The sequence below is a fragment of the Miniopterus schreibersii genome (genome assembly GCF_964146895.1).
Source record: "Miniopterus schreibersii genome assembly, chromosome: 5".
NCBI lineage: Eukaryota > Metazoa > Chordata > Mammalia > Chiroptera > Miniopteridae > Miniopterus > Miniopterus schreibersii.
In genome coordinates, this window is record NC_138106.1 from 36,295,257 (window position 1) to 36,795,984 (window position 500,728).

Consider the following 500,728-nt stretch of genomic DNA (forward strand, 5'->3'; position numbering starts at 1 on the left):
TCCAGCCCCTCCGCCCCGAGCTCTGACCGCGCCGGCTCCTTAGTATTCCCCCCACGGAGCCCAGTGCAGCGCTGCAGTAGCTGGCCCGGGGGAGGGGCGCCCCGCAAAGCTCTGGCCACGGCATCCCCGAGGCTGCGAGGGGGTGAGGAAGCAGCTCCTTTGGGAGGCCTTTCTTCCCTGGTTGGGGACACTGCCGAGTGTGGGGATGGGGACCGAGGGAGCCTTGGGCCTAGGCGCCAGAGCTGTCAACGGTGCGAGGTGTCGCCGGCCGCCGGGGAGGGGACGCGGTGCCGAGTGGCGTCCAGCACACCTCCAGCCGCATTCCCAGGCTGAGGGCTAAGATAAAGGCGAGGGGGCACTCCAAGCTCCTGCTCAAGTATCCACTGCCTACTTCTCAGTCTCGGGGACAGGGGAGGGTCCGTGGAGGGTCTCCTGCAGCGACCCCCCTCACCGCCCTAGCCCGCCACTCTAACCGTGTCAGCAGGAGTATGGAATGGGGGCTGTGCCGGAAGAGGTGAGACGTCGCCCCCTACTGGGTCCGCAGGTACCCAGTAGGAGAGCCAGAGGAGGAGTGGGGGCTGGGAGCCGCACAGTGACCAGCGATCCTTGGTATGTGCGCCCCAGGCCGAAGATTTCAAGGGATGTCTTGAACCCAGAAATCCAGGGTGCATAAGGTACTCTGTTGGATTTGCCTGGTGCAGTACACCGCATATACCTGCTTCCACGCGTGTCCAGATAGCCTGGGTGCCCCCTCTCCCCCCCTCATGCACACACCTCCCTCTCCCTCTCTCTCTCTCTCTCTCTCTCTCTCTCTCTCTCTCTCTCTCACACACACACACACACACACACACGGAAACAGCAGGCAGGGGCACGCCACACTTACTAAAGTCACACCCACACCATGTCCCCAAGTTACCTCACTTACTCAGGTTCACGTCTTCAGTTCCAAGACCCTCCCTGGCCTGCCCTCCCTCCCAACCCAAACACCCTAAGAGGTGTGGGGGGAAGGGATGCAAAGAAGGAAGGACAAAAGCCATCCCCTTTCTTGAAGGCGCCTCCCCCTAGTGGATTTCTACCTGGATGGCTTAACCAACCCAGCAACCTGAGTCTCATCTGAGGGGCCTGGGATGAGTCTTCAGACCCCTGAGCTGGGGTGCAAAGAGGGGCGGGCCCTGGTTACCTAAGAAGAATGAGAGTGCTCAGGAGGGGCCTGGCTTTCCCGGAGACAGATAAGGAGTGAGAGGAAGTGAGGTTTTAATCTGCCCAGTGTTGGTTAATTACACATGTGCCTGGAGGTAAATAATTAGATTTCCAAGTTAGTGCTTAAAAAGAGAAGCTAGTGGGAGGGGGATGTTGAGGTTTGGGGGGAGGGAGGCAGCTATCTTTACCCTCCTTATCCCATCTGCCCCAGAGAGGCAGATGCAGGCCCAAATGACCCATTTTGTGCCCCTCTCTATGCTTGAACTCAAGAGTAGAAACAGGTAAGGAGAGCAAGCTGCTCTAGCCCCTGACTGCTTCCCCCTCCTCCAGGATGGCCCTAGGAAGCGGGACCTGGAGAGAAGCCCTTAGATCTAAGCCTGAGTGGCCAGACCCTGGATTAGAACCTGGAAAATCTGGGACAACTGGTGTAGTGCAATGGGAAGGGCATAGATTTAGAGTACAGGCAGAACTGAGGTCAAAGCCCAACTTCCTAGTCTGTGACCTTGGGCAGGTTGACCTCCCTGTGCCTCATGCCCTCATCCAGAAAAAAAGATGTAGTAATCATTCCTACCTCATGAGATTGTTACAAACACCAATCAGTTAATATATGTACAGTACGTGCCAGGATCATAGTAAGTACTCAAAAATGTCAGCTACTATTTTTATTAATATGAAATTTAAATAAAATATAGGAACAGATAGGAAAATGCTGAATAGTGCTTGGCACATAGCAGGATTCAAAGAAACCAAAGCACTTGGGGAAATCCACCAACCCCAATCCACCCATCGGGATGCTGAACACTTTGATGCAGGCTTAGCCTAAGCCCTGGCCCACTTCCTGGGAAAAGGCTGCTGGGGTCTGGGTGGTTTGAAAACAATGAGAGTGCAGAAGCTCATTAAGGAGTAAAGAATGCAGCAAGTTGCTGAGGGAGCCTGGTTTCTTCATTTCTCCCTTTAGCCCACTGATCCTGGGTCTGGGTGGGAAGCTCCTTCCCTCCAATATTCATTCATTCTTCAAATATCTACTGGATATTTCCTATGTACTAGGCACTGCGCTAGGCACTAGGGATACTGGGATGAGCAAGAACAGAGAGAGCTGCTGCTTCAAAGACCCGAGTCTAATAAGAACATGGAGGCGATTCAAGCTATCATACAAAGAAATGTATATAATCACAAGTTGGGGTAAATGTTACCTGTGTGGGACCAAATCACAGCTCTAGGGACCTGAGCTAGTTTTGGGCAAAGCTGGAAGTCCCCTAACCAGTTATCTGATGCCCAGGAGAGGGACCTGGGGTCCCCATTACCATCCAGGTCCCTTTAACCTTTTGGTGTCAGACCCCAAATATATCTTCATTGACTTCCTCCCTCACTCATTCATTTATTCAACATACCTTAGTTGAGCCCTTCCATATACCAGTCCCAGAGTGTGGAGCTGGGGAAGTGCAGATGAAGCGGCTATAGCATCACTCCCTGGTCCCAGTTCTACAATTCTGCAGTGTTCTTTGGGCATCCTGTAGGTTGCTACTTTAGTCCTCTGCTCTACCTCTTCCCTGCTACAAGGCACATTTGCCCGCAAGCATGTCTGAGAACATGATTCATTCTATCCCTATTTCCACAGAAGAGCTCAGAGAGATTACATGACTTGTCTGAGAGGTCACAGAGTCAGTCAATAGCAAATCAAGATCAGAACCTGACCTAATCCATCCATGCTTCTGTTTTCTTCCTACTACATCAGGGTACCTTGGAAGTGGGCCTAAAGGATCTAGAAATGCTGCACCTGGATAGCCGTTCCTGGGCCACTTCAGAGTGATGCTCTACCCCCAGGAGGGAGCTCTGCACACCTGAGCAAGGGCTCCTTTCTCAGAGACGGGAGTGGGGAGAGAAGAGGAGAGGGGGGTGGGAGGGCATTTGTCAGTACAATCCAGGAATGGTATAGGGTTCCAGCTTGGGGAGGGGGGGGCACAGGTCTGACAGGCAAGCAGCTCTGTCCCTCCACTTTCCCTCCCTGCCCCTCTCTGTTTCTCATTAATTATTCCCATCTCATGGAGCAGGAATGAAAACAGACTCAGGATCTGGCTGGAGGCCTGCTGTGACATCAGCCCAGAGGTGGCTGCCCTGACCCTAACTGTTGGGGGCTGTGGAAGACTCCCTTCCCCACTTTGTCCTGGCCTGACAGGACACTTTCCCTTCTCTGGACACTGAACTTAGAGTACGTGAGAAAGGTGGCACTTGCCCAAGGGCACCAGGAAAGGGTGTGTCTGAGGAAATGTGGGGGGTACAGGAGCTGGCTTTCTCCAGACACCACTGACTCCCACACACCCTGCCACTCCTTCCCCCAGAGCCACCCCCAGCACTACTCTCAGGCATTGTTTTCCCATCATCCTCTCCACTTGCTTCTGAAGCTACCTCCTCCCTTATTGAAATCTTACCTTATACTACCTTCTTCCCATCCTGATCCTTTCTGAGTCAGGCTTCTTCTGGGACTTGGTACCTGGCCAAGGAGATTCTTCTGGGCTCCAACTTCTTGACATTTACACCCAGATGTTGACCTCTCACCTCTAGTGACCTCCTCTTTCATTCCCAATTGGCCTCCAACAGCACAGTGGGCTGCACTTTGAATCTAGTTATCACTTAGCCATCTCTTCCAAGATTGGAAGTCTGATACCACAGGCTCCCATCTCTTCCTCCTGTCTACTCAGTTTTGAAATCTCTGGTCCCCAGACCCCGTTTTCTTCCCACCTGGGGACCTTCTGCGGTATACTTCTCTTCCTGCCCAACCTGGACTATTCCTACTCCCAAACAGTCCCACCATGATCTCTCTGAGCAATCCTTTTCTTGTTTTGCTGACTTCCAGTAATATTTCCCCATAGCTGGTACAGACTTTAATATGCTACTCAAGTCCCAACTGCACCTTGTTCCAGGCACTGAGCCTCAGGCAATGGAGATAAGTGAGCTGCCCTCAAGAAGCCTACAGTTCAGTGAAGGAGAAAGATAAATAACATGATGGCATAGGAATATTATAGCTGTCACTGATGGACTTTGAGGAGGAGAGTGACATCTTGAGAACAGTGGAGTGAGGCCAGTGTGGGATAAATTGGAAGACAGCGATGGTGGCAGGAAGGGCAGGGGGAAGGTCTAGGTGAAGAGCAATAAGGTCTTGGGTGGAAATGGGGTGAGGAGGAGGGGCAGTAGAGATGTCAAAGAGGGGGCAGGTAGGAAGGATCTTACCTTGCAGAGGGAAGTAGCAACATGCTTAGTGACTGATTGGATGTGGGAGGAGAGAGACAGTAAATGTCTGAGCCTGGTGACTCTGAGGACTGGGCAGTTGGGTGTACTTTGACACCCTTTATGGGTTTAGAAGGTACAGGAAGAAGAGCAATATGTATGGAGAACAGTGGGTTCAGTTTGAAGCTTTCAATGGGAGATGCCCATAAAGCCATTGAATATGTGGATCTGGGGCTCAGGACTGAGGTCTGAGCCAGAGTGACAGGCACAGCATGGAGGCCAGGGATAAAGTTCAGAGGGTGGGCAAGACTGCCCAGGAGAGTTGTAGAGGAAGAGAAAAGGCTGAGGTATTTCAGAAATGCCCCCTCACTGCTCCTACAGGCATCCTTCATGCCCCTCTGAGAGTTCTTATCACACTGCATTGTAAATGTTTCTGTCTTCTCTGCTCCTTAAAGGAGGCACCATATTTTTATCATGCATATTTCCCAGGGAGGTGTGCCAGGGTCTGGCATAAAATAGGGACTCAGTAATGCCTGTGGGATGGATGGATAATAATAATAATGTGTTGAGGGCTTACTATGGTTCCAGGCACCATTCTAAGTGTTTTACATTTAATAATTTATTTAATCTTCAGGGCAACTCTACATTTCTGACTTCCAACGGAAATGTACTCTTACCATTTCCATTTTACAGATGGGAAAGCTTGACTAAGAGAAGGTAAGTAATTAAGTAATTTGTCCGAGGTCACAGAACTAGTATGTGGCAGAGCCAAGATCCAAATCCAGGTAGTCTAACTCCAGAGCTGATGCTTTTTACTCCCACACTATTCTGCTTCTCAAATCAAATCTTGGAATACAAACAAGTACTATTGTTACCATTATTGAATGCTTACTGTGCCAGGCACTGTGCTAAGAATTTTATTAGGTTATTTAATTCTACATAAATGAGTAAACAGATGAATACATTGATGAGTGAAATTAAGTATGTTTGTACAAGTAGATGAATGGATGGGTGAATGAATGGGTAAATGAGAAAGTAAATGGGTGGATAGATAGAGGGATAGACAGATAGATAAGTGAGCACATGCATGAATGAAGAATAGTTGAATGAATGGTTGATGAGTAGGCGAATAGATATGTGGATGGATAGGTGGATGTATAAATGGTAGGATGAATGAAAGAATAGGTAAATAGGTGTTTGGATGAGAGTATGTGTGGATGGATGGATGGATGGATGGATGGATGAAAATGTGAATATATGGAAGAGTAGGTGAATGGATGAGTGGACAGAAGGATGGATGAAAGATAAGTAGGGTAATATATTGATGGATGGATGAGTAGGTAAATGGATGGGTGGATGGAAAGATGAATGAATAGTAGGATGGATGAATGGATAGACAATGGGTATATGGATGAATGAATGGAAAATTCAATAATTAGGTAGCTGGATGATTGGATGAATGGGTGGTTGGATGGATGAGTAAATGTTTAGATGGTTGGATGGATAAAGAGGAATGAATTCCTATATTTAGGGCTGTAAAAGAGAGGAAGAAAAGGCACAAATTATAGTCTCTACCCTTTCCCCTAGATATATCTATGCCTTCTCTTGGCAATTTCTTCCACATTGGTATATAGAATCTGTTCTGTCCTTCCCCCTCCCCACCCCCACAAAAATCACGACCAGGCACCAAAACTTGGTCCTCACTTACTTACCCTCACCTCTAAGTACAGCGACATCCTGAAATGAATTCCAGTCATCCTGATTACTTTCCTGCTTTTCTGCCTTGATGTCCAGGGAAAGCACCTTCCAAATAATTGACCTGGGAAGGAAGCAAGTGGTTATTGTGGGGGTTCCTCCTTCTGCCCCTGATGTGATATCTTTAATAGGCCTAATCCTAGAGCATCAGTACCTAAGCAGATGCCAGGGTTGGAGGGTTGTGATTAGAGTAGGAAACAAATAAGCATCACAGAAAGTGTTAGGGGCACAGTGTCAAGGGTGAGGAGTGTTCTGTGGATCTGGCAGTACAACCATATCTATTCTCAGGCAGAGAAGGGGTTTTAGGAAGTACCAGTCATGCAGACTGGACAGAATGAGGCCTTGCTGAGTTAAAAGGCAGGACCCCCCTCTGAAGGCATCCAATTATAAGCCCTAGGCTCTACTACATGGAAGCTGTGTGGCCTTGAACAACTCATTAGGCGTTCTGAGTTTCCTTATCTGTAAAATGAACTCATAACATTTACTTCACACGGTCACTGAGAGAATGAAACAAGATGATGCAAAGAAAGTGTGTGGCACATAGAAAGCCTTTAACAAATGCTTTCAAGGAGTAATAAAGTATGTACATTTCCTGTGTTCTGGGGGAAAGTAATCTATGGAACCTGTACTCTGTGTCTGTTTAGGAAGAAGTGTGGGTTTGGAGGGACAATGACATTATAGGTCTAAGGTCCCCATGGCCTCTGAGTACCAGCACAGCCTCATGGAACCTCCTTGAGAAGCCTTCTGCTTCCTGTTCCCATATGCTCTTCCCAAGGCCTGAGCAGAAAGAAGTAGTATCAGGATGCAGGCGGGAATGGGAGTTAGCCATGGAACCTCTGAGGAGTCCAGACCCTTCTTGCAGCCCCTGACCCTCTCCGGCCTGGCCAGGTGCCAGCAGGCAGGGCATCCAGCACTGTGTTTAACAAAAAAGAACTGCTTGTTGTGGAAGATGAGTCATGGAGATCCTAGCCCTAGAATAGCCCTGGGTTGAAAGAGGGGGAGAAGTTTCCTCTCCTGCCCAGGATTGGGCCTTCTCGCACAGCCAGACCTCAGTGTGGAGCGTGTGGATTAATGGAAGCCAGAAACTGGAATTTCCTTTTCCTTTCCCATTACTTTCTTTCACTTCTCTTGTCTCATTTTATCTCCACCATGTTTACATGTTTTCAGATGGAAGAACAGAGGTTGAGGATCTTGCCTTAGGCTTCACAGGCATCTATAATATTAAATTGCTGGGCTTTTAACTCTGCTGGGGGCACTTTCTCTTCCTAAACTGGGCTTGTCCTGGACTTGAACACAGGATCTACGAAGGGAGGAGAAGGGAATGACTATGTCTTGTACTAGACATTTTACATAGTTTCATCCCCATAGCAACCCTATGAAGTAGTGAGGAAAGTACTATTACCCCATTTTACAGAGAAGGAAACTGAGGCACAGGGAAGTAACTTACCCAAGGTCACATGCGTGGTAAAAGTTAGAGCTTATATTTGAACCAGGGTCTCTGACACTTGACCAGAGAGGGGGCCTTGAGGAAAAGGACCACAGGGGTCTGGGAGAAGCTAGAGACTCTAGTGGCATGGGGAGGAGTGGTGTGCTGTTCTGTTTGACTCAGCCCCAGGGCTCCTAGTTCCACATGCAGCTCTGTGCCGGGAGCCCAGCTCTGCGTGCGTGAAATGAAGATGCTGAACTGGTGCCAATAGGGCCATACCCAACCCCAGCCCCCACCCGAGGGCTCAGGAAATGACACACCTGAACTGCAGAACAGATTGTTGGACCTGTCCCCAGGATCACCTCCCAAGGGAGGGGTTTGCAGATGGTTGCTCAGCAGCCCCTTGGAGGGAAGAGGATCAGGCTTCCTGGGCTGAGGAGTGCCCTACGGGGACAACGCAGACCAGCAATGTGGTATGCTGGACACATCAGCCTGTGGGTCAGGTGGCTGGGCTCAGGTTCTGCTATGTGATCTTAGACAATTTGCTAAATATCTCTGGGCCTTATACTTTTGTTTTGTAAACAAAGGGAGAGATTTTTTTCTGCCTACCTTCTGGAGGAAGAGACCTCCTACTCCATGGGGGTTTGACTCTGGGTCAGAATACAGTTTCTGCGAACGGGATCTCTGCCTGATTTTTCTAGGGGCTGCTTATAATTTTTTTTTCATGAGTCTGGCTGTTCATAAGAGCCAGCTTCCTCTTGATACCCTTGCTATGATATCTGAACCACAGTGCTTTTCCTGCTCTTAGGGCTAGAAAATGTGCTGAGGTGAGGGGGTGGTGAGGATATCTAGTGGGATGGGGATTTGCTTTAATTTGGCAGCTAAACTCTACTGTGGGCAGGGCTGGGCTCTGGGCTCAGCTCTAGAACATCATCTGCTCCTGGCACAGGTAGAGTGACTGAGGCCCCAGTGGGGACGGCCAACAGAGCCCAAGCTCTGTGTTCTAAGGCCTGAGACAGAGCTCTGAGTGGCCAGCCTTCAGGGCCTTCCTTTTGGAGTTGCAAGCTCTGTGGATGGCAAGAGTGCCCAGAGACAGAGGGGAAACAGCCACTGTCATTTCAAGTGTGTGCACGGGTCCATCCCTTCTCCTTCCACACCAGCCTTGGCCCAGGCAGCAGCTCAGGCAGAAGGGAGGCTGGGGGAGGGGAGGGCAGAGCTTTGCAAAGGAGGCGGCAGGAATTCTGGTTGGAAATCATTCAAATGAGGCTATGAAACCAGAACCCTGTCTCAGAACAAATTGGCCAGATTTGGCCTAGGGGGAGGGGGTTACAAGGGGAGTGGAGGAGGTTGGGCCCTGGCTGAGGGGGGAGGGGTTGGCTGGACTCTGAAAGTGTGTTGCTAGGAGGAACTCAGGCCTGAGCTACCATGGGTAGGAGGGGGCAGCCTTCTCCCTACAATCCCCTCTCTTCCCACCATTGCTTGCCATGATGTTGGAGGGAGAAGCCAGGTGTCCCGGCCACCAATGTGGCCTGTCCTGGAGGAAACAGGTCTAGTCCATCACTGGCACTCTTTAGAACTGCTTGGATGTAACCCTGCCCCTGACCCTAGTCCTGCTCTATGTCTGAAGCAGAGGAGCCTCTCTGACTCTATCTTACCAAGTATTCATTCAAAAGTTCTGTTTTCCTTCGAAGTCCCCTGCTCTGTGCTAAGCCTCCGGGTAATGGATGGACTCAGCTAACACTAGGTGAGGAGGTGTGACTTAAAAAATGGATTCTCATTCCTTGCTCCAACTGCGGAGGTATCTGGGGAGCCTCTCACAGGGCAGGGCTGCCCCAGGCAGCCTGGGGAATGCCTCTCCTTCCCTATCATGGGTCTGAAAGAGAGGAGGGGTGGGCAGTGGGTATTCACATGGGGTCAGGCAGGGGCCTGCAGCTGAGGAAAACCAAGGCCTTCAGAGACTCATCAAAGGAGCTGCTGTGTGAAAGAGGCAATCTTGGAGGGGTCACTGGGTTCACACTGCCTGGAGAGGGATGAAGGCCAAGTCTGATTGGGGGCTCGGGGGGGTGGCTGGGGGACAGGCTTAGAGAGGCAGCAGCCCTGCACTGGGCAGTAGACTCCTCATCCAGCTCTAGCTTCCAGTCCAGGTGGCTGGCCAGCCACAGGCAGAGCTCCAGAGAGCTATTTTCTAGGGAGAAGCTCTGTCTGTCTCCCTGTCGTGGTCTGGGTGTCTTAGCCCCTTCTCAGAGAGGAAACACGGTTCCTTGGCCACCCCACCGTCATACCTCCATGTCTCCTCAAGGGACAAAATCAAGTGTCAGAGCCAGACGGAAGCAGGACTCAGCCACCAGCCAGACCCTCCTCTGACCTCCCCACCCCTTTTTGCCCTGACCCTTCGCTACTCTGATCTTAGCCCTGGGGGCTGTCTGGTTTGCTGCTCCTTTAACACTACCTACATCCTGTAGGATTCTGCCTTTGTCTTACTTCGCTAGTGACTGGAATCCCACCCTGTGGAGAGGGGGCCAGAGAATGGTTGGGATCCCCTTTCCCACTCCTTCCGAAGCCCACTAACCATCTGAAGATCTTACTCCCCACCTATCTCCAGTGTGGAGGGCTCAGAGGCTTCTCTGCCCTTTTCCCTCCTAGAGACATTAGAGGCCCCAGAATCCTCCCTGCTTTGCCCTCACTGTGGATTCCCAGGCCTCCACTGACCTGCTTGCCCCTTCAGAGTGTGGGTCTTACCACTCTTGACACCCCTCACCCCACAGAATTCTCTCTGTTCTACCCCAACCCCAGTGTGGACTTCCAAAGTCTTCCTCTGTGCGCTCCCCAATGAGAACCCTAGAAAAAAGTCACTTCTGAGGGGATGAAGGGGGGCAGCCATGGCTCATGATGCGAAGGAGGTGGGCTTCTGGCCCCTCCTTGGGGATCAGGCTGGGCCTGGACATCTACTCTCAACCCCTGCTCTCAACTGAGGGGGCCACTGTAGTGGGTGAGTGAGCTGGAGGGGAGGGGAGGGGCAGGGGAGGTGGGGGAACCGGTCTTGTGTTGTTCTTGGCTTGGAGCCCCCAGCCCCAGGGAAATCCTGACTCTGTGGAAAACTGAGCAGGCAGTCAGGCAGGGGAGGAGGAGTTGGAAGAGGAAGAGGAGGAGAAGGGGGAGGAGGACTTGGGGTGAGGTGGGGGTAGGGCTCCTCTCATAAATCAATCCCACCAGCTCTCAGGCCTGACAAAAACCAGAGACCCTGTGTCCCTTGGGGGCCAGGGCAGGGGGAGGGGGGTGCAGATCATCCAGTGGGCTTTGGGGAGGAAAGGATGAAATGAGAGGCAACATCCTGCTCAGAGGGACCTGCCTCAAGCCCCCCAAAATAACAGGTGTGTGTGTAGCAGGGGAAGGGTCTGAGCAAACTTCACAACTACAGAAGCTGAACCAAGGTGGGTATAACAGATTGTTGGAGAGGGGAGGAAGTGCCCACTGGTCAGCAATTCAGAACACTTTTATTGCCTTGAAATCCAGCCTGGTTCACCTCTTGAGGAACTGTGTGACTTCAGACAAGTTGCTTCATGTCTCTAGGCCTCAGTCTCCCCAGATGTATGGGGGAGACTGAGTGCAGGATGAGTTGAGTCCCACTCTGGCGTCTTCTGACACTCCACTATAGCCCTTCTCAGTGCTTGGCAGAGGAAAGAATGTTGCTCTGGAGTTGGCAGGACAACAGCTAAGAGTCTAGGCTGTTTCATAACTGTTGCCTTGATGGGTCATATAACCTCTCAGATCCCCAGTTTCTGCATCTGTCCAATGGGCATGATAATGCTTCCCCCCGCACCGCTGTGATGCCAGTGAGTGAGACAATGTATGTGTGAGTGAGACGTCTGTAAAGGGCGGGGTGTGGCAGAATATCAGCCAAAGGTCATGGCTATTTTGAGGCCACCTCTCAGGTGTTTGCAAGTCTCTCATCCTTTCAAGGATCACCTCTTTCCTTTAACACGCAAGTATTAATAATAATCTAGCAGCTCCAGCTCTGAAGCCTGCAACATAGAGACCCTTACAACCCACTCCCTCAGTATTTGCAAGGGCTCTTGAGATGTTTGTGCTTCTCTTCCTCCCACTCATCCCTCCTGCCATGGCCGAGGTATTTCAACCAGCAAAAGGGGCTCACTTCTGAGGCATATTCTGTGCCTCTGAGAGAATGCTGAAGGGCAGCATTGTGTTTATTTCCTTAAAAAACAATGTTTTCTTTGCAACTATGTTATATTATGATTTCTCAGGAAAATAGCTTCGACCAACCCATCTTTTGCTTTAAGGTCGCCTCCCCACCCACAGGCTCATCTCTTTCTTTGGGTCTCAGGAAACCCCTAGAGTGGGTATGTGGGTGGTGAGGGACCGGGGCAGCATTGGCTCAGGCTGCTCCAGATCCTTATTCTTGAGTCTGAACAGACCCACTGAGCTGGGCCTCGCTGAGAACACAGCTTGGAATGACTAGGAGGGAGAGAGTGTGATCCCCCTTGAAACCTCTAGCTGGGGTTCCCTTTCCTGTAGGTCTTGAAGGACTTCATATCTTGAGGCAGAGATATAAGGATCTGTGCCCCAAGATGCAAGGGGCAAGGGAATAAGAGACCTAAGAGGGTCTGGGCTCTGCTGGGTGGCTCTTGTGGGACCAGAACCACTATTGTCTGAGGCATGGGCTCCCCATGATGAAGGAAGCACGAGGAACCCGGAGGAGAGGGATGGCTGACGGAGTCCCAGATAGTGCCTTTATAAATATGTCTCCTCCACTCGATGCTAGCCCCTCAAGGATGTGGCCAATGCATGAATGCTATGGTGGCCCTCTGAGCCCCCTGCTCTTGTGAGGCTTATCTTCATTTGGATTGCCCCAGGGCTGTAGGAGTCCAGCCAGGTCAGCTGGGAATGTCTACAGAGACCATATCTCAGACTGCAGGGTCCCCACTCTGCAACCTCCAAGACAAGTGGGCGTCCAGCCTCTGCTTGACCACTCCCAGGGATGGGGCACTCATTACCACACAAGGCAGCTGCCTCTGGGTTCAGTAGCTGAGATAATTGAAAAGTTAGAAAGCATATAGAGCTGGTCCCTCTGTGAGAGTAAAAGGGTGTGTGTGTGTCAGGGAGCAGTTGCAGGTGTCTCTATGAGGGAGGAAGGTAAGGCAAGATTGCCTGTTTAGGGTGAGGCCCAGGATCCCAGGGAAAAGGCTCAGGCCTGAAAAGCAATGGATGCAGTTTGAGTTTTTGCTCTACCATTAACTTACTTTGTGGCCTTGAGGGAATCCCTTCCTTCCTTGGGCCTCAGTTTCCATAACTGTAAGCTTTATGGGCTGGGTTTGGGGATTTCTAAGGGCCCTGCCCCTGGCAACAGATGCTCTTCCAGGAGTCTATGAATAGCTGGCGAGAGGGATCAGGTCTTGGTCCATGGGGGCTGGGCTGGCTGGAGAGTGCTCAGAGAATGGGCCCTGTGTGGGATGGGACAAGGTTTCCTTTCATTTCATGAGGACTTGGCAGCAGCCCAGGGCCCACAGACTCTCCCTTCCACCAAGGTCAACCTGACCCTGACCTGGGGGGCACAACTGCCTGGGGCAGTTGAGGTCAGGAGCTGGGAACTTGGGAGAAGGAGCCAAGTGCAGAGGTTCAGACTCCTGTCCCCTAGCTGGGGTGAGGGTCTGAGCAACTGCAATTCTGTGTGCCTCATGTTTAAGACAGTGACCCAGGGCCCCACCCCCTGCAGTCTTGGTGGTCCCTGGAAAGACCTCCACTAGCCTATGTGTCAGACAGGCCTAGTATGGAATCCAAACATGCTACCTACTAGCCCAGTCACCTTGGGCAAGTCACTGCCCCTCCTCATCTGGAAGTCAGGGACTCTAATTTCTACTTTGCATGATTACAGGATGACAGGCATGTGTGAAGCATCATGCCCACAGCACGTGCTCCATGGAGCATGGCTGTGATTATCATTATTAGAGGCCAGCTAAGCAGAGACAGTGACAAGGAACTGGAACAAAACTGGAGTCCTCCTGCTGCCTCAGCCCTCTGCTCTTGGTCTGTTTGTTCATTAGGGTACTGGAGGCATCCAATTTTCGGGCCCTAAAATCTGCACAAGTTAAAGTAGTCAAAACAAACCCTCCACTCTACTTAGACTGAGAGGGAACAAGCTCCTGGCCCGGCCTAATGGTTTCCAGGTGTGCTCTGTGCCCTGCGGTGACTGAACCAGCCTTGGTGGCTGTGGCTGTGACTGCCTGGCTGGCTGGGAAGGCTCAACTAGCCAAACCTTTTCAACCCCACCCTCCAGCCTGTGGAGACTGTAGAGCTGGGCCAGACCCTACCTAGTATGGTGGGACAGCCAGCCTTGTGCTCAGAGAGCTAGGGATTCAAAGCCAGGAGGTGCTGTGCATACCCCCAGCAGCACATGTGGGGGTCTCCCAGACCCTCCCTCCCCACCTCTCCCCAACTACCAAGTCAATGCTGAGCACCTACTGTGTGTCCTGCCTTAATCTCAAGTGGTTCTGGCATTGCTGAGACAATTTCCAGACCAATAAAAGTCCTTCTCACAAGAGGTCGACTGTGGGAGTGACCTTCCAGAGAGGCTCAGGGAACCAGGTGGGAGCCCAGAGGGCATAAGTGAGGTTTCTTTTATTATAATTATATATTAATTATCGTGTTATATAATCAGAGTGACAGCTGTCATTTATGAATGGCAGACCATAGGCCAGGTCCTATATTAGGTGCTTTCCGTATATGAGCTCATCAAATCCTCACTGCTAGACATGGGGACAGCTTCTGTTCTCTCAGAGAACAGAGAGGGGGCAGGAGGCTCAGGGATACCAAGAGCTCTGCCTGGGGTCACACAGTCAGGAAGGGACTGAAGTAGGATGTGAGCCCAAGGCTGTCTGACCTCAAGGTAGGGCCTGTCCAGCTATGCTATACTTTTCACAGGCTGGTCCAGCCCTTCCCTAAAGAGTCAGGGAGAGTGCATGTGTGTAGGTGTGAGTGTGTATAGGTGTATCTAATAGAAGGCAGAGCAAGGAGGGATTTCTCCCTGGAGTGATGCCAGAGGTTCAACACTCATTTGCTAGGCCCATTATTCCTCCACCAGATCCAGTTCACCCCTCCCCCCAGGACTTCGAGTCTCAAGCCTGAGCCCTGACCTACCCTCTCTCTCAGTCTCCTCACCACCCCTGGATTGCCATCCTCCCATTCCTGAGCTGGGTAGTGGAGGGCACTCTTTGCATTAGGGCCACCATCTAATCCCCTCACTCCCACCCATATCAGCTGGGCCCTCCAGGACAGACTGGGTGGTCACTGTTGGGGGTAGACTGGAGACCCACTCTAGAACTGCAGGTGATGTGTATGCATGATTGCAAATGAGAGGTTGCCCTCAGTCCTCCTGTTTGGGTAATTATTAGTAATAATAATTTTTAGCCTCTGTTGCCTCAATAATCATCCCATACGTACAAACTTATTGTAATAACTTCTCAAAGCACTTGGTACTTTCTTTCATAACACCAATTTGTAATTATAAATTTATTTACATTATTTATTTGTAATTATTAATTTATTTACTATTTGGTTAATTCTGCCTTTCTGCTAGGCTGCAAGCTCTAAAAGGGTAGTCTGCATTCTGCTGTATCCCCAGTGCCTGGCACAGTGTTGATGCATAGTAGGTACTTGACAAATTGTTGTGGAATGTATTTATGAGTGAATGAATGAAATGGAGTCAGTGGGAGGCTACGAAGAGGTGGGGCAGGACCAGAAGGCTGGAGAGCAGAGAGGTATGAGGATGGAGCTTTTGGAGCCTATCTAGGAGCTAGGGTGGGACAGCTTGGCTGGTGCCCCCCTGAGCAGCTCTGGGATGGGGCAGCTAAGCGGTAGGGCCTCTTCACCTGTCTGGAGCTGAACTGTAGCCTCTCTCAGGTAGGAAATCAGGGGGATCCTGTGGATCAAGGCCTCTCTTGCATCTCCAGAGGCTTATAACCCAGAAGGGCCAGCAGCTAACTTTTTTGCCCCCTCCCTCTGACACTCTCAAAAGGGAATTCAGGAAGGACCACTTCCCATATTTGGGCCACTTCAGAGAAGCCATGGAGAAAGCCTATCTACAGTTGCTCAATGGGACTTTTCCCAGCCTGTGTCCCCTTCCCCTTGTGTCTCTAGAGCTGCTGAATGCATGACACTTTCTCCATCCCTCAATCTCTACTCCTTAGCCTCAGTATTCTGGAGGTGTGGAGAGGGAAGTTGTTAGGAAGATCTGGGTTCAAAACCAGCTCTATCACTTTCTAGTTGGGAGATCTTGGGCATACTTAGCTTCTCCAAGCCTCAGTTTCTTCATCTCTAGAATGGAGGTGCTAATCTCTACCTTAAAGTGTTTGCTGAAGGGTTAAACAAGGTCATGTGCACAGAACTTTTCTAGTGTGGGGCACCTAGTAGGCACTCAGTGAAGGCCTGGGCCTTCATTTCTGCTCTTGCCACCATCTAGCTGTGTGATCTTGGGTAGGACCCCCTCACCTCTCTAGTGCTCAGCTGCATCTGTCAAACAAGAGGGTTGAACAGGATCATCTTGAAGGCCCTTTCCAGCTCCGACGTGCTTGGTTCTATTCTGAGCAGTGAGCCCCACCTCTGGGGCAGGGGCAACGTGAACATTCTTTCGGCTCAGATTCAACCCAGGCACATGCTTGCCCAACCCCATCCTTCACATTTAGCCTGTAGCTGTTGCCACATTGGCCGCACCCTTGGCACCATGTTTTCCCCCACCCCCACCCCACTTGCCAGGGCCACAGGTGGGTGGCTCATTCTTGTGGGGCTGAAGGAGCTGGGGAGGATAGAGGAAGAGGAAGGGTGGAGGGGCTGGAGGGGAGTAGCGAGTAGAAAGGGCGTTTACATGACCTTGAGCTGTGTGGAATTCTAGCTTTTGCCACTTTCTAGCGGTAGGTGTCCGTGGGGAAGTCTGTTTTCTCATTTATGAACTAATAACAACAATTAAAAAAGCCATTAGGCTGCTGTAAAGATTAAGTGAAAGTGCCTGGCACTCTAGTTTTGTTCTCTGGGGGTGGTAGGGACAGACACGCTTCCCTAAATCACCAGGGAGGGGGCAGTTCCATGAAGGCCCTGTGGGGGCGCTTGGGGGACTTCCCCGCGGGTCTGCGGTCCTCAGGCGCAGCCGAGTCGGAGCCCCGTTCCCCTGGGCGGGCAGCCTGGGGTCCTGGGAGCCCCTGCCCGCAGACCAGCCGAAAGCGGAGGCCCGAGCCAGCCGCCGCCCCCGCCCCACCCGCACAGCCGCTGCCTCCGAGCGAGCGGCTTTGATCTGTAACCTTCAGGGGGATTAGGAGCCCGAGAGCCCCTTTCCCCGGGGTCCCCAGTTCCTCGCCGCCCTCCCTGCGGGCTGACCTCCCAGCCGGCGGCCCGGGCTGGGGGCTGGCTCCGCCGCCGGTGGTCCCCGCCGCCCCTGCCCGCCGCGCCTCCGGCAGGCCTCTTGGCTTACAGGGGCACCGCCGCGGCCTCGGGGCGTCCCCAGGGCTGCGGCCCTGGGGCGGGGGGCGAGAGCGGGGGGCTGGGAGCGGGGGTGGGTGTCGGGCCCGGGGCCTCCCAGCCATTTTGGCCGGGGACTCTGTGTAAAGTGCTTAAAAAGAAAAACTCTCCGGAGGAGGACGTAACCTTTTCTTAACATCTGGGGCTCAATTAGCTAATGACAGCGGAGCCTTCTCCGGTGTCGCTGACCCCTGGGCAGCAGCCCGCTCCCCCAGCCTCGCTATTTGTACAGCTGCGGCCCCTCGCCGGGACGCGGAGCCGGGGCTTGGCTGGGTTATCTCGGCGGGGATCCGCCGCCCACCCCAAAGGGAGAAGGAAAAGGCTTAGCGCTCGGTCGCGCCGCCGGCCGCGCGGCCCCCTCGTCGCGCTCCCGAGCGCTCGCAGCCGCAGCCGCTGCCTCGCCGCCCCCGCCCGGCGCGCTCCCCTCGGCGCCCGCCCTCCCCCTTCGGCTCGCCTTCTTTCTCCTCTCCTCTTGGCTTTTCTCTTGCCTCTCCCCTCTTCCTGTGCTGTCTCCCTTTTCTCTCCACTCTCTCCTTTGTCTCTCCTGCCCATCTATCTCCCTCCGCTCTCTTTCCCCCTCTGCTCTTTCTCTTGCTCACCACCCCCTTCCTGTCTGTCTGTCTGTCTTTTCTCCCCTCTTTCTCTGTCTTTCTTCTCTCTCCCCAGCGGCCTCCCCTCTCTTTCTCACTCTGAATAGCTCCCTTGTTCCTGCTCTGGGTTCCTGTCTCTCCCTCATTCTAGCGCTTCCTCCACCTTTGTCTCTCCCGGGCTCAACCCCTGAATGCCTCTCTGTCTGTCCTCCCAGAGGTGAGTCCTGCCCTGGCTGCCGGGCAGATACTCCCGAGGGGAGCTGGCCTAGAGTCCCAAGGCAGAACTGGGCAGGCAAGGGGCTGGGCACTTGCTGACTGCCCCAATCCCCATTGTAGAAAGTGTGGGAGAGCCCTGTCTAAGGCACCAACTGTTCCTCATTAGAGCCAGAGGGGAACCCCGAGGCTTCCCTAGATGTCCTGACATCCCAGCTCCTGGAATCTCACCTTCCCTGCCACTCTGCCCATCCCAACACCCTGGCAGGTATTTTGAACCCAGATGCAAGTACAGACACACACTTTCCTCTCTGTCTTCCTTCAGCTCAGTTTAAGACAGGGTCTTTTAAAAAAACAAACACCACCAATACCAAGGGGGAAAAAAAGTGATAAGTGCAGAAACTATAAATAGCATAAAATAATCATGTCTTGAAGGCAGCATATAGTAGCAAAAAAGAGCACAGGATTTGGAATGAGAAGAGGTGGGTTCAACTCGGAACTCTGTTTTTAAAAAACAGTTCTGTAATCCTAGGGGAGTCATTTGAGCCTCAGTTTCTTCATCTATAAAATGGGGATAATAATAACTATTGCCTATAAGACCGCAGTCAGTGGAAGATGAAGTTCTTTCATTAGGGCATTTGCTGTTTGTTTTCCTAGAGAAAATCTTAGAGTCTTATTATTTTTTTAGGATAGCACCGTGTTCCAAAATTCTCCCTCTTCCCCTTATAAATTCACTAGAAAACCCTTTCACTGCCTTTCACAGAAAATCGCAGGTAGAGGCGTTTGCAAACACTGGGGGTGGGAGGGGGTCCCAGAGTTCCTGGAGTCCTTGAGTTGACGCCGGGTGGGACCCTCGGCTCACGGTGCCCCGGGCACTGCTGGCGGGTGCTTCGCATAGGGGATCGTGCACCCTGCGAGCCAAACGAATTGGTACTATTGTCCGTTTTACACCTGGGGAAACGGAGGAGCAGCCGCCCAAGTACCACAGCTGTCTCTGGGCCCCAGTGGGACTGGAACCTAAGGGTCTCGCCTCTGGAGCCTAGGAAGTTTTCTCCACGAGGAAAAAGGGTACAGGAGGGAGGGGCTGCCGGACCCCTCCCGCCGCCCGAGTGCAGCAGAGGACCGGCACAGCTGGCCCTCTTTCTGGGAGGCAGGGCAGGTGGGCTCCACCCTTCGACCCCCAGCCGGCAGACCCTCGGAGCGGGCGGGAGGGGGCGGGGATGGGCGGTGGGGTGCGAAGCCCTTGCTGCCAGCTGCGCTCGCCCCCTCGTCGCCCCCCAGGACTGGCTCCCCGCGCGCGGGGCTCGCTGCCGGCACCGGATGGAGAGTCCCGAGAAGGCTTAATTTGCAGGAAGACGTTCTCATCAGATCGCGTCTCCGGCAGCCTAGCGCTGCTGCCGGGGGTCGGATTGGGCTCCTCCCAGCACCCCTCCCCCGGGCGCTGGCGGGGCGAGAAACCGAGATGGTGGCAGTAGAAACTGGAGCCCCGGCGCCGGGCGGCCGCGCGGGGCCGAGGCCTTTGAGGGCTGTGCGCCTCTTGCCAAGGTCAATCAAAGCCTCCCACGCTGGGGAGGCGCGCGCCGCGTGCCCCGGGCAGCGGGCGGGGAAGGGCCGGCGGTGCGCGCCCCCGGCCGGCTCGCCCCAGGGTGGGCAGGGCCCGGGCCTCCTCGGAGGTTTTCCCGCCCCCTCACCGGCAGGTGCTCCCTGATTCCCGGGCAGGAGGAGGGAGGGGTGCGGGGATGACGGGCCGGGGTGCTGGGGCCCGAGGCAGGGACCCAGGAGGCGAGGTCTGACCCACCCAGGCGGAAACGGAGACTAATTAGGGACTTTTTAAATGCTAATATGCACCTGGATGAGCCTTTTTTTTAGGGAGGGAAAGGGTGCAGAGTAGGAGGAAGAAGTCCCGGAGAGCAGGAAACTTCCGGAAGCACTTGATTGCCCGATAAAAGACGACGCGGCTCCGCTGCTCACCCGCTGTGTGGCCTTGGGGAAGTTACGGGGGGACATTATTGGGCTTCAGTTTTCTCCTCTGAAAGAGAGAACATGGGTCAGGTTTCTTTCCAGGCTCAGTCACTGTGTCAGCAAGGAGATGGAAGTCAACCCTCCAGATGGATTGGAGACCGACGGCAGGAAGTGTGAGGAGGGGGTGTGTGGCAGGCAGAAGCCTTAGAGGTGGCCTGGGCCATTCGGGGAGCGCGTTTCCCTGGGCCTGTGGCTAACTTGTCTCTACTGTTGCCCAGAGGTGAAAGTGAAGGCCTGGGGAAGGAGACTGAACAAAGGTCCCTGGATTGATGGCAGGAGCCTCAGGAAGAGGCAGCTGGGTGGTAAAAGAAGACGGGAGATAGGGTGGGGAGCAGGGGAAAGAAGTGGGCGTTTTATGGGGGTACTCACCTGAGCCGAATCATAGGTTGGTGTGGAGAGGAAGGATGAGCTGAAGATGCCAAGGAGAGAAAGGGGAGACGACTGTTGGGGCCATGTCCTGAAGAAGGCAGAGGGGGTGGGAGCTGGGCGCAGGTGGGAAGGAATAGGAGACACTTTGGTGTGGTGGGTAGGGAGGGAGAGAGGATGTTTAGATGGAGAGGCACTCTTCTTTGCCTTAGACAGCTGGCATTTACTGAGGTTTTCTATACATTGCCTCATTTAATTCCCACCACACAGTTTGGTAGGTGTTATTAATCCCATTTTATAGATGGACAAATAGAGGCTCAGAGTGATGAGGAGCCTGGCCCAAGGCTACTCAGCTGGTAGCAGCTGAAGGCACAATTTGAACCCAGGTCTGCCTCAGAATGGAGGCCACTTCCACTGTGTACCACTGGGCAAGAGTCCTTACTGTAGGGCCTTAGCAATGCTTCCTTCCCCAGGTGTGGTCATCCTGGGGCACTCACCCATTTGGCTGGAAGGAAGGGTCTGGGCTTTCAACTAGTGCAGCCTGACCTAGCCAGCCTGAACTTAGCAGGAAGCCTCCACCCAGCTGAGAGGAGGGAGAAAGGGTGGGCTTCCCCCCCCCCCCCAAATGAGATCAAACCATATATGTTATTCTGCAACATGCCATTTTTCTCTTACCATTTCATGCATATGTATATATTTAATTTTTAAAAGTTGTGTAGTACCCTTTTGTATAGATATTCCATTTATTGCTAATCTATTCCCTTACCACTGGACATTATATTGTCTCCAAAGTTTTGCAGTCACAAACAGTGCTTTAGCACACACCCATCTCTGTAAGAGTATCTTTGTGCAGATACAGGTATTTCTACAGGATAGAGTCCTAGAAGTGGCATTAATGGGTCAAGGATATGCTTATTTTGAATTCTTGTAGATAGAACTAAACTTCCCCACAAAGAATATATCCATAATATACATTTATATTCCCTCCATCAAAGTGTGAGTATGTCCATTCTTTCACATCCTTGCCACTAGGTATCATATAACATATACATATTTGCCAATCTAGTGAACAAAAAAGTTTTTCACTTTTGTTTTCATTTCTATTTCCCTGAGTCTCTACAGCTCAGCCAAGGCCTGTTAGCTAAAGAAAGCATTGTTTGCGAAGACCTGAAGAAGGGTGCAAGAATGAGAAGCAGAGATTTCGGGCAGCTCTGAGGAACTGAATGTCAGTGAATGCTGTCAGGACCTAGATCAGGGAGGCAGCAGAATGCCTTTCTCTGAGCACATTCCTATGCTCCCCGGTGGATTGGATACCCACTGAGCTCAGAGTGAGGGCTGGCTGGCTAGCTAGGGTCTCATGGCCAGCCGCCAGATACCCTGTGGAAAAGCCTGGCTCCACAGGGTTACAGAAACAAGCTAAGAGGCTGCGTGGGGCAAAGGAGGGCAGGCTTTAGGGAGGGCACAGGAATGAGTTCAGCTTCCTGAAAGAGCCAGGGGATATGAGAGACCAGGCTCTGGGTGCTAAATGAAAACTGGGAGGCCATAGGCCGGGGAGGTGAATGATGGAAAGAGAATGGGACTCCAAAATCTTAGCAAAGGTGAGGGTTGAAGTAGAGGGAGAGTGATTGCAGCACTCTCCCCCCATATACATGTCTATTCCCAGCCTATTAATAATAATAATAATAATAATAATAATAATAATGATAATAATAAAGCTGGTAGTTTTGAGTGCTTATTATATAAGACATTGCTCTGTTTCCATTTATTGAATAATTTTATCCTTGCAACAGCTATATGAGATAGGTATAATTATTATCCCCATTTCACAGATGAGGATATAGAGGCATAGAGTTAAGTGGCTTTCCCAATGTCACACAGTTAGAAAGTGGCTAAGGGGGGATTCAAACTCAGGCCATGGGCTGCAGAGTCCATGCTTCCAAACACCAAACACATTGGTTTTCCTTAGCCAACATAATAATAATAACTGCCATTAATTGAGAGCAGAGCGGGCACACCATTTTTTTGATCTCTAATGCTTACAAGAAGTCTATATAATAGAAGATGTTTTCCTTAATTTAAACATGAGAAAAGTAAAGTTCAGAGAGGCTGAGTACCTTGGCTAAGATCACCCAGCTAAAAAGCATTTAAGCCAGAATTTGCACACAGATCTATATGAATCAAAAGCCTCTGTCCCTTCCACATCACCACAGGGCCTTTCACAACATAAGAAGAAATGACACAACTGCAGAATGACTGGGGCTAGGAGGGACCTCTGAAACCATCTAATCTGAAGCTTTGATTACAGACAGAGAGAGGGAGGTATAGAGAGGGTACAGGCCCAAGCTACACAGCAGGTGTCAGAACAAGGCACCTCCTGGGATCCTGGGCTTCTATGGGGATTGCTTCTTTGCCTCATCTCTGCAGAGATGAGAGATGTGAATGCAGCATGGAGGGAGAATCTATATGTGTATGCCTGTGTGTGGTAGGGGCATTGGGGCAGGGGGCTGTGTGCAGTGCTGGGGAGAGCCCACCCTCAGCAGAGTTAATTGGGAACAGAATGGCAATTTGGAAGGGAAATCTGGGGAAGCCATCCCTTTCCTGTAACTGAAACCTGGAACCCTTCCTCCACTCCCTCTCTACTCCCACTCCCCAATACACACATATCCACGGTGATCCTAAGTAAAGCATGAGCTGGTGTCTTGGATAGAGCTTCTTTTGAAGGATTCCAAGAGCCTCCCACCATCTGGGTGACCCAAGGACTGCTATTGCACATTATAGGATCACCCGATAAATGAACATTGTCCTTTCCAAGGATACATGTAAAAATGCAAATTACCCTGAGACCTAGTGGCACAATGAAAATGAGACATCAGTCATTTGCACCTTCTTGTGAATTTGTGTGTTAGCTAGGACAGTGTTTCTCAAACTAGGATATTCATCCTCAGTTCCTAAGTTCTCTGAATATTTTTAAAATTTGGATTTTATTTATATTAAAATATTTCAGCAGTTATAAAGTCAGAACTTTTTGCAGTTAAGCATTTTCATAGACTAGGACTTCAGTCCCTTAAGTTGGTGTTGCATAAACATGGGCCTGTGAACTGCTGGGAACTCTCAGAAAAGATCTGTGAGAATTGTTTCCTTTCGAGAGATCTGTTCATAGACAGTTTGGCAGACTCTAGTCAAGGAAGACAGGGAGTCCAGAGAGCTGGGCTCTAGTCTCAGCCACTTGACCACTTGGGGCCTCGATTTCTTCAGGTGTAAAATCCATTTACTCTTTCCCACTTTTGCAGCACTCTCTCTGCCAGGCCTGTGTGGGTTGCCAAGAGGAATAGGAGATGAATGAGGTTCAAGTCTATGAGCTCAGATAAGCTGGTGCAGGTGCTGAGCTTGGCACCCTTCTGTCTGACAATTCAAGGCAGAGGTCACTTCTGCCTGGTGAGTGCAGGTGGGCTTCAGGGCAGATCTGGCTTTGAGCTGGGCCTTGAGCCAGGGCCACAGTAGTAGATAGGATGGGTGAAACAAGTCAGGTAGAGTGGGCTTGTGGACAGAGCCTAGGTGTGAGGTATGAATCATTAGCTGAAGGACCTCAGAGGCCGCCTCGTCCAACTCTTTAAAGTGCAAGGGAACATCATGAAACCTAAATTAGTTTAAGCCCTCTCCCCCCAAGGTCACACAGCCAGTTAGGGCCATGCAGACAACAAAGAGGTAGGCAAGAATTGTTTTCAATCTGGAACTGAGTTCCTAGCCTCTGGAATATTTCCAGGGAGTCCAGACTAAGTTGGCCAGCTCCTCTTCCACCACACATTCCATGAAGCCCACCACGGACTCCAGCAACCCATCCTTCTCATCCATCCCCAGCTCCTAAGACACACTGGCCCACAGACCTGGGGGGCATTTTAATTTTTCTTCCATTCAACAAAACAGCCATATTCTGGTGAAAACCAAGGTAGACAGAGCTCATTAGCCCACCCTTCCCAGACTCTTGTCCTTGAGCTGCAATAATAGAACTCAGGCTGGCAAGAGGTAGGAAGGCCAGAACTCACATGAGGCCTCTTAGGACCCAACCTGCACAATGTCCTGGGTTGGGGGCTGGGGGTCTCCAATGGTCATCAGCTAACAGGGGCTGTAGATTCCAGTCTTGGGCACACACAGCCTGCCACCACTTGGCCTTGGGAACCTTTTCCTCTCAGGCTATGCCCACTCCTTTGGGCTGTAGGAACTCCTCTGTCACATAGGCCCCTTGAGATCCACAGTCATCCATCCTATCTGGGCAGAGAGGGGGCTCATTGCCCCAGAATTAACAAGCTAGTGGAGAGGCAGTTAGAATGAGGCTGGGCCCAAAATGCCTGGTGCCTTTTCTCTCGGCAAAGATATGGAAGGAACAGATTAGTGTAGGTGTCTATCATAGATTTCCCCAAACGAAGACTGTGAAGGCCAGATTTACCATGTCTAGTCTAGATTTGGTTGCTGCTACCATGACCACAACCACTGTCACTATTTTTATTTTTACCATTGTCACTGTTTGCATTTCCACCGCCACTGTTACCACCATCTTTACCACAACCACCACCTTAACCTCTACTGTTATCACTGTCTCCTTCTCTACCAATATCTACCTCCGTCTCTACCACAACCACTAGTTCCATCTCCATCACCATAACCACCTGCACCTCCACCCCCACCGTCAATATCTCCATCATGCTCATCACCATCGTCTCCACTATAACCACCACTGTTAGCCCTTCCATCTCCATTTCAACCATGATGTCCATCTCTACAGTCATTACTACATCCATTGCCACTAACACCTCTACCACAACCATCACTTCCATCTTTATCACCATCATCATCACCTCCACTAGCATTAGTACCTTCACCACCAGTATCATCTCCACCACTACCACTGCCATCTCCATCATTATCACCACCTCCATCACCACTACCACCATCCTCTCACCTTCCCTAACACTCTGTCTCTTGCCATCATCAATCAGTACAATTACCCTGCCCACCCCTACCTCTGCCCATTTTAATCTATCCACATGACATAGAACATAAAAGAACTGCTATTTGGGTTAGCCCTTCAACTTCTTTTCATTTGCTCAATCCTGGAAAGGCCAACTATAGACCCCATTTCCCCCATTTTTCTTTTGAGACTTCTTATGGAAGACGAAGTTAAATGCCTTGCTCTTTAAGTTAAGGAAGATTATGTGTCTCTTGCCATTCCTGATTTACCAGGCCCATCATTCTGTCCTGGAAGGAAATTGGATTACTCTGACAGAATGTGTTCTTTGGAAAGCAGTGCTGGTTATTACCTAATTCCTTATGACCTAGTGTTTGTAGATTGATTTTTTGACGACGTGTCCCAATAGTTTTCTATTATAGCAGCTCGGATGATGGATCCACACTTTCAGAGGCATCTGCTTTCCCCCAGATTTAAAGAGAGACAGGGACAGGCTGCCTGAATCTCCCTCTGGTCTCCAGGCCCCTCACCAGTTCTCCATAAATCCCCTTGGAGTGAGAGCTAGTGATCTGACTGCACCTTGGGCCAATTCCTTAAGTACCTAAGCATGTAAGTCATCAGGGCCTATGGACGTGAATACACAAGTTCTTTCCTCATTCCCTCTTGGCTGCCCGCCTTCTCATGATCCCATGTGGTGCCTCTTTCAGTTTTCAGATCACAGATGACCTTTTTAGGCTAAGAAAAAAATTAAAAGCCTCTGCTTTTTTAGTATCATTGCTTTATAGGCTTTCTCTCCCCAACTCAAAACGAGCCAGCAATCTCCTGATCCCCTTTCTTTGGCCTGTTAGAGTTAGAAAATGTTTTTCTCATTCTTTGCCGCCTTGTGCAAGTTATATCTCATTTCTTTTTCTAAACGACTCTCCTGATTTTATCTCCACAGCCCTTTGTTATTTTTTTGTACGTACCCCTCCTTCGTATCCTGGCCTGATTTCCACTTTCTTTGGCACAGCCATTATCATTTTAGTTCCCTGGGAAGCTTTCTGCATAACTGACAAGCAATCTCCAGGTCCTTTTGAGCTGCTTTATGCACCAGGACAGCTTCATTCTCTTCTCCTAATTTTGTTGCCTTATGTGGACATGTCCAGTTCTCCTTAGAGAATGCCTTTGTTTTTAAACTCAGTATTTGCGTTTTTCATCTTGGTTCCAACTCTTGGTGCGGACAGCTTTTAGAAAGAGCCAAGTTTTGAATCTTGTTTGAGTTCCTGCTTTACTTCCTTTCTCTCAGGTGCTGGTCACCTTTCTCAATACTCCATTCCCTTCTCCAACACCTGTAACATATGAGCATCGAACCTAGTTAGCACCTGTTGCCCAGGGCACATACCAGGGTAACCACACAGGGAGGGTCCTAGTACCTGGATCTGGTCACTGGTGCCCACACTGGAGTGTAGATGGGGACACTTACCATGAATGCTTGGTTACCATGGAGGGTTCTCTCCATTCACAAACCCATTTGTTTATTCTAGGACTCCTTCCTTCCCTTTTGAACCTCTGTTTGTCTGCCCCCTCCCCCCCCAGCCGCTCACAGGGCAGATGAGTCCTCCTGAAAGTCAGGCCGATAGTGGCTTGGAGGAGCGGCCCGGCTAGTAAGGTATACAGACCTGAAATCAGGTCAATTACATAGAAGGTGGAGATCGCAAGGCATGAAGACAGTGGTGTGCAGGGCGTGATGTGCTCTGCCTCTGTACTGAGGGAGTCTTCTCCAAGAAAACCATATTTGAGCAGGGTCTTTAAAGTTAGGAAGGTGTTTGCCAGGAAGGGGAATGTAGAAGGTCATTTCAAGCAGAACAGGATATGCAGAGGCAGAGAAGGACATCTGGGACTGGCCATGTGGGGCCAGCTGAGTTGCCTTACTCCATGCAGGCCCATGATCTTCCCAACCCTCCACTGGTCTGGATAGATCACATCCAAATGGCCCTGCCAGGACCCCTTTCTGTGCTTCCCCTAGGGATACCCATGCTCCCAGAGTCATTTGTTGTCACCTTTAAAATTGTCTCTTCCCTGAACACTTTCTCTATCCAACCTGGCCAACCTGTGTCCTTGTATCCCTGAGAGGGAGCTTGGGGACTCGTCCCTTCCCTTTCTTATGGCTGTGACAGAAGGAACTCCATGAACCCTTCTTGTACAAACATAGCTTTTTGTGAGCTGAGCCTGCTCATCTCTAACGCAGTTTGCTTAATGAACTCCTCCTCATCTGGCAGTACTCTGTTTAGACAGATTCTGTGAGGGTTTCTCTGACCTGTTCCATCCCCCAGGACAAAGAGTCTGTCAGCCCCACTATAATGGACTGTGTCCACTATTCTAGTCACCCCTGAACCCCCGCCCTCATTGGTTGAATGAATTCCTTTCTTAGTCTGACCCCTGTGTCTTGTATATTATTTTTCATTGTTCTCGTTATATACTGTGAGTGTTTATGTACTTGTGTAACCTCTTAGCTATGCTCAAAGGATGGAAAGAGTCACTGTTTTCAGAAATTCATCCTATAGAAGACATTTTTGTTATCTACTCAAGAATCATTCCCTGCAGGCTTCGTTGCCAATAGACCTTGATGTTGTTCAAGCAGCCCTGAGCCCAGAGAAGAGTGGTCTAGTCCCTGCCAGTAAGACATAAGGGACTATTCTTCAGGGGGCTTCTGGGAAAGGTTTTTTACCCTGAAAAGGAGAAATGAGAGGTAAATGCTCTCTTTTATACCTTCCCCTTGTCTCTTGTTTGGGACACTATTGTGTGAGGGTGTGATGTTTGGAGCTGTGGATTCCAGTTTTTGATGGTGAGATAAAGACCAGGAGAAGTAGAGACATGGATCTAGCACCCCGACATTATTTAAGGAACTAAACAAATCCCAGAGCCCCCTAACTTCTTGTTACATGAGGCAATCAAATTATGTTACTGCTTAAGACACAAGTAGTTGGATTTTCTGATATTTGCAGCTGAAGGCATTCTTAACTGAAAAATTTTGTGAATAAACTTTTTACTTTGAGATAATTATAGAACTTATGCATTTTTTATGAAATTATGAAGTATTTAATATCCAGAAGGTACAGAAGAAGAATCTACACTTTTCTTCTCAAGTGACCATATCACATCTACCATGAGTGGGCCTCAGGCAGACTTTCCTTTCTGTCCTTGTTTCTCAGTCTTCTAACCTCTTGAACCTCCCCTGGGAAGAAGGAAAGCACTCCTTCCTTTGGCCTCTGACCCAGGCTTCAGTCAGTCAATTCCATCTAGTTTTTTCCCATTAGAGCTGAGGAAAGTTTCAGGTCTTAGGTTATCTTTTTAGCAACACACAAAAAAAGTATTGTTACTCCATTTTAAAGAAAAATGGCAAATCAGGTTAGTAAAAAGCGTGAGTGTGAACACAGAGTTGATAAACAGAGGAGCCCCACAGTGAGGTTTGCCCAAATGTATCATCTTCACACCTCAACACTTGGTCTCCCTTGGGCTTAAATAATATCAGGATCAAGCAGGTGGTAATGCCACAGTGCTTTGAGTGGCAGCCATGAAAATATGCCACTCAGCTCTCCTACAGCAAGCTTATAATTGAGCAAGGGCCCCATCTCCAGTGCATTGGTGCCAAGCCCACACTTCCCATGACTGCTCCGCACTAAAAGTGAGGACCGTAGGGCTGCTGAGACTGGCCTATTCCTGAGAGGTGAAGGCCTCCTCTGGGACAACTTTAGCTCAAGGCTTGATCAAAACCTCCTTAGAACTATGCTGCAGTCTGAGACTCAAACCCGAACCCTCAACATAACCCTAACCCTAAGTATAATCCTAACCCCAACCATATCCCGAACGCTAAACCACAACTTAACCCTAACCCTAGGACTAATTCTAACCCTAACCATATCCCTAAACCTGACTCTCAACCGAATACTAATCCTAGGTTTAATCCTAACCTTAAATATATTGCTAATCCTAACCCTTAACCGAACCTTAACCCTAGGTCTAAACCTAAACCTAACCATAGCCCTAAGACTAAGGCTAAGCCTAAGCCTAACCCTAGCGTAACGCTAACTATCGGTCTAATCCTAAAACTAAACATATCCCTAAACCTAATACTAAATTAAACTCTAAGCCTAGGTCTAATCCTAACCATAAACATCTCCCTAAATATAACCCTCAACCAAACCCTAACCCTACGTCTAATCCTAAACCTAACAATATCCCTAAAACAAACCCTCAACCTTACCCTAACCGTAGGTCTAATTCTAACCCTAACCATATCCTTAACGCTAACCCTCAACCTAACACTAAGCCTAAGACTAATCCTAACCCTAAACATATTTCTAAACCTAACCATCCACCTAACCCTAACGCTAGTTCTATCACTAATCCTAAACATAAGCCTAAGACTAATGCTAAGCCTAACAGAAACCCTACCGTAACCCTGGCCCAAGGTCTAACCTGTACTTTAAACATATCCTTAATCCTAATTCTAAACCAAACTCTAAACCTAGGTCAAATCCTAACCCATACCATCTCCTTAAACCTAACCGGAAACCTACACCAAACACAAGGGCGAATCTAAAACCGAACAATGTACATAACTCTACCTGCAAACTAACAATAACCCTAGGTCGAAACCTAAACTTAACCATCTCTCTAACCGTAGCCCTCAACATAACCCTAACCCTAGGTCTAATCCTAACCCTAACCATGGCTCTATACCTAACGGTAAACATAACCGTAACCCTAGGTATAATCAAAACCCTAACCATCTCTCTAAACATAGGCCTCAACATAAACTTAACCCTATGTGTAAATCTTACCCTAATCATCTCTCTGACCATAGGCCTCAACATAAGCCTAATCCTAGGTCTAATCCTAACCTTAAACATCTCTGGAACCCAGCCCTCAACAGAAATCTAACCCTAGGTCTAATCCTAACCCTAACCATCCCTCTAATCCTAGCCCTCAACATAACCCTAACCCTAGGTTTATTCCTATCCCTAATCATCCCTCTAACGCTAGCCCTCCACATAAACCTAAGGATAGATAGAATCCTAACCATAACCATCCCTGTAACACTAGCAATCAACGTAGACCTAACCCGAGGTTTAATCCTACCCCGAACCATCTATCTAATCCTAACCCTCAACATAACCTTACCCTAGGTATAATCCTAACACTAACCAGCTTTCTCACCCTAAGACCTGAATATAACCCTAACCCTAGGCCTAATCCTAACGCTACCCATCTGTCTGAACCTCGTCCTCAACATAACCCTGACCCTAGGCCTAACCCTAACCCTAACAATCTCTCTATCCCTATCCCACAACATAACCCTAACCCAAGGTCTAATCCAAACACCAACCATCTCTCTAAACCTAGCCCTCAACATACCCCTAACCCTAGGTCTAATCCTAAACCTAACCATCTCTCTATCACTAGCAGTCAACATAACGCTAACCTCAGGTCTAATTCAGACCCTAACCATCTCTCTAACCCTAGCCCTGAACATAACCCTAACCCTAGATACAATCCTAACCCTAACCATATCTCTAAGCCTGGCCCTAAACATAACCCTAACCCTAGGTCCAATGCTAACCTTAACTAACTCTCTAAAAATACCCCTCAACATAACCCTAACCCAAGGTCCAATCCTAACCCGAAGCGTCTATCTAACCCTAGCCCTCCACATAACCCTAACCCTAGGTCCAATCCTAACCCTCACCGTCTCTCTAACCCTAGCACTCAACATAACCCTAACCCTAGGTCCAATCCTAACCCTAATCATCCCTCTAACCCTAGCCCTGAACATAACCATAAGCCTAGGTCCAATCCTAACCCTCACCGTCTCTAACCCTAGCTTTCAACATAACAGTAACCCTAGGTCCAATCCGAACCCGAACGGTATCTCTAACCCTAGCCCTCAACATAACCCTAACCCTACGTCCAATCCTAACCCGAACCGTCTCTCTAACCCTAGCCCTCAATAAACACTAACCGTAGGTCCAATCCTAACCCGAATCGTCTCTCTAACCCTAGCCCTCAACATAACCCTAACCCTAGGTCCAATCCTAACCCGAACCGTCTCTCTAACCCTAGCCCTCAACATAACCCAAACCCTAGGTCCAATCCTAACCCGAACCGTCTCTCTAACCCTAGCCCTCAACATAACATTAACCCTAGGACAAATCCTAACCCGAACCGTCTCTCTAAACCTAGCCCTCAACATAACCCTAACACTAGGTCCAATCCTAACACGAACCGTCTCTCTAAACCTAGCCCTCAACATAACCCAAACCCTAGGTCCAATCCTAACCCGAACCGTCTCTCTAACCCTAGCCCTCAACATAACACTAACCCTAGGACAAATCCTAACCCGAACCGTCTCTCTAACCCTAGCCCTCAACATAACCCTAACACTAGGTCCAATCCTAACTCCAACCTTCGCTCTAACCCTAGCCGTCAACATAACCCTAACCCTAGGTCCAATCGTAACGCTAAACGTCTAAATAACCCTAGCCCTGACATAACCCTAACCCTAGGTCTAATCCTAACCCTATTCATCCCTCTAACCCTAGCCCTCAACATAACCGTAACCCTCCGTCCAATCCTAAGCCTAACAGTTTCTCTAACCCTAGGCCTCAACATAACCCTAACCCTAGGTCCAATCCTAACCCGAACCGTCATTCTAAACCTAGGCCTCAACATAACCCTAATTCTAGGTCCAATCCTAACCCTCACCATCTCTCTAACCCTTGCCCTCAACATAACCCTAACCCTAGGTCCAATCCTGACCCTCACCATCTCTCTAACCCTAGACCGCAAGATAACCCTAACCCTAGGTCCAATCCTAACTCGAACCGTCTCTCTAACCCTAGCTGTCAACATAAACCTAATCCTAGGTCCAATCTTAACCCTAACCGTCTCTCTAACCCTAGCCCTCAACATAACCCTAACCCTAGGTCCAATCCTAAGCCTAATCATCGCTGTAACCCGAGCCCTCAACAGAATCGTAACCCTAGGTCCAATCCTAACCCGAACAGTCTCTCTAACCCTAGCTCTCAACATAACCCTAATCCTAGGTCCAATCCTAACCCTAACCGTATCTCTAACGCTAACTCTCAACATAACGCTAACCCTAGGTCCAATCCTAAACCTAATCATCGCTCTAACCCTAGCACTGAACATAACACTAACCCTAGGTCCAATTCTAACCCTAACCGTCTCTCTAACTCTAGTCCTCAACATAACTCTAACCCTAGGTCCAATCCTAAGCCTAATCATCCCTCTAAACCTAGCCCTCAACATAACCCTAACCCTAGGTCCAATCCTAACCCGAACCGTCTCTCTAAACCTAGCCCTCAACATAACTCTAACCCTAGGGCCAATCCTAACTCTAATCATCGCACTAACCCTAGCACTCAACTTAACCCTAACCCTAGGTCCAATCCTAACCCATACCGTCTCTGTATCCATAGCCCTCAACGTAACCCTAACCCTAGGACATATCCTGACCCTAACCGTCTCTTTAACCCGAGCCCTGAACATAACCATAACCCTAGGTCCAATCCTAACCCGAACCGTCTCTCTAACCATAGCCCTCAACATAACCCTAACCCTAGGTCCAATCCTAAGCCTAATCATCCCTATAAGCCTAGCCTTCAACATAACCCTAACCCTAGGTCCAATCCTAACCCGAACCGTCTCTCTAACCCTAGCCCTCAACATAACCCTAACCCTAGGTCCAATCCTAACCCTAATCATCGCTCTAACCCTAGCCCTCAACATAACCCTAACCCTAGGTCCAATCCTAACCCTAATAATCGCTCTAACCCTAGCCCTCAAGATAACGCTAACCCAAGGTCCAATCCTAACCCTAATCATCCCTCTAAACCTAGCGCTCAACATAACCCTAACCCTAGGTCCAATCCTAACACGAACCGTCTGTCTAACCATAGCCCTCAACATAACCCTAACCCTAGGTCATATCCTTACCCGAACCGTCTCTCTAACCCTAGCACTCAGCATAACTGTAACCCTAGGTCCAATCCTAACCCTAACCGTCTCTCTAACCCTAGCCCTCAACATAACCCTAACCCTAGTTCCAATCCTAACCCTAATCATCCCTCTAACCCAAGCCCTCAACATAACCCTAACCCTAGGTCCAATCCTAACCCGAACAGTCTCTCTAACCATAGCCCTCAACATAACCCTAACCCTAGGTCCAATCCTAACCCTCACCAACTCTCTAACCCTAGCCCTCAACATAACCCTAACCATAGGTCCAATCCTAACCCTAATCATCGTTCTAACCCTAGCACTCAACATAACACTAACCCAGGGTCCAATCCTAACCCGAACCGTGTCTCTAACCCTAGCCGTCAACATATCCCTAACCCTAGGTCCAATGGTAACCCTAACTGTCTCTCTAACCCTAGCCCTCAACATAACCCTAAACCTAGGTCTCATCCTAACCCTAATCATCCCTCTAACCCTAGCCCTCAACATAACCCTAACCCTAGGTCCAATCCTGACCCTCACCATCTCTCTAACCCTAGACCGCAAGATAACCCTAACCCTAGGTCCAATCCTAACCCGAACCGTCATTCTAAACCTAGCCCTCAACATAGCCCTAATTCTAGGTCCAATCCTAACCCTCACCATCTCTCTAACCCTTGCCCTCAACATAACCCTAACCCTAGGTCCAATCCTGACCCTCACCATCTCTCTAACCCTAGACCGCAAGATAACCCTAACCCTAGGTCCAATCCTAACTCGAACCGTCTCTCTAACCCTAGCTGTCAACATAAACCTAATCCTAGGTCCAATCTTAACCCTAACCGTCTCTCTAACCCTAGCCCTCAACATAACCCTAACCCTAGGTCCAATCCTAAGCCTAATCATCGCTGTAACCCGAGCCCTCAACAGAATCGTAACCCTAGGTCCAATCCTAACCCGAACAGTCTCTCTAACCCTAGCTCTCAACATAACCCTAATCCTAGGTCCAATCCTAACCCTAACCGTATCTCTAACGCTAACTCTCAACATAACGCTAACCCTAGGTCCAATCCTAAACCTAATCATCGCTCTAACCCTAGCACTGAACATAACACTAACCCTAGGTCCAATCCTAACCCTAACCGTCTCTCTAACTCTAGTCCTCAACATAACTCTAACCCTAGGTCCAATCCTAAGCCTAATCATCCCTCTAAACCTAGCCCTCAACATAACCCTAACCCTAGGTCCAATCCTAACCCGAACCGTCTCTCTAAACCTAGCCCTCAACATAACTCTAACCCTAGGGCCAATCCTAACTCTAATCATCGCACTAACCCTAGCACTCAACTTAACCCTAACCCTAGGTCCAATCCTAACCCATACCGTATCTGTATCCATAGCCCTCAACGTAACCCTAACCCTAGGACATATCCTGACCCTAACCGTCTCTTTAACCCGAGCCCTGAACATAACCATAACCCTAGGTCCAATCCTAACCCGAACCGTCTCTCTAACCATAGCCCTCAACATAACCCTAACCCTAGGTCCAATCCTAAGCCTAATCATCCCTATAAGCCTAGCCTTCAACATAACCCTAACCCTAAGTCCAATCCTAACCCGAACCGTCTCTCTAACCCTAGCCCTCAACATAAACCTAACCCTAGGTCCAATCCTAACCCTAATCATCGCTCTAACCCTAGCCCTCAACATAACCCTAACCCTAGGTCCAATCCTAACCCTAATAATCGCTCTAACCCTAGCCCTCAAGATAACCCTAACCCAAGGTCCAATCCTAACCCTAATCATCCCTCTAAACCTAGCGCTCAACATAACCCTAACCCTAGGTCCAATCCTAACACGAACCGTCTGTCTAACCATAGCCCTCAACGTAAACCTAACCCTAGGTGATAGCCTGACCCGAACCGTCTCTCTAAACCAAGCCCTCAGCATAACCATAACCCTAGGTCCAATCCTAACCCGAACCATCTCTCTAACCATAGCCCTCAACATAACCCTAACCCTAGGTCATATCCTTACCCGAACCGTCTCTCTAACCCTAGCACTCAGCATAACTGTAACCCTAGGTCCAATCCTAACCCTAACCGTCTCTCTAACCCTAGCCCTCAACATAACCCTAACCCTAGTTCCAATCCTAACCCTAATCATCCCTCTAACCCAAGCCCTCAACATAACCCTAACCCTAGGTCCAATCCTAACCCGAACAGTCTCTCTAACCATAGCCCTCAACATAACCCTAACCCTAGGTCCAATCCTAACCCTCACCAACTCTCTAACCCTAGCCCTCAACATAACCCTAACCATAGGTCCAATCCTAACCCTAATCATCGTTCTAACCCTAGCACTCAACATAACACTAACCCAGGGTCCAATCCTAACCCGAACCGTGTCTCTAACCCTAGCCGTCAACATAACCCTAACCCTAGGTCCAATCCTAACCCTAATCATCGCTCTAACACTAGCACTCAACATAACACTAACCCTCGGTCCAATCCTAACCCGAACCGTCTCTCTCACCCTAGCCCTCAACATAACCCTAACCCTAGGTCCAATCCTATGCCTAATCATCCCTCTAACCCTAGCCCTCAACATAACCCTAACCCTAGGTCCAATCCTAACCTGAACCATCTCTCTGACCCTAGCCCTCAACATAACCCTAACCCTAGGTCCAATCCTAAATCTAATAATCGCTCTAACCCTAGCCCTCAACATAACCCTAACCCTAGGTCCAATCCTAAACCTAATCATCGCTCTAACCCTAGCCCTCAACATAACCCTAAACCTAGGTCAAATCCTAACCCTAATCATACTTCTAAACCTAGCCCTCAACATAACCCTAACCCTAGGTCCAATCCTAACCCTCACCGTCTCTCTAACCCTAGCCCTCAACATAACCCTAACACTAGGTCCAATCCTAATCCGAACCTTCTCTCTATCCATAGCCGTCAACGTAACCCTAACCCTAGGTCATATCCTGACCCGAACCGTCTCTCTAACCCAAGCCCTCAACATAACCCTAACCCTAGGTCCAATCCTAACCCTAATCATACCTCTAAACCTAGCCCTCAACATAACCCTAACCCTTCGTCCAATCCTAACCTGAACCGTCGCTCTAACCCTAGCCCTCAACATAACCGTAACCCTAGGTCCAATCCTAACCAGAACCGTCTCTATAACCCTAGCCCTCAACATAACCCTAACCCTAGGTCCAATCCTATCCCTCACCGTCACTCTAACCCTACCCTCAACATAACCCTAACCCTAGGTCCAATCCTAACCCTCACCATCTCTCTAACCCTTGCCCTCAACATAACCCTAACCCTAGGTCCAATCCTAACTCGAACCCTCTCTCTAACCCTAGCCGTCAACATAACCCTAACCCTAGGTCCATTCGTAACCCTAACCGTCTCTCTAACCCTTGCCCTCAACATAACCCTAAACCTAGGTCTAATCCTAACCCTAATCATCCCTCTAACCCTAGCCCTCAACATAACCCTAACCCTAGCTCCAATACTAACCCTCACCATCTCTGTAACGCTAGCCCTCAACATCACCCTAACCCTAGGTCCAATCCTAACCCTCACCATCTTTCTAACCCTAGCCCTCAACATAAGCCTAACCCTAGGTCCAATCCTAACCCTCACCATCTCTCTAACCCTAGCCAGCAACATAACCCTAACCCTAGGTCCAATCCTTACTCTAACCGTCTCTCTAACCCTAGCTGTCAACATAAACTTAACCCTAGGTCCAATCTTAATCCTAACCGTCTCTCTAACCCTAGCCCTCAACATAACCGTAACCCTAGGTCCAATCCTAACCCGAACCGTCTCTATAACCCTAGCCCTCAACATAACCCTAACCCTAGGTCCGATCCTAACCCGAACAGTCTCTCTAACCCTAGCCCTCAACATAACCTTAACCCTAGGTCATATCGTGACCCGAACACTCTCTCTAAACCTAGCACTCAACATAACTGTAACCCTAGGTCCAATCCTAACCCTAACCGTCTCTCTAACCCTAGCTCTCAACATAACCCTAACCCTAGGTCCAATCCTAACCCTAATCATCCCTCTAACCCTAGCCCTCAACATAACCCTAAACCTAGGTCCAATCCTAACCTGAACCGTCTCTCTGACCCTAGCCCAAAACATAACCCTGACCCTAGGTCCAATCCTAAACCTAATCATCGCTCTAACCCTAGCCCTCAACATAACCCTAACCCTAGGTCCAATCCTAAACCTAATCATCGCTCTAACCCTAGCCCTCAACATAACCCTAAACCTAGGTCAAATCCTAACCCTAATCATACTTCTAAACCTAGCCCTCAACATAACCCGAACCCTAGGTCCAACCCTAACGCTCACCGTCTCTCTAAACCTAGTCCTCAACATAACCCTAACCGTAGGTCCGATCCTAACCCGAACCTTCTCTCTATCCATAGCCGTCAACGTAACCCTAACCCTAGGTCATATCCTGACCCGAACCGTCTCTCTAACCCAAGCCCTCAACATAACCCTAACCCTAGGTCCAATCCTAACCCTCAATGTCTCTCTAACCCTAGCCCTCAACATAACCCGTAACCCTAGGTCCAATCCTAACCCGAACCATCTCTCTAACCCAAGCCCTCAACATAACCATTACCCTAGGTCCAATCCTAACCCGAACCATCTCTCTAACCATGACCCTCAACATAACCCTAACCCTTCGTCCAATCCTAACCTGAACCGTCGCTCTAACCCTAGCCCTCAACATAACCGTAACCCTAGGTCCAATCCTAACCTGAACCGTCTCTATAACCCTAGCCCTCAACATAACCCTAACCCTAGGCCCAATCCTAACCCTCACCGTCACTCTTACCCTACCCTCAACATAACCCTAACCCTAGGTCCAATCCTAACCCTCACCATCTCTCTAACCCTTGCCCTCAACATAACCCTAACCCTAGGTCCAATCCTAACTCGAACCCTCTCTCTAACCCTAGCCGTCAACATAACCCTAACCCTAGGTCCAATCGTAACCCTAACCGTCTCTCTAACCCTTGCTCTCAACATAACCCTAAACCTACGTCTAATCCTAACCCTAATCATCCCTCTAACCCTAGCCCTCAACATAACCCTATCCCTAGGTCCAATCCTAACCCTCACCATCTTTCTAACCCTAGCCCTCAACATAAGCCTAACCCTAGGTCCAATCCTAACCCTCACCATCTCTCTAACACTAGCCCGCAACATAACCCTAACCCTAGGTCCAATCCTAACTAGAACCGTCTCTCTAACCCTAGCTGTCAACATAAACTTAACCCTAGGTCCAATCCTAGCCCGAACAGTCTCTCTAACCCTATCCCTCTACATAACCTTAACCCTAGGTCATATCCTGACCTGAACACTCTCTCTAACCCTAGCACTCAACATAACCCTAATCCTAGGTCCAATCCTAACCCTAATCATCGCTCTAACCATAGCACTCAACATAACACTAACCCTAGGTCCAATCCTAACCCGAACTGTCTCTCTAACCCTAGCCCTCAACATAACCTTAACCCTAGGTCCAATCCTAAGCCTAACCATGCCTCTAACGCTAGCCCTCAACATAACCCTAACCATAGGTACAATCCTAACCCTAATCTTCGCTCTAACACTAGCCCTCAACATAACCCTAACCCTAGGTCCAATCCAGACCCTAACCGTCTATCTAACCCTTGTCCTCAACATAACCCTAACCCTAGGTCCAATCCTAACCCTAATGATCCCTCTAAACCTAGCCCTCAACATAACCCTAACCCTAGGTCCAATCCTAACACTCACGGTGTCTCTAACCCTAGCACTCAGCATAACCCTAAACCTAGGTCCAATCCTAACGCGGACCGTCTCTCTATCCATAGCCCTCCACATAACCCTAACCCTAGGTCCAATCCTAACCCTCACCATCTCTCTAACCCTAACCCTCAACATAACCCTAACCCTAGGTCCAATCCTAACCCTCACCATCTCTCTAACCCCAGATCGCAACATAACCATAACCCTAGGTCCAATCCCAACTCGAACCGTCTCTGTAACCCTACCTGTCAACATAAACCTAACCCTAGGTCCAATCTTTACCCTAACCGTCTCTCTAAACCTAGCCCTCAACATAACCCTAACCCTAGGTCCAATCCTAACCCTCACCGTCTCTCTAACCCTAGCCCTCAACATAACCCTAACCCTATGTGCAATCCTAGCCCTATCCCGCTCTCTAACCCTAGCCCTCAACATAACCCTAACCCTAGGTCCAATCCTAACCCTAACCTTCTCTCTATCCATAGCCGTCAACGTAACCCTAACCCTAGGTCATATCCTGACCCGAACCGTCTCTCTAACCCAAGCCCTCAACATAACCCTAACCCTAGGTCCAATCCTAACCCTAATCATACCTCTAAACCTAGCCCTCAACATAACCCTAACCCTAGGTCCAATCATAACCCTCACCGTCTCTCTAACCCTAGCCCTCAACATAACCCTAACCCTAGGTCCAATCCAAACCCGATCCGTCTCTCTATCCATAGCCGTCAACGTAACCCTAACCCTGGGTCTTATCCTGACCCAAACCGTCTCTCTAACCCAAGCCCTCAACATAACCATAACCCTAGGTCCAATCCTAACCCGAACCATCTCTCTAAGCATGGCCCTCAAAATAACCCTAACCCTTCGTCCAATCCTAACCTGGACCGTCGATCTAACCCTAGCCCTCAACATAACCGTAACCCTAGGTCCAATCCTAACTCGAACCCTCTCTCTAACCCTAGCCGTCAACATAACCCTAACCCTAGGTCCAATCGTAACCCTACCGTCTCTCTAACCCTTGCCCTCAACATAACCCTAAACCTAGGTCTAATCCTAACCCTAATCATCCCTCTAACCCTAGCCCTCAACATAACCCTAACCCTAGCTCCAATACTAACCCTCACCATCTCTGTAACCCTAGCCCTCAACATAACCCGAAACCTAGGTCCAATCCTAACCCTCACCATCTCTCTAACCCTAGCCCGCAACATAACCCTAACCCTAGTTCCAATCCTAACTCGAACCGTCTCTCTAACCCTAGCTGTAAACATAAACTTAACCCTAGGTCCAATCTTAATCCTAACCGTCTCTCTAACCCTAGCCCTCAACATAACCCTAACCCTAGGTCCAATCCTAACCCTAATCATCGCTCTAACCCTAGCCCTCAACATAACCCTAACCCTAGGTCCAATCCTAACCCGAACAGTCTCTCTAACCCCAGCCCTCTACATAACCTTAACCCTAGGTCATATCCTGACCCGAACACTCTCTCTAACCCTAGCACTCAACATAACTGTAACCCTAGGTCCAATCCTAAACCTAACCGTCTCTCTAACCTTAGCTCTCAACATAACCCTAACCCTAGGTCCAATCCTAACCCTAATCATCCCTCTAACCCTAGACCTCAACATAACCCTAACCCTAGGTCCAATCCTAACCTGAACCGTCTCTCTGACCCTAGCCCAAAACATAACCCTAACCCTAGGTCCAATCCTAAACCTAATCATCGCTCTAACCCTAGCCCTCAACATAACCCTAACCCTAGGTCCAATCCTAAACCTAATCATCGCTCTAACCCTAGCCCTCAACATTACCCTAAACTTAGGTCAAATCCTAACACTAATCATACTTCTAAACCTAGCCCTCAACATAATCTTAACCCTAGGTCCAATCCTAACCCTCACCGTCTCTCTAACCCTAGCCCTCAACATAACCCTAACCCTAGGGCCAATCCTAACCCGAACCTTCTCTCTATCCATAGCCGTCAACGTAACCCTAACCCTAGGTCATATCCTGACCCGAACCGTCTCTCTAACCCAAGCCCTCAACATAACCCTAACCCTAGGTCCAATCCTAACCCTAATCATACGTCTAAACCTAGCCCTCAACATAACCCTAACCCTAGGTCTAATCCTAACCCTCAATGTCTCTCTAACCCTAGCCCTCAACATAACCCTAACCCTAGGTCCAATACTAACCCGAACTGTCTCTCTAACCCAAGCCCTCAACATAACCATAACCCTAGGTCCAATCCTAACCCGAACCATTTCTCTAACCATGGCCCTCAACATAACCATAACCCTAGGTCCAATCCTAACCCTAATCATCGCTCTAACCCTAGCCCTCAACATAACCGTAACCCTAGGTCCAATCCTAACCCGAACCATCTCTATAACCCTAGCCCTCAACATAACCCTAACCCTAGGTCCAATCCTAACCCTCACCGTCACTCTTACCCTACCCTCAACATAACCCTAACCCTAGGTCCAATCTTAACCCTCACCAACTCTCTAACCCTTGCCCTCAACATAACCCTAAACCTAGGACTAATCCTAAAGCTAATCATCCCTCTAACCCTAGCCCTCAACATAACGCTAACCCTAGGTCCAATCCTAACCCTCACCATCTTTCTAACCCTAGCCCTCAACATAAGCCTAACCCTAGGTCCAATCCTAACCCTCACCATCTCTCTAACCCTAGCCCGCAACATAACCCTAACCCTAGGTCCAATCCTAACTCGAACAGTCTCTCTAACCCTAGCTGTCAACATAAACTTAACCCTAGGTCCAATCTTAATCTAACCGTCTCTCTAACCCTAGCCCTCAACATAACCCTAACCCTAGGTCCAATCCTAACCCTAATCATCGCTCTAACCCTAGCCATCAACATAACCCTAACCCTAGGTCCAATCCTAACCCGAACAGTCTCTCTAACCCTAGCCCTCTACGTAACCTTAACCCTAGGTCATATCCTGACCCGAACACTCTCTCTAACCCTAGCAATCAACATAACTGTAACCCTAGGTCCAATCCTAACCCTAACCGTCTCTCTAACCCTAGCTCTCAACATAACCCTAACCCTAGGTCCAATCCTAACCCTAATCATCGGTCTAACCATAGCACTCAACATAACACTAACCCTAGGTCCAATCCTAACCCGAACTGTCTCTCTAACCCTAGCCCTCAACATAACCTTAACCCTAGGTCCAATCCTAAGCCTAACCATGCCTCTAACGCTAGCCCTCAACATAACCCTAACCCTAGGTCCAATCCTAACCCTAATCTTCGCTCTAACACTAGCCCTCAACATAACCCTAACCCTAGGTCCAATCCACACCCTAACCGTCTATCTAACCCTTGTCCTCAACATAATCCTAACCCTAGGTCCAATCCTAACCCTAATGATCCCTCGAAACCTAGCCCTCAACATAACCCTAACCCTAGGTCCAATCCTAACCCTCACGGTCTCTCTAACCCTAGCCCTCAGCATAACCCTAAACCTAGGTCCAATCCTAACCCGGACCGTCTCTCTATCCATAGCCCTCCACATAACCCTAACCCTAGGTACAATCCGAAACTTCACCATCTCTCTAACCCTAACCCTCAACATAACCCTAACCCTAGGTCCATTCCTAACCCTCACCATCTCTCTAACCCTAGATCGCAACATAACCATAACCCTAGGTCCAATCCTAACTGGAACCGTCTCTGTAACCCTACCTGTCAACATAAACCTAACCCTAGGTCCAATCTTTACCCTAACCGTCTCTCTAAACCTAGCCCTCAACATAACCCTAACCCTAGGTCCAATCTTAGCACTAACCGGCTCTCTAACCCTAGCCCTCAACAGAACCCTAATACTAGGTCCATTCCTAACCCGAACCGTCTCTCTAACCATAGCCCTCAACGTAACCATAACCCTAGGTCCAATCCTAAGCCTAATCATCGCTCTAACCCTAGCACTCAACTTAACAATAACCCTAGGTCCAATCCTAACCCGAACTGTCTCTCTAACCATAGCCCTCTACATAACCCTAACCCTAGGTCCAAACCTAAGCCTAATCATCCCTCTAACCCTCGCCTTCAACATAACCCTAACCCTAGGTCCAATCCTAACCCTAATCATCCCTCTAAACCTAGCCGTCAACATAACCCTAACCCTAGTTCCAATCCTAACCCTCACTGTCTCTCTAACCCTAGCCCTCACCATAACCCTAACCCTAGGTCCAATCCTAACCTGAACCGTCTCACTATCCATAGCCGTCAACGTAACCCTAACCCTGGGTCATATCCTGACCCAAACCGTCTCTCTAACCCAAGCCCTCAACATAACCATAACCCTAGGTCCAATCCTAACCCTCACCATCTCTCTAACCCTTGCCCTCAGCATAACCCTAACCCTAGGTCCAATCCTAACCCGAACCGTCTCTCTATCCATAGCCCTCAACGTAACCCTAACCCTAGGTCATATCCCTACCCAAACCGTCTCTCTAACCCTAGCCGAAAACTTAACCCTAACCCTAGGTCCAATCCTAATCCGAAACATCGCTCAAACCCTAGCCCTCAACATAAACCTAACCCTAGGTCCATTCCTAACCCTAATCATCCCTCTAAACCTAGCCCTCAACATAACCCTAACCCTAGGTCCAATCCTAACCCTCACCGTCTCTCTAACCCTAGACCTCAACATAACCCTAACCCTATGTCCAATCCTAGCCCGAACCGGCTCTCTAAACCTAGCCCTCAAAATAACCCTAATCCTAGGTCCATTCCTAACCCGAACCGTCTCTCTAACCATAGCCCTCAACATAAACCTAACCCTAGGTCCATTCCTAACCCTAATCATCCCTCTAAACCTAGCCCTCAACATAACCCTAACCCTAGGTCCAATCCTAACCCTCACCGTCTCTCTAACCCTAGACCTCAACATAACCCTAACCCTATGTCCAATCCTAGCCCGTACCGGCTCTCTAAACCTAGCCCTCAAAATAACCCTAATCCTAGGTCCATTCCTAACCCGAACCGTCTCTCTAACCATAGCCCTCAACGTAACCATAACCCTAGGTCCAATCCTAACCCTAATCATCGCTCTAACCCTAGCACTCAACATAACAATAACCCTAGGTCCAATCCTAACCCGAACTGTCTCTCTAATCCTAGCCCTCTACATAACCCTAACCCTAGGCCCAATCCTAAGCCTAATCATCCCTCTAACCCTAGCCTTCAACATAACCCTAACCCTAGGTCCAATCCTTACCCTAATCATCGCTCTAACCCTAGCCCTCAACATAATCACAACCCTAGGTCCAATCGTAACCCGAACCGTCTCTCTAACCGTAGCCGTCAACATAACCCTAAACTTTGGTCCAATCCTAACCCTAATCATCCCTCTAACCCTAGCACTCAACATAACAATAACCCTAGGTCCAATCCTAACCCGAACTGTCTCTCTAACCCTAGCCCTCTACATAACCCTAACCCTAGGTCCAATCCTTACCCTAATCATCGCTCTAACCCTAGCCCTCAACATAACCCCAACCCTAGGTCCAATCCTAAACCTCACCGTCTCTCTAACCCTAGCCCTCAACGTAACCCTAACCCTATGTCCAATCCTAGCCCGAACCGGCTCTCTAACCCTAGCCCTGAACATAACCCTAATCCTAGGTCCAATCCTAACCCGAACCGTCTCTCTAACCATAGCCCTCAACGTAACCCTAAACCTAGGTCATATCCTGACCCGAACCGTCTCTCTAACCTTAGCCCTCAACATAACCATAACCCCAGGTCCAATCCTAACCCGAACCGTCTCTCTAACCATAGCCCTCAACATAACCGTAACCCAAGGTCCAATCGTAACCCTAACCGTCTCTCTAACCCTAGCTCTCAACATAACCCTAACCCTAGGTCCAATCCTAACCCTAATCATCCCTCTAAACCTAGCCCTGAACATAACCCTAATCCTTGGTCCAATCCTAACCCTCACCGTCTCTCTAACCCTGGCCCTCAGCATAACCCTAACCCTAGGTCCAATCGAAACCCGAACTGTCTCTCTATCCATAGCCCTCAACGTAACCCTAACCCTAGTTCATATCCTGACCCGAACCGTTTCTCTAACCCAAGCCCTCAACATAACCATAACCCTAGGTCCAATCCTAACCCGAACCATCTCTCTAACCCTACCCTCAACATAACCCTAACCCTACGTCCAATCCTAACCCGAACCGTCTCTCTAATCCTAGCCCTCAACATAACCCTAACCCTAGGTCCAATCATAACCTGAACCGTCTCTCTAACCCTAGCCCTCAACATAACCCTAAACCTAGGTCTAATCCTAACTCCAATCATCCCTTTAACCCTAGCACTGAACATAACACTAACCCTAGGTCCAACCCTAACCTGTACTGTCTCTCTAACCCTAGCCCTGAACATAACCCTAACCCTAGGTCCAATGCTAAGCCTAATGATCGCTCTCACCGTAGCCCTCAACATAACCCTAACCCTAGGTCCAATCTAAACCCTAATCATCCCTTTAAACCTAGCCCTCAACATAACCCTAACCCTAGGTACAATCGTAACCCTTACCGTCTCTCTAACCCTAGCCCTCAGCATAACCCTACCCTAGGTCCAATCCTATCACGAACCGTCTCTCTATCCATAGCCCTCAACGTAACCATAAGCTTACGTCATATCCTGACCCGAACCGTCTCTCTAACCCAAGCCCTCAACATAACCATAACTCTAGGTCCAATCCTAACCCGAACCGTCTCTCTAACCATACCCCTCAACATAACCCTAATCCTAGGTCCAGTCATAACCCGAAACGTCTCTCTAACCCTAGCCGAAAACATAACCCTAACCCTAGGTCCAATCCTAACCCGAACCATCTCTCTAACCCTAGCCCCCACATAACCCTAACCCTAGGTCCAATCCTAACCCGAACCATCTCTCTAACCCTAGCCCTCAACATAACCCTAACCCTAGGTCCAATCCTAACCCTCACCATCTCTCTAACCCTAGCCCTCAACATAACCCTAACCCTAGGTCCATTCCTAACCCGAACCGTCTCTCTATCCATAGCCCTCAACGTAACCCTAACCCTAGGTCATATCCTGACCCGAACCGTCTCTCTAAGCCAAGCCCTCAACATAACCATAACCCTAGGTCCAATCCTTACCCGAACCATCTCTCTAACCATAGCCCTCAACATAACCCTAACCCTACGTCCAATCCTAACCCGAACCGTCTCTCTAACCCTAGCCCTCAACATAACCCTAACACTAGGTCCAATCCTAACCCTCACCGTCTCTCTAACCCTACGCTCAACATAACCCTAACCCTAGGTCTAATCCTAACCCTCACCATCTCTCTAACCCTACCCTCAACATAACCCTAACCCTAGGTCCAATTCTAACCCTAACCGTCTCTCTAACCCTAGCTCTCAACATAACCCTAACCCTAGGTCCAATCCTAACCCTAATCATCTCTCTAACCCTAGCACTCAACATAACACTAACCCTAGGTCCAATCCTAACACGAACCGTATCTCTAACCCTAGCCCTCAACATAACCTTAACCCTAGGTCCAATCCTAACCCTAATCATCTCTCTAACCCTAGCACTCAACATAACACTAACCCTAGGTCCAATCCTAACCCTAACCGTCTCTCTAACCCTAGCCCTCAACATAACCCTAACACTAGGTCCAATTCTACCCGAACCGCCTCTCTAAGCTTAGCCCTCAACATAACCCTAACGCTAGGTCTAATCCTAACCCTAATCATCCCTCTAACCCTAGCCCTCCAATAACCCTAACCCTAGGCCCAATACTAACCCTCACCATCTCTCTAACCCTACCCCTCCACATAACCCTAACTCTAGGTCCAATCATAACCCTCACCATCTCTCTAACCCTAGCCCTCAACATAAACCAAATCCTACGTCCAATCCTAACCCTCACCATCTCTGTAACCCTAGCTCTCAACATAACCCTAACCCTAGGTCCAGTCATAACCCTCAGCATCTCTCTAACCCTAGCCCTCAACATAACCCTAACCCTAGGTCCAATGCTAACTCTAACCGTCTCTCTAACCCTAGCTGTCAACATAAACCAAACACTATGTCCAATATTAACCCTAACCGTCTCTCTAAACCTAGCCCTCAACATAACCCTACCCCAGGTCCAATCCTAACCATAATCATCGCTCTAACCCTAGCTCTCAACATAACCCTAACCCTAGGTCCAATCCTAACCCGAACATTCTCTCTAACCCTAGCCGAAAACATAACCTTAACCCTAAGTCCAGTCCTAACCCGAACGGTCTCTCTAACCCTAGCCCTCAATGTAAACCTAACCCTTGGTCCAATCGTAACCCTAACCGTCTCTATAACCCTAGCCCTCAACATAACCCTAACCCTAGGTCCAATCCTGACTCGAACCGTCTCTCTAACCCTAGCTGTCAAGATAAACCTAACCCTAGGTCCAATCTTAACCCTAACCGTCTCTCTAACCCTAGCACTCAACATAACCCTTACCCGAGGTCCAATCCTAACCCGAACCGTCTCTCAAACCTAGCCATCAGCATAACCCTAACCCTAGGTCCAATGCTAACCCGAACCGTCTCTCTATCTATAGCCCTCAACGTAACGCTAACCCTAGTTCATATCCTGACCCGAACCGTCTCTCTAACCCAAGCCCTCAACATAACCATAACGCTAGGTCCAATTCTAACCCGAACCGTCTCTCTAACCATAGCCCTCAACATAACCCTAAACCTAGGTCCAATCCTTACCCTAACCTTCTCTCTAACCCTAGCCCGCAACAGAACCCTAACCCTAGGTCCAATCCTGACTCGAACCGTCTCTCTAACCGTAGGTGTCAACATAAACCTAACCCTAGGTCCAATCTTAACCCTAACCGTCTCTCTAACCCTAGCACTCAACATAACCCTTACCCTAGGTCCAATCCGAACCCTAATCATCCCTCTAAACCTAGCCCTCAACATAACCCTAACCCTAGGTACAATCTTAACCCTCCCTGTCTCTCTAACCCTAACCCTCAACATAACCCTAACCCTAGGTCCAATCCTAACCCGAACCGTCTCTCTAACCATAGCCCTCAACGTAACCCTAACCCTAGGTCCAATCCTATCCCGAAGCGACTCTCTAACCCTAGCCCTCAACATAACCCTAACCCTATGTACAATCCTAACCCTCACCGTCTATCTAACCCTAGCCCTCAACATAACGCTAACCCTAGGTCCAATTCTAACCCTAATCATCGCTCTAATCCTAGCACTCAACATAACACTAACCCTAGGTCCAATCCTAACCCGCACCGTCTCTCTAATCCTAGCCGTCAACATAACCCTAACCCTAGGTCCAATCGTAACCCTAACCGTCTCTCTAACCCAGCCCTCAACATAACCCTAAACCTAGGTCTAATCCTAACGCTAATCGTCGCTCTAACCGTAGCATTCAACATAAACCTAACCCGAGGTCCAATCCTAACCCGAACCATCTCCCTAACCATAGCCCTCAACATAACCCTAACCCTAGGTCATATCCTGACCCGAACAGTCTCTCTAACACTATCACTCAACATAACCCTAACCCTATGTCCAATCCTAACCCTAACCGTCTCTCTAACCCTAGCTCTCAACATAACCCTAACCCTAGGTCCAATCCTAACCCTAATCATCACTCTAACCCTAGCACTCAACATAACACTAACGCTAGGTCAAATCCTAACCTGAACCGTCTCTCTCACCCTAGCCCTCAACATAACCCTAACCCTAGGTCCAATCCTAAGCCTTATCATCCCTCTAACCCTAGCCCTCAACAGAACCCTAACCCTAGGTCCAATCCTAACCCTAATCATCCCTCTAACCCTAGCCTTCAACATAACCCCAACCCTAAGCCCAATCCTAACCCTAATCATACCTCTAAACCTAGCCCTCAACATAACCCTAACACTAGGTCCAATCCTAACCCTAATCATCGCTCTAAGCCTAGCCTTCAACATAACCCCAACCCTAGGTCCAATCCTAACGCTAATCATCGCTCTAAACCTAGCACTCAACATAACACTAACCCTAGGTCAAATCCTAACCTGAACCGTCTCTCTCACCCTAGCCCTCAACATAACCCTAACCCTAGGTCCAATCCTAAGCCTAATCATCCCTCTAACCCTAGCCCTCAACTTAACCCTAACACTAGGTCCAATCCTAACCCTAATCATCGCTCTAACCCTAGCCTTCAACATAACCCCAACCCTAGGTCCAATCCTAACCCTAATCATACCTCTAAACCTAGCCCTCAAAATAACCCTAACCCTAGGTCCAATCCTAACCTTCACTGTCGCTCTAACCCTTGCCCTCAACATAACCCTAACCCTAGGTCCAATCCTAACCCGAACCGTCTCTCTATCCATAGCCCTCAACGTAACCCTAACCCTAGGCCATATCCTGATCCGAACCGTCTCTCTAACCCAAGCCCTCAACATAACTATAACCCTAGGTCCAATCCTAACCCGAACCCTCTGTCTAACCATAGCCCTCAACATAACCCTAAGCCTAAGTCCAATCCTAACCCTACCGTCTCTCTATCCCTAGCCCTCAACATAACCCTAACCCAAGGTTTACTACTAACCCTCACCATCTCTCTAACCCTAGCCCTTAACATAACCCTAACCCTAGGTCCAATCTTAACCCTCACCATCTCTCTAACCCTAGCCCTCAACATAACCCTAACCCTAGGTCGAATCCTAACCCTCACCATCTATCTAACCCTAGCCCGTAACATAACCCTAACCCTAGGTCCAATCCTAACTCGAACCGTCTCTCTAACCCTAGCTGTCAACATAAACCTAACCCTAGGTCCAATCTTAACCCTAACCGTCTCTCTAACCCTAGCCCTCAACATAACCCTAACCCTAGGTCCAATCCTAACCCTAATCATCGCTCTAAGCCTAGCCCTCAACATAACCCTAACCCTAGTTCCAATCCTAACCCTAATCATCGCTGTAACCCTAGCCCTCAACATAACCCTAACCCTAGGTCCAATCCTAACCCTAACCGTCCCTCTAACCCTGGCCCTCAACATAACCCTAACCCTATGTCCAATCCTAACCCTAATTATCCCTCTAAACTTATCCCTCAACATAACCCTAACCCAGGTCCAATCCTAACCCGCAGATTCTCTCTAACCCTAGCCCTCAACATAACCCTAACTCTAGGTCCAATCCTAACCCGAACCGTCCTTCTATTCAAAGCCCTCCATGTAACGCAAACCCTAGGTCATACCTGACCCGAACCGTCTCTCTAACTCAAGGCCTGAACATAACCATAACCCTAGGTCCAATCTTAACCGGAACCGTCTCTCTAACGAAAGCCCTCAACATAACCCTAACCCTAGGTCCGATCCTAACCCTCAACATCTCTCTAACACTTGCCCTCAACATAACCCTAACCCTAGGTCCAATCCTAACTCGAACCGTCTCTCTAACCCTGGCCGTCAACATAATCCTTACCCTAGGTCTGATCGTAACCCTAACGGTCTCTCTAACGCTAGCCCTCAACATAACCCTAAACCTAGGTCTAATCCTAACCCTAATCATCCCTCTAACCCTAGCACTCAACATAACCCTAACCCTAGGTCCAATCCTAACCCGAACCGCCTCTCTACCCCTAGCCTTCAACATAACCCTAACCCTAGGTCTAATCCTAACCCTAATCATCCTTCTAACCCTAACCCTCAACATAACCCTAACCGTAGGTCTACTACTAACCCTCACCATCTCTCTAACCCTAGCCCTCAACATAACTCTAACCCTAGGTCCAATCGTAACACTAATCATCGCTTTAACCCTAGCCCTCAACATAACCCTAACCCTAGGTCCAATCCTAAGCCGAACAGTCTCTCTAACCCTAGCCCTCAACATAACCCTAACCCTAGGTCCAATCCTAACCCTAATCATCCCTCTAAACCTAACCCTCAACATAACCCTAACCCTAGGTCTAATCCTAACCCTAACCGTCCCTCTAACCCTAGCCCTCAACATAACCCTAACCCTAGGTCCAATCCTAACCCTAATTATCCCTCTAAACCTATCCTTCATCATAACCCTAACCCTAGGTCCAGTCCTAACCCGCAGACTCTCTCTAACCCTAGCCCTCAACATAACCCTAACTTTAGGTCCAATCCTAACCCGAACCGTCTCTCTATCCAAAGCCCTCCACATAACGCTAACCCTAGGTCATATCCTGACCCGAACCTTCTCTCTAACCCTAGCCCTCAACAAACCCTAACCCTAGGTTCAATCCTAACCCGTACCGTCTCTCTACCTCTAGCCCTCAACATAACCCTAACCCTAGGTCCAATCCTAAGCCTAATCATCCCTCTAACCCTAGCCCTCAACATAACCCTTTCCCTAGGTCCAATCCTAACCCTAATCATCCCTCTAACCCTAGCCCTCAATATAACCCGAACCCTAGGTCCAATCCTAACCCTAACCGTCTCTCTAACCTTAGCCTTCAACATAACCCTAACCCTAGGTCCAATCCTAACCCTCACCATCTCTCTAACCCTAGCCCTCAACATAACCCTAACCCTAGGTCCAATCGTAACCCTGATCATCCCTCTAAACCTGGCCCTCAACATAACCCTAACCCTAGGTCCAATCCTAACCCTAATCATCCCTCTAACCGTAGCCCTCAACATAACCCTAACCCTAGGTCCAATCCTATCCCGAACCATCTCTCTAAACCTAGCCGTCAACAGAACCTTAACCCTAGGTCCAATCGTAACCCTAACCATCTCTCTAACCCTAGCCCTCAACATAACCCTAACCCTAGGTACAATCCTAACCCTGATCATTCCTCTAACCCTAGCCCTCAACATAACCATAACCTAGGTCCAATCCTAACCCGAACCGTCTCTCTTACCATAGCCCTCAACATAACCCTAACCCTAGGTCATATCCTGACCCGAACCGTCTCTCTAACCCTATCACTCAACATAACCCTAACCCTAGGTTCAATCCTAACCCTAACCGTCTCTATAACTCTAGCTCTCAACATAACCCTAACCCTAGGTCCAATCCTAACCCTAATCATCGCTCTAACCTTGCACTCAACATAACACTAACCCTCGGTCCAATCCTAACCCGAACCGTCCCTCTAACCCTAGCCCTCAACATAACCCTAATCCTAGATCCAACCCTAAGCCTAATCATCCCTCTAAACCTAGCCCTCAATATAACCCTAACCCTAGGTCCAATCCTAATTTGAACAGTCTCTCTAACACTAGCCCTCAACATAACCCTAACCCTAGGTCCAATCCTAACCCTAATCATCGCTCTAACCCTTGCCCTCAACATAACCCTAACCCTAGGTCCAATCCTAATCCGAACCGACTCTCTAACCATAGCCCTCAACATAACCCTAACCCTAGGTGCAATCGTAACCCTAACCGTCTTTCTAACCCTAGCCCTCAACATAACCCTAACCCTAGGTCCAAACCTAACCCTAATCATCCCTCTAACCCTAGCCCTCAACATAACCCTAACCCTAGGTTTAATCCTAACCCTCACCGTCTCTCTAACCCTAGCCCTCAACATAACCCTAACCCTAGGTCCAATCCTAACCCGAACCGTCTCTCTAACCCTAGCCCTCAACATAAACCTAACCCTAGGTCCAATCCTAACCCTAATCATCGCTCTAACCCTAGCCCTCAACATAACCCTAACCCTAGGTCCAATCCTAACCCGAACCGTCTCTCTAACCCTAGCCCTCATCATAACCCTCACCCTAGGTCCAATCCTAACCTGAACCGTCAATCTAAACCTAGCCCTCCACATAACCCTAACCCTAGGTCCAATCCTAATCCGTACCGTCTTTCTAACGCTAGCCCTCAACGTAACCCTAAAGCTCCGTCCAATCCTAAACCTAACAGTTTCTCTAACCCTAGCCCTCAACATAACCCTAACCCTAGGTCTAATCCTAACCCGAACCGTCTCTCTAACCCTAGCCCTCAACATAACCCTAACCCTAGGTCCAATCGTAACCCGAACCGCCTCTTTAACCCTAGCCCTCAATATAACCCTAACCCTAGGTCCAATCCTAACCCGATCCGTCTCTCTAGCCCTAGCCGTCAACATAACCCTAAGCCTAGGTCCAATAGTAACCCTAACCGTCTCTCTAACCCTATCCCTCAACATAACCCTAACCCTAGTTCCAATCCTAAGCCTAATCGTCCCTCTAACCCTAGCACTCAACATCACCCTTACCCTAGTTCCAATCCTAACCCGAACCGTCTCTCTAACCCTAGCCCTCAACATAACCCTAACCCTAGGTCCAATCCTTACCCGAATCGTCCCTTTAACCCTAGCCCTCAACATAACCCTAACCCTAGGTCCAATCCTAACCCTAACCGTCTCTCTAACCCTAACCCTCAACATAACCCTAACCTTAGGTCTAATCCTAACCCTAATCTTCCCTCTAATCCTATCCCCCAGCATAACCCTAAACCTAGGTTCAATCCTAACCCGAACCTTATCTCTAACCCGAGCACTCAAAATAACCCTAACCCTAGATTCAATCCTAAACCTAACCGTCTCTCTAACACTAGCCCTCAACATAACCCTACCCCTATGTCCAATCCTAACGTGAACCGTCTCTCTAACCCTAGCCATCAACATAACCCTAACCCTAGGTCCAATCCTAACTCTCACCGTCTCTCTAACCCTAGCCCTCAACATAACCCTAACCCTAGGTCCAATCCTAACCCGAACCGTCTCTCTAACCCTAGCCCTCAACATAACCCTAACCCTAGGTCCAATCCTAACCCGAACCGTCTCTCTAACCCTAGCCCTCAACATAACCCTAACCCTAGGTGCAGTCCTAACCCAAAACGTCTCTCTAACCCTAGCCCTCAACATAACCCTAACCCTAGGTCAAATCCTAACTGTAACCGTCTCTCTAACCCTAGCCCTCATCATAACCCTAACCCTAGGTCCAATCCTAACCCTCACCATCTCTCTCACACTAGCCCTCAACATAACCCTAACCCTAGGTCCAATCCTAACCCGAACCGTCTCTCTAACCCTAGCCCTCAACATAACCCTAACCCTAGGTCCAATCCTAACCCTAATCATCCCTCTAACCCTAGCCCGCAAAGTAACCCTAACCCTAGGTCCAATCCTAACCTTAATCTTCCCTCTAACCGTAGCCCTCAACATAACCCTAACCCTAGGTCCAATCCTAAGCCGAACCGTCTCTCTAACCCTAGCCCTCATCATAACCCTAACCCTAGGTCCAATCCTAACCCTAATCATCCCTCTAACCCTAGCCCTCCACATAACCCTAACGCTAGGTCCAATCCTAATTCGTACCGTCTCTCTAACCATAGCCCTCCACATAATCGTAGCCCTCCGTCCAATCCTAAACCTAACAGTTTCTCTAACCCTAGCCCTCAACATAATCCTAACTCTAGGTCCAATCCTAACCCGAACCGTCTCTCTAACCCTAGCCCTCAACTTAACCCTAACCCTAGGTCCAATCCTAACCCGAACCGTCTCTTTAACCCTAGACCTCAACATAACCCTAAGAATAGGTCCAATCCTAACTAGAACCGTCTCTCTAACCCTAGCCATAACATAACCCTAACCCTTGGTCCAATCGTAACCCTAACCGTCTCTCTAACCCTAGCCGTAAACATAACCCTAACCCTGGGTCCAATCGTCACCCTAACCGTCTCTCTAACCCTAGCCCTAAACATAACCCTAACTCTAATTCCAATCCTAAGCCTAATCATCCCTCTAACCCTAGCACTCAACATCACCCTAACCCTAGGTCCAATCCTTACCCGAACCGTCTCTCTAACCCCAGCCCTCAACATAACCCTAACCCTAAGTCCAATCCTAACCCGAATCGTCCCTCTAACCCTAGCCCTCAACATAACCCTAACCCTAGGTCCAATCCTAACCCGTACCGTCTCTCTAACCCTAAACCTCAACATAACCCTAACCTTAGGTCTAATCCTAACCCTAAGCTTCCCTCTAACCCTATCCCTCAACATAACCCTAACCCTAGGTCCAATCCTAATTCGTACCTTCTCTCTAACCCGAGCCCTCAAAATAACCCTAACCCTACATCCAATCCTACCCCTAACCGTCTCTCTAACACTAGCCCTCAACATACCTAATCTTAGGTCCAATCCTAACGCTAATCATCCCTGTAACCCTAGCCCTCAACATAACCCTAACCCTAGGTCCAATACTAATCCTAACCATCTCTGTAACCATAGCCCTCAACATAACCCTAAACCTAGGTTAATCCTAAACCTAATCATCCCTCTAAGCATAGCCCTCAACATAACCCTAACCCTAGGTCCAATCCTAACCCGTACCATCTCTCTAAAGCTATCCCTCAAAATAACCCTAACTCTAGGTCCAATCATAACCCTAACCGTCTCTCTAACCCTTGCCCTCAACATAACCCTAACCCTAGGTCCAATCCTAACCCGAACCGTCTCTGTAACCCTAGACCTCAAAATAACACTAACCCTAGGTCCAATCCTAACCCTAACCGTCTCTCTAACCCTAGCTTTCAACATAACCCTAACCCTAGTTCCAATCCTAACCCTAATCATCGCTTTAACCCTAGCACTCAACATAACACTAACCCTAGGTTCAATCCTAACAGGAACAGTCTCTATAAACCTAGCCCTCAACATAACCCTAACCCTAGGTCCAATCCTAACCCTCACCATCTCTCTAACCCTAGCCCTCAAAATAACCCTAACCCTAGGTCCAATCCTAACCCTCACCATCTCTCTAACCCTAGCCCACAACATAACCCTAACCCTAGGTCCAATCCTAACTCGAACCGTCTCTCTAACCCTAGCCGTCAACATAACCCTCACCCTAGGTCCAATCGTAACCCTAACCGTCTCTCTAACCATAGCCCTCAACATAACCCTAAACCTAGGTCTAATCCTAACCCTAATCAACCCTCTAACCCTAGCCCTCAACATAACCCTAACCCTAGGTCAAATCCTAACCGGAACCGTCTCTCTAACCCTAGCCCTCAACATAACCCTAGCCCTAGGTCCAATCCTAACCCTCACCATCTCTCTAACCCTAGCCCTCAACATAACCCTAACCCTAGGTCCAATCCTAACCCTAATCATCCCTCCAACCGTAGCCCTCAAAATAACCCTAACCCTAGGTCCAATCCTAACCCTCACCATCTCTCTAACCCTAGCCCTCAAAATAACCCTAACCCTAGGTCCAATCCTAACCCTCACCATCTCTCTAACCCTAGCCCACAACATAACCCTAACCCTAGGTCCAATGCTAACTCGAACCGTCTCTCTAACCCTAGCCGTCAACATAACCCTCACCCTAGGTCCAATCGTAACCCTAACCGTCTCTCTAACCATAGCCCTCAACATAACCCTAAACCTAGGTCTAATCCTAACCCTAATCAACCCTCTAACCCTAGCCCTCAACTTAACCCTAACCCTAGGTCAAATCCTAACCGGAACCGTCTCTCTAACCCTAGCCCTCAACATAACCCTAGCCCTAGGTCCAATCCTAACCCTCACCATCTCTCTAACCCTAGCCCTCAACATAACCCTAACCCTAGGTCCAATCCTAACCCTAATCATCCCTCCAACCGTAGCCCTCAAAATAACCCTAATCCTAGGTCCAATCCTAACCCTCACCATCTCTCTAACCCTAGCCCTCAACATAACCCTAACTCTAGGTCCAATCCTAACCCTAATCATCCCTCTAACCGTAGCCCTCAACATAACCCTAACCCTAGGTCCAATCCTAACCCGAACCGTCTCTCTAACCCTAGCCGTCAACATAACCCTAACCCTAGGTACAATCCTAACCCTCACCATCTCTCTAACCCTAGCCCTCAACTTAAACTTAACCCTAGGTCCAATCCTAACCCGAACCGTCTCTCTCACCGTAGCCCTCGACATAACCCTAACCCTAGGCCCAGTCCTAACCCTCACCGTCTTTCCAACCCTAGCGCTCAACATAACCCTAACCCTAGGTCCAACCCTAACCTGAACCGTACCTCTATTCGCAGCCCTTAACTTAACCCTAACCCCAGGTCCAATCCTAACCCGAACCGTCTCTCTAACCCCAGCCCTCAACATAACCCTAACCCTACGTCCACTCAAAACCCGAACCGTCACTCTAACCCTAGCCCTGAACATAACCCTAACCCTAGTTCCAATCTTAACCCGAACCGTCTCTCTAACCCTAGCCCTCAACATAACCCTAACCCTAGTTCCAATCCTATCCCTAACCATCTCTCTAACCCTTGCCGTCAACATTACCCTAACCCTCCGTCCAATCCTAACCCTAAACACCTCGCTAAACCTAGCCGTAAACTTAACCGTAACCCTTGGTCCAATCCTAACCCTTACTATCTCTGTATCTTTCGCCCCCAACATAACCCTCACCCTAGGGCTAATCCTAATCCTTATCATTGCCTCATCATAGCCTTGAATGTAACCCTGACCCTAGATCCAATCATAACCCTAACCGTCTGTCTAACTCTATTCCTCAGCAGAATCCTAAGCCTAGGTCTCTTCCTAACCCTAACCATCCTTCTAAACCAGCCGTGAACATAACCCTAATCCTAGTTGTCATCCTAAACCTACCCATTCCCAAAACCCTAGCCCTCAACATAACCCTAACCCTAGGTCCAATCCTAACCTTAACCATTTTCCTAACCCGAGCCCTCGTAAAACCCTTCCCCTAGCTCGAGTCCTAACCCTAACTGTGTGCCTAACCCTATTCCTCAATATAACCCTAACCCTGGGTCCAATACTTACCCTAAATATCCTCCTATTCCCAGCCCTCAACATAACACTAAACCTAGGTCCAATCTTATCCCTAACCATCCTTGTAATCGTAGCGCTCAACATAACCGTTACCCTAGGTTTCATCTTAACCCTTACCATTCTCTTAACCCTAGCCCTCAACATAACCCTAATCTTAGGTGTTATCCTAACCCTAACATTTTGGCTAACCCTAGCCCTTAACTTAACCGTAACCGCAGTTCTTATCCTAAATCTAACCATCTCTGTAATCCTAGACCTCAACATAACCCTAACCCTAGGTCTCATACAAACTCTTACCATTCTCCTAAGCCTAACGTTCAATATAACCCTAACGCTAGGTCTTATCCTTACCCCAACCATCCTCCTAAACCGAATCCTCATCATAACCCCAACCTTAGCTCGAATCCTAATGCTAACAATCTGCCTAACCCTCGCCCTCAACATAACCCTAAGCCTGGGTCCAGTCCTAACCCTAACTTTTCTCCTAAACCTAGCCCTCAACATATCCGTAACCCTAGGTCCATTGCAAACCCTAACCATCCTCGTAACTGTAGCTCTCAACATAACCCTAACCCTAGGTTTAATCCTACCCTCACCATCCTCCTAATCCTAGCCCTCAATATAACCCTAACCATAGGTCTAAACCTTATCCTGTCTGCCTAACCCTCACCCTCAATGTAACCCTAACGCTAGTTCTAACCCTAATCCTAACCAACTCTTTAATGATAGCCATCAGCATAACCCTAACCCTAGGTCTAATCCTAAGCCTAGCCAACCTCCTAACCCTAGTTCTCAACATAACGCTAGAGCTAGGTGTCATCCTTACCCTAATCGTCTGCCTAACAGTAGCCCTCAACATAATACTAACCCTACGTCTAATCCTAAATTCTAACCACCCTCTAACCGTAGCCCTCAACCTACCCCTCACCGTAGGTCTAATCCTAACTCTAACCGTCTGCCTAACCCTAGCCCTGAACATAATTCTAACCCTAGGTGTAATCCTAAAGCTAACCATCCTCCTAACTCTAGCCTTCAACATAAACCTATCGCTAGTACTAATCCTAACCCTAACCGTCTGCCTTACCCTAGTGCTCAACATAACCCTAACCCTAGGTCTAAACCAAACCCTATCCATCTCCCTAATCCTAACCCTCAACCTAACCGTAACCCTAGGTCTAATTCTACCCCTAAGACTCTTCCTAACTCGAGCCTTCAACCTAAACCTTACCTTTGGTGTGATCCTATCCCTAACCCCTTTGCTAACCCTAATGTTCAAAATAACCCTACCCTAGGTTTAAATCTATCCCTAACACTCTCCCTAACCATAACCTTCAACCTTAACCTAACTCTAGTTCTCATCCTACCCTTAATCCTTGCCCTAACCCTAACCTTCCATCTTACCTTTCCCCTAGGTCTCATCCTACCTCTAACCCTTTCCCTAACCCAAACCCTCAACCTAACCCTAACTCTAGGTCTTATCCAACCCCTAATGCTCTCTGTACCTTAATCCTCAACTTAACCCTAACCCTAGGTCTAATCCTACGCCTAACCCTCTTTCTAACCTTAACCCTCATCCTAATCCTAACCCTTAGTCAAATCCTAACTATAACCATCTCCCTAACCGTAACCCTCAACCTAACCTTAACCATAGTTCAAATCCTACCCCTAACCATCTCGCTAAACCTAACTCTCACCTAACCCTACGCCTTGGTGTAATTCTACCCCTAACCATTACCCTTACCCTAACCCTCAATCTAACCCTAACCCTAGGTCTAATCCTAACCAGAACAATCTCCCTAATTCTAACTCTCAACCTAACACTTAAGCTAGGTCAAATCCTGTCCTTACAGTCTCCCAAAACCTAACTCTTTACCTAACCCTAATCCCAAATTTAATCCTACGCCTAACAATCTCCCTAACCGCAACCCTCAACCTACCTCTAACAGTAGGTCTAATCCTAACCAGAACCCTCTCCCTAATTCTAAGCCTCAACCTAGCCCTAAGCCTAGGTCTAATCCTAACCAGAACCCTCTCCCTAATTCTAAGCCTCAACCTAGCCCTAAGCCTAGGTTTAATCCTAACCAGAAGCATCTCCCTAACCCTTACTCTCAACCTAACCCTAACCCTAGGTCTAATCCAAACCAGAAACCTCTCCCTAATTCTAACCCTCAACTTAACACTAACACTAGGTCTAATCCTACCCCTAACCATCTCAATAACCCTAACCCTAAACATAACCCAAACCATAGGTCTAATCCTAACCAGAAGCATCTCCCTAAGTCTAACCCTCAAACTAACCCTAAGCCTAGGTTAATCCTAAGCAGTACCATCTCCCTAACCCCAACCCTCAACCTACCCCTAACCGTAGGTCTAATCCTACCCCTAACCATCTCCCTAACCCTAACCTTCAACCTAACCCTAACCCCTAGGTCTAATCCTTACCAGAAGCATCTCCTTAAGACTTATCCTCAACCTTAAACTAACCATAGGTCTAATCATAACCCGAACCATCTCCCTAACCCTAACCCTCAACCTAACCATAACACTAGGTCTAATCCTAACCTTAACTATCTCCCTAACCCTAACCCTCCACCTAACTCTAAACCCAGGTCTAATCCTACCCCTAACCCTAACCCTCAAAGAAACTTTATCCCTATGTCTCATCCTACTCCTAACCTTCTCCCTAACACTAACCTTCAAAATAACCCTTACCCTAGGTCTAATCCTATCTCTAACACTCTCCCTAACCCTAACCTTCAACCTCAACTTAAGCATAGGTCTCATCCTACCCCTAACCCTCTCCCTAACCCTAACCCTCAACCAAACTCTAACCTAGGTCTCATCGTACCCCTAACCCTCTCCCTAACACTAACCTTGAAAATAACCCTAACCCTGGGTCTAATCCTACCCCTAGCCCTCTCCCTAACCCTAACCCTCAGCTTAATCCTAACCCTAGGTATAATCCTATCCCTATCCCTCTCCATAACCATAACCCTCAACAAAACTCTAACCCTAGGTCTCATCCTACCCCTAACCCTCTCCGTAACACTAACCCTCAACCCAACCCTAACCCTAGGTCTAATCCTACCCCTAACCATCTCCCTAAACCTAACTCTCTACCTAACCCTAATCTCAGGTCTAATTGTACCTAACCATGTCCCTAACTCTAACTCTCAACTTGTCCCTCACCCTAGGTCTAATCCTAACCAGAACCATCTCCCTAACCCTAACCCTCAACCTAAGCCTATCCCTAGGTCTAATTCTAACCAGAATCATCTCCCTAACCCTTACTCTCAACCTAACCCTAACCCTAGGTCTAATCCTAACCAGAAACCTCTCCCTAATTCTAACCCTCAACTTAACTCTAACCCTAGGTCTAATCTTACCCCTAACCATCTCCCTAACCCTAACCCGCAATCAAACCCAAACCCTAGGTCTAATCCTAACAGGAAGCATCTCCCTAAGTCTAACTCTCAACCTAACCCTAACCCTAGGTATAATCCTAACCAGAACCATCTCCCTAACCCTAACCCTCAACCTAACCCTATCCCTAGGTCAAATCATAATCAGAACTATCTCCCTAACCCTAACCCTCAACTTAACCCTAACCGTAGGTCCAATCCTAACCCTAACCATCTCCCGAACCCTACCCCTCAACCTAACCCTAACCCTAGGTCTTATCCTAACCCTAACCATCTCCCTAACCCTATGCCTCAACCTAACCCTAAGCCTAGGTCTAATCCTAACTCTAAGCATCTCCCTAACCCTAATCCTCAACCTAACTTTAACAAGCCAATTCTAAAACTAAGGGGAGAATAACTTGTCAGATTAGTCAAGAAATATATGAAAAATAAGTACACTGAGGGAAGACTTGCTCCATCAGATAAGAAAACATCACCAAGCTGTGCTAATTAAAATGGCCTTGTGCTCGCATGGGACAAGACATGTGCATCAATGTCATGGAACAGAGAGTTTAAAAGGTTCCTATACAGAGGAGCTCTGTACAGGATGAAGTAGCATTTAAAAGCAGTAGGGAGCCCAGGCGTGGCTCAGCAGTTGAGCGTCGACCTAGGATCCAGGCGATCGGGCTTCGATTCCCAGTCAGGGCACATGCCCGGGTTGTGGGCTCGATCAATGACTCTCTCATCATTGATGTTTCTGTCTCTCTCTCCCTCTCCTTTCCTCTGTCTGAAATCAATAAAGATATATTTTAAAAAAATAAAAATAAAAAAATAAAAATAAATAAAAGCATTAGGGAAAGAATGAACTCATTAAAATATATCGTAGAGACAATTGGCTATTCGTGTGAAAAGAACATAAAGCTGATTCCTGCTTCATACTATTCACTAAATAAGTTCCAGATGGATTAGAGAGCTAAATGTAAAAAAACCAAAGCTATAAAACTATTAAAAGAAAATATAGGCGAATTTGTTTATAACCCTGGGGTAGGAAAGGCTTTCTTTAGCAAGACATAAAACATAAAAATCATAAAGAAAAAGATTACTAGATTTGATTATGTCCAAATCTAAAACTGTCGCATAACAAAAAAACGCCATGAACACTGTTAAAAGACAAATGACAGACTGGAAGAAAGTATTTGCAACATAAACAATCGAAAAGGATTAATATTCAGGATTATATAATGAATTCCTACAAATAATAAGTAAAAGACAAACCACCTAAAAGAAGAAATGAGTGACAGTTCAGAACAGACAGTTCACCCCAGTGGAACTGCACATGACCAATAAACATATGACAACAAGCTCAGCCTCACTAGTCATCAAAGAAATTCAAGCCAAACAGCACTGAGGGCAACAAACACCTTTTCACTGTTGGTAAGTATGGAATTCATCACGGAGTTTGTACAAGCGTGATCTGGCAGTGCCTATGAAAATGTAAAATGCCCAAACCCTTCACAGCCATTCCACATCTCTTCCTGGAGAAGTGCTCCAAGTGCACAGATGCCTGACCCCCGGGGGCCTGGCGGAAGTGCCAGAAAATTGAACAATCAGAAACAAACCAAATGTTCATTAATAGAGAAAGGGTTATATACATTTTTGAATATTCACATTAGTAATGGTTTTCTGAGGTCTAAACAAATGAGGTAGACCTTTGCATCCTGAAGTGAAAAGGTCTCCTTATGAGAGAGAAGCAATCTCTCTACAATCTGGCTCTATTTATGTAAACACGGGTTCACTCTTTGAAACTTTTGCATGAGGAAGAATATTCTGGAAGGATACATACTAAACTGACCATCCCTGGAGAGAGGAGTGTGATTGTGCAGGAGTCAAGGTGGGCTTTATCTAAACTATTTAAAATAATAAATTTAAAATAATGAGAAAAACCAGCTCTAACTCAATGCTCAGCAATTTATGCCCTTAGTTTTCAAGCCTTGCACCTGCTGGTGGCCCTGGACCTGTTGCTTAGATCTCATACCTGGTTTTTGATTGCACACATCCCCCACTCTTTAATACCTCCACCCCACTAGACTCCCAGCCTGGGTTCTTGACTTGGGTTCTTGTGCCACTGGTCTATCATGGGTCAGGAACAAAGGGGAATTGTTCATGGCTTTAACCACAGAAAAGCACATGTTCCAGTAAAATAAGAACTTCAGAAAAGATGTGATTCTAAAAACCACATAGGAATTTGAACCGAGGCTTGAAAGATGAATCATTTTTATTCTAACTCTTCTCTGATCCCCCAATTATGTTAAAAACTACTTAACACTATTATAGAAATGTTGAATAACAGAGAAAAAAACATCACCCATAATTCCACCAACCTAAGTCAATAACTTCTGTGAATTCCCTTCCAGGCTCTGTCCATAAGAGACACATAACATTGAAGTATTGCTATGGACTGAATTGTGTTCCACCAAAATTCACGTTGAAGCCCTAACCTGAATGTGATGGTATTTGGAAAATGGATCCTTTGGGAGATAATTAGGTATAGATAAGGTCATGAGGGTGGGGTGCTCATGGTGGGATTAGTGCCCTTATAAGAAGAGGAAGAGACACCAGAGCTTCCTCTCCTTCTTTCTGTGTGCACACACCTAGGAAGGGCCGTGTGAGAACATAGTGTAGAGCTGGCTTTCTGCAACACAAAGAGAGAGCTCCCACTTGGCACAGACCCTGCTGGCACTTTGATCTTGGACTTTTAGTCTCCTGAACTGTGAGAAATAAATTTCAGTTGTTTCAGCCACCTAGTCTATGGTATTTTGTTATGGCAGCGAGAGCAGAGTAAGACAAGTATGCAGTCCAAATGATGAATTTGATCATATGTTTTGTTTTTTAATATAACATTGCATCACAGCTCTTTTTCACATTACTAAGTGAAATTTATAACGATCACTTTTAATGGCTGTGCAATATGCCATCCAGTGAGTGTACTATGATTTAATTACCCATTCCCCTATTGTTAGATTTTTTTGGTTGTTTCTTATTTCTAAAGCTGTAATGAACATCCTTGAACATGCAGGTTTTTGTTCCTTTTGGGTTATTTCTTTGGAACAAATAAATTCTCAGAAGTGGAAATACTGGGTCAAAATTTATGAACACTTTTATGGCTTTTGAAACATGTTGCCAAATTGCTTCTAAAAGTATAGTTCCAGAATACACTGAAGGCTTTGTTAGGCAAATATGAGAGGTATAGGAATGGGATGGGGAGTCCCAATTCCAGGAAATAGCATGTATAAAAGTGTATTGACCAAGACAGACTTCTGTGATCTAACCCTGAAATGTCATCGCATGGCCAAGATGTAGAATTCTATGGCAGATTCTGTTGGTTGGCAAACTAAGTAAACTGAGTAGCCATCCCCCGCACTTTTTTGAGTTTAAATGCATTTTATTTTTAGACAACTACATGACATGTTTTTTCTTAAAAACAATGACTCTGCTCCAAATAAATCAAGGTCAAAGTAAATGAAGAGCTCCAGATACCATCAGCCCCATTTGTCTAGACTTGGTGTGTGGATGAAAAGCAGCAGCCAATTATGATGACAGGTGGTAGATCCAAATTTGTTAACATTTTTCCATTTCTAAACCATCCTTAAAGAGAGTCATAGGGGTCACACTATCCTCACGGAAGTCCAGCAGAGCCACCATGTCATATAGATTCGTGTTGTCTGCAGTAGAACTGGTAGTTTTTGAAATTAGCAAGGATGTGCTTGATTTGTTTTGCAGCCCCTGTAATAAAAGGTTTTACTCTTTGTGGTCTCTGTTCTTCAAGTTTCCCTTTGATTAATTTCATGTCATCTTTGATGTACTTCTTGTAGGCTTCTTTTGTGAAGCTGGTTTCCTGCAAATGGTGGTTCATGACAATATCAACACCAGTGAGGACTGTGCTTGCCCTCTGGGCCTTCAGTGGAGGCATTTCCACCAGTAAGGGAGTCATCATTGTTACTCTCTGTCCTACTGACCATCCTCCCCTATAACTCCAGGCACAGTCTGTCTGCAGTCTCCCAAATCTTGTAGATATCTGAGAACGTCTCCTCATGGGTTATGATGTCCCAGTAGATGATTGTGATAGCAGCTGGAAGGAGAATGCAGTGGTGCTGTCTTAGCAGGAGCCCAGAGCTCAGAGAGATGAAGGTGCAGCTGGAGCAGTGCTGGGGGGAGGGAGGAGCAGATGGAAAAGTCAGTAGCTATTCTTAATCTCTTTTTCTCTTGTCATATTTTCACCATAGAAGGTAAAAGCCAGATAATCTGCTTCTCAGCTTCTTTTGCAGCTAAAAGTGACCATGTAACACCATTTTCTTAAAAAAGATGTTAGGGAAGGCTCTGAGAAGAATTCCTCCCTTCTTTCCTACCCACCTCCTATCCTTTCACCCTCCCTCTCTCCCCCATCCTTCATTCTTTCTTTCCTCTCTCCTTTCCCCCCTCCATCCCTCCTTTCCTTCCTTCATTCCTCTACACTTTCAACCTATTTATTAAATCTTTCAAATAGCAAGTTAAAGGCTTTTGATTTCTTGATAAAAGAGGAAAATGTCATCGGCACCATCTCTCCTTCTTGCCTCCAATGCAGATGTAATATCTGGAGCTGCAGCAGCTGCATTAAGATCATAGGTTGGACAAGCATGAGGACAAAAAGCCAACATAGCAAGAATGGCAAAAAGGCCAGACAGAAAATCCTTGATAACACCATTTGAGCAGCTGAGTCAATACCACCAATAAGCTACCTCTAACTTCTTGTTTTGTGGGAGAAATAACCCCTTATTTGATTAAACCATCGTTAGTCAGATTTTCTGTTACTTGTATCCAAAGCTTCCTAACAGACATAAGACTTCACCTCCATGCCTTGTCTCCCTCAGACAGCACCTGGGATTTAGATTCTAGTCCCATTATATTAGAATTTAATCCTATCTCTTGAGACTGGTGACAGGGGTCTTTGTAGCCCAGTATATTTACTGCCTGCCCACCCACCCACAGTCTGGGTAGTATCCCCTTCCTACTTCTGGATGCTCCCAGCAGACCTCAAAGTCTGAAGCTTGCTACTATAACCTCTGAGCCCTATTTGTTATTTCAGCAGCAGCAACCCAGGACCTTGTGTTCAGGGTACGCCAATCACTGATTCCTTTTGAGGTCTCAAGAGAATCCTGAGCCAAGAGAATCCTTTTTTTTTTTTCTTCTTAAACTTTATTTCTATTGTTGACACTCTTACAGATGTCCCTCATTTCCCCCACCCTTGTCCACCTTTGCCCAACTCCACCCAGTCCCTACCCTCCACTCCTCCCTCTGGCCATCACCACTATGTTGTCTGTGTCCAAGGGTTATGCATATATGTTGTCTCCCTTCTGACATCTGTCAGCCTGTTCCATATATCCATGCCTTTGGTTCTATTTTTGTTTGTTAGTTTATTTTGTTCATTACATTCCACATATGAGTGAGATAATATGGTATTTGTCTTTCTCTAACTGGCTTATTTCACTTAGCATAATAGTCTTCAGGTCCATCCCTGCTGTTGCAAAAGGTAAGAGATCCTTCTTTTTTACAGCCACATAGTATTCCATTATGTAACGTCCCACAGCTGTTTTTTATCCACTCATCTACTGATGGGCACTTGGGCTGTTTCCAGATCTTGGCTATTGTAAGTAACACTGCTATGAACATAGGGGTGCATATATTCTTTCTGATTGGTGCTTCGGGTTTCTTAGGATATATTCTCAGAAGTGGGATTGCTGGCTCAAAAGGCAATTCCATTTTTAATTTTTTGAGGAAACTACACACTGTTTTCCACAGTGGCTGCACCAGTCTGCACTCCCACCAACAGTGCACTGAAGTTCCCTTTTCTCCACACCCTCATCAGCACTTGTTTGTTGATTTATTGATGGTAGCCATTCTGGCAAGTGTGAGGTGATATCTCATTGTGGTTTTAATTTTGAGCCTAGAATCTTAGATTCATTTCTGAATCATTCCCTTACCAGTTTTATGGTCTTGGTCAAGTTAATCTCTCTGAACAACAATCTCCTCACCAGTAAAAAAGGGGTGATTAGGGTTGCTGGCAAGATTTAGAACTGCAAATCTGGTAACATTGTAGGAGCCCAAGAAATACCTTCCATTTGAAGACATGAGGCTCAGAGAGGAGCAGCAAGGAGCCCCCAATCCTTATGGGACAGAACCAGGAATAGGCTCAGCATGCCGAGTTACATCAAGGTGGGTTCCAGTAGCTGTGTGTCTCCTCTGTGAAGACCTGGTGCAGGGGGTGTGGGTGGGGCAGGGACACATACACACATTCTTCCTTAGTCACTCAGAATGGGCACTGCAGCTGGCAACATGGCAACAGGCCCACATTCCACAACAGGCCCCCAAAAGAAAGAAAGAGACTCTGCTTCTGGGCCATGGGGCCTGCAAGGCCTGCTGAGACCTCGGAAGTTGGTGCTTGTCCTCAGGCCCTAGACTAGAGCTGGGGGGAGGCCCTGTACCCCACCAAGTGGGGTCAGCTCAGCCTACTCACCTCCCTTGCACAAAAACCAGCCCAGGTCTCTCCTGCAAGTTCCCAGCTGACAACTTGAGAGCTATGTGCCCCAAGCCAAAATTAGTACATGTGCTCTGTCAAAGGATTCTTTCCATGGCGGAATGTATTTATTTAAAAGTTCTTATCGAGGAATAAAAATGAGCTCCTCCAGAGGTTTAATGAATCACCTTAATTGGAAGGAACACAAATATGTGCAAACAGAGTTGTCCTGGACCCACGAATGATACCAAGACAGGTTTCCTTCTCAACAGCTGAGAGGTTGAAGGCTTAGGTCCAGGGGCAGAAGTGAAAAGGTGGCCAAGGGCAGAACTTACTTTCCTTGAACAAATTCTCCAAACAGTTTCTAAAGGGAATATAGAGGCATAATGATTAGTGAAACCAGAATTCAAAGATGTAACATGAAAGCAAATCCAGGGGTTGCAGAGAGCAGCTGATTGAGGGTTGGCATTGCCATTTTATTCACCCACTCCCTTGTGCCCCCCCCCCCATTTGCTAGCCTTGCAGGGCCTGTACCCAACCCCTCTGTTGCATACTTTTCTGTGTAAATACCCTCACAGGCTGGCCTCTGCACTGGGGAAGACCAGGTTCTCCCCCGCCATAGACAGAGTTTCCATCTACCTTCAAAGTCACCCATAGCTTAAGGGAGAGAGAGAGATAGAGGGGGAGGGAGAGAAGGGTGTGAGGCACAGGAGGAAGGCTGTTCTCACTGGAGCATAGCAAGACTATTCTGATGGAGTTTCCACCACCCCAGAATAAGATTGGATCCCCTGTAAGTCTGGTCTTCACCATACTTTCCATAGGGAACACACAGCTTAATCCCCTGCCCCAGTCTCCTCTACTCTCACATGGTGAGAAAACCATGTGCTTTTGAATGGCAGAGACCTGCATTCTGGTTCTAACTGGGCCCCAGTATCCCATCAAGAAAGGAGCCAATTAAGGGACAGGGGAAGCAAATCCTGGTTCTGTATCTTACTGTGTGACCTTGGTCAAAGTAGTTAATCTCACTGAGTATCAATTTACTTATGTATAATATGGACCTAATGACCTCTCCCTTATAGGTCTAATCATATGCAGAGCATCTATTTCATTGTTCAGCACATAGTAGTGACTATTTGTGTATAAAAACCATTAAGACAAGTATAAGGGATACCAACATTAATAATAATTATCCTATTTTTATTGCTCCCTCAGGCAGAGGAAGCAAGGAAGGAGGACTGTTACAGTCTTTTCAGACCCAATGCCTGACTTTTCTTGAGGCTACTTGCATGGCTCTTAGGCAGATGGGTCTGGCTACTTTCCATGGCGACTTCCCTCTTATACAATGCCATTCAGACACACAGATCTGGCATGACCCTGTTCTTAGCTGGGTAGGGTGTCACTCTCACCCACTCCATAGCAGTCAATGCCAAGACCAAGGGTATCTCTCCTTGCAGCAGCCACCCCCTTGCCACTCTTTGTGGGAGCCCCAGGAAGTTCCTTCTCCAACTCTTCTAGCTCCCACATTCTTTGTGCATGACCCTTTCTCATCCCTCCTCAGCCTGCTTGTCAGCAGTGGCAGCAATGCTGTGTGTGTCCAAAGGGGAGACTCAGAGGAAAGCCCTGCTTCCTGCTACTTGTCTGCCCTACCTCCACATGCACCAGGCTGGGCAGGTGGGACCCCTGCTAGATGTCCTCAGCCTGGTCCTCCCCCACCTCCTCCAGCCTGTGGGGGTGGGGACTGAAAGGCCACCTTAATTTCTCCCCCTTCTAATCAGCACAGCTGGGAGAACCAGCAGGCAAGGGCAGGAGGAGGTGAAAGGCCAGAGGCCTAATCTACAAGCCACTCAGCCACCAGAGCCCAGCTTCCCCCCTAACAAGCCGTGCAGCAAACAAATTATCTTTGTTGTTCCCGGGAAATCTGCAAGTACTTACCCGTGTAATTAGCATCTGTGCCTTGTGCCTGTAGTTCAGGTGAACAGGCCACCGCTACCCAGTGCCAGGCCTCCTGTAATCAAAACCAAAGCAGCCGCCAGGGTGCTCTCCAGCAAAGACAATGTCAAACTCAATCACCTGGGATGGTGTCCCCAGGAGCCTAAGCACACGGGGCCTCAGTAGCTCTGAAATGTAAGAAAGAAGTGGGTGGGAGGCCAGTGTAGCCCAGGCGTTTCCACAAACTACCCTGGTACTCTGAAGCTGGATCAGATGGCCTGACCCACTGATGTGAAGGCCCTGGGCCCAGAGATCTGCATTTTAAGCAGCTTCCCAGGTGACTGATGCACAGCCAAAGTTTGGTAAACACTGGATGTTCTCCAAGATCCCCTGGATCGGTAGAATAGTAATAGTGATAAGTATCATTTATAGGCATACCTCATTTTGTTGAGCTTTGCTTTATTGCGCTTTACAGATGTTGCTTTTTTTTTTTTTTTTTACAAATTGAAGGCAAGACTCTCTACTAGCAAAAAGATTGACTCATTTCATTGCAGTGGTCTGGAACTAAACCTGCTATATCTCCTGGACTGAATGCCTACTAGGTGCAGCAGCTTTATATATGAATCCATCATTTCATTGAAAGGTATGAATGTACCCTTTTAATAGATAGAGTAACTGACTTGACCAGAGTCTCAGAGCTGCAGGGCTGAGAGTCAAACTGAGATGTGCCTGTCTCCAAACCCTGTTCTGGGCGCTTCCCCAGTTATTTCGCACCCGAAGCTGCTTGTTCCACGCCATGTGGAGGCTAAGTGGCATCTCCTCAACATTGCACATGGAGTGGCAGCTCTTTCTCTCAGAGGGGTCATCGAAGGTGGACACAGGAAGCTCCTGGATGTCTTGTTCCTGCCTCATGGGGTAAGCTGTTCTCTGCTTGCTGCTCAGGGAATACTACACAGCTCTTTATCCCACTGGGGCAGAACATGGCCCTTACATGGAGCAGGAAGGGCAGGCCAGAATGTACAAACGGGCAAGTGAGGAACAACCTGGAGGGAGGAGGGCTCGGCGGGAGCCCAGGGGGGGGGGGCATGCCCTGTGGCAGCAGGAGGCCGGCTGAGGCAGCTCTCCTGAATTCTACAGGCAGAGATTGCACTTAAATGAACCCCAGCGTGTGTGTGCCCTTGGACACTGAGGGTCAAGTCAAACTCTGAAGCAGCCTGGTGTGGAACTGGACTAGAGGGAGTGGGGGTGAGAGGCAGAGTTTGCAAGGATGGTGGACAGTGTACGACAATGTTGATTCTAGCCTGGATAGCACAAAGACTGGGTTTTCATCAGTTTCTCGGTGAAGAGGAAATTGGAAATTAATATCAAAATCCCACTGAGCAGTGTCCATAGTTTCCATATGTAATCATGCTTGGCTTAGCTAGGTAGTAAAATGTTTATGATTTTCTTTCCAAGGTTGAGTTTAGTCATTCTCAACGAACCATTTAGTTGGCTTCATAAAGTCCCGCATTAAAGAACCCCTCTAGGTGATGCTGTAGATGGATAGATACCTGGCTGGGTGGACCCTCCTGGCTGTAAAGTAAGAAGGCCTGGGGCCCAGACGGTGCAAGTCTCAGGAAGTCATCCTCCCAGACAGCTGCTTTGACAAGGCTGGGGCACCACATGTTACACAAAGCACTGCTTCACAAAGAGTGCACCATAAGACTGTTTTGAGGACCTCTCGTGGCATTTGTGATTCATATACAGACATTCAAATAGTATTCCCCCTCCTCCGACATGTGCTTTTGGTAAACTGAGGCATCACTGCACTGCTAGCTAACAGCTGGAGCAGAGGTGGGTGGGTGCAGTTGTCATGGCCAGGCAAACTCTGGCACTTCTTCCTGCTCCATCCTGGAAAAAGCAAGAAATGCAGCAGCTTTTTGTTGCCTGCCCTGATCTTTAGCTCGCTCTACACTAGAAATGCAGAGAGAGATTTAAAGACTGATGCACACAAGCCCCTCACCATCTGCTGGGAGCTGGAAGCAATGAGGGCAGTTGGGCAGGCTGAGGGCCTGAGGATCCCATCTCATCATCCATCCACACACATGCACATACACACATCCATTCATGTGCATACATATACATGCTCACACATAGACATACACACTTATATACACACATACTCACACACAGACAAGCACACCTTCATTCACAAAGACTCATAAACAGACCATACACATACCAGAAATAGACATGTACACAAACTTATATACAAAGAGACATATATTCTAACACACACTCATACATGTATACAGACACTAACATACTTATACAAGACACACCCTTATATGCCACACACAGACTCCATACCCTCAGACACACCCACGTGCACATACACATTCCCTTCTCAGTTGCCCTCTGGACAAGAGGAGGCAGCGTCTGAACTGCCATGTGTGGGATGCCTCGTGGTCCCAGGTAGTGAGGCCCACTGCCAGGCCCTCCTCTGCCTCCCTCACCATGGCCACTGACAAATGCCCTGATGATGATCACACACTGGGACCCAGCCGCCCCCTGCCTGTCTGATCTCCTCTCCCACACATCAGCAGCCTCTCTCACAACAGCGTGCCCTGCTCCACAGTCTTAAACACACACACACACACACACACACACACACACACACACACACACACACACAGAGTGTGCTTTCTCTCTCTTTCTCACCATCTCACTGTCACACAGGGCTGCTCTGTCTCCATTCTCTCCCAGTCACATCCACGCCATTTGCCTGTCAGCTTGCCCCCCACCTTCACCTCCAGCTTTGGTCTTTGTCTCATGCACAATACACAGGGTCCCATGCAGACGCCCTGTATCTGTCTGTCTGTCTTGTGCACGCACAGAACAACTTGAGCCATGGCAAGTGGGAGAGGGTGTCAGGCCCGATGGAAGCTGTTATTCTTAGCCCTGTCACCGAACACTTCCACCCCCTCCCCACTTAGTCCCTGCCCTGCCCGTCACCCTCCCCACGAGACAGAGCCGAACCTGAGGCCAGTCTAATCTTCCATCTGTGGAGAAAGAAGGGAGGCAGTAGGGGATTGCGGCCCAGCACTGAAAAGGAGCAGAAAATTGGATTTATTTTTGCTGCCCCCCAACTCCGTCTCTGCCTCCAGCTGCTCAGAGAGCAGTTGTGTGGGGAATGATGGAAGGGAGGGAATTTGCATTCAAGAATACTTGTTGGATGGCCTGAAACATTTGTTGCCATTGCTATCCAGTCCTGTGTGTGTGTGTGTGTGTGTGTGTGTGTGTGTGTGTGTGGGGTGCAGGCAAGTAGGGGATGTGGGTGAGAAGACATTGAGGAAGCAGGACTCAGGAACGGGTACCAGGCAGTGTCTTTCCTAAGCAATTTCTTACCCCCTTTTTGCTTTGGAGCTGGAACTGGCAATGAGATCAGACCCCTGCTCAGCGTTTTGCTCAGCCCCAGGGGCTGTCAGCTCCCAGAACTCTCTGTGCCACTGAGCCTTCTCTAGGCCTTCATCTGCCAGGAGTTAAAGTGGGGGCCCAGGAGGAAGGTGTTCTATCCCCAAGAAGTTCCATAGATACTTCAAACCTTAGTTCTTGGTCTTTTCCTCTAAACATCTCCTCCTTGCCTGTGTTCCCTAAGCTGGACACTTCAGACATCCCCAACTTCCTCCCTGCTCCCCCCTTCTGGTTGGGTTTCGAATATTCTATCTGAGAAGGTGCTCTCCAAGAGTTCTCTTGTCTCCACTCCCATGTGTGCAGCCCTGGCTAGACCTTCTTTAGCTCTTGCCAGGACTATTGCAGTAGCTGTTAGCAGGTCTCCCCACCCTCAATCTCCCTTCCTGCCAGTCCATCCTCCAAACAGCTGCCAGTGATTTAAAAAGTAAAAATAAATAAAACCTGACCATGTCACTCTCCTGCTTAAAATTCTTCCCTGGTAGCCAGCAGATAGTCCCCTAGGGTGGCATGCCGAGCTCCTTGTTCCATTCCCTGTTCCTTATACCTCTCGCCCCACACCACACAGAGCCAGCACCTTCCCGAGCACAGCAGGCCCTTCTGTGACTCCTGCCTTGTACATATCGGTTTCTCAGCCTGAATTGCCTTTTCTCTCTTCTTCACCTTGGGAATTAGAAACCAACTCAGCCCAGCCGGGTGTGGCTCCGCTTTTGAGCATCGACCTAGGATCCAGGCAATCAGGGTTCGATTCCAGGTCAGGGCACATGCCCAGTTTGCGGGCTCGATCCCATCGGGGTATGCAGGAGGCAGCCGATCAATTGATCATCTCATCATTGATGTTTCTATCTCTCTCCCTCTCCCTTCCTCTCTCTGAAGTCAATAAAGATATATTTTTTAAAAAAAAAGAAAGAAACCAACTCAGCTGTCATTGTCCCTTATGAAAACTTCTGCCTACCCCCACCTACTGCCACGTGAGTAGTTTTTAATCTTCCCTCTGCTCTCAAGTGCTTACACAAACCTTAATTCTAACCCCTAAACCATTGCCCATTGAGGGTTCCTCACTTATTCGTACTTCCCTGCCTTTGCCAGTTCAGGTCCTTGCATCAGAATGCCCTCTCTTGCCTTCTCCATTTGGCCCAGTCCTGTTCAGCTTAAGCCTAACCTTTCTCTGTGACATACACTCTGGTCTCCCTTCCTTTGGAATTTTCCAATCTGTGGCTGGCACTGGGCCCCAGATTCTTTTCCCCTGTGTTGTCCACACTGCTTTCCACATAGAGTGTGTGGCCACCCCAGCTGGCCTGTGAGTTCCTGACGGGTGTTGGGGTAGAGTTCCTGCCACAGTGCCCCCGTGGAGCTCTGAGTGGTGCTGGCTCACAGCCAGGGCTCAGGTTCTTCAGGGGGTGGGGGTGGGGGCACTGAGTTTAAGTCCAGGAGAGGGAGGAGGGAAGGGGGAAAGGAGCTCTCAGCAGGTGCTGAGTGAAGACAGGTTCCAGCCCTGAGACTCCTGCACACAGAGGAGGGCTGGGGACACAAGACCTGTTCTCACTTGGCAGCTGTTGGCAAAGCTTGTCCCCAGTGGTGATGCCAGAGGTAGAGGCCACTGGGCAGGCTCTGGCTCTGACATTGGCCTGCTGAGTGTCCAGGAGAGAGAGAGGCTCAGAAGCAGATATAGAGAGGCAAAGAGACAGATGAGGAGAGAGCCAGCGATAGAAACTGAGAGGCCCAGTAGTGAGTGAGACAGAGACATGGTGACAGAGAGAGGGACAGAGGAAGAGAAGGAGATAGAGACACAATACCAAAAGAGAGACCGACAATTCAGAATCAGGCTGAGAAACTTAGACAAACACACAAAGATAGAAATGAAGTCATAAGAAGAAAGAGAAAGTCAGAGAGAGACAAGTAGGAAAGGAGACAAAAAGAAAGGTAGGCAAAAAGCACAGGAAGAGGCAGAGAGAGGAGGGAGGTAGATGTCAGGGAAGAGAGAAAGGGAAATGCAGACACAAACAGAAATGTCGGTACGGGAGATCCTGCGAGAAGCCTGATAAATGCACCATGCACATACACGGAGGAGGCCAGGAAACCACCTAAAGCGACAGGCAGGGCGTCAAAAGGACAAGAGGTTCAAGGGGGGCCAGGGCAAACCTGGGGTGGGCATGGTAGGAGGCCAGGGCCTGTAAGCTGGGCTCCTCTCCTTGGCCATAAACTGTGGGGGCAGAGTGGGGGCAGACATGAAAGTAGGGCTGGGTGAAAGGGCTCTGCAGGATCAGAGGAAAGCCTGGGTACAGCCTCCACATCTTCGGATCTGGAGCTGCCCCCACAAGAGCCCCATTAGAGGGGGCCCAAACCAGAGAATGGCAGATGTCGAGAGGCCCAAGCCCAAGCCCCGCCTGGAAACAAGGTGACCCAGCTGCTACTTGGTCCAGAGGAGCTCCCTGAACATGGAGCCTCTCGGCTCAGCAGGGAGAAGACCTGCTGGGGAACCACAGGGCTGAGCTTGTGGGACACCCTCACAGGGACAGTGCCTTGGTCTGTGCCCAAGCTCCAGGTAGAGCCCCCCCTTGGCAACCCATTCAATTGTTCTACCTCCCAACCCAGAGAGCTCATTGAAAGTCCCTCCTGTTGTCTAACTCAGGTACCTCCCACTGCAAGTGCAGCCCACTCAACTCTTTAGGAGGTTAAATTTTAAAAAAAGAGAAAGAAAAACTCCACAGAAATCCGAAATGCCACAGAGTGCTCAGACAAAGACCCCTTTCTGTACAGTTCCACTCCCTCCTACACCTCTCTCCCCCTCCCCACCCCCCTTCCTTACTGCAGGCTAAATTGGCAGTGGAGAGGTTTTGAGTCAACAAATGCAGTGGGCTGGGGAAGGGAGCCCTGAAGGGGATTCCTGTCTGGGAGACGTTTGCTGACAGCAGTTACTGTGACAACAAGGAAGGCCTACAACAGACCCACAAGCAGCCCCTGGCTCCTGCCTGCTGTCCTTCTGCCCAATTCTAGCTCTTCCTCTATCTCCTACCCTAGTCCATTCGCTCATTCATTCATTCATTCATTCATTCTTCACTTACTCAACTAAGCAATCTCTGGACACCAACCATGTCTAGCACCTGCTTGGCATTTTTGTATAGGTGTGGGCAAAAGTAGATTTATTGTTGTGAATAAGTGAAACAGAGTTTATTCTTTTGTTATTGTTTATTAATTATTGTATTACTTTTCATATGACCAACTGTAAACCTACTTTTGCCCATCCCTGAATTGACAACTTCATTCAGTCCTATGGCAACCAGTAAGTTACCCATTACTCTCCCTTTAACAAAGTAGAAAGCTGAAACCCTCTATACTGACTTGCCCAAGGTCTTACAAGATGATAGAGCTGGAATCTGAAACCAAGAGCTGGAGTTGAGATTTGAACTCAGGTCTGTCTGGCTTCCCAAATCAGTATGTGGACCTCTGGCTAGGGCTAGGAAGCCAGGCACCAGGTGCCAAGCTCCATGAGAGCCAAGACTACACCATCCTTAGCTCTACATCTCTAGAACTGTGCCCAGAGCCTGCACACAGTAGGTGCTTGGTACATGCTTGTGGCATGAATGTTAGCTTATCAAGGGGAGTGCAGGGGTCAGCAAAGTTGGGAGCCTTCAGAAGAGAAGGCCTTCCTACTTGGAAGAAGCCGTACCTGGATCCTGCAATCTAAGCACTCAAGGGCATTTATGGAGTGCCTACTCTGTGTTGGGCCCTGTGTTAGGACCTCTGAATACAACAATTTAAAAAATACATTTGTCCTTTGCCCTAAAGAAAGTCTTTGTTTAGCAGAGGAAACCAACACATAAACAGATGGAGGTAGAGGTGCTAGAGCAATAGGGACCCAGTGCTGTGGGATTCCAGGAGGAGCAGGACCTAAATGTGAAAAGCAAAACAATAAAGCTTTTAATAAAGCAATAAAGACAACATAGAAAAATATCTCCATGACCTCAAGGTAGGGAGAGATTTCTTAAACAACACACAAAAATAACACTAACCATAAAGGAAGAGATTGATAAATTTGAGTACATTAAAATAAAGATGTTCTGTCCTTCGAAAGACACCATTAAGAGAGTAAAAAGGAAAGTCAGAGTGGGAAAAGATTTTGCAACACTTACAACCAGCAAAGGGCTCAACTCCAGAATGTGTAAAGATCCTACTAATGCGGATGCATGAGTCTGACAACCCAATAGAAAAATTGGACCAAGGAATTGAATATGCAGAAATTCAAATGGCCAAAAATATGTGACAAGGTGCATGACCTGATTGGTAATCAAGGAAATGATCATTAAAATCCCAATGAAATTCTACTGTATAATCACCAAATTAGCAAAAGTGTAAAAGTCTGATAAAAACCAAGTATTGTTGAAGATGTGAAATAGGAGTTCTTAAAAACCTCTTTGGAAGCAGCCCATCATTATCCAAGTAGTCAAGTCCAAGATATGCACACCCCAAAGGTGAATTCTTGTACAAGAATGTTCATGGTAGATGTTGCTCATGAAGGCCCCAGACCAGAACCAATATTGTAGACTGGTAAACTGAGTACAGGGGAACAGAGAGGAGAGTAATTCTGCCTAAGGCGAGGGATATCTGGGAAGGTGACCTCTGAATTCGTGCTTGGAGGATGAAGTTTCCCAGGTAAGGAAGGGGGAGGGCATTCCAGACAGAAGGACTGGCAAATGCACAGGCACGGGGCTCTGGGCAGTTCCCACTTGTTTTGGAGGCAGTCAAGCTTGGGTTGTCAGAGACAGAGGCAGGAAAGGAAGACAGCAGGGGAGGGGGTAGGGGTGGGGGGTCAGACTTGTAGAATGTGAAGGCCTTTGTGGGCTATTGGCTTAAATACAAAAGTGGGAGAGAGTCAGGAGCAAGGAGAAGTTAGAAGGGAGAGCAATTAGAGGCTGTTGCAGCAGATGTGCAGCTTGAGGGAAGGGATATGGTCGGTTTGGGAACCAACCATCTCTGAGACAGAATAGATAGGATGTGGTGATTGGGTGTGGGGAGGGGTCCAGGAAGGAGCTGAGGCAACTCCCAAGTCTTTGGCTTGGGGAGCTGGGTGGATGGTGATGCTGTAAATGGACATCCAGAGACCAAAGAAGGAGGGAAGGGGAGGTCTGAGGAAGGAACTAAGAGGCCTAGTTGGAAACATGCTGCTTTGGTGCTTCCTACAGGATGGACAGGTAAACATTTAGGACATCAGGACAAGCTAGAACGTGATACCACAGATATCAGTTATTGGAACAGGAAGCCATGGGTTTAGATGAGAAAAATTGGGGAGCAGGAGCAGGGCAAGACCAGAAGAAGTCATAGATGGAGCCCTGGAAACCAAACAAAGGCGATGGGCAGAGGAGAAGTAAGTGAAAGAGACAGAGAAGGGATGATCAGAAAGTAAGAGGAGATCTGGGAGAGGGTGGTGGTGTCACAGTAGCTAAGAGAGGAAGTTTCACAAGGGCTGGGTGGTCTGTGGAGTGCAAACAGGGTGTTGGAAATAGGTGGGTTTGGGTGATAAGCAGAGAGGAGGAGTAGAGGGAAGTTGGGGGAGTTATGGTCTGAAAATCTCTGTTTTCTCTGTCAATTATATGTGATGGAGGAGGTAGGCCAGACGCCCTGAAAGGGTGGTAAAGGGTTAGAACAGGAGCTGACCACCAGGGGCCCAGTGGCCTGGAGGGTTGGGCTGATGTTAGGGACCATAAATCTGGAGTGGCACCAGTTTGCACGGTTGGGTGATTTTCCTGTGCCTTCTTGTAGCCTGTGAATCATGATGGGAAAAGCAGATGACTGGAATCCTCCAGGGCTGGGAAAGGCAGGATGAGGGGGTGTGGGAATCGAGGGTGCCAGGAGAATGAATGATGTGGCCAATCACAGGCAGGTCGATAGCGGAGGAAGTAGAGTCAGGAAGGGGCTGACAGCCTGGCAGAGTGCCTCGTCCAAAGCCAGCACTTCAGTACTGTAGTTGAATGAACAAGACAGAATAGGAGAATTGGAGAAAACTCTGTGAAAGGAGACCAGGTTTTGTGGGAGGAAAGGAAAGAAGTTATGGCCCAAGAGGGGGATACTGGTGTTCAAGATTTTACAGGAGATGTTCCAGGCAGTATGTGGGTGGCTGAGGCGAAAAGGTCACTGAAGATGGGAAGGTAGAGGAACCAAGAAGTGAGGGTGTTGGGATGTCCATGTGGATATTCAAGGTACCTAGGATGATGGCTGGAGTTGGGATACAGAAGAAGACCATGAGTCAGGTGCCCAAGTCCTCAAAAGATGTTGGATGACCCATGGGTGAATATGTGATATTGGTCAGCTTGGGTAAGGGGTATATGGTTGGCTGGTGGGAACTGGAGGTCTGATTTTGAGTAGGAGAGGAAGTATATTGGATTGAGGTGGCAGAGGGAGGCAGGAGAATGCTAACTCTCTCTCCAGCCTGGCCAAGTGCTACCTCTGCAGGCTCCCTGATCTCTTCTAGGCCTTCATTGTTCTTTGAGTCTGAAAAACTCTGCTTAACCCTTGAGTATGCACAACCACAATAAGTGCTTTTCTCCCCTCAAGATCATAGGATAAGACTTTATTCCATGAGTGAATATAGCCCCTATATACTGTGGACTCAGGATATTCTGAGAAACGGGCCGTGTGTATGGGACAAAGAGGCCCGGTCTGCAGCTTGGGATAGTGAAAGTGGGAGGCTGTTCTGGGCCAAGTGACACTGCCCACTGACCTTCTCTGTCCCTTCCCCATCTCCTAGGACACGCAGAGCTTTCTACCCTCCAACTCCCACATGGAAAATTAAGCCAATACAAAAAGATGCTGAGGGTTAGGGCATGCGCTAAGTAAGGCATGATGATATCCAGTATCATGGTGGCTCACTCTGTCTGAAATATCCATTCCCTTCACCCACTCTCAAAATCCCGCTTAGCCTTTAATGCCCAGCTAAGAAGATATCACCTCCTTTCTGATCTACCTCTCTCAATATTAATTCTTTGGTAGCAAGATTTTTGGTCCCTCCATTTGGCATTTGTTTCCACTAGTCCTAAAGTTGAGTCTTAAAGACTAAGGGTCTGTGTTTTCTATAAGACATCAATTCTTAAAGACAAGGCCTCTGAAGGGTCCCTGCAGATCACTAGTGTGAACTTGAGACAGTCTCTTAACCTCCACAGCCTCAGGATCCTTATCTGTAAAATGGGGGTAAGACAATTTACTTTATCAGGCACATGATAAATACTTAATACTGTTTAGTTCTTTATTGTAATCATCCCTTCATCCCCATTTTATAGATGAATAAACTGAAGCTCAGTTGTAAGTAGATGTAGATATTTGCACTCAAGTCTGCTGGACTGTCTAGGCTCTTTCCTCCACAGCTCCACCTCCAGGCAGCCTGGCCTTGGCTAGGAGAGTGTGTGCCATGGGGGCCCTGGCAGAGGCTGTGAATCTCCTCTGGGGGCTGGGGGGTGGGAGGAGCACCTGCGGCCATTAGGATTGGCTTTTATGAGCCTGTTCCACCAACTGGTTCCCTCCCCCAGTCTGAAGCACATTGAAGCTCTTCCTGTTTGCTCCCAAGCAGATGGTGCTGGAATCTCTCTACACCAACTCCTATTCATAAATCACTGCCTTTCCCCTGGTGCTGGAGCGACCATTTTAATTACAATGGGGGAGGTGTGTGTGCAAGTGTGTGTGTGAGTGTTTGAAGAGACGTGGAGACTGCTGGCCAGGAGCTGCCACTTCTTTCTATTGGGGATACAGCCTCTCTCCCCACCAGTCCTCCCAGCCCACCCTGCTTTACAGAGGGAAGTCAGGGGGTCCTAGGCCTGAGGAGGGAGGCCCTGGTAGTAATTTTCCTACTTCATGTAGCACTTCCCCTTCACCAGAAGGGACCAGACAGCCATTTTTAAGCCCACGTTTTCTGGCTCCAGGGTCTCTGCATGGTGGTAGGGCAAGGGGGGGGCGGCATAATATTAACACAAGCCCTAGTGTGTTCCTGGCATCCTGATGAATATTTGAGGGGTTGTAAGGGGAGAAGGGTGGTTGGAGATAGGGGTGGAGATCTGGTCCCAATCAGGTCAACTTTTATCTGCCTGGTGAGATGAGTGGAGGGATGGGGAAGAGAATGACAGGCTTGAGGGAAGCCAGGCTGGGGGATCCTTGCTGGGCACCTAAGCTAGACTCCAGAGCTCTCTGGGCCCCTTCTTGACCTTAGGCCCCTGGGCTGTATGTGTGAACATTATTTCCATACATATTCATATACCTGAGTGTGCAAGTGAGTTTGGATTTGGTTGTGGATCTGGGGGAATTTTGCTTGCTGTGTGTACAAGCAGTTTATAAACTCTAAGTCATCATGTGCATTGCTCATGCTTGTGTGTGAGTATGAACGAGCTTGTGTGGGTGGGGTGGGGCCTGGAGCCTGTATGTTTGGATATATAAGAGGGTCTTGGGGGAGGGGGGAGGTTGTGTTTAAGGTGGGAGTAGAGGGGCTGCATTTGTGTTGGAGTCTAGGTGACAGGTATGAGGCATGGCTGCTGCTTGTCTACCACTGCATATATTGGGGACAGTGTGGTGCTGCATGCTTGAATGCACTGTATGTGGTCCCTGCTCCCTCCACCTCTCCATTCTGAGCACCTCACTATGGAGGTGTGTCCAGGGGTTTGGATTCTCTCCCTAGTCACTGGGGCTTCACTTACAAATCTGAGGCTTGGACTGACCCCTTGAAGTTCACCATGGGGGATGGGGGGTGGGAGGGGACAAGCGCACCCTGTCCCACAAGCCAAAAGGAGGCATTCATTTCTGAACATCCCTACCTAGGAACAGTGCCCTCCTGGGGACTCACAGCTGACCCTCGGTGTCTCTTCTCCCCAAATCCCTTCCTTTGTTGAGACCCCTATAAATGTGATTCTGCCTAGGACCCTTCCCTAGGTGAGTCCACCTTCATAGGGTCCTCTTCCTCCTTTCTCTGCTCTCCAAGAAATCTAAGACTACCTGCCCATGTCCCCTCACCTGCCTCTAGCCCTCACCCTGGTATTAGGTGGCACACTGAATCAAGTGGGGTGGGGGTGCGGGAATGGGTGATGCAGACACCATAACAGAAGCTGCTGAGAGGACACACTTTTAAAATATATATGTTTTTGTTGATTTTAGAGATAGAGAAAGAGGGAAAGAAGTACAGAAACATCGGTAAGAGAGAAACATCGATTGGCTGCCTCCTGCAAGCCCCGTACTGGGGAACAAGTCCACAACCCAGGCATGTGCCCTGACTGGGAATTGAACCAGCGACCTCTTGGTGCATGGGTGGATACTCAACCACTGAGTCACACTGGCCAGGCAGAGAGGACTTGCTTTTATTTCCTCCTGCCTCTCCCTCCCCACTGCTCACCTTCATTTCTTAGCATTTCCCCAAGCAGCTCCAAGCTATCCCAGTGGAAACAGCCCTGGCTTTATAATACAAAATCCATGTTTGCCACTTGCTAGCTGTGTCTCCAGCCACAAGTCATTGTAATTCTCTGAGACAGTTTTTTCATTTGCAAAATGAATATTAAAATACCCACCCTGCCTACCTCACAGGATTATTGTAAGGATATAGTGAAGTCATGCTATAAAAGTGGCTAGAAATGGTGAAAGATTATAATATACATATGCTAACTATTTTTTCTTTAACTAACCATGGATAGAGGACTGAGTCCTGGGCAGATTTGAATCTGTGCTGCTCCTGTGGCTTTTTGCCAGGATCCCAGTCCCAGCTACCTAGCCCTTACTCTTGGTCATTAGCAAAGGAAAGCCTGACCTTTGCTATCCCTTCATCCACCTGCCCCATCTTGCCTTCTTTGGAAACTATTAAGTGTCCTTCAGGCAACAGCTGAAAGGGCACCTCCTCTAGGAAGACTTCTAAAATCTGAGCAGAGCTGGAGTCTCCTTGTCCAGGCTTCTTAGCTCTCTGAATACACCTCGTGACAGCTCTTATCAGGCTGCTCTGTAATTATTTGTTTTTTCAGCACAGTTTCACAATTACTGTGCAGTTTACAAACACTAACAGTGCAGTGTGATCTGGCTACTGCAGCTACTGTGAGCTGCCACCCAGGTCCTCCTTCCTGCAGGGCCAGACCTCTCAAGATCGAACCACCCTCATCTCAGCTCTTACTGTAACTTTGCCACTTAGGTCCTTAACCCAGAACCTGGAATGGATACTGACTGAAGGAGCATATGAATGAGGGAAGGAGTGGAGACTCTGGGAACGACAGAAGGGAAGAGATGCTTCTCGTTAACATCTCTTCGTAAAAGCCAGCGAGTTCCTATATCCAGCTGGTGTCTGAATTGGGGCCAATCATAAAACACGGAGGCCCCTGAGGCTGAGGGCAGCTGGCTTGCCAGTGGGCTTTATAAGGCAGTTTTATGGACTCAGCTGAGATGTGGTGATGAGAAGCCAAACTTTAAACATCCTCTTAAAGTTCGTTTTCACTCCCCTGGGCCTCCAGCTGAACAAAACTGAGGAGAAGGCCTATTGAGGAGGTGCCCATGAAGGGGTGATGAGGAGAGCATCATCTGCACGGACCAAAAGGAAGTAGGCAGAAATTGTAGCAAGAAGGATGTAAGTTAGACAGTGTGGTAGGCAGTTAGACAGGCATGAGCAGAGCAAGGAGGATGGGCCAGGTACAGAAGGTCACCAGGGTGGAGAGTCCTGGGTGCCTAGCAAAGGACAATTGTAGGGTGGGACCTCCCCCCAGGGTGACCTTGGTCATGTGGTTTGGACTCCCTGAACTTTCTTCCTTAGAGACAACATTTAGGCCTCAGTTGCATTTCAGCTCCAGGCCCAGAAAAGCAGCAAAACCAGACTAGCGACACCACTGCTGACCTCAGGGCCAGCTGTATTGGATAATGACCCCCTGCCTTGGCACCAACCCATCAATCAGTGGAGGCCTAGATCCTGAAAGACACACCTGGAACACTGCCAAATATTATAATGAGACCTTCCCCTGGGACCTCCCCTAAAATCTTCACCCCTAAAACCTTTAGGACGGAGGACCCAACACATTCTCCCTCCCTGGAGACACAGAGACACAGAGACAAGCCTGGTCTTTCCTCTCCTCCCCCTCTGTACCTTTAGCTTCCTCACTCCCAAGCTCCAAGGGCCCTTCCTTTGCCTCTATAACTTGTTTCCTAAGCCCATTTTTTCTACAAATGACTTCTTCTACCTCTGTGATTTTATAATAAATGTTCACTGGCAGTTGGCTCTAAATTCTTTCCTAGCCAGAACTCAAGTACCGAGGTTGCAGAACCCAGGTCCAGTCTGACTCAGTGGGTCTAACACTGCCTACAACAGAAGGACTTCCTTCTGGGGCTGGGGCCAGGCAGGGAGTGATGGGGAGGGGACTGACTTGCTCCCCATTACACTACAACTTAAAGGGGTCCTTTCATGTTTACTTCCTTCAGCCTCCACGGACCTGTTTCCAGAGGGTTACCACCTCTGCTCCCCATCTCACCCTGCTCACTCCTGCTTTGCCTCCCATTCTGAGCCAGGCAGAAGACTCCAGGAGGAGGGAGAAGAGAAACAGAAGCTGAAGTCAGTACCAGGATCTGCCCAGGAGCTGGGAGCTCAGGCTGAACCCAGTGCGGCCAGGCCTGTGAGCACAGGGTCCCTATCTGAGATGCGGAGCTTGTCTTCCAGCTTCCCCACCTCTGCTGTTTGACTTGTGGGAAGGAGAAAAGCAAGCAGCCTGAAGAAAGTGCTGAGAAGAGATTTAGAGCTGAAAAAAGGTCAGAGACAAGGAAAGAGAAAAATCAGAGAGGAAAAAGAAAAGAAATGCAGAAAGGGGATTAAAATGCTTGGAGTCTACAGTGCAGCTTGGGAGGATGATCTCAGCCATCTTCACAACTTTCAAGGAGTGTTAACATTTTACAGATGGGAACCCCCACTTAGAGGGGTTCCATGGCTTGCCTGGGGCTCCCAGCTGGTGAAGGTATTGAACCCAGGACTATCTGAATCAAGTCAAGGGCGGGTTCCCTGGGGACTTCAGGGCTTCCATATGCTGCCGCACAGGGCAGAGACTTCTGGCGTGGTGACTGTGAGCTCAGGTACCCAGGATGCTCTTAGGGCCAGTTGATCTTCCTGGGCCCACTGGGCCTGGGCCAGCCTGGGCCTGCTCTTTGAGGCTGGGCTTGCGGCTGGACTGTCCTTTGGGACGACTGACCACTATGCTCTTGGGAGTAGAGGAGTTGGAAACCAATGAAAGGCTTTTCAGCTGGGGCCAGAGTCCTCAGCCACAGAGTCCATGCCCTTTGCCTTGGGGGCAGCAGCTCATTCTCTGCATGGAAGCCTTTCCTCCAAGCACAATTCAACACCCACCCCTTCCCCACTGATTCACAGCTTCAGCCTGCTGAGAGTGGTCAAGGTCAGGAGGACCTTGCTCTCCAGCCCCACTCCTGCCCTGGTGGCCTGCCTGGCTCAAGGGGCTGCTGGGCCAGGGAAGCAAGAACAGTGCCCTGCTAGGCCCATCCCATCCACACTTAGCTGTGAGTGCCCCGGGGTGGGTGGGGCAGGGTGAGAGGGTGCAGAGGTTTGGGGTGGGGGCTGCTCCTCCTCCTCCCAGGGCTTGGCTTTAGGTGTAAGGTCCAGCCCCTTCTTGATTCCCTGGGGTAGAGGAAGGAGGGAAATGAAAGAAAAGGAAAGAACCTGGATGGAGCACCTATCACGTGCCAGGAGCTTTACATACATTAACACATTTAATCTTAACAGCCACCCGAAGGGAGGATTATGATCCTCATTTTACAAGTGACAAAAATGAAGTTCAGAGAGGTTAAATATCCCATCAAGCCCACCCGGCCAGGAAATGGTGGCGCTGGGATTCAAGCTCCCAGCTCTCCTGGCCTTGATCTTGCATTCTGGGAGAGGACTCCGACCACCCTTCCAGAACCCCCAGGCCCTAGGCGTTCCCAGGCACACTCCATGTGTGCACATGGCCTCTGGGGGCCCAGGCCTCCCAACTCTAACAAACACCTTTCAGACGTTTCCGGACACTTTCCACCCCTGCTCTGGGTCCTTGGGAAAACCGAGTTGCCTTTGAAGGGGCCCCCCCAGGCCCATCAGCATCTCTACTATTTCACACTTTCCCTTCAGGATCATCAGATGAGGAACAGCTGGGCCTGCAGATTTATTAGGGTTTTGCAAGTGATTCCATCCGCTCTTCCCTTCCCCAGCTAAGCCCCGCCCTCGCTCCCATTAGCAGTCTCTGGAAAGTAAAGAGAGTTCCTTTGTCACAGCCCCAAACCCACTTAGCTGGTATGATTTTTGCCTCCCCCACTCCTCACAGCAATGGGAACCAGGCCTGCATTTCCCCAGAAACGAGGGGAGGGGGAGAGGGAGAGAGAGAGGGAGAGAGTGTTTTACTTCTCTGTTTCAGAAAAACACACAGAAGGCCCAGATTTTCCTCCTATGTGACTGGAGGCAAGTCACGTAATCTCTCTAGGCCTCAGTTTCCTTGTCTATAAACAGGAATAGTATATACCCTGAGTACCTGGCAGAGAGGATGGGAGCATCAAAGTTAGTGTTCTGTGCTCTCTGAAGGCGTGTCCCAGGCCCTCCTCCTCACTGTCCCACACCCAGGAACCTTAGATGGTATGCTAACGTGTGAGTCCATCTAGATGGCCCACCCTCATACACACTGAGAATATAATGTGTCCATGGAGTTATCACACTAACAAGCTTTTTGAAACGTTGGGCATTTCTCATTCTCCCCCTTGGTTTCCCAGGGGTCACCCATTGACCTACACCTGTGTGACATGCATGTGTGAGAGCTCCAAGTGGTCATGTGACATCAGGAGAGCCAAGGGGAGGAGGCACAGGAAGCAGTGGGCACTAGGGCACAATATGAACATTCAGTACCAAACAAGAAACAAAAGGCCCCAGCCGCCCCAGGGGTCAGAACTCCATGTGTGACCAGTAGTCACAGGTGCCACTTATAAGAGCCGGGCAAAGGCCTCAGGGAGTTGAGCAGAGACCCAGACTGATGATGATATTTTAATAATAAATCATTAATCATTATTCTAATTATTAAACAAAATATATTAACATTTGGTTAACTATTAAAGTACCAGTGATAGTACTTACGAATCAATGGCTCAGAATGATTATAATGGTCATTGCAATAATGCTATGCTGAAGGAATTTTTTTGCCAATAGACAAGTCAGAAAGCAATTAACTTAGAACATTAAGAATGAAGAAAGTAGTGGAAGGGGTAAATAAATTCTCTTCAGTTTAAAAATTGTATTGAATAATACAAACAAAAATTTTTTAAAAATAAATTGACGTATATAGCTGTGATTGCAGGACTGACATGTAATGACAACAAAAATAGGTATGCATGCGTCCAAATTAGAATGCAGGTGTTAAAATGTCAACTGTCAGCCCTGATCACCAAGCTTGGTGGAAGGGCTCTGTCACAAAGAGGCTTTGTGCAGCAATGGCCTGGTCTCCAGAGCCACAACAGGCGACCTGGGCCTGAAGGAGGCTGAGTCCAGCTGGAACCTTGAGAGTGGGCACTGACAGACGCTAGATGTAAAAGCTCTGGGGAGTAAGGCCAGCATAGTGACTATGGAGAGAGCCGGAGTACAAGCCAGTAGAGGGTGATGTGATGAGAGATGGGGGGTGAGAACTGGCAGCAGAAAAGCTCTCTTGAGCTTTGTGCCAATTCTGCAGCCAAGCATTGCAATATAATCACCAGGTATTAAGAAAATAGAAATGGGGTCTGCAGACGCCAGGCAACATGGGCAGATGAAGAAGACAGAAACTGACAACATGGAGAGATGACTGCGGTCCAGGGGCTCACCTACCCCTGCCGGAGTAGCAGGGGTAAGCCTCTAAAACCAGAAAGACAGCCATGCCTTACACCTGCAATTAGGCAAAATGCTTATTTTAGTTGCTTAATAAAGTTGTAGTTGATTCTTTCTGTGATTTGGTCATTTACCAGGAATTCAGTCATTTCTTTGTTTTAAAGTCCCCAACTTAAAAACTTTGTCTGAGGTGGACCTACCTAAACTCCTGGTGTCTGGGCACAACCATCTACATTGTAGAGTCCAAAAAGGGACATCCTGACCAACTGATCCTGACTGGGGGACCTTGCTGCGTTCAGAATTCCCCCATGGGGTAAGCAACCCTATTAATAAAAACGTGGGGTTAGCCCTGCTGTGTCCCATACTGGGAAGAGAAGCAGGGTCAGGCTACCCAGACAAGAAAAAGCTCACCAGGTCTGTTGATGAGCCAAGAGATCAACATGGGAGAGGAAGGTTTGGGGCAGTGGCCTCTAATTTCCTAGCTGGAGAAGACCTTCAGGAGTTATTTGAATCTGCTTTGCATTTTTCCAAGATCCAGTTTGTGCAGGCTCTTAATCAACTAGAGATGGCAGTCACCTTGGGTGTAGGCTGGGAAGCTGAAGCTAGACTGGAACCGGGAGAAGCACATTTTCAAATACTCAAACATTTCCTTTGTGGGGAGGGGGCTGGGTTTGGGGTTCACACTCTTCTTGGCTGGAATCCCCGGAAACCTAATGAAGGGCCTCACATTGTCTTTTTGTAATCATGCTTACCATGTGGTGTTAGAAAGAAGTTTAATGCATTAAAGAGCCAGCCATTCTGCATTGTAATATAGGAAAATTCCAACCACTTAACAATTCCACAATGCCTTGAATCTGTCAGTGAGTTCCAGCGTCTCCTTCCACTGGCAGCCAGCTTGCCATGGGGATGTGCACACAGTAGGTTGCTATGAGCGTCCATACCTTCCCCTCCCCCCCTCCGGCATGGGTCTGAAACACTTAAGGTTATTATAACAGGTCAAGTCTCACTCGCAGATTTGTTTAACCTCACACTATGTTGGATATAAATTCCTTACTCTAAATAACGGTCACTCATTTTCCCCCTGCCTTGAAACAACAGTCATTTCATTCACCCCAGCTGGCAGCGCCCAGCAGACTGGCTAACTGGCTCTTATGGGCTGAAACGTGCTGCGGCTTGTTCCTGCTCCCTTTCTCCTCCTTCTCAGCTTTTCTACAAGCCACATGCAAAAATGTGCCCCATTACTCGATTATCACATTTCATATGAAATTAGGTATTGCAGGTCTCATGTTATTCAATTAGCTTGGCGTAGGCTGAGGGCATGACTCAGAGGCACTCCCAGTTTCACCTCCTTCCAGTCATGCCCTCCTCCTTTATCCTGACCCCTGTTGTGCCCGGACACCCTTCTTCCTCCTAAGACTTAGTTGAAACTATACTCTCAGGCCCCTTAGTTCCTGGACAAGGGCCTTTTCTAACCAGCTTTCTTTTTCACCCCCTTGAACCCTGGCTTCCCAGTGTTTCTTAGAAGTATCCCGATGAATTACCTCCCTTTGCCTCCCTTATGGTGTGGCTCAAAGCCCTGCGGACCAGCCCTGTGCTTACCCTGGCCTTGACAGCTTTTACATTCTTCTCCCTGTCACTACACTAATGGTTTCTCTAGAAAGCTTCAGCCCTCCAGGCTGCAGTGTCAGCAGCTCTGGGTGGCCCAGCACACACTTCCTCCAGGTACACGTGAGTGTGCTAAAAATCCTGGTCCCACCCACACATCCTGGCCTGGTAGCCTCCCCTGTTCCACTTTGCAGTCTTCATATTCTCAACTCCCACATTTACATTTCATCAGAGTCCACCCCACGCTCTCTGCAATCCCCCATCAATCCATAATGATGTTTTTGGCTATACCCTCACCCCTGGAAATGATTTCCCACCACTTCAGAGACAGACACATGTGGACCTCCTTCTCCTCCCAGCACACTTTCTCTTCTCTGCTCAACTGTCCTCAGAGGTGCCAGGAAACGCATTTGGGGTTCATTTGCTCATTCAGCAAAGTTGTCTGAGTACCTACTATGCATAAGGCCAGATTTCTTACTTTCAGGATTTATAACCTATGAGGAGAGGAAAGAAAAAATACACAACTAGTAGTAACATGAGAGAAAGTACCTCTTATGAGAGAGCTAGAGGAAGACAGGACAGAAAAGATAGAGGCTTAATCTGCGTATTCTCTTTGGGAATTCTGGGTCATCATGTCTGAATGCCAAAGGACCTCTAAGAAACAGTGAGAAGGACTTTGGATCTGATGATCAGATCTCAGGAGACTCCGTGAAGACTTTTAAAAACAAGACAAATGATGAATCAGCTGTGTCTGCCCTGTGGACCCAGAACTCACCTTCAGCTAGAAAGGAGGGAGGAACATTAAAAGATCCAGCTTCCCTTTTCTAACAGTGAGTTGAATTAGCTTCCTAAGAAAGGCATCCCTTAATTTTGAGGTTCCCTTTGGCAATAAGCCCTGTTAATTGCTCTAAAGTTCACATGACTGTTTGAAGCAAAAATTATAACATTGCCTTGTGGGTTTTATAATGTATGTAGATGAAATACATATGATAACTATAACATAAAAGATTGGGGTAGGGAGTAATGGACCTCTGTGGTTGTGAGGCTTCCACATTTTACTTGAAACAGTAAGCCTAAGTGGACTGTGAAAAGTTAAGGATATATATTGTAATCCCTGGGGCAATCATTAAAAAATTAATGCAAAGAAGAACAGCTACAAATTCAATAGATACATTTAAATGGAATTCTAAAAATCCAAAAGAAGTCAGGGAAGGAGAAATAGAGAAATAGAAAACAGAGGGGGTAAACAAAACTAAATTCAACCATATAAATAATTATGTTAAATGTTAATGGACTAGACATTTTAATTAAAAGGCAGAGATTGTTAGAATAGATTTTAAAAACCTAACTATTTGCAGCCTGTAAGAGATATACTTTAAATATATATATATATGTATATATATATATATAACATTGCCATATATATATATATATATATATATATATATGATAAGTTTAGAATAAATGGATTGAAATGATATATATTCAAAAGATGGAGAGCCTGTATTAATATCAGATAAAATAGACTTCAAGACAAAGGAATAAAGAGAGACATTTTATAATGGTAGATGGGTCAGTTCATCAGGAAGGGAGAACACTCATAACTGTGTGTGCAACTAGTAAAGTGCTTCAAACCCATGAAGCAAAAATTGACAGAATTAAAGGGAGAAGTAGACAATACCATGATCATAGATACAGATTTCATCAGCAAGGGTGGAGTTGTTTGATTGCACCTCCAGGACAAATGAGCTTGGGAGGCCATCCCCTGGGTCAGGGCTGGGCTATGGGCTTTGGGCTGCAGTGAGACACTTCAAGAGGAGGCCAGAAGTGAGTTAGCAGTTGTTCAGCAACAAAGCCCGCAGAGACTCTTTGAGGCTGGTACACTGATAGTTGTCTGGGACTTTTGTGGAGAGCCTACAGCTTAAGCCTCATCTGAGGTAAGGATGCAGTAATTGAGCATATCGAAGCTGGTTCTGAAGGCAGTGGTGATAGTGCCCAGTGATCACTTTTGTTAGATGTTCCAGAACAACATGCCAAGTAGTGGTATGGAAAGCAGCAGCAGAGAAAATAATAAATAAATAAATAAATAAATAAATAAATAAATAAATAAATAAATAAATAAAATAAAGTTCACTCAATTCATTATTAACCACTCAGGATTCATTAAATATACCTGATGAGGTGAGCTCAGGAGTTAAAGACTACAAGAACTAACCTTATCATGAATCATTGCCAAGACTGATGGGGTCTGGAGAAGCAAGAGGTAGCCCAATGGTTCTCAAGTTTGAGTGGGCATCGGAATCTCTTGGAGGGCTTGTTGAAACAAATGGTGGGCTCCTTGCCCAGAGTTCCTGATTCAGCAGGTATGAGGTGGAATCTGATGCTGATGCTGCTGGTCTAGGAAATCACTGAGATAAACAAAGTGCCAAGGGGGTCCAGGAGAGGAAAAAGTCTTTTTTGGCATATTGCGTCAGTGTAGAAGGCCATCGTTGGGGGTCAGGGTAAGGGGCCTGCCAGGTAGAGGAGACAGAAGGGACAAGATGCATTTATGCTGCTGAACTGTAATGTCCATGTAAGGAGCAGAGCAGAGAAGCCTGGTAAGGTGGACCAGAACCTGAATAAGGCATGGCCTAACTTAGAAGTGAAGAGCACAGGCTCAGAAATCAGATATGTGGGTTCAGATCCTGGCTCTGCTAATTATTAGCTGCATGACCTAAAAGAGGTTACCTAAACCCTTAGAGCCTCAGTTCCACAATCTTCAAAATGGGGCTAATGCTAAAACCTACTCTCAGGATTGCTTGTGAGGGAGTGCAGGTAAACACCTGGCGCAGAGCAAGAGCTCTGTCCGCCTATGCCGAATGCAAAACTAAGGATTTGCAGGTACGGTGCACTTGGCTGACCCATCTGTGGGCTGATGTTGAGCACATCAGGCCTGGGCTGCAACTTTGGTAACAAGCTAGTCAGACAGTATTTCTATGACCCTTCCTGAGGACACTGGGCTTTTGGTTCAAAGAGTTCCAGGCCTGCTTCTCAAGGCAATCACTTTTCTCTACCTCAGGTTGCCCCTTAGCCTTGCTCTGGTCCATCCCACGCCCCTGGGCAACTACAAGGGGTGGCTCAGGCATCGTCACCAGGGCCCAGGCTGAGGAGCTGCAAACAACCTTCAGAATTTATTCGCCCCACTTTCACTTATCACTTGGCATCCAACAGAGCAAATGGCAGCAGCGTTTCGATTTCTTTTTTTAAAGCAAGAAGCAAAGGGGATTTAGTCCATCTGCATTAAGGAAAGGGGATGAATTCCTCCCCCCTTCCCTGTGTTCTGAGATAAAATGGTTCATTTCCATGAAAATTGAAACTCAGAGAAGAATCCTTGCTGCAGTGCCTTTTGGATTGTGAGGGATGTACACAGGACAGAGAATTGTGTCTGTCCCCTCTCGTCTTCTGGTGCCACAGAGGACCCCAGGGCATGGGCACTGGCTCCTAAGTGGCCCCTGTATGGTTCTGAGGCTCTGTGCTGGAAGCTTTACAGGAATATGGCTGCTGGCTTAGATTCAACTGAGGTCCATAACCCCTTGGAAATTGTAATCAGGCTCTTACTCTCCATCTTCCTTGGATTCAGCCTGTTACCTGGGTCACTACCCCTTGCCCCACTTGCCCCAATCTCATATAATTTGAGTTTACTCTTCTTCTTGCCAACCCACCACCAAGTTCTTAGTATGTCTTGTGGCCATGTCTTTGCAGGACCTTATAGGGACAGGGCAGGCAGGCACAGGTCCCAGGGACTGGAATCGCCCCTTGGTAGTTTTCTCACCTTGGAGCTTGTCCACAGCCAATTCTGACCCCTCAGTAAAGGTGCCTGAACCCCAGTACTATCTCTGTTGATCCCACCCCACTTCTTGCATTCTGTCTTTGTGGTTTGAATGGAGCTCAGGATAAAGCGAAGCCTGGTCATCTTGGGGAAGCATTGTTCGTGGTTGGAAATCATGAGTACATTTTGAAAAATAGTCAAAGAAAATCCTGCTTAGGGAAGCAAGTTTCCCAGCAGAGGGAGAAAAAGCCAACTGGCAAAGTCCAACAGGAGTAATCAGAAATAGTCTTTAGATTATTCACCTTGGGTATTATCCACCCCCTCCCTAACCTTCCCTGCAGCACAGGTAACCGAGAGATACGCACATTAAGGTGATTGTCTAGGAAGAATCAACTTAGACATGAAGCCAAATTCCTGAGCAGTTTCCACTGCAATCCAGATTCCCTCACACTGCCTTCTCCAACTCCTCCTTCATCCAAATGCAGTTCACATTATGTATCTGCTCCCTGGGGGCTGTTGGCCCTGGCAGATGTTTGCGGCAGAACCCTGGGACTGATCCAAGGGTTAGACCTTCTGGGCCCTGCGTGGGGGAGATACAGCTTAAAGGTGTAGGTGGATTTATCTCATCAGCCAAGTATTGCCTGAGTGAGTGTCTGCATGAACAAAAGGACAGTGAACTCCCCTCACTTAGCCTTGCAAATCAGTTCCTCAACTTTCCCAGCCCATGTGGGGGTACTTACCTCCCAAGGGATGGAATAGAATAAATGAGGCAGCAGCCCAGGTGGGAGGCAGGGGATCTGGTTCCGAACTGGCTGAGTCATCCCTCCAGTCCTCCCCCTTCTCCCTCTCCTTCACCATAGCTTTAATTCAACCTCTGACTTCCCTTGTCCCAAGCAGGCATCGGCCTCCCTGCTTCCATTCGACACAGAGCAGTTTCTTAAAAAGCAGATCTGAGCATGTGAATGGCTTGAGATTTACACACAGGGACAAGCAAGTGTGGAGCTTTGTAGAGACCTGGAAGGAGATTGCAGGGGATGCTCAGTCTGTGTCAGGCCCTTTTCTTGGTCAAGTGGGGGCCAGGGGCTTTCTATCTAGTATGGGCTGGTCCGTGTGGGTCCAGGTCATGCTTTAAGGGAGACGTATCTCCCTGAGAGAGTGTTAGCACCAGAATTACTGAAAATACTTAAGCCCTGCCCTTCTTCCCCCACCCTGAGGAAGGAGACCGCTCCTCTCAGAGCCCTGTAGTGCCCACTCTGCGAGGTGGAGGTGTGGGCCCCATGGACATCTGTGGAATGACTCTGAGGCATCTGGGAATGCAGCAGGGTCCGCAGCTTTGGAGTGGGGCTGAAGATGGTTCAGGTTTCTCTCCCTAGCTCTTCCTCAACTCCTAGGGACCCAGGAGCCAGGCCTTGGAGAATTGATTGGCTTATTTTCAGTTCAGTGTCTAGCTCAAAAGCTGTATTGTTTTTTGGTTTTGTCTAATTTGAGGCAGGTCCTGGAGGTGTTTCCTAGGATCTTAGCTTGGGCTGTTGAAGGTCTGTAGGGCATGAGCAGTTGGGAACAGGGAGGTCCCATAAGCTTCCTGTCTGAAGGCATGAGCAGAATGCAGACGGCCTAGCCCGGCCGTCGTGGGGCCAGAACCAGCCGCCCCAGTTGGAGGAGGAAGGAACCTGGGCCTCCCAGTGCTGCCTCTTTGGTGATTTGGGGTGGGAGGGGTATAGACTTAACATCCTGTTTAAATTTGGCACTAGTCTCATTTTTAAACAGGGGTTATGACCCATCCTCCTCCCCCTCTCAGGCCTTCCTTACATATTCCTCTAATCAATTTTTCACTTTTGGCTCTAATTCTGTTCTTCACCTTGGAGCTTCGGGCCTGGCCAAAGGAGAGGTGTGTGATTTTTTGAATGCTGCCTCGGAGCAGGGCTGACCGTAGACAGGCTGCCGGGAAAGCCAGCAGTAGCCAGGGGAGTGACGATGTGAAAGAGAAGAGGAGGAAAGAGACGAAGGTGGACAGTGGAGAGCAGAGGAGAGACGGAGGGGGTGTGCGTGTGCATGTGCGGGTGCGGGCGTGGGTGTGCGCACGAGCATGCGTGGAGGGCATTGTGGTGTCGCATGTGAATGTGTTGGGATGAGGGGTGGTGATGCAGGAGGTCTGAGAGGAGAGGCAAGAGAGAGGGAAAATGGCCTAATTACAGCCAGGCACGACTGCCCTCGAGCCCAGGCCCTGGCCAGCTGGCCGCGCTAGCGGAGGCTCTGCCGAGCAAACACCCAGCCCCTCTGTGACTCCCAGGCGGAGGAGCCCACATTCCTGCCCAGCAAAGGCCTCTTTAATCAAGGCTCCAGATCCTTCCTGCAGCCGCCCGGGGGGGACTGTAACGCTAAACACATTAGTGTGTGAGATTGAAAGGTAACATTCTCATGGAAGCCCCCGGAACAATGGGCCTCGGGTCTGGGTTTCATTTGGAGGAACTGTGCGGTGGGAATTTCTCTAATCAAATAAAAGGAAAATGAAAAACTCTATCGTTCGCAAACTTTAATGCTCTTAATTGCATTAATTTGAAAAACATACAAGGTCTTTCTGAGTGTGGTGTTGGAGCCTGATAGGAGAGGAAGCTCGGGGCCTGCTGGGGAGAGGCAGTTGTCTAATGGCAGTGAAGGGTGCCCAGGAGAGGAGGCCAGTGTGGCTGGGGCTGAAGGATGGCCTGGCAGAGACCCAAGTGATAGGACGTCAGGCCTCTGTCTCCCCCTACCCCCACCCTGTCACCCCTCCCAGCCCTGGTATTTCCGGGGCCTCCATGGTGGCCGAAGGGGCCTGAGAGCCCTCTCAGGCCACTTGGCTTGGATCTGCTGCTGTCACTCAGTCCTCATCTGCCCAAGCCAGAGGGGGAAGGGAAGATTCTCTGTGCTCTGTCAGCACCCACAGCCCAGGGCCAGCTGCTCTTCTTGTAACACACCCCACCTTGGATGCCTTCAGAAGCCCAAATCCCAGCCTGCCCCTTCACTCCCACTTCACCCCACTGGACCTGCAAGAGTCCACAAGCCCCTTCCTGTCCAAACCTCCTTCTTCACAGAGGATGGTGCAGAAAGAAACAGCTACCTGAGGGCACTGAATCTGTCGAGATGTGATTCAAGCTCCCTGAGGCCTGCAGGAGTCCTAGGCTTCCCTCTGTGGGTCTGCTGCAGGGCTTGGAGCCAGTAGGTTCTCAGAGGAGCTGCATTTCCCACCTGGAGTTGAAGGGGCTCTTTACAGTGTCAGGGCTGAGGGACAGGGAACTGGGCCATGCAGAGGGTTGTGGAGCCTGGAGGATCCTAACCATTGTGGGGCACAGCCCTCCTTGAAAATCTGATGAGAGCTAGAGGCTACCACACACACACACACACACACACACACACACACAGAGGCTTACACATGGTTTCAGAGGTTTCACAAACACCTGTCATCCGTGTCCAAAGGCCCAGGTTAAATCCTGCTCCCGAGTCTTGGCAAGACATTGACCTGCTGGAAGTCCTTCCAGGGGAGTGGGATTCTGGGCACTGAGGTCAGTGTAAGACAGGGGTGAGGATGGCTCTCTGGAGTTGAGGAGAACCTGAAAGACTGATGTTTGGGCCTGTGACTCACAGAGAGATGTGCCGTGAACCAGGCATGTTGGGGTTTAACCCCAGCTTCTCCACTTTCAACGTGTGTGACCTTGAGCCAACTGACCTTCATCCACAGAAATAAAGCAACTCCTCCCAGGGCTGTGGTGAGGGTTAGGTAAATTATGCTAGATGTACAGCAAGCAGTAGGGGTCCCACAAGCGTTGGTTCCCCTAAGGGCAGCCCAGTTCTTAGGTGACAATGGCAGGGGTGGGGGGCAGGGAAGAGGGTAGTTGTCTGTACATAGGAGCTTCGGGCCTTCGTTTTTAGCCACAGGAAGGGCCTCTTTCTCATCCTATAGTTTCACACTGAATCATTGTTGTCTGTGGATCCCTCAACTTGGAATTCCTGTCTCATCCTTGAATTTGTAGTAAGCTCATCTCATCTCTCAAGTATCACCTCCTCTGTGAAGGCCTGTAAAATCCCTGAAGACCTGATTCCCCTGGGAGGGAGGCTGGGGGTGTGTTACTGTTCCTATTCTCCAGAGAACCAAAACTCTGAGAGGTTTGTTAACTTGCCCAAGGTCACACAGTAGAATCAGAATTAATATTCCAGAAGATGGCTTCCACTGTCTGGCACCTGCCCCGAGCCCAACCCATGTGACTATGCTGGTCACTTTGTATATGTGAGTTTTACTGCATTTTACAGAACCCGAGTGCCTTGGCTCCAGGTCCACATTCTTTCCCGACACCACACTGCCTCCCAAAGACAAGGATGGAAAACTAAGAGGGTTCCAGAGCTCGTTTAAAATCTTCCTTTGTGAAGAATTTTGTCAGCCATCAGCCAACACTACTTACTCAGAGCTCTGGGCGGGGACTAATGAGGGACACAGTCTTTGCCTGGGTGGAATGCTGGCTCCCAGGGTGGCCAGACCCACCACCTCCAGGAGAAAACAGGAGAGAGAGGACAATCTGAGTCTCCTAAGAGTCTCTCGTGCTGATTCTGCCACTAATAATGCCTCTCCCGGCCTCAGTTTCCCTATTTGCACCACAGGGAACTGTAAGTATAGGCCTCTAAGGACACTACCAGCACTAGGATTCTAGTATTCTGTGACTTGTGAGAGTGGCGTGGGCTAGCTCTGTCTGGGTGCAGGAGGCAGAGAGCAGCGGGAGTTGGCATGAAGGTACCTTGCTTGGTCTGCTGTAATGCTGCAGCTCCATCGTCTGCCTGAGTTCAGAACTCAGGAGGAGGGACTCATCTGGATAGGGGAAGCCTGGTTAAGATGATTTGCAAAAGCGGGATGTGCTCAGGTTAGCAGAGCCTAATGGTGAGCTGGGGAACAGGCAGATGTGCTCCCTAAGCTGGCAGATGTTACTTTTTAAGAAGTTCTGAAGCAGAGTCCTGGGGGGAGGGAATCTCATGAGCTAGTCTCTCCTGTGCCTCAGCAAATGCTCAGTGACTTACAAAGAAGACCTAATTTAATCCTGCCACCCGTTCTGTTGAGGAAGAATATTGTTCCCCAGCATCCCCACCCCCACCCCCATCTCTATTCCAGCTCAGAGGCAAAAGCAGCTCATAAGATGTATAAGGTTACCTGGCTGGGAAATGGCAGAGCAGAGATTCAAACCCAGTCCCAGCTGGTGCCAATGCCTAGTTACTGTCCACACTACCGTGCCACCCTGTACCTCATCTCCATTGGGAAGGAGTGCAAACGACAGTTGAATTCAAACACCAAAGATACTCAGAGAAGGAAACCTCAAATGAAAGGGTTGCAAACTGGGTACCGGTGTGCCTCAGTTTAAGCAAATCTGATATACCCAAATCTAAAAATAGCTCCTTATATTGGAAGTCCTTCCCATGTGAATTCATTCCCATATGAAAAAAAAAATCACTGATTCTTTTCTTGAAGAAGCCAACTCCATTAGTCCATTAAAAATACTCAAGTTGCCAAATGTGATTTCATATGCAATACCCTCTCCCCACCCCCAACCACAACATACTTCTCACTGCTGATCCCAAAGGAACACTCTGCCTTGCCTAAAGAGAGGTTCGCCTACAATGAGGGGGGCTGGTAATCAACATGGCAAACACATGTCCTGGATTTTCTGAGACTGGCTCACTTTCTAATATTAGGTTTCCATTGTCCCGTGAGAACACTTGGAACTATCAGGCCTTGGGGACTGATGCTCTGGTTGGTACAAAGTGGTTACCGTGGAGAGGAGTACACTATCCTATCAAACCCATTTTCTAGCCTGGCGGGGTGAGGGGTAGGCCTGGTCAGAAAAGAGGTGACATAGAGAACCCAGAGCCGAGCCTGTGAGGTGGGGTGAGGGGTGCTGGGTATGGGTGAGTCAGCTGAGAGGCAGCCCCCTCGGTTCCTGGGATCTATTAGCCAGCTTGCCATGCAAAACAGGCAGCTGCAAAGACCCAAGGCTCCTTCACGGGTGCTCCTCTGTATGGAAGCAGGCGGGTGGGCCCTGGAGGGGGGCCAGGGAAGAGCAGCTCCATGATTAAAGGGTTGGAGAGCAGGACTTTTGAAGCAAGACCAGGATGGCTGGTTATTTATGAATTAAGCTCTGGGCCCTGTCTCTACCCCATCCTACTCCACCCCATGACCCAGCAACTCTGACCTACAGCCCAGCCCTGAGCCACACATGGCTCTGGGAGAGTAGCAGAGAAGGCAAGGATTTCCAAAACCTTAACTGAGGACCTGGGGAGTATTGGCAGGGGTTTTAACACACATGCATCATGACCTCTCCCAATGTACCTATGAGGGGTGGGAATAACTGGCCCCATTTCACAGGTGGAGACACTGACTTTAAATGCTTTGCTCAAGTGTAACAAGGACCCAGGTCTTCTCTGATTCTACCTCATTATAGCAAAAATGGAAGAGACAAAGGATGAGGGTAGGGAAATGTGAATGCAGCTCTCCATTGAGAGGGTTGTTTCCCCAGGGCTGTTTATGCGTAAGATGGTAGTTCTCAAAGTAGGTTGGTGCCACATATCACTTACTGAGCAGCTGCTATATGCTCAAGATTACTATATGTAATTCTTACAACAATATCCTAAGGTAAGTATCATAATCCTCATGTTACAGATGAGGAAAGTGAGGCTCAGAGACATTACCTGGCTTACTCATGGTCAGAGAACTAGTAAAAGGCAGAACCAGGATCTTGAACTTATGTTGTTCTGTCTTCAAAGCCCACAGCACTTCCATCACCCCATGCCCCCCCCTTACAGTTGCTGAAACTGGAGTCTATGGGATGGATGGGGAATGGCCCAGGAATCATCCTGGGAGCATCCTTAGAGCATAGGAGAGTTGCCCCAGAAGGCAGCTTTTTCCAGTGCCCTATACTAGCTCACCTCCATGCTTTGGTTCATGGTGTTTCCTTCCTGCATTAAAAACAACTTTTTTTTTTAACATTTCAAATCCTACCTATTCTTTAGGACTGAGCTCAGATGTCTCTTCTCCCATAATTCTTCCTCGATCTCCTAATTACATATGCGTACTCCCTCTCTGAACTCCCTCTCTGCCATTTGTGTAGCAGGGAGGACCGTGGGCCTCCCTTATTTATCTGGCTCAAAATGGTTGAAGGAGAGAGACTGAGTTATGATTAAGGTCTTCCTGGCTGAAATTTCAGAGTGGGGGTTATGGAGTTCTAATCTGGGAAGCTTGAGTGAGTCATAGAGAACAGTTTGTCTCCGTGCATTAGAGGTTGGGCCAGCAAGGCCTGCCTCACACACAGCCTCAGGCACAAATGCAGCTCTGATCTGGCCTCTGGTTTCCCTCCCTCACCTTCCTTACCAGTCCTGTGTTGCTCCTTCACATTTGGAAGTCTGGGGTTCCCTGGCAGACACCCCATGACTCTTCCTCTCATGCTACATCATTGTGCTATAGAAAGAACTCAGGGCTCCTACAAGCCTGGGGTTTGGTGGCCTCAACCTGTGTGTACCTGTGTGACCTTGGGCAAGTCAGCTCCCCTCTCTGGGCCTCAGAACTGACCAACGGGCTTCCCACTGAATTCAGGAAATCCAAAGATCAATAATAGAGTGTCCCTGCCCTCAGGAGCTCCCAGTCTAGAGAGGAACAGGGTCGGGTGAATAGATCATTATAAGTCAAACTGACTACTTCTACAGTAGAAAGAGGGAGAGCGCACTGAGGGGAAACAGGCAAGGTCAGAGGATACAATGACCAAACCTGCCAGGGGGAGTCAGGGATGACCTTACAGAAGAGATGACATCTGAATAAGCATTTGAAGAATGATGGGGTACCCCACTTTGGAGTTTGGTGGCCTGGTTTCATTACCTGCTCTCTGTTCCTGACTTCTAATAATGATGGGCCCTGTGTTACTACTTGGTTTTCAGGGAGGGTCCTGGCACCCCTATGGAAACCTCAACTCGGCCACCATTTACACCCAGCAAGACTGAGTGAGCTCGTGAAGGAAATGGGTGGTAGGGTTGGAGCAGAAACTAGAGGAGCAGGCCAGAGGAGGGAGTTTAAAAAAGTAAATATTCAATAGCTTTAAGTGCTACAGGGGCCAGGAAAATGAGGATGGTGAAAAGTAAGACAGTTATTGGAATAAAGAAATAAGACTAGAAAGAAAACTGCCAAGGTGCTCGTGGTGCTCACCTCAGGGTGGTGTGATTACATGTGGGTTATCCTTTGTCTGCTCCTATGCACTCCTCTGCACTTGCCAATTTTCCTACAATGAAGCATTTATTTGATAATCAAGAAATAGAATAATTGAAACTTGTTTAGAAAAGAAGTCATTGGTGACCTTGGCAAGAGCAGATTCAGTAGAGCTATGCCGCCAAGCCAGATTGCAGGGCATTAAGAAAGTGGCAGGGGGTGAGGAAGCGGAAGAAGTGTGTGGGGAACACTCAGAGAGCCTTGGCAGTAAGTGGAAGGGCAGAGATGATACCTGGAGGCAGTAGGGCCAAGCAAAGATGTTTGTTCTTTATTTACTAGGGAGGGACTTTTAAAAGTAATCAAGTTTCCTGAATAAAAAAATTAAGATCTTATAAAGGACTTTTATGTCTCTTCTGGATATAAGACAGAGGAGAAAAGTTTTTGGAATTTCTGGGACTTTTCTGTGGCTTGTGGAGACAACAGAAAAATATTATATAAAACTAGGATTGTTCTGAAAAATCCAGGTTTTGCAGCTGCTTAATATCGTGTGGGTTTCCAATCAGCAGGGAAGGAACAAATAAAGGGAAAGATAAAGAGGAAGCCAAGAGGTAGGGGACACCCATGCTCACAGCAAGCATCATTCACAATAGACAAAAGCTGGAAGCAATGTCCATTGACAGATGAACGACTAAACAAGATTTTGTATATATCTACAGTGGAATATTATTCAGCCTTAAGGAGAAAGAAAATTCTGAAACATGTTACGTGGATGAATCTTGAAGACACTATGCTCAGTGAAATAAGCCAGTCACAAAAGAACACTGTATGATTCCACTTATGTGAGATATAGAGAGAGGAGTAGTCACACTCAGAAAGACAGAAAGCAGGATGGTGCTCGCTAGGGGATGGGGGTGAGGTGGGGTGAGGGTGGGCGAGAAGTAATTGTTTAAATGGCACAGAGTTTCCATTTGGGGAAATGAAGAAGCTCTAGAGATGGATGATGGTGATGATTGCACAACCATGTGAATGTACTTCATACCGCTGAACTGTACATAAAAATGGTTAAAGTGGTAAATTTTGTTATGTATATTTTACCACAGTTTTAAAAATTAAAAACAAATAAGTGAAAAGAATTCTGAAAGGAGGAGAAAGAGAGGCGGAGAAGGAGGAGGTAGAGAGAAGAGGGCAGGCCAGAGCTCCTGGGAGGCAAAACTTGGGCTTGGGGTTGGGTGTCCCAGTGGGGATGGCTTTTTTTTCCCCCCCATTGCTTTTCAGAGAGAGTGGGTGGGGGGAGAGAGAGAGAGAAACATAGATGTGAGAGGCACATTGATTGATTGATTGGTTGCCTCCCGCTGGAGAACTGACCAGGGCCGGGGATCGAACCCGCAACTAAGGCACATGCCCTTGACTGGAATTGAGCCTGGGATCCTTCAGTCCATAGGCCAATGGTCTAACCACTGAGCCAAACTGGTTAAGGCCCAATGGGAACGGTTTTGATCAAGTGGAAAGAACATTTTCTATTCAGAGCACAGAGCAAGTGGGAAGGGTAGAGAAACAGAAGTGTGATGGAGAAGGGGAAGGGGTCAGATCAGGTATCCAGGAGAGTCTGCCCCCATCTGCTACGGCTAAGATTTAGAAAGCAGGTTGGAATTATTCATTCATTGATTTGTTCTGTGAGGTAGGACTTCAGCAACAACAAGACTATCAGCATGTACACAGTCCCTTCATGTGAAGTAGAGAAAAAGTACCTCTACCCCTTCCTGGGCAGACACAGCCTCAAGGGTGCAAGGCTTAGTAAGTGTTCAGCATCTCTGTGGGAGTAAGGATTTCCACTCCTGCTCGGCCCCTCACCTGAGTGTCTCTATATTATAAAGAATGTACCCAAATGTACCCATCAGCTCTGTGTACCACATACTGTGCTAGACCCTGTAGAGTTTTCTGAGCTATAGAAGACCCTGAAGTATCCAGTGTTGCCAGGGTGGAGGGACCGGAGGGAAGAGAAGAGAGGCACTCTTGGGACAGCATGATCCTGAACCCCATGCACCTTACTTCTGCAGGGCTCTGTGGCCAGGATGCAGGGATAAAAATGATGATGGGAGTGATTGGGCTGGACATTGGCAGGACCAATGCAGGTAAAGGGGACGGGGTATAGGGTAGACCACAGTGATGTTGCTGACCTAGTGTCCAGGCCAGGGAGGGAATCTGGCTTGGCTGGGGAGGAAGAAACCTGAGGAGAGCAAATATACGTGAGGTGCTTATTCTGCTTATCACCTGCAGGAATGGCTGGCAATACTGGGTGTCCTTAGGCAGCGATCCCTCTCTTATCAACCCTGGTACACAGAGATATATGGTCAGCAGCACTGACTATTTCTGGACCATCCTTAGGGCAGAATGCTTACAATCCAATTTTAATAGAGGTTGTCTGACCTGCCCAGTGCATCTGGTATGTGCTGCCTTTTCCAAGGTCAGTGCGAGATAATGATCTTTGGCCTATTTGTGGCCTGAGGTAAAAAAATAGGGGTTGGAGAGGCCAGGGTTCAAATCCCAGCCCTTGGCTCTATAATTTACAAGCTATACAACCCTGGATAAGTGTCAAGTTTCTTCATTTAAAAATAAATTCAATTATACCATCCCCCCAGGAGTTTATAAAGATTGAATGTGCTTTATATATATATATACACACACACACATATATATATATAAAGCACCTAGCACAATGCCTGTAAAAACTAATGAGTGTTTAGTAGATGTCACTTCACACACACACGTTTGGAATGTCTACATCAGTAAGTTTTGCCCCCTGGCCCAGGCCAATAGGGCTGTTACAAGGTGGTTGGCTTGGCTGAAGTTTCTACCTGTGGGCATACAGAGACCCATTCCATTTGTTTGGTCTCAGGTCTCTCTTCTCCCCTCTGGTTCCTTCCCCATATCCAGTGGGCTTAGAGACAGGGTTGCCTCTGCTGACCATGGCAGGGTCTTAGAGCTTCAGCACTACATTTGTATGGTATTTGTGAAGAAGTATGATGTGGGGAGGTGAAGTGCACTGTGAGAGGTGGAGGACACTGTGGGGAAGTGAGATTCACTGTGAGAGGTGGAGAACACTGTGGGGAGGGGAGGTTCACTGTGAGGAGGTGGAGGACATTGTGGGGAGGTGAGGTTCACTGTGAGGAGGCAGAGGTCACTGATAAACTGACGACCCCTGTGGTGAGGGGAAACGCTCTGGTAAGGAACTCTGTTTCCCTTCACTTCAGTTCTGTCTTGCCTCCCTGCTTTTGTTTCTCACTCTTAAATTAGATCCTTCATGGACGTAAAAATATCCCTCTCCAACAGATGCTATCGTGAGAACAGCCCGGTGACCTGCTACCTGGGCTGATCATGCCAGCACCGCTTGCTGCAGGGCAAGCGTCACCTCATGCAGAGCCCACTTACCATGTGTTGCCCTGAGGACCTAGCATGACCTGGCAGGTGGATGAGAGCATTAATGAGGGGAGGCGCAGTGCACAGGGCTCAATTCTGCACAGACTTACTAAAGCCCTCCAGGTGTCATGCACTGTGGTAGTCTGGGGATTCAGACCTGAATGAAAACTGGTCCCCACTCTCAAGATGCTCAGTGTGGCAGAGGACACAGAACCCTAGATTTACCTGGGCTTACAGAGGCATGAACCACACAGTCATTCATTCAGAGCAGAAAGCTGGAAGCCAGCTCTGCCTAGGTGAGTCTCCAAGGCTTCCCACCAGTGGTGGCCTCTGAGGTGGGCTTTGAAGGGGGAGAGGGAGAGGGAGTAGAGAAGCAGGGACCAGGCTTTCCACATTAGGTCTCAGGGGCTCCAGAAGGTTCTCACCAGTGCGGGAGGTGTCCTCTGGAGATTCTCCAAGGGCCTAAAGTGGCATCCTGATGTTCTGAAACCAATGGGGACCTCAACAGGATAGGGTCTGTGATGGGGCTACTACTGTTTCTATTTAGAGGGAGAAAGGAGGGAGGTGGTCAGAATCTGCACCCATCCCTCCCAGTCAGAATCTATTCATTTCCAGTCAAAGCAGGAGGGGAACATGGAGGGAAAAGGAGGAGCTGGGTGGGCTGGGCTGGACCAGCCTGGCATGGGAGGGGACTGGCCGTTGGGCCCGAGGATGCTGTTTATTTGACTATGATGTATATTTAAAGGTCTCAGTTACAGTGGGCCCTGGGCGCTCTTTAACAAGCTGCAGCTGTCTGGTCGCTCATTAGCTTTCCTGACATCTTCTCCGGGCTGGGCCTGGGGGAGCAGTCCCTGAGCCCCTCTCTGTGGGCCAGCGCCTTGGAAGCTGACTTCTTGCCCCAGCCCCGGAGCCACAGTGATGAATGGCGCTGCTGCCCCATGCAGACACACGCCTTCCTGGAACAAGCCCTGTTACTTTAAGACAAACAATCCCAGTCGACTCTGGCAAAAGCCTTTGTATGAAAGGCCCCAGCCTCACCTGCCACCACCTTCCCCTCTCTAGGCACTGGGAAAAGACACATCAGGGTCCAGGCAGCTCCAGGCACCATCCTCAGGATGTGGATAGAGTGGGGTCTCTGAGTGGACGTCTATGAGGTGAGTTGAGAGAGAGAACTAACCCTCCAAAGAGAAGCAGAGAAGCAGGAAGGCCTGTGGGGAGCAGGGGCTTGGGCAGCTGGGCATATGTTCTCTGCCGCTCTCACATGTGTCTCTGCTCAGGTTACACCTTTCTTGGCCCCAGATTCCCTCAAACATAAAATGGGCCTGTTTGTTAGATCAATAGTTCTCAATGCTGGCTGCATATTGGAGCCACCAGAGGAGCTCTTAAGAAATACTAGTGCCCAGACCCCATTCCCAGAGTTCTGATCCAATTGGGTTTCAGAAACTGCCACTCCCCTTCCTCCCCCAACAAAGCCCTCAAGCGATTCTAATGTATAGACAGGGTTGAGAGCCATTGGTTTGGGTGGTTCCCAAGGTCTCTCTGACTCTGACTTAGGTCTTTGTTGAAAATTCCTGGTTCCTTAGCCGATACCTCCAGGAAGCCATCAAAGTGCATGCAGAGTGTGGGTCCTAGAGGTTCCTCTACCAGGACCTCAGAACTCACCTGTCCAAATTGGTTTTAGAGATGGCAAAACAGGCATTCTCTATGCAGTGAAAGGACCTCCAGGCCACATGGCAAATGCTTTGTAAATGTAAGCATCAACAATGTGGGAAATTACCCTTATTACAGATGGAATAGTTGAAGATGGAGAGCAAGATTGGAGCACTGGACTTATAACTACTCTCTGTCTTCCCAACTAGATTGCCAGCCCCTTAAGAGCAGACCCCAGGTCTCCTTTTTTCTTTTTTGGATCCTCCTTCTGGCTTAGTAATACATGTCTGTGTAGATGGATGCATGGATGGGATAAATGGATGAAGTTGTCCTCGTTTTGGGCAGACATCGCTAGATTCATCTGTGGGTCACCAAGGCTGCCATCAACACTGTCACTGCTGTGAATAAAGGAGGGGCAGGGGCTGAGGGAGGCACTGAGAGCCTGTTAGCCTTGAGACTTGGGGGAGGGCCCTGAAGCTGGTCTTGACAGACTTGCTGTGAATGGCCAGGCCAGATTACACACTCATTATACTCCACTGTGAATTCACATCTCCAAAGCCCACCACACAGCAGAGCCAGGAATTTCATGTTCTCAAAGGTCTGTCAGCCAAAAAGGTTATTTCTGCTAAGGAAGGAATGTGGTCCTGTGGGCATCAGGCAAGAAGGAGAGGGGCCCAGCGCTGGGTGTAGACAGGGGTGGATGCTCTGACTGGGTCTGACACTCTCACAAACTCTTAGTTCCTCAAAATACCACCCAAAGCTCAACCAGCCACTCTTTATTGCGCTCCCCCTTGGGCAGACACTGTGCTCCGCTGAAGGCACAGAGGTAAAAGATAAAGACCCTGCCCTCAAGGAACTTATAGTCAAGGAGTAGCTGTCAGGAAAAGGGCAAAGGGAACCACAGAGGAGGAAGTGCCTGACAGGGTCCGGAAGTTAGGGATGGCACTTAGAGGTGACATTTAAGCTAAGTGAGGGTTCTTCAGGGTGGGTCCCAGGAATCTGAATTCTTTAAAAAACTCATCAGGGATTCTGTTGTGCAGACAGGTTCAGGAATCATTTGGCTAGTGGGTGGGGGGGGAGGCACCATAGGTGGAGGGAACCACAGGTGCTGAGGAAGGAAGGTGGTCCTAGGCCACGCAGGAGATGGCCAACAGTCCAATGTGTCTGGGAGCCAGCTTATTTGGGAAAAAGAAGAGATGTGACTAGAGTGGGAGGATGGGCTCGAAATGCCTTTTTGTTAGAATAGTTTGAAATAATTCCCCCAGGAAGCAGTAATCCATTTCAGTCCTCCTTACGCGGTGCTGACTTGCCCAGGCTGCGGGGAGATCTGGTGCCGATTACCAGGTTTCGGTGCATTAAGTAATGCAACAATAAAATTTGGGTCAGTGCAGCACAAAGTCCCCTTTATTTTGACAAGTGTAGTTTTTACTCTGAAGTGTTATCATAAATAATTAAATTAAACCAGTAAATGGTGTGTAGTGTGCTTTGCTGAAGTAACAAAGTCTCTGTAACCCCAGACACTGAGCCACTCCTTTGGGGATTCTTGGCTCAGAAACATTTGGGAATTTTTCAGAGCACAACAGTATTCGAGTTAGCCAAGGGAAAGGGTAGAGTGAAAGGCTCATCTCATGCCCTTGCTGCCCCCCCCTTCCCATCGGTGTGTCCCCGTTCCTCTGTGCCCCATCCTGGCATTTGACCTGTGGTCATCTGAATTCATAAGAGGCCTCGCCCGGGGTCAAGGTGTCGGGCCTAGCGCACATACTGGGCAGTCTATTTTTTCATAAGTCCTGCCCAGGCACCAGGTCATTGATAAGTTGGTGCTTCAGATCTTAGGGTGCAGAGCTTACTGGGACTCTCAAGACCATTGGACTCCCCGCCCCACCTGCAGCTCTCGTCATTTTATAAATGGGGAAACTGAGGCCCAGGGAGGCAAGGTGCTTGGCCTAGTGCTTGTTGGCTGATGGATAGGGATGAGCAGAGTGTGAGTGCAGAAGGCTCCTAGACCCAAAAGGAGACCATGCTGGAGGGACAGGGGCTGCAGGGCAGAGAAAGGAAAAGTGGGGAGGGCAGAAGGAAAGGGAAAACAAAGAAAGAAGCAGGAGTGAGGTTTCTTGGAGGGTGGGGAGCTTTGGGCCAGCTCTCGGGGGCCATCCAGAAGGAGACCCTGCTGGGTAACCATCAGAGTCCTCAAGCGTATAGGCCTCTGCCCACTGCAGGTCTTAATCTATGCAAGAAAGGAGAAGCGAGGTCTTCCCAGTAGAGGGAAAAAAATGTGCTGGAGAGAATCCCAAGGTAGACTGAGCTGGATAAAAGCAGGGAGGGATGTTCAGACCCTCTGCAAGGTGAGTAGACAGCCTTTTACTTCCTCTCCCATCCCCTCCATCCCCCCACCCATCCTCTCCCATATCCCGCCTGCTGGACATACAAGCCTTAGCTTCCCTCATCCCCCTCTGGCCCTCAGATAAGGTGGCAGCTGGTAGCTGGATGGAGAGGGGTGCCTTGCCATCACCCCTCTTTTGGTGGTATTTCAGCCTGTAGAACTCCATGCAGGGACAGCTCCTTCCTTAGAGCCAGAACTCCCAGCAAGAGTTCCAGAAGCCGGGTTCCCTCAGAATCCCAGGCCACCTCCAGGAACTCCAGGAACTCCAGGGCCTCGGGGCTGAGCCAGCTCTGAGTGTCACAAACAGGCATCCTGGACTGAGGAGCCCATGAGAATGAGGTGCCTGACAGCACACATAGCCTTTCCACCTGCGCCCTCAGATGGGGTGTTTTTCATAGCACCTGCAGTGGAACGGAAAGCATGTTGTTCTAACTCCACGGAACACTGAGCTATGTAAATAATAGGCATGGAGCTTGGAACGAAAATCACCTACAGGGCAGACAGAGCTGCACCAGAAATCCCAAAGAGGAGGCAGCTGAGGATGTGAAAGTTCCAAGGTGGCTGTTAACAGTACACACTCAGACATTGGTGAGGTGTCTGGTGGCATGGGCTTATGCCTTGGGGCTGTTGGTCTTCCTTTGGAGTGTTAGAGAGGGCTGGTTGCCCTAGTGGCAGCCCCTTTTCTCTTCCCGCCATCCAATGCATCCATCACAGGGAGTGTGGGCAGGGGAGAGGAATTGAGCTCAGCTGACCCGAAAACCCTGACCTCACAAGGCCTGAGCCAGCTGGGAAGCAGGTAGGCGCTGCTGGCTCATTGGTCCTCTCCACCTCCCACAGACCTATGGGTCCTAGGCCACCTCTTGGGCAGTGGTGACAGGGCAGGGGTCGAGAGGGGTGATTTGCGCAGCAGGTGGGATCTGAAACTGCTCCCGGAAATCCACTGCCACTAGCCTGGGTCCTCCGGGAACTCCTTCTGAATGGACTGCCCCTCCCTGCTGGCCTCTTCCTCCTCTGAGGCACCATCTACTCCAGAAAGTTCTCTGAGATGCAAGGCTGAGCTCAGTACCCTCCTCTGTGCCTCATTGTACCTTGCCACATTCAAATCTTATCATCTCAAGTCTATCTTCTTAAGGCAAATCTGAATCCTACTTGTTTCTGTGCTGACTTCCATATACAGCAGGTGCTCAATCAATGCTTGTTGTAAAAACAGGGCATCTGTAGACAAGGCCTGATACTTAGGACTGAAAGCTTTAGTGGGAGGCCTCGTTCTCTGGCCATGGCTGCAGGTACCACTTGGCCCGGAGGTACCAGTTGGGGGAGAGGCCTAGGAGTCAAAGCTGTGCGCACTGCCCTCAACCCAGCCACTGTCCGTTCCCTGTCACAGCCAGAGCCTATCTCCTCTTTACCAAGCAGGTCTGTGGCTACTGCATTGCACTGTGGGGATGTGTGTGTGGCCAGGTTTGGGGGAGGGGACTTTAGAAAAACAGCCCATGGCCCTAGTGAATGCCAAGGCTCACTATACCCCCTCCTCAGACAGAGGCCACTGGCTGGACCATGTGACAAGGAGCCAGCAGAATTCATTTAGCGGAAAAAGGATTTGGTGCTCTGCCTCCCATTCCCCAGCCAGGCCAGATAGCGCCTGGGCGCCCCTCCTGCTCTCCCTCCCCCTTGGGCCTTTCACCCCCTAATCTACTGAGTGGGGAGCAGTCACGTGGGCCCCCAGCTCTCGACAGGAAGCTGTCGGCACCACTGGCTCCAAGGGCCGGCTCCCTCACCGCCGGGAAGGCAGGCTACCTTCCCCCAGCCTGGCTTGCTGAAACCCAACCCCTCTTTCCAGCTGCAGCGAGAAAGAGCCCCAGGCCCAGCCTTCCCCGGGGACCCTGCAGCTTGCAGATCTCACGGTCAGGGAATTTTCCCTGCACAGTGTTCCAAGCCGGCAGAGCCTCCAGAACAAAGGCCAGGGGGAGACAGCGACCATCTTCCCCCGGTCACCGTGCCCCCAGTCCAGGCAGGGGAGACCCAGTGGAAAGAGACCATCTTTCTTGGGGAGGCCTATGCTTTGGGAAGCAATCCTTGGAGGAGCAGGGCCCAGATCAGTTTGGAGCAATCTCCATTTCTTGTAGCTCTTTTCCCGCAGGGAGGAAACACATTATGCTGGCCCTGACCTGAATCAGAGTCAGACCTGCTCAAAAAGCCCTCCTATGCTCCTTGGAGAAGGGGACTGTGGTTGGGTAGTGGGAAGGCACAGGTTCCAGAGCTCACTAACCCATACCTGGGGAAAAGCCCACTTACAAAAGAAAAATTGGGCTTTTTGTTGTTGTTCCTAAGAACAGACTGCTCCTCAAACTCAGCTAATAGACTGTTGTCAGGCTGCAGGCCTGATAACAGTATAAGAGTGGAAAGATCCCGGAGAGCAAGGAATGGTTCAGAACCCGGTTTTACCAGTTACTAGCCATGTGGCTGGACCAGCTGTAGCGACACCCCAAGATGCATTATGTACAACTCTGAGAAAGGTTCATTTTCTCACCTGTAATATGGGACTAATACTATTTGCCATGCCTACCTCCATTCATTTAGCAACTATTAAGTGCCTACTGTGTGCTAGGCCTTAAGTCAGTTGCTGGAGACTGAAAAGTAACAGGATCTCCACCCAAGGGTCACATCAGATAATGTGGATGAAGGAGCTTGGAAAACTGAAATGTTGAAATAGATAAGGACCAGCTGTAATGATCTCATTAACTTTCTGTGAATGGGGCTGCTAAAGCGATTTTTAAAGTTCTTTAAAATGGTTTCAAGTAAGCCAGGCCTGTCTCTGTAATCTGCCCTGCACTATTTATTTGCTTAGCAAACCGTTTCTTCATAGATAGTGCAAAGGAAGGACTTCAGACCAGCCTGAGGCAGAATTTATCCCAAATTCAGAGTGAGGGGGGTCTGAATTAATTAGGTCTTTCTGTAGCTTAATGTATAAACCTGGGCTCAGGAAATTTGGCCTTTAAAGCAGGTGCCCTTTCAAATGAGGTGGGTTTCATGTGACTATTTTAACTTCAGCTCCATTACCCTTTATGGGCTACAGGGGTGGTGGGGGGAGTGGGTGGGGAGAGATCTGGTACAAGTCTGCTTCCGTGAGTGGGGAGCCAAAGGAACCGTAAAACAGCCTTCTCCCAACCCGGTAAATCACACTTATGGCCTGGCTGGGGTCTCCTCTAGCTGGGGTGAGGGCAGGTGCCAAGGCTCCCAGTCCTACTTTTGGGGCTGATACCCTGCTGGGGTTTCTTCTAACTCTTATTAGCCCCTCATTGTCTTTGGACTTTTTGTCCCCCAGCTTTACCAAGGTATGATTGACAAATAACATTGTGTGTATGTGTGTGTGTGCATATATCTATATCTTTATTGATTTCAGAGAGAGTAAGGGAGAGGGAGAGAGAGAGACAGAAACATCAATGGGGATCCAGCCCGCAACCCGGGCATGTGCCCTGACTGGGAATCGAACGGCAATCTTTTGGATCCTAGGTCGATGCTCAACTGCTGAGCCAGGCCTAGCTGGGCACATTGTGTATATTTTAAGTGTACATACAATGTGATGATTTGATATGCATATACATTATGAAATGATTACCAAGCTAATTAACACTTCCATCACCTTACATAGCTACCTTTTGTGTGTGTGTGTGTGTGTGTGTGTGTGTGTGTGTGTGTGTGTGTGGTGAGAATACATAATATCTACTTTCTTTGCAAATTTCAAGTATACCATACAGTGTTATTAACTACAGTCACCATGCTCTACATTAGGGCCTCAGAACTTACTCTTATAACTGAAAGTTTGTATACTTTTACCATCTTCCTATTCCCCTTACCTCTCAGCTCCTGGCAACCACCATTCTACTCTTTTTTCTGAGTTCAACTTTTTTTTTTTTAGATTCCACCTATAACTGATATTATACAGTATTTATCTTTCTCTGTCTGACTTATTTCTCTTAGCATAGTGCTCTCTAGTTTCTTTCCTGTTGTTGCAAATGACAGGGTTTCCTTCTTGTTTATGGCTGAATAATATTTAATTGTATGTTTATATACATATATGTGTATATGTGTGTGTATATATCATATCCCCTTTTTCCATTTATCTGTTGACAGACACTTAGGTTGTTTCTATATTTTGGCTATTGTGAATAGTGCTACAATAAATAGGAGAGTGCAGATACCTCTCTAGTAATTTCCTTTCCTTTGGATATATGACCAGAAGTAGGATTGCCGGATCAAATGGTAATTCCATTTTTAATTTTTTGAGAAACAGTCATACAATTTTCCATAATGGCTGTACCAATTTACATTCCTACCAACAATGTACAAGGTTCCCTTTTCTCCACATCCTCACCAACACCTGTTATCTCTTATATTTTTGATAATAGCCATCCTAACAGGTGTGAGGTGATAGCTCATTGTGGTTTTGATTTTCATTTCCTTGATGAGTAGTGATGTTGAGCACCTTGTTATGTACCTGTTGACCACTTGTATGTCAGGTCCTTTGCCCATTTTAAAAATCAGGTTATTTGTTTTTTTGCTATTGAATTGTAAGAGTTTCTTATATATTTTGAACATTAACTCATTTTTGGATATATGTTTTGCAAACATTTTCTCCCATTCTATAAATTGCCTTTTCATTTCATTCATTATTTATTTGGCTTTGCAGAAACTTTTTAGTTTGATGTAGTCTCATTTGTTTATTTTTGCTTTTGTTACCTGTGCTTTTGGTGTCAGATCCAAAAACTAATTGCCAAGACCAATGTCAAGGAGTTTTCCCTCTATATTTCCTACTAGGAGTTTTATGTATTCGGCTCTTATGTTTAAGCCTTTAATAAATTTTGAGTTGATTTTTGTTTATGGTATAAGATATGGGTTCCACTTCATTCTTTTGCATGTGGGTCTCCAGTTGGACTGCTTGTTCATGGGACTACTTGTTCTGCTCATGGGTGGCCTCCAAACTCTCCAGCCACCAGAGTGACATCTTGGGTACCAGGTCATAGGACACTCTCTCACTTTAGAATCTCTTGGTTAATCCTGAAACTCCTCACCCTCCATCCATGGATCTTTCCCACCTCCTCTTATTATCTCCCAGCAGAATTCCAGGTCAACACTACTTTAGCCAGTCCAATAGCACAGCCACTAGCCACAGGGGGCTGTTGAACACTTGTGGCCAGTTTGAACTGAGATGTGTATTAAGTGTAAAATACACACCAGATTTTAAAGACACAGTATGGAAAAAGTAATGTAAAATGTCTCATTAATAATTTTTATATTGATTACATGTTGAAATGATAATATTATGGGTCTATTGGGTTAAGTAAAAATATATTTTAAAAATTAATTTCAACTGTTACTTTTTAATTTTTTAATGTAGCTACTAGAGAATTTGAAATTAAGCCTATGAGTCCCATTTGTGGCTCACATTATGTTTCTATTGGACAGTGCCACCCTAGAGCACTTCAAGCAGTAAAATATTGCCTGGGATGGGTGGTGGACAGATTTCAGTGACTTTTCTAAATCTCTGCTTCCTTTTGTCTGAAATAGGATTAAAGCTTCAGATGACTGTTGGAGAACTTAGATGAGCTAATAGCTGTGAAGGGACTTAGCATATACACGTTAACTCAATACATGTTGAGCCCTTTTCCAAATCACTGTTCGAACACCTTCTAGAGCAGTGTTTCTCAATTTGGGATGCACCTGGATTCACCTGGGCAGCTTTTAAAAAATATGGCCCCATTCCAGGGTAACTGGTCTGAGTGGGGCCTAGGCATGAGAAGGATTTCAAAACTCCCAACCAATTCTAATGCCTGGCCAGGGTTTGAGAACCCCAGCCCTGGAGGAACTGTTCGCTCCTTCACCCCTCAGTGCTCTGACCTCCTTGCTTTACATGGTGTCCTTTTAGCATTTTACATGTGTTTTGTGCTACTTTAATTATAACCAACATTTCTGAAAGCCTACCAAATGTCTGGCGCTTTACATATATGGCCTTTAATCCTTACCACAACTCTGCAAGGTGAATTAGATTAACACCATTCTGCAGATGAGGAAGCTGGGGCTTAGAAAGGTTAAAGTAACTTACATGTTCAATAAGTGGAAGGAAGGCAGAGAGAAGCACTCAACCCAGCTAAGTCAGACTCCAGAGTGTGAGCCATTAACCACTAGGCCACACTGCCCTCACTTTAAATTCTTCAGTAACAAGAGCATAAGTTCCAGGGGCAGGGATGATTTCTTCCTGTTTACAACAGGACTCAGATGATGCCTTTGATAGCCCCCCCTGATAAATATCTTTTCAAAATAAGTGGTTTATTAAAGGCTTGACTAAATGTGATTGAAGTTTTCTACTTTTGCAAGACTTCAAATACAAATATTCTTAAATCAAGGGGTCCACGAGGGACTCATCTGCAGCCATGCAAAAGGACAGGTGAACTGTACAGTGACATGGAAAGTCGATTATGGTGTTACAAGTGGTGGGAAAATCCGGATCCACATTCTGAAAATAGTATAATTAAAATTACTTAAAAACATTTTTTAAATAAAAAAGATGTAGGAGAGCTGAGAAAGAAAGACATGAGAATGCTACCAGTGGTTGTGTTGTGGTGGTGAAATCATAGATAATTCTTCTTCTATTTGCCAAATCTTCTGTAATGTTGTCTATATGACCTTTAGACCAAATGGAAAGAAAAAATCCTTTGGGGTGATCCATCCCAACAAAAACCATAAGATTTGATGTGCACTACTTCCTCCTCAGCCTCAGTCCAGGCCACCTCGCTCCAGCCCTTTGACAAGAACAGAAAGGAGAAGCTCAGCAGGGTGCCTCGGAGAGCCAGGCAGCCCCTGCCCTGGGGTCAGGATTCGGGCCTTTTCCCCACAGCCAGCCTGGGAGTGGAAGACCAAGGGCTGCATCTTCCTCTTTAGGAGCAGGGTCCTTAGGCCTCCATAATCAGCGCCCTGCTCTTCTGCAGGGAGCAGGAAGGGATGTGGGGGGCCCTCTTTCTGGGCCTCTGGTGCCTTTCCAAGGTTTGGAGCCAAGCACTGGAGCAGGCCACCCCAACTTGTGTCCTAGCCAGGCACAGCAGCCTGTGGTCTTAGCCTGGTGCAGAGGGCTGGTGGGTGTCCAGAAGTGCAGTTACTGAGAGGAAACCGCTTTCCCTTTCCTTTTGGATTCTCTCCTCTCCCTGGTGTGGCAGGGGACCTCATCCAGAAGCTAGCCCAGCCCACCCTGCCACTGTGCGCCAGCCACTGACAAGCAGACAGTGGGTAGAGTGGTTCTGAGCTCTGGACCCAGTCAGATCCTCGTTCAAATTTTGTCCAGTTTTGCCACTAAATGAGTAACCTCAGGAAAATGCCATGCCATCCGAGCCTCATCTGAAAAATGGCATATTAACCCCTGTTGGGCAGGGCTGTGATTAGGGTCAAAGGAGAGGAGATAGGCAGAAAGCACCTAGCACAGGCTCTGCAAACAACAGCTCTTACTGGTGCTTGTTTCCCTGGCCCCGCCTGAAACCAGGCTCTTGGGGCTGGGCAAGGACCCTGGATTTAAGTTTAGGGATCAGCCCCTTTTGATGCTTTGCTCTTCTGACCCTGCCTCTGAGGCTGTCTCTAGGAAAGTCCTGTGACTTCAGGCTGGCCACCTTGCCATCCCTACTTCTCCCTTTCTTTATGCCCGCTTGGCTCTGGAAGAGTAAGGTTGCCTCTGGGGAAAGAACCTCACTCTTTGTTGGGGGATATAATCACTGTCCTTTTGCTGGAGGTTGGATGGTAATGGTGAGAGCGCTGACCTCACTGTGGCCCTCCCACCTTGGAAGTGCTCCACTGCAGGGTCCTTCACGGGACAGACACCCCAGTCTAGAAAGTTCTGGTGGTATTCCCCAGAAAACACACACAGGCTTTGGGGGCATTTCTGAGGTGCTGGCCTGTTTCATAGGACTTTCGCACTGTAATAATAATATTTCTTGTTGTCATTATTATTGTTATTAGCACTCTGCAGTTTGCAAAATGCTTTTTCATAACTCATCAATTTAGTCCTCTCAACAGACAACCTTGTGGGGTGATATTGTTACTACCTCCATTTCACAAATGAGGCCACTGAGGCTCGGAAGCATAAATAATGACCCCAGGAAAGTGACAAAGTGATGTTTCCTGACTGAGAAACCTGGAGAGTGAACATGGGTTCAGTGGCAAGACTCCTGGGGGTTCTCCCTTTGTTTTGAGCCCCTGCCACACACCCAAAGGAGGTCCTTTCTTTTCTCCCTTCAGTAGAGAAAATGGGAATCTCATAAAAATGAAGGTGGGGAAACAGATTGGGAGGGGAGGTCATTTTTCCCAGGTACTGGGTGTGAAATGAACAAGATGAGAAGGCAGATGCCTCAGTGCCATGGGTGGTGTTTCAAGTGTAGGAAGGTTATCTGGCTCCACACCTGGGGCCTTTTGGGTGCCCCTCCCCTGGATATGACCCAGCCCTTTCCACGAGGCAGCTACAGCCTTGGGGAAGAGAACTGATTCTTCCTTCCCAGTGTTCCACTGGCAATGGGGGAAGAGAAATCTCTGGAAAGGCTTTCCAGTGAGCAAGACCCCCTACAGCACTCAGAGGGGCAGGAAAGGAAGCCCTTCTCCCACGTGTCCTGTGTCTGGATCAAGTGCTCCTGTCACCTACTTGCCAGAATGGGAAGGATGGGGACAGGCTTGCTAAGACCAGGAGAGAGCAGCTGGCAACCTGCCCAGTCTCCATTTCCCGTCTGTCTGCAGAGAGAGTGTGGTGGCCCAGGATCCCACCACCTGTGCGGCCCAAACCCAGTGACAAAAACTTGTTTCAAGAACCTTTGACTTACAAATTGCTGTGGGATGCTGTGGGGGAGGAGGGAGGGAGGCAGGGAAGTCCTGGACTAAGTGTCCTGAAGCCAGCCATAGGTTTAGTTTGGCCACTGCCTGTCCCTCTGCCTCTGTGGCCAGCTGTGTGGTGGGACTATTTTCAGCATGAGCGGCAGGAGCACAAATGTCCTCATGTGCCAGCTTCCCAAAGTGAAACTCTAGCCTGGAGGTCCCAGCCCCCTCCCCCTCCTTGGGTGGGCAGGCAGGGCCTCAAACTAATTCCTGGAAACTTTATGGCCCCTCTCTCCGCTCTGCTCAGTGCCTCTCTCAGGGATAGCTCAAATAATAAAATGAGGCACGATAATAATAGTGACCATTTATTGATCACCTACCATAAGCCAGGCACTGTGCGAGGCATTTCATTTATATTACCTCATTAGTTACCAGCTTGTCCTGATCCTTCTATATCCTGCTTTAGAAAGAGGAATGCTATGCAGAAAACATGTATATGATTTCTAGTTCATAAATTTGTTGCTGATAGATTTGTCCCCCCAAAGCATCATTTTCATGGGAGAAAATAAGACCTCATTTATATTGTTTTGCTTTGCAGGAAAACTTTCAGAAACCTCAGTCTGAGCCAGTCCCATAGCTGCTGGTGTCCATGGTGGGCACGACCTCTGCAGACATGTCCTCTGTAATTCACAACATGTTTCTGGTCCCAGCTGTTCTTGTCATCAAAGAGGTAGTATTTTAGATGTCTTTCTCTCCCTTGCTCAACAACTAAGGTCCTTCCTAGCAGAACTGGAGGGACAGAGCTTCTGCGGCCAGCTACAACTGGTGGGCCATAGGGGTAGCCTTGGCAAACCCCTATCCCAGCCACTGGGCCCTGGGATGCTGCCCCTGAAGGAGCTGCCAGTGGAGTGGAAGGTTTGTGGGAAGAGCTGTTGGTGGAGGGTGGAAAAGGGGAACATTCCTCCAGCTGGTGGCAGGAGCTGGCTAGCCAGAGGCCTTTTTCACGGCCCAATGCAGTGCGGCTCTTGTGTTTATGAGCTTTGTGAGATTTAGATTGCTCTGTATTAGCCACAGGTTTTTTTGGGTCACATCAAAGGTTAGAAAGCTGTAGAAAGAGTTCTTTCCCCATGAATCACACTTCCCAAAAATCTAATTCTCTGAGAGGAGCCGGCTTGCTTTATAGAGCTGGCAGGAGAAAGGGAATAAATAGCAGGGGCTCCTGGGGAGTTTTCCTGAAGAAACCTCTGTGAGGCTGGACAAAGGAATTCTCAAACGGGAGAAGAGCCAGAGGAGGAGAAAGACCTACTGGGACCAGGCTGAAGGACTAGGGTTTGGGGATTGTGGTGAGATGGCGACAGGGCTGCAGATGTTGCTGGCCTGACAGGATTGGGCCCCTGCATTATACAGCTCCAGGGAGAGCCCTGGCTCATACAGTGCACAGCCTGCATAGCCACACAGCAACCCTGTCTTTCTTTGCTCCCTCCTGCATGGATTGGGTGTCTCTTTAACGGACTTCCATGAGTCCTCTAGGTGGCTGTAGATTAGAATTGTCTATTATAATTATCTGCACCCTGTTCCCGGCCACTTCACAGTTACACCTTTGAGGACAGGGGCCAGCCATATCTTCTTAGCTTTTATTTCCTAGCCAGGAGCATAGTATATGCTCAGTAAATGCTTGCAGAACGAATGAATAAACATTGTTGAAAGGGTTCTTCTAGCATTTGGGGACTGGTATGGCTAACCTAAGTATTAGGAGCCAAGAAGGGCTTTGATTTCTTTGAAGGAAAAGTACTATTCAAATATACCAACTTCTTTAAGGCGCAGATTGACCACTACCTGCTTTAGGAAGGCCCCTGATGAATTTTTTGTTCACGTAGTCCCTCCTTCATTTCTCAAACACTTACCAGCCTCTCTCTTGGGCACCATGATCAGCTGCCCTTGAGGTGCCCACAGTCCTGATAGGGTGACAGACGTACATGCTGGTCATTACAGGGAGTGATCAGGACTGTCAGCAAGGCATGTGTGAGGCATGTGCAGGGACCACAGGGTGCTAGGAAGAGAGAGGCTCACTCACTACCAGAATAGGGCTTGGAGGGCGGGGCTGAAGAGCAGACATGGAGGGAAAGCATTTTTTGCTGGGCTCTTTTACAGGCTTCTGCTCTCTTGAGCACAGAGAGGTCAAGTGCCCACTTCATGGTCATATGACGAATAAGTAGGTCTCAAGCTTGATTCTGCAATTCTGTATCCTGTGACACTGCTTCCTATGCTCAAACCCAGGCCTTGCTAACCTGTCCATCCAGAAGCCCCTGTGGCCTCACAGAGCGTTTGATGTAAAGGGAGGCCTCAGCAATGGCTATGGAGTTTATTTCTGACCCATCAGGTGACCTCTCAGGGCCTCCTTTGATCTGTGGTTGCCTTGTAAACGATCCAGCTTGTTCCCAGCTCCTCACTTATCTCTCTCAACAGTTTGATGCTCTGCTGACCTGCTTGGCAGCAATCATTCTCCCTAGGCCCTGTATGGCCATCTCCCTCAGGGTGGATTATAACGCCTTTTCACCCTTGGGCACCTGGACTCCAGGTTGTCATGGGGCACTGGGGGCTTCAGTTCCTCCAGGTCTGGGCACACCTCACTCCACCAAGCCTCCTGCACTGGCTGAGCCCAGAATCCCTGCCCCCTGCTGCTGGACATCCCCAGCCAGTCTCCTCTGCTAGGACTTCCTCTCTGCACTCAGCTCACCATCTAGGACACACTGCCCATCCCTGCCCACTGGGCTGCAATAGGAGAGAGGGCATGGGCCCCATAGTCAGACAGATCTGGTTCAACTCCTGTATCTGTCAGTTTTCAAAAGTTCCTTAACTTCCTTGTGCCTTATTTTCTCATCTGAAAAATGGGAATAATAATACCTGTCTCACAGAAATATATGCATAAGGTGTGCAAACGCTCAGGTGTGTACCTGGTGCCTGGCTTAGGAAGTGGAAGCTGATAGTAGCTACTGCTTATAAAAGCTTTTCAATAGCTTTTCATTATCTAGGCTTTGATTTTCTTGAGCACGGAGAAGTTAAGTGTCTTCTCCAAGGTCACATGGCTAGTAAGTATGCCTCAAACTCAATTCTTCCCCCCCATATCCCATGAAATAACATCATCTTGCTTCCTGTCTTGAGCCCAGGCCTTGACAACCTGTCTATCCTACTGCTCTTGTTTGACTTGGAGATACACAGAGGACGTTTGATTTAGCCCATTTTACAGAGAGGAGATTTGGGCTCAGTAAGAATAAATGAGTTGCCCAAGGTTGCACTGCCTATCAGGAGGGAGCGGTGAGAACTTGCTTTGATTCTGCATTCTGTGACCTCAAAATAAATCTTTACCTCTTTTCCTCCACTGTTAGAGGACCTCACCCCTATTCTAAGACCTCTATCCCCATGTGCAGAGTGCCAGTGAGTCTGGGCATACTTCTGGCTCTTTCCATGGTCTCAAGCAGACCTTTCAAATGGAGAAAGATGAGAAGGAGCCCCCAGGTAGGTCTTGGGGTGTTGAGGCTTCTGGGAACTGAAGAACACAGTACTTGGAGCCCTGGGAAAGAGGGTGCTGTTGGTTGAGATCCTCTCCTCATGTTCCTGAGTCAGCCCAGACTGTGCTCTTCCCACACCCCAGCCCCTGGCCAGAGCAGTCCTGTGGCCAGTTGGCAGCTGCTGCCCAGCCCCCAGCCCCAGGCTGCCAAGGTTGGCAGCCTCACGGCCACGCTGCACAACTCTGCGCCTCTCCTCCTCAGTTTATTTCTTCCAGATACACAGTTGCTGCTTTTTATTTGGATCACTTTTCTGTGTTATGCTATTTCAGTTGTTTTTCCAATCCCTCCCTCCACCCCCCTGCCTTTCCCTGTGGCAGAATTCCTAAGAAGACAAGTTTTTGAAGAGACTATAAGCACATCTGCTCTCTGGCTGCAGCATTCCAGGAGGGCCCTGTCAGGGGCTCAGGTCCCAGGGAGCCAGGACACGCTGGGCAGTGGGGGCTGGTGGGCAGGGTGCAGGGCCCCTGGCAGTTGAGTCCTGTAGTGGGCACGTTCATTGCAGCAGGCAGGGCTGAGCCTCAGGGCTCTTGGGTGCTGCCAAAGTCCTGAAGTTGCAGCTCGCCAACTCCCTGGCCCTGCTGGCTGTGGCTGCTGGCTCTCTCGCCTCAGATCTGTGTATGCCAGGCTTGGGGTGGGAGAAACAAGGAGCCTTCAAAAACACTCTGGCCTTCCATCTCCTCTTCTGTCAGTGGTTCTGAGGAGGTGGGGGTCCTGTGTGTGGTCAGTGTGGGAGTCAGTATGGGAGTGTGGGAGTACATGTGTGCTAGAGAGAGTGTGGTGGTTGCATGCAGGCTCAGAAGTCACAGGGCTTGGGTTTGATTCCTGACTTTACCACCAATGGCTGTGTGAAACTGGGCAAGTTCCTGTGCAGTGGGGATGGTAACATGTCTCCCTCACAGCACTGTTGACAGGGTGGACTGAGTTAATACATGAAAATACTTCCTGGCACATAGTAAGTGCTCAATAAACATTTTAGCTATTATTATTATTATATATACATGGGAGTACATATAAAGCTTAGTAGATTTAGATGAGGTGTTGCTTCTTGGACTTTGGCATGTGAGAGTCACCTGGGAAACTTGTTAAAAATGTTAGCTTCTGGACCATACCCAAAGATTCTGATTCAGCAGGTCTTGGGTGGGCTCAGGAATTTAATCTGGAAGCCCTGGTAATGCTGATGCTGGTCCAGGGGCTGATCTGAAGTCATTCAAGGTGTCTGGGAGAATAGATCCTTGAAATCCTGGACTTGGATACATCAATCAGAACTGCCTTGCAAATGTAGCCAGAGACCAGATGAAAGGGTGGAGTGGGATGAGGCTAAGAAGTGGGCAGAAGCCACCTTAGGCTGAGCCTTGAGGCTCTAAAAAGGAATTAAAGTTATGGGAGTTTTAAGCAAGGGGTTGACACAGTCCTACTGAGGGATCTGGAGGACCAGTTTGGTATACAAGCTCAAGGCAGAGCAGATAACAAAGAGGGTGTAAAAGTGCAGTTAGCTCAAGACCAGGGTGGCAGAAGGGTCTGTGCCCTGAAAGCAAAAGAAGCAGTATCTGGAGGAAAAGAGAATCTCCCAGATTGAGCAGCTGTGCCAGCTCACTCCTCCCTCGGACTGGGCATCTGAGCTGTTGGCGGAGCCTCCAGGCAGGGCCTGGGCTCCGTGAGCTGGTCCCTGCTCCAGTGAGCCAGGCTGCGGCCAGACTCCAGGGCGTGGCTGAGGATAGGAATCCAGCTCTGTCAACTCACCCTCTTAAGAGCTTGTAGTTTCTGGATTTATTTTTCTCTGCTTTTTCTCTTAGCAAAGGTCTTTTAGAAAAATTCTTTGTTTTGACTGAGTTAAGGAAAGAGGGAAGTGGGCTGTTCTGAGGCTGGGGAAAGGACTAGTTGCTTGCAGTGGCAACCAGCAGTGGGGTCCATGATGCGGTGGTCACCTCTCTAGAAGCAGGCTGGTGGGGCAGCTCTTGAGAGCTGGGTCCTCCTCACCTGGGACCTCCTTGCAGGTGGTGATTTGATGCGTTTATAAGTGTGCATGAAGGTGAGTGACTCAGTGAATGAGAGAGTGTGTGTGTGTGTAGATGTGTATGTGCACAGGTGAGTGTCATATGCATGCATATTCATTCATTTAACAACCATAAAATATTTACTGATGTGTACTATGCACCACACACTATCTTAGATCCCTGAGATACATCAATGAACAAAATAAAGATCTCTGCCCTCGAGAAGCTTACATTTGATAGGGATTTTGTGTATCTAGAGAGGATGCACTTGTGTGTATGAGTCTGTTGTGCACATGTATGTGAAGAATAAAGAACAGTAATAGGTGAGTGCAAAGGCAGACCTGGGTCAGGAACCATCTACCGTATTCCAGGAATGGCTCTGGGCAAAATACTCAACTTTTCTGAGTCTCAGTTTTCTATAAAATGGAAAAATAATCTCTTTCACTCACAATTGTTATGAGAGTAAATGTGAAGATACAAAGAAAACTCCAAGTAAAGTACCTAGTATGTGATAGTTGCCAAATGATATTATTTCTTCAAGTCTCCTGTATAGTTGGAAGAGATATTTCTACATGTATATACTGTGTGTGTCTGTGTCTGGTTGAAGTGCCCCTTGGTTGGCAAGGTGCCCCATGTGTCCAAGGTCCTCAGGATATAAGTCTGGAATCAGTTCTGGTTTTAGTGACCACAAAGACTCTTGGTCACCACCTACAATAATGTGCAGCTTCTCTTTTCCCAGTTTCAGGACTCTCTGGCCATGCTGCTCCCTTCTGAGACCATCTTCTTAACCCCCAGATCATTTGTAGAAGTAAATCTAGAAGATAGACCCAGACCAAACCCCAAAGGCAACTGTGGGAGCAGGATACCATTTCTGGGTAATCTGCTTGGAACTTCCAAGGTTCTTGCTTTCTCCTACACAGCAGGAAGAAAAATGGGCCCTGGCTGGTGTGGCTCAGTTGGTTGGATGTCATACTATGCACTGAAAGGTTGCAGGTTTGATTCCCAGTTAGGGCACATGCCTGGGTTGTGAGCTCAGTCCCCAGTAGGGACTGTGCAGGAGACAGTAGATCGATGCTGCTCTTGCATGGGTGTTTTTCTCCCTTTCTCTCTCTCTAAATAAATAAATAAAATTTAAAGAGAAGAAGAGGAGGGGGGGGGCCGGTAGATGGGTCAAGTTTCTGCTTTCCTCCTTCTAAACTCTCCCAAGGAGAAAGTCCATGGTTTGGGCTACGTCCTCTAAGAGGTTGACTCAGAGTGTCTACCTTCAGTCTCAGCATCCCTCCTCTGCTCTGTCTCTAAGAGTCCACTGGACGTCCAACTGAGCAACTGAGACTCAGTGTGCCTGAAGTCCTATCCATCTTCTTGACCCCAAACAGCTCGCCTTGGGCATCCAGTAGTCCTGATCAAGGACTCCAGCATTCCGCCAGTCACTCTAGCTTGAAATTGCTGAGTCATCCCTGACATGTCCCTCAGTTTCATTTCCCACAGCTAATCAGTTACCTAATCATTTCAACTTATTCCCCCAACCAGTCCTTTCCCATGCCCTTTCCTGCTGCCACCACTCCCCTGGTCAGGCTGTCCTTGACTCCTATTTGTACTGTTGCCAAGGTCTCCCACTTGGCCTCCCTGCCTCCAGCCTCCCCGTTCACAACCAGCTGGTCTACCTCCTAAAGCACTGCCATGCACTCATTGCTCTCCCTTAGCCACTACCTCCAACTGCTTTTTCCACCCATAGCACCTTCCCCTCCCCTCCCCTCTTCTCTTCTCTCCTCCACACACACTCTGCTCCAACCTAACTGGTCCCCTTGTGGTTCGCAGCACACTGTGCGCATTCCTGCTACCTTACCTTTGTTAGACTAGTTGCCCTGGCCCACCTGGACTCCTTTCTCCCATTCCAACCTTTTACCTAATTTCTAGCCACTGAATATAACACCATAACATTTTGAAAACATGATGAGGAGAGATGGGGAAAGTGGGAGAAAGGGAGCTATAGTTGCTAGCAGTTTGCTAGAGATAGAGAATTTAGTGTGCCTTGGGCAGACTTTTGCTTTGTTCTTTTGGGTTTTTTTTTGAAAATCAATGCCAACCTAAAATGGTGTAGTCTATGTCAGCTGAATGCAGATGTTCACTGTTCTGGTTCAGCGATGTTAATAGCCTTGGGAAATAGGGGCTGCCTTTTCATTCATTTTTTTTTTTTAAGGTTTTTAAAAAATTGATTTTTAGAGGAGAGAAAGGGAGAAGGGGAGAGAGAGAGAAACATGGAAACATGGATCAGCTGCCTCCTGCACAGCCCCTACTGGGGATAGTGCCTGCAACATGGGCATGTGCTCTGACCAGGCATGGAACCCACAAGCTTTTGGTGCACAGGACGACGCCCATCCAACTAAGCCACACGGGCTAGGGCTTGTTCCTTTTTTATCTAAATTTTGTGGAGAGGAATTGTGAAGGAAGGGAGCCTGGACTATTTTCAGCTGGTTTGGAGAGTTGCTTGCAAGAGATCACAACCTTCCTGAGGATGTTGGAGAGGGCCTGGAACTATTGCTTTGGGACCCCGGTGACATATCTTGGCACAGAGCTGGGGAGAAAAATACTCTGTCCACCTCTGTACAGTATCTCTTCAGAATCCTGGGGGCACAGAGAAGGCAGCAGCCATGGATGCTGGGGACCCCACAAGGAGCATCTCCAGCAGAGGCCTCCATGAGCCCTATACAGTGACTGCTGTGAAGAGATGAATTTGTGACATCATTCGAGATGACCCATTGGGAGTTCCTGGAAATATCACATGGAGTGAGGCTCAGTGTCATTGCAACTCATTGTTAAAGTAGAAATAAATCATTTATACCCTAGGCGGATGAAAACTAAATACACACTACACCATTAACCATGGTTGCCTCTGGATGCCAGTATTCTACACAGTCCATTTTCTTCTTTATATTTCTATGAAACTTTTCAAATTTTCCACTATAAGCATTTGTAATTAGAAAAACAAGAGCTATGAATAAAAAGATATTTTCTCTTTCCTTCCCCTTCTGGGCCCAGCAGAAGCCTCTGAACTGCCTGAGGCCACTGCAGTTTCTTCCCCTGCTGAACTCCTACAGTAACTCTTGGGTGCAGATCTGTGTTTATTCCTTGTTTTTGGTAGGCTGGCTTCATTTGTGCCAGCTCTGCGAGCTCCTTCAGGGGCTTATTTCCTACTCGAGCCCCCCCCCCCCCCAATTCTGCTTTCAGAAGCTATTTCTCAGAACCTGTCTGGCCCGCTCCCACCGGGCCTTCAGACTTGCTGTCTCATCTGCCAGCGCCCTCTCCTCCATCGCTCAGACAGCTTGTGGGCACCCTGTTTATCAACTTCAATTTAAAAATATATATATATATATATATATATATATATATCTTCATTGATTTCAGAGAGAGGAAGGGAGAGGGAGAGAGAGAGTTGAAACATCAATGATGAGTTGTCATTGATCGGCTGCCTCCTGCACGCCCCTGACTGGGGATCCTGACTGGGGATGGAGCCCCAACCCGGACATGTGTCCTGACCGGGAATTGAACCACGATCTCCTGGATCCTAGGTCGATGCTCAACTGCTGAGCCACACCTGACCAGGCTCAACTTGTTTTGACTCAAATGTCACTTCTCAGGGAGACCTTCCTTGACCAGGTTGTTTATAGTTGCACACCTTCCTAGCACTCTTTCCTGCTTCATTTCTCCCCATGGTATAGATCTCCATCTGATGTGCTATGTACTATACTTCGTAATCTATATCTTTACACTTGTATGTAAGCTCTATGAGGGCAAGGATTCTTGTCTATTTTGCTCTTTGCTGTAATCACACTACCTAGTATGTATAGAAGATGCTCAATAAATATTTGTTGAAGTACATTATATAATAATAGTTACTATGTATCAGACACTGTGGTAGGTGCTTAGTAATTCCTTCATTCAGTCTTCACAGTGTTTTGAGAAAAGCAGTATTATCTCTGTTTAAAGACCAGTAAACCTAAGCTCAGAGAGGTTAGGTAACTTTGCTGAAGCCACATGATACTGGCATGCATAGCAGAGAGTGGAATGTTTGCTTCAGGGGCCAGGAGCTGCCTTATCAGGAGGTCCCCTCTGTCCTGTGCTTGGGGCAATGAGGCTACCTCTCATTGGACTCAATGCCCAGCAGTCCTCCTGAATAAACTCAGGCTGGGACTGCCACTTCCCCTGTGCTGATTCCCCCACTGCAGGGACCACAGAGCTTCTGCTCAGAGGTATTATTCCTCAAAAATGGGTTCCTCTTCCAATTCAGGTCCCTTCTGGGACAAAAGAACCATGATCCTACAACCAGAGAAGCCAACTCGCCCTTCCCCCTTCTCAAGGCCTCTAGTCTCTGGCCTGGGTGCTCTGGGTTATGGTGTAAATGAGCTCAAGTCCTTTTTTCTTCTCTCTCACCCATTTTCCCAAAGGAAGATTGGTTGCTCCCTAAGAATCTTCTGAAGACCAACAGGGTGGAACAGCAGCAAGAACCCAGAAGACTTAGGGTGAAGTTCTGGATCTGCTGCTCACTAGCTATGTCATGAGCTTGGGCAAGTCATTTAACTTATATGCTGACAGAACAGAATTATTCTTTCCCTATAGCCGCCCTATAGCATTGCAATGTTGGCAAATGTAGAACGTGCCTCATGGGAATGTTGTGCAGATGCATAAGACAATGTGGCTGTCATACTTAGCACCATGCCTGATACATAAAACTTGCTGGCTGCTATTGTTATTGGTCATGACTGGCTTGGTAACTGGGCAGCAGGGTCTACAATCAGCTGGTAGATTGGAGTATGGGCTTGTAGCTGATCACCACTCCAATTACCTACTAAATTCTTTCCTAGAGCTTCAGTTCTCAGAGTTTGTATTCCTTGTTCGAGGTCACAGTCATGACTTTTAAAAGACCTTGATTAGGACACTTTTCAGAATACCTAACCTCTTACTCAGTACACTATGTTTCTGCTGGGAAGTAATTGTTGCCATCTCTGCTGGGCTGCACAATTTGAGGAATACTCTGCACAAGCATCAATTGCCACCATGACCAACGCATGAAGCATAATTATCTCTAGTGGAAACTGTAATTGAGCCTGTGGATTGAAGCCTGGTTTGCAGGGGCTGTAAATGAGTTGCCACCTCTGGAGCACTACGTGCCTACTGGGGTTGTAATCAACCTCAGTCTGTTTCCAAACACTCATTCTCCAAGTTCCAGTGGGTCAAAAGTCCTGACTCTGTGTCAAGATCTGCAGTCTGTGGCTCCGCTGAGACCTTCCTAATGTCCAAGACATGATTCATAGTTTTCAAGGGATTTTCTTTTACAGTCTTTGCTTTCTAGTTTTAATATAATGAATATGATTTGGAGCAGTCCATCTGCTACCACTCCCCTAAGAGCAATGCCCTACTCTCCCCACTCAGTGTTTGACCCAGGAAAATCTAGTTCTATTTATGGCTGAAAGGGAAGGAGATGGGGGATCCAGACCTTCCTTCTCCCTCATGTGAATGACTATACACAACAGGATTCACCTCTTGCCCTCACCATGACCAATGTCTGCTCTATGCATTGGCCCAGAAGCCAGAGTTTGAGTACTTCTAAGAAGCTGATGATGGCATCTGTGACATGGAAGGTCTTGCATCCTGAGGAAAGGGTATGCATTCTGCCAGCTCTTTGTACCATCTGAAAACACTCTGGGAATCGTATTTGCAGGTCCACAAATGTTATCTGATTGTTCCATGGCATGAAAGACTTAATTTGAGGCTAAGTGGAGAGAGCAGACTAAAGACTGAGGCAACATGGCCTATAAGGGCCAAACATGCTGGGTTTGAGCAAAAATACACATTCTATATGTAGTCAGCACTTTGAAAACACCGGGGAGAGAGTAGGCAGAGCTGGGATCGATGTTCTCAGATAATTCTCCAACTCTGTTTTAGCCTGCTTTTTACTCTCCTACAGGCAGTGTGTTGTCATAATTACCTTGGCTACATAATCTTTGTTTGTATCTCCAGAGAGACAGCAGTCTTTGAAGAAAGAACACGAGTCCGGAGACAGATGACCCAAGTCTGGAAGGAGTCCCAAGATGAAGGAAATGTAAAACAGTGAAAGTGCAGGCTTTTGACTCAGTCAGACTTCAGTTCCAATCCTTGTTTTTCTATACACTATCTGTGAGACCTTCATAGTTGGTTCAAGTCTCAGTTTGCTTAGTGCAAAATGGAACAGATATCTATCCTGTAAGATTGTTATAAAAATCATTAAAACATATGTAAAGCATAAAAAAGGGGCTCATCTTGGGTATTTAATAAATGACAAGTATTACCATGATTAACATCTGTAATACCTACTTTGCAATGTGGTTGTGAAAAATAGGAAAAGCCCTGGCAGGGTGGCTCAGTTTGTTAGAGCATTGTCCCGTACACCAAAAGGTTGCAAGTTTGATTTCTGGTCGGGACACGTCTAGGTTGCAAGTTCGATCCCTGGTCAGGGTGCGTTCAGGAGGCAACTGATCAATGTTTCTCTTTCACATTGATGTGTCTCTCTCTTCCTCTCTCTCTCTAAAAATCAATAAAAACATATCCTCAGGTGAGGATTTAAAAAAAAAAAGTAGGAAGAAAAATGCCTTTGGCCTGTAAATGTTTAATAAATGGTTCCTGTTGTTCTGTCTTTGCCAGGTACTATGCCTCTGACCTTCAGCAAAGTCACCTCTGCCATTAGTAAAATGGGGAGTATTTCTATTCTACCTCACTGCCATAAGGACTGCAGTGGCAATTGGAGGTAACTTACACACGGCCTTGCATGTGTTTTGGAGTTGTGACAACTAAAATAATACACAATGTATTGGAAGCCAGGAATGAGGAACAATGTGCTAGAATGAAACACACTGGATTGGAGGGCAAGGGGCTTGGGTTGAAGTCTTGGTGCTCTTTTGCTGACCATAGGAAAATCACCAAGTAATCTGACTTTTAGGTACGCACACTGCTGATCTCTCAGCAGCTGTAAGAAATACAAATGTGATAAATTATCATCCTTATCATTCCTTGAGGGTAAGGCCAGTCTCCTTTGCTTTTCAGAGTGGAAGGGGGAGAGAGAAACATCAATGTGAGAGAGACACATTGATTGGCTGCCTTCTGCACTGGCCTGACCAGGATGGGGATCGAGCCTGCAACATGCCTTTGGCCAGAATAGAACCCAGGACCCTTCAGTCCAAGGGCTGATGCTCTAACCACTTAGCCAAATGCCTAGGGCTCAGTCTGCCCCTTTTAATCTTTAGAACCCAGCTAAGTCCTTGGCATATAGTGGGCACTCTATATTTTTGTTTGTTTAATGAATTATAAACGGCCTAGAAGTTGTATTTTTAAACATTATTTAACCTTTTTACCCATTAGCTTATAGCTTTTGATCTCAGACTGATCTGTTAGATCCCTGGGCCTGTCTCAAAGTATTTTATTCTATGCTAATCTTAACATACTCAGATATGTTATTTGGACACAACTAAAAGAAAAAAACTGGCATTAAAGAGTATAAAGCAGCTCTTCTGTATATGGTAGCTGTAGCAGTTTCACAAATCACCTAACACCCATCTCTGGTTTGGTTACCATTCCTCTAGGTTCCCCATTATTCTATGTACCCATTCTATAAGAATTTATCCCAAATGAAGGTGGCAGGCATTGCAGAGGTCTGACTTGCTTACGTAGATGGCGCTTCATGAGTAGTTAAGAATGTGAGCGGTGCCTTACAAGTCTCCTCCAAATGGGAAGTAGTAGGTGGAAAGTGATAGGTAGAAACACGGATAAGGGCCCTGGGCTTTCTGGTGCCAGGGGAGAGATCTTGAAGTATAACTTCTTGGTAGTAGGGGACACCATATGTACCCTCCCCACCAAGAATTGTTACAATATTTGGTCTCTGTGGGCTTTGGTAGAAGAGGGAACCTTGGAGAGGTAAGAGAAGGGATGGAGAAGACCAAAGTGCTAATAGTCACCATTGTTGTTTGTGCACTGTGATAAAGTGCCCTGGAACAAGAGCACTGGCAAAGGTAGCGTGTTTTCCAGATCTGCCATGTATCAAGTCTTCTTCCCATGTTACTGAGGAACATCTGTGATCCTAAGTAATTTTTTTTTAATTTTAAATTTTTTAAAATTGATTATTTAGAGATGGAGGGAGAGGGAGAAACATCCATGTGAGAGGGAAACATCGATTGGCTGCCTCCTGCATGGCCCCTACTGGGGATCAAGCACACAACCTAGGCACGTGCCCTGACTGGGAATTGAACTGGCAACCTCTCAGTGCACAGGATGACACTCAACCAACTGAGCCACACTGGCCAGGGCCCCAAGTAATTTTTAATACCATTTCCCACCCCCAAAGTCTTTTCCCCTTTTCCTTCCCCTCCCTTCACCCACCCCATTTCTCCTTTTCCCAAAGCCTGACCAAAACCTTGCTCTATCACTCTTGCTGGGTTAGGTGTCCCCTTGTAGCCTTCAACTCACTGCATTGTAATTTCTAGTTTATTTACTACCTGTCCAGTTCTGAAAAGTAGGCCCTTTATCTTGTTCAACATTCTATCCCCGGATTCCCCAAATAGTGCACCACAGTAAAGATAATGTTCAACAAATGTTTAATCTATTTAGTATACCTGAGTATACTTCTAATTTATTGCATTTTAATTTTCTCTAGATACTATAATAGCTAAGCAAATGGAGGTATATGTCAATCTTTTTTTCTTTATAAAATAGACAAAAAGTGTTGGGAAGTTGGACACCAATCAGCTATTTTTTCCTAGTACCAGATCTTCATACCGCAGAGTTTCTTGGAACCACTAAAGTACAGCACTAATATGCTGCATAATTTGTTTTAACATCATGGAATAAAATACAAAGTTTTTAAAACTATTTTACAAAACCATCAAAACTCTACAACAAAACCCTACAAGAAAAAGTAGATCTCATTTATAAACATCAATTTAAGAATATATTAAACAAAACATAGCAAGATACAAAACTTAAATTCTAGTTACACAAATATATCTCCCATAGAAATAACCACCCTCCCCTCATCTGTACTACTCAAGACTCAATCAGCAGCTTCCATAACGACCCCCACCCACCCCCTCGCTGACCACTTTCCATCAGCCCTCAGCAGGGGCGGATGCCAGCCCTAGCATTGGCCCTGGCCCTAACCCTAGCCCTCATACTGGCCTCGGCTCTGGCCCTGTCGGCCTCATGGTACTGCAATGGCCAGCGCTGGGGTTTCTTTTCATGGAGCTTGGCCAAGAACCCCAAGATTTTCAATTTGCTGGTTTCCAGATTGCTTAGGGGACTCCAAGAGAATTCACAACCGGGTGGAGTGGTGTGAGGCACCCACCTGTAACTGAGCTATTGTTGCTGCACGAAATCTTCCATAATAAGCCTCTTCGGGTGCCCCAAGAGGTAGTGATGTTATCGGCATACTTTGAGGGACACACCTCCCCACCAACGCAGCATCTCCCAGACCTGTTCCTCTCTGGCACTATTACCTTTCATGTAGATAAAGCCCAAGACCATCATTAAGAGACCCAATCTGGGGCCATCTCCTCCCAGATCCTCCTCCTCCTCCTCCTCCTAAGGTTTTAGTTTGTTGACCAGGATATAAGTGTGGTGCTTGCAGCCGAGCTGTTTCAGCTCAAAACCAAAGACATACCGCCGAATCTGCGGCCCTAGCGATGATCTCAGGGAAAAGATCCTTTAAGTCTCAGATAACGTATTTCGCCCTCTCAGAGCGAGTGATGGGACTCTTCTTTTTGTCCTTCACCAGCAGGAACCGCACCAACTCCGCCACCATCCGCAGACGGCCATAGGCCCTGCGCAGAGTCGGGGCTGCGGCTGCCAAGACCCTCCTCGCGCCTCTCCGGGTGAGGGCCGGCCCGCAGCCCCTCCTCCCGCTCGGCGCCGAAGTCCTCCGTGGGGCTCTCCTGCGGGCGGGCGCCCGGGGCCTCCTGCCGCGAGCCCGTCAGGGTCTCACCGCCGTCCTTCTACCTCTAGGATCCGGAGAGCCCCCCCGCCCCCGCCCCGGGCTCTTGGGTTTCTCTAACACGTTTTCCGGCGCCCAGGTGCAGAGCGCACACGCAGGCCGAGGAGTGTGCAAGTCGCTGCACAGACCCCAGCGAGGGGTTGGACAGGGCGGGGCAGCGGGAGGAGGGCTAGGAGGGGTGACAAAGGCGGCTTTGTGGCTGCTGGACAGCACCGTAGAGAACCGCAGCGCTGAGGACTTGCGGTGCGGTTACGGCGCAGCCTCGGTCCGCGCCCGCCCCCCGGCTCTCGGGGCTGCTTCCGTGCAGCCGAGGCAAGATGGTGGCCCCGGGGGGCCGCGCGAAGCCCCGCCCCTTCCGGCCCCCCCTGGGCTGAGGGGTCTGCGCCAGCTTCCGGGGTCGCTGGGTCTGCGGAAAGTGTGCGGTCTTCGCTGCTTCTCACCCCGGGAGCTGGAGGGGCGGTTTTCACACCCAGGGCGTGCGGAGTAGGGGTTGTGTCAGTGTGCAGGGGTGAAATGGGGATGGAGTTCCTGCCGTGTCTTTCAGCAGGTGCTTATTTATAAGTGTGTGTATTTAGGATTTTGCCCGATTTACTCTGGCCCGAGTGCAGAGCGCATGGAGGTGAAAGCTGGAAGGTAGGCTGTGCCGGCCAGTTAGTGAAGGGCCATGAGGATGCCAGGAACAATGAAACTTATTCTGAACATGGGGAAATACTACAGGGGGATTTAAGCAAGGGAGTGCCTAGACCCGTCTGTATTTCACAGGCTCCCTTGTGGCAGCGTGGGGGATGGACTGGAGCAGGGCTGACCAAAAGCTGGAATCCAGTTCAGAGTGTTATTACAGTGCAGAGCAGGACCTGGGTTTGGGCCTGTCGTGTTCATTGGTGTATCCTCAGCTCCTAGAACAGTGCCAGCTACAATGAGGCACTCCATAAATATTGTAAAATAGATGATGAAGGGGTAAGGATAGCCGATTCTACAGGGATGAAAGGAAAATGATGAGATATCTTGAAGTACAGCTGGCAGAAATAGTGACTGTTTAGAGGAAAAGGGAGATTTTTTTAACCTAATCAAACTTAACTACTCCCATTTTTTCTTTTTGAATACCCTACTCTGAGTTTTCTCCCACTTTCTGCTTCTTCCTGTCCCTCTCCCCCCCCCCCTCCCCATCTATCTCCAGGATTTAGCTTAAATGTCACCATTCCAAAGCATTCCTTAGTCTCCATGCATGGAAGTTATTTATTGACATCTCTGAATCACCATAGCAATTTGTATTTATTTAAAATCCACTTATATAGACCTTATTATGTGCTAGGCTCTGTTGTAAACACTTTTCAAATATTAATTTAATTCTCATTAAGGTAAGTACTATTATCATCCTATTTTATAGGAATATTTTTTCTATGGCATTTGTTATTTACTAGCTATGTAATCTTCTTACCTAAACTCCCTGTTTCTCAGTTACCTTATCAGTAAAATGGGTATAATATTAGAAACAACACTATGGAGATTATGTGAAGTTATGCATGTAAAGTATTTAACAAGAGTGCTTAGCAAATATTGAATGTTCAATAATGTTAACTGTTATTTATTGCATTTTTTAATGTGTTGATACTGTGCTAAGTATTTACATGTATTAACTCATCTATTTCTTCTCATAACAGCCCTGGCAGGTAAGTCGTGTTATTATCCCCATTTTACAAGTGAAGTAACACACAAAAAGGTTAAGTAACTTACCCAACATCACATGACTGAGATTTGAACTGTGGTCCAGAGACCGTGTTTTAACCACTATATTAACAGATGTTAATTATTATTGACCATACTTTGTATTATAATTATTTTGTGCTTATTTTATTCCCCTCCAAAATCAAACATCCTAAAAACTAAGGCCATGTCTAACTTTTTTGGAGAGCCCCTCAGAGTTGGCACTCAGTATATAATTGCCATTGACTAAATGATGGAAGGCTTTACTTTTTTACATAGGAAATAACATTTATTTTAAGCAAATATCTGACAGTTAGACCTTTCTAGATATAATTATGAATTTCATTTTAAAAACTTCTGAAAACATATTCCCATTTATACTGTATGACTTACAAAATCTGAGAGTGTGTGAATGAAGCAGAAAGATATTTATTGTAGTCAAGCTTGAGGCTGTTATTAATTCCCATTGTGCCAAACATTTTATGTACATTATAATTTAGTCCTCACGAATCCCTATTGGGAAGGTATTATTATCCTTATTTTACAAATGGGAAAACAGTCACAGAGAGGTTAAATCACCTGTCCCAAACCACCCATCTGTTAAGTGCTAGACCGGAAATGAGAACCTATATCTGTCTATTCTGAAGACTGTACTCATGACTGCCATGCTTGATTGCCTGGTTATCTGTTTCTCTTAAGGTAGAGAGAACCACTCCTATCTAAAAGGACAGCGCTAGAGATAAAATAGTTCACTTACCATATCTTTCTCATATCAAACTTTGCCAAGGAGATATGCAGAAGATATAGGCATGGAAAGGACCATGCAGGATATACACTGAATGGAAAGAATTTTGAGGGACAAATTAGCAATAATATGACAGTTTAAAAAACTGAATGAATTATCCACCATTACTGATCAAAAAGGGAATAAACTACTGATAAAATATAGATGAGTCAGGCAGACGTTATGTTGAGGGAAAGAAGAAAGGTACAAAAGGTTACATACAATATGATTTCATTAATCTGATGCTCAATATAGGTTAAACTAATCTGTGGTGATAGACATTAGAACAATAGAGTGGGGTTGACTGGAAAAGGATATGCATGAACTTTCTGGGGATGATGAAAATATTCTGTATCTTGGTTTGGGGGTAGGTATACATTTGTCAAAACTTATCAAACTGTGCTCTTAATATATATGCATCTCACAATATATAAATATACCTTGAAAATGATAAACAGAAGTTTTTTATTGAGGTATAATTGACATAATAATCAGTTTCAGGTATATAACATTGATTCTACATTTGTAAATATTGTGAGTAATCACATTAAGCCTAATTTGACATTTGTTACAATATATAGTTACAAAATTATTTTTTCTTGTGATGAGAACTATGAGGTGTGTATTTTTGTACTCATTTTATAGAAGAAGAACCTGAGGCTCAGGGAAATTAACTTGCCTAAAGTTACCCAGTGAATAAATGAAAATGCCAAACCCAGTCCAGATATTTTTGACTGCAAATCTCATAAAACTTTCAAGACCATTGGAGTGGCTTTCAGGTTGGGATTGTCACTGAAATTCATAAGACAGAATAGACTTACCAGGCATGAAGTTTATGTCTCCTTAAGGGATACAGAATAAGGAGCAGAGCAGCATGGAGGGCTAACAGTGTCATAACGGCCTTGGACATACAGAGCCAGTGTCCAATGTCCCAATCACCATTTTGGTTCTTTTTTTTTTTTAACTTTATTTAGTTGTCTTTTAAAAAAACATATGTTTTTATTAACTTTAGAGAGAGAGGGAGAGAGAGAGAAACATCGATTGGTTGCCTACTGCTCGCCCCCTACTGGGGATCGAACCCGCAGCCCAGGCATGTGCTGTGACCGGGAATTGAACCAGTGATCTCTTGGTGCATGGAATGACACTCAGCCAACTGAGCCACACCGACCAGGGCAGGGTGAGTCTTCTTTTAAAAGCAACTTAGTTTTAAAATGAGGTTAAGAGAGAGAAGAAAGAACATGAAACCTTCTAACATTGTCAGACAGACAGATAAGAGGGAGGGTGGTCACTGGACAGGGCCTTCCATGTCAGATCTTCTCCGTCTTGGATATGAGGTCACAGATTCTGGTCAGTTCATTGTTTTCTCTAGTTTTCTGCTCAGTGGTCTTCTCCAGCAAGTGGATGTGCACCTGTTCCTTTCTCAGGCTCACCTGGAATGCCAAGGCCTCCACTTGGGCCTTGTTGGGGACCTTGGTGATCTCCTTGTTTGCCTGCTTGAGTTTCTCTTCTGTGTGGGTCTTCAGCACATGGTACCTCTGGCCTTCTTTCTCATTTCTTAGTATATAATCCTCAACGCACTTCTTCAGTGATTCTTCATTCTTGCAGTAGCCTTCAGTTACCTTCTTCTGCTTCCCAAATTGCTTGAAGAGGTCAGAGAAAGATTTTTTCATTGGGTTAGAGTCCACAGTAAGTTGGTCTTTTTCTTTCAGAACCTTCTGGATTTGGGTTTTGGCAAATTCCTTGTTTCTGAACTTTATCCATTGCTTGGGACATGACCTCCTAAAATCCATCCAGGGTCTTATCTAGCTGTAGGTTCTTTACATGGAGCACTTCACACCTGCTCTCCAGCAACAGGGTCTCCTTTTGTGTCACTTCCACTACCCTGTCTAGGTCCTTCTGGTTGTATTACAGCACGTCTACCATGGAAGCCCCATGCTAAGGACACATGGGGTTGGCCCCAGCAAAGGAACACTCAGCTCCTAGGAAGTCAGGTTCCACCAGCACCACCTCAGGGGGATTCCATACCTGCAGAGCACATCTGCACATACCAACTGGTCCCGGTAATCTCCCTTGAGGTGCTAGATCCTCAGCTGGCTCTCAGCAGGGCCCCTCACTCAGGTCCAAGGTGAGCCTGACCCAGCTGAGGGGGGCATATGGTCAGCTGGCCAGGCCATGAAAGGTGAGGCTGGGGGCCCATGCTGAAGAATTTGTGGTTCCCTCCACACTTGCTGCTCAGTGGTCCCTGACATGGTCAGCACCACAAGAGTGTCACCGCTGAGGTGAAATGAGATAGAAAATTCAATGACTAGGCCTTTAGCTATAGGAGGTGTGAGGGGTGTGAAAGGGGCATGGACTAGTTTCCCACTTGCCCGTCCCTGGATGCTACAGTGTTACCCTGGAAGGGACCTAGACAATCATTTTTCTGGTTTTGCTTGTCCCTGCATTGTACTGGACACGCAGACTGTTAAAACAATCCTGGTGGGTAAAGGGGGTCAAAAAAAAAATATGGTGAAGGAAGGAAACTAGACTTCGGTTGGTGGGTACTCATTAGAATATACAGATGACAAATTGTACACCTGGAAATGATGTGTTATTAACCAATGCCACCCCAATTTAATTTTTTATAAAAGCAGCCTTATCTAAACTATTAAAAGGGAGAACATGCATATCTCTTTGGTGGGGGGAGGGCAGTGAAACAAATACTTTGATGATTGTTAGATTGAAACCTTCTTGAGGGAAGATCCTTGTAGCCTAGACTAGAACCTTTGAAAGCCCATAGTGCTCAGCGCAGTTTAGTATGTGGAAAGGGATGAGGGACTTACACTGAAAAAGCAGAAGTACAGGATGAATTATCCTGGAAATGTCCAGCACTGTGGGAATAGGAAGGGTGTGTCCTAGACCAAAACACTGAGCTAGGTCTGGAACCCGAGTTCTGGATTCCTCTTCACACACTGTGCAGCACACTTAACCTTCCTGGGACACTGCTTCCTCAGCTTGAAGACCTGACAACCCTTGCTTTGCCCATCCCCACAGAGTTATGTTGAGAGTCAAGTAAGATTATAAATGCAAACATACTTTTAAAGTGCTTTACCATTAAGAAACAAATATAAAATGTTACAGACTTTTTTTTTTTTTAAACAGAAGTGGTAGAAAAATCTCAGTAATGAGTGTGACTAGCCTCTCACGCAGACATTTTGGAATGAGCTTACACATTCCTGGTTGAAAAAACCGTCTGGCCAAAAAAGATTAAATAAAGAAATGTCAAGTCCTGACACTCCATCTAAGGCCAGTGAATGCTTTGGTGGGAAGCCAGAGTTATCTTGTTGAATTCCTTCTAAACTTGGCAATAGAGTCCTCAAACTCTTGAGTGCCTTCTTCACACAGATGCTGAGTAATGTCTCACCCCGGGTCTGAGCCCGGACTGCATAGGTGCTTGTGTCTTTCCTGTTTCTCCTGACAGTCTTGACAGCCATGCAGCTGATCCTGCTCACAGAAGGGATCAGAGGAAGAGCTTTGTCTGAAATCCCTCCCTGGGCCAGGGGCAAAACAGAGCCTAGCTTTGTCATAACAGAATGGGCAGAGCATGAGGCCACTGGTATGTGTGGCTGGCATTGGGGCAGGATGGCTAGGCAGATGATTTGATCTGACTTGGGTAATGAAAATTGTTTGTTACTGTTTGAAGAGCAATTGTGTAAGCAACAGTACTTCTGTGTTGGGCTGCCTGTGACCCACCAGTGTCTGTAACATAATACCCAACCCAGAGGAGGAGCAGAGCCTGTCCAGTGGGGGAGGGGAGAGATGTGGGGGCACAGGGCCTCCTTTTCCCTCCTCCACTGTCCCCCACCCCTCTAAACCTCGAAGGAGAGTTGGCGAGAAGGCATTTGCCACCTGGACACAATGAGGCCCAGTGCCAGGGGCAGGCGTGGGGCTGGCCTGGAGCCAGGGCCCTGGTCTGAATGGTTGTCACCAAGGGACTGCCAACAGCCCATCTCTATCCCCGTGAGGCCGGGCCAGGGCCGGGGTGGGGGGCCTACCACCCCCATCTTGGAGGCCCAACTCACAGCATCCGCTGGCCGTGATCAGAATGCTCGGGACAGGGGCTTTGAGCAGCTGAGCAGAGCTGGTCCTTCTGTGGGCCGCCAGTTCATTTGGATTAGAGCAGGCTCTCCGGAGTTCCTTTGTAGGCTGCTTGTTATTCCGTCCGCACTGAGCACTGTGCATTCATCTTTATTAGTTCTAATTGCTTCCCTATTCTAATGGGATCTTGATATTCCCGTACAATTGAAAGGAAATGTATTCATTAAAATAATTCTTCTCCTAACTGCTGCTTCAAGCTGCTCCTCTAAGTGACATTGTCTCTCTAGCCACAGCCTGCTGAGGCCTCTTATTAAGACTAGTCAAAAGCCAACTTTGGGCAGCAAACTTTCCTCGCAGGAGTTTCCAGACACTGAAGAGAGGGCGCTTTTTAATCGGCTCACACACTGAAGTTGGAGGCCAGCTGGTGTAATTGGGGGTGCCGCTCTAGCGGGTGGGGGGAAAAGGGCCTGCCTCCAGCCCTGCCTCCCATAACAATGACCCCTTTCTGCACACCAACTGGCTGATTTAGACAGCACTGCCCCCCCTCCTCTGTGTGAAACGTTTTGTTTATGCCACAAGCAGTTACTAGGTGTGTTCTAAGTGCAGGGCGCTGAGTAAGGTGCTGTGGGAAGTGTGAAGACGGAGTTGTAGTCTCATGGTGTTTATGGTCTCCGTGGGTGGCTCCCAACTCCTAGTCCCTAAAGTTAGGCAGCAGAGAAAAGCCTGGGACTGCTCTCGGTGTTCAAAACGCCTAATAGGATAGAGAACTTAGAAAAGCAGGCTGCTATTTCATAAATGTGAGTGATTTAATAACCAAAATCTTTCAAGCCCTGGGATCATAGGGATAATACAAGAAGCTTCTTTGGGATATTGGGAACCATTGATCTATTTGGGGAAATAAGTTACTATGAAAAAGAATGACTATGTAAACGTATGGTCCTTACGTGCGTGGTATAAATAAAGTGAAATAGGAGTTTGGAGGAGTGGAAGGGAGCATGTGCTGGGCTCTATGCTGTCTCTTGAATCTCATTTAATCCCTGTAACAGACCTGTGAGAGAAGCATAATTATTCCCCATTTTACAGATAATAGCAAAGAGAAGTTAGGTAATTTGCCCAGTATCAATAATTGGAGCCAGGATTTACATGCCGGCCTTCTGATTCCAAAGGACAGGCTGATCGCACGGCATGATGCCGCCTCTCCCGTCCTATCTGTGGGGCCATCAGAGGAAGCTTAATGTAGAAGGTGATGTTTGAATCCCTCGAGGCCTTTAGGATGGTGGGTTGTCAGCAGTTAGAGAGAGGGGTCCACAGGAAGGAAGAGCATGAGCATAAACACAGAGTCTGGGAAGATCCTGGCACAGCAGGAAATGACAGGAGTCCAGGTGGCCCAGCGACTGGAGAGTGTGCAGAGGAGCAGTGGGAGGATGGCAGAAAGGTTTGTGGGGGCCACGTTGTAAAGAGCCTTGCCTGTCAGGAGTCTGGATTTTATACTGCAGGTACTGCTCCAAGGAGGATATTTAAGCCTTCGGATAAACACAATATTTCTTTCAGGAGCATCAATTTTCCTTAAGGTGAATAATTTTAAACATCTTTATATTAAAAGAAATTCAGATATATCATGGAATAGAATGCAAAGCTCTCATGAATTTTTAAGAGAAAACAGAAGACTTCAAAGAGAGCTTGGGTGTGCTGTCAGGAGCTTCAGGCTACGCAGTCCCTCAGGGGAACTGAAGGCATTTCTTTTGTCTGCTGTTAGTGTTTTCAGTGGGAAAGTTTGAGAAGTACGTACTGATTTTGAATAAAAGGTTTTGATCTCAGGTATAAAATAATTAGGTATATTTCAAGAAGAGTGTCAAGGGCTTGGAAGATGGGTTGGACAGGCAGGGACTGGGGGCAGGAGGCCAGTAAGAGACCGTTGCAATAAACTCTCAGGAGACATGAAGGGCCCAGTGGGCTGCCTGGGCCTCAGAGCCCATCGCTTTGCCCTGGCCTTTTTGGAGGGGGCCGCCTGAAGGATGCCCCATCCTGAAGTTACTCCTTTCTTTTAAGAATTAGAGTAGGATGGCCAGGAAGGCTGTAGCAGAAGCAGCCCAGGAAGGGTCCTCCCAGAGAACCTGCGTGCCCTGGGCAGCTCACCTACCGTGCTGCCTGCTGTCCACCGCCTGCCCACTACCTGCAAGCCCAGCAGGTTTGTTAGCTTACCTATCAGAAGGCAAGAGGTTGGACCAGTGATTCTGTTGTGGGGCGGGCGGCATGAGGGAGAGAGGTCCTGCCTTGCTGTGGCGTCCTGCCACCTTATGTTGGTAGGCAGTGCTGTTGTGCCCAGCAAGGTGGACAGCAGACACCGTGTGGCTGAGAGACTCAAAGGGAGGGAGGAGGGAATAGGGCAACTCAGCTTAGGAGCAAGGCCGAGCTTTACTTCTTAATCTTCAGTAGATGGAGATAGCCCACCTTCGTTAGCCAGACCCTCCTTCTGGATGGATGATTTTTTTTTAAGGTAGTTTAGAATTTGTCTCTTGAAGCATTACTTTTTTTAAAAGCATTAAAGCATTCCACAATGCTTTATTTTATTTTTTATTTCCGAAGGGATTGTTTGTTGTAGAACATTGAGAAAATTCTGACCATCAAAAAGAAAAAAACAAAAAACATCCTTAATTCTGCTACTCAGGGATAACCATAGTTAACAAATATCTTGATGTATATCCTTCCCCAGTTTTTCTAAGCAGATGCGTTTTTATTTTTTAATGAAGTTTTTTGTGTATGCTGCTTATGTATGCGTAATATATTTCTTCACATACTGTGAATCTTTTATACTTCTAATATTTTTCTATAATGTAATTATTTGTGATTGAAAATATCCCACAGACCCCCGTGTCACCTTTAATGCCTATTATATATTTAGATTTTTAGTTTTTCATTGTTAAATACAATGTGATAAACTTACTTGTGGCTAAATATTTCACAAGTCAATATTGCAGGTAATATTTCCTTTTATTTTATATTATGCAAATAACAATTTCATTACAGAAAAATAGAAGTTAAGACAAGAACAGAATTAAGCACCTGTAATCCTACCATCCAGAAATCATATCCATTTACCTTTCAGAGCCTATCCTTACAGATTTTATTCTGTGAATATATTTATGTCTATACACAAATGCATGCACCAAATAAAGTCTGCAAATTTGGTATAGATACATTTTTATTAAAATGAGACTATTTGCCAACCACTTTTCCTTCTTAATATGTATGACTGTCCTTGCCACTAAAGTGTTCAATATTATTTTATTGCTTCTCTTAATGCATTGTATGAAGTACAAACATTTATTGATCCTATTGCTGTTCATCTGAGTCTTTCTTGGATCATTTTTTTTTTTTTTGCAAGAGTTCTGTAAATATTAAGGATATTAAATTCTTTGTCATGTTGCAAATCTTTCCTGGGTGATTATTTTTCTTTAAGGCTTGTTTAAGGTAAGTTTTTCTCTTTATTTTGTAATTATAGAAATAAAACATGATAATTATACAAAAGTTAGAAAATAGAGATTAAAATTAAAATAATTAAAATAAATAACCCTAAATTCTCCCCAACTAGAGATATCCAGTATTAATATTTTAGAGTGTGTCTTTCTAGATTTTCCTATTTCTCAAAATATATAGGAATATGGCCATATAAATATGATTTTTAAAGAAAACAATTTAGATTATTCTCTCTGTATATTTCTGACCTACTTTATGCACTAAATCCATTTTGAAAACCTTTCATGTCAACACAAATGAATAAATACTATTATGTATTAAAATAATTTTGTTTTAAAAATAGACAACATTTTCACATAGTTCAAAAATCAAAACAATATTTAAAAAAGTATACATTGAGAATTCTTGCTTCCACCCATGTACCCCTTCAACTGGTTTTCTAATTTTTTCCTCCCATAGCTCACTGCTATTAATAGTTACAGTGCTTCTTTTTGAAAATACAAGCAAATGCAACTATATATGTCTTGTCATTTCTTACATAGAACTTAGCACACTATATACATTTTTATGCCTTGCACTTGAAAAGCAACTTAATTGTATATAGTGGAGGCATTTTTATATCAGTACATAGAGAACTTCCTGGTATTTTATAGTGTGGATGGACTTTAATATCTAACAACTTCCCCCAATCAAGTGTATTTTGGATATATGTAAATCTTAGGTGAAAAATGGGTATATCATTGCCACCATAATTTACATTCTTATTGTTAACCAAGTTGAACATTCATATGCTTAAAAGCCATCTGCATTTCTTTTTCCTGAAAATGGGTATTTTTATTTTTTTTTATCCTCACCCCAGGATATTTTTCCATTGCTTTTCAGAGAGAGTGGAAGGGAGAGAGAGGTCGAGAGAGAAACATCGATTTAAGAGAGACACATCGATTGGTTGCCTCCTGCACCCGCCTCAACTGGAGCTCGGGATCAAGCCTGCAACCAAGCTACGTGCTGTTGGCCGGAATCGAACCCAGAACCCAAGGGCCGACACTCTAACCACTGAGCCAAAATGGCTAGGGTGGGTATTTATTTTCTATTGGGTTATTGGTCTTGAGTTATAGACACAAATTATGTATTAGAGTGATTGACCCTTTGTGAAATGAGTTGTGATTTTTTTCTTCCAGTTCATCATTTGCTTTTTAAAAATTATTGTTTATTATTTTCTGCTTTGCTTATGGTGCTTTTGCCATGCAAGAGTTTCAAGATTTTTATAAAGATGTATTTATGTCTTCTATTTCATGACTTTGGGATTTTGAATCAATTAGAAAGGTCTTCACTACTTCAGGATTATAAAGGAATTCTATTATTTTTCTGATAATTTTATGATTTTCTTTTGTGCATTTAAATCTATGATTCAGTTCACATTTATCCTGGTGTACTATGTGAAATATTGGTTCAGCCTTTATCTGTTTTCAGTTTGTGAACACCATTTATTAAAAAGTCTGTCTTTGCCTCACTGGTTTGATATTTATCATATACCAAATTCTCATATTTATTTGGGTCTGTTTCTGGGCTTTATTCTATTCCAGTGGTCTGTTTATCTATACAGCATCATTTTTGGTAGCTGCATAATATTGCTTCTTATACATATAACATAATTTATTCGATGAATTTATTTTTGTTAAACACCTAGGTTGCTTCCAATTTTTCAATATTCCAAAGATTGCCTCAGTGAATAAAATCCTGACACATATTTTACATGCACATGCATGTGTAGTGGATCCTTTCCTTTGGATAAAAATTTTTATATACAGAATTACTGGGTCAAAAGGTATGTGCCTTCTTAGGCTTTTTTTTTTTTTTTTCATACATATTGCCAAAATGCCTTCCAGAAAGACTGTACCAATTTACACTCCCTCTAACAGCAATATGAGTGCTGATTTCCCCTCACCCATGCCAACTCTCAGTATTATCATTCTTTTTAATCATTGCCAATCTGATCAACAACAAAAAAAGTGGTCTCTCATTGCTGTTTTAATTTGCCTTTCTTTGAATGCTAGTGAGGTTGAATATTTTTTCAATTTATGGTGGTTTTTTGATGTACAGAAGTTTTTAATTTTTTATGTAGTCAAATCTATCAATCTTTTCCTCTATGGTTTCTGCTTTTGTTGACATGTTTAGAAAGTCCTCCCCCATCTTAAGATTATAAAATATTCACTTATATTTTCTTCTAGTACCTTTATGGTTTCATTTCCATGTTTATCCATCTGGTATTCATTTTGATGAGTGGTGTGAGCTGGGAAATAACTTGCTTTATTTATTTATTTATTTATTTATTTATTTATTTATTTATTTATTTTCCAAATGGATCCTTGTTTTTTCATCACTGTTAAAAAGTGTGTGTGTGTGTGTGTGTGTGTAAGTAACTATTCCTAAAATGAACAACTTATATAGCTGGATACTGAGGGATAATCCAGCTTTAGACTTTGGGTCACCATTAGAAATATCAGTTATAGTACTAAACAGGCAGATACGGCGTTTTCCAACATATGTCGGCTTTTGAGTCAAATCAAGTGACATTTGACATTCGTATCACAGCATTGCAGCTCAATGCTTGTGCAACTTTGAGCGAGCCCATGATCCTTCTTGGGTCTTGGTTTCTTCTTCTGTAAAATGGGTTAATAATATTTATCTCTTAGTGCTGTGATGAGAATTAAATGAGATAATGTTTGTAGCAACCGTCAACATATACCTAAGTATCATGGAGAGTTAATGTACATCACTTGCCCTTCACACTGCAGCCTTCTCACTCCCCACCCCATCTAGAGATCCCCTCAGGCCCTTACTATAAATAGCATGTGCTGGAGAGGGGAGGGGTTGAGTGCTGTGTCTGCTTTTTATAGGTTTTCTATCTTTACACTTGTGATCAGACTCTCATTTGTTATGTCTTGCTGTTTTTAGTGTCTTTTCATTAGTAGCCTTTCCTCCTCCTAAATATGCTGCTTTTAATGGGTACCAGCTAGGAAACCAGACAACTGGATTGTTAGAAGTATATATAAATTAAGAGTAACTGGGATCTAAGTGAGGTCCTGAGGGCCTCTCCTGTTGTATAATGTAGTGGTTCTCAGCTCTGGCTGCACATTAGAATCATCTGGGGAGTTTTTAATGCATATCCACTCCTGGGTCCTACCCCAGACCAATTAAACCAGAATCTCTGGTGGTGGGGCCCAGGCCTGGGTGTGTTTAAGCTCTGCAGGTGATTCTAACATGCGCGCAGAGCTGAGAACCATTTATTGAGTGCACCAGCTTCGTGAGATCCGTGTTTACGCTTAGCAGTTGGTGTCTCCCTCTGGTTCTCTCTCAAAATATGCCCTGAGTTGGGGAGGTCACTCTGTGGAGAGAAGGCCAGATGGTAGATATGTTGGTGATGTTCAGAAGGCTGCTGGGCTTACTAAAAAGAGCAGCTCCAAGTCTCAGGTCTCTGTCCCCTTGTAGGTCATAATCCTCTGGACATTTACAAATGTTATTGGCAGTTTCTCTTCAAAAGACAGAACTGTCCCAGTCCCCTCCCAGGCATGCCTTGTGCCTCTAGGGTTTTCCTGGGGCCAAAATGGCTTTGAGGAGAGCAGGAGGTAATGAGAAACAAATCTTGAGAAAATACTTTTACTTTTAATTTCTGTTTTGTTTATTTGTGTATTTGTTCTCTTTTTCTCTTCACCCCTTCTCTGCCCCCCAAATACATGTAGGTAATACATGTCAAGCCTGCTTGGTTCCCAACTTTGATGGATCCACTTTATCCAGGGATGGAGGCACTCCAAAAGGCAGGCTCACTGCTACCAACAATTGGTGTACCCACTTTGTTACTTGGCAAAATAGATTCCAGTGTGCTCTATATAATGACAGGATGGGTCCCAACATTAAGTCTCTGCTACAAGATCAGCCTTCATCTCATTCTCAGGTTTTGACAGACTGTGGGCTTAGTCCATGGACTTGATTCTCCTTCTAGGTGTCTCACCAGGTTTATCTAAAACTAGGGCCTCCCTGGTTCCGTGAGACCCTGTGGGGAAGAGTTACCACCTTTCCTAATGAATTAAAACCATCTCCTCTAAGCTTAGCAATGAAGGAAGAATCTCTGTGCAAAGAGGTGACTGGAATTTTCCCTTGGGATTTCTCACCATTGACATTTGTCAGTGTCCCCAACCTCCAACACACACACACACACACACACACACACACACACACACACACACACACACACAGATGGAAGCTGAAACCAGATCCTTCAGACCAAACTTTACTGCAGGTTGGAGCTAATAAAAAAGAAATAAACAGAGAGAGTAGCATGACTCCATATGATCTTGTTTACAAGATGTGACTTGATCATGAGGACTCAGGGCGTGTCTTATTCTAGTGTAGAGGCTGCCTTGTGTGGTCAGAATCATCACAGCAACTCCAGCCTCAGGGCAGAAGTCTGGGCAATTGCCCTCTTGAAAGTTCAGAAGGATCCACTAAAAGGATAAAGCCAAGAAGGAGTGAGAGTTCCCCTTCTCTCTGGTGCCACCATCTGAATTCCAGTTTCCTGCCTGAGAAGCTGCCTCTTCCTCAGATGATTGAAATGATTGTTCCTTTTTGTAGGAAGTAGGGCCTCGTATTCAAGTAAGGTTTTTTCAATCATTAAGGCTGCACTTTGGAAGGAAGGAGGTGGGCACACATCAGCTCACCTCAGTGCCTTGACTGGTCCTGGTAGAATTGCGGTACACACTCACGCAAGACAATAGTTTTTCTTTAGCTATGTTCAGTCAAGAGGAGTAATATCATAACATTGTGAAATACTCTTTGATGTTGAGTGATGATGGAGCCATAGGTGAGCCATCTGAGGGTTATTTATAGAATGCTGATGATCTACTTTTCAAAGAGATCCCAGTAGTTGTCCAGAGAGAGAAAAACACAAGGGTCTTGCAGCTTGCTGAGACATTTTCTCTACCTGGAAGTCTACATGACATAGGTCTGTTGATTTTGGTGCTGATTTCTTCCTCACTCTCCTCAAGAGAGACCTCACTCCCATGCTTCTGGGAATGGCCTTACCCTACAGCTCTAATCCTGTAAGAAAGTACAAAACACAACAAAACATTAGAGTCAGATGTGATGTTCTGATAGATTTCCCTAATGCTGTCTGTCTGGTCTGTTCCTGGAAGTTGTTTGGCTATCATCCTCTGTTTCTTATCAGTTGGATAACCTCATAAACTGGCCCACTGATCCTCAGTGGAGTCAGTGCTGCCCCTAGAGGCATTTTAGAAATATGTGGAATATTTATGTTTGTTACACTGGTAGCAAAAGCACTGCTTGGAGGCAGAGGGGATGAGATTTCTTGCTTTAGGTGGGACAGTTTTGTCCTGTGCTTCATGTGACATTCTATGCACCACCAGACATTCACAGAAGTAGAAAATCTCTATTTGTCTGAGCCTATAACCTAATTCCATTTTCTGTATAACACTTTTTGCATAGTTTTTTTGTTTGTTTGTTTTAAATCTTAGAGAAAGGGAGGGGGTGAGAGAGAGAGACATCAATGTGAGAGAGAAACATCAATCAGTTGCCTCCTGCATGCTCCCCAACGGGGATTGAACCTACAACCTGGGTATGCGCCCTGACCTAGAGTTGAACCTATCACCCTTTGGTTTACAGCTGGTTGTGGCTCCAACCAGCTGAGCCACAGCGGCCAGGGCTGCATAGTTTCAATATACACTGAAAATTTCATGAATTCTACCATTATCATATAGATCAAAAGAATACTATATTTTATCTTTACCAGGAGTTGTTCACCATTTTAGAAAACCATAATAACAACAGCAAAATGCTCATGGTATTTGATCTGCCAAAATAACACAGCTTTCTTCATCTGCATTTGTACATATCTTTATGAATATATAGTACTTATTTAGTCTTCTTTCAGAATGCCAAATATAAAGAAGTGCCCATAACGTTCCAGTCAATATTATTTTACTTCTCTTAAATTTAAACCTATTCATTATAAGTAGCTACAGTTATATCTTCTAGTGCAGTTATACTTAAACATTTATACATTAAAATGTATATTATTTTATTATAAATTATTTCCTTTTAGTTCTTTATTCTGGAGTTAGGGCAATACATTGATCCTTTAAAAAAATTATGTGTGTAAGCGAGTTATGTTATCTATAATTTTATTTCAGAATAGTAAAGGTGGCCTTACAAAATATTTGCTATAAAAAGGAAGCATTGGGGTCTGATAGGATTGGGAGCCACTTCTCTAGGCAATCTCTTGGAGGATGTTTTGTTTCATCTAATTTTCACAACAGCTCCATGAGCTAGGTCCTGTTATGACCACTATTTTGCACAGGAGGAAACTGAGTCACAGAGATATGAGATAACTTGTCCAAGGTCACATATCTAGAAAAGGCGGGAGCCAGGATTCTAGGACGCTCCTACTACATGCTGCCTTCTACCCACCGTGTCTGCCCCATCTCCCATGATTATCCAGGTGCCTGGGGCCTTTCTGCCTGGAAGCCCATCCTCTGGCCCTGCCAGGCCTCTTACAGAGATCAGCAGGGACTCAGAGTAGAAGAAACATGACTTTTCCCTTTTGGATAGCATTTCAGTTGAGTAAATCAAAGAGAAGTGCTTTGTATGGTGCAGACCCCCAATAAACTTTGTTGGTTGAATGAATAAATGAATGATTTAGTAGCGTTCCGGGGTGGGGGAGAGTGATGCTGGGTCCTTTGGAATAGCCCCTGCACTTCTAGTAATTGATTTCGGTAAACTGATGTGAGTTTCTCAGGGGTTCACACCAGGTTCACAGGGCTCCCAGCTCAAGAATGGACACTTCCATTGTCTCCCTGGGGCTGAGGGAGGCTGGCCACCCTTTTTTCCCAGGAAGCACAGCTGTTGAAACAGGAACCAGCACATCTCCCTCACTTTTCCCTCATGCTCATTGACGTGGGGCCCAAGTCCTGGAGGTGGGAGTGATCTAACTCACTGTGGCCCAGGGGACACCAGCTCCTACTGTAGGCAACTGGCAAAGGGCAACACTGTGTTTCCTATGGGTCTTTGACAGGGTCTCACTCTGAGCTACTATATCTTCTTTCATTCAGCAAACGTTTTCTGAGGTCTTGCTTTGTGCCAGATACCAGGGAGCAGGGATGAGCAACAATATGTGGGCCCCACCCTCCAGAGACTAAGATTTAGGACAGAGGACTCACTTTTGCAGTGAAGTGTGGAAAGAGCTGTGACAAAGGAAAATACAGAGGCTCTGGGAGCCCAAGGGGAGGGGTTGCTGATCCAGACTGGGGAGAGAGGGAAGCCTTCCTGGAGGAGGTGTTACCTGAGCTTAATCCCAAGGAAAGATGATTTAGCAGAGACAATGGATGACTATGTTAGTCAGGGTCCCAACAGGGAATGATATGACACACAAATTAGGATAATTTGAGGAGGGTTTATGCACAAACGGGTTTTTTGCAAAGATGTGGGTAGGGTATGGGGAGACATCACATTTTATCACAGAAACTCAGGGCTAGTAGCAGCAGAGCTCTCGCCATCCCTGGGCCAGAAGAAATGGGTAGGGGGCTTCTGTACTCTGGAAGGAGAGAAAATTTAGCCTTGACAGAAAGACTAACCTTCTCCTGGGACCAGCCAGCCTCAAACAACCTATAGGGAGTGAATAAATACCCTGGCCACATTCTCTCCTAACCTTCAATCGCTACTGCTGCTCTCCTTTGGCCAAACCCAACCAGAAGCCAGAGGGTACTGGAGTTTGTATATGTGGTCCATAGGGGGCATCCTCTGGGGTACAGAGCGGGGCAGAGAATCGATCTGGAGGGGCAAGCAGATCTACCCAGCACACTGGGTTAGGGAAGGCATTCCCAAGTGGAGAACTGCTAGTGAAGGCTGGGAGGTGTGGGAGAGCATGGTAAGCTGGGGAAGTGCATTCTTTATGGCCGGACCTCGGAGGGAGCAGGGGTGAGAGTTGTCCATCATGAAAGGCCTTACTTGCCTTTCTGAGGAATTTGAAAATTTATCCTAAAGGCAAGGGGAGTACTGAAGGATTTTAGGCTGGAGGGGACACAATCAGGTTTGTGTTTTAAAATGGCTACTCTCACCATTTAGTGGTGTCTTTTTAGACCAGAGATGGTGAGGCCTCAGTTAAGACAGTGGTAGTGGAGAGAAAAACAAGTGGGTAAATTTGAGAAAATTTTAGGAATGAGACTCAAAATGTGATGAAAGATTGGGGACCAAGGGAGAGAGAGGTGTCAAGGACCATGCCCTGGTTTTGGCTTGAAGCTCGAGCATGGAAGGAGCAGGTCCAGCTGTCACCTCCCCAGTTTTGCTTTCTGGGTTCAGGAAAAGACTTAGATTGTCCTTCATTGGCAGGACCTTAGGCTTTCAAGGGGTCTTTGGAGAGGCTTTCTAGTCATGCCGCAGGGTAGCCTCACCTTGGCTATTCCAGGAGCAAACTGAACTAGAGAGCAGAAGTCACCTTTTACTGCCACTCTGGGGTCTCCTGAGCTGGGATCTGCACCCCTCCAAACCCTGCGCCTTCCCATATGGAGAGAGGGTGTGTTTTCTTTTAACGTGCTTCGTTGCTGGGGCAAATGAGGCCCAGCTAAGGGGAGAGAGCCAGCAATGACGGCAGAGTACGGGCTCTGCAAGCTGGGGCGAGCGCTGGGGTCCTGTCATCCCCAGTTTCCTTCCCTTGCTTTTCTGAGGGCCCCTTCTGTCCCCGTAGGCTCATATTTCATCACTAGCAACTCTGAAGAACCTGCTATCCAGTAACAGGTCCCATTCCTTGGAGTTCTGTGCCCAGAAACCTGGAATAATTTTCTTTTGTTTTAGAGGGAAATGCTGAGGTAGTTCTTTCATGTTCTAAGAAGTTGGGTAGTCATGGCAACACATAAGGGTGGGGTGGGTGAGGTGGGGGGCTTCTTAGCAGCATTTCGTTTCAAATGCCAGATTAAAGGAAAAGCTGCTTTGGAGTTTGCCTCATTAAGACGTAGCTGGGTGCAGGCTTGCTGGCTGATTTTCTGGTTCATCATGTTGTACATTACATTCTGCCTACATTTTCTCACCTGATGGACAGTCTTCTGGGACTGCTCCCTGAGAATTTTGGCTCAAAGACTTCTCCGAGAATTTCTGCTTTCTTGGCAAGAGAGGTGATGGGAGTGTTTTCTTTGTTCCTAGCTGGGCCCTTGTCCTGTAAGTCCCTTTCTTACAATGGGACTGCCACTTAAAAAGGAAAAAAGGTAACGTGTTTATTGAGGTTTTGTTCTGACTACAGAAGGAAAGATGTTCACTGAGAAGCCATTTCCTTCCACACTACACTTTTGGTCCAGGATCTTTCTCCCAGAGTTTGGCCTGGCCTACGGACCAGGGGAGTCCACAGCTGGCTCTGGCTCTGAGGCTCTGGGGGACCCTTTCCAACTGCTTTCTGGAGGAATCTAGGAGAAAATAAAGGTGGAAACGTTTAACCCAGAGACTGAACTCAGCGCTGTTTTCCTAAACTGAACTATACATCCTGGTTTGAGGCGACTTCAGAATTCTCCTTCAGCTGGGCCTGGGCTCCCCACCGCACCCCAGTTCAAACCTTCTTTCCCAGCAGGGAATTCCAACTCTGACCCACAGAAGATAATCATATTGCAGTTGCCCAGGTGTCAACTAAAATATTTCCCGCACTCAGTCACCAATCTTGTCACTTACTCCTTCAAAGTATCTTCTACCTTCACCTTTTTATTAACGTTCTATGAACAGCAGCCATTTATTGAACACTAGAGCCAGAATTTCTGTGTATCACCTAATTTAGTACCCATTCAAAACCCTGTGAGGCAGCTACTATTATCCTCATCCTATAAAGAAGGGAACTGAAGACCAAGAAAGTTAATTTGCCCAGAGCAAAATAGCTGGTAAGAGGCAGAGCTGGGTCTGCCTGATGCACAGTCATGCTCGCCTGCCCTCTGCTTGCTGGGCTTGGCACTGCTGGCCACCCTGACAGCCAAGGCAGTTCCTCCACATCCCAGCCCTGCCCTCACCTGTGCGTGGAGGTCCCTGGGTGATTTTTACCACCCACCCCACCTACCAGCTTGACGGGCTATGATACCCTGCTCTTGTCCCTATGTGGCTTTCCAAGGTGACCTAAGTGAGTCTCAGCTCCTCTGCCTGCCTTCCTGGGTATCATGTAGCTCCCTTGCTTCTACCCACCAGTGACAATCTCTTCCTGTGGTTCCAGGACCCCACAATCTGGAGCCAGTCCCGATGTGTAGCCAAGCCTGGCTCTGCTTTCTGGGCACTGTGCTGATGAGCCTTGCTGGCTCCTGGCTCCTCGCTGACCTGTTGAATGCCCTGTTCTGCCACTTGATGCCTGCCCATGTCTCTGTGCATTAATCTCTGCCCCTTGTCTGCTCTTACCCCCAGTAGTCCTGCTTTGCAACCTTGCTCAGTCACCTCTCTCACCCCACTTGATGGGACATTATCCAGCCTTTCTTCCCCAGCATCTCCCAACTTAGACTCTGCTTCGCTTACAGCAGAGTCAACATAACCTGAGCTAGGAGCCCACGTACAAGACATTGTGTGGAGCCACCGAGACCCCCCCATTGCCCCCTGCTCCCCAGACCCCCTGTCACATAGCCGTTGTGCCTGGATTTTGCTGTTCTCCTTGATTCCCACTCTGCAGCAGGCCCCCCTCCCTCACCTGACCCAAGCCTTCTGTGCTCTGAAGCCTACTCTGAGGACTGTCAGCTTTGTTTTTCAACTTCTTTGCACACAAAGGTAAGGTAAATGGGGGTAAATGGACAGCTGGCGGCCCAGAAAGAGCCTGCCTGGAGGTCCAAACACTCCAGGCTTGGCCCCAGGTAAGTCTCTGCTCACCTGGAACCTATTCTGTTGAGAAGCTCCTCTAAGCTATGGCAATAGAAATAGCCCGACAGCTCCCTTTTATCCAATATATGCCTCTGGTCCTCTAAGGCAGGTAATCATTATCCCCATTTTATTGATAAGGACCAAGGCTCAGAGACATTCAGTAGCTTGCCCAAGGGCTTCTTCTCTGAACAAATGGGTATCATGTGAGTAATCTGATGGCATTCCTCATTTCCTCCATTTGTACCCACCTTGCAATGAGTGGGGCTGTTTCTCATTCCTGTCTGCATCCCCACCATGTTAGCACGTTGGGGGTGCTCTGAGCTACCTATTCTCCAGGTCCTTCTGGGAAGCCCAAGACTCCTTCAGCCCAGCTCCCATGTCAATCCCAAAGGAGTAAACCCACATGTCTTCCCTGACGAAGCCCAGACCCCTCATCTGGGGAGGGTGTTTGGGAAGTGGAGCTGAGTGGCCACCAAGAAGTCTGGTGACTGTGGCCCTGTGGGAGTAGGGTGTCTCCAAGGCAAAGGCTGTAGGAGTCCCTAACTCTTTGTTCTTCCTCAACAAGGCATCTCCACATACTAATATCCCTGGTCATGGCCTCAGGGGGTCTTTCCTACTTCAGGTATTGAGAAATCTCAAGTATCTCTATTCCTGCCTTTATACCCAGCTCCTCATGGCAACCCATGGCAGTCCTTGAGAGAGGGAGAGGGGAGAGGGTTGGCGAATTGAGAAGTGGGTCCTAGTACCACAGTCCTGCCTCCATCCTGTCTTGTATATGGACAGTGTCAGGTCAGTGGGACCCTCAGTATTGCTGAGCTGGTCCAGTTTCTCGGTTTATAGGTGGTGAAGTCAAGGCTGAAGAGAGGAAATGTTTCCTGCAAGGTCACACCAGGAGAAGAGGCAGAACCCACCGGACTCCCCATCTGGGGCTCTTCTGGCCCATTATGCTGCTTCAGCATCAACTCAGTTGCTGAGGCGTTGCCACCCAGTTCAGGTTTCTGGAGGTCACTGACTTCTCTTGGTTGCTTCCTGGTTGGAGGACTTTGTGCCTCACCTATGGGGAGTGCGTATTGGCAGGTAAGACCACTAAAGGGCACACATTTAAATGTGCCCATGTGGGCCCCTGTTGATCCTTGCAACACTTGACAAAATGGCAAGCTGGGCCACTTGTGCTCTCCATTGGCCACTCTCTATGTTCCCATTGGAAGCCTGGTGGGAGGGCAGTTGCCTCTGTCTTGAGGACTGTAGTTGCTCCTGGCCCATTAGTGGCACCGAGGTCTGCGCTCTTTGGCCAATCAAAGAGCCTGGCTATTCCTCAACCTGGCAGGACCAGTTGGGTTAACTGGGAACTGCCCTCCTCCTCCTCATCATCACTGTTTCTTCCAGAGAGAAGGAGAGAGCTCTCTGCCATCTACATATTTTCAGCTGAGTTATATTTTGCATAAAGTAAACTTAGCAAACAGAGAACACAGTGAGAATATATTTGGCTTTGAAGCGTCGGTGTTCTGACAGGCATTTCCTATTAGCTATCTCCGAGTGGACCAGCCCAGCTAGGTTTTGCTTAAGTGGCATAATTCTCCTGCAGTGGAGACAGCTCATTCATTAGTCATTCCAAAAGCCAAATACAAAATATCCTTCTCTAAGCCAACTCCCCCAACCAGCTCCGCAGCCCGCAGCCCGGGTGGAACAATGAAACTCTGGGGCTTACTGGGCCTGGCAAAGGTCAGCCTGAGAGCCACCTGTCTGCCGGCTCTGGTGGAGGCTTTGGCTCGAGCCCTCCTTCCCTTTGGAACAGGAAGGACACATCTTCCTTTCTTGGCAGAGGCTTGAGGAGCCTTTTGAAAAGTGGGCACCATCCCATTTCACTACTGAGTCACTTGCAATAACTGGAAGTCCTGATTGAACACACTTTGTTTTGTTTATTTTTTTTTTAGGTGCTACAAGCAAAAGGTAGTCATTCTAAGAGGAAGCAAAGGAATGTGTCCCTTCCTGCTTGGTTCTCTGAGCTGAACGCAGCCCTTCCTTGATTGGCATCCTGCGTGCTACCTCTTTTAATCTCTGCACAGTGAGGACTGATGTCCCCATTTTACAGATGAGGAAACTGGAGCTCAGAGAACTGAAGCAATTTGCCAAAGGTCACACAGCCAGGGTTCGAGGCTGTCAGCTCCAAAATTCATCTTCTGTCTTCTTTCAGGAAACCTCTTGAGTTTAAAAATGAAAATATACATGGAAGTGACAGTCTCCTTTATTCCACTTGAGAACAAAGAATGCCACTATGTTCCAGGCACCCAGAGCAGGGTGGGCTGAAAAGCCAGCTGGGGAGAAATCAGGAGAAAGCATGTTGTTCTAAGAGGAAGGTTGAAAACATCCTGGGGTGGAAGTTGGGGGTGGGGGTTGGATAACTTTGATGGGGGCAGAGCTTGGTTTGAGGTAGGCCAGGAGCTGGGACTAGAACAGGGACAGGGAAGGGTTTGTTGTGGTTCCATGGTCTGGCTGGGGACTCCATATGTGCCCCACTGAATGGGCCATCTGACAAAACCTGAACAAGCAGAGTGCCATGGGTAACGACTCCACTAACACCCAGTAATGAGGGGAATGCCAGAGGAGCACCAAGAATGTTCCTATGCAGAAGTGAAGAACTGAGTTTGTGGCCACAGCTGGTGGTTAGTGGCAGACTCCCAGGAGGGCCTAATTAGCACTCCAGGTGGACAAACACAGTCACAGGTGCCCAGGCCAATGGAGAGTGTGTGTATGTGGGAGATACAGGCCAAATCAGAAGTAGAGTGTATGTACAGAAACTAGGAATGAGAATCTCAGAATCCTTCCAAAGTAGACATCCAAAACTAAAACTCTTGAGTGGTGCCCTGCTTAACCTGGCATTGAGGCTTTCATCAGGTTGTCCTAACTCACCTCGGAAGTCATTTCCCACCCTCCCCTTCATCCTTCCACTTTCTGTGTCCACCTGCTTATTGTTTCCAAACACATACAGCACTTTTACTCTACAGTTCTTCCACATGCTATTTTCTCTGCATGCAATTCATTTCTCTGACCATCCATAGCCCTAACTGGCAAATTCCTATTCACCCTTTGAAACCCTACTTAAATATATCTGGAAGCCTTCTTCATTTCCCCAGGACACCGTTTTCTGTGTGCCTGACCCTTTGTCTATAACTCTAGTAAATCACTGCTTCTAGTGCACGGTCAGAAACCCTGTTCTATTTTATCTCTGGATTCCCAAGACCCAGTGGAGAGCCGGCATATAGAAAGTGGCCAATCGATTGATAAAGTAATGCAGTCTGAATGGCTCTATCATTGTGCCTCAGACCTGGAAGGAAATAAACCACCTCTCTGATGCTTGAACTCCTCATCTGTATTCCCAGCCTCATGAAATGTCATGAACCACCTAATCTACTAACTAGCATATGTTAAATACTCAATGAATGGAGCTGATGTTGTTTTTTCTCAGGGATGCAAAATGGACCTAGAACAGTCCATAGAAAGAGCACTGAATCTGAGTCAGGGCTGTGGCTCTGCCTCTAAGATCCTATATGACTTTGGAGAAGTCTTTCAGCCTCTCTAGACCTCAGTTTCCTCATGTAGAGTGAGGGATACAACTAGATGTCCTATAATTTGGTCCGTTTCAGCTCTCATTAAAACAATGCCAACAGCACCGAAGGAAGAATCACCAATAGATATTAGCTCCAGTCTTCCTGGTGTGACCTCTGATCAGAAATCGATGACCTCTAATCTTGACCTTAGTGGCCCTTCCTGGGGTTGTGCTCTTTTCCCAAGTGGGACTAATCCTCAGAGAGGCAGGAACAACTCCTTGCCAAACTTGAGGCCAGTCATACCTGCTTTGCCAACCTGAAGATGGAGGGAGACAGTCTGTCATGGAGCTTGTGGCAAAATCCATCTTCCTCCCCAAACACCAGCTATGATTAGCTGTGTCCTCATCACAAAATTGCAGGGGTGGGTGCGGGTGAGTCACAGATGTTCAGATCACATTTATAGAGTGCTTACAAGGCGGGGGGGTGGTGTTTGGTGGCAGGGAGGGGGCTGTCAGAGCACCCCAGTTCTCTTTCCGTACCCCCAGCAGTTGTTGAAATTTTAGGACCCAGGTATTTGGGTTGCAGAATTTAAGAACAATCCTCTGATGCCACTCAGCTTCTAGGCTGCTCCTTATGCCAAGCCTGTGACACTCAGAGCAGCTCCCCTGGAGGTGGGCAGGGGCTTGTCCCTCATGCCATCACCTCCATCACACCCACCACACTACACCCAGGAGGGTTGCTATGGGGACAGACCCAGGCCTGAACCCTCTCTCTGGGGCCTCTCTCTCCCTGATCCCTGCCATCCCCAGGACTACTCCAAAGGAATCAGAATATCTCTCTAGAAGTAGAAGGTCTGAACCTCACAACATTTAGGGGCCCCAGCTCCCACCCCCCCATACCCTAGGCTCACTTTGTGGGCTGCTGATGTGAGGCAGGGCTGCGACCAATGGTGCAGGAGTCCCAGCCCCTCTGAGCTGGCACTCTGTTCCCAAACGTCCTCCTCATGCCCCCTCCCCATCCAGCCATAGAGGACCCTGAGCTGCATTGAGGAGCTGGGAAGGAGGTGGAGGCCTCTTGTGTGAAAGAACTCTGGCAGGTGGGCGAGTCTCAACAGGTGGACCAGGGCTGCAGCGTGCAGACAGTGAGTCACCTGGGTCCCTGCTGCTTACTGGACAGAGCCAGAATAATGACAATAATCATAGAGAGCCAGGGTGCTGTTATTAACGCCCACCTTTCCTCCCAGATGTTATCTCCTCCATCTATCTGACAACCCTCAGGGTCAGGGAGGAGCTGAAGGCAGAGATTTTGTTACCCTGTCTTAAATACAGGGGAAACTGAGGCTAAAATTATTCTCCATTGAACAGGGTAATCCTGAGAAAAAGATTGCTCCACCTCGTAATGTCATCCTGATGTCAGGAGAGTCACACGGACCCACAATTACTGGTCCTCACTGGCAAAGCTCTAGGCTCAGAAGTGGAAAGAACCCATATTTCTGAGTTCTCACAGCCTATCCTCTAATCCTTACTTATAATAGCCCTAGGAGGTAAGAATAAATAGTTTCCCCATTTTACAGACGAGGAACCTAAAATTCAGAGAGAGTAAGTAATTTTCTCATGGGCACACAGCAAAGGAGTGGCAGAACCAGGATTTGAACCTGGTTGGCTTGACTGTGCCTTCTCAGTCTCCTGTGCATCCACAGTCAAGCACCCCAAGATCTCCAAGGCTGGCTTCCTAGGCCTTCGGGCCTGGCCTTTTTTTATTGCCTTCCCCTCCTGGACTCACTGTACCTCAAGATTAGGGCTCTTTCCAGGACTTTCTGGAGGCCAGCTTTCATTTTCATCTTTGAGCAGCCGTGGAAAAGTAAAGGCTCAACACTTTAATTTTGGGGTCTTAGTAATTATCTAGTATTCACCACCCACTCAACTCTGCCCACTAGTTATTATAATAACAACAATAATAATTTAGAGAAGCAGTGACGATGATCACAGCATTCACTGATTCCCCCATTGGAGGCTGGACATGATAGATATAGCCTTGCCATTTTAAAATTTCAAAATGATCCTGGACTTGAGAGTCAGGAATATTGGATTCCAGTCTTAGTTCTGGCAAGGATGCCACACATCATATGGCTGAGTGAGCCCCTAAATCCTCCCATATCTTCATTTTCTTCTCAGTAAAAAGGGGGTAATAATCTTGCAAGACAATGTGCTTTAAACTTCTTGAAAGAAAGTCATAATCAGACAATTCTTTCTCTCTGCATCACTGCCCCATATTTACTATTAAAAACGACCCAGCAGCCTGTGGCCTTAATGATGCATTATCTTCTTGCTCCAGTCTCCCCCTGCTCTCTCTGCCCAGCCCTGGGGAAGGGTGCTGGGTCGGGGCTGGGGGCAAGGACTGATCTCTTGGTTGCAGTGGGAGTCTCCCTTTTCCAGCCCTCACCCTCAGCAGCTGCCTCTGCCAAGGCCCTGGAGCTAGAAAAAGCAAGGCCATTGCCTGAGCTCAATAAATGCTTTTATTAGTCCTTTTATTAATGGTGGTGAGTATTTGTCGAGAAGCTGGGACAATAGTTATTCCAGTAAGAGGATATTAAGTTCCCGCTGACAGGTCCTGTATATCTAACATGCTCTGTCCCCCCTCCCCCCAGGCTGCTTTATTACAATGCGCCATACCCCTGGCCTCCTAGCAACTCCAAGAAGAGAATGGACGGGTGGGGGAGGTAGGGATAAGCTGGTGTCGTTAAACACACAGGTCTTTTCAGAGGTTACTGTAAGCCAATAGCAGGAGGCTTTTCTTCCCCGCCCTACAGAGCTTAGGAAGCCTGTGTGATTTTTCTGTTCTTTTTTTTTGGGGGGGGGGAGGGGAGGCACCTTTGGGCCCTTGACTCTTTTACAGCCAGGGCTGCAGGTGATGAATTGATAAAGGAGGAAGATGTCCTTGAACCATTTAACTTTGAGACCATTCCCATTCTTTATTTGCAGCATTTTACATTACTTTTAATTTATCAAAATTTATAATACTTATTATATGCTGGCAATGTTCTGGATGCTTTCCAAATACTAATTTATTTAATCTTCACAACATCCTTATGAGGTAGATACTATTATTATTACTATTTCATAGATGAAAAAATTAAAGCCCAGAGATGCTAAATGACTTGCTCAAGGTCACACAGCTAATAAGTAGCAGAGCCAGGTTTAAGCCCAGGCAGTTGTCTCCCAAGTTCGGGCTCTTTATCTAAAATTTTAAAACTGAGCCTAGAAAGAACTGGAAAATATTTCCAAAATTCAACAGCTTTATTTCTCTATCAAAGTGAATTAGATATTTTCATGCAGGGGATACTGTAATAAATTACTATAGCAATCCCCAGAATCAGAGAATCTGGAATCCTTAAAGGCCTGTGACGTGTACAAGAATTCTTTCTGCAGCATCCCTCATATGTGACCCTCTAGCTTGTGCCTGAACACCTCTAGTGACAGGACACTCATTACCTCACCTGGCAGACCATTCTATCTTTGCACAGTTCTCACTATTAGAAAGTTCTTCCTCGGGTTGGATTGAAATTTAGCTCCCTGTAACTCATTCTCGTGGACCTACTTTTGTCCTCTAGAGTTGGGGGTGGGAGGTGGGGAGCTTTATCCCTTTTTTATAGGACAGCCCTGAAAGTACTTGAAAACAGCTTTCATGTCCCGTTAAATCTTTTTTCCTCTTCGGGGTTAAACTTCCTTAGTTCTTTCACGACCCTCGTTTGTTATAATTTCCAGATTCTCCGTCTTCCTGTTTCCACCCCTCTGATGCAAGATAGTTTGTCAGTGTTCGTCCTGGAGTGTTGTCAGAAGGAAACACGACGCATCAGGTGTGAGCCAGCGGTGCCGTGCCGGGAAGAGCAGGGTCGTGGCCTCCTTCACCTCCTTTTGTGCTCTGCTCCCAGCAGTGCAGCCTAAACTCACCTTAGGTTTTGTGAGAGCCCCATTAGACCCTGACTCATTGAGCTCGCAATCAACGTGTAGTTCTGTGGGACTTTACATTTCCCACTTGTAAGTTTCATTTTGTTAAATTCAGTTCCTTGCTCCAACCTATGAAGGCTGACTTGGAACCTGATTCTTTTACCTTATTTAGTGATTCCCTAATTGATTTTGTATCATCTGAAATTTTGATAAGTATGCTCTCTTGTCCTCATTCAGGTTGTCATCAATTCATTTTTCTTAAGCTGGATAGGAAATTTTCCGAGGTTGGGTTTGAGGAGGAAGACAAAGTAAAGCTGGAGTGACTGCAAAGGGACATTTTCTGTTTGGATCAACATGAATAACTAGTGCCGTGCACGTCCTGGGGCTGTGAGTGGCTGGGTAACCAGGTAAAGACTCAGACAGCATCATTTCTGCGTCAGAGCCTGTGACCCATGACGAGGCAGGAAAGCAAATATTGATAGCGTGGTTCAAACATCTGATAGTTTCCTATATGCCCTCTGCGGACACGTACTGAGAATGGAAATGGAGGATGTTATGAACTAGACGCTAGGTCCACTGTGAGGACACAAGCAAGACTCCCTGACCAGAAAGAGCCAGGTGATCGCTGTAAGCATTAAGTCCTCCAGAAGTAATAAAGAAAATATTCTTGGAACAAAGACAAAATAAAAAAAAGAGCTTTAGCATGCTGCGTGGAGTTTGAATAAATTTTTCTCAGCTCAAATAACCATTCCCTTCTGTCATTCCTTAGAGGCCACACCTAAAAGCCAAAAGAATCAGACTGAAGCTGCATCATTGGAGTTCACAGCAGGGGATCTCTGTTTATGCCAAAGGGTGTTAGAAATCAATTTAATGTCCCAATCTTGCTACCATTGGTCCTTTAAACAATCCAGCCCACTCATGCCATGTACCACAGGAGGATATTTTTCACCCTCTTTCTAATATTCACCCAAATTATTCTCATCCTAGTCCATTTTGATACACTCTTTTAATTCTCTAGTTCCCACTCCTTCCCACATGCCCCCGCCCCACTGCCACCAGGAGTCTGGTAATTCTTGATGGCTAAGACTATGGGATTTCCAAGACAGTCACGAAGCAGAAATAGAACCAGGTGGCCAAGTCCAGGTAGGACAAGCCAGGAAGGCTGAAATGGGAGAGAGCCTGGGGCCAAGTGGGAGCCAATGTCTGGGGCAGACAGAACACAGCAGTGGACACTGAACTGGGGAGCAGGCAGGGGTTTTATGTGGCTCCTGTGGCCCAGGCAGAGGCATGCTTCTTGGGGTTAGGGAGAAACATCCCCAGCTCTGTGACTCCCTGCTCCACACTCCAGCCCTGACACTCGAGGAGACCCCATCTTGTTCCCATAATATAATGGGACCCTGCCTTAGTCTGTTGGTGCTGCTATAATAAAAATATCATAGACTGGGTGGCTTAAGCAACAGACACTTATTTCTCCCAGTTCTGGAGGTTGGGAAGCCCAAGATCAAAGCACCAACTGATTCAGTGTCTGGTGAGGTCCCACTTCCTAGTTCACAGACAATCATCTTCTTATGTATCCTCACATGACAGAAGGGGTGAGGGAGCTCTCTGGGGTCTCTTTGAAAAGGGCACTAATCTTATTCATGAAGGTTTCACCCTCATGATCAAATCACCTCCCAAAGACCCTATCTCTTAATAGCATCATATTAGGAATTAGATTTCAACATATGAACTTTGGGGGGTGTGGACACAAATATTCAGTTCATAACAGATTGATTAGTCAGTTTGCTGAAGCTGACGAGCACGGCTACTCTCAACTTGGTAGGTACGTTTCTTCCACTCAAAGGGCTTGCCACCTGCCTCAGCTCACTTCATTGGAGCCCCACTAGGTGGGCCAACCCACCTGGCCTCCCTGCTTGGTCAGGGTTGGGGTCAGGAGTGGAGCACTGGACCCTTACTTGGCATCAGGCACCCTGCCCGGTTAGATCTGAGCTCAGACAAATGGGGAGCCAACCACAAAAGGATGGAAACCACTTATCTTCACAGAGCCAACATTTCCATTAATTTAGTAAATTAAGACCCTTGTTCAGTGAAGTCATTAAAAAGAAGATAAAAGTAAGTGGAGTCTGATTTTTAGTCATATGCATTAAGGGAACACACAAGCCCCCCCAGTTTGCCTGGCTTAGTATTTCACTTTATAGTTTATCTTTTGGTCACGTCAATCCAGTCTTTGGCAGATTGTTGGCCTTATTTTTTATTATTATTATTTTCCGTTATAAGCCAGAGTCTTATTTGCTTATGGTCTGATTCTTTCAGGTCTAGGCTTGTGGGCCTATGCTAATTTGCGGGGTTGAGTTATTTATGCTGTGTTACAATCTAGTCTATTGAATTCCTACACATTTCCCCCCTCAGATGAGCACTAATTCAAAATGCATTACGACACAAAACCCAGGGATGGGAAAAAAGGGGGTGAGAATGGGATCTGAGAACTGAAGGATGATCTCTGTGTCTCTTAGCCCCGTGTCCTTGACCCCAAAGGCGGGAGAAGGCGGGCATTCCCACTCGCAGCTCAGCGCTCTCGGCTGGAAAGAGAGAGAAATGGGAGACATGCCGATAAAAACACCGCCTCCACCCAAATGAGTCAAATGAGGGCAGGTCTCAGAGTCTTGGTGTTTTCCTGTAACTTCAGGACCTGAATGGAAACTAGAACTGTCCAGCTGCTGGGATGGGAACTTCATAAATCTCCAGAAAGCCTCCGACCCTTTCTCTTTTCACTTTGGCTCGGTTTTCTTCTTCGCTGAGGGTCTCTATTTGTCAAAGCAGAAGGGAATTGCATCAGTTTTGAGTCAGACAAAACAAAAATAAGTGGACAGCCCTCTTAAAAAAGTAAAAAATAGCGGTGAGATTTTCTTTTTTAACCATCTCTGACTTATTAGGCAACACAAAGTATGTTAGAGTAGGATGGCCAGGATTTCAGATGCGGTGTGAAGGGGAGAGGCTTGAACATGGGGGTTGGGGAGGAGAGCAAGGGTTTGGATTCAGCCTCATGGTTCTCCCTCTCCCCCTGCAGGTGAGAAGAGACACAGGAGAGAGAGCCAAGCAGCACAGGGACATGCAGGTACGAATGTGTGTGTGTGGAGGAGTGCCCGTGTGTGCACTGATATTAGGAGCAAACAGAGAAAGGAGTCCAGGGTAAGAAAAGAAAAGGAAGTTGAAATACTCTGGGCAAGAATAATGACAGTAAAAACCATGCGCTACACACATCCATTCAATATGTATTTACTGACTGCTGCTCTAGGCAGGGCATGTTCTAGGCTCTGAAGGATACAGCAATAAATGAAACCGAGCCCCTGCCTTCAAGGAGCTTATGCTAGTGTATGTAATGCATGTCAGGCATGTAACATGTGTTATGTCATTTATCAACCCCATGAAGTGGTTTGTACTATCCCGTTGTACAAGTGCTGAAACTGAGGCAAAAAGAAGCTTTAATAACTTGGCTGAATCTCACAGTTGAGCCAAGATTTCAACTCAGGTTCGTCTGACTCAGAGCCCCTGCTTCTGACCCCTGGAATGTACCACACCACTCCCACTTGTGAGTCCCGAGCTGAAGCACCACTGGCCTTATCTTAGTTGTTAGAACTCCTTAGACAGACCATTTTCCTCCTTGAACTTCAGTCTACCTGTAAAAAAAGGGGGTGGATTAGTTGATCTCTGAAATTTCTTTCAGCTCTAGAGCTCTATTATTTGGGGGGGGGGGGGAGAATCTATATTGCTATTCTCCCCCTCCCAAGTGTTTCTTGTGGAGTTAAGCAGGAGCTCAGTAGATGCTCAAAAAGAGATGAATGCCCAGAGTCATCTTTCCCACACTGGGTTCCAAGGATTTCTTTCCAGGGATTTGGAACTTTCTATGAGAATTTAATTTTTGTGAAATAAATTCTTTGAGGGGTCTCAACTCCAGAGAGAAGCACCTCTGGGGTTACACTCTGGCCAGCAGAGGAAAGAGAGAAAGGGGGTGGGGAGGAAGGTCTGCTGGGGGTTGTCCAGGCCCAAGGCTCAAAGCCCAGGAGGGCAGGTGTGGTTCAGGCTGCACCTAGGACTGTGTGAGGATCTGGCTAGAATGTTTGAAGGGGAGGGACATGTTGGGAATGTGTGTGTGTGTGACCGAGCAAGGTGAGACGGGTCCCAGCTCTTCACCTTAACCCTGACTCACCTCACCTGACCTGTCAACTGCTCTTAATGTGAGCTTTGTCAACTGGAAAAGTGAGGTGGCAGCGGGAGCCCAGCTAGGCCAGTGGCTAAATGCAGCCCAGGCGCCCCTGATAAGGTTAGTCAACTTATTAAATTACACCGGAAAAATCGAGATGGAATATTAATTCCATACACCTCTGCACTCTGCCTGGGGAACCTGCCTTCCCGGGTTTCACTTTTCAAAGGCTGAGGCAGATACGGAGACTTCACACTTAATTAAAGGAGAAGGGTGCTCACTTCAAGTCTTTTCAAACCATTTTGGTCCTGAGCTTAGTGGAGCCAGTGGAGACCCAGTTGCCATCTGGCATGAAAGGTGTTAACTCAGAGTCGCCCTTCAACTCTAGACATCAGATTCAGAAACAAAGAGAATTAATTTCGGAGGCCCCCTTAGACAGCCCCTCCCCCCCCAGCCTGTAAGTTGAGAGCCTGTGTATTGACTTGCTAGGTATTAAAAAGTTGGGCCTGAGAGGTCACCTGTAATGCAGAACGCCAGGTGCCAGAGCTCACCCCGCAGGGCAGATTATCTTATCAGCTGGGCTGATAAAACTCGGGAAAGTCTGGCCATAAGGAACAAATATTTATAAGCCCAACACCTTTCAGTCCCTAACAGATTAGGCACAGAATGTAAGAAGGAGCAGAGGGGTGAGTTAGCAATCAACCTTAGTTGTTGGAGCCTGACTTTTTTTTAGTATGTCTTTATTGATTTCAGAGAGAGGAAGGGAGAGGGAGAGGGAGAGGGAGAGAGAGAGATAGAAACATTGTGATGAGAGAGGGTGACTGATCGGCTGCCTCCTGCACGCCCCACTGGGGATCGAGCCCACAACCCAGGCATGTGCCCTGACTGGGATTTGAACCACGATCTCCTGGATCATAGGTTGATGCTCAACCGCTGAGCCACACCAGCCAGACAGAGCCTGACTTTTGATCAGAACTTTCCTGGTCTCATTGAGAAGGAGTCATGTAAAATGCTGAACGGTTTAGGGGACACTTTCCCATCTATCGCCTCACATGACCCCTCCCACAGCCTGGTGAGGACAGAGCTATTATTACTCCCATTTTACAGTTGGAGAGACTGAGTGCAGAGGGGTTAAGTACCCTTTTACATAGCTAGCAACTGGAACTTGAACTCAACTCTCCCGATTCCAGAACCCGTGAGCTTTCCTCATGCCAGTGGTGTCCTTGGCTGGTTCTGTTAGCTCAGCCATCCTTTCAATTAGCAGCTCCCCAGGAAGCTCCCTGCTTTGCCCTCAGTTCCCCAGTCATAGGCCCTACTCCCTTGGCAGATGAGGCCGACGAGCAACAGGAAGAGGTAAAGGAGACAGTGACCCCGACGGAGGTGGCCGAAGGGTGCTCTAGGGTAGCCCTTGCCCTGAAATATACCCCCGTGATCTCTGCTAGGGCTTGGAATTCATTCCTTTGGGTCCCCGATTTTTTCTGTTTATTCATTCTTCCTGGGAGAGGTTATGAAAAGATTAAATGCAAATGCATTAGAATTAGAGGCTCTTGGTGTCAGAGGAGGGCTCACCGATTTCCTCTTGTGCTGATGTGGAGACGGCTTGGTGGAAACTGGAGAAAGCTCCCCCCCCCCCCCGGAGGGCTGGGTTTCTCTTCTGCCAAAGGTACAGTCAAACCAGACAATCTTAGACATCCCTACTTCTTGGACCTCTCAGATCAAATCTCTTGGGACAAGGAGCCCCTTAGGCCTTTCTCTTTCAATCCTCAGCCGTGAGAGTAGGAGTGTTCTGGAGGAAGCAACTTCTAAGCTCAGAGGAGAGTGGTAAGTAGCTGGGGCCAGGAAGCAGCTGGTGGTGCAGAGGCCTGAAGATGAGCGTGAAGCCCGAAGCTTAGGTTACAAAAGGCTGGAAGATGAGGCTCCAGAGATAAGCAGGAGCCAGATCACAAAAAGCCTTGTAAAGCCAAGTCTTGGAGCTTGAGCTTTATCCTAAGAGCAACTAGGAGTTAGAAAGGATTTAAAGCAAGTAAGTGGCTTGACAATATTTGTGTTTTAGAACATTCCCTCTGGTGCAAAGGTGAAGAGAAAGGTGGAGGGATGGGGACAGGAGAAGGTGATGGGAGGAGGAAGCAGTGGAAGAAAGACTCCAAGTGGATGTATTTTTGCTTCCTATCCTCCTTCCTCTGACCTAGGCTGGCGTGGTTATGAGCTACATTTGCAAGAGTAATACTAATGGCTACCATTTATAGATGCTTCCTCTGGCCAGGTGCTGTGTGGGGTTTGTGCATGCTTTGTCTTGTTTAAGCCTCATAATAACCCTATGGGGTAGGAACTATTACCACCCATATTTTACAGATGGGAAAACTAGGCTCAGAGAGGGGAAGTGTCTTGCCTTGGGTCACACAGCTAGTCAGTGGTAGGTAGCTCCAGGACACAGGCAGAGGTGTGGCTCATTCTAAAGCTCCTACTGTTAACCACTGGGTGCCCTGCCCCCTGAGCTGGTGCGCAGGACAGTGTGCTCTCTCCAGTGGTCAGATGGAGCCCTAGTGGCCAGCTTCCTGCAGCAGAGGAGGGTGAGAGCAGTCACAGTTGATATAACTGCAAGTTGTGTCTGGAGAAGGTGTGAGGTCTTTGGGAGGTTTGGGTTCCATGGCTGGTTCACCTTTGCCTGTCAGAGGAGAAATGGAGCTGCGTCTGGGGCAGCTCTGGTACTAGGGACTCTGCTCTCCATCCCTGCTCTTACTTGAAGGGGCCTATCAGAAACCTTGGGGCTTCGGGAACCATTTCCCAATCCAGAGGGGAGCCACGAAGTCACACTTCCCAGAGGCTGGAGAACAGGGAGAATGGCCACTAGGCTCTCGCATGCTGCCTTTTTCTAAAGAAGGAGCAGGGTCCCACGGCTGGGACAGGAAGGGCTGGAGGGACCCCAAGATGGTTAGAGCAGCGGCAGTGCTCCTGAAGGGGAGAAGAAGGGCACGTTGTCATCTCTGCTCCCTCAGAGTCACTAGAAACCCTCAAAGGGAACAGTGAAATTCACCCACTGGTAAGGAGTGATAATGAGCATGGAGGTTACTTTGCTGGCAGCCAAAAGTTCAGGCTTCTGATCTGGATCCTATCATAGAAAACCAGGTCACTTTAGAAAAGTCCCCCCCTGTACCTCAGTGTCCGCACGGGATGAGGTAAGCCCCAAATCCCAGCTTTCCCAGCACTGGAGGCGAGTCTCCAGGGCCTGAATGAGACTATGGTCCAGGCTGACTGGTTCACAGCCCTTTCCAGCCATCAGGGCCACTCTGGAACCAGGCTGGACAGTAGACTGTCCCTTGGGCATTCTCCAGCCGGAGGCAGGCCAGCTTCAGGCCAGCACTGTGCTCCTGCCCATTCTCCACCTCCACCCCATAAGGACGCCAGCCATCTGGGCCTGCTCCGTCCGTTGGAAGATGGGGCTGGCTTACACCTGCAGCAGAGAACACCGATTAACTTATTTTGCATCATTTTGCATCACCTGGCTCTAGGGCCTCCAGCTTGACATGCAGATTTATGTAAAAGAGACCTGACATGCAAATGAGCCAGGCCTACCACTTGTTTTAGTAACGGGAGTGTTGCGTCACTGGTTCCTCCAGCCCAGCTGCTCTTCTCACAGCCCACTGCTTCTCACCGCCGAGCTGGTCCACCACCCCTTGCTGCCCCTGCTCTGCACCGAGCCCAGGCCAAGCGAGCAGTGAACCAGACTGTGAGGTCAGAGGGAGGAGGCGGCGAGAAACAATGCCTCCCCAAGAGCTTCCGGCTGAATTACTTCTAGAAACAGACAATGGAGAGATTGACAAACACACACAACAAAACAGAGGAGGGGAGGAGAGAGAGATGAAAGACGGGAGATGGATTCAGAGGGGGCCAGGAGACAAGGCAGCACATAGAACAAGCATGGGCCCTGGGCAGAAAGGGACAGACAAATGGAGAGAGAGCAGACAGAAACAGCACAGAGTGAGAGAGGGTGACAAGCAAAGAGAAGCAGAGAGAAGAGACAGAGAGATGGGGACACAGGAGGGTGATGCTGATGGAGGGGGCGGACACCAGGAAAGGAACAGATTTCAGAGTTGCTGTGGAGGAAGAAGTGAAGATATAGCAACAGCCTGGCTGTGGGGAGGAAAAGTGAGGGAGGAACTGGTGACAATGACAGCTTGATGTTGGGGAATTGAAAAAAGGCGTGACAGGCTGAAATGACTGGAGAGGCCTGTGAGGGGAGACACAGGAGCTGCCCCCTTAAGAAGTGCTGGTAGCAGCTTGGCTGCCACAGGCAGGCAGCCCCGCTGCTACCTCATAAACCCTTGATTGTATCCATCTATCTATATTTATACAGAGGCATATCTCTAGACATACACATACATAAACCACACAGGCACACATCGGGTAGAAGAAAGCATTCTAGAGCCCTTGGGCTCTGGCAAGTGAGCTTGAGGGGTTACCTGGGACAGCAGTGCATCTGTCCTAGAACAGAAGAGGGTCATCTCTTCCTCAGGGGGCCCAGAGGAAAGTTGACACCCCACCTCCTGTCTGGCCCTGGCCCCTTCAACAGCCAACAGCCCTGGTGCCAGGATGCTCCTTCTATACCTGCCTGAGCCAGTCTCCCCAGGCTCTGTCCTTTGAGTGCACTCAGTTTGTACATGAAAGCAAGTAAGCAGACAAGTCAAAAAAGACAGGAAAACCCCTCTTGTTCCCACAGACTTCTTTGTAGAGAAATTGACTTTGTGGAAGGAGGGAGCTAAATGTAGGCCCTGGGTGGGTGGTCTTGGAGTATAGGGGGAGAAGGCTGGGAAAGCTTCCTGTGGCTTTCAGATTATCTCTTCCCCCACACAGAAGCTCCAGGGAGGAGACAGACAGGAGGGGGCATTTCTTAAACCCTAAGGTGGCAGTATGAAGGTACCCTCAGAGATCCAACAGCTCAGCCTCATCATTTCCCCAGAGAGGGAACTGTGACCCAGAAAAGTTTAATAGCTTCGTCAGCGCAGGGCTGGGATAAGGGATGGTTCACCAAGCATAATTTTTTCCAAATTGCCCCCTTGTATTGATGACCTTTCCCCTCTTCTGTGATTCCTTTGACTTGCCCACATCAGTGCTGGACACACTCAGAGCCCCTTAATGAGTCAATGCTATTTTTACTTTGAGACAGATGAACTTCAGACATATTTTGAAAGTTATGGGCACAGACCCTTCTGTGCATTTTTCACTGATGCCCCAGGAATACCTAGGGCTCAGCTTGAATCACCTTTACCATTTCACCAGCTAGTACCTGCCAGTGCCCCAGCAGATAAAGCTAACAAACAGCTCAGCCCAGTGAAGGTGTGAACCGTAGGATTTTATCTGGCAGAGATCTGCTTCCAGATGGGATCTCTAGGAATCCAGGTCATCTCTGGGAACCCCCTCCTTCATCCCACAAACACACATCTAGACCTGAAGGTCATCTCCTCAGACTCACATTACTGCCTGACCTTGACCTAGTCTTCTTGTTTCAGCCAGAGGTCATCCGGCTGCACTCTGGCCTGGTCCTTTGAGTCTATCTGGCCAGCCTCAAGTGTCACCTTCGTGTTAATCTCTAGTTCTATGGTTTTTAACCTCTTGGGGTGAGGGATCCTTTTGAGAACCTTAAGACCATAGAGGTTCTCCCTACAATATTGTCTATATCCACAAGGCTTTACATACAATGTCTGGAGATTCATGGACTCTCTGAGGCCCTCAGAACAAGGCAGATCAGAGTCCTCCTGGCATCTTCAGGCCTTAGGAAACCAGTGTCCATGTGTGGAAGCCCTGGGACCCCACCTATTTCAGAAGCAAAATGTAGCCCTGACAAGGTGGCATTTCAGGATACTTCCCACAGAATATCTTCTTTCCTTATTTCTATCTCAGATATTCCTTTCTGGTCAACCATTTCTTCCATGTTGAAAGTCTGATCTAAGCTACCACTTATCCCCTAGCTTACACATCAGGGCAAGTTCAACTGTCACAGAATGCAAGACTCATTTCTACTTTCCCTTATATTCTCTCTCCATCCCCCATTCCCTCTTCAAAAGCACCCAACCACTCAGCCCATGACCTTGACCTGTTTTTCTCTCTTTCCAGCCAGGGCTCAGCTGAGCACCAGAACCTGAGGTGGTTCTAGAAGATGAGCAGAGTAGATGATTCACTCTCAGAAAGATGAAAGTTGGTAAGTCTTGCTCCCTCGTCAGCCGGGGGAGACCATGGATGGCCACTTTCTCAGAAAAAGGGCCTGTGAGGGCAAGAGTGTATGGGAGGAGCACAGAAACTAGAGAAGGGGGATGGGGTGGGGCGAACAACCAGAGCAAGAATTGTCTCTGCAGATTCTAGACCCTGAGCACTATCCTATCCCCACCCCACCCCCACCTCTCCTTTCCCAAGAGCTGGTGAGAGAGAAGGTTGTGAACTCTAGGCTCTGGGCCTGCCTGGAGACGCAGAGAGGCCTCTGTATGAAGGAGTAATGATGGGAAGGCTGGAATCTCTGGGGGACCAGGGCAGGGTAGGGGCATGGGAAGTTCTGTGTGGAAGGCCCAGGACTCAGGGTGGGCTGGGGCTTGGAAGAATGAGAACAGGCTCCTCGCCAGGGAGGGGTCTAGCTAGCCCATGGGGTGGCCCAGGCATCTGAAGTGCCTTTAGATGGAGAAAGCTGCTTGATCTCCCCCTGGAAATCAGGAAGCTGGAACCCACACAGCTGACTATGGGGCCAGAGGAGCAATTTCAGAGAAAGATGAAAAGAATTAAAATTGGCTCAACAGGGAGCAGATGAGAGGGAGCTAGGTGCAGGTGGGAGGCTAAGGGGGTTTCTGCAAGACCTTGCACCCTGATCCCTGCTAGGGGGGCTTCTGGGGGAACCTTGCTGAGGTGGAATCTGTGGGTGAGGGTTAAGTCTGTTATCTAAGGGAGATCATGAGGTGGTGAGGGTCAAAGGTAGAATACCAAGGAGGTCTGAAGATCATAAGAGAGCTCTGAGGAGGGACAGCAAGAGGCCAGGAATAGAGCCGAAGCCCAGGTTTCCAGTCCAGGCAGGGGCCTTTGGAGGGGTGGCTCTATGAAGAGGGGGTGATTGGTTTTCTCAACTATCCCTCTCCTCCATGCCTAGAAACTGGAGCCTGAAATCTCCTGGCTAAACAAGAAAGAAAGATAAGTTAGTGTATTGTGTGTGGGTTATTGCTAGCAGAATGTGTCATCGAGGCCATCCTGGGGCAGAGGGGTAGGCACAGAGGCTATTGTCCCAGGAGACCTTAGGTTGAAGGACAAGGACAGTCTTGGATAATGGCCTTGTCCTGCTTCAGGTCTAGACAGGAGAGTCGAGGCCAGAGAACAGCTGGGGCTCAGGCAGAGACTACAGTGATTCCTCTGCTCTGCTGTCTGCTCTAGTCACACATGCATGCACATGCACACACACACACACACACACGTACACCACTCAGCCACGCTTGCTCTCATATTCTCTCTCTCTCTTTCCCTCTCTCTCTCTCTCTCTCTCTCACACACACACACACACACTTAAACATACATTTAAATAACTTGCAGACGTATATTAGCAAAAACATTCCATCTGCGCTGGGATTTCTCTCATTGCTTTGAATTCCCCTGGGTTTGAACTTGAAAAAAAATAGGAAGAGGCAAAGATTTGACTAATGTTGGGTTAAGGTTTTTTCTTACCCCTTTCTTTCTTGGTTACTGACTGCCAAGAATTTATGTTTGTAAAAGGAAAAGAATTAACTGTGTTGATTAAGAGGCAAACTCCCTGGAAGTGTTCTCTCTTAACCCTTTGGTACCCTTTCAGTGAGAGATACTGGGGTTCACCAGAGGCCCAGAACCTTCCAAAGGGGCTGATCCTCCCCAAAGGGAACTTACAGAACTTGCCCTTCTGGTGTGTGAGAGTGTATGAGTATGTCTGTGAGCAGATGCACGGGTAAGTGGTGTGAGAATCTGTGTGTGAGCATGGGTATGTAGGAGGAGTGTGTGCACATGTGTGAGTGTGCTCATGTGGGAGTGAACTTGGTGACTGCACGTGCATGTCTCTTGGCAGATACGGGGTGTTCTGGGAGTGTTTGCAGCCTGCTGGCTGCATAGTAAAACTCTAGCAAGGTGAGGGGACCTTTGTCTTGACCAAACTAGTGGGAACTGATTTGGCAGGAGCAGGGGCCTGAGTAGGGAGGCAGAGGGGCTGGCGGTAGAAAGGCTTCAGCTGAGAAACAGGTTCTTTCCTGATATCTAGCAGCTGTTACCATGGACCAACCACAACCCAAGGCTAACCCTGGCTATAGGTCAGTTTTCCTGCATGAGGAGTGGGATGGGGAGTGGGGGGAATTCTTTCCTCCTTCCAGAAATAGATCTGAAGCCCACTCTTGAAAAGGCATGGGGTAGGATTTTCAAAAGGAGCCAGTGCAGATGTAGGGCTTGTTGGGTGGCAAGCACTGTGCTGAGCACCATGTTAACACATTTAATTCTTGTTTATAAAATTATTTTTCAATTACAGTTTACATTCAATATTATTTTGTATTAGTTTCATGTCTACAGCATAGTTGTTAGACAATCATATACTTTGCAAATTGTTCCCCCAATATTTCAAGTACCCACCTGGCACTGTACATAGTTATTACAGTATTATTGACTATATTCTTTATGCTGTATTTTACATCCCGGGACTATTTTGTGACTACCAATTTGTAGTTCTTAATCCCTTCACCTTTTTTCACTTACTTCTGGTTATATATGGAAAGAAACCCCAAACACTAATTGGAAAGAATATATGCACCCCAATGTTGATTGCAGCATTATTTACAATAGCCAAGATATGGAAGCAGCCCAAGTGCCCATCAATATATGACTGGATAAAACAGTTGTGGTACATCTGTACAATGAAACATTACTCAGGCATGAAACATAATCTTACCATTTGAGACAGCATGGAAGGAGGTATCATGCTAAGTGAAGTAAGTCAGACTGAGAAAGACAGATGTATGTGTAAGCTAAAGGGCTGGATGAAAAACATTTAATTCTTACAAAAAGGCTATGCAATGGCTCTGCTATTATCCCCAAATACTGATGGGGAAGTGGAGACCCAGAAGGTTAGGTAGCTGCCAAGGTCACAAGACTGATTAATGGCCATGAGTACAGACTCTGCTTTCATACCAAGGAGGGAGAGTGTGGCTGTGGAGGGCCCTCAACATGGAGGAGTCAACGTAAGCCAGACTGGCAGGCTGAATCTGGGAGTGTGATCCGGACCTGCGTGGAGAGACAGGAGGGGTCAAGGTAAAGAAAAATCTTAAACCCAGGCCGATGAGTTAAGAAATTATTTGAGGCTGGGGAATACTTATAAATGGGGTACAGGGACAGTGCCTCTGATGGTCTAAACCTTCTCCATGCATGTGGAGAAGTTATCTTTGCTTCAGGGACTTTGGTGTTCATCAAGCCTATACCAGCCCACATGAGGGAAGCCCCAAAGGGCTTCTTCCCCTGGAGAACTCTAACTTATTTCCTCTCCCTGCCCTCCCTGCCCTGACCCCCACCTGTGAGCAGGGGATCCAAGACACAGACAGCAAGTGGCAAGCAGACCCTGCCCCTGGCCTTGTACTTGTTCCTGCTGGAAGCCCGCTGTCCTGAGTGATATGCTCAGTCCCACTGTGGTCTCCTTCCTGTCTCCATTCAGGGCAGGCCCCCTGGGAAGGGGACTTTTAGTCTCTTGGTAATTGAGCTCTGACTTTTCCCTTATTAGTGGGAGACTGCTACCTCCTAGCCATGTTCCTTTGTGATCTGGGTGGGTGCATGTCACCAGCTTAGGCCAGCCCTATGCCTCTGTCCAGACAGTCCAGAGACACTTGGGAAGGGTGCCATAGCCAAGCCGTGGGCTGATGGTTGAGGGTCACTCCCACACACTATCCTCATCTCATAGTTTTAGTGTTTTGTTTTTGAGAGGGATGCTTTGTACCAGAACACCATGTTCAAGAAGCACTTTCTACCCAGCTTTGGACAGAACTGGCCTTCTGGGATCCCCCTACAACTTTTCTCATAGCTACTGCAGAGCAGCCTCCAGCTATCATCTCCTCACCTCTCCCCTGGGCAGGAAATCATCTAGAAACAGACTTTTGAAACATCCCCTCAAACTGCCTTCTATCTTGATACAACTTTTTATAGTCACCAAGCATTCTTGTCTCCTCAGTCATGGGACCCTCCTCACATCAGTCCTGTGAGACAGGCAGCTCAGGGATTATTAGACCCATTTTACAAAAGTCATGTGGTTGGTGAGTCACATCAGCTGCACAGTTAGTGAGATTTCTCCACAGTGGGGTCAGAAGGTAGCCCAGGAGTGGGAGTGGGGGAATGGGGAGAGGGGATCTGGGTCCATGCAGCTGAAGAGATGGAGAAATTGGAGGCATGGGTGATCACAGTTTCTCTGAGCCCAGAAAGTCCCACCTTGAGTCACCCGCTTTTCAATTACCTAGACACCAACAATCTCCCCACTGAGCAGCGGTGAATCATCCCCTAGTGTCACCGTGCTCTCAGCCAGGCCTTCCTCCTGGCTTTCGTAGAATCTGACTCAAGGACTGTTTCAGGTAGACCCACATCTAAACAAGAGGAGGCATTTGAGAATTATTCATGAAAAAAGAGCCCCATGAACAGTGTTTGAGCTCTTCAGAGAAAAGAGATACACCAGGCTACAGGTGCTTTGGCAATAGTAATACCCAATTAACCCAATTACATAACAGCATTGACAATTACATCGTGCATTTATTTAGCACCCGCTTCCAAAGAACTTTAAGCACCTTCAGGTTTATTAGGCTATTTGAGCTCATAAAAGTCCCCTAAGTGGGTGGTGATAGTTATTGTTACCATTTTATAGATGAGGAAACTGAGGCCTAGAAAGGTGTTAAGTCATTTGCCCAAGGCCTTACAGCAAGGGAGTGGGGAAGCAGGGCTGAGTATGTCCTGTTTTTAGAAGTTTCTCTAGGTATTTCATGCAGGGGACTCTCTTTTGGTGTCTACATTCCTGTGGAACAAGGTGTAGCCAGAGGAGATGACTGGCAGCAGGCTTAGAGAATTTTCCTGCACAAGGTCACTCAGAAACAATGAGTCAAGCACCTTTATACTGAGGTCAGTTTCCTCTTTCACTTCCCCAAACAGTTGTTGGGGAGTGAGCTCATTTGTTACGTATTCTCAGATTAGGAGCTGAGGGTATTTGCACAGTTGCCCCTGAAAGTTGACCTGAAAAAAAGGTCAGCGCTTCTACCCTGGGACTCCTGCCCTTCTGACCCACTCATCCCCCAGCCAGATGTGGGCCCTCTCTATCCCTGTCTGTTACCACAACCTCTGCACTGGTTTCCTGACCTGTGGTTCCATTCCCATTCCATCCTCCCCATGACTGCTCTTCCTAAAGCTCTCCCCCTCTCACAGATCAGTGGACTCCCATTAATTCCAGCCTCAGCTTGGCGTTCAAGGCCCCACCCAATCAGGTCCCAAACTGTCTTTCCAGCCTTGACTCCTCTCGCTTGTCTTCCTCTACTAAACCCTGTCTTTAGCCAAGACTGTAGAACTTGACTAGACATGCTTTGTGTTTTCCCTACTGCACAGTTGACTGCCACATCATTCTACTGGCCGGGAAAGCCACTCCCACCCTCTCTGCCTGCCAGATTTCTATCCAACCTTCAAAACCTACGACAAATGTGACCTTCTTTATGAGGACCTCCTTGATTCCACCACTAAGGAGTCACCTCTCCCTCCTGGGATGTCTCACCTGGTATATAGGTCTCTATACGAGCAGTTCCCTGGTTGTGTGTTGTGGTGATGGTGTAAAGCTTTGGAGTTTGCAAAGCTACAAAGATTGCAGAACTCTGCAATACTGTGTGTGTGTGTGTGTGTGTGTTGGTATGAGAGATGAACATGGCTATGTAGAATACCTAAACACAAAGAAGAGACTGAACATTTACTATCTAGCCTATAACCACAGTTGGAGGAAGAAAGACTAAATAGAGGGAGGGAGGGTGTGTATTGCTCATTGACTCTAGTCCAGGCACTATGTCAGAGAGGAAATGTCATGTGAACATGAGCTCACTTAACCCTTAGAATAGCTCTGACAGTAGGGATTAGTGCCCCCACTCTACTGAGGGTCAGGTTCCTCAGGAAACAGACTCCAAGAGGAAGACCCATGTGGACATGGTTAATTGGGGAATGTTCATGGAGCAACCACTGTAAGAGAGTCATGGAAGCAAGATGGGCAGAGAGGTTGTATGGCAGTGGGGTAGCCACAAGGCCTTGACTGTTCCCATGGGCCATGCTGGAGCTTGGGTGGCCCTTCAAAGGTGTTCCCCCAACCAGGCAAGGAGCTGTCATTGGACTTCCCTGGGAAGGGGCATATCTTAAGGAAGTCAGCTTCCTTCAGCCGAGGGCAGTTCCTGGGGAGGGATAGCACCCACTACACATAGAACTTGGGACCTGAGAAGTGCTGCCCAGCACCCAGGTGGAAGGCTTAGGGATTAAACTCTGTCCTGACACACCGTGTGGCTTTCAGTTCATCTCAGAAGTCAGCCTGGTCATCCTGTGCTCAAGAGGCATCTTCAGGAAGACCACACCCAGAAAGTCCCCCATGGAAATCACCCCATGAAGAGAATGGTCTCCTCTTTTTTGAAAGATATCTGCAGATTTGGTGTCAAATAATAGCAGTGAGAAGGCAGGTATTGCTAATCTAGTTACTGATGTTTTCTGTTACTGTCTGGTTCTTACTTGCACTTTGGAAACTTTGATAGTGGAATCCAAGTGTGACATTCAGAATATTGAACAACCAGGAATACACTCAGGAGTTGGAGTGAGTGCTGGCATTCTGCAATCCAGCTGAACATGAATTAGATCTGATGGGCTCTAGAGGACAGGGCTGCATTTCCCCTGAGTGCCATGTGCTGGGGAAGGACCCCAGAAGGGCTTTCTTCCAAAAACAAAGCTGAGAGAGGCAAGTTTTCTGGTTAAACTTGGCATTTGGCTCAGCATCAAGGTGGAGGTAGCAGAAATGTATGCTGCAAGCTTGTCCATTTTGCAAGGACTTTGTCTTACACAGTATATTCTTCTATACCTAACACAGTAAAATTCGTTACATGAAATCCATGTGGCTCTGGGCAAGGCACCACCATTCTCTGTGCTTCAGTGTCTCTGTTTATAAGATGAGAGGTTTCTAAACCCTGTTTCTCCTTGAAACAGGAGAATCTGGTGAAGCCCCCTTAGGAGAAAGGAGGTGAGTGAGCTGGGCCCAGGGCCTCCTACCCTACTTTAACCAAAGCAACTCCCCTTGGATTTGTTTATGCTTCCATTTGGTTTCACTTAAATCAGCATTCCTCAGCTAAAAACAAAGCCTGGGAACCACCAGGCTGCATATGATATATGAGGTCCCTTCCACACAGCTCTGACATGCATGAATATGAGTGAGTGTGTGGACAAATGGGCAAATGACTGACTGACTGACTGACTGACTGACTGACTGAGTCTTTGTGCATTGAGCTAACATAGGCCAGTCCCTGGTCACTCCTATTCCTGGAGCAGATGGCCAGCTGTCCTGGTTTAGTTTGGAAACGTACACAGGGCTGGATCAGAGCTCTCCCAATGTCCTATCCATTGCAGGATTCTGTCTGTCTTCACCACAGCCACTGACATGAAGCCTCCTCCCTTCAGGCACCTCAGGTGCCACCAGTCTGAATTGTACTTGTCGTCTTTGACTCTCCCAATACGTTGACTCAGCTGAAAGAGATACTGACAACAGCAGCACGAGTCACTAGCAGGTTTGGCAAAAGAATCATTGGGTTTTTTCAGTGTGTGTCTCGGGGTGTGGCGCCAGGTCTGCCTTGCTTCTGCTCTCTTCCATCACAGGGAAAGGGTTCCCAGTTTTGGCCCTGCCCTCCCTCCCACCATCCCCTTTTTCCTGTATCTCTTCCATTCTTCTTCTCAGGCTGTGGTTCTCAATGTTGACTGCACACTGGGATCACCTAGGGAGACAGAAAAATTACTGGTGCCCAGAGATTTTGATTTCTGGGTTTGGGCTGTGGCCTTGGCAATAGGATTGAAAAAGGTCCCCAGGTAATTCTGATATGTAGCCAAGGAGTGAGGACATAGAATAGGGATTCCAACTTCAGCCTAAACCGTTTCCAGCCATGAGATTCTGATGTATCTGCTGGATTTGGGGAAGCGTGAGGCGTAGGCATCTACTGGCAGTGGGAGAAAGGCAAAGGAAGAGGTGGAGGGAAATGCACCACACCCCTGCCCACTACCCCAGCATCTGAGTCCTAAGGACAGAGAGGTCAAAAGGGGCTATTTTCATAAGGGATCCTCTGCGACTCAGAGAGGTCAGTACTATTTGGTGTCCAGGTGATAGGGTGTGACAGGGCATGGGTGGGGCACAGGACTCCATGAGGTTCCTGTGCACTGAGGATACCAGGTGGGCAGTGAGGTCCTTTTGGGAAGCTTCGAGACAACACCCTGAGCATGGCAAGCAGCATTATTTCAGGGCATGCCAGCATCAGAGAGCGAACAGGGTGGGAAAAAGGAAGCTTTTGTGAGACACAGCATCCACCCTCACTGGTGGTCTTGTTCATGAGCACAAGTGGAGCACTCCCAAGGGGTCCCCCAAATCACAGTGAGCCTATGGTAGATGGGCACAAGCAGCAGTGAAACCTGCTGATTTCATTGATGGGAACCCACCTGGGCTTATTGGATGGTGAGATCCGGGGACACTTGGGTCACAGGTATGAGCCATGATAATGAAACTGTGTGGGAGTGGCAGTGGTGTGGTGAGGCACCACAGAGCTTTACCAGAGAGGCAGACGTTTGCCAGCCTCCTCTGAAATTCACCCCGGTGGGTCAGTCCCCGCGAACGGATCTCACTCCACGAGTGAGCTTGCACAGCACCAGCAGGGTCTTCTCTACTCAAGGCTTTTCCGAGGGCATGTCCTCAATGCAAGGATTTGCTTTGTTTCCTGTGCAAGTCCTTTCACTCTCTCTCTCTTTCTTTTTCAATCACATTTTCTCCTAAATTAGAAAACCTCTTTAATTGTTCGCAGGAGCTGGGGTTCTGCTCCTTGCATGGACAATATCATTAAACACTGGAAAATAAACAAACTGGAAAAGTTTAAGACATTTTCAAACCCTTTGCTTCCCAGAGGGCGTCTGGGGCCCTGGGCAGGACAAGGTTCTGCTGGCCTGGGTTTATACTGTGTTGATGACTTGACCCCTCCAGCTGTGAGAAGCCAAACTGACAGCAGGGTTGTTTTTACTAAACTTCCCAGGGTTGCAAACTTGATTTGGGAGGCATTTGCGCTGATTTGCGCTGAGGTCTCCAGCGGCTGCGCCGAGCTTCCTCCTCGGGCAGAGAGCATGATGGGAACGGGCCAGTGGCTCTTGTAGCTGACAGCTGTTGTAAACCATCGCTGTCCTCCAGAGCTATTCCACGGGCCGGGGGAGGAGAGGGGAGACATGGGAGGGGGTGGTGTGTGAGAACATTTCTTTCCATCTTGCTGAAATGTGAGTCTAATGAAATGATAATGAGGTTGTGGCCTTTAAGCTCCATTGAGCTTCTTGCGCATTGTAATTTTACCCAGAGTGGGGCTAGTTTTTGAAATGATTAAAACTATCGATTCCTAGGCCTGTGTGGCTTGAATCAGAATTCATTAGGGGCCCAGAGGTGAGGGATAAACATTTCTCCCTCATTCAGCCAGGAAACAGACCCCATCTTGTGTGTGTATCTTGCCTGCCCACCCACTTCTCCAGGAGGGCCCCTGGCAGAGCTGGCAGACAGACGGATCCAGCAATCCAGAGAGCCACGGGTTACTAAAGTCCCATCCATGAGTCCCAGCCCATTTTCCTGGGACCTCTTCCCCATGTCAGAGGACGGAAGCTTTCAGTGTTTAGTCTTGGTCCTATTTTCTTACAGGGGTTGTAGGTGAAATGTCTTCTCTGTGAAAAGAAACACGCAGGAAAAACTCCAGAAAAATACTGGAAGGAGAAACTCCAGCAGGGAGTGGTGGCTGACAGCCTGGCCTGAGCTTGGTCCCCTGAGCACCATCTTTCTTGGGATGGGAAGAGGGGTTTCTCCCTTTGATTTTTGCTGTCACCACCGTGCTGGCTCCCAAGAGCTTAAGATTGCTCCTTTCAAGTTCTAGTTCAAGTTCTCTAGAGCTGAGCCAGGTTGGCATCTTAAAAAATAACCTTCCTTTGAAAGCAGTATGGAGGTTCCTCCAAAAAGTAAAAATAGAACTACCATATGATCCAGCAATTCCACTTCTGGGTATTTATCTGAAAGATAAACACTAACTCAAAAACACATATGCACTCCAATGTTTACTGCAGCATTATTTACAATAGCCCAGACATGGAAACAATCTAATTGTCCATTAATGGATGAACGGAGAAAGAAATTGTGGAATATTATTCAGCCATAAAAAGAAGGAAATCTTGCCATTTACTACAACTTGGAAGGACCTTGAGGGCATTATGCTAAGTGAAATAAGTCAGACAGAGAAAGACAAATACTGTATGATGTCACTTATATGTGGAATCTAAAAACAAACAAAACCCCAAAACCAAACTGGGTGAAGGGGGTCAAAAGGCACAAACTTTCAGTTATAAAATAAACAAGTCGTGGGATGTAATGTACATCATGGTGACTATAGTTAATAATACTGTATTGTATGTTTGAAAGTTGCTAAGAGAGTAGATCTGAAGCAGGCTGGGGGTAGTGTAAATGACTTAAGGAGACAGTTTGGATGCTGTCCTCCACATGGGCCAAAACAGTCTGGCAAAAGTCCTCTAGAATCCCATCTCCTTTTTTTTTTTTACAGCTCAGTGGGCAGTTGTGGTCATAAGATGCACACAGCAATAATTACATTCAGACTAGGGCATCAAGGTCTGCCTCTAAGGTCACATTACACACAACCACAATCTTGTTGACATGTTGGAAATGATGTGATATTTTCCTGCTCACCTTTCAGGCGTCTCCATCCTGAAGCCCTCTCTGTACCAGGCAAGTAGGGAGCCTTTCCTCTGACTTTCCAAAGCACATGATATTATTCCTCTCAGCTTTTTCTTTGTGTGGTCCCCACCAGACTGTGAGCTCACTGAAGGCAGGGTTTGCATTTTGTTCCTTTTTACATCCTATCAACCAGCATAATGGCTGACCCATAACACACATGGGCAGATGACTGCTGAGTGAATGAATGAAGAATCCATATACTGGATGTCATATGATTCTCAGAATGACCTTGTGAGTTGAGCAGGGTAGGAATATGAGCTCTGATTTCCTGAAAAGAAAAAAAAAAGAAAAAAGAAACAGAGCCTCTAGGAGGGTAGGGCTTTGCTTAAGGTCACCTGATCCTGGGGCTGGCGCCAGGGCTGTGGTGCAGTCTCACAGCCCTGAGAGAGGTGTGTGTTTTGCTGCCCACATTTGCTCTGAGTCTCCGAGAGTCTCTCCAGAGGTGCCTCCTACACAGGTGGTTCCCAAGTGGTTCATATCAAGGTTCCCTTTTATTTTCTCCCCCTGCCCCACCCCCAGCACCTGGGCTTTGAAAGATTTGGCCTAGCAAATGAACTGCAATTATGCAGTAATAATGACTCGTTTTTATTAATAAAAGACATATGCGACATGCCACTCAGAGCTCTCAGTGGAGAGAAAACGAGGTTTCCCACCAGGTGACTAGGATTCCACCCAGAGGCAGACAGTCAGACCGCTGACAAACCACCTTCTCTGCTCGGGCTGGGATCACAGCGCTGTACTTGACAGCCCTTTCCATGGGCCTCCGGCAGGCCAGCCGGCCAGCCGCCCTGGGTCTCTGAAGTCGGAGGAGACAGGGGCCATTTCAGCTGCTCCCTGCTTGCCTTCCCAGCCCCGCTGGAATCAGCAGACCCTGACTTCTGGAGAAGCGTTACTGCGATGTGTCAGCTGCTCCGGGAGAGCCCGGAGTGATGTATTCCAAGAGCTGTCAGGAGAAAGGGTTTACGGTCAGTTAGGAACTGTAAACTCCCTCCCACGGAATCGGCCGTGGAATTTTAATACGCTGTCTCCCTCTGTCTGGGCACTTCCTTCCACTCTTGGACTGCTCCTCAATGCATATGGAGCAGGGCTCATGTTGGAGAGTCCCAGGGGAGACGCAAACGGCTTCACTTGGTCCAAGTGTCATGACTGAAAATAGGAGGTGAAGCTCAGACAGGACGCCAGCCTTCCCGCCGTTCCCGGCCTTGTACAGTTCATTCTCCAGTGCTCCCTTCCCTTTCAGAGCCGGAGTGAGGCCCTACACAGGCCTAAAGGGAGTAAACAAAAAAAAGGAACTCTAGTCTGGCTTCTCCTTCCTTCCTTTATTCAGGCAATAAATCCTGAGGGCCCACTGTGTGCTGGTCAGGGAGCTAGAAACTGGAGAACAAGAGGGTCACTGTCCTTGTCCTCATGGCACTCCTTCCTGCTCCTGTTCAATTCCAATCAACCCACAGGAAAAAGAGAGAGAAGTAGGAGAGAGGAGGTTGTCAGAGGAAGAGTCGTAGTCAGGAATGACCTCACGGGGAAATGAAAGCGGAAACAGGCTCTGTGAGTGATTGGGAAGCTCAGATCAGCCCTTTCCTGCTTGATGGCTCTCTCTCCTCCACCCTTCTCTCCAGGTGACTTGTCCACCACGTCTGCACCGATAACTCCCAGGTCTCCGTTTCTTGCTCAAACTCCACTTCTGAGTATAAGACCCCCTATGTTCAACTGTCTCTACCTGGAGGTCCCAAAGGCAAACCATCCATGATGGAACTCGCTGCCTTCCATCAGCTGTTTAATTACAATCTCTGGCTTCCCCTTCCTCCTCCTCTGCGGGACCATGAGCCATCTGAGGCCAGTCCCCATGTCTTGGTTGTGCCTGTGTCTCTGGCCCCCGGTACAACCCCTGGTTCATGGTGGACATCCAGGAATATTTGTTGAAAATAAGCAATATCACTTCATAGAAAAGGCAGCTTTTATAGGATCAATTTCCCTAGTTTTCCCCTAAAGCGCCTCTCATCTGTTTCCCCTCAAGAAAAGGCCATGCCATGGCTATAATTCTCAAGACTGTTGTTTTCACAGAATCAAAATGGGACCAGTAAGGTTACTTTATCCCATAGGGAACTCTGACCAATTTGGGGATGGAAGGGCTGTCAGGACTTGCCTTTGTGTCCTAAGTCATCATGCACAGAACTGGATTTGCATATGTTAATATGGAGAATTGTAGCTATTTAATGAGAAGCAGTGGGCCATGTGGGTGAGCAGAATTCCTCAGAGTATTTTTTTCAGATGTCTTAATTCACTCTCTTTGTTGTATTTCGGCAGATCCAGGTGCTTGGATTGAGTTGGTCCTGGTCCCCACTCCCCTCCCCCAAATCTCTGAAACTACAGATCTCTCTAGCCACCAAACTCAGCCTTAGATCCAGAGGGTGATGGTTGGGGGGCATTCTACCCACCTGGACACAACCCCGAGGAGGTGGCCCAAGGGAGTCGGCCAAGCCCAAGGGGTGTGGGGTAGATGTTCCCGAGGGGGCTGGGGAGGAGAGACAGAATTCCAGAGACAAGAGCCCTCTATGGAGACAGCCCGCTGGGCTTCCAGCCCTCCATCTGGGTTCCACTAAAAACACATTTTGCGTGTTTCTGTTGTTCTTAAGTCTGGGTTTATTTCAAGGGGAAAATTATAAAGAAACATCTCAGCCTTTATTTCAACAGCAGCTTGTGCTTGGGTAGATTCTCATTTGTCTGGCTTGTTCCACTTGGAGGTGAAAGGAGGGGGCTAGGGTGGGGTCCCAGAGAGAAGAGGCCCCAAGTAACCAAGGCTCTAGGCCCTATTTGCTGCCCATATCCCAGACCACTGAGTCTGTCACCAGTTCTCACCTTTCCGGCTAATAGAAACATCAACAGACAGAAGAGACCCTTGGTGGTTTGAGAATGAGAGGAGGTAACTGGGGAAAGCACAGGGCAAGGAGAGATCTGCCGAGGCTGCCCCACCTGGGAAATCTTCACTGATAGAAAGGCAAGTGATAGCATCCCCACAGGTATCCAAAGCCTTCACCTCAGAGCCCAGGGCAGAATTCAGCAGATGAGTCTGGGTTTTGCCCTGACAAGAAGTCAGAGATAGCAAAGACCCCATCTTGAGGACCCACCTGATTCAGTCTAAGAATCCTTAAGGTTACCCAGAGACCTTGAACTTGAATCAGCCCACACCTTAGAAATACAAAGAATGAATGTCAGAGCTACAAAGGCCCTTAGAGAAAGGCCCACCTACCCCAATGCTTTCATTTCCCAGGTGAGGAAAGTGAGGTTCAGCGATGGGAAGTTACTTGCTTAGGCCACGGGCAGTAGATAGACTAGTCCTACATCCCAAGCTTCAGTGCTGTCTCGCACTTTTCTGCTATGCTGTTTATAAGGATAGGTGGGGAGCCAGATCTCCATGGATGGGCCAAGAGCTCTAATAAACATGACCATTCATGGACTCACACATATGTGTGCATTCAACATGTAACTGACCCTCAGACCCTGTCAGCAGAGGTTACCAGTACCTGCTACCCACCTGGTTCTCTCTTCCAGGGTCATATTGGACACTCAGGCTCCAGGCAGATACGGGGACTCGGAACACTATGGTTAATATGGTCCTGTCTTTGCACAAAGCTAGTGTCAGACACAAAGAGAGACTTTGCAGCCCAGGCCTAGGCTCTGGCCTTCTCCCACCAGAGCAGTTCTTATAGGGCTTTCTTCCCTTTAAGAAGGGCCTCTACAATGAATGACTCAAGTCGACCTGCTTAGGAAGTGCTTGATTTCCCCCTGGTGGCCATGTCTGGCATCTTCAGCCCCAGCTCCCCAATGCTTCAGTCCATTCATTCATCAAATTTATATCAAGCCCCCTGCTAAGGGCCAGGGAAAGGAGTGGTCTGTAGAGGTAGGAGATTGATATGCAAAGCAGCAATTACAATGCAGGTTGATCTGTGCTATTATAGAGGTAAGCTTAGAGCACAAGAAAGCTAAAAATGAAGGGAGTGGAGGGGGTGTCAACCCAGTTTCTAGGCAGGGGCCTAAGAAAGATTCCTCAAAGGGTGTGGGCTGACATGCTTCCCAGGTTATGCATAAGCAATCAATAATTAACATTCATTTGTCTAGGAGTTTACAGCTTATCAAAATATTGCACTGGCATTTCCTAGTTTATCCTACCAATAGTCCCATGAGTTCCATATAATTGTCTCCATTTTGCAGATGAAGACACTGAGGGTCAGAGAGGCTAAGTGATTTGCTCCAAGTCACATTCTTGTTATTGACTCTTATTTGATTACTACAGTTTCTAAACTACTCCAACTGGACCAGACATCCCACAGGGAGGTGGGCAGGGCACACCAGGCAAGCATTGCAGGTGGGGGTTGGTCACCTCTGCCACAAAAGTGTTGGTAAATTGGGGGTTTGAACAACTAAGCAACTCTCTCTCATCCCTCAGGGAGCAGAGTTATCTTCTCCCAGAGCTGTATAGTGGTACTTCATGGGCCTCAGGGACAAATGCAAACTGGAGAGGCCTGGGCCTGGTGGCTACGGCACAGTCTCGTCACAAACCTAGCAATGATGGCCATGAGAGAGGGATGTTTAACTTACTCTTTACCATTACCAGGCATGTGGTTAGATCAGAGCTCTGGAGCACAGGTTATAGTGGAAAGTCCTTGCTAGATGGGGTCCTTAGAGACACAGTAGGGTTGGCTGGCTTCTGGGTGGAGAGCACAGCTGTAGGAGGAGCCTCATCTTTCATAGCCCTGTCCACTGCCAAGCACAAGCTGCAGGTCCCAGTGGACTCCCTGTTAAAAAAGAATGAAAAATCTGGTGCAGCTATTGAAAAACAAGTGGAGCAAAAACGGTAGGGCACAGCCCAGGCAGTATCTGGGAAATCATTCACCACTGTCAGCCCTGGAGAGAGACCTTGCATTCCTGCCAAGGAGGGATGTGGATCCATCTAGGTTCACCCTCATCCTTGTGCCCCAGAACTAGCTCATCAAGGGGTCCATTTGGACCTTCCCAGAATGTCTCAACAACCCCACTGCTGCCCCAGGGTCCAAGCCCTGCTGTCACTCTTTGCTTGGAAATCCACTTTATTTCCTAACTGCTCTTCCTCTCTCTTGTCCCCACAGCCTCCCTTGACAGGGCAGGACCAGTGCCTCAGTTCCACCTGCTGGACTCCCTCAGGGTGGGTCTGGACCTCAGGATGACAGACATCTCCTAAGAATGGGGTGAGGGGCTTCCTCTGGGAAGGGGCTAGAAAACACTGAGGAAAAAGAGCTGGGATAAAGAGAGCTCCCACTGCGGTAAATCACCAAGAGGAGCTTGAGTGAGAGAGGCTATGTGCAGTGGCCTGGTGGGCCAATGGGTTGGGCTGCTGTGCTACTGTGCATGTCAACACTTAAGTGAGAGATGATGTAAAGACTCCGCTGGGGCTCAGTGTCTTGTACCTTAGGAATCTAGGTCTATGTGTTTTCTAAGGAGCTATAAAATGGAGAGCCCAGAAAACCATGTGTTCCAAGGGCAGGGCTCAATGAAGGTTTTTTTGGACCAAAGGAACTGGCAAGGGGTAGAGAGTTTAGAGTCAGTGAACCTTCACTTACAGCCAACTATGGATGCAACACGGTGATAAGTGCTTGGTCATATTTAAACCCATTTGATCGTCTCCATATTCCTACAAGGTGATGAAACTCAGGGAGGTTTTTAAGTAATTGCCCCAATGCCACAATGCCAGTAAATGACAGCACTAAGATTCAAACCCAGACCTCCTAATTCCCATGCAGGTTGTCACAAGAGCAGTTTTTGACTTTGTTAATTTCTGGACAGATGTGGAGACTTCTGAAAGAAGTCAAATATTTGGGAAACCAAACATTCAAGGAAGGGAGTGCCAGGTATTTTTATGTAAGCAGATTGCCTCTGCCATGGCATCTGATTCCCTGCCAGCTATGCTCTATCCCAGGACATATTTTCTCTGCCATGCATTTGGTTTTTTTCAGTGCTCTATGGAACTGGATTTTCAAGGACTCCATCACTCCCTACGCATACAAATGTCTCTCCTTCATTTTTCCTGTTAAGCAGATTTAAAGAATGAACTAAGTAAGAATCTTGGCGGCCATTAATTTCACCGCCTACAATTATTTGCATCTTTTTTGCTTGAGTCATTTAAAAAGGCCCTTACGATTCCTTTAATCCCCTTTGGTAGAGCGATTTCATTCTCTTCTCTCCTAACCTCCTCTCTCCTGAATGTGCTCCACCCCCACCCCCACCACAGAAAGCTTTAAGTAATGCAGCAAATGCTTGTTTCATTTTCTTTTCTCTGTTTCCAGATGGATTTTTCTCCTCAGAACATCCCTGGGAATCATTCTGTCAGATGCTTCACTGGATGTCCCTTGGTCTTTACACTCATCTATTCCCTTCTACCTCCCCCTTCCAGCTCCCCTGAAATTGCAATTTGCTGTTTTAATTATAGTTTCTCCTGCCACAGTTGAGAGGTTTTTTCCCTTTGCAGTCCTCTATCTCGCTTAGATTTTCATGCTTTCTTTCAGTGCAGAGGCTTCATTAAGATTTCTAGCTTCCTCTGAATATGCTTTCTTAGTGATGAAGAATTCTTCTTGGTTTATGTATGATTCTGATTCTTCAGATGCTGAATTAAGTTGCTGAGCAGCGAGGCCAGGGTGCCCCACGCGCAGTAGTGGCCTCATCCAAGTGCAGACTGAATCGCCACTCCTGAAATGAGGTGTCCCTGGGTCTCTCTGGTTGCTGCAGTCTTAAGGCTGACCATTTCCAAGACCCAGCCGTGGTCCTAGGGTCGCTGGCCACATGCCTCTGCCTCCCTGGCCAGCTGCTGAGAGCTCCTGGGACTGTCTTTTTGTTCCATGCAGGCTGGGCCAGCTGGCCTTGAGTGCAAACCAGCTGGGTCACCTGCAGCTGTTTCTCAAGTGCCTGCTGGGCCCATGGGTTGAGGCTGCAGCTGGAAATGAATCTGAGCAGGAAGAGAATGACCTGTGTGACTAGGAAGTTGATGAGGCCTCCCTTCAAGGGGAGGACTGGAAAGCAGGTTTTGTTTTTGGTTTTAAATTTTTTTAAATTATTTTTTTAATTCTCACCTTAGGATATTTTTTCCATTGATTTTTTTTTTTTTTTTTTTTTTTTTAAAGAGAGAGTGGAAGGGACAGAGAAGAGAAGAGAGAGAGAAAGAACATCGATGTGAGAGAAACACATCAATTAGTTGCCTCCCACACATGCCCCGAGTTGAGCCTGCCACCGAGGATGTGCCCTTGACTGGGAATCGAACCTGCAACCCTTTGGTCCTCCAGCCGATGCTCTAAGTGCTGAGCCAAACCAGTCAGGGCAGGAAAGCAGTTTTCTGCCGCATTCCAGGCATAGAGGCTGAGCTATTAACCATGGAAGAGGAACTGCTTGAAAGCTGCCACCCATCCTGTTTGGGCTCATAAACCTGTCCCTGTTTTGTCCTTCAAGCAGGTATGTAGGTCAGTACTAGTGAAGGTCATTTACTATGAGATCCCGTAAACTTCAACTTTGAGCCTGGTTCATTCCAAAACATGGGTACTCCAAGGTGACCTAAAAGTCCCTGGGAAAGGGTGATACACTTACAGCTGTGTCACCTGGGGTGGATCACATTATCCCCCAAATGCAAGGCTGATTTGATACAATGTCCACAGAAAGCCACTAATGGGCAACACTGATATTATTATACAGTGAGGACATGCAAGAGACATCATTCGCTCGTCTCTTGGTCATTCATTTCCTACCTTATTCTAAAAAGGATTTGAGGCAAGAGACCCAGCTGGAAAATGGACAAAGGAAAAATGATTTTGAGATCCTATCGTGTAAGACACGGTCTGACACTGTCTCCAGTGGGAGTAAAGGAAGTAAACAGGAGGGTGGCCCTGTAAAGCCAGGTGAGTAGGGAAGATCCAGGGGCAGAGGCCCTAGACAGCCTGGTTTTTGACACGGGCAGTTGATGTCTTCTTAATCTTACATTAAATGTGACTATAAGCCCCTTTAGAAAAGTTGCTGTTTTTAGTAATCGGTCAAGAATCAGCTGAATTTTCCCCAGAGCTTTGAGACAAGTCCCATTCCTGTTTCCAACCAGATCACTGTTTCTCAGTCTCTCCCAGGCAGGAAGCCTGGTGTCCCCACTGCAGGGGCAGGCATGCTGCGTGCGATGTACTAGTGAGGGTCAGCTGGAGAAGGAGCCACTCAGAGAGGTGTGGGGCCCTGGGGAATGACTTAATGACATAGTGGGGATTTCAGCCATGCTAGATGCAGGGAGGCAGGGACACACTTCTTCTAGGGAGGAGGGCACTGTCAAAGATGGAGGTGGGAGAGAGTCTGGCTGTTGAGGGAGATGAGGGACTATGCCTATCAGAAGGGAGGGTGTCTGGAAAGGTGAAGTAGGAGGTGAGGTTGGAGAGCCGGTGGCACCAGATCCAAGGAGGTCTTGACGCTGGCTGAAGGAGGCCAGTCTGTGCCCTTGAGCAGGACCTTCTACAGAAGGCTTCTCTGAGCCCAGGAAAGCTGCAGTGAAAAATCAGACTTGAGGAACATTTGCTGTATATAGAATAAATTGGAGGGGGGACCTGGCCAGGGAGGTTAGTAAGGGGGCTTTGGCTCTGAGTCCAGCATGAGTAGCAAGGGCCTGGATTAGTGTGTACAGCATAGAAATGAAAGAATGATAAGTGAAATGGAAAGGACCTGACAGTGAGGGGGCATAGCCCAAGATGGGAGGATTTAAACATCACAAAGAGAAAAATGTGCCAGGAGAAGGTGACCTGGGTCCTTTATGTTCCCAGACAAATTCCCAGGAGGGGGCTAGTTAGTTAGGTTACTTACTGCTGTCCAGCCCCTGCTAATCTGTGCACAAGAGCAGCAGAGAGATTTCCCACAACCTCTCCCAAGAAACAGCAGATTGAGGTAGGTAAGGGTTAATGTGGTCTGCAAATAAACTGGAGATTAATCCTCAACAGCACTTAATGCAGGGTAAAATGTGATAAATTATTCACATCGCAGTGTAATAAGCAGGTTGAATCTGTGGCACTCGGCCTCTTGAGCTGTACGTTACACTTGGGTCTCCTCTTACTCCTCTTATTTAATCATTTTCAGAACACCTGACTTAAATAGGTGTTTCAGCTCCCATTCTTTCCCCCTGCAAAAATAAATTAGATCATACATTCATTTCATGACATCCTGACATTTACCATATTCTTTCATTAAAAGAAGCATGATTAGAAAGAAAAGAGCTCAGTAATTAAACACAGGAGAAAGCTGAAACACACATTTCCTAAGGTTACCCCTTCTGGCCTTCACGCAAGAAGGTCTGTTCTACAGAGAGGCTTTAAGAAAGCTCATTTGCATATGGGATATTCCCAATTTATGGTTAACCAGAGGGAATTAAATCTGTTTTCTTTAGAGCTGACAGGGATTGTCTCTCCTGTGGAGTGGGATGTCTGGGTGGAGGTTCTCATAACCCTCTGGGGTGTCTGTAAAATGTACTATAATGAATGGGGCTTTTGTAGCCAAGAGCCTCCCACTCGTGGGCAACCTTTCAATGGCTCTAGTCCATGGCAGCTAATTGCCCGGAACAATGGTGGGTTTGCTCCACCTTCCTTAGGCAGTCATCGCCAAAGGGTGCAAACCTCTGTGAGTAGAAGGTTCTTGGGGAGGGACCATTTCTATCACAGTCTCCCTGTCTATGGAACTTAAAGTTGGTGGGGAAGTGCTAAGGAGCCACAGGGGGAGGAAGGCATGACTGGGACAGGGGAGAGAGCACAGAAAGAAGAGAGGAGAGCTGGCCAGGAGGTGGTGAACTAAAGAATCAAACAAAGGAACCCTGGCTGGTGTGGCTCAGTGGAGTGTCGTCCTGTGCACCAAAGGGTTGTGAGTTCAATCCCCAGTTGGGGCACATGTGGGAGGCAACCAATCGATGTTTCTGATGTTTCTCACATCATTGTGTGTGTGTCTCTCCCCCTCTCCCTTCTTCCCTCTCTAGAATCAATTTTAAAAAAGAGAGAGAGAAAGAAAAAGAATGAAGCAAAGGAGAGAAAGGGCCCCTAGAGAAAGTCAAGCCGAGGTGGAAGATGAGCGCAGGGAACAGCCAGGGCGTGCAATGAAGCTTTGGGAGAGAGAATTAGGGCTCTCAGAAAGAAAAAGAAGCCAGAAACGAGGCACATGGGAAGAGGTCAACAAGAGAAAGAGCGCCAAGAATAGCGCGGGAGGCAGCTTCCTTCCCTAGCCATGCTGACGCACCAAGCTAAAGGCGATTTAACTGAGGTGTCATCCTTTCTTATCCCGAATCTGCTTCTTTCTGTATAAGGCAGGACGCAGACACACAGCACTACATAGTCTCCGATTTCTTCGTTGCGTTACTCTCTAAGGTACTTGGCAAACTCAAACTATTTGCTTCCTTCCACACTCAGTGATGTCCTGGGTATGCCCCTCTTCTTCACTTCAACAGCCAGGCTGAGCAAGGCGTTTGTGATATTTAACCATAAATATGAGACAGATGAGGACTATTAGGGTGCTCAGAATGCTAACCATTAGACAAACATGAACAGAGCAAGGACGAGGGCCAGATACAGAAACTCACCAGGGCAGAAAGCCCCAGATGCCTAGCAAGGGGCAAAAGTAGGAAAACAAGAACCTTGTCCCCAGGGGAACCTATCCTTCCCTAGCTTATTGCTGGCCCCCCACAGTTTAGACCCCCTGAGCATTTCCTCCCTAAAGATAACATCTAGGCTGTAGTTGTATTTCAGCTCCAGGCCCAGAAAAGCAGCAAAACCAGACAAGTGGCGCCATGGCTGCCTCAGCATCAGCTACATTGACTAATGACCCCCTGCCCTGGCATCAATCAGTGGAGACCACAACCCTGAAAGATCACACCTGGAAAGCTGATGAATATTCTAGAAACACTCCCCTGAGACCCCCCCCTAAGATTTCTACCTGCAAGAAAGGGATAAATATGCTCAGGACTAAGGACCCACTGTGCGCTGCCCACTAAGGGAGCACGCCAGTGCCATCTCCATATCCCTTCTTCCCTCCGAGGGGACCCCATGAGGCTTGCAACCAGGGGAGCAATGGACAGCAGCAGCTCCTTCTGGGCTTGCCCCTCAACCTGTCTCCAAGGCCCCCTTTTCTCTGACTTCTTGGTGAGCCAGAGCAGCCCAGCCTAGGCTCTCCTGTTGCTTCTTCTACGCTCTTTCTTGTTTCACTGTCCTAAGTATATTTTTGCTGCCATCATGGACCCAATACCCTTTGGCTCAGTGCTGTGTAGCCCCTCCTTTTGAATATCCCCATCCTCCATGCCCTATCCCGCATCCCCTTTTCCTTAAATAAATTCAGTTTTTCTTTATTCACTGTCTGAGATGGCTCTTTAGCCTGCCCGCACACCACCGACCTTAACCTTTCACTAACAAAGTGATGGGCTCTTTGTGTCTCAAAAATGGGTTTTCAGTGCCCTGGGCAGCACGTTCAGCAGATCCAGTGAGGTGTGACCGTGGCCCTGACCAGGAGTTGTTTTTGACGGAGGGGTGGCATAGTGGGAGCAGCAGGGGCATAGTGTTGGATGGAGTCTTTTCTTGCAAAGGGGAGAATGGGCAGGAAATATTTAGAAGCAAGTTCTTACGGATACTTAGCAATGACTCTGGAAATTCCAGATTTGCTTGGGGGAGGGCCGTGGCTCACAGGAAGCCCACATTTCCCAATGAAAAGCTGGCAACACTCTGATTTTTACTACTGAGACAAAAGGCACCTTCTGTGTATCGGAAGGGTGAGAATGACTGAAGGAAGAAACCCAGCATGTCTGGGAGGTTGGCAGGCAAGCCCAGAGCTAAAGAAACATCGGGCTGCAGCCCATGCTGAAGTGAGCACGAGGAGGGTGAAGCTGTCTGTAGGCTACCGGCGTGGACCCCCCACAGCCCCGCTTCTGGCTCCCTAAGCAGATTCATCAGAGCTTTCCTATTAGTGTCTCTTAGTGTAGATGGCGAGCCCGGATGTCAGCACCAGGCTCTGGAATGTTGCCTTCCCCTCATCAGCTTGGGAGGGAGGCCCCCTGCCCAGACTCCCCTGGGCACGGCAGTGCTGAGAACAGCCAGTGGCGGTGTGGGAGCCTGCGAGGGCGCTCCCTCAGGCAGATCGGCTGCCAGGCCTCCTCAGAACACAAACAGTGCCGGGGAGCCAGAATGGAAGAAAACAGTTTGCAGCACTCCCTCTCAGTACTTTATTTCATTGGGTCAATTAAATGGAATCAATATTTACTGAGCCCACATTTAAAGACTGGCCCTCAAGGAGCTCCCAGTCCAGTGAGTTCAGTCTGAGGGCCAGACGAGTGAACCAGTCATCTCATATTGAGTTAAATGCGTGACAGATTTTTGAACAAGGGTCAGGAATGACGTAGAAGAGGGAGGAATTTTTTTGAGGAATAAATAATAAAAACCAGCAAACTTTTATTAAGTGCTTATCCTGTTCCAGACACAGTGCTAGAGCCTCCCATCAATTTACTCCCTTAGTTTATCAGAAAAGCCCAATGAGGCAGGTTCTGTTGTTATTCTCATTTTACAGGAGAGCAAACTGAGGCCCAGAGAGTTTAAGGAAAGTGACTCAAATTTACGTAGCGAGAAAGTGGGAGAGCAGAATCTAATGCCACTGCTTGCCAAGACATTAGAAGAAAAAGGAGCTCACCTTCGAAAGAAGATGGGGGAAATCGTTGCTGGCAGAGGGAAGAGCACACACACAGTGTGGAGGCATGAGGTCACATGTCGTGTGCTGGGACCGATATGTAGCTCAGTTTTGTAGGAATTCAAAGTGTAAGAAGAGGACACAGTGGACTATGAGGCCAGAGGAGCAGGCGGGGGCCAGACTAAGTGGAGTCTGACAGCTTAGACTTCCCCCTCTTGTCACCCACTTGAAGAGTTCTTGGAGGGTCACAGAGTCAGATATACTTTTCAAAAAAATCCTCACCCGAGGATATGTTTATTGATTTTGAAGAGAGAGAAAGGAAGAGAGAGAGAAACACTGATGGGAGAGAGAATCATCAATCAGTTGCCTCCCATACGTGCCACCACCCTGGACCAAACCTGCAACCTAGGTATGTGGCCTGACCAGGAATCGGAGCCACAATCTTTTGGTGTACGGGATGACACTCCAACCAACTGAGCCACCTGGCCAGGGCCAGATTTACTTTTAAGCAAGACCACTCTGGCTGAGGGATGAGTTGGGGTGATGGGCGCAGAAGAACTGTTGGAAGGTTATTGTAATAGTAAACAAATGAGACTATGAGGAACTGAGCTGAGGCAGTGAAAGGGGACATCTTTTTGGAAAAGTTTTTAGAAGTTTGACTCAACAGGCCTTGGTGGTTGACTGAATGTTGGGAGTAAAGAAGTGAGAGGTGAGGAGGATGAGCCTTAGGTTTCTGGCTTGAGAGCTGCTATGGTCACCAGTCAGGATAGAAAGAGCAGGTTTGTGGGAGGGTGAAGTTAGGGAGCCCATGAGTTCAATTTTGGCCACGCTGCTTTGGGGGTGCCTGAGGGACTCCCATGTATTCAGAGAGCAGCAGGCAATTAGATACACGGATCTGGATGGCCGCTGGCCACCGTTCCGTCTTCTCTCTCCCATCCTGCAGACAGTTCCTCACTGGGAGCACAATGACAAGAAACATTAGACGATGGAATCTGGAGCTGGCAAGGCTGAGCGTGATTAATGCAGAAGAAATGAAGTCAGTATTGGATGGCAGCAAAGCCAGACTCTGTTAGACACAGCAGAAAGCGATCAAAGAGGACGGGATAAAGGTGGTAATGGATGCTCAGAATATTCACTACACAGACAGTGGGAACTCTTAAGTGATTTAAAGAGAGAAGAATTCGATAAAGGCACTGTCTTTTATTTTTAGTGTCAACTTTTAATTCAATACAATGAAATTTGTTCAACATATTCATTGATTCAACATTTATTAAACACCTACCGTGTGCCACGTTAGATATATAGCAGTAAATAAAACAGACAAAAGTCTCTGCTTTCTGGAGCTTACTTTCTGTTGAGGGAAGGTGGGGAGACAAATGATAAACCAAAAAAGAAACAAAATATGTAATATTTGGGTATCAACTCTCTTATATGTCATCTTCACGCAAATTAGGGCAAGACCAGTTCTCTGGGCTGAGGCAACCTTGTGCCCAGGCTCACAGCTTGGCAAGCAGAGCCCGGGCTCTTGCTCCTTCAGCCAGGCATCCAACCCACACAACTTTTCATGGCAGCCCTATATAGAAGGCCAACTGCAAGTTGAAGAAAAATAAAACAAGATAAGGGAGACAGGTGGTAAAGGGGAGGGGGTGTTGCAATTTAAAAAAATGAGAAAGCCTCAAGAACATGAGAAAATGCCCTTTGAACAAAGACCTGAAGGGGATGAGCAGGCAAACCATGTGATTTTCTGGGGGAAGAGCAGAGGGGACCGACAGTGCAAAGGATTGACTGGAGAATGCTTGGCATATCTGAGGAGCAGCAAGGGGGGCTCAGTGAGCAGGGAGAGCAAAGGGGAAAAGAGCAGAACACTGGACTAGAATGGCAGCTGAGGGCAGATATTGCCCCATAGGCCATTGTAAGGACTTTGGCTTTCCCTCTGAGTGACGTAGGAAACCTTTGAAGGATTTTGAGTGGGGAGGAGGAGGGGAACATGATTTGACTTACTTTTTAATGAGCTCCATCTGGCTGCCGGGTTAAAAATACACTACAGGAGAAAAGAGTGGAAGCTGGGAACCACTGAGGAAGCTGTTGCAATGACCAAGGTGAGAGGTGATGGCAGCTCAGACTAGCGAGGCAGAAATGGAGGTGAGGAGAAGTGGTCAGATTCTGAAGATATTTGTGAAGCCAACAGAATTTGCTGATGAACTGGAGATGGGGTGTGAGAGACAAATGGCTTCAAAGTTTCTAACCTGAGCAGTAGAAGAATAGCACTGCCATTTACTGATAAAGAGAAGGTTGCAGGAAGCAACATAATCAGGCATAATGTCAAAATTTTTACTTTGAGCACTGATATGAATGTGCAGAATGGCCCTCTCCTGTAATAGGCCCTGACCCTTGCAACAGTCCCAAATTACAGAGAACAAAACTAGAAGCCAGAATACCTTGCTTGAATTTTGCCCAGCTAATAAGTGACAGAATTAGGATTCAAATAGATCCCTGTGACTCCAACACCCATGCTCTTTGTCCCAAACCACATTATCTCAGATAATTCCTTACTCACTAAGGAATCAGACAGAAACTAGATTGTGAGCCAAGGCTGTATCTCTTTCACCTCTGTAACCCCAGTGTTGGGATTTGGTTGAAGGAACCTGTAAATAACACTCCTCTCAACTTGATTTTAGGACCTATTGAGAGACAGACATGAGAGCTATGCAGATAAAAAAAAAAAAAACCAACCCAGCTTTATCTTTGATAAACGTGGGGTGGAAGATGAGGCTTGAATGCACAGTGACAATTGGTTTCTCGGTGTTCGTCCCCCAGCTGAGCTGTCAGAGCCTGGGCCCCGCAGGCCTCTTTCTGGAACTCTGCACCTGGACAAGTGACCCAGATGCAGATGTCCTGGTAGCAGACCTGCTCCAAAACTCATTGTCACTAAAGCACTTTTCTCATAGGGAGCAAAGAAATGAAGGTACCCTGTCCTCCTACCTAAAACCTGGTGCACAATACATACTCAGCAAGTATTTGTGGAATGTTTTTATGGCTAAAATACAAGCAAGCACTTACTATCTTGCAAAGACTATAGAAGGCACTTTACATACACATTCACTCTACTATAATCCTGCAAGGCAGGCACTGTGTTATTTCCATTTTACGATGAGAAAGCAGAGGCATTGAAAGGTTACCTGGCCAAGGGTGGACCAGGATTTAAACCAGGCATTTTGTCCCAGAGTCAGACCATGGAATCAGCACATGTGCTCCCCTCACATGCTGGTGAGGATCCCAGGTGATAGGGGCATTAGATATACTCTTAGACATTAGTATGAAATGTGTTGCGAACCAGATGAGTGAGCAGTTAATTTGCCTGGAGTTGGGGTGGTGATGGAGGGAGTCATGATCAGTCCCAGAAAGAAGGTGATAGTTGACATGGATCTTGAAAGACAAGAAGGGATTGGTCAGGGGGATGAGATTAGGGAAGGGAGGAAATAGCCTTGTGAGTGCAGGAAAGAACTTGAGCAAAGACCCCGAGACTTCAACAATATATGGTGTGTTTGAGGAATAGAGAGTGGACCAGACTACTCAAAACAGATTAATGAAATGGCAACCCACCCTCCAAATTCAACCTGAAGATGTGAGTACAATATATACTCATAGATTATGTGTGTGTGTGTGTATATATATATATATATATACACACACACACACACACATATACACACACACACACACATATATACATATACATATACATATACATATACATATACATATACATATACATATACATATACATATACATATATATTTGTACCAACACTTAAAAATTTGGTGATTTTGCATAAAATTCTGGACTTTGGGTTTTTCTTGAAAAACCAGCTAACCCTAGGCTTGCCCATAGGGCCACTTTTGTTCAGAGCTGAGAAGCTGACATGTGCTTCCTACCACTCCCTTTCACTCTCAGCACCTGCCAGCTTCACCCATGTATTTATCTCCCCTATGCTCCGATGGACCTTTGAGTTTGCAACCCTTGGGAGAGATGCTCAGATTAAGTTTTGAAGGGCTTGGTGTGCCATGCCAAGACTTTAAATTTTATCCTGAAAGCAATCAGGAGTCTTTGAAGGTTATAGAGGCTCACATGATCAGATGAGTACAAAAGACAGTGTTGATGGGAGAGAGATGGAGGCAATGTTGTAATTATTAGGCATGAGAGTACCAACGGATTCTCCTGGAGAATTCCTCTTCTGGCTAAAGCAGCAGTTATTCCAGGAGGGTCACTGTTGTGGGCACTGGACTCAGAGTCAGAGGGCCTGAATTAAAGAAGGTTCTCCTCCTTTTAAACATGGTTACTCCACCTCTCTAGTAAGCTCTGTCTGTTTAGTAAAGAAGAAAATAAGCACAAACCTAGGTTCAAGTCCCTGTTTTGCCATTTGCTCCCTGCATCTTTGGCAAGTCACGTACCTTCTCTGAGCCTCAGTTTCCTCAACTGTAAAGCAAGGGTAACGTTACCTAATTTGCAAGTGGTTCTGAGCATTGAATGAAGAAAGGTGTTTGAATGTGTTTGTAGATGATAGAGGTCCTAGGGAGAGTACAGGATTCCTGGGATTGATCTTATAAGAAGACACCCATATGGGGTATGGCTCTGGGAATGTCAGGCATCTAGAGGTGACACAAACCCCCAAATAGCTGGGGTTCCTGCCATCCTGGGGCTTTTCCCAATGACACAGGCCACATTAAGCTGCATGAACAAGAACATGTGCATAGGGACTTACATCCCCAGCCTGTCCCTGCTTTCACACACACACACACACACACACACACACACACACACACACACACACACACACGTTTGGTGTAACAATAAAACCCCAGCATATGGTCTGAGATGGATTTGACTTGGGGGTTGGGGCAGGCCATAGAGGATCCAAATCTCCTATGTCCTGCATGCAGTATCATGGTGACTTAGGGATGGAACTGCATAATCAGTCTGGTTTCAGCTTCTTCTCTCCTCTCTCCCTTCTCTGCCTTGCTGCTCCCTCCTTCCCCCTCCCTTTCGCTGTCTCTAGCCCTGCAATTCATCACAGCTCTGTGGCCATGACCTCTGTGACCGCGTCTCTCCGCAGCACTACTTTTGCATTTTGATGTTGACACAATATTTTACCCATTATATGACAGCACTTGGAGCCTTTGCAAAGGCCTTTCACATCTGTTATTTCATTTGATCCTTGCCAGGTTGCTGTCAGGTAGGCAAGGAAGGTATTATTAGCAAGGGTGACGGTCAAAATATTTAACAACCAATATTCTGTGGACCCAACTAATTGGAGTGGGTGCACTCCACAGGGCTGGAAGAGGGCCCTGGAAGCAGCCTCCCTTCGTTAGTAAAGGGAGGTCTGGGGGTGGGGGCAGTCCCAGAGTAGGGATCAGGCAGGTGGGAGCAGAGAGGGGGCAGATTTGAAGGACTCAGGGAAGTGGCTTTTTACCAAGCAGTCTGGAAGCATTTCTGTGTTTCAAACGTATAACTGTACCAGTTGACTATGATTGTCAGACCAATTATGCTGATGTGGGAACTGAGGTCTCGGGAGATAAGTAACACGCCCAGGGAAAAAGAGGAGCAGAAGTTAGGTCCCCTGCCTCCTGGGGCAGGGGTTTTACTACCACCGCAGAGTGCAGACGAAATGTAAGGGCTTCTGTTTGCATCTCACCCTCCAGTGACAGGACAGCGGCCTTGAACACTGGCGCTGCTGCTCTTGAAATCTGACCCCTGACCTCACACTTCTCTCACACTGCTCTCACCAAGTCTTCTTATCTGCTCACTCTCTCCTCTGTCTCACCTTCAAATGTGTCCTCACCATTCTGCCCCAGAATACCCTCACTTGACTATCCCACTGGTGATCTCCATCGATCCCCCGCTACTATCTGGCTGATAATTTTCAGGAACTCCCCTTGGCTATCTCCCCTAGGTGTCCTCCTAACTACCCCACCTCAACGTGCCCCAAAATGACCTCACCTCCTTCTCCTCCCAAATCTGCTCTCACAGTGCCTGTAATGGCAGCACCCTTCTCCTGGCCCCCTAGGGCATATAGGAGTTGTCGGGCAGACCACCCACAGGCAAGCACCCCAGAATGGCCATCCTCCTGCTGACACCTGGTGCTCCCAGGAACCCCAATGGAGAACAGCTCCGAAGTCAAGATTGAGGCTGGGGTCTGGTCTTTTCTACCCTGAGTTCATGACTCCACCTTCCTTTGCACTGGCCTGTTCATTCTTTGGTAAATATATTTTTTAATTTTTATTAAACTAATACATATAATGTTTAAAAAGCTAAGTAGTCCTACTAAGTGCATAATGAAAATGAATTGCTCCCTGCTTCATTTCTCCCCGCTTCCGATTCCTACTTCTCAGAGGTAATTGCTTTCATCATTTTTGTGTGGGTTTTTTTATTGTTGTTTTTTTTTGGGGGGGGGGCGCTAATTCTTCTGATGTATACCTCTAGTTTGCCAAGGAGGAAAATGCTTTAATTTTAGTTTTTACCATTTTAGACCTTATATATTAATTTCTATCTCAGATACTGTCAAAGCCATATCTGAACCCCTTCCCTTTCCTCACTTCCAACAGCCAGGGTCTGCATCTCTGTACCTGAAGGCTTTGAGGGCTGACATTCCAGGAAAAGAATATTCCATACCCCCAACCGCAGCAGTCCTCAACTAATGACTGCCGAGGGTTGTCTGACGGGCTGCCTCCCTCTCAGGGGGAGGAATTCTGAAGGGTGTGTTTTGCCTCATTTTCCAGTTTTCCTAGTGGGATGAAGCTCCAATCACCCCAGTGGTGTCTTGTGTAATCCTGAGTTTCTTATCCGTTGTTTCCCCTTTCCTCTGTCACGCTCCCACTTCTCTGTCACTGTCCCCAGCGCTTCTCAAATAGACTGTACTTGCCAGCAAGTCCTTGTCTCAGGGTCTGCCTCTGGGGAAATGTAAACTAAGCAACTTCCATAAGAAGATGAGGATTTATCTCTTTCACAGTCCCTTTCCCAGAATAGTCACACTAACACACACACGCACGCACACACACACACACATTCTCTCAACATTGTTGAAGCATGGTTTTAGTTAAGTCAACATTCAGCATTTTCATTATTATGACTATGCCAACATTGTTCACAGCTGAGTGACATAATAAACTATGATTACATTTCTTTTTAAAATACATATATATCTTTATTGATTTCAGAGAGAGGAAGGGAGACGGAGAGAGAGAGATAGAAACATCAATGATGAGAGAGTCATTGATTGGCTGCCTTCTGCACGCCTCCTGCTGGGGATTGAGCCCCCAACCCGGGCATGTGCCCTGACCCAGAATCAAACCCCGATCTCCTAGATCATAGGTTGATGCTCAACCACTGAGCCACGCCCAGCCGGGTCATTTCTTTTTTTTAAATAACACTTTCCCCATAAGCTAATAATTGCTTCTTTTTTTTCTTACAGGTGTGAATTTTTTCTATATAGTTAAGCACATCAGGTGATCTATACATATGTTCCATTATTTTCTTGGAAATTTCACTCCTGAAACCCGAGGTTTTCCTCCGCCAGTCTGGATTGGTTGCTTTCCTGGTTTGCTGCACAAGTGTCATCCTGGGGCTTCCTTCATCATCTTTCTGGAATGTTCTTTATTTTCTCTCCTGTACTGGAGTTTCCTGTTGTTGTTTTTTTGGTCCCATGTCTTCTTTCTTGGTTTATTACTCATTACATCCGTTAGTGACTATATGAGAATGGGTACATCAGAGACAAATTTTTTGAAACCCAGCATGTCTGCAATGTTTGTTCACATTTTATTGACAGTTTGACTGGCTAGAGAATTCCAGATATAATAAAATAATTTTCTTTCAGAATTTGGAAGAAGTTGCTCTATTATCTTTTAGCTTCCATCCAGTATTGCTTTTATTTTTTCTTTATATAGTTATTTATTTGAATGACATATTTAATATTTATACATGGATTATTTTTTATACATGTTTGTATTTGAAATTTTTATATAGTAATTCCACAGTTTTTTAATTTTATGAATTCTTTTTTCAACTTTACTGAGGTGTATTTTTGGATTTCTAAAATTCACCCATTTCAAGCGTACAGTTTAATGCTTTTTACTAAATTTACCAAGTTGTACAATCATCATCACAAGACAGTTTTAGAACATTTTCATCACTCCCAATAAAATCCCTCATGGCAATTCAGCATTGCTTTTGAGAAGTGTGATGCATTTTGAACCCTAATCCTTTGTATGTGGCCCAGTTTCCTCTCTAGAAGCTTTGAGAATCTGCTCTTTATTCCTGGTGTCTGAAATATTACAGTGGTGTGCCTTAATGTGATTTTTAAAAAACTATGCTGGAAAAATTTTAAATTATTTATTTGGCAATTATTCCTCAAACTTTTCCCAGTCTCCTCTTTCTGGAATTCCTGTTGTCCTAGTATTGCACCTTCTGGAATAATTCTTTAATGTTTTTGTTTTTCTTTCTTTTATTTGTTCTTTTTTTTTCAAAAAGTCTTTAATGTTTTACTTTTGGGAGATTTGCTCAAATTTTTTCTTTCAAACCTATGCACTTTAAAAATTTTAGCTATTTTTATTTCCAGGAGCTCTTTTCTTACCTCCGAAGGTTCTTTTTTCTATGGTACCCTGACCTTGTTTTATGGGTGCAATGGTTTCCTTTCCCTCTGAGGATATTACATATGTTGTTAAAAGTACTTTTGCTTTTCTCCTTGAATTGTCTGTTTCTCCTGAGCTCGTTGAAATCTCTATGTCTGTGAACAGGGCTGGCTGAATGGTGGACCTTGCCCAAGGATTATCTAGTAGGAAGCTGATCTTTTACTGGGGAGTCCCCCAAATGCCATTATCAGTAAGTCTCTTGAATCAGTTGGTTTACCCAGCAGACACCTCCCCAATCTCTTCCTTCCAGCATTCTGGGAGCCCAACAGGGGAAGAGGTGGGTGATCACATTGTTCAGGATGGACTTTCCCTTAATCCCCATTTTCCGTGTGGTGCCTTACCAACTCCATCTGCTTTGCCTGGTGTCTTTCCAAAGTCCAGAGTCTCTCTCCTTCGGCCTATCCAGAGAATACTTCCTATATTCTCTGATTTACAAAATTATTAACTGACTTACAAGAAAATGTATATTTTAACCACATTGGCTTCAAACACAAGAATTCTGCAAGGTTGAGTATCAGTTCCGATTTTTAAATAAGGAAGTTGATGCTCTAAATATCTCTTTTATTTTGCTGAGTTGGGTAGAGAAAAGCCATCTGGCTACAAAGGCTGGGAGAGTAGAATCGCACTTTCAGCTCACCCTCATGTTTTCGGCCCAATTCCATTCTGTCAGCTTCAGAGATACCTGGTATCTCTAATTTCTAAACTTTTCTGGTTTTGTTGTTGTTTCTGTTTTTCCTATTAAATTGGCTTCCTCCTTGAAAGCTTCTCCACCCACTGCCTGCCTTGCAAGCAGCCTTTTTTTTCTTTCTTTACTAAGTCAGTTAATGCTCATCCAACTTCTATTAATCTTCCAAAAATCTTCTGACATCTCCATAAGCTATTGTCTTTTCTCTTGTTCCTAGAGTCCTTGTGGGTTTACAGTTTATTACTTTACTGTCATTTTAGGAACAGAGTCAAATGCATATGTTTAATGTGCCAAGTTGAACCAGAAATTCCCTTCCGGCTGTGCTGCCACACTCTTAGGCTTGCCTCACATTTCCAGCTGAACAGCTTACTATTTCCCAAACAGGCTCTTTCTGGCCCCCTTACCTTTGCTGATAAAGTTATGGAATGCTCTCCTCATCTTTGTTGCATCCTTCAACACTAATCTTAATGATCACATTCATAACAACTTCTCCAGCTATCACTGCTAGAAAAAGTCTTGCCCCCCTCTAATGCATGTTTTACCTCTCCTAAGACACCTCCTACCGAATGGTGTGTACAAATTTTATTATAGAGGAGGTGTCCATCACCTCCTCTATATATATTCCTTGAGGAACGGAACGGTATCTTTACATCTTAAATCTCTTTCCACTAGCTCAATATATACTTGATGAGTAATAAGAACCATAATAATCACATATCTGCCCTACTGTGTACATTTTTAAAATGTGAATTTTTTACCTCATTGGCTTCTAACACTCACAGTGCTTCTGCAAAGTAGGATATTAGCTTAGATTTTTAGATGAGGAAACTGATGCTCCAAGATGTTAAACAACTTGCCCAAGGTCCAGCAAGAAGCAGGAACAGAATTCAAATCTTGTTCTCTCTCTCTCCAAAGTATAAAGCCCAGATGCTGTGTCTCAGTCATCTTTTTTTAAATTGTTAGTTACTGTTGTTTTATTAACCTGGGTACTTGATATTTTTCTTCCAACTCTGTGCTCCTCCCAGTACTCTGAATGTGTAGGTGCATTGTGGTTATATTGCTCATTCCAAACCCTTGTCCCTCAAGCTGGAATCTTCAGCTTACCCCTACGGATCCATATCTGTTATTTATTAGTAATAAATGTGCTCAACTGTATAGGATCTACAGACAGGTTAAAGTCTGAACTCTTCTACCTACTAGTTATGAGTGTGAGCAAGTTATAACTTTTCTATGCTTCAATTTCTTCCTCTGTGAAATGAACTTAATAATAGTAACTATCACATAGATGATGGTAAAAATTAAATGAATTAAATACATATAAACTTCTTAAACCAATGTGCACTAATTAATGCTATCTATTATTTTCACATATTTTATCTTGTTTAACTTAACTTCATACCAACCCTATCAGGTAGAAATTATTATCCTAACTTTACAGTGAGGAGCATGCTATACAGAAATAAATTAAGGCCTTTCTGACTCTGAAATCATGTTCTTAGTGACTATGCTACACAGACAGGCTTTTAAAATTTGGTAAATCTATGAACAAGAAGTCAGGATGCCTTTGGTCTCCAGTGCAAGTCTAGTGAGAATGTTAGAGCATCATTACTGTGTAGGGATCAGAGCCTCCCCAGGCTGAGAGTCCAGCCCTATCTGCTGAGTGACAGCCACATCCACAGCCTCCCTTGGTCTCATTTCCCTCATCTGTAGGATAAGGGGCTGCACTGGCCATCTCCAAGAGCCCTTCAGCTCTCTTGCAAAGGCTCCCAGCAAAGTCAGGGTGTTATCTGCTGAATGCCAGCACCATCTGGTGGCCATGGGCCATAACCCAAGCCCATTGCCTCCCACTGCCACCTGGTGGCCACTAATGCCACACAAATTTGCATGATATTTCGAATTAAAAACAAACAAACATGAAAAATTAGCACATGTTATCTTTATAGCAACCTAATAAGATAGGTGGTGCAGGTGTTGGTACTGACTTTTGCTGACAAGAAACTGCCCAAAGAGGTGAGGTGAATGGCATGGAGTCACACAGCCAGCTGGGAGGCTGTCAGAGCCTGGTTTAAAAGCTTCTGGGATGCTAAGCTACCTCTGAAACAGATTTAGCAGATATTTATTGAGAACCTACCATGTGCAAGGTGTTGCACACAGGTCACTTCATTTAGCTTGAGCATACAAATGAGACTCAAGAGGTTAAATAATTCATTCAGCATAGGGTGTGGCAGAGGCAGGATTTGAACTCAGATCCTATAACTCTACCCTGCCATATTTCTCCTCCTCCTTAATGCCTGGAGCTGGCACATGGAACAACCATGCTATCCACTCTCCAAAATTCTGTACTTCCTCTTCAGGATCAAATCCCTGATTTTTAGCTGGGCTGATAGTCACCCAGAAAAGATACATTTCCCAGCTTCCCTTGCAGCTAGATGGGCAGGACTGGTGTAGACAATTTCAGGGAAGAGTCTTTGAAGGGAGTAGGCAAGAACCTTCTTTACCAGCAGCTTCTAAAAGAATCCCAGTGATCCCACTTTGTGGAAGTCACACTCTTGTATAATCTTCTCTCCTTGAGTGTGAGCTGCAGCTAGTGCATCCAACAAATAGAATGTAGCAAAAAATGATGGAAAGTAATTTCCAACATCAGCTTACAAAAGACTGTGACTTCCATCTTGTTCACATTCTCAATGGCTCTTTTTGCTTGCTTGCTTGGATAAATCAAGCTACCATGTTGTGAACTGCCTTATGGAGAAGCCCAACTGACAAGGAACTGAGGGCACTTCTGGCCAACAACCAGTGAGGAACTGAAGCCTTCAGTCCAACAGCCTGCAGGGAAGCAAATCCTGCCAATAACCATATGAGTGATATTGGAAGCAGATCCTTCCCAATTTGAGCCTTGTGATGTCTATAGCCTGGGCCAACAACTTGGTTGTAGATTTGTGAGAGACCCTGAGCAAAAGGACCCAGCTAAGTCACACTTGGATTTCTGACCCACAGAAACTGTAAGATAATACACATTTCAGTTTTAAGCCTCTAATTTTTAGAGTAGTTACACAACAATAGATGACTAATATATCTTCTTCCTTCCTCTTTTCTTCCTTGCCAATTGGAAGGTGGATGTGATGGTTGGAGCAGAGTCTTAGACCATGAGGTAAACTTGGGAATGAGGCCCTCCATGGAGGAACAATGAGATAGAAGGAGTCTGGGTCCTGACACAGTGAAACATCACTATTATTTTGAGTTTTCTTTCATTCTCAGCTGAGTCCAACTCTTCATTTTGTGTGTGTGTGTTAAAGAGGTAGTGTGTGTCCTTTTATGTAAGCAAGGCTATCTCCAGGCAAAATGGTGAAATCGCTCAAATTTGCCTTTGATGCCCTTCTTGTTTCTACATCTTCTTTACTCTTTGCTTGCTCTTTCCCTTATCTAACGCCCCGTCCTCTTCAGTGCCTGCTTAGGGTTCCCTTTCTAGCCCAGGTCCCATCTCTGGACCTCCTTCTACACCCTCTTTTGACTATGAAGTTCCTGCAGGGCTCCCATGATGCTAGTTCCCAGTTTAAAGGGCTGGTAAATGCTGTGCTTATTTGCTTGCAGGGGTATAGGAGAGGTTGGGCTAGAAGACAAAATACTCTAAGCAGATTTCAAATGATGTTATTTCTGAAACTGTGAAATTAGCAGGAGGAAAAATGCTTTTAAATAGTGAGATCTTCCAGGTTTCTCTGAACTAAGTGCACATGGGCTACTATGTATTCTAAGGCTGAGGGGAAGAGGGATGTGGGAAGACCCTAGAATGAATGGGTGAATAAAAAGTGAAAGGTAACCTGTTGTCAAGAATACAAAATGGTAGAGAATAGATATTTTATTTCTTTTATGACTTTGGGAAACAATTTATGATTCCTGAGTCCCCTACCTATACCCTCCTACCCCCGGCTTCTTTTTGTTGTTGCTCTTCTGGTAATATTTGGGTATAAAATCAACTTCTTGCTAAAGGTCAGAAGATTTGGCCTTTTAAAAAAAAAAATTTTTTTATTGATTTGAGAGAGACAGGAAGGGAGAGGGAGAGAGAGTGAGAAACATTGATCGTTGCCTCCCACATGGAATTCGGACATGCAAACTGACTGGGAATCAAACCAGTGACCTTTTGGTGCATGGGACGACACTCAACCGGCCAGGGAAGATTTGGCCTTTTGAGCTGCCAATAATTTATTTCTATTGTAGATATCAATAAATATTGCATTTTTACTGTTTCTTCTTGGCTAAGGATCAGAGACTGTTTCTTATAACTGTTTCTGGCTCCAAGCATGGTGCCTGGCACATAGTAGGCACTCAATACATGCTTTTATGTATGCTGTAAGTGGGGTAGTCTTTATTCCTTGGGAAGCATCTCAGGTCAGTGCATGTGATACCCCTTCCACATACAGAATTCATTCATATATTGAATTAAAAAAATCATGGAGCTCCTACTATATGCTAAGTATTGTTTTAGATGTTGGGGATAAAACCATAAATGAAACAGGCAAAAATCTCAGTTCTCATGGTGCTTATGTACTAGAGGAGAAGACAGAAACTTAACAGATAAATAAGTAAAATATGCAGTATGTTAGGCAATAATAGGTACTATAGAGAAAAATAAAGCCTAAAAGGGTAGTGACAGTGTGCTGAGGGGAAAGAGGGGTGGTCATCGGGGAACCCAAGGAGCTGACTGTGGAAGAGGCAGCATGTGCTCCCCAGATATTCTGAATGTTCCCCTACACTTCCTAGCCCCTGTTGCAGTAAAGCAGGGCCAGGTGGCTGGTGCTGGCCAATGGATTGTGAGCAGAAGGAGTACATGTCACTTTTAGGCCAAGCAGTTCAGAGCTAGTGGGCCTTTTCCATCTCCCTGTCTTGGAGAACTTGGAGGCTGTGTGTTCAGCTGAGAGTGTCACCAGATGGAAAGAACTTGGGTCCCTGAGACCTGGATGGAGGAGAGTACTCCTCCCCCATCTGCCTGGTATTCATTGCCCTGACTAATGCAGTGGCATTTGAGTAAAGCTCCAAAGAAGGCAAAGGAGTGAGCCAGGTGTTTATTTCAGAGGGAAGAGCATTCCAGGCAGAGGGGACCTTAGAATGACATTAGGCCTCATTTGAGTAACTTACAGATAACCAATTTCACTTCTTTCCAACCAACTTGGTTATTTTGACTTTATTAAGAACTCTGTACACCAGGTTCTTTTATAAAAAAAGAAAAGAGACCTGGAGAGACCTGGCCGTTGTGGCTCAGTGGTTGAACGTCAACCTATGAACCAGGAGGTCATGGGTGCGATTTCTGATCAGGGCACATGCCTGGGTTGCTGGCTCCATCCTCAGTCGGGGGTGTGCAGGAGGCAACCAATCAATGACTTTCTCTCATCATTGATGGTTCTCTCTCTCTCCCTCTCCCTTCCTCTCTGAAATCAACAAAAACATATATATATATATATATATATATATATATATATATAAAAGAAAAGACAGAGGCCAATTTATTTTGTGATTGTAAGCAAAAAAAAATTTAAAAAATTACAGTTATTCATTTCCTAGTCTCTGCCCCTTGTTCCCAGGTATCACACATTTTTTTCCTTCAGAATAGATGTGTCTTACCCTGGATGAAATGTTCACAGCAGTGTCTGAACCTGCTGTCCATCCTTCCAGTCTTGGGAGAGCTGGAGGAGTAGGGTTGGATATCAGGACATCATCCAACTGCAGTAGCCCTTGGGGGATGCTCCCCTTCTAATTCCTGGCCATCATCTGGTCTTCACTGATTCCCATGCCGAAGGCGCCTACATTGCACATGTGACATTTTTCTCATGGGTTTAATTTCTCCTAAGCCCACTTCACAGAAGTTCTATTTTAATTGCTTTCTGCTCAACTGTTTTGTCTTACTTTAAAAAGACAAGTTTAATCAATGCAAACATCTTTCTGTCTAGGTCTTACAGACCTGTACAAAGTTAACTTTGATGAATGGTTTATTTTAAGCCAAAACATACTCTCTGAACTCTAAGCATAGTTTAGCTTTTGGTGCTCTTTCCAAAGGAAAGAAAATCATAACAATATTCTGTATAGAAAAATTCCAATACTATGTAAGCTGACACCACTTTTGCCTTTGTAAAAAAAATCTCAATGCCTGTATTTAGATCATTACAAATGAAACTTTAAGAAACCTCCTGTATCAATGCTTCTCAAACTTAAACAATGTTAAGATTCCTTGTAAGGGAAAAAAATTCTCACAGATCTTTAGAGTTGGCTTAAATTATTTTTATAATGTTGCATACACAAATATGCATATGTGTAAATGTGCAGGCACAAACCAAAGGAAAAGATTCCTTTATTAAAGATTTTATGCATTTATAAAACCAAAACAAATTTATAAATTAAGTACAAACCAAACAACCAAATGAGGAAACTGAAATTTACAATGTTGATTTAATATAAGTAATGATATTTTGCTGAAACTAAATCACCCTTCTCAACATGAATATTTTACTGATTGTAATGGCACAGACCTACTTAACCACATACCTTGTGATGACTCAATTCTCTCACTAAACTTTGTTTGTACGGTACACCACAATATAATTTGGCTATAACTTGGTGTGACCACATTATTTATTTTTTAAATCCTTCTGTGTTTTTTTTTCTCATAAGTGTGCAACAATTCAGTTAGTACTATTTGCCAATTACAAATGCAAACATAGGCAGTAAAATTGCATTTGCAGAATAACTAATAAAGGGTTGATAAATTTATAAAGATATTCTACCCCACTAGTAATCCAATAAGAATTAAAATGAGAGGCAATTTCCTCTATAAAACTGGCAAAGCTTTTTTAAAAGATAAAATAAACGCAGGTGTGTATGTGTGATCGGCACCCTGGAGCACTCCTGGTGAGACTGGAAACTGGCCTGACCTTTCTGGAAAGCAATTTGGCAGTTGGCATTCACAGACTTAAGAGCTTTCAAAGCCCTTGAATAAGTAATTTCACTTACATGCTTCTATCCTAAGAAAATAATTTTAAAATGTGGGCAAAAATTTTAGTAGAAGGATATTCATGGCAATGTTCTTGTTAACAATGAAGAAATAGGAAACCCCTTAAATGTCCAAAAAGAATAAAAGAAACTACATTATCAACAATTATATAGCTGTTACAAATAATATTTGAGAACAATTTTAGTAACAGTGTATAGTGTTCAAGATAAAACATTGAGTAAAAAAAAAAAAATTAGGATACTGGACTCTATATTCTATATAGTTCTATTAAGTCAAAAATGTAAATATGCAAAGTAAAAAACCCAAGCCAAAACCATGAGTGCATTTTTGGAATGTGGGTCATTTCTGTTTTACTTTTTGTATTTCCTAATTTTTCCAAGTTTTCTATAATAAGTATACAATATTTTTATTTTTAATTAATGTAAACAGCTCTGTAAAGCACAACATATCAGCGGAGACCACCCTAAAACACTTCTTATTGTGAGCTGGAATCACTTCCCAACAACATCCATCCACAGGTTCCAGATTTACTTTCTACAGTTACTATGGCTATAGTCATGTCACTCCTCTGCTTAAGAACCTCCGAAGTCTCTTACCAGGCAAGTGGGCCCCCCAGCTTCACATTCAATGTCCTCCTGGATCTAGTCTCAGCCTTTCCAGTTACATATCCCAATGTACCTCTACCTCACTCTACACAGGTGCTTTCAAACTATGGGTTGCTATGCATTAGTGAGTCATGAAATCAATTTAGTAACCAGCATTAAAAAAAACACACCCAAAAAGAAAATATCAAGTTGCCTTGCACATATATACTTAATACAGTTACTGTCTCGGATGTACACATACACACACAGTATGTATATGTATACTAGGACATGGCTGAAATGCATTTGTTACTGAGTGATGATCAAAGAAGTTTGAAAGACACTGCCGGTGCCACAGCCACATCAGGCCAGCAGGTAGTCCCCAATCTTGCTTTGTACAGTAGTCCCCCTCATAGGCAGTTTCAGTTACCTGAGGTCAACCGGGGTCCAAAAATATTACATGAAAAGTTCCAGAAATAAACAATGCATAAGTTTTAATTGTGTGCTCTTCTTAGTAGTGTGATAAGATCTCTCTCTGTTCAGCTTCATCCCCCTGGGAAATGAATCATTCTTTTTTCCAGAGTATCCACACTATATACACTACTGCCTGTTAGTCACGTGGTAGCCATCTGGGTTATCAGATTGACTGTCACGGTATTACAGTGCTTGTGTTTGTAACCCTTATTTTACTTAAAAATGGCCCCAAAACGCAAGAATAGTGACGCCGACAATTTGGACATGCCAAACAGAAGCCTTAAAGTGCTTCCTTTAAATGAAAAGGTGACCACACTACAATAAGGTATTTTGAGAGAGAGATCACACTCACATAACTTTCATTACAGCGTATTGTTATAATTGTTTTGTTGTATTATTAGTTGCTGTTGCTAATTTCCTACTGTGACTAATTTATAAATTAAACTTTAGCATACATATGTATATACAGGAAAAAACAGAGTACATATATGTAAGGTTCAATACTATCTCAGTGTCAGGCATCCACTGCGGGTCTGGGAATGCATTCCCCGAGGATAGGGAGACCTAGTGCACTGCCTTTGACACCACTGTTCCCCAGCCAGGCGCTCTCCTCACTCTCTGTCTGCTGAAATCCTTCAAGGCCCTAATAAGACACCACCTCCTCCCTAAGTGTTCCAGCTTTCCTCCTCATCTGTAATCCTAAAATGATGGTGTCATACCTTTCTTATGCCACTCAAAACAGCCTGCCTTGTATGGCTATGTCTGTACACAAAGAGTACCTGGAGGGCAGGGCTGTGTCTTACCGACCTTTGGGTCCTTCAGAGGCCCGGGTGTGTAGGGAACCTCGTTGATTCTCAATAAATGTCTGCCCAACGGAGTATTTTCTGTATCTCCTCCCAGGAGCACGTTGCGATGTTCTTCCTCCTGTTTTCTTGCCCATAGGTTCCCTAGGGCCAATGTTATCTATGGTGGTGTCTCTAAAAACCAGTTTGTCCTGAAAACTCTCATCACCAGAAGGAATGAAAGAAATCAGTATATGTTTTTACCCATTTAAAATAGATTTCCTTTATTTGAGAGCGTGCCTCTCTTATATTTTTGGTGTTAAGATGTATTTTTGTGGAGCAATGTCAACAAATTAGAAAATAATAGTTGGTTTTTAGTGTGTGTGTACTTACTGTCCTTACGTGGAAAAACACAAAGCTCTCAATTCTATGTTCGTCTTTAAAATGATAGAAAGAAAAAATTACAGGTTGCAAACTCCAAAAGCCTGGGAAATCAATTGCCCTTCTGGGACGGCTGAAGATAGAAGGTTCACTTTCTTAAAGGCTAGATAGATTCATTGGCTTAGGGCTGGAGAACTGTTTCTCTTCTCATCTCAAGGGCTGTTATTGTTCTGCGCTCCTCCCGACATTTCCATTCTCTTGTTCCCCAAGAGGTTAATCACCCCTTAGTCCCTGGGGTGGGACGGTGTATTTCTGGCCCTTTAAGTGAGGGCGTGGCGTAGAGGGGCGGACCGCCCAGGCGAGTCAAGGGCGAGTGGAGGAAAGCGGAAGCGTGGCCCGTAGTGGTAGACACTGCGCGTGCGTAAGGCTAGAGCAGGGGGCGGGGTCACGTGGGCCGGGGCCCGGGGCAGGAATGGCCACAAGCGCAGGTGAGGAATCTCGGGAGGGGGTGCGGGTGGGGGTGGGGACAGTAGTGAGGGGCTGTTCGCCGGGCGGGAAAAGAACACACCTCAGGTCCCTGAGCCGCCGCCCTTTCCTGTCGCGCGACAGCGGCGCGGCCTCTGGGTGGCTGAAGGGGCGGCCACTGACAGGCTAACTGGACCGGGGCCCACCGGCCGGGTGGGGTGACTCGGGCGGAACGGTGAGCCCTTGGTTTGGCCTGGGACTAGGTCGGGCAGTTTCCACTTGCTGATAAACGAATGGGAGGCTGAGAGACAGGTGCACTCGCTCCCCTAGATGATGAGAGTAGGAGGCCGGTGATAACACCCCTCCCCCGGGCGGAGCAGGTGTGCAGCCCGCCTTTCGGCGTGGGGCGCATGTGTAAGCTCCTCCATCCCTCGAGGACTGGGGTGAATATGCTCCCCAAGCGTGAGGCTGGGGCTTAGATGGGGTGTCCACCTTTTAGGATTGGTGCGCACTCTGTTAGGCTGGTGCCAGTTTCTCTGCCTGCAAGGTGTGCCCCAGAGTGAGGGCGGCAAGGGAACAGGTGGGTCTCTAACGTTCAGGGCTACTCCCGTGGCCTGGTTAGTTCTCTCAAGTGTGGTACCTGGGGAAGGAGGGAATCAGCAGCCTAAAGTGTTTAGGTGTGTTTCAAAGGAGATTAGGGTGAGATGAAGTAGGATTACCTCCATGGCCATAGGTAATCAAGAACACTTGGAGCCTTCTCCAAATAGATATGCATCCTCCGTACCCTACTAAATATTAGACTAATATTAGAATGGACAGGAAAGCTTGTGTCCTCTGCATTATCCACCTTCTACCGTACCCTCCTGAGCGCTGCACCCCCCACCCCCAAAACGCAAAACACACAACACACACGAAACCCAAGCCAAACAGACATGGACGTTGTTAATTTGTAGCACCAACTCTGCTACAGATGTCTGTGATGGGGAGATAATTACATGTCAGGTGTGTGTGTTTGAAGTATATTTAATACAAATGGGGATGGAGGATCTACATATGTTTGTGTAAAGATAGGGGTTTGCTCATGGTTCAAGTTAAGCAGAGAGTAGATATTGAATCCTCTGGCAGTAGCTGGCTTGTTCCACAGAATGTAGAATAAAGATAAGTGTGGGGGTGGGCAAGATTCTGGTTGAACTATGGGGCTTCATATGTTAAAGAGACATAGTTACATGTGAAAAAATTCTTTCCAGAGCTCTAAGAGTAATACGTGATTTTCTTTTATATATTTCCTTTGTGCCTGGATGTATGTTTTCCATCCCGCTACTAAGCAGATGGATGTTAGTCTGTCTCAGAATATTAGGATATCTTGATTTTTAGCTATATCTCGCTCTTTTCATAGACATTTGAACCACTGAGACACCAAAAGTCAGTTATGTGTGTAAATGAAAAGTAAGGCCCTTTGAACTTAATGAAGTATGTTTAACTTTTGATCTTTTTATAGTTTTCACAGAGGTTGGATAGTATCTTCTCTTGACCCACAGCTTCAGGTGTTATATGTGTATATTTGTAAGATTAAACTGTTCTGTTCTTAACTGAACTTTGAATTAATGTTTGAATTATCTCCATTCTGTATAATAGCCCCTGTGTTACATCTTCCAAGTTTCCAAGCACCCAGAGTAAAGAGAAAACTCCTACCTTCAATATTTACAAAACCAAGGGAAGGACACTGATTGGCCAAATTGGACTCAAGAATATTCTCTGCCTACTCTTCTGGCTAGGCAGATATGGTATTTGACTGGCAGCACCACCAATTACATGGTTGGAGTGAAGAAGGAGCAGTTTTCCAGAGGAATGGTGGTGAAGGTGCATGTTTTAACTGTAGTCGAATTTGTTTTTTCCACTGCAGTTCAGCAAGAAGCCTCCTCTTGCTCTTTCAGAAAGTAAAAAATAAAAATAAATCTCTTGTGACTGTACATCTTCCTTGACACCTAACCAAGACAAATTGAGGTGGCAATTTAATTAATTGGTAGTTAATTAAGATGGGTGGGAAGGCCACCATCTACTCAGCCTACAACTGAATGCAATCCTGTCTTTTGTGAATTTAACTTTCCACCCATACCAGTTCAGTGAAGAAGAAAAAAGAATATATTTCAGCCCACACAAGGCTCATGTGCTTCTTAGGAGGAGTTCTCTGAGGTTGGGATGAGTCTTTGACAGAGATTCTTATAATGGAATCTCTTATAACGGAGATCCTTTCTTAGAAGCTGAAAAGAAGTGATTTTTTTTCTCTTTTATTCATTTTACTTATTGCCTCAAACACATATTGATATAAAGCTGATGAATAATGTCAGGGTTCATACGTAATATAGATATTTGTAGACTTGGTTCTTGTTTTGTATTTGTTACAGGGGATTTAGGTTTTTGTTTTTTAGAATGAGGCTATCAGAGTTATGTCTGATGATTCATAATAGTAACTTAGCACCATGTGCAGGTAGGTCTCAGGTACTCTTCTTTTTTTAATGTCGTTTATTTTTAAAATTAAATTTATTGGGGTAACATTGGTTAATAATATTATATAAGTTTCAAGTGTACAATTCTGTAATACATCATCTGTATATTGCATTATGTGCTCACCACCCAAAGTCTAGTCTCTCTCCGTCACCATATATTTGACCCTCTTTATCCTTCCTCCACCACCTCCCTTCCCCTCTGGTAACCACCCTTCTGTTGTCTGTGTCTCTTAGTTTATTTTGTTCATTTGTTGCTTTCTGTTTTATATCCCACATATTATTGAAATTATATGGTTCTTGTCTTTTTCCATCTAACTTATTTTGCTTAGTGTGATACTTTCAAGATCTATCCATGTTGTCACAAATGGCAGTGTTTCATCCTTTCTTATGGCTGAGTAATAGTCCATTATATGTATGTACCACACCTTCTTTATCCAGTCATTCACTGAATAACACTTAGGTTGTTTCCATGTCTTGGCTACAGTGTGTAATGCTGCAGTGAACATAGGGTTACATATATCTTTATGGATAAATGTTTTCAAATTTTTTGGGTAGATACCCAGAAAAGGGGTTGCTGGGTCATATGGTAGCTCTATTTTTAATTTTGGGGGGAAATTTCCATACTACTTTCCATAGTGGCTGTACCAATTTACAGCAGCGAATGAGGGTTCCTTTTACTCCACATCCTCTGCAGCAGTTTCTTTCTTGTCTTATTGAAAATAGCCGTTCTAACAGGTGTGAGATGGTATCTCATTGTGGTTTTGATTTGCATTTCCCTTATAGCTATTAAAGTTGAACATCTTTTCATGTATTTGTTGACCATTTGTACGTCTTTGGAAAAATGTCTGTTCAGGCCCTCTGTTCGTATTTTAATTGGATTGTTTTTTCGTTGTTGGATTGTATGAGTTCTTTACATATTTTGGATATTAGCTCCATTTTTGTTGGTTGCCTTTTTGTTTTGTTGAAGGTTTCTTTTGCTGTCTATAAGCTTTTTTAGTCCCATCCTTTTTTCTTTTTTTTTTTTTGCTTTTACTTCCTTTGCCTTTGGGGTCAAGTTTATAAAATCCTCTCAGAGACCAAGGTCCATAAGTTTAGTACCTATGTTTTCGTCTATGTATTTTATTGTTTCAGATCTTATATTTAAGTCTTTAATCAATTTTGAGTTTATTTTTGCGTATAGTGTCAAATAGCAGTCTAATTTCATTCTTTTGCATGTGGCTTTCCAATTTTCCCAGGACCAGTTATTGAAGAAGCTTTCTTTCTTCCATTGTATGTTTTTGACTCCTTTGTCAAAAATTAGTTGCCCATGTACATACATGCTGTTTATTTCTGAGCTCTCAATACTGTTCCATTGGTCTGTGTATCTGTTTTTCTGCTCATACCATACTGTTTTGATTATTGTAGCTTCATAGTATAATTTGAAGTTAGGGAGTATGATACTTTGTTCTTTTTTTCTCAGTATTACTTTGGCTATTCAGGGCCTTTTGTGGTCCATACAAATTTAATGATTTTTGTTATATTTCTTTGAAAAATGCCATTGAGATTTTGATGGGGATTGCATTATATTTGTATATTGCTTGAGGTAATATGGCCATTCTTACAATCCATTAACATGGGATATTTTTCCATGTGTCTTCTTCAATTTCTTTCAACAATGCCTTGTAGTTTTCAGTGTATAGGTCTTTTACTCCTTTGTTAAGTTTATTCCTAGGTATTATATTCTTTTTGTTGCAATTGCAAATGGAATTGTTTTTATTTCTTTTTGATATTTCATTGCTAGTTTATAGGAATACAAGGGATTTTTTGTACATTGATTTTGTATCCTGCAACTTTATTTATTTATTGTTTCTAATAGGTTTTTGGTGGAGTCTTTAGGGTTTTTTATATATAGAATCATGTCATCTGCAAAAAGTGGCGGTTTTACTTCTTTATTTACAGCTTGGATGCCTTTTATTTCTTTCTCTTGCCTGATTGCTCTGGTTAGGACTTCAATATGATGTTGTATAACAGTGGTGAGAGTGGGCATGCTTGTCTTGTTTCTGATCTTAGAAGAAAATCTTTCAGTTTCTCACCATTGAGTATAGTAGCTGAGTGTCATAATGGCCTTTATGTTGAGGTACTTTCCTTCTATACCGTTTTTTTTTTTAGTGTTTTAATCATAAATGTATGGTGTATTTTGTCAAGTGCTTTTTCTGCATCTATTGATATGAACATAAGATTTTAGTTTTTATTTTGTTAATGTAGTGTATCCTATTGATTGATATGTGTATGTTAAAAACGTCCTTGTGCCCCTGGAAGGAATCCCACTTGATCATGGTGTATTATCTTTTAAATGTACTATTGTATTCCATTTGCTAGTATTTTGTTTAGAATTTTTGCATGTATATTCATAAGAGATATTGGCTTATCATTTTCTTTTGTGTTGTCCTTGTTGAGGTTTTGGCATTAGGGTAATGAGTTAGGAAATATTGCCTCTTTTTTGGCAGAATTTGAGAAGCATAGGTATTAAGTCTTTGACTGTTTGGTAGAATTCACTAGTGAAGCCATCCGGCCCTACACTTTTTTTTTGAGAGAGATTTTTGAAGACCGTTACTATCGAATGGTCTATTTAGATTTTCCAATTCTTCATGATTCAGTCTAGGAAGGTTATTTATTTCTAAGAACTTGTTTATTTCTTCTAATTTATTAAATTTGGTGGTGTATAGCCTTTAATAGTATCCTTGTGTAGTCCTTTGTATTTCTGTAGTGTCCTTTGTAATTTCTTTTTTATTTCTGATATTGTTTATTTGGGCCTTTTCTCTTTTTTTCCCTTGGTAAATCTAGCCAGAGATTTGTCAGTTTTATTTACCTTTTCAAAGAACCAGCTCTTTGTTGCCTTAATTTTTTTGTTGTCTTTTTGTTTTCTATTTCGTTTAATTCTGCTCTCATTTTTATTATTTCCTTCCTTCTACTGTCTTCGGGCTTTGTTTTGTTCTTTTTCTAGTTCTTTAAGGTGAAATGATAGGTTATTTGAGATTTCTTTTGTTTCTTGAGGTAGGCCTGTAATGCTGTAAACTTCCTTCTTATTACCACTTTTGCTGCATCCTAAAATTTTTTGATATGTCTTATTGTCATTCTCATTTGTCTCTATCTTTTCATCTCTTCTTTTATTACTTCTTTGACCCAGTCATTGGTCAGTAGCATGTTGTTTAATCTTCACATATCTGTGGTTTTTCCAGCTTTCTTCTTGCAGTTGATTTCAAATTTCAAAGTGTTGTGGTTAGAGAATATGCTTGGTATGATTTCAATCTTAAATTTGTTGAGGCTAGTTTTCGGCCCCAATGTATGAATTCCTTGAGAATGTTCCATATCAGGCACTCTTCTTTTCCTTCACTTTTCTTTTTAACATTTATTGTTCTGTATGTACTTCCTAAGTTTTAAATGATCACTCTTCTCTTTTAGACATTTACCAAGAGAAGAGAAAAGGAAACAATTTAGGCATTTTCATAGTGGCAGCTCTAAGCGCTGGGACCGTAGTTACCTAAATGGGCCTGTTCTTGGAAAGAAACTCAGGGGTCAGGTAAGCAGCTCATCTCAGTATATAGTAGCATTGCATCAAACACAGGGTCTGTTTCTAAAGTACATGAGTAAGGTGAAATTGAGTACCCTTGAAAATGGAGTACCCTCAAAGTACCCTGGGAAGGAGTCATGTTGGAGACTGACATAGGATCTCTCAGGAATTCCAGCACAGCCAGTTTTTGCTGCATATTGGAATGGAATGGCATGCTGTTTGTTATTTTGAGCACAGATGAAATTGCTCGTGCATGCAAAAACTGAGACTGACCAAAAGGACAGCAGATACCCATTTCCTCTCCCAGGCTCACGCTGAAGCATGTAGTTATTGAGTGGAACCGTATACAGAGTCCCTAGCTCTTTGTGAGTCTTTTTTTTTTTTTTTTAAATCTCTTTCCCTTTGTTGTAGATAATAGTTGAATTCCTGTAGATTGAATGGACATGTGATATATTTTCACTGTTTTCATCTTGACCTATAGGCTGAATTAATGAAAAAGAACATGAAACATCTGAAATTGTAGAGTTTTTGTCATGTTACACATGAGCAAAATGATCACTAAAAATAAAATCAGTGTTATGGATTTAAAAAAAATCTCACCTAGATGTAAAGAGTGGAACTTGCAAGGTGGTAGGCTTTTTGGTATAGGACTAATCACATCTTATTTTGAATGACCAGAACTGCTCTTTGAAGCTCTGGAAACCAGTGATAAAGTGTTTCTTGGCTGTTTACCTAGGGAATGAGGGAGGGGATGATGGGCTGGCTGGATTGGTGGGTTGATTAGCTACTGTGTAATTAGGCATTGGGCATACAATAGTGAACAAGACTCATCTGGTCTTTGCTCTCCTGGAACCCGAGTCCCAGTAGAGGGGAAGGAGTGGTGGTTCAGACACTGAAGAAATGATCATGATACGATTAGTGTAATAAAGAGGACAATATTGTAGGTGTGTATTAATAGGGAACCTAGTCTAGTTGACCAGGACAAAAAAGGCTTTTTTAGGAATCAAAGTTTTAGCTGGTATCTGAAGGATGAATATGATCAGCAGTAGTTGAAAAGTCTGAATAAATAAAGGTAAAACTCAGTTGTAACTTGGCTTATTATGGCGTAGATTCCTATATGCTATGAGACAATATCCTCTGGAGTTTAACAATTACAGGAAATAAAACTGATGTATTTAATTTGCAACACAGGTGTTATTCCTATCTTCCAGTTTCTGTGTTAGCAAATATTTATTGAATGTTTACATAGCTATGTAAGTCATTGGGCCCAGTGATGTGGAGTATACAAAGAAGCATGGCCCCATTTTTATTGTATAGTTGGGGAGAGAAGACATAGTCACATGGTAAGTTACCTAATGAATCAGTATGAGGAAAGTGGCATGACACTGTTCTAAAGAAGATATGCATTCTGGATTCAGAGGATGCTTGGGGGAAGGAGGGTGCCCAGAAGGAAGAAGGAAAGAAGGAACTCAGATAAATGGAGAAGAAAAGGAAAGGGAAGGTGAAGTAGAGTAAGCAGACATGGAGGGAAAGTGGAAACTGTTTTTGAAGGACTGAATACAAATAGTAGTTTAGTTGTAAAGGAAAGTAGGTTCAACTCATGTGCTGTCTGGAATCATAGGCTTAGAATTTGTAACTTTATCCTGTAGGCATTGGGGAGCTGTTAAAAATGAGTCCATTTACCTGAGAAATATAGTAGAAAACTAATAGAATTTAATCCTCTATTGTATTATTATTATTTTTTTTTACAAAACAAACCACAGGAAGATACAACAAAGCAAAGACATAAATGGAAGAGGAAAAATACTTGGATTGGGAAAGCCAGAAACAAATTGGCATGTAAAATAGTTTCCATATCATGATTTTGTGATATCTTTCTGGGACATAGTAAATTAAAAACAACAACAACAGTAACACACAGTTGATTTGATTTCACTGTAAAAAAGTTCTAAGATCCTGGAACTTGAGAACAGTTGGGAATGTTTTCCAAAGTGAAAAAACCAAAACCAAAAAACTGTTGAAAGAGTTCCACATTGACCTTGCCTAATCTAGGTCACATTCTAGAGTTATTATTCAGTTGGCCAATGTCATAATCGGGTCATTGCTGTTTATATGGTACATATATATATTTTAATGGCCCTTGAATCTATTATTCATTGGTTGGGAATAACCTTATTAGTAGGGAACAACCTTGGGAACTATCAAGATGTCAGATAATCTTAAGTCGGAATTATTAAAATATTAGTTTATCAGCACTCAGAAGAGGACAACATACTGGGTAATCATGAGTCTGTGACATACATTTCCTGTCATATTAATCTGATTTCATTCTGGGAGAGACTAAGACAATTGATGTTAACTGTTGTGTTGTCTGCAGATACTATCTGGCATGGCATTGCCTTAAGAATGATAAAAACACTAGGTTACCCAATGATTAGGTGAAGAACTAGTCGTAGAATTGTATCTCAAGAGGAAAGTATCAGTAGTTCATTGCCAACCTTTGCACTGAGATAGCACTTAAATGATATCTGAAGTCTCTGTCTGCATCAAGTGTGTAATATTAAGTGTCATATATTAAGCATTTCATCATCATTCTGCATATTGAAATGAAGAGCTTGCTCAATAAATATTTGGGCAACACCAAGTAACAAGGGCAGGGTTAGTATTTCAGAATGTTGGAGATCTTGTCAGAAACAAACTAATTGAAGTTTGTTAGTATATTTGTTCTCTATTATTAATGTGACAAATTGCCACAAATTTAGTGGCTTAAAACAGCATAGATTTATTACTGCACAGTTCTGTAGTTCACAAATCCAGCACCGGTCTTAGTAGGCTAAATTCAAGCTGTGGCAGGACTGGGGGTTTTCTGGAGGCTCTAGGAGAGAATCCATCTACTTTTGCAGCTTCTAAAAATTGAGTGAATTCCTTGGCTTGTGCCACCCATCCTTCATCTTCAAAGCTTGCAATATAGCATCTCTCTGCTTCTGTTGTCACACCTCTTTCTTTGACACACTTTTCTGCCTCCCTTTTCAACTGCTCAAGACCCTTTTGATACATTGGACCCACCAGACGTCCAGGATAATCTCCCCAACTAAAAACCCTACTTTCATCACATCTACTAAATCCCTTTTGACATGTAAGGTAGCATAGCCACAGGCTTTGGGGATTAGGATGGGCATCATTGGGCACTATTATTCTGCCTACCACAGATAGGTTCAGGTACAACTCAGTTTCTAAAAAATATACAGAAGCGGCTCTAGTGAACTCTTTCTTTCTTTTTTTTAAATGAGCATTGTGACCTTTTGATTCAGCGGATCTGTTTGGGTTGGAAAAATTTGTTGACTAACATAAAAAAAAGAAAAACTGCTGGTAAGTGACAAAAGAGAAAGTTGATGTAAAGAAAAGGCATACTTTTAGAATGAATTAGTAGTATAAGACACTTATCATAATTAAAAGTTTTTATTAAGTGTGTGTATCGCTTTGCTGGGAGCTGTGCTAGTCTTAGGCAAAACCCCACAATTCATCTCATGAAGAAACTTCTAATGTGATAGTAGAAGCTTATCCTTCTGATAAGGTATTCTTCTGATATGCTTAGCATGGGCTACATCTTTACAAAAATACTGGATCTTGTTTCAGGGCCTTAAACTTTAGAAGGATTTGGAGATTTTGAGGAAATTTTAAATGATGATAGCTAATATTTCTTGAAAACCTGTTGTGTGTCCAGGTATTATTTTAAATGCTTTACAGTCAGTGTATCATTTATTTCTACAAAATAGGTAGTTGCATTCCTGGGAGTTGGGACTATCAATTGTAAGGGACAAAAGAAAGAAAATTGGGAGAGGATGTTGGCTTATGTGTCTAAATTGCTGAAGGCGATAGCCAGAGCTAACTTCATAGAAGGTTGGAAACTTAGGGCTTGAATGATATCAAGACACTCTTCCCTCTTCTTTTCTACTTGTGTTTGTGGGTTGATTTCATTCTTGCTAAAGAATCTGTACTCAGAATGTAAATTCTGTCCTTAGAGGTGGATTCCTAGTAACAAATGCATAGTAGGTGTTTGTTTGATATGTGTTGAATAAATGATCTCCTTTTCTGCAGAACAGGGTGAGCTGGGGGCAGGTCTAGGGTGAGGGTGCTGTCCAGCCTTATTACTCATTGTTTAGAAAACAGTGGAAATGGCTGTTCCTCACCAGTTCTATTTTAATGAATCCTGGTGAAGGACTCTGGCTACTTTAGGCAATCTCTATTACTAGGGGATTTTTGATTGGCAGCCTCCACAAGAACCACATGTTTGAAGGAGCCCTTCCCAGAACAAGAGGTGCTGCTCTGTGTAAACAACACCAAGGGCCACAGGAGTTCATCTTAACAGATGTAAAAATAGAGAGACTCCGAAAGGTACAGATTGACCAAGGTTACAGGTAGGAACTGGTAAAGCCCAGATTCAAACATGATTTTAATTGACTCTTTGACTTGTGTTCTTTCCACTTTGCTACCACATCACATCAATCACAGGAGCTCAGTGAGGTGAAGGTTGGAAAGGAAATAGGGTAGCATGGCAGGAGCCAGAAAAGAATTGTTTTCCTTTATGAGTTATTTTGGAAAGACAAATGCAAAGAATGAAACATTTTAGGTTATTGATCATTTAAACAAAAGTTTTCCTTTTTTTCTGTGGTCTTTTCCACTATTTAAAAATACGTGTTTGTGTGTGTATGTGTGAATAAATCTCAGAAACTGTCCTCAGGAACCACTGAATGTAAATTAGATTGTGCATGTTTGCAAACACCCTTGACTAATTATAATCATATTTGCTAAGTGGTACAAATAAGAGCGAACTTTATTAAGAAGTAATTTTTCATGAGCCAACTCAGTTTTCTTTGAAGAAAGGCATATAAATGCTAATATTGCTACCATATTTGGCTTATTGCAAAAGAAACAGTACATTTAGTAACTGAGATTGGAAAGATACTTTCTAATGTTGCCAGATACAGAGTACCGTCTATGATGTCTTCTAGGAATATATTTAATACATGTGTTTTATAGAACAGAGCCTAGAGTCTATCTTCTGTAACATGTGAAAGACATTAATCTCTATTTAGTAATACACCAAATGTACTAGCTAGAAAAAAATGGTCTCAGCTTTTAAAAAACCAGTCTTCATGAGTCTTATACATAGTAGATATTAATTCTATTAGTCTGACAAAACTGAAACACTAAAGGAAGTGAAATTAATTTTAAGTGCAGGTATACAGGGGATAAATGGTGATAAAAAATAAATTAAAATAAAGAAAAATGAGCCTAATTAGATAAAATTTTGTGTTTTGGGCATGTTATATATTTTTTAAAAAACAACTAATTCTCCACTCCCTTTTAAAAGATTCTTTCAGTGGCTCAGTGGTTGTCAGCCTTTTTTTACCTTCACATCACTAAGGAGTAAGAGTAAGAGGAGTTTGTATGGTGGGAAGAGTTGATTTTATTATCATTACTATGACATTGTTTCTGTTTTCATATTTTTGTTTCTTTATTCTAACCAGGTTTTAAAAGTTTGGTCACTTGGAGTCTAATTATAACATAAACTAAAAACATTTAAAAGTAAATTTAATCATTGAACTTATAATTATTTTTTCGTGACTATATTTTTAGTTTTCTAGAATTTTTTTTTTTTTAATATATCTTTATTGATTTCAGAGAGAGGAAAGGAGAGGCAGAGAGAGAGATAGAAACATCAGTGATGAGAGAGTCATTGACCGGCTGCCTTCTGCATGCCCCTGACTGGGGATCGAGCCCACAACCCGGGCATGTGCCCTGACTGGGAATCAAACCCCAATTACCTGGATCCCAGGTCGATGCTCAACCACTGAGCCACGGCCGGCCGGGCAGTTTTCTAGAAATTTTGCAGACAATTCTTTGCTGGACAATTTTGCGAGTAAATGAAATTGCCTGTTTCTTTTTGATATGGTACTGTATTATTTAGAGCTGCAAAACCTACAAAAAAATTGCTTTTTTTTTTTTTTTTTTTTTTTAGTATTTCAGTTTTCCCTGAAAATGTCCTTGTTTCTCTATACTAGCTTTCTTTCTAGAAATCTCTAGTTGGTGGAATTATTTCATTTCAGCATCATTGTTACTTACCCCAATTAATCTGAACCCTTAGATTTGCTAGTGTCATATTAAGCGACTAGCTAACCATTCTGGGCCCTTTGTGTCTACATAAGGCTTCCTGAGAGATCTGTGCCCTGAATGGATACCAGTGACAAAGATGGTCTATATGCTTGTCTACAGAGGAACTGGAGATCCACTCTAAGGTTTAGGAATGTGAGGAAGGGGTTAATTGTAGCTTTTGGCACCAGTTTACCCTTATGCTCTTACATACATAAATCTAGTTAGTACCAGGTCTAGTGGCTGAGTTTATCCCAAGCCTGTCACTATCACCAGGCTTATGACTTTGGGTGGAGGGTCACTTTCTAGACTCCTGAGTTAGATGTTCCTCCTTTATGCTCCCATAGAAACCCTACCTCCATATCATATCCCCATACCGTACTGTAAATTTCCGTTTGACTATAATCAGATGATTGAGTTTCCACAAAAGTCTGACCAAGTAAGTTTCAGAATGTCTAGTTGAGGAAATCTAAACAACGTATTATTTTCTTTTTTGAAGAGAGATCATCATTCAGGTCATCATGATCTAAGGCCAAAAAACAAAACAAACAAAAACTTGCTTGGATTGACTGAATACAATTCTTAAAAGTAAATATGGAAAATGAACCAGACCATGAAAATGTAGAACAGAGTCTCTGTGCCAAGACTACTGAAGAAGAACTGAATAAATCCTTCAATCTAGAAGCTTCGCTTTCCAAATTCTCTTACATAGATCTGGATAAGGAACTGGAGTTCAAAAATGATCTGGTAAAAATTCAACTTTTGTTAAGTGATGATGTTTAGCCAAAATGTTGATTAGAGTGTACTTTATGACTCAAAGACTCTAAATCTATCATTTTTGCATGGGTTAATAAGAGTCTTCCTACAGTGTTATGAGATAATATCACTCTTCATTTGTACAGTTCAGCGATTTTCAACCCATGTGCTATAAGAATTTTTAAAACGTTCAGTACCTTACTGTTTAGTCAGGGGCACTGACTTCTTTTCCCTTAGATTGTCAAATAAAAAAATGACAACAGCCAACACAACAATAGCTGTCCAGTGTGAATGAATCAAAATTATACCTATTTTTTTTGTCAGATCAGCAAAAAGTATATTTTTTGGTGTGCTGTAGAATTTTAGTAGTTTATGTGTGCCATGAGATGAAAAAGGTTGAAAATCGCTGGTATAGTTCATTTTAGTTTATGAAACACTGTAATACATGTTCTCATTTGAGCTTCACAATACTCTGGTAATCCATTTATGAAGGAAGAAACTGAAATGCAGCTATATTAAATGACTTAAGAGCATAGAACTAGTGATAGATTTAGAATTCTTACATAGTGATTTTCCCCTCATTGATTTGTTTTTTGTGTCCATGAGAATATTTAATAAGTTGTTTAACCTAATTATTCTCAACATAATTTATGAAATAACTAAGAAATGCAATGTCAAACCTTTGTATATTGCTTATATGACTTATGTCTAAACTTAGAAAATTAGGGATTATCATAAAACATGCTGTTTTGTCATGTCTAAGAAAACAGATGCCAAAGTCCTTCAACAGAAGCTTTCTGGAAAGGGCTGTCAGGATGGTGCAGTCAGTGCATATTTGTCTTTGATAATCACTGAATATGTGTACAGGAAAGAAAACAATTCTGTAGTCTTTTGACCTGACCCTCATTACCATGGATTTTTATTGAGTTGGCTCTCTGTGTTACCAGTTTGGTGGTATGTTTGTCTCTTAATTGATAATGGTTGTAAATTAATTAAAACCGTCATGATTATAAGAGGGAAAACATTATTATGTGAGCGTTAATTTCTTTTCCCTATTTAGATTGATGACAAGGAGTTTGATATTCCTCAAGTTGATACTCCTCCAACACTGGAAAGCATACTAAATGAGGTAAGTATATATTAGTGATCATTTTATGGCATTAAATTTAATACTTCTGGGTTAGTTATAGTGTATGTATCAAAATCTGTCTGTACTGTCCAATGTGGGAGCCACTAGTCACATGTGGCAATTTAAATTTACATTAATTACAGTTAAATAAGAATTGAAATTTCAAATCCTCAGTTGTATGAGGCACATTTCAAGTGCTCAGTACTCCACATGTGGTTAGTGGCTATTATAGTGAACAGCATAGATGCAAAATATTTCTATCTTTGCAGAAGGTTCTTTTGGACAGTGCTGATTTAGACTGTGAGCTTCTCAAGGGCAGAAGCCAGGCCTTGTTCATCTCTGTGCCCAGTATAAAGACACTACAGCCCGGCCGGGCGTGGCTCAGCGGTTAAGCGTCGACCTAGGATCCAGGCGATCAGGGTTCGATTCCCAGTCAGGGCACATGCCCGGGTTCTGGGTCACAGCCGATCAATGACTCTCTCATCATTGATGTTTCTAGCTCTCTCTCTCCCTCTCCTTTCCTCTCTCTGAAATCAATAAAGATATATTTAAAAAAAAAAAAAAGACACTACAAAGAAAGAAAATTATAGGCCAATATCCCTGATGACTATAGATGCAAAAATTCTCAACAAAGTTTGAGCAAACCAGATCCAGCAATACATTAAAAAGATCATACACTACGATCAACTGGGATTTATTCCAGGGATGCAAGGTTGGTACAATATCCGCAAATCAATAAACGTGATACACATCCAAATAAACGAAATGAAGGATAAAAAAATCACATCATCATATCAATAGATGAAGAAAAAGCATTTGATAAAATCTAGCACCCATTTATAATAAAAACTCTCAGCAAAGTGGGAAAATACCTCAACATAATAAAGGCAATGTAGGAGAAACCCATAGCCAACATCATACCCAATGGGCAAAAACTAAAGTGTTTCCTTTAAGATCAGGAACAAGACAGGATGTCGGCTTTCAACACTCTTATTCAACATAGTACTGAAAGTCCTGGCCACAGCAATCAGACAAGAAGAAGAAATAAAAGGCATCCAAATTGGAAAGGAAGAATAAAACTGTCATTGTTTGAAGATGACATGATAATGTATATAGAGAACCCTAAAGATTCCACCAAAAAACTATTAGAACTGATGAATGAATTCAGTAAAGTAGCCGGATACAAAATAAATATCCAGAGATTAGTTGCATTTCTATATATCAATAACGAACTATCAGAAAGGGAAACTAAGAAAACAATCCCATTTATAATTGCATCAAAAAAAATAATCCTAGGAAATAATTTAACCAAGGATGTAAAATACCAATACTTGGAAAATTATGACACTGAAGAAGGAAACTGAAGAAGATACAAATAAATGGAAGGATATATTGTGTTCATGGATAAGAAGAATTAACATCATTAAAATGTCCATACTGCCCCAAAAAAATCTATAGATTCAACTCAATTCCTATCAAGATACCACTGGTGTATTTCAAAGAGCTAGAACAAATATTCCAAAAAATGTATGTGGAAACACAAAAGACACTGAACAGCCACAGCAATTTTGAAAAAGAAGAACAAAGTTGGGCTGGAAGAATCACATTACCTGATATCAAACTATACTACATGGCCATAGTAATCAAAACAGCATGGTACTGGCATAAAAACAGACATGTAGATTTGTGGAACAGAACAGAGCACCCAGAAATAACCCAAGCCTTTATGGTCAATTAATATTTGACAAAGGAGGCAAAAGCATACAATGAGGTAAAACAGTCTATTCAATAAATGGTGTTGGGAAAATTGGACAGATACATGCAGAAAAATGAAACTAGACCACCTTCTTACACCATACACAAGGATAAACTCAAAATGGGTTAAAGACTTAAATGTTATACTCAAAATCATAAAAATCCTAGAAGAAAACATAGGCAGTAAAATGTCGGACATTTCTTGTAGCAATATTTTTTTCGATATAGCTCCTTGGGCAAGGGAAACAAAAGAAAAAATAAACAAATGGGACTACATCAAACTAAAAGGTTTTTGCACAGCAAAGGAAACCATCAACAAAATGAAAAGACAGCCCACTGAATGGGAGAACATGTTCACCAATGATACATATGATAAAGGGTTAATATCCAAAATTTATAAAACCCAACACCAGAAAAACAAACAATTCAATTAAAAAATGGGCAAAGGACTTGAATAGACAATTCTCCAAAGAGGACATACAGATGGCCAATAGACATATGAAAAGATACTCAATGTCATTAATCCTCAGAGAAATGCAAATTAAAACCACAATGAGATGTCACCTCATCTATCAGAATGGCTATCAGCAGTAAATCAACAAACAACTGTTGGCAAAGATGTAAATAAAAGGGAATGCTCATGCACTGTTGGCAGGAATGCAGATTGGTGTAGCCACTGTGGAAAGCAGTATGGAGTTTACTCAAAAAATTAAAAATGAAACTGCTTTATGACCCAGCAATTCCATTTATGGGAATATATCTGAAGAAACCCAAAACACTAATTCAAAAGAATATATGCACCTCTGTGTTCATTGCAGAGTTGTTTACAATAGCCAAGATTTGGAAAAAGCCCGTGTCCATCAGTAGATGAGTGGATAAAAAAGCTGTGTTACATTTACACAGTGGAATACTACTTTATCGTAAAAAAGAAGGAAATGTTAACTTTCGCAATAGTATGGATGGACCTGGAGAGTATTATTTTAAGTGAAATAAGCCAGTCAGAGAAAGAGAAGTACCATGTGATTTCACTTATATGTGGAATCTAATTAACAAAATGAACTAACAAACAAACTAGAAACAGGCTCATCAATACAGAGAACAGACTGACAGTTGTCTGAGGGGGGGTATTGAGGGGCTGGGTGAAAAAGGTGAAGGGATTAAGCAAAGGAAAAAAAACCCTTATAGATACAGACAACAGTATGGTAATTACCAGAGGGAAAGGGGAATGTGGTAAGGTAGAAGAGGGTAAAGGAGGATAAGTGGTGATGGAAGGTGACTTGACTTGGGGTGGTGAACACACAATACAATATACAGATGATGTATTATAGAACCGTATACCTGAAACCTATATAATTTTATTACCCAATATCACCCCAATAAATTCATTAAAATGTAAAAAATAAATAAATAAATTGGCCAGCCTTCACACCTCAAGGGAGGTAGGTAGGTTGATAAGTGAAAGTAAAAATAATTTAAGTTGTAGGATATTATGAAGACTGTAAGGGGGAAAATGGATTAAAGGAAATGATTTTTAAAAAGAAAAAAATGAAAGTGGCAGAAGTAGAAAGTTTAAGTAAGCACTTGCTCTAGGATACGTGGATGCAAATGTTCTTCAACATGAAGAGAGGCTGGGAAGAAATAGACTTACAAGATATTTACAGAATGGAAAGATTAGAGATTACTGAGACACCCTAAATCTCAGAATTTAGGGTATGAAATAATGTTGCCAGGCCTTGTCATCCTTTGGAGCTGTGCTATCTCTGAGGTTTTTAATTTTGAAATTCCATTCTCTAACCATAACAACCTCCCCTGCCATTCCCTTCCATTAAACCTGGTCTTTGACCTCATCAAGACCAAATCTCTTGATCCTTCCTAGCCTCCCAGTCTCTGAGAGTAGTCCTGGCTTCACTTCAATCCTACTGTTGCATTGTGCTGTCAGAAATTTCTTTTGAACTTTTTATTGAAGTATAACATACATATAGACAAAGCGCAGAAACTATAAGTATACAGCTTGGTGAGTTTTCACAAACTGAACGCCCTGTGTAACCAGAATCCAGATGAAGAAATAAAACTTTACTAGCACCCCAGAAGCTCCTTCAGTACCCAAACCATCCTAACTTCTACCACCATTGACTAGCTTACCTTCTTTGAACTTCATATAAATGGAATTATACAGTATGTGGTTTTGGGTGTCTGGTTTATTTTTCTCAATATTATGTCTTTAGATTCATTCATATTTTTGCATGCAATTGTTCATTCCCATTGCTGTATAAAATTTTTATGTATGTACCATTATTTATTCATTCTGCTGTTAATGGGCATTTGTGTAATTTCCATTTTCTGGCTACTATGAAAAGTGCTGCTGTGAATATTCTTATTCATGTCTTTAGCTCTGTATACACACATACATATCGATACACACACATTTCTATGGGGTATAAACCTAGGTGTAGAATTGCTGAGTCATCAGATATGGACATGTTCAGCCTTGGTAGATACTGCCATGGTTTTTCAGAGTGGTGGTAGTAATATATACTTCCAGCACAATATATGGGACTTCTGGTTACCCTATCCTCACCAACTTCTGAATTTTTCTCTCTTTTTCACTTAGGCATTCTTTCTTATCAGTGTGTAGTGGTATCACATCATAGTTTTAATCTGAAATTCCCTGGAGATTGATTAAACTGGGTACCTTGACATATATTTGGACATTTGGATATCTATTTTGTGAATTTCCTTTTTATGTCTTTCCCCACTTTTCTATTGAACTGTTTTGTTGTTTGTTTGTTTTTTAAACTTATAGGAGTTCTTTATATGGTATGGATATAAGCTCTTTATTAAATATATATTGCAAATGTCTACTTCCATTCTCTGGGTTACTTTTTCACTCTATTAATGGTTTCTTTTGATGACCAGAAGTTCTTAATGTAATTCATTATGTTAATTTACTTCAAAAACCTTATTAGGTTTTTTCATTATGGTTTTTTTTATGTGTCCTGTTTAAGAAAATTTTGCAAATTCCAAGGTCATGATGATGCTATCTTATTTTTTAAAAATTCTTATTGTTCTTCCTTTCACAATTAGATAGATCTGCAAGTCATCTGAGATGTTTTTGTGTGTGATGGTGTGATTCTTCTCTGTGGTGTCACTTTTGTTGTAAATCAGGTGGTCATATACGTTGACTTAATTCCATTGGTCTTTCTATATTGCCCCAATATCACATTCTAATGTGTGAACCTTTATAATAGGTCTTGATACCTAATAGCTGCAATATTCCAGCTTTGTTGTTTTTCAATATTGCCTTTCTTATTCTTGTTTTTTTGCATTTCCATATAAGTTTTAGAATCACTTTATTAGTTGACACACACCAGCTTAAATTTAATAGAATTATATAGATTTTACATATTTTGGGAGAATCAATATGTACTATATAGCTAGTAATTTTAAATTCAGCCTTATTCATATCAACAATTCTCTTCTTTTTTTCACTTTTTCTTTCACTTACCCTGTAAGCTTTCCACCCTGGCTTAACTTAGCTGATCTGTTTGTTGTTTTTGTTTGTTGTTTATTTGTTTTTTAATATATCTTTATTGATTTCAGAGAGAGGAAGGGATAGGGAGAGAGATAGTTGAAACATCAATGATTAGAGAGTCGTCATTGATTGGCTGCCTCCTGCATGCCCCCGACTGGGGATTGAGCCCACAACCTCGGGCATGTGCCCTGACTGGGAATTGAACCTCAGTCTCCTGGATCCTACGTCAGTGCTCAACCACTGAGCCATGCCCAGCCAGGCAGCTGATCTGTTTTTTTTTTAATTGTACCCCCAGGTGTTTAAGAAAATCAAATAAGATTCTGATTGTCTTGTTTAAGACCTTTGTGCTATAATTCTTGTTTCTGAATTATTTATTTTCCCTTTTCCTATAGCAGTTGTTCTGCTCTTGTATAGCTCTCAAGTAAAATAATATTTCCTTGCTAACCCTAACCCTGTTCTTAGCAGACTTGTGTGTGGAGATATCTGAAAAGCAGTTGGAAATATGAGCTAAATCTCAAGAGAAAGATTGACTCTGAAGATACAGATTTTGAAGCCATTAGCATGACATGGTACTTGAAGCTGTAGGCATGGGCTAGCTTGTTTATATAGTAAGCGTATGAAGCAGGAAGAGAGCTAAGAATATAACCCTGGGGAACAGCATCATTAAAGGTTGGGCTGAGGAGAAAGCAGAACATGACTGATAGAAGAGACCACGTAAGCTGGAGGGCTACCAGCAGAGATGTACTAGAGCCCAAGGGAAGAGAGAGTTTCAGGAAGCAGGGAATGCTCAATAGCGTTGAATGATGCACAGAGGGCAAGAACTTGCTAACGTAAAATAGGCCAGTGGATTTGGCTAAGTAACTTCAGCAAGGGTAGTTGTTAGTAGCTAGTAATGCATGGAGAAAGTAGAGATAATGAGTATGAACTGCTCTCTTAAGAGCATTGATGAAATGGTAAGACAGAAGGTAGTCCAGCTGAAAGAGAAGTTATGATCAGAACATTTTTTCTTTAATGTCTTTTGCTCAGAATCCACCTGTTCAAAGCTAAACTCCTCATTCTGCTTTATCTGCTATTCTTCTGTTTTCTTACCTCAGTAATACCATCTTTTACCTAGCTGCCCAAGCTGGAAACCTTGGAATCTTCTTTGACTTCCCCTTTAACCCCATGGCTCCCTTCCCCCCATTTAAGTGGTAACCAGGGATTTAGGATTTTATCTCAGTAATATCTCTTTCATAATTCTTTCTCTTGATCTCTTCTGTTGCATTCCTAGGCTGGACTCTCCTCTCCTTCCTTGATGTTGCAATAGCCTTCTAACTGGTTCTTAGTAGTCTCCCTGCTTCAGTTTCCCCCTTCTTCCCTCATCTATCTTCACACCGCCCCATTTATTTTTTTTAAACATGGTTCCCATCATGAGTGTCCACTTAAAAGTCTCAGTTGCCTTCCCACTGCCTACTCTATATAGTACGCTAATTCATTAAACAAATGAGTACTGATTTTGTGTCAGATATTGTACTAGGCACTAGGGATACAGTGTTGGACTAGATAGACATGAACTCTGCTGTCACCTAGCTCAGTGGAATATAAGGCTCTACTATTTGGGTTCCATCTTATCTTTCAAGGACCACCTCCAACTCCTACTCCATATACTCCAGACATTTTGGACTACTCCCTTTTCCATGGGCAAAATCCATATTATGAAATCACTGTGTTTGCATGTGCTCTTTCCAACCCAGAATGCCTTTCTTTTGTCTGCCTGTCATATTTCTCATTGCATACTCTTTATAGTCAGATGGCATTTGTTTCCTTCTAATTAGCCTTTGGCTGTTAGTTAACTAATAACACATCTATGCAAATTTGCATTTTAAGAAATATTCTGCAGCTAACAATAATCTGCATAACTGCTCCTGCTTCTTCCTGCTACAAGAAAGAAATTTTTGGAGTCAACTTTTTGTAGAAAGATATCTATTTAGAGTTGAGATTTAATTCTGTGCTAGGCATCTCTGGTCAATAACAATGCATAAAAAAGAGGTGAAAAGCAGAAATAAGAATGTGACTGTTTTGGAGAAACCTGTTAATGCCTGTCTGACTTACAAATTATTTGCAATTTTGAATTTATTGATCCATATTCTCTGAATTTAGACTGATGATGAAGATGAGTCCTTTGTTCTTGAGGATCCTACATTGTTAAACATTGATACTATTGATTCTCACTCCTATGATACTTCATCTGTGGCAAGCTCAGATAGCGGTGACAGGACCAACTTAAAAAGGTAAGTATGTATTTGTTTAAGTCACACTTGCATATAAAAGAAATACTTGATCATTTAAAATGTAAATCTCTCTATAGTGCAATATGGTCTGCTGAAGCCATGCATAGAAGTAGAAGGCCCACTTGGGTGGGTGTAATACACTTACAGACCCTAAAGATTTTGGCACAAAATTGCCTAGTACAATATCTTACACAAAATCAGTACTCATTTGCTGAGGGGGAGGGTAAAGCTGGGTCCTGTGACCACCGTCTCCTGCACCTCCAGGGGGAGCTCTGCTAACAGCCAGGAACTCCCAAACTCAGGAGAGCCCCCGAGGGGAGCACAGATCAACCCTGGCACAGTGTAGAAACATGGAGCTCGGTTTACTTCGCTACCTTTCTGTTCCCTGCACTCCTCGCCCCTTTCTTCCCACTCTCTAAGGTCAGCTCTGGCATTCCTTCATTCCCTTGGAATGGGTTCAGAGGAGAGTCACAAAGATGATTAAAGATTTGGTAAAAGGACTTTTAACCCTAAATAAGTTCATTTTGGCTGCTTTTCACCTTCTAAATTCTTGGAGAGCACATGAAAAGGAAAGAGAAGTGGAGGAAGCATAATGTAAATACTTTATTGAATTCATGTGTAACTTTAATGTTGATAAAGTTGTCTGTGTATTTTTCTTCTCTTCTTAAATTTTGCCTGTATCGATGCTGTCTTCTTTAAGTTGTCAGCTTTTGTGAAATAGGGGCTGTTGCTGGGTATATTAACCTGTTCATCACTGTTTCCTATAAATAATTTTTTTTCAGCTTTATTGAGATGTAATTGAGATTTAACACTGTGTAGACTTTAAGGTATACATTGTGATTCTTTGATATACATATATTGTAAAATGATTACCATAATAGGGTTAGTTAACATCTCCATATCTCACATAATTGCCGTTTCTTTTTGTGGTGAGAACATTGTTGATCTGCTCTCTTAGCAACTTTCAAGAATATACAGTATTGTTAGCTATAGTCATCATGCTGTACATTAGATTCCCCAGAACTTATTTATCTTGTAACTGGAAGTTTGTACCCTTTAGCCAACATCTCTGCATTTCCTCTCCTCGCCAGCCCCTGGCAACTACCATTCTATAATCTTTTTCTATGAGTTTGGCTTTTTTAGATTCCACTTATGGGATCATACAGTATTTGTCTTTCTCTGTCTGACTTATTTCACATAGCATAATGCCCTCAAGGTCCATCCATGTTGTCACAAATGGCAGGATTTCTTTCTTTCCCATCACTAAGTAATATTCCATATTGTATACACACACCCCCCACATCTTTATCCATTTTTCTGTAGATGGACAATTAGGTTGTTTCCATGTCTTGACTATTGTGAAAAATGCTGCAGCAAACATGGGAATGCGGATATTTCTAGTGACTTCATTTCTTTTGGATATATACCTAGAGGTAGGATTGGCGGATCATATGATTGTTCTGTTTTTAATTTTTTGAGAAATGTTCATGATATTTTCCATAATGGCTGTACCAAGTTACATTCCCACCAACAGGATTCCTTTTTTTCTAGATCCTCACCAACACTTATCTCTTATCTTTTTGATAATAGCCATCCTAACAGGTATGAGGTGATATCTTATTGTGGTTTTGATTTGCATTCCCTGATGATGAGTGATGTTGAGCATCTTTTCATGTACTGTACCTGTTGGCCATCTGTATGTCTTTTTTAGGAAAATGTCTATACACATCCTCTCCCCCCCCCCTTTTTTTTTAACTTGGATTGTTTGATTTTTTAGTATTGAGTTGTAAGAGTTCCTTATATGTTTTGGATATTAACCCCTTATCAGATAGATGGTTTCAAATATTTTCTCCTATTTCATAGGTTGCTTTTAATTTTGTTTATCATTTCTTTTGCTGTGTAGAAGTTGATTTAGTTTGATGTAATCCCATTTATTTATATTTGCTTTTGTTGCTTGTGCTTTTAGTGTCATATCCAAAATGCTGTTGCCAAGACCAATGTTAAGGATATTCTTCCCTGTGTTTTCTTCTAGGAGTTTTATGGTTTCAGGTCTTATGTTTGTCTTTAATCCATTTATTTTTTGTGAGTGATGTAAGAAAAGGGTATAGTTTTATTCTTCTGCATGTGATTATCTAGTTTTTTCAGCACCATTTATTGGAGAGAGCATTGTTTCTCCACTGAGTGTTCTTGGCTCCCTTTCAAATTTTAGTTGACCATATTTATTTCTAGGCTTTCAATTCTGTTCCATCGGAATATGTACCTGTTTTTATGCCAGTACCATACTGTTTTGATTACTGTTACTTTGTTACCTAGTTTGAAATCAGGAAGTGTGATGCCTCCAGCTCTGTTGTTCTTTCTTAAGGTTGCTTTCGCTAATTGGGGTCATTTGCATTTCTACATACTAACAAAAAAATGTCAGAAAAACTAATAAAACAATTCCATTTACAATAGCATCAAAAACAATAAAGTACTCAGGAATAAGTTTAACCAAGGAGGTAAAGGAACTGTACTCTGATGAAAGAAATTGAGGAGGACACAAATGAATGGAAAGATATCCCATGTTAATAGATTAATATTGTTAAAATGTTCATAATACCCAAAGCCGTCTAAAGATTTAATATAATCCCTAACAAAATCCCAGTGATGTCCTTACCAGGTAGCTTAGTTGATTGGAACATTCTTCTGAGCACCAAAAGGTTGTGGGTTTGATTCCTGGTCAGGGTGCCTATGGGCAGCAACTGATTTATGTTTCTCTTGCACATCAATATTTTATTTATTTTTAAAATATGTTTTTATTAATTTGAGAGGGAAAGGGAGAGGGGGAGAGAGAGAGACATAAATGTGAGAGAAACATCCATCGGCTGCCTCCTGCACACTTCCTACTGGAGAGCAAGCCCACAACCCAGGCATGTACCCTGACCAGGAGTTGAACCCGTGACCTCTTGGTACATGGGGCAATGCTCAACCAGCGGAGCCACACCAGCCAGGGCTATCCTTGAATTTAACAGTGAACTACTTATGAGTCCCTCTAGCTAGGCTATGAGGCCTGTGAGAGCAGGAACCTGGACTTGATTATTTTTGTATCTCCAGGGCATACTTTTAGTTACACAGAGTAGGTGCTCAATGTTTGGTAAAACTTTTAAAATTATTTTTTGTATGATGATGAGTAGGATAAGTGAAAGGAGCTGTTAGTAGGAGCAGCAGAGAATGAATAATGAGTAGGGAATTTGAGGATTTTGGCTGAAGAATGAGAGGGTGGTTATAGACGGGGGGAGAAAAAAAGGTTGGCAAGGGTAGAAGGCAGGTAAAGGTGATGAAGACATGGAGGGCAGGAGCAGTGCTGGTAGGCAACATTCTGGTGAGTAGTAGAACCTCTTACTAGATTAAGGTAGGCATGGAACAGTTTGAATCAGTAAAAAAGGAATGGTGACTTTATTCATTTTCCTGCTTGACTTCTCTAAGGTTCAACGCAAGTTTAATACAACATCTTAATGTGGGATTATTAGACTCTTTATGCCTCTCCACTTTTCTTGTTTTTAATGTGTTTCTTTTTCTTTCAAAGTTTGAGACCCTGCCTTTTCAATTTTGTTTCTGTTCTAACACTTTTTTTCTTTTTTAGAAAGAAGAGATTACCTGATTGTTTTTCACTCCATGGATCAGTTATGCGACATTCACTTTTGAAGGGAATCTCTGCCCAGATAGTGTCTGCAGCTGTAAGTATTTTGTTCCTTCCCCCAGCTTTGTAACCGGCAATGGCATAATGAAGTAGGAATGAGCATAAAACAAAGCACAGCACTTCTCTTGGCTTGAGGCTTAAGAAAAATAGAATCTGGCTTTCATGGGTTTTGTGTGATTATTTTTGACTTGTAAGACATGGCTACACATCTTGACATAGAAATTAGTGCAGCCATGAAATAAAGGTCTGCTCAGAGTCTGGGGTGTGCCTAAATGAAATATGGCAGCAAGCCTAAGAGAAACACTATCTGCCTTTTCTTGAAATTCCTTTTCAGTTTAGTTGCCATCTTATGTATTTGGTTGAGGTAGACTGCTTGTTTTTTTAGTCTTTTCATATGGAGAAATGATTGTTCAGAATCTTTTACAACTGATTTCTTTCTTTCTCTCTCTCTCTCTCTTTTATAATTCACAGTCTTTTCATGTACCTTATTTTATTTACTTTTAGAACTTTGTAAGTAGGGAAAACCATGTCCTATTTTCAAATGAGAAGTCAGGTTTAGAGAGGTGATATTAACTTGTCTTACATCATTGGGTTAGGAGACAGCAGAGCAATTACTTAAAATTGGGGTTTCTGGCTCCAAGTAGAGTGCTCCTTTGTTGTGAAATAGAGGTGGTATTGGTGAATGTGTTCAGTGGATAATGGCTAGAACAGAATATCTGTGGTCTTTTTTGAAAATGATTTAGAGCACTCGGTTAATGCAAAAATATTTAATAGTTCATCAAGACAATAGACACTGATTCTGGCATGTGTTATCAAATTTTTCTTTGACCTCCCAAAGCGGATAGTTTTATGTAGTCTTTCAACTTTAGTCTCCTGAATTCAATATATAGATCGTGTATATAATGATGATGATAATGATGATGATGATGATGACAGATTCATACCCCAAGAACTTTGATGTGTTTTTATGTTCTTTTCATGAAGTTTAATTGGCATTTTGCATATTCGATGTGGACAAAGTTTTGATTTTTCAGAAGAGTAAGAGATTGATACAGAAGTGGCCGCATGACACCATAGCCACATTGCAATTTTCAGGTTTATTAAGGAAAGCTCTTACTGCAGATACCTAAATAAATAAATAAATAAATGGAAGAAAGAAAGAAAGAAAGAAAAAGTATTCTTTGTGGGCAATTGGTATACCCTGACCCAGCTCATATATCATGAAGTCAATTTAAATAGAGAGTCAAGCAATGGAGGAAACCTGGGCATTTGTCCTTCCCCTTCTAGGTGGAGAGTAACTCATATTTTCTAGAATGGGAACCACCTGTTGAGGATTACATTTCCATGACGTTTTCTGAATTTAATCCTTATGTAGGTGATGAAATTCATTCCTTTCAAAATCAAGATGAACCAGAACAGTCATTTGACCCACCTGTGCAGTTTTAAAAATATTTTGAATAATGGAGACCGAACTAAAATTCAAACACTGAACAATGATTAGATAAATCTGTTATTTAAAAGAGTTTCTCCTCTTTCTTGAAGAGGAGGGAAAAGTTCTAATAAATCCCAGAGTGTTTGCATTCTCTTCTTATTTCATTGCTATGGCTGAGCTCCTTTGGTATGTTAAAATGAAAACTGCTTTTCCTGTGACAGTCTTCATACTCTGCCTTCCTAATTCTGGATTACCAGCTCAATTTAAATTGTATGCTTTTCTGTGATGGTTGGTTTATTAACATGTAAAGCTAGTTATATTTTTTGGTATCTCTCCTGAATAGTTGTTCAATAATGCCTTCAGCCATGTGGATAGTGATGTTATTAGGGCTGCCTAGGGCCTTGATCATCATGGCTTTGTAATCCATGCCTGGAGAACACTTGGGAGAGATGAAACTTTTAAAATTGTGAACTTCATTGTTTAATTTTAGAAGCCTCCTCAAAGTAATATGACATGTGACTATATTTAAAATCAATTCAAATTAAATTTTAAAGGATATTTATCATTTTAATGACCACCTAAGATAAAAGAGATGCCTTAGCACAGTGTTTTTGCAAAATGTGTGTAATGTGTAAGAATATCCTGGAGTGCTTATTAAAATACAGATTCCTGGCACTACCCCAGACCTACTGACTTGGAATCTCTAGCAGTGAAGCATAGGGATATGCATTTTAACAGGTATCCCAGGTGATTCTAGTGCATCTGGCTTTTTAAAACCACTACCCTAAGATGTTGCAACACTAGTACTAAAATTCTGTGATCTCTAAAATGCTTTCCACATCTGTGGCTTTTAGTTTTTAAAGTCAGCTGACTTCTGATTTCATTATTCAGGTTCCATTTTGAGTATCGTTTATGTTCTTCATCTGCTGTCTCATTCTTTTTCCCTGTCTGGGACACAAATCAATCATTTAGCAAATATTTATTGCATGCTTCTTAATTGTTGAGCATTATGCCAGAGAAGCTTTCCACACACACACATCCACACAAAGTTGGGTATATTCTGTCGTCCAGGACATTATATATATCAGCCTTGGGGATTGCTCCTTCTCACATTCCCATGCACTGGAGAAAGTTTCTTAAGTTAGTTCCTGGGAAGCTCTATTAAGTCAGATAAAATAGATTCTTCCTTCTGAGAGATAACTAATTGACCACATTGATAAGGACAGACATAGAAAAGAAATGTAGAAGTGATGTAAAGAGCCTGGTTGAACCTGGAAGCCCTGAGGTTGAGACATAATTCTGTCACTTGCTGAATAATCTTGGGCAAGTCAGTTAAACTCTTTGAAACTTCTATTTTCTCGATTTGGAAAGTCAGAATACTACTACCTGTTTTATCTATCTCTCCAGGTTTAAGAATCAAATAGCATAATATATGTATGTGAAAGCTCTTTCCTGTTACAGTGCTAATCACTGTAATCCATTACTATTATTTAAAGTTATAAAAGCATCAAATCGACACCCTTACATTTATATGACACTTTACGTTTAGTTTGATTTTCACGACAACTCATTGATGTAGATAGGGCAGTATTTGCTATTTCTTGAACAGATGAAATAACTAATATTCAGAAGGATTAGGTAACTTCTCCAAGGTCATACAGTTACTGGTAAGGAGCTGGGACTAGCACTTAATTTTTGATTTTCTTATTCTTGAGAACTGATTGAATATACCTTGCTCAGGTTTTATTTAGGGGTTATTGCATAATCTGCTAGACAGGAAGCTCCTACTTAGAGGAAAAATATCTTTAGCGTATGTTTTCTTTTTCTAAAATCTTTATGTACTCTTACTATTTTGACCCATAGTCTTTATACTTTACTCACATTATTGAAACTGGAACCTCTTTCCTCTGTCTTTTCCTTTACATTGTCATTTATAATCAGTACCTTTCCTGAAGCATCTGTTATAGTAAGTAAAATAAAATGATCTTACTCTCTTGCTCTTTACATTTTGTTGGTATATAGAACTTTTGTAGTTTCTCTTGGCAAAAACAAAGGTTCTACTTCTTGTCTGAATTGATTTGGATCAAAGTGTATGTAAAGAGAAGGCCTTATACCATTTTCTGTTTTTTAATGAGAATATATTTTCAAGCACTTTTTTTTCTTTCTAAATTTCATTTAGGACAAAGTTGATGCTGGCTTGCCTACAGCAATTGTAAGTATACTTTAAATAATTCTGTAAAGATAAGCTTTCTATTCAATTGGGTTTTCTTACATTTATTCTTCTAATGTTTAAAGTTATTATATAAATTATTGTAATAATAAATTTGTAAGTCATTTATTACCAGTAATCAGGTTTAAAATTTATGCATGTTGAATGTTCTCTTTCTAGTGTATTTCTACTCTTCAGGCTTTTGTTTGAGAAGCATGTAGTGGAATAATGATTAGTTTTTCCAGGTTTATTTGTATGTGGTTCTACCCTGCCCAAGTAAATTTGCTCTTTCTGTGGTTTGCCCTCCCTTTCATTATAGGGAGTGGAAAACAGTATTTGGTAAAATCACTTTGCAGTAAATAGTACATTTAACAGCGCTGAACCCTATTGCCAGGCCTGCCAAGTAAATCTGTGGAGTTATTATAGAGAACCGGGGCATATTGAAAGCACACTAGTGCCTTCTTTTCTTGACTAGTTCCAGCTGCCTCTTGTAGCTCTCTTATTAGTTAATTGGTGAGGAAGTTGGCTGAATTTGGAACATTTCTGGTGCCTTTTGGCTCCTGGGAATAAATTGGAGAAGAGCTTTCTAAGCCCTTCTCCACACCTCATAGGAGGTTCTTGGTGCCTCTTACTTTGTCTAGACTCCTGAATTTTTTATGCTGTAGAGGAAGCTAAATGTCATGTTTTTCTCTATAATGTTGAACATATGATAGTTTGATATTGTTACCCTTAGAGTAAATTTAGAGGGATTCCCAGAAATACAATGTCCTGAGTTTAATTTCCTGTTTTGCCTCCTAGATGAAATTCTCCTTATTTGTAATAGTTGGTATGTCATTTGTTGCCTAGAGGAAGGAAGACCAACAAATTCAGCTCAGTTTATTTCAGGATTCTTGCTGTACTATGTTAAAATATAATCTTCCCTTTTGTTCTCAGGCAGTGTCCAGTCTGATAGCAGTGGGTACATCTCATGGATTGGCTTTAATATTTGGTAAATTTTCCAAGTACTTCCTTTCTTTACTTTAAATATTAAGTATCCTTTTGGTTTTTCTAATGTCTTTTAATCATAGTTTACATAGTGAACTTTATTTTCTTGGAAAAAACATAAAAACTTGAAAAGTAGCAGTATTTTTATAGTTAAAAATTACTTGACTAGCTTCATTTTGTTGCTTGTTGCCAATTAATTTTCTTTGTGAATTTATGAGCTACCATATCTACTGATTCTCTGCAAACCTAGACAAAAAGAATATAAAGTTGGAAGGGACCTTAGGTTGTCATCTTGTCTGCCTTCAATTGGTAGTGGGTGGTAGAAGTGATTTTTGATCCTAAATCATGTCTGAGTAATAGGTATTCTAGAAGATCTTCAGGAAAGAGATTCTCAGGCATTCTCAGTAATTTTCAGTAACTCTCACTGACAATAAGTTCTTTTTAATTTCCATTGTAAATCCCTCTAAACTGAGAAATATTTTAGCCCTTAATCAAATTCTTTTCTTGGTTGAGACAAGAACTTAACTAGTTTCATTTGTATGGTAGAGGTTAGTCTTACAATTATTTTCTCTTTTTTTTTTCCTCTCTGAGACTAAATAACCCCAGTTTCATTCATCTTTCTTTGCTTTTGAATTCAGTACTACTAGCAGAACATTAACATTTTCTTTTTAATTTAAAAACTGTTAGTATTTTTCTGTCATTTTTACTCTTCTTTGGATCTTAAGTCTTATTCATCTCTCTTAAATGGAATTCCTGATGATACTGAATTTCATTAGGGATTCTACAGGATATTGTATAAGGATTACAGGGGAATACTTTAATAGCAGAACCACAATTTGATCTCTGTAGGCCTTACATCTTTATTTACCATATTAGTTATTTTTCCTTGTTTTTTAACAATTTGACTTCCTATTTATAAAATTTTCCATTATACCAAAAGCCCTATTTATCACGTTATTTTCATACCTAGTCTTTTCAAAGGTAATTGATATAAATATATTTTTATTTGATATAAATGTGAGTTTTATTGTTTGGAGATGAGAAGAATGGAAACAAAAATATAATTCTCTTGAGAGAACTATAGAATTGATTCTTTAAATAATATTTTTCTTATTCCATTATGGATATGTATTCATAATAGAACATTTAGAAAACATAGATGAGCAAAAAGTTGAAGATATTAAATACCAAATTCTCCCATGCAGGAATAGTCCCTAGCATTTCTGTATACAGTCTTCTAATCTTTTTTCTGTGCATGTGTGTGTGAGTGCTCATGGGAGTGAAGATACCATGCAAATTACATGGGATCATGTAATTTGTAACCTGCTTTTTCATTATCATGAACATCTTTCTCGTACTACGTATGCATTTGTAATGTTATTTTCAATGGCTACATAGTATTCTTTTAAATGGATTCACCATAATTTACTTAATCATTTTCTACTATAAGACGTTTAGGTTGTTTCTAACAATGATGTTCATCACTATACTGTTTCTAAACAAACAGTATAGTGATGAACATCATTGTTATTGCATTTTTATACATGTGATTACTTCCCTAGGACAAATTCCTAAAAGTCCTAAGTCATATCCTGGGTCAGGGTATGAACATCTTAAACACTTATAATATGTATTGTCTAATTGCCTTCTGGAAAGCTTTACCAGCTGTCATGTGTAGGAATGCTTGTTTTCCTATGGGGGCATACTTGGTATTGGATTGATAGGATTTTGAGAAAGGATCTTAAAAGGTCTTTTAGTTCACTTTCCTTATTTTACATATGAGGTGATTGAAAACAAGAGAGATTAAGTGACATGCCCAGAGCCAAGGTTAGAATCAAAGAATATGGAATCCTAGAGCAATACATTTCCCCATTCTAAGTAGTTCTCCTGTCCTGAGAGAAAAGGAGGCCAATTCCAAGATATATGAAGAAAAGAACTGAGGTGAATGAGGGTAAAATATAATGCATATAGTCATCTGTCAGCAGAATGCATGTTGAGTTTTTGTTCCCCCTTACCATTATTTTTCCTCACCTCTATCTGCTTTAACATTCCCTCCTTACCATGAGGTTACAAGAATATGTGCCTGCGTATAATCAAACTCAGGAAGAGCTTACTGCAACAAATTAAAATGAATATACTTAAAACAAAAACTAACAGAGGAGAAGAGCTCATTATTTTTTGCTGCTGTCTCCTTAATTTCCTTGGGCCTGCTTCCTAATTTTCTTTAGATCCCAGTAGCTATCTGATGAAATAGTAATCTCATTATAGTCTCATGGAAAAGAAAGTATTCCAAAGTGAACATTTTGAGAAAAAAAATCTTAATATTCTGGTTATGCTTTGGGTTTTTAGTTATGCATTAATAAATTTTATTCATTTTTGTAGGAATCATATATTTGGACAATGAGTTTTAATGAATGGATTAAAATTTGTTTGAAAGCCAGGGACAAATGGCAGAGTAATAATACCATGAAGTGCCCGGCCGGGCATGGCTCAGTGGTTGAGCATCAACCTAGGATCCAGGCGATCGGGGTTCGATTCCCGGTTGGGGCACATGCCTGGGTTGTGGGCTTGATCAATGATTCTCTCATCATTGATGTTTCTGTCTCTCTCTCTCCCTCTCCTTTCCTCTCTCTGAAATCAATAAAGATATATTTTAAAAAATAATAATAATAATACCATGAAGTGTCTAGATTGGAGATCTAGGTTAAATCTGATTTCTTTTAAAATCTTCATTGATCATTGGAAAAAGTGTAGAAGGAAGAACCATACTTTTTTAAGTACCAATACATTCTTCTTTAGAATAGTGAGCTGGGACATTAAAATAGTAATCGTTATAAGCTTCATAAAGATTGATATATGTTGCCTATTCTTATGGAATTGTAAATATATGGCATTTGTTGTGTATCTTGGTTCTTACCTATATGAAGGATCTCAAAAATTCAAATCTTAATAAAGATGTTTCTCTATCCCAAGGTCCTTAGTTTTCTACTTTTTGGGTTGTTAGCATACTTTAGTAGATTATCTTTTTGGAAAAAAAATTTTTTTGGAGGGAGGGGAGAGAGAGAGAGAGGGAGAGAGAGAGACAGAAACAGAAACATCAGTGTGAGAGAGAACATCAATTGGTTACCTTCTGTGCATGCCCTTACCAGGGATCGAACCCACATTCTTTCAGTATATGGGACAAGGATCGAACTGAGCCACACCGGCAATTGTTTTTATTTTTATCAAACTCAATCGACTTGGATTTACTTACTGTGCTGTAATTTGAATATTATGTCTTTTCTCTTTTCCTATAACCAATACCTGAATATAATCATAAATTCTAGAGACGTAGAGACATCAATTAATCATATTTAGTATCCTTCCTATAGATAACTGCAGTTTGTCACTTAAACTCTTGAAATTTTATCTCTTTTCTCTGAACTTTTGAACTGATCTCTTGCTTTCTCTCTTTTCACCTTTTCTCCATGGATCCAAAGGAAAAGGTATAGTAATTTTGGTTTGCATGAGTGACTTTTTTTCTTTTGACCTTAATGTTGAAAGAGAATGCTATCAATTATAGTCAATGCCCTCCTATGAAATGCTCATGGAAGAAAACCAGCTAATTGAAAGATTGGTTAAAGCAGGGAATTGTTAAAAATTATAAATTTATGCATTCCATCAATGTTTTATTTTAACTGAAAATATATAAATATTCATTTTCCCCTTAATCTTTTGATATATACCAAAGCCTTTACTTTGAGTTTGTATCTGCCAGACAGAGATCTGCAGCATCTTTTTTGGTATAAACTGCATCAATAATGGGTCACGTAAAGTTTGTACTTGTAATTTTTTGAAAAAGAGGTAAGAGCTTAGGTACCTGTGAATCAGTCAAGCAGTGCAAATACTAGATTTTCATTAAACTTCTCTTCAGTCTTCTACAGTTATCTTGTACACACCCTATTTCATAACAGTTTTTAAAGCAATTTATCTTTGCCAAGTTTTTCTAAAGCATTCATTCAGTTTTCATAGAAACAATAGCTCTTTCTTTTTCACTCTGTTTCATCAGTTTCTATATTTTTAATTAACTTTTTAAAGTATAGCAACATTACAGTGGCATGAACAGTTTTGGGAATGAACACAAATGACTCTTCAGCATTCTAGAAAATAGCCAGTTAGCCATGGGGATTCAGTGTTACATGGGCTCCAGTCTGTAACCCTTACAGAGGGATTGAGAACTTTAACTCTGTGTGTTGGTTAGATGGAGGTCAGGTAAAAGTGCCTCTGCTGTTTTATAATCATGATGAAAAATGTTTACTATCTCTTTGCTTCTCCTTTGGTCTTAGATAATATTTTAATATGCTCAAAGGATAAGAAAAGAGTAATACTAAAGAATGATGAATACTGGCAATAGAAGTAGAGCTCTGTACACATAATTAAATTTGATTCCGTCTAGGATCCAGGTATTTCCTACATTGACAGTGTTTAGGAACTAGTTAAAACAAATTAGAGGTGAAGAAATAGAAGACTGGGTTAATTTTGGTACATGGAAAGAGAATCGGAATTCTGGGAATATGTTCAAATTTAGATGTTGTAGCTATTATAGGCTATTAGAGGCTTTATGCATTATCTGTGACTTTTCTTTGCTATTCAGCACATTACTCGTAAACGATGAATATGCTGAGGAGATCTACCCTAAGCAAAGTATACTTTGAAAGGAATACTAATAAAAGAAATAGTTATAATTCACTGCAGTGTCAAATAGATGTGCTCTTTGTGATATCAGGGCTTCAAGTTCTTTTAATTAATTGATAAGCTATTTATTGCTAACAATAATCTCTTGCACTTGTACCATTTTGTAGTTTTAAAATTTTTATAGCCATTTTCTTATTTAAGAAGTATGCCGATTTTGTGAAGTTTATAGGAAAAAATGATAGTCTCCTTTTTTATTTCTTGCCTAGTTATTTGCCTCATAGGGGCCCACTCCAATAAAATAAAATAAGAAAAAAGTAAGTTGACAGTGCTAACTAAGTGTGGTTTTATGTGAATTTGTAAATGAAACTAATTTAATCTTTTTTCCTCAACAATAGACAAAAGAGATTTCAGAGAGTAGGGGGAGATTAGAATTTTACATTTAAATTAATGAGATCAAGAGCCCCCTGGAGAGTAGAACTTGGAGATAACGCTGATTTTCGTCTTTCTTGCTTCTGCCCTTGCCCTGTTGTTCTTTCCATAAACCTACAGAATTTAAGTGTTTGGAAGAGGTTTTATTTTTATTGTCTTACCTTTCCCCAGAATTGTCCAGAATTATCTGGACTACAGAATGTTTAGTTACTCTAGTAAAAAAACCTCTCCAGTAAGACTCTGCTTTCTTTTTTCTACAGAAAAAATTAGGCTAAATTGTATAATAGCTAGTTGGTTAATATGGTACCATAAAAATAGACTGTATAAAGACAGCAATGAGAATTGATAAATATTTTTTGGAGTTAAAATAGATTGTATTTTATACACTGTGCATCACCTCCTAGCCATGCAAATTTATAAAGGGACATTATAAAGATAACGAACATATTGTAAAAATCAAAAAGAGAGTTGAGAGTATTTTTATTAACAAAGTCCTGTGGGATGTAATTTAATACATCTTTCAGGAATGACCTAGGTTGATAATTTGGTTCCTTGTGTTAGCTAGTTTTTAGTACATGGGACCCACAGTTAGGAAAGCAGAGTCATGTTTGGGTTTTAACCTAGAAGTCACATAAGTTTTTTTCCTTTCCTCCTTTCTTCTCTATTTCCTCTTTCTTAATGGTACTTTTATTTTCTGTTTTATCATACATCTTAATTATCTTATTCTTACTTTTCCTGAGCTATAAGAATACTCAAATAGTCTGATTTAAAGTATGAACTTTGTTAAATCAGAAAGCAGTAGTGATTCTCTCTTAAATGTTGGTGGATTAGAACTGTGTAAAGTTTGGATCTCAAAGCAGCAGTTACAACGGATGCCAGCAGGATGCTATTCAGACACTACTCTGTGCTTACAAGGCAGGCAGCCCAGACTCTAGGGGCTTTGTGAGGCTGGTATGGAATTTCTGCCTTTGGCCTCTTAGCTTTCAGTTCATCTATTGCCTACACACATGACCCAAAGTAGTGGTGTGTATAGAACACTGTTGCCCAACCATTGTATCTTGAGAATTTGCCAAGTAAGGTATATGGATTAGGCAGCCCTGACAAAATAAGGATCATGGGAGACACCATTTTTTACAGTTTCAGTAAAGCAAAATAAAATGTGATGTCATATTTAGAGAAAGGAAAATAAAGGAAATTCTAATAATTTGAATTAAATGAGGGAAGGAGGGAAAAGTATGTAAGTAAGGAAAAAATCTGTGATTGTAATAATGCTAGATATGAATAAAGATGACTTTTAAAATATACCAGCCCTTGAATATTTATAAATTTCACTGCTTTTTGAATATTCATCTTAGAAGGCTAAAATCTAACATGATTTCGGTACACGTCGAGTATTTTTTGTGTGCCAGATACTATGCAGCCATCAATTGTGTCAGAATTCCTTGGGGAGGTGGAGATTATTATTTGAGCCAGCATATGAACATAGAGAAATATTCGTACAGTATTCACTTTATATGGGCAAAAGGACTTGCATAGTATTATTCCCTAGACCTGAGAATGAATGTTTCTAGGCTTTTTCTGATAACTAGATTTACCCTTATAGAGGAAGATTTGCAAATGTGGAAGCTGTTCAGATGATTGTCAGTTGCCTCTGAGTGCAAGGCACCATGCTATGTATTATGGGAGTGTAAATTCACTCATAACCTTTGCCTTAGAGAGGTCTTAATCTCATAGTGGAAGTAAGATATATTTACCTCCGAAAAGTAGCATGTAGATAGTGTTAAAGAATAAAATTTGACCAAGTAAATTTTAAAGATCTTATTAGCTTTATTCAATGATTCATGAATCAGGCAGCAACATCTAGCACAGTGATTTTCAACCATTGTGCTGCAAGAATTTTTAAAACATGCAATACCTAACTATTTAGTCATGGGCACTGACCTCTTTTCCCTTAGATTGTCAAAAAAAAAAAAAAAAAAAATTAAAACAACCAGTGCAACAGTAGCTGTCCAGTGTGAATGAATCAAAATTATACCTATTTTTTGTCAGATAGGCAAAAAATATATTTTTTGGTGTGCTGCAGAATTTTAGTAATTAGTTTATGTGTGCCGTGAGATGAAAAAGGTTGAAAATTGCTGATATAGCAGAGAGAAAGGAGCTCCGAGAAGCTATACAAAATGAAAGACTTCTATAGGCAGAAGGGAATGGGACAAGGAAGTTACACTAGCAAAAAGCAGATCGGTTGTGGCAAGGTCACCTTCCTTTAGGGGATGACAGGCCTGTCTGGCAGATTACCTAACTAGTACTGACCAGGCAATTCCTGATTGACTGGTTTAAGATTACATTCCTGGGAGAGGCCGAAACTGTAATTAAGTATTAAATCTCAGTTTGGTGATAGGGGGCTTAGCAAAAATGACTCCATTTTGGGCCTGTTGTCTTATTTTTAATACTAGTTAAGGGAGGCACAAACTAGCTTGGGGAGTTGATAGAACTCCAGGCTGTGCAAGTATGGTAGGTTTATTGATTTTCCCCTCTAAAAAGTTAAATTTTGTAGACATGCCTTCTTATACTTAACATTTTTTATTTCATGGTTTTCAAGTGGGTACAATAATGAACACTATACAAAATAAGCATTGCCTAGGAGATTCCCTAGAAAAATTTCTTCTAATTTTTTTATATTAAAGTTTAATAAATATTTGAGTGCCTACCGGAGCTATCAGAGGTGATTAAGGCAAAATCCTTGCCCTTAAATAACTTAATCTAGTACAGATTTGAATTATTTGCTTTTAGCATATCAAGTGTTGATGCTCGAAATAATTCTTTAAGTAGTTAAACACTATAATTTTATTTGTACTATTAATTTGCTTAGTAAACCTTTTCTTCATGGATAATAGAAATGCAAATTTCAATCAAGTTTTAAATGAATAAATTTTGATTTTTGAAGTTTTAAAGCTACTTTAAAAGATGGTATTCCCTGTAACTTTTCATCCTGAAAATAGCAAGAAATACAATTCTGGATGAAAGATGGTTTAAAGAGATACAGATTTCTTATGGATTTTTTTACTTATCATTAGTAAGTTTTATGTTATGCTTCCTTATAGATGTTGTTTTTTCCTGTATTCTTAGTATCTATCAATACCCAGCCTCTAATAGATGTTTAATACATACAGGGCGTCCCAAAAAGATTTATACGCACTTTAACAGCTGATAGCTCAATTTTGGAAATGAAATGTATTTTAATAAACACTGCCTTTATAATTATTCAGTGTATGTATACATTTTTGGGGGACATCCTATATATTCAAAATGAATGTAACTTCATTTTTTGATTCTTGCTACTTCCCAAGTTTTTTAAGACAAGCCTATAATAAATATATATTTATTTACTCCATCCATTTCTTTCACTTGATTTTATAAATTGCTCTCTTTAGATCAGAATCAAGCTTTGCGACTCTGTCTGGGTAGCACTAGTGTTGGAGGTCAGTATGGAGCCATCTCTGCCCTCAGTATTAACAATGACTGCTCAAGACTTCTCTGTGGCTTTGCTAAAGGACAGGTAAATATGAACTTAATTTTCTCCATAAGACAATGTTAAAATCAGTTTTTAAAAATAGTATCTCTAGGTCAATATCTTGAAGACCAAAATATGTTATAAAGTGACATGTCTATAGCAATCGCCCGACTTTTGTCTTGTTCAAATTTTTTAATAATTGTTATTGACTGAGCTAGAGTATGTGATGTGTTAAAAATTGAGGTATAATTCACACATAACATTATTTTAGTTTCAGGTGTACAACATAATGATTCAGTATTTGTTTTCATCTGAAATATCACAATAAATCTGTTTATCATCCATCACCATACAAAGTTACATAATTATTTTTTTTGTAATGAGAACTTTTAAGATTTACTCTCTTAGCAACTTTCAGATATGCAGTACAATATTATTGACTGTGGTCATCATGCTGTACATTACATCCCCATGACTGATTTATTTTATAACTGGAAGTTTGTACCTCTTGACCCCTCTCACTCATTTCACCCAACCCCCAACATCCCTTTCCTCTGGCAACCACCAGTCTGTTTTCTGTACCTATGAGTTTTGTTTTGCTTCGTTTGTTTTTTAAATTCCACGTGTAAATGAAATCATATGGTATTTGTCTTTCTCTTAGCATAATACCCTCAGGGTTCATCTGTGTCGCAAATGCCAAAACTTCCTTCTTTTTAATCACTGAATAGTAGTCCATTTTGTGTGTGTGTGTGTGTGTGTGTGTGTGTGTGTATCCATTCATCCATGGATAGACCCTTAGATTGTTTCCATATTTTAGCTATTGTAAATAATACTGCAATGAACATGGGGTGCAGAGTTAGTATTTTCATTTTGGGGGGGATAAATTCCCCAAAGTGTAATTGCTGGGTCTATTTTTAATTTTTGAGGAATCTCCGTACTGTTTTCCACACTGGCTCCACCAGCTTACATTCCCACCAGTAGTACACAAGGCTTTTGTTTCTCCACACCCTCGTCCACACTTGTTATTTCTTGTCTTTTGATTCAAGCTATTCTGACAGGTATGAGGTGATATCTCATTGTGGTTTTGATTTGCATTTTCCTGATGATTAGTGATGCTGAACATCTCTTCATGTGCCTGTTGGCCATCTGTGTGTCTTTGGAAAAATGGCTATTCAGATCCCCTTCTCTTATTTATTTATTTATTTATTTATTTATTTATTTATTTTGCTATTAAGTTGTATGAGTTCTTTATATATTTTGAGTATTAACCCCTTATAAGGTACATGATTTGCACATATTTTCTCCCATTCAGTACATTGCCTTTTTATTTTGTTGATGATTTCCTTAGCTGTACAGATGCTTTTTAGTTTGATGTAGTCCCATTCTTTTATTTTTGCTTTGGAGTCAGATGCAAAAATTTATCACCAAGACTGATGTCAAGGAACTTATCGTCTGTTTTCTTCTAGAAGTCTTATTGATTCAATCTTACATTCAAGTCTAATCCATTTTGCATTAATTTTTTTGTATGGTATAAGATAATTCAATTTTATTCTTTTTGCATGTGCCTGTCTAGTTTTCCCAGCACCATTTATTGAAGAGACTGTCCTTTCCTTGTTGTATATTCTTGCCACCTTTGTCATGAATTAATATATGTGGGTTTATTTCTGGGTGCTTTATTCTGTTCCATTGATCTATGTATCTGTTTTTGTGCCAGTACCATATAGTTTTGATTACTACAACTTTGTAATATATCTTGAACCCAGGAGTGTGATACCTCTAGCTTTGTTGTTCTTTCTCAAGTTGCTTTGGTTATTTGGTCTTTATGGTTCCATACAAATTTTAGGATTGCTTGTTCTGTTTCAAAGAGAGGGATCTTATTCAACACCCAGATTCAGGCTAATTAGAAACAAGACCCTTCAGCAGCAGCTTTTAATGCAAATATATACAATCCTCTGGGACTGCCAACCCTGCTGGCCTCCAGTCCAGGCGATTTGCAGGTGTCCCCTGGGCAACAGTTGCAAAAGTTGGGTTCCAGACAAGTATATAAGCTCCTTTCTGGAAGGTACTAGTGAGCCGTAGTGACACGGAGAGAATGCAGAGATGAAAAGATGTTATTTCTTGGCCTACATTCCCTGAGAGCTCCTCCATGGCCTCTAGATGTGTAGAGGGAGAGCACACAAATGGCACCCATAAGCACTGGTGCTAGCAAGGTAGAGGGGGAGCACAGAAATGGTACCCAACAGTGCCCCCATCCCTGGAGAGAGTCCCATCAGGCCCCTGCCCCTTTAGCAGACACTTTAAGATTAGTAAGTGAATCTCCTTTACGTATAATTTGGGTGCTTTTCAAACTTCTGCTTTTGTGCTGGGTTCCTGGGCAAGTCTGTGTTCAAGCCCTTTAAGGGAAGAATCTCAGTTCCCTGTTTCCTGGACACAGGCCCCTTTGTTTTCAAAGCCAGGTGTTTTGGGGCTCATCTCCCTGCACAGGCCCCAAGGGTGGGGTGCCTGATGTCCTCACTCCTCAGGGAGAAGCTCTGTATTGTGAGATCCCTCTAGATTGTGGGTTGCAGTACTGGGGGTGGGTTTTTGGTGAGACTGCATCTCTGCCTCTACTACCCGTCTTGATGTGGCCCTTTTATCCTCTGTCATGGGGGAGCTGTGTAGCAGTTTTTAGGTCTTTTTCAGGGGGAATTATTCCATGTGTAGCTGTAGATGGTGTGCCCATGGAAGGAGGTGAGTTTAGGATCTTCATACACTGTCATCTTGAATCCCTGACCTTTTAAGTCTGTGATTTTTAATATCTTAAATCATGTGTCTGTATAATTCAATAGCTTTTATGAAAAACCAGGGTGTTATTTATACAACATTTACTTCCTTACAGTATTGTAGATAATTGTTGCCACTTTTTAAATACACTATATTCTGCTTTGTGTATTCTTACTACTGTGCCCTTGGATAACTTTTTTGGTATTTCTTTCTTTCTACTTCTGAAACTGGCAATAATATATGGTTTTTCTCATCTTGTGACTTATATATCACTGGTTAGTTTGCTAGTAAGCCTCTCCTATAATTATTATCAGTCCTAAAGAAATGGACTCGTTAAAGAAATGTCTTTGTGCTGTGAGTATAAAAACAACATTTAAAACCTAAAGGGAAAAGTAGATTGGGCAGGATGAGGAGTAGATGAAGATGAAATGAGGATCCGTGCTTTAATGCATCTGCAATCTTTAGTTATGTTTTAACTTTATGGTTCTTTGCCTGCAATGTTTATAGAGCAAGAATAGATTATTTCAGCCAGAAGGCAGGATACTTAAGTCCAAAAAGAGCAATAAATTTGTTTCTTAAAGCATTTAGTTGTCTTGTAGATTACTATGTGGGATTTGGCCAGTGGAAAACTTCTAAGATCAATAACAGATGCTCATCCTCCAGGAACAGCAATATTGCATATTAAGGTAATATCTTTGTTTTCTTTTTCTAATAACTTATTATTATGCCTTTGTATCTGTTTTTAAGTAAATTTTTTTATAAAGAGAATTCCTGAAAATGAACTGTCTTTTGTTTGACTAGCCCAATATGATGTTTTCCCAAGTGAAAAACCAGAGGTGGGCCAGTATGGTAACATTCAGCTGCAAGTTGTATTGATGTCTAATAGATATAGCAGAAAAAGAGTAAATTAACGTGATTCTAGATAAGAGGTTGGCAGCAAAGACAGGTGGTACCCCAATGAAAACTCATGTGATGATTTTAAGAGGTCTTTTTACCTTTTGTTTAGTCCACCGAGATTTCATTGCTGAGATAGTGTGCTTGGTCACACTTTGTTGGGAGATGCCTGAGGTTCAAGGCACCAACTGTGAATCAATGTTTGCATTATGTTTAGAAATGAATCTGTTGGTTTATTTTCTTTCAGACCTCTAAAGGAAAAGCATTACAATTTGAGTCTTGGGCTTCCTCCTTATAGGCCTGAAAAAAATAAACCAACTTAGGTAACAGATTTTATTTATAAATACAGTGTAAACCTTGGTTTTTGTATGCTGTCAAGCCCGTGTTCAGAAGCATAAAAAGTAAAGGACTATAACTAGGGAAGTCTAAAATTAGATTTTCTAGATTTTAATCAGGTACACATTTGGTTGCTTAGCTGTGCAGACCTCTCTTATCCATACATATGCTTTTTAAAGTCTGCAAGCATCTGGAGTTTATGTGTCTGTATCTAGGTTAGTTACATAAAAGTCTTTTGTAAGAAAGCAGCATTGAAGCGTTTGGCAACAGTGAAAACAACCAAGACAGGTAAAAGTAGAGAGAATTTCTTTTCTTTCTGAACATCATGGCACTTTATGTTGACCTTTTTTTCATATGGCATGTACCAACTCCTAATATGTTATAGTTATTTGTGTTTATGTTTTATCTCCTTTAATAGAATAAGATATTTGAAACCAGAATCTGTTTCTCATTTATTTTTGTGTTATGCATAGTAGCTGCTCAATAAATGTTTGGTTGAAGGAATAATTAGTTGGTGGTGTTTATGAAAGCCCAATCCATTTGCAGAAAAAAGCATACCCTTTGGGAGAAACAGTAGGAAACAAACTATAAAGGCATAGAGGAAAGAGAAGAATGCAGCTGGGGTTAAAAGCATAATAGTTATAGCCATCATGTTGCTTGGAAATGGTGATAAAAGTGGTGCATGCAGACTTGTGACATTGAAGAAAGGGATGGCAAGAGATATGTATGATTAGATACTTCTGAAGTTTTAGATTGACAATAGCCACTTGTCCCTCAATATTCTTACTCATTGTTCTCCAAACTTAAGCCAACATCCCATCGATAACAGTTTGGGCTTGCATATTTTTATTTATTTATATATTTTAAAATTATATGAACATACTATACTAATATTTAAATACATTGTAAAACACATACACAAGAAATAGATAATTAATAAATAAAAGGACGAGTCTTGTTATTTTTCCTACACTCTGGGGTATGTGCATCCCACTTTGGCAACTGCTCAGCTAGGCTTTGAGAGCAAAAGTGTGGGACTTCTTTATGCCTGTGTGTGGCGTCGAGGAGGAATAATTTCATGGTAGCCTCCTGTGCCTGAACCATCCCTGACTAAGAGCATGAAGGCATGCCATTTAGGAGGGTTCACCCACCATTGGGTTAGAGAGACTAGTCACTGTATACGATACAAGTTAAGTTATTCAATTTTGTATTGTACAAATCCACATTTGCCATACCTCATAAGCCCATAGGACAGTCTGTCACTGTGAAAGTCATTTGTTACTTTGAGTTTTCCAGGGTAAGTAATAACAACTGAGGTATACTTGGTCAAAGAAGAGCAAGGAGGCAGCACATTTTAGGAATAGTTATATAAAAAGTTAAGCGATTTTAAGTATAATGGATTCTCTCCTCAGTTATTTAGAAAGCATATTCAGACAGGTGTGTTCCCCAAAGGTACCAGATATCTTTTATTGTGTCTTTATTCTTGAGAACAAGGCAACTGCAAATGTATCCAGATTATCTTGTTCAGTTTAATAGCAAGTTAGAAAAAGTCAATGTAAAAACCCAAGTAGAGAACTTTAGGGCTTCTATGAATTATAGTTTGTATTTTTCTTTTATTGTAAGGATGGTTTTGCTTTTTTAAAGTCATGGACTTTTAAAGATATTGAGCCATTTTTATTCTGAATATGTGTAAGTTTGTGTGTTTAGAGTGATAAGCTAAGTCTAGCTAAAGTGATTTCAATGCTAAATGTGTTTGTTTTAGATTTTTAAAAATTCATAATTTCCCCCCTTACCTCCTTAACACTTGACTAGTTGTTCAAAAATCTACAAGAAAATAATTTTTTTCTCTGTTTAGTTTACAGATGATCCAACTCTTGCAATTTGCAATGACAGTGGAGGCTCTGTTTTTGAATTGACATTTAAGTAAGAGACTAATGGACATTTGTTGACAAATGAAAAGACTAGCTCTGGTTAATGACTTGAAGTTGAACATGAAGAAGTCTGGAAAACCCATGTAATTGAAAATAGGTTATGGTTCTGTATTACAATGACCTGGGGAGGCTCACAGAACATAAGAGTTCCAGGCCTGCCCCCCCAATTTCTGTGGTAGTAGGTTTGAATTGGGATTCTAAACTACTCTCCAGGGGATTCATATGCACTGTCAGGCTTGAGAACCTGGAGTATTTCACTAATTTTGGTTTGGATCTCAGGCCCAGTTGATTATAAAACCATAATAGCCAGTCGTCGGAAAGTTTTTATTGCCTTGGAATTGCCCCATTTATTCTTAAAAGAAGAGCAAAGACTGTCTAGATAACATGGAAGAACACCTATAAAGCTGAGTTTAGAAAAATAGAATATAAAATTCAATGTGTATTATGTTTTCATAAGTTCTTTAAGGACTGTATGTTTTTTGTATTTCTTATATCTTCTAACAATGCTGAGCCCAATGTAATTGCTTAAAAAATACTATTTATTTGTTCAGCTGATGTTTATTAAGCATCTCCATGTGTAGCCATCGTCCTAGGCATCAGAGTTGCAGCAGTGAACCAGATAAGGTTGCTACTCTGATAGATCTTACATTCTAGTTGGGGTGAGGGTAGGGATACAGACAATAGACCAACACACAAATGAAATAATTTAATAGTTATGAATGCTGTGAAGAAGATAAGACAGGTCAGTGTGCTGGAATGCACTTGAGGATAATTCAGGAAGCCTTTTCTCAGAAAACGACATTTGAGCAAAGACCTGAATGATAATGTGGTCAACAAATGTAAAGATCTGAAAGAAATGTTTCAGGCAGGGGGCTATTGGAGCACAAAAGCTTTGATGAGATGGGCACAGACTTGGCCTGCTGGAGCAGCAGAAAGAAGACAGGTGTGGCTGGAGCATGACTTTGTCAAGAACAACAGTAGTGGGTGATGGGTGAAGGCTGGAACCAGATCATATAGGGCCTTTTAAACCATGGTAAAAAGTTTGGACTTTATTTTATGTACAGTGGCAAGCCATTAAAGTGTTTTTAGAAGAGTAATAAATCTGACCTATACTTTAAAAAGATCATGCTGATGTCATGTGGAGTTTGAATTGTTGGGGGCAAGAGTAGGAGTTAGGAGGCTATTGTCATAGCCCAAGCTAGAGATGATAGTGCCTTGGGTCATTGCTAAATCAATTCTGAATTTTTTGGTTACATTTTCAGGAGAGTGATGGGAGTGAGAACCTGTGAATCTAGATGCCTCTTCAGTGGTTCCAAGGGTGAAGTGTGCTGTATTGAGCCTCTCCACTCTAAGCCTGACTTGAAAGATCATCCCATCACACAGTTTTCCTTACTGGCCATGGCATCCTTAACCAAGGTAGATGTATTTAGAAGATGAAACTCAAAACTTTTAGAGGCTTTGAATACCAAAATACTTGAAAATGACAGGATAAATATTAAAAAATATTTTTCTCTTAAAGATACTGGTCATTGGGTTGAAACCATCCTTGAAAGTGTGGATGACTTTTCCCTATGGACGGGTGAGTAAGCCTCTCCATCTTATTAGCAAAAAGACCATATCAGGAGGTTGGAGAAAATGACTTTTCAGTGGTGAGTTCTGTGAGATTGCCATAACTGGAAGTCAGTTCTCCAAAAATTATTGTCTGGACTTACCTTTATGTGACCAAAGCAGCTTAAGCTGTTGACTAGAGCAGTGTTCTGGGGATCTTGAGATCTGAACTTTTCTACCTTTATTGCTTTAAGTTTTTCAGCTGCTGCTTAGATATTGAACTTGTAGAAAACACCCCACTGTAATATCCAGCATATATTGCTACTGCATACTCTTTCCTAGGCTTCTGACTCTGGTACTTTACTTTGGGGGATGATACTTCCCAGAATGTGTTATGCACACCCAGTTTCCCTTTTCTTTCCTGCTTGGTTGTTTTCAGAGAGTTGTGGTCTTCCAGTGTGTATGTGAGGAGAAGTATTGATGGGATGGGATGGAGAATGATGGCACAGAACTAAGACTAGTTCAGAAATCAACCCTTATACTGAGGGAGATCACTCTTCTGTTTTCTTCTTGGTACTCTGTGTATCTCTGGGCCCCAGTGGAAGCCTGGCAAAGCTGCCTTAGATTGCTATTAGTGTTTCTTAGGTTAGCTTCATTGGCTAATTGAGGTTTATCATGGTGGTTTGTATTTGCATCTTTTTGTATGTTTTTATTGGTATTTGTTCCAACATTTTGCTATGAACATTTTTATTTATTTTATTTTTTTTAAATCTCTTTTTTTAAAAATCTATCTTTATTGATTTCAGAGAGAGAAAAGGAGAGAGAGAGATAGAAACATCAATGATGAGAGTCATTGATCGGCTGCCTCCTGCACACCCCTGATTGGGGATCGAGCTCGCAACCCGGGCATGTGCCCTGACCGGGAATCGAACCCTGTTCACCTGGATCCTAGGTCGATGCTCAACTGCTGAGCCACGCCCCGCCAGGCTGGACATTTTTAAACAAATAGAGAAGTTGAAAAAAATTTACATTGAACATCTATATACATACCATCTAAACTCTGTAATTAATATTTTACTGTATTTTTTTTTACTATATATCCATCTCTTCATCTATTCATCAAATTATTTTTTAATTTATTTTTAAGTAAATTTCAAAAATCATTCTTTTTCCTAAATATTCAGCGTATATGATGAGCTAGAGTTCAATAGTTATCTAAGTTTTTCCTTTCATATAAAATTTATATATGCACAGATCTTGAGTGTACATTTGCTGAACTTTGACAAATGTATATACTTTTGTTACTCAAACCTCTATCAAGATGTGGAACATTACCATCAACCCAGAAAGTTTCCTTGTGACACTTCCCAGTCATTCCCTGCTTCGTTGGCCTTTTAATGAGAAATTGGAAGAAGTTTTACTAAGGAACACCAGTCAGGTGGTGTTTTTAATCAGTTTTCTCAAATGTCTGTTAACTGATGACATTTTTGGCCTTCTCCTCACTTAGATGGACCCTTCTAGTGTCCCATTGCTGGCTTGGCACTTTGTGGCGGCTCATAATTATGTGAATCCCATGCTTGCTTTCTGCAGAGGGGATGTTGTTCATTTCCTTTTGGTAAGTCCTAATATGATGCTAGATCTGTTACAAAGTCCTTTATCAAAATATTTTTTTTTTCTGATTCATCAATAATTTAATTGTGTTGAAGAAATATGATATCATAATTATTTGAAGAGAGAGTGACCTACTTAATTATTATATAAGGCTTTAATGGTTAATGTGGAAAACAACCGATTGCCCTCTGCTCTGTGCCCTTTCATGGTGTGTTTCTCAGTTCCATCTCTTGACAAACAAATAATTAATGGTGTTTGTGTATGTAATGGTGTTTGTGTGTGTATGTACATATGTCTATATTAATGGCTTACTTATTTACATGTTGTGTCATTGAATACCTGCTGTGTTCTCTACACTGTGATGGACATAAGACGCAATTGAAGGAAGTATAAACCCTAAAATATTGTTTGAAAGGCAACATCACTTTGCTCATTACTACTGGGGAGAACAGTTTAAGGATGCAACTATGTGATGAGATTAAAAGTTGGTATGTTTAGAGTATGAAGAGATTTGTATGGATTAGAGAAGCCATGGAAAACGTTATGAGGGATATATTGCAAATACTGTAGGGGGTGGTGGATATGCTAATTGGGGGAAATAAGATGAACTGAAATTTATAAAGAAGAACGTGCCTGTGTAATCTCTTCCTGGGTTTCCTAGCTCAGTTAAGCAAGTGCAGCACTGTCCACCTAATTTCTCCTGCTGGAAATCTAGGAATTGCCTTTTAGTTACCCTTCTCCCTTCTTTTCTGCTCCATCACCACATCCGTTGACTCTATCTCCAGAATCTCCTTAATTTACTCTCTTTATGTCTCCCCTATTGCTTCTTCCTTAGGCTAAACCACAGACATTTTTAGCCTGGGCTCTGGAGTAGCTTTCTAACCAGTCTCTGGCTTCAGTGTCTTAACATGCTATCACCTCTACCGGGAAAACTCTGTGCTCTCTTCCCCTCTATCTACCTCCTGATTAACACTGCCCTCCCCGACCTCCTGAACTCAGTTAGTGTTCCTTGCTGCATACACCCGTGAAGCTTTCTCCTTTGATAACATTCAGTACTTTTTAAATAAGTTGTCTAATATTTTTCTTCCTCATTGGACTGAAAGCTCCATAAATCTAAAAACCAACTCTACTGCTCTGTTTCAGCCACTAGGACAGTGCCTGTGTATAGATGTTTAATAAATGTTTATAGAATTAATGACAGGGAGAAACCTATTGTGGAAAACAAAGTTGAAAATATGGCATGGATCTAGATTAGGGCTTGGCAAACTATGGCCTGTGTGCCAAATCTGGCTGGCTCCTTGTTTTTGTAAGTAAAGTTTTATTAGAACACAGTCATGCCCATTCACTTATGTATTATTTGTGGCTGCTTTTGCACTGCAGTGGCAGAGTTGAGTAGTTGTGAGTAGTTGTAAAATATTTACTGTGTGGCCTTTTACAAAAAAGTTTCCTAACCCCTGATCTGGATTATGTATAACTGACCTAGATTGGTAATGGGGAGCCATCACGGGTTCTTAGGTAATTAAAATGATAAAAGATGTGATTAAGCCCGGCCAGGCGTGGCTCAGCGGTTGAGCATCTACCTGGCATCCAGGTGATCGGGGTTCGATTCCCGGTCAGGGCACATGCCCAGTTGTGGGCTTGATCAATGACTCTCTCATCATTGATGTTTCTGTCTCTCTCTCCGTATACTTTCCTCTCCCTGAAATCAATAAAGATATATTTTAAAAAAAAGAAAAAAAGAAAAAAAGATGTGATTAAAATGATATTTTAGGAAGATCATTATAGAAATAGCAAAACAAATAGATTGTAGGAGGGAAAAGGGAGGTTTTGCTTTTGTAATAAAGCAGATGTGAGGTCTTTAGACAAGGATGGTTGGTTGTAGTGAGAGTTAGGGATGACATTTGGAAGGAAAAACAAGGCTTCTCATATTGTTGGATCTGGGAACTGAAGGACATGAACGAAGCATCTCATTTTTGAGTTTACATTTTAAAAGCATGAAATATTCAAAGAGTTAAAGTCAGGAAAATTTTAAGTGTGCTGAGTTAGAAGTGAAGGTGTTGAGAGTTAGAACTCTCAAGTGTTGTATTGGGGAATGTCCTGGGCAGATGTCAGTCTAGGTCTGGAGTACAAATAAGAATTCCAGGATAGAGAAGGTAGTTGAAACTGTGAAAATCAAAAGCTAGAGCATACATAACTTTAGTGAACACTCATACAAGGGAAAGGATAAATAAAAGGCAACAGGAAAGGAGGTTCCTATAAAGGCATGTAGAGGTAGGAGGCAAAATTGGAGAGTACTGCATCATACTGGAGACCAAAGAGGAGAGGTTTCAGGACAGTATCAATTTCAGAGTGATGCAATACCAAAGAAGGATCAAGGAAGAAGACCAAAGATAAGACCACTGGATATGCAGGAATTAGTTCATTAGAAACTTTTCAGACAACTAATTATCAAGGGAATGTAGGTAGAGCTAGATTATAGAGCCTTGTTAAAGAAATGGGCATTCAGAAGAGCAAACTGACACAATCATAGCAATAGTTACATCTCTGTAAGAAGTAAATCAAGGGAAGGGTTTTGTTTTTTATTTGAAGATAGAAAAGCCAGTAACATGTTAGACAGCAAGAGGAAAAGGGCCCTTAAAAAGGAGTGATTAAATATGATATCAAGGGAGGTGTAGTCATAAACAGTGATGGGCGTAGGATTTAGAGTGTATATAGGTGAAATGATTTTCTTTAGCAAGGACTTCAGCAAATCTTAGTCAATGTTGGCATTGATCTTTTCGATTATGAAACACTTTCAACACATGCAAGATATGGAACAATTTGGTGCTGTCTTATTTTAATTTTACAAATGAAACTGAGAAGGAATAAGTGATTTGCCCTTGGTCACACAGCTATAGTAGTGGAACCTATTCTTAAACCCATGGCTCTAGATGCCATGCTTCTGTCTTACAGGAGAAGTGATTTAGGGAAGTGACTTAGGGAAGTGAAGATGGGAGTACACGAAAGGCCCACATTAAGTGGTGTCAGTTGTTTGTTACGGTATCTGGTGAGGTGAACACTGCATTGATGGGACTAGAAGGCAAAGAGGAATTGGCACTTCAAGGGAAAGGGAGAAATCTAAAACACTATCCTGGGGGAGCGTGCAAGAAAATTCAGGCTGAACTGAATGTCATGAATTTCAGGCGGGTCAGCTGTACATTGTACTCTGTCTCTCTTCTTCAGTGCCCTATCCCCTTGGAGCAGAAGTGGAGAAAGCAAATTATAAGGATGATTGAAGATTATAGAGTATATGTGTACACACATATAAATAAAATATTGACACTGAGGTTCTTTGGAGAAACTTTGTGTTGTTTGTGCTGTAATAGTATTACATATCAGAGAAGTCTAGTTTTGTCACTGCACCAGCTTTTTTTCTTTCAATGAATTTTTGTTTGACTTTTCACACCAAGTCACCATCCTGTTTTATGCTTTAACTCTAACTAAATACAGTCAGTGGTACATTGAAGTTAGGTTGTTCTGAATTATGACAGTCTGGATATTACATTACAGAATTTGCTCATACTGACAGCTAAATCACTGACCAGATATGTCTTGGATTTTGGTACAAATCATGGTGTGATGATTTCTGTAATTTGTGTAGTAGTTTCTTTAATTATCAGTATTTTTGGCTTATCCATACTCTGAATGGAAACAATTTTCTAGGTGGAGCATAATTAAGTATCTAAAATTGTCCCTCAAAAATTAACCAGAGTACTTACACGCACATATCCATAATGCAGGAACACAGACAATAGTGTGGTGAAGGGCTGGGGTAGGGGAGGGAGCGGGGTGGAGGGCATCAATGGGGGGAGAAAAGGGGACATTTGTAATACTTTCAACGATAAAGATAAATCTTTTAAAAAGTCTCTCAAATAATAGCTGATGTTTTGGTTGTTTTTATTTCATCAGGTTAAGAGAGATGAATCTGGAGCAATACATGTTACTAAGCAAAAGCATCTTCACCTATACTATGACCTCATCAACTTTACTGTGAGTATTCAAATTAACTACCCCCATTTATTGCATGTAATTGTTTTGAGTCCATGGTATATTAAAGCTGTCAGGGTTTCTGCCATGAAACATGCCTTTAGGATATATGAAACATGGACAGAAGTGAAGTCTTGCTTATATTGAATAAAGCCTGAGTTTGGTGTGATGCCACATTATTTTTCTTGTCTTTTGGCCTTATGTCTTGCTAAACAAAAGTTTTCTTTAATGTACTAATTAGCTCAAAGGGGAGTTTAGAAGAATTTAGGTGGATTTCTTCAGGATCATTGCCTGACTTTCTTTGTAAACATATTTTTATCCTTTTGAGTTTGTCCTAATTGGTTCAGGAACTTACATAACCTACTCTTTTCTTGTGGCTAAAAACTTTGCAGAGTTCTTGCTCTACCATACATCTCAGTCCTAGGTGACTTTTTGGTGTAAAAAAAAATAGTATATTTCTTTTTGTGTCAATTTTTTTCTTTTTCTAAATAGTGTGTTAATTCTATAATAGTACAATTATAATATTTCTGGGTTTCTCTCGTTAGTGCTTTTAGCATATCAATACCCAGTGAAACATTCTTTAGATATATGAATATAGGCAACCCTAAATATAAGACAGTGCCTCATTTTTCCAATAAAAAGGCTAGAAAAAGTTTTACCTCCAATTTGATAAAATGAAACTTTTTAGGATTATAGATGAAATAGATCTTTATTATATAAGATTTATAAATTTAGTTGCACATTGCTTTTTAATCTCACATTAGATTATTGATTTAGAAATAATGATTTTTCTTATACACATTTCATGAAATAACTTTGTTCAACCTCTCGTCATGCATATAAAACATCAGTGTCTTTGTCATTGTCAGAACCCCTTGTTGAATCATCTAACACAGTTTTCTAGAATTCATCATCACTTCTGTTTAAAATCAGCATATGATTCTTTCCCTAGAAAAGTTTTCCCCAACCACAAGTAGCTGTTCTCCTTGTCCTGTGGCTTATCTATGATGTGACCACTAACTGTAAATTACCTTTAAAAGGCTGTTTACAACAGTGTCAACACTCGTAATTATGAGATTCTAACCTCAGGAATAATTGCTAAACTGCAAACTTTTTCCCTCTGTGATTCTCCCTCTGTTTTAATCAGGTAATCTTTGAAGGTATTTAAAAACTATTACTGACTGAGGTTGTATAAGGCTAATAAAAAAATGTGACTTTCCTAAATGATACTTTGTTTTTCAAAGTGATCAAGAGCACAACTTATAGGAGCTCTTTGTAAAAAATTTGAGTATCAAACTCTGTTTTCTGAGAGAGATTTTTTTGAAAGAAACATACACGCACACACAAACAGAAAAGCAAACCCTCCCCTTGTAGTAGCTACTATACAGTGATAGAGCATATCTTCAGCAAATGTCAAAAGAAAATTGATGTATTTTTAAATTGGTTGTCATTGATATGGCATGCAGATAACCTTTGATAACATGGGATAGACCACATAAATAAAGCAACATGAATACCAGGGAGATAACATGCAGGGGAATTAGTTTGCTCCCTCTAATTTAGAATTCTAATTGAGCAGATATTAAAACTTCATTTCTTGGGAGGGATTGAGATTTAAAAAAATATATTTTGAAAATCTCATACATAAACCCAAGACATTTATCAAAATCGCATCCTTCAGAAGATTTTAAAACTATTATGTAGTTATTATTTTAAAAGTTATAATAGTACTTATTAAAGAAAATTCAGAAGATATAGAGAAATAAATCAAAGAACTCTCCTAAGAATTTTAGGGAGATTTTGAAGGAAATGTATTTTTTTAATAGCTTCAGTTTTAAAATATGTATCACTTAAATGCCAACAATCATCCTTTGGCCACATAGGTTTATGAGATTTAATTTGCCTTTTTGTTTCATTGATGTCAGTTTGTCACTTTGCTTAAGTTATTTGTGCCAATGTACCTTTGAAAAAATTTTATAAAAGCCAATATATCCTGTAATATATGTATTAGAGATCTTGTGAGCCTTCTTTCAGACTGGGAGAGTGTAATTTTAGCACTGTCAAACTCAATACTGTGTTGTGTTCCTGTTGTTCTCTGGGCTGTTTACTGAGTAGTTCTTGCTGTGATTGCATTGTTATCAAGTTATTAAGTGGATAAGGTCCTCAATGTATTTAACTGAGTAGCCAACCTTTCTTCTTGTCCTGAATGATGGCATGGGATGGGCCTCACTTTTGTTTTGTTGTGTGCTTGAATTGCAGTGGATAAACTCACGCACAGTTGTACTCTTGGACAGCGCCGAGAAGTTGCATGTGATTGATCGGCAAACTCAAGAGGAACTGGAAACAGTGGAGATCTCAGAAGTTCAGTTGGTCTATAATAGCAGCCATTTCAAATCACTAGCTACCGGAGGAAATGTTAGCCAAGCACTGGTAAGGGTAACCCATTATCCTAGTATTGACTTGATAAACTTGGTATTTTGTTGCTGTTTTGTTCTAGAAATAGAAACTCTGAGGAGTTTTGTTTCTTGAGGTATTTCTTTAGAAGCCACTAGATTGAAGTGGACATGGGTGTGTTTTTAAGTATTCAGGAATGTGAACTAAAACAATAATTCCTGTTACTTTCTATCCAGAAATATGACTAATTTAATGCCAAAGAGTTTTAACTTTTATACTAAGATAATAAAATGAAACTGGAAATTTATGAGAAAGAAATTATAAAAGTAAAATATTTTAGAAAGTTTAATATGGTGACAATAAAGCTAATAGATTTAAGGGGTAAATGACTAGTGACAGGTAACCTATGAGGCTTTGAACAGGTCTGGTGGTTGTGGGAATTAAAAGGCAAAGATGGCTTTGAGAGAAAGAAAGAAGATTCTTTAGGAGTAGGAGACAGATGAAATGTTGGTGCCTGGAGAGAAGGAAGACATGAAAATTACGATCTTAGTATTAATTTTACTGTATTTTAAATAACTGTAATAATAGGCGTTAGCAATTTACAAAGGTTGTTTACAGTTAAATTACTTTGAATTGTTATCTCATGTTTCCTTAATCTTTAAGTAGGAAATTAGACTATTTTGAGGCTTCCCTGGGTAATTTCTTGAGAAAAATAGTAATGATGGTCATGTTCAGTGAGTGTTTGCTGCATGATATGAAGCCATTGCTCAAGTCTCCCTGAGATATTAGAACCTCAGAGCATAAAATATGAAAGGGTCTTCCAGCCTCAGAATTTAGAAACCAAAAAAATCCAGAGTAAGAATAATATAATGGAATGGAATTCTCTAAAGTAAGAATAATTACTGTCTCACCCTTAGATGTTTTCTGGTGTCTGAGTGGTTATTAAAAATACCTTACAGTATTTTTTTTAAGTCAGACTTTAAACTTGTGCTTTTGGCTAAGATAAAATAATGGGAACTGGATTTACTCTCCTGTCTGGGAAAAAAAGAAATCAGAAAAAGAAACAACAGTTTCAAGACACTGGATATCAGGTAATGAAGGGCAGCAATCCTTGACAAAATGGGAAACAAATGACATGAGCCCTATGAGTATCCCAGTGTCTATCCTTGAGAGAGTTTCCATGTAGCTAATGGGGGAGGAAACCGGTTGGAGCTCGGAGTGTTCCATGAGTTGAGACAGAGCTAAGGCTGCAGGAAGCCAAAGGTGGGCTGAACAGGCCAGAGTACTGGTGAGGAGAGCACTATACAAAGGTTCCCCTTGGGTATTCAGCAAACTACTAATTACTAATCAATAGATGCATGTGAGGAAACTACCCAAGACCAGGGAAAGAAATATATGTAAGATTTCAAAGAAGCTATAGCCAGTGCTCACACTGGCCGTTTACACCAGCCAGATGGAAAACCTCATGATTCACAGCGCATTGTGTAGAGTACTCAGGGCATCTTGCCTCAGTAGGGAATTATCAGAAGTAGAGTAGACACTGCTCTCATCCCCACTAAGAAATCTTAAAAACAAGACCAGAAAGGATCAAACTGTTTCCAAGTAACAACTCTTCCCAGAGCAAAGCACAATATTAATAGGAATACAGAAGTTTCCAGGACCCAACACTGTGAAATTCACAATGTCTGCCATCCAATCAGGGATTACTAGGTATGCAAAAAGGAGAAAAACACAGCTTATAATGAAGAGAAATATCCATCAAAACTGACTTAAACTTGAAACAGATGTTAGAATTAGCAGGCAACGACGTAACAGTTATAATTATAGTCTGTATGTCCAAAAAGTTAAGTAGAGACATGGAAGATATTAAAAGATGTAAATCTAATTTCTAGAGACAAAACTAAAGTGCTTGAGATGAAAAATACACTGGATATGAAGTAAAAACTAACAAAATTGAAAGGAGAAAGAGACAAATGCACAATTATAGCTTGGAAAATTTAAAACTCCTCTCTCAGTAATTAATAAAATTAGTAGACAGAAAATCATTAAGGGTATAGAAGACTTATAAAAACACTGTTGATCACCTTGACCTAACTGACAGTTATAGAATATTCCACCCAATAGAAGCAAAGCACAAGTTTTTTCCAAGTGCACATGGAGCATCCACCAATATAGATTATATGATAGGCCATAAAAGAAGCTTCAACAAATTGTTGAAGGAATCATCAGGGTCACTTTGGAAATAACTCAAATATTTGGAAATTAAATATCACTTTTATAAATAAACCATGAGTCAGAAAAAAGTCTTCAAAGGAAATTAGAATATATTTTGAACTAAATGAAAGTACAATGTATCAAAATCTGTGATCTACAATTAAATCTGTTTTTTAAAAATTTATCCTTATTGTTAATACTTACAAAGTATTAACGTATATCCCCCCTTTGACCCCCCTCCACCCCACACTTTGAGGGTAATATATAGCATTAAATACTAACATTAGAAAAGAAGAAAGATCTCAAATAAGTGATCTAAGCTTCTAACTTAATTAAGAAAATTTTAAAAAAAGAGCAAAATAAACTTAAAGTAGATTAAAGGAAGAAATAATAAAGATGAACACAAATCAATTAAATAGAAAATGGACAAACTATAGAAAATCAAAGAAACCCCCTCACTTATGGGGCGAAACCATGTTGACCTAAAATGTTGTCTCTGTAATTGACATTCTTTAAAACATAATGAGACTTCTAGTTCATGTAATCTTTACCTTTTTGGTTTATTTTTTTACAGGCTTTGGTTGGAGAGAAGGCTTGCTATCAATCCATCAGTAGCTATGGTGGACAGATCTTTTACTTGGGGACCAAAGTAAGCTCTTCCACTGTTACTTGGCATTTGTTTGTGTCAGGATGGTTGGGGCTGAAGGAGGTTGCTTGTGAGGAGGGCAGTGCATTACAGAGGGAATATTGATAAGTAGTAGTCTAAAACTTTTAGGGGTTATAGTCATGATTTTTAGCTAATTATTTTCTACACTTTTAGCCACACTTTTACTTTTGTTTAGATTCTAATAGGATGCTTATTTTCTTGATTCAGGGATATACTTTTATACTCTTCCTTCACATTTTTCATGTCCTGGAAGATACCTTATCATGTATATTTATCATATAATTAAGATGTCCTTTATTAGATCAGCTTAGGATATATTCATTAACTCCTTAGACTGTAGACTTATTAACCTTTAAATGTTTGTTTGATTTACTCCTTAATGTGGGCCCTTGAAGACCCGTTAGTAAATACTTCTAACTGTAGCATGAAATGTTTTTACTTAAAGAGATGTAAAATGAGATGTCAGACAGGGACAAATGTGTCTTCTAACAAGTTTGTTAAAGATGTTCATTTTGCCCGGCCAGGCATGGCTCAGTGGTTAAGCGTCGACCTAGGTTCCAGGCGATCAGGGTTCAATTCCCGATCAGGGCACATGCCTGGGTTGCGGGCCACAGCCGATCAATGACTCTCTCATCATTGATGTTTCTAGCTCTCTCTCTCCCTCTCCTTTCCTCTCTCTGAAATCAATAAAGATATATTTAAACAAACAAACAAAAAAAAGATGTTCATTTTAATTTCCTTCTCTTTGTTTTCCAGTCTGTTTATGTGATGATGCTGAGGAGCTGGAGAGAGGTGAGTTCAAAGTAATTTTATGTGTTGTTGAATTGATAACATCTTAATGTTTTGTTTTAACTTTGCCAAAAAAAGATTATTTGGATTTGTGCTTTTTAATTTCAGAAATGTACATCAAAACCATTGTAACTGTTAGGTACTTGATTTTATAAAACTCACTATAAATTAGAATTAGGTTTGGCTACATACATAAGAAATTTCAAAATAACAGTGGCTTCAACTGTTGCTTCAAATTTCAACAGTGGCTTCAAGCTTTCTCTCTTACGTAAAAGCATCTTGGAGGTAGGCAGTATGTGCCTAGTGTGGCAGCTCCATGGTCTTTAGTATACTATTCTGTTCCACCATCCTTGTTGTGGACTCTAGTCCCAGGGTCTTTTTATGTTTCAGTAGGGCTGCTAGAGGTCCAGCTGTTAAGTCCACATTCCAGGAAGAAGGAAAGAGAAGAGAAGGGCTGGCCCCTGCCTTTTAAGGTGACATCCCAGAAATACCAAACAACACTTCCACTTACTTATCATTGGCTAGAACTTAGTCACATAGTCCCAAGTGACTATAAGGGAGTCTTAGAAATGTCCTTTAGCTGGTTTATTGCTGTCTCAAATAAACTTGGGATTTGTTATTAAGGATGAGGGAGTGAAAGGATGTTGTGATAAGCAACTAACCATTTCTGTTACAGTGACATTCTAGTTGTTTTCTCTTTTTATATTTGGGCCTTGTGGCTGACAATATAGCATACTAGCTTATTCAGTCACTGTACTATCTAGTGCTTTGAGAAATTACTTTTCTCAGAAATGAGATATTCACATGGTTATTAGAATAATTGTAGCTACAAAGCAGCAACTTCTGGAAAGATATTAGGTAGAATAGGAATTTTGACTTGTGATTGGTCAGACAAAGGGGTCTAGCTTCTCTCATTTATTCACCTTAGAGAGTGGATCATCTCCTGAAACAAGATTGTCTTACAGAAGCCTTGGCTCTTGCATGGTCTTTCCATGAAGGAAAAGCAAAAGCGGTTGTGGGTAAGTTAGCAATACTGGTGGAGTAGACATTTTTCTGAAATAGAATGAGTAATACTGATCACTCATAGAACACTTTTTAGCTTAATGTTTAAGTATTTTATAAGCAATATATTACCAGACCTTACAGATTTCAGTGAAAAAGGTTAATGATAAATACAGGATGTAGAATTTTAATTGTCACTTTTAAAATTCTTTCATTCCATAAGGAAAATTTACTATTAGAGTAATAGGGAAGTACTTGATATGCTTGCTATCTGGTTCAGTAGATGTGAGGTGTTCCTATGATAGCATATTATCCAACATTTTGATACCTAAGGATTGTTATAAATATATGTATTTTTAGCACAACTTATGACCAGAACAGTTTCATTCCTGAAAGTGTGGTTTAACTTTCTTATCATTTGGAATTTGCTTGTAGGATTATCAGGGGATGCCAGTAAGCGAAAGGCTGTTGTTGCAGATCGAGTGAGTATTTTAATAGGGTCTTTACTAGGGTACAGCACAGATTTGCTTTGAGTATTTGCTAATAATCTTAGGGCATGATTAGGTAAATGGCTACAGTCAAGGAGGCCATGTATAAAAAATAGCAAGTCAGATTATAATTCCCTGGTGTAATCTTGAGTGTTTTTTAAATTAATTTTTATTACCTTTTTTCCCCCTTGTTCACTCTTTTAAGAAGATGATAAAGTAGTAAAATAGTCTTTTGGCTATTTTAGGAAGAAGGCTGGAATCTGGATTATTTCTGAACCTAATTATAGCCCATAAAAAGTTGACATTTAGTATTTTTTATAAACCGATTAGTAATTATGAGAAATATATATGCAAGTGTGTGTGTTACTTAAGGTAATACAGAGGGCTGATGTTTTATTATTATTACTAATTAGCATTAATCTGATTAATGCTAATATTTACTATTGGCTGTTTTCTTAGTCTAGACTTGGTTGAATTAATTTACTGTACTCATTTCTTTCCCTTTTTAATGTGCAAGTGCATTGGTAAAAATTATATTACAAATTAGTTTAAATATTTAGAAAATGAAAGTGGTCATCTTTAGACACACAAATGATTTTTCTCAGTATCTGCTAAAATATTTAGGGTTCTATATTCTATCTGTGTTCTTTAGGGAAAGACTTACAGCAGAGGATTACTGAAGAGTTTAACTTCAGTTTTTCAATTTCTGGATAACATAGATACTACTAAGGTCTCTAGCACCTGGAGATATTTTTAGAAAAGATTAGCAAATTAGTACTAGCCCTGAGGCTGAAAGAATTTATGCTAGAGTTTAAGAAATTGGAAAATAAAGCCACTCTATTTTTACATTATATTTTTAATATAATAACAAAGCCTGTTTCTGTATTATTTAGGGGAATCACATATATTAGGTATTGAAAAACTTTAGAGATATATTTTAACTTCTATACAAGGCTATTTTCCTTACAGATGGTAGAAATCCTATTCCATTATACAGATCGAGCTCTGAAAAAGTGCCCAGACCAGGGAAAAATCCAAGTGATGGAGCAGCATTTTCAGGTACACCTTTGCATGTGCTTCTAATAGCCATTGGTATGAATAGTTCTAACATTGCTCTTTCCTATTACTTGAGAATGGAACTTTCATGGTTTGTTTAAACAATTTTCAGTATTTAAAGCTTTATTTCAGAGCTTGTGGAGCATTCTATATGATTACATTTTGAAGTAACAGATCACATGGGAACAGATGAGTAAGATGTTGGGAAGTGTTGGTGGTTAGCTACTCAGTGCTGTGTGGAAGGAAAGGCTGTATGTATGAGGGTATACCTGTGAATTGACACCTTGCTAATGACTAACTTTAATTAATGTTAACAAGGCTAGTTGAAGAAAAGGTAGACTACCAAGTTTTAAATTTAGTTCTCCTAGGAGTACCTGTGACTCAATAACAGATTAGTTACCAAAAAAAATATGATCTCTACAATACATGAATGAATGGGAGGCTGATACGCAATCGAGCTAAGTACTGCTCTAATTGCCACCATAGCTCCCTAGAATAAACTGCCTTTTGATGACCGGGACGAACTGAGTGAAATCGTAACGGACAGATACGGGGCAGACAGTTTAAATATATATATGCGAATGAAAGATCTTTAGTTTTTCTTGGAATTCAGTGCAAATTGAAGTTAAGGAACAATTTAAGACCTGTACAATTTTTATTATGCAAATTTTACTGTTTGTGGTGCTTTCCAGTTATATTTTGTTGTAAATCTGTGTATCCTCCATTCCTAGAGCTCCCCCACCTCCCCTACCTCCTCTTTTAATAAATGTTGCAGGATCTAATACAAGGGGTCAGCAAACATTTTCTAAGAAGAGCCAGATGGGAAAATTTAGGGCATGTATTATCTCTCACATATTCTTCTTTTTTTAAGACAACCCTTAAATATGTAAAAACCACTTTTAGCTCTCTGGGCAGTTCAGAAACAGGCTGTGGCAGGATTTGGCCCATGGGCTAAATATGCAGCCCCTGGTCTAACATGTTCTAGACACTGGGCCATAGTGAGTAAAATATCCTTGATATCTTAAAGTTTGCAGCCTAGTCAAAATAATGTTTCTTGTATATGTTAACAGAAATATTTAGAAGAAATCTAGGGGTTTTGAAGTTCTAGAGTGGGCACAGTTCATATCTTTTCACATCTCATAACTTTGGGAGATCAGTACAGATACAGCAGTTAACATTTGGAGGGTGTCAGAAGAAGGTTTGGTTTCCTGAACCGTTCCTCTTTAATGCCACAGTAGGGATTTCTGGCAGAGGAACTTTTATTACTGTTTGTCTGGAGGTTCATTATATTTATCAGTAAAGAAGAGAAATAAGCCCAGATAAAATTATAAAAATAGATAATTTAGGAGGAAAACATAGGTAGAAGGAAAGCATTTGGGAACAAAACTGTTTGAGAACAATACCCTGTATATAAATAATTTTGTATACCAATGCAGTATACATAGTAAAGAAAACTATTTTAAAGAGAATATCTATTACTGAGAGGTGGTAGAGATGGTATTCATAAAAAATACTCTGGCCGTTGGAGGTTATACTTTATTGAAAAGAAACGTTTAACAGGGACTGCTAGAAGGGGCATGTGTGTGTGTGAATATAGAAACCACCATGCTGGAGAGAAGAGCATAGTAGAGAGCTATAAAAGAAGAAAAGGACAAAAGTGATATTTTGATGGTGAAATAGGAAAGAATCTCAGCATGACAGGGAGCGTACATGATGGTTTTTAATACAAATTACAAAATTTACAGAGAATCAAACTGTAGTAGAACATATTCTTTAACCATCTAGATCTCTGTGGAAAGTTTTATTCTGCTAAAAGAGTATCTGATAAAATTTTTGATTTATTAATAATTGAGTATCATGAAAAGTAAAGGAAACAATAATGGGAACCATTATTGGATTTACTTTGCCATTGATTGGGGAAGTAGAAGGGATCGACTCTTGAGAGAAATGATCACTTTATTTCAAAAATTGTAATAATGATGAAAAATACACTGACCGTGAATTTTGTATTTTATAAAGCAAATACATCAGAAAAGATGTGGACATAGTCTCTAATACATATTAACTCATTTAATTTTTATCATAACTCTGTAAGGTAGGTACTGATATTGTTACAGGCTCCAAAAAAACTAATGGATTTACAAAGAACAGGAAATTCTTAAATTTTGACATAGTAGCCACAAATAATCTAAAAAGAAAGGAAACAGGCAAGTTGAGAGAAGTATCTGCTGATAAAGTACAGAACAGCTACAAAAGATGGAGAGAGGCAGACAACTGAAGATATGTGCCAAAAGCATCATGAAGACTGTTAGAAAGGAGAATGGTACAATTCAGATTGTGCCTACCAAAATGCTAAGGGATTTTGACAGATTCACTGGGTATATACTATGTGCCAAGTAATATGTAGAGGATGTGACATTCATTTTATTTAATTCTCACAAGAACCCAATGAAGTAGATACTGTTTTAATCCCCATTTTAGAAATGAGGAAATTTAGGTCGAGAGCGGTAAAGTGACTTCCCAAGATAATATTGATGGTAAGTGGTGGGGCCAGGACTGAAATCCAGGTCTTTCTGACTTCAAAGCCCAGCCCTTAACTAACCACTCTGTACTATACTGTTATTTTCAGACAAGTACAAGGAAAGGATGGGTGACAAGGGGTGATGTTAATAGGTGATCAAGATTGACAATTACAGCAAACATCTAAGCCATTTAATGCTTATTGTGTGGCAGGCACTGTTATAAATCCTTTATACATATTAACTCATTTAATTTTTATCATAACTCTGTAAGGTGGGTACTGATATTATTCCCCTTTGTAAGTGAGACTGAGGCACAGAGAGGTTAAATAACCTGTTTCAGGTTACATTACTAGTAAGTGATAGAGCTGCGATTACAGTCCAGGTAGTTGGGCTTCAGGATCCACATCTGGACTGTTCACTCTGTTATAGGACACCATTTCTTACTTTGCTTTCATTTTCATGAGCACAGAGAATGGTCTTTAAAGTAGAAAAGCCCAGATAAATATATTTACAAAAATAGCTGAAGCCCAGCATATGTGACATATAGTTAGTTACATTATGATTGTTCAAATCTCAAGACCTTTTGAATTATAACCCAGGACACTGTTTGAACAATCTGAACCATAGTTAATAATTTGTAAGTAACTGGATCAATTTGCAATTCTCAATTAAGCATGGATACCTAAACCGAGGAGACACAATTTATTTCACTCAGGAGGACTATTTTCTTCTGGAAAAGGTACTCTTCAGCCCATTAGGATGTGTGAAGTACCTGCTCCGTTGGCCACAAATCTATCATTTTAAGTGTTTACTCTTAAATATTTAATCATAAAATAATTACAGTTTGACTCTAAAAGCATTTTTTTTTTGAAAGAAGAGTGAACTTCAGGAACTATCTACTGATAACCCCAATGTGGTTTGTGAACATTTTTTATGAGTTCACATAAAAACGTCCATGTTAAACTCATAAATTGCCTTTTTGAAAGGACTATGTGGAGAGTATATTCATGGAATGCCTATTCCATAACATCTTGATTTCATTAAGAGCATTTGTCTGAATTTTCTTTTATCCTCATGGCTGAAATAGATGAGTAAATAGTAAATAGATTAGTAAATAATAAATAGTTTTGCAGCTAAACATCCCTACCCAAAGAGTAGTCTTTGGTGGTTTAGTAGTAGTTACATCTTAGGAGTCTTTTATGCCCAAGTTTTTATCTTTGATTTGGATGAAGATTTAGTGAGTGGCTTGTTAAATTTAGTTGGCACCAAGAATCAGGGGCCAGAATGATCTTGACAAAGTGCAATCAAAATCATTATGAGATGAAATTTAACAGGGGTAAACATCAAGACTTCATTAGATTCAAATAATTAAATTGCATGAGTACTGGATTGGGAAAATCTAGCTGGACAGGATTTCAGTTAACACAAATTTAGTATGAGCCAATAGTGTGTTATTAAGGCCCAGATAGAGGAAAGTAATAGAACTCTTGGGCTACTTGTTAGAAATAAAACCTCTAACATATTTTATAGACTGTTGACAGACTAAGCTATATCCCACACTGGGATGGTGGGAAGTTTTAAAAACAACAGTTAAAAAAAATACTGGATTGTTTAATCTGAGGAGAAAATAAGTGGAGATATGCTGCCTTCAGATGATGAAGGGCTGTCACACGGAATTTACTGTATTGCTGCAGAGGGCAGGCTAGTGGAAATTCTGAGGTGTATTTCAGTTTAAAATGATGCTGTGCTGATATAAGTGCTCTTGGATATATGCTATTGAATGTATTGAAATAAAAGGAGGTTGTCACACTGACCAGGAGTGTTTTTAAAAGACTTTCTTTGCTGAGTGGGAAGATTTGAGATTCTGTATCAATATCAAGAAACTATCATGAGAAACAGGTAACCTCTAATCCAATTAAGACTGGTTTCTATCTTAGTCAAAATACTGAGAATTTGTATTTTACCAGCAGGTGGCACTCATGCCTGCTGCCGCAGTTTTAATCTTCACCTTTGAGAAGGGGACTCACTTTTCATTAGAGTTAGAATATATAATGCCACCCAATATTTCTGCTTTCCTCTAAAGATAAATCAATATTTTTTCCTGTCTTAATTGTAGAGAATAACTTTTGGATCTTGTGATGTTTTTGACAGGCTGTGGCTTTTACTTATCTGAGAAAGATTTGAACCCATAATTATATTTATTTATATAATAACTATTAGGATTGAAAGGAATTAAGATGTTCTTTGTCTCATACATGCTGAACCTCACTTTTTTTCTGGCCAAGTCTTTCCCATCCCAAAGCAAAGTCAAACAGGAAACAGCCCTGGCCGGGTAGTTCAGTTGGTTAGAGCATCATCCCGATAGGCCAAAGTTGCTGGTTTGATCCCCAGTCAGGGCACAAGAAACAACCAATGAATGCATAAATAAGTGGAACAACAAAGTGATGTTTTTCTCTCTAAAATCAATAATAATAATAATAATAATAATAAAAACAGTAGACATATCCCTTCTTTGTCTAATGCATATCCAATAGCCTTATGCCTCCTGTTTCCTTACAAAGCCTGGCATCTTATAAGAGTTGTCTCCATTTCCTCACCTTCCTCTAATTCCATGCCTGTAAATTCTGTGGACCCTTTCATTCCTCATCTTACCTGGTACTCAGTAGCATTCAACACAGTTAATGACTTCTTGAAACAGTCTGTCCATTGGGCTTTTCTGGTATCATACATTTAAGTTTTTTTCTCTCTCACTGCTTATTGACTTTCTCTGTTCATTCTTTCTCTTCTACTTAACCAGTAAATGTTAGAATTCTTCACAATATTCTTATTTCTTTATCAGTGTTTCTCAGGATGTTGTCTGTGGACCATTTGCTTCAAAATTACTTGAGAAGCAGTTTATGCATTTTGAATTATTTTATATTTCTACAGTCATGTTTGTTTATGAAACAAGGCAGAGGTGTAAATAAATAATCATTAGGCATTTTATTAATATGATTCAGGCTAAAGGGATTTTAAAAATATATTAAGAGTTCATGCCAAAGAGTGAATAGAGACTAAAGCTGATCACAGAGTGAGGCAGAAGGCCTTTGTCTAACTCATGCTTTCCTGAGATGAACTGAAGGGAAAACTGTGTTGGTGTCCAGCACACCACCTTATCCCTGAGGCTTGCAAGAAATGCTGGTTCTGGGAGTTAGGTTTTTCCCAGATTATTTTATCATTGTACCTAAAAAAAAAAAGGAGAAATACATGTATACATATACACATACAGAGAGCTGTCTCTATGCTGGAATACCAGCTGCCTTGTTCTGATAGCCTGTAGAGATGTATGTATGTGTGTATGTAACTATATGTATGTATTATATATGTATCTGTGTTTAGGAGTGTTTATCTGTTTTGGCATATGTATTCTAGACTTTGCTAAAATTTTGAATCATTTTTAAACAATGCAGTTTTGATTGCCTGATTGACTTTTAGACTATAAATGATGAGAATTAATGCCATTGTTCCAGAAAGCAAAGTAATGTATATCTACTATCTCATTTCTTTTCACATGATGCCTATGAAATAGGGAAAGCCAGAGATTATACCTTCAGATGGCAGATGGTAAGATAGTCACAATGCAATAAAATGGTCTATTCAGTCACTCAAACAATTGACAAGCCTAAATTTAGGTTTTCTGTTGTCAGCTTCGTGTTTTATTCACATATCCACATTGCCTTCTTTATTAAGTCTTAAATATACACTAATATCTAGTAAGAGAAATAATTGTCTTTCGCCAATTATAGGGATGTGCATTGAAGAAGAAATTAGAGAAATATTTACTTTTCTTTTTTTTTTTTAAATTCTGGAGACCAAAATTTCAGCCATTTCTCAGGAGCATCATGCAAGCTTTTGAGACTGAGAGGAATATTCTTTTATTTTTTTAATTTTTGACTTTAAAAAAATATTTATTGATTGATTGATAGAGAAAGAGAGAAAGGAAATATTGATTTGTTGTTCCACTTATTTATGCATTCATTGGTTGATTCTTGTATATGCTCTGACTGGGGATTGAACCTGCAACTTTGGTGTATTAGAACAGTGCTCTAACCAGGGCCTGAGAGGAATATTTTTAAAGCAAGCACTGCTTTATGTCTGTGTTGAAAGACTTGAGGCAAATAGCAGCAAGCAGCACACCGCACAGACTGAACTTAAGGGCAGAAGGGCTGGAAATTTGCATGCAGGCTTGATTGCTCAACATCCACGGAGAGGCATGTGTAGAGCTCTAGCTGGATGGAGTAAGGGTTTTGCTTCTCCATTCTCCTTTCTTTTAGGGCTTTTGTGGGAGCAGCCTTCGATATGGGTTAAGGGGGGGGATCATCTGAATTTGGGCACCAGCTGCTCAAGGTGATTGTGCCCTAGTCCTGGCTAGGAATGCCAGCTATCCAGCTCTGATTGCAGATACTATGGGAAGCTGAGTACAGAGTCTCCCTTGTCTCTTCATAATCAGATTCTAGAAAAGAAGGCTTAAAATATGGAAGTAGATTTGGCTTTAATATTTTGTTTATGGTTTTAAATGTTCAAAATTGATAAAGGCCTGGTTTCTTTAAGACGCCAGGTTGAAAGTGTTAATTTGGATAGTTTAGCCTTATTTAAGTGCGTGACCAACAGTTAGGGGCAGGCATGAGGACTATTGTGCATCCTTTTTTAAGTTAAAAATCTTAATTTTAGAGTAAATGTTGATTCAACTGTAAGAAAGAATACAAAGATATCCTATTGTACTCTTAACTTGATATTCCCTAATAGGAGCATCTTGCAAAACTATAGTATAACCACATAACCAGGGTATTGACCAATATAGTAAAGATCTGGAACATTTTCATCACCACATGGATCCCTCATTTTGCCCTTTTATAGCCACACCCACTTTCCCCCTGTCCCCATCCTCTCCTTAGGCCCAGGCAACCACTAATTGTTCTCTATTTCTATCATTTTGTCATTTTCAGAATGTTATGTATATGGAACTTCATATTTCCCCTCTCTTAACTTTCATCATACTTCATTGGTTCTCTTTCTTGTCTTATTACACTGGCTCCAGTATGGCCTCCAGTATGATGTTGAATAGAAATGGTGAGAGTTGACATACTTGTCTCTCCCAGTATTAGTGGGAAAGCATTCTATCTTTGATTTATAAATGTGATGCTCACTGTTGGTTTTCAAAGATGCCTTTATCAGGTTGAGGACTTTTTCTTCTATTCTTAATTTCCTAAGATTTTTTTTTCAGGAGCAAATGCTGTTGGCTTTTGTCAAATTCTTTTTTTATATCTATAGAGATGATCATATTGTTTTTCTTTCTCATTGTTAATATGATGAATTATATTGATTGACTTTTTGAATGTTAAAGCAACCCTGCATTTTGGGATAAACCCACTTGATTATGATGTATTATTTTCTTTTGTGAACATCTGTGTTCATGAGGAATGATCGTCTGTTGTCTTCTTGTAATGTCTTTGTGTGGTTTTGGTATTGGACTAATGTTAGCCTCATATCAGTAGTTATGAATTCTTACCTTCTTTTCAATTTTATGGAAGTTTATATAGAATTGGTATTGTTTCTTCCTTAAATATTTGATAAAATTCACCATTGAAAGTATAAAGGCTTGAGTTTTCTTTGTAGGAAGGTTTTTACTACAAATGCAAGTTCTTTAATATAGTACCTATTTCTTCTTGAGTGAGCTTTGGTATTTTCTATTTTTAAAAAAATTTTGACATTTCATCTAAATTTTCAAATTTATTGGCAAAAAGTTTTTCATGACTTTTTCTTTACCCTTTTTATATCTGAAGAATCTATGTTGATGTCATCTCTGTCATTACGTTGTTAATTTCTGATTTAATTCTGTTGTGTCAGAGAACATACTTTGTATGACTTGAATCTTTTTAGAATATATATTTTTAATTGATTTTAGAGAGAGAGGAAGGTAGAGGAGGGGAGAGAAACATCAATCAGTTGTCTCCCATATGCGCCCCGTCTGTGGATCAAACCCACAAGCTGAACGCACAACCCTTCGGTGCACGGGATGATGCTCAACCAACTGAACCACACCAACCAGGACTAACTTGAATCTTTTTATTTCTTTACTTTTTTATTATTTATTTATTTTTTAATCCTCACCTGAGGATATTTTTTCCAGAGAGAGTGAAGGAAGAAAGAGAGAGGAAAGGGGAGAGAAAGAGAGAGAGAGAGAAAGAAACATCAATGTGAGAGACACATCGATTGGTTGCCTCCCACACATACCCCAACAGGGCGAGGGATTGAGCCTTCAACCAAGGTATGTGCCCTTGGCCAGAATCGAACCCAGGATCTTTCAGTCTGCAGACCAACGCTCTAACCATTGAGCAAGACCGGCTAGGGCTAACTTGAATCTTTTAAAATTTAAAACGTGTTTTATGACTTAAAATATATTATCTGTTTTAGTAAGTGTTCTCTATACTTGAGAAAAATATATATTCTGTTGCTGTTGGATGGATTGTTCTAAAAAATGTCAATTTATAGACTTATTTAAGGCCGTTAATTCACTGTGTACCACTTTCATATGGTCTTTGTATATAATCTTCAATCTTGATTGGTAGTCCATCTCTGAAGAGTTTTAGAGAAAGTTATTTTTTTAAGTGGAAAGAACATCTTATGATATGTGATTACTTTCTGGTTTACTTGTATTGTGATCAAATAATGTTTTGTATACTAATTCTACTTTCTGGAGTTTATTTAGATTTTCTTTGTGGCCCAGTATATGGCCAGTTTTCATCAGTGTTCCAGGAGCACTTGAAATATAGTGCTTTGTGTGTTTTCACAGAAAATAGCTTATCAATCAGGTTTTTAAAATTAATTGTTAGATATTCTAAACCTTTACCCATTTTTATCCACCCAGTTTCTCATGGACTGTGAGAAATAAAGTGTCCTCAATAGTGTTCTGTTTTATGAATATTGGTACTATATAATTTAGTATGTACTATATAGAAATTTGACATATAGAAATAGGAAGTTCATCTTTGTTATGACCTATTTGTTCATTTAATGCCCTTTTAGCCGGAATTCTACTTTATCTGATAGAAAGATAACAATCCCTTTTATTTCTTTGCATGGTATAATTTTGCCTATCATTATATTTTTAGTTTTTCTGGATTACTTTGTATTTATTTCTTGCTTACAACATAGTACCAACACAAGAAATGTCCAAACCTGTAGAGAATTTTTATAAGAGTTTATTTGAACCAAATTGATGACATGCTGGGAAGCAAGATCTCAAGTACTCCAGAGAATGACAGTTTTACAGTTTCTTTATACATTTGTAATTAAGGAGAGAATAAAGAAGATTAAAGTGGGAGAAAGCGGGGGGGGGGGGGGGGGGGGAATATCTCTATGATTGGATTATATGATAGTTAACAAGATTGTGTGCTCCTTTGAGAGTGGTTGTTTCTAAGAGGTTAAAAAAAGAGGCACTCTAAAGTTGTATTAACCCAGTTGCACAAAAATAATGCATAGGGCTTGCTTAGATAAAAGATAAACCTTTTATCAGCTTGGGGCAAGACTATCCAGCATGACTGCCCAGTTAGGAATTTATGATAGGGTCACCCAGTAAGGTTACTTTCAGTTAGATTTATTACAGAGCCTTTTTTTTCCCACAGTAGCAATGAGGGTTTGCTTTTTGAGATTTTAGGTTTTTGCTTTTTCAAATTTCAATCTGAATATCTCAGGTGAGGTAAGCCAAATATTTATATTTATATTTATATTATTTATATTTATATTTATATTTATATTTATATTTATATTTATGTTTATATTATTTATATTTATATTTATTTAAGAACAACTTTTACCACTCGCTCTATTTTTTATTTGTTCATGTACTACTGATATTTAGAAATGTGAATTTAATTCCAATGAATACTTTTGTCATTATAGCATTTTATTGTACCCTTGATTCTCTATTTCCTTGGACATTGTTTCTTGCTTTGATAAAAATTAGCATGTCTCTTTTTCCTCTTTCCTCCTTAACCCCTCCTTTACCACCAGATTTTAACTATTATCTTAGTATATACTTTTATAATGTTAAACATGCTTCTAGTTCCAATTTTAATTGTGAGCTTTAAAGGATATCTTAACTACAGTTTATAGATGAAGCTGGTGAATCTTTCCTGCCTCTCCCATCTCCTTTTTTCTTTCTCCTTCCGGTCTGTCTTAATGTAAATCTTTTCCTCATTGTCAGAGTGTGTCTGTCTTAGGCTTACTTGTGCTATAGTTTCCCTAGTCATTTCTTCGTTGCTGAAGCAGTTTCTTCAAGAAAGAATCATGAAGAACAATATTCTTTGAGTTGTTGCATCTTCTAGCTTTTATATTGAAAAACATTTGGGCTTTCCTTAAGGATCTTGAAAATATTGCTCTATTATCTGGCATTGACTGCTGCTGTGGGGAGATACGAGGCTAGCCAGAACTTCTTTTCTCCCTTTCAAAATGGACTGATCTCTTTTCCTGGCTGTTTCTTAATTTTTGGAATCCAGTAATTTTTCTGCATTGAGTCTCCCCGTGAGTTATTCTAGGCTATTTTTTTTCTGGCATATGATGTTGCTCTTTCAGTACGAAGATTTATGTCTTTTTTTTTTTTTTTTTTTTAATTTTCTTGAAATATCTTGAAAATTCCGTTCTATTGTTTTAGTTTTCCTTCTTATTCAGGAATTCCAGTAACTCATATATTGATGTTTTCTCTTTCTCTTCTTCCCTTCTTCCACCCTCCTCTCTCTGCCTCTCTAATGTCCTCCCTTTTCCTCTCTCCCTCACCGACCCCCCCTCTGTGCACTCACACACACATACTTTACTCACCACTTAATTCTCTGCAGGCTGGATCTCACCCATCATTGTACTTACTATCTAATCAAGAAAATAAAACACTTTCTTACTAAACATACCAATGATATCTTTTTTTAAAAAAATATGTCTATTGATTTCAGAGAGAGGAAGGGAGAGGAAGAGAGAGAGAGAAAAACATCAATGATTGGCTGCCTCCTGCACACCCCCTCCTGGGGATTGAGCCCGAAACCCAGGCATGTGCCCCGAACAGAAATCTAACCTTGATCTCCTGGATCATAGGTTGATGCTCGATCGCTGAACCACAACAGCCAGGCCCTATGATATCTTAATTGCTAAATCCAATAAACACTTTTCATATCTTACTTATCCTCAGTGCTGTTTTAACAGTGATAGTCACTCCTTTTTGAAATTCTGTATCCTGTAGATATCTGTGACTGTGTGTTCTTCTGATTTTCAAACCTCTGTGACTGTTTCTGTTTTGGATTTTCTTTTCATCCTCTGATCATATCATAAATATTGGTTTTCCTTCTGGTTTACTCCATTGTCCACTGATTTTTATCTCTATTTATTGTGGACAATTTTATTTATATGCACTGTTTCCTCTCATAGCTTAGAAATCTATAATTCTAACTGAGATGTTTCAGATTACTATATCCATTCTTATTATTCAACATCTAAATAAAGATGTTCCTCAAATACCATAGCCAAACTACAACTACCTTTTTCCTTCTAACACCTCCTCCTATATTTCTTATCTCATTTTATGGTATCAGTCAACCATCACTTAAGTTAGGAATTTAGGAGTTATTATAGACTTCTCTTTATGCCTCCTAACCCACAGCCAACTTGTCACCAAGCTCTGTAGTTTTATTTTATAAATATTTCTTATTTCTGTTTGCTCTGTTTTGTGCTTGCTATCTCATGGTTTCACTCTCCATTATCCCTGTATCCTTAGTACTTAGTACCAGGCTATGTACTTAATTCCTTATTTTATGTCTTAAATCATTTTAAAATATGCTTTAATAATTTCTACCTCATAATTACATTTGAAGTTTCAGCTGTCTGCTTGTGCTATTTGTAGTTCTGCTGATATTCAGTCATGGTGCATTATTTCATGAGGTGCTTTAAGTTTTTATTTTGAGCACATTTTCAGTGGGGCTTCATCAGTAGGACTTAATTTGCCTTTGTTAAGCACTGTCTTGAGAGAGATTCTGAATTTGCTTCTTTCAGGTGTCCCAGGAGTATCCTTTTTAAGGATCACTTTGTGTTAATTTCCTGTCTTGATTGTCCTATACTAAGGAGATAGTGTAAATTCAAATCTCAAATCCCAAATCCACCTTCCGGAAGGGTCTTGATTGTGGATTCTTTCTTGGAGAGGACAGATTTACCCCCATCGAGTCCAGGCTGAGAGAGAAAACCTTTATTGTCATCTTCCTTTGTCTATAGGCAGATTTCCCCCCTCTAATTTCCTTTCACAAAGGATGCAGCTCCAAGAATCCTGGTTTTAGTCAGATCTTTTCTTTAATTTTTTATGTTGCAAGGTTCTAAGACCTCAGCTTCTTTTTGAAATTAAAACCCAAGCTCTTATGTCACCCCAAAATTTATAGAACAGTCTAAGTTGACAGCTCAGGGCTTACTGCTTGGGTTTTCAGTTCCCTTTTCACTTTTAGATCCTGGTCTTGGGAGCTCAGCTGTATTTTCAACAATATTTATTAAATTTTCCTCAACATTTCTAGGGAGGTTCACCTCCCCACCCAAGTTATCTGGCCCACTGTATTCTCATTCAGGGTTGAAACTTGATAAAGCTTTAACACTTTTCAAATGTATGATTTTAGTTCCTGTTTTTGAAGAATCTAAATAGATTTAAAATGTAGCCATGAAGAATATTGATAGGAAGCAGATAGGTAGGTCAGGAATAGTCCTATGATCCTTTCAGGGTTGTAGGTCCTTAATCAGATATTTCTCTCTCTCAGATAATAAGTGTTCCTCAGTTTTGTTCTTTTTGTCAAACAAGTACTAGCATGTAGTATTTTCTTCACATAGCACCTTCTCCCTCCTGATGGGATTTTTTTCTGCTAATAGCCCAGGCCTTCTAGGATTTTTTAAAAAGGAAATAATTTCTCTGCAGCCAGCAGAAAATGAAAGAGTACTGCTGAACCCTGATGCTCGGTTATGTGACAGTTTTTAGTCATAATAAGCTGTGTCTCCCTCAAACTGTTTCTCCTAAAAAAGGACAAAATTTTGGATGGCCAGTCGCTTGATGTGAATCTGTACATGATGAATCTAAAGCAATCAAAATATTAGGAAACTCAGAAGTTAAGTCAATAGCTGATTTGGAGGATTGTGACAAAATATGGACAACCTTCATCACCTGAGCCACCAACAGGACCAATTATATCCTATTATAATTGATGTGTTTTATTTTGGGGTTTTTTCTTTGCAATTTCCTTTTACAAAGTTGTGAGATAAATACATATTTTTTTACCTAATGTTTATCATAAGGTTATTGTAAACTCTTTATAAACTTTTATATCTATATAATATTTTATTTATAGCAAATTTACTGAACTCTTTTCCCATGTAGTATATTTAATTCTAATTTCTTCCTCCTGCCTCTCCCTTCACCTGCTTTGTACAGAAATGAATACCTTGCATTATAAAATTTTTTCCTTGAAAGTATTAGGGTGAATTTCCAGATAGAATTACTGTGTAAAAATGTTTTCACATTTTTAAGACTTTTGACACATAGTGCCATATTGTTTACCAAAAACATGGTATAAAGTTATATTCTCCCAGCAGTCTTAAACAGACCACTTTCATTTTATGTTGTGTCTAACCAGTTAGCCATTGGACAAAGATATGATGCTGATGCTTTCTTTATGGTTTCTCTACAGGATATGGTGCCTGTCATAGTTGATTACTGCCTTCTGCTACAGCGAAAGTGAGTATACATTGCCTGTCAGATTCAATTATTTTGAACTCAGGTTGCTTCTTGCTTGTATTATAATTTACTGCTATGAATTGTGTGCATTTGACTGGATAGGTTTTTTTAAAAAAAATGTATGGAAATTTGAGTCTTTTACAATTTGACGTCCATTTACCTAATAAAATTAACTTTTCCAAAATAGATGCTGTGGGTGTATCAGCAGTGTGTTTGTGTGGCGGGATAGTAGAGGTGAAGAACATAGCTAACACAAGAGCAATACTAAAAGATCTTAAAAGTAAAAGTGTATGATTCATGTACTGTATATATACTTTTTTATGAACCGTCACTAAAACAAAGAATTTCAAACCACCCAAAAAAGGGCAAGATTTGTTGTGCTTCTGCACTGTTGATTTATAGAACCTTTTTGTTTAAAAGAAATCAGTGTAAATACACTCTTGATTAGGCTTTGTTGGTTTTAGTAGTAACTATGTAAATTAACCAACCTATACTGGTTCACAAATTTTTCACACTTTCAATAACAGTTAACTCCCTACATGCCAGGTATTGTAACTAAGCCCTTTACATTAATTTATATAATTTTTATAACAACTTATATAATTTTTGGAACCAGTGAGGTAAGTATTATTATCTTCAAAGCTCACTGACCCTTCTTTTGAGGAGCAAAGGTGGAATTTTAATACAGGCAATCTAACTCATGGACTCTTGTTCTTTTGTTCTTTTTTTTAAAATCTTAACCCAAGGATATGTTTTTGTTGTTTTTTCAATTGATTTTAAAGAGAAAAAGAGAGAGAGGGAGAGAGAGGAATTGAGAGATAGAGACATCGATGTGAGAAAGAAACATCAATTGGTTGCCTCCTGCATGTGCCCCAACTGGAGATGGAACCCGAAACCTGGATATGTGCTCTGACTGGGAATTGAACTTGCAATTCTTTAGTGCACAGGACGATGCTTCAGCCAACTGAGATGGACTGGCCAGGGCTGACTCTTGTTCTTAACCATTAGCTTGTACCACTTTATGAGTGATAGAGAACAAATGTGAGGACCTAATGCAGACACTCTTGAAAGTATAATATTGGCTTGACTCACGAATTTATATATATTCAGGTATCCTGAATCATAAAAGGTCGAATCATACTTTGAAAGTATCGGTGAAGCTTATCAAGAGGGCCATTACTTGCTGTGAGATGTCTTGAGTCGCAAAGACCTATACAATCTGCTTCCTCAGGGCTAAAATTTATTCCAGTGTTTTAGCTATAGTGTTATATGTAATTATCCATTGAAATATGCTGTATTCACAGTAGGGATGTTATTGAGAACATTGTTTTATGTTACACATTATCTTCTTTATGTGGGCCTAAGGGAAAAATTTCCCTCAAGTGTTAGTACCAGAAATACTTTCACATCTTCTGAACAGCTAGTTCACTTTTACCTGATGGACAGTGAATTGCGTAGCTGATTATTGTTTCCTAGAAAGCTAAAGCCATGGTATACTAAGCTCTTCCTAGCTTTTCTTTACTTAGTTTTCTCTTTACCCCACTTTTCACACTCACTTCCTTGATATTTATCTTGTATTTTTTAAAGCAGCCTCAATAATTATGGATCAGTTTCACGTATTTCATTTCATTTAATCCTGATAATTACAATGTAAGAGAGGTAATTTTATCTTCATTTTTAAGTGAGGAAATTGATACTCATACTAATAAGTACTTTATCAACCCAAATCTTTCAATTGAGATAATTATAAATGAGATAAAAATAAAGTATCTAAAAGAATAAATTTTGTTCAGAGCAAAAAGGCGTATCTTTATAAAATAGATTATATCTACCTAGAACAGTACCTAGTACAAAGTAGCTATTAGTACCTGATGGCTGAATTAATGAAATAATTCTGCCTCCTGATTTGCCAGGTGACTTGTGATCATTATCTTGAATATATTAATATTATCTCAGTGACATAAAGTTGAAATGGCACTAGCAGTTGTAAAACGAAGGGTTATATAGGGAAAAAGAAAAAAAAAGAGTTTTCTTTTAGAATTATTTTGTGTTATTCCCAAAAATGTTCTTATAAAAATGTAGCTTCATTTCAGTGTGGTATCTTCCTCCCTAAACTGGACACTTTCTACCATCTTCTTTGACATTTCCCCCCAGTTTTATTGAGAAATAATTGACATATAACACTGTATAAGTTTAAGGCATACAGCAAGATGGGTTGATTTATATATATATTGTGAATTGATTGCCACAATAGGTGCAGCTAATATCCATCATATCAGATAGATACAGTAAAAAAAAGAAAAAATGATAAAATTTTCTCCTTGTAAAAAGAACTCTTAGGATTTACTCTATTAACAACTTTCTTTTATGTCATACAGCAGTATTAGCTACTGTCATAATGTTATACATTACATCCCTAGTACTTATTTATCTGGAAGTTTGTATCTTTTGACTACCTTCTTCTAGTTCCCCCTTCCCTCACCCTCCACCTTTGGTAACCACAAGCCTGATCTCTCTTTCTAGGAGTTTGTTTTTTTAGTTTTTCTAAGATTCCACATATAAGTGAGATCATACAGTATTTATCTTTTTCTGTCTGATTTATTTCACTTAGCACAATGCCTTCGAGGTCCACCCATGTTGTTGCAAATGGTAGAATTTCCTCATTTTTTATATACCAATATATGTACATACATATATGTGCTACAACTTTATTATCCATTCATCCATCGATGGACACTTAAGTTGTGTCCATGTCTTGGCTATTGTGAATAATGCTGCTGTGAACATGGGGGTGCAGAAGATCCTTTCAGTTTCTGTGGTATCAGTTGTAATGTCTCCTTTTTCCTTTATAATTTTGTTAATTTAGGCTCTCTTTTTTCCTTGGTTTGTCTAGCTAAGGGTTTGTCAATTTTGTGTATCTTCATAAGACCAACTCTTAGTTTGGTTAATCTTTTCTATTGTTTTCTGTTTCCTGTTTTGTTAATATTTTCTGTAAACTTGATTATTTCCTTTTTGTTCCTGCTAATTTGGGGCTCAGCTTGTTCTTTTTCTACTTCCTTAAGAAGTAGAGTTAGGTTGTTTATTTAGGAACTTTCTTCTTAATGTAGGTGTTTATTGCTGTGAACTTTGCTCTTAGAACTGCTTTTGCTGCACCCCACTGGTATTGATTGTTGTTTTTGCTTGCTTTTGTCTCAAGAAAATTTGTATTTCCCCTTTCATTTCTTTTTTGGTTGTTCAGGAGAGTGTTGTTTAATTTCCATGTGTTTATGAATTTCTTAATATTCCTTTTGTTATTGATTTCTGGTTTTGTTCAATTGTAGTCAAGGAAGATACTTGGTATGATTTCAGTTTTCTTGAATTTGCTAAAGACTTGTTTTGTGGCCTAACATATGGTCTATCCTAGAAAATATTCCATGTGCACTTGAGAAGAATCTGTTCTCTGCTATTGTTGGATAGAATGTTCTGTATATGTCTGTTAGGTACATTTGATCTATAGTGTTGCTCAAATCTGCTGTTTAATTATTGATTCTCTGTCTGGATGATCTATTCATTGTTGAGAATGGGCTATTAAAGTGACCAACTATTACTGCATTACTGCTTATTTCTCCTTTTAGCTCTATTAGTTTTTGCTTTATATATTTAGGTACTCTAATGTTGGGTACGTGAATATTTATAATTATTATATCTTCTTGGTGGATTGACCCCTTTATTATTATATAATGACTTTTTTTTTCTTTAAAGTCTATTTTGCGGAGTGGATGTCCTATTATACTGGCTATAGGGAGGCTGAGCTAGAAGTGATAAACAGCAGTTGTGAAGTTAGCCCTTCCTGTAAAGAAAGTCAGCACCCAGGAGTATAATGCCTAAATATAGAAAGAAACACAAGAGCTAAAACCCTTTTTGTATGTCCTTCCTTCTCCCTCCTTCCCTGATGCTCTAATAAATATCCTCCCAGGATGATGAGAAAATGTCTTAGAATTTTGTTTTATTTTTATTTTAAGCTAGAAATGCAGTTAGGAGTTGCTGAGTTTTCATTTTTTTGCTTCTTTATTACAGCCTCTGACTGGTTAAGAAAGAAACATAGACTTTTGCCATTAATCTCACCAGCATTGCATGCTGCTATGTGTCACAGGAGTGCCATGTTTGTCAACTTTTAGGCTTTGTTTACTGAATTTTTAGCTCTTTAATTCTCCTCCCCAGGGCTTTTGTGCTGAACTAAAATATATAATTATCTTCCCTAGCATGTTGTTTTTAACAACACGGTACAGAGTGCAAGCACTAGCAAATATGACATTTTCTTTAAATTCATTAGAGTTACTTTGTTACTCTCACTTTGTTTCTTACAGTAAAGCTTCATTAATCTCAGTTTCTTTTACTTGGCTGGCAATTGATAATCACAAAATTGTGGTGGATTATTGATTAAAATGAAACTAACATGAAAAATACTCTGATAAATATGAAGCAAAAGGGGAAAATGATCCAAAAATTACATTTGTGGATATGAGAAAAAATAAATGGATATGGATTTTCCCCCTAGGATATTGTAGATACTATTTATTGAAAAGTGACATGTGGCTCTGATGAGGTGCAGCCAGTCTGGTTATTGTCTGTCTCCTTCCAGGACTTCAAGTGAGACAAGACCCTATCCTACCCCTTTCAGAACCTTTCTTGACCTTTTGTGGAACTTGTCATGAAAGGCCACACCTGTGGATGGACTATTTACCACTTTTCACAGTTGACGTGTTACACATATAAAGAGATTACATTTAGTAAAAAATAAATAAAGAATACGAACAGGTACATAGAATTAGCACAGTTTTTGTATTAAAAAAAAGAATGAATTAGTGAATGATTCACAGCAATACAATTCATAAATAAAAACTTGGAAAACATTTAATTTTTCCAGTCATCAGAGAATGAAAAACAGTGATGTTGTTTAATGTATACTTATGAAATTATCGGGGGGGAGATAAACAATTGTCTGGTGAAACTAGTATTATTATATGTTGCTGGTGGCAGTGGAAACGGGTACTGCAGTGCTTTTTGTTTGTTTTTTGTTTTTATTTTTGTTTAAAATATTACAGATGTCCCATTTTCTCCCCAATGACCCATTCCACCCCATCCCCTCCCTCTCCCCAGCCCCTCTCCCCACCATTGTCCATGTCCTTGGGTTGTGCATATATGCCTATAAATTCTTTGGTTAATCTCTCCCCTTCCACCCTCCCACCCTCCTCCATCCCTCTGACATTCTGTCAGTCTGATCTATGTTTCCATGTCCTTGAATCTATTCTGTTCATCAGTTTATTAAGTTCTTTAGATTCCACATATAAGTGAGATCATGTGATGTCTGTCTTTCTCTGCCTGGCTTATTTCACTTAGCCTAATATTCTCCAGGTCCATCCATACTGTCCCAAATGGTATGAGATCCTTCTTCTTTACAGCTGCATAGTATTCCATAGTGTAAATGTCCCACAGCTTTTTTATCCACTCATCTACTGATGGGCACTTGGGCTGTTTCCAGATCTTAGCTATTGTAAATAGTGCTGCTATGAACATAGGGGTGCATATATTCTTTCTGATTAGTGTTTCAGGATTCTTAGGATATATTCCTAGAAGTGGGATCAAAAAGACAGCTCCATTTTTAATGTTTTGAGGAACCTCCATACTGTTTTCCATAGTGGTTGTACCAGTCTGCATGCTTTTTGAAGATAATTTACATTTCAAGTGCCACAAAATTTTTTTCATATCTTTTAACGTAAGATAAATTTCTAGAAGTAGCATGACTAAGGAATTAAGCTCCCCAAATGGGAAAGTCTGTATATGTAGATGGTCATTATGGCATCACTCATAGTATTGAAATACTGAAAGTAAGTGATAAAGCCATCGATACAGGAACAGTTAAGGAAATTCTGCTATTTCAGCATATTGAACCATTGTGATTTACACAGGATGGGCATTTCAAAAGTAGGTAGCAACTTAGAATAATGCTTATATAATGTTACATGAAAACAGAATTTAAAAAAAAAGAAAACAGGCCATGGCCTGTGTGGTTAAGTGGCTAGAGCATCGGCCCTTGTGCTGAACTGTCACAGGTTTGATTCCTGGTCAAGGGCACATTACTGGTCTTGGGTTTACTCCCTGCCCCAGTCAAGGCACATGTGGGAGGCAGCCAGTCGATGTGTCTCTCTCACGTTGATGTTTTTCTCTCTCTCTCCCTCCCTCCCTTCCTCCCTCCCTCCTTCCTTCCTTTTCATTCTCTCTGAAAAAACAATGGGAAAAAAATATATCCTTAGGTGAGGATTAACAAAAAAACAAAAAAAAACAGAATTTAGAGTTATATCTATGAAGAATATAACTAAAAGTATAAATGGACTGTGCAGAAAAAAATATGAATGAGTGGATAAAATATAATTATTGAGTATGGTGGCATTTAGGTAATTTTTAAAATGTGTTTCTGCAATAAAATTGTTTTCAGACATATTTTAAAAATATTGAACATTTTCTTCTATCAATCATCACTGCCTAAACCCTCTGGGAAGCAAATGGTAAGAACCAGATAAAGAAGCAAGATGCCTCTGAAGATCAGCTAGGAATATTTAGGTACCAGGAAAGAGGAAGAGATAACTTGGGGATAGTCTTTTTTGGGATTTTTTTCCTGCTTTATCATGTTCATCACACTATCCGCTCCCATGTGTGTTGTTTCCGAAGCAGTGTGCCATAACAGACTCAGACAGGATTTAGGCGGGAAGGCCGAATCCCAATTCTGACTCTCTCACTTGTTAGCTATGTGACTTTCAGCAAATTATTTAACTTACTCAGCTTTTCTTATTTGTAGAAGAAGTATTGGGAAAATTAAGATAGTGGATATGTATATATGTATATATATATGTATGTAAAGGTTTTTCATAATATAAAATTCTGTGCAAATAGTGTTACTGTTTTTAATAAACTTGTAAATTGAAACAGAAAAAAGATGATATACTTAGCACACTGAATTTCAGGGATGTTTGGAATGTTCCTAAAAGCTTTTTTTTGTTTCTGTTATAGAGATCTTTTATTCAGCCAGATGTATGACAAATTAAGTGAGAATTCAGTGGCCAAAGGAGTGTTTTTGGAGTGCCTTGAGCCATATATTTTAAGTGATAAATTGGTGGGGATCACACCCCAGGTAATGAAAGACTTAATTGTTCATTTCCAAGATAAAAAATTAATGGAAAATGTGGAAGCTCTCATTGTACATATGGATATCACCAGCTTAGATATTCAGCAGGTAAGTTTATAGACAGCCTACTAACTTACAGAATAATCATTCCTTTGTTGATTGTACAGGGTGAAGCAAAAGTAGGTCAAATTGTATGAACCAAGCAACTTTTCCTTTTTTACAGGTAGTTCTCATGTGTTGGGAAAATCGTCTATATGATGCTATGATCTATGTTTACAACAGAGGCATGAATGAATTTATTAGTCCAATGGAGGTAAGATACTTCCTGTCTTAGACACATATTTAATATTGTCTTTTAATGTGTGTGTTTTTTAATTCTCTGCTATGAATAGTTTCTGTTCTCAAGCATTTTTAAAATTTCTTTTAGATTTATTAGGCTTGTACCCATTTTGGAATTTATTAAGTAGTCTTTAATTTCATATTTTCTGCCATTGCTTTTTTTTTTTTTTTTAATATATCTTTATTGATTTCAGAGAGAGGACAGGAGAGGGAGAGAGAGAGATAGAAACATCAATGATGAGAGAGTCGTTGATCGAGCCCGCAACCCGGGCATGTGCCCTGACAGGGAATCGAATCCCGATCACCTGGATCCTAGGTCGACGCTCAACCGCTGAGCCACGCCCGGCCGGGCTGCCATTGCTTTTTTATAGCTGCATAAATAGGTTTTTAAATCCCAGGGAACAATATATAAAATTTAAAGTAATGCATGCCTGTTAGACTTCAAGTTTTTTTCTGAAGAATTTTTGATATTATAATAGCCTTTCCAAAAGGTATACAAAATTTATTGTAATTACTGTATGTAGTAAATGTACTATTGAGTAATACTATTTGTAAATATATTCTGCTGGGGGAAGGTCCTGAAAATGTTGGGAGGTTGATATTTGTTAATTGCTGATTTGTTGCTTTTCCAAGTTCAGAATTTTATAGTATTCATTATGTAAGAATAATTTCTTATTCTCCTTACCATTAGAAAAGAGCATCTAAAGAGCATTTTAAAAAAGAAAAAAATCCCATATCCACCTTCTTATTTGCCTTATATTTGAAGACAGAATTGTGGATAATGCAGTGTGCCCTGCCAGCCCATTGCTTTATTACAGTGACTGCTGAAGGCATCCAGTCAACTTTTTTTCATATTTATTGGCCATTCAAAACTATCTTCAGTATTAAGTCAGCAGTAATTCCATGATATTTCAGTCCTCTCTAAACACATTTAGCTTTGGTACATGAGTAACCCTCTAATTCCTAACTCCTTCAATTTTTGATACACCTCTTTTCTTGGTCAGTTTACAAAATGAGAGTCACAATTTACAAAACAGGTTCCCCTACTTTTGACCCTGATCGTCAGTGTGTCGAGTAAGTATTCTTTACGCTCGAACACCTATCAACTGCTTCCTCACCCAGGTGCTGTAGAAATGTCCTCTGTCCCACTACTAAACCACATTAGGAAGAATTAATGCAATTCCTACTTTCTCTCAAATAATTCCTTAAAGCAGATTCTAATTTGATGCATTCTGTGCTGATAAAAATGATTGCTGGTATTTTGTTATTGTTGCTTTTGAAGTTTTTGTTTTGTGTATTTTATTCTTGAAAATCTGGTTTGCATTTATACCTATACATCTCAGATGGAACACTGAGGTTGCCTTGTTTTGTGTTAAGAGCAGATTTCAAGTTTAATGATTATCAGCAGGAGCTTAGTACTTGTTATTAAATAGTCATTTGGAGATTTTAGCAGTGAGAGGTTAGATGCATTCTATGATTTCTCTTTTATAATTCTCTGCCTATAAGGAAATCTCTTTCCAGTGTTTAAAGTTTAGTTATTTTAGTACTTAAAGAGGTCTAAATGAAGGGGAGGTGTCCTGCCTTCTAAAATTTTCTAGAATGAAAGACAGAGTCATCACATTTGAGATGACTACCAAAGTCTCTGAAATCTTTTGTTCTAATTTTAGCTGCTTCTGGAGTAAAAGTAATGCCTTGTGTTGAGAGGAAAAACTTCCTCTGTCAGCTCCCCCAATGATAGGGGGAGGGCTTCGAATTTACTAACAGTAGACAGATTAATAGGAGAAAAGACAAGGTTTATTCACTTGTATACTGGGAGTTTACAACAGTGAGTAAACTCACTGAATAGCCCATAGTAAAAGTTTATATACCAGTTTAACAAAACATTCCATAGGGAGGGATTTAGGGCTTTATGGCAAAGTATGGATGGTTTTATAGGGCTTTTTAATGCTGATCTACAGCTGCATTTGCACTTTCCAGTGCTAAGAGTCAGTCTTCTCCCAAACAGAAAACTCCCTTCCAGGAAGGCCAGTTAGTTTTGCCATTTATCTTATATTTTCAGAGGCTCTGCTTAAATTTAGATAATGTTTCTTTCTGTGGCTGCTGATTGTTCAGATGATTTCAGTTTAAAGTAATTTTCATTACCATTTTGGTGGGTTATTAATCCCTTCACTTACTTACTGTTTTTTAAGAAAGCTAAGGATATCTTATATAAGAAATTATAATCTCAACAAAGACCTTCATCAAACTGATATTTATTAAATGGTTTCTTGTATGAGGAATATGACAATGATTGTTTCCCAGTGATCCTTCTAAAACAGCTCATATCCACATTAAAAGTTTTTATATTTAATCTCAATAGCATATGATTGTTCTAATTCAATCAGAGGAAGGTCATTAATAGCAAAAGATTCTTGATTATCTTTTTAAAAATATTCTTTTTGAAAAAATGATGGTGATTGTTTTCCTATTTCATTTTCATGCAGAAACTTTTCAAAGTCATTGCTCCTCCTCTGAATGCAGGAAAGACACTAACAGGTATTTTCTAAGCCTTAATTTTTTTCTTTTTTTTCTGTATTTTAAAATATTATTTAAATATTGTAAAATTCACCAATTTTATGTGTACAGCATAAATTTTGGTAATTGTATATAATCCTGTAACTACCACTATAATTAAATTATAGAAGGGACTATACACCTATACAGTTCCTTCACACCTAAAAGTTTCCTTTTGCCCCTTTGTGCTCTATCCTTTGCCAACAGTCCGACCTCCAGACAATCACTGATTTACTTTCTGTCACACATTTCATGTAAATGGATCCTACAATATGTAATCTTTGATGTTGTATTTCTTTCATTTAGCATAATGTTTGGAGATTCATCCATTTTGCACTTATTAATATTTCATCCCCTTTTACTGCTGAATAGTATATCATGAATTGGATATACCATCACTTGTTTATCTGTTTAGCAGTTGATGGACATTTGAGTTGCTTCCAGTTTGGAGCTGTTATAAGTAATGCGACAACATTTGTGATGAGTTTTGTTTTTAATTAAACTTTTTATTGTAAGGAAATTAGAGATTCACATACAGTTGTAAGAAATGACACAAGGGATCCTGTATACTCTTTACCGAGTTTCCTCAATGATATCATTTTGCAAAACTAAAGCACAGTATTACAACCAGATATTCACATAGATAAAGTCAAGATATAGAAGAGTTTCATCACCAGAGGTATCCCGTATGTTGCCCTGTCCCCCAGGGCTGATCTCTACCTATGAATAAATTTTCATGTGGGCATATGTATTCATTTTCTTGGACAACTCCCTGGGATTGGAATTGTTACTAGCGTTATTGGCAGTGCAGTTGGACCTCAGTTCTTGAGTTCGGCAAAGAAAGAATTCAGAGCCAAGAATTCACATTATAAGAGAAAGTTTATTTAGAATGTTACAGAGGTAGTAGAAGTGAGCCATCTGGGCTGCATAGGCTCAGGAAACAAGTTACAAAAGCAAAAGAAGAGCCCTTGGAGCTTAGGAGAGAGAAAGGCAAAGGTAATGTGCCTGCGGGGAAGAAGAGGGGGGGAAAGGAAAGGCCCAGGTGTGCTCCTGAGAGGGAGAGTGCGCACTGGGTCCTTTGTCTTGAGGGTTTTATGGGCTGGGAGTTTAAGGGAAGCATTAGGGGAGGGTCTCAATAGAATATTCATCATCTTTATGCTGATACACCAAAATGAGATTTATTGCCCTGACATAACAATAGAAAGTTGAAAAACTGAAAAGCAAAGAGAAAAAGATTGAGAAACAAAAGCAGATCAGAATATCTGAAACTATGGGGCAGCTACAAAAGGTGTGATGTATACATAATGGGAATATCAGAAAGAGAAAGAGGAGAAAAAGGAACAGAAGCAATATTTGAAGCAATAGTGACTGAGAATTTTCCCAAATTAATATCAGACACCAGACCGCAGATCCAGGAAGCTCAAAGGACACCAAGCAAGATAAACAGCATAAAAACAATATGTAGACATATCATATCCAAACTGAGAAAAAGAAAAAAGATCTTGAAAGAGGCCAGAGGAAAAGAGCACCTTTCCTATAGAGGAGCAAAAAGAGAATTACATCGTACTTCTCCTCAGGAACCATGCAAGCAAGAAAAGAATGGAGTAAATATTTAAGGTGTTGAGAGAAAAGGCCAATTTTTTACCCTGTGAAATTCTCCTTCAAAAGTGAAGGAGAAAGAAAGGCCTTCTCAGATAAAAACTGAGGGAACTGGTCAATAGAACTGTCTTGCAAGAAATGTTAAAAAAAGTTCTTTAGAAAGAAAGTAGTATAAGAATCTCAGATACAGGTAAGGAAGAGTATTAGAGAATGAATAAGTGAAAGTAAAATGAAAACTTTTATTATTTTTCTTATTAATTGATCTATCAGATAACAGTTTGTTCAGATTATTATCAACAATGTATTTGATTATGTGTGGCTTGTGTGTGCACATGTGTGCATGCTTATGTATAAATGAAATGAATGACAGCAAGGATACAGGTATGGGAGGGAGGAATAGGAGTATTTTGTTATTATAAGGTACTTATACTACCTGTGAACCTTATAGGAAGACTCAACAATGTCAAGATGTCATTTATTCCCAACTTGATCTATAAATTCAGTGTAATTCAATCAAAATCCCAGAATATTTTTTTTAGATATTGACAAGCTGATTCTGAAGTTTATATGGAGAGACAAAAGACCCTGAATACCTAAGTCAATACTGAGAGAGAAGAACAAAGTTGGAGAACTGACTTCAAGACTTACTATAAAGGTATAATAATCAAGACAGTGTGGTATTGGTGAATGAATAGAAAAATAGATCAGTGAAACAATAGAGAGTCCAGAAAGAGATTCTCATGAATATAGTCAACCGATCTTTGACAAAGAAGCAATAGCAAGACATTGGAACAAAGGTACTCTTTTCAACAAATAGGGCTGGAACAACTATACATCCACATGCAAAATAATGAATCTAGACACAGACCTTACAATTTTCATAAAAATTAGCTCAAAATGGATCATAGACCTAATGGTAAAATGCAAAAGTATGAAACATCTAGAAATAATAGGTAACATAGTTGACTGTGGCTACGGTGATGAATTTTTATATATAGCACCATCCAGGAAAGAAAGTTACCATCAAGGAAAGAAATAACTAATAAGTTGAACTTTGTTAAAATTAAAAACTTCTCCTCTGCAAAAGACAATGCCAAGAGACTGAGAAGACATTCCACAGATTGGAAGAAAACATTTGCAAAAGACTGTTATCCAAACTACAAAGAAATCTTAAATCTCAACAATAAGGAAATGAACAACCCAAGTAAAAAAATGAACAAAAGACCTGAACAGACACCTCACCAAAGAAGATATATAGATGGCAAGTAAGCATATGAAAAGATATTCAACATCATTTGGTAATTACAAGTTTAAACAACAGTGGGATACCAGGCCACACACTTACTAGAACAGCCAAAATCTGGGACACTGACAACACCAAATGATGACTAGGATGCAGCACAACAGGAACTCTCATTTATTGCTGGTGGGAATGCAAAATGGTATGGCCACTGTGGAAGACAGTTTGGTGATTTCTTACAAAACTAAACATATTCTTACCAGATGATCCAATAATTGCTCTCTTTGGTATTTACCCAAAGGAGTTGAAAACTTATGTCTGCACAAAATCTGCACACAGATGTTTATAGCAGCTTTGTTCATAATTACTAAAATTTGCAAGCAACCAAGATGTTCTTTAGTAGATGAATGGATGAATAAACTATAGTATATCCAGACAATGGAATATGATTCAGCACTAAAAAGAAATGAGCTATGAAGCCATGAAAAGACATGGAGGAAACGTATGCATATTACTAAGTGAAAGAAGACAATCTGAAAAGGCTACATACTGTATTATTCCAGTTATATGACATTGTGAAGAAGGCAAAACTATGGAAATAGTAAAAGGATCAGTGTTTGCTAAGGGTTAGTTGGGAGGGTGGGAGGGATGAGTAGGCAGAGCTCAGGATTTTTAGACAGTGAAGCTATTCTGTACGATACTATAATGGTGGATACATGTCATTATATATTTGTCAAAGCCTATGGAATGTAGACCACTAAGAGTGAACCCTAATATAAACTATAATTAGGTGATAATGATGCATCAGTATAGGTTCATTGATTATAAGAAACATACTACTCTGGTGTGGGATGTTGATAGTGCGGAGGGATTGTGTGTGGTGTGGGAATATGGATGGGGGCATATGGGAATCTCTATACCTTCCCCTCAATTTTGCTGTAAACCTAATTAAAACTTCTCTTAAAAATAAAGTTTATTAATATAAAAACATTTTGAACTGAAGCAGGATGTAATTATTCATTTAATTTTGAGCAATTCAAGTTTATTTACACTAATAGCAGGAGAGATTTGGAGTAATTGTAAAGGATTACTGATTAAATAAGAGATGTACACTTGTACTATGTCCAGTATTCATATATCAAAAATAGAAACTTCAGCTTGTCATTATTACCAACCACAAATTCCTATAATCTCACACCACAAGAGTTACTGATTACTTCACGCACTCTTGGTGCTCCTGCTCTATTCTGTTGCCCGTGACTCTTTGGCATAAAACTTGGCCTAATTATATTTCCATTTTCTTTTAACCAAGAAATAGGCTTATATTACCAGATGACAGAATCTTTCATTTTAGACCTAACTTAGAATACAAAGGGTCCTAAAGATCGTTTAGTCAGGTCTCTCAAACATTTGTGAACAATGGCCTTCTCAGCCCTAGAGCACTATAGGTGGTAAGAGTCCTATTACAAATGAGAAGACTTTATAGTTATACTTTAATATTAACTAATTGGTTATGATCTATGATTAGTCAACTCACTGCCTGCTCTACACCTTCACTGGTCCAAAGCTATTGGTTAAGCCAACAAAACATAGATCTCTACCCTCAGATCTATTTCTTCTACATGCACCCTTGAATGACTCATCAACTTTGAGTCTGTGAAAAGAATCTTATGGGAATTCTAAAAATAGTAAAGTGGTCTTATCTCAGTTTTCTGTTACTTGGGGATATACTTACTTTACCTTAAATGCCAAGTTTTATTTTTTGTTTCTACATAACAGTTACATTTCTGAAAAGGTTTTGAGAGAGAATTGCTGAAGATACTTTTTCTATTTTAGATGAGCAAGTCGTTATGGGCAACAAGCTCCTTGTATATATTAGGTAAGAGGTTTTTTATTTATCTCTGTTATACTCCTCCTATAATTCCTTCCTCCCCCCCCCCCCATAATCTTAGAGGTACTGTCGTCTCTTATCTATGTAGTGCTTTTTATTTTTCATTGTTCTTTCATGTATAGCAGTGCTTCTCAGCTATAGTTGAGTTTTTCACCCCATGCACTCCACCTCCACCGAGAATCATTTGGCAATGTCTAGAGACATTTTTGTTTGTCACAACTGGGGCTGGGGGAGAGATGCTACTGGCATCTAGTGGGTAGAGGCCAAGGATGCTGCTAAACGTTTTACGGTGTACAGGGTAATCCCCACAACAGGGAATTCTCTCTCTCAAAATACCAATAAGGCTGAGATTGAGAAACCACAATGTAGAATACTTTACTTTTACTAATGACAACATTGTGGGATGTGTGTTATCTATATTATATATCAGGGCAAGAGATTTAAATCATGAAAAAGTTAGTGACAGAGGTAAAACTGCTGCTGGAACAGAGTTCTTTGCAATAGGCTATGCAGACTCAGAATTGTGTCCTGACAGAACTTTTAGGTAGATAACTGGCTGCCAGGGTGGCAGGCAGGCTCCTATCTAGTGTCAGAGTCAAATTTGAGACCTATTTCATACTTTAAACTTCTTAGAATATGCTGGTACCCAGCTGTCTCTAATCTAACACTCAAAATTGATGACTAGTTTAAAGAGGTTTAAAATTCACACCCCCTCACACATCAAAAAAACAATCCAGAAAAAATGAGGGCATATGCAGAAGAAATTTTTGTAATTCAGCCTACAAGGCAAGTCATTAGCCATAGGGAAAGTCTGATTTGGAGGTAAAACTGTGCAGTTAATATCTCATAAGATTCTAACTCTCCCTGAAGGCTTATCTGATTACAGACATTTTCCAGAAATTTCTTAGCCTAGTTCATTCTCCATCTTTAATCACCATTCTCAGAGCCACTGGTTTAAAAGCTTCTGAGAAAATCAGGCTTCTAACAGGTAAATCATAGTTTAACGGCACCATTAGGTTTTTTGTAGATGCTGGGTATGTGACTTTTAGACAGTCTCTCATTCCTTCTTGACCCTTTATTGCAGCTTGGGTTTTTCTTAGAAAAATAGAAGAAATATGATTTAGTCACAGGTGTATTACTTCACCACCATCCCTGTCACCCACATTTTCTGAACTAGCTATCATCTTGATCTGGGTTTGAACTAGACCTGGGTTTGAACTTGACCTAACTGACAAAAGCTGAGCCTACTTAAAAATCAAACTAGTATCTTGCGTTTGAGAAGCAACATGTTACCTGGAAGTTAGTCCATCACAAATCACCAAATCTGTTCTCATTCTTTTCTTCTAGCTGTTGTCTAGCAGGTCGTGCCTATCCCCTTGGTGACATCCCGGAAGATCTTGTTCCTTTGGTTAAAAACCAGGTTGGTCCTATTTTCACAGTATTTTTACCATCTACACCTCTTGTTAAGGTGCACTAAAGACAGTTGTATTGAGGGTTACACGTGGGGCAGGAGCAGTCTATTAGCTCTAACAGGAGAGAGCCTGCACATCATCACTGAAGCCAATAATTATAACAGAAGTTCTAACGTAGTGGCACTTTAAAGTAAATTCAACCTGCCTTTATTTTACCCAAATGGGATTCAGTGCTTCAGCAAGATACTTTGTGAGGTGAGAAAATAATCAACTTTTTTTCCCCAACTTGGCAGGTTTTTGAATTTCTAATTCGCCTGCATTCAGCAGAAGCTTCCCCTGAGGAAGAAATCTATCCCTATGTTCGGACTTTGCTACATTTTGACACACGAGAATTTCTAAATGTATTGGCACTGGTAAGAGATAACATGATTTTAAAGTGTTTTAAAAGCCAGGGTGATATTTTTAATAGAAAGAAAGACAAATAATAATCCTTATGCAGGTACTATTTTTATGTCCTAGCAGTAAGTCAAGGTTTCAAATGTTTAATTTTGTTGTGTCACCCAATATTTTCTAGTTCTTTATCTCCCTTCCTTTCTTCCCCCTCTTCTTTCTCTCCTTTCCCCCTCCTCCTCTGCCTTTCTCTCTCTCTGTCTGTCTCATTCGCTCGTCTCTAACACATTCTTATCAAAAAGTTGAAGAAAGCAGGGTTAAATGTGGTGCATCTTTGATTTCATAAGTCATATTAGTTGGCATACTGAACATGGAAGATGGCTCTAAAGGACAGGTGGTAGTGATGATAGTTGAAATGGAGCATGGATGTTTCCTGCTGAAAAAAATATCTTTATCTTTATATATGTTTAATTAAAGATGGATCTGGGTGAGATAGGTTTTCTGTGAAAATGCCCCCCAGAGGAATAATTATATAAAATGTATCATATCTTCCCCACCCCCCAAGTAGTATTGTAGTTGTTTTTTGAAAGCTTTTGATCAAGCACAGACAGTGCTTACATTATAATGTTTAGTGAAGTATCAGGCTCACAAATGTATAAAACCCAAATATTGTATATGCACAATATTTGAAGAAAGATGGGAAGGAAGACACAAATATTGCATATGCACAATATTTGGAAATATAATACATTTAAATCTGTGAGATGGGGCAAATTTCTCTAATGAATATAAAGTATTTTTATAAAGGAATAATATAATAAACTGTTAAAATAAAAAAAGTAAGTGCCCATGAGGAGATCAACATTCCAATTATATCATACTTTGAATTAGTTTAATTTGAAAATCTTACTTCAGAAGTAGTAACTTTAATTGCATGGGAAGAAGGGAAAAGAAACTTAGGATTGGAAGTCAGACCTAGTTGGTTTAGGAAACCTTAGACATCCAGAAAGCACAAGGGAACTTGGTGTTTGGCATGTAGGGGGGAAAAAAAAGACAGGAAGTGTGGGGCAGGGGCTTCGGAAAGAATGGTAGAGAACAAAAAAGAATTTTACCTAATTTTCTTTTTTTTTTTTTTTAAATATATCTTTATTGATTTCAGAGAGAGGAAAGGAGAGGGAGAGAGAGAGAGAGAGAGAAACATCAATGATGAGAGAGTCATTGATCGGCTGCAGCCCGCAACCCGGGCATGTGCCCTGACCAGGAATCGAACCCCAATCGCCTGGATCCTAGGTCGACGCTCAACTGCTGAGCCACAGCCGACTGGGCTAATTTTCATTTTTAAATGAAAATTCCACTGACGATCCTTTGGAATTATTAGAATTATAATGTCCATGCTGAGCCTCAAAGGATAAGTAGAAGATAGTCAGGTTAGGGTTATGGGGAAATACTCTAGGCAGAAGGGTAGAATATGTGAAAGGGCCTGGAAACAAGACAGAGCAATATGTGTTTCAAAGAAGTGGGGGGAAAAAATCAGTATGGTCACATCTTTAAGTGTAAGGAAGCCTTAGAGACAGACAAATCCATAGAGATGGATAGAGACTCAATATTATTATTCATGGTAAGAAGTTTGGGCTTTGTACTAGAGTAGTAGATGGCCATCGAAGCCTTTTAAATAGAGGAATATCATGATTTGTAGTTCAGAGAAATTCCCTCTGTCCATTGTATGAAAAATGGATTAAAATAAGATAAAATTGGAAGCAAGAAGATCTGTTAGCAAATTTTTGTAGTAATCCAGATAGAATATAATGATGGCTTGACTTTGGCAGTGACAGTGGGGATACTAAGATGTGAAAGGATTTGGAAGATACTTTAGGAGGCAAATTGGCCTAACATTTAGGGCTCATTGTACACTTGGATGTGAAAAATAAGACAAATGGGGAATCATCAAAGATTCCCAGGTTTCTGACTGGGTGAACTGAAGGTATGGTGGCTTATTTGTGGATTCAGTAGGGGATCAGAAGAGAAACAAGTTTCTCAGGAGATGGGGTGGAACGAAAGGTAGATAATTAGTTCTCTTTTGACCATAAAGAATTTGAAATGCCTAAGAGACAAGTGGAGGTTTTTTCCCATGTGTGCATCCAGTGTTGGCTGCATCCCCATGTTCTAAAGCTGGAGAAATGGATAAGGCCTGGGCATTAAACCCTGGATTCATTGTCTATTATGTTTACCATAATTGATTTAATCATATGACCTTCATAATTCAGTTAATATAACTTAATAAAAAACATTTTCAGAGAGACAAAAAAGAATTTAGGTGAGATTTTCAAACCACATTTTCCCAGTTTTTTTAAATTTAAGGACATTTTTTTCAAGTAAGGTTTTTAAATTTAGCTTTCTTGAGGTATAATTTGTACAAAATATAATTCACCCATTTCCAAGAGAAGAACTTGACAAATGTATGCAGCCTCGTATCCACTATTACAGTCTAGGTATAGAACATTTCCATTACCCCCAAAAGGTCACTTACGCAGTTTGTAGTCAGTCCCAACCCCAGTCCATGACAACTACTGATCTGCTTTCTGACACTGTAGTTCTGCCTTTTCTAGAATATCATTTAAATAGAATCATACACTTTGTAGTTTTTTTGTCTAGCTTCCTTCACTTAAAATAATGCTTTTGAGATTTATTCATGTTGTTGCTTGTATCAATAGGTTTTTCCTTTTTATGGCTGTGTAATTTTCCATTTTATGGATATTCAGTCTTTTGATCCTTCACCAGTAGATCGTCCTTGGGGTTGTTTTCAGTTTTAGGGTATTATGAATAAAGCTATTATGAATATTTACATTTAGGCCTTTGTGAGGACATATATTTTTATTTCTCGTGAGTAAATACCAAAGAATGGTATTGCTAAGTCATTTATTAAGTATATTATTTTACTTCATAAGAAACTGACAGTTTTCTGAATCAGTTGTACATTCCTACCAGTAGTATATGGAAATTATTAGTTCTTTCATCTTCTCACCAACACTTGATATGCCCATCTTCAATGTCTTTTGAAGAGAAGAAGTTTTACATTTTGATCAAGTCTAATTTATCAGTTTTGTTTTATAATCATGCTTTTGGATTCATGTCAAAGAAATATTTGCCTAACTCAAGGTTGTAAAGATTTTATCTTATGTTTTCTTCTAGAAGTTTTATGATTTTAGGTTTTACGTTTAGATCTGTGATCCATTTCTAAGAAATTTTTGCATGTAGTACAAGGTTTAGATACAAGTTTTTTTTCTTTCTTTTTGCATATGGATATCGAACTCTTAGGGCATCATTTGATGAAAAGACTATTCTTTCTCTACTGAATTGTCTTTGTACTTAGAGATCTGTCATCTATGTATGTGTGGGGTCTACTTCTGAACTCTATGTCATTGATTTGTCTCTCTTAATTACAATACCACACTGTCTTAATTACTGTAGCTGTATAATGAGTACGGAAATCACGTTATGTTAGCACTCCCATGTTTTTGTTCTTTTTCAAAATTGCTTTGTCTTTTGCTTTTCAATATGAATTTTTAGAGTTATCTTGTTTTTCTATCTCTACAAACGCCTGCTGGGATTTTGATTAGGATTGTGTTCAATGTTTAGTCAATTTGAGGAGAATTGACATCTTAGCAATATTGAGTTTTCTGACCCATGAAAAGGTATATTGTTCCATTTATTTAGGTCTTTAATTTTTGTCAGCAATATTTTGTAGTTTTCAGAGTGATGAAGACGCAATGTAATGTTTCCTCTACTATTGTACAATTTAAAATTTTTGATAAATTAAAATAAAAATCACCTCCCTCTGATCTTGCTTTGCACACGGCTGTCAAGATAACTGACATCAACCAGATTTTTCTTAACTTTCCCAAGGACTTAAGTCTTTTTTCTAGAGGACCAGAATACATTTTTCCATATATTTAGAAACTAATAGTTTTACTCTAAGATATCACTTAGAATTGACTGTTCTGGTTCAGTTTTACCATACAAGGTTGGGCAAAAATAGGTTTATGGCTGTGGGTACTTGAAACCGTTTATTCTTGTATTATTATTTATTTATTATTGTATTATTTATTATTATTATTAACCTACTTTTGCCCACCCTTGTACATACTGTGGGCCCTTTTAGTATGTGAATTTGAGTCTTTATTTCAAGGAAGTTTTCTTGAATTATAGATTTAAATACTTTTTCTGCTTCATTACTCTATATTTCATCTTCAGAAACTCTATATATTTGAATAGTGTATCTTCTTTATCTTTTATAGTTATCAGCTTTTCTCTGATCTCTTTTATTTTCTTCTTTGTTTAAATTTCATTTTCATGTTTCATTTATCTTCTCTACTTCTCTTACTGTGCTTTTGATCATATCTGTTCTCTTTTGGGTAGCTTGTAATTGTCTTCATTTCTGAGATGAATTTGTCCTTTTATTGAGGTTTTTTTTTCCTTTCTTGATTTTAATTAGTTTCTATTTCATATCTTCCTACTCTTTGTTCAATTCTTTTTTGAATTCTTAAATTTCTGGTTCGTGATGTTCTTTCAGATCTGCAATTGTATGTTTAGACGTATTTAATATATGTCGGGATATTATAGTTTGCTTAATTTTATGGCCACTTTGTATTTTATTTCATTCTAGAGTGCCTTCATATGCTGTTTTTATTCCCATTTTTTGACAGTAATAGATGACCTTATTGGAGGGTGGGGGAAAATTACCTCCTGGCTTTCCTACTTCATGCATCTTCTTCATTTGCTACAGTTAAGTGTAATTTCTTAAATAGTATCTTTTGAGGGTAAGTGATCTTCTCAATATTTAACGTTATTTTGTTTTAGTGGATCCTTTATCTTGAGCCACTTCCTTCTTTACCATAAGCCTCCAAGGAATATTTCCCCCTTTCAAGGTACCTCCCTCTAGCCCAAATGCATGTCTTACTAAGACCTCTTATCCACACTTGCCAGTCCCCTTCCTTTGACCTTCCTATTAGCTTGTGGTCTGACCCACCAGGTCTTTGACCTGATCTCAGTATTTCCTCACCCAGAGTAGATTCTTTTTGCTATTATAGGTGTTCTGCTACCACCAAAACCTTGTCCCACCATCCTTTCTTCTACCCAACTTTGTCTTGACTTGTGTTTGGTCTTAAGGGCTTTAGAACCAACTCTGCTAATTTGGGATGTTTATTTTCTCAAGTCGATTTTATGTAAGTTGAAGTTTGTGGTATTGATTTTCCTTCTAGTTTTCCCATTAGGCTGGGTTGTGGGTGATTGATTGTTTTTGCTCTTTTTCTTTTTTTAAATCATCATACAGGGATCTTGTTGGAGGGTGTGTGAAGATATTAGGACAGGGTCCACAAACTTCAGCCTGTGGATCAAATCTAGCTCTGGTCTGTGAGAGCTAAGAATATATATATATATATATAAAGATATATTTATTGATTTCAGAGAGAGGAAGGGAGAGGAAGAGAGAGAGGTAGAAACATCAATGATGAGAGAGTCATTGATCTGTTGCAGCCCGCAACACGGGCGTGTGCCCTGACCGGGACTCGAACCCCGATCTCCTGGATCCTAGGTCGATGCTCAACTGCTGGGGCAAGAATATTCTTTACATTTTTAAGGGTTATAAAAACAGAAGAATATGTGATAGAGATTGTATGTAGTCTACAAAGCCTAGAGTATTTTCTCTCTGGCCCTTTACAGAAACTGTTTGTTTACCCCTTGATTAGGATTTAGCCACCTATCATTATCTTATAGAAACCCTATATATTTAAGGGACCACAAAAGAAGTTCTTATGACCAAATTCACAGATGACTTTGGACTTGAGTTTTAGGTCTTCCTTTGTGCTTCACAAACTCCGTTAGGATGTCTTTGCATATTAGTACTCTAACAAGTATTGTATAATTAGAAACATTTTTGTGGAATGATAATGTTTTAACAATGATGTGCCATTTTTGGTGGCAGCTGTTGACTACAGTCAAAATATGTCATTGTTGCCCAGCCAGGTGTGGCTCAGCGGTTAAGTATCAACCTAGGATCCAGGAGATTGCTGTTCGATTCCCGGTCAGGGCACATGCCCAGGTTGCAGGCTTGATCCCCAGTTGGGGGTGTGCAGGAGGCAGCCGATCAATGATGACTCTCTCATCATTGATGTTTCTATCTCTCTCTCCCTCTCCCTTTCTCTGAAATCAATAAAGATATATTTTAAATATATATATACACACATATATATTACATATATATGTGTGTATATATGTATATATAATGTATATATGTCATTGTGCCCTGGCCAGTATGGCTCAGTCGGTAGAGCATCGTCCCGTGTACCAAAAGGTAGCCTCTTCGAATTCCAGTCAGGTCACATGCCCAGGCTGGGGTTCAGTCCCCTCGTCCGGGTGTGTAGGAGGCAACCAATTGATGTCTCTCTCACATCGATGTTTCTCCCTCCTTCCTTCTTCCTTCCTTTCTCTCTAAAATCAATAAAAACATATAATTAAATTTTTAAAAAATATATGTTTATGTAGTATATCACCACTTAATTATATGTGCAGAAGTAAACTTTCAATATCTATTTCAAAGCAGTGAATACATTCTGCCAAAAGGAAAATGGATAAGGAAATTATTTTTTACTTCCTTTACTGCTGTAGTTTTATAATATATATATTTATTCTCCATGGTTTTGTGTTTTAGTTGAATAGCACTTATATTAGCAGACAGCAACTTCTGTTTGTATCTGCAGAGTCTCACTTTGGCAGGCAGGGGTGGGAGTATGGTATGTGAGTGTGTGCATGTTTGTTTTTCTCATAAACATAGGATAGACCCGAGAGGGTTTCTAGTCCATCTTTCTGTCTTTAGGTAGGATTTAACCCACTTGAACAGCATGATATTTTCTATTTTCTGTTTGAGCTTTACAGAATGAGAGTTCCTACAGTCTCCTTGATAACTTGATAATTTTAGCATTTCTCAAATAAGTGGCAGCAAAGTGGTCTAGCTGAGGAAATAGATTTTTTTTTTTAAGATTTTAGTTTTCTCTGTAATTAACTAGGCAAATCAGCAGTACTTTGTTTAAAGTGCTTATTGTGTGTCAGACAGGAGAAAGGAAGGAAGGGCATGCTAATAAGAGACCAGCATGAGCAAGGTACTTTGGGGAAGCTGGAGAAGTTCTGGGCCCATTTGAAGAACAGCAAGTATTCTGGTTTGAATGTAACTATGATGTAATCTTGAAAGTTCATGGCTGTGAAATTCCTTTTTTTTTTAAAAAGTCTATTGGCACAATATGGAGTCTATTTTCTTATTTCAGGAAAATAAGTAGAATATTATTGCTATGTGAATTTAAACATTTCAAGAGCCACATGTTCTAAGTGAAAACCATAGGAAAGCTCTTCAAGTCTCTCATCATTTTTATTATTCAATAAATAATTTTATTTAAACTTTTTGATATGAATACACTTAATTCCTTCATATATGTGTCCTCTAGGTACTAGGTATTTTCAGGATCAGGTGCTGTCATTTACTTTAGTGCATGTTCTCCTCAAATAACATTTGGCTCTACTTGAGCAGGGACATAAAATAAAAAGTGCTACACTTGACAGTGTTTTGAAAATATGATACCTATTCCTTGTGCATAGGCTTGAGTATTTTAACATTGCAGCAGTTTTGCCATAATAATTTTTTTCATAAATATCTACCTTTGAACATCATTTTTTCTTAGTTGTCATGACAGTTATTTTTCATGACAGTTGATAAAGTGTATTTCTAGATAGCAATAGCAGAGCAGTGGCTGAGAGTGCAGCGTTACTTCCTCCTCACAGCCTTGCTCAGGAGTTGCCTCTTGCCACAGTGTTCTTCCTTTTTCATTGCTGTAAACTTTGCCTTTCTTTCTCAGATCACTTTATCATTGTATGATGATCGCAATATTTTTATACTTTTTGTCTGCTTTAAAGTCTCAGAATACCATGAAATATTAAATGTTATATCTTTCTACTTAACTCACTACAAATACCTTCTTATTAAAGGCAGATAAGGAAAAACTTGATGAGGAATGATTACCTTATTTGAGAATTGACCTATTAATAAGAATTTAATATCCTGTTGCCTTCTAAAATTTTTAAATAATAATTATTTTTTAAAATTTCTCCCTCTTAGACTTTTGAAGATTTTAAAAATGACAAGCAAGCTGTAGAATATCAACAACGTATTGTGGATATATTGTTGAAAGTAAGTTTTTAAAGAATACTTGCCTTTCTATTCACTCTTTTATTAAGAAAATTGAATTGTTTTATAGCAAGTTCTAAAATAATCTTGTTTAATGAAGCAATATGTTGCAATCATTTAAAAATTTTATTATGATGTCTTTGCCTTCAAAGATGAACAAAATACTAATCATTCAAAAAATTTAATGTATCTTGGCTTTAGACTCTATACTAGGATACCTGGTAGTATTCTTGAGAATTGCATATTGTGATCATTGCTATGTTAGTATGATTACATGCAATAATAGAGACTGACTTCAGAGTGCTTTGAAAAAAAAATGTGAAGACTCTCCCTTTGTTTCATACCAACATCACTGTTTTGCTAAGGTAGTGCCATAGTTTTACCGTGGTACTGAGATGATAGGTAACACTTAAGAATGATTTGAGGCACACAGAGATGATCATCCCAGTCTAAATCTAACTAGATTAAGTCCAAAGCTATTTTGATATTCATGTCGTTGCTAACAAATGAATGCAGAGACAGATTGTTTTCCTTTCCATCTGTACAGCTTTAACCAGGCCAGTTTCTTCTTGTAATGGAAAGCCTAGATTTTTGTCCTGTTCATTTAGCTGTGAAATGGAGATTTATTTCTCATAGTGACTTTTAGATTATTTTGGACCAGAGAACAATATGAAAATGCTCTCTAGTTGTGCATAACATTAATACATTACATTTGTAATAGTTCTTTATAATTTCCAAAGCACGTTGATATACATTATGTCATTTGAGCTATTTATTGATCTTGTAAGATAGGCAGTGGTGAATATGAAACTAGGATTGCTAAACTCTCAATAATGCCACTTTGATCCAGGTGGCTAGTATAGAGAATTTTTACCTGGATTTCCAAAATACCTTCCTAAATGGTCTCTGTATGTAATCTTGTCTTCCTCTGATTTGTGATCTTGCCTTTCCTCTACCTAAAATTCTTCTATGGCTCCACATTGGATCAGTTGTAATTAAGTTCTGCTATGAGAGAAAAATTCAAATAACAACCATGTAATTTTGAAGGGAATTTACTTTTTCCATATAAGTGTGGAGGTAGGCAACCTGATCTAGTAGATTAGTTTTACAAACTCTCAGGGATGCAGGTTGTCTTTCTTACTGCTCTCATTTTTAGTACATGGTTTCTGCTTTTGGTCCAAAATGGCTGCTCGGGCTCCAGCCATCATCTTTGCATTCTAGCTAGCCAGAATGCAGAAGGAGATGAAGAACACAGTGTTCCCTCTCTTTAAGAAAATTTCTCAGAAGTTGTGTACTACAATTCTGCTTATATCATGTTGATCAGAACTTAGATATATGACCCCTTAGCTGCTAAGAGAAACTGAGAAATGTACTTTGTATTATGGGTGACCATGTATTTAGCTAAAAATAAGGAACTCCTTTACTAAGTTAGGAGGAAAGAACAGATGTTGGATCACAAGTACTAGTTACTGCCATAGCCATCTAAACTGTTTATGACATCCAAGACCTTTCTATGTTTTTGGTCCCTGACTACTACTCTGTAACTGCTTCCCTCTCCTACCTTTCCACACATATGTATACTCGACGTGTCTCCTCTTTCTGTCGTATCTTTTGCACCTCTTCCTCCTTCCCTTTTCATTGTCACTGCCTTAGTTCAGGACCCCTTTGTGTTTCCCCTGGACCCCCGCAGTCACTTGCAATTTGGCCTGCCTTCTATTTCTTCTGTTATTTTATCCTATACACTGCTGACAGGATAATTTTCCTAAGCACAGTACTGATCATGATCAACTCTCCTGGTTGAACACCTTTAGTAGCTCCCCAGTTTTCTATGGAATACATTCTAGATTTTTTAGAATGACATTTGAGGCCTAATCTTTTCTTTTGATCTAATTTAATTTCTCCTTGCTCCTCATGCATGCTACTACATTCTAATGGAACACAGTTTCTCCAAACAATCTCATATTTTACTGCGCTCCTGCTTTCACTCACATTGTTTTCTCTGATTGGATTGCACTCTCTCCTGACATTTTCCCCTGTCACAGATTCCACCTGGGCTTTAAAGCTTAGTTTAAAAGCTACTCTTCTCATTTCTTTTCAGTTCACTCTCTAACCACTTGAACTAAATTTCCCCCACTGTTATTCTGTAGTTATTTGTTCCTTTATAATAGTGCTGATAACACTGTGCCTTTTATTTAAGATTTATTTACCTGTCTCACCCATTTATAATTCCCTTTAAGGCATCTCCCATAGCATCTTTCACATAGGAGGTACTCAGGAGAGGAGAGCTTACTTAAAGCAGAGGAATGATTATGATTTGATAACTGTGTGTGGTTGTAAAAAGCCCATTATGTGAAACCATGTGTTCAAGAAACTGCCTATAGACAAGGAGAACCCTTTTGGGGAGATACCTTTACTCTTAAATCTTACTTTTAAACCCCAAAGCAACTCCCTTCTTCCTGTGTTGATGGGCAGATTTTTAGTAGGGTTATTTTAATTTAATTTAAATTAATTTTAGTAGGATTCTCTTTTAAGACTTCAAGTGGGAAACATGATTAATATACCTCTGAAAGTTACCTCTCTAACAATTCACTTTTCATCCGAGTTGTGCCTAGAAATATCCTGAAAATCACTAAAATGCTCTCCTTTCAGAGTATGCAAGCAGTTGTGCTCTTTCTCTAATTGGTATTGAACTCAATTGTTGCACAGTCAACAAAAGAATCTTTTTATGAGTCTTCAGTTATGAGACTCCCCCATCTCTTATAATTGTATATTTTTTGTGTCAAACCAGATGGTGTATTGAATAATGGTCTCTTTTGCTCATCAGGTTATGGTGGAGAATTCAGATTTTACTCCCTCACAAGTAGGGTGTCTCTTTACATTCCTTGCCCGGCAGCTTGCAAAGCCCGACAATACCTTGTTTGTAAACAGAACCCTTTTTGATCAGGTGAGTGTCTTCAACAGTGAGAGCTAGAATTGTTTTTATTCTATTACTGTTCATAGAAAAGTTCACTGGATTACATAGTTTCTAAATATAATAGCCAATTGGATAAGTGTCTTATCAGGGAGAACCTGTTCTGGTTTCAGTTTAGATCTTAGTTAGTTGTTGGTGGTGTTTTTTAATGATGTGTCTAGATAGTATGACTTTTTCTAGTAACCTGGTATCATGAGAGTGTGGTTTGTGGAGATTAGTTTATAGAGATTCTGTTTTCTCAATTCTGTTGCTCCAAATTGCCTAGATTTCTTTGCTCAAGACTTTGGCAATTTTGGAATCACCCATCTCACTCGTCGTAAGACTATGATGTTGATCATCTGGAAGAGAGAGTACTTTTAGAAAATTTGAATGTACATACTTACAAATGACTTTGACTCTGAAAGGTATCTCCTAATCCCAGTTAAAGAGCTTCTCCATATCCACACGTGGCAATGAAAACAGTTTTTTATCTGCAGATAGGTGCTAATAATGACTAGCATTTATAATGCCAGGCTCTGTTCCAAAGTTTTATATGTGTTTATTTATACAATGCTCCCTATGGTTCTGAAATTGATATAGTTGTTACCCCATTTTACAGATGAGGAAACTAAAGCCTGGAGAGGTTAAATTACTCATCCAAGGTCATACTTAATAGTGTTATTATTAGCAATAAATGTTATTATTAAGTGTTGATAAGGTTAGAATTCAAATTTAAGTCGCCTGACTCCAAAGTTCATGTGTTGCTTGTTCCATGATGTCAGGGATCTTAAAGTTAAGGTATATAGATGGTGCTGCCTTCCATCATATTTCTAAACAGTAAAGAAATGTGTGTAAGGTATATGTTAAATAGTAGCATACCTGAAAACCTCCTGTGCCATTTACTAGGCCAATCAATTAGGAAGATACCATATATCTGTGGTATTTTTTTATGGCCAAGTGTGATTGAATTGGTGTGATAGAGAGAGTAGTTGCTGTTTTCATTGACAGTGTGATGGCATGCATGCTGGTATCCAATAAAAAATACCTTTTCTTTGACCAGGTTCTTGAATTCCTCTGTAGTCCTGATGATGATTCCCGACACTCCGAAAGACAGCAGGTATGAACTACTGGAACTCCCTTTGCTTAAGAGTGGGAGAGAAGGCAGAGTAAGACAAAAAACTCTTCTGTGCTAGACTTCATGAGGCATAAGGGGAAAATGAGTTGTGCCAAATCCTAGTACTAAGCTAGATAGCGGCAACCAGAAAATAGTGTGGATGGTTGTTAGAAGTACCTTATATCACACTAAGTTTCTAGGAGACTGGACCTGTCTTGCATTCAACATGACATCAAAGAGAACACCTCATCCTTCTCTGGTTACGGCAGCAGTTGGCACATGTTGTAATGGGCTTTCCACCAGTGTCACTAATCTGATAGCCACTCCTAGCTGCTATGGTCCTGAACCAGAAAACCTGCAGAATACTGAGTCTTAGGACACTCAGCTTTTGGGAGTGCCCTCTAGCCCCACGGCATTAGAGCTAACCATTTCTGGAGACTAGAATTCCTCTGTCCCTCCACTAATTGCTGTGAAGGGATACAGTATTTGAGTACCACTTCATTCTACTTATGCCACTTTCTTTTGGGTCCCTTCTAAGAATAGGATTCTTTAAAAGTTTGCCTATTATAATTGTGAACACCAAGTCAACCTATTTAAAATTTATTGCCAGACTTTTGTGAGATAAAATTAAATACTTTGATAGCTATGCTGATTTTTTATGGTAATGGTGCACAGCTTGGAGGCTGAGACTCAGATAAAAAACATGGGATAGCAACAGTGACCCCTTTTTCTGCACAGCTGTGGCCCGGTGACTGCTGCAGACTATCTCAGGGAAGAGAACAGCTGCTAAAATTTTGGTTATCTTTTAAATTATATTGAATACAAATAGTAATGGGGACACCTCATTTTGCCCATTTCTCTTCTTGCAGGAAAAATGGATCATGATATGCATGGTGTTACTATATAAAATGATTAAAACTTTTTATATAAGTAACAAAATTAAATAGAAATAAAAATCAAATCTAAATGCAAAAGCCAAACCTTGAAAAGTAATTATCATATAGTAATATTCTATTTTTAGGAGTCCCCTTTGAGATTATCTAGTTTCTTTTTCTACTCACTTTAGAAATAGAGAAAACTGATAAAGTAAGTTGCTCAAGGTCACAACTAAGATTAGAACTCAATTCCTTCCCTTCTAATCCAGCACTCTTTGCCTCAAACAGTTTATTATATATCAAAATTTGTTTTTGCAATATTTGTTAGTATATTCCGGTGGAATGCTGATAAAAATTTAACAACTGGCTCCTCAAGTGTAGTTCTAATATGAATGTTGGTTGATATTTCATTTACCTAAATGAATAAGATGAAAGTGCAGCGGTGAAAGCCTGTCAGAACTTCACTCATTTGCCAGTGAAGTGACTTTTTTGCCGAATCACATAACAGTTTTTGAAAACTAAAAAAAAAATGTCTTAATTTTTTATAATATTCGCATTGTAGTGACTATGACATCCACACTTTTAAGTTTGATTACCTCTTTGATATTATCTCCATCACTTTCTTAACCAAAGATTGGCAAAGGTTTTCAGTATAGGGCCAAAGAGTAAATATTTTAGGCTTTGTGGACCACATATGGTATCTGTCACATATTCTTCTTTGATTTACAACCCTTTGAACATGTAAAAAGCCCTGATTTACAGAATTTGCCAGTTTCCATGGTGTCAGTACTCCAACCATTTCAGCCTACCAACATGATGTCACTCAGCATAGAGTTGGAAGGAGCTGCATAGTGCAACACCCTCATGTAATATTTCCCTGTACAGATTCAGTTACAGTAACTAACCTCAAGAGCAGACATAGTAAAATGTAGTAAAATAATTAGAAAGTGGTGAGTTTTGGATATTAATTACCTTTGTTTTTTATTAATTTAATTATAAGGTTATATAACTTAATTTTTAACAATGGCTGTGTTTAACAACTGACTTACAAAATTCCTGAAAATTTAACTGGCTCCAGCAATGGCATTTCTATTATGTTATTTCAAATTGAGGCTTCCAGCAGATGGAGTTGACTCTATCGTTGTTTTATATAACAGTACATTATAATACTCAAAATGGATTAAATTAGGGCTCTAACATGTAAAGTTTGGATAGCTTTTATTTATTTTCTGCATTTAAAAAAAAAAAAATCCTATGTTAGAAAAGTGCTTTATTAAATGTTTTCCTGGAGTTCTCAGTAGGGTCATGTTACTCTGGATCTTGAACTTCAATACCAGAGAGCTTTTCTCACATTGCTCTAATGACTGTGTAATGATTCTATTGTATTTTGAGGTTTATTTACATATATTGACTAATCTATCACAACATCCTAGTCACCTTTTTTATTCAGCTACTTTGTTTGATAAACTTATTTATAAGGATCCCAGTGGGATTTTGTTGTTGTTGTTTTTAATCCTTACCCGAGGATATGTTTTTATTGATTTTTTTAGAGAGAGGTGGGGGGGTTGCAGAGACCGGTTGCCTCCTGTATGCAACCTGACCAGGATCGAACTCACAGTCTAGATATGTGTCCTGACCGGAAATCGAACATGCAACCTTTTGGCACACAGACGATGCTCTAGCCAACTGAGCCACCCAGTCAGAGCATGAACCCCAGTGCTTGTTTTTTATTGTGGTAAAATATACATACCATAAAATTTGAAATTTTAAATGTACAATTTGGTAGCATTAAGTATACTGTCATTGTTGCACAACCATCGCCACCATCCATCTCCAAGGCTTTATCTTCCTAAACTGAAACTTAAACAATAAGCCCCATTACCCCCTCCCCCAAGCCCTGGCAACCACCATTCCACTTTTTTGTCTTTGCAAATTTGACTACTTTAGGTACCTCATATTAGTGGAATCATAAAGTAATTTTTGTGTGTGTGACTGACTTATTTCACTTAATATTTTTAAGGTTCATCCATATTGTAGCATGTGTCAGGATTTCATTCCTTTTTTAAGCTGAATAATTTTCCATTATATGTAAATACCACATTTTGTTTATCCATTCATCCATTTATGGACATTTAGGTTGTTTCTACCTTTTGGTTCTTGTGAATAATGCTACTATGAAAAGCACCAATGTTTCCTTAGAAAAAATAACATGTAAACATGAATACTATCTGTGGACTGTAAGACATAAAGAACCATAAGAACTGTAAGACATAAAAGCTCTAGACAAAAATTCACTTCTTGAAAGAATATATATGAACATTTTTAGCTAAGTGGACGATCAGTTAGGTATTCTAATAAGGCTTTATTTGCAACGCTGTGACATTCCTTCCATGTTTGAAAAATAGAGCCATTAATCCTTTTGTGAGACTTAAATACAAAATGATCAACATTATAATGGTAGTCTAACCTGTTATATATGTGAAAGCCAAGCCAAAACATCAGCAAGTAATAAGACAAAAGAAAAAAATTATGGTTTTTGAGGCTGAATGGACTCTTAAAGAGCTAGTAAATAAAAGTAGATTGCAAAGTTTTTTGCTCATTTATTTTAAATGTTCAGGTCCTTTTAGAATTGCTGCAGGCTGGAGGCATAGTTCAATTTGAGGAGAGTCGGCTCATCCGTATGGCAGAAAAAGCAGAGTTGTAAGTTGTTTTGAAGTTGTCATATATTAGTTAGTACAACTATTAAATTACATTCCTGTAACTTGAAGCCCAGTTTATCACTGCATTGCCATTTCTTTAAATTAAGAAAAGCTATGCAAATATCAAAAAAATGTAAGCGTGAAAGTTGTGCCTTTTAAGTCTAGAAATTAGTAAAATTTTCAGAAACTTACAAGGAGTAAATTTGAAGTACTTGTACATTTGTTTTAGTATAAAAATGAAATAACAGTCTTATGATTTATTATTTTAGTTTTTTTCACTTACAGTATCCATGGTATTTTATAGATTTTGATATTTATATATATTATAAACAGTGCAGAATTTAACATAGCAAATAGGATGGAATATGTTAGCTCTACTATTTATCCATATTTTTAATATTTCATTTGACATTTAATTCTGAACAGAGAAACTTCATATAATTAGTTGATATCTAATATATTAACTATTTTTGTGGCATATGTTGCTGGAACATATATTTTGTACTCAGTTTTGAAATTTCATATAAACATAGTATTCAGCAGCATATTAAACCTTGTTTAGAGGAATGGCATATATTCATTCCCTTAGATACTATAACTTCATTCAATAGTAGAAATAGCACTTACTATATTTATTTTTCTTAATTCTAACCTCTGCCTGAGAAAACTTTTTGAAACAATAAGCTAATAACCACATGCCTGCTTGGTACACTGAATTATTTCCTTTTTTGTTCTAGCTATCAAATTTGTGAGTTTATGTATGAACGAGAACACCAATATGACAAAATTATTGATTGTTACTTACGTGACCCACTAAGAGAGGTGAGTTAAGAGACTGCTTACCCTTTTTTCTTACTATTTCCCTCCAGTTCCCCAATGAGTAGAAATAGCTATTCAGTATGTATAACTATTCAGTAGAAATATTTGGACATGTGTTTACTAATTCAGGTTTTCATTGATTCAGTAGGTTTTCATTGATTCAGTAGGTTTTTATTGAGTGCCTGCTATTATGCAAGTAAACATTGATAATTAAAACAGATATAGTTCTTGCAATTTAAAAACTTACAGTTTAGTAATGGAGACTAACAGTGAGAAACCAAATATGCAATTACAAGTTGTCATGAGCACTAGAGAAGACAAATTGGGTGCAACTTTAGAGGATGGTGGGGGAACTGACCAACACAGCAGCCAGGGAAGGAATCTCAGATGAAGTGACTTATAAACTGGCTTAGGAATTTGAGAAGAAGCCAGTCAAGCAAAGAGCCAGCAGAAAAGTGTTCTGGGATAGGGAGCGGTATATGCAGAGGCCTTGAGGTAGGGAACATTTTTGACGTGTTCAAGGAACTGAATAGAGATCATATAAATGAAGTTAAGATCAGTGTAAGTGGAGCATAACAGACAAGGGCAAGAATGATTTGAGATGAAAGAAATTTGAATGTGGACAGGGAACACCAAAGACAAAAGTATGATATTCCCTCATTAGGTTAATGAAATTGAGACCAAAATTAATTGGAACAGATTTGCAACTTTTAAGTCTACCCTAAACTTTAAACAATTACTCTTTCTTTTAGTGTCAGTTTTCTATCAGTTAACTATCCCCAAATGGTTTTCCATCTCCAAATAACAGATATTTACCAAGACTGGTACAGGTAGTAAATAGTGAGTAAACATTCCTTGAGTGATGAATGAATGAATTATATTGTCTTGTGCTCCTCAGGAAGAAGTCTTTAACTACATTCACAATATCTTATCCATTCCTGGACACAGTGCAGAGGAGAAGCAGTCTGTATGGCAGAAAGCAATGGATCACATTGAGGTGCAAATTCAACAAAACTTTTTAAATGTCCTCATTTGTGTGGATATCTCCCAAATTAAGTTTATGCTAACTAAGCAATGGCAGGTGTCATATTATTAAGTTGATATACTTTCAAATTAGCATCTTTTTCAGATAATTTATTCCACCTCATATTTGTATTCATAAAGCCTATGTTATATACAATTTATTACATCATGATTTCTGACAAGAGCCCATGTTCAATCAGCTGGTTGACAAACGGGCATATTAGTGGTTTTTTACAACATTTTTCAAATGATTCTGAGAGTATTCCTGATCTTTTTCTCTAATATAGCCATTCCACCCAATCACCCAGTGGAATTTTAGAAACATTGCTGCAATGAGTTTTTCCCTCTGATGTATTTTCCTTCCTTATGTAGCAGGACAATTCTGAATTTGTTTATGCATGCTGTTTTACAAGAATGCAAGGGTTGACGTTGAAACAAAAAGTTCTTTTTAAAAAACATGCCTATAGATGCTTAAATGGAGAGACTAATAATGTGTGATGAACATCTGATCAGAATGCATTCTGAAAAGGGGCTCACAAATCACTCCTCACTTTAATGCCCTTAGGTTCATAACTTACAATATACCTCAGAAACCAACAGAGCTAGTAGGTTTGTTGAAATGTATTCTTTTTTATGAGTCATTGATTATTGAAAAAAAGGAGTAACAAAAAATGCTGAGGTAATACTAGTTTTGAAAATAATATTTCTATTTACAAAGTGTCTTTCTACTTGTAGCAAGGAACAGATGATGGGGTAACTTCTGGTGATAGGTTAAGAAGTGCAGTAAAAGATATGATTATTCAACATATTTTAAATTTTTTTATACATGTGAAAAATGATTTTAAAAAGATCTGAAATACTGAGAAAACATTATATGTGATGTGAATACTTTGTTCACATCCTGATGGTTGTAAAGTTTAGGAAGATCAGAAATGTGAACACATTTTATGTGAAACATCTGGTGGGAAAGAGATACAGTCAGTCATCAGATGTGTGGTCTGAAGTAATTTCCACACTTTCATCTATAGGATTGGGAACATATATATGTTATTTAATGTTATGATAGTCCTGCTAACAAGATGAATGTATCTTGATGAAAGAACTCAAGAAAACCTTCTCCTACTTTGAGTTATATCTTTTTTCCTTTAATCATTTTGTATTCTTTTTCCTTTCATCATCTCCTTTAAGTCTCCATATTTACATTACAGCTCATTCTTTATTTCACTTAATCTGCATTATGCAGTGGTTTGAGCACATGGACTCCAGACATCCAAAAATGAAGCTATGTCTCTCTGCATAATGTGAAACGTGATGAATTAATCAATGAGCAAACAAATTACTCAGCAGAAAACTCAGACTGGAGAAGCAAGAAGTATTTTTGCTGCACAACAATTATTTCTGCTGACTTTTTCCAACATCTGCACATTTTTCTCACCTTGAACTTCTTAATATCTCTTCAGACCACAGTTACAAATATATAGACTTTTTGTTGAAGGACTTCCGTGGCTTCAGTAATGTAAATAAAATCAACATTAAATATGTAGGGGTAAAAGTCCTCATAATAAAGTTTTCTGAAAGTGCATACAGTGTATAGATTAGTGGTTCTTAACACTTCTGTGATTATAGACCTCTTTTGGAAATCTAGTGAAATATTTGAACCTGTGCATGTGCACAGATGCATAAATTTGTTTATAATTTCAGGGACCCACAGACCCCCTAAAAGCCATTTTTAGATAGAGAGTTCTAAGAAAAGGATAGCCAGTAGTGTCTAGGACAGCTTAAAGAGAGGGCAAATTGGAAGTCTTTGATTTGACAGAAATAGGTTTTTATTAACAGTAGTTACTTAACAGTAGTCCCTCTTAGTCTCATTTAAGACTTATGACCTTAAGTTGATTTCTTAAGACACTTACAGTTTCAAAATCTATCAGGCATCGGAAGTAAAGTTTTAGAATTCTTAGCCAGAGAAATTGTGACTATACTCTTTTTCTCATGTCTTCAAATTATTACTTTATGCTCAAGGGTGAAATTCACAGGGAATTTGGGAAGCTTTTGTTCCTTCTTTTCATCCTGCAGATATCATGGCCTAAATCCAGAGTTTAGTGCTTTCATTTTTTAAGAATTCTGAATTACCTTTTATATCACAAGCTGATTTTTTATGTGGCGTGTTTTAAATTTTGCTCATTTACATTGTGCCTTTAAATTGAGCCCCTACATCTAGATCTCCTGAAATACAGTGTAGAAGCTCATGAAAATATTGATCATGCTTCACATCTATGGGAATTCTATTTAAATTAACATTAAAGATTTAACAAAAAGATTTTGTCTTTTTCTTTCACTCTAGGAACTTGTGTCCCTGAAGCCTTGTAAAGCTGCAGAGCTGGTTGCTACTCACTTTTCTGAACAGATTGAAACAGTCATTAAAAAACTGCAGGTAAATATTGCAGATATATTGGGAAGAAGCATCTAGTGGAGAGACAATTATTGAATGTCCACCTAAGAACTTTTGATTGTAGTAATTTCTTCAATTAATATTTGCCACGTAATAGTAGTTTCTACACTGTGTGTGTGTGTGTGTGTGTGTGTATGAGTGTGTGTTGGGGAGTAGTTCTGTGATGACTTCTGAGTCTGGAAATGAGGGAGTTCATCTTTGTGCATAGCAAATATTAATATCACAGAAGATCCTTTCCCTACCAAACCCCAGCCCCCCCGTTTCTTTTGCTATAGGAACTACAGCCTTATTCTCTTTGAGCTTCATGTTATTTATAAAGGCATTTGTCATCTTCAAATGGGGCTTATGCTGACTATATAGAATTTTTCTTGGAAAATCTTACCTAGAATACAGCTATATTAATACTAAATATTGAGGTGCTCATTTTGAAGTATTAGTTAATGGACCTCATATTCCACTTGTCACTACCATGGGAGAGCTAGTAGTGAGTTTTGCTCTCTACCCTGTGGCCACAAGTGATAGAGGTAGGGATAGGACAATGACAGGGATATGAAGCACAACCCAGAGTCCTCAAGTGGCAATGATAGTAGTAGCAGATAGGTGTGCAAGATAGAAACCAGAGAAGTGTGTGGGAGGCAGCTGGCAGAACGAAGACAAGAAATTCATTCATTCAGACATTTATTGTGGCCCAGCTGTGTACCACAGTATAGTAGGCCCTGGGAGGCACAAATATGAATACATAACCACACTATGATGTTATAAACGCTACAGCAGACACAACTAAGAAGTGCTGTAGGAACAAGAGCAGTGACAGGCTATGTGAGAAAGTCAGACAAGAGTTCTCGTACATGCCTGACCTGGCTAGGTGTTGAATGATTGGTATAAGTGTTCTAGGCAGAGACTTGGGAGAGGCTTTCTAGATAAAGGGTTCTGTGTATGTAAATACTTGAAATTATGAAGCAACATGCTTATTCAGAGAATGGTCAGGTCTGTGTGAAGCATGATGTGGTGGGGCAATGATAAAAGAAACATTAGATTAAACTATGAAAGGTTTGTTGGAGGGGAGGAGTTAGAAGTGTAGAGGCTGGAAAATAAGAGTTTGGACCCTGATATTAAACAATCTCACATGTAATGCAAAGAAATTCTACTGTATCTTAAATGTACTAAAGTATTACTAAAGTTTTTTAAAGCAAAGGAGTGACGTCATTAGATTCATTTTATAGAAAACTAATTCTATAGTGTGAAAAATGGACCAGCAAAGAGTGAAGAGAGGAGAGAGACAAGTTAGACCAGTTAGAAGGCAAAAGATCAGGAAGACCAGGACTAAGTCAGTGGCAGTGGAGAGGATCCATTCAATATATGTTTGTGAGGTAAAATGTATAGGACTTGGAAATTAGTTGAATGTGATGGGAGGAATTAAAAATGACCTCCAGATATCAGGCTAGGTTGTCCAGCAGGATGAGATCCATTAACTTAAGATAAAAACTGTTTATTAATTCAATAAATATTTATGTACCTGCAGAGGGCTGAAAACATTAAGCGCTGAGGATACAAAAATATAAATGTATCCCTGTATTCAAGGAAGAAGACAGATAAGCCAGAAGATGACTGACTGTAGAAGAGTTTCACTTAAATGATGATAGAGCACTGCCCAGGCCACTGAGGAAGTGCATGTAGGGTCATCCAGTCCATCCTAGTGAGGGGAGAACAGGAGGACATTTTTCCTAAAACTACACTAAAACCATGGAGCTTCTTATTCCCTTTAAAAGTCAACAATTCTGGTGAATCTTCTCATCTATAGTGTTGTTATTGTTTAAAATGTAAGATTATCCATCTTACATTGCAGGAGTTTCTTTTTTCTATAATCTCTAAAGATATTTGAAAGGAGAGAGGACAGATAATATGAATATATGCAGTACCATCATTCTGGCAAATATATAAAAGCTGAAGTGTCATGGATTTTTAAAAAAATGGCTATTTGTGGACTGTTTATGGAGTCTTACACATTTCTTTTAAGGAGATGAAGTATTTCTTTTATGGCAGAGCTTTATTGATTGTGCAAGAAAATCCCACACACCTTTTATAAAGTGTCTTTACTTTTGATAACAGGAAGTATGCCTCTGACCTATTGTTTCAGAATTCTTGAAATAATAAATAAGCCAGAATATTAAGTTATAACCAGAAAGAAAGTCATGTAAAGTAAAATAAAATGATAGGCCAGGGAAAAGATAAAAAAATCAAAGACTGATAAATATATTCAAAATATCATATTCTAAATTACAGTCATCCTTTTCAGTTGTGAGAATCCCCTCCTTTTTTTTTTTAGAGGGGAAGTTCGAATGTCAGAAAAGAAGAAAGAAAACGAAACTAAAATAATTTTTGCTCAGCTGTCCTCAGAACTTAGAAACATTTATGTTCATATAGTATTCTCTGGTTTATCTCATTTAATTCTCACCTCCACCCTGTGCAGAAGGCAGAGAAGGTATTGCTGCTCTTTTTAAAATTAGTAAACTGAATTGCTAAGAGAGTCAGTGACTTACACAAAGTCACACAGCTAGTAAGTGGAAGAAACAGAACCCCAAATTCATGACATATTAATTGCTAACATGTTGCAGTTTGCCATCTCTTCTGTAGGTGATTTTATTAGGGAGTCAATGAGCTTTTCTGGTGGTTCCCACTTAGATTAACTGTCTCACAGTAGGACATTGTTACAAGAAGGACCAAGTGAGGCAGTGTGAACCCATCAGTACAGCCAGAATTCAGTATCAACAGAGCAATTAAGAGCACCAGCCATTCCAAGCATCGTCATGCTAGAACTGCACTGGGATTTGTCTCACAAGAGGGCTTTTTTTGTAGGGGGTGGGGGGTTGCAATAACAAGGTGTTTATGTTTCTTCTGCACTCAAAATGGAATGTGTGCCAGTGATTAAATTAATTAGAGGAAATGAACTCCAAATGATTCTTTAGAATTTCTTAGATCTGTACAGAGGGCTTAATGGAAATAATCATAGGCATGTGTGCATTTTAAAAGGATATTCTAGAGTCATTCTTTACCATGCCATAGTTTGAAGAATTTGTTTTAATATGTTTTTTATTGTTTTTCTACTCAGAACCAGGTTTTGCTTTTCAAATTTTTGCAGAGTCTTCTTGACCCAAGGTATGTTGATAACTTCAGCTTTTCATAATACATAGATTAGAAATCAAGGAAAATAAGTTGAAGTTAAGAAACTGGCCCATAGTATCCAAATAGTGTGCTCAGCTCTTGATTTTTAATATTAGTGGGAGTAACAGTTACATAGATTATACCCAAATACATAATCTGAAAACAGATTATATCTTGAGGAAATACTTTTCATTTGAGCATGAGCATACATGGTGAGTTAATAAAATAATTCAAACAAAATAATGAAGTCATACCACGAAGACATGTTTCACAAAGGATTTGATAACCAACCAGATTCCTCTTTCTATCCTAGCTTCATGCCTTCTTGTTCCTTGTTCCATACTGAAGGTCAATGGCTTTACTTCCCAAAGTGAACCCCTAGTCCCAGGCCATCTAAATGTCTTACCTTTTAAACTCTCATTTGAAGTGTTTAGTTTTAAATAATTTCCTGGCAGTGTAAGAGGGAAAGCTTAGATGTTTTTTTAAGTGCCACTTAGTGGCACTCATCAAATAAAGACTAGCCCAAGGAAATGATGAAATTAGTAATGGATTTGTAAGCAAAGCAGCTCTGCCTGGTAGAGCTTAACATTTTGTGGTGACTAAATGGAGTACGTTGGGAGTTGAGGGTAATAACATTTAACACCCTCTAAGACAGTCACTCTTAACTAAAATCACCTAAGAAATTTAAAAATATATAGCTGCCTGGGCCCTACCCTGCAGAATCACTGAGCAGGGATGTTTTTGATGTACATCTAGAATTAAGTAGCACTGGCTTAAGTGTAATATTCCAGGATGAAACAGCTTTCACATCAGACATACAAACTTTTAAGTTACGTTATAATGTACACTAGCCATTGAAAACAGCCATTTACTTATTTAAGTGATTATAATATCAGTTTCTATTATTCTAGTATTCTGTACTATTTTTAAATATCAAAATACCAGTGATTTTGTTGATTGTAACAATTTTTTTGAAATCTCAATCATTTAAACCTTGAGCAGGCTATGCCACATTTGAATTTAGAGTCATACAGATGTGTGTATGCAGATGTTTAGAAAAGTAATCTGACTGTATTTCCGCACCCCAGTTCAATAGGGACAAAGGAACATTAAGAATAAGTAGACTGGACCCGCCTAGCAGTTTTCCCTGGCAGACAACTTCAGACTATTTTTGCCTCTTATATTTCCCTTTTTGTTTTTCTTAAGCAATAGAATTTTTTTAAACATTCAGTTTTATGTTCCATATGAAGCTCCTATAGAAGCATTCTGGAGAGTAGAGGAAATGAAAGAAACAGTTATTTTGAGGTGGGGATTTCTTATATGTCATATCAGAATATTGGGGGTTTTTTTGTTCTTGCCTCCAAAACCTGAGTGAGTAGGATCATTATTCTTGTATATATAGCTTATGTATATTTGATTGAACATTTACATGTATTCATTGAGTTGTTTTTGAGGGGGTAGCTTTTTATTTTGTCAACAGCATTTTTAAAGGAATAAACCATCTAGTTAAAATTCTTATGTATATTTCTCTGTTTTCTTTATTCAATTTTAAAGTTATCTTTGCTATGTAAATAGTGTCCTCAGTAGAATTAATTGACCTACAAAGATATTGGTGGCATCTGTATATAGAAAGATGAGATAGTTTGGAGGGGAAGAGGTGGGGGTTAATCCTCCAGAAGCAAATTATTTGCCTGAATTGAGGCCAGAGCTTGGGAGAGACGGGATTTGCATCCCCTTCAAATTCCCTCCGTGGGACAGCTGCTGCCTGAAGCCCGCCTACCCCCACTCCCGCTCCCTGCGTGCATTCCTGCTGGCCGCGAGTTCTCACAGGAATTCTGATATATTTACGCCCAGATGCAGGTCTGTCTTTTGTGCAGTGGGGATGCTTGAAGGGTAATTCGAAAGGACACTAATGGTTTTTATGAGGCTATAAGTGTCATAAGAAATAAAGAGAATGTGCAAGTATATTGATATTCACAGTATTTTCCTCAGTGTGATTTTCTTGGTAATGTCAACTTAGCCTTTGTTAACAATGTCCTGGAGGCCTCTGAAATATATGGTATGATTTTCTCATAGAAAAATACATATAGAATGTTGGATTATATTTCTAAGTCTTTAGTCAAAATAAAGTAAAAATTGAACATTGCTAAGGGTTTGAGTGTCTTTGCCAAGGAGCAAAACAGAGATTATGGAAATAGTTATACATTAGATTTAAGTTGAATTTGTCAGTGTTTCTATGTGTAATTTTGAAGGGACATTTTAAGATACTGACAGTGTTGAAACAGCATATTTCTAAGTTAAAATAAAAAATTAAAACACTGTATATGTTAATGAACTTTGACTTATAAAAACACATTTCTGCTTTAATGAATGCCTATCAACTTGGTCAGGCTGACCACCAGATACTGTATCTTTGGTTAGCATTTTGCCAGCAGCTCAAATTCAACCTTTTAAATTCTATTGCATCATTCTAATGCATGGCCGGGCATGGCTCAGCAGTTGAGCATCAACCTAGGATCCAGGAGATCGCAGTTAGATTCTGGGTCAGGACACATGCTCGGGTTGCAGGCTTGAACCCTAGTCGGGGGCATGTAGGAGGTAGCCCATCAATGACTCTCTCTCATCCTTGATATTTCTATCTCTTCCTCTCCCTCTCTCCCTTCCTCTCTCTGAAATCAATAAAGATATATTAAAAGAAAAAATTAAAAAATTTGAATGCATCATCATCATCTCCTAATCTCCAGACCTGATACATAGATAGGTAGGTAGGTAGGTAGATAAATAGATAGATACAGGTAGATAGATAGAAAATGCTCTCATGCATTTCATTTCTTTATTCAATAATTCTTTATCATGAGATTATTATCTGCTAAGTACTGTGTGAGAGTTTGAAATGGCTCAAAATTATACTTACCTTTAAATCTAAACCTATTTATTCTTTATTTTCTCTCTTAGCAAATGGCATTATCTGCCCATTTATTTCATTTAACAATTTACTGAGTGAGTACAGCACACTAAGCACTGTGACAGTGACAGGAGATAAAATGATGAATAAGATGGGGCCTGCCTTCATAAAATTTCCATTCTGATGGATGAAGTAGGCAAGTAAGCAGGCAGTTTTAGTATAAGTCTCTTACACTGAGTGATGAATTTTTCACTTACCCACTTCACTCCACCTTCCCAGCCACACCACAGAGAACCAGTCAGTCATAAAAAATCTACCTTCTGGCTATCTCTTCTGTGTGAGCCCTCCTCTTGTCTACCCACACTACCCTGGTTCGGGCACTCGGCATCTCTCTCTCCTGGTCTCTCTTGCTGGTCACCTAACCAGCCATCCTAATTCTACTTCCACTTTCAAACAGACAAATAATGATAACGTCTCCTTTCACCTTCTCACAGTTCTTTCAGTTCCCATTATTCAAGGTAAAATTCAAAGTCCTCGTGGTGTACAGGCCCTCTTGATCTGATTCAGGCATATGCAGCTTTATTTTCTCATTCTGACTTCTCTCTTTCCTCCTTTATTCTGCAGCAGTATTGAACTAATTGTTCATAGAATACACTACACATCATCATTCCTCCCTTTGAATATGTGTTCCTCCCTCTTAGTCCACTTTGTTTCTTGAAGAGCAATTTACCTATATATATTAAGAGCTCAAAAGTTACACATATGCTTTGATCCAGTGATTTCATTTTGGAAAATATATGTTTTAAGGAAATACTGTGAAAGAAAAAGTAGTTATATTCAGATACCCATATTAGCATTTATATAGTAAAAAGGCTATTTTAAAAAGTGGATGGGGAAGATGGCTAAATAAACACTAAGGTATAGGAGCACAATTGAATACCAAATTGCAAACATGGGTATATAAATGTAAAAATAATTCTAAACTGAAAAAATACATAACATTAAGTAGTATGCACTGTTGGGGAGGAAGAAATTTTCCTCTACCCTCCTAAGGTCTTTTGGCTGGTCTACTAATTAAATGTACATGAGACAGATTAACAAGAGAAAATAACCAAATTTAATTTTTTATGTGCGTATGGGAACCCTACATACATGAGAGTCAGAGATCCTACATGCATGAGAGGTTTGAGACAGATAGGTGAGATGAGGTATATATGACATCATGAGCTAAGGAATGAGGTAAGGTAACTGGGGCTTCAGACAGGAGGAAGTAATTCACAGGATGTTAAGAAGAGCAGATGTTCAATAATTTGATGTTTGCCCTGCCATATAAATTAGGTAATCGCTCCTATGTGGACAAGGCTCCACTTTAAATTCTTTAAGGCAGGGGTGGGGAACCTTTTTTCTGCCAAGGGCCATTTGGATATTTATAACATCATTCATGGGCCATACAAAATTATAAACTTAAAAATAAGCTATGGCCTGGCCAGCGTGTCTCAGTGGTTGAGTGTTGACCTATGAATCAGGAGGTCAAGGTTTGATTCCGGGTGGGACATGTGCCCAGGTTTCAAGCCCTATGCCCAGTAGGGAGCATGCAAGAGGCAGCCAAGCAATGACTCTCTCTCATCATTGATGTTTCTATCTCTCTCTCCCTCTCCCTTCCTCTCTCTGAAATTAATTTGAAAAAACACAAAGAAACCTTTTTAAAAATTAGCTATGAAAAAAGCTCCTAGATTTATTGAATTTCGAGTCCTGCCTGCGATTGCCTTGGCAGGGCCAGACCAAATGATTTTGAGGGCTGTATACGGCCCGTAGGCAGGACATTCCCCACTCCTGCTTTAGAGGAAAGGTAAAAATCAGGGTCTCGATTGCCTTCAGCTCAAAATAATCTACATGCCAAAGTAGTATGTCTTGGGGAGTCCTGTTATTAACCCCTTCAACTCCCAAGTATGTATGTGTGTGATTGAATGATAGTAAGAGAATATGGAGAGATGTAGATAGCTTAATGTTTACTATATTCAAAAATTCAACTGAGTAAATTTAAAGACCTAATTGGCTTTCCTGAATGATTTTGAGTCAGGAGCATCCCATCCAGTAAAGAGAGAGGTGCTCCATGAAGTTGTACAAAACGGAAGGTTTTTATTGGCATAAACTGGGTGGGACAAGGACAAGAAAGGAATCAGCAAAAGAAAGGAAAGGATTCGCTCAGGCCAGGGCAGCTTTCTTTAAGTGAGAACTTACTGTTTTCTGTAAAGAGAAGCCGCACTCTTTTCCTAGTAAGAGGCTTCAGTTACAGGAGGAATTATATTCAGATGCGGGAAGTCTTTCCCAAATTAAGAGCTTTGTGACACCCAGTCCTGACCAGAAGCAGGGTGATGAACTCAGTAAGTTCTGCTGCTTGGGGCTCTCTGTACTTGCTAATGGACTAATTCAGTATCTTCTCCAGTCGGCAGAAATCCCAAAAATGAAGTTTTCTTTCTTTTTTTGTATTTCACAACTGCCTTTAATGCAGGGGTTTAAGTGAATGGCTGTTCCCTGTGTAGACCACCACCTTAGTGTTCTTACCATGTAACTGGAAATTATCTGTTATGTGTCTGCGGCCAACTACGCTATAAACTTTGAGAGAAAAGACTGTTGCATTCATCGTTGTTTACCCAGCATTAGCATAACCTTGGCACATAATAAATAAATTGAACCTAACTGACTGGAAATAGTAAATTGGACTGCCTTCAAATGGAGGAAACCAAATATAGAACAGAGGAGTGAAAAATCACAAGGACTAGGGCAACAAAGCCAGATATGGCTCAGAATAAATCCTGTCAGAAAGATCTACGTGAAGAAAACAGATGCCCACGATAAACCCAGGGAAATTATGGTTCTCTAGATAGGATAAAGGTTGTGTAGCAGTGAGTACTGTTAGGTAAGAGAGAAAAGGGAATGCTAACCAACGTTTCTGGACGTGAAGGGAGCCAGTGTACTTTTCAGATGTTTACACCATATTGTAGGTGGTGGTAATATTTTATCTACATCATACTTCTGTTAATGTGTCTTATAAATGCATGACTATGAAGCAAATTAAAATTAGGCATAAGCATCTGCTGATGAATTACAGTATTTAATTATTTCCAGACATTTATTGGCAAAACCCTTTACAAGTACTGAAAATATAAATATGCGTCAAACCAAGCAAATCACCCAAGTGAGCAGATTTTGATGCATCCATTTGTGAGGGAAATAAGTGTGTCTGCCGGGAAATGATTAGGCAGCATCAACATAATCAAAACGTTAATAAGTAAACAGTAGCGTTGACTGTTGCTTATCAGTCCTGCTCATAAATACAACTTGTTTTATCCATTTCTCAAAGCTCTTTTTATTAGTCACCTGTTAGCTACCTGCTTTGCCATATACCTACTGCTAACTTTTATGGCTGTCAAAATTAGCATAGTCTTGGCACATAAGTGGATGCTCAGTAAAAATACACTGTTGTAGGCTTTGAAAATTCATTAGTGAGAAGATAACTCAATAGCTACTCTTGCAGAATTTATAGTCTTTTAGAGAAGACAGATAATTAAAGAAGTAATTACAGCCCAGCTGGCATAGCTTAGCTGTTGAGCATCACCTAGAATCCAGGAGTTCCTGGTTCGATTCTCGGTCAGGGCACACGCCCAGGTTACAGGCTTGATCCCCAGTGGGGAGCATGCAGGAGGCAGCCATTCAGTGACTCTCTCATCATTGATGTTTCTATCTCTCTTTCACTATTCCTCTCTCTGAAATCAGTAAAGATTTATTTGGGGGAAAAAGAGAGTAATTACAACATGATGTGATTGGTGCTATGAGGGAAGCATGGTAGAGAACAGGAGATGGTTTATAGTTACTCGTGAGTCAAATTGTTTAAACTGAATTGGGTCATCTGTTTCTTTTAGAGCAACAGTATAGCTTTCATTATGATTTATTAGCGCCTCCACTGAATATCATTTCCTTAATTATTCAGTGTAAACTGAGCAGTATTGTGATTTAGATGCCTCTGATGAATATACAGTTCACCCTAATAATCTAAGTAACAGTGAGATTTTTTTTTTCTTTTTCTCTTTTTAATCCTCACCTGTGGATATTTTTTTTCCATTGCTTTTCAGAGAGAGTGGAAGAGAGAGAGAGAGAGAGGGAAACATCAATGTGAGAGAGAGACACATTGATTGGTTGCTTCCAGGGATTGAGCCTGCAACCAAGGTACGGCACATATCGAACCTGGGACCCTTTAGTCCAAGGGTTGATACTCTAACCACTGAGCCAAACCCTCTAGGACAACAGTGAGATTTAAAAATATATATATGTGTGTATCAATAAAGATACATATATATATATATATATACATGTATCTTTATTGATTTCAGAGAGGAAGGGAGAGGGAGAAAGATAGAAACACCAATGATGGGACAGTTATTGATCGGCTGCCTCCTGCACACCCCTGACTGGGATCAAGCCCGCAACCCAGGCATGTGCCCTGACCAGGAATCAAACTGCGATCTCCTGGATCCTAGGTTGATGCTCAACCACTGAGCCACGCCTGGCCAAGGAGAGATTTTTAATTCGTGATTTTACCTGACCAAAAGGTAGTCTTGGTTTTAAGATACCACACTTTTTACCTGTAGCTTTAATTATAGATGTGATTAAGTGATGCTACTCTTTTGCTTTTTATGTTTTCAGGGAAGGTGTTCATGTAAATCAAGAGTTGCTGCAGCTATCTCCCTGTATTACAGAGCAGTTCATTGAGCTGTTGTGTCAGTTCAGCCCAAACCAGGTCATAGAGACATTGCAAGTCCTTGAGGGCTACCGCCTAGAAGAAACTATCCAGGTAGGACCAATAATGGAGAGAAAACAAGAGTATACTTTTCCTGATCATTCACCATTTTACAGATGAGCAAAGGGAGACTCATATATTAAATTACTTGCCTAAGGTCATACCTAGTAAGTGGTAGCACCTGAGATTGAACCTAGATCGTCTGATCCACAGTGCATGCTTTTCATTGCTGTGAACCTGGGTGTATGCCCTGACTGGGAATCAAACCCGCCACCTTGGTGTACTGGATGACACTCCAACCAACTGAGCCACACTGGCCAGGGCTATGGCACATCTTTTAACTTGGTTTTTAGTGACTTTTTAATTTATCAGTCTTTTCCTTTAACCTTTAATTTTTTGTGTACCAGTCTTATTTTCTTTTGACTTTGATGGCATAAAGAATATCGTTTTTTATGAGTTTTATAGGTTAGCTTTTTACATTTAGGCTTTTAATCCATATGGAATTTACTTTTGTAAACAGATCAAGAGAGGGATTTTTTTTTTTTTTCACATGGATGGCTAATGGTCTGTGTGGCATTTTATTGTCCTTTCCTCGCTGATTTATGATGCCATCCTGTCCTAACCAGACTTCCAAATGCACGTGGACCTGTTTGTGGACCGTCCTGTTGGTAATGCGTCCTTTTGTGTACCTTACCACGTATTTCATTAACATCAGTTTAGAATAAAGCTTCTTATTTGAGAGAAGAGTCTTCCCTCCTCATTCTGTTTCTTTAAAATTCTTCAACTGCTCTTGGCCTCTTACTGTCCCACATCAGTTTAAGAGTCAGATTGTCACGTTCCTTTAAAAAACATTCTTCTGGAATTTTGATGAAAAAAATACATTGAATTTATAGATTAATTCAGGGAAGATTGACATTTTATAGTATTGCCTTCATGTTCAGAAACATGGTTATCTTTTTAAAATGTTTATGCTCTTTGATATATATAACTTTATATATTTTTTACATAAGGTTCTTGCACATATTTTCTTAAATTTGTTCCTAGGTACTTATACTTTTATTAACATTTTAAAAGGAAATTTTTGAAATGATATTTTTTATTGATTATTGCTGCTGATTATTGATTATGTCATTAATTTTTGTACATTTTTTTTTATCTGGCAGCCAGTCTGAATTCTTTTTCTATCCAATAGTTTTTAGATTTTTTTATGACAATAATATTTTCTAGGCATAATGGCAGATGTTTTTTTTCTTTCCAATCTTATACTTTTTTCTTTCTCTTATCAGATGTCTAGGAGCCCCAGGATATTTTGAATAGAAGCAGTGATAGTATGCCCTCGTGTTCCCGATTTAAAAGGGAATGTGTCTAACATTTTACATTAAATACAGTGTTTATTGTAAGATTTTGATAGATAACTTTTAATAAGTTAAGAAAGTTCTGTTCCCAGTATAGGTAAGGGTGTTCTGTATTGTTTTGTTTTTGTCAAGAATGGTGCTGCATTTTATCAAACAATTTTTCTGCATTTATTGAGATGATCACATTGTTTTCCTTTGATCTATTAACCTGTTAATGTTATTTGTGTCTTTCTTTTTTCTTACTCCTAAGAAAGTTTTATTCTACTTTATAAGTCTTTTCAAAGAATAATTTGGGATTTGTTAAATCTCTCTTATTTCTATTGTTTCTATGGCATTATTTTCTTTTATTTAAGCTTAATTTTAAGGTTTGTTTATTTTTACTGATCAGAAACTCTTACATTATTAATTTTTATTTAGAGCACACAAGTTGATATGTAGTGTATTCATTGTCATTTTATTCTAAATATACTGTATATAATTATCCCCATCAATTTCTCATTTATATTATCACTATGTAATAATATAACATGTGTTACCTTTTCTCCAGTGGATATACTTCATTCATGTGTGTAACGATTTTTTAAATAAGTGAAAAAAAAATGAATTCACTTAGTCAGAATCTAAAATAGGGCACTGTAAGATCAAAAGTCAGTATTTGCATATTATACTGTAAAAGTAGCATACTACCAAGGTATGAATTCATCATTTATTATCACGCTGGTTCTTTTCCATCCTTAATAGGACCTTCTCAAACAAGACTCATGAACAGAAAACTTTATCTTTTCTTCTTTCCTAGATTACCCAGAAGTATCAACTTCATGAAGTCACTGCCTATCTATTAGAAAAGAAAGGAGATATTCATGGTGCCTTCTTAATAATGCTAAAGGTAACATTTTACTATGTTTGCTTTTTCATGCTTCTATCTATCCCTGCATTCATTAGTCTATCGCTCTTTTGAAACATAATTGGCATATAACATTGTATAAGTTTTCATCAACCCATCTTAATTTCTTATGTTTCAAAGTAAGTTTCAGGCAATAGTACATTTTACCTCAGCATTTTATCATGAATGTCACTGACTAGAGTTCAGTATTTCTTTGTGGTACTTTTTAAGGGTAAAATTTACATACCATGAAATGCACAAGTCTTAAAAGTACCATTTGTTGAGTTTTGACAAATGCGTACAACCGTATAACCCTAGTCCCTAACAAGATAGAGAACGTTACCTTCACCCCAGAAAGTTCCCTCATGCTTCTTTGCAGTCAGTTCCTACTCCCATTCCCCCAAATATAACCACTCTTCTGATTTTTCCGCCCACCATGGATTAGTTTTGCCTTTTTTATTTATTCATATTTATATTAATGGAATCATTCAATAGTTTTTCTTATATAATTCCTCTTGTAGTCAGCAAATGCTTTTGAGATTTATCTCTACTATTGGATGTATAAGTAGTTTGTCCATTTGATTGCTGAGTAGTACATAACTGTATGAATGTACCACAGTTTGTTCATTCTTCTATTGATTGACACCTGGGCTAGTTCTAGCCTTTTGCTATTATGAATAAAGCTGCTCTCATCACTCTTGTACACAAACGTTTTCATTTCCCTGGAGTGAGTACCAAGGAGTGTGCTGGGTCACTGGATAGGTATAGGGTTAGATTTATAAGAAATTATCAGACCTCTTTCCAAAGTGGACCATTTTTAGCATTTTATGTCCTATCAATAATGTACGAGTGTTTTGATGCTCCACATTCTCACCAACAGTTTGGTGGTCTATCAATTTTGGGGGGAAAGTTCTTTTTATTCTTTTAATTGTTGTAACATATACATAACATGATATTTACAATTTTAGCTGCAATAAGTATATTTATATTGCTGCGCAGCCATCACCACCATCCATCTCCAGAATTTTTTCATCTTCTCACAAAACCATTAGACAATTCCTCCCCATTCCTCTCTAGCCTCTGAAAACCACCATTCTACTTTTAAATTCTATGAATTTGATTACTCTAGGTACTTCTTATAAGTGGAATCATACAATATTTGTCCTTTTGGGTCTAGCTTATTGCACTTAGCATAATGTCTTCAAGTTATTTACACTTAGCACAGTGCCTCGAGGGCCTGAGCTCTGTGTAGCAGTGGTGGTGCAAAGAGAAGAGGGTGTGAATTTGAGAACCTACTGATCATTTAAATACAATATAGGGTGATTGAGAGAGAATGGTTAATGATGATTCTATGATTTTTCGCTTAACATTAAGCTATAAGGGACCTCAATAAAAGGAGCAAATTTTTGGTAGAAGGGACATATTAAAGTCAGCTTCAGTGTATATGCAGAAGCCTTTGCAATATCAGTATCTGAGGATCTAAAATTCAGTAGAATTCAGTAGAGCAGTGGATACTACAACTGCATAATCAAGGCTGTGGCCCATGCTATGGGGATAGATTTCTCATGTCCTTTTTTATTCCCACTCACCCCTTTTTCTCATAATCCAGTATGAATTTTATTCTCTTATCCAAAGCATGGATAAGTTTTAATCCTCATTGCGCTGCCTCAGGAATGTCAATGATGACTATGTGGATAGCACAACAGAAGCAGAAGTGGAGCAGAATAAATGATATTTTGGGTACCTTCCAATACTGTTAGCTATGCTTTCTATATACACCAGAATTCTTTTCTGAATGACAAGGACCATTTTTAATAACTTCATTGTTTCTTGGATTTTTCCTTTAAAAGATGTCAATTTAATTATTTGGTGGATTAGAAATTAAAGTGTTCCTTTTACCTCCTAGAGACTACAAAGCAAACTTCAAGAGTTAACTCACCAAGGTAAGTAAGTTTTTGAGTGTCATTTTCAATTTTTTATTTACTCCATATTTTTAAAGATGTTATCTAATAAACTACATTTATTAAGTAATAAATTTATTAAGTACGTTCTGCATAATCACTGTTTATGCATTTTAACATTGGTCCCAATTTTAACTTCTTTTTAAGGGCTCATAATAAGAAAGCATGTAAACCATGTGGCTTTGTGATGCTAATTGCCAGTGGAGTTCAGTGTACAGAAAAGTAGGCACTCTTCACTGGTATTGATTTTTTGCTTACATTTCTGTACTTATGATTTGGTTATTATAAATGAGGTACATAACTAATGTCTTAAAAATTACTATAATATACTGAATAACAGCAAGGCAGAGATCTTCTAACCAGTGTTTCTGTACTGAATTTATGTGATTTTGGCACCAAGCAGTAAAACCTGACAGTTTAGCATCTTGATTGGCTTTGTCACAGATGATATATAATTATCATTATATTTCTTGATATTGAAATTATTTTTTTAAATTGTGGTAAAATATGCTAACATAAAATTCACCATTTTAATCATTTTTAAGTATACAATGCAGTGACATTAAGTGCATTTACATTGTTTGCTATCATCACTACCATCCATCTCTAGAATTTTTCAACTTCTACACTGAAACTCTATACCCATTAGAAAGTTACTCCCCATTTCCCCCTCCCCACTCAGCCCCCCAGCAACCACTACTCTGCTTTTTTACTCTGAATTTGATTACTCTAGGTATCTCATATAAGTGGAGTCATATGCTATTTATCCTTTTGGGTCTAAGTTAGTACATTTAACATAATGTCTTCAAGATTTATCTATGTTGTAGCACATGTCAGAATTCCATTCCTTCTAAAGTCTGAATAATATTCCATTTTTTATATCTACTACATTTTGAATTCATTCATCGATCAGTGGACAATTGACTATTGTGAATAGTGCTGCTATGAACATGGGTGTGCTAGTATCCTTTTACATCCCTGCTTTCCTATCTTCTGGTATAAACCCAGAAGTAGGATTGCTAGATTAAATGGTAATTCTATTTTTAATTTTTTGAGGAGCCCCCATAGTGTGTTTTATAGTGACTATATTACTTTACATTTCCACCAACAATGCACAAGGGTTTCAACTTCTCCAAATCCTCACCAACAATTGTTATTTTCTGTTTACTTAATGATAGTCATCCTAATGAGTGTGAGGTAGTATCTCATTGTGGTTTCTGTTTTTTGTTTTTTTTCCAATTTATCTTTATTATTGAAAGTATTACAGGTGTCCCATTTTTCCCCCCAATTGACCTCCTCCACCTCGCTCCCACCCCCTCCCCAGGCCTTCACCCCGTTATTGACTGGGTTATGCATATGTGTATATATATATGACTTATTCGGTTAATCTCTTCCACCCTTCACCTCCCTTCCCTCTTTCCTCTGAAATATGATTGTCTGTTGCATGCGTCAATGTCTCTGGATCTATTTAGTTCATCCGATTCTTTTGTTCATTAGCTTCTTCTTAAAGAAGACCCTTCAACATTTCCTGTAGTGCTGGTCTGGTGGTGATGAACTCCCTTAGCTTTTTCTTATCTGTGAAGCTCTTTATCTGACCTTCAGTTCTAAATGATAGCTTTGCTGGGTAGAGCAATGTTGGTTGTAGTTCCATGTTTTTCATCACTTTGAATATTTCTTGCCACTCTCTTCTGGCCTGCAAGGTTTCTGTTGAGAAATCAGCTGAGAGTCGTATGGGTGCTCCCTTGTAGGTAACTAATCGCTTTTCTCTTGCTGCTTTTAAGATTCTCTCTTTGACTTTAACCTTTGGCATTTTAATATGATATGTCTTGCTGTGGGCCTCTTTGGATTCCTCTTGTTTGGGACCCTCTGTGCTTCCTGGACTTGTAAGTCTATTTCTTTCCCCAGGTAGGGGAAGTTTTCTGTCATTATTTTTTCAAATAGGTTTTCAATTTCTTGCTCTCTTTCTTCTCCTTCTGGCACCTAATAATACGAATGTTGGGCCTCTTGAAGTTGTCCCAGAGGCTCCTTATACTATCTTCATATTTCTGGATTCTTTTTTCTTTTTGCTCTTCTGGTTGGGTGTTTTTTGCTTCCTCATGTTCCAAATTGCTGATTTGATTCTCAGCATCCTCTACTCTACTGTACTTTACTGTTGATTCCCTATAAATTATTCTTCATTTCAGTTTATGTAGCTTTCATTTCAAATTGATACTTTATTATGTCATCAATTTTCTCCGTTATTTTTGTCATACTCTTACTAATATGGTTGAGCATCCTTATAAACAAAATTCTGAACTCTGCATCTGTTAGCTTGCTTGGATCTATTTCATTTAGTTCCTTTTCTAGAGATTTTTCCTGTTCTTTCCTTGTGATATGTTTCTTTGCCTCCACATTTTGGCTGCTTCCAGGTGTTTGTTTCTATGTTTAGGTAGAGTTGCTATGTCTCCTGGAATTTGTAGAGTTGCTTTGTGTAGTAGGTGCCCTGTAGAATCCAGTGGCTCAGCCTCCCCAGTCACCTGAGCTGGGCCTTCTAGGTGCTCCCCTGTGTGGACTGTGTGCACTGTCCTATTGTAGTTGAGCCTTGGTTGCTATTGGCTTCGCTGGGAGGAATGGACCCTCCGGCCAATCAGCTGTGAGGACAGCTGCAACTATAGCCAAAGAGCTGCTGTGCTGGAGACACACCTCTGGAGCAGGATTTACTTCAGTGGAGCTTTGGTGTTCACCAGGTGCACCCCTTGAGTGTGTCACTCGTGGATGTGGTAGGGTTGTAATCAACGTGGTCGAGTCTGACCACCAGGTGCACTGTCTCTGGGGCCTCCAGGGAGGTGCAAAGTCAGCCTCTGTCAGTGCCTTGCCCAAGGTCACCCAGCATGAGCTACACAGCAAACCGTAGTTGGCTGCTACTTGTGCTGGGCTTGGTGTTGTCCAGTAGAGGCCAAGCTATGAGCCAATGCAGGCTGCCACTAGGGCCAGGCCTGGGGCCACTTATCAAGCTGTATGGGGCACACTGCTCTTGGTCTCGATGCTTTTTCAGGTCCCTGGTTGTAGGGCTTCTGTTCAGCTAGATTTCAGGAGGTTCTGAGTGATGGTTGTTCTGTATTTTAGTTGTAATTTTGATGTGGTTGTGGAAGACGGCAGGTACAGCTGTTACCTACACCACCATCTTGTTTCCTCTTCTCATTGTGGTTTTGATTAGCAATTCTCTAGTGATTACTGATGTTGAGCATCTTTTCCATGTGCTTGTTGGTCATTTGTATATTTTCTCTGAATACCTAATTAAGTCTTTTGCCCACTTTTAAATTGGAATATTTGTTTTCTTCTTACTTGACATTTTCAAAATAGCCCTCCCAAAGTTCAGAGAATTACTTGATGAGTGATTTTTAGATTGTTCTGCCTCTTTAATGCACCAACACATTTCTTGGATCCCTTGGCCCACACATTCCTGTCAATCCTGGTACCCTAATTCTCTGTAGATTATTTATTTTTGGAACCTCAATAAACACTTGGTTGACTTTTCCATATTTAGTCCTACTAAACATTTAATTACTATTTTCATTTTGTCCATATGTGTGAATGTGACTACGTTAGGTTTGTTGCATTTATGACATTTTTCTTTTTCAGTTTAGTATTATGAGAATAATTTTTGCAGAGATTACATGAAAGACTGAGGGAAAAGTAAGAAGAATATTTCCCCAAATCACTACAATAATTTGCAGGTGAAATGTCTAGAAAAGCCAGTTCCTTGAATTCCCATGAAGATAAATTTCTCAGTAGTATCTCATGCTTACCATTTACTTTCAGATTCAATTTTGACAGTATGCTTAAGAATTTTGGAGGATTTGCTAATTGCAATACATTCTGCTAGTTCTTATGGGTTATACACAGATAGCTAAAACACAGTCCTCACCCAAAGAACTAGAATCTTGTAAAGGAGACAGATATGTAAATAAAAATGTCTAGTGCAGGTAGAATCAAGTATTATAAAAGAGGTACAATAAGAGTGGCAAAGGATTGTGGAAAATTAAAAAGTTGTTTATAACTGATGAATCAAAGATAACTTGTGGAAGATGTAACCTTTGAAGTAATTGAGATTGGAATGATGAATAGGAGTTTGATAGGCAAAAAGCAAGGAAAGGTCCTTCTAGGAGAGGAGAACATGAACACAAAAGTGCCTGGCCAGCAATCTCAGGGAGTGAGGATAATCAGGCCATGTAAGAGCACAGAATGTGAGATGAACCAGAGTATTTACTATGTTTACTTAGAGTCGTAGGTTTACTTTCTATTTTTAAAATTAGAAGTCTTTGATGGTTTTTGTGGATGGGTTTTTTATAGTGTTTGTATTTGTGCTTAAGAAAACTTTAGTGACAGTATAAAAGGGAATGAGGGAGGCAAGATTTAGAAGTTAAAAATTGCGCTGTTACAAGAGTGCAAATGAGGTTATGAAGAGCTCTGCCAGGGTAAAAGTAGTGGGCATATGAGAGTATGGAAGTAGAATTCACAAAATTGGAAATTTATTTGAATGGATAAACAAGAGGGAAGCACCAAAGATGATGGAAGATTTATAAACTGGTTGGCTTAAAGATGATGGTTCCATTAACTTAGTTTGGAAATGTAGGGGTAAGAGCAGACTTAAATGGAGAAAAATGGCTTCAGTTTTGCACATATAAAGTTCAAGGTAATTGCAGGACATCAGTGCAGAGATAGATGTCTTTATGTTGAAAACTCAACCTGCAGATTATGAAAGGAATAGGGTTGGAATTGTATATTTGAAAGTTATTAGCAAGAATGTGAGTTACAGCCACAAGAGTGGTTGAAATTACTGAAAAATGAGAAAGAAAGGGCCTAAAATAGTATCTTGGAGGAATACCCACATTTAAGATATAGAGGAAGAATTGATAGAGCAGGAAAGGTGGAAGAAAATTTCTCTAATCTATAGACAAATGATTGGGGATTTTCCAGAGCTAAAACCTATTAAAATGCTAAGTTTGATGAGTTTTACATGTCCTATGAATGTCAAACAATGATATGGAAAACTGTTGCACAGAATCATCTGGGTTTTTTTTATCTGCTAAATCTCAGGATCAGTTGTCATAGAGGGTTATATAATAGAAAAACTAAGGATATACAGAGAAAAAAAATTTTACAGGAGCTTTGAGATTATCATTAATCTATTCTTAAGTGATGTTAACAATTTTTTCTGAATCTAGATACCAAAGAGGATGATCCCTCATTGAAGGATGTTGAAGATACCATGGTAGAGACAATTGCCCTTTGCCAGAGAAATTCACATAATTTGAACCAGCAGCAAAGAGAGGTAGAAGAATGACTACTTAAGCATTTAAATGTCTGTTCTGGTCTGAAACTAGGAATTAATTCTATTTCTATTGCCCTTTCAGCTACCTGAGTTCAATTCAACTGATTTTAATCACTGTTTAGTGCTCCTAGGAGTATAAGACTCTCAAAGTTATTATGAGGAGTGCCTGTCCTCTTTGTTCTCACAAAAGGCTTTATATTCTTAGATTTGGCTGTGCTGCAAAACTTAAATGTGTGAATACTAGATGTCCTTGTTCTCTTTGGACTGGGATTTTGTGTATTTCGTGTAATGGTATTGTGGATGTGTCATCATTTATCATCTCTTCTATTCCCCATGGATGAAAGTGAGCATGAAGAACCAGAGGAAAACCCTCAGGGATACAGAGAACACTGGAAAAGGTCAGAGAAGGTTATGACAGTAGTTCTCAACCTTGGCTGCACCTTAGAGTCACCTGGGGAGCTCTGAAAAATCCCAGCACTCAGATTGCACCCAGATCAATTAAACTAAAGTCTCTGTGGCTCTGACCCAGTTATCACTATGTTTTGAAGCTTCCCACATGATTCCACTGTGCAGCCCAGGGTGGAAACACTGCTATGACAGATTCCAGACTGCAAAAGGGGAGAGCACAAACCAAAGGAGGAATAGTTGAGCCCCTGTGCAGGTGGGAGGTGCAGGTGGGAGTTACAGCAGTGAGCAGAAACTAAGGGGACGAGATATGACTTGACAGCTAAATTCTGCAGTAGTTTTAAGAAGTAAAATTGGTGGCATGATCTGGCATAGCTGTCTGGTGCCTGCCCCTCCAGGCTGTGGCTTCTGGCTTGACACCATCTGGCCTCTTCCCGTTGCCTGGTTTTCTGAAACAGAAAGCAGGATAAATGTTCCATGTAAAGTTAGCAATGCATGTTAAAGTGGAAATAATAAACTTTGTACATTTTCTGTTCTTATGAGATGGGTAAATTTCTCCTTTATGTTTTGTCAAGGATTTTTTAAGGTTATATATTTTGAAAACCATTTAGAATATGAATTGTGTATAACAAGCATTTTTACATAATATGTGTTTTTCTTTATTAAACAACTTTTTTGTATGTGAAAGATACATACCCATCATTTCAAAGAAATCCTGCAATACAGAAAGTTATACAGAAGGATGTTTTTAAAAATTACCTTGTGTCCATTCTGTCACCCAGAAATAACCATCATTATCATTTGGTGAAAACTACTCTAGATGTTTTTCATCTGCCTAGGTTAACATAATTTTAGAAAAATTGGATCAAATAATGCTTACTTTTAAAATAAATGTAGAATTCAATCTCATTTTGGAAGGTTATGTAAAACTGAGAAATTGCTGAATTTCAAATACTTCTTCCCCATACTACCTATTAATAAATCACACTCAAGCTTAAAAAATCTGAACTATAATAGATTGGGATTATTATTACATTTCAGTTTTTATAGTATCTATGATTCCAAGCCAGTAAGGAAATTTGCATGAACTCATACTTCCTCTAACCTCTCTTCTCCAACCATTTTAACTTTAATTAGTTATGCTATTTTATCTTATTAAGGTTAATAATACATTCTTTTCTGAATCCATAATTCCCATGGTTGTTTAATCTTTATTCAAATGGATAACAGGCTTTACACCAGCCCTTTTACCATGATCTTTCCATCTTAAGTTTTTGTTTTGTTTTGTTTTTTTCATTTATCTTGTGGTTAGCTGGCTATATTTGGACATGGTTATATTTTGATAGAAAACCACAAAAGAGTAAAATTGTTATAGCTGTGTTTATACATATTCGATACTAAGCCATTTTTATTTTTCAACCCTTCCATCTCCTTTTTAATACCTATTTGATACTCTTCTTCTTCTCATGGAAATTTTAAGGAAAAAAATGACAATTGTGTTTTATAATTAGAGCTGTTCAGGTTCACACAAACTGAAATATGTCCAGATTCTCATTTATTAATGGTAGAATTAGGTATAAAAATCTGTGCCTCCAGAACTCTAGGGATTATTCCAATTTTATTCGAACTCTGTATTTCTTAATCAGATACAGGATCAAGGTTTCCTTTGATGTGGCAAAAAGGAAATATATATAAATATATATATTTTTTTAATTTAATTTAATTTTTTTGTCAAAAAGTGAGATGGAATTTGTTTGATAAACAGATGTTAGACTTCTTTCTATTCTTTGAAATTTTCACTTTTCTAAGATTATAGTTACACCATTTTCTGGCTGTATATAAGAGAAGTCTGTCTATAAGGGAAATCTGTCTGTCTCTCCCTTTCTTAGACACACATATACCTCACATCACTCTACCCACCCATTTCCAACAACTGGTTTCTGCTTCATAATAACAAAAATACTTGAATGTTGGTTTTATATAAATAACATTTTTGTGAAATTGCTAGACTGCTTTTATAATACCAAACTTTAAGTTAGGGAGATTTTAATAGTTGCTTTGCCTTGATTCTCTCTCATTGTTTTGGAGAGAGTGAGAACAAGAGCTATTGCCACAGACCCTAAACTAACTATAAAAGCTTGATAGTGAACTATCTATAATATCTCTTTCTAAAAGTTTCTTCAGGAAATTTAATATTATGGAGTATTTTTTTAAAGTTTGACCACAGGAAGTTGGGTTGACAGTCACTTCCCAAGTAGATTTTCTACCTGTCCTGTCTTTGTATGTCTGTCTATTTATGCTGCTACCCCAGTGCCGCTGTTTAGATATAACAAAGAATATGGCTTTGTTATACATATAATTCCCTGAAAAGAAAGCTGTGTATTATATAACAGGGGTTATGTTATTAGGTATGCCATATACAATTAAAAGACCATAAAATACACAGAAATAAATGATGCAGTTGTAAAAAAAAGTTAAAATGGGCAATGTAAAGGTGAGCTAAGTAAAAAGTAACAAACAAGCACACAAAACAAAACAGACCCATAGATATAGACAACAGATTGGAGGTTACCAAAGGGAAGGCAAAATGGGTAAATGGGGTGAAATATATGGTGACAGATGGAAACTAGACTTTTGATGGTGAGCACACAATAGAGTATCCAGATATCAAATTATAGTGTTGTACACCTGAAATTTATATAGTGTTATTAACCAGTGTTACCTCAATTTAAAAAAAAGGAAAAAGAATAAAATACAAGATTAAAGTTCATGAATACTGAATAAAATAAATTAAAATTTCAATAAAATATAGAATTGCTAGTATGTAACAGAGTTAAAGCCAGTATCTTAAGAACTTGAAGAAATATGTAAAAAGTCGGCATTATAAAACCCTCGCCTTGGAGAACCTCAAATGGGGGCAGATAAGGGCTTCCTAGCAGAGTTCCTTAGTGGGAGGTCACCCAGTAGGAAAGTCACTGGACCCTTAACAGGCTCCCATATCTCCATTGCCACACAAGCTCTACAGTGTCAGATGGGGTACAGAACATGCCCTCTTCTGTAGATAACCACTCTTGTCCTTCTCTGCTGTGTGGATGTTTATAGGAATAGGTTCCTCCTAGATACTGGGTGAAGGCCTTTGTAAATCACTATCCAACTAAAAAACATGTTTGAAATTTTTAAAATGTATTAATTTGATTTCTGATGATAAAGATATTTCTTAAGGCTTAAGAAGAGCACAGAATTTGGAGCCATACTACCAATTTACTGGCAGTGTAATCTTTGGCAAGTTACTTACATTTTGTTTTCTAAGCTTCATTTTCTTATCTCAAGTGAAGATAATGTTCACTGTATAAGGTTATTATGAGACTGAAGTGAGAAAATCTATGTAGAGCATTTAATATAGTGCCCAATATAATAGGAATAAATAAATGATAGATCTATTAACTTATCTCATGATGTGGTTGGAAATGTTAATTAAAATAATGTTAACTTCCATTTCTTGGTCTGTGATGACTAAGGAAATACAAAATAATGCTTCATATAGGAAAAAATCATTGGTTGTTACTTATGTATTATATAATGCTTCATTTACCTTGCTTGACATAGCCAAAGAGAAATGGGGGAAGGGTGGCTGGGGGGGTGGTGTCTCTGTTCCCTTCTGTGGTACAGAGGGCTATTTAGACTTTGTCAGTGATGCATTTATGCCATAGTATTTAATAACCTAGCAGGAGGCTCTGCCCCGGCCCCTTTAAACCTACCCTCTCCTGAGACACCAAAGATTGCAGTTCTGAGGTATAAACTTACTTAACTTCAGCTTCCTTGTTTTCCCAGGATGCATGGTAAAGATATCTGTTTTGTGTCCCTGCTTTTTATTGTCTTTTCTTTTCCCAGTCAAGTGTTCCATCTTTTCTTTTTCTAATTTTTACCAACAAAAGTATGTGAGAAGTACATTTCAACATGTAAAACACTATACTGATGTTACTTATTCTTAAAAATAACACAGCACTTTTGTTTTCCTTTGGTTTACTCTGACGTTATAGGCACTCTGGTTTCCGTTATTGGAGGCAATGATGGCCCCTCAGAAGCTGTCCAGTTCAGCTACACCTCACCTGCACTCCGAAGGTAAGTTCATCAGAGCCATCTATACCACCACCCAATTTTTATCAGCTAAAAATTAACATTGTGAAACTTTTCCCAGTATCATATTATTATAGCTTAATGAAATTATATTGTAGTGTTGATTTCATCTTTCAGATTCAGTACTTTCCATGGCACCAGTTACATCATTTATCTTGAATATTAGTAGCTTTGCAGTAGTTAAACTCTAAAATATCAAACTGGCCTTGGTTAGCTATTTCTAGGCAGCTATAAAAATCTGTTTTCCGCTGGTGTGTAGGAAAAACCAAAAGCTCTTAGTTTAAACTAACCTTAATATCAACATTTTATTACAACAGCTTTGAAATCTTTGACCATGCAAGTTCTAAACAGCATGGCAGCATTTATTGCCCTTCCATCAATCTTGCAAAGAATCTTACAGGTGAGTTAAAAGGGGGGGGGGGGAATTCACTGTTCAAGTTCAACTGATATTTAGCTATATATAAATAACAGTAAATTGGGCTAATGTTTAAATGTGTCTCTAGCATGTTGCAATTAATTTTTGGCATGAGCTAAATATATGACTTATGACTCATCTTGACTCTTCCTAGTGCTCCGGGTTTGCTTGGCACACACTTGCAAGCTTCAGTTAGGGCATGCAACCTTCAGATGTTCAGTTACCTTGGCATTTAGATATACAACGTGTGCTAACAGAAGAGAATTACCATTATTTCCAGCTGCTTATCCTTTTTACGTCAAAAAAGATAGCCTAGGAATTATGTTAATATAGGCTTTATTTACTTATTTATTTATTTATATAGGCATTTCTTAATCATTGGTTGTTACTTATGTTTTATAACTCATCCTAAAACTTTCTTTATATCCAAAACTCATCCCCTACTCTAGATTCTAGCTGGTTTTGTGTCCAAAGCTTTTGTAGGAAACATTCCAGCCTGTTGTCTTTAACAAAAAGGCTGAACGTTTCCAACTTCATCTAAAGAAGAACACTAAAAATACATTAAGATATATTTGTAGAAAAATATGTGAACATTCATAGGGAAAGAGTAAGAATTAACCTTAGAGTCCATTATGTCTTTTTTCACTTCATGCAGTATAGACACACACATACAAAGAAAAAAAATCAAACAATATCATGCCATTGCTCTTTATAATTTTCAAATGATTTTTATCCAATCAAGAAAGTCCCTATCAGTTCTCTTTTAAGACTTTCCAAGCTCTTCTTTCTATCTGGTATTAAGCATCTGGGCCTTTGCTGATAAAGACTGCTGCATTCCGGAGTCTCTCATCATATAGTACCTTATCATTTAGAATGTCTCCTGACACATATTATCTCATTTGATCCTTGTCATGTGTTGGATAATTCTTTGATATAGACTACTTTTCTTATAGCTATTTTAAAATGCATTAGTTATAAGGTTTTTAATCACATATAAAGTATTATCTCCATAAAGCAGGACTACTTTAGTTTACCAAGTAGATGAGAAAAAAGTGAAATCCTAAAGCCAAAAGTGTCTTCTTTTTCAGTGTATGCACTTTGCTTTATGTTGAGCTTTAACCATACTTTCTGATACATAAATTATAATAAATAAAAATCAAATTTTCCTTTGCAAAAGCATGTTTTTTAATTCTATATTTTAAAATTTATATTTTTGAAGGCTTTTGATATTTGAAAATCTTCAGTTTGAGTATTACTGGCATTCATTGTAATTATATTTTCTATCTTCAGTGGTTGTTAACTCTCACTAATCAGGAGGGTATGCTAGTTCATAAATTCTTTATTTGCACATTGTGGTTACTGTAATAATAATGCTACCTTATATTTGTACACAGATTTTTTTTTTTTTTTCAGGGTGCTTTCATAGATATCTCATTTAAAGCTCACAGTCTCTTGAAGTAGGTAGGGCTACTATAAAAATTTCTGTTGAGGAAGGATGAAACTCAAGTATAGTCTCTTACCTCCTAATTCATGCTCTTTCCCATTATATTATGTAAGTTTTTTTATTTGTTTCATTCCCTGGTGTTTTGAAGAGTTTATTATTAGTTAGTTTATTAATTATATGCTACCCTGTTTAGTCATTACCTATGTGGATGAAAGGCACAGTTCTTGCCCTAAAAGGGCTCTTATAAAACAGAGAGAAAATGTTCTGTTATAACTATTCATAGGGCTATAATCAAGTAATAGTGTACACCTTCAAGGATTATGTGCTCTGATGCATGTAGGGTAGTTGCCACTTTTACATCCCTCCACTTTCAGTCCACGAGATTACAACAGGAACAGCCACGTGAAGGTGTGACCCTGCCCCTGGCTCCATTTGATGGACAAAGGGCGGATAACTGGCCTAAGCAGCGCCAGTGTGTGTCCTTTCCTGGAAATTTTAGAATTAAACTTGAGAAAGACAAGTTTCTCTTCAGGTCTCTGGAATATATAAAGTACAATGTTCAGGAGCTAACGGTGACTATTTTTCCATCATATGGACTAAACAAGTTTAAAAAAAAAGTTAATCTACAGAGAGAAGGAGAAGAATGAAGCAGATACACAGAGAGGAGAATAGACAGGATGCATGGAGAAGAGAGATGATACAGGGAGCAGACTCAAGACACTGGGAGAGGAGACAATGGAGAGAAAATCCTGATGACATTTGAGCCCCTCATTGCAGTTCTTAAGGGTTACCTGCATTCTTTTGCTTTGATCCTTGAAACACCCCAGTACCTTTTGAGTAAGTTAGAATGAGTTGGGTTTCTGAATATATATTGCCAAAAGTATATGGAACATTGACCAAGATAGACCATATTCCGGACTATAAAACAATAAATCTGGTGTTTTAGATTTTAACCATCCTAATAGGTTAGTGGTCTCATTGTTGTTTTAATTTGCAGTACCATAGTGAAAATAACATTGAGCATCTTTTCATGTTCTCATTTGCCATCTGTATATCTTCATTGGTAAGGTGTCTGTTTAGTTCTTTTGCCCACCTTTTAGTTGAGTTGTTGTTGTTGTTGTTGAGTTATAAGAGTTCTTTGTATATTTTTTATGCAAGTTCTTTATCAGATATGTGTTTGGAAATATTTTCTCCCAGCTTGTCTTTTCATTCTCTCACCCATGTTTCACAAAGCAGAAATTTAAAAATTTTTTTGCAGCCCAACTTTTCCAGTTTCTTCTTTCATGGATTGTGCATTTGGTGTTGTATCTAAAACTCCACCAAATTCATGGTCACCTAGATTTTTTCCCCATGTTATTTTCTGAAGTTTTGCATTTTACATTTTATGTCTGTGATCCACTTTGAGTTAATTTTTGTGAAAAGTGTAACGTCAATGTCTACAGTCATTTTTCTGCATGTGGATGTCCAGTTATTCCAACACATTTGGTGAAAATACTATCCTTTTCTCCATTGAATTGCCTTTGCTCAGTTAACTATATTTAAGGGGGTCTATTTCTGGGAGCTCTGTTCTTTTTCACTGCTCTTTGTCTAGTCTTTCACCAATACCACACTGTTTTCATAGTACGTTTTGAAGTCAGGTGGTGTCCTCTGACTTTGTCATTTTTTAATATTATGTTGGCTATTTTGGGTCTTTTGTCTTTTCATCTAAACTTTAGAATCATTTTGTCTATATTCATAAAGTAACTTGCTGGCATTTCAATTGAGATTGTGTTGTCTATTTTTGGTATTAGAGTAATAGTGGCCTCAAAGAATGAGTAAGAAGTGTTTCCTCTGCTTTATTTTTGGAACACATTATAGAGTATTTGTATAATTTCTTCTTGAAGTATTTGGTAGAATAAACTAGCATAACCATCTAGGTCTGGGGCCTTCTGTTTTGGAAGGTGATTATTTTTTGATGCAATTTCGTTAAAAGATACAGATTTATTCAGGTTATCTATTTCTTTTTAAAATCTATTTTTCTTTGTGTGCATTTTAATAGATTGTGTCTTTCAAGGAACTGGTCCATTGCATTTAAGTTATTGAGTGCTCCAACCAGGGTTTTCTATGTACTAGGTGGTGTGTGTTTTTAATTTTCCTCTTTTTCATGTTTTTTAATCAGTCCCAGTATTTAATTCACTTTAAATCTGCTCCACTAGAATATTTTCTATTTCAGCAGTGCCTGGAACATAGCATATACTCAATAAGTATTGGCTCAATCACCTAATATCCTTGAATAGTTCTCAGCAGTTTATAATGCACTTTATTTCCTTTGTTCTCTATATAAATTAAGCTGGGGAAATAGCAGTATCCAAAGATTAAATTACTTGCCTTAGTGGGCTTAATTATTAAATGGGCACAGCTGGAACATTAACCTAGGTATTCTAACTCCTAATATTAGATCTTTCCTTCTGTACCTTATACCAGCCATGTTTTTCATATCCACTTTATCAGGGGCCCTGGGGAGAATAGGGAGTGACAGTTATTTAGATGCACAATTGCTCAGATATGTTTTTTGTTGTTGTTGGGTTTTTTTTTCCAGAAAAAATGTTCACATGATAAGAGGTTCTCAAAGATCTTCTTAACCGCTAAATGTTTATTCAGACTGATACCTGGCACCTGACTTGTACAGATTTTTTTCATGAACATTAGATGAAAAGTTAGTGAGTTTTTTTTAAGGGACTATATTTTTGTTATATACATTCTGTTGTCACTGCTTGCTTTTATTGATCTTTACTTTGGCAAAAGTGATTCCTGGCTATGACAAGCTATTTATGGCTGTCTTACTGAGGGAGTTAAAGCAAACAAATAATTTATATGCTAACCTACTGAGGATATTACTCATATTTTAAAGTAGTGCTTGATTAGAATAAATTTTAACTTTAAAACACATACATGATACAATAGCCACTAAAAACAATAGGGAAAAAATGGTCATCACATCTTTTTCTAATCTGCCTTTAAAAAACAAGTTTATGTAAAGTACCCAAGTCTGCTCTTCTTTTATAGTTTACAGAAAAGTTAAAGAGAAACCTCAGTAGCTATTCACTGCTGAAGGATCTAGCTGACATCTTTGGAAAATAATTTGAAAAGCCAGTGGATTGTATACATGCTGTGCATTAAGCCTTGAGCTCTCTTTTGCATTCTATAATTTATATGTTGTCCCAGCATGAGGTAATTTTCATGATTTTGCCTCTAAATTATGCATATTAAAGTGAAATGTACTGATATAAATATAGGCATGACCTATAAAGATTTCTTCTTGCTGCTAGAATCTAACCTTTTAAAGATCTCTTTATTCTCTACACCACCCTTGTCATAAACAAATGGCAGAGCTTATCTATGTTAGAACTATATTAGTGTGTTAGATATACATATTACAGTAGATATTATAATAGGTTTTTTATAATAGGGTATTAAACTATTGATACTTCGAGTAATAAATATATTTATTAAGAGCTTGACCAAAAGCATAAGTTCAGAATCTTTAACATGGGTCTATTTTTTAGGCAAAGAAAATTTTGTCTGGTGGGTGTATAGCCTGACTTGTTTTTCTGGTGAAGAGTTAGTCTGGGATAGCTATAGTTTTGCCTTTTACAAATGGTCTGCACATGTTTGACAGGTTTCTCTAGCTTACTGATACAACCTCTCTAGCTGTGACACAGCAAATTTCCCCGCTGAGCTAAAGTGATCTGTCCAAGCCCAAACTCGTAAACTTGTTCATTAGCATACAAATGTATAGTTATTCTCAACCTTCCACCTCCCTTGGCATCAGGGACCAGGAACCTGTGGTAGACCATCTTGTGCTGCTCTAGGACAACTAACATACTGAAAACGGATCTTAGAAACTGCAGCTACCCAGTCTTCGAGATCCATCATCGGAGCCTAGAACAGAAAAAGAGGCAAATCCTAAGACTACGTTGTGCAAGAGCAGGAAGATAAAGTTTCTTCTCACATTTCTGAACCTTTCTTCTAAGTTTTCCTGCTTTACTGCTTTGTCTTTGTTCTTTCTGAGCACCTGAACTCACAGTTACTGTTACTGCACCAAAATTTTAAGAACCCCTCCTCCCAAAGAAGTAACCAGAAATGTTACCCATATCTTCCAGCATACGTTGGTTTATCATTTAGTTAGCCATATCAGTTACCCATGTTATCTAGCAAACACTAGTTAATTAGTTTATCCACACTTGGGAGACCAGTACTAGTACTATGTGTTAATTATAATTAAAAGCATGGTTTCTGAAGGACCTAGATTCAAATCCCAACTTATATGCTTAATAATTTTGTGATCTTAGAGAATTTCATTTAATCTCCGAGCCTGAATTTCTTCATTTATAAATGTTCTAGAAGGGATTTAGTGATGGCATATAGTAAGTACTTAGCACTGTACTTGCATATGCTAGCCACTAAATAAATAGCAACTACTTTTATCATTACTGTTTAGTTGGATTCCCCTGTTAGCATGGGAGAGTCATTTATGCCATGCATAACCTCATATTAGAGTGAAGTTATAGGTTTGATATACTCATTTATTAGCAAAACATTTTATTATAATTCCCAGCATAGCCAAGGTACAGAAAAATAAGCACACAAATATGTTGATGGAGATAAAATTGCATAATACAACATTTTGGAAGAGCAATTAGGCAATTTGTATCAGTACCCATAAAAAATGCTCTTTGAGTCAGAAATTCCCTTTCTAGAAATCTTCTCTAAAGAAGGCGATTCAGACTAAAATTTGCAGCCACTAGCATTTAGTGGGAAGGATTTGGGCATGGGTGGTGGGGAGGGAAACTTGAATGTCCAACGACAGAGAATGGTTGAATAACATAGTATTTTCATATAATTCATACTCTGTAGCTATTATGAAATATTTGACAACATGGGAAACTGCTCACAATATTACTATTTAGTAAAAATAAATAAATAAAAGTATTATGTGAAATACTCAAATTTTGTACACTAAGAAATACATTCCTTTCTCTCTCCTTTTCTCTCCTTCCCCAGAAGCAAGACTAAAAGAATATACATTAAAATATCAAATGTATTTATTTCTGAGTAGTTGGATTTCATTTTTTGGTTTTATTTTTGAACACTTGAGTGTTTTTCAAACTGGATATACTAAGCAAGTTACTTAGCAAACCTCATATGAAAAGCATTGGAGGGAAGATTGGGTGTCTGGACACCTGTGTTTATTAGTAATGAGTTTATTGGAAAAAAGTTTTGAAAAACTGAAAGCTGCTCCTTGGATCCATAAATTGATCTAAACTGAAGTCTTGCCTCCTAAACTGAAGCAATTTAGTTGGTTTGAGCTAAGAGGTGGCCAAATGTGGGTCACAGGAGGAGTTGTTAAGATAGATTCTGGGTATTTGTGAATACATTGCTTTTGATGTAGCAAATAAATAAGAGCTTAAAGAGGGAGAGGTGGATTTTAATATGGAAGAGGAGAGGAAGCTTCTTGCAGAAACAAAACCAGAGTGAAATTTAATTAGACTTGCAAAGAAGATTGTTATGCAACGGGCTCAGATTGTTTAGATTTTATTTATTTTTCCAAAATATCTGTGATGACCACAGGGAAACCGATGTACATTTCCAGTGGAAGGTTCATGGAAGAATATTTTGTGACTGTAGAAAAATACTTAAGAGTAATTGGCTTTTTCAGATAACTTATATTTTAAAGTAATTTTAAAATACCAAGAACAGAATTATCATTTTTTGCAACTTTTTTTTAATTAGGATCCAGTTTATGGAAAAGGAAAACTTGGAGAAATCCAGGGACTTATTCTGGGAATGTTGGATACCTTTAACTATGAACAAGTAAGCTATTTTCTATTTCTCAGCCTGTCCTAAGGTGGAAAGAAGCTATTTCTTTTTCTTTGCACTTATACTTTTTCTTTAAAAATTACCATCTATTTAGATTAAAATGTGTGGTTTTTAATTTTTTTAAACTTCTCTTGACCTTAATTAATTAATATATATTTTATACACACACACATATTCTAGGGTTTGGAAATGCATCAAATTTGGATTCATTTTATTGTTTTGATTTATTGGCAGAGGAACAAATATCTTTCAAAATCAGAAATGTGAAAAACTTTCTGGAAAAGCAATTGAATGCAAAGATACAACCTATGAAAAGGAAAGGTCAGCATAAGTATAGAAAATTACCAAATAAAATTAAAAGACTCTTCTTTTAAACATCCTAAAGTAGATAATTGCAACTCACCAAAAAATGGTCATTAGTTCTCCCTTAACTCAAAACTGCCTATAGCTTTAATTCTCAGTAGGAGCCAGCTTGGGGAACAGATTTTTTTCTTAATGTACTTCAAAGTAACTCGTGAAGCCACCTAGGAAAAGTGTCACTTGGGTATGGTAATTATGTTGTGTGCTTTTTTAATAATCAGAGAAGAAAAGGAAGCATTTGGGTGACAGCTTTCCTTAGGGTGTTGGAAGAACTGCAGTTCTGCTTAGTATAGCCCAGTGCAGCCGATACCCCTGCAAGCACAGAGTGCTTGTCAGCAGAAGGAGAGCTGAGTGCAAAGCAGAACATTTTTGTGAACTTTGGAAGAGAAGGAAAAGATGGGGTTGATTGGAAAGAATTACATTTAGTTCTAATGGTCTAATGGTCTAAAAATTCTGCATTACAGATGAAGTTAAAGGACTGGGCTATGTAGCAAGGAGGATGGTCAGTAAATTTACAACTATACATCTAAATCCTATGATATATATGAATGTTGAGAATTAGATGTAGTGTGAGCACAATGCTTTATAAGCACATAGGACCTTAAAAATGACTGAGTGTGATTGCTGTGAAAATGTCTTCATGTGACTCAATGACAGATGTCACAGTCTTGAGAAGATTCAGTTGACCTGTAAGTGCTGATCAGGAAAATGTAATCTCTCTGCCCAAGGGAGGTGAAAACTGAATAATGGCCATTAGCTTTTCCAGTGAAAGGTTATTTGAAATATTGCCATGGATGCAGTTTCTATTTAAACAAAAAAAATCAGGGATATTTTCATTATTTGTTACAACACTTCAAGCCATTTAGAGAGAACTTATTTTATACATGTAAGAAATAAATTGATTTGGGCTTATCTAGTCATTCTAAAGCCGTCAGTACTGAATTAAGCCACAGAATGGCCAAGCACACATTTCTCAGTAGAAACTAGTAACAGCCTTTTAATAATTATTTTGAGAATCTTAATGTCTGAACTTGTCATTAACTGCACATTAAAGTTAACCACTTAATTTGGAGTTTTTTGATGTTTGTTTAATTTTATGCCTTTATAGTGTATTTTAATTTCGGTTGTTTGTGGTTGAAAACTTAACTGATATTTTCTATTCATCCCCTTTGTTTCGTTTTATAAACCTTTTTTATTGGTTTGTTTGTTTTGGTTTTGGTCTTTTCTAGACCCTGCTGGAAACAACTACTAGCCTTCTAAACCAAGATCTCCACTGGTCACTGTGTAACCTGAGAGCTTCTGTCACCAGAGGACTGAATCCCAAGCAGGACTACTGCTCTATATGTTTGCAGCAGTATAAGAGACGCCAAGAAATGGATGATGAAATTATCGTCTTTAGGTAAGAGAGAGAAGGAAATGTTACATGTATGGGGTGTGTGTGTGTACACGTACAGTATTTCCAGGCAGGAATACATGTGTATACACAGCCCCAGTCAGTCATTCTAGCAGTGAACAAAACAAGACAACGTTCCTGCTCTTATAGACCTTACATTTTGCATAGGAGTTGGGAGAAATGGGTGGTAGGGTGGTCAGACAATAAATAAATACAGAGTAATAAGAGCTATGAGGAAAAATAAAGCACAGGTAAGGGGATGGAAGGATGACATGTTCAGGGTGAGAGTGTTATTTTAAGACACCGTAATGAGGAAAAACATCTCTAAGGACATGACATTTGAGTAGAATGAGAGGTAGGCGTGAAGGTTCAGAATATATTTTAAGGGTAGAGCTAACTTGATGTATTAGATATGTAGTGTGAGTTGCCTGAGCAACTGGATGAACAGGGTACCATTATCTAAGGTGAGAAAGAACAGGTGTGAGGAACTGGAGAAATCAAGAGTTTTGTATGGGAGGTGTTAGGTTTGAGATGACTGGTAGGCACCCAAGTAGGGATGTCAGGTAGACAGTTTTTCTAGTTAGAAACCTGGAGACATGTTCTGGAAATACAAATTTAGAGACTGACAGCATATAAATGATATTTAAAACCACAGTGCAAAGAGAAAAAATCTAGTATAAAAATGATAGATTTGATCTCAGGAGCAAAGGCAGCTCACCTGGCATATATGGATAGAGGCAATATAAGATAAACTGTAGCCAAACTCCTTGAGTTCAAATACTAACTTTCTACTTACTAGCTGAGAGACTTTGACAAGTAATTTAATCTCTTTACATCTTAGTTTTCTCATCTGTAAATTGAGATAATAATAGTACTACTTCCTAAGGTTTTGTGAAGATGAAATGAGATAATTCACATAAGACATTTGTGTCATGGTGATATATAGTAAGCACTATATAAATGTTAGTTACTATTATTGTAGATATAGGAAGATTGGTAGATTTGGTGGTAGGAAAGGGAAGTAATTCTTATCACACAGAGCCCATTCATTCAACAAATATCTGATGAGCACCTACTGTATGCCAGGTACTGCTTTAAGGGGATAGGGTGCAGTATGAATGAAACAAAGGATCTGCTCTCGTGGAGTTTACATTCCAGTGGTAAGGGCAGAAAAACAGGTAAAATGCCAGGTAGTAACTACTATGGAAAAAAACCCAAACGTGTTAACGTTTCTGTATCTCTGTAATGTGAGATACAGAGCGTTTGGGGGAAAAGATATTTTATATAGAGTGGTCATGGAAAGCCTCATTGTTAAGGTGACTTATGAACAGACAATTTAAAAATTAATAGAAATGTAATTAATAATCACTGTAAATAAAATAAAACATGGGATAAAGGAACAAGAATGTTTGGAGCTACTAACTTATAAAGAATCATTAAGGATAGTATCACTATTTTAGTGACATTTGATCAGAGACCCGAAGGAAGTAGCCATGCAACGTCAGGGGGGAATGCCTCAGGCAGAGGATGAACAAGTGCAGAAGCCAGGAGGCAGGGGTGTGAATAAGTTAGTGCTGTCTGAACAGAGTAAAGGAAAGGGAAAATGATAAAAGTTGACTTCAGAGGAAGAGCAGAGGCCAAATCATGTAGGAACTGCGTCATTATGAAGAATTAAAATTTTATTCAGAGATGAGAAGCCATTGGGTGGTTTTGAAAATAGGATTGACATTATGTGACCTATGTCTTAAGGATGACTTTGTGTCGAGAATGGACTATAAAAAGGCAGGAGTGAAAGTAGAATGACCAGTTAGGATACTGCAGTAATCGAGTTGAGAGATAGCCCAGGGTAGTAATGATGAAGTAAAATGTGGTAGGATTTGGATATGTCCTGGAGGTAGAGCTGAGATTTGTTTCTAGATTGGATGTGAAGTGTGAGAGAAAGAGAATGGTCAAGGATGACTCCAAAGTTTTTGGTCTGAGAAACTAGAAGAAGATAGTTGCCATTTATTGAGATGTGGAAGGTTAGATGAGAACGTAGAGTAGAGTGAAAATCAAGAGCTTTGGACATGTTAAAATTAAGTCCACTAACATCCAAAGTAGAATTCTTGAGGAGACAGATGTGTGGGACTTAGGGAAGAAGCCTGGGCTGAAGGTATGAATGGGGCAGTCATCAGCATGTAGGTGGTATCTGAAAGCTATGGAACTGGAAGGAATCACTAAAGGAGCAAGGGTAGCTATAGAAAAGAAAATAGAGGAGGAAGGCTATAGAAGAGAGAGGTTATACAGAGAAAGAGAAAGACTGTAAAGACTACAGAAGAGAAAAGGATTGACTTCTGAGGCTGTCCAGCATTCAGGTTGGAGAAATGAAGGGGAATCAGTGATGATCACAGAGTTACACTCAATATTATATCGGAGGCTCATTTGTGACCTTAATGTAATCAATAGGGAATTTCTTCATAGGAATCATGTAAGAATTTACTGTGGCACTGACATTTTTGTTAATGCTTAATCAAATCACAACTTTTACCTTGAATTTGATGAGGCAGATCACTTATGCTATTATCAAGCTACTTATATAATTATGATTTTCCCCAATTGACTTTTTTTTCAAACTATCTAAAAGTATTTCATAGTTTGATAAATGAACAGAAGTTTAACTCATCCCCCAGGTGGTTTGTAGTCAGAGAACTGTGATTCTTTTCTTACTAACAGCTTAAGTATACAAATATGTGAGTCTGGATTTCAAAAAGAGAGGACAGCAACAAGTTTATTCCCTGTCTTGTTTCTTAACCTATACAACCATCAGTGCATTTCAGCATGTCAGAAATCTTTATCACTTACAAACACTCCAACATAGCCCATGTTTATGAGTTTTATGATAATGAAAAGTACAAATTGGTTGCCTTCATTTTGCAGCTGTGGCCATTTGTATCACTCATTCTGTCTGCAAAACAAAGAGTGCACCATAGAAATTGAGGGGCAAACAAGATGGACATGCTACAAATGCAGCTCAAGTAACAAAGTAGGAAAATTAAGTGAAAATTCATCGGAAGTCACAAAGGGAAGGATAACTCCATCTCAGGTAAGACTTGTTTTCATGGCAAAATGGGAATGTTCCTTTCTTACAAATGTCATGTAGTCCTGGCCTCATTTTTTCAGGTCCTATAGGCTTCAACAAATTTCCCTGATGAGTATCTAGTGCATAACATCTATTCAGTCCTATTTAGAAGAAAAGAGCTTCTCCTCTTTGTCCAGCACTGAAAAACAGATTTGAGAGCAACAGAAGCCATTTTCTGTCCTTAAAAATCTTAAGATCTAGTTGAACAGAGAGATTACACCCATCAGCCTGCTTAAGATCCTTTGACAAAGTAAGAGGTCAACAAGTACAAATGCTATCTACCTATGTGCTCAAGCTTGCAAAGTTACCACTTTTTTTTTTTTTCGCTTTTTACCTTTATTCTTTTTCTTTTTTAATCCTCACCAGAGGATATTTTTTCCATTACTTTTCAGAGAGAGAGGAAGGGAGAGAAAGAGAGAAACATCAATATGAGAGAGACACATCGGTTGCCTTCCACACACACCCCAACCCGGGGCCGGGAATCGAGCCTGCAACCGAGGTATGTGCCCTTGGCCAGAATTGAACCTGGGACCCTTCAGTTCACAGGCCGATGCTCTAACCACTGAGCCAAACCGGCTAGGGCGAGTTATCGCTTTTAAGTAGGACTAATGGACAACGTACATACACAGGTGCTCTGTGCATGGTTTCCTCAACTGGGTAACTTTCTTCCAAGAACTTAATGTAATGGTGTTCATGTGAGGAATTTTCATTGCCTTTGGAGTCTAATGGCCTAGATACAGTCTTATTCATTTTACATCTTTTTTTTTTCTTCTTAAGCAGGCAGTGGAGCAGAGTTCAAATCCTACTGCTTAGTAGCTTTTCTGGGAGAACAGCACTTGGCAACATGAGGGGCTCAGTGTGGAGGAGGAGCAGTTACTAGGGCTGTGACTTGATCCCTGTGCTGTTCTCAGTTTACTTCCTTTTCAAAGTGAGAAGTGGGGTCACATTTCCTGTTTCCTGCCCTTTCCCATATGCCACCCTATCCCTGTAGTCAGCCTTAGCATCACATAGTGAAAAGTTGGACCTGTTGTTGGTTTTTTATCTTTGTTTCATCAGTTTTCAGTGTTGTATCAGACGCAGACCCAAGAAAAAAACCCTGACCTGGTTTCTCCCAGATAACAGCTCGGAATTTCTATACTCCAGTGGTAGGCATTCATTTATACATTCACCCGGTATATATGGAATAGTGTGCAAGACACTGTGCTAGGTGCTGGGGATACAATAGTAGACAAGACATTTCCCTTGTGCAGTTTATAACCAGTGACATTATAAACCAGTTTTGAGTAAGTGCTCAAGTTCTTCCTGACACCAATTCTGTCAATTCTCTGGACTGGGTATCCAACAATTCAATTCAATTTGGTCACTAACTACCAGATGTTAGCATCGCACTCCCCATGGTTAAGAGTTCATTGCCATTAGACTGCCCTCACTACAGACACCAGTCGCAAAGGGGGTATCCAGGTTACCCACACTCCAGTCTGACTTGACAAACTCAGGGATCCCTGTGACACCCTACCTCCTGCTCAGGCTCAATAATTCATTAGAATGACTCCCAGAACTTAGAAAAATACTTTACATTTACCTATTTATTATAAAGGATACAACTCAGAAATAGCCAAATGGAAGAAATGCATAGGGTGAGGTATGGAAGGAAAAGGGCACGTCTATACCCTCTCCCAGCATGCCGCCTTCTTAGTACATCAGTGTATGTACCAGCTCAGAAGCTCTTTGAACTTCATTTAGGGGTTTTTATGGAGATTTCATTATGTAGTCATAATTGAGTAAATCACTGACCATTGGTGATTAACTCAGTCCCCTCCCCGGAGGTGGTGGGGTGGTGAAGGATGGGACAGGGTAGAACTTTGATCTTTCTGGTGACTAGCTGTCACTCTGAAGCTGTGGAGGGGTCTGCAGATACCATGATCTCATTAGCATACAAAAGGCACTCTTATTCCTCAGGAGATTCCAACAGTTTTAGGAACTGTGTGACAGGAACCAGGGACAAAAATCAACTTTTTTATTATATCACAAGTACTTACAGATTAGTATGCTATAAGAGCAGATAACCAATAGACCTAACGTAGACAGAAGATCATGGAAGGCTTCCTCAAAATGCTGTGTTAGCTGCCCCTGAAGAAAAAAAAGAAGCAAACTAGACAAGTTTAAGTGCAAGCGTAGGCAGAAGGAGGAGTATTACAGGCAGAGAGAACCAATATGTGGAACAAACATATCACATTTCTACTGTGAAGCAGAAAAGAACATGGAACTAGACACTGAGTGTGATTAGATCTGGAGAGCGAAAGAGTGTGGTATGAGATTCGGCTAATGAGATAAACAGGGACCACATTAATTATTTTTATGTTTGTGCTAAAGAAATAGGGAAGATATTGAAGGGTTTTGAGGAAGGAATGATATGATCTGATCAGAATAGGTGGGTTTTTTACCCCCAAGTAGTATTTTTAAAAGAACACTGCAGAACTGAAAGGGAAGCAAGAATGGATATAGGGAGACCAAGAATATTGAAGTAATTTACAGGAGAGAAGTGAGTGGTAACTTGTTCTAGAATGGTAGAAACTGGGATGTAGAAAAGAGTACACATTTGAGATGTGTTTAAGATGAGCAAAAACATCAAAAAAGAGGGTTCATTGTTGGAGTTAGAGATGTCTGCAGGACATAAAGGTAAAGATGTTTAATATGGTTTCCAGATTGAAAAATTTGTTAACTGTACATCCAAAAAGCTTTCTTGTTCACATTTAGGGAAGGAAAGACAGGTCCTGTGATTTTCATCTTTCCAAGCTGAAACCAGATGCAGATGGGAACCTTTATTTATGCAGATACTTAAGGCATTACATCTTGGGGCACTTCAAGTTTTTTCCTCTTTCAGCTATATCCTATGCATAAACAACTTGTGATTACATGCATATTCTGGCCTAGATATTACCATTTAGATTTTTTTCCTAGATAGTCCTGAGAGGCTAAAAGACTTTTTTCCCTTTCTTAAAAAATACAATTACATATTATATATGTAATTATGTATATACATAATTTATGAAGAGTAAAATTCATCTACTGCTAGTTTTGACAACTACTTTTATAATCAAGATAAAGAGCAGTGTGATTACTCCTCCTTAGAAGACCCTATATCTCTTTGTAGTAAACATCTCCTCACACCCTCAACCCCTCACAACCACTGATCCATTTGGAGTTAATTTTTAATAGGGTGTAAGATAAGGATTGTGGTTCATTCTTTTGCATGTGGATACACATCGAATTGCCCTTGTACCTTAGTCAAAAATCAATTGACTATGAATGTGTGTGCCTGTTTCTAGACTTTCTGTTCTATTCCACTGCTCTATGCTGCTATCCTTTCTCCAGTACTGTAGCTTTATAGTAAATCTGGATATCAGGTAGTGTGAATATTCTAACTTTGTTCTTCTTTCTGACATTTGACTATCCAACTTCCTTTGGTTTTCCATATAAATTTTAAAATCAGATATTTGTCAATTTCTACAAAAAAATCATGCTGGGATTTATTAAAATTGTATTGAATATATAGATCATTTTGGGGAGAGTTGATATTTTAGTAATATTGAGTCTTCTAATTCATTAACATATTTCCCAATTTATTTAGCTCTCTGATTTATTTAATCAGTGTTTTGTACTTTTGTTATATAAATCTATATATATCTTATAAGATTTGTTTCTCAGTGTTTAATGACTTTGATGCTGTTGTATATACTACTGTTTTATATTTCAATTTTGAATTGTTCATTGCTGGAATATAGAAATGCAATATATTTTTGTATATTGACCTTGTATTCAATAACAAGTGCCTTACAAAGTTTACTTATTAGTACTAGTACTTTTTGTAATTCTTTGGTATTTTTTACATATGCAAGTAATGACTCTTATTTCTACTTTTCCAATCTTATGCCTTTTATTTCTTCTTCTTCCATTCTTGCACTGGCCTCTAGTACAATGTTGAATAGGAATGGCAAGAATAGACATCCTTGCCTTGTTTCTTATCTGGGGAAAGTGTTCAAATTTTTTATCACTAAGTATAATGTTAACTGTAGTTTTTTTGTGTGTAACCTTTATATCATGTTTAGGAAGTTCCCTTTTATTCCATGTTTTGCTGAGAATTTTTTTATGAATTGGTGTTAAATTTTGAAGTCATTTGTACTACATTGGTTGCTCTGTTCCCACATCCCCATACCTCATACAGTGAAGAAAGACTACTTCATTGTCTATTTCATTATAATCTATTTCATTGTCTTTTCTCCTGCCTTCTCTCAGAAAATCTAGAAAAGGGAAATTATTTTGAAGTTGTATCTACATGTCAAAGGCAGCTTTATTTCTGAGGCCAGCCCATTCTCCAGGGTAGGAGAGATGATTCAACCTTTTTATTCTTTAGGAAACTCCAGTAAGATTACTGATTAGATCCTCTTGAAAATATCTGTCTGATGCCTCCTAATAATGAAGCAAGCTAGAATAAGACCTATTTGGGATTTCTTAAATTTTCCTCTAGTTGGCTATCTCGCTTGTTTTTCTTACTAAGATATTGTAAAAAGACCTAGTAGGTTGGTAATACGAGAAGGAAAGAGGAAATGAAATTTACCAAATATATGCTTGAAATGTGTTTATGCTAATATTCACAACTTTTGAAGGTCATATAATCCCTATTTTACAGTGGGAGGAACTGTATGTAGCTCAGAGAGGGAGGACCAATATTTGAACTCAAGTTTGTAGGGCCATCTTTACCCCCCCTTTTCCTGCCTCTGGCCTGTTCCATTTTTAGCATTCTATTTATTGAAACAGGGTAAATTTGGTTTTTAAAATACATCCATACCATATTGGCTGTGCTAATTAAAATTTGTTACCATTGTGTGAGAGAGAGGAAGGGGAAGAAAGAGAGAGAGAAACATTAATCAGTTGCCTCCCGTACGCATGCACCCTTACCAGGGATCTAACCTGAAACCTAAGTATGTGCCCTGACCGGGAATTGAACCTGCAACCTTTTGGTGCACGGTACAGCACTGCAACCAACTGAGTCACCTGGCCAGGGCAGCCATTCACATTTTTCACTTAAAGTAATTTAAAGTGAAATGAAAATGATAGCTTTTATTAAGCTTTATTTCACAAAATTCTACTTTGCTCTCTTAATTTCCTTTGAAAAACCTGTGAGCCCTGGTTAAGTTCCTAGCCAGTGTCTGGGGGTGATAGTCCCAGTGACTCTGAAATCAAGCCGAGACCACCGGCCAGCTTTCACCTGTCGCTGTCTACTGCCAGAAGGCACCGAATGCACTTAGCCCCTCACTACCTTCATAACGTGGTCCTTCTGTCAAGCAGCATTTATCCTTTCCCAGGACTTAGGGTAATTGACTTTTCCTTCTTCAGTTTCAGACTCTGACCCAATAGGATGCAACAGTTACCCTAAAAACTGTGCTTTCGGGGGATAAAGTCTTTCTGCTGCTCCTTTTCTCACTTCTGTTTTTCACAGCTGGTAGATATATGTAACCAATGACTGACATATTAGGTGCCTTCCAACAGGTTTGCACAGACATAACGGGAGTTGTTTCCCCAGAAAACATGCTTTCCTCTGGAATAAGCACTTTTCTTCTTTACAAACAGGGAAAAAAAGACTCAGATTTCACTCTTTGCTTATCCCCTCTTCCCCCACTCAGATTTAGAGCAACTCAATCTGAAACGTAGGTCCACAGAATAGACCTTGCAAGTCTCTGTGATTCTGTTTTGCTTTCTCTACATATTACCCACAGCTGAAATACATTAGAGTAACTAATTTCAACCAACAAACTCCTCTTTTTATTTTCTCAATGAATGTTATTTAAATATAATATAACACAATATAATATAATGTACAATAATATAATTTAAATTTTATCTTTGATTATTCCTTTATTAAATTTATAGTAGCTACTAATCATCTTCAGTGGTACTGATTAGCATTAGAAGAAAATAACTTGCTATTTATTTAAAAATAATAGTTGGTCAACAGGCAACTTGATATAAATTCAAAGAAACATAATTGAAGATTTACTAGATTTTAGTTTTAACATTATATTATCAGTAGGACTTAGAGTTCTTAAGAGCTGATAATAAACTAACACATTATTATATACCAGAAACATTCTAGTAGTTATTTCTTTTAAAACTTAAAAAAACAAGAGCATTAGAGACTCATTATACAGTTTTCTATAATGTATTGCTCGATATCTTTTCACACTTGGTTAAATCATCCCTTATGAGTAGAAAGCCAAGTACATTAGTCAAATATCAGTTTTTTGTTTTTTTCAATAAGAGGTAAATATCTAAGGAAGAAGGGAGAGGAGATAAACAAGGGCTGCTCATCCTTTAATAACTACAAAAGGAGTCCAGCTGGGCATCGCTCAGTGGTTGAACATCGACCTAGGATCTAGGAGATCACAGTTCAATTCCCGGTCAGGGCACATGCTGGGATTGTGGGTTCGATCCCCAGTCCGGGGCCTGTAGGAGGCAGCTGATCAATGACTCTCTTATCATTGATGTTTCTATCTCTCTCTCTCCCTCTCCCTTCCTCTCTCTGAAATCAATAAAGATATATTTAAAATAATAATAATAATAATAATAATTACAAAAGGAGATAATTAAATGAAGTAAGTTGATATTTTCCCTGGTACTGGTGTGGTGTTTATTTCGTTGTTTTTAGAGTTGTCTAAGAAAATGTTTTGTTTTGGGGGGTAAATTTATAAATAATGCCAGAAGGAAGTATTTACAACTTCCAAGAAATTATTCAGTAAATGACATTTATTTATGCTCAGGGGTAATTTTCTATTAACCATTGTACATTGCTTATTCATTTTGGATTCCCACTATAAATTAGAGATTTGGTTTACATGCTATGTAACGAAATAGGACACTAATATTAATGCCTTGTTTTCATTTGTCCATTTTCAAAGAATATTAGCTCCCCGTTTTAAATGTTAGATTGAAATTAATGTTAAAAAATGAGATTTCAGTTTTTGGTGATAGCAGCATTTCTCAAAAGAATATCTTCTAAATTAAATTTACAGATTAAATGAAGATTAATATATCTCAGAAGTGCAGAGAGACGATGAATGATTCTAACATAAATGAATGTTTTTGAGGAGACTTTTGCCCATTTTCCAATAATATTGTTATACTTTAATATTGAGTGATATATTACTTCAGCCAATATTTTGGGCTACACACTATTCTTGTTACTAAGTATACATAGGTGAACAAAAAAACATAGTTCCCACCATCATGTAGCTTACCATCTAGTAAGAGAGCTAGACAATAATTAAACAACATATCAAATATATAATTTGAAATTGTGACACGTATATAAGTGCTGTGAGGGGAAAGAAGAGGCTGTTATGGGAAGAATAGCATGAGGGGGAACCTTTCGATTGGGTGACAGAGAATATCTATGTGCAGATTGATGTTTAAGCTAAGAAGGTATCAGCTATGGGAAGATTACAAGGAAGAGAGAACTGTCAGCACAGAGGAAATGAGGAGGGAAGTGGCTTGCTCAAGGAACTGAAAAAAGATCAGTAGCTGGAACACAGTGACTAAAAGGGGACATGGCAAGGAATGAAGTTGAAGATGTAGGCAGGGCCAGATCCTGAATAGCCTGAGACTCTGGCAAAGAGTTTAGTTTGTAATTCTTGAAGTGAAAATAGAAAGGGATTGATATGATGCATTGATTGTGATTTTGGAAAATGGATAAACAGCAACATCTCTATTACCACCCAAATCTTCACCTCTTTGCCAGAGCAAAATAATTATAAGATTCCTAAAATTCTATAAATTTGTATACTCCCCTTTGATCCAAAAAAGGCTTATGTCCAAGAGACTGAAGGATGACAATAGTACCAGGAAAGTGTTTCCAGTCTTTACGTAGAACAAAAGCTTTGATGGAAATATGCACAATGGGCATTAAAAATTTCATTATCCAATTAAATTTGAAAAAATGTTTAACTTTACCTGTAATCAAAGATATACCAGTTAAAACAGCAATATGATGCCTTTTTTTTACTTATTAAATAACTGGGAGTTTTAAAAAAATACATATTATACTGTCATACATTAAAAATACATATGCATTTATATTGATAAAGATGTGAGGAGACAAACACTTTTATGCAATACTAGTGGGGATGCATATTTGTACAGGTTCACAATCCCTTATCCAAATCCCTTTGGCCAGATATGTTTTAGAATTCAGATATTTTTATTTTAAAAAGGTAATACAGGGGTTTCAGTTTCTAAGAGAATGCATTTAGAGTTTCTTGGTGGGGTGGCAGTGTACAAAGTATATAAAACAACGGTTCTCAAGACATTGGACCCCAAGCAGCAAAGGAGAATGAACCCTGAGAGACAAGAAACAAATTATGTAAACTCTAGAACTAACCCCAAATTACTGCCCAGAGAAGGTTTCTAAGCCATGGTGTAAGGAGGGGGAACTGAGGCAGAATTTATCAGTCTCTTTGAGTTGAGATAGAGCTGGAAATCCAAGGAAGGCTAGATGGCTAGAGTTCACCAGACAGAGTATTGGACAGGAGAAAGCCATACACAGAGAGAGCTCCAGAGACATACTAAAGGCAACTTTGAGTATAAAGTTGAATACTAACCTACGTGAGTGTGAGGAAACTACTCAAGGCCAGAAAACGCAGCACCTAAAAGGATTAAAGGTAGCAGTGCCCCAAATTCACATAGAGTGAGGAATAATGCCAGCCTGGAAAGCTTCATAGTTCACAGGGGAGCATTTAGAGTACTCACTAAGGTCTTGACCTCAGTATTAGGGGAAAACTTAACCCTAGACTAACTGCTATTCTGATTCCACCTACCAAAACTTAAAAGAAAAACCTAAAAAGATCACATTTCCAAGTATTTTAACCACATCCCAGAACAAAGTTCAAGAATATGTTAAGGATTAGAAAAGTATCTAACCCAACAAGGTAAAATTCACTATGTCTGGCATTTGATAAAAAATTACAAGGAGTGGAAGAAAGCAGGAAAATGCCCTGCTGTCATGGCTCCACAGTTGAGCATCAACCTATGATCCAGGAGATTGAGGTTCTGTTCCCAGTCAGGGCACATGCCCGGGTTGCAGGCTCAGTCCCCAGCAGGGGGCAGCTGATTAATGACTCTCTCACCATTGATGTTTCTATCTCTCTCTCCCTCTCCCTTCCTCTCTCTGAAATCAATAAAGACATATTTAAAAAAAAAAAAAAAAAGAGAAAGCAGGAAAATAAAAGTCATAAAGAGGAGGAAAAAAACAACTATATTACATTCTAGAAATGGCAAAATTATGGAGACAATAAAAAGATCAGTGGGATGGGGAACGAGAAGGATGAATAAATAAAACACAGAGGACTCTTAGGACAGTGAAAATACTCTGTATGATACTATAATGGTGGGTATGTTATTACACATTTGTACAAATCCATAGAATATAGAACACCAAGAGTGAACCCTAATGTAAACTATAGACTTTGGATGATAATGATGTGTCGGTGTAATGTGTCATCAGTTGTAAGAAATGTACCACTCTGGAAGGAGATGTTATAATAGGGGAAACTGCACATATGTGCGAGCATGGGATATATACAATATCTCTATGCCTTCCTCTCAATTTTGCTGCAAACCTAAAACTGCTCTAAAAAATAGTCTTTTTTAAAAATCAGGTAATTGAAACAGACCCAGAAATAGCATATTTGATAGAATTAGTTGAGAAGAACATTAAAAGTTATTATAATTGCATTCCATATGTTCTAGAAGCTAGAGGGAAGATTTAACGTGTTAAATGGAAATACAGAAGTTATAAAGACCCAGTAAAACATCTAGAGATTAAAACTACAGTGCCTGAGATGAAGAATACAGTGAATGGGATTAACAGCATGGTGGACATTGCAGAATAAATGATTAGTGAACTTGATTATATAGCAATAGGAACTATCCAAAATCAAACACAGAGAGAAAAAACACTAAAAGGAAATGAGTAAAGCATCAGTGAACTACAAAACAACTTTAGGTAGCAAAGTAAGTATGTAATTGGAGTCCTAGAAGTAGGGGCAAGAATAATACAGAAAAAAATACTTGAAGAAATATAATACAGGGTTCAAATTCCAGTAACAGCAGGGTAGCCTGCATTGGACATCCCTTCTGTTAATAACAATTATAAGCTCTAGACAAAAAACAAAAAACAAAAAAAGTGCTGTTTAGAGAACACAAACCTTAAAAAAAGGCAAGCAAACTAGAGAAGCTCAACACCTAACCAGCTTTTTCCTTGGCGCATTTCTCAGTTTGCCTTGGAAATTACCTGGGGGAAAGAGCTTAAACAGAAAGTAGCATTCTAACTGAGATGAAGAAACAGAGGTCAGAGTTCAAGAATGCCAAAGCAGCTGTAAATTGAGGGGGCAAATCTCAGAAAGAAGGGTACCAGGGAGGAGGGATCTCCAAATCTTGTTTTAGGTTTCAAAATTGCACATATACAGTAATGCTCCAAGAAAGTAGCATCAGAAGGACTAAAGAACTGAGCAGAGATTTCATTTCAGCAGCTGCATAGTGTTTTGTGTGCAAGTCTTGCTAAATGGGATTGGTAAAACACCTCACATTTTACACTGAAACTGCAGAAGGACTGTGCTTTAGGACCTAAGGGCTGCCCCAAGACTACAGGCAAAAGCAAAATAAGTCCTAACAAAGCCAAAGCCCAAGCCCAAGCCCAAACTATCATAGGATCAATGGGAAGAAGAAGGAAAATATAACTTAAAATCAAGAGAAAAAGTATCAATAGAAGCAGACCTATGGGTGAGCCACATGTTTGAATTGGTAGTCAAGGACTTTAAAATAGAAATTAGAAATATGTTAAAGGATTTAGAAGAAAAGATCAGAATGATCAAACATGGGAAAGTCTCAGTAGATAAACAAAACTATAAAATAAAACGAAGTAAAAATTCTAGAGCTAAAAAACATCTAAAATGAAAAGTTCATTAGATATCAACAGCATTTTTAATACTGAGACAAATATTATCAGTAAATTTGAAGACAGTTCAATAAAAATAATCCTAGCTGAAGCACAGAGACTAAAAGGATTGAAAATAAGTGAAGAGAGCTCTTAGTGACCTGTGAAACAATATCAAAAAGTCTAGCATATATATTGGAGTTCCAGAAAGTGAGGAGAGGGAGAAGTGGCAATGGGGTGACCTGATAATGTCTGGAATTTTCTCACATTTGGTGAAAAAAATCAACCCATATACTCAAAAAGCTCAGCAAATCACTAACAATAAATACAAAGAAAAACCACACTCAGATGCATCATAGTCAGTCAAACTACTAAAACCAAAGACAAAGAGGAAATCTTTAAAGCCACCAAAGATAGACAATAATATGATGGATGACTTCTCATTTTAATAAAATGGGGGAAAGCCAGAGGACAATAAAATGGCATCTTTGAAGTGGTAAAAGAAAGGTGACATGGGTCATAGATTGTATATTATATAACATTCCCAGTGGGATCTAAGGTAGCATCCCATAATCAAATGCTTATGTATGTGGGATAAATAAAGACTATAAACAGCCTCACTTCAGTTCAGGTCAGATTTTACTGTCAGGTAGATGACTTTTGGTGCCAAAAGTTTTTAAGAAGAAGTTCTTTTGGTTTCAGAGCTTTTTGGATTTTAAAATTATGGGAAAGGGTTTGTGGATCCATCTTACTTATCAGGAGAAAGATTGGCAATATGTAAAATTAAATGTCTACACCCTTAGAAGCAGGTATCTGTAAAAATCTGTGCAACAGAAATAATACATGAAGAATGTGTGCCAAATGTTATATACAAGGATGTTTATGACAGCATTTTTAATAAAAAATTTGAAAACAGCCTAAGTGTTTCAATAGCCTCCCAATAGTTGGTTAAATTAGTTACAGTATATCTATACAATGAATGGACTTATATGTAGCCATGAAAAATCATGTTACTGAAGAATACTGATATAGTAAAATAAACATTCTCAAGATGTAATGTGAAAATATAACAAAACAGTGTGATTCCAAATGTTAATAGTAGTTATTGCTAATGTGGTTGAATTGTGATTTTTATTTGCTTTGTTTTGCTCTTTTGTATTTTATAAATTTGCACTAGTGAGCATGTATTCCTTTTATAATCAGAAAAATCAAGGCTTGTATTTTTAAAAAAAGCAAAGTGATAAGGTTTTACTTTTGCTCTTAAACTTCAGATCAGATTGCTTCTCTAAGATAGGAATCATTTTATTATCAAAGATCACCAAAGTTCAGCATTATTATTAAGGCCATAGCTTAATATATCAACCGTATCCCCAGATCTGGGGTCTACACACCTGGATCTAAAGTGTCTCTTTTAAGCTGCGTTGCCTGAAGCATTTCCAGGAGGAATCTTGTTAAATGAAAAATAAGACCTTTCATGAGCGATACTGAACCATTTCTGTTGCCACTTCAAACACCGGCTTCATCTCCAGAGAACAGCTTTCTCAGATAAATCGTCCAGCATCACATCTAGTTCTTGGCTTGTTTTTAAAAAGTCTGCAGATTCTTTCATGAGGTCATTTTTTTTTTTAAGCTTAAATATCTACTTTGCTTTGAAAATCTATTTTCTCCCTTTTCAAAAAGAACATACCAGGAGTTAAAACTGGATCACGTTTAGCAAGCTACATCATACATCTGGAGTAAATTCCAGAGTATTAATGTCATGGTATGTTAGAGCAAAGACTGTCAAGTCTAATTTTTGCAGACCTGCTAAATCTGAAACGACAGTCTGGACAGCCAGCAGTTTTGATCCCTGAGCTGAGGGATGTTTTCTAAAGTCATTCTGAAAGCCAGGGTGGCAAGGCAAAAAAGCCTGCAACATGGTCCTATTTGAATAGCTTGATGCCATAGTGATAGGAAAGGTCTTCATCATCTGTAGTGTAGGCTCTTAGAATTCGACTGCTAAGTTAGAAGAGGCTTAAGAACTTGAGTCCAGTTGCTTATCTCGTACTTATACGCCTTCATCATCATTCTAGACTGACAATATCTAGTATGGAACTACTTGTAGTAACTTCATTTTTCCTTGAAATTTGTAAGTTGATAGTCTGATTTCATGTATCAGTCTCTGTGTACTTCATATTTGCTAGAATTCAATGCTGAAACCTTGTGGACTCAGAGTTTTCCTTGTGGGCAGATTTGATAACAGTTTTCTTTAATAAATATAGGGCTATTCATGTTTTCTGTTTCATCTTGGGTCCATTTTTATAAGTTTTTCAAGGAATTTTTCCTCTTCATTTAATTTGCCAAATTTATTGGCATAAAATGGTTCATAACAGGGACTTACTATCATTTAAATGTCTGTAAGTAATGTTACATGTAGTAATATATTATCTTTCATTGCTGGTATTACTAACTTATATTCTCTTTTTTCTTAATCAGTATATAGCAGTTTACCAATTTTGTTGGTATTTCCATAAGAACCAACCTTGGGAACCTTGTTAATTTTCTCTGTTGTTTTTGTTTGATTTCTATTGCATTGATTTCTGCTTATTATTGCCTTTCTTTTACTTAGTTTGGTTTTACTTTGATATTCTTTTTCTAGTTTCTTAAATTGGAAACTTAGGTCCTTTATTTTAAACCTTTCTTATTTTCCAATATAGCATTTAAAAAATTATAAATTTTTAAGCACCATTTTAGCTGTATCCTACAAATTTCTTTAAATGCTTTATTGAAGTATAATAGATATGAAGTGTACAAATTTGACATATGAGTAGATCTATAAATCCATCACTACAGTTAAGATACTTGACCCTATCCATAACCAGCCAAAATTTACTGTTTCTCACTTATGTTCCCTGGAAACCACTGATTGGCTTTCTGTAGCAATAGATTAATTTGCATTTTCTACAATATAGATAAATGGAACCACAAGTATGTATGCTTTTTTGGTCTAGCTTCTTTCATTCAGCATAATTATTTGAGATTCATCGACATTGTTGTATCAAGAGTACATTCCTCCTTAATGCTGAATAATGTTTCATTTTAGGGATATAGCATAATTTATTATTTTACCTATTGATAGATATTTGGCTTTTCTAGTTTCTGGCTATTATAGATAAAGCTGTTATGAAGATTTGTGCACAAATCTTTGTATGGAGTATACTTTCCTTTCTCTTGGGTAAATACCTAGGAATGGAATGGCTGACTCATATGAAGAATTATGTTTATCATTTTAAGAAACTGCCCAACTGTTCTTCAAGTGGTTGTACCATTTTACCCTCCTACCAACAGTATATGAGGGTTCCAATTCCTCCACATCCTTGGTAGAGTCAGTCATTTTATTTTATTTTATTTTATTTTATTTATTTTATTTTATTATTTTATTTTATTTATTTTATTTTATTTTATGAGAGAAGAGAGGGGGTATGGTGGGGAGAAGGAGAGAGACATCGATTTGCTATTTCGTGTATTTATGCATTCATTTGTTGATTCCTGTATGTGCCCTGATGGGGGATTGAACCCGAAACCTTGGCGTATTGGAATGACACTTCAAGCAACTGAGCTACTTGGCCAGGGCTAATCAGTCTTTTTAGTTTTGGCTATTCTAATTGGTGTATAGTGGTATCTCATTGTGTTTTTAATTTGCATTTTGTGAATGACTAATGATGTGAAGCATCATCTCATGTTTTTATTGACCATCTATATATTTTCTTTGGAGAAATGTTCAAGTCTTTTGCTGATTTTGTTATTGGATTGTTTGTTGTTGAGTTTTAGAAGTTTTCTATATATTCTGGATATTAATTCCTTATCAAATATGTCATTTGCAATTTTTTTCCATTCTGTGAGTTGCCTTTGTACTCTATCATGCCCTTTAGTGAACATAAGTTTTTCATTTTGATGAAGTCAGATTTGTCTATTTTTTAAAATTATTGTTGCTTGTGCCTTTGGTGTCATATCCAAGAAATGATTGCTAAATCCAATGTCAAGAAATTTCCCCTCTATGTTATCATCTAAGAGTTTTATATCTTGAGCTCTTGCATTTAGGCCTTTGACCCATTGTGAGGTCATTTTTGTATGTAGTGTTAGATGTGTCCAGCTTCATTCATTCTTTTGCATGTGGATCTTCAGCTTTGCTGAAAAGACTGTCCTTTCCCTATTAAATGGTCTTGGTACCCTTGTTGAAAATCATTTGACTATATATGTAATGATGCCACTCGATCATGATGTGTGACCCTTTCAATGTGCTGTTGAATTCAGTTTGTTAGTCTCTGTTCTATTCCATTTGGGGTATATGTCTGTCTTTATGCCAGTAGCACACTGTTTTGATTACTGTAGCTTTGTAATAAGTTTAGAAATCAGGACATGTGAGGCCCTCCCCAACTTTATTCTTTTTCAAGATTGTTTCCATACAAATTTTAGGATGGTTTTTTTGTGGGGATTTTTTCCTACAAAAAAATGCCATTGGGATTTTGATAGGGATTGTATTGACCCTATAGATTGCTTTGGGTAGTGTGGACATCTTAACAATATTGTCTTATGAAACATGAACACGGTATATTTTTCTATTTATCTTTGTCTTCTTTAATTTCTTTCAGCAATATTTTGTAGTTTTCAGTGCACAAGTCAAAACCTCCTTGAATAAGCTTATTCCTAAGTGTTTTATTCTTTTTGATGGTATGGTAAATTGTTTTCTTAATTCTCTTTTCAGATTGTTCATTGTTAGTGTATAGAAACAAACTGATTTGTATGTATCGATTTTGTATCCTGCTTAATTTGTTTATTCTAATAGGTTATTTTTTGGAATCTAAATTTAGAGTTTTCTACATATAAGATCATGTTGTCTGCAAACAGAGATAATTTTACTTTTTCCTTTCTAATTTGAATGCCTTCTGTTATTACCCTTGCCTAATTGCTCTGGCTAGAACTTCCAGTACTATGTTAAATAGAGGTGACAAAAGCAGGCATTCTTGTCTTGTTTCTTAACTTAGAGAAAAAGCTTTCAGTCTTACACCATTTAGTTTGATGTTAGCTGTGATATATACACACACATACAACACACATAAACACATACATATAGCCTTTATTATGTTGAGGTAGTTTCCTTCTAATCCTAGTTTGTTGAGTGTTTTTATCATGAAAAAGTGTTAAATTTTGCCAAATGATTTTTCTGCATCATTTGAGATGATCATGTATATTTTTTCCTTTACTCTGTTAAGGTGGTGTATCACATTTATTGATTTGTGTATATTGAGCCCTCCTTTGCCTCCCAGGGATGAATCCCACTTGATCATGATGTATGACCTTTTTAATGTGCTGTTGAATTCAGTTTGCTAGTATTTTGTTGAGGACTTTTGCATCTGTGTTCATCAGAGATATTGGCCTATAGTTTTCTTTTCTTGTAGTGTCCTATCCAGCTTTGGTATCAGAGTAATGCTGGCCTCCTAAAATAGTTTGCAAATGTTTCCTCCTTTTCAGTTTTTTGGAAGAGTTGGAGAAGGATTGACATTCTTCTTTAAACATTTGGTGGAATTCACCAATGAAACTATGTGCTCCTGGACTTTTCTTTGTTGGGAGGTTTTTAATTACTGATTTAGTTTCCTTACTAGCTATTAGCCTATTCAGATTTTGTTTCTTCATGATTCAGTCTTGGTAGGTTGTGTGTTTGTAGGGTCTAATTTTCTTTTTATTTCTTCTTTGATCCATGGGTTATTTGGAAGTGTGTAACTTAGTTCCTAAATATTTGGGAATTTTTCCAGAGATCTTTCTGTTATTGATTAAATTTATTTCTGTTTTGGTCAGAGGGCATTCTTTGTATGACTTGGATTCTTTTCAGTTTATTGAGAATTGTTTTATTGCCAGAAAATGGTCTAAGTTGGTAAATGGTCCATGTGTACCTAAAAAGAATATGCATTCTGCTTTTGTTGGGGGTAGAGTATCCTGTAAATGTCCATCTTATCAAGGTAGTTGCATTTTTTAAGTCTTTTTAATTGAGATATAATTGACACGATTGTGTACTTTTAGGTGTACATACATGTAGGTTTGATACATTTATATATTTCAATGATTACTATGGTAGCATTAGCTAACAACATCATGGCACATAATTTCTTTTTTGTGTTGAGAACAGTTAAAATCTAGTTTTCTAGCCACCTTGACATTTATAATACAGTATTGTTGACTATAGTCATTATGTTGTGCCTTACATCTCCCAAACTTTTTCATTTACTAGTTGCAACTTTGTACCCGTAAGCAATATCTCCCCAATTTCCCCACCTCCCAGCCCCTGATAACCATTATTCTACTCTGTTTTCATGAGTTCATCTTTTTTAGATCCAAATATATGTGATATCATATATATTTGTCCTTCTCTGACTGATTTATCTCACTTAGCATAATGCCCTCAAGGTCCATCAATGTTGTTGAAAATAGTAGGATTTCTTTCTTTTTATGGCTGAATAATATTCCATTGTATATATGTATATCATATATTATTTATCCATTCATCCATTGATGAATACTTAGGTTGTTTGCATATCTTGGCTATTGCGAACACTTAGCTTGTTTGCATACTTGACTGAGCACTGTGTGCTTATATCTCTTCAAAATGTTGATTTCTGTTCCTTTAGGTATATACCCAGGAGTGGGATTGCTGGATCATATAGTACTTTAAATTTTAATTTTTGGAGGAACCACCATATTGTTTTCATAATGGCTATACCTAAATTTACATTCCCACCAACATATCCCTTTTCCCAACACATTTCTTTTTCTCCACATCCTTGCCAACATTTGTTATCTCTTGTCTGTTTTATAAAAACCTTCCTAACAGGTATGTGGTGATACCTTACTGTGGATTGATTTGCATTTCCCTAATTGAGCATCTTTTCGTATAGCTCTTGGTCTTTCGTATGTCTTTGGAAAATGTTTGTGTGGTTCCTTGGCTCATTTATTAATTGGGTTTATACTTTCTGGTTATCTGCCTACTTGTTTTCTCATTTATTGAGAAAGGGGTATGGAAATCTATGACTATAAAACCTACTTCTCCTTACAGTCCTATCCATTTTGTATTATGTACTTTTAAGCTATTAGATGCATAGATGTTTAGGATTGTTATGTCCTCCTGATGAATTGACACTTTATTATTATGAAATTATCTTCTTTATCCCTGGTAATAATTTTTGCCCTGAAATCTAGTGCTGTATCGTTCCAGCTTTTTGCTTTTAACCTATGTGCCTTTATATTTAAAATATGTTTCTTGCAGGGAGCATGTAGTTGGGTCTTGTTCTTTTATCTAATGTGACAATCTTTTTTAACCCTTCAAATACTTGAAGACTTTCCTCTACCATCAGTTCTCTCTTCCTTGGCTAAGCATTCCTTTGTTATGGTTTGGCTGATACTTTATCTAAATCCTTCACTTTTATTATCAAACTCTTTTGTCCATGTTTGCTTAAGAGGGATATTACATCACAAAGGATACTTGGCTTTGGCCTCTGTAAGAAATGCTGACTATTGCATGTTGTATCAATTGATTTACATTATCAACAAAAATCTATATCTATTTGGTTCCTCACCATTTGGTTAAAACCAGTTTGGATCATCTGCCTCACTTTTCTTACCCCAGTCGTATTTCAAAGGGAATTTAAAAAAAAAAAAATTATTCATTGTTATTCTGAAAATGTCTGTTTTATCTCAGTTACACCAATTCTAGTTGAACTATTTTGAGTGTGGGTCAAATAAAACTAGACTATAACTAACAGGATATTAAAAAATTTGCCTTTTTTTCCAGGTAAAAATGTCTCCATCCTGTCATCCATCCAAAGGGGATCCTGCTGTTAAGAAAGTGAGTAAGTTTTAAAGGCAAAAAACAACTTCCTCCTGTGTGTTTATTCTCCTCTGTTGAACAATTTTCTGAAAATGACCATGATTTTTAATCATCTTAATGCCGTCAAAGCTTCTTTGTGATTGTTTAACGATGTATCACCAGGACTTCTTGCCTCTTCTAGAGAAGCCAAGTGGGGGGTTGGGCCTAGCATCATTCTCCTGGCAACTAGGGACTTACCATTTTTCTAGAACTCTCATCCTGGTATCAGTGAGTGGTAGCAGATGAAATGTATTCTGAGGAGGGAAGCCATGTAGGTACTGGCCTGAGATACTAACATTTCAGCACATACCACATAAAGTCCTCAGTAAGCACTTGTGGGATAGAACTATCTATGCCACTTCAATTCCTGACTGTAAACTTTGTGGCACAGATAGGGTTTGAGTCTTTCAACAGAGCAATCCCCAGGGGATGTCAAGAGAATCTCTAAAGTCCTTTTTTTAATCTAGCTGCAGGGTACAGTTCAAACGTGGTAAACAGATGGACATTTTTGCTGTTTTCTGTTACATTTCTATTTCTCTGGTAGTTGAGGTGTCCCTGGATGTAGGTTTTCTTTCCTTGCCGTTTTTTACAGTTTCTGCCAGCATCCATGTCAGTGAAGGATTTTAGAACAAAAATAACAACTGGCTGGCTCTGGTGACTAACAGAAGGTTCTAGTTTCAAAGCAGTGTGCCAAAAATGGGTCCCTTTCTCTGCTTCAGAATCCCCTGAGACATTTCAAAAGAGGGGAAAAAAGAATAAGAATAAAATGTTGTCTGACAAGCTCTATAACAAGCTGCACATGAAATCTCAGTCTTGTCGAGACAGTCCGGGCAGGCAAGACTGAGGCCATGATTGATGCTGTTCAGAACTGTCACGTGGTAACATGAGCTGGACAGGGCTTAAGTAACTTAGGCCCACTAGGTAAACAAGTGAGGAAGTTGGGATCCAGAGGAAGTTTTTTTGCCTAAGCTCTCACATGTAAGCCATGGGACACACTTCTAAAGTAAAGGTTAAAAACTTGTGCTTTGGATTCAGCCAGACTTGGGTTCAAAGATGGACTCTTCTACTTATTTATCTAAATAATCTTGAATAAATCAGTCTCTCCTGTTCATCCTTTGTAAGATGATGGTGCTACCTCTCAGGATTGTGGTGAAGATTAAACAAGATACTATTTAAGTGCCTAATACTGTGCTTGACACATATTAAGTACTTAGTAAATTATTGACACATAGTAAGTACTGTACTCAGCTGTTGTTGAAACTAGTATTAAAATGTGTCTCCAAGCTCCTAATCAGATGTCCTTTCACTTTATTGTGCTACTATTGTCATTCAGCAAGTATTTCTTTATTCTAGACACTCACCTCAGAAACGGACTTCATAGATGAAAAGTACAATCCTTGTTCTCAAGGACCTCAGTATTTAGTGGGAAAGGTAGACAGGTCAACTGACAGTTTCCATATGACTTGACACATGCCATGGCAGATGCACAGGTGCTGCAAGAGCGTGGAGGAGAGGCCGTGTTGAAATGACTAGGCTAATTTAGTACTACACTTATGTGCTTCATGCTGAAGAGGCCAGTGAAGAAGTTTGAGAAATGGTTAGCTGCTCCCTTACAACCTTATTACTAGGTTAAAATGGAAGCAAATCCTACCACACTTGTGGGTGTTTATAAGTAAATATTCATTTAGAAATAGGTTCATACAACCTGTTTTTTAAACTTTCTGATGTTCCAGCTGTCTTGTCATTTTAGGTTTCTATCAGAAATGTAGCAATGTTACAGAGGCAGGATTCTGTTCCTCTTGTTATCAGCACCAGACAAAGAGAAACTTCCTAAGCCAATGGCTGGACACAGGTGGCCCCAGGTGGCATTACAGTGATCAGGTATAGACTTACTCCTCTCCATGCAACAGTTGGGACTATCTCTAAATTATTTTATCCAATCTATATATCTCAAATACCTTTTATTTTAGCAATGAGGTCCATTTCTAATATTTATCATTCTGATTAACAAGCCATTAATTTTACCAGTAGAAAAAACTTCTTCTATTTCTGATCTATTAAGCAGTCTTAGGTGTTGGTCAATATATGAACAACTGAAGGGCTTTCAATAGCTGCTTTTGGGAGTTCAGGGTAGCTGGCAATCTCTGAAATATGGATTCTTGGTTAGGGGAACTGATCACCGGGAATTGAATCCTAAGCTAAATAGCACATACTTAATATGACACTGTTTGTGGTGTCTAGAATAGCTTTAAATATATATTACAGCACATGCCTCTCTCAAACTAAAAGGTCAGGGAAGGCTTCCCAGAGGAGATAAGGCTTGATCTAGCCTTGAAACCCAAGGGGAAAGGTACTCCAGGCAGACATGTGTGAGTACAGCACATTTCAGAAAATGCAGGGCTTCTGAATGTCTTAAATGTAGGAGCACGCAAAAGCCTGGCAAAATAAATGGGTGCCCAAATCACGAGGAGTCCCAGTGTGTGACAGTTGCTTTTATCTTGAGGATAAGGGTTTCTGTCAAAGGTGAGATGAGAGGCAAAAGGACGGATTACAAGAATAAGGACAGGTGTCCAGGCAGGAAGAGGTCCTAACCCTATGTAAATGGAATGAAGAGGTGAGGTAATAAATTCAAGTCGTAGTTATGTTTTTCCTCAAAATCCTTTCTGACACCTTAAGTCTCAGTTTGATGCCTTTCCTTTGTAGCACCCTGAACGCGTCCCTACGAACAGACTTAGCCTCCTTTTCACTCGCATGCCCCCCATTAGACTGTGAGCCTCATGAGGGCAGGCACCACATCAGTCTTGTTTCCTTTTGTATCCCCACATGTAGAACAAAGTAGTCACTCGGTAGTTGTAGAGTGAATGAGAGAGCTACGAAAGAGATTCCACAGGACTTCATGTTGTTTATGGGAAGTGAGGGCAAAGAAGCTTCTGGCCTGGATAGAGAATGAACAAATAAAGCACCATTGCTGGCCCAGGCTGTGTTCCCAGCATGGTCAGTTCCTACTGTGTCGTCAGCAGTACTCTGAGTGAGTCACGTGCCACTCAGCACCTAATTGTCATTTCCCTAGTTGGGTATGTATTTTCGTGTCTAAGTTTGTGTATGCCTATATATGTATATCTGCATATAAATTCCGGTTATCATCCTGGAGCTGCAGTCACTCTTCCCAAAGTCTTATTGACAGATGGAGGCACCAGCAGTGTCTGTTGAACAGAGCGACTGCCAAAGTGACATGTGTAAGAAACACAAAGGAGCAGTAGTGCTCTTGATCTGAGCCAAAAATTCTCTGTTGACCAAAAACTGAAAAAAGTGTTTGGTGACTCTGCTGTCACTATTGGCCCAGCCAGGAGCTGGAGTCAGTGCTGAGGAGACAGAAGCTATGTTCTGAGGGGCTCTGCTTAGTTCTTGGGATGGTGTCTCGTAGGAGTCGCCCTTCTGCTTTGCAGCCAAAGTGAGAGTCTAGCAGATTCTGTGAGCATGGATACAGAATGTCGTTTTGCAACACAAGCATTTTGCATTTTAGATATTCTTTTACAAAGCTTTGGAGTAGAAATATTTATCATATATATCATATAAAATTTGTGTATCATACTTATCTTATGTTTGTAAAATTTCTTCTTAATGGCTCTAACTGGTAACTTCAGTAAAGCTGGAACATATACATTTCCCTAGGACTTTTTCAGCATTTGATCATGGATGGCCAGAAATTTAAAAATCAGGAAGCATTTTCCTGAGAGAAAAATTGCCATAAAAGTGCATTGCAGTAAACTCCCTAAAGTAGATTCAAAGTGGAAGTGTTGACGGTGTTTGAAGTGGATTCAAGGAGTTTAGAGAGGTAGTTGAAGGTAGCATCAAAGACTACTCGGCTATGATGCATCTCTTCTCAGCTACTAAAGAAACACCCACCAGGAATTTGTGTAGCAAAGTTGGGATTGTTACATGCATAATAACCACAGAAGGCTGTTTTGTCTTATATCTCAATCACAAAAGCATGGTTGCACTCTGTTTCAGTTGAGCTTTCTTTGCTGGGGTGTTTACAGAAGCCTGGGGGACCAGAAGCTCTGGCTGAAAATATCCTTAGGCTGGGGCAACTCCCTAGAAGAGTCCACAGTTGATGTTCTCAGAGTGACTTCTATTAGTCAGGGATGAGGTACTGGGAATGGCAGAGTAGGAAGCGTTTCTAATAGTTCTGGGTAAATTCAGTAATAAACAAGCCTCAGTGGTGCTAGGCCTTGGAAGGACAAAAAGGTCAGTGAATTATAGTTCTTGCTCCCAACATATTTACAAGTTAATGGGGAGTAAACTGGAGGACTTAATAGCCATACCTCCTAGAAATTGGCTAGCAGCTTCTCAAGTACTCGAGTATGTTATAACAGTTTGGAGCTAGGTTTTTTGGGGGTTTTTTTGGTCCAAGTGTTCTGGTGAGGTAAAATTTTTTAGCCAGTTCCCAGTCTTGCCACTCATGTTAGGAATGTAGATTACTATATTTGCTCATGATTTTTATTGACTCACAGTGGGGTTTTATTTTGTTTTTTAATTTTTATTTTTAAGGGAAGAAGCCTCACAGAGGCACTGTTTCCATAACAACAGGAAAAGCTGACTGCAGTGTGTCAGCTGACTGGCCCCAAGAATGGCTGGTTGATAGTTTTACAAAAGTCAAGGGAAACATGAAAAGGAGAAAGCACGGAGATAGATGAAGCATTTTCTAGCTATCATCTGACAGTGGCTTAAATAAAGATTCATTTGCCTTTTTTTTTTTCTCACCCTCAACTCTCTCCTGTAAAGATGCAAGTGATAGCCCCTGATGGGATGTACACTGCCTTTCTTCTTACAGTATTTGTCTTAGTAATATATACCCAAATGTGATGTATGACTTCATGTCTCTACTAATAAAATAAAAAAAAGGAAACAGAGAACATGATTTGGTCTTTGTTTTTGCATAGGCAGGATGGGAGATTTCTGCAGACCAGGTGCCTTTTTATGCTGATGCGAAGAAGCTGGGTGCAGTTGCCTTCAGACATCTGGAGGGTTGATTTGGAAGGAAGCATAGGCATTTTTTTTGTAATTCAGAGGACAGAACTGGCACCTGTGAGTGGCTGCTAGGTAGATGGAGATGCCAGCTTGGTTAGAGAATTTTCTAATCATGGAACAAGTTACCTGGTGTGAGCATTACTTGTTACCAGTGGCATCTGATCAGTGGCAGGATGCATCCCTCAAAACTACTGCAGAGGTTTTCCTGCCGTGGCTGAGAGGTTGGACTGGTTAATTTGTAAATTCCTTGGAGTGTTAAGATCTTATGAGGAAGAAAAAAAAAAAATCTTATGAGTCTGCAGTTGTTTTAAAACTCAATGATGTGTTGAACGATTTTAGCAAGACCCATACATCCATCTTAAATTAATAGGGTATGTTGTCTATTAAAGAAAAAGAAAAATTGGACTTAGGTAAGAAGAGACTTTATTCAAAGAAATTATTACAATAAGGGGCGTGGGGGCTTTTGCCACAGGGGGAATACTCTGACCATAGATCTGCAAGGGTGTCAGATAGCAAATAGAAAACTTTTTTTTTTATAGGGTTGGGGAAACAGATTTGGGGGAGCAGGTGAAAGAATTGAACAATTGATAGGAAATGTCTTTCCCAGCAGTCAGCCACTTCTCAGAAGGAGTCATCAAGGAGGGGTTGTATGCTGGCTCAGGCTGAGGGTGGGTCAAAGGCTTGGGGGAAGGAGAGAAGCTTAACTAAAGTTCGGTCATCAGTTAACAAGCATTTTGTTCCAATTGATCATTGAGGAAAAGCAGTTCAGCTAATTGTTTATGAGGCAAAGTGGGAATTTTGTTGGTCTGTGTCTGGCTGTCATAGACATAAACATGTTGGCATCGGGAATCTTCTGTCCATTGGGAGGGGTGGTTCTTTGCAATAAGCTGTTTCCCAAACAGGGTTGGGGATTTCCTTAACTGTAGCTGCTTTCCAGGAGCTCGGGGCTCAGGTGAAGTTTAGCAGGGTCATGGCTCTGACTGCGACTGCCATGTTCTTTCCTTATTCCTCTCTATGGTTATGGCCCAAAGTCCATGAACTGGGCTTTTCTGAAACCTGCTACTAGTCCCCAAGTAGAGGGAGAGATTGTCAGCTGCAGTTACTAAGAGAGACAGTGGTGACCATTTGTTTGTGGTGCACCTCTCACTGATAGTTATGCGTATCTTCTGTATCTTCTGGTCTGAAAAGTGAGACTAGCTGAGGATTTCAGAGGTTCTCAGGGTTCTTATCCAATGTACACATCTACTCCTCATCCATTTCTTTGCATTAAGTGAATATTTTCTAATGTAGCATTTTGATTTCTTTAATGGTTTTTTTCAATTAATACTTTATTTTTAGAGCTACAGAAAAATTGAGCAGAAAGTAGAGTTCCCATCTGTTTCCCCCTATTATTAACATCTTGCATTGCTGTGGTACATTTATTACAATTGATTAGAGCATTGGTACATTGTTATGAACTAACGTCCATAGCTTACATTAGAGTTGACTCTTTGAGTTGTACATTTTGTGAGTTCTGATAAATATATAATGAAATGTATCCAGCATTTATACAATGGTCTCACTATCGCTGAAGTCCCATGTTCCACGTCTTAATCATTCCTTCCCTCCTGGCAAACTCCTGGCAACTGCTCACCTTTTACTGTCTCTATTATCCCTTCCCCTCATCCGTTTCTAACAAACAGTGTCCTGCTTCCATTTGAAAACCACCTCCTAAGCAGGATATTCCATCTTTAGAAGCTCTGAGATAGTTCTTCCTTATTCTGGGAGACATTTCTCTACCCATTGATCCTGGCCCTTCCACTAGAAGCCATTGCAAATATGTCTGATCCCCCTTCCTTACAGCAGGCATTCCAGCCCTTCACGCAGTTGAAGTCATGAACCCCCAGCTCTTGGTCTTCTGTTTTCCAGGCAGAGCATTCATAGTTCCTTCCCTTGTTCACCTCTACCCTATCATATGATGTCTCTTCAACTACCAGCATTATACTTCAGGGGATGTCAATTTAGAGCAGAATGAAATCATCACTTTCCTTATTCCAGATTCCATAAGTGAACTAAAAGCACATTCACTTTTTTAAGCAGCCATTTTTCATGGTTGGCTCAATAAACATGTTGATAGCAAATTCATGATTCTGTTTATACATGCTGCCGATCCCATCCTGCATAAATGGTATTGGTTTCTAGAGCCAACTACAGGGCAGGGCATTTCTTATATTGTTTCCATTTATAACTGTTGGTAATCACATTTTTTAATCCCATTCATTGGCCTCTTATCTGTAAGTCATTGATAAAATATTTGTATAAAACAAAGCCAAGGATAGAGCCCAGCAGCTCATCACGAGACCTAGGTAGCATTATTTATTATGGCAATTGAAAGTTAATGGGTGTGATTTTTATTTATGCCTTGTAATATGGCACCCCTTCATGAACAGAATCAGATCTTATGAGTCTCTCACAATGAGGCCGTATGTAAAACCATATTGGAGCCAGTGGTGGTTCTTTATTCCATCTCTGCCCTCTCAGTATTTGGAAGTGAACTCCCTTATCAAAACAATTAATGCCATCATATCTACCATCTCCTTGGAATTTTGGACCCTACTGCAGTTTAGCATATTCATCAAGTTACAAATGGGCCTTTCCCCTCCAACAGTGTTTCCTGATGAAGCTTTTAGGCACTTACTATAGTACATGGCAGGGTTCTTTTTTCTCTTCAGTATGTGTGACAGATTAACTAACAGCCTATTATTTTGCATTAAAACAACTCAGTAGGCCATTCTTAATTACACTGTGCTGAATTATCACCTGTTTCAAAGGTCACAGAATCCAAACAGCAAAGCTTTGCAGAGTCTGAGCTGCTGTAATGTATGTGGTGGTCTTGGGTGGCTGATACACTGTTACTGCAGAGTGTAGCCTTCTTTCTGGACCACTGTCCCAAACCAATTAATGTGCCATCCCTGAAAGCTCACAATCCTTTCATATAGTATCAGAACATGTATTGAGAATGTTCAAGAAACAGTGAGAAATCTTCAGTGAAAGAGAAGATGAAGATGAAATAGGCTGTCTGTTCTGTCTGACTAAAGTCATTGCCTGGGAACTTTTATGTTTTGTTGTTTCCTACACATATCCTAGGGGTATTCTATTTGTGATTGACATTGGTTCCTCTATTATGACATGAGTAAGTTTTAGCTCCCTATTTAGTAGTGAAATATCTACTAATGGCAGATATTATTCCAGATATAGCATATCCTTAAAGGAGAGACCCCAGTCCGCATGGCTAAGTCACTTAACTTATTTTAAGTCAGTTAAGACTGCCTTTTTATGGTACTAAATGGGCAGTGCCTATCTTTCTGTGGCAACTTCACAGCAATGCATAAGAGAAAATGAAATTATACAGATATTTCTATGCAGTCTTTAGAAGGAAAAATGATCTAATTCTAATGACCTCTCTCTGCCTTTCACTTTTAGCTCAGAGAAGTCTTCATGCATGCCAGTCACCTCTTTCTCTGTACTTCCCACTTACTTCAGTAGTGTTGTCACTCCCCATTCAGTGTGTGTCTTCCATTCCAAAAGTCTCATCACTGACTACCTCCAGTCCCTCCTCCACCTCTTTGAGTGCTTAAAAACTTCAGTGGCTCCGTGCTGCTGATAAAGTCAGGTCTGAAATGGTCTGGATTCCCAGTCTAGGCTTCGGGTGCATCACCAGCTCACATATCGTCCTCACCTTCTCTTCCTTTCCTTCTTCTGTAACCAAACGAGATTTCTTATTGTTTCCTAAACACAACCAATTCCATGTCCGTATATTTTTGCCCTTCCCTTCCTTTCTATAATCTACTATGTCCTTCCTTCCCTCTCCTTATAAGTGATGCCTTGTTTTTAGCCTCCAGTTCAAATTCTGCTTCATTCATTCAAAAAAATATTTACTGGCACCTCCTGTGCATCAGGCATGATCTAAGGCAAGGGGTCCTGCAGGCAACAAACCAAGTCTCCGCCTTCACAGAGCTCACTTTCTGATGGCGGAGGGTAGATATTAAACAAATAAAGAAATGGTATATCAGATTTTGATAAAGCTATTGAGAAAAAGCATGAAGAGGGAGATAAAAAGGGAGTATGCTGTTTTATATGGAGTGCTCATGATAACATTTTTTACCTGAAACAAGTGAAAGTGCAGCCCATGTGAGCTTGAGGGAAAAGAGCAGTTCAGGCAGGACAGCAGATGCAGTGGCCTTGAAGCAGGAGAATGCCTGTTTGTCCCAGGGACAGTAAGGAGACCACAGTGCTGGCACGCAACTTGGTAGGTGTACTGGTGAACACTGCAGAGGTTCTCTTCCTCATTTTCTAGTTCACAAGAAAATAGAAGTAAATGGAATCAGTTGAAAATGTGGAGGTGAGAAGTGTTGGAGGATTGAAGAAAGAGGTGAAGGTATGAAATAAACATCTAGCACAGTGGCAGATTGATTAGATTAGGGAAATATGGGGGGCACTCGCCGTTCATAATCATGAACTTAAATGTCTTTCAACTGGTCACCTCTTCCTCTAAATTCTTGTGGCAGCTATTGCCCATACTTCATTTGGTACTTAGCATACACTACCTTCTACTATTGTTTTTTGAATCTAGCCTAACTTTCAACTTTTTATTTGTCGTTCTTTTTTACTGTATATCCCATCTGGCTTCTCAGCTGCTTTGAGACAACTTGCAATATACACACAACAGAAAAGAGCAAAAATAAAAAATTGAAGTGTCAGAAAAAAATCAAAATATACCTGAGAATCCAGTCATAGATTAAACGCATTTAGGGAGGAGGAATCTTGAGTGAGAACATTTTTTAATCTCCACTATCTAGAACAGGACAGTTTATTGAATTTGGATAATATTTAAATCATTACTTTAATAATTAGAGTGAAACCCCAGATCTGCACTGCCTCATTTTTATCCCACACATTCAACTTGATTCCCAGAGAGAAAAAGAAAAACTTCACGTACTCAGTATATTGATTCCTTACAACTTACACTATCATGTCAGAAATATTTGGTAAGGACTACTGTGATTGCCATGAAACTTACTGAGGAGCATGTAGAGGCCTGTATGCTTTGAGTACATGCCTGGCATAGTTTTCTCATTGGCACAGTAGTTCTGGACAAGCATTGCAGGGCCTGTGGAGGGCTCAAGCCAGAATCCAAGTTCTTGCCTCAAAAGGATCCATAAGGAATTCCCCTCCTGAGAAGCTTTCATTGATTGTCATATTTGTAAAATGTCCACGGGGGCTATAGTACATATTTGTATTGTTTTAGTAAATCATCACTGATAATTCTTATTGTTTTCCTGTGCCATGGATCCTTGGTGCCCTCTTATTCCATCTTTCAAGAGAATGAGAAACACTCATTCCCTCAGCTGTTGGGAGTTTTAGCAACTGACAGCTTTCAACTCCTCCTTCTCCAGGAATGGTCCTCAGCTAAACAGATCTATCTTACCAACAGTGACAGCCTGTTCCTGAGAGCAGCGTGCATCTAATGACTAGTTATTGAAGGGTTAGAACGGCCAGAACACCTTGTCTTAATGAAGGACAGTTCTTCAAGACCAATTTTAGTCCCAGAGTTCTCTTTGCGATCACCTGAGTCCTTCGTTGTTATTTCATTACAGTTTAACTTCTCCCTTTGTCTAATTCTGCTTCCTTTACTACCCCATAGTAAACACCCACCAATAACTTCTGGCACACAGATCTCCATCTCAGAGTCTTTTTTTCCAGGGAAGCCAACAGGTAACATTGGTTGTATATAATGTCTTATTTATAATATATTGCTTATACTGTATATAATGTCTTTTTGCCTTCTTGCTGCTTTCAAGTTTTTCTCTTTGGTTTTTAGCAATAATATGCCTAGGTGTGGCTTTCTGTTTATTTTTCTTGGGGTTCATTAAGCTTCTTGAATCTATATTTATGATTTGCATCAAATTGGGAAAACTTTTGTCCGTTATTTCTTGAAATATATTTTGTTCCAATCTGTCTCCTTCTGGGCCTCTAATTACATGTATGCTGGACAGTTTAATATTGTTTCACTGGTTACTGAGGTCTTTTTCATTATTTTTACCTTATTTTCTCTCTCTGCTTCAAACTGAATAGTTTCTATTGTCCTGTCTTTAAATCCATTGATCTTTTCTTTTGTAGTATTAAATAAGCTATCAAGATTATCTAGTGAATTTTTCATATCAGATATACTTGTCAATTTTACAATTTTTATTTGATTATTTTTGTCTTCCTTCTACTTAGGGTTAATTTGCTTTTCTTTCTGTCTTCTTAAGGTGGAAACTTAGATCATTAATGTTAAGCCTTTCTTCTTACCTAATATAAAATTTTAAAGCTATAAATTTCTGTCTAAGCAGTACTTTAGCTGCATCCCACAACTGTTAATAATGTTGTCATTATCATTCATCTTGAAATATTTTCTAATGTACCTTGTGATTTCTTCTTTTACTTATTGATTATGTAGAAGTATATTACTTTAGTTTCCAAATATTTGAGGCTTCTCTAGGTATCTTACTGTTTTGGATTTCTAATTTAATTCTTTTGTGGTCAGAAAGCATACCCTGTAAGATACAAATTTTTAGAAACACACATAGACATTTTGATGGGCACAGATACAGTATATCTAAATAGCCATTATTTGTGCACTTGAAAAAAGTATAATCAGAAATTGTTGGGCATATTTCCTATAAATGTCAGTTAACTGAAGGCAACAAGTGTTTAGATTTTCTATATGCTTACTGATTTTTTTTTTGTCTCACTGTCTTACTAACTACTGAGTGTTAAAAATCTCCAACTATGATTGTTGATTTGTCTCCTTTACTTCGGTTATTCCTTGGTGCATTCTGAAGTTCTACCAATAGGTGAATATACATTTATTATTATTATACAGGGATGGTCAAAAGTAGGTTTACAGTTGTGAGTACACGAAACAGTTTATTCTTGTATTATTATTAATGAAGGCTGGCAATTTGAGCACACTTACGAGACTACCTAAGTGCACTGTGCCATTGTGACATTATTAATAAAGCTATTTTGAGTTAATAAACCAAGTTAATTATCATAACGTGCATGTCTTTTTCCATAGGAACAAATGTAAACCTACTTTTGCCCACACCTGTATATTCCTGGTGTATTAATCCTTTTAATATTATGACATGTTCCTCTTAATCTCTAGTAAGACTCCTTGTCTCAAAGTCTATTATCTTTTCATATAGCCATTCAAGCTTTCTTTTTTTTTTTCTTCATTCAAGCTTTCTGATTAGTGTTTTCATTGTATATCTTTTTCCATCCTTTAGCTATTTTTGTCTTTGTATTTTTTTAAATTTATCTTTATTGTTGAAAGTTTTACAAATGTCCCTTTTCCCCCATTGATACCCTCCACCTTCTACCCCTCCCCCAGACCTTCATCCCACTATTGTCTGTATCCATGAATTTATATATGCATATAAATTCTTATGTTAATCTCTCTCCACCCACCCACCCCTGCCTTTCCTCCAAGATTTGTCAGTCTGTTCCATGCTTCTATGTCTCTGGGTCTATTTTGTTCATCACTTTATTTTGTTTATTAGATCCCACATATGAGTAAGATCATGTGACACTTGTCTTTCTCTGACTGGTTTATTTCACTTAGCATAATACTCTCCAGGTCCCACCATGCTGTCTCAAAGGGTAAGGGATCCTTCGTTTTTATAGCTGCATAGTATTCCACGGTGTAAATGTCCAAGAAGATGCTTGATATAATTTCCATCTTCTTGAACTTGTACAGACTTGTTTTGTGTCCTAACATGTGGTCTGTCTTTGAGAGTGTCCCATGTGCACTTGAGGAGAACGCCTATTCTTCAGCTTTGGAGTGAAATGTTCTATAAGTGTCAATTAAATCCATCTGACCTAGTGTGTCATTTAGAGTCACTATTTCCTTGTTGAATCCAGTAAAGTCAGTGGGGGGGTTAAAGTCCCCTACAATGACTCTATTGCTGTCAATCTCTCCTTTAAAGTCCTCCAGAAGGTTTTTGGTGTTTTTTTGTTTTTCCAGCCTGTGTGAGTCTTTTGTTCTGAGGTGGGTCTCTTGTAGACAGCATATACTTAGGTCTTCTTTTCTTATCCATTTGGCTACCCTATGTCTTTTGACTGGGTCATTTAATCCATTTATATTTAAGGTTATTATTGATAGGTACTTATCTATTGCCATTTTATTTCTTTATACCTATGTTTCTCATTCTCTCTATTTCAACTTATTATAGCAGTCCCTTTAACATTTCTTGCAATGCTGGTTTGGTAGTGACAAATTCCTTTAGCCTTTTTTTGTCTTGAAAGCTCTTTATTTCACCATCTATTTTGAATGATAGCCTTGCTGGATAGAGTAGTCTTGGTTTTAGATCCTTGTTTTTCATTACCTTGAATACTTCATGCCGTTCCCTTCTGGCCTGTAGAGTTTCTGATGAGAAATCAGCTGACAGCCTTATGGGAGCTCCTTTGTAGGTAACAAATTGTTTTTCTCTTGCTGCCTTTAAGATTCTTTGTCTTGAATTTTTGGAATTTTAATTATGATGTGTCTGAGCATGGGCCTGTTTGGATTCTTCTTGCTTGGGACTCTCTGCACCTCCTGAACTTCTGTGACTTTTTCCTTCATCAGGTGAGGGAAGTTTTCTGCCATTATTTCTTCAAACAGGTTCTCTAACCCTTGCTTACTTTTGACCTCTTCTGGCACCCCTGTGATGCGAATATTGTTATGTTTCATGTTGTCCCACAGCTCCCCTAGACTGTCCTCCTGTTCTTGAATTTTTTTTTCTTATTGGTTCTCTGATTGAGTGATTTTTTTTCTACCCTGTCTTCTAATTTGCTTATCCAATCCTCAGCTTCCCCTAATCTGCTGTTCATTCCTTCCAATGTTTTTTTTATTTATTTCTACTATGTCATTCTTAACTTCCTTCATAGTATCTATGTCTTTTCATCCTGCTGAGCATCTTTATGATCAGTATTCTAAACTCTGTATCTGATAGATTGCTTATCTCCATTTCATTTAGCTCTACTTCTGAAGAATCCTTTTGTTCTTTCATGTGTAGCTTGTTTTTTGTCTTCCCATTTTGGCCACCTGTTTGGATTTGTTTCTATGTATTAGGTAGATCTTCTAGGACTCCTGGTCTTTTGGATGGTCTCTGGTGCAGGCCATGTCAGACACTCTTTGTGACTGGCCTTGAGTACCCTGTTTGAAGTTTTCCACACTCCAGAGCTTCTGGTTTCCTCTGCAGAGGCTGGGTGTGTTTGGACAGGACCAAGATGTGCACCAGCATCTGCTTTTCCAAGCCCTGGTTCCAGAAACAAATCAGGCAAGGACTCAAAGCACCCAGAGGCTGTTGTTCAGTCTCTTAATGAGCCTCAAGCTGTAGATACTCCATAGGGTGGGGCCAGAGGTTTTCCAGCAGGGTGAGGCAATTACTCCCTCCTCCCCCCTGCAAAAGCTGCTTGGAAGGTAAATGTCGGCCTGAGAAAGATGTGCTCTGCCATATGGGGAATGACTCAGCACCGGGGTCCAGATGGGTGCCCTGTGAGATCTATTTCCCCAGATAGTCCCCCTAGATTCTCCTCACACAGCTCTAGTCCACTCTGCCTCTGCTGGAACCCAAGGTAAGTGGCTGCACACGAAACTTTGTGCTTTAGCTCTTTCAGAGGGTGCCTGCATTTACAGCTGTCTCTCCGTGGCAGATAGAAACCTGGCTGCTTTTCACAGCCAGATGTTATGTGGGTATCCTTCTTATTTCTGGTGCTCTCTTCTGGGGCGCCCAGCTTGGGGTTTAGACCCTAGAGTTCTCAGTGGGAACCCCCAACAGCTGAGCTATCCCTCCAGACCTTCAGGTGCTGCCTGTGGGTGCCCAGCCAGCCCTCTCTCGCCTCCGCACTTCCTACCAGTCTCTATGTGGTCTCCACTTTTCCTCCTTGGTTATGAGGGTGCTCCCCAGCTAGTCTTCAGTTGCAATTGATTAGTCAGGGTGGTTTTTCTGTATTTTAGTTGTAATTTCAGTTTGGTCCTGGGAGAGTCAGTGTAGCTTCCACTCAGTCTGCTGCCATCTTGGATCCTTGTCTTTGTATTTAAAGTACATCACTTGAAAACAATGTGTAATTGAGTCTTGCTCTTTTAATGCAGTCTGACAATATTTGCCTTTCAATAGAAGAGATTCTATTTATTATAATGATTAGATTTGTCTTTTACTTTTTAAAATATGTCTGTATTTTGCTCCTTTAAGGTTATTTGAATACTTTTTAATATTTATTTTGATTTTTCTACTGCTTTTAAATTTTTTCTATTTTTTTGTTGTTGTATCTCTTTGCCTTATTTTTTTAGTGATAGCTCTAGGAACTACAGAATATATCTGTACCTTACTGCAATCTGATTTAATATTTTACTACTTAACATCTTTGTAATGCTATAGGTTCAGTAACTAACCTTCCATTATTTAGTTCTTTTTGTAATTTCTATTTCTTTACTAGTGCTCCCTTGTATTCAATTGTTAGGTCCATCCTTTCCTTTAAATCTTTAAACATACAGTGGTACCTTGGTTTTCAAATGTAATCCATTTCAGAAGACCATTTGAGTTATGAAACATTAAAAAACTGAGGGATCAACAGCCAATAGCTAGGCCTCAGGATCTTGCACTCAGGGGAAGCCATGTGGCATGTTCGACCACCGAGGCATGTTCCAAAACCGAAGCATTTACTTCCAGGTTTACAGCATTCATAAACCAAAATGTTCGTCAACAGAGATGTTCAAACACCGAGGCACCACTATATTTATAAAATTAATGTTTTAAATGTCTGCTAACCTAGTATCCCTGTCACCTCTGAGTTTGTTTCTATCAGTTGCTTTTCTGGTTATGTCATATTTTCCTACTTCACATATCTAGAAACTTTTGATTGTATGCTGGCCATTATAGATGTTGTGTTGTTAAGCATTGGATTTTGTCATATTCCTTTAGAGACTTTTGAATTTTGATTCTGACAGGCTAGTAATTTACTGTTAGATCAGCTACATATTTTTGAAGCTTATTTTTAAGCCTTATTTGGGCAAGTCTAGAATATTCCTCTCCTAATACATTGCTTTTTGGTGGTCTCATTGGCTACCCAGGGTGTTTATCAAAGTCTTTTTGCTGTAGCTGGTTAGCATTCCTGTGTATTCTAGCACTCTGAAACTTCCCGAATCTTCATTCATCTCATAGCTCCCCATTAACTGTCCTTGCCAGGCCTCTGGAGTCTTGCCTTTATATGTGCAAAAACTTAAGGGGACCCCTATATAGATTTCTAAAGCTCCTTCTCAACTCAGCCTTCTCCTCTCCAAATTCTACCCACTGCTCAGCCCGAAACTCCTGCCATGCTCTACTCAGGCTTTCCTTCCCTGTACCACAGTCCAGAGAATCCTAGGGAACTCACGGGACTCGCTTTATGTGTTTCCCTTCAGTAAAGGATCACAGTTGTGCCCTGCCTTTGAAAACTACTATATATATTTTGGCTTATTTTATGTTTACTTATGATGGGAGAACTAGTCTAATCCAGTACCATTAATTTATAATGGCAAGATTTGGAAGTCTCTAGTTTGCTTTTAGGTACAATAAACAATAGCTTAATATGTTAATTTCACTCAGTTTCCATCTTCTCACTTCACTTCTCATCCTCCACCTCCCAGTAACCAAGTTCTACAAAGAGAAATGGTTCAAAAGCTTTTGTCACTTTTATATATAGAATTGTACACCTGAAACCTATATAATTTTATTAACCAATGTCACCCCAATAAATTCAATTAAAAAATAAAAAGCTTTTGCCAGTTTTAGATAGCAAATTGGTGTCTAAAATTAGAGTACAACCACAAGGCATCAGTACTGTTTTTCCTTTGGTTTGTAATTACATTGTTAACTTATATTGGTTTTTGCTAACTTCAGGGTTAAACTTGCTTTTCCAGTTGAGTCTATGTCCCTCTTGTTATCGGGTAATCATTTTTAGGTCTATCTAGTTAAGATGGGCAGGAATACTGGAACTGAAAAAGTTCCAACAGTCATGGCTCTGATAAAAAAAAATCATTAAGGACCCTGCCCTCAGAGGAGCTCTTTGTCATAATTGCTACCCCATAGCAGCATCCATCAAGATAACTGTTTGACTTTCTTAAGTAGGCAACAGTTAGATAATCATAGGGTAGCAAGCAAGACTTAATTATATATGTGAAATGAATGCTTTCCCTGTTTTGAATTTTTAAAATAAAGTTAATAGTAAGACAAAGGGGGATTTCTAACTAGCAATAGAAAACTGCCACCCCACTAAGAGGCTTTTTTTGTAACTCTACTTCCCATAAAAATAAATGTTTTGGAAATTTTTTTGAACTTCCTTTCCTGACAAAAAGCAAAAGCAAAAATGGAGTGACCACAGTATACCATATAGCAAGAGTCTGAGTTTGCATAGGACAGTGCTCTTATGAAGAAAAACATTGGGGTCACAACTTAGTTGTCATCCATCTCATTTCCTAGTACTATCCTTTTTCATTTCTGTTTATAATGGTCCTAGTCTCTGTCCTAATATCTATGGATAATGCTGACTCTAGATGATGCCTCCCTTACATTAGGGCTGGCAACAATCCAGCAATTATTTTTTAATCTGTTTGAGAGTCTGAGTGTCCCATGCCCATGAGACAGTTTAAGATGACCAATCCTTTGTAATAATAATCCCTGTCTAGATGATAGGCAGGTTGTAATTAATTTGGCCAAGGAACTACATTAGTTATTTAAGTTCAAACTACATTCTGTAGTTGCCCAATCAGTTTTTTAAAAATCCATTTTTTAGGTATAATGAGATCATCAGTTTTGCCACTGCAGATTTCCCTAGGTTGTTGCCTTTCTAAGCAGAACAGACAAGAAGTAGCCAGGCACAGACAGGTAGAGTATAAAGGTATCAGAGACTTTAAACCAATTTGGGGACATTTTTTCCACGTGTGAGGGAGCAAAGTGGGTGAACAAATCAAACAAGAAAAAAATGCTGTGTTTCTTTGTATAATAACAGCTTATGTGGTGCTAACCTTATGATGGCCCCACCAAGGATCCGGGCAGCGTGTTCAGGCAGATGCACTGTCGGTCTGCCAGCACACTGGGCAGCTCAGATTGTCCATGGGAAGCCCACACTATCTTATATACTCATAGCACCTCATGTCTGTCCCAAAGTAGTCATGGTCAAGTGAGCTTTAGGATTAGACCTGTTATCAGGAGCCACCATCTCTTACAAATTCTATTTTAACACATCTGAATCTCAGTTTTCTCACAGGTAAGTTAGAGACTATAATCTCTGCCTCTCTGGGCTAATGTATTTAACATTAAATACAAATGTAGCTAAAATAAAGCCAGAGACTGAATAGAGGGACAGGAAACGTGTTTTCCACTTGTCTCTCTTCCCCCTCACAGAGCCTTCTGAGGTAGGCTCTGCGGAGATTTTTCTGTTTTAGATGAGATATCTGAAATCAAGTCTATCAGTACAGCATAACTAGTGTTACTAATTAGTGTCAGGCCAAGGTCAGAGTTTTTTCTGGGATGGTAGACAACATTCATAAGCACCCAGTGTGTGCACACAACTGCCTTCTGATTGTGTGTGAGGTCTCTCTCTGCAGAGGTTGGCTTATTTCTTTAACATCGCTGGCTCTCACTGGGCTTCTTCAGCCCAGCATCCTAAAATTCATTGTTAAGCAGGATACTAATAGCTGTAGCTCATTTTCATCAGCTGCTCTCTCTCTCCTGGGCTTTTTATTGAGACTTCACAAATCTGATGAGATGAGTTTCTTTAACTAGAAAGTAGCATCATGAGGATCCCCAGAAGGAGGTCAGAGGCCATCCGTGTTTCAAGAGCATGGCCTTGAAACTAGAGCAAACACTTTGACCCCAGCTATGCTTAGTCTCCTCCTGACACAACCTTTTGTGTCCCTTGAAAGTGACTTTCTGTCAGGCTTCTTCCAGGCTGATACCAAGAGCATGGCAAGTGAAAAACCTCTGGAACTGGACTGCCAGATTCATCCTCACCAACCAGAGTGACCTTGGCACATCACTGAACCCAGGACCTTAGTTTCTTCCACTGTAAAATAGGATAACAGTACTGACCTAGCGTTTTTGTGATGATTAACTGAGATCACGCACGTATAGTAATTACTTGCTCTATAACTGTTAGCCGCTGCGGTGGTGGTGGTGGTGGTGGTGGTGGTGGTGGTAGTGGCAGTGGTTACTCCTCCTCACATCTTAGAAGACTTAAACCAGCATTCTCTTCCTACTGCTATGAAAAGTCACGGTTACTTCTTTTTCGTTGTGGTATTAGAGGTCTCATTTTTTATGGATATTTTCCAGTCAGCCTTTCACCATCTCCATCTCCAGCTTCAGGCATTCCCTTCCGTCAGAGCTAGTCATTCTGTAGCTATGATGACCACCCAAAGTGAAATCTCAGGGATGGTCTGCCAAGTGCTTCCCTCTTCTCTCCAGTCAGCTTAGCAATGAACTTATTATTTCATTACCTAATTCATTATTAGCTGTAACCTATTGAGAGTTTTGAAGCCTTGGGAAATGAGGGCGTGTGAGACATCAGGTTCTGTCTATGAGCAAACTGTGTGGATGGGAATTTTAGGAAAGGTGTTTTCTGTTTGCAGGAGGAAAGGGAATTTGGCTCTTCTCATCCCTGAAGCCACAGTTTCATTTTAGGCAAAAGCGTTAAATATTAAGGATCTCCCTCTAGTTTGGGTTAAGGTGGCAAAAGTCTAACTGAGGCCTGTAACAGACGTAAAGAAAAAATTGAAAGTGAGGCCAGCAGCAGGCAGGGAGAAAAGTGGGAAAGCCACTCATCCTGCTTACTCCACCTCTACCCACATCCACCAGCAAATGCCAGAAATGCCAGTAAAAGACTCTTAGGAAGCAGAAAAGACCAATAATCGTGTTGTGGAATTATGTCAGATTTCCTATGTGTCTCACAAACTAGGTTTTACCTTCTCCTGTGCTAGCATGGGAAGACAATTAGGAAAGGAAATGTTGGGATTTTGATGTCAGGACCTTATTTATTGTAGAGAATAAGAAATGAACCAGCAGAGCTCAGTATTCTGGGACTGTCCCTATCTTCGTATATGATTTGAAAGGCTTCATATCCAGAATCCCTAGTACTGTTGTTATCCCTGTTCCTAGGAACCCAGCCCTGAGGGTGACGGTGGATCATGGTTGTTTTCCTATTTCGAAGTTTGATGTGCTGGTTTAAGAGGCATGTGGATCCTGAAAGCCCTGGTTTGTTTTCTTCCTTCCAGCGGATGTAATTACAGCTCTCACTTCCACCATGTCTGTGAGTCACTGAGCTTTGAAATGTGCTGGCGTGCTGTTAGCCCAGCGTCCCTCTCCCTGGGGCTCTCCTAGATTATCAGGACCTAATTTTCCACTGGATTTACTTTAATGTTGAGCGTTGCAAGGTCATTTCCAGGGCTGTCACTGTTTCTTCCTCATAATGTGCAGCCACAGTTTAATTTTCAGCGTTTATCACTGCACTTCATTACATGGGAAGAAATACATTTGTGCTAGCAGATAGTATTAAATGTGTTTTTCTTTCTTTCCCAATTGGAAAAATCAGTCCTAATCAATTCTAGGCTGGTGGGTTAGATGGCCTGGGAATACTGGGAAGGGTATTTTCTGTTTATAGATTTGCCAATCTGAGATTGTGCTCAAATTTTGTTGTTCCCACTTTTGTTTTGTGCATGGCACTGATTTGGCCAATCAGTTTTTTCATACAGCTTCTTAGGCTAAATCTATTGTTTCTCTTCAGTTCTATCATGGGCCTTTGTGACAGTCCTTTTTGTTGCTCACCCTGGTCTGCTTCTGATTATGTAATAAAATCCATGATCAGCTGTAGTAAACGGCACCATCTTACTTGAAACTTTCATGCCCTAGATGCCTGTCATCCCAGGAAGATGGTGGAGTGTGGTCCGAGGTCGCATTGCCCTTTGATAAATCAGAACATAGGCTAAGAGGAACAATGTGAACTGCTCAGTGGTACACAGAGCTGTAACAGGACGAGGGCTAGGTTTCCTGATTCTCAGCCCATTGTTCTTTCTTCTGGGTACTTTTCTCGGGGAGTATAGATAACACAGTCACAGTACTCACTGCTATTTTATTGAACGTCAAATAGGTGCCAGGCCCATACATTATCTCTAATCCTCACAATTCTGCAAAGTAGGCTTTACAGGTAAAGACACTGAGACTGAGAGACGCTGAATGACTTGGCCAGAGCCACTCAGCCAGCTGTTGCAGATCCGGGTGGAACCCATCTGTCAGAGCCATGCCATGTCCTTCCTGCACTGCGGAGGGTTTATGAATGGTTCAGTGAAAGTGTAAGAAGGAAAAACCTGCTTGCCCTTCTCATCCCTTGATCCATTTGATCAGCAGATAATTCATGATTTCCCAATTGCTGTGTGTCACGCACATGCTGGGCACCAATGAGTAAGACAAAGGGCCTGTCCTCAGGGAGCTCTCATTTTCATGAAGCTCTACCCCCCCTCCACATTCTCTCTTCTGCAACACTACCCATCGCTTTCACTGCAAGGTTTGCCAGTTTTGTCAGCACTGTGCTCTGATGTCTCCTTTTTTTCCATTTCGGGGGCCACATTAGGGCTAGGTACACATGACCTCTGTGTGCAGTGCCTGCGAGATCCTCCTGTGCCCTCCAGTTAGTAGCACTTAGTGAGAACTCACAGCATCCTGGGCTTTACCTCCTGATCTATATGCATTACCTTCTTTTTTTGTTTCCATTGATTTTTTTTTAAATTTATCTTTATTGTTGAAAGTATTACAGGTGTCCCATTTTTCCCCCCATCGACCCCCTCCACCTCTCTCCCAACCCCTCCCCAGGCCTTTACCCTATTATTGTCTGTTTCCATGGATTATGCATATATGCATATAACTTTTTTGGTTAATCTCTTCCCACTCTCTACCCCCCTTCCCTCTTCCCTCTGAAATATGATCATCTGTTGCATGTGTCAATGGATCTATTTAGTTTGTCAGATACTTTTGTTCATTAGCTTCTTCTTAAAGAAGACCCTTCAACATTTCATGTAGTACTGGTCTGGTGGAATTTGTAGAGTGGCTTTGTGTAGCAAGTGTCCTGTAGGGTCCAGTGGCTCAGCCTCCCCAGTCACCTGAGCTGGGCCTTCTAGGTGCTCCCCTGTGTGGACTGTGTGCACTGTCCTATTGAGCCTTGGTTGCTGTTGGCGTCACTGGGAGGAACTGACCCCCAGGCCAATCAGCTGTGAGGAAGAGCTGCTATGCTGGAGACACCCCTATGGAGCAGGATTTACTTCAATGGAGCTTTGGTGTTCACCAAGTGTGCCCCTTGAGTGTGTCACTTGTGGATGTGGTAGGGTTATAATCCAGCGTGGTTGAGTCAGACCATCAGGTGCACTGTCTCTGGGACCTCCCGGGAGGTGCAAAAACAGCCTCTGCCTGTGCCTTACAGCGTGGAGACTTAGTCTCATCATGTGCAAGAGTATAATCTAGGCCCCAAAATGTTGTCATTTCAGGGACATTTTGATGGTTTATGGAGATAACGTGAGAGCATGTATCAAACAGAGCCTGCCTTGCCAAATAGATAACATGTGGTTATTATACCCCAGTAACCTATCAAGCTTTGCTTATCGACACTGAAGAGGGTGAAATCTTTCTGTGGAGTTTTAATATCCCAGAACCTGTGAGACTTTAAACTCCTCTTCAGTTATTCACCTTTGTGCCCCAGGCCTAGTACAGTAGGGACTTTAGGAATATTTGCTGAACCAGAGAACTGGATCCCAGGTTCATGATGCCTGGAGGCAACAGGACAGGAGCCTGCACAGGGAGGGCGTAAACCAGCTAAATGGGCCTTGGGTGGACGGGCTGCCTTCCCCAGGCCCTGGCCCTCCGCTCAGTCCTACCCCACTCCACTTCTCAAGCCCACAGAACCGTGGAGAAGAATATAGAAATGCTTGCCTAGGGATTGATTAGTCATTCCATGTGTGCTTCCTTTTAAAAATACTCATTCCAAGAAGGATTTTAAGACATATGAGTTTCTACTCAGTCCTAGGCTTGTGTACAAATAGCTCTCCCATTTCACCTCAGATGACTTGTCTTCAGCCACTTTACCACAGAGACAGTGTGACCTGGCCAGGAATAGGGCCTCTCCATCCTGCAGCGACTTCGTTTCCACAAGGACCCAGGGCAGCCTCAGCAGTCACAGTTGCTCCTTAGTTCAGTTTCTAGTTACCCAGGATGACGACTTATGAGAAAGGACATATCACTTCCAGGTACTTCACACACACATGGTGTAACCACATTTTTCAATTTCTGAAGGATGTCATTGTCGGAAACCCCTTCTCTTGGTATCTCCAAGGAGTTTAAGGGCCTAGAGGAGGAGTAAGATCATGGGAAGCCAGCCCTGCACACCTATCTGGGCATGTCCTGTTTGAAATTGTGTGTGAGTGTGTGTACTTGCGGGCTTACCAGCTTATTACTCCAGGTTTTCTCCCAGGATTGGGGTTTAAAAAATAGAGGCCCCAGTGTGGATGCTTAATTGGTTGTACATTTTTTACTCATATTGGGCACGTCTCCTAGCCTTCTCTTCCTCAATTTATGCAATCTTGTTTACTTATTTAGTAAAGTAGGTGTAGGGTTTACAATTCACTAAGATCCAAAAAGAACCATGTGGTAGGAACATTTTATCTTATTTAATTTTTTTATACTTGCTAAGATGCATGTGAACTCAGTGAGTGTTGAAAGCAACATACCTCATCAAGGTACCTTAGAAGAAGAGAAATGCTAACTGGTTGGTGGATTTGGTACAGTTGAATCAGGAGGCGGCAAAATACCCGTAACCTGAGTATGTCCTGTTACCTTATGCTCAATACGGACAAGGAGGCCCCGGCCACCCCACGCTGTTCTGGCAGCACAGGTTAGCACCCCCTGCTCACGGTGCAGATGACGGCCAGCATCTCAGCATCACCTGGGAGCGTGTTAGAAACACAGAATCTCAGACCTATGAACCAGAATCTTGAGTTTAACAAAATCTCTCAATGTTTCTTATGCACACTCAAGTTGAGAGGTACCACATCAGAAAACATGGATTGTATCATCCTTGAGACTTCTACACTTTCTGCCTCAGTGAGCAAACTCCCAGGGACTAGAGCCTTGTACCTATGCCTAGCATAGACTCATCTGCAACCCATATTTCGGGGGCGGGGGGGGAGGAGGATGAAAGCATGCTTGTTTTTAATAGCATTTCCTACTTATGAACTAGCATGACCTTCACTTTCCCCAATGATTTCAGTTGGCTTTCAGAATATATCCAATAAGATGAAATAAGAAAATGAGGAAATCTAGATTTTTTTTAAAAAAGTATGTCTGTGGAAAATAATATAAAACTGGATTATAATAGCACACATAAATGTTTGCCAAGTCCTGAGCCATTGCTATTTCTATGTAGCCAACCACTTAGCCCTGAGTTCCCTAGTGATAAAAGCCAAAAAGAAACACAATTAGTAACAAGTCTACAGCAATGATTCTCAACCTTTTTCATCTCATGGTGCAGATAAAATATTTACTAAAATTCTGCTGACTATACTCAGTGATGGATATGGGAAGGCAAGGCTGGATGGAGCTACATTTCTCTACATAGTAAAAGCAAAGAGGAATCAAGAAGCCCTAAAGGAAGCTAATCAGTTGGGAAATTTGGGGAAAGGGTCCACAGAGAAGTCAGCCTGGGGGCTGGCACCAAGGGACTTTAGAGGGACCTGTCCATTTCTAATTAATGTTCAGTAAACTATTTCTCACTAATTGCTGGTAGCATGGATTTTCTTCAGAGGAAGGAAGGAAGGAAGCAGCACGTCCTGTTTCACCGTTGGCTGAGTTCAGAGGATGCTTATGGATGTTACTAACCTTATTGGTTTTTATTTCTCAGGCAACCTCAGAACCTGTTCTGGATCCACAGCAAATCCAAGCATTTGATCGGCTTTGTCGTCTCTACCGAGGAAGTTCCAGGGTAATGTTTGTGTGGTTGTTTAAATTTTTATTTCCTTATTTATAATTACTATTTTGGAAATGTAGAGTCTTCAAGTCCTCACTCCAGCCTCCTCCTTAGTCTAAAAAGTGCCCTGTTATGGCCACATGGAGCCCTGGTCCCAGGGAGCAATCAGAATTTGGCAAAGGATGCAAAGGAAGTGGAAAGATACTGGGTCCCTTACTTACCATGGGCTGTGAGGACAAGGAGGGGCATCTGTGTTTCCTAATCCTTCATCTGGGATGCCTTTCTTTCTGTTGATGACTGCCAAATCTGCCCAAAGCCTCATACCCTGGTGGACATCTGCACTGGTTGAACTTGCTAAGTTATAGTGGCTTAACCAAGATAGAAGTGTAAAATCAGGCAGCCCAGAGCACCTTCCATAAACCTCTCTCCGGATTTCTTCTATCTTGTGGCTCCACCATCCTTAACGTCTGTTTTATACTCACATGGTTCAACATGATTGCTACAGCTTCATCCATTACATCTGCATTCTGGCTAGCAGGATACAGGAAAAGGAGGAAGGGCATAAGCCCTTTGATTAAGGATAGTTCTTATAAGTGGTATAGACCACTTACTCCCGTTGTCTAGAACTTAGACACATGACCATACCTAACGGCAGTAAGACTAGAGAAATTGGTCTTTATTACCAAAGGCCGTGGGCTAAAACTATTGGTATCCTATAACCAATAGTAGAAGAAGAGTACAGATTTGGAGTGCTTCCAGCAGTCATGCCGTAACATCGGTCTGGGCGTCGCACAAGCGCTTCAGGAGTGTACTCATTAACTTTCTCACCATTCCTCCTTGCCTAGTGCTTCTCCCTGGGCGGTGCCTTCTCTCATCCAGTCCCAAGACCAGAAACCTGGCAGTACCCTGGGCTTCTCTCTCCAATTCCAACCACTCACTAGGGAGATCCTGTAGGGATCTTCCCTACATCTCTTGTGTATTTCTCCCCTTTCCTTCCCAACTGTCACTACAGAAGCCACTGCACGCCTTCTGTCCCTTCTCCATGCTGCTGCCTAAGTACTCTCTCCAAACCCAAATGTCATGTTATGCCCCTTGCTTAAAACACTTTCCTGGATCTCCATCACCTGAAGGTGGAGTCCAAACTCTATCACCTTCTCCATCCCCAAGTCACACCTAATTCTAGCTGGGCCGATTTATTCCTGAGCTTCTCTTGAGCTTACGTGTACTGCTCATGTGCTCTGCTTCTATGCCTGGACTCCTCCCACTCTCCATTCTTAGGCAAACACCTGTTAGGTTGCATGGAAGCCCAGAGGAAAACTAATGTTCCCTCTTTGAGAGGTGGTCTGGACAGAGGTTTTTGTTCCAGGAGACTTCCCCAGGAGGCCCCTGAAGGTGGTCTGTCAGCGTTATTGAACCGGCATTACCTCTAGCTCTTCCTAGCCTCATCCAAACTCTGCCACAGAAGTTGAGTTTCTGGGCCTCCTAGGAAGTTCTGGTGCTTCAAACTGTTGAGCCATTACTCAGGACTCACCGATTTCCAGATCACTAAGTTACAACAGTAGAACACAAAAATATCTCTCTCCTAGGAAACAAAATTTTTTTTTTGTGGTTATATTTCTACTCCATGGTGTCTGAATGTGAAAGAACTTTGAGTTTATGTAGGATCTGTTGCCTGTTCTGTTATTAGCACTGTAGTAGTTCCTGTGGAGAACTTCACAGACTGATGGGCAGCTGAGAGGGTTATAGACGACAGAAGTCACATAACATGGAGCTCAAGCAGAGCAAGGGACATCTCTGTGTTACCTCTGTGGTGGCAGTGAAGTTCCTGGCGGGACTGCATAAGCAAGCATACCTCCTGTCTGTCCTTGGCTAGTTAAGTAGCTTGCAGTCAGATCCCGTGTTATGACTTGTGAATTGGACCATATTCATGTCTCTGAGCCAGGAGCTCGGGCTGGATTATTTTAGATAAATTGGCACTCTGAACTTATGGGCCTTCCGATGTCTCCCCAGTTGCCACAACCACTGGTAGTGAGTTATCAACAAAAGTGACAAATAGACATGCATGAGCCTCATGCCATTATTGCCAGGGTGAAGAGAGAGCCCTTACTAGAGGTCAGAGAACAGCAAGAAGAGTGTTTCTGGCAGAATGTGTGAATAGGAAACAGGTGACAGGGATTATCTCCAGGGAAGGCAGAACTGTAGGTAGCTCAGCTGTCACATGGACCTGAGTTTGAATCCCACACTACCACTAACCACAGAGTAACTCAGGGCAAGTTACTTAACTTCTCAGGACTCTGGGTTTTTCACCCAGAGGGTTATACAGGATTAGAAATAACAGACATGTGAGGCAGGCCCAAGATAGCAGCATAGGTGGATGCTGAGCAAGCCGTCTCCCAAGAACACATTGAATATACACCTGTATTTAGAGCAGTTCCTCCTGGGAGACAACTGTGAGCCAATTGAACAGCTTCTGTACAATAAGCAAGAAAGAGGGACCCCTTAAAGAAGTTTGGGAACCACAAGAGCTTCCTAGGAGCTCAGGGAACAACCCAGGACCAGAGGAACCAGTGAGGGTCATTGTTTATGTTTCCCTTGAACCTGAATAGCAGGCAGGAGCTCATCCAAGTTCTGTGACTGACCTGCAGGGCACTCTGGCATGTTTCCAGCCACTCGTCCTAGAGCTAGATCCAGCAGGAACAGGAGGACACTATAGCATGCATACAAAGGGTCCTTCCACCTGGAGGTTGATCCAGCAGGTACAGCAGTGTGCTGCTTCATGCACCCACTGGGCTGCACACACCAGGGGCTCCCCACATGAGAATGCAGAGCTAACAAAACATAGTGATACCTGCCTGAAGGGCTACCCTGTCCAGAGAAAGAGGGTCACTGCTGCACACAAACATGGGGCCACCTCAGCTGAAGAAAATGTGGAGCTAACAAAACTTTGTGGTACACACACACACAGGGCTGCCGCATGTGGAATGAACTGGGTGTGCATGCAAGGCCCTGCTGTGATCACAGACGATTAAAGCAACAGGGCATGATAAGAACACACCTTAAAGCCCTGTCTAAATCAGGCAACCCCACCCAGATTAGAAGGGCAAGGAAGTACACACACGCCAGGTGACACATCAGGTATGGCACATGCCTACCCTGACTACAACCAGTCTCCAGAACTATTCAGCACAGTCTACAGACCAGTGTTTCTAGACTGGGAGGGATAGATACTCATTGCAACTCATAAGAACAAACAAAGTCAAATAAAATGGAGAGAGAGAATATGTCCAAATGAAGAAACAAGAAGAAACTCCAGAGAAAAACCCTAAGGCAACTGAAGTAAGTGATTTGCCTGATAAAGAATTCAAAGAAACTATCATAAGGATGCTCAACAAACCTGAGAGTACAATAGAGGAATTCACAGAGCATTTCAACAAAAATAAAGAAAATGTAATAGAGAACCAATTGGAAGTGAAGCATACAATAACTGAGGCGAAGACTACATCAGAAGGAATTAACAGCAGATTAGTTAATACAGAAGAACAGGTTAGTGACCTGGAAGACAGAATAGTAGAAATCACCCAATCAGAACAGCAAAGTGAAAAAAGATTTTTTTAAAAATGAGGATACTGTAAGTGATCTCTGGGATAACATTAAGGGCCCAAACATTTGCATTATAGGGATTCCAGAAGGAGAAGAGAAAGGGGCAGAAAGAATATCTGAATAATGTCTGAAAACCTTCCTAGTCTGGGGAAGGAAACAGACATCCAAACACAGGGTTCCACACAAAATGCACCCAAAGATGCCCACACGGAGGCTGGATTAAATGGCGACAGTCAAGGATAAAGAGACAATCTTAAAGGCGGCAAGAACACGACATCAAGGCTCATACAAGGGAAACCCCGTAAGGCTATCAGCTGATTTCTCAGAAGTGACTTTACAGGCCAGAAGGGAGTGGCAGGAGATATTTAAAGTGCTCAAAGGAAGGAATCTACAACCTAGATTACTACATCCAGCAGGGTTATCATTTAGAATTGAAGGAGAGAGAGAGTTTTCTAGACATGTGAAAACTAAAGGAGCTCACCACCACTAAAATGGCCTTACAAGAAATGTTAAAGAGTCTTCTTTATGCAGAAAAGGTAATAACCAGAAATAAGAAAATACCGGGGGAAATATCCCACTGGTAAAGGCAAAAATACAATAATCACAGTGAATCAACCACTTTAAAAAGCTAATATGAAGGTTAAAAGACAATAGTAGAAAAACTAACAATAACAATAAATAATCAGGATACACAAAGCAAAGATATAAAACATGATGTCAAAAACAAAAAGTGAAGGGTGGAGAAATACTGTAGTGCTTTTAGAACACAATTGAACTCAAATGCCTATCAGCTTAAAACAGACTGCGATAGATATGGACAGATAGATATGTACCTCATGGGAACAATAAACCAAAAATATAGAAAAAATACACAAAAAAATGAAGAGAAAGGAATCCGATCAAAACACTGAAGAAAACCAACAAATCAAAAGGGAAGAATCAAGAGAAGAAGAAAGGAACAGTAAAAAACAACAAAACCACCTTGAGACAAATCAAAATAAAAACGTAACCTAACAGCAAAAGTAGTTATAGTAAGATGAAAGTTTATAGCTATACAAGCCTACCTCAAGAATCAGGGAACATCACAAATAAACAATCTAAACCTCCACCTAAAGAAACTAGAAAAAAGGAACAAACAAAACCAAAGTAAGTAGAAGGAAGGAAATAAAGATCAGAGTGAAAATAAATGAAATAGAAAATAGGAGAATGATAGAAAAGATTAATGAAATTAAGAGCTGGTTCTTTGAAAGAATACATAAAATTGACAAGCCTCTAACAAGACTCATCAAGCAAAAAAGAGAGCACACAAATATATAAAATAAAGAGAAATTAGAACTGACACCACAGAAATACAAAGGATCATTAAAGAATACTATGAACAATTATATGCCAACAAATTGGAGAATCTAGAAAAAATGAATAAATTTCTAGAAACACAAGCTTCGAAGAGTAAACCAGGAAGAAACAGAATCTGAACAGACCAGTGCTAGCCATGAATTTGAAACAATCAAAAACTCCCAACAAACAAAAGCCCAGAACCAAATTTCACAGGTAAATCTAAACATTTAAAGAATTCTTACCTATCCTTCTCAAACAAACGGAGGAGATGAAAAGACATTTCTCCAAAGAGGACATACAGATGACCAACAGACTTATGAAAAAATGCTCAGCATCATGAACCGCCAGGGAAATGCAGATCAAAACCACAATGAGATACCACCTCACACCTGTCAGAATGGCTTTCGTCAAAAAGTCGACAACATAATGTGTTGCAAAGATGTGGGGAAAAGGAAACCCTGGTGCGCTGCTGGTGGGAATGTAGCCTGGCGCAGCCACTGTGGAAAACAGTATGGAGGTTCCACAAAAATCTAAAAATACAACTATCATATGACCCAGCAATTCCACTTCTGGATATTTATCTGAAGAAAACAGTACTAATTCGAAAGATACATGCACACCTGTGTTCTTTACAGCATTATTTACAACAGTCAAGACATGGAAGCAACCTAGGTGTCTATCAATACATGACCGAGAAAAAGTAGTAATATACACAGTGGAATGTATACAATGGAATGTTAGGCAAGGAAAAAATGAAATCTTACCATTTGCGATAGCGTGGATGGACCTAGAGGGAATTATGTTAAGTGAAATAAGTTAGAGAAAGACAAATACCATATGATTTCACTTATATGTGAAATCTGAAAAAACACAGAAAACAAAAAAATAGACTCATAGAAACAGAGACTTAAAGGATGGTTGCCAGAGGGGAGCAGGTGGGGGATGGGTGATAAAAGTGAAGGGGAATATAGTCAGTGATATTATAAGTTTGCATGGTGAGAGGTGATTACTAGAGTTAGTGATCACATTGTAAGGTATAAAAATGTCAAATCACTATATTGTACACCTGAGACTAATATAATTAATATTTTAATACCAACTGTACTTAAAAAAAAAATTTTTAAGAAGTAATACACATGTAAAGGACCTAGCATAGTACTGGCACCTAGAAAGTGCTCACCAGTTACCTGGGGCTATCAGAAGTCCCCACAGACTTCCAGCTTGGATTACCCTGTGATGGCTCACTCCTCACAGCCGTCCTGTCCAGGGGAAGGATCTGGACCCTGGGTGTGGAATTCATCTGTCCTCTCACCATCAAGGGAATCTCAAGGGCCATCAAGGGAGCCAGGCCATCAGGCTCCCTACTTTTGCAGAGGCCTCTTTGAGGTAAAAATAATGACCCCTCTGAGTAGCAGGGCCTGGTTTCCCAATGGGCTGGCATTAACCATTCCTCCTGCCACTCTCTGTCCTTGGCAGCTCTTCCAGAACTGAGCCACTAACAGTGAGGTTTTCACTGGCGTCATTGGTGGAAATAGGGAAGCTGGGAGCAGGCAGGATTCTTAAAGGAGAAGGTAGAGTCTCTGAGTTTCCCCTGGAGCCCCCCTGAGTTTGAATGGCAGCTGGACATTCATTTGGAACTATCCAGGTACTGAAGAGAGCAGTCAGAGACAGTGATTGTAATGCAGGTTCATTCACCCTGAGAACAGACCAACAGAGAGCAGTGAGATGAGCAAAGGGGAGAACCTCAGCTCAGGGCGAGGCCACAGGGCCAGGCACCAGCTGGAGGAAGTGTACTCAGAGTGCTGATGGCCCAGAATCAGTTGGCTTTCCATCAGCACAGAGGATTACAGTTTGATGTGCCTGCAGGACGTACCCAGTCCACTCTTATTAAAGGAGGGAGTTTAGTGATCTTGTCCACAGTCACATTACTTGTAGATGCAGACCTGGGATCCAAACCCAGTGTGTATACTCTTCCTGCAGTGCAGCATGGTCCTCTTGTACTCGAGGGAGGGGACTCAGGATCCCCCTACCCTGTTCCACATCCAGCCTCTACACACTCTCTGTCCCCACTGCCCTGGTTGATGTGTGTCCCCTCCTTTGCAGCTGGCTCTCCTTACAGAACTGTCCCAGAGCCGAGGCAGTGAGAACTACAGGCCATTTGGTGGCTCCCAGAGTGACCCTGCTTTCAGCAGCATCTTCCAGAACGAGAACTTCCAGTTGCAGCTCATTCCCCCGCCTGTAACTGAGGACTGAGGCCTCCAAGACCAGAGACGATCCCAAGGCAACTGGGGGTGACCCCTCTCGACTGGCTTGGCCCCCACTGCCTCCCACACTTCTGAGCAGAGGGTCCAAGGTGGAGGCTTTCTCCATGCCCATCACTCCTGAGGGAGGCTCCCTCCCCGACTCTTCCATGATGTTGCCACAGCATCGATTCACCAGACTAGTTGATTCTGTTTTGCTTGTTAAGCAAAGGAATGTCACATGCCTCCATCCAGCTTTTTGAGAAAATGTGCTTTGCTGTTGGGACTTTTTTGTTTCCCTGGAAGCCTAGAGAATAGGTGGAGTTCATGCAGATGGCATCGGAGTCTGTCATATTCGTCTCCTTCAGCTGGCAGGTAACATGGAGGGACTTCAGCTTCTGCTGCTGTTGGGAACAGTGTGGGCCAGGTTGCAGCATAGCTGAAACCTGCACTGGAGGGAGCCACGGACCTGTGGGGTGGGGGCATCTCCCTTTTGATGTGTTTATGTTAAAACCCATCTGAGTGTAAGATTTTCCCTTTCTAATAAATGCCTCTGTGTTTAAGTTCTGCGGGCCTCCTGGCTGGCTGTCTCGCCTCAACCTATTAAGCCATAAAGGACATTTAGAACACTTAGTACCGCTATTCCATTTTATTAAAGTCAAGGACCTTGATTGTGACAACACTACCTTTATTCAAATAAGCAGCTTCATCACGACTCACTCAGAGCCGCTCAGCCACCCAAGTGCTCCTTTGATGGGGACTGGCTGCCAGAGCAGCAGTTTTACATTTCTTGGCCCTGGAGACTTGTACGTCACTGAACCAACAACAGGAGGTCACCACACACAGACTAGGTTTCCACCTCAGGCTGAGGTGCTCCATTTTCAGCAGTCTGCTCAGAGAGGATCAGACTCTCATGGACTGGCTTCTGCTAACCAAGCCCACAGACAATAGATGCATAAACTAGATGCAAATTTGCTGGCCTTTAATTGATAGTAGGGCCTGCTTTGGCCACATACTAGCTGTGATCCTGGACAAGTCATTTAACTTCTCTAAGCTTCAATTTCTTATAAAATAGAACTGTTTTGAAGACTAAATGAAACAATGTGTGTAAACATTTAGCAAATGCCCTGAAATATCAGCTTAGCTTTTATCATACAGGCAGACCTTATTTCCCTGCACCACCCTTTATTGCACTTCACAGGGTTTTTTTACAAATTGAAGGCAAAACCCTCCACTGGAGAAAAGATTACAACTTTCTTAACTGCAGTGCTCTATTTTAGTGCTCTGGACCCAAACCCGCGATCCCTCCGAGGTGAGCCTGTGAAACTCCGCCCGAAACCCGCTGCACCTGATGGAGGTGTACCGAGGCCACACTGGAGGAAGTGGCTGAGCATTAAGTGAACACCCACTGGATGCTGGTTGTAGCTACATGAGATAATCTCAACCCCATTTTGCGGATGAGAAAGCTGAGGCTCAGACATGATAAATAGGTTAACCGAGGTGACACAAGAAGTGAGCAGAGACCTGAACTCAAAACTGATTCTAGAGCCAAGATGCTCCCTCCCCAGATTACAGATCAGAAGGTTTATTAATGAGCTTAAAATTAAGGCCAAAGGAGTTTGCTATTCTCAAAGCACACTTGGTGATTGTTCCAGGCAGCTTACTGAGTGTCAGAACACCAGCTCCAACCAAAAGTCAACAACAAATCACTCTCCTCCAGCCTCTGTTTTATCATCCCGAGTTCCTTAGCTTGTCGTTCAAGTCAGCACCTCTGCGTACATTACAGTAGCTTCATGTGCAGGTCATGCCTGCCTAAGAAGCAACTCTGGACTGGATGTGACGAGCTGCCTTGTCTCCCCCAAGGGGAGGTGAGAAACCGACTCTAAGTGCTGGGTTCTGGAGATGTGCAGGCCTGAGCTGAGCCCCAGTCCTTGCCACCAGGCAGCCACTGTCCCTGTCCCCCGTCTTATGGCACTAAGTGCATGTCCTAGTCTGCACTGATGTCAGGTCCCACTTCAGAGCAGTTCCTTAGGGGCAAAGACTGATCTGGAAATATTTCTAGACTCAGCACCAGCAGTGGTTCAGCTGCCATCTCCATGGAGCTTACTGAGGAAGCAGGTGCTCCCAGGGTGAGGGGCAAGCTAAGAGCAGGCATCTCTGAGGGCCCCACTCCAGCTCCACTGCTTGGTCACATGCAGACCCCTAGGCTGTGATGCGTGGTAAGAGGAAAGATCTGGGGGAGGGAGGTTCCAGAAACCCTTCAGGCACCATTTGGGAAGGGTAGGTACCTGGTCTGAATGTCCCTCCCATGCTGCCCCCCGGGGTGGGGGGGGATGATCCTCTGAAAGGAAATCAGGCCCTGAGGGGAGAGGGGAGTGGATTTGGGTGGCCACACACAGCAGTGTCATCACAGCTTTGTTCCTTGAACAGCCAGTATCTGAATGGACAACCTGAAAACATGGCTACTGTCAGCTCCCAGCTTCAGGCGAATGCCCCCCCCCATCCACACCCACACCCTGCACTTGCCCCTCCCTCCTGCCACCAGGGGCAGAGTTGCACCCAGTTCTGCACCGGAGGCAGAAGGGACTGCTGGAAGGAGCCTCGGGCTCTACGCACAGCCCCGCCACTGGCGCCCCTGTGAGCTGAGGAAGGCCGTTTGCTCTTCTGAAAAGTAAGGATGAAAGCGACCTGCTCCGTCTACAGCAAGTCCCAGTGACGTGGGAAGATGCTTTACAAAGTAGCACGTACCAGCCAGAGCCTGCGGGGGAGGGGGAAGCGTGATTGTGGGAGATGAAAGCCGGCAGCGGCCCCCTCAATGTGCTTCAGTGAGTAATTCAGGGCTCTGGGGATCCTTTCAGAAGCTGCAGGCTCCTACTCGGCTGTCTGGTGGAAATGTTTTTCCAAAGGTGCCCCCAGAATCAGATGCCTGTGACGGGCCCAGGGATGCAGGAAGGCCTCCTGGTGTGTTGTCCTCTGGGCAGCCCAGGGCCACCTCCAGGACCCCAGGGAGTCTGAGCACTGCTGAGCTCCCAGAGGGCAGCCTCGGTCATTAGAGTTCACCCCACAGCCCCTCCTCTGTGGAGCCCCTGCCATCTTTCTCCGCCAGCCTCCTCCGAACCCTGACGCTCTGTGAAGCCTTCCGGGGCTACCGATGGAAAATGGCAGTTTGACTCACCTCATTTCCACAGGTGGGTGTTTTCCTGTCCGTCTCCTACACTCGAGGTCAGGATCACGTTCTGTCCACTCCATGTCCTCCACAACACAGTGCTTAAAACAGAATAGGTATCACCACATTTTCTTTAAAATAATCATCTTTTTTAAGTAAACCTTATGAACAGAATGTTCACAAACTGTATGTATACAGCTGGATTATTTCACGAAGTGAACACACCTATATAACCAGCACCTGGATCAAGCAAACAAATGACCAGCACCCCAGAGGTCCCCTTAAATTCCCTGTTCCTAATGCACCCCTCCCCAAGTCAAACACTACCCTGACTTCTACCAGCACAGATAACTTTGCTGGGGCTGGTCTGTCTGGGGTGGGCCTAGTGCAAGGGGGCCTCGGGGGCGGGGAGGAGGCCTGAGGAGCAGGGCAGGGTCTGACCACACAGCCTCAAGCTGAGGGAGTAACACCGGCTGCATCTGGAATCGGTGGCAGGTTGGGGCTCTGGCTCTGCTACTTACCTGCCGTGTATGACTGACTTACCAGCCTTTATAGTTGACTTAGCTCTTGGTTGTTTCAGCCAAACTCACAAAATTACCCCGCTCTGTCTACCAGTGTTGCTGGGAAATGCTTGGTAAGCCCCCATTCGGTGCTTCGCTGATCCATGATGCTCTTTCCGGTCATCATCTTGCAGTGACACTCAGATCTCTGTCTTGGGATAAGTCACCTGGGGTTTTGCACTAGGTGACAGGCTAGGTGTCACACAGGGCTAAAATGTCGCACCAGGGCCCTACCTTTCTCATCTCCCATCTCCAAATTCACAGCAGAGCTTCCGGCTAGGGACTGAGAAAGACAGTAAGAAACATCCTCTCCTCTCTCCCCAGCCCACTGGCCCAAGAGCTTTGCAGCCATGGTTGGAAGTCCGGAGCGGGGTCGCTCCTCGGTGGAAGCCAGGTGGCTCAGGGCACACACTCCCCAGTCCAGCCGTTAGTCTAGCCCAACAGGCTCATGAGTTGGTCAGACGCTGCCCACACTTGCAGGCTTGTCCGTTTCCACCCGCACTCACCGCCCTAGGACTCGTCACGGCCAACATAACTTGCTGGGTTTGTTTCTGACTATGAAAGTAATATCTATTTTAGAAAACTAGGAAAATTCAAAACAAAAAAAACCCACCATTAATGTCTAGGCATATTTATTTCGCCTTGCTTTTCTCATGTTTCCGCCAAATTCCCGTATCTGCCTGGCTCCGGAAGAATTCCATTTGGCCTCCAGCTGCCCCTCCTGGAACCCTACTGTGGCGAACCAGAGTCCCAAGATCCTGTCGTACCCACAGCTCTGTGTCAGCATAGAACAGGGGTGGCACACCAAGGGTTAAAGGCATTACCAGCTCCCAGTGATTGAACTGCAATGAGGATGAGGGGCTAAATTAAAGTTTATTGCAGAATAAAAGTGTGTGTAGTCAGCAATTGTAAGAGGCTACAGTGAAATGCCTCTAGAACTTGGCAATACAATTATATGAAGTTAAATTAAAAGAATGCACACACAGTCGATGAGATTAGCTGTCTGTAGAAGTCATTTTAAAAGACAAGTTATCTTTTGTGAAGGCAGAGAGAGCTACTAGCCCTGACTGCTAGTCAAGATGGGATTCAACATGGAAGAAACAGTGGCCTAATCAAAGCACTGAGGTATTTGCAGAAAGATGGTGTGTGCGCGCACGTGTGCGTGTTGCGGGAGGTCTGTGTGGAGTACAGAAGAGGAAAGGGGAAGGGAGCCTGTGGCTGTTTCTCAGCACTGCCTGGAGCGCAGCCCCCCGGGGGGCAGCGTGACCCCCAGCCTGTGGGAAGGTGTTCGCTGAGTGGGGGACAGGCTCTCCTCCCAGGCTCACTAGGCAGCCACCTCACTTGGCCTCCCAAGTACCTTGAGGGTGGGAAGGGCCACAAGAGTAGACAACACAGGCAAAGGGCCAGGACGGTGAGCTCTAGAGCCAAAGTGATGGGTTCAAATCCTGACTCCCGCTACTTACAAACGGTGCCCCATGCAGCAAAAATATTTACTTCCCGAATTCTTTTCCTGGTTTGTGAAATGGGGGTGCTGAAATCTCCTTCAGGGGTTGCTGTGAGGGTTACTCATAGAAAGCAGTAAGGTAAATATTGAGCTATAATTAATACTAACAATGATATTACTAATAAAAGGATTTACTTAGCAGTCCTAGTGAGGTTATTCAATAAAAGCCAACCCCAGAGTTGTTCTTTTCTGGGGGTGCTAAATGTAAAAATTGAGCTCCTGGGTTTGTTTGCCAGCCTGGGGTTTTGACCGTGAGCCTTGGTGACCAAGTGGCTGCACCTCAAGGGCGTGTGGTTGAACTGTCTACGTGGTGTGTGTAAAATGAATACAAAGCTTGTAGCTTTGTGTGAAAGATACACCGTTTGTGGGAGAATGTAAGTGTTATCTGTATAAGCCTAATGTAGCCAACAAAAAAGTTCTCAATACAAAGGGTTCTGGGAGTTACCAGGAGAGGTGACGATGAATGTGTATTATGGATAATGACATTTACCTGCATTTCACGAAGCGTTTATAAAGTTTAAATGGGATAATGATGTAAACCGCTTATTTCCTGGGACAATGTAAACATGCAATATAAATATTTCACATTGTACAAATGCAAGTTTTGTTTTGTTTAGCTCATTGTGTTGTTATTTAAGTCAGAACCTCTCGGAACTGCAGGGAAAGAACATTCCAAACTCCAAAATATAAAATTTGTGCTGGTACAAAAGAAAAAAAATTACGTTTATTTTACAAGGTAGTTATTTTCCTAAAGTACTTTACATAAAGGAAAGTTGAGCTGTCTGTAAGAAAACAATATAATTTTAGGAAATTACAGAATGGTCAACATTGTGCTTAAAAATTTAAAACAGACAAATTTAAAAAATAACACAGAAAGTGAATATTGTAAGGTAAGAACAGCCTAAAAAAGTGTATGAACAGAATGATATGCAAGCTCAGTATTAAACCTCTAGAGATGATCTGCTTTCAGACTTGTTCGGAATATCAGAGAGCACTGCATCCACCTTAATAGAAAAAGGAACTCAAAGCGCTATAGAAACATGGCCCTTTCCTAATACAGTCCACTCTCAATTATCCATAATGAAAGGGAGCCATGGCATATAAAATGTTTAAAATTCCAGTATTAATTTTGAGAAGCATCCTTGTACTTATGCTTGGATGTGAGAAATGCTGACATCCCTGGGATCACGGCACTGATGAAGCGAGCAGAACTCCTACTTCCCTCTCCCCTCCTCAAGGGCAAGACACTGATCACAAACTACTTTCTAAAAAGCCTCAAATACAGCTGGCCTCCTTCATTGTGGTTCACAGCTCCTCTGGGGAGGGGAGTAGGAAAGAACACAGTTAAAATTTTGTTTTCCTCATGTAGCCAAAATGTTTCAATAAAATTTTGCAAACAAGATGGAATAACCAAGAGCTGACTATATAAATATTATTTTATCGTACGCTTTTTTCCTTGGCTAGTGGTATTTATACTGCCAAACATATCTGGTATTCTGACAGCTTTTTAAATTATCTGGTTGTATCCTATCACCCAAATAGAGAAATCTGCATAAGAGGAGTAGTTATGATCAATTCCATAAAAACCGGGATACTTCAAACAGGCCAGGAAGGGAGGTTAAGAAATAAAACCCCACCCCCCAGCCAGAATCAAATCTTAGATCAAATCCAAAAGGTACTTCAGGACAACTTCATGGCTAGGTTCTGGTTTTAGTGCTTTTATTTTCTATAGTATTACCTTGAACCACAAGTTTTCCCTTTCTAGGAAAGCAACCTTTTTTTCTTCAGAGTTTTCCTCAAACTCTCTTTCCAAATCTTGAAAATTACAAGGTAAAAAAAAATCTAGATTTGATGGTAAAGCCGTATTTGTTAATGTACCAACTAACTACAACTACAAAGCATTTTAATTGCTTTGTCATTTCTCAGAGAAGTTATGAGCATATTTGAAACTTGAAAATTCTAAAATAAATTTTGGTGCGATAAGCAAGCTAAATTCCACACAGCACTTATTTTGTATCTTCTACCTAACACCTCTTACACCGACTTTCAAAAAGTAGAAATGGGGCCAGGTTTTTACAAAGCCCAAGAAAGCAGTTTCTCCATCTGCACAGCCCAACCCTCTGTTCAGGTGAGCACACCACCAGGTCCAAATCAAAAGCTTCCATATCTCTCAGTGTACAAGTATTAACCAAAAGGCTATTTAACATGACTGTTTCCAATGCCTATAATACACGTAGCATCTAAATATTTTCTAAAGTGCCTATAAATATGCTTATACAAAAGAGCAATATAATATCAGGATTACAGAGAAATTCTTTTATATAATATAGAACAGAACAGGCCTAGAATTTAAGTTGAAACCACACATTTTTATATCCTTGTCAGTTGTTTTTGGAATGCAAGCATAAAGAAACAATTCTGGTTCAATCATATATGATTTTCTAGAGAATTAGTAATATTAACAATACTAGGACAAACAAAATTCTTGCTTGTGCTTGTTTAGAAAAGGTTGAGATCCAGGAGCATCTAATATTTAGAACCGAATGGAACATCTCCAATTTCTATAAAGTATACAGTAGTAAGCTAAGCTTAGTGAGTTTTTAATTATAAAGAGATTGTGCAAATATTTAAAGTGTTATCAACCATTATTAAATCCAAAAATCCATTAAAATTGTGGCTACTCTGAATGGCAGTTCAAGAGTTTTAAAAGTTATAGATATTATTGGTAAAAGGTCCAACCCCGAACAGCCAGCTTCAGAAACAGGGCCCTGTGACCATGAATTTCCATGGCTTTAAAGACCTGGTGGTTGACTCCAATTAGTTTAATGGACTGGAATGAGGAATGTGGGCCCAGAGCAGAGAACCGGTAGGAACAGTGCAGAGAAAGAAAACCCTCTGTATGTGCACTGGGGAATTCAGTGAGATCACCCATGGGTGTGGGGGGGCGTGCGGGGAGGGTAGACAGGACACTGATGTTGCTGTTACCACCTCGAATAACAACAGTTGTCTGTACAGCTTCTGAGCTCACTTCAGCTGGCCACTCACTCATGGGAGGCACTGAGAACCTCAGGCAGCGCTCAGCAGATATCTGTCCCTAAGCCACGTGGGCTGGGAGGCCAGGCCAGTGTGGAAGCCCCTCACTGCCCCCCCCACCTGCCCTCTACTGTGCCCCGTTCCTGGAGCTCCTCACCACTTTAATGGTTTGACTTGTTGAGTCTTACATTTCAATAAGTGGGAATCCTTATGCTTTCTGTCTAGCTTAGAAAGTTTTAACTGACACTGTTCTCAAAGGAACCTGCATACTCTGCTGTCTAGACCCTATGGATGTTTAGGACCTAAACCTAATGAGTGTTCTAGCCAATCACTTGAACTACACATACAACTAGGAAAGCAGAGTCTGCTTAGTGATTTGTGAAGGAACCCAAGTGGAGGCTTCAGGGAGGAACACAATGGACCTCCTCTTATTTCTTAAAATACAAACTAACGTAGCACAGAAGAGAGGTGCCACAATGCCGACAGAGCACATTCATGGGTAGTTAGGATATAAGAAGTAGCTCTCTATCTCCAACTCTGATAGTTCTAGTTTCATTAGGCCATATGTTAAATTTCCTGGATTCTTAACTATGCCTCACAGAGAGAGGATTTGGAGAAATGGCAGATAACCAACTCACACACAAGAACACCTGGTATAAATGGAGACTGGGAGTAGAATTCTGAAGAGAGCTAAATAAGATAGAATTACTCACTATTTTGTATGTGTGAGAAAAGGGAATATGTAAAACAGACCATGAGTATTACTGTAGTAAAATGAATGACTACACAAAATATTTTCTCCTGACTTAGCAGTGAACTATTTCAACTGCTTTTGTATTTGCATAAAAACCCATGCATTGTAATGAATTCTAATCCATTTCCCACCTAAGCCATTCTAATGCTTCATACAACCAAATGAAGCAGAATTCACCAAACCTATTAGATTCATTCCTAATCCCTAAAGGACTGCTGTCTTTAGCATTTCCATGCTAACTAAAACTATTACTGATATTTTCTTAAGACGTCAGATGTGGCTGCCTCCTAAATATAATAGCTGTATAACTTCCTAAAAGTTTTTCCCAGATTTGAACGACAATTAAGAAAAGCAGGGAAATGTTGGGAAACCCACCCAAGAGACCAGCTCAAATGCTGCAACACATTCCCCAGCTACAAGCCAAGTACATCTCTCCTTTCCCTGGGTTCCCAGAGCATCCTGGGTAATGCTACCTGCATGTCTTATCTCCATTATTAACCCGTGGTTCCTTCACGTGGGGAGTCAGGTCTTATTCATTCTGTATCCCCACAGCACCCTGCAGAGTGTACGCACTCAGCAAAAGCTGGATTGAGCATGAAATTGAAGATGTCGTCTCCTTAAATGAAGGTCTAGTTCAGCCCCAGGTGACGGAGGGCTGTGCAGACACTGGCCACAGACAGGGGCTGAGCTGGCCCTCACTACCCTCCTAGAAGTCAGCCAGGCAGCTGGCCCTGGGCTGTGCAGTGTGAGGAGAAAGGGAAAGGGAGAGAACGACATCTACCAGGGCACAGTCTGTTGCCCTCGCTCATGCCATTCCCACATGGGACAAGCAGGGCAGCAGCGGTGCCCGTCAGCATGCCAAGAGGAACTGCCAAGAGTTTTCCTGTGAAGAACTGGGTGTTTAGAAAATACTGTCTCCTTCACTCTGGGTAGCTCCTCAGCCTGGTCCACGCTACTCTGTGATCAGCACTTCATCGCTCACAAAGTTCCCAGTGAAATTAAGGCTGGGTCACAATTCATGACACCAGATAGATGCTACATAGAAAGTAAGTCAAGATACAAAAGAAAACAATACCTTAGTTATAAGACTAATTTAAGAGTGAAGCTAATCAGCAGACCACTGAGCTGCTATGGTGGTTAGAGTAGGGTAGAAAACACCAACTGCGCTGGAAGAAGGCTCCATCCAACGAAAGTACAAATGCCCAGCTGGGGCCCGGGCGCGGCCTCCTGCCTGACTCACACGGTGGTCTCCATCGTTTCGATCACCTCCAGGTCCGACTGTGACGGCGAGAGGAGGGTGCACTCCTCGGGCTCCCAGCTGCTCTCTGGGCTGTAGTCTTCCTCTGAGCTCAGTTCCGCTCCTTCCGTGTCCTCATCACACGACTCCACACAGTGAGCCCCAACGGCGTTGATCCCGGAGTCCTCAGAACTTGAGGGAGAAGAGCAGTGATCTATTTTTGGCGTATTGCTCTCTTTTGAAATTAAGGCATCGTGTGCAGAGACCTCCTGAGGGCTCATTTTGTGGGAATGTGGTGCTGGCTGCTTCTGCACATAACACATCTTCCCATTAATACATTTAACCTGATAGTTGTCAATAAAGAGGTCTGAGATCATACAGTACCTTGGTGAATCAGGTGGGAGGGGAGGCTGGAAGACGGATGCGAATTTCAGAAAGTGTTCAGTGAGAGAGACTGAGATCTGAATGGTGTTTGTGGGTTCCCGAGGCTTCGCAGGAATCTCAGTGCTCGGAAGCTGTTCCACGGGAGTCATAGGCTGATACACGTATTTGCCTATGGGGAACACAGAGAAAGCAGTCGAAATCTAAGCCACAATGGTTTCTTTCCAAGAGTCAGAATGTTCTTAAAAATATTTCAATAACATCTCAAAAGAAGCTAATAATAGAATCATTCCATATTGTTATAATCAATTAAAAACAGACCATGGTATATAACATCATGGTATTTTCACCTAGAAAACTCAACATGCCTTACAAATCTTAACTATATTTGAATCTTTCTAATGACTCTGAAGTAGGTGGGTGGATACAATAATCTTTATTTTATAGACATATATTTTAAGTGACTTATTCCACATGCTAGACAGAATAAAGAATGTCCATGATACAGTATGGTGAAAGCACAAATTGTAAAACAGTATAATACACAATAAAATTATAGTTCCACTTTTATTTTTAATGATTATATGTTAATATACATTTATAAACTGGAAGAATATATACCAATTTATTGTTGGGATTACAGAAGACTGACTTTAGGTTTCTGTACTATAATCAAAATACACACACACACACACATATTCCAAAGTGACGGATGGCCTACAGGGCTGTGGCAACCCCCCATGGCTGGGGTAAGGTGTAGGGTGTGGAATGGTCTCTTTCCAGACCAGAGCTCCTCGGTGTCCTAAGTAGGAGATGTTCCCCATGACACCAACTCCACTGGCACTAAGCAGCCTAAGCCAAGCAGAAGCAAAGGAACATGCGGGCACAGAGCGGAGGTAACCTGCTGGACTGAACCCTCAGTGTCTCTCTCACCGTTTACATGAAGCAGCACCTAATGGGTCAGTTCCTGACATGCCTGTCCTTCTCTCTGATTTCATTCAACATTTAGCAAAGCCTCCCACGTACAAAGTGCTAAGGAAACAGAGAGATGAAAATTACCCAGGCTATGAATCTAAAATGATTTAGAGGACATCTGTAATATTTTCAACAATAAAGATAAACTTAAAAAATAAAATAAAAATGATTTCAAAATAGAAATATGGAAGAAAAAAAAAACAACACAGAAAAACCCAGAGGCAGTAGCGACAATTACAGGCACCATCTTGGTTTTTCCTATGGAGCTGATTTATCAGTCAGTCCACACCGTATCTGCCATACACTATTTATGACAGGGCTTTAAACCTCAGCACTGTTGGCATTTTGGACCAGTGCTCTCCTATGCACTGCAGAATATTTACCAGCATCCTCAGCCTCCACCCACTAGATACCAGTAGCACCTTCTCCCCAGTCAATATGTCCCCAGACATTGTCACATACCCCCTGGGGGGGGCAAATTCACCCTGGCTAAGAAACACTGACTTGTGACATCCTAGAGATGCAGCTAAGTCACTCACTGTGTGACTCCTGTTTTATTTCTTGGTCAGACTGAAAATTCTAGGATAGGAGTCGCATTTAGAACACGAACTACCTTAGATTGTTTAAATAAGCTAATTAAGCAGAATAGCAATTTCAGATCAGAAATGTGAGCAGCAAACTAAGCCACAAACAGCACATCAGTGATCTATTAGATCAATCAAGCCTGCTTGTGTTTTTTACTTCTGTTTCTTCTGCACACAAAAAAAGAGAAGTAGACTCAGATACCACAATTTCTTTGTAACAAAATTACCTTAAACTATATTCATCTTCATTTTGGAGGAACATATAGAAAAGGCACATTGAAAATGTGAAGCCTCTGGGTTCCCAGGTCACTCCCAAACCTGGACATGTATCATGCAAATCCTATGGGCTGATAAGAATGCAAGTGAGAAGAACCTGCCATACCTGCCCTATGTTTAAAATATGTCAGGCCTTTTCATTTGTTTCCTGTAAAACAGGGTACTACTGCTTGTCAGGCAAAGTCAGATCATGTAAGATCTAACAGTTTGGCGTGAGAGGACCTCTGCCTCCAATTGTTACAAGTGGGCTTATCAGCTGAAGGGAAAAAAGGTGGGCCCTGCAATCCGCCAGCCCCAGGATTAGAGAAAGACGTATCCAGGCAGGGGACAGAGAAGGGGCTTGGAGAACCCAGGGGACTACTCCCTTCTGTCCAGAGAGCAGTTAACAAAACACCTGGAATGGAAGTTTGGTCTTTTCTATCCTTGGCCAGTGGAACGATGGAATGGAGCTCAGGAAGCGGTGGGTGGCAGGCACTCAGGAAACACTGGTTGCAGAATGCTCATTACGTTCATTCCACCCAAGTAGCCACCGACTTAGTGACCTACTTGTCACAGCCACAGGAGGTTCCTGGCAGTTGATCCCTAGACCCAGGAGGGATCAGGGTTTTATTTAGTCCAAAGAAAGAAGAGATCATGAAAGCCTGACTGGAGTGTCTCTAACCACACTCACCTCTCCCTCACCTGCCCCGCCCACTTCCTTTGTGCTTCTTCATAGTAATTTCTTTGTTTTTCCTCTTGTTCTTGATTCATCTGCCTCTTTCTCTCTCTAATCCTCTTTCCTCCAAAGCTCTGTTTTTCTTCCTTGATGTGCAGTAAAAGAAAGAGGAGTGCAGTTGGGAGAGGGAAATGAGTCCTGCGTTCCAGAGTCCATTTCCTTCCAAGAGTTACACCTACTGAAGGTGTTTACTCAGAGCTGGGAGGCCGCCCATTTACCTGGTCGTATGGGATACAGACGCAAAGAGGAAGGCCGAGAAGAAACAAATGAGTAAAGATGGCCAGATGAAAAACAAAGCTTAGTAAACATCTTTCAAATATTGTTTGATTTGCTTATAAATACCTAAATAATAAAATAAAACAAACTCATATCAAGGATTTGGTTTTATAAAGAGCTCAGAGGGGTCAACGTTGCTCCAGTCCCCAGTAATTTCTACTCTGTACACTATGCTGTGAGTCCATGTTCACAATGACAGCCCTGAAGCACAGCAAGGTCAGGAAGTAACTGAGAGACTCAATTATGTCCACTCTACTGTACTTCCTAAGAGAATAAAAGGAACTAACACGCTTCTGCAATAGCAAGGGTTGAAACAAACGGGTTTCCTGACACTTAGCCAGGACATTCAATAACTGCTATACTCTATTCTCTAGACCATCTTCTTAACGAAGGACTTACTACATTATTTAAAGAAATAAATGTATGAGAACTTTTAAAACTTAAACCTCTAAATGGAAAAGATATCGAGTGTCAGGGCTTAGAGAAGAGCAGAGCAGAGGGAGAGTAAAAGGAGGTTCTACAGTGTGATCCATCAATTCCGCTTCTGGGTATAAATCCAAAAGAACTGAAAGCAGGATCCCGAAGAGAGATCTGTGCACCGTGCTCACAGCAGCAGTATTCACAAAAGCCAAAAGGTGGAGGCAGCCCAAGTGCCCACGATGGGTGGAGAAACGATATGGTATATATAATTTTATATATATATATATATATACACACACACACACACACACACACATACATATATATATATATAATTTAAAACAATACATACAATGAAATTTTATTATTCAGCCTTAAAGCATAAGGAGACCCAAACTACAACACTGATGAACCTTGAAGACATTGTGCTAAGTGAAAAAAGCCAGTCACAAAAACACAAATGCTGTATGATTCCACTTATAGGAGGCACGCAGTCAAATTCATAGAGACACAAAGTAGAATGGCGGCTGCCGGGCCGGTGGAGAAGCGAATGGGGAGCTGTTGATGAACAGGTACTGAGTTTCAGTTCTGCAGGATGAAGGGTTCTGGAAAGGGATGGTGGTGATGGATGCACAACAATATGAATGCAGTTAATACCACTGAACTGCACACTGAAAAATGGTAATGATAGTGAATTTTATCTTTATGTATTTACCACAATTTTTTAAATTAAAATATTAATTCATGTAATTCACTATATTAACAGACTGGAAGGAAAACTCCGTATGATCCAGAATATACAAGGTGAGGCAAAAATAGGTTTACAGTTGTGAGTACGTGAGACAGAGTTTCTTCTTGTATTATTATTTATTAATTATTGTATTATTTTCCATACAAACTATAGACCTACTTTTGCCCCAACTTGTATAAAGAATTCTTATAGCTCCATAATGAGCAAACCCAATTTTTTAAAAAGGGGTATATCTATGCAATGGCAACATGAGGGATCTTTGTAGTGAGGGGAATGTCCTGTGACTTGACTGTGTCACTGTCAGTATCTTGGTGATGATACTGCATTACTATTTTGCAACTATAGTTGCCTTTGGGGAAAAGTAGATAAAGGATACACAGGATCGCTCTGTATTTTTCTTAATGCACTTCTGATGAGAATGTAAATTGGTGCAGCCACTATGGAAAACAACATGGAGTTTCCTCAAAAAATTAAAAATAGAACTACTTTAGGACCCAGAAATTCCACTTCTGGGTATTTATCTGAAGAGAACGAAAACACTAACTCAAAAAAACATATGCACCCCCATGCTCACTGCAGCATCATTTACAACAGCCAAGACATGCAGGCAACCTAAGTGCCCACTGATGAAGAGTGGGTAAAGAAAACATGGCACATGCACACAATGGGATATTGTTCAGCCATAAAAAATGAACTACTGCCATTTGCGACACGTGTGGACCTTGAGGCATTATGCTAATTGAAATAATTCAGAGAAAGACAGATACCATATGATTCACTTATATGTGGAATCTTAAAAACAAAAACAAAAAAAACTAAGCTCATAGATAGAGAACAGATTTGTGGTTGCCAGAGGTAGAGGGTGTGGGGTGGACAGAATGGGTGAAGGAAGTCGAAAGGTACAAACTTCCAGTTGTAAAATAAATAAGTCATGGAATGGGATGTACAGCATGGCAACTATGGTTAATAATACTGTAATGCACATGTGAAAACTGCTGAGAGAGTAAATCTTAAAAGCCCTCATCATAAGTAAAAATCTGTAACTATGTATGGAGACATGTTAACTAGACTTATTATGGTCATCATTTTACAACACATACAAATATCAAATCACTATGTTGTACACCTGAAACTAATATAATGTTGTATGTCAGTTAATATCGCAATAAAAAAACTGCATGTGAATCTATTTTTTTCAAAATAATATATATAATTTAAAACAATAAGAAAAAACCCACCCTTTTCTGAGCATTTTATGAGAAGGTACATACTAAGATAGCTCATTACAGATGATGTTCACTTTGAACATTTGTTTAATGTGCTATATATGTCTAGGTATTTCCACTGTAAAGTTAGTACTTTTCTCTTTGAAATTATTAAGTATCTTGTGAGGAGATATTCTAAAACTATGCAAATATCCTGTTTCTCATCCCACTTTCGCCTGCTAATTTTAGCACGCACAGATAGATCCGGTCTGCAGCAATCACTGCTCTGGTGCCAGTGATTTTTCACCTCCACCATCCCTTCCATATTTATTAATTAGAATCCTAGGTAAGCAAGAGCTATTCTTTCTCCCTCATTTATTTATCCAAGTATATATTTAGAAAAACACTGACTCACAGATATTTATTCTATTCTATAAATTGTAATCCGTTACTATCATTATTTTTGTTGCTCCAATTGTCCCAGATTTAGCTCTTGGGAGCTCCTTCAAGTTCACATGCGTCCCTTCAGCATGCCCCCATCTTTTTTTGAAGACATCCTTACTTCTGACACCATAAGATATTACCAGCTTATCTGTACTTCTTCTTGCCCCAGTCCAGGAATCTGCCATTTCTCCAAGGATCCCTAGTTCCTTTTCTTAAGAACTTACATACATTCTGAAGCTTGTCCTCAAAATATTCCTGTGAAATAGAATCTTAGTTTGCTAATGACTCATTCAATCACTCACAAAGCTCATCCATAGGAAAATGGAGACTTGATCTCATTACAGTACTTAACATCCATTTAAAAAATGTTAACATTTAAAGTAAACTTCACAAACCCATTAATTCATCTGAAATCTTTTTCAAAGGAGCCGAAATACACTCTCTCAATAATGAAACAGATTATACAACACTAAGATCACAAAAACCAACTGTGTTCAGTAAGTGAAAAATAAATTTCATGCATCTCGCTTCTTTTCGGGGAACCTGATGCAACACTATCAGCTGTTTCTCAACTAAAGACCAATTAGAGCCATTAAATAAGTAACTCCCACTATTCTTTCAAAGTCCTGGTTCATAATTTTTCTGGTTGTTATTCCCCTTTGGTGTTTCACAACGCCTTGCGAGAGACACTAAAAAAGATCTATGTGCTTATCCTAGTTCTCTGGTTAAAAGGGGGGGGGGGATGGGACAGAAAAGTTAATTACTTTCTCCAGCTCATTTAACAAGATAGGAGTCAGTTCTAGGACCCAGACCTTGTGACGGCCTGTGTTCTCTCTTCACGAGAATACTCATTACTTAATTAATAAGGTTTAGATAATGTTCTTAATTTACACTGACATCCTCTGCCATTAAGTTCAGTTAATATTCCAATTTATAACATAGTGTAAATACACAGCAGATATATTTCTGTGAAGGATATTCTTTCTTTTGGTCTAGAGTACAAAGAGAAGAGAAAAAGAGCCCAAACAAATGTAAAAAAAATTTATATGCCCAGTTAAGTTACTGTATGCACTTTGTTAAACTATTTCTTTTTAGGATCAGTTGTGCATTTTGATTCTTTAGAAAGATCCTTTGGGGGGAAACGAGCTTTTTCCTTTTACAGATAGTTTTATGACTGTTAAATGTGTCCCCTTGACACATGAAGTACACTGCTCTCAGGGAATGCAAAGTGATTTTAAAATTAGCCTAAGCAAAATATAATTAGAAAGGTAAATCTACTGGAAATAAGACTGGCCTAAGGGAAACTGCATCCACAGTTCAGTTCTTTGATTTTATATAGTGAATCACAATTATGTTTATTTTATTCCCACAGGCATTCATTATGTTAAAAGTTATGTTAAATATTCTTACTCAGTTTTTATGCAATGTGCATTATTTACTAAGTTGAAGAGCAGATCACAAACTAAAAGCAAAAGAACATACATTTATTATAACCAGTATTTTGTGTGGCCTTATCCTCTATCCTGCCCCTCTGGCAGTCAGCAGACCAATATACTTTTGTCTATGAGAACACTAAAGTTCATATATCACCCAATACGTTCACTCCCCAATCAGCAATTTATGCAAGATCCTAGAATTCTCATTTTTCAAATTGTATAACCTCTTTAGTGCAGTGAAACATATTAATGTAAAGCAAAACCCTAATGAGACATAAAATCAGAAGCATGGTTTACTTACTCATTTACCAAATATTTATTGAATATCTACCATGTTTTTACCACTAAATCAGATGCTATGGGGAAATAAAAGAAGTGCAATAGATAGTCATGCTTCAAGGAGCTTCCAGTCAAACTGGGGGTGGAAGATAAAAAAAGAAAATATAACCAAGGGTTGAGTAAACTCTAAGAACATAAACGTGGGCATTCACCAGGCAGCGGAATGGGATTCCAGGCTTCACTGGAGGATTTCACATGACCATTAAGGGACATGGACCTGTGCAGTAGCAAGCAGAACCACACCAGGCCAGTCGCAGAGCAGGAATGTGTCAGTTTGGCATTTGGGGCTCAAAGAGTCGACCAAGAGAGCACAGTATAGAGCTGTCAGGAAGACGGTGGGTGGATGGGCCTTAGAATGCAAGGCCAACGTGTTCGTGTTTTGGTAACAATGGAGAACCACGGAAGATTTCTGAGGAGTGAGTGATTACAAAAGAAGGATTTTAGAGAATTTAGTCTGGTAAAGATGTGCAGATGGACTGGAAAGAAAAGAAATGGGGGTTAAGAGGAGGCTATTATGGACTTTTGAGCATCAGATTCTGATCTAAAGTCACATGGCTGGGTAGGGAAGGAAATACAGGAGACGCTTCCAGGAAGGTGCCAGGTCTTGGGAGTTAAGGGCAATGAGAGGGGAGGGAGTCAAATGCACCTGGATGTGAATCCCAACTCTGCTACTTATTAGCTATTTAACCTTTATCAAACTGTTAAAATTCCTATGTTTTCCATTTCCTCAGTGTAAAAGTGGTTAGTGATAGCTACCTTTTAAAGCATTAACTCAATGTCTGGTACACTGTAAATATTCTGTTGGTGCTACTTGTACAAGGCAGGAGCTGTCTGGAGGTCTCCAAGCCACCCTGGAGGCTTTCCGGATTGCTGAGCCCTGCCCAGCCCTTGACTTCTAGTCCTGAGTCTCGGAAATGCCCTGAATGCACCCAGTTCCTGATTCAGTACAGCCAATGAACTTCTCTCTGACCACAATTCTCTGCCATCCCAACTTCATCACCTACCCTCCCAAATCCTACAATTTGCTTCCATCATTTTTCAAACCAGTATTTACTGAGCCTCAATTATGTTCCAGGCACTGAGCCAGGGATATGGGGTTAAAATAACAAGCACACAGACCATATCCCTACCCTTATGGAGCTTACACTCTAGGAGGGGATATACAGGCTGGGGCAAAAGCAGGTTCACAGTGGTGAGTACATGAAACATAGAGTTTATTCTTGTATTATTATTTATTAATTATTGTATGACTTTCTACACGAACAACTGTAAACCCACTTCTGCCCCACTCTGTATATCTGAACAAATAATCACACAAAAAGATGTATAATTACAAACCACAAAGAACAATAGGCAAAAAGTGATAGGAGGAAAAAGCAAAATCACTGATTACAAATTACACGTCGAATGTGTGATTTGGATGGGGTGGAGCAGGAGAAGGAGGTGTCAGGAATGACATCCCTGAGTGGGAGTTAATCAGGCAAGGAAGGGGAACAGCCAGAGTGGCTAGGGCGAATGGTGAGGGATGAGGCGGTGGACGCTATACCTTGCAGGGCCACAGTGGCCATGTTAAGGATTAGGGCGAATGCGTGAGAGGGCGAATGGTGAGGGATGAGGCGGTGGACGCTATACCTTGCAGGGCCACAGTGGCCATGTTAAGGATTAGGGACTTAATCTCACACAACAGAAACACTGCACAGTTTTAAGGGGAGGGTGACATGACTAGCTTTGTTTTCTACTCACTTCCACTTCAGTCTGTTCCTCTCACAGTGTGGGCTCAGACAAACCTAATGTGAAACAGTAAACAGACTTCAACAAGCTAGCAGTTTCACACTCAGATCTGGATTTAAGTCAAATAGATGAGAGAGAGAATGGAGGAGGTAGACGAAAGTACCACTGAGCAAACTGCACCAGGCAGGAGCCCTTTACCAACAGACTTTTACAATCCGTTCTACTCTGGGCCACATCTGAACAACCTGAAGTATGGGCAGCTGGCACAGTGAGACCTGCCTCAAAAATAGCATTTCTATAAGTGCCATAAAACAATAATAGAGAAGGTATTCACCACATTTGCCAATTTACAGCAGCCAATCTAAAGAGAGATATGATGAAGTCTCTATGCCAAGTCTTCTAGTTCAAGAAAGATATATGCTACAACTCTCGTGTTTTAACAAGTAACTACCAGTGAACGACGAGGGGAAAATAGAAGAACTGTAAATGCATCCCTTTTACAATCCAGTCTGGGCCACACAAGCATCCACAAATACCACAAGAGGAAAGATAACATTAAGCTGTGGGGTATACACTACACATACTATAAGAGCACAGAGAAAGGAGGGCTAGAAGGGCTTACTTAGAAAAGGCTCCATAGAAAACATGGACTGTAACCTAAAAAACAGGTAGGACTTGGGCAAAAGAAAGTGAAGTGACAAGCCTTGTTCCAAAATCCAGAGGTGGAAGAAGTGTGGGGTGTTTGCGGGGTGCTGGGTGGACAGCCTGGCTGGAGCAAAGCGTTCTCCCGTGACCGAGATCAGTCTGATCACCCAGGTAATCCGGAAAGAGAGCAACACCCTTCCCTTGCCTTGGGAGACTGGATATAGTACAAACCATTCTGCTGCATATATTGGCACAGTGGAACTTCCTGAACTGGTAGACAGAGACAATTCCAGTTGGGAAAGAGCCCCCTTTTTAGGGCCAGAGAGTTCAGAGACATCTTGGTAAGTAAGTCTGACTGAAATAGGCAATAGTAAAAAATAAAGGGGGGGGGGGCAGGCAGAGGATGACAACTCTCAGGCTTGCAGTTCCTTTCAAGTGGCCACATAAGGGTTTCATGGACTGACTATACCTATCTATTTCCACTCAACCTGGAAAGTACTACTTATCCACTGGAGCTTTTCTGCAGAGATGGTTTTAATCCAGCAACTGGTTAGAAAAGGTTCAGTTGAGGGAGTCCTCACCTAAGGATAGGTCACTGAGGGTGAGATGAAGCATGAAAACTGTATGTTCAGAAAGAAAACGATGGCAGCTGAGAGAGCACAGAGACTCAACCAGTGTGTATTAGTGTGTGCACTCTGCAGCCCAGGGAAACACCAGGAGAGAAGCTGGATGGAGGGAAAGAGACATAAATGGGAAAGTGAATCATTACATGGAGAGAAAACTGTATGAGTGCCACACCTTTTTATATAAAGATGGGTGATGGTGGTGATGATGATGACAGTCATTACCTTTGATTTCTTTATAACAAGCCTTGACCTTACCTTCTGTGCATTTTATGAGATCATCTCAGCCTCCTGCCTGTCTCTGCAAAAATCAATAGTGCAAGCTGTTACCAGACTGGACAATAGATTTTAAAAACTGCAGTTAGAAAAAATTTGAGAACAAGGCAACTCCCTATGGGAGGCAGCACAAGTGGAGACTAGAACATGATAGCTCTGTTAGTTGTCTGCCATCCACCAGCACACACAGCTGCATAGTTCTACAGACCCCAAGTAAGTTGTCAGCAGCCATTAAGTCAATGGACAGGTATTTCTAACAGACTAAAGCTAAGGAAAACAGTATAAGACATCTGTCATATATATCTATTGATCTGGGGATGAAAAGTTCAGAAATTCACAAGGAAAGGATGCTAACCAGTCAACCTGATCTAAGCAAAATAAGATCTTAAAGCATCTGAAGAATCTGTGCTTAGCACAGGTATTCAGTAGGGACTCAGTCAATGTTTACTGAATTTTTTTAAATGTACCTTTGTTAAAAGTTATTTTTGCAGGCAACTGTACCCATTCACTATTCAAGATCCTCATTTTCAAATTTATACAAACCAATACGGCATTCTGGAACTTTGTTTTTATTAATCAGTCACAACAATAATAAAACACATTCTAAATATTAATGAGATGTGACTTAAAATCAAATTATTAATATTTATATATAAGAATTTATATTTCCCAATATAGTAAAAGAAAATATATTCATGTTTTTGTCTTTAATCAATTGTGATAATCGCCTCTCATTTCTCTTGGACCTGTGGGTAGGCCAGCCAATTTCAAAATCAGTGCCACTGGAGAAATCCAAAGTGTTAGGGGTAAGAAGTAACAAACATAGTATTGACAGTGAAATAGCATCTCTACTTATCTATCCATTTAGCTACTCCTGAATAGGGACAAGGGGGCTCAGATGATGGGGCTCTGCCCTTCTACTACCTCTTTGTCACAATTTTTGGGTTATAAAATATATTGAGTCACTCAGCAGCTGACACTAAACAGTAAAGAGAAAAAGAGTCCAGAATACAATGAGACTATAAATGTGCTAACTATCAATTTATTGCCTCTCAATTCCAAACTTTCCTTTCACTATGTGTTCTACCATAGCAGATAGGATTCCTTTAAGTATGTTTCCTCTACACTGAGCATGATGCTAAGTTTTCTCAGTAAATGGCAATGAAGGGACACTGCAGGAGAAAGGGGCTGTACTGCAGATTGGGGCACATGTGAGGGGCTAAAGGGCAGGAAAATCTGTCAGAGCTCTGCCCCAACCATGCACCCAGAATATGTGATTCCTTGGCAACCCTGCATCTTGGCCTGGTGTGGTGATAATTGTTCCATGGCCCTCGCAACACGGAAACCAGCCTTCTGAAGGCCTTCCACCTGCATCATGCTCTCCTGCCACCCAAGCCTCTGCCGCCCTATACACCCACACTCGTAACTGCTGATTGCCCAGGCCTCCCCTGCACTCGAGGGGCTGCTTCTTGCTTGTCAAGATACTACAGACCAGCACAGCCTTCTCTGCTATCCTGGAGTTGAACTACATTTTCTCCAATGAGATCTGCACCCCAGCCTTGGAGAGGGGACCTCCTTCCACCTTGCCCTTCCTGGCTGTTCTCCTTTAGCCCTGGGGAATGCTATAAAGCTTCCTTATCCTTTGCAATCACTTATTTCTTAGAGTGTAATAGTTCTTTATATTAAACCTGCTCTCTGGGTAATCCACTGTGTGGTCTCCATCTCCTGAATGGACTCACACTGAGTGAATGACCAAGATCAAGGGTGGGATTTCCTGTAGGTGGTACTTTCCTGATCTGTCTATTGAGAAAATATAGGCATTATATTAAGAAATTAAGCAGTTTATATATTTGAAACCTAGACTAATAGATATTAAATGTTATGTATTAAAATATTAATAACTCTTTAGATGTTTAAAATTGGATAAACTGATAAATAATTAAGTTTAATATTAATAGAGGATGAAACTCAATACCAAAAAAAGAACAACCCAATTAAAAAATGGGCAAATAGCCTGGCCGGGCATGACTTAGCAGTTGAGCATCGACCTAGGACCCAGGAGATCACAGTTCAATTCCCTGTCCGGGTACACCCTGGGCTGTGGCTCGATCCCCAGTCAGGGCATGCAGGAAGCAACTGATCAATGACTCTCTCATCACTGATGTTTCTCTCTCTCTCCCTCTCCCTTCCTCTCTCTGAAATCAATATACATTTTTTTTAAAAAGGGGGGGGGCAAAAGACCTGAAGAGACATTTCTCCAAAGAACACATGGAGATGGCCAAAAGACATGAAAAGATGCTCAATGCCACTAATCATCAGAGAAATGCAAATTAAAACCAAAATCACCTCACACCTGTCAGAATGGCTATCACCAATAAATCAATAAACAACAAGTGTTGGCAAGGATGTGTAGAAAAGGGAACCCTCATGCACTGTTGGCAGGAATGCAGACTGTGCAGCCACTGTGGAAAACAGTATGGAGTTTCCTCAAAAAATTAAAAATGGAACTGCCTTATGATCCAACAATTCTACTTCTAGGAATTTATCAGAAGAAACCTGAAACACTAATTTGAAAGAATATATGCACCCCTATGTTCATTAAAGAGTTCTTTACAATAGCCAAGATTTGGAAGCAGCCCAAGTGCCCATCAGTAGATGAGTGGATAAAAAAGCTGTGGTACATTTACACCATGGAATACTACTCAGCCATAAAAAAGAAGGAAAACTTACTTTTATGACAGCATGGATGGACCTGGAGAGTATTATGCTAAGTGAAATAAGCCAGTCAGAGACAGAGAAATACCATATAATTTCACTTATGTGTGGAATCTAATAAACAAAATAAACTAACAAAATAGAAACAGACACATAGCTGTTGCAGGGGACAAGAGAGGGGGCTGGGTGAAAACAGTGAAGGGATTAAGAAAAAGAAAAAAAACCCATAGACAACAGTATGGTGATTACCAGAGGGAAATGGGGGTAGGGAGAGGCAAGAGAGAGTAAAAGGAGGGATAAATGGTGATGGAAAGAGACATGACTTTGGGTGGTGAACACACAATACAATATACAGATGATGTGTTATAAAACTGTACACCTGAAACTCATATAATTTTATTAACCAATGTCACCCCAATAAATTCAATAAAAAGGAAAAGAATAAAATTAAAACATGAAAAAATTAATGTCAAAAAAAATAGGCAAAACAGAGAGAGCTTATTGAATACCCTTGATTAAGTCTTCTCCAAAAGACTGATAAATAAAACTCTTGAACTAAAAGTGCTTTCCCTGAAAAAACAAGCATGAAAAAAATTCAGAACCAGCCTCATAATAGACCAATCTTAATTCCAAACTGAAAAATTCAGCAAGTAGGTTGTAACATTCGGTAGCAGCTTTATGAATGAGCGCTGAGCATCGTGACTGGCCAAGTATAGCACAGCTCTTTTCCCTAGAGCCTGGGATACAACTGCCTGGGAAGAGAACAGTGGAGAGAGGTAAGGAGGAAGCATCCATGCCTGTAAAGCATGTGGAACATAAAAGGCAGGAACAATCATTCCAGGAAAGAAACTGTGATTACATGTGAAGCTCTAGAAAAAATTAGGAGCAGCATGTAGGAGCAGCAGGTAAATTAAGCCTAAGATATTCAGCACTGCGATGGGCACTGTGGGAGCTTTATACCGATTTAGCTACATTGGTAACTTATGACTACAGCAGATGCCTGTATGGTTTTAGCCCGCTGGTTCATCGATGAGATTTGGTGATATGATGATGCAGATTTTCAAATGAGATTTCTATGGGTTTGATGAGGTTTTTTTTGTTTTCATTTTAATTATCATTTGAAAATATAAAGGTACCACCAGCACAAGAATAACCCCTACAGAGAAACAAAGCCAGGGGCCTTCAGGGTATAAGCTATTCTAAAAAACACTCCCAGGGACACCAGCCCCACAGCAAGGATGAAGCACGTCCAGGTGCAGTTGTTTTGGTGTGCCTGGGCTAATCTAAGCAAATAAAACCATCCTGGGAATTGTCTGACTGTGCAGATGGCTGGCTCAGAGAGATCCCCAGCTGTTCCTGAAAGAGGCATACCAATTGTGGAATTTTTTTAAAATGTTGCTAATAAAGAGCCAAACAGGATTTCAATGAATCCTTTGCAGACTATGAACCGAAAATGTCAGGTGAGATCTTCTGATGGTTTCAAACAAAGAGATTAATGATGCTTTTATTGTTTCTTTCTGGAATACAAGCAGGCCACATTCTATTTGACATAAATATCTCCTAGAGTTCATTGATTAATGCTAATAATTCAGAAAATCTATAGTTTTCCCATAAAAACCTCAAAGGATTACAAAATGATGTGAAGGCAGAAAGCATTTTCCTTAACAGTAAACATTTTATGAACCCACAGACAAAAAAAAAAAAAAAAGATGTATTCACATATTATACTGCCTAAGGAACTAATTTCAAAACTATTCATTTTACAGCTTGGTGTATGTGATGCTTAATTTTATGTCTCAACTGGAGGGCATTTTTGGATGAAATTAACATTTACTTATTAGAAAGTAAAAAGTATTGCTGAGAAAAATTAAGACCTAAATAAATGTAAAGATATACCTTGTTTATGTGTTAGGAAACTCAGTATTGATGTCAATTCCTTCAAAATTGATGTATGAATTAAATACAATCCCAATAAAAATTTTAGCAACTGACAAGTGATTCTAAAAGTCATACGAAAATGTAAAGAACCTAAAATAGCCAAAACAACAAAGTTGGAAGGTTAACAGTACTTGATTTTCAGACTTATCTTAAAGCTAGAGTAATCGAAACAGTGCTGATAGCTGGCATCAAGATAGACAAGGAGATCAATGGAGGAGAATTGAGAGTCCAGAAATAAATTCATACACATATGTACAACTGATTTCTGACAAAACTGGAAGGGCAATTCAGAGAAGAAAGACTAGTCTTTTCAACAAATGGTACCAGAACAACTGGATATGCAAAAAAAAAAAAAAAAAAAAATCCATATTTAACACCCCATACAAACATCAACTCAAAATAGATAATAAATATAAATGTAAAACTTAAAACTATAAAATATCTGTAAGAAAGCATAGGCGAAAACCTTTATCACACTGGGTTATGAAAAGCTCTTAAATGATACCTAAAGCATGAATGAAAAAGACAAATATATAAATTGGACTTCATCGAAATTTAAAACTTCTGCTCTGCAAAAATACTGTTAGGAGAATGAAAAGACAAGCTACCAGTTGGGAGAAAGTATTTGCAAGTCATATATCTGATAAAGGACTAGTTTCCAGACTATATAAAAAAAAACTCTCAAAACTCAATACATAAGAAAACAAGCCAACAGCTGAGCCATGCTGGCCAGGCTGATGTTTCTATCTACCTCTCTCCCTCTCCCTTTCTCTCTCTGAAATCAATCTTTTTTAAAAAAAAAAAACAAAAAAAACCAAAAAACTTATCAAACTGTTCCATTTAAATATGTGTGATTTATTGCATGTCACATATATTCGATAAGGCTGTTAAAAAGAATTATGAGAGGAGTGGGTTTTGGAAGGGGGGTAGATTACGTGTACATTCTAATACATGTTAAACCCCCACAGGAAGATTTCTGGCATACTACAAGCTCACCCATTAAAACTTATTACAAAGGGTGCCTATAAATGAAAAAAATATAAGGAGGATTTTAGGAGAAGTGTACAACTATAAATCTAAGTGGTTCAAGACCCACTTTTCTTGATGCCAAGAAATCTCATGAAATCTGTATTAGTTTCCTGTGGCTGCCATAACAAACTACCAAACAACAGAAATGTATTCTTTCATGGTTCTGGAGGCCAGAAGTCCAAAATCAAGGTGTTAACAGGGCCATCCTTCCTCCAGAGGAAGCTCTAGGGGAGAATCCTTCCTTGCCTTTTCCAACTTCTAGTGGCTCCAGGCTTCCTTGGTCTATAGCTACATAACTCCAATCTCTGTCTTTACATGGCCTTTTCTTCTTCTATGTCTTCTCCTTTCTGTCTAAGGCATCTGTCATTGGGTTTAGGGCCCACCTGGATAATAATACAGGATGATCTCACCACTCTAACTGAATTACACCTTCAAAGACGCTTTTTCCAAATAAGGTCACATTCACAGGTTCCAGGGGTTAGGATGTGGACATATCTTTGGGGGACCACCACTCAACCTAATGGAGACTCCAGAAAAATAATCAATAGATTAGAAATGAGTAATATCAGATTCTCTTGTTCTCTACGATGGAAAAGGAGTGAAGAGACAAAAATGGAACTGGAAAACATAAGTAGAAACAGGGGCAAATACTGAAGGGATAAGGGAACAACATAAGTGGCTGCAGATTGAGAAGACAGCTTTAAAAGGCTTCATAATTTTGTCAGAGATCAACTTGGAGATAAGATAACTGGCAACTGTGCAAAAATATTTTATCGTGCAAGCTGCATACATCTGCTTTTTGTGACCAATGAAATGTTTTTAAGTATTTTAAACTTAAATTTCTTAGAAGGGATTCCAGTTCCCAAAAGATTTATTTAATTGGGATATCCCTGGAATCCTGCCAATAAAGTCTGGATGACTTCTCAAAAGCCCTGTAGTCCTACGTTTTGCCAGCTCAGACAGGATGCGAGATTTACAGCTTGGCTTCTGTGTCACTCTTACTCCAAAAAGATATGGAATCTCATAGGTAGTGAAAGGCATGAATTTAAGCCTTGATGCAAAGCAACATGCTTATGCAGAAGATTAAATCAGCCTTTTTAAACAATAAAATCAAAGACTTAAGTGAACGCTAAGTAGGTCTTCCTTTAGATAAGTTTAGTCTTTGGTTTCCCTTTCTCTCTAATTCCTCCCAGTTCGAAGACTTTGGCAAGTGTCACTGATGACTTTTGTATCAAGTGTACAGTAAGTGTACAGTCCCTTGTGGCTCATTTTGTGACAATATTCTGACTATAACAAGAAGCTTGTTGAGTGGTCATCTGGCACCTGACTCTCATTTCCTTGTTTCCCAGCAAGCAGCCCTTTTCTCTGTTCTTCTTTTCTTTCATCCTTTTAGACTTAAAACACTGCTTTTGATTGCCAAATAATTCCACTATTTTCATATTTCACTACAAGGCTTGTTTCTGCAAAATTTTCTACAAATAATTCATGTCAGCATCCCAACAGGCTAAAAAATTATACTTACGGTGTTTGCATATTGAACCTATTCTCACCCAGTTTGCTTTTAACATTTTAAAAATAATTACTATGAAATATTTCTTTTACAAAGGCATGAAGAAAAATAATGAGCTCCCATGTACCCACCACCCAGTTTAAAAAAAAAAGAGTAATATAACTGAAGTCTCTGTGCATTCAATCCCAATCTCATTTCCCTCTCCCTCCCCCTATTCCCCTACCACCTCACTGCAATAGGTAAACTCTGTCTTGAACCTTTACCTAATTAATTATTTTGTATTATATCCCTGAACTTTGTATGTCTAGATTAAAATATTTTCTTTTTCGTATATTACATACCAACAAACCCACTCTCACTACACAATACTCAATAATAATCATGGTACTTCAAAAATAATCCCAGAATCTGCACATTCAGAAGAATCCCATGACATTATTTCAAACTTGAGTCACTGAACATGAGTTAAATTTTTAACATTTTAATTTCAAAATGACAGTTACCATTTGACACGCACAGAAATCCTACAGAGAATTGTGGCAAAAATAAAGTAGCATATCTAATATTTGCCTTCCTATAGAAGCCTTTATATAGACTAGAAAAACAGATCTACAACATGTGGAAAGTTAAAATGAAAGACAAATGAGACTCCTAAAGAACTAACTGTACCATACTTTTTTTGATAGAATTATAAAAATAGAAGTTGAAAAAAAACACAAGATTACTTAAAGAGAGTATTCTTTTTCTTTGAACATGGCTGAAAATAGCAGTCTTGATTTCTAAGACTCAAGCAGGAAGAAGTTGGGAAAACCTTACCCAGTCATAAAATAATGACAAGCATAAAAGGGACCATAAGTAACACTAGTAGAAACATTTATTGAAATAATCCTATTATTGGTCTCAATGAGCTTCTATTATAATTCATTACCCGAAAGTGCCAAAAAGGAACATTCCAGTTATGAGATATATAGGTATATAGATATATATACATATATCTATATACCTATATATATAAAGACACAGTGGACAATTATTATCAGAGTATAAAACAGTAATTAAGCTAACAAATATTTATTAAACACTACTTAACTGCCAGGGACAAAGCTATATGGGGTCGGAAGGGGGAGGTACAAAACTTAATCCCTGGCCCTGCCGGTGTGGCTCAGTGGTTGAGTGTCGACCTCTGAACCAGAAGGTCACAGTTCGATTCCCCATGGGGTCACATGCCTGGGTTTAGCAGTCAATCACCAGTAGGGGCCGTGAAGGAGGCAGCCAATCAGTGACTCTCATCATGGATGTTTCTCTCTCTCTCTCCCTCTCCCTTCCTCTCTCTGAAGTCAATTTTTTTAAAAAAGTTAATCTCTGGAATATAATAAACTCTGCCCTTAGAGCCAGAAGCTGAAACAATTTAAATTAACAATTTAAATTTCAAATAATACTTCCTAAGTTGATTACTGTAAGAAAAAAACTAAGTGGAAACAAAAATAACTAAACATTACTGGATGAATGATTTTGTCTCCTGTTTTATTTATATATTGAGAAATATTAGGATTACATTAAAAGGACTAAAGTAATCATTCCGATATCTGAATATAGCCAGACCTGGAAATATCCAAGAAGAATCAGCAGCATTTTTCCTGGTATTCCCTACTACATAAGCATGGCCTTATAGGCTAGAGCCACAATAAATGAATGAAACAGAAACTGGAATATTCAAGGCATCATAATTATAAATGGTGGTAGTATCTAGATTTTAATGATTACTTTAAAGATTCACCATCTGAAACCAGTCCTAAAATATTTCAATTGAAGTAAGTTAATGTTTATGAAAGCACCTAGCACCATACTTGCTAGATAGTGGATTTTCAATAAAAGTTAAAACAACAGCAATTAACCCCCATTTAAGGAGTAATAAAGCTCATGCATATTTAAAACTATAGAAGCACAGAGTTTTACTGACTGAAAAAGCTTGGAAATGATCTTGTCTAACCCCTTAATTTTAAAAAGCAAGGAAACTGAGTATGGATGACTTAGCCAGCTAGCACCAGAGCCAGGATTAAAATCTAAGTCTCCTGACAAGAGACTAGTGCTTTTGAAAATTCTTTTGAGCTAAAATTATGAGGGGAAAAATAGACCCACCAAAAGCTTTGTTTTCAATAAGAAGCCCTGGGCCCTGAGGCAGAACGCCAAATTCTTACTCCTCAGCTCTCACTAATTACAGTCCTAGGCAAGTAACCAACATTCTCTGGGATTCAGTTTTTGTAGATAAAATGAGAAGGTTAGACTGGATCAGTGATTCTCAATCTTGGCTGTGCAGTAGAATCCTGAGTGGTTTTTACCAAATAGCAATGCACAGGTCCTATCCTTCATGATTCTATTTTAAAAGGTTTGGAATGGTACCCTGGCATCAGTATTTATTAAAAGTTTTTCAAGTGATTCCAATGTGAAGCCAAGATTGAAAGCAACTGGACTAAATCATTTTTAAGGCCCCCTTTATCATCTAAAATTCTAATTCATTTTTCCTTATTTTGGCTGTAGTCATTTGGCTATGGGTTAACCAATGGGTAAATTAGACACAATAAATGCACATAAATGCAGGAAAAACTGCCTCCCTTAGACTCTGCAGACATTCATAATGTTGGTAGATTCTGTACCATAATCCCTTAGCATTTATTGAGGCCTGTTATGGAAAAAGGCATCTTCTCCTTCCCTGGTGTGTCCTTCTATATAGAGGGAGCTCCATTAATATCAAACTATTGGCTCTATATTCCTTCCCTCCTTCTATCCATGGAGAGATAAATTGGCTGATTGATTGGCAAATTTGGAAGAAAAACTATACATGCTTAGCTCAGCTCCCTCTGTTTGCTTTTTGGGAATGAGCTAACAACAGAGAACACAGTTCTGACCTAGTTCTCCAAGGACAGTCTCTGCATTGGGACTCAGGACTAGGTGGATAAGCCCTCTAATTCTGAGGTCAGAATTTGGAAGCCCACCTGCCAAACAAGCTGCATCCTCTAATTTATATTTTATTAGAAAGAAGATGATGTTTTGATTCTAAGATACTTATTCTTGTCTTATTTTTCAACTGGTTCAGAACCCAGTGAAAAAAAAGAGGAAAGCTATTTATTGGGTCCCCTCAGGTATCTCAACAAAGCTTACTCTGTATTAGATAATACCACAGGCATACAAAGATGATGTGCAATGTTCTGAGTGAGTGAATGAGCAAATGAACAATTAAATATTATAGTTGTTATGGACTAGAATGTTTGCATACCCCCAAAATTCATATGTTGAAATCCTAACCCCCAATGAGATGGTATTAGGAAGTAGGGCCTTTGGGGAGTAACTAGGTCATGAGGGTGGTGCCCTAATGAATGAGGTTAGTGCCCTTATATAGAGACACAGGAGAAATGATCTCCCTCTCCACCATGTGATAATATAGCAAGAAAGCAGCCATCTATAACCCAGGAAAAGGGTTCTTGCCAGAACACAACTGTGCTGGAAACCTGATCTTGAACTTCTAACTTCCAGAACCATGAGAAATAAAATATTTGTTGTTTTAGTCACCCAGTCTATGGTATATTTTTTATAGCAGCCCAAGGTGACTAAGTCAATAGTAGAGACAGAATGTCATGTCTACTCAAGGATTCTATTTTAAACAAAGGAAGTCTTCTCAATCTTGCCTCAATTCAGTGTTTCTCAACCTTATCATTATTGACATACAAAAAGCTGCATAAATAATCTTTACGACTTAACGAGTTAGAAGATAAGTATATACCCACGAAACAATCACCACAATCTATTCCATAACATATCCGTCACCCCTAAAAATTTGGGCTGGATAATTCTTGTGGAGGGCTGTCCTTTGCATTCTAGGAAGTTTAGCAGCATTCCTGGCCTTTAGTCATTAGTTGTATCAACCCTCCAATTGTGACAACAAAAAACATCTCCAGACATTGCCACATGTTTCCTAGGTAGCAAAATCACTCACTGCTGAGAACCACTGCCTTAATTTTATGTCAGTATAGGAGATCAAAAATGTGACTACCTGTTGCAAAAGTAAACACAGAATCATAGATTACAACAGCCAGAAAGGTCTTTAGAGCTCTGCTAGTCCAACACTACATTTTTAGATGAGAAACCACACTTACGGAAATATTAATATTTATTCCAAGTCAGTTGTTATTTTTTTACCCTCACCCAAGGATATGTTTTTATTGACTTCAGAGGGAAAGGGAGGGGAAGAGGTAGAAAGGGAAGAAAGGGAGGAAAGGGAAGAAAGGGAAGAAGGGGAAGGAGGGAGGGGGACAGAGAGAGAGAGAGAAACATCAATGTGAGAGAGTAAACATCAATCGGTTGCCTCCTGTAAGCGCCCTGACCAGGGACTGAACCAGCAACCTTTTGGTGTATGGGACAAGGCTCCAACCAACTGAGTCACCTGGCCAGGGCTTATTACCAGTCATTTATTGAAGCAGAGCCTCCTACTTGTAAATCAACAACCTTATCAATAAAAATGTAAACAGAAGCATAACCTAGGAATCTCTTGTTTTTTCTTTCTGAAAACATTAGTATTATTTCTGGAACTGTGACATATCAATTTAAAATATATGAAATAGCCCTAGCTGGTTTTGCTCAATGGTTAGAGCGTTGACCTGCGGACTAAAGGGTACTGGGTTCAATTTCAGCCAGGGGCACGTACCTCGGTTGCAGGCTTGGTCCCGGCCCTGGTTGGGCACATGCGAGAGGCAACCAATTGATGTGTCTCTCTCACATTGATATTTCTGTCTGTCTCTCTTTCTCCCTTCCACTCTCTCTGAAAAGCAATGGAAAAAAGATCCTCAGGTGAGGATATATATGTATATACACACACATATAGATACATATAGATAGATAGATATAGACATACACACTCACACACACACACATATATATATAATACAGTTTCTCCAATTCCTGTTCTTATAAGACCTGTGAGAAATCTTTAGAAACTAGGTCCACTAGTAAAGGTAAAACCATGGTTCTCACCATATGTATATCACAAAAAAAGTAAATAAAGACTTAGAAGAATGGCCTCTGAGGTGGTGAAAATAAAGGAACTAAAATATTAATAAAAAGTACTGAACCTATCATGCATTACTTGGCAAAGAAACAAGTAGATATTAACATGGTCTTGCCTTCTCTAACCTATCCTCCACAGTAACCTTTCTGAAGAAGAACCTTCTAAATCACAAATTTGATTGTTTCCCTCAGCCTGGCTCAAATCCTTCTTCAATGGTTCACAACATCCATCATCTTCAAGATAAAGACCAAATTCCCTAGAATGGTATGCAAGGCCTTCCATGACTTTGCTCCTGCCCACCTCTCCAGCCTTGTCACCTTTCCTTCTCCCACACATACTCTACATTCAAATCATTCTGTACTCTGAAGACCTCTAAAGATACCCAACAAACTATGTTTTATAAGAACAGTAAAAGTGAGATCATTACAACTGTGTGAGACACTTGTTTATAAACCCATCCTTCAGTTATCAGGCCTAGTGTTATTTCTCAGGGAACGCTGCCCCAACCCCAACTCTATTACATGTTCTCCCAGCCCCTTGGACATCTCCTTCATTGCTTTTAACACAATTATAGTTTCTACAATTATTTTATTGATCTCCTTCTCCATTTAGACTGCAAACTCCAACAGATAAGGAAGTGCGTGTCTTTACTCTCCAATATGTCCCCAATGTAGGTACTATGTATGCTTGACATATAGATGCTCAATAAATATTTGTCAAATATATAAATGAATGTTATTTTATATCTACAGGTCTTTCATAGTGCTATTTCCCTCTATAATGACTCTCCTTTCCTTCTTTGTCTGGCCAATTCCTGTTTTCCTTGAAAATTCAGATCAGCATCCTTCATCTTGGAAGTCTTCCCCAATCCCTAAGTCCAAGTTAGATACTCCATTCCTGTGCTCTCCTAGCATCCTGGATATATTTTTATATATCATATACACTTGACCACAGAACTTGTCTAGTTCTCCCTGTCTCTCCTACTGGACTGTGAGCTCCTGAAGGATAAGGGCTATATATGTCTATCACCTGTATATGCTCTGCAGGTAGCACAAGTGCCTAACATAGAGGGGGTATTCAGTAAATGTTTGAATGCATATAGATGTGCTATACTGCACTTTATTACACAGGCTCACATCTGTCTGCAGAAAGCCCCATGGAGTGAAAACATTGTAAAAATAAAATAAAGCTTGAAATAAAACCCCAACATTTAAATTATATTAAAATTTTTCAGAAAGAACTGTGACCTAACAAAACAGCTTTAAAAAATTTTTTACACTACTCCCCTTGGTGTGATTTAAGAACAACAAATTTTATAACAAGTATCAGAACACTAAAAAGAATTTTTAAAATAATAAATCAGTTCTAGGGAAACAGAAAAGCTGAATGTTGTACTCTGTGCCAAGTTGAGTCATCTTAAAATAATAATATCTCAAGAACCACTCTCTACAATTTTTCCATTATTGAAAGGATACTTTAACTTGAACATTCCCCTGCAAATGACTTTACCTTTTTATAGACCGTTGTAATGACTTCTGTAGATTTCTCCTAGGTCCCTATATTGAAAGAGAAGAATTCGTTGCTAAAGCAACTTCATTTTTCTTAACACATGATCTATCCCTCCAGACTTGTGAAATATTAAATGCTCTTCCAATGATTCTTTAATGGACATAATTAAAACAATATAGGGATTGAAGCTTATGTTATTTGGCTGCTTCTATTACAGCTCATAAATTACTGTGCATTTGCCCTTGTTCAAAACTTAAGAATTTCAAGCTAATGACAGTAAATCACTAAACTGAGCACAAAACCATTCTAAGAGTGAGGCCTGTCCAACTGCACAGTCATGTGGCCACAAAACAAGCCCCAGGGAAAAGATATAGTCCACTGACAAATTCATAAACATGAAAGCGATCTCTTGTCCGTTCCCTTACTGCACTGATAATTACACCATAAAAATGGTATTTAAAATCTTCACATTCAAATCTCTAGAGATTCTATAGTTTTTTAAAAATCCATTTTACTGTCAGAGAAACAGTCTCCAGGTATTTTTTATCTATCTCTTCTATTGAAATTCCCCATCTCCCTTATCTCATGCCCAGGAATAACAGAAAATATCTTCCCATCACTTCCTGTAAGATGTCCCTTTTATGCTCCCAAAAATCATTATAGGCTGTCTATCTAGAACCACAGGAAGTAAAAGTAAAAGTAAAAAACTAATTCATTCTGACATTAGAACTAAAATGAGCTAACTCTTCTGGGAAGAAATTTAATCAGTTTAAAGAGTTGGCCTAAAAATGAGATAATAAATAAGTGCTATTGAAAAGCTAAATTTGTTGTAGAAATGTAGCCTTTTTATAATTTTTATCTCAATTTTTAATGAAAAGGCTAATTAATCTCTAGTCCTTGAGAAGATATATAAGATTAACTTATAGAAAGGAACTAAGATCTAGAAATTATTCCTTATAAAAACACTTTTTTAAAAAAGTCCAAGTAAACTGGCCCCCTCAAAAGGTCAAAGTAACTGACATATGGAAAACAAAAAGAACAGATACATACAAGCATTAAAAATTGAGAGACAGAAACAAATTTTATGAGTTAAGGTTATAGAAAGATTTGGCCCAGAAGATTTTCCCCTCAAGGTTAGCTTCAAATTTTTTATTAGTATGGTATCACACAAAAAACAAACACATAAAACTGAGGTATAAATCTCTTATGCTTATATCTCCCATACTTCTACAAAGCAGAAACTAATTTTTAGGTTAAACATACAAACAATAAAACCAATAATAACCAAAATAGCAACATTAATTTAAAGTGAAAAATAATGTTATTTTTTAGACAGTTAATTGCTGCTTGAAACCTGACCGTGCTACTCACTGCCACAGCAGATTCTCTTGAGTGTGTCAGTTCTGAAGACTGTAGTGACTGCTTTTATAAAATAATAAAACCAAGTAAAAAGTAGGAAAAAATTTTAATATGTTTTTATTGATTTGAGAGAGAGAGAGGAAAGGGAGAGGGGGAGAGAGAGAAACATTAATGAGAGAGAAAAACACTGCACACCCCCTACTGGGGATCGAGTCAGCTACGCACATGTGCCCTGACTGGGAATAAAACCGGCAACCTCTCGGTGCATGGGGCAATGCCCATCCAGCTGAGTCACACAGGCCAGGGTAAAAGTGAAATTTTTCATAAAACCAGATGTTGTACCTTTATGATCAACAAATCTATGAAACATAGTTAAGGATGTGAAATTCTTATTTCTAAAACCTAATCACAAATTAATTTTTGCATTGTAAATACATTATTCACAACACTTATACCTTTCGTTTCTAGGATAACTAGGCAGCAACTATAGTTGTAATGAAGAAAATAAACTAACAAATAAAATAGAAACAGATTCATAGAAACAGAGGACAGACTGACAGAGGGGAGAGGGGTTCAGGGACTGGGTGAAAAAGGTGAAGGGATGATTAAGAAAAAAAAAGAAAAAAAAAAAGACACTGATTGCCACAGAGAAAGGTAGGTGGAAGGAGGTAGAGAGGGTAAAGCGAGGATAAATGGTGACAGAAGGAGACTTGAGTTTGGGTGGTGAGCACACAGTGCAATATACAGATGATACATTATTGAATTGTACCCTTGAAACCTGTATAATTTTATTAACCAATGACCCCAGTAAATTCAATTTAAAAAATAAGTGGTACATATATATGGACTATTACTCGGCCATGAAAAAGAATGAAATCTTGCTATTTGCAACAACATGGATGAACCTAGAGGGTATTATGCTAAGTGAAATAAGTCAGAAAAAGATGAATACCATATAATTTCAATTATATGTAGCATTTAAAAAAGAAAGAGAAAGAAAGAAAGAAAGAAAGAAAGAAAGAAAGAAAGAAAGAAAGAAAGAAAGAAAGAAAGAAAGAAAGAAAGGGAGAGAGGGAGAGAAAGAGAGAGAGAGAGAAAGAGAGAGAGAGAGAAAGAGAGAGAGAGAGAGAGAGAGAGAGAGAGAGAGAGAGAGAGAGAAGAGAGAAAGAAAGAGAGAGAGAGAGAGAGAGAGAGAGAGAGAGAGAGAGAGAAAGAAAGAAAGAAAGAAAGAAAGAAAGAAAGAAAGAAAGAAAGAAAGAAAGAAAGAAAGAAAGAAAGAAAGGGAACGAAAGAAAGAAAACAGAAACAAATTCACGGATACACAAAACAAATGCATGGTTGCTGAATGAGAGGGGGACTGAGGGGAAGGGTGAAAAGGGAGAAGGAATTAAGAAATACAAATTGCCAGTCACAAAAATAGTTACAGGGATGTGTAGTACAGCATAAGAAATAGAGTGAATAATATTATAACTTTGTATGGTGTCAGATGAGTACTAGACTTATTGGGGGAATCACTTCTTAAGTTATATAAATCACTATGTCTGTCATACCCCTGAAATTAATATTGTATGTCAAGTGTAATTTTTAAAAATTTTAAGAAACAAATGGAAATAAGGAACTGAAAAATACAATAACTGAAATAAGCTCAGTGAATGGGCTCAACAGAAGAATGGAAGAAAAATGTTTTGGTGAACTTGAATACGGAACAATAGAAATTACCCAATTTGAACAACAGAGAGAAAAGAGACTGTAAAAAATTGACAGAGCTTCAGGGATCATAGGACTATATTCAAAAACATCTAACATTCATGTTATTGGGGTCCCAAAAGAAAAGGAGAAAAAAGGCAAGGCTACAAAAGTACTATAAGAAATAATGTCTAAAAACTTCCCAAATTTGGCTAGAGACACAACCTACAGATTCAAGAAGCTTGAGCAAATCACAAACAGGATAAAACCCAATAAATCCAGCCAGTATATGTCATATTCAAACTTCTGAAAACTAAAGGAAAGAAAAAATCTTGAAAGCAGCCAGAGAAAAACAATTCCTTATTTATAAATATTTCAAATGACAATAGATTTCTTGTCAGAAGCCATGGAGGCCAGAAGAAAAATAGCAATTTTTTTCCAAGTGATAAATGGAAAGACATCAACCCAGAATACTATATATACCCAATAAAAAATATCCCTGAGAAATGAAGAAAAAATTAAGACATTCTCAAGTAAATGAAAGCTAAGAGAATTTGTCACCAGGAGACCTACTATAAAAGAATGGCTAAAGTAAGTTTTCTAAACAGAAAGGGAACAACAAAAGAACAAACATTTGAAAATCAGGGGAGAAAAATAACACAATAGACAAAAATGTGGATAAATACTTTTCTTCTCCTCTTGAGTTTTAAAAATTATATTTGACAGTTAAAATAGCAATTATAACCCTGTCTTACATGGTTCTAAGAACATGTGAAGAAAATAGTTAAGATAGTTATATTATAAATGAGTAGAGGGTAAAGAGGTAAAAAAGGAAGTAAATTTCTATACTTCACTCAAACTGATCAAAGGACACTAAAACTGTGACAAGCCATATACATATAAATGTAATACCTATAGCAATCTTTAAAAAGCTATACAAAAAGAACACTCCAAAACATTACTGGTAATAAAAATGGAATTCTACAAAATGTCCAAGTAACTCACAGGAAGGCAAAGAAAAAAGCAGAGAATCAAAAACCAGGAAAACAGAAAACAAAAAATAAAATGGCAGACTTAATCCTTAACTTATCAATTACATTAAATATAAATGGCCTAATATATCAATTAAGAGACAGATTGGCAGAGTGACTTAAACAATTTATGCTGTTATAAGAAACTAAATTTAAATTTAACAGTATAGACACTTTGAGAACAAAAAGAAGGGGGAAATATGTCATATAAACATTAATCAAAGGAAAGTAGGTGTGGCTATATTAATATCAGGTAAGGTAGACTTCAGAGCAGAGAAAATTATTAGAGATGGACATGGGATGATGACAAAAGAGTAAATCCAATAAGATGACACAGCAATTCTAAATGTGTATGCACAAACAACAGGAGCTACAAATATATGTGAAGTAAAAACTGACAGACTTAATGAGAGAAATAAACAAATCCACAATTTAGTGGGAGACATCATCACTCCTCTTTCAACAACTGACAGAAGAAAATAAGCAAGGATGTAGAAGAACTCAACACAACCAATCAACAGAATCTAATAGACATTTACAGAACATTTCACCCAACAACAGCAGAATACCCGTTTTTTTTAAGTCTCCGTGACACCTGGACCATATCCTGGGCCAGTAAACAAATCTCAACAGGTTTAAAAGAATAAAAATCCTATGAAATGCATTCCCTGATCACATGGAATCAAACTAAAAATCAATTAACAAAACTTTAACAGGAACATCTCCAAACACTTGTAAACTAAACTACACTTCTAAATTATCCATGAATCAGAAAACTGTCTCAAGAGAAATCAAAGCATACACTGAACTGAATGAAAAATGAAAATAAACACATCAAAAACTTGTGGTACCCAGCTAAAGCAATGCTGAGAGGGATGTTTATAGCAATAAATGCATATATGAGAAAAGAGGAAAAGTCTCAAATCAAAAATCTAAGCTCCCACCCTCAAGAAGCTAAAAAAAAAAAAGCAGCACAAAATAAACCCAAAGCAAGCAGAAGTTAGGACATAATAAAGATGAGAGCAGAAATCAATGAGATCGAAAACAAAAAAAGAGAGAAAATAAATTAAACAAAGACTGGTTCTTTGAAAAGGTCGATAAAATTGACCGACTTCTCACAACACTGACATAGAATAAAAAGACATGAATTATCAGTGTCAGGAATGAAGCGGGGGATATCACTAACAACCATGCAGGCATCAAAAGTATAATCAGGGAATACTACAAACAGCTCTACATACATAAATTTAACAACTTAGCATAAAATGGACCAATTCTTCAAAAATTACAAACTACAACAACTCATCCATTGGCAATCGTTTGGAGAGCCTCTGAACTATTAAGGAAATTAAATTAGTTATTTTAAAACTCCCAAGAAAGAAATCTCCAGGCCCAGATGATTTAACTGGAGAATTCCACCAAATGCTTAAAGAAATATTAACATCAACTGTAAACAATCTCTTCTAGAAAATAATACAGGAAGGAAAGCTTGCCAACTTATTGTACAAAGCTAGTAACAACCTGATACCAAAACCAGACAAAGAGAGTACAAAAAAAAAAACTATAAGCCAACACCCCTCATAAATATGGACATAAAAATCCTTAACAAGCTATTAGGAAATAAAACTCAGCAATATTTAAGAATTATACACCATAACCCACTGGGGTTTATTCCAGGGATGAAAGGCTGGTTCAGTATTTCAAAATCAATCAATATAATCCACAATATTAACAGGTTAATGAGAAAAAAACACATGATCATATCAATTGAAACATTTGGCAAAGTTTAATACTCATTCAGAATCTTTTTCTTATTTTGAGAGTACATTTATTAAAGCTGGGGACAGTGAAACAAGGAAGGGCTTAGGACAGCAGCAGCAACAGGAGTGTGCCTAGGCGGGGCTGCTTTGGCTCACTGACAAGTCAGAGAAAAGGGGGCGTTGGAGACAGGTTCAGGGGGTTAGCCCTGTATGAGCTGCCACTGCTCATTGCTCCCCTGGTTGCAAGTCTGGTGGGGACCCTTGGAGTTTAGAAGATACACACCTGAGGGAAGAAAAGGAGGAAGGGAAAGGTGCAGGTGTGCTCCTGGGAGGGAGAGCGTGCCTCATCCATAATTTTTTTTTAAAAAAACTTTCGGAAAATGGGAATAGAGAGAAATTTCTTCAACTTGATAAAGAGCATCTAGAAAAAACCTACGGCCGAAATTATAAAGATGAAAGATGTAATGCTTTTCTCCTAAGGATAAGGGCAAGACAGATATTTGCTCTCATCACTCTTATTCAACATAGTTCTGGAAATTCTGGCCAGTGCAATAAAGCAATAAAAAGGGGGTGAGGGAAGGCATATGGACTGGAAGCAAAAAATAAAACTGTCTCTACTTGCAGATGAAATGACTGTCTATGCAGGCAATCCCAAAGAAAATATTTTTTAGACAAACTCTTAGAAGTAATAAGTCAGTTCAGCGTGGTCGCAGGATGCAAGATAAACATAAAGATGAATTGTATTTCTATATACTATCAATGAACGCAAGGACACTGAGATTAAAAACTCAATCCCTTTGCAATCGGTCAAAAATGTAAATACTTATGTGTAACTCAAACAAAACATATACAGAACTTACATGCTAAAAACTACACAGTGCTAGTAAAAGAAATCAAAGATCTAAACAAATGGAGTTCTATCCCATGTTCAACATATAGTAAAGATTCAACACAGTAAAGATTTCAATTTCCCCAAAACTGTTATTCAGGTTTATCACAATTCCTATCAAAATTGCAGTAGAAGTTTTATAGATATAGACAAGATCATCCTACAATCCATATGGAGAGGCAAAGGCAAGAGAATAGCTAAAAGCAATTTTGGAAAAGAAGAGTAAAGTGGGAAGAATCAGTCTACCCGATTTAAACTCATACTATACAGCTATACTAATCAACACTACGTGTGGTATGGCAGAGGAACAGACACATAGCTCAAAAGAACAAAACAGAGAGCCTAGAATCAGACCAACATAATATGGCTTTTGGCAAAGGTGCAAAAGCAGTTCAGTGGAGGAAAGATAGCCTTTTCAACAAATAGTGCTGAAGCAACATGGCCATTAATAGGCCAAAAAAACTAACCTTGATCAAAAATGGACACCTTATTCAAAAATTAACTCAAAATGGATCACAGATCTAAATGTAAAATTTAAGACATAAACACTTTTAAGAAAAAAATACAGGATCTTAGTTTAGGCAAAGAGATCTTAAAAGCAGCATTCATAAAAGAAAATAACTGATAAATCAGATTTCATCAAAATTTTAAATTTCTGACCTGCAAAAGATCTATAAGAGGATGAAAAGACAAGCTACAGAACTAGGAGAAAATAGTTGAAAAGTACTCTTCTGACAAAGGATAAAGTACTGGTACCTAAAACATATAAAGAACTTTCAAAACTCATCAGTAAAAAAAAGTCCAATAGAAAAGAACAAAAGTATCTTCAACAAATGGTGCTGGAACAACTTGCTATCCATGTGCAAAAAAAAAAAATCTAGACATAAACCTTACACTCTTCAGAAAAGTTAATTTGAAATGGATCACAAATCTAAATGTAAAATGCAAAACTATAAAACTCCTAGAAGAAAACATAGGAGAAAACCTGTATGACGTTGGGTATGGTGATGCCTTTTTAGATACACTACCGAAGATATGATCCATGAAATAAATAATAAGCTAGGCTTCATTAAAATTTAAAACTTTTGCTCTGTAAAAAAAAAAAATCAGGAGAATTAGAAAACAAGTCACACACTGGGAGAAAATATTTGAAAAGACACATTTGATAAAGGACTATTTTCCAAAATACACAAAGAACTCTTAAAACTCAGTGATTAAGAAGACAACCTAATACTAAAAATGGGACAAAGACCTTAACAGACATCTCACCAAAGAAGATATACAGATGGCAAATAAGCACATGAAAAAGTACTCCAAAACATATATCATCAGGGAAATGCAAATTAAAATAACAAGCTACCACTACACACCAATGAGAACGTCCAAAGTCTGGAACACTGACAACACCAAATGCTGGCCAGGGTGTGGAGCATCAGGAACTAACTCGCATACATTGCTGGCGGGAATGCAGAATGGTACAGTCAGTTTGGAAGTTTGGCAGTTTTTTACAAAACCAAATATACTCTTGCCATACGATCCAGCAAGTGCACTTCTTGATATTAACCCAAAGGAGATGAAAACTTATATCCACACAAAACCTGCACTCAGATGCTGATGGCAGTTTATTCATAATTGTGAAAACCTGGAAGCAACCAAGATGACTTTTAGAGGGTGAGTGGATAAACTGTGGTACAAAAAACCCCAAATAGCCAAAGCAATCTTGAAAAAGAAGAGCAAACCTGAGTCATCATGTACCTGATTTCAACTTTATTACAAAACTACAGTAATCAAAACAGTATGATATTGGCATAAAAAACAGACACAAAGATCAATGGACCAGAACCCACACATATATGGTCAATTAATTTACAAGGGAGTCAAGAATATACAATGGGGAAAGAAAGGACAGTTTCTTTAATAAATGTTGGGGAAACTGAACAGCCACATGCAAAAGAATGAAACTAGACCACTGTCTTAGACCATACACAAAAAATCAACTCAAAATAAAAACTTGAATGTAAGACCTGAAACCATAAAACTCTGAGAAGAAAAAGGTGGTAGGCTACCTGACATTAGTCTTGGCGATGGATTTTTTTGGATTTGACACTAAAAGTAAAGGGGAAAAAACAAAAATAAACAAGTGGGACTATATCAAACTAAAAAGTTTCTGCACAGCAAAGCAAACTGTCAACAAAATTGTTAGACAGACACAAGCAGAGCAAGGACGATGAGCCAGGTATAGAAACTCGCCAGGGCACAAAAGCCCTGGATGCCTAGCAAGGGGAAAAAGTGGGAAAACAAGAAACTTGTCCCCAGGGGAACCTATCCTCCCCTAGCATATCGCTGGTCATGCACTTTAGATGCCCTGAGCACTTCCTCCCTAAAGATATCATCTAGGCCTCAGTTGTATTTCCACTCCAGGCCCAGAAAAGCAGCAAAACCAGACAAGTGGTGCCATGGCTGCCTCAGGACCAACTATACTGACTAATGAACCCCTGCCCTGGCACGGACCAATCAGTGGGGTCCATGACCCTGAAAGAGCACTCCTGGAAAGCTGATGAATATTCTATTAAGACACTCCCCTGAGACCTCCCCTAAGATTGCACCTGCAAGAGAGAGATAAACACACTCAGGACAAAGGACCCAGTGTGTGCTCCCCACCAGTGCCATTCCCTTCCCCCTCCTTCCATCTAAGGGACCCCACAAGACTTGCAATCAGGGGAGCAATGGGAAGCAGCAGCTGTTCGGGGCTTACCCCCTGAACCTGTCTCCAAGGCCCCCTTTTCTCTGACTTCTCAGCGAGCCAAAGGAGTCCAGCCGAGGCTCTCCTGTTACTTCTTCTATGCACCTTCCTTGTTTCACCATCCTAATTATATTTTTGCTGCCATCACGGTCTTAATACCCTTTGACTCAGTGCTACATAGCCTCTCCCTTTGGATATTCCCATTCCTCATCCTCTTTTCCTTAAATAAATTCAGTTTTTCTTTATTTACTGTCTGAGATGGCTATTTAGCCTTCCTGTGCACCACCAACTTTAACCCATCAAAAATGAAAAAGCAATATATTAAATGGAAGATATATGCAAATCATATATCTGATAAAAAGTTAATATCCAAAATATATAAAGAACTCAACAACAAAAACAATCAGATTAAAAAATGGGCAGATTATCTGAACAGACATTTTTCCAAAGAAGACATGCAGATGGCCAACAGGTACATGAAAAGGTATTTAACATCACTAATCATCAGGGAAGGGCAAACCAAAACCACAATGAGGTAACACCTCTCACTTGTTAGAATGACTGTTATCAAAATGACAAGAAATAGCCCTGGCCAGTTGGCTCTGCTGGTTGGAGCATTGTCCCGTGCACCAAAAATTGTGGGTTCAATTCCTGGTCGGGGCGCATACCTAGGTTATAGGTTTGGTCCCCAGTTGGGGAGCATACAGGAGGGAACCCATCAGTGTTTCTCTCACAACAATGTCTTTCTCTCTCTCTAAAAATCAATAAAAACATACCCTTGGGTGAGGATTTTTAAAAAAAGACAAGAAAAAACAATGTTGGTCAGGATATGGAAAAAAGGGAACCCTTGTGGGAATGTATATTGGTGCAGCCACTATGGAAAACAGTATGAAGGCCTTGAAAAATTGAAAATAAACCACCATACATGATCCATCAATTCCACTTCTGGGTATTAATCTGAAGAAAATAAAAATACTAATTTGAAAGATATATATTTTGAGTTCTCTGCAGCATTATTTACAACAGATGTGATGTAGAAGCAAGCTAAGTGTTCATACATAAATGGATAAAATGTAGTATACGTATATAACAAAATATTACTCAGCCATAAAAAGGGAAATCATGCTATTTGCAACAACATGGACAGACCCTGAGGATTAAGCTAAGTGAAATAAGTCAGACACAGAAAGACAAATACCATATGATCTCACTTATATGTGAAATTTACAAAAGAAACAACACCAAAAAACTAAACTTATCAATGTAAAGAACAGATTGGTGGTTGCCAGGGGCAGGGGAGGAGTTGGAGGTGGGAGAAATAGTTGAAGGGTGGTCAAAAGGTATAAAGTTCCAGTTAAAATAAATACATCCTAGGGATGTAACGTACACCATGGTGAATGTAGTTAACAATACTAATACTATAGTGTATATTTGAAAGTTAAGAGTAAACCTTAAAAGTTCTTATCACAGGAAAAAAAATGTGTAACTATGTGTGGTGATGGAAGTTAACCAGATCATTTCACAATACATACAAATATCAAATCATGATACTATGTACTTGAAACAAATATAATGTTATATGTCAATTATACCTCAATAAAAAATAAAATTAAAATTGTGGTACATCCATACAATGGAATATTTATTATTCAGCACTACAAGGAAATGGGCTATCAAGACAAATACATAAATGCATTTTACTAAGCAAAAGAAGCCAATCTAAAAAGGCTACATATAATATAATTCTGGTTATATGACATTCTGGGAAAGGCAAAACTATGAAGACAATAAAAAGATCAGTGGTTTCCTGGGAGGAGAACCTGAGGGGGGTGGAGGGAGATGAACAGGCAGAGCATAGAGGATTTTTAGGGCAGTGAAAATACTCTCTATGATATAAGGACAGATATATGTCATTATACCTTCATCCAAATCCACAGGATGTACAATCCAAGAGTGAACTCTAAGGTAAATGTACCATTCTGGTGAGTGATGTTGATAATGTGGGGGAGGCTAAGCATGCGTAGGGGCAAAATATATCGAAATCTCTGTACCTCCTTCTCAATTTTGTTTAAACCTAAAACTGCTCTAAAATAGTCTTTAAAAAGAAGATAAAAGACATTTCAACAAAGAGGATATACAAATGGCAAGTAAGCACATGAATATTAGCCATTAGGTAAATAAAAATTAAAATTGACTAAATTTAAAATAGTAGTAACAGCAAATGCTGCCGAGAATGTGGTAAAGAAACTGGATCACTCGTACGTTGCTGGTGGGAATGTAAAATGGCACAGTCCCTATAAAAAACAGTTTAGCAGTTTCTTTCTAAAAAGTAGACATACAGCCCAGCCGGGCGTGGCTCAGTGGTTGAGTGTCGACCTTGGATCCAGGCGATCAGGGTTTGATTCCCAGTCGGGGCACATGCCCGGGTTGCGGGCTGGATCCCCAGTTGGGGGCATGCAGGAGGCAGCCGATCAATGACTCTCTCATCATTGATGTTTCTCTCTCTCTCTCTCCCCCTCTCCCTTCCTCTCTCTGAAATCAATAAAGATATGTTAAAAATTTTAAAAAGTAGACATACAACAACCATATGACCCAGCAGTTGCACTCCTGAACATTTATCCCAGAGATATGAAGACTTTTGTTCACACAGAAAACCGTACACAAATGTTTATAGTGGGTTTATTTGTAATTACTAAAACCTGAAAACAACCCAGACGTCCTTCAATGGGTAAACTGTTAAACTATGATACATTTCATGTCATGGAATACTACTCAGCAATAAAAAGGGATAAACTATTGATACACCCAACAACCTGGATGAATCTCCACAGAGTTATGCTGAGTGAAAACAGCCAATCCCAAAAGGTTACATACTGTATCATTCCATTTATATAACATTCTAGAAATGACAAAATTACAGAAATGGAGATTAGTGAATGCCAGATTAATGAGGGTTTGGGCAGGAGGGAAAGTTGAGTGTGGCTATAAAAGGGCAACATGAGTTATGCGAGCCTTGCAATGGTGGATATGTTCTTTATTTCGTCTGTATCAGTGTCAGTTTCCTGGTTGTGATACTGTACTACAGTTTTGCATGGTGCAACCACTAGGAAACTGGATAAAGAATGCACAGAATCTCTGTATTATTTCTCACAACTGCATGTAAATCTACAAATTATCTCAAAATGAAGAGTTTAATTTAAAAAGGATGAAAAAAAGTAAACCAGAGACTGATTAGAATGAGAAATAAATGAACCTAACTGATAACATAACCATACAGAAAAAAAATTAATTCAAGAAACTTTTAAACACACTGTTCTAACTATACATCCTTTCTAAGATATAGTCTAATGACCAAAATATGCAAAAAATCTTGAATTTTATTAATCAGTTTGTTGTTGGTAGTAATACTAATGTAATAACCCCTAAACTATTTTGTGGGTAGTTGAGGCTACAGAAAGTGAGTAAATATTATGATGTATCGGAAACTAGAGTTTTTACCTATGGAGAAGTGAGGTACATACAAGGGTACACATGTGCACCCACACACAAACCTCCTAGATCTGTCCGCTGAAAGGGCCTAAAATGCAGTAGCATCCAGTAGAAACAAGCACACAAACAGCCCCGATAATAGTTTCCATAACATTCTTCACTAAAAGGAACCTGGGTTCCTGGGAAAAATAGCTGATTACTGGCCTGGGACAGGGAAATTACTAGGTAAGCCTGGAACATCCAATTCTTCCAGGAAACAGGGAAGTGCTCAAAAAATGATAGGGACTTATAAAAAAAAACACACAAAAAAAACCACACACACACAAAAACCCCACAGGAGCCAGCTTGAAAACTGTCACCAAATTTAAACAATTTGAGCATCAAAAAGAATTACAATACTTAATTTCAAAATATTGGAATAAAGAGAATCAAGTTGTTTGTGGTAATAACTAAAAAAGAAGGGATGCAGGTAGAGAAGAGAAACCTCTTCTTTACAAATCAATGCCATCATATGGTAGAGGAAGGACAGAATTAGAAAACCACTACTTTGCAACCCCCAATGTAATAAATGATTTACACAAGAATATTCAGTAACTGGGTTAGTTTGTTGGGGAACAGGATAGTCACTCAGTGTCAAAGTATCAACCCACAGATTACTTGTTAAAACAAAAAGTAATTTTTAAAAAGAGAAATAACAAAGGAGTAATGGTATCTTTATAATGCACAGATTTGGCAGTTACTACCTCAGCATTAGCAACAGTGGAACAACCTGACATTATATGTGTCCTCCTGTGGTGCTATGAGAAGGATACAATGTCACCTATGTAAAACCGCAACAAAAAATGTTCAGCCTCAATCTAATCATGATGAAAGAAACAATTAGTAAAATATGGGACAATCTACAGATAGTTAACCTGGACTCTTCAAAAATATAATGTAATCCCCTCAAAATGTGTGATTATTCTAGAATAATTAAAGAAGACTAAAGCGATATAATAATGAAATGTGATGTATGAATCTTGATTGGGTCCTGGATTGAAAATAAAGTCAGCTATAAAAGTCATTTTCTGACAAATAAGGCAAGTATATATTAGATGTTCTTACTAAATTAGTGTTAATTATCTTAGTTATAATTAGTATTGTGGTTATATAGGAAAATGTCTCCATTCTTAAGACAAGCATGCTGAAATATTTAGATAGGAAGTGTAATGATGTCTGCAACTTACTTTTTAAATAGTTTAGAAAAATGTGTGTGTGTGTGTGTGTGTAGACAGAAAAAGTTAAGTAAATGAATCTAACAGAATTTTCCATGAAATATAAAACTATTACATTCTTAGTGTTTTTATTTCACCAAAAGTCTGTTAAAATCAGATACAGAGTAAGAAACATATCTGTATTACACCAAAACATCTAGTTTTATGTGGACAAATAAGACTAGGGAGGTTAAAGAGCTGTCCTGAATGAACTGTTTTGGTGCACTGTGCAACACAGCTGGATGGACTTATTATACATTGTTGGCACTCTGGGTATTGCATATTTTTGGCAGCGTGCTTGCAGAATACTGTTAAATATCAGAAAACTTAAGACCAAGCCAACAACAATGGGAGAAACACAAAACAAAAATTCTGTGAACTTCAGTAAAATAACTTGCAAAGACTACAATTCAGTCTGTGTCCTGCATTCTAGCAGCCAGAACTCCTCTATTAACTAGCACATCTGCCATTTTTCTATACAGAATCAGTATTCCAAGTGATGGCCAAGTACCACCACAAGATCCTGACAAGATTTCTTGATCATTAAAGTTAGCTATGTTCAGTTTCACTTTAACATACTGCAAGTTCTGTAATATTCTGATCCTTTAAAACCCGTTGACCCATATTTGATATATATGATAGCTCTCTATTAACTGGTATATCTGATTAACCAGAACTATCCATTTCTTAACAATGGTGGAAAACAGTAGGGGAGTGGGTGTTGGAGCACAATACAAGATTTCATGACAAAAAGTAGATACATCACAGAGATACATCACTTTTACAAAATAGACCTTCCAACAAGAGAGGCAATAAAAAAACTCAACAATTTCTAAATGTAATATTCAAAATGTATATTTTTACAATCTTTGTTATTTTTTGAGTGTTTAACTGAACAAGTGAGTTTGGTCACAAAGTGAATTCCAGAGAAACCAACGACATCTGTGGAAGGGAGAAGTTGGAGTTGGGGTCTTGGACAATCATCACACTATGAGGCTAGTACTATTATTATCACCATAATAAAAGTACAGAAACTGATGCGCTGGCCGATATGGTTCATTTGGTCGGAGTGTCGCCCAGTGCACTGGGAGGTCACAGGTTCAGTTCCGGTCAGGGCACATACCTAGGTTGCGGGTTCAATCCCTGTTTAGGGTGCATGCAGGAGGCAATCGATGGATGTATCTCACTCAAATCGATGTTTCTCTCTCTCTCCCTTCCTCCCTCAGATCAATAAAAAATAAAATAATAAAAAATTTAAAAGTGAGAAAACTGAAAGGCAGATATTAACTTCCCCCAAGCCACATAACTAGTAAGTGGGAAGAGCCAGGATTCAAACACAAAGTTCAACCCCACAGCCTGCCCTCAGGATGACTATACTATCTAGTATTACCATTGTCTGTTTTTTTGAGGAGGGACTGATGCTACCCTTTACTGAACACCTGCGCTAAGTACTTACAGCCCTGTGAAGTAGGATTTTTATTCCTATTTTTCAGAGGAGAACATCAAAGCTGAGGAAGGCTGAGTAATCTGTCTTAAGTTACGCTCCCAATAAATGGAAAAGCTAGAATCCAAAACCAGGTGTGTCTCATTCCATGGCTCTTGTCCTTTCTAGTACTACACTCTGCCTCCCACAATCTACGTATAAACCATTCCTTATTTTTCAAGAAAGCAGATCTTCTACTATACAACTTTTGGTTGTTAAACATGTGTTCCTATATTTGTTTGGAATTAATGAAACAATTTCCCTGGAAACATTATTTCTGGTAATTAATGAGATTTTACAATATGAGAGAATAAAGTGGGGATTTTATAACATAGGAAATTATACTAAAAAGGCCCTCAAAAACTAGTTCGAATCCCTAAATTCAACAGGCTTGGAAGTCAGTAATAATTAATGGTATCTATGAAAATCTAACCAAAAAAGGGCTTGTACCAGTTAGGGATCAGGTGAAGATATGACATGATTGAAGCTTCATATTATACAAATACACTACTAAATGTTTTTTAAAAGCTGAGAACTCTACAATTTTGTAGAGTTCTCAACCACTCCAAAAATGTTCATAATGCATATAATTGCCCTTCTCTTAAAATAAAAAAACATTCTCATTTTACTTACATACTTAAATCCCACTTGTTCCAAAAGGAATTTAAAACAGCTGAAATCATCCTCACTGAACCTTAAGTGGAACCAAGAAACCCAGAGTCCTGGCTGCCAATTGGTTTGTAAGATTCTGATGCACATTTACATTTTGAGGCCAGAGCTACAACATGTGAACCTTCAGCAACTCTCCTAATCTAAAAAAAAAAAAAAAAAGAGGATAATAACAGTACCTGCTTCACAAGGTTGTGGTGAGCTGTCAACGAGCTGACACACGGAAGATTAAAACTGTGTCCACATTTAAGCATTCTGTGTGTTATTTATTATTGTTGAAGTTGATGTACATCCACAGTTGAAGCACCACTTGGATGGAAAAACACCCATCAGCTTTCTCCATCTTTGGAAAAGCTTTAAGGAAACATTCAAAACTTGATCTCACACTTGTTCTCTTAACATCTGTATCTTCTTCCTTTAACCACCACACATGGTAAGAACCTTTTTTTTTTTAACTGATTTGAGAGAGAGAGAGAAACACTGATGTGAGAGGGAAACATCGAACAGTTGCCTCTTGTACATGCCCCATCCAGGGATTGAACCCGAAACCTAGGTCTGTGCCCTGACTGGGAATCAAACCTGCAACCTTTTTGGTGTACCGGAAGACGCTCCAACCAACGGAGCCACATGGCCAGGGCAAGAACCCCCATTCTTAAAAAAAAAGCTTCCACTGACTCCTCCATCCAGTCAAACTCCCACTCCATTTGTTTTTTGCTAGTTTGAGATGTCCCTTAGAAAAACCAACTGGCATTACCCTGGGGAGGTCAGAACTTGATTTTGTGATCTGTGCAGAAGCAGGAAAACAGAACATACAGACCACAAGAACCACAATACTAATACACTAACGGAAAGTATACTTGGCGTAAGGTCCCAAAGTTAAATTCTCTAATCAGCTCCTCCTCTTCCTATAGGAAATCTATAAATAGAAAGCCAAATTATAGCCAAACATTTCCTGGGATAGTGCAGTCATAGAGATCAGACATTTTAGCTTCTGGACAGTGAACCACCTTCTCTGAACAGTCCCGAAAAATCACTTCCAAATCCTGTCTCTCCAACTCCCATTTTTCTATATTTCCATGCTGCCCATCCACCTTCTGCTCCGACAGTCTTTCTTTAGATATGCTAATATCATCTATTAGACTACTCTTCCTGTTTTCAACCTCAAAGAGACAGACATCTTTTAAGGTGTCTTCTGCAGAAAACTGAGCTCATCTATTTTGTGATTTTTATTAAGTCAATTCTGAGTTCTGCTGGTGGCACCTTCATCACACCACGTTCACGCCCCCACCCCACCCACCTCCATCACCTTCTAATCACCTTATCTTTCCTTAATTCTTAACTTTAATTTCATTCTCCACCCCATAAGGAATGAGAGTTCTCATTCTTTTGTATTTCATTATCAAAACTGATACAATTTGCCACCCATTTCTTAAAAACTTTCCCCATCACTGGCTTTAACGGAGCGCCCCAAAAACTGTTGATTTGGCTCATTAATTTTAAGTTGCTCTATATTACCTATGCTGGTTAAGAGTCCAGGTCGTAGAAGCAGACAGGCCTGGATCCAAATCCAGACTCTACTCCTTACTAGATATATGCTCATGGGAAAGGTACTTAACGTTTCTAAGCCTTTTCCCTCAACTGTAAAGTGGACATAATGATGTAATTGCCTATAAGTACTTAGCATAATAAGCTTATTCTGGCACAAAGTAATCACTCAAGAAATACTATTATCTCTGTGCCCTAATTCTCAGCTCCTGGCATTCTATTCTCCTCTTCCCATCTTGAAAAATTCACTGTCTTAAATAGCTTTAACCAATACTACAATTAAGTATATTCCTAAAGTTAGTGTTGCAGCACTAAACCTTTCACTTCAGTAATAAAATCACTATTTGTGTATTTCACCAATATCTAAGAAATAAGTAACCTGCGAAAACAGATTTCATTTTTGTACTCTTTTTTAAAATATTCATTTCCCTTGGCTTCTGCAATAAGACACTTCAGATTTTTCCTCTCTGGCCATCTCTTCTTGGGCTCCACTGCCAGCTCATCCTCCCATACTCAGACTCTAAATGTTAGTGTTCTAAAGGGAAAGCTAAGTATTTTCTTCATTTCTCATAGTATAGTCGCTTCATTGGTGGATCTCATGCTTCATCATTGCTAAAACTGCAATCTGTAAATAAACAGACTTCCATGTTACCTCTGGTGCAGACCTCGCCTCTCAGTTCTAGATCACTACAGCCAACTGCCTATTGACACCACTGAGTGATGACAAGGCAGGTTAAACTCAATAGATCCAAAACTAGATGCATGGTTTTACTGGATTCATGATCCACAATCAACCAAACCTACTTTTTTCTCCAGTATTCTGCTGTTGTTAGTGCATAAATGGTACCATCATCCATCCAAGTTGCATAAGGTGGAATTCTACAAGTCAAGGTTATCCTTTATAGCTTTCTTCTTCCTCTCTCTCCAAATCTAATCTATTCCAAATTCCATTCTATGGATCTTGTTGCATGAATTTCAATCTATTTTTTTTACACTAATACCAAATAATCTCACTTGCTGGTTTCATTCCCCTACTATCCATGTTATCACTATGATACCAAAGTCTCTATCAAAAGAAATTCCAGACTTCCCTGCCTTTCCTGTTTATCCCTCAACTCACATTTCAACAATTTAATTTCTTATTCCTTCTAAATATTCTATCTACTCCAGCCACAAAAATCTACTTTACAATATCTGCATATGACTTACTCTTTCCCCTCCTCTTCACTGACCAACCCATGTCTTTTTGTCTCTCTCAAAACTCCTCTTGGAATCCTGCAGTCATTAACTCAACCCAATATCACTCCTTACTGGGGAAAAAATTAAGTTACAGATTCAGGGCCATACTTTATGCAGCCCAATCATCTATCTTTGACAGTGACACCAACAAAACATATTACATCTTTCCTCCCAGATATGATCCTTGAAAATCTGTCATTACCCAAATACACTAATTCTTTCCTTTAATAATACATCAAGCACTGAATCTATAAATACATACCTGTTTTATATGTCTTTTATGAACTCATATATTTTCAGCCTTTTCTATTTCGTAAGGTTATGAATTTCACAAGTTTAACATCAACCATGTAAAACTGAGCTTCCTTCATTTTTTCTGAATTTCCTAAGGATCAAGGTAGTCTTCGCATTATATCATTTTCTGATTTGGTGAACAAGCTGATAGTTTTCTCACCCAAAGCATTTGTGATATTAAAGGAATACATAAATAAATACAGCATGAATCATGCTCTTATATTCTGCTTAAAGGGTAAGATCCAACTGTATTCATATCTATGTTCCTAGTGTCCATAATAATGTTTCACAAAGAGAAGGTGCTCAAAACACGTTCAACAGAATTAAAGGAATTCTGCTTAGGACTGATGTAATGTTTGTGAATGCCAAAAAGAAAACAGAACTTCTCAAATAGGTTAACTCTGCTTCTTTTCAAGAAAAAATGATTATTTGAGCTAAAGAAAAAAAAAAAAAAAAGTGGGTGGGGTTAGAAAGAATTGATGCCCGGTATAGGTGAGGAGATTGTAATGTAGCATCTTTGTGCTTTAAATGAAACAAAATACACTGTGAATGTGATCACTGAATCACTGCCAGTGAAAAAGGCATGGAGACTTGGAGGGTTGCCAAAGCCTGGAAAAGAGCAAATAAGCATAGGTCTGATTTTTTTCTTTAATGGAAAGGACTGCCAACAATAATCCAGTATACCTGACATCAATCTTTTTCTAAATTCAGATTATTTACTTTAAAAATAGCTTCCAATTGCTTAGAAAAGAAAGTGGTAAGCATTTGTGGAACCAGCTTGAGTTATACTAATCTAATTTCCTTTTTTTTAAAGAGTGATTATAGATAGATCATACATCAAAACGCAGTAAAAATAGTGGGTAGGAAGGCCTGGGGGGGGGGGTTGAGTATGGGGTGAAGGGGGCCAATGGGGAAAAGAAAGGGGACATCTGTAATACTTTTTTTTTTTTTTAGACACTCAATGTTTTATTTGCATGGTTAATAATTACATTTCCAACAGTGCATCAAGCATCAAGAATAAGATTATTTTGAGTAATGTAATATTTTCAACAATAAAGATAAACTTATAAAAATGGCGTGTAGGTAGGACTTCAGCAAGATACTTGACCAAGTTCTCATTATACCCATAGGAATAAGGTAAACATAAGATGGCCAACAATACAACTATGTGGCTAGGTAACTGCTTGAGCGACCACAACAAGTGCTCATCAATGAACAGCTATCCACCTGAAGGGCAGTTCTGGCAAGCTTCAGGACTCGATCTGTGGCCTTCTCCTGTTCAACAATTTTATCAATAACTTAAATGAGTATGTAGAAGGTTACTACACTACTGTTGGCATCCAATGTGCTGTTGACATGAAACCAGGGGGCTCATAATAATAATTATGAAAAGAGCCAGAGTCTAAAAACACAATGATAAGCCAGAAAAATGGGCTCACTCTAATAAAATGAAATCTAACAGGGAAGAATGTCTAAGGGGTCAATTGATACCTGTGTCCAAACATATACATACAACTGTGAAATGGGCAAGTGCTGTGACTTAATTGCGATATATGTAAAACAAATAAGTAAACAATGGCTTTAGCTGACCTCAAGCTTTGTTCTATCTGAACAGCAGCAAGCTCAATACGATGTGGATATCAGAAAAGCTAACGCGATGTATGTTGCAGCAGCAGTAGTACCCCAAACATGGGAGACAGGAGTTCTGCTCAACTCTGGGCTGATCAGATCACAACTGGGACACTGGGGCCATGCCATTCTAGGGGTGACAGTCTTCAAAGGATCTTAACCTTATTGGCACATATTCAGAACAGATCAGGATGTTTATGAGCCTGGACACTATTTCATGAAAGGAGACACGGAAGGAAACAGATTTATAAATAGGACAAAAACGATGCCTTCAGAGGAAAATGATGGCTACCTTCATTCAGTCATTCAACAAACATAAATGTCAAACCTATTTCAGTACAGGCATTGTGATGGTGGCTGGGGATAGAGAAAACAGCCTATGTCAGTGAGAAATCCGCGTGTGTATCAAAAGAGTTGAAACAGCCATGCTCTAAAAAATGACTGAATTATTCCACATGATATCATAAGGTAGAAATAGGAGCAATGGAAAGAAGTTAGAAAGTTACCAACTTCAGCTCCATATAAGGAAGAATAGTATTCTAAGAGTCAACGCTCTCTAAGGAAGGAAGAAGCTGCCTTCGTTCTGACTGAGAAGACTGCAGGGTTCTGATTGCGAGGAGACTGCTGAAATAAGAAAGGCGCTGAACTGGACCCTCTTTAACGTTTCTCACATCCTACACTATGATTCCACACTTCCCCAGGGAAACAGACTCACCAGATTCATCCTACTCGCGTACTTCAGCGTCACAAGTTTCCTATAGTTGCTACTTTCAGCTTTGTACCCTGTCCCACACTAAAGCGATGCTTTATAACTGGGAATGGATCTGAGAGCAACAGGACTAATGAGATATAGGAAGAAACTGACCCATCAGAACACAGAACACAAAAGATCAATACTGTTCAATAAATGTAAGAATTTATTACTGTAAAATAAATATAAGAAGTATCTGTCCTGTAAGTTACAAACTCATTTAAAAATACCCCATTATGTTCAATTAACGTAAATACCGTAAGGATTTAGTATCTACAGCATCTCTTGCTGGGAGCCATTTTTTTCTGACCAACAAGGAAGAAATTTTAACTTAAGACCACTTCCAGAAGTTGTGTCCTAAACAAGCATTCCAAAGCCCTGTATTATAAGGTTATGTGGAAACTAGGTTTGCCATATATTTCTAATAAGAAATGATTCATCAGATAGAGCAGGCCAAATACCACGAACTAATCAAATTGTGAAATTCTGATTAAATGACTACTTAAGTTTAATCCATTTTCAAAATCCCATGCAGGATAAACATAGACAAAAGGCCTAGACCATTTAGTTCTGGCTGTTATAAATTGCTAAGACTATTTAAGCTTACTTCCATTTTACTTTGTAATTTTAAAAGTCTCCTACTGGCTCTATAAGCTACAGCTGGGCATTTAAGGAGTTCACCCTTCCAAACTGTTACATATTAACTTCTTGGAAGCAGTCCCTCACACTTTAGCGCTTTCTCAGCTGTATGCAGTTAAATGGGCCACAATTCGATTTCCAAAGGCTCTTTCACAAAGCTGCCCGGAAAGACAGAAGCGAGAAAGAGGGGCATCTTTCTCTAAACCACCAGTCTCTAAAAAGGAAGGCTTCCCCTCCTACTGCCATCAACCTCGACGGCTCTGCCCCGTTTCCCACCACACTGCCTGGGCTTTTCGGCTTACAAAGAAAAAGAAAACACAGCTTCCAGTTTTCCCGGGACGGGGAGGTCCCCTTCTGCAGAAGTGCTGAAGCTCGGCTCCCCACGGGGGTGGCACCCAGTTGCCAAGGCAGCGCCAACCCGAGCCACCCGGGCGAGGGCGGCCGCAGCCTGCGGCGCCGCAGCGCGGCCGAGCCCAGACCCCGCGGCCTCAGGGTCCCGGCCGAGACCCCGACGGCCCAGCGGACGCCAGGACCGCGGCGCGAGGCGGGAGGACGCGGCTCGACTTACAGTGACACCATCCGAGGTGACAGCACCAGTGCAGCTTGAAGCACTTGCCGTGGCTGTGCGTGGCACAGATGGAGAGCCCGTCGCACGGCTGGAAGTCGGGTCTGCGGGCGGCGCAACTCCGCGCCAGGGCCTGCGCCTCGTCCACTTTCTCGCTCTTCCAACCCCGTTCGGGCGCCGAAGCCGCCGCCGCGCTCATCTCCTCTCCCTCCGCGGAGCCGAGACCGAGAGCCCAGGAGAAGCGACGTCCGGGCGGACGGGGAGCCGAGCCGGCTGCAGGCGCTGGAGGGCGCGGCGCGGGCCGGGAGTCACGCCGGCGCGCAGCGGCGGGAGCGCGGCGGTCCCAGGCTCGCCGAGGAGCCGCCCCGGGCTCTGCGACCGGGGGCTGGGCCTGCCGCCGCCTCTCCCTCCCGCCCGCCGCCGCGGCGCGCGCCGCGCCCCACGCGCACGCGCACGCGCACGCGCACACGCGCGCCGGCCAGCGGGGCAGACGACGCGCGCTCCTCCGCGAGCCCGGCCTCGTCACGCACGCCCCGCGGGCGAGCGCGGGGGCGGCGCTCCCTGCAGGCTCCCCGAGTGCCTGCCACGCGCTCGCTCATTCCTCGGCGACAGGCCCCGGCCGCTGGAGGCCGTCATGAATACACACTCGCCTCGGCGGCTCTGCTTTCGCACGCCCACCAGTTTACACGCACACTTCCCACGCACACTTCCCTCCGAGCTGGGTCGTCTCGAGGACTGACGCCCACACCCCACCGAGGGTAGTGGCGCCGAGGACACGCCCACCCCCGGGCGGCTCAGTGGGCAGGTCCCCGCGCCTCTGCGAGCGAGGCTCTCTCACGCACACAGCCCCCCCCACGCGCCTCACATTCCTCTCGCCACACCTCCCAGGGGGTCTGGGCACGGAGCCCCCCGGAGGCGCGCGCTCCTTCCCGCACGCGCACACTCCCCGAGGGCCTGCGCCCCGTTCACGTCAGGGACCAAAACCGCCCCACCCTCCCCACGCGGGAAACCCCAGCCCCGCGCCCGCGCCTGGAGCCGGCCTGCAATAACCCGCGTGCACCCGCCTGGGTCGGCGGGGGCGGGGGCTGCAGTCCAGGCCTTGCTGAGCTGGGAAAGAAACCTGGCTGGGAGCGTGTGTGCGGTGCTGGGGTGGGGTGGGGTGGGGTGCGGTGGGGTGGGGTGTGTGTGTGTGTGTGTGTGTGTGTGTGTGTGTGTGTATGCATGTGACTGTTATGTGGCTGTGTGTGTGTGTGGTGATGCATGTGACTGTTATGTGGCTGTGTGTGTGTGTGTGTGTGGTGATGCATGTGACTGTTATGTGGCGTGCGTGTGATGAGGTGTGTGTATGCATGTTTGTGGCATGGGTGTATATGACCAATGCGGAGTGTGTGTGGGGGGGTGTAGTAGAGTGTACATGGTATGTATGGTATGTGTGCAGTTGCATATGTGTGTGGCCGTGTGGTGCGTGTGCCTGGCATATCGGGTGTGTGCCTGGTGTCCTGGGTGGAGTTGTGTGTGTGGTACATGCGGTGTGGGCACACAAGGAGGATTCATGTTTGCCTTGGGCCCTGTGTGTGCCTTTTTGCACGTCAAGGCCCACCCTCACCAGCCGTATGACTGGCTGGCTGGTGGCTGCAGCTCCCCCGCACAGTCAGTTTGCCTTCTTCCCTCCTGGGGACAGGTTGCTCCAAATAGATTTTCTATGCCAGTCTGGACTGTGAGAACCCACCCGGGGCTGGATTCAATGAAGAGAAAACAAACCATTTGCTCCCAGGGAACACGGTTGGGAATTCATGTTTCCCTGCAACAAGGCCAAACTCAGCCTGAACACAAAAGGAGGGGACCTCCTCTCCTTATTTTCAAAGCAGAGGAAAGTGCCTATAATTGCCAAGGTTCAGGGAACAACAACAAAGCTTTTCAGTACAAATGCTGTGCGAGAACATGTTTATGCCCAGGTTCACTCTCTCCATTACTTTATTCCTTTCCTACTTTACACTGACAAGGAGACTTGTCATGGTTTTGAAATGACCAAATTCATCTTTAAGCACTGAAATTTCTTGCTTCTATAAACAATCTTTCATAAATTTTCTCTTTTATTTAACCTTGGCTTAAGAGAAATATAATTTGCATATATCTGACTCTAAAGTCTTTATTAGGAGTTGGGGAAAGACTCAACTTGATGAAACAGGTATTTTCAAGAAAGATCTGAATCAAAATCCCAAAATAATGATTTCCCCAATAACCTAAGACTGAAACAGTTATAAACATGAAGAATCATCTCTTCAGCATCAGCCCCAGGTGCCCTCCTCCTGAAAAAAAACCTAAGGTCTTATCCCTGAGTTAAAAAATCTATCCATTCCCGCTGTTAATTTCACAGTCTGGCCCACCTCAAAATAACTTGAGTCAAAGGAAAACTTAATCAAAGAAATCCATAATACATGACTGCTGTAGCAGGCCAACCCAGAGCTTTTCAAAGGAGGGATTCCCATCTCTCCTACCTTATTTTTCTCCTCCCCCAATTTATAAACTCACTCTAATACTGTCCATATTATATAAGGCCTTATAACAGAATTCTTTCAATATTTCAGTAACTAATATTTGAACAGGATCCTTCCACTGGCTCTCATTCTAGGGTGAACCATGTTACAAGATTCCGCTATACATGGAACCATGCCATCTCAGCTAGTGAAAAATGATCATGAAAAAGAATGCAATATAGCACCTTAGCCACCAGGCAAGAGAAATTATCCAAGTACCCTATTTTATGCTAGCCACATGATTTGAAGCTGAGAGACCTTTACATTTGCTATAAAAGAAAACTCATCCCATCCCCTTGCCCCGAAGATGTCATTAACCTCTACTGTCTGCAGTGCAGCAGGAAGAGATAAATATGGTGTGACCTCAACCACACAGCCTTCAGAAGGTAGTGTCAGGATACAAGTTTTTAAATTTTTATTATGGAAAATGAAGCACATACAGAACTAGAGAAGCTAGTATAATGACCCCTCATGTACCCATCATTTGGTTTCATTACACATTAACTCATTTGGAAAATCTTAATTCCCATCTTGCCACTGGATTCTTTTGAAGCAAATTCTAGATATCATATAATTTCATCCATAAATATTTTAGTATTTATCTCTAAAGGAACTTTTAAAAACCATAACCCACAATACCATTGTCACATAATAGGATATAATTTGATCATAAATATGAACTTGTCCAATAGCTGCTGACTACCTCTCCAGCTCCCCTTTAAGAATGCCATTCCTTCTGTCTGGAATTTTCCCCTTTCCCCTGCCTTTCTCTTCTGCCTACCTCCTTGGCTTATTTACCCCTTCCTCAAAGAAGATTTCTCTGACCAACCCAGACTATTATATACACTCCCCCTTCATATCACTTACAATTTTAAATAAATAATTCAGGAAGAAATTATTGAGCTAATGTCTTTCCCCATCTCCTTTTCCCTGCCACAAACTATAAGCTCTTTGAGGACAGGAACATGGCTTCTGTCTTATTTATCACCTGTTCCCAGTACTTAGCACAGACAATAAATAATTGTTGAAGTAGTGAAAAGTATTCCATCTCAGGCTTCCAGAGTCTGGAAAAAAGTCTGCAAATATAGGTGAATAATTCCTAGAATTACCTTTCCTGTAACCAAACCCTTAGATATTTCCCTTTCACACTGACTCTGCGTTAGTTATGTGTATTAGTTGTATTGTTGTTTAACAAATCACTCCCAAATTAAAACAACACAGTTTCTCTGGGTCAGAAACCAAGGCATGACTTAGCTAGGTCCTCTGCTTCAGTCTCTTGCAAGGCTGCAATGAAGGAATGGCCAAGGCTCTGTTCTCATCTAAAGGTTCAACTGGGGAAAGATCTGCTCCCAAGCTCACTCACTGATGGGCTGTTGGCAGATTCAGTCCTCAAGGAACTGTTAGGCTGAGCGTCTCAGTTCCTCACTGGTTGTGGGCTGGAGAGCACCCTCAGTCTTCTTTCACATGGACCTCTCCGTATGGCAATTCACGCGTGGCAGCTTGCTTTACAAGAGCACGCACATGAAAAAAGTCAAAGAGAGTGTCACAGTCTTTTACAACCTAATATCAGAAGTGATATCCCGTCACTTTTGGCATATTCTATTCATTAGAAACAAGTCTCGAGGTCCAGCTTTCCCACAATGGGAGGTGATTTCACAAGGGGGCAGGAATCATTGGGGGGCTATTTCCAAAGCTGCCTACCACAGTGTGGAACTTGCTTTAGCCAATGGAAGAATAGCAAACATGGCATAGTAAGGACTTCCAAAGAATATGCTCATTGGGCTTTGCCCTTCCTTTCTATGCTTGGAACCCTGATATCACCACGTGTACAAGCCTGAGCAAGCAAGCCTGCTAGAGGTGAAGCAGAAGAATAGCCTCCTGGAGCAGAATGGAACAGCTGATGAACAGCCAATCCCTAGGAAATGGTCTATCAACCACCAGAACTAATCACAGAAGCATCAGGGGGATCTGCTGACCCAACCTTGACTGGAACAACCACCAGGACAGGCTACAGAATCATGAGCTACATAAATCGATTATTTTAAGCTACTAAGTTTTGGGCGGTTTCTTACACAGTAAAAGCTAACTGATACACCTACCAATCCTCGCATGTTATAGACCAAGTCAATGAGGATTCAAGGGCTAAATGACTTGCTCAATGTCACAGTGCAGCAGGCATAGTGGGGAAAGTTCTCTAGGACCTGGCATCAGAACAGTGCAGATGGTTCAAGTCTAAGCTCTGCTGCTTTCTGGCTGGGAGGTCTTGGCAACTCCCTGATGCTTTCTGGGCTTCTGTTGCTTTATCAGCAAAACAGAACAGAAGGTTTTCTAGAAGATCTTTTAGCACTCAGAGCTATGACTTGTCTACTGGGTTATAGGCAAAGCTAGGATTAAAATCCTTTCTGTTCAGAAGTCATCTGTGAATAGTCAGATACCCCCTTCCTATTCTACTGCACACATTTGTCTAATGCTAATGTAAGTTATGTCTCTGCACACCAACCATTCTGAACACTTTGATAAATTGAGTCATTGCAAATCAGTTATTTTTTGGTTGCTTGATTGAACCGAGCAACTAATTCCACTATGGTTATAAAGAACCTGCTAGTAATTGGTCAATTTGTCATATTAAAGCAATTAGAATGATGAAGTGGATGGAGAAGCTTCCAAATGAGGTGCAACTAAATCAGGAGTCTTCTGTGGGGAGGGAAGATGTTTTCTTAGCATTGCCACTGGCATAACAGAACTTCATCATGCCTTTTGATGGAAAGAAAAGAACATAAGCTTTGAAATCAGAATAGAGTCAAAGCTCAGCTCCACTACCACCTAGCAGGGTGATCTTGGGCAAGTTATTTAGCCTCATCTCTTAAATGAGAATTATAATTTCTACCCCATACATGTAAGTGAACATTAAATATGATAACATGTGAAAAGCCTAGTCTGTATCTGGCACATTGCAGATCCTCCATAAATATTAGTTCTCCTGTTCCAAGCACCTCTAAACACCTCCCTGTATGCAGTCTCTCTATGCTCCAATCCTTCCTTCACGATGCTTAGGAGAGAGCTCTCTAAAATCTGATCATATCATATTTGGCATTAAAAACCTTTGACACTTCTCATTGCCTACTGAAAAGAATTCAAACTTTTTTTGTAGGCTGTACAGAGCCCTCCCAACCTCTTCTCCAGCTACCCTTCCCCATGTCTCCAACTCTGTACCCTGGATTGTTTCGTTTCTTGTCATGTAATATCCTTTCCTGACTGCCTCTGTGCCTTCCTTCATCCTGATCCCTTTGTCTTGAATTGCCTGACCCCCTCTATGCACAGAGTATTTTACCTTTCCTTCAAGTTCCAGCTCAAATGCTACTTGAAGTTCACTCCCTCTTCCATACTCAAGGACATGCTGTGCCTACCACTGGAACTTCAAGTAGAGAGGTAGGTACTGTGCATTTCCAGTGCCTGGCATTGTGTTGGGTAGTAGGAGAATCTCAACAAGTATTTTTGAAGGAACACATTAAAAGATTTATGACTAAAAATTCACAAATAGTATAGAAAGGCAAAACATCTGTTCGTCAAAACTGAGGCCCCCCCAGAACTAGGAGATTTCTTTGAAGTCTTTGAAATTAAAAAGAAGGCTTACTTAATAAACTGGCTTGTAATCTCACTGAATGTTTTATTGCTATAGGTGACCCAGGCAACAACAATTGTAGGCTCAAAGAGGTATTTCAGACATTGCAAAAGTAACAGGCCCATAACAGAGAAATATTCATGGTCCCTCCCTAACCTTCTGATATTGCACCAAAAAGGCAGCTTTTCCACCCAATATCCCATTGTGCCACCATCAAAGGCAAATAGAAGACAGGCAGACCCTGAGCCCATCCAAAGTAGTATATATATTTTTTTGTATTTGGAAGTGGTGAATATTTGTGGATCACCTTAGTACAATTTTCAAAATTCGCCATTCTATCCCTCAGCTGCTCTTTGAAAGGAACATACCAGTTCTGTGCCAATTTGTTTTATCAACTAGAGAAATAGTTTTATCTCTGAAGAAAATTTAGTGGAAAAATAAACCTCCATAGTAGGTATTGAACATAAAAGGGGAGGGCAAAAAAGGCCGTTATTAAGGTTTCAAGCAATCAGCCTCCTGTGGGTATCAGTACATAGCCTCAGTGTTCAAGCTTAATAACCACCGAACTTCTCCTGAGTGATACGATATGACACTAACAGAAGTAAGATCTGGGTCAATTTTGTGCTGCACACAACACAGCTCGTTCTTTACGCTCCAACGGTCCACACTTAACTTCTGGATGCAATGGACCTAGCATAATTTTGAAACAAAAACACTCTGGCTTCTTCTAATGGTAGCAAAACACACATTCTGCCATTTCCATTAAAGAAAAAAATCTTTTTTCCTGATGATTAGCAATTAAAATAATTCAGTTTTAATTAACTCATTTCAGTAAGCAGCTAAAGGCTAAAATAACAATGAAGAGCAATCTGGAATACAATGGCTGACTCATGGATTATAAGTGGAGCAGCTGAGGTACCACATGCAACTCATGAAGATGCTGGTCTGTGCTCAACACTACATCCACACCCCGGGTCCCAAGCTCTTAGGCAGTGCTTAGGCCCATTTATCCACTCCACGAATAGTGACTGAGTGTCTTCTGTGTGCCAGGCCCTAGGCTGGGTGCTGGAGATAGCTTAGAGGGGAGACATAAACCAACCATAAGAGTATAAAGGCAATTGCTTTGATTGAGGGGTTTAAACAAAGCACAATAGAAGGCTAAGGGAGAAACAGGTAAGTCTGCCTGGAGCCACCAAAAAATATTTCACAGAAAGAATGAGTTAGCACTGGCGATGCAGACACACTGGGCTGTGGTATATGGGAGAGGGAACAACACCATGCAGGCAAGAAGGGCACGGGCCACTCTGCCAGTCATCTTACTTGAAAGTAGTGTAGGCCCAAAGGAGCAGTCAGACTAAGAGGCAGAATTGGTAGGTAGGGGCCAGATCATGAAAAGCCCTAGAAAGTTTAGATTTATTCTTCAAACCAGTTATTTTTTAACAACTTTCAGCTACAACCCTTTGTTCAATAGAAACACTTATCAGAAAGCATAAATAAAACAGACTCATGAAGCCCAGCTGCTCCCACTGAGGCTGATACAAGTTGGGGAATGCTGGAACCCCATCTGTTTATAACCCCAGGACCCAAGAGCCAAACCACTGCCTCCAGAGGGGGGAGGTTGTGGTAGGAAGCCTCTAACATAAACCCCAATGATCACTACTTTCTGGTATAATTCCCTCACTTGAGTTGTGGACTGGACTTAGCAACTCCAAAAGCAGCGATGGACTCACTTCCAAGATTAGGTTACAAAGACTGAGGCTTCTCCCCCTCCCCTCCCCTCCCCTCCCCTCCCCTCCCCTCCCCTCCCCTCCCCTCCCCTCCCCTCCCCTCCCCTCCCCCCCCATCTCTTTCTGAGAGAAGCCAACTGCCATGCTGTGAGTGCCCTATGGAAAAGTCCACATGGCACATGGGAAGGAGCTGACCTCTCCAGCCTAGAGCCAATAAGAACCTAAAGCCTGTCAACAACCACCTGAGTGAATTTGGAAGCAAATTCCCCCAACCGAATCCTGAGAGGAAACCACAGCTCTAGCCAACACCTTGATTGCAGCCTTGTAAGAGACCCTGAGCCAGTAAGCTGCACTCAGATTCCCGAGCCACAGGAACCGAGATAGTTAATGTTTGTTGTGTGCAGGTACTTGAAGTAATGAGGGCGTTATGCTAGGTGAAGTAAGCCAGAGAAAGACAGATACTGTACAATCTCATTTATATATGGACTGTTAAAAACAAACAAACAAAACACATAGACGCAGAGAACAGATTGGTAGATTGGTGGTTGCCAGAGACGGGGTGGAGGAAGGGGTGAAATGGATGAAGGTGGTCAAAAGATACAAGCGTCCAGGTATAAAATAAATAGGCCATAGGACGTAACGCACAGCATGGTGACGGTGGTTAATAATACTGTACTGCATGTTCAAAAGTTCCTAAGATGGTAAATCTTAAAAGTTCTCATCAAAAGAAAAAAATGTGTCACTATGTGTGGTGGTAGATATAAAGTAGACTTACTGTGGTGGCCATTTCACAATATATTCTTATACCAAACCATTACATTGTGTATCTGAAACTAATATGTGTTCTATGTCAATTATATCTCCAAAGACAGTCAGTATGCAATTAGTTGCAGGAAGGTGACATGTAACATTACAACACTGGAAGCTTCTTCCGGGGGTCCCTGTCTTTCTCTCCCACCCTCAATGAATCAAGTACAAAGAACCATCAATGCGGTTAGCTCCAAACAATGTCTACGGTAGTTGCATTTAGGTTCCCTACATAGCTGTTTGGAAAATGAACCCCCTCTCTGCCCCACTTTCAAAGAATAAGGCTTTTTTCTTTCTTTCTCTGCTACTCATTTCTACTTGGCTACTCAATTCTGTATATCTGTGTGGAGTTTGAGGCGCTATTGCTACTCCATCTAGGGTGGGGCCAAGGCTTCTTCTCCCTTACTGGCAGCTGGCTTTCCCCAGGGAGCTGCTGCCCCCGGGGATTTTCATCTTCTACTCCCCAGAGAGAGAGCCAAGCCCCACTGGCAGCTGTTGTGATTTCCAGGAGGCACAGGACTGGGGACACCACACCCTCCTTACATCTCCCATGGGTATCCATCCAAATGCATATGTTCCTGTTTGGAAGCTAACGGTGTAAATAGCTTTGAAAGTGACTAAGAGGAGAGATTTGCAGATTCATAAATTGACAGGTTTGGAGAAGTAAAATGTCCCTTTTATTACTCAGGACAGTGGAGTCTCAGAAAAGTGATGAGGTAAGTTGTTCAAGGTCATAAAACATTCATTCCACAATCTATTCCTGGTGGTGAAGGAAATAGAAATCATATTTTGTGGTTCCAAAGCCTCTGCTCTTCCTTCTACCTTAGAGGTGTGAAGAAGAATTGGCTTCTGCTTTTATGCATTTTAACTTTTGATAACTCCTTTTTGCTCTCTTCCCACTGTTGGTTATTAGGGCGATGTTTTGATTCTGTGATATTACAGGCAAGGACTCAGCAATGCCCAAACCCTGCTTTGCCTGCCACTCCCCTCTCAGCTCCAAGGAAGCTAAGCACAATAAATAATCATAGATTGTGATACCTCTCTATTAAGATGACCTAGGTGCCCACACTCCAATGTAGAGCTCGCAGGTAAAAAAGTGAGTGGGGCCTCCTCTTGGAATGTCTCTGCTCTTGGACCACATATAATCTCCAAAGAGACTTTCACAGATTATTGGGTATAAGTCTCATCTCTTCCTGATGAAAACTTTTAAAATCAGATGGTGTTGGTCATTTAGAGATTGCATTTTTGTCATGTGGAATTTAGTTCAGTGATTCATGAGAAAGGCAGTTTCCTGGACTGCATTGTTTAAACCCATCTTTCCTGTATGAGAACATATCCTTTACTCCTGGGTAAGGAATCCAGGAAGGGGAACTGATAACAAGAAAAATATCAGCACCTTGAGGCAATTGTGGGGTGTAAGATCTCAGGAGAGATGGATTCAGGAGACTTGCATGTATGAAATACCTTAGCAAAGTCCAGGAAAGGAGAGTTGGAACCATTGTTTCAGCCCTTCCACAAGGTAACTAAAGCAATATTAGCTATGTTGGATTTCCAGTCTAAACATGATGGAGTGTGTATTAAAAACAAAGAGTTGATTTTACTCTTAAAGAAGAAACATACGTTGGTTTTCTCAAATTAGGACTTATTGTTCCAAAAATGTTGTCAATAACTATTAAAGAAGAAAAGGAAATGTTATGTATAAATATTAGAAAGGAAGAAACAAATGTATTTCACAGATGGTATGATTGCAGACTAGAAATCTAAGGAAATTAACTAAAAATTACTGACAGTAACCAGTTTAGCTGCAGGACTGACTAAAAAAAATTGTATGTATGTATATATAATATATATGTACATATTGTATGCATATGTATTGTATTTTATATAGACTGATACCTGACAAGGAAATTCTATAAAAATGAATTCTATTGTTGCCATTACAACAAAAATAGATTAATTAGATGGGGATTGATTTAGCTTGTGGCAAGGTTTATTCAGAGAAATTATAGAGAGGGTTGTTAATGAATTGAGTGCTATACCATACCTGCTCCTGATTAGGAACATAAATATATTGCTATTTCCAAGGTTAATATGTAGATTTATCAATGAAATCCTCAGCACATTAATTTAAAGTACCTAACAAGAGTGCAATTCCTCTGGTATAGTAACAAGAAGAATGCTAAGAATATTTACTTTTTTAAAACATAATGATCCTGACTCATCCTATTATATTTTTTAGTTTACTAAATTTTAAAACATATTATTATATGATAATTATAAAAGACACTAGGTTAAAAAGATAATAAATTGTTGAATCAGAAAACAGAGCTGTAACAGATTAATTGATTCTCTCAGAGTTTCATTTATGACAAATCAGAAGTAGTACAGTAAGGAAAGGAATCACTAGTAAATGCTATTGAGGCAATTAGATATTGGTATAAAGAAGTATTTACTTAAACATGGAGTAATTAAGAACAAAACTGGAATCGGGTCATCTCTGGCAAGTTTCTTAAAATTTCTGAGTCTCCTTTTCCTTCTTTGTAACGGGACTTGTAATACCTATCTTGAGTGTAGCTTTGAGGAGTAACTTAGACTATGTATGTGAAATGCTTAGCATAGTGCCAGGAACATAGTAAACAGTATTATCATGAGTTGGAGTGTTAAATATAAACCAGAACAAACAAACTGGTTAAATGATCTAGAAATACAAACAGAAAAGCGTGTTTAACCACCCAGTAGTGAAGAAGAAACACGATCATAGAGAATGAAGGATGTTATCAGAGAAGATAGATGTACAAAAACTTTTTTTAAAAACCCAAAACAAAACTTTCAAACAAAATGTATTATTGAGAATACACACATATTATTGAGCTCTGAAGTGAGATGGCTTTGGAAAGAGTCTTGCCAGGTCAGTGGGGTGATGGACTGAATTTCAGGATGGCTGGAAGTCCCACTCTCTACTTGTCAAAAAGTTCTTCCAGGGGTGTGCCCAGGGCCTTCCACATGAGCCCAAAGGATCTCAAACCTAGCAAAGGTGGTCCCCTTCCCTGTTCTATTGTCCCCTTTGACTAGGTTTGTCCAGAGCCTAGAGGTCCCTCTTCCAGCTTGGGATCCAAAGGAGCTTCGTGTGGGCTGGATGGGTCTGTGGTTCTCCCTGGTGATGCCGCCAGCTGAGCCATCTCCCCCTGTTCACAGGGGTAGCTCATCTGGCACAGCTCTGGCAGCCCGGCTGTCCCTGCCAGCTGCCTACAACCCAAGTCCTCTTTACCCCTTTACCCCACCTGATTAATGTTCATTGTCTTACTTTTTTCTCTAGTAATCCCAAATTTCACGTCATTCCCACAACTGAACTCCAACCAATATACTTTCTGTATTAGTCAGGGTTCTCCAGGGAAACAGAAACAATATATTAAGAGATAGTTTATAAGGAACTGGCTCACATGATTACGGAGGCTGAGAAGTCCAGGTCCAGGAGAACTGATGGTATGGTTCCAGTCCAAGTCCAACTCTGAAGGCAGGAGAAGACTCAGATAGCCCAGCTCCAAGACAGGAAGGCAGAGAGAATTCTCTCTCACTCTGCCTTTTAATTCTATTCAGGCTTTGGACGGGGGAGGCCCACCCACACTGGGGAGAGCAATCTGCTGTACTCACTCTACCAATTCAGGTGCTAACCTCCTCTGGAAACACCCTCACAGGAACACCCATAAGTAAGGTTTAATCAAATATCTGGGCAACCCATGGCCCAGTCAAGTTGACACATAAAATCAACCGTCACAGCCTCGCAATGCAGTTCACACCTGCAAGCCTTTGTGCAGGGATGGTTCCCTATGTCTGGACCACCCTCCCCTTTTCCCTTCTTCATCTGGATAGTTATTTTATCCTTTATGACTCAGGGAACATATCCAGGAAACCTACCTTGCTCAATCAAAACCCTTCTTCCAAGCATCATAGCAGTCTGTGCTTTTCTCCCCAACTAGGCTGCAAATACCTCATGGGCTGGAGACAGTCATAGTTCTTAGGCATCTTGGTTCCTAGCACAATGCCTGGCTCACAGTTGTCCTAAGAAAGGTGTATGCCATCTGCAGCTCTTTATCCCACTCCTGGCTACTAGTATGACTTCACTGTTTATCCCACTGAAGCTGCTCATATTAATTTAGATAGAGGTTGTCAACTCTCTCTGCATACTGGAATCTTCTAGGGAACTTACAAAAATATTAGTGTCCAGGCCCCACCCAAAGCCAAACAAGTCGGGATCTTGGGGTGGGCCCAAGTGTTGAACTTTTATCAAAGCTTCCGGACTGATTTGCCTGTGCAACCAAAATTGAGAACCATCCATTTAAGATGTTATTTAGAGTCCAGCTAAAAGAGAATCTTAATTCTGAGTCTGACTAGGCAGATGGGGAAGTGCGCCCCTGCTGATATGGTTGCTATGCAGAGCTTAGGAGAGTCAGGAAGCATCTTGGCTCCCTCTCAGTGCTTCCCCTTCCACGCCCCTTGCCCCATGAGGCTGAAGGCTTAGTGTCATCACTTTCACATCTTCTTGGAGGGTAACTGCTTTAACTCTGGGAGCTGGCTTTGAACAGTGCCTCAGCAATTCACAGGCAGCCACATCACTTGCCTTTACTCTTAACCAGTGAGTGGGGCACTTCAGTTGAAGTCATAGTACCTCATCCTTCAGGCATCCTTCATCCCTTCATAGTCCAAAGGTTTCATGATAACAATGGGGACAAACCAATGTAAGTTTGAAATATATAATTTAAGGGGCCTCTTTAAGAAAAAGAACACAAAATCACAAATCACAAAATTGCTAAGGCTTCCCAAAGTTTTGGAAAGGGCCAGTGCAGGTGCCACACCCTGAATTTTAAGCTTCAGTTGCTTTAGGATAGACCTGTTTCTGAGAACAATAACTATCATTTCACAAACAAGGAAACTGTTTCAAAACCGTTTGTTACTTATCCCAGGTTGCACACAGGTTGCACACAGGTTACACATGTGGAACTAGAATTCAGTTCTGGCTGGTTCCTGAACCCAGACTCTTTCCACCACACCAGCAGATCTCAATATCTATCAAGGCTGTGCAACCCCAGGGCCTGGGGTTATTGTAAGAAGCAGGCAAATCCATACATGTACCAAGTATTTTATGTAGACTGAAAATTTAATGTGATTTGCATATATGTGGAATGCTTTCCACATTATGTACATGCTGTTGTAGTTAATAAAATAAAGTCATTTAAAAGCACAAAATTTTACTTAATAGCTTTAATCATGTGTCCTTTCTTGATCAACAAATATGAAGGGTACAACTCTTATAAAAGCACTTGCAAAACTTTTACATTTAAAAGGCCCCTGGTGCTCAGAAAGGTAGAAAGTTCACTGTGAAACTGGTACAGTGGTCGAGCTCATGTTCTTTTTCCATAGGGCTCCAAATTCTCAAATAGTAGTCTCTAAAATGAGGGACTATAAAACATTTCATTGGGATAAAGGAAGACCACATCAGAAATTCTATTTATATTTATTTTGACCCTCACTTTTTAAAATGTCCATGTATGCTTATGTTTCATAAGGTGGCATGTGTATGTGATTATAAACAGGTACATATTGCATGGCATAACAGTTAAGAGCCTAGACTCTGGGGTCAGACTGCCTGGATTAAAATCTTGGGCTTGTCTCTGTGCGTCCTTGGGAAAAAATCTTTTCTATTCTTCAGTTTCCTTGTCTGTAAAATTGACGTAATAATAATACCTACCACATAGGGTTGTTGTGAGAATTAAATGAGTTAATACATGCAGAATATTTAGGACAGTAATCTGCAATAGTAAGTGCTGTGCGAGTTGTGTCTATGATAAACACAGTGATTGTTATGCATATATTAAGGTACATTCTGGGTGCATGTATTCTCTCTCTCTCCCTTTCTCTCTACCAAAAAAAAAAAAAAAAAAGGTATGGTCTTAAAAGTTTGACAGCTACTGCTTTAATTATTCTACTAACTATTGCAGAAGCAAAGAAACAAATGACCCTGGGCCGTCAGATCAAGATTCCTCCCCGGTGCCTCCTTCTGCTTAGCCAGCCTCCAGCCGCGGGACCTGGGCCAGCAGTGCCAAGTTGCCCAGCTCTCAAGAGTTAAGTGGGTGCTAACACGCTGGCATTATTTCTCTGCGCTGCCCTCCTGCCGGCCCTGCCCAGGCATGGGAGACAGACTTACACAGAGCCTTTCCTCTGATAACTGGGGGGTGGAGAGACCGAGAAACAAGGCTCCACTCACGGCACCTTCCCATCCCCTCGGAGCAGAAGAAAGGGGCCTGTGTGCTGGGGCTGCTCCCCCGCCAGCAGCCCAGCAGAACAGCTGCTGACCCCCTGCCCCTGAGCCCCGCAGGCCGCATCTCCAGGCTGCGGCACCGGCAGCGGGGACATCAGCTGCAGGGAGGAGAACGAAGTGCATCGAGTGTCCCCTGCTGCCTGCTTCCCTTCCCCTTCTGCTCTTCCCAGCCGCGGTCCCGTGGCCGTCGCCTTCCCGGGCCTCCGTGCCCTGAAGCGCAGAGGGCTGCTCCCGGCTGCCGCCATCCCACAGTCCCTCCTTCCTGAAGGGAAGTCCCTGAAGACCTTTGCAAAGTCCCAACCCCCACTGCAGGCTCCCCTTCTCTCCCTTTGGGTCTGCCTCTCCTTTGCTCAGATGGATTTACAACGTATGCAAATAACTGTAGGTGATTAAGCAAATGATTATGTAAATGGTGCCTTCCCTGTTCTCACCCCAATTCTGGTAACACTAGGAGAAAGGAACAATCATGATTGAATCCCGCCTTCCGGGACCACAGGGATGAAACCTGAGGGCATTATGCTAAGTCAAGTAAGTCAGACACAGAGAGACAAATACTGCATGATCTCACTTATACGAGGAAAAATCTACAGGAAACCAGACTTATAGAAACAGAGTAGACTGGTGGTTGCCAGGGTCCAGGAGGTGGGGAAATGGGTGAAGGTGGTCTAGTTATAAGAACGTAGGTGGTGCCTGTGTTCTGGGGGATCTAACGTACAGCATGGTGACATAGTTAACAATACTGTACTTATACATACTTGAAAGTTGCTAAGAGACTAGATCTTTTTAAAAAATATATCTTTATTGATTTCAGAGAGAGGAAAGGAAAGGGAAAGAGAAAAATAGAAACATCAACGATGAGAGAGTCATTGATCGGCTGCCTCCTGCATGCCCCCGACTGGGGATCGAGCCCGCAACCCGGGCATGTGCCCTGACCGGGAATCGAACCCTGATCGCCTGGATCCTAGGTCGACGCTCAACCGCTGAGCCACGCCTGGCCGGGCGAAAGTAGATCTTAAATGTTTTCAGCACAGGCACATACACACACACACACACACACACACACACACACATACACATACACATACACATACACACACACATACACATACACACACATACACATATGGTAACTATGTGAGGTGACGATGTGTTAACTAACTTTACTGTGTAATTGATTTGCAATATATACGTATATCAAATCATCATATTGTATAATCTAAACTTATATAATGTTATATGTCAATTATATCTCAAGGAAGCTGAGGAAAAAATGATTAAAAGATGGAAAATAGAATCAATATATAAAAGGGAAAGGAGCTGAACTTTAATCTAAAAAAGAAAATGTAATGGCTGCTTCACAGCAAGATTCCATTTCCACAGTGGAAATGGGATCTTTGACCCTCAAATTTCCATAAAACCCTGACATCCCTAGCAAATTGTAGACTCTAACTACCTGTATTTATTGTTTCCCCATTGAAATTAATGGCTCGTAGGAAATGTTCAAGTGGACTAATTGCTATTTTTACCAATAGCTCATACTATTATATTGGTATATACAGTCTGTATTATACATTGAAAAAAGTTCTGAGTTGTGTTGTGTGTGTTTTTTCAATCCTCACCCGAGGATATTTTTTCCATTGATTTTCAGAGAGAGTGAAAGAGAGAGAGGAGGAGAGAGAGAAACATCGATGTGGGAGACACATTGATTGGCTGCCTCCTTCATGAGCCTGACCAGGGCAGGGGACTGAAACTGCAACCCAGGTACATACCCCTGAGCAGGAATCAAACCCAAGACCCTTCAGGCTGATGCTCTAACCAGAGCCACACTGGCCAGGGCCTGAGTTTTTTAATAGACAAAATATCTTTGCAGAAAGGACCATAAATCCAACAGTTCAATTATTATTTTAAAAACTCTTGCCTGTATTTTAAAGAATTGATAAAGCTGGCTTTTCATGAACCTTTTAAGGATAAGCAATAGGATTTTTAACCAAAACAGTACTATAATAGTCACTCTTGTAGACTGAACAAAATCTATAAAAAATTATGCATATCTTATGTAATTTTTTAAGCCTGGGAAAGGTTATTGAAAGCCAAGAACATGATGATCACTGGAAATCTAATCATTTCAAGTGCTGCTGCAGCTGAAATTCTGTCTCCAATTTCCATCTACTCAGATTGTTTATTCTTTATTAAACTGACCCACATTACATCCATGCACAAGCTCTAGGAGTCCACAGAACATTTTGTCTAAGGTTATAAAAACAAATGTTACTAAAGAACCATCATTAAATATACAAATCATATTCTATTGCTTAGTTAAAAGTGGATTCCCAAATTGGAATTTTAAAGAAAACTTCTTAGCAGCACCATCTAGTGGGGAGTGCATCAAAAAACCTATTTTCATTATACCCCATTCTTGGAAAGATTTGTTTAAATTTTACTTAAAGTTTGTTCCATTTTCTGACATAGAGTTTAAATTATGAGATATTACAGAGAACCAGTTATATAACTTAAAATACAACGTTGTAGCAAAACTTATATTTTCTGCAACAGTATAGATTTCAAATTTTCATGCATTCAAATATCAAATACAGTATTCTTAAGTTTTGTATTTCTTTTTAAGTAATATTATTGTCTCAAATAAAGAGAATTTGTTAATTATACAACAAAATATAATTTTTTTAATCCTCAACCTGGGACATACTTAGAAGAAGGGAGAGAGAGAGAGAAACAGTCATCGGTTGCCCTCTGAATGTGCCCCAACTGGAGATCAAACCCACAACCCAGGTATGCGCCCTGACCAGAAATTGAACCAGCAACCTTGCAGTACACAGGACAGTGCTCAACCAACTGAGCCACTCTAGCCGGGCAACAAAATATAATTTTATTTTTAGTTCTTTGCAAGTATTTTTTAATATAAGTCACAAATGAGGAAAAATTTTATTGGATCATGTGTTCTATAGTTAGGGGTGGGTAGGGAAGACAAAAGTTAGGTTACCAATGGAAATTTAATTTTTACATCACCTATGTTAAGCTGTAGTAGATAGTTTTGAAATAGACAATGGGTGGGCAACCTTTTTACAGTTTTCCTTAAGTCTTTTTAAGATAGCCTGAGCTAATTCCCAGCACGCAGAACACAAGGTGTGATATTTTAGAATAGTTAGTCTCAGACAATGGGTAAATTAAGATTTTTTTTAATTATTGAATTTAATAATTGGTGACATTGGTTAATATAATTATATACATTTCAGGTGTAAAATTCTATAATACACCATCTGTATATTGTATAGTGTGTTCACCACCCCAAGTAAGATTTTTATTTCTTCAACAAATACATTGAACAGCTCCTGTGTACCAGGCACTGGTCTAGTTCTCAGACACAACATATAAAACACCCAACACGCCTGCTTTCAATGAGCTTACATTTGAAGAGGGGGCATAGAAAATAAAAATAAACAAATGTATAATGTGGCAGATAGTAATTATGCTATGGAGAAAATGTAGGGTCAAAGAGACGGAGTATGGGGAAGGGAATGGTTGCTATTGTATGTGGGTAGTCAGAGAAGGATCTCCTAACAAGGTGACATTGGACTGCTTCAAACATACGGAGAAAATGGAAGGAGCACACTGTGCAGATAACTGAGAAAAATGAGTTTTAGATAGAATAGGAAGTGCAAAGGCCCTGGGGTGGGAGGTTGCTTGGCATATTCAGAGAACACCCAGGAGGCCAGGTTGGCCAGAGCAGAATAATCTAAGCAGAGAACTAAGAGATGAAGTCAGAGATGTAGAGGGGCTAGTTCATATAGGGCCTTTGACCTTATAAAGAATCTTGTTTTTATTCTAAAAAAGATGGGAAACCACTGGAGAATTTTGAATAGAAGAATTGCTCTGCTGTTGTGTATTAACACAGTAGGCCATAGTAAATAAAGTAAGGGCTGAAGCAGGGAGCCCAGTTACAATTGCCTCAGGTGAGAGGTAATTTAGACCCAGGTGATAGCAGAGGAGGCAACGATAAGTAGTTGTATTTGGAACATATTTGCAAGTAGAGCCACCAAGATTTGCTGATGGATTAGATGTGAAGATGGAGGTAAAGAGGAGAGTCAAGGATGGCACTAAGGTTTATGTCCTGAGCAAATGGAAGGATGGAACTGCTATTTACTAAGAATGGAGCAGGCCATAGGTGAAACCTGTATTGGGGGAGACTGGCAGATATCAGGAGCTCAATTTTAAAAATGTTAAGTTTTCAATATCCATTAGACATCCAAATGTGAAGGTCAAGTATACAGTCAAACAGGGAAGAGGTCCAGGCTGAAGGTGTGGATTTAGGAGTCTTCAGCCTGCAGGTGATTTAAAGCCCTGAAGACAAATGAGATCACCAAGAGGGCAGGTATACTGAGCTAAAGTCTGGGTGCTGGGGCCTTCCAGCATTTAGAGGAGAAAGAGATAAACCAGCAGGGAAGGCTAGAAGGAAGCTGGCGAGGGGAAGGAGGTCACAGTCGTGGTACCCCGGAGTCAGGTGAAGCGAGATTTCTAAGAGGGAACAATGACTGAGTCAGGAAGGGTGGGAACCAGGAACTGACCGTTGGATTGAGCCGTAAAGGAGGCACTTGGCGACCTTGGCAAAAGTAGTGTTGGTATTCTGGGGGGGGGGGTGGTACAAGCCTGACGGAAGTAGGTTCACGGGAGAATGAGAGGGAAACTATAGGAAACAATAAGAATAATTAACTTAGAAGTTTTGCTGTGAAGGAAAGAAGAGAAAAGCACTGGTAGCTGGAAGTGGAGATGGGATCAAGATTTTTTCCCAGATAGGAGAGATTTTCTTAAATAAGCTCTCTTTTAGATGGAAAAAATTACAGCTGGTTGGAAAGGAGCCATGGAGAGAGGGAAGTTGAAGCAGAAAAAAAGAGGAGAGGATTGCTGGGAGAGCGTATGTGCATGGGTGACAGTGGATGTGTCCAGAGCCCAGTGGAGGGGCTGGGTGGGGACAGGCGCACAGACGGCTCATTCACAGAGCTAGGAGGGGAGGCAGGATAAACGGGCACAGCCGCAGAGAGGGGTAGATGGATTGGTGGGCATTAATTTTTTAGTGGCCACTCCCTCCTCTGAATTCTAGCACTAACAGTCTACATTACTCACTTGGCATGTCACACATTCTATTATCGTTTCTCTGGTTTTGAGTCTCATCTCTGCCCCCCCCCCTTTCCTCATGATACTTCATCGGCTTCCAGAAAGGGTCTGAGACAACTTAAATGCAACAGAGAATTATTTAAAACTACTTAGCTAAGGGCTTCAGGGAGAAAGGGGGGATATATACGTGGTTCAGGGCTGCTGCAGCTGTATGCGGAGGTCTGTTTCATTCTCAGGGGCAGTGTTATCGAGTCTGCCAAGTTACCGTCCCTAAAACCACATCCTCCGACCTGGCCTCTACCACTAAGAAAGGTGATATTTGTTTTATTTCTCAATTTATTCAGAAGCTGGCTGGTGAAGCCATTCATCGGAGACTCCCTTGAACACCCTAGGAATTTAGCCCAGGAAGACAAAGGAATATTCAGGGAACGTTTTACAACTCAAGGAGATTTTGCCGATGCAGACTGTGAATTCTAGAGGACTCGGGGAGGCTTTGTAAAGTTGAGGAAGACAAGGCTTCAGATTAGGAGATGTACAGAGATGTACAGGGATGAGTCCTGGTGATGAGGAATGGCTGAGAGTTTTGAGCTTTTTGTGGTGAATGATCTAAACAGAGATAAGATATGATGAGAGCAGTACAGAAAGTCTACAAGGCAGAGCTGTATATTGGAGGCTGTGATGAAATGCCCAGACCCCCCCCCCCCCCCCGCCCCCAGTACCCAGGCACCTATTTCCCCAGCTGCTGGGAGTATTGGTTTCAGGAGAAGCTAAAGATCTGAGTCCTTCAAGGACTTTTGACCTTGGCTGAAGGTAGATGCCTTGTCCAAGGCCATGCTTCCCTCCACTCCTCCCATATCCAAAAGTAAGTGAAGGTGGAGATAGAAAGGCTGAATTCCCTTGCCTCAATTCAGGCCATCTCTGAAGGGCTGTTTGGGCCTCAGAGCTCCCCAAGGGTCCGCTGAAATTTCTGCTGTATCTGCCTCAGAGTTCAACTCCTTCTGCTCAATCATGCTTTCTTCATTCCCTTACAGGTGTTGTTCCCAGAGGCACTCGCCAGTAGATCTCCTGCACAAAAACATCTACCTCAGAGTCTTTTTCCTGGGGAACTCAGTCTATGACAATTGCTAGCAGAAGTGGTCCTAGGAACCAAACTCTAAAATGGGATTTTGGAGCTGGATCACGAACCAGCCAAGCAGCAATGAATACAGCGGTCAGTGGGGTATCAGTAGCTCCTAGAATGCTGTGACTGCACAACAGCTAAAACTTTCATCAATGGAGAAGTTAGGATGGGTATCCTTAGGAGCTAATGAGAGCAATATCTCAGGCATTTGAGAGGTTTATAGGAAACTGTAATTACATGGAGTCAGATGGTTCTTGCTGGGGGGCTATTTCTGCATTAGAGAAACACAATAAAAGGTGTGAAGGTGACTAATTACCAACGTGAGGCGAACTGTGAAGACTGTGAACATCAGAACACTTCCCTAGCAGCATATAAAACACTAATCTGTAGTCACAGGGCAGAAAAGGCAGAGGGTCAGGCTCAGGAATTAATTACAAGGGAAGGGAAATGAAGTTCCAGAGAGGGTGGGATTCTCTTGGCAATTCTGCTCTGCCAAGGTTAGGGCCTTGCGTGGGAAGAAGTGAGACACTGTGACTTATAATTAGAACATCTGAGTCAATGAATTTGAAAATTTCAAGTTCTGAGATTCCCCTAAATGCTTTGGGCCTGCAGAAGAGGCTCACCCCATCCTTGCTGAAGACTTGTGCTCCCCACTTGTTCAAAGACAATTCCAAGGCTTCTGTCTTGCAAGATACATGCCCAGCTTAGAAAATACCACCCCCTCACACACACACCAGAACAATAATCAGAGTTAACTCACAAAATAACTCATTCGGGGAAGGGCTGAGATTACTAAGGGAGGGAAGGGTTTATTTCCTCAAGGAGCTGTAGGACCTAGCCAACACATATCAGCAGAAGCCTGGAAAGTATGCTTGGGCGCTGGATCAAGGGGGACAGGACGTAAATTTTGGTAGGGAAAATTTATCATTACGGAAACACTCTTCATGATACAGAACTCAATGCCCAGGCGAAGACTCTGGGACACATTACTAACACATTGCTAGGTTAGCTCTCGGAGGCTTGGAGAAACTGATGGCACACTTAGTAAAACAGAAATGCCAGAACTGTCATGGCCAATGGTGGAAGGAGGAATCAAAAGACTCAGAGAGCCCGGCCAGCGTGGCTCAGGGGTTGAACATCAACCTAGGATCCAGGAGATCGAGTTTCAATTCCTGGTCAGGGCACATGCCCAGGTTGTGGGCCTGATTCCCAGTAGGGGGACTGCAGGAGGCAGTGGATCAATGACTCTCATCATTGATGTTTCTATCTCTCTCTCTCCCTCTCGCTTCTTCTTTCTGAAATCAATAAAGATTTTTTTTTTTTTTTTTAAAGACTCAGAGAAGTGACTGGAGGTAAGAATATATGAGCAATGGCAAATAGTTTGGATGATTGATTGGTCAGGGTCTGGACAGAGAAATATTAGAAGACAAGGGACAGCAAGAACTGGGGAATTGGGGGATGGACCTATGCGAGTAGGCACAAAGTGTGAAGAGGCGTGCATCACATGTTAGTGCCATCCAGGAAACATCTACCCCAGAAGATGAATTAAGAAACCAAGTAGATAGAGTGGCCAGGCTAGCTAACATCAACCAGGCACTATTCATTGCCTACCTTAGAACTGGCACAAGCGGCACATGAACAGAGTAGGCTTGGTTGAAGGAACGGAAGCTATACGTGAGCCCAACAGAATGAGCTCCTTCCCACTCGCCAAGGCTGATCTAGTTGCAGAATGAACAACTTGCCCAAATGCTGTACTGTCCTTCAAGGAGAGCAACCATCCACTCGGTGGTAAGTCGCTTACATCAGAACTCTTTGGTCAGTAGGCCAGTGATTCCTCTTGACTGGAATTGACATATGTTCCACGTGAGAGTTTTCCTTTCTTGGCTGCAGGGCTTCATTTCCAAGGACCTAGAGAAGATCTGAGCCAGTAAGACAAGAGCCTACATAATACTGCATCAGAACAAAGGCCACACTTTAAAACAAAGGTAGTGCTGAGGTGGGCATATGACCGTGGATTTCCTACTCTGATCACATCCTATACTGCCCAGAAGCTACCAGCTTCCCTAACCGAGTAATGGGATATCTCTTTGAAGGTACCACTAAGGTGCCAGCTTGGAGATGATATCCTGTGTGGACGGGGTGCCATCCTTCAGGATGCAGTTTACACCATAAATAAATAACCATTATACATATGGTGTTATGCTCCTTATGGTTAAAATAGAAGGTTATAGGAACCAAACACTGGAAGTAGAAGTGGCCTCATTTATCATCACTGCCAGTGACCTACTTGGAAAATTTTGCTTCCTGTACCAGCAACTAACACTCTGAGATCCAGAAGTCGTGGTTCTTAGAGGTGAAATGCTTTCACAAAGGACATAGTGAGAGCCTTTTTTAAAGCTCTATGTGCCATTCAGTCATTTCTGGCTTTTTGTGCCAAGGAAAGGAGTCACGATGCTGGCACAGGTAATTGACCCTGATCACAGGAGGAGGCAGGACTACAGCTAAAACATCATCAAGGCGATAGAGAAACATAACTGACATAATTAACAAGCTTGATTTTGGAATCCCATATTTATCAAACAGAATGCATAGGTAGAGTATTTATAAAAATTAATGACATGCAAAACAAAAGAAGTTTATTATACAAATATCAGAGAGTTGTTAGCATATGGATCACTGGTTTCCAAACATTTTTTATCATGCTCTTCATTGCTGCAGTTTGGGTTCCCTGGGAAGCAGACTCTGAGGTGGAGATTAGTGAAGAGAGTGTTTAGGGAGTGCTCTTGGGATTAACACCTGTGAAATCGAAGGGAAAGAAGCCGGAATGAGCAGAGGGAGAAGTTGAGCTGCAATGCGATACTCGGCACAGTGTCACTGGGAGCTCCAGGGCTGTCAGCCCTTCAGAGCTGGGGCAAGAGGATCAGGCACTTACACCCCTGCACTGAGCAGTCATTGGATACAAGCTGCCTTTGGAAGACATTGTATCCTTGAGCAAGGCCATTCCCAAAGAAGGCCATTTTTCTGGCAGCATTCCTCACAGCCGTGAGAATAAATCTTTCTTTCCCAAACGAGGATCGAGGTAGTACATCACGTAAATTTTTAGTATACATCTCTAATATGTAGGATGTTTACAATGTATATATTTGTGCAACAATATTGACATATGTGCACATTATAAAACAATAAAATAGAAATGTATAAAAGATGAGATAATGAAATAAACAACACATTAAAACATTTTGTTAATAGGTGATGGTTTCATACTATTGGCTTCATCATAAAGGGTAGGTTATAAATCAGTAATTCTAATAACCCTGATAATTTCAAAAACTTTTGGCAAACTTCTTGCCAAATCTGACTAAATCATTCTACCTTGTAATGGGCCTGACAAAAAGCTGATCTCAGAACTACCAGCTCCGCCATTTTCTGGTTGGTTGCTTGCATTATTTGTATTGTCTGCAACTATGCTTTCTTTCAAGGAATCTTTTGTGAGGGTTAATTAAGTGTAATTAAATAATTTAGTCTAAATATCTGCTTAGCCCTGAATGCATAATTTGCAATATTTCTCAATATGCTGAAAGCGAAGGAAAGAGGGAAGACGCCACTGTCAACCTGTCTGCGTTTTGGAACTCACCCTCTCCCCCGAGGACACTTCACTCCTGACCGATGACTGTCTGAGGACAGCGGCATCCATATGTACATGGAATGTTAATTTCTTATTTTTTAGACAGAAAAAATATTTTTTAGGTAGTAATAGTAGTTCTAAACATTTTCTGTCTGCACCCCTAGGATCATCTTTCATTGCCTTGGGTAGAGGCACCCCATTTTGGAGATCTCTGATCTAGGGAGCAGAGGGTTGGTGCACCCCAGATTCAGCACCTCTGTTTTGGTCAGGCTGAGAGATACTGCTTCTCAAATTACTCTGCCTTTGTGCCATTGCTGAGCATCTTTTCTTCTGATAATATGTACTGTCTTTGTGAGTGTTTTTATCTCTAAGTAGGAGTCAATTTGAGGTTCGAGCAGGCCTGTGAACTGCTTCCTACTAGATGTTGATTTAAAGTCCTATTCTCAGGTTCTTACTGGTGTCTCCATGAACTGCCAACAACAATTAAATGTGAAACATCACATAAAAATTTAAAAGTAATTCAACATGGAGTTGAAAACCACATCACACTGGCAAAAAAATTTTTCTTAAAAAAAAAGAAATCCTGTTTAATAATGAGGCTAGATTCTCAAACCTGTGCATCAGAATTACCTATGACACTGAGGAAAACAAAAGCAAATACAAAAACAAAAAAAGCAACCACCACTAAATCTTGGACCCCACCTGCATCAGTTAGGGTTATGGGCAGCTGCGAGTATTTAAACACATACAGTAGCACTGGCTTACCCAGGATAGGAATTGATCTCTCTCACATAAATGACTATTGGAAGGCAGAGGGGCAAGAGGCCCTCAGGGACCAAGCCCTTCATAGCCCTCTGTATGGTGTATGGGAACATGGGCCCCTCCCAAGCTCCAACTCCCCCTCCCACCCTGCGGGAATACAGTGAGGCCATCTGGAAGCAGAGTGTAAGCAGGCTTGGGAGCCGGCGCAGCTCCTCAGTCAAGGGAGAAACTGCTTCTGAGTGTGAGCCGGGACTGCAAAGAAACAGCTTGCATTTTGATTTCACACCACCACCCTGCATGCCCTGTTTGCTTTGTTTTCTGTATAACCCTATACTGGGAAAGTTTGGATTGTGGAAACTTTACTGCCCTTCCCCTCCCCCTCCCCCAGATATGATAGAAACTTTACTGGCTGCTTCCCCTTCCTCCCCCTGGTGTGCACCTAAGTCCTAATAGACCCATGTCTTTCACAGCTAGTCCTCCAGCTGATTTCTTTGGAATTGACAAACAACATGCTGAAGTTTTCTCAGACCTCGGCTCTTTGCATAACACCCTCCATTCTGCCATCCCTAGGGCATCACTTTTGTCCTCGTGGCCCAGTACAGTGGGTCAAACTCCTGCCATCACATCTGTGTTCCAGGCAGCAATATCGAGGATAGACAAAAAAGAAAGTCAAGAATGTGCACCATCTGACTCTCAAGGTAGGTCCTCGAAAACTGCCACAGGACACTTCCACTTATATCTTGTTGTCTGGATCTTAGTCACATGTTCACAACTGGATGCAAGAGAAGCTGACAAATATATTTTGAGCAACCAAATGCTCATCTAAAAATCTGGAAGTTTATTACTGCAGAAGAGAAACATTGGGGTTACAGCCAACAGTCTCTGGCAAAATGTACAAATCAACAGCTCTCTGGGCCCCAGCAGGCTTCAGGAATCCAGTGCACTTATGACTTGGTTGGAGAAGGTTTTGCCCTAACTCATCCCAAGGTTCTCACCTTATGGCTAGAATTAGCAAGTGCTCCTGTTAGCACTGCTTCCTCTCAGAGAAGGCGGAATAACCCTAACTGGGAAATATGTGCACAAGACAGATTACATCAGCTCTGCTTGTGGCATTTTATCAGGTGCTTTCAGGTACTCATTCTGCCCGGCTATTTTAAGTTTAGGGAAAGGGAAAGGGAAATATTACAACTGAAATGCTCTGAAATTCCTTGAACAAGAATTAAAAGTTCTATGCAATCGCTCTCATGTTTTTCTTTCTCCTGGTGCTGGGGGGGGGGGGATCCTAAGAACAGACAAGGTGTAATCTTTCTAAAAATGTGGTCCCATTGGGGACATCAATCTAAATGGAGACTTTCCCTCTACTCTTGTTAACTAACTTTTGTTTAGAAAGGTACTTAGAGCAATAAACAGCAGAGAGAGTTTTGGGCTTGAAGTTTGTATACAACATGCCCTGGAAACAATACTGGGGTTTACACAACTCTAGGAGATGCTATTCACATTATTTCTATGACCACAGTATGAAATGGTGTCCCTCAGAGTTGTGTAATGCAGTTGTCCTGCCAGAAAACTGTGTAAGTTGTCTGTTAATCTCGAAATATATATATATAAGCCGGGAAAATAAGCAGATGGCACTGATCATCCCAAGGGTAGTCAAAGACTTGTTCTCGTGGAGAGCTGCTTTTAAACATAGTTCAGTGAACTTGATTTATATTAATCTCATCAGTGGCAGCCAAAAGGACTAGAACAATCTAGTGAACCCACAATATTTCTGATTTATAGGGGTCTATTTTAAGGGCAGATGTGAGACCCCAGAAATTCCAGGTACCTACAGTATGTAGAGTATGATCTGCATGTGCCATCCTGTAACATTGCTAATCAGGGGAGTTTAGGGTCCCTCACTTTATCGCTCTCACACACACCTGCTCCTGCCGGAAATGAGTAAGTAGGTAGCAACTGCAGCTGCACAGTGTCATTACTGATTTAAGTGACA

The 500,728-nt window shown here is 41.8% G+C and overlaps 3 protein-coding genes and 1 pseudogene across 8 annotated transcripts; 1 reads left to right on the plus strand and 3 right to left on the minus strand.

Annotated features, from left to right (window-relative positions):
- Positions 1–65,001: 65,001 nt before the first annotated feature.
- Positions 65,002–65,417, minus strand: LOC308557273 (translationally-controlled tumor protein pseudogene; annotated as a pseudogene). The gene has a single exon. The product of its transcript is annotated as a translationally-controlled tumor protein pseudogene (transcript).
- Positions 65,418–132,204: 66,787 nt separating this feature from the next.
- Positions 132,205–137,764, minus strand: MAGEF1 (MAGE family member F1; the record flags this gene model as incomplete). Its single annotated transcript, XM_081137979.1, is given in 10 exon segments — positions 132,205–132,972; positions 132,976–133,032; positions 133,035–133,061; positions 133,063–133,197; positions 133,201–133,279; positions 133,281–133,327; positions 133,331–133,499; positions 133,501–133,607; positions 133,860–134,012; positions 137,525–137,764. Coding segments are annotated over 10 exon segments (1,254 nt in total). The 3' UTR covers positions 132,205–132,732.
- A 77,197-nt stretch (positions 137,765–214,961) lies between these two features.
- Positions 214,962–415,547, plus strand: VPS8 (VPS8 subunit of CORVET complex). Of its 3 annotated transcripts, XM_081138242.1 has the most exons (48): positions 214,962–215,020; positions 216,633–216,857; positions 227,707–227,954; positions 229,024–229,092; positions 236,519–236,649; positions 240,269–240,362; positions 243,937–243,969; positions 244,900–244,954; positions 253,485–253,609; positions 256,927–257,013; positions 259,413–259,480; positions 260,751–260,904; positions 261,008–261,067; positions 262,544–262,651; positions 266,596–266,676; positions 268,933–269,103; positions 271,856–271,930; positions 272,705–272,740; positions 273,666–273,756; positions 274,175–274,221; positions 275,197–275,286; positions 289,544–289,590; positions 296,638–296,860; positions 296,976–297,065; positions 299,575–299,626; positions 304,320–304,362; positions 305,722–305,794; positions 306,080–306,199; positions 314,338–314,409; positions 317,231–317,350; positions 318,417–318,473; positions 321,963–322,045; positions 322,782–322,866; positions 323,762–323,860; positions 326,228–326,317; positions 329,445–329,491; positions 337,107–337,254; positions 339,352–339,441; positions 341,345–341,381; positions 346,607–346,713; positions 351,159–351,240; positions 351,573–351,655; positions 358,887–358,967; positions 360,563–360,732; positions 363,643–363,808; positions 382,654–382,707; positions 407,737–407,817; positions 414,844–415,547. In XM_081138242.1, the coding sequence occupies exons 3-48, from the start codon at positions 227,802–227,804 to the stop codon at positions 414,991–414,993; spliced, it is 4,278 nt and encodes a 1,425-aa protein (XP_080994368.1). In that variant the 5' UTR covers positions 214,962–215,020; positions 216,633–216,857; positions 227,707–227,801; the 3' UTR covers positions 414,994–415,547. The 3 variants fall into 3 exon arrangements, with proteins under 3 accessions (XP_080994368.1, XP_080994367.1, XP_080994369.1); XM_081138241.1 differs by lacking the exon at positions 216,633–216,857; XM_081138243.1 differs by lacking the exons at positions 214,962–215,020; positions 216,633–216,857 and adding an exon at positions 220,946–221,063.
- Positions 415,548–419,567: 4,020 nt separating this feature from the next.
- On the minus strand, positions 419,568–473,503 carry LOC308557704 (UPF0524 protein C3orf70 homolog). Of its 3 annotated transcripts, XM_081138431.1 has the most exons (3): positions 473,099–473,503; positions 425,619–425,787; positions 419,568–425,426 (listed from the first exon to the last, which is right to left on the minus strand). In XM_081138431.1, exons 1-3 carry the CDS (start codon positions 473,292–473,294, stop codon positions 425,234–425,236), a joined length of 558 nt encoding a protein of 185 aa, XP_080994557.1. In that variant the 5' UTR covers positions 473,295–473,503; the 3' UTR covers positions 419,568–425,233. The 3 variants fall into 3 exon arrangements, with proteins under 3 accessions (XP_080994557.1, XP_080994556.1, XP_080994555.1); XM_081138430.1 differs by having other exon boundaries at positions 419,568–425,787; positions 473,147–473,503; XM_081138429.1 differs by having other exon boundaries at positions 419,568–425,787.
- Between the last annotated feature and the right edge of the window lie 27,225 nt (positions 473,504–500,728).

What these genes read in the sequence shown, in the direction of transcription:
- VPS8 (XM_081138242.1), top strand. Translation starts at nt 227,802, where the DNA reads ATGGAAAATGAACCAGACCATGAAAATGTAGAACAGAGTCTCTGTGCC. An exon ending in TGGAGTTCAAAAATGATCTG is followed by an intron (nt 227,955 to 229,023) that starts GTAAAAATTCAA and finishes TTCCCTATTTAG; the next exon opens with ATTGATGACAAGGAGTTTGA. An exon ending in AATTTATTAGTCCAATGGAG is followed by an intron (nt 297,066 to 299,574) that starts GTAAGATACTTC and finishes ATTTTCATGCAG; the next exon opens with AAACTTTTCAAAGTCATTGC.
- LOC308557704 (XM_081138429.1), bottom strand. Translation starts at nt 473,294, where the DNA reads ATGAGCGCGGCGGCGGCTTCGGCGCCCGAACGGGGTTGGAAGAGCGAG. An exon ending in TCACCTCGGATGGTGTCACT is followed by an intron (nt 425,788 to 473,098) that starts GTAAGTCGAGCC and finishes TGTTCCCCATAG; the next exon opens with GCAAATACGTGTATCAGCCT.